The 474,752-nt window shown below is 41.5% G+C and overlaps 9 protein-coding genes across 13 annotated transcripts in view; 3 read left to right on the forward strand and 6 right to left on the reverse strand.

Moving 5' to 3' along the window:
* LOC117521067 (membrane-bound transcription factor site-2 protease-like) overlaps nucleotides 1-5,766 on the reverse strand; it is a 6,782-nt gene extending 1,016 nt beyond the window's left edge. The window contains exons 1-4 of the mRNA XM_034182386.1: nucleotides 5,677-5,766; nucleotides 5,032-5,136; nucleotides 3,393-3,591; nucleotides 1,560-1,635 (exon numbers count right to left, since the gene is read on the reverse strand). Coding sequence (XP_034038277.1) covers nucleotides 1,560-1,635; nucleotides 3,393-3,591; nucleotides 5,032-5,136; nucleotides 5,677-5,766 — 470 coding nt within the window. The remainder of the gene's footprint in view (nucleotides 1-1,559; nucleotides 1,636-3,392; nucleotides 3,592-5,031; nucleotides 5,137-5,676) is intronic.
* Nucleotides 5,767-15,042: 9,276 nt separating this feature from the next.
* LOC117506482 (membrane-bound transcription factor site-2 protease-like) lies at nucleotides 15,043-52,277 on the reverse strand. 2 transcript variants are annotated; one of them, XM_034165981.1, is made up of 11 exons: nucleotides 52,042-52,277; nucleotides 41,366-41,514; nucleotides 39,832-39,970; nucleotides 37,456-37,559; nucleotides 37,102-37,229; nucleotides 34,058-34,176; nucleotides 31,201-31,381; nucleotides 21,581-21,684; nucleotides 19,939-20,137; nucleotides 18,103-18,178; nucleotides 15,043-16,044 (listed from the first exon to the last, which is right to left on the reverse strand). In XM_034165981.1, exons 1-11 carry the CDS (start codon nucleotides 52,114-52,116, stop codon nucleotides 15,822-15,824), a joined length of 1,497 nt encoding a protein of 498 aa, XP_034021872.1. In that variant the 5' UTR covers nucleotides 52,117-52,277; the 3' UTR covers nucleotides 15,043-15,821. The 2 variants fall into 2 exon arrangements, with proteins under 2 accessions (XP_034021872.1, XP_034021880.1); XM_034165989.1 differs by having other exon boundaries at nucleotides 15,916-16,049.
* A 7,483-nt stretch (nucleotides 52,278-59,760) lies between these two features.
* smpx (small muscle protein X-linked) lies at nucleotides 59,761-95,315 on the forward strand. Its single transcript, XM_034166002.1, has 5 exons — nucleotides 59,761-59,805; nucleotides 72,732-72,791; nucleotides 86,986-87,072; nucleotides 87,837-87,989; nucleotides 94,785-95,315. Exons 1-4 carry the CDS (start codon nucleotides 59,776-59,778, stop codon nucleotides 87,984-87,986), a joined length of 327 nt encoding a protein of 108 aa, XP_034021893.1. The 5' UTR covers nucleotides 59,761-59,775; the 3' UTR covers nucleotides 87,987-87,989; nucleotides 94,785-95,315.
* On the reverse strand, nucleotides 86,972-271,936 carry cnksr2a (connector enhancer of kinase suppressor of Ras 2a). 2 transcript variants are annotated; one of them, XM_034165937.1, is made up of 24 exons: nucleotides 271,687-271,934; nucleotides 233,438-233,601; nucleotides 233,036-233,238; nucleotides 224,699-224,786; nucleotides 224,275-224,316; nucleotides 222,267-222,386; nucleotides 219,941-220,000; nucleotides 219,061-219,129; nucleotides 218,201-218,347; nucleotides 216,968-217,080; nucleotides 216,708-216,862; nucleotides 214,681-214,770; nucleotides 206,760-206,974; nucleotides 196,686-196,737; nucleotides 177,313-177,488; nucleotides 176,777-176,850; nucleotides 172,044-172,115; nucleotides 171,021-171,088; nucleotides 168,750-168,847; nucleotides 168,125-168,343; nucleotides 166,400-166,541; nucleotides 165,125-165,349; nucleotides 160,197-160,384; nucleotides 86,972-87,034 (listed from the first exon to the last, which is right to left on the reverse strand). In XM_034165937.1, exons 1-24 carry the CDS (start codon nucleotides 271,748-271,750, stop codon nucleotides 86,987-86,989), a joined length of 2,892 nt encoding a protein of 963 aa, XP_034021828.1. In that variant the 5' UTR covers nucleotides 271,751-271,934; the 3' UTR covers nucleotides 86,972-86,986. The 2 variants fall into 2 exon arrangements, with proteins under 2 accessions (XP_034021828.1, XP_034021819.1); XM_034165928.1 differs by lacking the exon at nucleotides 86,972-87,034 and adding an exon at nucleotides 152,996-153,707 and having other exon boundaries at nucleotides 271,687-271,936.
* On the forward strand, nucleotides 127,666-129,561 carry LOC117506471 (kelch-like protein 34). The gene has a single exon (XM_034165970.1). The coding sequence runs from the start codon at nucleotides 127,666-127,668 to the stop codon at nucleotides 129,448-129,450; it is 1,785 nt and encodes a 594-aa protein (XP_034021861.1). The 3' UTR covers nucleotides 129,451-129,561.
* Nucleotides 271,937-293,292: 21,356 nt separating the features above from the next.
* Nucleotides 293,293-333,154, forward strand: tlr22 (toll-like receptor 22). The gene is made up of 4 exons (XM_034166021.1): nucleotides 293,293-293,409; nucleotides 323,345-325,948; nucleotides 329,449-329,566; nucleotides 332,489-333,154. Exons 2-4 carry the CDS (start codon nucleotides 323,437-323,439, stop codon nucleotides 332,724-332,726), a joined length of 2,868 nt encoding a protein of 955 aa, XP_034021912.1. The 5' UTR covers nucleotides 293,293-293,409; nucleotides 323,345-323,436; the 3' UTR covers nucleotides 332,727-333,154.
* A 3,428-nt stretch (nucleotides 333,155-336,582) lies between these two features.
* LOC117521078 (homeodomain-interacting protein kinase 1-like) lies at nucleotides 336,583-338,241 on the reverse strand. Its single transcript, XM_034182397.1, has one exon. The coding sequence runs from the start codon at nucleotides 338,239-338,241 to the stop codon at nucleotides 336,583-336,585; it is 1,659 nt and encodes a 552-aa protein (XP_034038288.1).
* Nucleotides 338,242-339,925: 1,684 nt separating this feature from the next.
* On the reverse strand, nucleotides 339,926-341,798 carry ccl20b (chemokine (C-C motif) ligand 20b). Its single transcript, XM_034166051.1, has 4 exons — nucleotides 341,653-341,798; nucleotides 341,444-341,546; nucleotides 340,723-340,797; nucleotides 339,926-340,437 (listed from the first exon to the last, which is right to left on the reverse strand). The coding sequence occupies exons 1-4, from the start codon at nucleotides 341,732-341,734 to the stop codon at nucleotides 340,359-340,361; spliced, it is 339 nt and encodes a 112-aa protein (XP_034021942.1). The 5' UTR covers nucleotides 341,735-341,798; the 3' UTR covers nucleotides 339,926-340,358.
* A 33,559-nt stretch (nucleotides 341,799-375,357) lies between these two features.
* On the reverse strand, nucleotides 375,358-447,469 carry map3k15 (mitogen-activated protein kinase kinase kinase 15). Of its 3 annotated transcripts, none has more exons than XM_034166072.1 (29): nucleotides 446,774-447,462; nucleotides 431,700-431,839; nucleotides 431,400-431,423; nucleotides 412,091-412,284; nucleotides 410,379-410,547; nucleotides 409,404-409,510; nucleotides 408,716-408,886; nucleotides 408,394-408,506; nucleotides 407,524-407,683; nucleotides 407,261-407,411; nucleotides 407,069-407,176; nucleotides 406,842-406,891; nucleotides 404,676-404,771; nucleotides 404,367-404,454; nucleotides 401,341-401,474; nucleotides 398,611-398,738; nucleotides 396,755-396,885; nucleotides 396,576-396,681; nucleotides 387,477-387,634; nucleotides 386,763-386,946; nucleotides 385,685-385,862; nucleotides 382,358-382,532; nucleotides 382,079-382,264; nucleotides 379,164-379,269; nucleotides 378,698-378,938; nucleotides 377,750-377,856; nucleotides 377,516-377,628; nucleotides 377,165-377,241; nucleotides 375,358-376,387 (listed from the first exon to the last, which is right to left on the reverse strand). In XM_034166072.1, the coding sequence occupies exons 1-29, from the start codon at nucleotides 447,075-447,077 to the stop codon at nucleotides 376,303-376,305; spliced, it is 3,984 nt and encodes a 1,327-aa protein (XP_034021963.1). In that variant the 5' UTR covers nucleotides 447,078-447,462; the 3' UTR covers nucleotides 375,358-376,302. The 3 variants fall into 3 exon arrangements, with proteins under 3 accessions (XP_034021963.1, XP_034021954.1, XP_034021970.1); XM_034166063.1 differs by having other exon boundaries at nucleotides 377,516-377,622; nucleotides 377,744-377,856; nucleotides 446,774-447,077; XM_034166079.1 differs by lacking the exons at nucleotides 375,358-376,387; nucleotides 377,165-377,241; nucleotides 377,516-377,628; nucleotides 377,750-377,856; nucleotides 378,698-378,938 and having other exon boundaries at nucleotides 382,079-382,259; nucleotides 446,774-447,469.
* Between the last annotated feature and the right edge of the window lie 27,283 nt (nucleotides 447,470-474,752).

Raw genomic sequence — 474,752 nt, forward strand, 5'->3', positions numbered from 1 at the left:
GTGGACTGGAAGATCTTCACTCTGCACAATGAAATCTTCCAGCGCATGAACTGTGGAGGGTGCCCCCAACTGTGTCTCCACCAAGACCAAAAACTGCTCTCTCTTCAAAAATGTCCCATCTCCGATCCTCTCTGGAGATCTTACCCAGACAAGGTCAGCTGAGGATAATTATGCTGCTTCAAAAATATTAAATTAGATTTGATTCATCCTGCAGCAGCAATCTGCTGTCTGTCCAAATTGGATATGATGGACATCAGGCCAGGATTGAATGGAAACATCTCACCAAACATGAAGGAAACTACAGAATGTTTGCTGAGATCCAGCTCCAGATGGACAAACAGAAACAAGCACAGTATACGAAGGACTTGGAAAACTCTCATACTATTATTAACAATTAACAATAATAACAACTTGCTGATGAAAAAATAGATGCTAAAATGAAAGGAATGCAAAATATCAAAGTATAAAATATTAAACCAATAGGAAAAGTTATTAAAGAATAACTGAGAAATGCTTCCATCTGCTGCTTTGTGGTGTCAAATAACTTACTCTGACATATGTTTTGTAACCCAGTTAACAAATGGTTATAACGGTAAAGTTGCAACTATTATATTAATCAATGAACTATTTCAAGTCCCAGTTTTAATGTCCAAATTCTTTGATTTTAGCTTCTTAATATATATTTCTGATTTTTTTACTCCTGACTGACTGAATATTTTGGGTTTGGACCAAACAAGATACCATCTTGAAATTTGGGAAAAGCTAATTGATCCCTCTAATTTTATGGACCAAACTCGATGCAACATTATAAAATATGTCACCAGTGATTATATATTTTCTGTATCTTTTTATGTTTCAGGAGGAGGCAAAGCTGTGGGCAAGATTTTTTTTCCCCATATTTATGTTTCTTCACAGATGCTTTTTAATTTTTGGCACTTCATATACACAATTTTTTTGTCTTTGAAATCTTTTCTTTTTAATTTATGAAATAACTGTTTTTTAATGACAAAATATTTGAATATAATGCTGAAATCTATTGGCAAAATGCACAATTATGATTTACTGGCAAGTAAACAAAGACATTCAATTTAAAAATGAAGACTGAATGTCTGGAGGCCAAGAAGGAAATGTAACACACGTCTATTCTGCATAGCGAGAAAAATTCTCTTCATCATATAATTTCTCAACCACTGAACTCTTATATCAACTTACCACTTTTAAAAGTTCACAATTTAATTTTTTGCGACTTAACAGAAGAATCAAGCTGACTTAGATATTTTCAAATAACGTAAGTTTATAAAATGTTAGAATACGTACATTCACATTTCACAGAGCTCAATAACAACTTGTCTTAAAACATTAAAAACCTGAAGCTATTCACTTCACAGTACCATAAATCAGAGAATATAATATAATATATATATAATATATATTAGTCTGATCATTTCGTCAATGAAGTCTCGACTTGAACTAATAAATGTGTCAATGATTACTAATGGATAATCACACCGGCGGTATAGAGGAGCAGGAAACAGTGTGACTGAAACTTTAAAGGATACTTGCAGAAGGTCTCCAAGAAGACGGGCAGATCCTGATGGAGGAAACCGAACCGAGGAACAAAGTTTGTCAGGCTGACTGGGAAGGACAAAACACATCAGGTACAGCTGATGATACAGCGTGCAGTTAAAAATTCCACTCACTTACCTTGAATCCACCTGAGATATTGATAACAGACAAACAATTTATGCAGCGCCAAATTACAACAAAGCTGCCTTAACACGCAAACACCAATTCCAGAATTTGGAATACACTGACTTTGATCCCCCAATAAAACAAATAAATAAAAATACATTAATAAATCAGGGTACGAGCCGATATAATCCTGTACCACAGTAATTTAAAATCTGTTTCAGATGTTCTTTCTATGAGTAAAGTATCAATGCTGCTTAAAAAAAAAATAAAAATGTTAAATGGATTTGTTAAATACTTTCATACTTCTGGTCTTGTCCACCTTCAAACTGAACAATGATGAGGTTTTCCTGCCACAGATACGTTCTCTTAGACGGCGGCATTGCTCGTCCGTCCTTGGTGCTGTCTTCTTATCAGAGGCTTCATGGACAGCATGTGTTGCGTTTGACATGGACAAGGTAAACCAAATTTTGTTGTTGAACACATTTAGAAAGTGTTTCAGTCGTTTCACACAAAGGTGGAGTTGCTGCTCGACACCACTGCAACACTGAAAATGTAATCAGCAACCGACTGACTACTAGTGGATCAATCACATCTGCCCAACACCAATATACAAACGGCATCAGACTTAACACACACACAAGTATTTTGGGTATTTTGAATCAGTATACAAATATTACACACTCTTGATCCTTTAGCTGATAAACTATCTTTTATCTAAAATCTTGTAGCTTGTAATCAAAACTGCTCCTCGGATATTGTTGCTTGTGGATTCATGATGCTAAAAATCTCATGAACTGGAAAGGGTTTAGTTCCAGTAAAGGCATTTATTTGCAAAACTCCTGATCAATGTATGGAATTTACTGCAACTGCATCATAACTTCTATCTTGACAACATATCCAGTGAGTCTACCATCGTGCTGGGTACTACTGGAATGGCTTCGTATCAAACGAATGGTTACTTAGGGAGACTAAAATGAGCATCAGCTTTGACATTTTTGGCTGTGTGGCGTGTTTCTCTGTGCATGATCCTGCATATATGTGCCTCAGTGCTGGAGAAAGCCAAGGAAATGTCCACAGTTGAGCTGTCTGCAGTGAAGAGATGGTTACCTTTGAGATGTGGAGATGGACCGCTTGGTGTCACCATCACACCAGAGCTCTTGGTGAACTCTATTGTACCTACGCTAATAGTAATTGTCCACTGGGTGGAGATATTGCTCCATAACAAGTACCTTGACTACAGGCTGCTGGTGGGCATGACGACAAACCTGTTACTTGTAATATATACATATATATACACACACATTCACATGTGCTAGTAGGTGATAGTTTTAAAATTTAAAAAAGAACTGTGAATTTAAGCTGCCAAAAATAGAATAAAGGTTGAATTGATGCTGTTAAAGTCCTACAAAGTCCTTTTGACTGGCTTGTGTGGAGATATGACTGCGTGGTTAATCACAGAAGCAAAACAAAGTTGCTTTTTCCACTGATCTGGTGGATCAAAGTTGACCAGATTGAGTGAGAAGGTTGTAAAATTGGGCGAGTTACCCGATATCATTTATTGTTTTTCAGATGTGACTCTTTCATTCATTAAACTCTTCACTCCCTGGATTGTAGAGGGGACATTCTGAGGCTTTTCCATATCTGCCAGTGAAACACTAACAATAAAAGGAGTCCAGCTTATGCCACGCCCACATACATACCAGCGTACTGAAGGTGCGGCGGGTATCCCACAAACAGCATGTGGGTGTTGGGAGGATGTGTCACGCGGATAAAGCGAGTCTGGTTCTCCAGAGAAGGTGTGACACAAATGCTGGAGGCGTGGTAGTGCATGGCACAGTCACCGTCCGTTCGACACGTTCGCGTCCCCGTCACCATCTTGCGCACCGGCATGCAGGCATACTGCGCAACATCAAACACAACAAGAGTCAGTGGAGAAGTGAAAGACAAACAGCCAGACAACAGTTTGACATTATCACAATGGCGGTCTTTTCCAGCATTATTTTATTACACATTTAAACTATATATATAGTATATATTGTTCCTTCATGGTTTTGGAGATTTTATTGTCCACATGTGCAGATTAATCACAGCTGTTTTTTTTTTATGTCGCACTCGTCACTTGTTAATCAGTAGATGGACACTGTGAGGGGACAATTGACAGATGTCACTGTTGCCTTGACAACTCAGTTAAATTATTGATCTTTTCCTGACTCTCTTCCTCCCTAAATCCTACACAAACTGTTGGCTCTTAAGCGGTGGTCACAACCCGCTGTACTTACACGTGCGTGCAGTCTACTTGCAAAAACGTGGGCTAAATTTGGAGATCTGTATGTCGTAAGTACTGCCTCAGTACGAATTTAGGAGCACGCAGACACGCCGTAGAGGTTTTAGTGCATGCAGAACTTTCGTCGTGGTCAGGCTGCGGATTCACCAGCAGTAAAGATGACGCACATTGTGAGTACTGCCTCAGTACGGATTCAAAGCAGTACATTTTCATTCAATTACTACTGAATTAACCAAATCCGTATGGAAGCAGTAGGCTACTCACCACATACTATGGAATTAAATTGTAGGTATCAGATCTTGAAGATTGTGATACACATCTATAAATTAGAATTAAGCTGAAATTAAAAAGCTGGTAATCAAGTGTGTAGTGAATATATTCCTCTATCAGTGTTTCACACCTTGTGTGACTTTTCACTAACAGGCTGAACCTGCTCATGCATCGCCAACAGCCGAAAAACATCTGCCGCTCTGGTCCCGCTCATAACACACACATCAAAAGAAAGCCGACCCCACACACACACTGCTTTATTGTCAATTCTCTTTATCGTTACACTCCTAGAGACGTGCGTTGAGCGCACTCCCTCCCTCCTCTTGCTACTGCCTCCGTACATTTTCACAAAAACGTAGTGGCCGTGGCATCTGCAGAAAACGTACGGCGAAAAAAAAAAAAAAAAAAAACGCACGGTGGGTTGTGACCGGCGCTTTACAGATACACACTCCACATTTTCTATTCAATTCACCTTATTTACATTGCACCCCAAGACGTTTAAGGTCAAGATCTTAATCTTGTCAAGAGAAAGTTAAAGTTGCGCCAATTTTGGGAAAAATTGGTGCAAATTGTTGGTTGCATTAACTGGATTAATAAATAGAATAGTTTTGACCATGTTAACTACTGGAACTCCAAAGTAAAGGTCAAACAAGGTTGATTCTTTGACATGTGATTCCACATGACTTGATACCAAAACATAACAAATAGTACAAACTACAGCAGGTATTATAGATAGTAGTAACGGCCAAAAAGGATGTAGAAACAGTCAAATGACAGCATGTCACCTCTCTCTCTCGGCTGACGGACAGTGGTTTGAGGTAGGAGAAACACAAGTCTGTCAGGCTGTTGTTGCTGCAGCAGGTCCATTGTCCCGTCCAAACGTTTGAAAGCTGCACAGAGACAATGAAGAACGGACAACGTTAAATGTATTCCAACTCGATTATTAGACAAGGATGGCGCGACTCACACTGAAGGACAGAACAGATTTTACCCTTCGTCTCCAATACAGACGGACATAAACTGTCCTCAATCTGTGATGCAGGATGAACAAGAGGTTAAAAAGGTATTTTACTGATTTATAAAATCACAACAAAATAAATGAATTCAGGCTTTGAACAAAAATAAAACCTTCACACCACAAACTGAATTACATAAAAAAAAAAAAAAAAAAAAAAAAAAAATAACTTTCAGAGTGAGTCGGCTTTAAACAAGTCGGGAGAAGACTTCTTACCCATTTAAATAACGAAAAGACCAGTTAAATGGGAAAGCACAAAACAGTACAGGAGGCCGTGCATAAAGCAGACCTGTTATTAATATAACACTTATTTTTTACAGTTCACGTAGCCACTTTTTACTTTACGAAATGTCGAAGTGGTGGAGAAAGCACATTATAAATCCTCAATATAGCATCTTTAGGTTGCTTCTGTTACCCAACAACCAAACCCAAGTCCAAAAACCTGCAGAGCAATAACAATGTAAGAACGCATAAGAGGCACCCAGACAGTGACAGAGCGGCCCATCACGTTACACCACGCCGAGTCACGCAAATTAATTCTTTGTGATACCAAATGGTTCTGTGTGACACTTGATCAGTTCTGTCCAAAATGTAACCACTTTGTCTTTGACTAACACACAACACTTCTACAGTCGTGACTCTGTATTGTCTCCAAAATGTTTGAGTTAAACAGTTATGACCTTCAGTTTGACCCCTCCAGTTAAAAGGTCATATGACATCATACTAGCACACCAGTGTATCAATAGGTGTATCTTTAACCAATTGTTTGAAAGTTTTATATACATACATACATATATATATATACATACATATATATATATACATACATATATATATATACATACATATATATATATATATGTGTGTATATCACACACACACACAGTAAAACTCAAATATAATGGGTTCAGATGGACCAGCACATTTTGTCCGTTGTAATCGAAATCTGTTATATGTTTAAAACGGACAAAATCCATTATGTAACAGATTAGTTAGTCAGGAGGCGCCGAACATCTACGGGGTATCCGGAATCAGGACCTGCCTCATTCATGACCGGGTCAAAAATTCATCTGGGGAAAAAACTCGTTTTAACTCGTCTTAACTCGTTTATGCGCAGATTTTTTTTTTTAAGTAGAAAAAGTTGCATTAGTAACTGAGATTTTTTTTATTGTGAGTAGAAAATGACAGCGATACACTTTGGCAGCATTGTTGCCAGTGGAGGAAAAACAGAATATATGGTTTATACAATGATGGTTTAGGTGAGTTTTACTGCAATGTGTAATGTATAATATATAATATATAATATATATATATATATATATATATATATATATATATATATATATATATACACTCCACACCCACACTCACACACCAACATCCACACACCAATAATGCCATGCACATAAAAAAAAAAACCAGCACAGAAATATAATTGTGTGTGTTGATAATTTTGAGATTTATACGTAAGCACTAAAATTTGTGTTTGTCACTAAAAGGGCATTCTGAATAACAGCAAACAACAAAAAGAGTCTGTACATGGAGACATAACATCTTAATTACAGCCTTTAGTGAAGTCACGTGATTTTGCATGAGACTGCACACGCAGCACTTACTGTTCAACAGCTTCAGACACAAAGGACAAATTTAGCCAACAAAGCATCTTTATTTCAACTGTTGCATAAAAGACACTGAAAAAACTATTTTTATACCAACCAAAGTGGTTTTGTTTTGCTCACCCGTTTTAGAAGAATTATCAAAAGGAAGATATGCAACACTGGTGACAAAAGAAAGTATTGGCAGTTTGTGTTGTGTCTGTGCTCCTTCAGGCACACAACACTCAGTTTGTGACTTCAATAAGATGGTTTTTTTTTTTTAAAAGCATCTTTAAATTATATAAAACAAATTTATATTGAGACTGTCCATCTACCACACAAGAAGCAGATATTGCTCACAGCAGTAGCCATCTGGCCATGCTAACATTAGCCATTAGCATCACGCTATGTGATGCTAGCCACTTCTAAAAGGTGACATTTTCAGACACGTGAAGATTAATCCTCATGATGACTGTTTAAGGTGCTCACCTTGGTGACACCCTCAGCTACAGTCTGAAAATAAACTTCACACTGATAAAAGTAAAATAAGATTTTCTTTGTATATTTTGGTGGATCATAAACCAGTATTTAGGGTGCATTCTGCAAACGACTCTATCCAAGTCTGTAGAACCTTGGTATTTTTTCAGTCAATACAATACAGAACGTGAAACAATAAAATGAAACCTAAACATCAAAATTCACAAAAATGATCTTACACTGTTAGGAATAGGGTTAAGAACAGTGTTAGGAGATACTGATAGCTATAGCACAATCATACAATTTGATTTCTTTTTCACAACTTCTGGTAACTTCCTTAATTATTTTACCTTCTGCGTTTTACTTGTATACAACTTTTTTTTTTATTTTAGATAAATAAATCAAAAGGCAAGTGTTTCTTGGTTGTTAATGCTTATAACTTGGGAACTACTGGACGTAAAAAAAAAAAATTTAACACACAGAATTGCATCAACGCTGTCAATTTAGCCTATTAAAACTACAGCACTCAGGAAGAACAGTTAAAACGCAGTAACTATCCTTCATCCACATTAACTTAAGCCATAGAGCCTATTTCATCAAATCACATACCCATAAATTATGATTTATTTCTCAGTCTGTACAAGGTCAAAAATGCAAAAGTTTGGATCAGCTAAAAGACAGGTCCTAGGGGATGTTGTGGATGCAAAAAAATTATACTTGGTAGTCTTTATTTGCTTGGAGTTTCAGCTGTAGTTACCGTATTTTCCGGACTATAAGTCGCACCGGAGTATAAGTCGCACCAGCCACTTTATCCATTATAAAGAAAAACAAACCATAAATAAGTCGCACCGGAGTATAAGTGCACCAGCCACTTTATCCATTATAAAGAAAAATAAACCATAAATAAGGTCCACTGGACTATAAGTCCCATGGACATACAGGTATGTTAACATGAAAAGTTCAGATGATAATATTGTGACGGCTACCGTTTTCGGATGCATATTTCACCAGTCGCAACTTGTAATCTGCAGAGTATGATTTTCTTTTTGGTGGCATTTTTTCGGGCCTTCTCCGTTGTCTTGTTATGTTATCAGTAACGTTAAAATTTTTATTTTTCTATGGTAGTCAGAAGTCGCAGGAACAGTCACACAAGCCTCGAGTGCCCTCTCGTGAGCTGCATTTTACCTACGGATATGTTGTATTTTGCGGACCACATTGCGAGCCGAACCATGCAGCACCTACCTGCGCAGCTCATGACCGCCCAGCGCTGTCGATCAGCTCCTTCCAAGTGCAGACGCTAATCCTCCGCCGTCGCTCAGTGCTCCCATGCAGCTCTCAGCGTCAACTCTGCTCACACTGATATCCAAGGGTTGAAGCTGTCTTGTTAGCCGCCCTGAATAAACACCATGTTCGTCTGCTTCAAACGCTTTTCACAATCATCGACGCCAGCTCCTTCCAAGTGCACACGCTAATCCTCCGCCGTCGCTCACCCAATGCTCCCACGCAGCTCTCAGCGTCAACTTAAACACTCTGCTCACATTGATATCCAAGGGTTGAAGCTGTTCTGTTCGCCATGCCGGAATAACAGCAAGCACCGTATTCGTCAGCTTCACACGCTGTGGGTGAGGTGAGGAATACACATCCAAAGTTCTGTTCTCTGATTGGTTATCGCGACCAGCGTGAACTATAGGATGGCCGTCATACTACAGTGCCCATGATGCATTGCATTTCCTTTTCCGGTGGCCATTTTAAAACATAGATCGACTCTGTCACGTAAAATTGTTTTGTTACAGTAAATTAATTGAGATCCTACCGGTATATTTTTCATTTATAAGTCGCACCAGAGTATAGGTCACACCCCCGGCCAAAACATGTAAAAAAGTGCGACTTATAGTCCGGAAAATACGGTAGTTGATATGTGATGAAGTGGATACTTCTGTAGAGGAGACTTCGCTTGACATTTTGATGTATACAACCCCTGGCAAAATTATGGAATCACCGGCCTCGGAGGATGTTCATTCAGTTATCAAGAAGCAGAGTTGTAGTCTTACACACCTCTCTGCAGCTTCTCTCCCCCTGCCATCCCCTCATTACCCCATCCCCGTAGAGATGGTGCCTGCTCCCAGACCACCAACAACCAGTACAAATCTATTTAAGCATAAAAATTCAAAAGAAAAAAAATATAGCACCTTCAACTGCACCACAGACTAAAACAGTTAAATGTGGTCTATTAAACATTAGGTCTCTCTCTTCTAAGTCCCTGTTAGTAAATGAAATAATAATTGCTCAACATATTGATTTATTCTGCCTTACAGAAACCTGGTTACAGCAGGATGAATATGTTAGTTTAAATGAGTCAACACCCCACTAACTGCCTGAATGCTCGTAGCACGGGCCGAGGTGGAGGATTAGCAGCAATCTTCCATTCCAGCTTATTAATTAATCAAAAACCCAGACAGAGCTTTAATCATTTGAAAGCTTGACTCTTAGTCTTGTCCATCCAAATTGGAAGTCCCAAAAAACAGTTTTATTTGTTAATATGTGCAGCACTTAAACTGGTCTTGTGCCCCTCGCTGTGGCGAGAACTCGATGTGCACATGCTCCTTACGGGTTTGAGGTGGCGGCCACAAAGCTCTTATATAGACCCAATTCCTGTGCACCAAGGAGACGCATCACCACGCTATTGTTCACAGACTCAGAGGTGGCTCCGTCTGTTTTTTTTGTGAAATCTCAAGCTCAAGTTTTGTCTCAACTTATTTAACTCCATACGTTAAGGATCATCTCGCAGGCAGCGACACATCTGCAAATCAGCCTGCGATCTGAACACACACACACGCCCTGAACACAGTGGTTTAAATAGCAACGATGACTCTCTCTCCAAAAAGGTAAATTACACATTATGAGCGTAACAACATGCAGACACGGCGTCTGGACTCAATATTTATATATCTGGCAGGAAACCCTTCCAAATTACAACGTGTCATCATCACACACACATTCAGGCACATTATCATGCAGGACCCCACCGTTTCTCGAGGTGTCTACTGTCCGACAAAGACCACGTGCTAAAGATTTACAAAAATAATAAATCCAAAAATACTTAGTTTTTAGAAAGTAGATTCAGAGGAATTGGCCATTCTCAAAATGCAGGCTAACGCTGGATCCTGCAGGCGACAAAGAAGGCTGCATGTGCTTTTCTCTAACTGGAAAAACATAGTGGTAAAACACATTATTCCAAAGTCATTTAGTGTAAACAGCATCAAATATACAAACCAAATGTACTGCATTTTGTAGCGTATAAGTCAAATTATTTTTACTAGTTTGGGAGATCCTGCAATTTATATTCCAGTGCAACTTGTATACTGGGAAAATAAAACCCCACACATTATATTAATAATGATAAATATAATACTATTTATAAAGGACTTTCCCAGGAAGTCAAAATCAAATCAAATCAATAATTGTATTTATATAGCGCCAAAATCACAACAAACAGTTGCCCCAAGGCGCTTATATGTAAGGGCAAGGCCATACAATAATTACAGAAAAACCCCAACAGTCAAACGACTCCCTGTGAGCAAGCACTTGACGACAGTGGGAAGGAAAAACTCCCTTTTAACAGGAAGAATTCTCCAGCAGAACCAGGCTCAGGGAGGGGCAGTCTTCTGCTGGGACTGGTTGGGGCTGATTCTGAGAATCAGGAAAAAGACATGCTGTGGAGGGGAGCAGAGATCAATCACTAATGATTAAATGCAGAGTGTGCATACAGAGCAAAAAGAGAAAGAAACACTCAGTGCATCATGGGACCCCCCAGCAGTCTAAGTCTATAGCAGCATAACTAGGGATGGTTCAGGGTCACCTGATCCAGCCCTAACATAAGCTTTAGCAAAAAGGAAAGTTTTAAGCCTAATCTTAAAAGTAGAGAGGTGTCCTGTCTCCCTGATCTGAATTGGGAGCTGGTTCCACAGGAGAGGAGCCTGAAAGCTGAAGGCTCTGCCTCCCATTCTACTCTTACAAACCCTAGGAACTACAAGTAAGCCTGCAGTCTGGAGCGAAGCGCTCTATGGGGTGATATGGTACTACTGAGGTCCCTAGAATAGATGGGGACCTGATTATTCAAAACCTTATAAGTAGGAAGAAGAATTTAAATTCTATTCTAGAATTAACAGGAAGCCAATGAAGAGAGGCCAATATGGGTGAGATATGCTCTCTCCTTCTAGTCCCCGTTAGTACTCTAGCTGCAGCATTTTGAATAACTGAAGGCTTTTCAGGGAACTTTTAGGACAACCTGATAATAATGAATTACAATAGTCCAGCCTAGAGGAAATAAATGCATGAATTAGTTTTTCAGCATCACTCTAAGACAAGACCTTTCTAATTTTAGAGATATTGCACAAATGCAAAAAGCAGTCCTACATATTTGTTTAATATGCGCATTGAATGACATATCCTGATCAAAAATGACTCGAAGATTTCTCACAGTATTACTACAGGTCAGGGTAATGCATCCAGAGTAAGGATCTGGTTAGACAACCATGTTTCTAAGATTTGTGGGGCAAGTACAATAACTTCAGTTTATCTGAGTTTAAAGCTGGAAATTAGAGGTCATCCATGTCTTTATGTCTGTAAGACAATCCTGCAGTTTAGCTAATTGGTGTGTGTCCTCTGGCTTCATGGATAGATAAAGCTGGGTATCATCTGCGTAACAATGAAAATTAGCAATGCTGTCTAATAATACTGCCTAAGGGAAGCATGTATAAAGTGAATAAATTGGTCCTAGCACAGAACCTTGTGGAACTCCATAATTAACCTTAGTCTGTGAAGAAGATTCCCCATTTACATGAACAAATTGTAATCTATTAGATAAATATGATTCAAACCACCGCAGCACAGTGCCTTTAATACCTATGGCATGCTCTAATCTCTGTAATAAAATTTATGGCCAACAGTATCAAAAGCAGCACTGAGGTCTAACAGAACAAGCACAGAGATGAGTCCACTGTCTGAGGCCATAAGAAGATCATTTGTAACCTTCACTAATGCTGTTTCTGTACTATGATGAATTCTAAAACCTGACTGAAACTCTTCAAATAGACCATTCCTCTGCAGATGATCAGTTAGCTGTTTTACAACTACCCTTTCAAGAATTTCTGAGAGAAAAGGAGGTTGGAGATTGGCCTATAATTAGCTAAGATAGCTGGGTCAAGTGATGGCTTTTTAAGTAATGGTTTAATTACTGCCACCTTAAAAGCCTGTGGTACATAGCCAACTAATAGATTGATCATATTTAAGATCAAAGCATTAATTAATGGTAGGGCTTCCTTGAGCAGCCTGGTAGGAACGGGGTCTAATAGACATGTTGATGGTTTGGAGGAAGTAGCTAATGAAAATAACTCAGAACAATCGGAGAGAAAGAGTCTAACCAAATACCAGCATCACTGAAAGCAGCCAAAGATAACGATATGTCTTTGGGATGGTTATGAGTAATTTTTTCTCTAATAGTTAAAATTTTATTAGCAAAGAAAGTCATGAAGTCATTACTAGTTAAAGTTAAAGGAATACTCAGCTCAATAGAGCTCTGACTCTGTCAGCCTGGCTACAGTGCTGAAAAGAAACCTGGGGTTGTTATTTTCTTCAATTAGTAATGAGTAGTAAGATGTCCTAGCTTTACGGAGGGCTTTTTTATAGAGCAACAGACTCTTTTTCCAGGCTAAGTGAAGATCTTCTAAATTAGTGAGACGCCATTTCCTCTCCAACTTACGGGTTATCTGCTTTAAGCTGCGAGTTTGTGAGTTATACCATGGAGTCAGGCACTTCTGATTTAAAGCTCTCTTTTTCAGAGGAGCTACAGCATCCAAAGTTGTCTTCAATGAGGAAGTAAAACTATTGACGAGATACTCTATCTCAGAGTTTAGGTAGCTACTCTGCACTGTGTTGGTATATGGCATTAGAGAACATAAAGAAGGAATCATATCCTTAAACCTAGTTACAGCGCTTTCTGAAAGACTTCTAGTGTAATGAAACTTATTCCCCACTGCTGGGTAGTCCATCAGAGTAAATGTAAATGTTATTAAGAAATTATCAGACAGAAGGGAGTTTACATTTTGAGCAAAGCCAGTTGAGTCTAATAATAGATTAAATGCAGTGTTGAGGCTGTCATTCTCAGCATCTGTGTGCATGTTAAAATTGCCCACTATAATTATCTTATCTGAGCCAAGCACTAAGTCAGACAAAAGGTCTGAAAAGTCACAGAGAAACTCACAGTAGCCAGGTGGACGATAGATAACAAATAAAACTGGTTTTTGGGACTTCCAATTTGGATGGACAAGACTAAGAGTCAAGCTTTCAAATGAATTAAAGCTCTGTCTGGGTTTTTGATTAATTAATACGAGCATTCTGGCAGTTAGTGTGACTCGGGGGTGTTGACTCATTTAAACTAACATATTCATCCTGCTGTAACCAGGTTTCTGTAAGGCAGAATAAATCAATATGTTGATCAATTATTATATCATTTACTACAGGACTTAGAAGAGAGAGACCTAATGTTTAATAGACCACATTTAACTGTTTTAGTCTGTGGTGCAGTTGAAGGTGCTATATTATTTTTTCTTTTTGAATTTTTATGCTTAAATAGATTTTTACTGGTTGTTGGTGGTCTGGGAGCAGGCACCGTCTCTACGGGGATGGGGTAATGAGGGGATGGCAGGGGGAGAGAAGCTGCAGAGAGGTGTGTAAGACTACAACTCTGCTTCCTGGTCCCAACCCTGGATAGTCACGGTTTGGAGGATTTAAGAAAATTGGCCAGATTTCTAGAAATGAGAGCTGCTCCATCCAAAGTGGGATGGATGCCGTCTCTCCTAACAAGACCAAGTTTTCCCCAGAAGCTTTGCCAATTAGTCAAAGCATGAAACAAAATTAAATTAATAAAAAAATGCCAATAAAAAGTACACTACAACAATGCACAAAAAACTCAAATTAAAGAAAAGGCGTGAGTTATATGAGTGGCGACTGAGACGTTTTGAGCCTGACCCAGAAACCGTGGGGTGGTGTTCTCCATCTTTTGCATTCTGAGAAATATCCATTTGTCAAGCATGTGTGAAGTTTTGACTCACTGGGTGCAATGTTGAGAAATGTTGGTTTCTCAGAATTCAAAGATGGAGAACACCGCCCAATGTTTTCTGGGTCAGGATCAAAACTTCTCAATTACCCCTAATATGCAGGTTTTTCCTCTTCAAAAAGCATTTTTTTTTAAACAGGTGCAACTTCGGTGCAACTTATACTCTGGAAAATATAGTATAAATGCAGATTAGGAAATTGAAATCACAATTATTAAGTTTAGCTAAAACCATACTTCGGACCGAAACTCTTTCAGCGTGTAAGACAGTTACTTTAATGAATGCTAAAATAATCTCCCAAACCCTAATCAGGAGAACTGGATTTCGCTCCAATCGGGCAGTAACGTTTTCAACCTAATTTGATGACGTGAGTTGCAACAGATGCCACTGTTGCCTGTACTTTAATGTTACATTAAAAAATTTGTATTTTACACCAAGTGATACAGTGTCAAAACAGAGAATTGTGCTTTTGATACCTTCTTAAAGTAACCTCACTGCATTTCTTAAATGCAGTGAGGTTACACACTCTACAACCGTGAGAAATTACTGCTAAAATAAAAAAATAAGAAGGATGAATGCCAGTTACTAAAATTTCATTCCACATAAAAGTAGTCCTTTTATTCCACAAGTTTACAGGTCATCTTTTTACAGAGCACAACAGTGAGAGGCCAGGAATGTAGAAACGTTAATTTACACAGTCAAACAAACCGCGGCGTTCAAAAACAAAGTAATTATCACACTACAACACCCGAGAAAAACTTCAACTTTACAAATGTGTTTAATTCCAAAATGGGATCCAATCACATAACTGAAACAGACCACAGTCTTTAAGTGATGATGGATTTTAAAGTACTGCCATATTTCAACAGTTTAGAACGTTTCGGAAGAGCAAAGCATTGTGATGAATTCCTTAATAATGTGTCGTAATACGCTTTGGAAACTCTCCGGAAAACACAGAATGAGACAAACACGCCTCCGTATCAACAGTTCAAATATTTTTGAATCCAACCACTAAGAAAGCGAAACATTCTTCCTCAAATGTACAAGACACAACGCCACTTTTTTGAATGTGCATCCGTTATAAAGGAAACTGTGTTTAACACCAAGTGCATTATTTATTTCCATGTGCTTTTTTGTTTATGGCAGTAAAAGTTGGAAGAAATCAAGTGTTTATTGTATCGTTTCCCCTGGAAATCCATATACGCCTTAAAGGCAGAATGTTTTTTATTTTTTTCTCCTGCTGGATAACACAGTCGATTCCCAGTATGATCACAGCTTAACGGTTCGCTCACGTCAAACGCATTCTGACACAAGCCAGTCCACACGGGCGTCCGCTGGTGGATTTTTACCTTACGGGCAGGTAATGGCTGTGGTTACCGTGCCGTGACCATCCACAGACCCAACGCCACGTTGGCTGCCAGCAGAGCGCTGCCCGCCAGCAGCAAGAAGAATCCAATCAGCTCTCGCTTTTGCCGGTCTGTTACGACGGTAACCAGTGTTGCATCAAGCAGGGCGTTGAGCATCCACTGGCCGTCGAGAGCAAAGCACGGCACAGAGTTGACCACGGCTAACGCCCCAGAGAGAGACACCACATATCTGAGCGAGGGCGAAGCTAAGGATGGCAATTATCACAAATAATAGTGTTGTTTGGGTTCAAGGCCAAGAGGACAGGACTTCTTAATATTTCAACGTTGAACCTGCAGAAGCTTGAAAGCTAAATTTCTGTAATGTTCAATGTAATGCAGTGATTCATTCTAACATAAAATGATAAAAAAAAAAACAACACGTTAAGATTTAAAACATTTAGGACAGCTGTCACAAATGAGTAATGTGAGCAAATTTTGGCACAGAAAAGAAAAATATATTTCTTCCTAAACATACGCACAAAATAAATATTTATTTTACAATTATTAACTTGAAGCCTACATACAAGATCATCTCTTGGCTTTTACGTCAGATGGACAAATTTTGGACATTCATTGAAGAATTTCTCCAGAGACTCTTGGGGAAATTTGAGGGAATTTTTCATGATAAAACTCGCAGTATGAAGCTCTCATTTTCATTTCAGTGGTTTGGGATGATGTGGACTGGAAGATCTTCACTCTGCACAATGAAATCTTCCAGCGCATGAACTGTGGAGGGTGCCCCCAACTGTGTCTCCACCAAGACCAAAAACTGCTCTCTCTTCAAAAATGTCCCATCTCCGATCCTCTCTGGAGATCTTACCCAGACAAGGTCAGCTGAGGATAATTATGCTGCTTCAAAAATATTAAATTAGATTTGATTCATCCTGCAGCAGCAATCTGCTGTCTGTCCAAATTGGATATGATGGACATCAGGCCAGGATTGAATGGAAACATCTCACCAAACATGAAGGAAACTACAGAATGTTTGCTGAGATCCAGCTCCAGATGGACAAACAGAAACAAGCACAGTATACGAAGGACTTGGAAAACTCTCATACTATTATTAACAATTAACAATAATAACAACTTGCTGATGAAAAAATAGATGCTAAAATGAAAGGAATGCAAAATATCAAAGTATAAAATATTAAACCAATAGGGAAAAGTTATTAAAGAATAAACTGAGAAATGCTTCCATCTGCTGCTTTGTGGTGTCAAATAACTTACTCTGACATATGTTTGTAACCCAGTTAACAAATGGTTATAACGGTAAAGTTGCAACTATTATATTAATCAATGAACTATTTCAAGTCCCAGTTTTAATGTCCAAATTCTTTGATTTTAGCTTCTTAATATATATTTCTGATTTTTTTTACTCCTGACTGACTGAATATTTTGGGTTGTGGACCAAACAAGATACCATCTTGAAATTTGGGAAAAGCTAATTGATCCCTCTAATTTTATGGACCAAACTCGATGCAACATTATAAAATATGTCACCAGTGATTATATATTTTCTGTATCTTTTTATGTTTCAGGAGGAGGCAAAGCTGTGGGCAAGATTTTTTTTTCCCCATATTTATGTTTCTTCACAGATGCTTTTTTAATTTTTGGCACTTCATATACACAATTTTTTTGTCTTTGAAATCTTTTCTTTTTAATTTATGAAATAACTGTTTTTTAATGACAAAATATTTGAATATAATGCTGAAATCTATTGGCAAAATGCACAATTATGATTTACTGGCAAGTAAACAAAGACATTCAATTTAAAAATGAAGACTGAATGTCTGGAGGCCAAGAAGGAAATGTAACACACGTCTATTCTGCATAGCGAGAAAAATTCTCTTCATCATATAATTTCTCAACCACTGAACTCTTATATCAACTTACCACTTTTAAAAGTTCACAATTTAATTTTTTGCGACTTAACAGAAGAATCAAGCTGACTAACTTAGATATTTTCAAATAACGTAAGTTTATAAAATGTTAGAATACGTACATTCACATTTCACAGAGCTCAATAACAACTTGTCTTAAAACATTAAAAACCTGAAGCTATTCACTTCACAGTACCATAAATCAGAGAATATAATATAATATATATATATATATATATATTAGTCTGATCATTTCGTCAATGAAGTCTCGACTTGAACTAATAAATGTGTCAATGATTTACTAATGGATAATCACACCGGCGGTATAGAGGAGCAGGAAACAGTGTGACTGAAACTTTAAAGGATACTTGCAGAAGGTCTCCAAGAAGACGGGCAGATCCTGATGGAGGAAACCGAACCGAGGAACAAAGTTTGTCAGGCTGACTGGGAAGGACAAAACACATCAGGTACAGCTGATGATACAGCGTGCAGTTAAAAATTCCACTCACTTACCTTGAATCCACCTGAGATATTGATAACAGACAAACAATTTATGCAGCGCCAAATTACAACAAAGCTGCCTTAACAACGCAAACACCAATTCCAGAATTTGGAATACACTGACTTTGATCCCCCAATAAAACAAATAAATAAAAATACATTAATAAATCAGGGTACGAGCCGATATAATCCTGTACCACAGTAATTTAAAATCTGTTTCAGATGTTCTTTCTATGAGTAAAGTATCAATGCTGCTTAAAAAAAAATAAAAATGTTAAATGGATTTGTTAAATACTTTCATACTTCTGGTCTTGTCCACCTTCAAACTGAACAATGATGAGGTTTTCCTGCCACAGATACGTTTCTCTTAGACGGCGGCATTGCTCGTCCGTCCTTGGTGCTGTCTTCTTATCAGAGGCTTCATGGACAGCATGTGTTGCGTTTGACATGGACAAGGTAAACCAAATTTTGTTGTTGAACACATTTAGAAAGTGTTTCAGTCGTTTCACACAAAGGTGGAGTTGCTGCTCGACACCACTGCAACACTGAAAATGTAATCAGCAACCGACTGACTACTAGTGGATCAATCACATCTGCCCAACACCAATATACAAAACGGCATCAGACTTAACACACACACAAGTATTTGGGTATTTTGAATCAGTATACAAATATTACACACTCTTGAATCCTTTAGCTGATAAACTATCTTTTATCTAAAATCTTGTAGCTTGTAATCAAAACTGCTCCTCGGATATTGTTGCTTGTGGATTCATGATGCTAAAATCTCATGAACTGGAAAGGTTTTAGTTCCAGTAAAGGCATTTATTTGCAAAACTCCTGATCAATGTATGGAATTTACTGCAACTGCATCATAACTTCTATCTTTGACAACATATCCAGTGAGTCTACCATCGTGCTGGGTACTACTGGAATGGCTTCGTATCAAACGAATGGTTACTTAGGGAGACTAAAATGAGCATCAGCTTTGACATTTTTGGCTGTGTGGCGTGTTTCTCTGTGCATGATCCTGCATATATGTGCCTCAGTGCTGGAGAAAGCCAAGGAAATGTCCACAGTTGAGCTGTCTGCAGTGAAGAGATGGTTACCTTTGAGATGTGGAGATGGACCGCTTGGTGTCACCATCACACCAGAGCTCTTGGTGAAACTCTATTGTACCTACGCTAATAGTAATTGTCCACTGGGTGGAGATATTGCTCCATAACAAGTACCTTGACTACAGGCTGCTGGTGGGCATGACGACAAACCTGTTACTTGTAATATATACATATATATACACACACATTCACATGTGCTAGTAGGTGATAGTTTTAAAATTTAAAAAAGAACTGTGAATTTAAGCTGCCAAAAATAGAATAAAGGTTGAATTGATGCTGTTAAAGTCCTACAAAGTCCTTTTGACTGGCTTGTGTGGAGATATGACTGCGTGGTTAATCACAGAAGCAAAACAAAGTTGCTTTTTCCACTGATCTGGTGGATCAAAGTTGACCAGATTGAGTGAGAAGGTTGTAAAATTGGGCGAGTTACCCGATATCATTTATTGTTTTTCAGATGTGACTCTTTCATTCATTAAACTCTTCACTCCCTGGATTGTAGAGGGGACATTCTGAGGCTTTTCCATATCTGCCAGTGAAACACTAACAATAAAAGGAGTCCAGCTTATGCCACGCCCACATACATACCAGCGTACTGAAGGTGCGGCGGGTATCCCACAAACAGCATGTGGGTGTTGGGAGGATGTGTCACGCGGATAAAGCGAGTCTGGTTCTCCAGAGAAGGTGTGACACAAATGCTGGAGGCGTGGTAGTGCATGGCACAGTCACCGTCCGTTCGACACGTTCGCGTCCCCGTCACCATCTTGCGCACCGGCATGCAGGCATACTGCGCAACATCAAACACAACAAGAGTCAGTGGAGAAGTGAAAGACAAACAGCCAGACAACAGTTTGACATTATCACAATGGCGGTCTTTTCCAGCATTATTTTATTACACATTTAAACTATATATATAGTATATATTGTTCCTTCATGGTTTTGGAGATTTTATTGTCCACATGTGCAGATTAATCACAGCTGTTTTTTTTTTATGTCGCACTCGTCACTTGTTAATCAGTAGATGGACACTGTGAGGGGACAATTGACAGATGTCACTGTTGCCTTGACAACTCAGTTAAATTATTGATCTTTTCCTGACTCTCTTCCTCCCTAAATCCTACACAAACTGTTGGCTCTTAAGCGGTGGTCACAACCCGCTGTACTTACACGTGCGTGCAGTCTACTTGCAAAAACGTGGGCTAAATTTGGAGATCTGTATGTCGTAAGTACTGCCTCAGTACGAATTTAGGAGCACGCAGACACGCCGTAGAGGTTTTAGTGCATGCAGAACTTTCGTCGTGGTCAGGCTGCGGATTCACCAGCAGTAAAGATGACGCACATTGTGAGTACTGCCTCAGTACGGATTCAAAGCAGTACATTTTCATTCAATTACTACTGAATTAACCAAATCCGTATGGAAGCAGTAGGCTACTCACCACATACTATGGAATTAAATTGTAGGTATCAGATCTTGAAGATTGTGATACACATCTATAAATTAGAATTAAGCTGAAATTTAAAAAGCTGGTAATCAAGTGTGTAGTGAATATATTCCTCTATCAGTGTTTCACACCTTGTGTGACTTTTCACTAACAGGCTGAACCTGCTCATGCATCGCCAACGCCGAAAAACATCTGCCGCTCTGGTCCCGCTCATAACACACACATCAAAAGAAAAGCCGACCCCACACACACACTGCTTTATTGTCAATTCTCTTTATCGTTACACTCCTAGAGACGTGCGTTGAGCGCACTCCCTCCCTCCTCTTGCTACTGCCTCCGTACATTTTCACAAAAACGTAGTGGCCGTGGCATCTGCAGAAAACGTACGGCGAAAAAAAAAAAAAAAAAAAAACGCACGGTGGGTTGTGACCGGCGCTTTACAGATACACACTCCACATTTTCTATTCAATTCACCTTATTTACATTGCACCCCAAGACGTTTAAGGTCAAGATCTTAATCTTGTCAAGAGAAAAGTTAAAGTTGCGCCAATTTTGGGAAAAATTGGTGCAAATTGTTGGTTGCATTAACTGGATTAATAAATAGAATAGTTTTGACCATGTTAACTACTGGAACTCCAAAGTAAAGGTCAAACAAGGTTGATTCTTTGACATGTGATTCCACATGACTTGATACCAAAACATAACAAATAGTACAAACTACAGCAGGTATTATAGATAGTAGTAACGGCCAAAAAGGATGTAGAAACAGTCAAATGACAGCATGTCACCTCTCTCTCTCGGCTGACGGACAGTGGTTTGAGGTAGGAGAAACACAAGTCTGTCAGGCTGTTGTTGCTGCAGCAGTCCATTGTCCCGTCCAAACGTTTGAAAGCTGCACAGAGACAATGAAGAACGGACAACGTTAAATGTAGTCCAACTCGATTATTAGACAAGGATGGCGCGACTCACACTGAAGGACAGAACAGATTTTACCCTTCGTCTCCAATACAGACGGACATAAACTGTCCTCAATCTGTGATGCAGGATGAACAAGAGGTTAAAAAGGTATTTTACTGATTTATAAAATCACAACAAAATAAATGAATTCAGGCTTTGAACAAAAATAAAACCTTCACACCACAAACTGAATTACATAAAAAAAAAAAAAAAAAAAAAAATAATAACTTTCAGAGTGAGTCGGCTTTAAACAAGTTGGGAGAAGACTTCTTACCCATTTAAATAACGAAAAGACCAGTTAAATGGGAAAGCACAAAACAGTACAGGAGGCCGTGCATAAAGCAGACCTGTTATTAATATAACACTTATTTTTTACAGTTCACGTAGCCACTTTTTACTTTACGAAATGTCGAAGTGGTGGAGAAAGCACATTATAAATCCTCAATATAGCATCTTTAGGTTGCTTCTGTTACCCAACAACCAAACCCAAGTCCAAAAACCTGCAGAGCAATAACAATGTAAGAACGCATAAGAGGCACCCAGACAGTGACAGAGCGGCCCATCACGTTACACCACGCCGAGTCACGCAAATGAATTCTTTGTGATACCAAATGGTTCTGTGTGACACTTGATCAGTTCTGTCCAAAATGTAACCACTTTGTCTTTGACTAACACACAACACTTCTACAGTCGTGACTCTGTATTGTCTCCAAAATGTTTGAGTTAAACAGTTATGACCTTCAGTTTGACCCCTCCAGTTAAAAGGTCATATGACATCATACTAGCACACCAGTGTATCAATAGGTGTATCTTTAACCAATTGTTTGAAAGTTTTATATACATACATACATACACATATATATATACATATACATATATATATATATATATATATATATATATATACATATACATACATATATATATATATATGTGTGTATATCACACACACACACACACACACACAGTAAAACTCAAATATAATGGGTTCAGATGGACCAGCACATTTTGTCCGTTGTAATCGAAATCTGTTATATGTTTAAAACGGACAAAATCCATTATGTAACAGATTAGTTAGTCAGGAGGCGCCGAACAATCTACGGGGTATCCGGAATCAGGACCTGCCTCATTCAATGACCGGGTCAAAAATTCCTCTGGGGAAAAAAACTCGTTTTAACTCGTCTTAACTCGTTTATGCGCAGATTTTTTTTTTAAGTAGAAAAAGTTGCATTAGTAACTGAGATTTTTTTTTATTGTGAGTAGAAAATGACAGCGATACACTTTGGCAGCAATTGTTGCCAGTGGAGAAAAACAGAATATATGGTTTATACAATGATGGTTTAGGTGAGTTTTACTGCAATGTGTAATGTATAATATATAATATATATATATATATATATATATATATATATATACACTCACACACACACTCACACACCAACATCCACACACAATAATGCCATGCACATAAAAAAAAACACCAGCACAGAAATATAATTGTGTGTGTTGATAATTTTGAGATTTATACGTAAGCACTAAAATTTGTGTTTGTTCACTAAAAGGCATTCTGAATAACAGCAACAACAAAAAGAGTCTGTACATGAGACATAACATCTTTAATTACAGCCTTTAGTTGAAGTCACGTGATTTTGCATGAGACTGCACACGCAGCACTTACTGCTCAACAGCTTCAGACACAAAGGACAAATTTAGCCAACAAAGCATCTTTATTTCACTGTTGCATAAAAGACACTGAAAAACTATTTTTATACCAACCAAAGTGGTTTTGTTTTTGCTCACCCGTTTTAGAAGAATTACTCAAAAGGAAAGATATGCAACACTGGTGACAAAAGAAAGTATTTGGCAGTTTGTGTTGTGTCTGTGCTCCATTCAGGCACACAACACTCAGTTTGTGACTTCAATAAAGATGGTTTTTTTTTTTAAAGCATCTTTAAATTATATAAAACAAATTTAATATTGAGACTGTCCATCTACCACACAAGAAGCAGATATTGCTCACACAGGAGCCATCTGGCCATGCTAACATTAGCCATTAGCATCACGCTATGTGATGCTAGCCACTTCTAAAAGGTGACATTTTCAAGACACGTGAAGAATTAAATCCATCATGAATGACTGTTTAAAGGTGCTCACCTTGGTGACACCCTCAGCTACAGTCTGAAAATAAACTTCACACTGATAAAAGTAAAAATAAGATTTTCTTTGTATATTTTGGTGGATCATAAACCAGTATTTAGAGGTGCATTCTGCAAACGACTCTATCCAAGTCTGTAGAACCTTGGTATTATTTTCAGTCAATACAATACAGAACGTGAAACAATAAAATGAAACCTAAAACAATCAAAATTCACAAAAATGATCTTAACACTGTTAGGAAATAGGGTTAAAGAACAGTGTTAGGAGATACTGATAGCTATAGCACAATCATACAATTTGATTTCTTTTTTCACAACTTCTGGTAACTTCCTTAATTATTTTACCTTCTGCGTTTTACTTGTATACAACTTTTTTTTTTATTTTAGATAAATAAATCAAAAGGCAAGTGTTTCTTGGTTGGTTAATGCTTATAACTTGGGAACTACTGGACGTAAAAAAAAAAAATTTAACAACACAGAATTGCATCAACGCTGTCAATTTAGCCTATTAATAAACTACAGCACTCAGGAAGAACAGTTAAAACGCAGTAACTATCCTTCATCCACATTAACTCCTTAAGCCATAGAGCCTATTTCATCAAAATCACATACCCATAAATTATGATTTATTTCTCAGTCTGTACAAGGTCAAAAATGCAAAAGTTTGGATCAGCTAAAAGACAGGTCCTAGGGGATGTTGTGGATGCAAAAAAATTATACTTGGTAGTCTTTATTTGCTTGGAGTTTCAGCTGTAGTTACCGTATTTTCCGGACTATAAGTCGCACCGGAGTATAAGTCGCACCAGCCACTTTATCCATTATAAAGAAAAACAAACCATAAATAAGTCGCACCGGAGTATAAGTCGCACCAGCCACTTTATCCATTATAAAGAAAAATAAACCATAAATAAGGTCCACTGGACTATAAGTCCCATGGACATACAGGTATGTTAACATGAAAAGTTCAGATGATAATATTGTGACGGCTACCGTTTTCGGATGCATATTTCACCAGTCGCAACTTGTAATCTGCAGAGTATGATTTTCTTTTTGGTGGCATTTTTTCGGGCCTTCTCCGTTGTCTTGTTATGTTATCAGTAACGTTAAAATTTTTATTTTTCTATGGTAGTCAGAAGTCGCAGGAACAGTCACACAAGCCTCGAGTGCCCTCTCGTGAGCTGCATTTTACCTACGGATATGTTTGTATTTTGCGGACCACATTGCGAGCCGAACCATGCAGCACCTACCTGCGCAGCTCATGACCGCCCAGCGCTGTCGATCCAGCTCCTTCCAAGTGCAGACGCTAATCCTCCGCCGTCGCTCAGTGCTCCCATGCAGCTCTCAGCGTCAACTCTGCTCACACTGATATCCAAGGGTTGAAGCTGTCTTGTTAGCCGTCCCTGAATAAACACCATGTTCGTCTGCTTCAAACGCTTTTCACAATCATCGACGCCAGCTCCTTCCAAGTGCACACGCTAATCCTCCGCCGTCGCTCACCCAATGCTCCCACGCAGCTCTCAGCGTCAACTTAAACACTCTGCTCACATTGATATCCAAGGGTTGAAGCTGTTCTGTTCGCCATGCCGGAATAACAGCAAGCACCGTATTCGTCAGCTTCACACGCTGTGGGTGAGGTGAGGAATACACATCCAAAGTTCTGTTCTCTGATTGGTTATCGCGACCAGCGTGAACTATAGGATGGCCGTCATACTACAGTGCCCATGATGCATTGCATTTCCTTTTCCGGTGGCCATTTTAAAACATAGATCGACTCTGTCACGTAAAATTGTTTTGTTACAGTAAATTAATTGAGATCCTACCGGTATATTTTTCATTTATAAGTCGCACCGGAATATAGGTCACACCCCCGGCCAAAACATGTAAAAAAGTGCGACTTATAGTCCGGAAAATACGGTAGTTGATATGTGATTGAAGTGGATACTTCTGTAGAGGAGACTTCGCTTGACATTTTGATGTATACAACCCCTGGCAAAAATTATGGAATCACCGGCCTCGGAGGATGTTCATTCAGTTATCAAGAAGCAGAGTTGTAGTCTTACACACCTCTCTGCAGCTTCTCTCCCCCTGCCATCCCCTCATTACCCCATCCCCGTAGAGATGGTGCCTGCTCCCAGACCACCAACAACCAGTACAAATCTATTTAAGCATAAAAATTCAAAAAGAAAAAATAATATAGCACCTTCAACTGCACCACAGACTAAAACAGTTAAATGTGGTCTATTAAACATTAGGTCTCTCTCTTCTAAGTCCCTGTTAGTAAATGAAATAATAATTGCTCAACATATTGATTTATTCTGCCTTACAGAAACCTGGTTACAGCAGGATGAATATGTTAGTTTAAATGAGTCAACACCCCACTAACTGCCTGAATGCTCGTAGCACGGGCCGAGGTGGAGGATTAGCAGCAATCTTCCATTCCAGCTTATTAATTAATCAAAAACCCAGACAGAGCTTTAATTCATTTGAAAGCTTGACTCTTAGTCTTGTCCATCCAAATTGGAAGTCCCAAAAAACAGTTTTATTTGTTAATATCTATCGTCCACCTGGTCGTTACTGTGAGTTTCTCTGTGAATTTTCAGACCTTTTGTCTGACTTAGTGCTTAGCTCAGATAAGATAATTATAGTGGGCGATTTTAACATCCACACAGATGCTGAGAATGACAGCCTCAACACTGCATTTAATCTATTATTAGGCTCAATTGGCTTTGCTCAAAATGTAAATGAGTCCATCCACCACTTTAATCATATCTTAGATCTTGTTCTGACTTATGGTATGGAAATTGAAGACTTAACAGTATTCCCTGAAAACTCCCTTCTGTCTGATCATTTCTTAATAACATTTACTCTGATGGACTACCCAGCAGTGGGGAATAAGTTTCATTACACTAGAAGTCTTTCAGAAAGCGCTGTAACTAGGTTTAAGGATATGATTCCTTCTTTATGTTCTCTAATGCCATATACCAACACAGTGCAGAGTAGCTACCTAAACTCTGTAAGTGAGATAGATTATCTCGTCAATAGTTTTACATCCTCATTGAAGACAACTTTGGATGCTGTAGCTCCTCTGAAAAAGAGAGCTTTAAATCAGAAGTGCCTGACTCTGTGGTATAACTCACAAACTCGCAGCTTAAAGCAGATAACCCGTAAGTTGGAGAGGAAATGGCGTCTCACTAATTTAGAAGATCTTCACTTAGCCTGGAAAAAGAGTCTGTTGCTCTATAAAAAAGCCCTCCGTAAAGCTAGGACATCTTACTACTCATCACTAATTGAAGAAAATAAGAACAACCCCAGGTTTCTTTTCAGCACTGTAGCCAGGCTGACAAAGAGTCAGAGCTCTATTGAGCCGAGTATTCCTTTAACTGTAACTAGTAATGACTTCATGACTTTCTTTGCTAATAAAATTTTAACTATTAGAGAAAAAATTACTCATAACCATCCCAAAGACGTATCGTTATCTTTGGCTGCTTTCAGTGATGCCGGTATTTGGTTAGACTCTTTCTCTCCGATTGTTCTGAGTTATTTTCATTAGTTACTTCCTCCAAACCATCAACATGTCTATTAGACTCCTTTCCTACCAGGCTGCTCAAGGAAGCCCTACCATTAATTAATGCTTCGATCTTAAATATGATCAATCTATCTTTATTAGTTGGCTATGTACCACAGGCTTTTAAGGTGGCAGTAATTAAACCATTACTTAAAAAGCCATCACTTGACCCAGCTATCTTCGCTAATTATAGGCCAATCTCCAACCTTCCTTTTCTCTCAAAAATTCTTGAAAGGGTAGTTGTAAAACAGCTAACTGATATCATCTGCAAAGGAATGGTCTATTTGAAGAGTTTTAGTCAGGTTTTAGAATTCATCATAGTACAGAAACAGCATTAGTGAAGGTTACAAATGATCTTCTTATGGCCTCAGACAGTGGACTCATCTCTGTGCTTGTTCTGTTAGACCTCAGTGCTGCTTTTGATACTGTTGACCATAAAATTTATTACAGAGATTAGAGCATGCCATAGGTATTAAAGGCACTGCGCTGCGGTGGTTTGAATCATATTTATCTAATAGATTACAATTTGTTCATGTAAATGGGGAATCTTCTTCACAGACTAAGGTTAATTATGGAGTTCCACAAGGTTCTGTGCTAGGACCAATTTTATTCACTTTATACATGCTTCCCTTAGGCAGTATTATTAGACGGCATTGCTTAAATTTTCATTGTTACGCAGATGATACCCAGCTTTATCTATCCATGAAGCCAGAGGACACACACCAATTAGCTAAACTGCAGGATTGTCTTACAGACATAAAGACATGGATGACCTCTAATTTCCTGCTTTTAAACTCAGATAAAACTGAAGTTATTGTACTTGGCCCCACAAATCTTAGAAACATGGTGTCTAACCAGATCCTTACTCTGGATGGCATTACCCTGACCTCTAGTAATACTGTGAGAAATCTTGGAGTCATTTTTGATCAGGATATGTCATTCAATGCACATATTAAACAAATATGTAGGACTGCTTTTTTGCATTTGCGCAATATCTCTAAAATTAGAAAGGTCTTGTCTCAGAGTGATGCTGAAAAACTAATTCATGCATTTATTTCCTCTAGGCTGGACTATTGTAATTCATTATTATCAGGTTGTCCTAAAAGTTCCCTGAAAAGCCTTCAGTTAATTCAAAATGCTGCAGCTAGAGTGCTGACAGGGACTAGAAGGAGAGAGCATATCTCACCCATATTGGCCTCTCTTCATTGGCTTCCTGTTAATTCTAGAATAGAATTTAAAATTCTTCTTCTTACTTATAAGGTTTTGAATAATCAGGTCCCATCTTATCTTAGGGACCTCATAGTACCATATCATCCCAATAGAGCGCTTCGCTATCAGACTGCAGGTTTACTTGTAGTTCCTTGGGTTTGTAAGAGTAGAATGGGAGGCAGAGCCTTCACCTTTCAGGCTCCTCTCCTGTGGAACCAGCTCCTAATTCAGATCAGGGAGACAGACACCCTCTCTATTTTTAAGATTAGGCTTAAAACTTTCCTTTTTGCTAAAGCTTATAGTTAGGTCTGGATCAGGTGACCCTGAGCCATCCCTTAGTTATGCTACTATAGACTTAGACTGCTGGGGGGTTCCCATGATGCACCGAGTGTTTCTTTCTCTTTTTGCTCTGTATGCACCACTCTACATTTAATCATTAGTGATTGATCTCTGCTCCCCTCCACAGCATGTCTTTTTCCTGGTTCTCTCCCTCAGCCCCAACCAGTCCCAGCAGAAGACTGCCCCTCCCTGAGCCTGGTTCTGCTGGAGGTTTCTTCCTGTTAAAACGGAGTTTTTCCTTCCCACTGTTGCCAAGTGCTTGCTCACAGGGGGTCGTTTTGACCATTGGGGTTTTTCCGTAATTATTGTATGGCCTTGCCTTACAATATAAGGCGCCTTGGGGCAACTGTTTGTTGTGATTTGGCGCTATATAAATAAAATTGATTTGAGTTGTTTAATTTTGTAGAAAAAAAGCAGATCACAGACATGACAAGACTAAAGTAATTTCAAATGGCAACTTTCTGTCTTTAAGAAACACTATAAGAAATCAAGAAAAAAATTGTGGCAGTCAGTAACGGTTACTTTTTTAGACCAAGCAGAAAGAAAAAATATGGACTCACTCAATTCTGAGGAATAAATTATGGAATCACCCTGTAAATTTTCATTCCCAAAACTAACACCTGCATCAAATCAGATCTGCTCGTTAGTATGCATCTAAAAAGGAGTGATCACACCTTGGAGAGCTGTTGCACCAAGTGGACTGACATGAATCATGGCTCCAACACAAGAGATATCAATTGAAACAAAGGAGAGGAATATGAAACTCTTAAAAGAGGGTAAACCATCACGGAATGTTGCAAAAGATGTTGGTTGTTCAAAGTCAGCTGTGTCTAAACTCTGGACCAAATACAAACAACATGGGAAGGTTGTTAAAGGCAAACATACTGGTAGACCAAGGAAGACATCAAAGCGTCAAGACAGAAAACTTAAAGCAATATGTCTCAAAAATCGAAAATGCACAACAAAACAAATGAGGAACGAATGGGAGGAAACCAGAGTCAACGTCTGTGACCAAACTGTAAGAAACCGCCTAAAGGAAATGGGATTTACATACAGAAAAGCTAAACAAAAGCCATCATTAACACCTAAACAGAAAAAAAACAAGGTTACAATGGGCTAAGGAAAAGCAATCATGGACTGTGGATGACTGGATGAAAGTCATATTCAGTGATGAATCTTGAATCTGCATTGGGCAAGGTGATGATGCTGGAACTTTTGTTTGCTGCCGTTCCAATGAGATTTATAAAGATGACTGCCTGAAGAGAACATGTAAATTTCCACAGTCATTGATGATATGGGGCTGCATGTCAGGTAAAGGCACTGGGGAGATGGCTGTCATTACATTATCAATAAATGCACAAGTTTACGTTGATATTTTGGACACTTTTCTTATCCCATCAATTGAAAGGATGTTTGGGGATGATGAAATCATTTTTCAAGATGACAATGCATCTTGCCATAGAGCAAAAACTGTGAAAACATTCCTTGCAAAAAGACACATAGGGTCAATGTCATGGCCTGCAAATAGTCCGGATCTTAATCCAATTAAAAATCTTTGGTGGAAGTTGAAGAAAATGGTCCATGACAAGGCTCCAACTTGCAAAGCTCATCTGGCAACAGCAATCAGAGAAAGTTGGAGCCAGATTGATGAAGAGTACTGTTTGTCACTCATTAAGTCCATGCCTCAGAGACTGCAAGCTGTTATAAAAGCCAGAGGTGGTGCAACAAAATACTAGTGATGTGTTGGAGCGTTCTTTTGTTTTTCATGATTCCATAATTTTTTCCTCAGAATTGAGTGATTCCATATTTTTTCCCTCTGCTTGGTCTAAAAAAGTAACCGATACTGACTGCCACAATGTTTTTTCCTGATTTCTTATAGTGTTTCTTAAAGCCAGAAAGTTGCCATTTGAAATGACTTTAGTTTTATGTCATGTCTGTGATCTGCTTTTTTTCTACAAAATTAAACAACTGAATGAACATCCTCCGAGGCCGGTGATTCCATAATTTTTGCCAGGGGTTGTAATAAGTGTATGCTGGTGTCAGCACTGGTTAGTTATGAGTGTTCAAATGTTCCAAAACTGGGCAAGTCCCCAAATTTGGGGACTCTAGGGTGTAAGAGGATAAAATAAGTTTGTCTACCAGTTATATGAATATATTTCCGTTAGAGACACGGTGGACTGACCTCGGCCGTGGGCCCAGCTGGGCTGCAGACTTGCCACCAGGACACAGTAACCAGTCTGCGGCGTGTGAGAGAGCTGAGACAGACAGCTGGTCCACTCCTCCACTCCTGAGACTGGACAATCCTCCAGTCCTGTCACAATGTCCCCGTCTGACAGACCCCTAGGACCATCGGCCGCAGAACCCTGGTGGGTAAAAACAATTACACAAATCACATAGAAATTATTTTAAAATGTTTTCTAAAATAAATTTTGGACTGCGGTCAAATACTTGCATGCACCAAGAGGAGCAACAATCTGCAGGTTTTCATCCCAACCAAAACACTCCATCATCTAATTTCACTCTTTTTGACTCCTTCTCGTACTGTGGATAAAATCCTCAATAGTCAAATGCACCATATCAATGAAACAACATCCATCAAATTCAGCAATTCATCCAACCACGGGTAGGCAGTGATGTTCGGAGACTGTATATACACTGGACAAACCCTACATGACGTTGGCCATCAATTTCCTGAACAACAGTTTTGAAACTCAAAAAGTGCGACTCTGGGTGTTGCCATGTTAGCAATGCTTACTCCACCAAACTCCTAGCCAGCCCATAAATGAGTGAAGAGGTGAAGTGTGGGCGAGACCCTGTGTCCACTGGGCAGAAGGACGTAAGCTGGAACACACAACCCCATCTGAGAGGTACCAAACAAGCTAAAGCTAACAGGCTAACCATGGTTCAGGTGTTTTATTAAAGCATATTTTTGCAGACTGGGCGGCGGCTTTCATGATAGGTGGATTGGGTGCAGGGCATTAAAACGTATGACCTACTTATCGCCTCAGTAACCGCAGCATAACAGTGGAGCTAACATCACCAAGCTACCAATTTCTGCTAATAGTGCTGACATGTATAATAAATAACAAAAAGTTAATTCTGTAGAAACACTGGAGCACAGACTTCTAAGATGGTCCATCAGGACAATTAATCAGACAGCAAGCCATATTATTACAGCAAGCAGCAACTGCTAATGTTCTCTGCTAGCGGGGCTATGGACTCTGTGTACAGCACACACTACCTGCCATTCAACAACCACACCACTAATTATTCATAAGTGTATGGCTAAAGTATCTTAAACTTACATGTTTTTTTTAAATTCACCTTGGTACAGCTGTCATGGAGGAGGAAACTAGCCATAGAAACCAAAACTGTTTTTTGTTTGTTTTTTTTAAATCGGTCTACAAATATGCTTACTTCTGCTGTAAACAGGTCATTTTAGCATGGGCTTCTATGAAAAGTATGTCACTTTTGTAGCCAGCCTCAAGTGACCATTCAAGGAACTGCAAGACTTTTGCCTTCTCCAGGTTTGCTTCATTTCAGACGGCCCAAGGTTGGGGCAAAAAACAAACAAACAAACAAAAAAAAAAAAACACCTGTCTTCACTGCGACCTGTTGATTTTAATAGTGCACCTTAATGAACCTATGACACCCATTAAACACTATTAACTTCATAATTCCTGTTATATACTTCGTCCTGCCAGTAATGTTACATGGATGCTATACACAACACTGAGCTCCAATATTCAAACGGCCCATATTTTCCAAAAAGTAGCTTTTCTTAAAACAAATCTTTATACATAAAGGGCTACATCTGTCTGTCTGTCCGGGATAAACTCCCAAACTATAATATGTAGCCCTAAAAACTATATATATTTTGGGGAACAAACTGGTACCATTTTACTAAAAGTTGAACTGAAAATTACCCCCAAAATAGCCATTTCTGAAAGACCATACAGTGTTGTACCATGTGCTTTTCATGCTGCAACTTCTGTCTGTCTGTCTGTCTGTCTGGGATAAACTCCCTAACTATAATATGTAGCCCTAAAAACTATATATATTGTGAATCCTCATGACATAGGGAACAAACTGGTATTTTTTTTTTTAAGTTGAACTGAAAATTACCCCCCAAAATAGCTGGCTGTGGGTATGACCAGGCAGATTCAAATTTCCAGCCATAGCTGGAAATTTGAATGGCCATGACCATGGCCATATGTGTTGGCCATCTCTGTTTATTTAATCCCTTTCTTCAACTACTTTATGTTCTCAACTGTTAAGCACCTGACTGTCCTGTACAACCCAGTTTGCCTTCCTGTCTGAATACATTCATTTTATATTTGTAAAATTGCAATGTAAAAACAGTGAAACACACCACTACCTCAGTTTTGATTCACTGATATTTACATTTACTGTTACCTACCTTTTGTGCATAATTCTGTTATAAATTTGCAAAACAAAGTTTGCATGAAGGACTTCAAATGTTTGTCTTTTAACCAAGTATTTCCACTTTGTTTGGGTAGTTCACCTCTTATAGTTCTGATGGAGAATGTTTAGCCCATTAACTTAATTTATAAGACATCAGCATTACAAAAACAAATGTTGGGCAATTGTTTTGATTAAAATGATTGGCATTTGGCTTATGTCTAAAACAGGTTAACCCAGGCAGCGCCGGGTACCCCAGCTAGTTAAAAGATATGGCCAGTGAAATGTTTCAAACCTTTTCAAATGAAGCTTCAAATAGTTAAACACATTAATTTTCAATATACTGCAATGAAGGAACAAAACAACACCTTGACTTTTAATAATTGTCAAAAATTACTGACTTATTGTGTGTGTGTGTGTATATATATATATATATATATATATATATATATATATATATATATATATATATATATATATAAAAACACGCACACAGTGTTTTATTATCATTTTTTTGGAGGTGGGGGAGGACTTTACATGCATCATTTGAGAGCATCTTGTAAGAAAATTCATCATTATTACTATTATTATTAAATACAAAATGCAGATCCACTAACCTGCACAACTTCTGTGACCAGCGCGCCGGCGCCAGTGGAGTAGAACGGAAAGAGAAAGACGGGCAGCAGGAACAGGATGGCTAATGCTGCCAGACACAGGATGAAGTTGTGCCACACTCCTGGAGACAGAAATCAAAAACTCTGCTAATCACATGTGATTCTGAATCTGGCACTGTTGAAGAGTTTTGGCACTATTTCAGTCAAACATCTTAATGGCATCTCCATCAAGTACTGCAATGAAATGAATGAGTTAAAGGACTTGCTTTGTGGTAAACAGTGAACACAAATAAAGGGTGTGTGCTTTTGTAGCCACATTACAGCAAATTAACTATTAGAGTGACATCATCTGACTGTGCAGTAATAAATAATAAACACGAGAGTGAAGCCGTCTCTACTGTGAAGGAAAGAGGGTGGATCCGAATAAATAAACACAGCATGATATTGTGTCTTCACTTCTCTGATGAGAAAAACATCTCTGCTTCATCACATGATCCAACTGGATGTCTCGGTTTTATGACTACCATCATCGCCCAGAGTTATTGTCTTCCCACAAACACTGCGACTCAAAGATACTGATGCCTTTACTTGGCTTCAGGCTGAAAAGTTCAAATACCACACGGCCGTACATACTGCAGGTTTCCCCTCATGAAACAACCGCACTCCCTCACAGCAGGTTTTGCTCTTTTAAATTCACCAGCTACCTGTTTTTAGCTGTAAAGTGTCTTTTCTCCACATGTAATGTCACATGCACACCATGAGGTTGTGCATCACATTATCAAAGAGTCCCAGTATGGGGGGGGGGATATTTCGTTTGGCGTCTTTCATTTTATCAGATATCCGCATCATCTCCTATTTTGGATCTACACCCTGATTTGACAGAACTTTTATGATTGACAGGCTTCCTGATGCAAATCCAAATGAAGGGTTTAAATGCAAAAAAAAGAAAAAAAAAAGATTAAAAAAGGAATTTCAATGAAAATGCATGAGAAAATGCAAAGATTTCCACAAATAAAATGAAAAGTTGCAAAGTTGTTTTGGAGGAGGTTTCTGGAGGTTTCTTCCTGTTAAAAGGGAGTTTTTCCTTCCCACTGTTGCCAAGTGCTTGCTCACAGGGGGTCGTTTTGACCGTTGGGGTTTTTCCGTAATTATTGTATGGCTTTGCCTTACAATATAAAGCGCCTTGGGGCAACTGTTTGTTGTGATTTGGCGCTATATAAATAAAATTGATTTGATTTTGATTTGGTTCTGAGTTTTGTGTGTGTGTGTTGAATTATGTGCCAAATAAACTCATTCATTAAATCAAAATGGTATTTTCAAATTTTTTAATATTTTGTGCGCTGACAGTTACCGAAGAAGGCACGTGCACGTTGACCTCAACTAACTGGGTTTCACATTCGGACACTTCAGATGTAGATGGAGAACGGGCATGGTTGGCTTTGAACCCAAAACCTTCTGGCACGGAAGCAAGAGTGTTAACTGCAGCTAAAATTTTGCTTTTCATGTCAACGTGAAAACAACTCTACTACATGACTGAAATAGAAACATGAGAACAAGCACGAAATTACATAAATATCCCTTTAAATCAATCCTTTGGGCACTGGCTACAGAACACTTTCTTCCTGCTTCTGACACATATTTGGCCATTTGCTGATCAATAATTGCAAAATTTGTCTTGACCACCAGTGTTAACAGTTACAGATCACTTACAGTGGCCTGCTGGGGACATGATTAATTTTCACATATTCATTTTCACCTGACAGGCTCAACCTGTCATTTACTCAAAAACTAATTACATTAAGTGCAGAGCAGGATTATTGGATGGGGAAACAGCTCTTCTGCATTTAGGAATAAAAGACCTGAGACTAACCTCCACTGTCAGGTCAGAAATGAGAATTTACAGTGTGCCTGGAAAGTATTCACAGCGCTTCGCTTTTTCTGCCTTATTCCAAAATGGATGAAATACATTTTTCCCCTTAAAATTCTACTAAATTGTAGTGCAAATTTATTAACAATAAAAAGCTAAGAAATCACATGTACATAAGTATTCACACCATTTGCTCAATACCTTGTTGATGCTCCTTTGGCAGCAACTACAGCCTCAAGTCTTTGTGAATATGATGCCACAAGCTTGGTGCACCTATCTTTGGCCAGTTTTGTTCATTCCTCTTTGAAGCACCTCTCAAGCTCCATCAGGTTGGATGGGGAGCATCGGTGCACAGACATTTTCAGATCTCTCCAGAGATGTTCAATCAGATTCAAGTCTGGGCTCTGGCTGGACGACTCAAGGACATCCACAGAGTTGTCCTGAAGCCACTCCTTTGAGATCTTGGCTGTGTGCTTAGGGTCACCCCCCTGACTAAGGCCCTTCTCCGCCGATCGCTCAGTTTAGACGGCTGGTCAGCTCCAGGTAGATCTGAATTTCTTCCATTTATGGATGATGGATGCCACTGTGCTCATTGGGACAACTGAAATGTTTCTGTGCCCTTCCCCAGATTTGTGCCTCGAGACCATCCTGTCTCAGAGTTCTACAGACAATTCCTTTGACTTGATGCTTGGTTTGTGCTCTGACATGTACTGTCAACTGTGGGACCTCATATGCAGGCAGGTGTGTGTCTTTCCAAAACATGTCAAATCAAGTGAATTTTCCCCAGGTGGACTCCAATTAAGCTGTAGAAACATCTCAAGGATGATCAGTGAAAACAGGATGCACCTGAGCTCAATTTTGAACTTCATGGCAAAAGCTGTAAATACTTATGTACATGCAATTGCTTAGGTTTTTTATTGTTATTAAATTTGCAACAAAAAAAAAAACAACTTTATAAACATTGTCATTATGGGGTATTGTGTGTAGAATTTTGAAAAAAAAAAATCCTCCATTTTGGAAAAAGGCTGTAACATTTCAAAAAATGAGGATAAAGTGCAGTGCTGTGAATACTTTCTGGATAAACCGTAAATGCTTGTTTAATAATTGTGATCACATTAGCTGGAAACACAATCAGGATGATCGTCTTGAAAGTGTGCAGCGCTGCCGACGTCGGTCTTACCGGCACAGAAGATACGCAGCTGTTGAGTGGGTGATATGAGGTTGAGGTGTGTGGTGAAGAGGTCCACAAACGCTCCAGGATATACCACAAACACAAACATCCCGAAGCCATTCACACGCACTTGTTCCCTGGAGGAAGACAGAAATATACTTCAGACACTGCAGCATTCAGTTAATTAACATACTGCAATATTTAAACACCACTGTTACAAAATGCTTCAGTTAATTAGAAACTTTACTCAGCTGTTGTTTTATGACCACCAAATATTTAACGCGCTTTTTTCTTAGTCAGCTGTGCACCCTGCTTGTTGATATGGTAACAGACAGTGTCTTGTGGAGTTTGTGAGGGTGTTACCTCAGTGCTGCCACCGCGTGGCCAAGCTCGTGTATGACGCCACTGAGCAGCAGAGCGATGAAGAAATAACCCAGCTGGCTCACTGGCAGGTTCACACCAGGAACCTAAAGACCACAAAGACACAGATGGCACATCTGGACACAAACACATCAGATTTCTCAGCACAAAAAATACAATATATCAAACAATAATAAATAATTTAAATAACACACACACATTTGTACCCTGCAGAGAAAGAATGCCAGTATCATTCTTAAGCACATTTTAATCTTTCGACAGACACAGTTTTCTAAGCGACATTGACAAGGGCATTTGGAATCAGGTCCATACGTATTCGGACAGCAACCATTTCTGTAATTTTGCTTCTCTACTCCACCGCAATGGAGGTTACATGAAACCACCAAGATGTGCTTGTAGTGCAGATTGTCAGCTGTAATTCAAAGAGTTAAAAAGACAAGCAAATAAATAAATCACTATCACTGTGCAAGTTCACCACAAATCATTCTAAACACATGAATCAAAATACAAAAGTTTCACTTTGCACAGCGTCTTCTTGGTGGCTTCCCTCATCAATTTAGTTATCGCACACTCACTCTGATTTTGTGAAATCCCGATTAAAATCCAACAAATGGTTTGGAAGAGTTACACTAACATGACCCATGGACAGAGACGGACAGGATCCTATATAACCCCCTAACTTTTGATTAAGGGTGATCTATTTAATGTTATAAAGACAACAATCCCTTCAATGTAAACTACCGTATTTTCCGGACTATAAGTCGCACCGGAGTATAAGTCGCACCAGCCACTTTATCCATTATAAAGAAAAATAAACCATAAATAAGTCGCACCGGAGTATAAGTCGCACCAGCCACTTTATCCATTATAAAGAAAAACAAACCATAAATAAGTCGCACCGGAGTATAAGTCGCACCAGCCACTTTATCCATTATAAAGAAAAATAAACCATAAATAAGGTCCACTGGACTATAAGTCCCATGGACATACAGGTATGTTAACATGAAAAGTTCAGATGATAATATTGTGACGGCTACCGTTTTCGGATGCATATTTAACCAGTCTTAACTTGTAATCTGCAGAGTATGATTTTCTTTTTGGTGGCATTTTTTCGGGCCTTCTCCGTTGTCTTGTTAAGTTATCAGTAACGTTGAAATTTTTATTTTTCTATGGTAGTCAGAAGTTGCAGGAACAGTCACACAAGCCTCGAGTGCCCTCTCGTGAGCTGCATTTTACCTACCGATACGTTTGTATTTTGCGGACCACATTGCGAGCCGAACCATGCAGCGCCTACCTGCGCAGCTCATGACCACCCAGCGGTGTCAATCCAGCTCCTTCCAAGTGCAGACGCTAATCCTCCGCCGTCGCTCAGTGCTCCCATGCAGCTCTCAGCGTCAACTCTGCTCACACTGATATCCAAGGGTTGAAGCTGTTTTGTTAGCCGTCCCGGAATAAACACCATGTTCGTCTGCTTCAAACGCTTTTCACAATCATCGACGCCAGCTCCTTCCAAGTGCACACGCTAATCCTCCACCGTCGCTCACCCAGTGCTCCCACGCAGCTCTCAGCGTCAACTTAAACACTCTGCTCACACTGATATCCAAGGGTGGAAGCTGTTCTGTTCGCCATGCTGGAATAACAGCAAGCACCGTGTTCGTCAGCTTCTCACGCTGTGGGTGAGGTGAGGAATACGCGTCCAACGTTCTGTTCTCTGATTGGTTATCGCGACCAGCATAACCTATAGGACGGCCACCATACTACAGTGCCCATGATGCATTGCATTTCCTTTTCTGGTGGCCATTTTAAAACATAGATTGACTCTGTCACGTAAAATTGTTTTGTTACAGTAAATTAATTGAGATCCTACCGGTATATTTTTCATTTATAAGTCGCACCGGAGTATAGGTCGCACCCCAGGCCAAAACATGTAAAAAAGTGCGACTTATAGTCCGGAAAATACGGTACTTACATTCAGTTGAAGGAAATAAAATCTGCTGTTGCAGGATTTAGGACACGCTTTGTTCAAATGACAGTTTCAGTGTCGTCTACATGTCTGTCTGTTGTTGGCAGTGTGGTGCATTTCTGTGCTGCTTCAGGCTGAATACTTGGTTACAAATATCCTGCTAACACTTCTCATCAATCACCTTCAGTGTTCCACTGGGGGGGTTATTTGACCCCGCTACAAATAAAATTATAAACGGGATGAAAGCCAGAAGAGACCCCTCCCCTCCTCACTTTTCAATTTGTACCCACCCAAGAGCTACAAAATGCTGAGAATGACACACACATACTTAAGATACTCGATTGCTCATTTAGCTCTTATAAAGGTCCAGCTGCGTGCGTGTGCACGGCACGTACCACCACCTGCAGCGCCTGCTGACCTCCTATCCGAGGGTTGTCTGTGGTCATCTGAGCGAGCGTCTGCTGCAGAGTCTTCATCAGCAGCACCACGGACGCCAGCATGGCAACGACACCAAACACCAGACCACTGTTAAACCTGCACAGGACGGAAGTGGCACAATAACATTTTATGGGCATAAATCCATACTCGGATTAAAGCGACGTGATGATGTGCAAAAATGGGTTTGCATTGCAAATTTATTACCGATTATCTATCCATAAAATGTAAAACGTTAAGTAAACCACTGGCTGTAGTAGTTTGAATATTTTGTGAAAACAACTTAATAAAGAAATTCTTTCTTTCTTTCTTTTTTTAAATCAATGTAAAGCTATCCATACCATACACTGCCTTCAATAAAAAGATGTTCAGCAGCGTTTTATGAGAGCTGATCCCAGGATATGATGGGTATCACGATACATCAGCAATGATATGGTACATAGGACAATACATTGGGAGAGACACGGTACGACCCACAATATAGTACATTTCACGACACATAGGACAGAATACATGAATACATGCATACAGAATACATTCACAATACATTGGCCATGCTGCGCTACAGTTCACGCTATGATACAGTTCTCGATACATTGGCCACCATACTGCACGATTCATAACACATTGACCATGATCCCATACGGTTCACAATACCGTATGGTTCACAATACATAGGTGCGGCTCACTATACATAGGCCCTGACATTATACCTGATACAGTTGTACTACAATACATTTAAATATGATACAAACTGCAATATTCTACTGTTAGTTGTTCCCAAGCCCTGTCCTTAGGGATCAAACCTGCACATTTGTGCATCTCTCACTGCTCTGATTAAAGCTGATAATGTCCTTCAGGTGTGCTCAGCCAATCAAGAGCTAACAGACACGGGGATGATAGTTGTTCCCCAGAGGAGGAAATCACTGCTTTAACACCATTTACTGCAAATTTTTAAAACAGAGATGAAAATAGAACTTGCTGTGCATCACCTGGGTTGCCTCATACTCACTTCACACTAATAACTCAACAGACAAACTGATTCAAAATTTAATTGTAAATTTACATTCAAGTTTAGTAGAATGCTATTTGAACTGCAATGTGTCACTAAACACATCAAAGCGAAAAATGCCATAATATTATGTAAAGACAAAAGTGCAAATATTCTTATTGTTTGAGTGAACTGCACCGCCATCTACAGGACAGGAGGCTGCAGTCATCACAGGGATCTGAGGCAATTTTAAGGACATTTTAAAACCTTTTAATGTATCAATATGATGGGTGGGAACACAGATACACTATCTTTGGGGAAAATGAAATTGCAGAATACATACGTCAGTGGTTTCAACAAGCGGTTCATTGTCTTAACAGTCCAGAAAACTCAACCACAGGTTACGTTTTCCTTTTATCAACAGACATAATGACACAAGAATAAGGTCTCTTACAGAAATAAGGCAGCACTCAGTCTTGACTTTTACAGAGTATAATCCTCACCACAGGTAGAGGGCGCCAGGCTTGATGCGAGCGCAGTACGCAAACAGCCGGTTGAACATGGTGGTCTGCCATCGCACGTGGAACGGCGCCAACATCAGCCCCCGACTCGCCAACCATGACTCGTAGCTGATGCGGTGAGTCAGCGATGACTTCGGGAGGGAAACACAGAAGTTCAGAAAAAATTCAGACATCATCCCAATATTACAACAGGGCATGTTGCAAAACTGATCTAACAGTCGTGATGAAACTGCCATAACTCCAGTCTGAACAAGCACGGCGCAGAACGGCCGGTAGCTACTGCTGTGTTCGATATGCTCGATAAGTGGATGTAAGAATTCAAAATGACATCATTCTCAACATCTGTACTGTCGATCTGCAAAGTGGGAAAATCAGCGGCTCTCTTCAGGTCTGCTTTGTTGCTATTCCAGAAGCAACAAACACTTGTCAATTACAGCAGCAATGATTAATCAATTATTAACAGCCTACTAATCGACATCTATTTTGAAACTTGATAAATCTGTCAGAGTGATTTAAATTCTAAAACAAAAACAATTCCCCTATTTCAGCTTCTTAAATAGTGAATATTTTCTGGTTTATTTGACTACTTTCTTTACTCCTCTCTGGCAGTAAACTCTGGGCTGCAGACAAAACATCTGCCGGTGTCATCTTGGGCTCTGGAAAACAATAACTATCTTTTTTCACCATTTTCTGACAATCAATGATTTTCTTGATTAATATACATCTTCAACCACTGACTCCAATTAAGGGTCATGGGGGTGTGGTGCTGGAGCCTACCCCAGCAGTCATAGGGCATGACACAAGGTCCACCCTGGCCAGGACGCTAGTCAGGACCACATATAGACAAACAAACACACCCACACCTGCCCGCATGCACGCACACTCATGGACAAGATTCCAGTTCACCTAATCTGTGTGTCTTTAAATGTGGGAGGAAGCCAGAGTCCCGGAGGAAACCCACGCAAACATGGGGAGAACATGCAAACTCCACACAGAAAAACCACAGGTGGAAATTGATCCCATGACCTTCTTGCTGTGAGGCAACAGTGCTAACCACTAAGCCACCATGCTGCCCTTTTCTCAAATAACCGTTACTGAAAGACTCAAAGTTCTCTCAAATCAATCAATCAATCAACTTTTTTCTTATATAGCGCCAAATCACAACAAACAGTTGCCCCAAGGCGCTCCATATTGTAAGGCAAGGCCATACAATAATTATGAAAAACCCCAACGGTCAAAACGACCCCCTATGAGCAAGCACTTGGCCACAGTGGGAAGGAAAAACTCCCTTTTAACAGGAAGAAACCTCCAGCAGAACCAGGCTCAGGGAGGGGCAGTCTTCTGCTGAGACTGGTTGGGGCTGAGGGAAAAAAAAACCAGGAAAAAGACATGCCGTGAAGGGGGGCAGAGATCGATCACTAATGATTAAATGCAGAGTGATGCATACGGAGCAAAAAGAGAAAGAAACAGTGCATCATGGGAACCCCCCCACAATCTACGTCTAAAGCAGCATAACCAAGGGATGGTCCAGGGTCACCCGATCCAGCCCTAACTATAAGCCTTAGCAAAAAGGAAAGCTTTAAGCCTAATCTTAAAAGTAGAGAGGGTATCTGTCTCCCTGATCTGAATTGGGAGCTGGTTCCACAGGAGAGGAGCCTGAAAGCTGAAGGCTCTGCCTCCCATTCTACTCTTACAAACCCTAGGAACTACAAGTAAGCCCGCAGTCTGAGAGCGAAGCGCTCTAATGGGGTAATATGGTACTACGAGGTCCCTAAGATAAGATGGGACCTGATTATTCAAAACCTTATAAGTAAGAAGAAGAATTTTAAATTCTATTCTAGAATTAACAGGAAGCCAATGAAGAGAGGCCAACACGGGTGAGATATGCTCTCTCCTGCTAGTCCCCGTCAGTACTCTAGCTGCAGCATTCTGAACCAACTGAAGGCTTTTTAGGGAACTTTTAGGACAACCTGATAATAATGAATTACAATAGTCCAGCCTAGAGGAAATAAATGCATGAATTAGTTTTTCAGCATCACTCTGAGACAAGACCTTTCTGATTTTAGAGATATTGCGTAAATGCAAAAAGGCAGTCCTACATATTTGTTTAATATGCGCTTTGAATGACATATCCTGATCAAAAATGACTCCAAGATTTCTCACAGTATTACTAGAGATCAGGGAAATGCCATCCAGAGTAACGATCTGGTTAGACACCATGCTTCTAAGATTTGTGGGGCCAAGTACAATAACTTCAGTTTTATCTGAGTTTAAAAGCAGGAAATTAGAGGTCATCCATGTCTTTATGTCTGTAAGACAATCCTGCAGTTTAGCTAATTGGTGTGTATCCTCTGGCTTCATGGATAGATAAAGCTGGGTATCATCTGCGTAACAATGAAAATTTAAGCAATACCGTCTAATAATACTGCCTAAGGGAAGCATGTATAAAGTGAATAAAATTGGTCCTAGCACAGAACCTTGTGGAACTCCATAATTAACTTTAGTCTGTGAAGAAGATTCCCCATTTACATGAACAAACTGTAATCTATTAGACAAATATGATTCAAACCACCGCAGCGCAGTGTCTTTAATACCTATGACATGCTCTAATCTCTGTAATAAAATTTTATGGTCAACAGTATCAAAAGCAGCACTGAGGTCCAACAGAACAAGCACAGAGATAAGTCCACTGTCCGAAGCCATAAGAAGATCATTTGTAACCTTCACTAATGCTGTTTCTGTACTATGATGAATTCTAAAACCTGACTGAAACTCTTCAAATAGACCATTCCTCTGCAGGTGATCAGTTAGCTGTTTTACAACTACCCTCTCAAGAATCTTTGAGAGAAAAGGAAGGTTGGAGATTGGCCTATAATTAGCTAAGATAGCTGGGTCAAGTGATGGCTTTTTAAGTAATGGTTTAATTACTGCCACCTTAAAGGCCTGTGGTACATAACCAACTAACAAAGATAGATTGATCATATTTAAGATTGAAGCATTAAATAATGGTAGGACTTCCTTGAGCAGCCTGGCAGGAATGGGGTCTAATAAACATGTTGATGGTTTGGATGAAGTAACTAATGAAAATAACTCAGACAGAACAATCGGAGAGAAAGAGTCTAACCAAATACCGGCATCACTGAAAGCAGCCAAAGATAACGACACGTCTTTGGGATGGTTATGAGTAATTTTTTCTCTAATAGTTAAAATTTTGTTAGCAAAGAAAGTCATGAAGTCATTACTAGTTAAAGTTAATGGAATACTCAGCTCAATAGAGCTCTGACTCTTTGTCAGCCTGGCTACAGTGCTGAAAAGAAACCTGGGGTTGTTCTTATTTTCTTCAATTAGTGATGAGTAGAAAGATGTCCTAGCTTTACGGAGGGCTTTTTTATAGAGCAACAGACTCTTTTTCCAGGCTAAGTGAAGATCTTCTAAATTAGTGAGACGCCATTTCCTCTCCAACTTACAGGTTATCTGCTTTAAGCTACGAGTTTGTGAGTTATACCACGGAGTCAGACACTTCTGATTTAAAGCTCTCTTTTTCAGAGGAGCTACAGCATCCAAAGTTGTCTTCAAAGAGGATGTAAAACTATTGACGAGATACTCTAACTCCCTTACAGAGTTTAGGTAGCTACTCTGCTCTGTGTTGGTATATGACATTAGAGAACATAAAGAAGGAATCATATCCTTAAACCTAGTTACAGCGCTTTCTGAAAGACTTCTAGTGTAATGAAACTTATTCCCCACTGCAGGGTAGTCCATCAGGGTAAATGTAAATGTTATTAAAAAATGATCAGACAGAAGGGAGTTTTCAGGGAATACTGTTAAGTCTTCTATTTCCATACCATAATCAGAACAAGATCTAAGATATGATTAAAGTGGTGGGTGGACTCATTTACTTTTTGAGCAAAGCCGATAGAGTCTAATAATAGATTAAATGCAGTGTTGAGGCTGTCATTCTCAGCATCTGTGTGGATGTTAAAATCGCCCACTATAATTATCTTATCTGAGCTAAGCACTAAGTCAGACAAAAGGTCTGAAAATTCACAGAGAAACTCACAGTAACGACCAGGTGGACGATAGATAATAACAAATAAAACTGGTTTTTGGGACTTCCAATTTGGATGGACAAGACTAAGAGACAAGCTTTCAAATGAATTAAAGCTCTGTCTAGGTTTTTGATTAATTAATAAGCTGGAATGGAAGATTGCTGCTAATCCTCCGCCTCGGCCCGTGCTACGAGCATTCTGACAGTTAGTGTGACTCGGGGGTGTTGACTCATTTAAACTAACATATTCATCCTGCTGTAACCAGGTTTCTGTTAGGCAGAATAAATCAATACGTTGATCAATTATTATATCATTTACCAACAGGGACTTAGAAGAGAGAGACCTAATGTTTAATAGACCACATTTAACTGTTTTAGTCTGTGGTGCAATTGAAGGTGCTATATTATTTTTTCTTTTTGAATTTTTATGCTTAAATAGATTTTTGCTGGTTATTGGTGGTCTGGGAGCAGGCACCGTCTCTACGGGGATGGGGTAATGAGGGGATGGCAGGGGGAGAGAAGCTGCAGAGACGTGTATAAGACCACAGCTCTGCCTCCTGGTCCCAACGCTGGACAGTCACAGTTTGGAGGATCCAAGAAAATTGGCCAGATTTCTAGAAATGAGAGCTGCTCCATCTAAAGTGGGATGGATGCCGTCTCTCCTAACAAGACCAGGTTTTCCCCAGAAGCTTTGCCAATTATCAATGAAGCCCACCTCATTTTTTGGACACCACTCAGACAGCCAGCAATTCAAGGAGAACATGCGGCTAAACATGTCACTCCCGGTCTGATTGGGGAGGGGCCCAGAGAAAACAACAGAGTCCGACATTGTTTTTGCAAAGTTACACACCGATTTAATGTTAATTTTAGTGACCTCCGATTGGCGTAACCGAGTGTCATTACTGCCGACGTGAATTACAATCTTACCAAATTTACGCTTAGCCTTAGCCAGCAATTTCAAATGTCCTTCGATGTCGCCTGCTCTGGCCCCCGGAAGACAATTGACAATGGTTGCTGGTGTCGCTAACTTCATATTTCTCAAAACAGAGTCGCCAATAACCAGAGTTTGATCCTCGGCGAGTGTATCGTCGAGTGGGGAAAAACGGTTAGAGATGTGAACGGGTTGACGGTGTACACGGGGCTTCTGTTTAGGGCTACGCTTCCTCCTCACAGTCACCCAGTCAGCCTGCTTTCCCGACTGCCCGGGATCTGCCAGGGGGGAACTAACAGCGGCTAAGCTACCTTGGTCCGCACCGACTACAGGGGCCTGGCTAGCTGTAGAAAGAGGTCCTAACTTAGCCTAAAATTTCCTGGCAAGGAATCTAAGCCTATGAGTGAGCCAGCAGGTGTCTGAGAGCAAGTCTGAGCAAGGAGTGGACAGAAACTCCTAACTTTGTAAGGAGGTGGGGTTGACCCCACTGCTAGGTATGACGCAGTCCTCTAAGAGCTGTGATTGGTTGTCATGGGAAGGGGAGGAGAAATAAAAAACAAATGTGCTCCTCCCTCCTAGCCATGAATGGACAGTGAAATCAATCGCTCATATAACCTGAACTGCATTAAAGTGCAGGTGACACCATACGTAATGTTTATTTGAGTATTTAAGACAAAAATTACACAGTTTGAAATTACTGCTTTCTTGGTGCGCAGTTACTGAAGAAATAAATATTTGGATTTTGAACTGTGCACCACTAAAAACCAGGAACTTCTTGGCTGGTCCTGACATTGGAAAAGAAGCAGGAAGTGGCATCAGTGCCAGAACCATTATCTTAATAGTCCCATTAATTTATGGATTTTTACAGGCTACTGACAGCCCCGTTTCCACCGAGTGCTTCGGGCCGGAGCTGCACCGTGTTTTCAGCATGATAACGGTTAATTCTCGCCGGCAGAATCCTTTTGATTGGCAGGTGGAAACACTGACGAATGCACTTGCATGGTGTCATGCAGCTTCACACAAAGGCAAAACTGATTTTCACATTGTTTTTTTTTTGTTTGTTTGTTTATGGATCATGGGATAATTTCATGCATCAGGCAGAGCCTTTTGATTGGCAAGTGGAATGGTTTTTTTTGTGTTTCTCTACGTCACACAGAGGTAAAACCGATTATTTTAACATTATTTTTTGTTTGTGAATCATGGGATAATTACGCCACATCCAATTAATCCATTGATCCTTATTCATGAAGGAGATGTGGCCAACTTTCATTTTGTGGCACAAAGCAACCTGATGGAGGAAGAGGAGACTCAACTCACAGCAGACTCGAACCAGTAGCCACAGACAATTAACGGATTTCACCTGCCACCAGATTAACCCAGCAGGACAAACGGTCGCTACGTGTCACAGCGGGTCTTTTCTTCAACCTTGATAAGGAATTAAATTATGTTCAGACTTTGCTTTCAATGTGGGTATGTTTTTGTGAACTGAAGATGATCTCACTGAAAGGTAAGACTTCATTTTTACTACGTGTGTGTGAATGGTTTTAATATTTAATAATATGTCAAAGAAAGTCAAACAAACTTTTGTTTTTTATCAGTTGATTATGACCAGAGCTGGCAAAAAAAAAAAAAAAAAATTGTAATCTTCTCCCAAATGTAGAAATCGCCTGCATTATTTATCTATAATATAATCACCATTCTGTGTTCTGAACTCTGCCAATATCATCACTGTAGTCAGAATGAAGGTTTTACTCCGTTTCACACAGCGTCTTCAGAAACACAAGCACGCACACACACACAAAAACTCCACACTAGAAAAAAAATTTCCGAAAACAGCTCGACCTCCGCCGTGTTTACTGGTTTGGGCTTGAATCAGCAGGTTCCATACTGGTGATGACGCAGCAACTATATGGCCGTGGCTGAGGGCATAAATAGAGCGCAGGCTTCAGACAGCTGTAGTTTATCCTTCACCTGTGTACTTATCATCCACTTTTATTATTCAGGATTTTTTTAAAGTATCAACATTTCATCATTTTTAGTGATTACTTGTGCACATTTTTTGGTGTCACCTACACTTTAAGAGTATAAAACAGAGTTTAAAGGAGCACATAATATAATTGTAAATACATTAAAAATACATGCGTGACACAAGAATGTGAAAACACTGATTTCCATTGTGGTCCATTTAAAATCAAATGACAAAATAGATGTAGTAATAAAAGAAAATAATATTAATAATACTGATAACAATAATAAAAAGAATGATAATATTAACAGTATTAACAAGAACCTAAACAATTTATAAATACATTAAGATAGTAAATTAACATAAAATAATTACACAGATCAAGCAGGTTGTGCGTTACTGACTCACTGTCATCCTACACAGAGAACATCTCTGCTTCCTCTGTCTTTTGCGCCATCTTCTCTGCTTAGGACACTCTTATGGGGCTTTCACACCGGAGGCGTCAGCTCGATGTGTCAATGCCTCCCAACGCACCAAGTGATGTCACACACGTCACTTTGGAAGCGGCAAGGAAGGGGGGATTGCTACGTCAGACTCTGGCTGTTTCCACAACCTGAAAAAAGCTGAATGATCGCCATCTTGGATTTGCCTATCTAGAACCACAAAAAGCTTTAAAAAAAACAGAACGATTCTCCCATCACCTTGCTGGGAGAAGCTTTTTCTCCGCTACTTTTCGGAGTGACGCCGAGCCGAGGAAGGACTGACGACTTGGTGGGGTATCAATCAAACCACGACAGCGGGTCAACCCGCACGGAGGAGCCGCTATTCAGGCCTCATCCCTGGGCAGACCGAAGCAGGTAGTCGGGTGATGGAGCAGACCCACTCAGTCCAAAATTCCTCACTTTTGGATATATAAAAACACCCAGTTTAAGCTCTGTTGCTTATGGGTGATTCTTACACTACGGGCACTTATTATGTCCTTTGATCATATTGTATGAAAAACAGAAAAAAGGGGAAATTTCACACTTTTATAGTTATCTTTACAATGAAAGTGTGTTAAGAAATTTGTTCTAGTAGTCTATGAGGACTTTTTCACCTTTTTTCAGCATCATTATATGCAAATATTGCCGTTTTGTGCTTGTCCCACACCCAGACTTTTGAAAATGAATGGTAAAGAAACATTTTTTCTAATGTTTTAAAATATCTCTGAATAAAATATCAGTAAAATAATCAAAACATAATTGGGGTATTCAATGTCATACAACTATTGTGATTTTTTTTAAACAAAATGTAGTTGTCCCACACTATTGCCGTAATTTCCACCACAACACTGTAATGTCCCTTTAAACAGTTTGTATGAAAGATTGTTTGGGTAGTTTCTATGGAGATAAACAGTGACATCACAGCACATGTATATAGCGCCAAATCACAACAAACAGTTGCCCCAAGGCGCTTTATATTGTAAGGCAATGGTGTGGTGGGAATTACATTTACAAGGCCAACAGTGCCCGTAGTTAAAGAATCACCCTTATACTGTGACACGTTTCTGCCACTGATCTGTATATAATAGTGTTTTATACTAGGGGTTTTCAAAGTGGGTGAGAGTGAGCCCCCCTCAGACAACAAAGGAATTGCTGCCCCCCCCGACACACATACGGGTGATTCTTAGACTATGGGCACTTATGTCCTTTGATCATATTGTATGAAAAACAGAAAAAAGGGAAAAATTTCACACTTTTATAGTTATCTTTACAATGAAAATGTGTTAAGAAATTTCTTCTAGTAGTCTATGATGACTTTTTCACCTTTTTTCTGCATCATTATATGCAAATATTGCCGTTTTGTGCTTGTCCCACACCCAAACTTTTAATCTTCAATGATAAAAATGAATGGTAAAGAAAGGTTTTTTTTTTCTAATGTTTTAAAATATCCCTGAATAAAATATCAGTAAAATAATCAAAACATAATGTCATACAACTGTTGTGATTTTTTTAAACAAAATGTAGTTGTCCCACACTATTGCCGTAATTTCCACCACAACACTGTAATGTCCCTAAACAGTTTGTATGAAAGATTGTTTGGGTAGTTTCTATGGAGATAAACAGTGACATCAGAGCACATGTATATAGTGCCAAATCACAACAAACAGTTGCCCCAAGGCGCTTTATATTGTAAGGCAATGGTGTGGTGGAAATTACATTTACAAGGCCAATAGTGCCCGTAGTTAAAGAATCACCCATACACACAATTTCAACATCTTCATGTGTTTCTTTTTATTCTTTTGCACATCTTATACACATTTTAAAAGTATTTGTCTGTTTTTAAGGAACTGTCTGTGCATTTACACATTTTACAGCCTTTGTAAACATTTTAAACATGTTTTTAAAGAACTTCCTGTTCTTTCCCATATTTTACACCCTTTCAAACATTTTAAACGTGTTTTTAAAAAACTTTGTATTCTTCTATTTTTATCTTTTGTTGTATTTTAAACATCGTCTTTAAACATTTAAACACCTCTGTGTTTTTAAACGTCTTTGGCATAGCTAACACATTTTAACATAAATAATAAGGTATGGATATTGATAAGATTTTATCGATATCGATGCCATTATCGATTCTGCTTATCGATGAAAGTTTGAAAACTCACACTTTGTGCTTTCTGCACTGCAGTCTTCCGTGTTTTGGTCTGATGCCTCATTTCTATTGGACAACACAAAGCTACGTCACAGCTCAAAGGAGCAAAAGTTGGATTGGGTGGAACTTTTGACCGTGGCAGCCTGACGACAAGCGGCAATGCTCGCTCCCGGCAAAAGTGTCACTTTAGCTCGGTTTCTGATGTGATGTGTCTCATTGAAAAGAATGCTTTTTAGACCGATTCACGTTGCCTCTGCCGCAGCTGATGCCTCCGGTGTGAACGGCCCATTGGTATTCTTAAAAGTCCTCCTCCCTACTCTTGCCAGTTTGGCACCAACTTTTATCTTACCAAGGAAAAATGCTAAGAAATGTAGAAGAATCCAAGGAATTCTAAGATTTTTCTTAGAATAACGTCACTAGGAGCTCTTTTTAGCCTTAGGCTGCTTCGTGGATACGGGCCCAGGTTTACAATGGAATGGGATGATAAAACCAAAATTAAAGAATGGATACAATGTGTGGCTGGGGATGATCCCAAAACTTTCACTCTACCAATTAGTGATCACAAACATAAAATACTGTTGCAACTTCTCAAAATCTATGTCGGTGTTTTGGAAAGTTTTTCCAACAGCTACAGTGTAAACATGACATGGACTGTACAACTGAATGGGAAACTGTAATTAAAGAATGGACATAAAGTGTGGCTGGTGGATGACACCATAACTTTTTGGCAGCTCTCTTCATATTTAGAACAGTCCACACGTTTCGGGTTTAATAGCTACACATCGTAAATTCCGAGTTTACAATCTGCCCCTGAATGCAACATGGGCTGTTTCTTCAGTCTTGCCGCCTTGACAATTTTTGTGAAGCATTTAATTCATTTTCGAAAAGGTTTACAAACTGCATAAAGCGTTACTCGGCATCCCGCGGCCTGTGCTTAATAAAATTAAATGAATGTTACTTTTTAAAGGCTAAAACGTGTTGCTATAATAAGGCGGGTGTTTCGGCCCACAGTCGTGTTCAAAGCGCCTGTGTGTGTCTCTGCCGTGTACTTTACACACGTGAGCGTGGATTTTATTCACCCTCAGCAGCGTGTCGGTGAGATAAACAGCACACCAGGCGGCCACCACAAACACCAGCGGCCACACGGGGATCATCGTTCATCATCCGCAGCCATCCGCCCGCACGACTCCACACTGCAGCTCACCGCGACACTGACGTGTGAAAAACGAATATTCACCGTGAAGATAATTAAACCGGTATTTTTTTTTGTCCCTGAAACGATACATGAATAGAACAGTCAGCATCCGGATTGAGATTCTTCTTCTGCCAACAGCTGCGTGCTGGCACTGTAAGGTACACTACCGCCACCTACGGTGACTCAGAGTAATAATGAAAAACAGAAAAACAAAAAACAAAAATTATGAAATTAAAATTTTAAATTATGAAAAAAAAAGTTAGTAAATTAGTAAATTAATAAATCGGAGTTTTGACTTTCTGTCTTTACTGTTGTGGAAAATATCTACACACTATAAATTCTGATATATCCGTGTCACTACACTTTCATAACAGCTTGATTCCTTTTTGTATTTTTCTATAATTTTTATACCATAATTTTGATTACATATTGCATGTCTCACAGCTGTTGATGTATGTTGCAATGATCTTCTGTTTGTTTGTTTGTAGTAACTGATTGTGTGCCCTTTTTAAAAATCAGTTTCTCAGGTGAAAGTGCATCATTGTTTTATTTTGTCCTATTTCAACAAGCTGTACAAAACAATAAAAATGTAGTTTTTACTGTGCTGTGGATTGTGTTGCCTGATTTTTTTATTCATATTATTATTATTCTGCTTATGTTTTTTTAAAGGGTGACATATACAAATGTTAATCAAGCTAATATACGTCCCCCAAAATTAACTTTTGCAACCATAAGTACCTCATGTCACTGAGGTGATGGATGGGGTCCTTGAATGCAACAAATGTGGTCAGATTATTCATGTTTTCAGCATTTTGGCTCATCTGCAGTAATGATAACAAAATGTCATATTGCAGAACAGTCACAACGCTAAACAGTCACCAAATAAAGAGCAATGTCCTGACAGAAAAGCAAAAAGAAAACAACCGATGACTTATGTCATTAATGTGACTAAAGTTATGAAAAAGCCTCATATAAACAATGAAATACAATTTCATTTAAAGAAGCGATGGAAAAAGATTCTGAATATTTTTTTATTATTATTATTCTACCATTTGTAGTTGAATATAGTTTTGGTTTCATATTACGCATCACCAATGTCACTCCTGCCAACTTATATTGACAGAGGTGGTGTCATTTTAGTGTGATATTTTGTTGGGAAAGTGTAGTGACACGGACCCACAACAGGGGGCGTAAATGAACGGACAATGGAAGGAGTCAAATTATAACACTTTACTGTAGTGAATGACACAACCAAACACAGCAGATTACAGAATGTGCAAAAGTCAATCAATAAGGTGTGTGTGGGCAGGCTCGACGATAGGAGACGCCCATCTGGAAACGAACCGGAACCACACGATTTCCACTGCCACCGAACCTGAGGAATACTGGAGCCGCCAAGTCCCGAAGTCCCAAGGTGGCCACCGTCACGGTGTGTCGGATCTGGTACTGCTGGCAGAAAGCAAAGACAGTTAAGGGTGGGTGGGTGAACACCCAGTAACAATCCTGGTGGGAATTCCACCTCCACCTCTCACTCAATACGTTGCAGCGATCCCTCAGAGGAAAAAGAGTGCCGTCTTGCACAGCCTCCACAAAAAGGACCGGTACTCCTGCAAACACTCATAATAAACTGTTTACAAAATACCACAAAAAGGCTGAGGCTATTACCTCTAGTAGAAGATGATATCTCGGCAGTGTGGTGGAGGTGTCTTCCTGCTTTTATTCCAGATGTGGATTGGATGATTAGTGACAGCTGTCACGGATGATGGGTGACAGCTGTCACCACGGCTTGTTCCTGAGGCGGCAGCGCCCTCTCGTGCCTGAAGCCCACACTTCAGGCAGGGCGCCCTCTGGTGGTGGGCCAGCAGTACCTCCTCTTCTGGCGGCCCACACAACAATATTTAATATGATCTTTTTCTGCACTGATAGGACAGCACAAGTTTAATATCATTATCTGCCATTGAAGCTTACATATGTGTAGCATATGTGAAGAGTTTAAGCAGCTGCATGGGAGTGCATTTAAGAGTATGTGTATTTGTACGTGAATGTATTTTTATTTTTTAATCAAGGGCAACAATTTTGAATTCATTGAATTTTCCAGTTACTCTTGACATGATCATGTGACATTGTTTGCATTAAGTGAGCAGGCGTCTGTGCAGAAAAAAAAAAGTTTTAATATCGCATCTACTTCCTGAGATTTGGTCATTCATGTATTTTAGACAAACACCACTGATTTGACCTTGACCTTTGACCTATGACTGTGACATGACCTGTGCTGAGAGAAGACAGTTCACTCACTGAGGTTATAAACCAACTTTAGTGATCATTATTGTTTGACTTGAGGCTAATTATTCATGGCTATGACATTTTACTGTGTTGCAGGGATTGAATCATAATGAAAGTTACCTCAGTTTATCTTTTCATGTACAGGCAACTTTAAATCTGAAGGCAGAGTCCAGGTATGGAGTTTTTAAAAGTTAAAACCAAAAGGTTTTTTTTTAAACAGTGTTGTGTATCAATGATTTGTAAGACATTTTATGTCAAATGACAAAACTCCAAATGTACAAGCAGAATGCAATATGCACGTACTTTTGTGAGTACAAATGAGCCATAATCTCTGAACTATAGTTTGTTTCTAATTAATTTTGAAAATTGATTATAATAGTGTTATAGTTCTATGGCTAGAATAAAAAACACAATAAATGCATTCATTGATTGCATTTTTCATTTCTGATAATGTCTTTGGATGCAAACAGGAAGGAGTTCAGTCTGTGCTTTGTTTTAATTTGCATATTTTCAAATATTTAAACCCGCTTTACTACGTGGGCGCACAAGAGGTTATTTCAGCCTGAACAGGTTCACTGTGGTTCAGTCAGTCAAGGTGGCAACATTCAGAGAAAAGTTTATTAAACTCCTGTTAAAAGGTAAGAATGATCACTGAGTTTACAGAATTCAAAAATGTTCTTCAACAATGTGGCTTTAATGTTTATTGTATTGGGCAGACTGTCAGAATATCAAAATACTCTTTCAGTATATCTCTGACTTTTAAAAATACCCCTTTGAATTATTTAGGGAAAGACAAGATTTTCACTTTCAGCTGCCTGAAAGGTAAATACCAGATATTTCCTTGAAATTCCAACATAACATTTAATTAGTGACTTAATTGCCATGATTCCATTGACACGTCTCGTCAGTTGCTCACAGTTTAAGATATGTAAAATAGATTTTTTGATATTCAAACTTTAACATGATCAGAGGCATAATGCTCATATGATTAGCATATAAGATTAGCATATAAAAATAAAGTTGTTTAGAGTCAAAATTATTGTTACATAATAATTATTATTATGATTATATTGATTAGTAATTCTTATATTAGGTAGAATCATTTAGAGATGGATAGAATTACACAAAAAGATATGATTTTGACACTAAATATTATCATTTTGATCAATTTATACATTGCAAGATAATAAATGTGCAACAGTTATTTGAGTAATTCTCTACAGTTTGCCTTCACCAGTAATGAAATGATTATGAACATTTTCAACTTCATGACACAGAAACTGACACTTTTATTTTTTTTTTAACTATATGGATTTGAATGACGTGCGATTACACCAATCATGCTTGAACCCTCTTGCACATGCGTGAGTTTTTTCCACACGTGTCAGTGAAGTCATTTCCCTGTGGGCAGGCCTTGAGTGAGATGTGGTCCCGCCCTCTCGGCTGAATTCCTTTGTTTCACACGCTGCTCGATACGGCGCGCGTTGCTTTATCAAAATTTTTTCTGGACCTGTGAGGAATATCCGAGTGGACACTATTCAAGAAATTTAGCTGATTTTTAGTGAAAAGTTTAACGGCTGATGAGAGATTATGGGGTGGTTCTGTCGCTGTAAGGACTTCCCACGGAGCGGGACGTCCTGCAGCGCTTCCAGGCGCCGTCGTCGGCCTGTTTCGACCTGAAAACATCCTAATTTAAGGCTTAATTCACCCAGGACGTCGTGAGAGAACAGAGAAGATTCAGAAGAGGCCGGCATGAGGACTTTATGCGGACATTCCACTGTTTAAGGACATTTTTTAATGAAAGACGTGCGCGCAAATTTGCCGAGTCATTTCCGTGACGACTCAGCGAATCTGTGTGCGCCGCGACAGGAAAAACACCTCCGTGTTGAAAACCATTTGTAAAATTCAGGCGGCTTTTGATGGCTTTCAACAAGTGAGTAACTGAGAAATTGTTTAACAGCTTGGGCATGTTCCAACTTGCCCGTTAAGGTTTCCAACGGAGGTGTTTTTCCTGTCGCGACCCCCCGCGGTCGGGTCCAGCCCGACATGCGACTCTGCCCGCACGTTCTTTCATTACAAAATGTCCGTTAACAATGGAATGTCCGAATAAACTCCTCATGCCAACTTCTTCTGAAAGTTCTCTGTTCTCTGACGACTGTGGAAGTTTTCAACTTGAAACGGCGAGACGCTGCCGCCTCGAAGCGCAGATCGCCGTCAGGCACCGTGGGCCGTCCTTAAAGCGACACTACCAGACCAAAATCTCTCATCAGCCCTTAAAATTTTTACCGAAAACCAGCTGAATTTATCAAATGGTGTCCACTCAGTTGTGCCTTACAGTTTTGAAAAAAATTTGATCAAACAAAGCAGCAGTCTCTGAGCCATTCCTAAACAATGAAAAAATCGACGAGAGGGTGGGCGACTCCTCACTCAAAGACTGCCCACAGGCGAATGACGTAACCGACAGGCGTGAAAAAACTCTCGCATGCCCACGAGGGTTCAAGCATGTCTGATGTAATCACACGTGATTCAAATCCATATGGTTTTTGAAAAAAATAATAAGGTCGGATACTTTTCTAACAGACCTCGTATATTTACTTAGAGAGATATCTCGACTTATCAGTCTGACTTGAAATACTATTTATTTGTAAAATATGCACGTAAATATGCAACGTTATCATGCTAACAGGCTGTATTGCTATTAACTTGTCGCTAAATTTACTGTATACCTTTGGAAGCAATTAGCATGCATAAAATTTGCAATCAGTTATGTATCAAATTGTCATTTAAAACTAATTAACTTACACAAGTTACACCAACTAACTAATTAACTAACACTATTATTAGTGCTTTCAAGTTCATGAATGTGTGTCTATATGAAATTCATGCTAACGTCTATGATCACCATGCTAGCCAAGATATATTTATAAATATCCAGAATTATCAATCTTAATTAAAATACTGTTGATTTTTAAAACTTGCATGTAAATATGCGCCGATGCTAACAGTTTTGGCGCTGTATTGCTGTATTGCTATTTGCTTGTCGCTAAATTTACTGTATACCTTTGGAAGCAATTAGCATGCATAAAATTTGCAGTTACATATCAAATTGTCATTTAAAACTAATTAACTTACACAAGTTACACCAGCTAACTAATTAACTAACACTATTATTAGTGCTTTCAAGTTCATGAATGTGTGTCTATATGAAATTCATGCTAACGTCTATGATCACCATGCTAGCCAAGATATATTTATAAATATCCAGAATTATCAATCTTAATTAAAATACTGTTGATTTTTAAAACTTGCATGTAAATATGCGCCGATGCTAACAGTTTTGGCGCTGTATTGCTGTATTGCTATTCGCATGTCGCTAAATTTACTGTATACCTTTGGAAGCAATTAGCATGCATAAAATTTGCAATCAGTTATGTATCAAATTGTCATTTAAAACTAATTAACTTACACAAGTTACACCAACTAACTAATTAACTAACACTATTATTAGTGCTTTCAAGTTCATGAATGTGTGTCTATATGAAATTCATGCTAACGTCTATGATCACCATGCTAGCCAAGATATATTTATAAATATCCAGAATTATCAATCTTAATTAAAATACTGTTGATTTTTAAAACTTGCATGTAAATATGCGCCGATGCTAACAGTTTTGGCGCTGTATTGCTGTATTGCTATTTGCTTGTCGCTAAATTTACTGTATACCTTTGGAAGCAATTAGCATGCATAAAATTTGCAGTTACATATCAAATTGTCATTTAAAACTAATTAACTTACACAAGTTACACCAGCTAACTAATTAACTAACACTATTATTAGTGCTTTCAAGTTCATGAATGTGTGTCTATATGAAATTCATGCTAACATCTATGATCACCATGCTAGCCAAGATATATTTATAAATATCCAGAATTATCAATCATAATTAAAATACTGATGATTTTTAAAACATGCATGTAAATATGCGCCGATGCTAACAGTTTTGGCGCTGTATTGCTGTATTGCTATTCGCATGTCGCTAAATTTACTGTATACCTTTGGAAGCAATTAGCATGCATAAAATTTGCAATCAGTTATGTATCAAATTGTCATTTAAAACTAATTAACTTACACAAGTTACACCAACTAACTAATTAACTAACACTATTATTAGTGCTTTCAAGTTCATGAATGTGTGTCTATATGAAATTCATGCTAACGTCTATGATCACCATGCTAGCCAAGATATATTTATAAATATCCAGAATTATCAATCTTAATTAAAATACTGTTGATTTTTAAAACTTGCATGTAAATATGCGCCGATGCTAACAGTTTTGGCGCTGTATTGCTGTATTGCTATTTGCTTGTCGCTAAATTTACTGTATACCTTTGGAAGCAATTAGCATGCATAAAATTTGCAGTTACATATCAAATTGTCATTTAAAACTAATTAACTTACACAAGTTACACCAGCTAACTAATTAACTAACACTATTATTAGTGCTTTCAAGTTCATGAATGTGTGTCTATATGAAATTCATGCTAACATCTATGATCACCATGCTAGCCAAGATATATTTATAAATATCCAGAATTATCCATCTTAATTAAAATACTGTTGATTTTTAAAACATGCATGTAAATATGCACCGATGCTAACAGTTTTGACGCTGTATTGCTGTATTGCTATTCGCTTGTCGCTAAATTTACTGTATACCTTTGGAAGCAATTATCATGCATAAAATTTGCAATCAAGTTATCTGTGAAATTGATGTTTAAAACAAATTCAGCTCCACCACTAACGAACACTATTATTAGTGCTTTCACATTCATGAATGTTTGTCTGTGTGAAACTCATGCTAACGCCCAGCGCCATACTACTGTCACCTGACCAGAATGCATTTTAATGGTACTTCAAGTTGACTCCAGATAAACTTAATGGTGATTTTGACTAATTACAGACATCTGTAATGAGCATGCAGAAAATATTTGTGACACACTGCATCTAAAATGGACTTATAATTTGCTAAAAGCTATGCAATTTAGAATGAGTACTCATCAGACAGTAATTACACATCTCCTTGCTATCTTGAATCAGCATGTTGTTGTGTCAAGGTGTATTTAGAGATACTAAAAATAGAATTACTGGAATCATTTTTTTTTTTTTTTACATTTTGTGATAACACTTAGGACTGCACAGCCCAACGGAGAGCATTCTACTGGTTTCTCTGGACACTGGGTCCAGTTGTGCTGGGGGAGGAGTTTTGTGGTTGTCTGAGCCAGTCGGTGTGAGCGGAACCAGGTCAGAAAGCCAAAGAGGACCTGTGCAGGAACATGCAGACCAGCAACCACCCACAGCAGGAGGTAAGGGGCTATGCACACATACACCTTTAACTTTATGACATCATAGTCCTCCTCTGGACCTATGACTGCATCTGTATGCACATACGTATACGAGCATATCCATGTGCATGTACGTGTGTGTGCGTGCACACTCGTGCACTCCTGTGTTCATGAATGGCAACAGAAATAGGACAGTGCCATTTTCGTCACTGAGATTAGCGAGAGTGATTGTGGGTTTGTGGAAGCTGCAGCCCAAAAAAATGTCCTGAAACAGTCGATTAGTCAAAAGTCGTTCAAATAATCAGCTCTTTAGAAAAACAATTAAGTTGTTTCATAAGATGAATTGCGAAATTTTGTTTTGCTGCACCTTGTCAAAGGTGAGTATCTTGTTTATACTTAATTTTGAGATAAACCCTATTTGAGTATTTTAAGTTGCTTGATTGCAAGGGGCACAGAAATAATTCAAATGCCTTCAAACAAGGTCAAAGTTGATTAGGGAAGGTGATGGTCTAGTGGTTAAAGTGTTGGGCTTCAGACCAGAGGATCCTTGGTTCAAATCCCAGCCTAACCGAAAATGACAGCAGCCTGACATCGGGGTGAATGTGAGGCATGGATGTGTGAAGCACTTTGAATGTCTGACGCAGATGGAAAAGCGCTATACACGAGGTCTATTAGAAAAGTATCCGACCTTATTATTTTTTTCAAAAACCATATGGATTTGAATCATGTGTGATTGCGTCAGACAAGCTTGAACCCTCGTGCGCATGCGTGAGTTTTTCCACGCCTGTGAGCAAGCTTTGAGTGAGGAGTGGTCCAGCCCCCTCGTCGGATTTTCATTCCCAGGAAATGGCGGAATGATTTGGGCTTTTTTTCCATCAGAATTTTTTCAGAAACTGTTAGAGACTGGCAGCTGGAAACCATTAGAAAAATTTATCTGGCTTTCGGTGAAAATGTTACGGGCTTGGTAGAGAATAAGGAGTGTTACTGTCGCTTTAAGGACGGCCCCCAGCGGCTGTGGGGTGCGCCGCGCTCCGAAGCCGCCATCGACTGGCTGAACGACCATTTCATTTCTAAACGGATGGCTGTCTGGATCCATGACCATTGTGTGCCATTTCTCTGGTTATCACAAGAGCTGGACATCAATCATTTTCTGACAGATTTCACTTTTAACAAGAGATTTTGTCATGGAAAGCCGAGCGGAGGCTTCACGCGTCACGATGGATTCGCTGCTGGAGCGAGACAAAACCACCTCCGTTTTGGTCTCACAGGACGGCTTTGAGATGGCGTTCAGACAGCTGTCGGTGGTTTTTCCATCGAGTGATTATCCGAGAAATTGTGGATATGCCTGGACATGCCAGAACATGTCCCGTGAGGCTTCATCATAGCGTTGCTGTGCGCCATGCGGCACCGCCGCGACGCGCGGAATTCCTCCACACGTCTGTCTCAATGTGCCGAAAAAGTGCTGATGTCCATGTCTTTTCACAATTCCTGTACTAGTCAGACGACGTCCCGGATAAAACACAGCGTCCAGTTTGGAAATGTTCTCGCACGTCCTGTGAGGCTTCATCACGCCGTTGCTTTTCACCATGCGGCACCGCCGTGATGCGCGAAGCCTCCGCTCCTCTTTCCATGACAAAAACTCCTGTAACAGTGGAATGTGCCGTTCATTTCCAAACTGGAAAGCTTCAACAGTCACAGTAAAAATCAACCTTAACTGCACATTTTAAGCTTTATCTTTCTTACCTGTTAGGACTTTGGTGCTGATGGATCCATTTTTGTTGTAAGTCCCTTCGGCTGCTCCCTTGTTTGCACTCGGGGTCGCCACAGCAAATCCAAGGTGGATCTGCATGTTGAATTGGCACAGGTTTTACGCTGGATGCCCTTCCATTTTTGTTACTCTAGGAAAATGATTCTCAGTGATTGCATTTTAATGCATTAAAAAAAGGATTTAAAAAAACCTTTTACCAAAAATTGCTGAAGCTGCATGATTCAAGATCAATGAAAATCCTTGTCTCGCTAGAGTCTAGCGAGACAAGGATTTTCTAGCGGCTAGACAATGATTCAAGGAATCTATGTGTAGAATTATAGGAAAAGTTGTTGAGCAATAAACTGAGGTGTGCAAAATGTAATTTTTGCACACCCTTTTGGCGGTGGTGGTGGAATGATGGCATGACAATGGCATTTTTCAGTCCCCTAAGACGGTTTGTGCCATATTTCATTCAAATTAATTAAACGGTCTTTCAGAAAATCATCAGACACCACACTGCGCATCGCACATCACACAGGAATCTTGATGGTTATTGGTCCTGTGAACCTTTGTCCAAAGGAATAAAAATTAGTTTTTCCAATTGCTGCCACACTTGTCAATACCATGCTGATTATTTGTTTGGAACTGGAAGCAGCGACTGCTGCGGAACCTCGCAGGACACCGTAGACAAAGCCTCCTTGACATCACCCTGTGGTTTTCAACAGAGGCCCAGAACAGCCAAAATGACCCCCTTTTCTGGGTGTCTCCATGTTGAAAGCCCCGCCTGCACTGATTCATGATGATTTCAGTAATGCACAAATGCACACGTGCACAAATGGTGCATTTGTGCACATTTGTGCATTTGTGCATTAATGAGCGTGGCGACAAACGTCTGAACACGTCCTACCTCCCGAGTCCAAACTGCCAGCTAACAGGCTAAACCCGTTCAGATGTTTATTAATTTGTATTTTTGGGGACTGTGCGGTGGTTCTCCTAATGTTTTTCTTTGGTATGGACAGTAAAATTATGTGCTGCGTATTTCCTCAGTAATTGTGCATTAAGCGGTCCCTGTACGACCGCAGCAGGAGCTTGGTTCACATTGCCGGTAGTAAGTCTAACCTGTTTCCAGTGCACGTTGGCCTCCACCAGGGCTGCCCTTTGTCACCGGTTCTGTTCATTATCTTTATGGACAGAATTTCTACGCGCAGCCAGGGTGTAGAGGGGGTCCAGTTTGGGAACCACAGAATCTCATCTCTGCTGTTTGCGGACGATGTGGTTCTGTTGGCTTCGTCAAATCAGGACCTTCAGCGTGCACTGGGGCGGTTTGCAGCCGAGTGTGAAGCGTTCAGGATGAAAATCAGCACCTCCAAATCCGAGGCCATGGTTCTCGACCGGAAAAAGGTGCTTTGCCATCTTCAGGTCGGTGGAGTGTCTTTGCCTCAAGTGGAGGAGTTTAAGTATCTCGGGGTCTTTTTCACAAGTGAGGGATGGATGGAGCGTGAGATCGATAGACGGATCGGTGCAGCATCTGCAGTGATGCGGTCGCTGTATCGGACTGTCGTGGTGAAGAGAGAGCTGAGTAGGGGGGCAAAGCTCTCGATTTACCGATCGATATAAGTTCCGATCCTCACCTATGGTCATGAGATTTGGCTCATGACTGAAAGAACGAGATCGCGAGTACAAGCGGCCGAGATGAGTTTCCTCCGCAGGGTGGCTGGGCACTCCCTTAGAGATAGGGTGAGGAGCTTGGTCACTCAGGAGGAGCTCGGAGTCAAGCTGCTGCTCCTCCACGTCTAAAGGGGCCATTTGAGGTGGCTCGGGCATCTTTTCCGGATGCCCCCTGGACGCCTCGCTGGAGAGGTGTTCCGGGCACGTCCTATCGGGAGGAGGCCCGGGGAAGACCCAGGACATGCTGGAGGGACTGCGTTTCTCGGCTGGCTTGGGAATGCCTTGGGGTTCCCCCGGAGGAGCTGGGGGAGGTGTGTGTGCATCGGGAGGTCTGGGCGGCTTTGCTTGAGCTGCTGCCCCTGCGACCCGACTCCGGATAAAGCAGAAGAAAATGGATGGATGGATGGATGGATGGATGGATGGAAGTTTGAAAAAATCACCCCCGTATATTTGTCATGGAAAGACCAAAACTGTTATTGGTACCAGGCTGTAAACATGTTTATTTCTGCTCTAAAGTTGGACATTTTAGCATGGAGTCCTACGGGAAAGTGATCTGTTTTGGAGCCAGCCTCAAACAACCAGTCAAGGCAGTACAAGAAAAATGACTTCCCCTTTAGAGCCAAAATTCTGACTCGAATGTTGCTGGTTGCATGACAGTGACATTGCGGCTAACTGGTATATTGATTGACACCCCACTGGCCAGAAAGCATGCTGGGATTTTGAGTCTTGAGAACCACATTGAATAATTTCACAGTAGTACCATGAGTAAGGTCAGGTCAGGTCAGGTCAGGTCTGGGAATATGTGCTGGTGCCACGCATGGCCACATCCACCACACTATGGAACAACCCTGGATTCCGGATGGCAGCCACCCAGACAGACATCCCCAACTTCAATTCCGATTCTCACCGCAGTATTGAGGAGCCCAGTTGTTGGGGCTGCTACACCTGCGTACTAGATCATGAACGTAGAAGCTGATGTTTCTTCACAATGCAAGTGGTAATCCTCATCGGAGTCTCCCCAGGTATGTGTTTGTTTGACACAAAAGTCATTCAGGATAGTCCGAAGAGACAGAGCACCCGAGGTCGCTGGTTAGCATCCATATAGGTCAAGGTTAAAAAAAAAAAATAATAATAATAAATAATAAATAAATAAAAATTCTGGCAACCATGTACAATGTCCATACGTTTTCTAGCTAGTGGTTGTTTATCTTTGTGGATGACTATAAACTGTGGAGTGAGCTGTAGGCTTTCCTTAAAAGCAAATAAATCTGAGTGCAACAGATGTAGACAACAGACATTTACAAAATGATCCCCTGCAGTCGATAACATTTGAAGAAAGTATCAGTAAAACTAACTTTTATTACGTGTTGCAGCTTTACAGATGTTTTGCTGTGTGGCGTTTGATTGGTTGCACGCACATGCATAAGGGCCATTTCACACATAATGCGAAGTTTGGTCAAAGTGCGCGCAAAGTGTGCATGAAGCAGGAATCGTGTGCAAAACGTGTAAAGTTGTCCCTGCGTTGATTGCCTCGTACACCTGTTGCTACAACTATTTGATTGATGGGCTGCCCCCCAGGTTGAAACGGACCGTCAGATCAGAACACGCAGTGGACGATCTGACTGTCACGTCACCCATGAGCTCTGTTCCATATGGCGCAGTGTCAGTTCCGGTGCGCCATCCACAAGACACGCGTGTCAGACAGGACACGCACACAGGCCGGCTGGATGCGCCAGCAGATGTGGGCATGACAAGAGCGAACAGCTTCTCATTCATGTCATTTTTTGAATGTATGTCTGTGACCATGGGTCATCTACAGAGGAATAGATGAATCATATTTGTATTGCCCGCTTGATAAGAGGGATTCAATATAAAATGCTGTGTTTTTATGGTGTACATTTTTTTTTTTAAATACGTCCAACTCTTTGTTGATTTCAGGCATTTCCCCACACCATTTACAGGCCAGTGATGGTAGCTCAGTGGTAAAGTTTCAGCCTGGCAATCAGTAAAGTGCAGGTATGAATCCTGTGGGTGGTATGTTTTTTTTTTATTCCACATCAGCGGTGTGATGTGGTTCCACAGGTACCAGCTGGTTTTTGTGTTTTATTTATTCCACATAAGCGGCAGAACGTGGTTCCACAGGTACCAGCTGGTTTTAATTTTTTATTTATTCCACATAAGCGGCGCAATGTGGTGCACCTCGCACTGTGGTGCACCTCGCACTGTGTTCCTCCTCAAAAGACACTGTCGTGTGCACAAACCTTTGCACCAGGATCATGCATGTCTGCCCATCGGCGCAATGTTTCATGGTGCGCTAATTCGAAATGTTTTGCGCTGTTTCTCCGTATTCGACCAAACTTCGCATAATGTGTGAAGGGGCCTGCAGGCTTGTGGCTTCCATATTCTGATCACCATTACAGAGTCTCATACAGTTTCTCTGTATCTTGCACTGAAACTTGAATCCTGTATCGTTTCTAGACCTGATGATCTATTGTCATTTTCTTGTGACATGGTTATTGGTGAAGAACCATTCATTTCGGTGTTCAATAACAAATTGTATGCGTGTGTGTGTGTGTGTGTGTGTGTGTGTGTGTGTGTGTGTGTGTGTGTGTGTGTGTGTGTGTGTGTGTGTGTGTGTGTGTGTGTGTGGTGGGGAGGGGGCGCTATGTCTTTAAAAACAAGGCTGTGCCACAATGGGGAAAAAGAGGTTTGTTTGCAGAACAGGTGACATAGAAGCTGGAATAACAATATGAACAGAACACTGAGGTTTGATTCTCTGTTACACTATCTGTCTGTGTCCTTGGACAAGACACTTTATCTAGTCCATGGGCCAAGCAGATATTCTGTACCACTTAAGGGAACTTTGGCCAACACAAAAACTTATGGCTACCATCCCATCCCATGGCTACCCCTAGATACCATCCCAGGGTGGTATCAAGGGGTCAATGAAGAATTGTACATAGGTCAAAATTTTAAAATGCTCCAATCATATTGAAATGTATACCACACTGTTTGTCTGACCATAAAGATTTCAAAAATGTATAGTTTGGGCTATCTATGACTGAATGTTATGGAGTTATGGGGTAAAAACAGCAAAAAGTGTAACAAAGGTCAATTTCAGTTTGTACAGGGGTCAAATGTTAAAGTTGCTCCAATTTTGGTAAAATGTGATGCAGATTATAAGTTGAGCTGACAGGGTCTCTAAAAGTAATAGTCTGCACCATCTGTCATGGTTAGTTATCATGTTATGGGGTGGTATATGTCATATGTCATAGAACCCAACGGACGTCAACCTTGTCTGACCTTTGCATTGGAGACCAAACATTCAACACTGTCAAAACCGTTCCATTTATTCATCCTATTAGCTCAACCAATAATTTTCATTACTTTTTACCAAAATTGGAGCAACTTTGACTTTTGACCCCTGTATAACCTTTGTCACCACTTTTGTTTGTTTGTTTGTTTTTACCCCAAAACTCCATAACATTTACTCGTAGATAGTCCAAGCTATACCTTTTTGGAATCTTTATGATCAGACAGACAGTCTGGTATATGTTTCAGTATGATTGGAGCATCTTTAAATTTTGACAATTGTACAATTCTTCATTGACCCCTACCTAGCTACAACTACCACCCTTGGATGGCCACCATACATTTGTGTAGGTCATGGTATACTGAGGCTGGAGTGTAAGTGTCGTTTAGTCCCCTTAAGTGGTACTGATTAGGTCAAAATTGTCTACTGGCTCATGCACTAATATGGGTAAGTGCCTTGGCTGGGGAAGGAACATATAGTGGACCAGTGGGAAACTCTCATCCTATTCACACAATGGTATTGGTGCATAAGAATGTGCACCAATTTGGGCTTTAGGCCCTATATACTGTAGTACTTATTTGGCTCAACATGGGGGGAAAATACTGTAAAACAGTTTAAACCAGCAAAGTCAGTTTCAAATAGTGATTTTATTTTAACTGTTTTAAAATTGTTCTGTGTTGTTTTAGCATGTTATGCACCAGGTTATTCAAAATGCACAATTCAAGGCTGAACTGTGCATTTTGCACAACTCAGCCTTGAATTGTGCAAAATGCAAATCCAATTGGCTGTAAAAGTGATGTTTTGTTTGGGCTATTTTAATGGGTTAAGTACTTATACAACCTATGATTTGGACTTTTATATTTGTATTTAATACAGACCATATTGCAGAGATTAGTTTTAACTTTGAGAGTGATGAACAAATTTTTAAGTATTGTAAAAAGAAGGATAATGATTTTATTTCTATTTAACAAAACACCATTTTACAAGCCTGAGGAGGCGAACACCTTTGACAAAGGCATTGCATGCTGAAGTGTCCTTGAGCAAGACACCAAAAACCCAACTCATGACATTGCAGAAATATTACAAACATTTGTAGCTATCATTTCAACAACTTCAGTTCTTTATTGCTGGGATGTTTCATGTTTTTAAATGAGATTTAGCCTTCGGTGTAAATACGCCGCTTACTGCAACATTCGAGATGTTTAAACTCTTTAAAAGTGTTTGGATGATGAGGCGACCATGTGTGCGTTTAAGTGTGCGTATGGACAGAAAGCAGGTCTCCTCTGAGTATCGCTCTTCTATTTATAGTGAGAACAAATCCCAGATATGAGAGGAATCCTTCCACCACTTAGCGGACGGGGAGGGAGAGAGCGAGAGAGGACGAAAAGAAAGAGGGATGAGGAGTAAGAGAGAGCACGAGGGAACGGGTGAAAGTGTGAGAGAAGTCCAAGTGCGGTGAAAACCAGCCGTTAGAGGATACCGTAGATAGAGTGTTGGTGTCGTCAACAGGTACGTGAGTCCTGTTTTGTGTCTCTTTGTGGGATGTCTGAGCGTTATGATGGAATAAAATGAGTGTCTATGTTAATTTGAGTGTTTTGGACCTTGGAAACATACAACCGAGAACATCTTTACACACTCGAGAACCACTTAGGTTACAAAAATGAAAAAATTAGTTATCGATCATTTTTGTCTCTTACTTATGCCATAAATTATAAAAGATGTTTGTCCTTGCAGTAATTATGTAGTTAGTTATTACAACAACAAGTACAAGTTGATTTGCAATCCATTGCACACTGCAAAGCACAAAGAGTAATTTGGTTTGCAAGTTATTTAGTCCATGAGACAGTGATGAATTTTGACCTAATCGGTACCACCGAAGGTGACCAAACGACACTCAGAATCCAGCCTCAGTGTATCATGGCCTACACAAAAATGTATGATAGCCATCCCAGGGTGGTAGCTGTACACAGGTAGGGGTCAATGAAGAATTACACAGAGGTCAAACTTTAAAAATGCTCCAATCATGTTGAAAGCTATATCACATTATTTGTCTGATCATAATGATTCCAAAAAGGTATAGGTTGGACTATCTATGATGGATTGTTCTGGAGTTATGGGGTCAAAACAACAAAAATGGTGACAAAGGTCAATTTGTACAGTTTGTACAGGAGTCAAAAGTGAAAGTTCCTCCAATTTCAGCAAAAAATGATGCAAATTATTGGTTGAAATAAAAGGATCAATACATGGAATAGCTTTGACTGTGTTGAATGCTCTGTCTCCAAAGTAAAGGTCAAACAAGATCAACATCCATTAAATTCTATGACATGTGACATAACTTACCCTGTAACATGTTAACCAAGCATGACAGATGGTGCAAACTATTCCTTTTAAGAACCTATTAACCCAAACAATAATTTGCATAATTTTTTACTGAAATTGGAGCAACTTTAATTTTTGACTCCTGTACAAACTGAAATTGACCTTTGTCACCATTTTTGCTGTTTTAACCCCATAACTCCAGAACATTCCATCATAGATAGTCCAAACTATACCTTTTTGGAATTGTTATGATCAGACAAAGAATGTGATATAGTTTTCAACATGATTAGAGCATTTTTAAAGTTTGACCTCTGTGTAATTCTTCATTGACCCCTACCTGGCTATAGCTACCACCCTGGGATGGCTATCATACATTTTTGTGTAGGCCATGATACACTGAGGCTGGATTCTGAGTGTTGTTTTGTCCCCTTAAGTGGTACCGAAAACCTGCTTGGCCCGTGGGCTAATTACAATTTTAATTTGCCTGTGATAAATGTTAGGAAATTGTACAAATGTACTGCCAGTGTTTTATTTATTTATTTTTTTGTAAACCCAATTTACATCCTGGGATGTTAGACAACATAAAATGATGGCTCACGCTAAGAATCTCTAATATAGTTTGGAAAATTGTGAGCTGTGCTTTCTTTGATGTCTATCTTGAATGGGCCCCCACATGATGAAGTGCAGGAAGTTAGACCTGCTTTGGCAGAACTGAACAAACTCAAGAACCCTAACAGCAATTTGGCCATAAACTGACAGTGTGCCCATTGTCAAAATGGTTATAAATATGCACCTCATGGCAGTGATAGGGACTAATGTCATAGCAAATATGAAGGAAATTCCCCTAAAGATTTGCTTGGATGTTGAGCGGTGAGTTTTGGGTTTACATTCATAAAAGTGGCCTGGTTACGAGGCCAGGGGATTGGTACTGATATGAAGGATATTCATTGAGTGGCCATTGAGATCAAACTCCAGAAGGACAGATGAACACCCAGTAAACCAGTATTGATCAGTATGTCTGGTATTTATATTGTGTATTTATATTGCAATCTGTTTTTCTTTTTTACTTTCACTTTTGATGCTTTGTGTGCTTCTTACCCTATATGCTGCTATACAATGCTGCTGGAATCTCAGTTTCCCTGAGGGAGTCTTCCCAGGACATCAATAAAGTTCTGTCTAATCTAATCTACACACCTGTAGTTTAATCAGGACTTGTTGTGTTTTGTGGTGTGGTACCAGCAGACAGCTGCTACTCTAACAAAAATACCATTAGCTTGTGTTTTTATAAGAATATGTGTGGGCTCGTGGTTGTCCTTTGGGGTGTCCAGATTTTTGTTTTTGTATCCAGCACAGCAAAGCTGTCCTGTATGTTGTTGCACAAACACCACCCTGGAAACGGTGTAAAATAGACGGCTGGCTGTGAAGACAGCAGCAGCCAGAGAGCATGGAACTGTTTCTCTGCTCCATAAGACTTGGGTCAGTGTTTATCTGTAAAATTGTAAAAGACAAATAATGCAAAACAGGAAGAGGGCAGACCTTGTGACGATGTACACCTAAAGAACATACAGTAGTACTGTGGTCTGACAAAAATTGGTTTTCTATGGCTGATAATTGTTGATACTTTGCTTTTCTTTTTAGGTATAAAAAGTCATTCTTGACAGTCAAAGGCAGAACAAAGTTCCAAGTTTCAGGAAAATGAACAGCATCAACTGTGTAGCTTTGACACATGCCTCGCACTCAGGACTATAGACAATTACAAAAGCCGCAGAAGTGTTCTACCATTTCACAGTGGTCTCACTTGATAACACTTGTGTGAACAAGTCAGTCCTGAAATTTAGTCCCTAAATTTGTCCTAATCCCAACCCCACAATAATTCAGTCTTAAAATTTAGTCCCTAAAATATAGAAAGGGAGGTGCAAAAAGGCATGGAAAGCCAAGACACCAGCTGAAATCGATCAGTAATTAGAAAGAAGTCCTGCCCCTTGTCACTGCAAATTAATATCAGCTGGTGCAGTCCCAATTGATGGCCTATAAAAAGGTGTCTCATTATCAAGGTGTCACACAATAAAGATCTCATGATAGCTAAAAGCAAAGAGCTCTCTCAAGATCTTCACAACCTTACATACTGATGGCATTGGTTACAGAAGGATTTTTAAACTTCTGAATGTTCCAGTAAGCACTGTTGGGGCCATAATCTGAAAATGGAAAGAATATCATTTCATCATAAACTGGCCACGACCAAGATTTCTGACAGAGGACTGAAAAGAATTATCATAAGAGTTGTCCAAGAGCCAAGGACCACTTGTGGAGAGCAACTGAACAATTGTTTAAAAAAGACAATAAGTAATGCACTTCATGTGGGGCTATTTTTCAGCATATGGCACTGGCAAACTTCATGTAATTGAAGGAAGGATGAATGGAAAAATGTACAGAGATATTCTTAGTGAAAAATTACTAGAAAGATGAAGATGAAAGGAGGTATGGGTGGTGGCCAAGTGGTTAGTGCAGTTGGTTTCAGTTCAGAAGGTTCTGGGTTTCAAATCCCACCCCTGCCACATTTCTCCATGTAATGTGGAGTTGCGTCAGGAAGGGCATCCGGCGTAAAACTTGTGCCAATTCAACATGCAGATCCACCTTGGATTTGCTGTGGCGACCCCGAGTGCAAACAAGGGAGCAGTCGAAGGGACTTACTTACTTATGAAGATGAAAGGAGGGTAGACATTTCAGCAAGACAGTGGTCCCAAATACAGGCAAAGAAACTCTGAACTGGTTTCAGAGAATGAAAATAAAGCTGGTAGAATGGCCCAAATCAATGGAAAGAACTAAAGATCAGAGTTCATAGAAGAGGTCCACATAACCTTCAAGATTTGAAGCCTGTTTATGTGGAAGAAAGGTCCACATTACACGAGTAACGCATTCAACTAGTTTTTCCATACAGGAAGCATCTTGAAGCTTCATTACCAACAAAGGCTTTTGTACAAAGTATTAAATAAATTTCAGTAAGCGTGTTCAATACTTTTTCCCCTGTATCATTCCATTTTATTACACATAACTTAATTTCTGTACTTACTTGTTTTGGTTTCTTTGTATGTGTAGTTTACTTGGGTTGTTTCCAACATCTGGCAAAAATTTCATGTTGGTAGGACCTTTAGAAATATATTTACTTTGAAAAATGGTGATGTGTTCAATACTTATTTTACTCACTGTATCATAACACAGAAGAAAATCTTATGCAACAGCAAATCCTTCGACTATATTCCACAGCAGGCCACATTCTGGGATCTTCCGGCTTTCAGTGTGCAGGAGAGTCTAAACTTCTCACCCCTCCTAAATTTGTCTTCATAATCAGTGTATGATGATTATATAACTGATTTCATCCGACTTTCTTGATATGCCGGAGTTTTTTGGTGAACTCTGTGAGCCTTCACCCAGCAGGACAAATTAATTGCTCCTCATCCCATCACAGAGTCTTAGTGGATACATATTGATACATAATGCATAAATGCTGTGGTTTAACATTTTCAAGCTTCATGTTATGTTGTCTTCTAGGGAATGGTAGTGCAAAAACATTAGAATATTCCAGAGTTGATATGGCTTGTCCAGATTCAAGTCCAGCCTGACACACAGCAGGGTAATACAAACATTAATCATCCTGCCAGAAATGTCAATTTTTGAGGATGGCCTCACATGTTGACCTGCACTTTTATTTTGAAAGTCTCCCTTCTCACTCTGTGTCCCTTTCATGAATGATTCAGAGAACAGTTCCTCTACCTGCTTCTCTCTGTAAGAGTCGCTAAGCAACTGTAATGTTATCCCCGTCCATGAAAACCACAGTAGCACAGTGCCAGTGCCCCCAGCATGCACACACAGCTGAATGACTGACATTTGTGCTTCCTGCAGGTCAGTGGACTTACCGAGGTGATTATGTCCAAACCTTCGTCTAACGTGAAAGCCCTTCAGGTAAACGCAATTTCATCTGTGTGCATGACAAAGTTAGGGTTTTTGTGGAGTCTGAACATGAGATGCCCTGTATGGACCTGAAACTTTTCGTAATGTGCACAAATTGTGCAACAGTTTATTATTAGGCTGCAATAACAGCATCATGTAATGTGGTAGGATGTGTCCTTTTTCAAGAGATCCTCCAAAATTGATCATTCTTTAATTGAATGCTTATGCACATTATTATTATTATTATTATTATTATTATTATTATTATTATTATAAGACTTCATAAATCACATGCAAACAAAAGGGCTGTTTATGTGTCTGAACAAACCCAGATATGCCCCACTTAGGTAACATTCATTGGTCTTCACCTGTATCTGCCAGAATCCAAAATTTTAGAACTGAATATTTAATCATTTTTATTGGGGTTATGCCAACTAGTCGTAATAGTCGACTATGACTAGCTAGTACTTGACAAGTCAACTATTTTATTACTAGTCAGTGAGTCAGGTAATTTAATTAACATGATTTTCCTTCAAATTAAGGGCATATTATTAAGAAACTGTGTACGTGATGTGTCTATGGCTCCCATGTCTGTTTTACAGAGACAATTTAATGTATACATTTCCATTGTGAGATTGATTTGCAATACCTCCTGACTTGAAAATACTTTGGTTTTACTTTCACTTATGGCAAGTAGTACCTAAAACATTGTCTCAGTGTACATCACTGTATATCGTATTGCATTTGCATGTCTTTGGTTTTGTACCTTAAATAAAGTCAATTTGGGAGTTTCACTACTTTAACTTAAAGTTGTTTATTTGTTATCAGAATTAGTTGAGGACTAGTTGATGACTAATCGTACCGACAGGGTTGGGTAGGATTACTTTGAAATGTAATCCAAAAGTAATCAGATTACAAGTAATCCAAATCTATGTACATACATACATGTAATCCACATGTATTCTTTCAAAGTAATCCTACCCACCCTTGGGTACCAACTAGTCAACTCATTTTCATTAGTTGTCCCAACCCTAGTTTTTATGGAGTTACTGACGGAACATTTGCAGAGCCACTCTCTGAATAATTGATTCACTTATGCATATGATTAACTGAATGGTTCAAATTACAGGTCGCAATTGTGGGTCTGACCCCCACTAATTGAGATTCGGACCCCCAAAAACATAAATAAAACCCCAACAGTTTATGGCCCTCAAATAATTTATATATAATTTTTTTTTCCCAGCCCAGTGTCACGCTATTAGATTGTGATACCATTTAGCCATAATCCAAATGCGCACGTTGGGTCCACAAAACACCCTTGTGCACGACCTATTATTTAGTGATACTATCACGAAAATCTACTACATTTCATGACGGTATCACAAACTCAATTGATTAAATCACTTTTCGTGATGGCATCATGAACTGGCGTGGCCCTGCATTGTTATAACTGTAAATATTACAATATATTTCTCATATTCCTGCCTGAAGGAATATTGTGATACAATTTTTCAATCCCCTAAAAAGGACCATAAGGAAATCTTATTGAGAACTGGTTTCTATTACCTTATAAATCAAATAAGAATGAAATTTTATTACAACATATGCTATTCTGCTTTGTTAGAAATGATACATATCCACCACGAAGGGTGGTAAAAGTTTTAGGGGGCACTAAATACTGTTTTTTTTAAACTAGGTACCACAAGGGCATGAATTCAATTCAGTGTAATTTATCATGATCAGTGTGTTTACAAAAGAGATGAAATATTTGCTAAAACATTCAAAATATTTAATACTGAGGTCAAATTTGGTGATGACTGACAAACTTACTGACATCCATTTCATGCAACAAGCTACACAGTGTGTTGTGTGGGCCGCTGAAGAGGAGGTACTGCTGGCCCACAACCACCAGAGGGCACCCTGCCTGGAGTGCGGGCTCCAGGCACAAGAGGGCGCCGCCGCCTCACAGGAGCAGCCGGGGTGACAGCTGTCACTTATTACCTGTGACAGCTGTCACCAATCATCTGATCTTCAATCGTATATCAGCAGGACGACATCTCCACTTCTTTGCCGAGATATCGCTATGCTTAGGAGGTAACGAGCTCAGCCAATCAAGTTGTCTTTTCGACAGAAGAATATGTTGCTTTGTGTTTTTGACAGCAGACTTTTCGACGAGAGGTGGAGGTGGATTTCCCACCATACGTGTTGCTGGGTATAAACACACCTACATCTAACTGTTTTTGTTCCTCGCCAGCAGTACCAGATCCGACAAGCGGAGGCAGTGGCCACCTGGGAGTTCGGGACTTGGCGGCTCCAGTATTCCCGGGGTTCGGTGGCGGAGGAAATCGTGTGGTTCCGGTTCTGCTTTGGACATACGTCTCTTATCTTCGAGCCTGCCCACATGACACGTTCTGTAAATTGACTTCATTGCATACTATTGTGACCTGCCGTGTTTGTTGTGCTCATTCACAACAGTAAAGTGTTGTTATTTGACTTCCTCCATTGTCCGTTCATTTGCGCCCCCTGTTGTGGGTCCGTGTTCCTACACTCTCACAACAGGATATCTCGGCCAACGTCATGGACCCCGAGGGGCGTCAACCGGCTGTTGAATGGCCAATGGAAGAGCAGGGCGCACAGGTGTCTGCAGGAGGCATGATCGGTGAGTTGCAGCGAATCCTCACCGCTTTTACGGCTCGGTTGGATCTAATGACTGAGCAGAACGTTCTCCTTAACCGCAGGGTGGAGGCTCTCGCCGCGCAGGTGGAAGCGCGCCCTCAGGGCGCTGCTGCGGCTCCCCCTCCTGCCGATCCTGTGCGCAACAGTGACGTTCCACAGGTCGTTCAACGACCCCTCCCACCTTCCCCTGAAGCATACATAAGCCCTCCAGAGCCGTACGGGGGTTGTGTGGAGACGTGCGCGGACTTTCTTATGCAGTGTTCGCTCGTCTTCGCACAACGTCCCGTCATGTACGCGACTGATGCCAGTAAGATAGCTTATGTGATTGCTCTGCTTCGGGGTAAAGCACGCGCCTGGGCTACGGCGCTCTGGGAACAGAACTCACGGTTGTTATCAGCATACACTGGGTTTGTGGGGGAGTTCAGAACAGTGTTTGATCACCCTAACAGAGGAGAGACCGCTTCAACCGTGCTGCTGTCAATGAGACAGGGACGCGAGAGCGCAGCCGCTTATGCAGTCGACTTCCGCATCGCGGCAGCGAGGTCCGGCTGGAATAACGTTGCGCTCCGCGCCGCCTTCATAAACGGACTGTCGTTGGTTCTGAAGGAGCAGCTGGTAGCTAAGGAGGAACCGCGGGATTTAGATGGGCTTATTGATCTCGTTATACGGTTAGACAATCGGTTGGAGGAACGCCGTCGGGAGCGAGGCGAAGGACGTGACCGGATACGCGCCGCCCCTCTCCCTTCCGGGTTCGAAAAGGGGCCGCCTTCCCCACGCTCCACAGCCGCAGCGCTTTGTGGGGCAACAGCTCCCCCTGCTGCCGTTGTTAGGGAAATGCACAGGGCCAAAATGGGGAGGCTGATCCGTGGAGAGTGTTTTCTCTGCAGCTCAACTGAGCACACACAGAGAAACTGCCCCAAACGGCCAAAACGACAACACTCGCCCTTAGAGACTGGGCTAAGGGGGGGTCAAAACATTCAAGTAAGACACACACAAATTGCCACACGACTCCCAGTCACAATCCTGAGCTGGGATTTAACCCTTCAAGCCCGAGCACTGGTGGACACGGGGTCAGAAGGGAATCTGCTAGACAGCAGATGGGCAAGGGAGGTAGGGCTCCCTCTGGTGGCGCTTCCTTCGCCATTGCAGGTGCGGGCACTAGATGGCACCCTCCTCCCTTTACTCACACACAAGACACAACCAGTAACTCTGGTGGTGTCTGGAAACCATCGGGAGGAGATTGAGTTTTTTGTAACTCCTTCTACCTCCCGCATGATTTTGGGCATCCCATGGATGTTGAAGCACAATCCCCGGATTGATTGGCCGTCTGGGGTGGTGGTTCAGTGGAGCAAAACCTGCCATCGGGGGTGTTTAGGATCCTCGGTTCCTCCCGGTTCACAGGCTAAGGAGGAGGTCAAAGTCCCTCCCAATCTGACGGCAGTGCCGGTTGAGTACCACGATCTTGCTGACGTCTTCAGTAAGGATCTGGCACTCACCCTTCCCCCGCACCGACCGTACGATTGTGCCATTGATTTGGTTCCAGACGCTGAGTTCCCGTCCAGCAGGCTGTACAACCTCTCACGACCTGAGCGCGAATCAATGGAGACCTACATCCGGGACTCATTAGCTGCCGGGCTGATCCGGAACTCCACCTCCCTGATGGGGGCAGGTTTCTTTTTTGTGGGCAAGAAAGATGGCAGACTCCGTCCATGCATTGATTACAGGGGGCTGAATGAGATTACGGTTCGCAACCGATACCCGTTGCCATTGTTAGATTCCGTGTTCACCCCCCTGCATGGAGCCAAAATCTTTACTAAGCTGGATCTTAGAAATGTGTATCACCTGGTTCGGATCCGGAAGGGAGATGAATGGAAGACGCCATTTAACACCCCGTTAGGTCACTTTGAGTACCTGGTCATGCCGTTCGGCCTCACCAACGCCCCCGTGACGTTCCAAGCCTTGGTTAACGACGTCTTGCGGGACTTCGTGCACCGATTCGTCTTCGTATATCTGGACGATATTCTCATCTTTTCTCCGGATCCTGAGACCCATGTCCAGCATGTACGTCAGGTCCTGCAGCGGTTGTTAGAGAACCGACTGTTTGTGAAGGGCGAGAAGTGCGAGTTCACCGCACGTCTTTGTCCTTCCTGGGGTTTATAATCTCCTCCAACTCCGTCGCCCCTGATCCGGCCAAGGTTGCGGCGGTGAGAGATTGGCCCCAACCAACAAGCCGTAGGAAGCTGCAACAGTTCCTCGGCTTCGCTAATTTCTATAGGAGGTTCATTAAGGGCTACAGTCAGGTAGTTAGCCCCCTGACAGCCCTGACCTCTCCAAAAGTCCCCTTCACCTGGTCGGATCGGTGCGAAGCCACGTTCAAGGAGTTGAAACGACGGTTCTCTACTGCGCCAGTTTTGGTGCAGCCCGACCCTAGCCGCCAGTTCATGGTTGAAGTGGACGCCTCTGACTCAGGGATAAGAGCCATGCTGTCCCAGAGCGGAGAGACCGATAAGGTCCTTCACCCGTGTGCCTATTTTTCCCGCAGGTTGACCCCGGCTGAACGGAACTATGACGTCGGCAATCAAGAACTCCTTACGGTGAAAGAGGCTCTTGAAGAGTGGAGACATCTGTTGGAGGGAACGTCCGTGCCATTCATGGTTTTCACTGACCACCGGAACCTGGAGTATATCAGGACCGCCAAGCGGCTGAACCCCAGGCAAGCCCGCTGGTCACTGTTCTTCAGCCGTTTTGACTTCCGGATCACCTACCACCCCGGGACCAAGAACCAGAGATCGGATGCCTTGTCCCGGGTGCATGAAGACGAAGTCAAAACTGAGTTGTCGGATCCACCGGAACCTATCATCCCGGAGTCTGCTATCGTGGCCATCCTCACCTGGGACGTGGAGAAGACCGTCCGGGAGGCCCTGGCACGGAGCCCGGACCCCGGAACCGGGCCGAAGAACAAACTTTACGTCCCACCAGAGGCCAGGGCTGCAGTCTTGGACTTCTGTCACGGTTCCAAGTTCTCCTGTCATCCGGGGGTGCGAAGAACCGTGGCAGTTGTCCGGCAGCGCTTCTGGTGGGCGTCCCTGGAGGCCGACGTCCGGGATTATATCCAGGCCTGCACCACCTGTGCCAGGGGCAAGGCAGACCACCGCAGGGCACCGGGACTGCTCCAGCCGCTGCCTGTGCCTCATCGCCCCTGGTCCCACATCGGCCTGGATTTTGTCACGGGCCTCCCGCCGTCCCAGGGCAACACCACCATCCTCACGATAGTGGACCGATTCTCCAAGGTGGCCCACTTCGTGGCCCTCCCGAAGCTCCCGACTGCCCAGGAGACAGCAGACCTCCTGGTCCACCACGTCGTCCGGCTGCATGGGATTCCAACAGACATCATCTCCGATCACGGTCCCCAGTTCTCCTTTCAAGTCTGGAGGAGCTTCTGCCGGGAACTGGGGGCCACGGTGAGTCTCTCGTCTGGGTATCATCCTCAGACCAACGGGCAGGCAGAACGGGCCAATCAGGAGGTGGAACAGGCCCTGCGCTGCGTGACGGCCGCGCACCCGGCAGCCTGGAGTACCCATTTGGCCTGGATCGAGTATGCCCATAACAGCCAGGTGTCTTCTGCCACCGGCCTCTCCCCTTTTGAGGTGTGTCTGGGGTACCAGCCCCCGTTGTTTCCGGTGGTCGAGGGAGAGGTCGGTGTGCCCTCGGTCCAGGCCCACCTGCGGAAGTGCCGTCGGGTGTGGCGCGCCGCCCGTTCTGCTTTGCTGAAGGCCCGAATGAGGGCTAAAGCCCATGCAGACCGCCGGCGGACCCCGGCCCCTGCATATCGGCCAGGGCAGGAGGTGTGGTTGTCAACAAAAGACATTCCCCTCAAAGTGGACTCCCCTAAACTGCAGGACCGTTACATCGGTCCCTTCAAGATACTCAAGGTCATCAGTCCAGCCGCAGTGCGGCTTCAGCTTCCGGCCTCACTGCGGATCCATCCTGTTTTCCATGTGTCCCGGATAAAACCGCATCACACCTCACCCCTCTGTGCTCCGGGTCCGGCACCGCCTCCTGCCCGGGTCATCGATGGTGGGCCGGCTTGGTCTGTGCGCCGGCTCCTGGATGTCCGTAGGATGGGCCGGGGCTTCCAGTATTTGGTGGACTGGGAGGGGTACGGACCCGAAGAACGCTCCTGGGTGAAGAGGAGCTTCATCCTAGACCCGGCCCTCCTGGCCGATTTCTACCGCCGCCACCCGGACAAGCCTGGTCGGGCGCCAGGAGGCGCCCGTTGAGGGGGGGGGTCCTGTTGTGTGGGCCGCTGAAGAGGAGGTACTGCTGGCCCACAACCACCAGAGGGCACCCTGCCTGGAGTGCGGGCTCCAGGCACAAGAGGGCGCCGCCGCCTCACAGGAGCAGCCGGGGTCACAGCTGTCACTTATTACCTGTGACAGCTGTCACCAATCATCTGATCTTCAATCGTATATCAGCAGGACGACATCTCCACTTCTTTGCCGAGATATCGCTATGCTTAGGAGGTAACGAGCTCAGCCAATCAAGTTGTCTTTTCGACAGAAGAATATTGTTGCTTTGTGTTTTTTGACAGCAGACTTTTCGACGAGAGGTGGAGGTGGATTTCCCACCATACGTGTTGCTGGGTATAAACACACCTACATCTAACTGTTTTTGTACCTCGCCAGCAGTACCAGATCCGACAAGCGGAGGCAGTGGCCACCTGGGAGTTCGGGACTTGGCGGCTCCAGTATTCCCGGGGTTCGGTGGCGGAGGAAATCGTGTGGTTCCGGTTCTGCTTTGGACAGACGTCTCTTATCTTCGAGCCTGCCCACATGACACGTTCTGTAAATTGACTTCATTGCATACTATTGTGACCTGCCGTGTTTGTTGTGCTCATTCACAACAGTAAAGTGTTCTTATTTGACTTCCTCCATTGTCCGTTCATTTGCGCCCCCTGTTGTGGGTCCGTGTTCCTACACTCTCACAACACAGTGTACAAAATGAATGTGGTTAACTAGCTAGCTGTGTCACATAGCTAAATTTGATAAGATCCTACTCAATCAAAACAAATGGTCAAAAAACTTAATGGCGTGCTGCAGATTGTAGTCATTGTAAAACAAGAGTGGATAGTACAATGTTATGGTGATTTTCAAGTAACTTGAATTAAAATCCAGTTAGCATCCATGTTAGTTAGCTAGCTAGCTAGCTGGTGACTAGACAAAATTTGTCTGCTTCAGGATTATGTTGAATATAGATATATGAAAGTTTGAATTTAGGTAAAGAATACAACAATCCATCAATTATTACTGGTTAAGACTTGTATTAAGTGCATTATGATATTAGATAAAAGCAGAATACATATTTTTCTTCTTTACAATGAAGAACTGAGACACAGGTGTTTCCAACATTTAAATATTTATTCGTAAAGGCAGATATAGTTCTTTACATTTTTTTTTCTGAGTTCATATATACAGAGCCAAGGCTTAAATAGTGTTAGTGAGAAGAATGGATGCACTGTATTTAGAATTTTATATAAATGTTTCCCTGTCAGAGAGGTTATGTCATTTTTCATCATCGCTTTTGTTATTGTAAACATTTCTTCAGATTTTAAACATGTTTGCAGTACAAACACATGGTTCTTCAGTCTTCAACACTTGTACTGGAGAGTTTAAAAATTCAACATTCAACATTCATCATAATTTCAGTTGGTCACAGTCAGAGACAAAAGATTTAAGCAATAAACATTTTTATTTATTTATTTTTCTGCAGGTATGAGACATCATAATAATAATAATAATAATAATAATAATAATAATAATAAAACATTGGGCATGGCTTTCGGTATAAGATGCATATCCCAAGCGGTAGTGGCTACAGGTACGATTGAATCCATTAGTGGCATGTGATTAACAATGTACTACAGTACTGCTATGTACTTTATCAAATATTTCATAAAACATCTCCTACAATATAACATTGTGGTTTGATTTGTGAAAATAGTTTCATCTGTTTGAACTTTGGCAGAAAAATCCAGACTTTTGTTTGAGATTGTCACATTAGTAGACCTACGGTGCACATACAAGCTGGATAACACTATGTAACACAATTTTTGTTCCTGGCTTCTAAGTGTTATACACTCAACAAAAATATAAACGCAACACTTTTGGTTTTGCTCCCATTTTGTATGAGATGAACTCAAAGATCTAAAACTTTTTCCACATACACAATATCACCATTTCCCTCAAATATTGTTCACAAACCAGTCTAAATCTGTGATGGTGAGCACTTCTCCTTTGCTGAGATAATCCATCCCACCTCACAGGTGTGCCATACCAAGATGCTGATTACACACCATGATTAGTGCACAGGTGTGCCTTAGACTGCCCACAATAAAAGGCCACTCTGAAAGGTGCAGTTTTGTTTTATTGGGGGGGATACCAGTCAGTATCTGGTGTGACCACCATTTGCCTCATGCAGTGCAACACATCTCCTTCGCATAGAGTTGATCAGGTTGTCAATTGTGGCCTGTGGAATGTTGGTCCACTCCTCTTCAATGGTTGTGCGAAGTTGCTGGATATTGGCAGGAACTGATACACGCTGTCGTATACGCCGGTCCAGAGCATCCCAAACATGCTCAATGGGTGACATGTCCGGTGAGTATGCCGGCCATGCAAGAACTGGGACATTTTCAGCTTCCAAGAATTGTGTACAGATCCTTGCAACATGGGGCCGTGCATTATCCTGCTGCAACATGAGGTGATGTTCTTGGATGTATGGCACAACAATGGGCCTCAGGATCTCGTCACGGTATCTCTGTGCATTCAAAATGCCATCAATAAAATGCACCTGTGTTCTTCGTCCATAACAGACGCCTGCTCATACCATAACCCCACCGCCACCATGGGCCACTCGATCCACAACATTGACATCAGAAAACCGCTCACCCACACAACGCCACACACGCTGTCTGCCATCTGTCCTGAATAGTGTGAACCGGGATTCATCCGTGAAGAGAACACCTCTCCAACGTGCCAAACGCCAGCGAATGTGAGCATTTGCCCACTCAAGTCGGTTACGATGACGAACTGGAGTCAGGTCGAGACCCCAATGAGGACGACGAGCATGCAGATGAGCTTCCCTGAGACGGTTTCTGACAGTTTGTGCAGAAATTCTTTGGTTATGCAAACCGATTGTTTCAGCAGCTGTCCGAGTGGCTGGTCTCAGACGATCTTGGAGGTGAACATGCTGGATGTGGAGGTCCTGGGCTGGTGTGGTTACACGTGGTCTGCGGTTGTGAGGCTGGTTGGATGTACTGCCAAATTCTCTGAAACGCCTTTGGAGACGGCTTATGGTAGAGAAATGAACATTCAATACACGAGCAACAGCTCTGGTTGACATTCCTGCTGTCAGCATGCCAATTGCACGCTCCCTCAAATCTTGTGACATCTGTGGCATTGTGCTTTGTGATAAAACTGCACCTTTCAGAGTGGCCTTTTATTGTGGGCAGTCTAAGGCACACCTGTGCACTAATCATGGTGTCTAATCAGCATCTTGATATGGCACACCTGTGAGGTGGGATGGATTATCTCAGCAAAGGAGAAGTGCTCACTATCACAGATTTAGACTGGTTTGTGAACAATATTTGAGGGAAATGGTGATATTGTGTATGTGGAAAAAGTTTTAGATCTTTGAGTTCATCTCATACAAAATGGGAGCAAAACCAAAAGTGTTGCGTTTATATTTTTGTTGAGTGTATTTCAACTGCTTATGTCCAAAGTCTATGGAAAAATGACTACTTTCAGCACAAACTTTGATTTCTAGATAATTCTGGAAACTTCTAGATTATTCTGGACAGTTCTAGCAGTTAATGAATATTCTAGAAGACTACTCAGTAGTAGTGAAGGCAAATCGAGAATATTCTTGAAAACAGACAAATTTCAAAATATCATTGTCCTGATCACAGAAGCAAAGTTTCTGTGGAATAACAGCTATTTTCTATCTATTTAAGTCATAACAGGTTAGGAAAACACACTGTGTACCCAGGAACAAAACAAAAATAAAAATTTGTTACATAGTGTAATCGCCACATGGTATTACTGGGATAGTACTAGTAGTAGTATTGCAATACACTGTTATCATATTGTTAATTCTACTGTATTGGGGCACCGGCAAAATGTTTCAGACCTGTAGCCACTACCACTTAAGATATGAGTCTCATACCGCTAACCACACCCAGTTTCTTATTATGTATTAATTATTATTATTATTTTAATGGAACAGAGAACATTTTAAAAATTGTTCTTGTTGTGAAAGTCTATTAGAAGGCTGCAGAAACCTGCTGTTATTGTATAATTATCATAGTAAACATCAATGTGTGCATTTGTGAGTACTCTGAGTATAAAGTACTGTATTTTTGGGTTCAACAATGGGTTTCTGACAATTGTTGAGATGGATTACACAAATCAAGTTTGTGCAACGGATTTGCATAACATATAGGAATGTTAACATATACTCAGTCATGTACCATGGAGGCCCAACATTCAGCAGGTTTCAGTCCCCAGCATCTGATATCCTCCCATGTACTTGAAGGCATAATGATGTGTTTCTTTTGAATAAAACCCTGCACACGGTTGGCCTCATGACAGAATTTATACTATGTGAAAGAAAATGGTTAGCTGGATCTTTAAGTACACAGTATTGAGTGTTTGCAATGGAAGTACTGTAAAAACCTGTTCTCCAAGAAATAAAAATAAACAAATAAAATAAAAAATTAGCTGTATAATTTATGATTTATGAGAGCTCCATCTATTTGGATTACAGATTTAACACAAACTAACAAACATAATGTGATGTCTAGTTGTCAGTCCAACATAAATGAAACAGCACAGCCGATGGTCACCCGACTGAGTCTGGTCTGCTTGAGGTTTCTTCATATAATCAAAAAACTCTGAGTGTTTCATTGTGCTTGCTCACGCAGTGGGTATGGTCTAATTGGAGTATAGCACCTGGAAGCGACTTATGTTGTGATTTGGTGCTGCATAAATAAAGTACCAATAACTCCAAAGTGATTTGAATACACTAAAACCAGGTTTACATATTTATCAAAAACAGGTATTTATCATTTTTTTTTAAATCTGGTGTTCCACTTTAAAATTATCTTTCCCAAACTGATCAGAATAATATCTATCTTTCAGACATTATGAAAATGTTTGTTGATATGGGATATTTATTTTACTATCTGGCCAATGCCACAGTTAACAAGCAATGTTATATGGGTTATACTGGGTACATTTTTTAAATTGATGTCTAAGACCAACATTTATAAGGTAAATAGCACAATATTTAGGTACTCTGATTGGAAACAGGGAGAACACATGGCATTCTGCTTTAATCTGCCGTTGCTAAATTTTTATGTGACATTCAGCAACGTCGATGAAACAAATTTTTAAAAAGAAGTTATTAACATGTGACCATTACTTCAAATAAATGTTTGTGTTTGAGAATGTTAAAAGAATATAACATTTCTGACTTCAATATTGTTTTTAGCAATACATCAATTGTTTCTGGTTTTCATAAATACAACCAGTTGTTTTCAAAGTCACAAGACCCAGTGTAACTGACAAAATCCATCACATGAAGTTAATCAGTTTGTTTCATTTAAAATTGTGCGGAGGGGGGGGGGGGGGTTCAATGGAAATTTAACATATTTTCATATTAAATGTTCTAATGAAATCCAGTGGTTGCACCCAGTATGAATGTCAGTAGAGTTAACATCATGCTAAGCTTTAAAGGTCAACAATCAATGCCAAGTCAACAGTTATACAATATGAGGATTTATTAATTTAATTCAAAGTATTCAAAAGTCTGGGAATCCTTAATTGTTTCTCCCGTGTTCTGCTTTGAATGTGGTGTCATTTTTTTTTTTTTTTTTTTGTATCAATCAAATTCCATACAAATATCGACTACAAAGTTGTAAATTGTAACGTACACTTTGAGAATATAAAAGAATTACGCAAAGGGCTTGGGGGGGAGGGGGGGGATAATGCATCCAGTTGTGGGTATTGCATATGGAAGGAAATCTTTGCCATAATAATCGGACATTTTGACATTCCCTCACTACTGAATACCTGATACTGAAATTTAATCGTCCTTGCATCACGAGATCTCTTGTGATGCATCACATGTTCTTCAGTCAGTGTCGTACATTACATCAATAGATAACTATTTTGGGGGAATCAAATTTCCCTCTTTCATACATTTAAGGGGGGCATGCCCCTCAGTCCTCCACAACAATTACACATATGACATCACTTCCAATCAGATTTTCTTTGCTGCAAAATGTGTTCTGCCATACAGTTGAGCTTCTATTGTATTTTTTCGTGTTGCAAATCAGTTTTTCCACATTTAAACTAGAAAGGATCAGTGTGTTGAATATATAAAAGCTCTGAGGAGTTATAGGTTATATAAATGTCATGGCATTATTTCATCTGGACCTTTGCATTTAACATTCACAACTTTCTATCCGGACATAAAAATAGAAGCTGTAACTTTCACAAATCAACAACAGGTAGCATATTTAGTGTACAGCTGTACAATACAAGCTTATGTACAGTCTCTTACAGTACAATACAAAATGCTGTACATCAAGTAAAGTGGCAACACGTCAGCGCAGGCAGCATTGGAACCTCAACGTAGCAGGCAGCTCTCTGAACTCTGCACGAGGGAAGCCACCAAGGCACCAGCGACAGCTCTAACGTGGTTCTGTGACCCGGATCGGAGAGATTCTGCATAATAACTCTAGTCTGCTGCATCTCATTCATGGTGGAGTGGAGCTGGGAAGGACTTAGTTCAAATGAAACACAAAATTTAGGCTTATCTCCAATGTGTCTTCTGGCAAACTAGCTGAAATTTCAAATTGCACACCAACTTGAAATTGTGCAATGAGTGATGCAACAGACAAAGGTTGCACCATGCAGTTTCTCCAGTTAGTCACAGACCTTTTAAATCCATTATGGTCATCATAGGTGTCCTGGTGGCTTCCCTCACTCATGGTCTTGCACAGTTACTGTTTTTGATAACCTCCTACTCCTGACAGATTTATTCTACAGTACCATACTGTTTATCTTTATTAATTAGTACTGTGAATTAGCTATAATGAGTTTGAAATGTTCACATATCCAACTCTGAAAGTGTAAATTTATTTATTCTGTATTTTTTAAATTTCACAATATGAAAACATTGTTTCTGTTTTTATTGTTGCTGTTGTTGTTCAGTACTGTTGTCTATTTTATTAAATATTCTGATAATACAAAACTGATGCTTTATTTTAAATTCTGCACTTAAAATTCAGGGTGCCAATATGTCTGAGCAGGTCTGCGTGTACATTCACCTATTTTTATATGCACAAAAACCTCCTTTAATTGCCATAATCAAAATGAGAGGTTTTGAAGAAACACCAGAAGTACACACGCAAACACAACAGGGTTTCAGGGTTGAAGTGATCTCATTGGCTGTTCTTGCTGGTCGTTAGGCTAATTTGAACATCCCGATGGGCGCTCTACTTCCAGGGGCGGGACATCCTGTCAAGAAGAGAGAAGAGACGGTCAACACAGAAGAAGTAAGCCAACAAAAAACACAAAAGAACAAACACAGCAGAGAGTGAAAGATAAAATTTATCAAACTGTCCCATTTCCAAAGGGTCAAATGGGGATGGTTCATCAAATCCAACTCTACATAATGGCAGCGCAACTCTTATCCCACTGGCCTATACCTGCTTTGCTCTATAAAGGGTTAGGACCATGGTTAAAGTTCAAAGAAGAATACAGTACCCAAAGGTTCAACTAAAAAGAACTGGTACCAAAGACATCAAGTTGTTGCCAAAGGTCGCCTTTTAGCATCTATGCTCACAATAGTAAATTACGACAGGATGCACCAGGATCCTAAAGATCTGGACCTTTCTTCTGCTCTAAAGATTTCAGCATTGCCAGAGACCTCTGTCCAGCGACCTCAAGACTCTGTGAGCTTTTGCCAGATGTGTCTCAATTTAAAAGGCTGAGGTCCTGCAGAAATTAATGTCACTGCCGAGACAAGTCAACGTCTCAACAAGTCCCCGGGCGCCTAATGGCAAATTCTGCTCCTACTGGCAATTAGGATGGGTTAAATGCAGTAGACACATTTCATTGTGCAGGGAACATGTTCTTCTGTGCATATAACAATAAAATTCCTTTGAATCCTTGAATCCTTTGAAGTTCAGCGCTTTCGCTGCATACAGATACGCTTCTGATGGCTAAGTTCAGGAAGTCACTGAAAGCTTGGGTCTTTGTCTTGATCCAGGACAATCGCAAACCCAGTCCAATTTCCATTTTTTAAATTTCTCTTTAGGCTGAATCACCAGGAGAACCCACGGCTACAGCTCAGACTCCAGAAGAAAAGAAGACGTTGCCGGGTGCGGTGAAAGTGCCGGGGCCTGCTGTCAATCTATCAGAGCTGCAGAACGTCAAGAGTGAACTACGATGGGTCTCCAAGGATTAACATGTAGGTATCTGTACTTGTGTGGCGTCGCTCTAAAACGTGAGCTGAAATCATGTGAAGCTCAGCTTTACTTACCGGGCACAAAGAGACAAATTTTATCAACAGAAAACAATCCAATCCACACTGTCAAGCAATGTCAAATTTTGCGGAATTGGGAACTAGTGTTGGCGGAGCTTTGCACTCTATGAGTGTGTTGCTCTCGTTTGTATTAAAATCCTTCTCTCTTCCACTCCACCATGAAGGTGGGGATGTCACAGGCAAAAATTGGACAAGCCCCTGTTTTTTGGGTCATATCTACATGAACCTGTAACTCCTTCAGAGCTGTCACAGGTGTCTTGTTGGCTTCCCTCACTAGTCTCATTCTTACATTGTCACTCAGTTTCCGAGAACTGCCTACTTCAGCCATATAACAACATTGTAGTTCTTAATGACTCCTGTAAGACATATTGAGTGATGTGAAAATGTTCATGAATCATGCAATGACTTGTTTAAAGAAAGCTGGCTGTAAAAGTGATGATCTCTATGAACAATAATCCTTATTCTAGTTTGTCCAGTTACAGTAGTGTTCAGAATAATAGTAGTGCTATGTGACTAAAAAGATTAATCCAGGTTTTGAGTATATTTCTTATTGTTACATGGGAAACAAGGTACCAGTAGATTCAGTAGATTCTCACAAATCCAACAAGACCAAGCATTCATGATATGCACACTCTTAAGACTATGAAATTGGGCTATTAGTAAAAAAAAAGTAGAAAAGGGGGTGTTCACAATAATAGTAGCATCTGCTGTTGATGCTACAAACTCAAAACTATTATGTTCAAACTGCTTTTTTAGTAATCCTGTGAATCACTAAACTAGTATTTAGTTGTACGAGGTCTGTTAGAAAACTATCCAACCTTTTTATTTTTTGCAAAAACTATATGGATTTGAATCATGTGCGCTTGCATCAGCCAAGCTTGAACCTTCGTGTGCATGCGTGAGTTTTTGTCATGCCTGTCGGTTGCGTCATTCGCCTGTGAGCACGCTTTGAGTGAACAGTGGTCCACCCCGCTCGTCGGATTTTTATTATAAGGAAAATGTCTGAACGATTTGGAGCTTTGGCTAAAACGACCAGATCATTTCCAAACTGAGCGCTGTGTTGATCCGGGACGTCGTCTGACTACTACAGAAATGGCAGAAGTGGTGGACATACCACTTTTTTGGCACATTCCACTGTTACAGGAGTTTTTGCAAAAAATAAAAAGGTCAGATCGTTTTCTAACTGACCTCGTACGAGGTCTGTTAGAAAACGATCTGACCTTTTTATTTTTTTCAAAAAACATATGGATTTGAATCATGTGTGATTGCATCAGCCAAGCTTGATCCTGCGTGCGCATACGTGAGTTTTTTCACGCCTGTCAGTTGCGTCATTCGCCTGTGAGCAGGCTTTGACTGAGGTGTGTGAGTGGAGGGATGCGCCACGGAACCGTTCATTACACGGGACAAAACCACCTCAGTGTTGGTCTCACAGGACGGCTTAAAGGTGGATTTCAGACGTCTGTCGGTTGCTTTTCAGTCGTGTGATTATCCGACGGTGATTGTGCATGAGCTGGACCTGCCCCAACGTGTCCTGGAAGGCTTCATCATGGCGTTGCTTTGCGCCATGCAGCTCCTCTTTCCATGACAAAAAACTCCTGTAACAGTGGAATGTGCCGTTCATTTCTAAACTGGACACTGTCTTGATCCGGTATGTCGTCTGACTAGCACAGCAATTGTGAAAAGAGTGGACATCAGCATTTTTTCGGCACATTGAGACAGACGTGCAGAGGAATTCCGCGCGTCATGGTGGAGCTGCATGGCGCAAAGCAATGCCATGATGAAGCCTTTCCAGGACATGTTGGGGCAGGTCCAGCTCATGCACAATCACAGTCGGATAATCACACGACTGAAAAGCAACCGACAGCCGTCTGAAATCCACCTTTAAGCCGTCCTGTGAGACCAACACAGAGGTGGTTTTGTCCCGTGTAATGAACGGTTCCGTGGCACGTCCCTCCGCTTTTCTTTCCATGAAAAAAACTCCTGTAACGGTGGAATGTGCCGGAAAAAGTGCTGATGTCCACATCTTCAGCCTTTTTGTGAAAGTCAGACGAGGTCCCGGATCAACAAAGCCTTCACGTTGGAAATGATCTGGTTGTTCCAGCGGGGTGTCAGGCTGTCGATTCGGGCTAGGAGCGCGCCGCGCTCTCAGCAGTTGTGGGCAGTCTTTAAACCGTCTGGATCACTCCTTAATCTGTGTAATCCCCATAAAATCGTCCCTGAAAGCCATATTAATTTTCCGAACGGTGTCCACCTGGAGGTCTCTCAGTTTCTGGAAAAAAATTGATGCAGCAAAGATCCAAATCGTTCAGACATTTATTCGCAATAAAAAATAGACGAGAGGGGTGGACCACACCTCACTCAAAGCCTGCTCACAGGCGAATGACGCAACCGACAGGCGTGAAAAAACTCACACATGCGCACGGAGGTTCAAGCTTGGCTGATGCAATCACATGTGATTCAAATCCATATGGTTTTTGAAAAAAATAAAAAGGTCGAATACTTTTCGAACAGACCTCGTATAACCACAGTTTTTTGTGATTTCTTCACGTCTGCGAGACTTTAATTTTGTTGGTTTGATTTTGCTCATTTACTAGTGTGCTTGGGGTCATTGTCTTGTTGAAACACCCATTTCAAGGGCATGTCCTCTTCAGCATAAGGCAACATGACCTCTTCAAGTATTTTGACATATCCATACTGATCCATGATACCTGGTATGCGATATATAGGCCCAACACCATAGTAGGAGAAACATGCCCATATCATGACGCTTGCACCACCATGCTTCACTGTCTTCACTGTGAACTGTGGCTTGAATTCAGAGTTTGGGGGTCGTCTCACAAACTGTCTGCGGCCCTTGGACCCAAAAAGAACAATTTTGCTCTCATCAGTCCACAAAATATTCCTCCATTTCTCTTTAGGCCAGTTGATGTGTTCTTTGGCAAATTGTAACCTCTTCTGCACATGTCTTTTATTTAACAGAGGGACTTTGCGGGGGATTCTTGCAAATAAATTAGCTTCACACAGGTGTCTTCTAACTGTCACAGCACTTACAGGTAACTCCAGACTGTCTTTGATCATCCTGGAGCTGATCAATGGGTGAGCCTTTGCCATTCTGGTTATTCTTCTATCCATTTTGATGGTTGTTTTCCGTTTTCTTTCACGTGTCTCTGTTTTTTTTTTTTTTTTGTCCATTTTAAAGCATTGGAGATCATGAACAGCCTATAATTTTTTGCACCTGCGTATAAGTTTTCCCCTCTCCAATCAACTTTTTAATCAAACTACGCTGTTCTTCTGAACAATGTCTCGAACGTCCCATTTTCCTCAGGCTTTCAAAGAGAAAAGCATGTTCAACAGGTGCTGGCTTCATCCTTAAATAGGGGACACCTGATTCACACCTGTTTGTTCCACAAAATTGACAAACTCACTGACTGAATGCCACTACTATTATTGTGAACACCCCCTTTTCTACTTTTTTTTTACTAATAGCCCAATTTCATAGTCTTAAGAGTGTGCATATCATGAATGCTTGGTCTTGTTGGATTTGTGAGAATCTACTGAATCTACTGGTACCTTGTTTCCCATGTAACAATAAGAAATATACTCAAAACCTGGATTAATCTTTTTAGTCACATAGCACTACTATTATTCTGAACACTACTATATATATATATATATATATATATATATATATATATATATTTTTTTTTTTTTTTTTTTCACCTGTGACTTGAAACTGATTGCCTCACCAAGCACATCCCAAGCACTGTACTTATGGTCTCTGAAATTAGAATGTAAATGTAACTCATAAATGGCTAACAAGATATTTTGTTAAACCGCTTGAATTAAAGCTAAACATCTTGGGGTTTTTTTTTTTGTTGTTGTCTTGCAGGATTATTATGTTGCATGATATAGTACAGCTCACAAACATGTACAAACTGATGTTTAGGTGTTATTTCTGCAGCCGTGATACCTGAAAAACCAGAAAGGTCACATTTATAGTTCTCAAAGAAAAATGCAAATCAGAAGCAAACTAAGGCTGCACAAAGTGGAGTTTACAAAATACACTAAATTCTTTGTTAATGATGCAAATCCAGTCACTGTGTGAAGGTGAAAAGTGCAATGAGCTAATAATAAAAGTTTGGCTTCAGGAGGAAGCTGAACGTGTTCAAAATGACAAACACGGCCCAAGAAAACTAAACGCTCACATCAGACGCACCTTCAGCTGTAATGTGATTCATCAACTTTACCTCTGATGAATTTTTTTCTTTTAAAATCTTATGAAAAAATATTCTTCAAACTTCTGGATTTATTCCCCAGTAATGTCCCAGGTCATGTTGGGGATGTAAACATTCTACAGCATTCTTGGTGAACCATTTTGGCAACTTTTAACAGCTAAGTTGTGATATGTATGTAAATGTATGTCCTCACCAGGAAGCTGTTGTCCAAAGCCAACAACTGATTGTGTGACGTTAAAGACACAGTTTCTACCTTTGCTGAGTCAAGCTGAATTTAGTAAATCCTGGTATGTAATTAAAATCAAATTTATACTTTAAAGTTTTTGTGATTGGTAATCCATCATAAACATTAGATCCTTTGTTTTTTAGACTTTTCCCTGCTGTACTGTATTTGTCCAACAAAAGAACAAGGTTTTTGTTTCAATAATTAGATGCAGTGGTTGGAGGTCACCACCAGGAGGCAGTGTGGGCTGTGTTGATCAGTGTGTGTTGCTCCTGCTGGCTGTGTGTAGGAAGCAGGAGTTGAGTCAGATTCTATATATACTTGGAGGATTGTGTGTTTGTGAGAAACTGTTGGACTTTTCTCAGTGGGACACACAAAACGCTTGTGTGTCCCACTGCCCCGCCCAAACCGCGTGGTCGTGCTGTGTAGGAGATAAAACGCAAGCTCACCGAGGTGCTACTCCTCCGAGCATAAAACGTTTTGCTAATTGGGGAAAGATGTAAGACAAAACCACAGAATTAAAGTTATAAATAGCTCCTACTTTTCATGAGCATGAGATGGTTTAGGAAGATGTTACTTAGCTGCAGGCTAACACAGCTACATCAGAAGTGAAGCATGCGCTAAGCTAACCGCAAAACCACAGCGCACATCGACACCGATAGATGTGTCCGTGTAGGTCTTGTAGATTTGGGTTCATCCCTTGAATTATTGTCCTCCTTAACATATTTACTGAATTTGTGTGATCTTCTGCATTTCATCAGTTGCCACACAACTAATACAGGATTTATAGCAAACCTTCAGAAAAGCCTTGATTACCCATTCAAACCAGTCTAATTAACTTTTACGTCTGAAACATAACCTATGTCAGAATTTACCAACATACCAAGATCTCACTGTAATGCCCAAGATGTGCTTTTATTTTGATATGCAACTAAAATACAGTTTATTTTGACAGATGTTATGAAAACTAATTAGCTCAGGTAACTAGCTCAGAGAGTGCAGCGATGACGCACATCTACATTTTACAGACTCGGGCTTCAACTTTGGCAGACCTTGCCGGGAAAAAAACTTCACTTGCTACAGAATTAAAGTTATAAACAGCTGCTACTTTCTTTCCATCCATAGACCCAATGTACCTCCAAAGTTTGATCACACTCTGCATTCTTTAAGTATCATGCTAACATACATAGTTACATAGGGACCAAAGCAACATTGCTAATTAAACTGAAGTTAATGTTCACGTTATTGCGGTGTTGAACTGGGCACATCTCCAGAGCCTCAGTGCTGTGATATGTTGTTCTGCATTATACCTATTGCTAAACACTGCTAGCATTATTAGCCTAAACTACACTAGCTCCATTATTTAGTATTTTAAACTGCTTTTTAAAGAAATTGGACAACTGCAACTCTCAGCGGGCATTCCCTCATGCAAGTTTTTTTTTTTTTTTTACCCTGTTTCAACAGAAAACTATAACTTGAAATTGTGAGAAATACATATAATTAGCATTAGCCTTTCCGACTGCGATGTTGATACAGTAGCCCAATGGGACATACTTACCCATCGCTAAAAAAACAAAAACATGAACGGAAAGAAAATTGTAACTGGCGATGGCATATTGCAATCTGAAACCTCACCACTAGATGACACTAAATCATACACACTGTACCTTTAATTTTTCACTCCGATTTGCACCAAACTTAGCACACACATTTGGACCAAATTTGAACCAAATGTGGCTTTACACTGAGGTGGATTCAAGAATTGCCCCAGCAAGGTCAGCCAGAGGTCAAATTATATTAGTGAAGGTCACGGTCATTGGGGTTAAATGTCATGTTGTTGTAGCCCTTACTTTCTTCATGCAAGTTTTCAGAAAGATAAAAGTCTAAACTAACAGCAAATAAATAATCAAAATTCAAATGTTTTATGTATCATAAGAATAATAATAGTAATTACAGTTTTACACTTAAAAATCAATCAAATTGGTTTGAAATATAAATCTGCTTTGTTATCTATTTTCTACTGTAATGGCATTCATGACACAACACTTTAAAAAAAGCTCTTGCTTCTAATTTCTTCACCAAAAGGTGCCGCTGATGGCACTAAATAAAGTGCCGCTGCTCTTGACAGTTGGAGATGGAAATAGAACATATGACAGAAGGCAGAATGTGAAGAGGAGATATGTGTAAAGAAAAGTATTGTGACCTGAACCTCTGCTCTCTCTCTCTCTCTCTGGGTTTTTTTTTCTGTTTCTTCTCTTTTAGGATCCTCAGTCACACCGACAGCAGATAATCATCCTGTCCGCTGCCACTACAACAGTCATCCCAACATGTCTGACAACAGCGACAGCCGTCTGTGAAGCCAACGTCTGCAGAAAACGTTCAACATTCAACCCGTTGGCTCATCAAGCTGGAAATCTTATCTCACTAACTCTGACTCCTAACTGCTTCAAAAGCTTAAGAATTGATCAGGTTTGACTTACTTCAGCTGCACTAGAGGCTGTGCTTCAGTTGGAATTGTATTCTTTGCTGTTTTTTGTGTGTGTTTTAAAGGTTGTTTTAGCAATATTCACATATAAAGTCTGACATGACTTGTTCAGACGCACATATCTGTTGCAGTGAAAACTTGACAATCAGCATAAATCAAAGGATACAAAAGGATGACATTCAGTTTGTGATGAAGTGAACTTTTACTGCTTTTACTGCTTTTTTAAAGTCAGCTATGTTTTGGTTGTTTGTTTCCCAGAAAATATTATATTTTGCAACATCCTGCAATAAATGATGATTCTTCTAAAATTTGCAGTCTTTTATTTAGCAGTGGAACCAATATTAAAGGGGCTGTATCCACCCCCCCCCCCCCCCCATAGTCGATTTCCTGTGTTGTCTTTCTTTTCTTTTCTTCCTTTAAAGCCCAAAAGTGAAAATGGTATCTGCTTTGTTGTTATCTGCCAAATCCCAGTGCTTTCTGAAGAATTCCCTTTGGTAACAGAATGTAAACAAAACCATGTGACCCCAGCCTCGCTTTCAAATCAAAATCAAATCAATTTTATTTATACAGCGCCAAATCACAACAAACAGTTGCGCTAAGGCGCTTTATATTGTAAGGCAAAAGCCATACAATAATTACAGAAAAAACCCCAACGGTCAAAACGACCCCCTGTGAGCAAGCACTTGGCGACAGTGGGAAGGAAAAACTCCCTTTTAACAGGAAGAAACCTCCAGCAGAACCAGGCTCAGGGAGGGGCAGTCTTCTGCTGGGACTGGTTGGGGCTTTCACATCATAACAATGAGGGGTTAAAAAAGGCTAATTCTGCAAAATGTTCCATGGAATTATTTGCTACAACTGTGGGGAATGACCTGTAAGTATAATTAATGGGATCTGTCACTCAGAAAGGCTCAAAATGATTAAATTCTGTGTGGCTTGAAGTGGCTAACACTTTCCAATCAAACTATGTGGACTGTCAGTGGATGCATATAAGCAGACTGCATGCAAATTTTGAGCTGCCTGGAGGATGGAACAGCTGAGATATGTGTGGCTTCACAGGATCTAAACAGGTTTATATATATATATATATATATACATACAGTAGTGTTCAGAATAATAGTAGTGCTATGTGACTAAAAAGATTAATCCAGGTTTTGAGTACATTTCTTATTGTTACATGGGAAACAAGGTACCAGTAGATTCAGTAGATTCTCACAAATCCAACAAGACCAAGCATTCATGATATGCACACTCTTAAGGCTATAAAAGTGGGCTATTAGTAAAAAAAAAAAAGCAGGAAAGGGGGTGTTCACAATAATAGTAGTGTGGCATTCAGTCAGTGAGTTCGTCAATTTTGTGGAACAAACAGGTGTGAATCAGGTGTCCCCTATTTAAGGATGAAGCCAGCACCTGTTGAACATGCTTTTGTCTTTGAAAGCCTGAGGAAAATGGGACGTTCAAGACATTGTTCAGAAGAACAGCGTAGTTTGATTAAAAAGTTGATTGGAGAGGGGAAAACTTATACGCAGGTGCAAAAAATTATAGGCTGTTCATCTACAATGATCTCCAATGCTTTAAAATGGACAAAAAAAAAAAAACAGAGACGCATGGAAGAAAATGGAAAACAACCGTCAAAATGGATAGAAGAATAACCAGAATGGCAAAGGCTCACCCATTGATCACCTCACAGTGAAGACAGTGAAGCATGGTGGTGCAAGCATCATGATATGGGCATGTTTCTCCTACTATGGTGTTGGGCCTATATATCGCATACCAGGTATCATGGATCAGTTTGGATATGTCAAAATACTTGAAGAGGTCATGCTGCCTTATGCTGAAGAGGACATGCCCTTGAAATGGGTGTTTCAACAAGACAATGACCCCAAGCACACTAGTAAATGAGCAAAATCTTGGTTCCAAACCAACAAAATGAATGCCTCGCAGATGTGAAGAAATCATGAAAAACTGTGGTTATACAACTAAATACTAGTTTAGTGATTCACAGGATTGCTAAAAAAGCAGTTTGAACATAATAATTTTGAGTTTGTAGCATCAACAGCAGATGCTACTATTATTATGAACACCATCTTTTCTACTTTTTTTTAACTAATAGCTCAATTTCATAGCCTTAAGAGTGTGCATATCATGAATGCTTGGTCTTGTTGGATTTGTGAGAATCTACTGAATCTACTGCTACCTTATTTCCCATGTAACAATAAGAAATATACTCAAAACCTGGATTAATCTTTTTAGTCACATAGCACTACTATTATTCTGAACACTACTGTATATATATATATATATATATATATATATATATATATATTTTTTTTATTTTTTTTTTTTTTTTCCACCTGTGACTTGAAACTGATTGCCTCACCAAGCACATCCCAAAGTAAAAAGAGAGGACGTGCGACTAGTGGTGGCAACATGCTTCAAACTGATGAATTCCTGGTTAAGCCTTCGACTTTTCCCTCCTTTGTGGGTGTCTGGAGATTGACAAGAAACGTAGCATAAAGTAACAAAAGTGCTCATTAAACTGAAGCACTTCAGGCAAAATGAAATAATAGAAAATTTTTTGACAAGAGCAAATTAAGGCCTCATTGATGTGGTCGGTGGGGAATTGTGTACCAGAAAGCTTTCTTTTTACTTTTTATGTTACCGGAAGCCCATTAGGGAGAAAAATCATTTGTAACACTCACGCAGGGATGATAAGCACAGCTACATTGATATGTTTATGTATCACTAAACACAAAATTGCATATACTTCTGAGCAGTATGAAGAACATGCATCCACTGGAAGAAGCACAAACTCCTCTTGAAATTAGCTTTAGCAGCTAAGAAAAAAGGCGATTATTGAACTATGGCTACAACATGAACCTTAAAGATGATTCTACACCAAAGCAGCAGAAAGAAGCCTGCGGTGTCACTTGTCAAACTTGCATGGACTGTTAGTTTTGGACTGCTACAGTTTGCGCGTCTTCATCAAAGGCATCAAAGCGATTTCTGTCTGCGCTGCAGCCCGGAGAAGCTTCTGCTGCAATTTAAAATGTACCTTCCTGTTGTTGGTTCATTCAAGCAAACATGGATCACAATACGACACCTCAGGCAATATTTTGATGGTGATTTCAAAAAGCACTTGCACAGAGGGTGTAAGTTCATCTGGAGCATGTCCAAGCGCACTCTTCTATTTAAGCAGTGGGCACAAAGCCAACCACTGTGCGCCAAAGGGTCAGGTTTATGTTAACCATTGGTGGTTTGTAGACCAAGTTGTTATCAAGCTTTAGTGGCATCTGTCTTTCCCCTTAAACTGGAGCTTGCCAAGTACACATTTCTGTGGTGTCAAGACAGTGGATGCAAGTGAAAGAATTTCTGGCTCATCAGTGGATTGGTGCCAACCTGTCAGCAGACAGTAGACAGTGGCCACCAAAGATATCTGAGGTGAAGCCTGCAGCAAGATGAGCTTTTGCCACCTGCATCAATGTCAACTGAGTAGACACCCTGAGATGATGCCCACTCTTCACCTGTCTGCAGAAGACCGATGTATATTTTAGAGGTGTGTGGATGGACTGGATGTCTGCCTGGGTGGTTGCCATCCAGGACCCAAGGCAGTTCCATCATGTTGTGCACCACCACATGCTCCCAGACTTGACCCGGAAAGCGATCAATGTTTCTGCCGTAGCAGTGTAGGTGAGGAGTTGAAGCAGACAGGAATTAAAAATACCAACTATTGCTGCTGGATTAAAATGAACACATTCATGTACAGAAATTCCAGACTGAGTTCTAGAACGTGGGCACAAAAATAAGTGCGCTGGGAGGAAATTAGCAAGGAAGTGTGTGCTGATTTATGCCCGTATACGATCGGGCAAGTTGTTGAATTTGTTACAACAGATTTCTAAAAGTATCGGTTAATAACTTATTCTGCAGAATCTATGGTGTTATGTATTGAGAAGGTTGTTTTGTCTAAACAAGATCTGAGAAATAGAAAACTCCCTGCACCAGCAAATTGATCTGACACAGTCCACGATGGCGCAACAGTATCTCTTTTGTTGAAGGTTTCCTTGTTCATGCTTCATTTTCAGCTCCAAAATGTTCCACTGAATGGTCAAAAGTCACGCTCAAACACTGAAGGAAAAGAAGAACACCACCGCTGTGCAGCGTCTCCTCCTGCTGCTTCATCTACGTCTTAATTGTCCAAACTGCTTCCTGAGTTAATTCCACCTTTTCAAATTGCCTTCACATGTTGCCATGACAACCTGGCTGAATCAGACCAGTCATTAAAACATAACCGTTACACAACATACTGTGCATCCAGAAAGTATTCGCAGCACTTCACTTTTTCAACATTTTGTTATGCTACCTGAATCCAATGAAAGACTCGCCTTTCATTGGATTCAGGTGTGTTGGAGCAGGGAGACAATTAAGAGTGTCAGGAATGTGGCTCTCGAGGAACGAACTTGGCCACCCCTGTGCTACAGCCTTATTACAAAATGGAGGAAATACAAAATTCTGCACACAGTACCCCATAATGCCAACATGAAAGGTTGTTTTGAATTTTTTGCAAATGTATTAAAAATAAAAACTAAGAAATCACATGTACATAAGTATTCACACCCTTTGCTCAATACCTTGTTGATGCACATTTAGCAGCAATTTCAGCCTCTTGAATATCTTGAATATGATGCAATAAGCTTGGTGCACCTATCTTTGGGCAGTTTTGTCCATTCCTCTTTGCAGCACCTCTCAAGCTCCATCAGGTTGGATGGGGAGCGTTGGTCCACAGCCATTTTCAGATCTCTCCAGAGATGTACAATCGGATTCAGGTCTGGGCTCTGGCTGGGCCACTCAAGGACATTCACAGAGTTGTCCTGAAGCCACTCCTTTGATATCTTTGCTGTGTGCTTAGGGTCATTCTCCTGCTGAAAGATGAACAATCACCCCAGTCTGAGGTCAAGAACGCTCTGGAGCAGGTTTTCATCCAGGATGTCTCTGTACATTGCTGAGTTCATCTTTCCCTCAATCCTGACTAGTCTCCCAGTTCCTGCTGCTGAAAAACATCCCCACAGCATGATGCTGCCACCACCATGCTTCACTGTAGGGATAGTGCCTGGTTTCCTCCAAACATGACGCCTGGCATTCACACCAAAGAGTTCAATCGTTGTCTCATTAGACCAAAGAATTTAGGTGTCACCCTGACTCCAAAAAGGGCAAAGAGAGTGCAGATTCCTTTGTAACCACTAACTCAACCAGGTGATTTCATTGATGAACTCATCCCGTCTGCTGTTAATCAGTGAAATCACTGGTTGAGTTAGTGGTTACAAAGAAAGCTGCACTCTCTTTGCCCTTTCTGGTGTCAGGTTGACACTGATGACACAATTTTGTTTCTCATGGTCTGAGAGTCCTTCAGGTGCCTTTTGTCAAACTCCAGGTGGGCTGCCATGTGCCTTTTACTAAGGAATGGCTTCCATCTGCCCACTCTACAATACAGGCCTGATTGGTGGGTTGCTGCAGAGATTGTTGTCCTTCTGGGAGGTTCTCCTCGCTCCACAGAGGAATGCTGGAGCTCTGACAGAGTGACCATCGGGTTCTTGGTCACCTCCCTGACTAAGGCCCTTCTCCCCTGATCGCTCAGTTTAGACGGCACAGCTCTAAGAAGTGCTGGTGGATCCAAACTTCTTCCATTCATGGACAATAGAGGCCACTGTGCTCATTGGGACCTTCAAAGCAGCAGAAATGTTTCTGTACCCTTCCCAATCCTGTCTCAGAGGTCTACAGACAATTCCTCTGAGTTCATGTTCAGTTTGTGCTCTGACATGCAACTGTGGGACCTAATATGTAGACAGGTATGTGTCTTTCCAAATCATGTCCAATCAACTGAAGTTACCCCAGGTGGACTCCAGTTAAGCTGTAGAAACATCTCGAGCATGATCACTGGAACCAGGATGCACCTGAGCTCAATTCTGAGCATCATGGCAAAGGCTGTGAATATGTGCATGTAATTTCTTAGTATTTGTAATAAATGTGCAAAAATCTCAACAACAACAACAACAAAAAAAACCTTTTCACATTGTCATTATGGGGTATTGCAAGTAGAATTTTGAGGGAAAAATGAATTTCATCCATTTTGGAATAAGGCTGTAACATAACAAAATGTGGAAAAAGTGAAGCACTGTGAATACTTTCTGGATGAACTGCATTCACATTTTTTTAAATCATGTGAAAAGAACATAAAAATACACAGTTTATTTTTAAAAAGTGACATTTGGAAGTTTCAAATTTCGTCTTTAACTGGCATAGTATTGAAGACAAAAAAGTTTTACACGTATATATTTATATATGCTTAAGACAGTTTAAATGATTTTTATTTCAGTGCTTCTTTGCAATTAAAACTCACATGGTTGCAATCCTATCAAACAATATAATGCCATAAACACTGAGTGATTCTAAATTAAAGTGCATCTTAAAATGTGTTTCATTGTGATTGCTTGTCTTGACTGTACTAAATTAATGAATACATAAGCAACAGGCTCGTCGTCGTGCATGTGCTCAAGGTTCTTGAAATGGAGCAATATCTCCACCTGGGGGACATTACCTTTAATACAGGTACAATAGAATTTTGCTGACATCTACTGTCATACTATTGCACTCATGCACAGTAGCAATGCAAAGAGAGGCTTTGTTTATGGCTTATTTTAATTTTGTCTGTATGGACATGTGAACAAAATAAAGAATTTTGGTCCCATTTGGGCTAAATGTGGGAGAATGATTGAAAGCAGTTTAATTTTGTGTAATATCTGTCAAAAGTCAAGGTCACAGGCCAAGGTCAAAATTTGAACCATGTGCAAACATACAGTAGAGGATATTTAGAATGGCTATTCTAAGAAATTGGTTGAAGATACACTTATAGTTACCATTAAACAGAATCATCCCCTCATTGGCACTTGACTTGCAATCATGTGCTGGAGAGGATGTCGAGGCAAAGGTAAGTAGCTAATGCTGTAATCAGTTGCCTTATACCGTTTATTTACATTTAGTGAGATAAACATGATCATATTTATCTTCACAGTAAAACTGTCTGTGTATCCAGACACTTTGAATGATGCTTTCACCTGTTCATTGGTGACAATAAGTGGTTTATCATGAATAATTATTATTGCTCCACCCAATAACATGAACTAGCCAGTTAGCATGTCGTGGTGTTTGTGTTCAACATCAATAACACCCCGGCACAAAAGCAAACCCACAAAACATCTAAAAATAGAACCGAGGTTGACAAGGTTGGACGTACGCTGTTTTTGGAGGTCACAGAAGTGGCCCATCTATCCTGGAACATCTCTGTAAAGTCATTTTGATCCTAAACAAAGGCCGGCCGATCAGTCCGATCCAGGAATTAATGTTGCATTAAAATCGGCCTAGTTTCTCCCACACGCGCGTCTCTACTGTTGCAACATGTATCCATCATCACATCACATGTCAGCGTGCACACATACGGCGGACAGCTGGTGCTAAATTTAGCCTGCACAGGGTCACGCTGGACTATTCAGGCGAGGAAGAAACACTGCTGGTGTTTTAACAAACATAAGGAAGAATCTGACACTGTGTGGGAAAGATTAAAACACTGCACTTTAAACAGGCGTTAAGTCTCTTTTTCTCCCAGCAAGTCGCCTCGGCACTCAGATTCTGAACTGGCGTGACCTTTCCGCAAAACAAACACGGCCGCCCACACACGTGCACACACATACAAACGTGCACGTCTCTGACTGGAAGCAAGCCACGATGATCATAACTCAGTGCAAAATGAGCTGTGCAGAAAACACTGAGAGATCTTGTGCTATAAAAAATGATGTTGTTTGCATCATGATGGGCGTGTTCCTGTACTTGTGCATCAGTGTCCGTTTGACAGACAGCAGCAAATCACGTCACACAGCAGCTTGTCATTAATCAGATGACTGTAAACATGCTGGACACCTTGTAGCCTGTTGCAGATAATAAATCTCCTGCATTATGTCTCCACTTTAGGCTTTAGCTGCACTGTAAAACAAAACAAAACAAAAAAAACCTTTAAACCTTTCAGTTCCACTCAGAAAAAAAAAACCCTCATGCATTTCATTAAAACATACACAAAAATATGATAAAATTGTTGTGAAAAAATGTTTCTCTTTCATTGTCTGTAATTTTGCTAACATATGTGATGTGCAATAATATGAACAAGTTTGGGCACCCTGAGGATATATGGCATTACACTCAAAAAATAATAATAAAAAAGAATCAAGCATTACAAGTTTAAACTCACATTAAAATTTAAACTCACTATTTTAAAACAAATATCTGCAACAGGCTATAAGTCAAATAAAAATATATAAGCCAAATTAATAGAACTGTAGAAATGTATCAGTCTTGTCACTTGTTTGAACTTATTTATTTGGCACACAACTCGTCAATAACAAAACTGATATACAAGACAATTCCACAGTGGCATGTGTGACCAAAAAGGGGTGAGCAGAAACAAAGCTTATAAACGCCCACCCCATATATACATACATACATACATATATACACATTACCAAACCCCAGAGCAAGCACACAGGTGACAGTTGTAAGGAAAAACTCCCTCTGATGTATTGAGGAAGAAACCTCAAGCAGACCAGACTCTAAGGGGTGACCCTCTGCTTGGGCCATGCTACAAACACATTTAACAGCACAAACTCAAATCCAGTTATCATAAACATATCTAGTGAACACTGTGTCTTTGTCTACATATATATTTACATACATATACAGTATACATGTATACACACACCAACATATACCTACACATACATACATAATTACACACACACACACACACACACACACACACACACACACACACACACACACACACACACACACACACACACACACACACACACACACACACACACATATATATTCATATATATACATATACATAGATATACATACACATAATGTTACTGAACAAGTTCACAATTACAACTGACAACACCAAACTCATCGTACTTCATTAGATACATATCTTGAAAACATCATTTTTTAATTTTGATTTTTAAACTGATTGATATTTGGACATGGTTTGAGTTCATCCGTCAGGTTATTCCATAATCTGGGGCCACACATGGAGACACAGAAACCTTTCCTGGTCGTCCGAGCACCAGCAATTTTAAAATGATACAAGCCCCATAAATTATATTTTCCTTCTCTCTCAGTAAAATATTCTTGAATTCTAAATGGCACTTCTTTATTTTTCTCTTTGTGCATTAATTGAACAGTCTTGAACGAAATCATATCATTAAGTTTTAATATTTGAGATTTAATGAACAGTGGGTTGGTGTGATCTCGATAACCTGCATTATGAATTGTCCTTAATGCTCTTTTTTGAAGAATGAATAATGGTTGCAATGTAGTTTTGTAATTGTTGCCCCAAGCTTCAGTGCAACAAGTCAAGTGGGGTGCAAACAAAGAACAATAGAGAGTATGTAGTGCTCTGCAATCAAGAACATGCTTTACTTTATTTAATACTGCAATACTTTTTGATACCTTCATTTGAATATGCTGAATATGAGCTTTCCAATTAATTTTTTCATCAATAATGACACCTAAAAACGTATTCTCTTTGACACGTTCTATGTTTACCCCATGTATATTTAACTGAATTTGTATGTCTTTTTTTTATAATTTCCAAATAACATCAATTTAATTTTAGACAAATTTAATGATAATTTGTTAATATCAAACCATCTCTTTAACTTTATCATTTCTGTTCTTAAAACAGATAATAGTTGTTGCAGATTTTCCCCTGAGCAAAACAAGTTTGTGTCATCTGCAAAGAGCACAGTTTTAACCATATCTGAGACTTTACATAAATCATTAATGTATAAAATAAATAATTTTGGGCCCAACACAGAACCCTGTGGTAGCCCACAAATGATGTCCAGATATGAAGAACAGTATTCCCCGAGTTTAACAAACTGCTTTATGTTTTGTAAGTAGCTTTTAATCCAACTCAGAGCAACTCCTCTGATCCCATACAGTTCCAACTTTTGAAATAATATATTGTGATCAATTGTATCAAAAGCCTTTCTTAAGTCAATAAATCAACCTGCAACTATTACCCTTTGGTCCACATGTTTATTGATCTCTTCTAAGGAATCGAGCAATGCCAGTGTCGTGGACAATTTTGCTCTAAAACCATATTGACTTTCATCAAGCAAGTTGTGTCAATCTATAAATTTATCCAGTCTGCTGTTGTATAGTTTCAATAACTATATCATTACTTTTACTTTTACTTTTTCATTACACAAGCTGGGCACATGATCATTTTCAATCATTCAATCGTTAAGAAATGCAAACAGTGTGGTGCTTTATTGTAAACCTGCTCTCAAAAACAGAGTGACCATACACAAAGGAGACTCGTGAGGAAAGCCACCAAGACACCCATAAGAGCTCTAAAGGACCTACAGGCTTCTGCAGCCTGCAGTTTTGGGGCTGCTGTATGTGGCAGTGATGCCAGGCCTCACAGTCATTCATGACTCACATTATCACACACCTTGTTACACGTAACATACTATGCACATGCATTCACAGCTTTCTCTCACACATACGCACACGTACTTTGTCACACTCACTCAGTAAACTCCATAACACCTGTAAAACTCCAGGCATTCTGATTTTTGGTGCTATTATCGTGAGCACCTTCATCATTAAACATGTACGTCTTCCTTCTTTAAAAAAAAAAATTCTACTTGCACTGTCACACTGTCTCTGTAGCTGTCCATTAGACAGTTTTTGTCGTGTACTGTCACCATCACTGTCATTGGCACTTATTGTCAGTCTCATTGTTCGTCTAATAGTTTCATCCTGTGATCTCCCCTTAATTTTGCATATATATATATATATATATATATATATATATATATATATATATATATATATATATATATATATATGACAAGTGACAAAGTTTTTTATTCGGCACACAAAATATTCAAATAGAAAAAAATGAACAATTCCACAAACAAACACAGACAAAACTAGTGAGTCTGAAAGAATGTGGGCTGAAGCAAAGCTTATTAGCGCCCACCCCTGCTAGTTCAAGTCCAGCAATTCTAATCAGTCATATTTACATAAATACAAATTCACTACTACATGTCGACACACAGACATACACATCAATATATTGTTCACTTATAATTATATTTATATAGTACCAGATCACAAGAAAGCCGAATCAAGGCACTTTACGCCAGTAAGGACTAACCTTACCAACCCCCAGAGCAAGCACTAGGCAACTGTGGTGAGGAAAAATTCCCTATAAGGACGAAACCTCAAGCAGACCAGGCTCTTGGGGGTGACCATCTGCTTGGGCTGTGCCATATATACCTATATACATACTTATATACTTTACAAACATAAATATATACATATATATACATACAGATACACAGTCACTTATATACATATACACCTACCCATATCTATATATCTATGTACGCATATACATACCCACACATTCAAATATACAATAAGTCCCACTTATAAATTGAACATTCCCTATAAATCAAATTATATTTGCTTCTTTATGATACTTAGACATGATGTTCTTTTTGAGTAGTTTCTTAAATCTTACTAAGGTACTACTCCTTCTAACCTCTGTTGAACATTTGTTCCATTTCCTCACCCCAACCACAGACACACAAAAACCCTTTACATTTGTTCTTACTGGTGGTTTCATAAAAATTGCACAACCTCTTAAACTATATCTGGATTCCCTCAATCGGAACAGACTCTGGACATGTCTCGGTAAGGCTTGGTTTTTCGCTCGAAATAAAGTTTTAATTGTAATGTAATCGACCAAATCTATGAATTTTAATAAATTTAAAGACACAAATAGAGAATGAGTTGGTTCACGATAATGTTTATTGCAGATGATTCGTATGGCTCGTTTTTGCAAAAGGAATATTGGATTGGTATTTGATTTGTAAGTGTTTCCCCATGACTCAACACAATATGTCATATATGGTTCCATCAGAGAATGATATAAAGTAAGTAAACCTTCTTGCAGCAGTAGGTCTTTGGCTTTATACAAAATGGCTATAGTTTTTGACAATTCTGATTGCACGTAATTTATATGTGGTTTCCAGCTAAGTTTATTATATATATATATATATATATATATATATATATATATATATATATATATATATATATATATATATATAGTAGTGTTCAGAATAATAGGAGTGCTATGTGACTAAAAAGATTAATCCAGGTTTTAAGTATACTTCTTATTGTTAAATGGGAAACAAGGTACCAGTAGATTCAGTAGATTCTCACAAATCCAACAAGACCAAGCATTCATGATATGCACACTCTTAAGGCTATGAAATTGGGCTATTAGTAAAAAAAAAAGTAGAAAAGGGGGTGTTCACAATAATAGTAGTGTGGCATTCAGTCAGTGAGTTCGTCAGTTTTGTGGAAAAAAAAGGTAGGAATCAGGTGTCCCCTATTTAAGGATGAAGCCAGCACCTGTTGAACATGCTTTTCTCTTTGAAAGCCTGAGGAAAATGGGACATTCAAGACATTGGTCAGAAGAACAGTGTCGTTTGAAATTGGGCTATGAGTAAAAAAGTAGAAAAGGGGTGTTCACAATAATAGTAGCATCTGCTGTTGATGCTACAAACTCAAAACTATTATGTTCAAACTTCTTTTTTAGCAATCCTGTGAATTACTAAACTAGTATTTAGTTGTATAACCAACTCTTCACTCTTGCTTGCCTCTACTGGTGGTTGGCTCTCACTGCGGTATTGTATCACTTCCTGTTCCGGAGCTGTATCTGTTAGCTGTTTAATCTGCGCAGTTAGATTGATATAGTTAACTAGATAACGATTTGTTTCACAGTGTAATCTTCACGTGCCTTAACTAAAGCACTCCCTCTGCTGAATCACCTCTAAATTATTTACACATTATTCACTTTGTGTGTTTTTAGGAATCTGCTAGCTTAGAGCAGCTACTAGCTCTTAGCCGATTTAGCATGGCGGCTTCTCCTGTCTCTCCCGCACTTTTCTGCTCTGGGTGTGAAATGTTTAGTTATTCCTCGGCCTCCTTTAGCAGTAATGGTACTTGTAATAAGTGTAGCTTATTCGTAGCTTTGGAGGACAGGCTGGGCGAATTGGAGACTCGGCTCCGCACCGTGGAAAATTCTACAGTTAGCCAGGCCCCTGTACTCGGTGCGGACCAAAGTAGCTTAGCCTCCGTTAGTTCCCTTCCAGCAGATCCCGAGCAGCCGGGAAAGCAGGCCGACTGTTGTGTGTTGGGGGGTGTGGCTGGAGGTTTTGGTGTTGTTTTCTTTTCTTTGCTCCTCAGGTGGCATGGAAGCTGATTTGTCTGTGGAAAAAAGGTGCTGGCTGAAGAATCCTCACCCTCGTCAATATCATGTGAGGCACCTGGGACTGGTGCTCACGTGCAGCCCTAAAGACTTTCAGCTGTAGCAGATAATTGGATGGCGTTCTGCTTTTAAGGCATGTGTGAATCAAGCAGAACTGCCGGGAACTCGACCTTGTGATGTTCGTTTGTGAGACGCTGAGGACCGCACCTGGGTTTGACACATTAAGCCTGTGAAGCAAGGAAGGGTGAGGACACATGCTGTCAGCACACAGTAAAGGTAATTAACTGTTGGACTAATTGTAGATAGTAACTTGATGTTTTGCTACATAGTATACGTGAAATTGTGATGAGAATGGTGTGGCTTGCTTCTCACTGCTGTGGCGTGCAGGATAAGTGATCCTCCACTTATTGTGAGAAGCTGCTCATGTGCATAAAGATAAAAAGTACAGACCTTGATGTGTAGCTGATAGCATGTGTTTTGTGAAAGAAATTGCTATAACTGCTAACGTACCTCACATCTTCTGTGCTTCAACAGAGAGTCAGTTTGTCGTGTCCACCTGGGGGGTGTCTGTCTGATGGTAGTGAGTCCAGGAGCACCGGACTTCTCTCCCCATGAACACTGGAGAGCGTGCCAGCAGTCACTCCTCTTGAAGGACATTGGGTTGGGGTTTTTTTGTATAATTTATTTAGGCACAGGTGAAAAATAAATTGTTTTTTGTTGATGGGACCGCTTTCTGGTTATTTTTAGTGCTGGGTCCTGTCTGACGCAGGTTCGCTCCTCAATCTGCGTCGACACATAACAGTAGTTCCCGGCCATTCCATAATGGACCCAGCGGCAGAGGCGGTTCCTTTTGCCGAGAAAGTCCAAGAACACTTAGAGAAAATATGGGAGCAATTACAGCATCTCGCAAATCAAATTAAACAAACAGACGCCCGTGTTACGGAGCTTGCAGCGCAAGTCGTTCCGCTTCCTGCTGCGTCAGCTGTGGCATCAGCGATACCGGGGCAGATAACTCCGTCACCCAGGGATTTGGTGTTCGAACCGATTATCTGTCATCCGGAGCCTTATGCAGGAGATGTCGAGGCTTGTGCTTCGTTTTTGATGCAATGTTCTCTGGTTTTTGCTCAGCGACCGGCTTCCTTCTCTTCTGATGGGAGCCGTGTTTCATACGTGACAAATTTGCTCTGATGTGACGCCTTAGCTTGGGTCACAGCGTTGTGGAGTAACGACTCGCCATTGTTAGGGTCCTTTAAGGATTTCTCCCGGGAGTTCCGACTGGTTTTTGATCATCCGGTGAAAACGAATACCGTTGCTCAACGGTTACTGAATCTTAGGCAGGGGAGGCGGAGTGCGGCGGAGTATTCCGTGGACTTTCGGATTTTTTCTGCTCGGTCAGGTTGGAATGCCGCAGCTTTGCGGGGCGTGTTTGTGGACGGGTTAAATGAATCATTAAAGGACGAGCTGGCGGTCCGTGACGAACCAAACGATTTAGATGAGCTAATATCGTTGGTAATTCGTCTAGATGATCGGATGAGGGAGCGTGGACGCGAGAGAGGACGCCCATCAGAGCGGGGTTTTTCGTCTCGGGGCTTTCCCCGACACAGGTCTGGGCCGCCTCTTCTTCGCCCCACTGAGGCTCCCCCGACGGGACCTCTGGCTCCTCCTGTCGACGAGCCCATGCAGCTCGGTCGAGCAGAGATTTCTGTATTGTCCCGACTATTAGACGTCAAAAAGAATAATGGTGACGTGACTCCAAGTGTTCTGGGACCGGCAATATAATACACATATATAAAAAAAAATAAAATAAAAAAAAACCTAGCACGGGTAATTGGTTTTTTTTTCTTCTCTCTCTTTTTTTTTCTATTTTTGGTTGGTGATTTGTAGGTTTGTCTGGAGGGGGAGGAGTGGCTGTTCGGCGGTTGGATGTCCGCCTGGACTCTTGTCCTTATTGCTTTTTTATGTGTTTTTAGGTATTTTCTGTTTGGGCTTGTTGGGTCGTTTTCTTTTGTTGTTTTTTATTTCTCTACATTCCTAACCCCAGCCTCGCTTGCCCCAAGACCGTTTGTCTTGTGGGTGGTGGGGTGGTGCAGGTTGGTCACTGAGTATTCTCAGAAGACCTCTGCACCTGGGGGGGGGGGTGTTAGAGGCGTTTTTTTTTTTTTTTTGGTTAGGGCCCGGTTCCACTCCAGCCTCGGCGTGCCTTTGTACCGTTTGTCATTGGTGTTGCCGGGGTATGGTGCTGCGGGGACTTACCTCAGTCGGAGGGGTGGCCCGATCTGTTGCCGTTTGCCATTTCGGTGGTTCCACCCCTCCCGAGGGGCTGGGGTATGGTCGAGTTGAGGCACCGGACGTTTTTCCGGTTCTCCGCTGCGCCTTGGGGTTAGAGCCGGGCTAGTTTTTTCCTGTTCCCTTCTCCGGCTTAGTATTGTGAGCGGTTCGCTGCTATTGAGCCGCCGAAGGGCTCTGGGTGGGACCTAGGGTCTTTCGGGGTGCCGGGGAGGGTAACGGGGTTTGGAGTCGTTTTACCATCCCCCGGGGTTGTTTTTGGTAGTCCTCCGGGGGTTGATTTTTGCTTTTGTTTTGTTTCCTTCCGGGTTCCGCCTCCAGGGTTGATGGGACGGTCCTCTGGGGGGGAATTGGCTTGGGGCTAACTGGCCGAGTGTGCCTGGGTCTGGGGTTCCGGGGTTGTGGGGGGGCGCCTCCTGGGGTTGATGGTACGGTCCCCTGGGGGGCGCCGTTTTACTCTATGTACACCTGGGGACCTGTGTGGGATCTTGGTTCTGGCTGTTCTTCCTGGAACAGGCGATGAAGGCCTTCTGGGGGGGGGTTGGTCTTTGCAGGTCATTCTGGGAGGGTTGTTTGTTATTTTTCTTTCGTGTATTTCTGTTTATATTGTGTTTGTGGGACTATGTTGGGTTTTGGTGTTTGGGATGATTTCTTTTCTTCCCGGGGTTTGATGGGACGGTCCCCTGGGGAGGTTGTTGAGTGGGTTTTGTGTTTTTTTTTGTGTGTGTTGGATTGTTGGGGTTTGTTTTGGGGCTTTTGTTGACTCCAGCCGGCCTTCCAGCTGCGGTGCCTGTCCTGCTGTCTGTGGTGGACCTTGGGAGCGTGGTGCTGTCTACTTCCTGGTATGGACCCCGGAGGGAGGTGCTGTTCTCGGTCCTGGTCTGGTCGGTCGCCGGGGGGCTTCCCGTTGATGGGGGGGTACTGTTGTGTGTTGGGGGGTGTGGCTGGAGGTTTTGGTGTTGTTTTCTTTTCTTTGCTCCTCAGGTGGCATGGAAGCTGATTTGTCTGTGGAAAAAAGGTGCTGGCTGAAGAATCCTCACCCTCGTCAATATCATGTGAGGCACCTGGGACTGGTGCTCACGTGCAGCCCTAAAGACTTTCAGCTGTAGCGGATAATTGGATGGCGTTCTGCTTTTAAGGCATGTGTGAATCAAGCAGAACTGCCGGGAACTCGACCTTGTGATGTTCGTTTGTGAGACGCTGAGGACCGCACCTGGGTTTGACACATTAAGCCTGTGAAGCAAGGAAGGGTGAGGACACATGCTGTCAGCACACAGTAAAGGTAATTAACTGTTGGACTAATTGTAGATAGTAACTTGATGTTTTGCTACATAGTATACGTGAAATTGTGATGAGAATGGTGTGGCTTGCTTCTCACTGCTGTGGCGTGCAGGATAAGTGATCCTCCACTTATTGTGAGAAGCTGCTCATGTGCATAAAGATAAAAAGTACAGACCTTGATGTGTTGCTGATAGCATGTGTTTTGTGAAAGAAATTGCTATAACTGCTAACGTACCTCACATCTTCTGTGCTTCAACAGAGAGTCAGTTTGTCGTGTCCACCTGGGGGGTGTCTGTCTGATGGTAGTGAGTCCAGGAGCACCGGACTTCTCTCCCCATGAACACTGGAGAGCGTGCCAGCAGTCACTCCTCTTGAAGGACATTGGGTTGGGTTTTTTTTGTATAATTTATTTAGGCACAGGTGAAAAATAAATTGTTTTTTGTTGATGGAACCGCTTTCTGGTTAGTTTTAGTGCTGGGTCCTGTCTGACGCAGGTTCGCTCCTCAAACTGCGTCGACACATAACACCGACTGGGTGACTGTGAGGAGGAAGCGTAGCCCTAAACAGAAGCCCCGTGTACACCGCCAACCCGTTCACATTTCTAACCGTTTTTCCCCACTCGGCGACACACCCACTGAGGATCAAACTCTGGTTATTGGCGACTCTGTTTTGAGAAATGTGAAGTTAGGGACACCAGCAACCATAGTCAATTGTCTTCCGGGGGCCAGAGCAGGCGACATTGAAGGAAATTTGAAACTGCTGGCTAAGGCTAAGCTTAAATTTGGTAAGATTGTAATTCACGTCGGCAGTAATGACACCCGGTTACGCCAATCGGAGGTCACTAAAATTAACATTAAATCGGTGTGTAACTTTGCAAAAACAATGTCGGACTCTGTAGTTTTCTCTGAGCCCCTCCCCAATCGGACCGGGAGTGACATGTTTAGCCGCATGTTCTCCTTGAATTGCTGGCTGTCTGAGTGGTGTCCAAAAAATGAGGTGGGCTTCATAGATAATTGGCAAAGCTTCTGGGGAAAACCTGGTCTTGTTAGGAGAGACGGCATCCATCCCACTTTGGATGGAGCAGCTCTCATTTCTAGAAATCTGGCCAATTTTCTTAAATCCTCCAAACCGTGACTATCCAGGGTTGGGACCAGGAAGCAGAGTTGTAGTCTTACACACCTCTCTGCAGCTTCTCTCCCCCTGCCATCCCCTCATTACCCCATCCCCGTAGAGACGGTGCCTTCTCCCAGACCACCAATACCCAGTAAAAATCTATTTAAGCATAAAAATGTTGTGTGGGCCGCTGAAGAGGAGGTACTGCTGGCCCACCACCACCAGAGGGCGCCCTGCCTGGAGTGCGGGCTCCAGGCACCAGAGGGCGCCGCCGCCTCACGGGAGCAGCCAAGGTGACAGCTGTCACCCATCACCTGAGACAGCTGACAGCAATCATCAGTGGGGTATATCAGCAGGACGGCATCTCCACCTCATTGCCGAGATATCGTTTCTACCTGAGAGGTAACGTATCAAAGCTGACGGAGTGTATCCTTTTGGATTTGTGCTTAGTTTGTGGATTACTGTTCCAACGAGAGGTGGAGGTAACTTCCCTGCTGTTCGGAGTCCTGGGTGCAAACGCGCCCCCATTTAACTGTTCTTTGTTCCTCGCCAGCAGTACCAGGTCCGACACGCGGAGGCAGTGGCCACCTGGGAGTTCGGGACTTGGCGGCTCCAGTATTCCCGGGGTCCTGTGGCGGAGGAAGCCGTGTGGTTCCGGTCTTACCTTGGAGAGGCGTCTCCTATCTTCGAGCCTGCCCACACGACACTTTTGTGAATTGACTGTTGTCCATTTCCGTGATTGGTTGTATTCGTTGTGCACATTCACAACAGTAAAGCGTTGTTATTTTGACTTACTCCATTGTCCGTTCATTTGCGCCCCCTGTTGTGGGTCCGTGTTCCTACACTTTCACAACAGGACATCTCGGCCAGCGTCATGGATCCCGAGGGGCGTCAACCGGCTGTTGAACGGCCAATGGAAGAACAGGGCGCACAGGCGTCCGCAGGAGGGGTAATCGGTGAGTGGCAGCGGATCCTCACCGCTTTCACGACTCGGTTGGATTTGATGACCGAGCAGAACGTCCTCCTGAACCGCAGGGTGGAGGCTCTCGCCGCGCAAGTGGAAGCGCGCCCTCCGGGCGCCGCTGCGGCTCTCCCTCCCGTCGACCCTGTGCGTAACAGCGACGTTCCACTGGTTGTCCAACGACCCCTCCCACCTTCCCCTGAAGCATACATAAGCCCCCCAGAGCCGTACGGAGGCTGTGTGGAGACATGCGCGGACTTTCTTATGCAGTGTTCGCTCGTCTTCGCACAGCGTCCCGTCATGTACACGACCGACGCTAGCAAAGTAGCTTATGTGATAAATCTGCTTCGTGGTGAGGCACGCGCTTGGGCTACAGCACTCTGGGAGCAAAGTTCACGGCTCCTTCTGACATATGATGGGTTTGTGAGGGAGCTCAGAACAGTGTTCGATCATCCTAATAGAGGAGAGACCGCTTCAGCTGTGCTGCTGTCAATGAGACAGGGGCGCCGGAGCGCAGCTGCCTATGCAGTCGACTTCCGCATCGCGGCTGCGAGGTCCGGCTGGAATAGCGCTGCCCTCCGCGCCGCCTTCGTAAACGGACTGTCGTTGGTCCTCAAGGAGCACCTGGTGGCTAAGGACGAACTGCGGGATTTAGATGGGCTCATCGATCTTGTCATACGATTAGACAATCGGTTAGATGAGCGCCGTCGGGAACGAGACGAAGGGCGTGGCCAGGCACGCGTCGTCCCTCTCCCTTCCGGTTCCGACCGCGTTCCGCCCTCCCCACGCTCCACGGCCCCTGCGCTCCGTGCGGTTACAGCCCCCCCTGCTGACGAAGCTATGGACACGAGTAGGGCAACATTTAGGGCACCGGGTACACAAAGGAGGCTGGCCCGCGGGGCGTGTTTTGTTTGTGGCTCGATTGAGCATCAATTAAGAGACTGCCCCGAGCGGTTAAACACCAACGCCCGCCCCTAGAAACTGGGCTAGGGGTGGGCCGAGACATTCACGTGGGACACACTCACATCGCCACACGACTCCCAGTTACAATCCTTTATGAGGATTTAACCCTAAAGGCCCCAGCACTGGTGGACACGGGCTCAGAAGGGAATTTGCTAGACAGCCAATGGGCCAGGGAGATAGGGTTCCCTCTGGTGGCGCTTACCTCGCCTGTGCAGGTACGGGCGCTAGATGGCTCCCTACTCCCTCCAATCACAAGACACCACCAGTAACTCTGGTGGTGTCGGGGAATCACCGGGAGGAGATCGAGTTTTTCGTGACTCCGGCCACCTCCCGTGTGATTTTAGGTTTCCCCTGGATGTTGAAACAAAATCCCCGGATCGATTGGCCGTCCGGGGTAGTGGTTCAGTGGAGCGAAACCTGCCATCGGGTATGTTTAGGTTCCTCGGTTCCTCCCGGTTCCCAGGCCAGGGAGGAGGTCAGAGTCCCGCCCAATCTAGGGACGGTGCCGGTGCAGTACCATGACCTTGCAGAGGTGTTTAGCAAGGATCTGGCGCTCACCCTTCCCCCGCACCGCCCGTATGATTGTGCCATTGATTTGGTTCCAGGCGTTGAGTTCCCATCCAGTAGGCTGTACAACCTCTCACGACCTGAACGCGAATCAATGGAGACCTACATCCGGGACTCTTTGGCTGCCGGGTTGATCCGGAATTCCACCTCCCCGATGGGTGCGGGTTTCTTTTTTGTGGGGAAAAAGGATGGCGGATTACGTCCATGCATCGATTTCAGGGGGCTGAACGAAATCACGGTTCGTAACCGATACCCCTTACCCTTGTTGGATTCGGTGTTCACGCCCCTGCATGGAGCCAAGATATTCACCAAGCTTGATCTTAGGAATGCGTATCACCTGGTTCGGATCCGGAAGGGAGACGAGTGGAAGACGGCATTTAACACCCCGTTAGGTCATTTTGAGTACCTGGTCATGCCGTTCGGTCTTACCAACGCTCCCGCGACGTTCCAAGCATTAGTTAATGATGTCTTGCGGGACTTCCTGCACCGATTCGTCTTCGTATATCTTGACGACATACTCATCTTTTCTCCGGATCCTGAGACCCATGTCCGACATGTACGTCAGGTCCTGCAGCGGTTATTGGAGAACCGGCTGTTTGTTAAGGGCGAGAAGTGTGAGTTTCACCGCACTTCTTTGTCCTTCCTGGGGTTCATCATCTCCCCCAACTCCGTCGCTCCTGATCCGGCCAAGGTTGCGGCGGTGAGAGACTGGCCCCAACCCACAAGCCGTAGGAAGCTGCAACAGTTCCTCGGCTTTGCGAATTTCTACAGGAGGTTCATTAAGGGCTACAGTCAGGTTGTTAGCCCCCTGACAGCCCTGACCTCACCAAAAGTCCCCTTCACCTGGTCGGATCGTTGCGATGCCGCGTTCAAGGAGTTGAAACGGCGCTTCTTGTCTGCACCCGTTCTGGTGCAGCCCGATCCTAGTCGCCAGTTAGTGGTTGAAGTGGATGCCTCAGACTCAGGGATAGGAGCTGTGCTGTCCCAGAGTGGGAAGACCGATAAGGTCCTTCATCCGTGTGCCTATTTTTCCCGCAGGTTGACCCCGGCTGAACGGAACTATGACGTCGGCAACCGAGAACTCCTTGCGGTGAAAGAGGCTCTTGAAGAGTGGAGACACCTGTTGGAGGGAACTTCCATGCCATTCACGGTTTTCACTGACCACCGGAACCTGGAATATATCAGGACCGCCAAGCGGCTGAATCCCAGGCAATCCCGCTGGTCACTGTTCTTCGGCCGTTTTGACTTCCGCATCACCTACCGGCCCGGGACCAAGAACCAGAAATCGGATGCCTTGTCCCGGGTACACGAAGACGAGGTCAAAACGGAGTTGTCGGATCCACCGGAACCCATCATCCCGGAGTCCACTATCGTGGCCACCCTCACCTGGGACGTAGAGAGAACCGTCCGGGAGGCCCTGGCACGAAGCCCGGACCCCGGGACTGGACCAAAGAACAGACTTTACGTCCCACCAGAAGCAAGAGCTGCAGTCCTGGACTTCTGTCACGGCTCTAAGCTCTCCTGTCATCCAGGGGTGCGAAGAACCGTGGCAGTTGTCCGGCAGCGCTTCTGGTGGGAGTCCCTGGAGGCCGACATCCGGGACTATATCCAGGCCTGTACCACCTGCGCCAGGGGCAAGGCCGACCATCGCAAGGCTCCGGGACTGCTACAGCCGCTGCCCATGCCTCATCGCCCCTGGTCCCACATCGGCCTGGATTTTGTCACGGGCCTCCCGCCGTCCCAGGGAAACACCGTCATCCTCACGATAGTGGACCAATTCTCCAAGGCGGCCCACTTCGTGGCCCTCCCGAAGCTCCCAACGGCCCAGGAGACAGCGGACCTCCTGGTCCACCACGTCGTCCGCCTGCATGGGATACCATCAGACATCGTCTCCGATCGCGGTCCCCAGTTCTCCTCGCACGTCTGGAGGAGCTTTTGCCGGGAACTGGGGGCCACGGTCAGTCTCTCATCCGGGTATCACCCCCAGACCAACGGGCAAGCAGAGCGGGCCAATCAAGAAATGGAGCAAACACTACGTTGTGTGACAGCTGCGCACCCGGCGACCTGGAGTACTCATCTGGCCTGGATCGAGTACGCCCACAACAGTCAAGTGTCATCAGCCACCGGCCTCTCCCCCTTTGAGGTGTGTTTGGGGTATCAGCCCCCATTATTCCCGGTGGTTGAGGGAGAGGTCGGTGTGCCCTCGGTCCAGGCCCACCTGCGGAAGTGCCGTCGGGTGTGGCGTGCCGCCCGTTCTGCTTTGTTGAAGGCCCGCATGAGGGCGAAGACCCATGCAGACCGGCGGCGGACCCCGGCCCCTACGTATCGCCCCGGGCAGGAAGTGTGGTTGTCCACCAAGGACATTCCACTGCGAGTGGCCTCCCCAAAACTGCAAGACAGATACATAGGTCCGTTTAAGATTCTCAAGGTCATCAATCCCGCCGCAGCGAGGCTTCGGCTTCCAGCCTCACTGCGGATCCATCCAGTATTTCATGTGTCAAAGATCAAGCCCCATCACACCTCGCCCCTCTGTACACCCGGTCCGGCACCACCTCCTGCCCGGATCATCGATGGCGAGCCGGCTTGGACAGTGCGCCGGTTGTTGGACGTCCGACGGATGGGCCGGGGCTTTCAATATCTGGTGGACTGGGAGGGGTACGGTCCCGAAGAACGCTCCTGGGTGAAGAAGAGCTTCATCCTGGACCCGGCCCTCCTGGCCGACTTCTACCGTCGCCACCCGGACAAGCCCGGTCGGGCGCCAGGAGGCGCCCGTTGAGGGGGGGGTCCTGTTGTGTGGGCCGCTGAAGAGGAGGTACTGCTGGCCCACCACCACCAGAGGGCGCCCTGCCTGGAGTGCGGGCTCCAGGCACCAGAGGGCGCCGCCGCCTCACGGGAGCAGCCAAGGTGACAGCTGTCACCCATCACCTGAGACAGCTGACAGCAATCATCAGTGGGGTATATCAGCAGGACGGCATCTCCACCTCATTGCCGAGATATCGTTTCTACCTGAGAGGTAACGTATCAAAGCTGACGGAGTGTATCCTTTTGGATTTGTGCTTAGTTTGTGGATTACTGTTCCAACGAGAGGTGGAGGTAACTTCCCTGCTGTTCGGAGTCCTGGGTGCAAATGCGCCCCCATTTAACTGTTCTTTGTTCCTCGCCAGCAGTACCAGGTCCGACACGCGGAGGCAGTGGCCACCTGGGAGTTCGGGACTTGGCGGCTCCAGTATTCCCGGGGTCCTGTGGCAGAGGAAGCCGTGTGGTTCCGGTCTTACCTTGGAGAGGCGTCTCCTATCTTCGAGCCTGCCCACACGACACTTTTGTGAATTGACTGTTGTCCATTTCCGTGATTGGTTGTATTCGTTGTGCACATTCACAACAGTAAAGCGTTGTTATTTTGACTTACTCCATTGTCCGTTCATTTGCGCCCCCTGTTGTGGGTCCGTGTTCCTACACTTTCACAAGAAAAAATTCAAAAAGAAAAAATAATACAGCACCTTCAACTGCACCACAGACTAAAACAGTTAAATGTGGTCTATTAAACATTAGGTCTCTCTCTTCTAAGTCCCTGTTAGTAAATGATATAATAATTGATCAACATATTGATTTATTCTGCCTTACAGAAACCTGGTTACAGCAGGATGAAAATGTTACTTTAAATGAGTCAACACCCCCGAGTCACACTAACTGCCAGAACGCTCATAGCACGGGCCGAGGCGGAGGATTAGCAGCAATCTTCCATTCCAGCTTATTAATTAATCAAAAACCCAGACAGAGCTTTAATTCATTTGAAAGCTTGACTCTTAGTCTTGTCCATCCAAATTGGAAGTCCCAAAAACCAGTTTTATTTGTTATTATCTATCGTCCACCTGGTCGTTACTGCGAGTTTCTCTGTGAATTTTCAGACCTTTTGTCTGACTTAGTGCTTAGCTCAGATAAGATAATTATAGTGGGCGATTTTAACATCCACACAGATGCTGAGAATGACAGCCTCAACACTGCATTTAATGTATTATTAGACTCAATTGGCTTTGCTCAAAATGTAAATGAGTCCACCCACCACTTTAATCATATCTTAGATCTTGTTCTGACTTATGGTATGGAAATTGAAGACTTAACAGTATTCCCTGAAAACTCCCTTCTGTCTGATCATTTCTTAATAACATTTACATTTACTCTGATGGACTACCCAGCAGTGGGGAATAAGTTTCATTACACTAAAGGTCTTTCAGAACGCGCTGTAACTAGGTTTAAGGATATGATTCCTTCTTTATGTTCTCTAATGCCATATACCAACACAGTGCAGAGTAGCTACCTAAACTCTGTAAGTGAGATAGAGTATCTCGTCAATAGTTTTACATCCTCATTGAAGACAACTTTGGATGCTGTAGCTCCTCTGAAAAAGAGAGCTTTATATCAGAAGTGCCTGACTACGTGGTATAACTCACAAACTCGGAGAGTAAGTTGGAGAGGAAATGGCGTCTCACTAATTTAGAAGATCTTCACTTAGCCTGGAAAAAGAGTCTGCTGCTCTATAAAAAAGCCCTCCGTAAAGCTAGGACATCTTACTACTCATCACTAATTGAAGAAAATAAGAACAACCCCAGGTTTCTTTTCAGCACTGTAGCCAGGCTGACAAAGAGTCAGAGCTCTATTGAGCTGAGTATTCCTTTAACTTTAACTAGTAATGACTTCATGACTTTCTTTGCTAATAAAATTTTAACTATTAGAGAAAAAATTACTCATAACCATCCCAAAGACGTATCGTTATCTTTGGCTGCTTTCAGTGATGCCGGTATTTGGTTAGACTCTTTCTCTCCGATTGTTCTGTCTGAGTTATTTTCATTAGTTACTTCCTCCAAACCATCAACATGTCTATTAGACCCCATTCCTACCAGGCTGCTCAAGGAAGCCCTACCATTAATTAATGCTTCAATCTTAAATATGATCAATCTATCTTTATTAGTTGGCTATGTACCACAGGCTTTTACAGTGGCAGTAATTAAACCATTACTTAAAAAGCCATCACTTGACCCAGCTATCTTGGCTAATTATAGGCCAATCTCCAACCTTCCTTTTCTCTCAAAAATTCTTGAAAGGGTAGTTGTAAAACAGCTAACTGATCATCTGCAGAGGAATGGTCTATTTGAAGAGTTTCAGTCAGGTTTTAGAATTCATCATAGTACAGAAACAGCATTAGTGAAGGTTACAAATGATCTTCTTATGGCCTCAGACAGTGGACTCATCTCTGTGCTTGTTCTGTTAGACCTCAGTGCTGCTTTTGATACTGTTGACCATAAAATTTTATTACAGAGATTAGAGCATGCCATAGGTATTAAAGGCACTGCGCTGCAGTGGTTTGAATCATATTTATCTAATAGATTACAATTTGTTCATGTAAATGGGGAATCTTCTTCACAGACTAAGGTTAATTATGGAGTTCCCCAAGGTTCTGTGCTAGGACCAATTTTAGTCACTTTATACATGTTTCCCTTAGGCAGTATTATTAGATGGCATTACTTAAATTTTCATTGTTACACAGATGATACCCAGCTTTATCTATCCATGAAGCCAGAGGACACACACCAATTAGCTAAACTGCAGGATTGTCTTACAGACATAAAAACATGGATGACCTCTAATTTCCTGCTTTTAAACTCAGATAAAACTGAAGTTATTGTACTTGGCCCCACAAATCTTAGAAACATGGTGTCTAACCAGATCCTTACTCTGGATGGCATTACCCTGACCTCTAGTAATACTGTGAGAAATCTTGGAGTCATTTTTGATCAGGATATGTCATTCAATGCGCATATTAAACAAATATGTAGGACTGCTTTTTTGCATTTGCGCAATATCTCTAAAATCAGAAAGGTCTTGTCTCAGAGTGATGCTGAAAAACTAATTCATGAATTTATTTCCTCTAGGCTGGACTATTGTAATTCATTATTATCAGGTTGTCCTAAAAGTTCCCTGAAAAGCCTTCAGTTAATTCAAAATGCTGCAGCTAGAGTGCTAACAGGGACTAGAAGGAGAGAGCATATCTCACCCATATTGGCCTCTCTTCATTGGCTTCCTGTTAATTCTAGAATAGAATTTAAAATTGTTCTTCTTACTTATAAGGTTTTGAATAATCAGGTCCCATCTTATCTTAGGGACCTCATATTACCATATCACCCCAATAGAGCGCTTCGCTCTCAGACTGCAGGCTTACTTGTAGTTCCTAGGGTTTGTAAGAGTAGAATGGGAGGCAGAGCCTTCAGCTTTCAGGCTCCTCTCCTGTGGAACCAGCTCCCAATTCAGATCAGGGAAACAGACACCCTCTCTACTTTTAAGATTAGGCTTAAAACTTTCCTTTTTGCTAAAGCTTATAGTTAGGGCTGGATCAGGTGACCCTGAACCATCCCTTAGTTATGTTGCTATAGACTTAGACTGCTGGGGGGTTCCCATGATGCACTGAGTGTTTCTTTCTCTTTTTGCTCTGTATGCACCACTCTACATTTAATCATTAGTGATTGATCTCTGCTCCCCTCCACAGCATGTCTTTTTCCTGGTTCTCTCCCTCAGCCCCAACCAGTCCCAGCAGAAGACTGCCCCTCCCTGAGCCTGGTTCTGCTGGAGGTTTCTTCCTGTTAAAAGGGAGTTTTTCCTTCCCACTGTTGCCAAGTACTTGCTCACAGGGGGTCGTTTTGACCGTTGGGGTTTTTCTGTAATTATTGTATGGCCTTGCCTTACAATATAAAGCGCCTTGGGGCAACTGTTTGTTGTGATTTGGCGCTATATAAATAAAATTGATTTGATTTGATTTGATTCATAACCACAGTTTTTCATGATTTCTTTACATCTGCGAGACATTAATTTTGTTGGTTTGGAACCAAGATTTTGCTGGTTTACTAGTGTGCTTGGGGTCACTGTCTTGTTGAAACACCCATTTCAAGGGCATGTCTTTGCATAAGGCAACATGACCTCTTCAAGTATTCTGACATATCCAAACTGATCCATGATACCTGGTATGCGATATATAGGCCCAACACCATAGTAGGAGAAACATGCCCATATCATGATGCTTGCAACACCATGCTTCACTGTCTTCACTGTGAACTGTGGCTTGAATTCAGAGTTTGGGGGTCATTTCACAAACTGTCTGTGGCCCTTGGACCCAAAAAGAACAGTTTTACTCTCATCAGTCCACAAAAATTTCCTCCATTTCTCTTTAGGCCAGTTGATGTGTTCTTTGGCAAATTGTAACCTCTTCTGCACATGTCTTTTATTTAACAGAGGGACTTTGCGGGGGATTCTTGCAAATAAATTAGCTTCACAGAGGTGTCTTCTAACTGTCACAGCACTTGGAGCTTGTAACTCCAGACTGTCTTTGATCATCCTGGAGCTGATCAATGGGTGAGCCTTTGCCATTCTGGTTATTCTTCTATCCACTTTGATGGTTGTTTTCCATTTTCTTCCACGCATCTTGTTTTTTTTTTTTTTTTTGTCCATTTTAAAGCATTGGAGATCATTGTAGATGAACAGCCTATAATTTTTTGCACCTGCCTATAAGTTTTCCCCTCTCCAATCAACTTTTTAATCAAACTACGCTGTTCTTCTGAACAATATCTTGAACATCCCATTTTCCTCAGGCTTTCAAAGAGAAAAGCATGTTCAACAGGTGCTGGCTTCGTCCTTAAATAGGGGACACCTGATTCACACCTTTTTGTTCCACAAAATTGACAAACTCACTGACTGAATGCCACACTACTATTATTGTGAACACCCCCTTTTCTACTTTTTTTACTAATAGCCCAATTTCATAGCCTTAAGAGTGTGCATATCATGAATGCTTGGTCTTGTTGGATTTGTGAGAATCTACTGAATCTACTGGTACCTTGTTTCCCATGTAACAATAAGAAATATACTCAAAACCTGGATTAATCTTTTTAGTCACATAGCACTACTATTATTCTGAACACTAATGTATATATATATATATATATATATATTTTTATATATATATATATATATATATGAGGTCTGTTAGAAAAGTATCCGACCTTTTTATTTTTTTCAAAAACCATATGGATTTGAATCACGTGTGATTGCATCAGGGGCAGGTCCAGCTCATGCACAATCACAATCGGATAATCACACGACTGAAAAGCAACTGGAATCCATCTGAAATCCACCTTTAAGCCGTCCTGTGAGACCAACACCGAGGTGGTTTTGTCCCGTGTAATGAACGGCTCTGTGACGCGTCCCTCTGCTTTTCTTTCCATGAAAAAAACTCCTGTAATGGTGGAATGTGCCAGAAAAAGTGCTGATGTCCACATCTTCAGCCTTTTTGTGAAAGTCAGACGAGGTCCCGGATCAACAAAGCCTTCACGTTGGAAATGATCTGGTTGTTCCAGCGGGGTGTCAGCCTGTCAATGGGGGCTGGGAGCGCGCCGCGCTCTCAGCAGTTGTGGGCGGTCTTTAAACCATCTGGATCACTCCTTAATCTGTGTAATCCCCATAAAATCGTCCCTGAAAGCCATATTAATTTTCTGAACGGTGTCCACCTGGAGGTCTCTCACAGTTTCTGGAAAACAATTGATGCAGCAAAGCTCCAAATCGTTCAGACATTTATTCGCAATAAAAAATAGACGAGAGGGGTGGACCACACCTCACTCAAAGTCTGCTCACAGGCGAATGACGCAACCGACAGGCGTGAAAAAACTCACGCATGCGCACGAAGGTTCAAGCTTGGCTGATGCAATCACACGTGATTCAAATCCATATGGTTTTTGAAAAAAATAAAAAGGTTGGATACTTTTCTAACAGACCTCGTATATATATATACGAGGGCTGTCAATAAAGTAACAGTCCTTTTTATTTTTTTCAAAAACTATATGGATTTCATTCATATGTTTTTACGTCAGACATGCTTGAACCCTCGTGCGCATGCGTGAGTTTTTCCACGCCTGTCGGTGACGTCATTCGCCTGTGAGCACTCCTTGTGGGAGGAGTCGTCCAGACCCTTGTCGGAATTCCTTTGTCTGAGAAGTTGCTGAGAGACTGGCGCGTTGTTTGATCAAAATTTTTTCTAAACATGTGAGACACATCGAAGTGGACATGGTTCGAAAAATTAAGCTGGTTTTCAGTGAAAATTTTAACAGCTGATGAGAGATTTTGAGGTGATTCTGTCGCTTTAAGGACTTTTCACGGTGCGAGACGTCACTCAGCGCTCTCAGGCGGCGTCATCAGCCTGTTCAAGCTGAAAACCTCCACATTTCAGGCTCTGTTGATCCAGGACGTCGTGAGAGAACAGAGAAGTTTCAGAAGAAGTCGGTTTCAGCATTTTATCCGGATATTCCACTGTTAAAGGAGATTTTTTTAATGAAAGACGTGCGGACGGATCCGCGCGTCGGGACGCAGCCGACGCGGTGCGGCGGCACAGGAAAAACACCTCTGTGTTGATAACCATTTGTAAAATCCAGGCGGCTTTTGATGGCTTTCAGTGGAGTGAGTATATGAGAAATTGTTTAACAGGCAGGACATGTTCCAACTTGTCCTTAAGGCTTTCAACAGAGGTGTTTTTCCTGTGGCGGAGCGCCGCGGCGGCTGCGTCCCGACGCGCGGACCCGTCCGCACGTCTTTCATTAAAAAAATCTCCTTTAACAGTGGAATATCCGGATAAAATGCTGAAACCGACTTCTTCTGAAACTTCTCTGTTCTCTCACGACGTCCTGGATCAATAGAGCCTGAAATGTGGAGGTTTTCAGCTTGAACAGGCTGATGACGCCGCCTGAGAGCGCAGCGCGACGTCTCGCACCGTGAAAAGTCCTTAAAGCGACAGTATCACCTCAAAATCTCTCATCAGCCGTTAAAATTTTCACTGAAAACCAGCTTAATTTTTCGAACCGTGTCCACTTCGATGTGTCTCACAGGTTTAGAAAAAATTTTGATCAAACAACGCGCCAGTCTCTCAGCAACTTCTCAGACAAAGAAATTCCGACGAGGGGCTGGACGACTCCTCCCACAAGGAGTGCTCACAGGCGAATGACGTCACCGACAGGCGTGGAAAAACTCACGCATGCGCACGAGGGTTCAAGCATGTCTGACGTAAAAACATATGAATGAAATCCATATAGTTTTTGAAAAAAATAAAAAGGACCGTAACTTTATTGACAGCCCTCGTATATACATACATATATATATATATATATATATATATATATATATATATATATATATATATATATATATATATATATATATATATATATATATATATATATATTTAATGGAATGAGCTGGGGGGGGGGGGTATCGTGGTTATAGGCTCCTGTAGTTGTGATTAGCAACACTGGGAATTGGACAACTTTTGTCTTTTGTCCGTTGCATCACCAATCACAGCTTCATGTTAGACTGAAACATAGAACAACATTTTTTTTATTATGAGAAAACAGACAAATTTACATTTAAGTCTCCCATGTGTCTTCTGACAAACCAGCACAGAAATGTCACTTTTTTTAAAGACCAGGAGCCTTCAGCACTGACACCAAGTACACATATTCTAGCACACTGTTGCTTAATTCAACACATTTACACTGTTGTTCTTATTTATCTGTGCTGTAAATTAATTGTTTAATTTGTATCACAAGACATTAAATCTGTTCAATAATATTGAATGTCATTTTGTTGACATATTCAATATAGTGACTAAATGTAAGTAAACTGCAGTTTACTTAAGTGTAAGGTCGTGTAAATGTGCAACAGTGTGCTAGAATATGAGTTGTGCAGGGGGGTGGTGGCCAAGTGGTTAGTGCGCTTGGTGCCAGTGTGGAAGGTTCCTGGTTCAAACCTCACCCCTGCCACATTTCTACATGTAATGTGGAGTTGCGTCAGAAAGGGCAGCTGGGGTAAATCCTACGCCACATGCTTTCTTTGAGAAAATGACTAAGATTTACTAAACATTGTTTGGCGATATAACACATCATTTGGTGTGCTATTACTAAATCCAACACAAGTTTAGTTAATGTATTCAATGCTTTTTAATCAAAATTCTACAACTTAAAATCGATTCAATTATATTATGTCACTTTGTTGCCACAATTTTTAAAGTAACCATTGGTCAAATTTTTTACAGTGCAGTGAATGAAAGTTTACTCCATTGAAATCCTGCTAACGAAACAAAACAACATTCATTTATTCATTTTCTATACCACTTTACTCCAATTAAGGGTTGAATAAACAACATCCAAAATGTTTTTCAGAAACACTTCCTCAGCTAAAATATGAACATTATTTACTAAACAGGTTGATAGAATTTGTAAGTTGGTTGATTAGCCTCTCAGACTGTTTTTTTTTTTTTTTTTTTTTTTTTTAGCAGTACGTTTTCAACACCTTACTTTGAAGTGGTCCAGGTCACGCTAAGGTGAAATGCCTTGCTAAAAGGCCACGGCTCAGTACTACTTCTGACACGTGTAAACTGCAAAACCTCCGCTGCTTTGACACAAACCTCTCGCTGATCCGCTGAGCTAACTTGTGCCTGGCTGTGCCTGTGTTTCTATTCCCGTCACCATGGCGATGAGGGTCCAGATAGGCCCTGGAATCTTGGTTGTGGACTAGCGGTTTTATTTATTTACCAGTGAGTTCATCCGCGGGGATCGAGGCTGAAGCCTGCCAGCCTCCATGTATGTGTGTGTGTTTAACGTGCTTTGGGTTGGAGCGTGTGTGTGTGATGCGTTTGGGTGATACTCCCACACGGACACAGAGAGAAGGGCAGCTAACAAACACAAAGACAACATTGGAGAGACAGATGGAAGGCTTTGGGATGATTCCTGCATACAGGCCGGGGGCGGCACACAGGATTGTGCATTTTGGGTAGTGGGGGAGGGGGGTAGCTGCATAAACTTGCTTTCAGGATGCTAGCATGTCACATGGCCGCCGCTGTGAGACAAAAACACAGATTGTGAAGCCTCGAGAGCTCATTCGCCTGGTTGTCTGCTACCGCCTGACTCCTTTGTGCACTATGTGCTGCTTTTCACTGACCTTTTTGTCTTAACTGTTGCTTCATCACCTTTACCTCCATTTTTTGTGCGGATTTGTTTGCATGGAGAACTACTGCCTCCTCTACAGTTCCTGTTACAGAACTGGGCTTCTCGCCAGGTTCCAGCGCCTGCGCTCCGAGAGCAGGATGTGTGATGTCGTCTTGGAGGCCGGCGGCGTATCGTTCCCGTGTCATCGCGCCCTTTTGGCCGGCTCCAGTGATTATTTTTGGGCGCTGTTTGGAGAGACTACCGCTGAGAGATTAGCAACATCCATTAGCCTCACAGTGCTAACACCTAAGGGTTTAGAGGCCATTCTGGACTTCCTGTATTCTGGCTGGCTCAACATATCACCGCTCACACTTCCTGCTGTCTTGGAAACCGCCCGTTACTTGCAGGTGGAGACGGCTGTGTCGATATGCGAGCGCTTTATTACTGACAGGCTGAGTGCCGAGAACTGCTGCTGCTATGCTAACCTGGCGGAGCGTCACGCCCTTCCAAATGCGCTCCATGCTGCAAATCAAACCATTTCCATGGAGATGGGGAGGTTACTGAAGGAAAACAGGGACGGACTTCTCGGACTGAACTTCCAGTCACTGATGGCGGTGCTGGATGCCGAAGACATGCCCGGTGTCAAGGAGGTAGAGCTAGTAAAACTTGCTCTGGATTGGCTGGATGAGAATGGACCCCTCCCTTTGCTGAGATCCAATCTTCTCCTGAGTCACCTGCGCTTTGGATTGGTCACCGCATCTGACCTCACAAACCTGTGCCATGCCCACAGGGTGATGGCCACACCTCTGATAAGAAGTCATCTGACACGTGCCTTGGAGTATCACAATCTGGGCTCAGCTCAGCCAATCAGGCAGAGCCGACAGTCGTCAGTCAGAGCATCGACCAATCGTGTCCTGCTTGTAGGTGGAGGGACCAGTCCTGATTGGCCAGAACAGGAGATACTGACCTTTGATATCAGAAAAAGAAAGTTTTCCTCTCTGAGTGGCGGTCTCCCACGGCGATTGAGAAATCACTGCGTGTGTTCGGTGGGAGGCTTCCTGTTTGTGCTCGGGGGAGAGGAGGTGAGAGAAGGTGATGAGGATGGGAAGAAGACTGTCACCGCGACAACATCCAACCAGGTGTGGCGCTACGATCCTCGTTTTGACTGTTGGGAGCAGGTGGAGTCCATGCTGGAGGAACGGGCTCAGTTCACCTGCTGCATTGTGGGGGATTTTATTTATGTTGTGGGCGGATGTCAAACAGAACCCGACAACAACGCACACACCTCTGTGGGTACGGTTGAGTTTTACGACATGGCCACGGGAACGTGGAGGAGAGGGGCCTCGATGCCACGCCCCCTTTATGGCCATGCTTCTGCAGTGCTTGACGGAAGCATCTATGTGTCAGGCGGTCTCCCAGGCAACAGCGGCAGCATCCATGGCGATCTGCGTGAGTTCACAAAGGAAGTCCTGTTCTGGGACCTAAAAGCCAGAGTCTGGGAGAAGAAGGCCTCCATGTCCATCGCCAGGTTCGGTCACCGAATGGCCACAGCCCACGGCTGGATCTACGCCCTCTTAGGCAGGTATGAGCCATTCTGCGATATTGAACGGTACGATTCAAAGTCAGACCACTGGACCCGCCTCCTGCCGCTTCTCATTGGTTCATTCACCTACGGGATAGCCTCGACGCCATCTGGGAGCCTGCTGGTATTTGGAGGGAGGCGGTGGAGCGAAGGGCAAGAGGTGACAGTGAAGAGTGTGTTGGAATATGATACGAAGAAAGACCACTGGAGGGAGATCTGTCAACTGCCCAGACCTCTCACGGGGACCGAGTGCACGCTGCTGCTCGTGCCAGACTAAAGGGCACACAAAGTGGGAACATGAACTAAAGTAAGAAGACTCAACTCAATGAAAGGTAGCCTCAAACCCACAAGGGAACTGCACAATTTTTTAAAAAAAAGCAGTTTGTCAGTATTACAAATTTAACAACCAAACAAACCACAGGATGTTTTACCATTATAGCATCAACAATTTTGTTTTTCCAAATGTACTATTTTGGCTTTTTTTTTTTTTACAGTTTGTCAACACAAAATATGAAAGTGGCACAACATGCATGTTTGTCATTTTTCAACAAATTTATGCTACACTGGTTAACGATACAGTACCACACATTTTGCAACGAATCATCAGAACACCACCATGACTGAGAGAGTCACAGGATTTTCCCAATGAGGAGCCACATTCCATGAAGTTAATCCACATGGGTACCAGTGTGAACCTGAATAAGTTGACAGAACTAAAAAAAAAATTAAGGTAAAAAAAAAATGCTTTTTTAAAATTCAAAATAAGTTATTACACTCTAAGAAATAAAACATTTAATTTAATTGATAACATTAAGGTAACATTTTCCACATAACATTGTCAATTAAGTGCAAAACAATATTGTAGTTGAAATTAATTAAATCAAATGAAACATTATTACTTAAATCCCCAAAATTAACAATTGCAAGTATATTGAAAATAATAGTATTAATTACATTTAAAACCCATGTGTTTCATTTCTTAGAGTGTAGAAGTTGAATATTTTGTTAGTGTTGCATTTATCCATTGATTCCAAGCTAAATTAAAATGATTTTAAATTACATTTTCAGTTGTTTCAACTTATAATACTGAAGTTAAGAGAACTTAATTTTAGTAGACAACACTCGATATCCAAACAATTAATCAAGGCAGACTTGCAGATTCAACATAGCGTACCGGTACACAGTTCCTTATTGGAGTTGTGACTTGAGCATGTTCAGGTTAAGTGTCATTTTGGACACTTTCACATAAATTCCTCTAGAAAACCTCCCGCTTTCAAAATAACATGCTTCACCTGCACTGTAGACTCAAAGAACTACTACTACTTTTCTTCCCACAAATGCATATAGCTCACATTATTTTCTGCCTTTATGCTTTAATTTGTTTCCAGAAATTACACTGTGATGCTCATTTAATATGATTTAATTCAATTGAATCAGGTTCACTTAACTTCAACAAAATTAGTGTTGAGTTCTAATAAATAAGAACAAAGTTCTAATAATAAAGTTCTAATAAATTATTTTTTAATATATATAAAAAAGTTAGCTGCAGAAGGCCAAGGGGATGCCCACGTTTCACCTGGCTGGTTATCTTAGAGATGTGAGAATGGACCCAAGGCAGTTCTGTGGTGCTGTGGATGTGGCAAAGTGCAGCATCAGCACATCTCCCAGACTTGACTTGATAAAAAGTTGAGATAATCAGTTACCACATTTTTTTGAGCTGCACTGTCCAAACACCTATGGACCTGACTATAGTTGTTCTTTTGATTGTAGCATGTTTAATTTTATTTTTGGGGTAGTGTATTTTTAAAACTGACCCTTTTGTTTGTTTGTTCATTTTACTGGCACTTTACTCTTGTTGCTGATGTTATTATTTATCATTAATGAGCAAATTACACATGAAAATGTAACAGTATAATAAGCTTAAATTGCTTGCTCAACCAAAAATGACAAGAAACCAGCAGTAAACGTGAGATAATGTGTTGATAATTGATATTCCTGTGAGTGTGACCATGTGAGAAGGTATGTTGCAGGAAAAAAGGGAATGAGAGCCAAGAAAAAAAGCAGATTTTTGTTCAAAGCATGTAAAGGGCTGTTAGATTTAAGGAGAATTTTCTTAAAGTTGTCCTTCAGAAAAAAATGCTGAGCTTCAATATGATATACTGAAATAGTATCAGCAAAGAAATAGTGTTTTGTGACTTTTTTATATGTTAATTTGATGTTTCAGTCATGACATTTGCACTAATAATTTAATGAGCAAAAAAGACTGAAGGCACAAACAAATGAAAAATAATATGCATCTGGTAGCATTTATTGCCAAAGCATTGTTAAAATATGAAGCACTTTTTCACATCTGCAAAACTAAACATTCCAACGGGTAATTAACCTAACAACAAGAAAGATTAATAATGAATTTTGACAAATAAATCCAGGATTGCAGGCTCTGGTCATTAAACATGGAAAAATTTTAAATACATTCATTAAATTCCAAACCGTATATTTGTCTTTCCTGGTGACCTGATCCCAGATAAGCAGATGAAGATGAGTGAGTGAGTGAGTGAGTGAGTGAGTGAGTGAGTGAGTGAGTGAGTGAGTGAGTGAGTGAGTGAGTGAGTGAGTGAGTGAGTGAGTGAGTGAGTGAGTGAGTGAGTGAGATTTGTCTTTTTGGAAGCTTGCTCTCTCAGCACAAACTGAATTCTCTGTTTATTTTTTTCTTTGCAGTGCTCGTGTACGTGGTCATGAATTTTAAGTATTTGGCTGAATCATTAGTCATTTAAATGCATTTGAATGTATTGTTCAGTAATGTAATGTGGTTGTGCAGCGAGCCATCAGTATACGTGCAGTGTTTTGGGCTGAAGTGTATCTCAGAGTAGTCGTGCACATACAACCATCTGATCTGAATTAAATTGGAATCATGCACCAATAAAACTGGATCTCAGAGTTACTGTGTTTTACTGTTTACTTTTTGAAAAATATCATGTGAAATGAAAACTATTAAATTGTTGGGTCAAGAAACACAGTGGAGCCACTATAAAATTCACTGTTTGTTGCCTCCATCAACAAAGTTGGGCAGAGGCTATGCTTTCACCCCTCTTTTGTTTTTGAACAGCCTGGAACCCAGAATTTTTCATATATCGTTAGGAAGGTCAGTGAGCAGGAGGCCAGCTCAGTGGAACAACAGGTGGCTGACTTCCTGCAATCTAAAGGTATTCAAATGGACTGTAATAACATTGAAGCGTGCCACCCCCTGCCCAGGAGAGAGGATGGAGACAAGCGAGCAGTTATAATGAGGTTTGTCAACAGAAAACATAAAATGGCATTGTTAAAACAGGGACGGAAACTCAAAGGAACAAACGTATTCATCAATGAACATCTGACCAAAAGAAATGCAGACATCGCCAGGAAAGCTCGTTTCTTAAAAAAGCAGGGAAAAATTCAACAGACATGGACATCCAACTGCAAAACATTTATCAAATTGAATGGAACACCAGAACAAGCAAAGGTTATGGTAATCAGGAACATCGAGGATCTGGACAAATACGACCAATAAGGTATGAGGACACAAACACATCACAACACCATGACACAGACCAGAGGAACCTATTCATCTACTACATCATCTACATCTGGAGACAAGAAGGATATAACTCAAAGGATTGCTGATCATGTAAAAGTAGAACTGAGAACATTTAAATACACAGACCACAATGTACTGGACTTGGAGCACGATATAGACCCGGACAATAATTTCTTCTCAAATATCAATGACAGTTGTTGCTATTATACAGATGAACAGTTTAATCGGATCATTAAAACGGATAACAAATTATCAATAATCCATTTCAACAGCAGAAGTCTATATGCAAACTTTAACAACATTAAAGAATATTTAAGTCAATTTAAAAAAAACATTTAACATAATTGCTATATCAGAAACATGGATCAATGAAGATTAAGGAATGGATTTTGAACTGGATGGATATGAATTTAATTGTGTAAACAGAAAGAATAAGAGTGGAGGAGGAGTGGCTGTGTATGTGGATAAGAACATGGATTATAAAATAGTAGACAATATGACAACTGTGATTGATAACTTATTAGAATGCATAACTATTGTAATATGTGAAGAAAAAAGCAAAAATGTATTAGTCAGCTGTATATATAGAGCACCAGGATCTAGTATTGAAACATTCACTGACTGTATGGGAAAAACGTTCTCAAAAACTAATCAAAAAACTGTGTTCATTTGTGGTGACTTAAATATTGATCTGCTCAATCCAAATAAGCATAAAATAACAGATGAATTTATCAGTATAATGTACAGTATGAGTTTATATCCAAAAATCACCAGGCCAAGCAGAATTACATCCCATAGTGCTACCTTAATTGATAATATATTCAGCAATGATATTGAGAATAACACTGTGAGTGGATTATTAATCAATGGCCATAGTGATCATCTACCAGTTTTCATCGTTTATAATAGAAACCATCGGCAGAATCAGCCAGAGGAGAAAATAAAATACAGGCGAGTGCGGACAGAGGAAAACATGAACACACTAAAGAAGGATTTACAGGAGCAAAACTGGGAAAAGGTATACAGTGAAAGTGATGTTGATAGTGCATATGAAACTTTTTTACAAATATTTACATCATTATATGATAAAAAATTGTCCAATTAAACAAGACTACAGAAAACAAAAAATCCAAGATTGACCATGGATGACGAAAGGGTTACGAAATGCATGTAATAAGAAAAATACACTGTATAGAGAATTCATAAAACTAAAGACTAAAGAGGCAGAAAATAGATATAAGAGATACAAAAATAGATTAACTAATATTATACAGGTATGTAGGAAGGAATATTATAGTAACATATTATATAATAACAAAAACAATATTAAAGGAATATGGGATATATTAAATAGCATTATCAAAAATGGTAATAAAAAACAGAGTTACCCTCAGTATTTCATTGATAATAATGTCAAGAAGGAAAATAAGGATGAGGTAGTCAACGGTTTTAATAATTTTTTTGTAAATACTGGACCAAGCTTGGCAGAAAAAATTCCCAATTCCCAACCTGAGGATTGGGATAATAATCTCATAGAAAGAAATCCCTGTTCAATGTTCCTCACAGCAGTGGATGGAAAAGAAATTATAGACATTGTGAATAATTGTAAATATAAAACATCTACCGATTTAAATGAAATTGATATGGTGGTGGTAAAACAGGTCATTGAATGGATTGTAGAACCATTAACATACATCTGTAACTTATCATTTCAAACCGGTAAATTTCCCAATCAAATGAAAATAGCTAAGGTTGTGCCGCTGTATAAGACTGGGGATAGACACCACTTCACAAATTATAGACCTGTTTCTTTGCTTCCACAATTTTCCAAATTATTAGAAAAGTTATTCAATAATAGATTAGACAAATTCATAAATAAACATAAATTACTTACTGATAGTCAATATGGATTCAGAGCACATAGTTCAACATCACTTGCATTAATAGAATCAGTTGAGGAGATTACAAACGCCACAGACCACAAATTACATTCAGTTGGAATATTTATAGACCTTAAAAAGGCTTTTGATACAATTAATCATGACATATTAATCAATAAACTTGAACAGTATGGGATTAGGGGGTTGGTGTTGCACTGGGTGAGAAGCTACTTAAGTAACAGAAAACAGTTTGTGAAGTTGGGGGGAATATACATCATCATGCTTGGACAATGCTTGTGGCGTCCCACAGGGGTCAGTATTGGGTCCAAAACTGTTTCTAATTTATATAAATGATATTGTCAATGTTTCCAAAATATTAAAATTAGTATTATTTGCAGATGACACAAGCATTTTTTGTTCAGGGGGGGATTTGCAGGAGTTACTGAGGAGAATCAGTATAGAAATGGGAAAATTGAAAATATGGTTTGACAGAAACAAATTGTCATTAAACTTAAGTAAAACAAAATACATGTTATTTGGCTATTGTAATACAGACATACAGGTTCAGTTACAAGTCGAGGGGGTAGATATTGAAAGGGTACATGAAAATAAGTTTCTGGGGGTGATAACAGATGATAAGATAAACTGGAAGACTCATATAAAACATATACAAAGTAAACTGTCAAGAAGCATTTCAGTTCTAAACAAAGCGAAACATATTCTGGACCACAACTCACTCCGCATTCTTTACTGCTCACTGGTTTTACCATATTTACAGTACTGTGCAGAGGTATGGGGTAATACTTATAAAGGTACAACACAATCACTATCAGTAATGCAGAAAAGAGCTATAAGAATTATTCATAATACTGGCTATAGAGATCATACAAATCCACTATTTTTACAATCCAAATTCTTAAAATTCACAGACTTGGTTCATTTTCAAACAGTACAAATCGTGTATAAAGCAATAAACAATTTACTTCCAGCAAATATTAAAAATATGTTTTTTAACAGTGTGTGTATATATATATGTGTATGTATGTTGATATATATATATATATATATATATATATATATATATATATATATATATATTGATATCGGTTTAGGTGTGTAGGAATCTATGTGTATATGTGGCAAAGGGTATTACTGGTTGTGGGGAAGAAGGGGTAGGGATAAATAAGCTGATGCTTCACCCTACCCCTTTTCGGACATGTTGGGTACACAGTAGGAACTTTTTTGTTGTTGTCTTTACTGATCTATCTTGTAATTGCTGTTGTATCAAATGTTCGAAATAAACAGTTTTCATTCATTCATTCATTTTCATTCAAGGTTTTTTTTTATTTATTCATTTCTTTTCAGAGAACTCATATACTGATAGGCAACAACTGATTCAATTTTCAAAGTCATAGGTCAAACGTCAAAGTCAGGAAAAATCTTGGAAAATTGGAAAAATGCCTATCCTTTAAAATCTAATTAATTTTCAATAATCCATAACTCTGTCAAAAAAGATCAAATTTCTTTCATATTTGAGAGCGTTATGTAGGGTAGCATCGTATATCGACTGACAACTTTGTGGCCATTTAAATTTAACACTGAAAACCCTCTTTAATGTATATTTTACATTATATCTTAATCAAACATGCCGCAATCACTCTCATATTTGAAAGTGAGGTGCAGACTGACACTCACTATCACCTGACAAAGTTTGATCCAGATCTGATCTGGACTGTGGATTGTGAGGACATTTGAATTTAATATGGAAAAGCCCATTTAGTGTACATTTTGCATTATATCTCAATCAAATCACTTCAGTCATTCTCATTTTTCTGTTATGGATTTAACTACACCACCAACACTGGGTGGAGGTTCCAATTTTATGTCTGTTTGTCTGTCTTCCAGTTATCAGTTGGAAACCAAGTGCCAAAAAGCAATGACAAATGGTACAGAGCAGAGATAACCAAAGATCTGTGAAAATTATCTGAAAAAGAATTCAGACACCGAAAAAGTTGGAAAAAAAAACCTGACACCATCAAAAAACTTTGATTCAAGTGCATGAACTAAATACATACTCCTGGCTTTTCATCAGTGGCAACATTAGGCCTATTTTAGGGGGGCTGAAGCACCCCTAAAATATTTTTAAGCCCCCCTAAATAATTTGGTGTTTTTATTATTATTGTTTTGTTTTTGTTGTTGTTTGTTTTGTTTTTTACAAAAAGTGCCGACAGATTCAATATAATGTGGCTAGAATATGAGTGTAAATAAACAATCATATAACCTCTCATTATTAACTTAAATATGATCACAAATCTGTCAGTTTCCCTTCACTTCATAGAGAGCCCCGTAAGTGCGCTGTTATCCAGTCCATTCCATTTATTCATATAGAGAATGTCCACATCTCTGAAAATCCAGTCCTGTTTTCCCTGCGACCTTGCTTGCAGCCTGCAGCCAGCGCACAGAGCCAATTAGAGCAGCAAGAAGATTCCTTGCAGAATGAATATACAAAGGTTTTTCAAGAAAGTAAGTATTATTCATCACTGCTGGCAGTAACAATGATTGAGCTCCAGCTAACAGCAGAAAGTCCCATGTAATTAATGAACCAAGTGCTCCCTGTTTGACAAATCAAAACCTGGCTGGCACTACGCACGAGAGCAGAGGTCTCAAGCCGGTTCCAGAAAGGACCGAGAGGGTGCAGGTTTTCTGTGCAACCACCCACTCCAGCAGGTGATTTCACTGATTAACATCACTTTGAGCAGGTGAAATCAGTTAATCAGTGAAATCACCTGCTGGAGTAGGTGGTTGCACAGAAAACCTGCACCCTCTCGGTCCTTTCTGGAACTGGCTTGAGACCTCTGCATGAGAGCGCCCCCTGTACAGCGGGCAGCGTGAGATATGTACGACCCATGCACACGTATTACCTTAACTTTGTTGTTTTGCAGTCAAAAGTGTTTTTTGTTTTGTTTTGGTTTTTGGATTGGGGTGGGGGGTATCAAAAGTTACAGATGTAAAAGAACTCTGCTACTTAGCCAGCGAGTTGGTCTGAAATGCATTGTGAAGGTCCTGCACACCGTGAAACAGGAGCTGAGCTCATTCTCGTATGATCTAATAATAGTAATAATGCACTAATAATAATCACTCCTCCACCACTATGTGTACGAGTCGGGGCAGAGGAGCACAGAGAATGAGAGACCTCTACTGGAAAGGTGAGTCTAAAGGATCAAACAGTCATTTGGGATGCAGACAGTCTTGGAATTTTATGTAACTAGATATGAATATGAAACACATTTCAGTCAAGGTGCACCATATAAGACTTATTTAACTTGAGCTTTTTATTTAGGAGATTAATGATTTGACAGATAGCCAAGGTGTGTGTGTGTGTGTGTGTATATATATATATATATATATATATATATATATATATATATATATATATATATATATACATACGAGGGCTGTCAATAAAGTAACTGTCCTTTTTATTTTTTTCAAAAACTATATGGATTTCATTCATATGTTTTTACGTCAGACATGCTTGAACCCTCGTGCGCATGTGTGAGTTTTTCCATGCCTGTCGGTGACGTCATTCGCCTGTGAGCACTCCTTGTGGGAGGAGTCGTCCAGCCCCTCGTCGGAATTCCTTTGTCTGAGAAGTTGCTGAGAGACTGGCGCGTTGTTTGATCAAAATTTTTTCTAAACCTGTGAGACACATCGAAGTGGACACGGTTCAAAAAATTAAGCTGGTTTTCAGTGAAAATTTTAACGGCTGATGAGAGATTTTGAGGTGATACTGTCGCTTTAAGGACTTCCCACGGTGCGAGACATCACGCAGCGCTCTCAGGCGCCGTCGTCAGCCTGTTTCAAGCTGAAAACCTCCACATTTCAGGCTCTATTGATCCAGGACGTCGTGAGAGAACAGAGAAGTTTCAGAAGAAGTCGGTTTCAGCATTTTATCTGGATATTCCACTGTTAAAGGAGATTTTTTTAATGAAAGACGTGCGGACAGGTCCGCGCGTCGGGACGCAGCCGACGCGGTGCGGCGGCACAGGAAAAACACCTCCGTGTTGATAACCATTTGTAAAATCCAGGCGGCTTTTGATGGCTTTCAGTGGAGTGAGTATATGAGAAATTGTTTAACAGGCAGGACATGTTCCAACTTGTCCTTAAGGCTTCCAACAGAGGTGTTTTTCCTGTGGCGGAGCGTCGCGGCGGCTGCGTCCCGACGCGCAGACCCGTCCGCACGTCTTTCATTAAAAAAATCTCCTTTAACAGTGGAATATCCGGATAAAATGCTGAAACCGACTTCTTCTGAAACTTCTCTGTTCTCTCACGACGTCCTGGATCAATAGAACCTGAATTGTGGAGGTTTTCAGCTTGAACAGGGTGACGACGGCGGCTGAGAGCGCTGCACGACGTCTCGCACCGTGGGAAGTCCTTAAAGCGACAGAATCACCTCAAAATCTCTCATCAGCCGTTAAAATTTTCACTGAAAACCAGCTTAATTTTTCGAACCGTGTCCACTTCGATGTGTCTCACAGGTTTAGAAAAAATTTTGATCAAACAAAGCGCCAGTCTCTCAGCAACTTCTCAGACAAAGGAATTCCGACGAGGGGCTGGACGACTCCTCCCACAAGGCGTGCTCACAGGCGAATGATGTCACCGACAGGTGTGGAAAAACTCACGCATGCGCACGAGGGTTCAAGCATGTCTGACGTAAAAACATATGAATGAAATCCATATAGTTTTTGAAAAAAATAAAAAGGACCGTTACTTTATTGACAGCCCACGTATATATATACAGTAGTGTTCAGAATAACAGTAGTGCTATGTGACTAAAAAGATTAATCCAGGTTTTGAGTATATTTCTTATTGTTACATGGGAAACAAGGTACCAGTAGATTCTCACAAATCCAACAAGACCAAGCATTCATGATATGCACACTCTTAAGACTATGAAATTGGGCTATTAGTAAAAAAAAAAAAAGTAGAAAAGGGGGTGTTCACAATAATAGTAGTGTGGTATTGAGTCAGTGAGTTCGTCAGTTTTGTAGAACAAACAGGTGTGTATCAGGTGTCCCCTATTTAAGGATGAAACCAGCACCTGTTGAACATGCTTTTCTCTTTGAAAGCCTGAAGAAAATGGGAAGACATTGTTCAGAAGAACAGCGTAGTTTGATTAAAATGTTGATTGGAGAGGGGAAAACTTATACGCAGGTGCAAAAGATTATAGGCTGTTCATCTACAATGATCTCTTGTAGACCAGTGATGGTCTAGTGGTTAAGGTGTTGGGCTTGAGTCCAGAAGATCATGGGTTCAAATCCCCGCCTGACTGGAAAATCACTAAGGGCCCTTGGGCAAGGCCTTTAATCCCCTATTGCTCCCGGTGTGTTGTGAGCACCTTGTATGGCAGCACCCTGACATTGGGGTGAATGTGAGGCATTATTGTAAAGCGCTTTGAGCATCTGATACAGATGGAAAAGTGCTATATAAATGCAGTCCATTTACTGGTACCTTGTTTCCCATGTAACAATAAGAAATATACTCAAAACCTGGATTAATCTTTTTAGTCACATAGCACTACTATTATTCTGAACACTACTGTATGTATATATATATATATATATATATATATATATATACACTCAACAAAAATATAAACGCAACACTTTTGGTTTTGCTCCCATTTTGTATGAGATGAACTCAAAGATCTAAAACTTTTTCCACATACACAATATCACCATTTCCCTCAAATATTGTTCACAAACCAGTCTAAATCTGTGATAGTGAGCACTTCTCCTTTGCTGAGATAATCCATCCCACCTCACAGGTGTGCCATATCAAGATGCTGATTAGACACCATGATTAGTGCACAGGTGTGCCTTAGACTGCCCACAATAAAAGGCCACTCTGAAAGGTGCAGTTTTATCACACAGCACAATGCCACAGATGTCGCAAGATTTGAGGGAGCGTGCAATTGGCATGCTGACAGCAGGAATGTCAACCAGAGCTGTTGCTCGTGTATTGAATGTTCATTTCTCTACCGTAAGCCGTCTCCAAAGTCGTTTCAGAGAATTTGGCAGTACATCCAAGCAGCCTCACTACCGCAGACCACGTGTAACCATACCAGCCCAGGACCTCCACATCCAGCATGTTCACCTCCAAGATCGTCTGAGACCAGCCACTCGGACAGCTGCTGAAACAATCGGTTTGCATAACCAAAGAATTTCTGCACAAACTGTCAGAAACCGTCTCAGGGAAGCTCATCTGCATGCTCGTCGTCCTCATCGGGGTCTTCACCTGACTCCAGTTCGTCGTCATAACCGACTTGAGTGGGCAAATGCTCACATTCGCTGGCGTTTGGCACGTTGGAGAGGTGTTCTCTTCACGGATGATGCGAAGGAGATGTGTTGCACTGCATGAGGCAAATGGTGGTCACACCAGATACTGACTGGTATCCCCCCCCAATAAAACAAAACTGCACCTTTCAGAGTGGCCTTTTATTGTGGGCAGTCTAAGGCACACCTGTGCACTAATCATGGTGTCTAATCAGCATCTTGGTATGGCACACCTGTGAGGTGGGATGGATTATCTCAGCAAAGGAGAAGTGCTCACTATCACAGATTTCGACTGGTTTGTGAACAATATTTGAGGGAAATGGTGATATTGTGTATGTGGAAAAAGTTTTAGATCTTTGAGTTCATCTCATACAAAATGGGAGCAAAACCAAAAGTGTTGCGTTTATATTTTTGTTGAGTATATATATATATATATATATATATATATATATAATTCAGTTAATTAAGTAATTTTTTTCAAGGGCTTGAAATTTGAACCATTTTAGTCACATGTGCCCAAAATGTAATCTATGCAACTTCAAAACATTTGGGAGCAAACAATTATTGTGTTGTGAGTGAAAGTCATGGCATTAGCCTCGATGCTGATCAGTTATTAATTCAATTCATTGTGTTTCAATGTATCTTGAAGGACCAGGCAGAAGAAGATGCTGAGGGAGATAAAGATCAACAGGCAAGGCCAAGTCAGAGAGAACAAGAGGATCCAGAGAAGGATCACGAGGCAGAGGAAGATCAAGATATTACAGAGAGAGAAGGAGAGCAAACAGACCAAGAGAGGGAAACTGATGAAGCAGCTGCAGCAACTCACTGCACTACAGGGTTTGATTTAGGTGATAAAGACACAGGGCCCAGACAGGTAAAGCTGAAGAGCTACCCACGAGATAGTTTTGGTACACAGAAGCGAGCATTTCACCACAGCTGGTTTGAAAAGCACAACTGGTTAGAATGTTCAGTCAACCAGGATTCAGCTTTCTGCTTCTCATGTAGAGTGTTTGACAAAAACATCAAACATGATAGTTTGGTCCGTAGTGGTTGCAAGAACTGGAAGAAAGCTTCAGTTATCTTTGGCAAACATGAGATAGCACAAACACATAAGGACAGTGTTACTGTATGGAAAAGCTACCAGGCAACTAGCAAACAGGGAAACTTTGCACAGATGATAGCATCTGCAAATGTGAGTGAGATTGTAGAGAGAAGTGAGGGACCTCAGACAAATTGTGGCAGTCACTTCTATGTTAGGAAGAGGGTGACTCCCTTTTTGTGGCCATGGTGAAGGTAGAGATAGCACAAACGGGGGAAATTTTCTTGCATGCATGGAGCTTTTGAAGGAATTTGATCATTTTCTCCAAAAACATAACCCCCCATCAAATGCTCAGTATACCACAACAACAACCCAGAATGAGATGATTGACTGTTGTACCCGGGAAGTTACTGGGGTCATTGTGTCATTCCATCAGATGGCTGATGAGGCAAGGGAAGAAAAATCAGAGCAGTTAGCTGTTTGTGTCAGGTACGTGTAAGAGGGGGCAGTGAAGGAATGTTTGCTAGCACTAAAGCCCCGTTTACACATAGACGGTTTTGTCGGCGGGTAGTACGTAGACCGAAGTTCGCGGTAGTTCCGGCTGTTTTCGCGGTGGAAAGGGGTGGAGCATTTCACCGGCGTTTTGACTGCAGTACTAGCCGCAAATACGCGGATAAAACGCCGCTAAATCCGCCGAATAAAGCGGTGTTTTGACGCCGTAGCATCCGGCATACGTCAGGCAATGGGGGTTAATACCCAGTTCTATCCTTTACAATCGCAGGTTAAGACACGTGTCAGAACGGCGGTGTTCTGCTGCCACCGATACTGCCCTGTGTACCGCTGGTTTTATCCAGGCAAATCCTGCGTTACTCCAGGAACTTTTGCATATAGGCACCGCCCCCAGAGTAGAATAGGCTGAAGCAGCAGGAATACATGCCTCTGTCACTTCAGCCTTTTCTTCTCCTTCCTTTCCCCCTCCTCAACGTGTTGCTCCGTCTCCACCACAGGCCTCCCCTCCGCTTCTGAACCAGACCTCTTGGTAAGTCCTTGCCGCTGCCAATTTTCTTTTAGGAGGCATACTGGAGCTCCAATTACGGCGGTGTAAACTGCGGCACTACAGGAAGGGGCGGGATGAAACGGCGATTAAAAAGTATCAAACGCCGTTGTTCGCGTTGTCTCCGTCGTCACGCAAATTCTCTGGGCGCGCTCCCGGAATTATTCGACATGTTGAATAATTTTTTCGACGATTCCCGGTAAAGCCGGAACTAAGCCACGCCCCCTAGTGCTGGCGTTAACAACGGCGTTTGATCCTTAAGACGGCCAAAAACTCTTCCAGGACGCTTCCGGGAGCTCTTACCGTCTATGTGTAAACGGGGCTTTACAGAGACAAAATCATTTGATGCCCAGTCCATTGCAAATGAACTGCAGCAGCAGATTCAACACAATGGTCTTGCAGAGCTTAAGTGTGTCGCACAAACATATGATGGTGCAGCTGTCATGAGTGGGTCCACTGGAGGTGTACAAACACATTTTAGAAGGCTCCATCCTGAAGCTATCTATGTGCATTGTTATTGCTCATGAACTTAACTTGGTGTTGTGTCATACTTGCAAGGCCAGTTCAGCTTGTTGGAGGATCTGTACTTGTTCTTCAGCACCTCCCTAGTGAATCATCATAAGTTCATGGAGTCTCAGACCAGGCTTGGATTGACAGCAGTTGAGCTTGTACAACTTTCAAACACTCGCTGGGCATGTCAGTTGCAATCAATCAATGCGGTTCTTGAGACACTGTCTGCCATTTTGGAGTGCCTTTCTGCCATTATATCCCCCATAGCTGTTGGTCTCAGAGCAAAGCTCCATAAGTTCTCAGTAGTCTATGGACTACTGATGTTTCAGTCACTTCTATCTGTAACTGAAGGACTCCACAAGCTCCTTCAGAAAGAGACTTTAGACCTGGCAGAAGCTTTGATCTGCGAACAAGCAGTGTGTGACAAACTTAGGGGAAATCACACAGATGCATTTGCCATGGAGCTGTATGAGAGAACCAAAGCCCTGTTCCACACCCACGCTATCCCTGAACCAGGTGCTAAGACGAGGCATAAACAGAGGAAAATGGAGGATTTTGTGGTGGAGACACCTTCAGGTTCACGCACTGATCTGAACAACTCACACACATTGAAAAGAGAGTTACTTTTCCCATGTGTGGATCGGATGGTCGGTGAGCTTGAGGACAGATTTTGCAGTGTAGATGCAGGGCTACTAAAAGGCATCCAGGCATGTAGTCCCAAATCTGAGAACTTCTTGAGTGAATCACACTTGAATGAACTTGCAAAACATTACAGTACTGACCTGAAAACAGAAGAGGTTATGGTGGTTGATGCTTCCACCCACCAAATAACTGGCAATTGTAGTTACGTTATTTAAAAATTGGGTACTTTCTAATAAAGTGCTCTTTTTGCATACAGTTGTGCATAATACATGTGGATCTGAATGAATAAGAAGTATTTGTAAAATACGGCACTGCAACTATATGTGGATTTTTTTTTTCTTTTGATGTTGTTGTTAATGCTGTAAACATACTTACTTCCTATGTTTGCTGTTGTACTGTATTAAAATCTAATGGTGGCTTAAAACATTTACACAGTAAAGTACGAAGTCTGTCAATTAAGTATAGGTCCTTTTTATTTTTTTCAAAAACTATATGGATTTCATTCATATGTTTTTACATCAGACATGCTTGAACCCTCGTGCGCATGCGTGAGTTTTTCCACGCCTGTCGGTGACGTCATCCGCCTCTGAGCACTCCTTGTGGGAGGAGTCGTCCAGCCCCTCGTCGGAATTCCTTTGTCTGAGAAGTTGCTGAGAGACTGGCGCTTTGTTTGATCAAAAATTTTTTCTAAACCTGTGAGACACATCGAAGTGGACATGGTTCGAAAAATTAAGCTGGTTTTCAGTGAAAATTTTAACGGCTGATGAGAGATTTTGAGGTGATACTGTCACTTTAAGGACTTCCCACGGTGCGAGACGTCGCGCAGCGCTCTCAGGCGCCGTCGTCAGCCTGTTTCAAGCTGAAAACCTCCACATTTCAGGCTCTATTGATCCAGGACATCATGAGAGAACAGAGAAGTTTCAGAAGAAGTCGGTTTCAGCATTTTATCTCGATATTCCACTGTTAAAGGAGATTTTTTTAATGAAAGACGTGCGGACGGGTCTGCACGTCGGGACGCAGCCGGCGCGGTGCGGCGGCACAGGAAAAACACCTCCGTGTTGATAACCATTTGTAAAATCCAGGCGGCTTTTGATGGCTTTCAGTGGAGTGAGTATATGAGAAATTGTTTAACAGCTGGACATGTTCCAACTTGTCCTTGTTTTTCCTGTGGCAGAGCGTCGCGGCGGCTGTGAGCTGACGCTGCAATCCGTCCGCACGTCTTTCATTAAAAAAAATCTCCTTTAACAGTGGAATATCTGGATAAAATGCTGAAACTGACTTCTTCTGAAACTTCTCTGTTCTCTCACGACGTCCTGGATCAATAGAGCCTGAAATGTGGAGGTTTTCAGCTTGAAACAGGCTGACGATGGCGCCTGAGAGCGCTGCGCGACGTCTCGCACCGTGGGAAGTCCTTAAAGTGACAGTATCACCTCAAAATCTCTCATCAGCCGTTAAAATTTTCACGGAAAACCAGCTTAATTTTTTTAACCGTGTCCACTTCGATGTGCCTCACAGGTTTAGAAAAAATTTTGATCAAACAAAGCGCCAGTCTCTCAGCAACTTCTCAGACAAAGGAATTCCGACGAGGGGCTGGACGACTCCTCCCACAAGGAGTGCTCACAGGCAAATTACATCACCGACAGGCATGGAAAAACTCACACATGCGCACGAGGGTTCAAGCATGTCTGACGTAAAAACATATGAATGAAATCCATATAGTTTTTGAAAAAAATAAAAAGGACCTATACTTTATTGACAGACCTCGTATCTGTTAAATCTGTCCAAAAAAGTTTTTGTTAGCTGTTTGTGGCATTTCGTGCTCGCCCACTACGTTTGCTCACATCCTGTGTATCTCTAGGGGGCTAAGCCTCCCCTGTCCTTAAAACCTAGTGACGCCCCTGCTTTTCAACACATCTATTTTAGCTTATGAAAAGCCACTTGTAACAGAACTTTGATGTTGAAATTTTACAAGGTCAAAGTAAAAATTTGTAGAAAAATGGAAAATGGAGGATTGCGCTCTGCTCTACATTTTTTAATTGAATGGGATGGTCTGAGCAGAACAAACAAACTATTTTGTAATGTCAGACAAATAATTTAATAACTAAAAAGTTAGGGTGTGGCATATATTACATACAACATTTCTGGACTGATCTGTTTAAGGGGTAGAGGTCAGGATATTTTTGTAGTTTTCCTTTAACAGTAGAAGATGGGGCATGTTTGTGAACTATCAAGTCCTCTTTCATAATTGCCTCCAGCACACAGTGACTTTGAGGCACCAGCACGTGTCCCCAGAACAGACACAACCCACGCAACACTGCAACCTTCCATAAATGTGGGCAAAAATCTCATTTACTGGCTAAAATGCCTTTGACCAAAACGCAGTTGGACTTGAGTCCACATGCATCAGGCTTTTCCCACATAGAAAACTTTTTGATCTGTTAAAAGGCTCCCTACGCCATTCCTTTTGGTCCATGCAGAGAAGGGAGGGTTGAGGAGGAGTGGCTGAGAACGGAAGCTTGTTTACTTCCCAAAGTATGGTGAAAGAGTGACATCTAGTGGTAGAAAAACATTCATAGCACCTTTAAAGTTGGACATATAGCAAATTAGAATGTCCATGAACACATGCACAGTATGCAGTGGATAAAGATGCTTGAATATGGGGGGTGGGGGTGGTATGGGTCATTTATTGCTTCAGATGTCAAATGCATGGAATAACATTTGGGGTTAATATAGTTTCAGCACCTGTTGTACTGTGGCAGATGTCTGCACTTTACTGTTTCTATCAGCGAGGAGATGCTCTGCTCAACATGCCCCCCTCCCCTCCCATGGCCATTTTATCCCCCTCCCCATCCCCATAATACCCCAAAAATCAAAGCACAGACGCATCTTCATCCAAACTGAGCAAACTTTATTGACACGGACTCTTTCCACATGTAGAATGATCACATAAATAAATAAATACTTCTTCTACCATAAACTATAGATTCAACATCCAACAGCTGAAAGAACTGAATGACAGTCTGGTCCAAAAGTACCTGATAGAATTCGAGAACAGATCCAAGACACTTAGATTCTACTCTATAAAGAGAGTTCTACTGTATCAAGAGGTTTAAAGCAGAGAAAGAGAAAAGGACAGTTTTTATTTATGTACAGCAAAGACGTGCTACTACGACCAACCACGGGCGGCAGCATCCAAACACTACAATGCTGATCTGTGCTTATCTGTCTGTGTACAATTGCTTTAGTTATTTGTATGCAGTTTCTCTGAGTACTCAGTCATTTGGCAGCAACATAACAAATAAAGAAACACATTTTTTATTGGTGCCACACCTGGATTCTTATGCATCCTTGTGTTTTTGTGTATGGTGCTAAATTCAGGAAAAATCCACCCTGACATAGTCTTTTACTGCTTTTTATTTCGTTTGTAGGCACACTTGCTTGATTTTTTTTTTTTTAAGCCCAAAGCAACAATGATAGACTCTATAATTCTGATATCTTGAGTATCATCCAATTAGGAAAATATGCTGTGGTCATGACGTGTCAGAAATTGGGAAATTATGAGCTCCAACTTGGACAAATTTATTTGAATGCAGGGCCTGTTGGACATTTTGTTTGGAAACTTGGCAGAAATTCAGTGCATTGATTTGATTTGACATCATAAGAATGACAGGACTCATGGCGTCCTTCATCAAGACTGTTTAGACTGTACTATTTTATGAAATTGTTCACTTTTTTATCTGATATATTTGCATTGTTTAAATATTACTAAAGTTGCCAGTGTCAGTTTTCACAAACACATCTGCAGGAATCAATATTATCACAAGAGGATATGAATATAAATGCACTCATCTGAGACATTTTTCATTTTGCTCATGCACAGAAAGCAGCTGTAATATATGTGCTTTTTCAGGAACACATTAATGACCAAATCGGGTTTTCTGAGTTTACTCATAAACTCAGCATTATTCCTTCCTTATTCTACTCATATGAAAGTATTTTATACATGTGATGACACACTACAGAAATGTGCTTCAAGAAACAACTGGCCACCTCGTGATCTGTGTAAAAAACACACACAAAACGCATGTGGTGTACGCCCAGTGGTGGGCACACTTCCGATAACAGATAATTATCAAAGATAATGTTTTCATTATCGGATTATCTTTTAAGATAAATTTAAAAACCATCATCGGACTAATTATCTTCGGATGAATTACCGCCCAATAACTTTTAGACCGATAACGTACTAAACTAAGCTGAACAGTGGAAAAACATTCTTAAAACTGTTAAAGCTGTTGTTGAGACCTACCTGTTAAAAGTTTCCTAATAGACATATTATTCTATCCTCTGCAAACAGAAACCACTCTATCATTTGTAAGCAAAGGAGAACTGGTAACCAAAATAAAAAAGTCATTGCTTTTAACACCATACTAATACAACTGCAATGTCACCAAGTCATCCAGAGGCATACATGTTTAACTTATGGTTCAAATTTTAACCACTCATTTTAGACAAGTTATTTAAAATTATTGTCATGTCTGAAGTTTATAAAGTGAAAATATCAGATATATGTTTTTGTTTTAAAGTAATGTGCTAATTTTTAAGGTTTTGTGAGCACATGTTGTGCCAGGCAGCAATGCATTATGGGTAGCATAAGGTAATCTTAGACCTTCACGACAGGACAAATGCATTTCAGACACTCTGTTCAGGGTCCACAGATAACAGCATTAAACTCTAGTGCCTAAAACTCTCGTGAATATATTCTCTGGGTTTATAGACGTTAGTGTATTTGCGTTTGTTAAATTCCACGCATCTTAAATGTAGCAGACACGGATTATCTGGAATTTTGTTTGACATTTTTTCAAGGCCGCTACTGCCATCTACTGGCCAGGAGTGTTCATGGCCGTATTAAATGACTGGGTACATGGCTGCTCTCAAAGTGTTGATATTGTCCATTGTCCAGGCGCTTTTTGTGTGCATATATTTGTTAACTTTGTATTCTAAAACTATGGTGAGAAGTAATTCCGACTCCTTATCGGTCCACACGAACGAGGTTGGCGCCATGTTTTTAGTTTTTGTGGAAGTGACGACAAGAGAATAAGGCTCCTGATTGGATAGAATTTTAATCAGTACCGCCACCCAAAGGTTTGGCAGACTAATTACAACACATTTATATGGTTCGATGTGGATGGATTTTTTTTTAAACGACGTAGTGTGAATGAAGTTTTTTCCCCAAACTGAAAGGGTAAGATATTCGGTTTTACAAATACCCGACAACGTGTGTACATGGCCTTATGTCTGTGAAAGGCACTATATAAATAAATGTACTTACTTACTCATATTGAGTGCACGTTTTACAACATCATAAAAGTTTTAAAACATGCAATTGCGATGACACTTCCAGGGCTCTGTAAAAATGCCTGTTTTTACAAATAAAAATGGAATATTTTACAAAAGCACATTTATCTTTAAACCAACACACGACACATGTCACATTAACGTGTTGGTTTACATAATGGATTACTGAACCAATCACTGTTTAGCACTTTTACCCAGAATGCTTTGCGGTCTGTGTTTGTTACAAAACCTCAGAATTAGTACCTTATTCAACATTAAAAGATATATGTTATATTTTAACTTTGTACAAATGACAGAATTGACATTAATGGAGTTATTCTATCAGTATTTTCAAAAACCATAAGTTAGTATGACTTTATTTTTCAAGACCTCCGCCTGACCGGCGTGTTGAAATTGATAGAGAGCTGGCCTTATGGTTGCTCTTGATGTGGTGCTGTGGTAAGAGCACTGTTGTAAACAAGAGCTTCCAGCAGGGGCAGAATGTTGAAAGAAAAATTAAAATTATTATGATTAATAATAAAGCTTCCTGCAGGGGGCAGCATTGTCAAATATTTATTGCTTAGTCTTTAGGTCTTTTACTGCTTTTGATGTTTTGAAAAGTGATCATGTTAAAAATCAATTTCAGCTCTTTAGTAACTACAAATGTCCCATAGACAACACTGGAATTTATCAGTTATTGATTATCTGTAACTTCCGATAAATTTTTGGGTGGTTTATCGGTTTATCTTTATCAAAGATAACTTTTCAGTTATCTTATTATCTGTTATCGAAGTTAATTTTTATCTGTGCCCACCACTGTGTACACTAAATACTTTCAGGTCAAAATGCTTGAATCAAATAATAAAGCCGACTGAATCAGTTTTTGTCTTTTAGCAGAATACATAAAATAGATTACATCAATTGCCGCTGTGGTGCAATAATCAGTCTAATCAAGAGGAAGAACTGAATTATTTTGTCTTGACAAGGATCTGAATATCAGTTGAGTATTTTTGTGTGTGTGTATTTTTAGCATTTTATTTGTTATATATTTTTTTGTTTTGCTTCTTTTACATTGCAAATACATTTTTCTAGTATTTCCAATCTAATTATTTTAAAAATGCAGTGATCTGAATGAAATTTGTCAATCATCAATAAATAATTAGCTAGTGAACAATCCTGGATAAGGATATTTATCTGTTACTATTACTGCACCAATAACTGTAGGACATTACAGTGAAATATCTATTTATACACAATGCAAAATTCCAGGATGTTTTTTTTTTCTTTTGTTGGTGGTGGGGCCTTGGCTGAGTTATATGCTTCATGTGTGCCTTTTTAGTCTTTGTAGTTTTTTAATTCATATGTGTTTATCAGTAAATTAGCAGGATTTGTTGAAAGCTAATCAGTTGACTTTCACCACATTTTGTCAGAAAGATATGTATGAAATCACAAAATTTGGTAGGAGCTCAACAAAAATAGCCCGAAATGTAAAAACTAAAAACAGCACAAAAAAAAAACACAAAAAAAACAAAAAAAAAACAAAAAAACAAAAACAAAACAAAAAGAAACAAACAAACAAAACAAAACACAAAATGCATGTGGTGTGTACATAGTGACAAATCTTTTTTTATGAATAACAACTTTCTGTTGCAAAAACTGAAGAATGTTTTAAAATGGCAGATTATACCTATACTTATATATATTGATATGATACCTATATACTTATATAGCATATTATGTTATGCACAATCCTATAAGTAGCCATGTACTGTAAAATAAAATAAAAATCTGTTGTTTTAATAGAAAAAAATACCAGCTGTGGTTGACAGAATAATTCTGTAAAAACTGCAGTAACATTTTGTAAATACCCTGCCATTAAATACTGCAAATTGTACAGTATATAACTTTTGTAATTAGCAAAAAAAAAAAAAAAAATAGTAAAAGGGGAAAGGGCAGTATTGAACCTAGAACATTTTTTTTTGCAAACAGACTAACTGCTTGCAGTATCACAACTTTGAGTTGTCTGAGAATGTATTGAATTGCAGAATTCATTTAATCCTACTGATATATAGCCTACGCAGTTCTAAACAGATATGATATTTTTCAGAACTTCTCATAATAACATACTTTGTACAAATTATAAAAATATGTTAATACTTTTACAAATGGCAGAACACTTTTCCGAGTCCTGAAACAAATTTATAAATGGCAAAACACCTTTCTAAGTACCAAAACAAATTTACAAACGGCAGAACACTTTTTCAAGTCCCTAAACAAATTTACAAACGGCAGAACACTTTTTCAAGTCCCTAAACAAATTTACAAATGGCAGAACACTTTTCAAAGTCCCTAACCAAATTTACACACACCAGAAAACTTTTCCAAGTCCCAAAACAAATTTGCTAATGGCAAAACACTTTTACGTCCCAAAACAAATTTATAAATTGCAGAACACTTTTCCAAGTCCCAAAATAAATTTGCAAATGGCAGAATACTTTTACAAGTCCCAAAACAAAACTACTGTTTTTAATTATAAATGACAGATTCTGACGGAAGGGGAATGTACCAAATGGCAGACATTCCCACATTTGGCATTTGGTACATTCCCTTTCTGTCAGAATCTGTCATTTGTAAATTTGTTTCAGGACTTCTTGTAAAAGTGGTCTGCCATTTGTAAGTGTTTTTGCACTTCCCAGCCCTCGTATAATACAGCAAAATGATGTACAGTTCATTATATTTCCAGAGTAGTTTGAGTTGTGTGACAGCACAGTGGTGCAAACAGTATGTGTGTTTGTTTCCCAAGTAAAAAGTCCCAGGTTCAAGACTGCGTGAGGTCCATTCTCCTTATACAGCTAGAGCTCTGTTTGAAAAATCAGATTAATATATGGTTCCCATGCCAAACCTCTTGTGGTTGTCTCAGCAAAAACAGAGCAGCACAGCAAAATCTTACTGAATGGTAATTAATGTACAATATGCAAAAAACAGCATGATAATGTTAAATTAGCAAACAGAAGCTGTTGGATCTGCTGGTTTTAAATGTAACATATTTGTATATGACAACAGTCTTATGCTATCAAATTTACAGGTTGATCTGTGAAGATAACATATTTATACTGTCTTTTAAAGTTGCACAGTACTGTTAAGTTACTCTGGCAACTGCAGCTGCAAGTTTTTACCATTAAAAACAACAGATTTTTTTTAACAGTGTATGCGTGCACAAAACGTGTTTGTCATTCAGCATTCAGGACTTGGTGTTAGTGTTAAAATAAGGATATGAGGATTTATTTATTTATCGGTTATCTGACCTCCAGGCTGATGATTACATACATTATATATATAAATTCTTGTGCATTACACTTTGCACTTTAAACTACTAAATGCTTCATGAGCGCAACCTGACAGAAATAAGCCTCACTTTGAAAATGCTGTTGAAGTGTTTCAAGGTGGATTTTCCATTAAATGCATTTTATTTCAGGTGTGCACGCTTCAGGTCCAGCCCTGCACCGTGTCTACCAAATGAACCCAAACAGAACAGAAACTGATACTTCATTAAATAAACAAAGCTATGCTTATTGTTCTCTGTTGTCATACTCACTGTACAGTAAATATCTTAGACATCAAGTATAAGGCGTGGTAGTGTACAATGTGTGGACGCCGTCTGTGAGACGCGATGCACGCCGTATGAATGCGGCGCAGCAAACAGCATGAAAGCTCATCAATAAACTCTTCTGTAATTCGACTGGACCAACACATCGATGACAGTTGTCCGTTTTTATGGCTGTTTCAAAGTGAGCACAAAAGCTAACATGAAATGTTCAGTTTGCAAGCCAGCTGGAGTGGCGTAACCAATCAGCTCGCAGATTGGTTTAGATGTGAGGGCGTGGCCAAACGCCTGCTCCACCTGTCGTGCGAGGCTGATGCGACACTTTCCATTTCGCCGAACGCCAACCTTTAGAGCGCATGTGTGCATGTCAGACGTGCGTCTCAATATAGGAGTGTGTGTGCGCCAGCGACGGGGTCAGAGGCGGCCCGGGGTCGGATTCAGCGGTCGGCTCGTGGGAGAACAGCTCCTCATAGGCTCGCTTCCACTCCTGGAACTCTGCCGACGACAGCTGGGGATTGTCCAACAGCTTGTCAATCAGCGCTATCTCCCCCTCCCTGTCCTATGGGATGCAGAAACAAAGGAGGGGCGTGTCACTTTATTTTATTATTACTTGTAACCACGAAGCTTTAAAACGCAGACACACGAAAAGCAGACACACAATTGCTTGATACACGAAGTTGTTTGGGAGTTGTTAAATTGGACGCTACGTGAAAAAACAAGGATGTTACGAAAGTCTGCACGAATGACTCAATGGTTAGCAAACAAGTGGGAATTTTCTTTACTTTCTCTAAAAAAAAAGCTACATTTTCTTACAGTAAAAGTTGTCCGTGAAGGGATGACGTTTATAATAAAAATCACTGTTTAGTTGGACTGAGTTTGCAATATTCAGGGGTAGAATTCATGCCAATCATCTTTTCTGAACAAAAGTTTGTTTTAATAGTTTGAATAATGTTGATATTATTACTACATTAATCAGTTAACGGCATTTAAATAATTCTGATAAGAGTGACACCCCCCCCCCCAAAAAAATGGCCTTTAACTGCTCTTACTTATTAGATTAATGAAACATGAGATGAACTAAAGGTGTATTATTTGTAAATATTTGCATGAAAACTGTATAACATATTGAGTTAAACATATATAGCTTTAGAGCGAAATAAACCCCGGCACAGTGTCCATCTCAGTGAACTACCAGCTGGAATTGCTGCTGTTTTGTGGGCAAAAATTTGAAAATATATAAACAAGACAGTGCCTCCAGTGATCTGTGGTGGGCGATATACATGATGTAAAACTCACGAGCAAGAACAGCCGACTGATCAGAGAGGAACAGAGAAACACAGCATTGGAAAATGGGTTTTGAGGCATTTAACAAGCCTAAACCTTTAAAAACAATGAAAAGGGTTAATTTGTAATAATTATAAATAGGCTAAGTCTGTGACCAGGTTTAAACTTTGAAACAGCATTTTAAAGAAAAATCAGGCTGTATTTAATAGTTTTTATCTTCAATGCAATCTGCTTTTTACCCAAGACCAACACATGGCCATCGGGTATTGTGAAGGCCTTGCATCAGTCCATCCGTCTGTCTGTCCGTCTGTCTGTGCTCAGCGTAAGTCCAGTTCTATTACTGCCAGCGTCTTCAAATTCACTGGGAACATTCTTGGGACACAGATCTTGGACAGCTTCAAAGATGGCCAACCTTGACCTATTTTAAGAGGTCAAAAGGTCACATTCTGTTTCCTATTAATCCCCATTAACCTGGCACTAGTAATATATTTAATTTTTTTCAAGTGCACACCTTTTTATACTGTGTTTTATATTTTATACGGTTTTATACTGCATGTAATGTGGAGTTGCGTCAGGAAGGGCATCCGGTGTAAAACCTGTGCCAAATCAACATGCAGATCCACCTTGGATTTGCTGTGGCGACCCCGAGTGCAAACAAGGGAGCAGCCGAAGGGACTTACTATACTGCTATACTTCATACTTTTATACCTTTTACACTTTTATCTACTCAAGAGCTCTGCACAAGAACTCCAATGTCTCCATCTATTTTTATGCTCATACAGCTGAGGGTTTTTTTTTTTAGCAATGCATTATATTTAATGTTTGCAATCATTATTAATTATTTTTTTCATTCAGTAAACAGATTTTTGTTGTTGTTGTGCAGATTGTAGCAGTTATAATAGGACACTCAAAGTAATAATGTCTGAGTGATGTTTCAGTTGTTAAAAACATGAATTCTCATTACCATCATTCTTATTCTCCTTATGATTGTTATTGTATGTAAACTTATGGCTTTAAAATGTCTTCAAAAATGGACTTTTACTAATTTCATCTTTATTTAACCAGGTTAGTCCCATTGAGATTGAGACCTCTTCTTCAAGGGAGACCTGGACAATTATAAAGTTTCCATTTCACCTAACCTGCATGTCTTTAAATGTGGGAGGAAACCAGCGCGAATCCACACAAACCCGGGGAGAACATGCAAACTCCACACAGAAAGGCTACAGGTGGGAATCAAACCCATGACCTTCTTGCTGTGAGGCAACAGGGCTAACCACTAAGCCACCGTGCTGCCTTTCACCACCTCTCTGCGGCCCCGTCTGTGAACAAGCATTAAAGAGATAACAGCGAGGAAAAACGCGCTTATTTTTTAGTTTTTGGTGAGGAGGAAGGTAATATCAAAGTTTGTATGAAAGTTTGTATGAAGTATGAAAGTTTTTAAACTTTCAGCGTGGACGCTGTAACCGCTCTGTGCTTATGGAACAGAGTGAAACATGCACTGCTTAAAGAGATATTATAGTACAGACAAGACGCGTGCACTTATTTGATGATTCAGGTTGAATTAATGTGATACAGATCAATAAAAAAAATACTTTGATCAGGCATTTCTGCTCAAGGAGGTTTGTTTCTGCTGCCATCCACACCGTTACCGCTGTGCTGCCCGGCTTCCTGATGTCCCACACTACGGTGCGAGCTGACGGTCACAGAAGGGGCACGCATTAATTGCGCATCGAAAAAAATAAATGAATTAATTAATTAATTAAAGTTAATTAGTGGTGGTAAAAGGAATATGTGTTCGATAAGAAGGAACTTTATCGATGCTCAAAAGGAATCTGACACAGGAAAAAATGTAGGTAGTTTATTTCTCATAAATTAAAGGGAAATTGATTGTTAGCATGGCTGCAAAAAAAATCTGATTTGTATTCCATCATTACAGCACAACAATGGAGATGTGACATCAACACCGTGACGGCGGCATGAAATATGAAGCTCCGTTCTTGTTAATCTAATTTGCAACAACAGGTCTGAAGTGAACAGTGGCCGTTCTCGCTTCGACTGCTGCGTGTTGTCTTATCATTGGAAAAAGATTGAATATACGTGCCTTTGTTGTTTCCATAGCAACCAGCGGAGAACGATGCTTCCTATTGTTTTTATTGGATGTGTTCATGCCGAACTCCCGTAAACTTGGTGTATTGTGTTAAGAGACACCAGACAAGGAACAAACAAGCAAACAACTCCAGCACACAAGTGACGTCAGAGAACCTCAGAAGAACAGAGCTCCCTGCCCTCCCCAACCAGACAACAGGGACACAAACTCCACAGATAGGACGACAGCAAAAGAGCCAATCACAGGTGAGCAGGCCGGCCCACACAACCACAGCTCGCCACGCCACAGAGTCAGACAGACTCACACCAAATGCATGAGACAGAGACGTTTTCAGGTGACTGCATGCTTCTGCATGTGCAACACATCCCAAAGCATCAAAAAAAAAAAAAAAACAGCTTGAAACATTCGCTGTGGCTTTGGTGCCATGGAAAAGTCTTATTGTCACATTCACCAATGTTTCTCAGACATTTCAGTCGCAGTAGGAAGCTCATTTCCTTCACTGTGTAGATTTATAATGTATGTGAATACAGAGGAAATTAAAGCTACAGTGTGCATAATTTAGTGTCATTTAGTGCTGAGGTTGCAGAATGCAAAATGCCGTCGCCGGTCACGATTTAGTATCCGGTCATGTTTTCGCATCATTGGGGACTGTAATTCATGCTCCCTTGTCTTCTTGTGATAAATAAGATGTATGAAAGGCCATTTCACAAAAATGATGGTTCTAAAGTCATTAGCCTGCACTAGCAACCAGCAGACAGTGTACAGGGGAGCAACCACTCGTTCCTCTTCATTTTTCTTCAGTCTTCCAGCCATGTTGCAAAATGTGATAACAAGTAAGTAACTTTTGGGCTACTGTATCAATATGGTGGTGCAACATGGTGGACTCTATGAGGAGGTCCGTTCCCATGTAGAAATGAAGGGCTCGTTCTAAGCTTATGGAAACACACTGATTCATTGTTGCAGGTAATTATACACACGCCCTACACACTGTAACTTAAAAAAGAGCCCTACACACTGTATCTTTAACAAAAGAGACCTACAAACTGTAGGTTTAACAAAAGGGACCTACAGTTTAGGTTTAACAAAAGAGACCTGCACACTTTATATTTTAATAGGTTTCCCTATTAAAACCCCAGGTTTCTTTTCAGCACTATAGCCAGGCTGACAAAGAGTCAGAGCTCTATTGAGCCGAGTATTCCATTAACTTTAACTAGTAATGACTTCATGACTTTCTTTGCTAATAAACTTTTAACTATTAGAGGAAAATTACTCATAACCATCCCAAAGACGTATCGTTATCTTTGGCTGCTTTCAGTGATGCTGGTATTTGGTTACACTCTTTCTCTCCGATTGTTCTGTCTGAGTTATTTTCATTAGTTACTTCATCCAAACAAACAACATGTCTATTAGACCCCATTCCTACCAGGCTGCTCAAGGAAGCCCTACCATTATTTAATGCTTCGATCTTAAATATGATCAATCTATCTTTATTAGTTGGCTATGTACCACAGACTTTTAAGGTGGCAGTAATTAAACCATTACTTAAAAAGCCATCACTTGACCCAACTATCTTAGCTAATTATAGGCCAATCTCCAACCTTCCTTTTCTCTCAAAAATTCTTGAAAGGGTAGTTGTAAAACAGCTAACTGATCATCTGCAGAGGAATGGTCTATTTGAAGAGTTTCAGTCAGGTTTTAGAATTCATCATAGTACAGAAACAGCATTAGTGAAGGTTACAAATGATCTTCTTATGGCCTCAGACAGTGGACTCATCTCTGTGCTTGTTCTGTTAGACCTCAGTGCTGCTTTTGATACTGTTGACCATAAAATTTTATTACAGAGATTAGAGCATGCCATAGGTATTAAAGGCACTGCACTGCGGTGGTTTGAATCATATTTATCTAACAGATTACAATTTGTTCATGTAAATGGGGAATCTTCTTCACAGACTAAGGTTAATTATGGAGTTCCACAAGGTTCTGTGCTAGGACCAATTTTATTCACTTTATACATGTTTCCCTTAGGCGGTATTATTAGACGGCATTGCTTAAATTTTCATTGTTACGCAGATGATACCCAGCTTTATCTATCCATGAAGCCAGAGGACACACACCAATTAGCTAAACTGCAGGATTGTCTTACAGACATAAGGACATGGATGACCTCTAATTTCCTGCTTTTAAACTCAGATAAAACTGAAGTTATTGTACTTGGCCCCACAAATCTTAGAAACATGGTGTCTAACCAGATCCTTACTCTGGATGGCATTACCCTGACCTCTAGTAATACTGTGAGAAATCTTGGAGTCATTTTTGATCAGGATATGTCATTCAATGCGCATATTAAACAAATATGTAGGACTGCTTTTTTGCGCAATATCTCTAAAATTAGAAAGGTCTTGTCTCAGAGTGATGCTGAAAAACTAATTCATACATTTATTTCCTCTAGGCTGGACTATTGTAATTCATTATTATCAGGTTGTCCTAAAAGTTCCCTGAAAAGCCTTCAGTTAATTCAAAATGCTGCAGCTAGAGTACTAGCGGGGACTAGAAGGAGAGAGCATATCTCACCCATATTGGCCTCTCTTCATTGGCTTCCTGTTAATTCTAGAATAGAATTTAAAATTATTCTTCTTACTTATAAGGTTTTGAATAATCAGGTCCCTTCTTATCTTAGGGACCTCATAGTACCATATCACCCCAATAGAGCGCTTCGCTCTCAGACTGCAGACTTACTTGTAGTTCCTAGGGTTTGTAAGAGTAGAATGGGAGGCAGAGCCTTCAGCTTTCAGGCTCCTCTCCTGTGGAACCAGCTCCCAATTCAGATCAGGGAGACAGACACCCTCTCTACTTTTAAGATTAGGCTTAAAACTTTCCTTTTTGCTAAAGCTTATAGTTAGGGCTGGATCAGGTGACCCTGAACCATCCCTTAGTTATGCTGCTATAGACTTAGACTGCTGGGGGGTTCCCATGATGCACTGAGTGTTTCTTTCTCCTTTTGCTCTGTATGCACCACTCTGCATTTAATCATTAGTGATTGATCTCTGCTCCCCTCCACAGCATGTCTTTTTCCTGGTTCTCTCCCTCAGCCCCAACCAGTCCCAGCAGAAGACTGCCCCTCCCTGAGCCTGGTTCTGCTGGAGGTTTCTTCCTGTTAAAAGGGAGTTTTTCCTTCCCACTGTCGCCAAGTGCTTGCTCACAGGGGGTCGTTTTGACCGTTGGGGTTTTTACGTAATTATTGTATGGCCTTGCCTTACAATATAAAGCGCCTTGGGGCAACTGTTTGTTGTGATTTGGCGCTATATAAATAAAATTGATTGATTGATTGATTAATAAACAGATCTGCATACTGTAGCTTTAACAAAAGAGCCCTACACACTGTATCTTTGAACAAACGAGACCTACAAACTGTATCTTTAACAAAAGAGACCTACAAACTGTAGCTTTAAAAAAAGAGGCTTGAACAAATTCCCACAATGTTGTGTTTTCTAAACTGTGGCCCTTTTGTTTTTGTGTTTTCTATTAAAATAAGGAATTGTGCCTTTTAAAATGTTGCCATGCTATTTTCGGAAACACTTCTGTTTTGCACCTCAGGACCACCGCACTCCTGCATGTGCAGTCTTGTGTGTGTGTGTGTGTGTGTGTGTGTGATCCTACCTTCAGCGTGGAGGAGAGTATGCGGAGTCGATGCAGACGCTCGTTGAGCTGAGGGTCAGCGGCTCGCCGGAGAAACGACTGTCTGAAGTCTGATTGACCTTTGGCCTCTGAACCGCGCCCCAGAGGGCACACCCCACCTTGCTCACATGCACGGAACAGGTCACCCAGCGATGCACCCTCGCTGCCACCTTCATGTGGAGAAAAAGATGTCAGGGTTTTAAAATATTAATCCGAGCCCTGATATGATTTAAGGTTATGGAGGACGACGTCACCACAAGAGCACAGCAGCACTCACATTAACATTTTGGAATGTATGACACAGAATTAGCATTTAGGAAGTTGCAATTTAGGATTCAGCGTCTCGCTCAAGGACACGTCGCCAAACAGATGAATATTAATGAAGGTAAAGTATGATTATGGAAATGTGTTTCCATCAGTGGAAACTAAATATTATACAGTGCTGTATGTTTGTCCTGATTATTAACTATTTCTTCCTCATACGTCTGAGATACGAAGTCATATAGTATTAAAATTGTCATAATTATCTGACATTAACACAAGAAGGAAAAGCAATGAGATCCTAAATCCTAATTATGTTATAATAAGTAATATTATATTAATAATCAGTCATAATGTGCGCTAATAAGTCCTAATAAGTAGCGTATATTTTGGAGTATAAGTCACAGGAACACTCATACCAGTACAAAAATAAATGTGACTTATACTCCAGACAATACGCTAATATTAAATCAATAATCAGCCATAATGTCTGCTAATATGTCATAATTAAGTGATAAGTCATATTAAATCAATAACCAGCCACAATGTGAACTAAAAAGTCACAATTATGTAATAACAAATATTTAGGAGTAAATAAGTCATGAATCAATTATTACCATATTTCTAGAGTATGAGTCAATTGTTTTTACTGGTGTGAGAGGTTATTTGTAATAACAATTACAATGACTATTCATGTAAGACTTTCCCCAAGAACTGAAACAAGAAACACAAAACACTCTATTAAAGAACATATGCACCAAACATCCCAAATCAAAGAGCTGATAATAATACAGAGAATAAGGTGATAATGATACAGAGAATACAGAGAATTAAGTGCAACTTATACAATGGTGTGACTTATACTTTGGAAAGTACAGTCATAATGTATTCTAATGATGGATAATAAATGCTAATTATGCAATAATAAGTCATATTGATGAGCAAATAAACCCTAAATATGTTTTGTTATCTTCAGTGATGAGATAATACTCTTGGTCATGCAGGTATTAAGTCATAATTATTGGACAATAAGTCTAATTTATGAGATGAAAAGTCAGATTTATGTGATAAGCTATACAAGACTATATCAGAAACTTTGGAATAATATGGAAAATAAATAAATGAATGAAAGCTGTAATGATCCTTACATTTACTTTGACTTCTATTTCATTGCAGACACTCTTGAGATATTTCATGTTTTGTGCAGTCAACTACATTTTATTTGTTAAAATACATCCATTCTTGCATTTAAGGCACTCAACACATAACAAAAAAAGTTCGGACGGTGCAATTTATTGTAGATATAAGGATTTAAAAAAAACATTTTAAGACTAGAAGCACTCGGAGACTGCAAACCTTCACCAAGGCCATGAGGTCACTGACGCCATAACATCTACACGCCGTGGAATCACTCAACCTAAAAAAGTCTAACGATGATGTTTGCTCAGTAGTAAAAAAAAGTTTCATCTGCTGTGACTGGATAGCATGTATCCTTAGCGGTTGGCATCACAGTTTATTGCAACTTGCACCTTTCCCAGAAGCTAAGTCATCTGAGCACTGATATTGATATTGCATGTGCTTATAGACAAAAATAAATGAGAGACAAAATTCAATTTATTATTCAACTAAACTGCAAATATATGAATTTTTTTTTTAACATTTATGAAACACTTCTCTAAATAAATAACAGTAAATTCTGAAATAGAACTATTTTTTAAGTGTTGCATGTGCTATACAAGGCCATAGGGTCACTGACCCTAAAGAGATTCCCTCCTTGGCACAGTGATCTATTCAACAATTCAGTGTTACAACCAAAACTATGATACATACACTTTTCTTTCCTTTATATTTGACATCATTGACCATGAAAACATACCACTAGAACTTGGAATCACCTTTATGTCTTTATTAGTTCAAAAATTATTGTATAAAACCGATTTTTCGGTAATGGTGGTTTTCTTCTGGATCTAGCTCCATAACATTTGAAGCTACATCAAATCTGATGACACCTTACTGAATTCAGCTACAGTTTGGTGTTAGTTGTGCATCTCTAGCTTAATTTGTCACCTCACACTGACACATTTTCTATTTTCCCTATATTTTTGCATATTCTGGATCACCAGATCCGGAATCCGGATCCAATCATCACCAAACTTTGTTGTTTGATAGAACATTTGACTATGTTACACCCTAATTTTTTTCAAGCCTTTCTGCCTTGTTTTTGTGGAGTTACAAACTATAATGTCAAAATTCCCCCTATCCCGCAATGGTGAAGAATCCTTTAAAAAATCCCTGGATCGGGATCGTGATCCGGATCACCACTAAAATTTAATCACTTGTTCCTCTTGTCATTTCCAACCACTCCACAAAATGCCATCAAAATCTGTTCAAAACTTTTTGAGTTATCCTGCTGACAAACAGACGGACAGACAAACAAACAAACTCGACTGAAAACATAGCCTCCTTGGTGGAGGTAATAATAAGATAAGTCAGGGGACAGATACATGATCATTTCCAAGTTACTGAATATGTCCTGGACTTCATTTAAATCAATCATTATGAAATACACACAGTGTGTTATGATGTGGTACATCTCTGTGATATTATCAGTTATCCCTTCAGAAAACGGTTTTCTGAAGGGTGTAAAAAGCCATATTCATTGGTAAAACAACTTGATAACAATTTTATCATATACGAGGTCTGTCAATAAAGTATAGCTCCTTTTTATTTTTTTCAAAAACTATATGGATTTCATTCATATGTTTTTACGTCAGACATGCTTGAACCCTTGTGCGCATGCGTGAGTTTTTCCACGCCTGTCGGTGACGTCATTCGTCTGTGAGCACTCCTTGTGGGAGGAGTCGTCCAGCCCCTCGTCGGAATTCCTTTGTCTGAGAAGTTGCTGAGAGACTGGCGCTTTGTTTGATTAAAGTTTTTTCTAAACCTGTGAGGCACATCGAAGTGGACACGGTTCGAAAAATTAAGCTGGTTTTCGGTGAAATTTTTAACGGCTGATGAGAGATTTTGAGGTGATACTGTCACTTTAAGGACTTCCCACGCAGTGGGACGTCGCGCAGCGCTCCGAGGCGCCGTCGTCAGCCTGTTTCAAGCTGAAAACCTCCACATTTCAGGCTCTATTGATCCAGGACATCGTGAGAGAACAGAGAAGTTTCAGAAGAAGTCGGTTTCAGCATTTTATCCGGATATTCCACTGTTAAAGGAGATTTTTTTAATGAAAGACGTGCGGACGGGTCCGCGTGTCGGGACGCAGCCGGCGCGGTGCGGCAGCACAGGAAAAATTGTTAAGTCAAATTGTTAAGTCAATCCAGTCCCAGTCAAAGTAAGATCAGACAGGGTGTCTCCACGGGTAATACCCGTGGAGACACGAAGGTCGGACCCTAGAGACGGAGAGCTGGTTTTGTATACAAACACACTCATCGTAGGGTGAGCGTGTGCCGTGTATCTAAAAAAGCGGGATCTGACACTATAAATGATAAATGTTGATGGTTTTCTGAAGGGTGTAAAAAGCCATATTCATTCACCCGCGATAGGCGAAATCCGCGAAGTAGTCACTGTTATTTTTTACAATTATTACAGATGTTTTAAGGCTGTAAAATCCCTCACTACACACTTTATACACTTTTCTCAAACAGGCATTAACATTTTCTCACTTTTCTCTCCTTGTAAACACTCAAAGTTCAAACCTTAGTAGAAAAAAAAAAAGAATGTTTTCCTATAAATAATTATGGCTTTTAGAACTAACGAATTTAATTTTAACAATCAACCTACGAGGTTGGACACGTAAGAAATTATTAATAGTGACTCACCAGTATTTCACAGTTCCTGTGACGCGCCTCTTCGTCGTGGTGCCGCTCTGCTGTCCGGATTGGGCGATTACTCGGGTGGTATGAAAAATATTACCCGTCCGCGAAAAGGGTGTATTGCTATTTATCCTTTAGTGTTTTATCCAATCATATTGGTGTATCATTTATAGGTATATGATAAAGGTATTTCTCCAAAACTGAGTGACAATGCTGGAAGGAGACTGGTGAGAGAAGCCACAGAGACACAAACAGCTCTGAAGGACTTATGGTCTTCTGTGGTTGTGGTTGGAGAACCATTTGCCCATTGCACCACCAGTTATACAGCTTCATGATCACGTGGTACAGCGGAGGATTTTATTACAAAAGAATGTAAAATTTTCAGCTGTGATTTGCCAGAAGGCACATTTTATATGCCGTCCCAACATTTTTAGATTTGAGGTTTGTTTTATTCTGTACAATAAAGCCATAATCGGGCGTCACATACAGTATCTTCTGTGTGACATAAATCTGATTTCTTTATTCCTGCGTTTTCTATCTGGATGCCAAGGAGCTCACCGTGGCAACCAGGACACCACTGCCGTCAGTTGCCTCATTAAATTAGAGTATGACTGTGGAGCATCTGTTGCGTCACAAGACGCAGACGAACGAAACAGAACTGCAAGTGCCCAAGAACACTGTGCTGATGTTATAGTCTTAAGACGTCTGTGCTGACGGTTTCTGTGTTGGTTTCTTATTCCAAATGAGACCGAATGTTTTCCCCTCCGCTTTAACCCATTAATGAAAAAAGGATTTTATTGGTCGCTCTTTCACATGCACAATGCTCACCATTGTGTGCGTGCTGTTCGTCTTTCGTAGGGGGGGTGAGGAGTGTGTGTAGATTGCTGTCTCGTGGCAGTGTGAAACTGCGAGGTTTCCCTCCCTGGGTTGCCATAGGAATCAGCCTCTGCATCGCCATGGGCAACGGGATATTCCTCTGTGGGGGCAGCGTGTAAACGCCAACGGCCATCATAGACCCACCTCCCTGTCCAGGTTCATCAAACACAGCGTCCTCTGCAACAGAAGACAACATACTCAACTCTGCTTTTACTGAAAGAGAACATCACGTACTTCACGACACTCAGAGTTTGAAGCTCTTTAGTGGGACTGTACATTTACATAATCTAAAATGCCCTGGGTTTTTTTTAATCATCAACCTGGTCTGTGTTCAGCAATATCTCCCTCACACACGTGCACAGGAAAGCGGTATGTTCTAATCACGTCTTTGGAAGTTTTTATTTTCACCTAGAATGAAACACTGAAGTTTAAAAGTAGTGGTCAACAAAAACAACTGTGCATTTTTAATTTGCTGTAACAACAGATGTTTCCCATTTCCTCCCAAATTGTATAATTTGAAGTAACAAAAATATGCTTAATGGAAATGTGGACATTTCAGAAAAACTCTCAAATACAGTAAAAACAGTAACTTGGTGAGAATTTTTGTTTGCAGATGATAATGTGAGTTACAATACAGTCCTCAAACCATGTAGTGACATTTCAACATCGGCGTAGCAATAATTATATTTAATTTATACATGTAACTAATAAACTTATATCAAGTTGTAGAGATTTGCTTTCAGTTTGAGTTTGATGAAGATAATTTTAGAAATGTTTAATTTTTTGTATGTTTTGTATTTGAAATGGCATGAACAAATTAAAATGTCTGAAATACCAAGTGTTCCAATACTGTACATGCATAACATTCACTCAGTGGAAACACTGTCAACTTGCTGTGGTCTTTGGTGAAATTCTGAAATTAATGCTTTTTTGCAAATCTTCCAGCTACAGACATTAAACTGAAACAGACAATAAAATATTGTTCTGTAGCTGCACCGGTGCTGTTTGATCTGCCTATTTTGCTGGCAAATCAACAAATTTTCTGCTATTTGCAATTAGAGCTCTCACTGAAATGCCACTAAACAATGTCTGAGGTTTAATATAAGGATATGTTCATAAACTTAATTTGTATATTTTTGACAAAGTGTTCAATACTCTTAAAAAACTACATATTGTAAATGTGCTGTGGGCTGGATCCATTCAAGCTCAACCTAATTAGTGTGTTACCCAGTGGTCCAGTCTGCAGGTAGTGCAGACCAGCCTCAGTCAATGGCGTCTCAATCAAGTCCTGCCAGGAGCGTCGCTGAGAGGAAGAAGAGCGCCCTGGGGAGCCTGTCTCACTGCTTCCTCCTGCAGGACTAGAGCGGTACTGCAAGAAAGTCAACAAATAGTGCACATTTTGATATTCTGGATTGATTTTAACCACAAAGATGACTGATTCATCCCAAAAATTCAGTGCAACTTCAGGAATTCAGGTAACATTTTGCTTTTGACTCACAAATAGCAGGCCTGTCACTAATCATCAATATGTTCTGATCCTGTTCACAGCAGGGCTGGAAGCATGTCACATGATCCACCATGCTACGGAACCAGCCGGGGGTCTGGATGGCAACCACCCTGGCCCACGACGAGTCCATACCCACCTCCCAAATGTATCCACTGTATATTGCCAACAGGTGATATGTGTGCGTCCCTTTGACCCAGGTGTCTCCAACCCTGCTCCCAGAAAGCACCTGCCCTTCATGTTTTCTAACTCTCCCTGTTCTACTCACAGCACTCAATAAGCATTTGGGAACTTAGGACACTAATTGAATTGAAGCTTTGTTGGTGGCATTCTTTCCCATTCTTGCTTGATGGACGACTTCTGTCCCTGGCTTCTTGTCCCTGTGAGATCAAATTTTAAGGTTGTGATAGTAGTCTATAAAACTGTTCACTGACTGGCACCTCCCTACCTAGCTGACCCAATTAAACCCTACTTACCGGCCCAGGCTTTGCATTCTCAGGGTGCAGGACTACTTTGTGTCCCTAAGGTGAATAAGAAGTCTGCGGGTCACAGAGCTTTCTCTTATTGTGCCCCTATTCTGTGGAATGATCTCCCTGTGTCAATAAAACAGTCAGATTCTGTAGAGACTTTCAAGTCAAGACTTAAGATGCACTTATTTTCCCTTTCGTATGGCTAACATACTGGCATAGTATGTTACTAGGCTTTTTAATCTATTGAATTCATTTTATTAGGAAACGGAGCGTGCCGCGGCCTCAGCTTTATCTAAATTCTGGGTCTTTTAGTGAAGCATAGGGCTAGTGGCTGGCGATCACCTTAGTACTTCTTTTTTTCTTGTTGCTTAATGCTGACAACTTATACTGTATTTGTTGTCTTTCTGATGCCTGATTCTGTTTTTTTCTTCTCTCTCTGAGGTGCAGCTCCATCCAGAGATGGGTGTGGTGTCTGTTCCGAGAACCCTCCTGTCCTGTGCACCGGCAACGTTTCCTGTATAATCATTTTGTGAATTGTCTTGTAATTTGTGTCAGTAGCATAGCCCAAGCAAAGGGTCACCCCTTTGAGTCTGGTCTGCTTGAGGTTTCTTCCTCAGAGGGAGTTTATCCTTACCACTGTCGCCTGTGTGCTTGCTTTGGGGGTTGGTAAGGTGACGCCTTAATTGTGTGAAGCGCCTTGAGGCAACTTTGTTGTGATTTGGCGCTACATAATTGAAAATAAATTAAAATTGAAAGGCACCTGTGCATTGGATCATATCAAGAAAAGCACAATACAGAGTCAAAATGTCAACTTACTTATCTGATGATTGCAAACTGTTTGTTCAACACAAAGTCATTCCAGTGGTACCCGAGGATCCTCTGAAAAGACCTGTAGTGGTTGTGGGCTAGATTCAAAGTATCACAACTGCATAGTAGAGTAGGCTATACTTTACTCCTGTTCATTTGCATCACACACACCTCTACTGGATCACATCGGTACTGCACGTCACTGCTGTTGCTGCCCCCGGGCTTTCTTCCACTGTGTGTGGTGCCTCCCCCTAGAGGACCAGGGTGGTACTGTGGTTCTGCAGTTGCCGCTGTTGAGTCGCCACAAAGGAAGTCCTCCTGGGAAGAGCGTGAACGAGACGTCTCAGTGGAAGACAGTCGAGTTGTCCGGCCTTCCAAGTAGGCACTCATCTGAGATCATGGACACAGATTATCAATCAAACCCGTACAATCACAATGCATGAGCAAAAAGTATCTACTGCAAGATTTTCCCACAGAAAAGTTAATTTTGATGCATTTGCTGCAGAGCTCGTAGGTGGCAAAAGGTTGTATAACAACTGTTCTATTTGCATCTATTCCAAAAGAACAATAACCAGATAAAACACTTAAAGTAGAGCACAGCAGTTCCACAGTGAATTATAGAACCAGTATGACCAAATTGAAACCCACGATTGAATCTCTGTGGGCTAATTAAGCAAAAGCTAGAAATGTTCAAACAAAATGTGGAGGTGAACAGAGAATCATTTGTTCCGTTTACCTTTAGGTGCCATATGTGCTGAATATGACCGTAACAGAGTTACATATCAGCATGACTCACTGATGGAGGCCGTGGGTAGGTATCATATGGAGGTGGGGGGCTGTCCTGCTTGGGGCTGGACGTGGAGTCACCCTCATGGTCACTCTCGCTCCAGTAATCTGCAGGAAACCAACACAAATAGTCATCCACCTGTCCATTCAATCCATCCACCCATGAATCAATCATTTAAATCCATCCATCCTCCCAATCTGTCATTTATCCATATATAAACACTTGGATCCATTCATTGTACTGTCCAGCCATTCTTTCAATCTATCCTGCATCCATCTGTCCACCCATGCATCCATCATTTAAATACAGCCATCGTTTCAGTCTATCAATGTATCCATTCATCTCTGTGTAGTGGCTTGGTCTGTGTTGGGGTTTTTTTTACTCCTCCCACTCGCTCCCCTTAGGACACAAACTCACGATCTCCAGCATGGGAGGCGGACACTCAGACCGGAACCAGAGCTCTGGACTGAGTTGTCAGAGTATACTTGGGCAGTGGGGGGGGCTAATGACTACCATATGCACAGCGACTCCTACTGGCCTTTGTCACATATGCATCTATCATTTCAATCTATCATGCATCCATCCATCATCCCTATATCCACCCATGCTTGTATCATTTAAATCCATCCATCCTTTCAATCTATCCATGCATCCATCTATGCATCTATCTTTTCAATTTATCATTCGCCCTATTGACGTATCCCATATGCTTGACTGCAGCCAGAGTCGCTGCAGTCAAACAACATATAGAGAATCAACACGATGACAGTTGTAAATGAATATTATACTACAAAAATGTAATTTTTAAATGCTTTTTGTCACGTTAATAAGAGACTGCTGCATGATACCCTGAAAACTTGCTAAAACAATTATAACAAATAATCCGTGTCTGCTACGTTTAATCTGCGTGGAATTTAATAAACGCAATCCGAATTTCAGACATATTATATATATTAGTCTGGAACAAAGAGGACAAACAGTGTTGTAAAGAACAATAATCAAGACGCTAAAGAGCAAACTTCACGTTCCCCCAGAACGACACGATCAGGAAGCGAGCATAGCTCACAGCAGCTCCCAGTGAAAATAACAGAGAGACAACCTGTGATTCTCGCATGTTTACATAAAACAAATGCAATAACAACATCTATAAACCCAAAGAATATATCCATGAGAGTTTTAGGCACAATATAAAAATAGTTTTATGTTGCAATGTTAATGGTGTTGTCCGTGTGCAGCGGTTAAAGTACAGTGTGATCAGAGCGTCTCAATGCAGTTCTTAATGTTACTGAGATCTCGCAGCACAGCGACCTCTCCGAGGTTTTGCGGGATTTGAAACGTCAATAGGGCGAATGCATCCATCCATCCAAACGTGGAACCATTCACTCAATCTATCATCCATCCATCTACTCGTGCATCCATTCATTCATGCATACATCCATCCAGTATATCCAATACATACATCCTTTCAGTCTATCGTGAATTTATCTGTCCACACATGCATCTATTCATTCATACATCCACCCATCCATTCATCTTTTAAAATTATCCATGCATGTATCCGCCCGTCCTTTTAATTTATCCATTCATCAACCATCTACCCATCCACCCACTCATCTATGTTAAATGTGATATCGTAAATAACTAACAAGCATCACTTTCTGGTGTAAACTTTGTGCCACATGCTAACACTCTGCAGTGACAACTGTCAGTCAGTGATCACTTGAGTTGCGATGTATAAACTGAAGCATAAATTAATGTTTATCCGGAGCCCAGGCTGCAGCAGGGCCACATTTGTCCTCAGTCACAAACAGACGTCAGTACTGATGAGTGAGCCTGTATTTCTATTTCTGTGTAGCTCTATTCTGAGGTAATTTCTGTTCATGACTAAGTGAGATACACGTTTACACCACTTCATGTTCCATTGTACTGACAGAGGTCAGCTTTCACTCATTCCAGTGGAGGATGAATGACACACAGTAACAGACTAGTGTCCCCGAGCAGCTCATGGATCCTTGGAAAGTGGGCAACGTCAGATTTTTCCAAATGCTGTAATGTGAGTGGGCTGTCAAGGCAACTGGATACATTTTTTCAGTCACATGTCTGCATATGTGTGTGTGTATATTTGGGGGGGTGAGTGGTTAGAACAGAGCCATTTTGGCATTTTATTGGGCCATATAATAGCAAAGAAGCTGTGCACATGGTTACATCGGGTCATTATTGGATTTAAGTTTTCATTTGCAGACCAGGAGTGTGGCTGGATGTGTGTTTTGTCTCCCTCACCCTGCTCCTGCCGTATCCTTTCTCGCTCGGCGTAGCCCACAGCAGCCATGTTGAGACGACTGAGCCATCTAACAGACCGTGTGCAGAAGAAAAGCTCAGGTTCAGAATTAAGGCTTTCTCATGTACCCCAAATTAATAATAGAAAACAGAATAAATGTATGAGTATAAGCCAATTAAGTATCTCAGTCCCCGCAGTGCATGCCAGCCCAAGTCAAAGTTCACAACTATGTAAAGCAGACTATATACGCTGACAGTACAGTAAATATCAAAGATTTTGAGCAATGGAATGTTGTCGTTTTGAAATACTTGAAATACTAATTGCATCGAATCGGGAACAGGGATGAATCATATCACACAACAAATATACAAAAAAAGAAAAAAGTCTGGAGCATTTGCTCTTTAATAACTGAATCTCTGTTTTATTTCTCATCTTTTGTAAAAAACCTTTCAAGTGTTAGAATGACCCAAGGAGTGGGTCACCCCTCCAAGTCTGGTCTGCTTGAGGTTTCTTCCTCAAAAACACCAGAGGAAGTTTTTCCTTACCACTGTCACCTGTGCATTTGCTCAGGAAGGTTGGTAAGGTTAGACCTTACCCGTGTGAATCGCCTTAAGGTAGCATTGTTGTGATTTGGCGCAATATAAATAAAATAAAAGAAACTGAATTGAACTGAGTCTTCAGACAAATGCAAGTAATACCTGATGGAATGAAATTTCATTATCACATTTGCAATTACTTGTTTTTTGAGACACTTTCTCCAAATTCAGTTGCAAACAAGCAGTTACATTTGAAACAAACTCTTGCATATACCTACAACAAATAACTTTGTTTGCAGATGATAATGTGAGTTACAGCACAGTTTATGTCCTCATAGCATGTAGTGACATTTCAGCATCGGCACAACAATAATTTTGTAGTTTTGTCATAAAATCCAAAACATGATTGTTGAGGACTTTGGGGATAGTAAAAGGAAAAGCGTTTCCTTTTATATGACCTCCCTGGATGTTTCACACATGCTGCTTTACCTGTTCATGTCATCCACTCCATCTGCCGCAAAGTAGAAACTCTTGACCTTGGGGTGACATGCTTTGAAAGCACTAGAGAGAAATGAAGCAAAAGAGTGTTTTATTTTAAACTCAACCCACTTACATCATAGAAAACACAGATTTATATAACCAATTTCTGTATAAACTTAGAATTTTTATAATTTAGTTTTAAAAACTATGTTTGTGAGACCATTTACAGAGTATTGGAACATATTAGGATTAAAAAGGGCTGTCCAGTGACATCTAAGACACTTTTTCAATAGACGAGTATACATAATGTGTTGAACAAATTTAGAGATGAACACAAACACCAAATTATAATTACTTTTTTTTTGGTCTTTCTGTCTTCAAATTGTCAGCAAATATTACTTCAGTACTTTGAATATTTTACTATCATGATCCTTTGCAGCAACCCCGCCCCCCAAACAAATACACACAACAACCTACAAGCTGTGCTCCCACCACACATATAATGCAGGAAACATACAACCTCCCAACCACACACACACACACACACACACACACACACACACACACTGTGCTCCCGCCACACACAACCCCCCATACATATACAACCTCCCAACCACACACACACACACACACACACACACCAATCCACACACGGTGCTCCTGCCACACACAACTCCCCACACATAACTCCACCATACATATACAACCTCCCAACCACACACACACACACACACCAATCCACACACTGTGCTCCCGCCACACACAACTCCCCACACATAACTCCACCATACATATACAACCTCCCAACCACACACACACACACACACACACACCGATCCACAAACTGTGCTCCCGCCACACACAACCCCCCACACACAACTCCCCCATACATATACAACCTCCCAACCACACACACACTGTGCTCCCACCACACACAACTCCCCCATACATATACAACCTCCCAACCACACACACACACGCATACACCACCACCACACACAACAACCTACACGTTGTGCTCCCGCCACACACACACACACACACACAAAACAATCCACATGCGGTGCTCGCCCCACACACACAACTCTCAACACATATACAACCTTTCAACCACACACACACAACCTCCCACACATATACAATATAATGTACATTTTATGTACATTATATTTATTAATTTATTTATTTATTAGAGCTACTTCTCAAGGTCGGTATCCAGGCAGTTAACCTCGAGGGGAGGGTTTCCTCGGTGAAAACATCACTGAGCTCATGCAAATGCATGTAATTTGGTCACTTTTCAAAGGGGTCAGACTCGTCAATAAAGTCAATTTAATGTACAAAGGTTCATTTCAGGTCATCTTAGTGTATAAATCTCACCATTCGAATCAATGAGAGCTGTCAGCTGGCCGTTAGACGCAAGTTCGAGACAATAACAAACCGGCTGATTTCAATAAAACAGAATACAGCCCAAGCATGTTGTCACCGAGCGGAGAGACACGAAAGCATGATTTCTCGCCTTTGGATTGGCCACTTTGCCTGGTGACGTAGCACCAACCTTGAGAACAGACTTCAATTAGGGAGAACTTTAAAATAATGAGATAGCGCATGTTGAGAACCTGATATAAAGGGCAGCACAATCTTGTTTGAACCCTTATGTGATATTGCAGGATTTGAGCACATCTGGGGACAGCCGGCACATACACGGCAGAGACTAAAATGGTTTCGGCTGAAACCCCCATCCTCCAAATGGTTTGTGCTATCACTCCCACACTCCACCCGGGGATTAGTCTCTTCCCACAAACAGCATCAGTTCTAATGGGAAAATTGCGTACTGTTTTGTTTTCGGCTGCAATCACAGAAGCAGTCGCGAAAAGTGCAGTTTTTTCAGTTCCCAGTGGAGAAGGGAACACAAGGCATATGGCAGCGGTCAGTAAGTACATAGCTAAGTACATAGCTACAGGCAGAGTAGCTGTGTTCTCTTGCCTACACAACCGCCTCAACGTGTTTGAGCTCCGGGTCACAAACAAACCGCAACATGTCCACTTTCCCACCGCATCGTCATTTTTTCTTTGCATTTTCACTTTGTTTGCGTGTAATTTGCCCAAAAACTCAGAAAACGTGCCGCGTTTCTGTCCCCGGAAGTAGAGAAATTACATCATATGTGTCATATTTTACCCCTTTAGCGCCCGCCCTCAAAGGAGACTGCGCTGCCCAATAACTACTGCTACAGGGTAGCTAGCACATCGCGTGACCAGTAGTAAAGAAAGGTTACTAATACTATATAAAAAATACTAATAAAAAAGAATACTAATAAAAAATACTAATAAAAAAAGAAAGAAGATTTTTAATGATTCATCAGTTTGTGTTCTTTTAAAGATATCAACATATAGTATCTAAGTTCTTAGGTTTCCATTTGATAGCATAATTATTATACTTCTTATTTTCCTATAGTATGCTAACAGAGATAATTTAGATAGATACCAATACACTCATAGCTTCTGTTTCTATAATAAAATACCAGATTCATAGCTTAGCCTAACTATATTTCAATCAATCAATCAAATTTTATTTGTTATGCGCCTTACAACAACCTAAGTTGACCAAAGCACTGTACATATAAAAATCGCATTTAAAATATAGTTAAAAAGAGGAACACGGATTCATTTTATTCCCAAATCTAAAAAGACTAAGTATCAAAAGCACATCTAAACAAATACGTTTTGAGTTTTGTTTTAAAAAGGGGCAGATCCGAGATGGCACGCAAGTCAAGGGGCAGCGAGTTCCAAAGTTTAGGACCTGCTACTGCAAAAGCACGATCACCCCACTGTTTACTTCGAGACCTGGTCTGCTCCAACAAGCAGAGCTGTGCAGATCGTAGAAATCTGCTAGGCTGGTGAAAGGTCAGAATCTCACATAGATACGCAGGTGCGAAGCTGTGGATGGAGCAGAAAACGAACAGGAGAAGTTTGTATTGGATTCTGTATTGCACTGGCAGCCAGTGGAGAGAGCGCAGAACAGGTGTGATATGGTGATGTTTACAAGAATTTGTGAGGAGCCGGGCAGCAGCATTCTGTACCAGTTGTAATCTGTGTAAAGATGTTTGACTGAGTCCAATGTACAAAGCATTGCAGTAGTCCAAGCGTGGGCTGATGAATGTGTGGATTGCTTTCTCCAGGTCACAACAACTGAGGAAGGGTTTCACTCTTGTGAGAATGCGGAGCTGAAAGAAGCTTTTCTTAACAACAGAGTCAATTTGTTTATGGAGATTTAGGTCAGTGTCCAAGTGAACTCCCAAGTTTCTGATTACGGTGTTATGGTGAGGAAGTGAGTGACCGGTTGAGACAGCGGCAAGTGGGCTTGTGGTGCCAAATAGACAGAATTCCGTTTTGGATTCATTTAGACTCAGGAAATTCTGTGTGAGCCAGTGCTTGATGTCAACCATACAGGTGTTGATGGTCTGAAATGCATCTGGAGAATCTGGTGAGACTGGTAGATAGATTTGAAGATCATCGGCGTACATATGAAAAGAGACATTATGGCTAGAGATGATTGAACCCAGAGGCATGTAAAGAGAGAACAGAACTGGGCCCAAAATGGAGCCTTGCGGGACACCAGAAGACAGTCAGGCAGTAGAAGAGGAGTGGCCATTGATGAAAACAGAGAAGTGCCTGTCCGTTAAATAGGACTTGAACCACTGCAGCACGGGACCCTGAAAGCCCACCTGCTGGGCTAGACGGTTCAGGAGGATGGAGTGGTCCACTGTATCAAATGCTGCAGTGAGATCAAGCATTACCAACAGTACAGGTCTCTTTGAGTCCAGGGACAACAGGATGTCATTTTGGACTCTCAACAGTGCGGACTCAGTACTGTGGCGTGTACGAAAACCTGACTGAAATTTATCAAAAATCTGATTCTGGTCCAGAAAAGACAGCAACTGATTAAAAACAAGCTTCTCTAGAATTTTAGAGAGAAAAGCCAAGTGGGACACTGGTCTGAAGTTTGACAGTACTCCTGGATCAAGGTTTGGTTTTTTAAGCAGCGGTCTGACCACAGCCTATATTTAATTTTACTACTAGTCTATATACTAAATATGACAATCTTCTCCTGTGATGTCTTATATTTCTTATGTCTTATTATTTATTATATATACTTTTTTCTTGAGCCACTTGGGTGGGTAGGGAGAGTTCCCATGGGATAAAAAAGCTTTTCAACCTACCATCCTGGGTTCTCAAGACCAGGCACCTAGGTGGCTCTACTCTACTCTTTTCTACTCTCCTATTTTACTCTTCCTTTTCAGATATACCTTTATATACTGGCATAGTTCCACCTTAGAATTGGAAATAATATATAAGACATACCTTACTGAATTTTCATGTGAAAGGAGTGTGTTTGTAGTATCCAGCATTATTTTACAACTGACTATAAACGCAGACTTTAATCAGATTAGGCCACGTATCATAGCTAGCTGAGATGACAGATGCCGTTTTCATACATTTATTATTTCTGTCAAGGCAACATCATTTCCCTTCTTACTTGTCAAGCTGCGGCACTTACAACAAAGGAATATTATAGCAAGGAATCAAAGACGCGGAAGGGAAGCGGAGATGTCAAGTGGCTTGCTTGTGTGGCGGGAGGGGGGTGGTGTGGACATTTCAGGAAGGCCTTACTGCCACCTTCCCTTCCCTCAGGAGAACACACTGTGCACACAAATATATATACTAAATAATGTGACATGTACTTACTACTTTTTGCGACATTCACTGGCCCGATCGATCTTAAACTCTGGAAGACTGACGAAGCCCTCTGCCTTCTCATCCTGGACAGAATGAGAGACAATAAATAATGAATGAAAGGAGGTGAGTGTAGGCCAGACTGCAAATGTTAAACGTTGCCCTCAAGCTAAAATAAAGAAAAACCTTGAGTATATTTCACACCATAAAGCGAGGTTTGGAATAGTTCAAAATTATACTTTGTGGGAATTTGACATGAAGTCCAATCACATTTCAAAAGCTTTAATGATTCAGCACGAAACCGCTTTCAGGACGATTTAAATTCAAGACGAGTGTACAAGGAGATGACAATTTACAGTACAGCTGTGGAGAGCTCACAAAAACTGTTGTTATTCATAGTTTTTCTATATTTCACCAATTTTTCATAAATATTATAGTTACCAACTTTGGAAAAATACCACCTAAAGTGGTTGTTTTTAAGGCAATAATTCTAAATGCTTACATAACAGATTCAACAGTACAGAAGCAATGAAGGAACAGAGAATTACCTCCTCATTTATGTACCAGTACAAGCAGTTGTCCTTTAGAACAAACCAGTACTTCTTCCATTTCTGAGAAAAGTATCCTTTGGCGTCTCTCTTTCTCCACAGCCAGCCCTCACAGTCTCCTCGACCCAGAGCTTTGCAGGAAACACGCCTCCGACTGAGGGAGGCCAAACCTTGTCCTGGAATGACGATGAAGATGTGGTGTCAAAACGCAGCGCAAATATAAATCTGAAAGCTGAAGCATAATATGAGTTTGGGTTCAGAGTTCAGCTCTGATGTTCCTTGTAAAGTTCCATTCTCTGGAAATGCAAATATACTTCAAAGGAATGAAGACAAGGAACGGAGAACACAAGTGTGTGGATACTTCAAATATTTTAAACTTTCATGGCTTCAAGACTATATCCATCCATCCGTCCATCCATCTGTCCACCTATTCAGCCATCTCTCCATCATCCAACCATCCATCTGTTGTTCATCTATTCATCTATCATCCAACCATAATATAAATATTCATACATCCACTCATCATGCATTGTTCAACAAACCTTCTTCTATCCATCCATCCATCCATTCATTTGTCATTCACCTATTTGTCTATCCACACAACCATAATGTTCTGTCTGAGTTATTTTCATTAGTCACTTCCTCCAAACCATCAACATGTCTATTAGACCCCATTCCTACCAGGCTGCTCAAGGAAGCCCTACCATTAATTAATGCTTCGATCTTAAATATGATCAATCTATCTTTATTAGTTGGCTATGTACCACAGGCTTTTAAGGTGGCAGTAATTAAACCATTACTTAAAAAGCCATCACTTGACCCAGCTATCTTAGGTAATTATAGGCCAATCTCCAACCTTCCTTTTCTCTCAAAATTTCTTGAAAGGGTAGTTGTAAAACAGCTAACTGATCATCTGCAGAGGAATGGTCTATTTGAAGAGTTTCAGTCAGGTTTTAGAATTCATCATAGTACAGAAACAGCATTAGTGAAGGTTACAAATGATCTTCTTATGGCCTCAGACAGTGGACTCATCTCTGTGCTTGTTCTGTTAGACCTCAGCGCTGCTTTTGATACTGTTGACCATAACATTTTATTACAGAGATTAGAGCATGCCATAGGTATTAAAGGCACTGCGCTGCGGTGGTTTGAATCATATTTATCTAACAGATTACAATTTGTTCATGTAAATCACAGACTAAGGTTAATTATGGAGTTCCACAAGGTTCTGTGCTAGGACCAATTTTATTCACTTTATACATGCTTCCCTTAGGCAGTATTATTAGAAAGCATTGCTTAAATTTTCATTGTTACGCAGATGATACCCAGCTTTATCTATCCATGAAGCCAGAGGACACACACCAATTAGTTAAACTGCAGGAATGTCTTACAGACATAAAGACATGGATGACCTCTAATTTCCTGCTTTTAAATTCAGATAAAACTGAAGTTATTGTACTTGGCCCCACAAATCTTAGAAACATGGTGTCTAACCAGATACTTACTCTGGATGCCATTACCCTGACCTCTAGTAATACTGTGAGAAATCTTGGAGTCATTTTTGATCAGGATATGTCCTTCAATGTGCATATTAAGCAAATATGTAGGACTGCTTTTTTACATTTGCGCAATATCTCTAAAATTAGAAAGGTCTTATCTCAGAGTGATGCTGAAAAACTAATCCATGCATTTATTTCCTCTAGGCTGGACTATTGTAATTCATTATTATCAGGTTGTCCTAAAAGTTCCCTGAAAAGCCTTCAGTTAATTCAAATTGCTGCAGCTAGAGTACTGACGGGGACTAGAAGCAGAGAGCATATTTCACCCATATTGGCCTCTCTTCATTGGCTTCCTGTTAATTCTAGAATAGAATTTAAAATTCTTCTTCTTACTTATAAGGTTTTGAATAATCAGGTCCCATTTTATCTTAGGGACCTCTTACTACCATATCACCCCAATAGAAAGCTTCGCTCTCAGACTGCAGGCTTACTTGTAGTTCCTAGGGTTTTTAAGAGTAGAATGGTAGGCAGAGCCTTTGGCTTTCAGGCTCCTCTCCTGTGGAACCAGCTCCCAATTCAGATCAGGGACACAGACACCCTCTCTACTTTTAAGATTAGGCTTAAAACTTTCCTTTTTGCTAAAGCTTATAATTAGGGCTGGATCAGGTGACCCTGAACCATCCCTTAGTTATGCTGCTATAGACTTAGACTGCTGGGGGGTTCCCATGATGCACTGAGTGTTTCTTTCTCTTTTTGCTCTGTATGTACCACTCTCTCCCCTCAGCCCCAACCAGTCCCAGCAGAAGACTGCCCATCCCTGAGCCTGGTTCTGCTGGAGGTTTCTTCCTGTTAAAAGGGAGTTTTTCCTTCCCACTGTCGCCAAGTGCTTACTCATAGGGGGTCGTTTTGACCGTTGGGGTTTTTCTGTAATTATTGTATGGCTTTTGCCTTACAATATAAAGCGCCTTGGGGCGACTGTTGTTGTGATTTGGCGCTATATAAATAAAACTGATTTGATTTGATTTTGATAATCTAAATATTCATCCAGCTACTCATCATACATCTGTCCATCTAGCCATCCATTGTCCAACCACCCCTTCATACATCATCCAACCATCCATCTGTCATTCACCTATTTGTCTTTTCTCCCAACCATGATCTAAACTGTCCAACCAACCCTTCTTTGATCAATCCATCCATCTTTCCATTTGTCCACCTATTCAGCCATCCCTCCATCATCCAACCAACCATCTGTCATTCATCTATTTGTCTTTCCATCCAACCATAATATAAATATTCATCCATCCACTCATCATCCATTGTTCAACAAACCTTCTATCATCCATCCATTCATTTGTCATTCACCTATTTGTCTATCCACCCAACCATAATCTAAATATTCATCCATCCACTCATCATCCATCTGTCCATCTATCCATCCATTGTCCAACCACCCCTTCATCCATCATCCAACCATCCATCTGTCATTCACCTGTCTATTCACCCAACCATAATCTAAATATTCATCCATCCACTTATCATCCATCTGTCCATCCATCCATTCATTGTCCAACAAACCCTTCTTTGATCCATCCATCCATCTTTCTATTTGTCCACCTGTTCAGCCATCTCTCCATCATCCAACCATCCATCTGTCATTAATCTATTTGTCTATCCACCCAACCATGATCTAAATATTCATCCATCCACTCATCATCCATCTGTCCATCTATCCATTCATTGTTCAACCAACCCTTCTATGATCAATCCATCCATCCATTTGTCTACCCATTCAGCCATCTGTCCATCATCCAACCATCCATCTGTCGTTCATCTATTCATCTATCCATCCAACCATAATATAAATATTCATCCATCCACTCATCATCCATTGTTCAACAGACCTTCTATCCATCCATCCATTCAATTGTCATTCATCTATTTGTCTTTCCATCCAACCATAATATAAATATTCATCCATCCACTCATCATCCATCTGTCCATCCATCATCCAACCAACCCTTCATCCATCCATCCATCCACCCATCCATCCATTTGTCCTTCACCTATTTTTCTATCCACCCAACCACGATCTAAATATTCATCCATCCACTCATCATCCATCTGTCCATCTATCCATCCACTGTCCAACCAACCCTTCTTTGATCAATCCATCCATCTTTCCATTTGTCCACCCGTTCAGCCATCCCTCCATCATCCAACCAACCATCTGTCATTCATCTATTTGTCTTTCCATCCAACCATAATATAAATATTCATCCATCTGTTCATCTATCCATCCATTGTCCAACCAACCCTTCTTTGATCAATCCATCCATCCATTTGTCCAGCCATTCAGCCATCTGTCCATCATCCAACCATCCATCTGTCATTCATCTATCCATCCAACCATAATATAAATATTCATCCATCCACTCATCATCCATTGTTCAACAAACCTTCTTCTATCCATCCATCCATTCATTTGTCATTCACCTATTTGTCTATCCACCCAACCATAATCTAAATATTCATCCATCCACTCATTATCCATCTGTCCATCTATCCATCCATTGTCCAACCACCCCTTCATCCATCATCGAACCATCCATCTGTCATTCACCTGTCTATTCACCCAACCATAATCTAAATATTCATCCATCCACTCATCATCCATCTGTCCATCCATCCATTCACTGTCCAACAAACCCTTCTTTGATCCATCCATCCATCTTTCCATTTGTCCACCTGTTCAGCCATCTCTCCATCATCCAACCATCCATCTGTCATTAATCTATTTGTCTATCCACCCAACTATGATCTAAATATTCATCCATCCACTCATCATTCATCTGTCCATCTATCCATCCATTGTTCAACCAACCCTTCTATGATCAATCCATCCATCCATTTGTCCACCCATTCAGCCATCTGTCCATCATCCAACCATCCATCTGTCGTTCATCTATTCATCTATCCATCCAACCATAATATAAATATTCATCCATCCACTCATCATCCATTGTTCAACAAACCTTCTATCCATCCATCCATTCATTTGTCATTCATCTATTTGTCTTTCCATCCAACCATAATATAAATATTCATCCATCCACTCATCATCCATCTGTCCATCCATCATCCATTGTCCAACCAACCCTTCAGCCATCCATCCACCCATCCATCCATTTGTCCTTCACCTATTTGTCTATCCACCCAACCATGATCTAAATATTCATCCATCCACTCATCATCCATCTGTCCATCTATCCATCCATTGTCCAACCAATGTTATGTGTCGGACGCAGCTCGGAGAACCGACCAGCGTTTGAAGGACCCAGTATGAAATAAGCAGAGCACGGTTCAAAGGCTAACTGAATTTAATACATAACAGTGATAATATAATAACAAAAAGGTGCGGCCTGGCGTGGTGCGCTCCCAGCAGCGCTAACGGTCCGGAGCCAGAAGCTGTTTCGGACCCAAGGACCCCGCCGACACCCCCCAGGTGGCCGCAACAACCGAGTCTCAGGAAGTGTGCTGACGAGCGTGAGACCTCACCCCCTCCTCTTTCACAGACTGTGCATCAAACCTGGACGTTCTCAGCATCCGCTGCTGATGAGATGGCTCCCGAGACAACGATCTCACCCGTCTGGTCACAAGGTCGAGTCTCTGGCAAATACACACTGTGCACTCCAGTCTTAAATGCCAACATGTTCCAATCCATCCAGATGCACCACAGCTGTGAGTCCTGACGAGTCGCAGGTGATCAGGGTGAGGTCCTGACAGCCTCAGCAACACAGCCACTCAGTCCCAAATGCACGCCACCTGGGAGGAAAACCAAAAGACAGAAACAAACCGGCAGCCAGGCCCCCCCAGCCATATAACAGTACCCCACCCTCACGGGAAGCCTCCCGGCGACCACACACACCTGGCCCAGGAGAAACACCCCCCTCCAGGGACCATGGCTGGAAACCGTGTCTGCGTTCATCCTCCAACAGACTGGTTGAACTGGCTGCATCTTTGCCCTTGTTTCTGACAGTCTCGTAGCACAGGTGTGGCCAGGAGTTCCTACACCTGTGCGGTCAGCCTTTATCCAAACATGTGTAATTAGTCATAAAACTAAACACAAACAACCAAAACACCCCCCCCCTCCCCAGGGGACCGTCCCATCAAACCCCAGGGAAGGGGAGAAAGGAAAAACAACCCAAACCCAAGCCTACAAACAAAAATGCCAAAATACCCCCCCCCCCCCCCCCAGAGGACCGTTCCATCAAACCCCAGGGAAGGGGAGAAAAGAAAAAACAACCCAAACTTGAGCTCACAAACAAAAATGCTACAACACCCCCCCCCCCTCCTCCCCCCCCAAACGACATGTAGGGACCAACACCCCCCAGAGGGCCTCCCGCCAGCTCCAGGAGTAATAACCATGACCGAGGTCCCTCTGGGATCCAACGTCACCCACGGGGACTACCAGCGCCTCCCAGAGGACCACTCGTCAACCCCAGGAGACGCCTCCCCTCATGACCAATGGACCCAGCCCCGGCCGTCCATGGCTAGATGGGCCTACAGCCCTTTCCCCCCCAGAGGACACCACAGTCAAACCCTGAGGGCAGAAACTGGGGGGGGGAAAACAAAAAGATACCCCAAACCCCCCCCCCTCCCCTCCCGGGTTCAGAGGCTACCTGGGAAACGCCCAGCACAACCCAACTGCACCCCTCCAGCAATGCCGACACCACGGCACACCCGGCTGGAGTCAGAGGAGAAGAGAGGGCATAACAAAAAACAAAAAGAGAAAAAACAACCCAAGTACCACCCCATCACCCCCCAGGGGACCGTTCCATCTAACCCTGGGAAGTGAAACAAAAAAAAATAAAAGGAAAAACAAACAGACCAACACACAGTTGTTTGGGTCCCCTTTTTTTTTTTTTTTTGTCTTGTTTTGTTCGTTTTCAGACAGGCTGCAGGGTCACAACCCCAGACAAATAGTGGAAAACAAAAAATAAAATCCCACACAAAAACCAACTCAAACAACACCCACACAAAATGAACTAACACAAAACAAATCAGTGAGTTATACCGTCAAGCTCAACCAAATGGAACACACCTGTTCCTACTCAAGAGCTTGACGGTAACGTGATTCAGTCACCACAAGGGGGAGCCAGAGTGCTAAAAACAAAAAAACCCCTTTGGCGACAGAAAAAACAAACGAGCTGCTTTTATGTGCGCAGCTGAGTGCAACACACAACCAAAATGTGCTCAACTAAATAACGCCGGAGCTGAAACAACAGACGCAGTAGTTACCTTTGTCCGGGGAAACGGGGCTACGACTGTAACACAGGAAGCCCAGTGACCCGTGCTAACAGAGCTCCGCCGTGCGCGTGAACCCATTACAAACGCACTCTTGCAGCTCCCGTTTAAACCTCTTATCCGGTCGGAGTGTGACGCGAAGCCGTCGCCAGTCACACTCCACCACGACCCACGGATAAGGCACAACACAGGAACACGGCTGCAAGAGAGCACAAATCAGTATCCAGTAATGGGTTCTCAAACACGCACCTTCCGGGCGGAGAGCCCCGCAACTGATCCGGATAACCACTGAACGTCTGCTGCCGCCTTCCCGGCGCATTACCGTCTCTGCTACCGCTGGGTCCGTGATGTTTGGCCAGAGACTACTGTTATGTGTCGGACGCAGCTCGGAGAACCGACCAGCGTTTGAAGGACCCAGTATGAAATAAGCAGAGCACAGTACAAAGGCTAACTGAATTTAATACATAACAGTGATGTGATACAAAACAACAAAAGAGTGTGCGGTCTGGCATGGTGGTGATACGGTGCGCTCCCAGCAGCGCTAACGGTCCGGAGCCAGAAGCTGTTTCGGACCCAAGGACCCCGCCGACACCCCCCAGGTGGCCGCAACAACCGAGTCTCAGGAAGTGTGCTGACGAGCGTGAGACCTCACCCCCTCCTCTTTCACAGACTGTGCATCAAACCTGGACGTTCTCAGCATCCGCTGCTGATGAGATGGCTCCCGAGACGACGATCTCACCCGTCTGGTCACAAGGTCGAGTCTCTGGCAAATACACACTGTGCACTCCAGTCTTAAATGCCAACATGTTCCAATCCATCCAGATGCACCACAGCTGTGAGTCCTGACGAGTCGCAGGTGATCAGGGTGAGGTCCTGACAGCCTCAGCAACACAGCCACTCAGTCCCAAATGCACGCCACCTGGGAGGAAAACCAAAAGACAGAAACAAACCGGCAGCCAGGCCCCCCCAGCCATATAACAACCAACCCTTCTTTGATCAATCCATCCATCCATTTGTCCACCCATTCAGCCATCTGTCCATCATCCAACCATCCATCTGTCATTCATCTATTCATCCAACCATAATATATTCATCCATCCACTCATCATCCATTGTTCAACAAACCTTCTTCTAGCCATCCATCCATTCATTTGTAATTCACCTATTTGTCTATCCACCCAACCATAATCTAAATATTCATCCATCAACCCATCATCCATCTGTCCATCTATCCATCCATTGTCCAACCACCCCTTCATCCATCCATCCATCCATCTATCCATCCATTGCAGGGCAGCTTCATGACTTGATTCAGTTTTGTGCAGTGATGGTAAACAGATCTTTATTTTTTCTGATTCCGTTTCTATCATTCAATATGTGACTGGTCACATTACACCTCATTGCTAACACAACAGTGCACACAGCTCTGCTCTTCCTTCAGTTCATTCACTGTTCCACCCGCTTCAAGTAGTAATCCATCAATGGGCACAGTTGGCAAATGCACCCTTGAATATCTGCAGATTTGTTGCATACATATGTCAGCAGAATGAATCCACTACTCCTGTCTTCCTCTGTTTCTATTCCTTTCTTATTTTGCAGACCCTGAAAAATGCATCTTCTCTCCAATTAGAAACAATGCTCTTGTTGCCATCATTTCACTTGTGTGTGTAGTCATTTTGTTTCATGCACCATGAGTTGGTGATGAGGTGATTCATGGACGTTCAGTACCCTGTAATGACATCAATCAACTGAAAGTAAATTCAGCTCTTTAGAAGTAATGTGGACACTGTCTTCAGGATGTGTTCAAAATTCTGCTTTTTAGTTATTGTGGTGGCTGAGAAGACAGTTTGGCTTTGGGGACATGCACTATGAAAAACAACTAAACATAAATTACTGTAGTTTTAGAGCTGACAAATGTTGTATTGCCTCCCCGGGATCCAGAAGCTCTACTCTCTAATGAATAAAACATTTCAAAAAGGTACACCCAAATGTTGGATAGATTTTACAGTTTGATCTCTATGTATGAGAATTTCTTAGAACCATGCGACAGCACTGGAACACGAGAAGTGTTTTTTATGCCTTTAGTTTTTGCAGAAAAATATTGGACCATCTTTCACAGCAGGCTACTCATTACAGACGACCAGAAAACCTCAGCTTCCAAACAAGGACAAAAAAGAAAGTCTTACTGTCTGTGCGTTATCAAAAAGCCTTCAAACTCCAAAGGAAAGGGAACTCCAATATTCCATTTGCTTCTGAGGCATTGGCGAGTGTATCAAACAGGATATTTCTAAATGAACATCTTTTTTTCAAATGATAGACACAAGGAAACTGAAGTGTTTTAAGTCTAGATTAGCTCTGTGGATGATTTATACAATGTCACGATACTACATTGTGATGTAGAAGAAACGGCACAGCCTCAAACAGAAAAAAGTACAAAAGAAATGGGCTCATCTGTCAGTCTGCCAATTTTACTGGCTGCACTAGATAGAAGATAAAGGTACGAGGGCTGTCAATAAAGTATAGGTCCTTTTTATTTTTTTCAAAAACTATATGGATTTCATTCATATGTTTTTACGTCAGACATGCTTGAACCCTCGTGCGCGCCCTCGTCGGAATTCCTTTGTCTGAGAAGTTGCTGAGAGACTGGCGCTTTGTTTGATCAAAATTTTTTCTAAACCTGTGAGACACATCAAAGTGGACACGGTTCGAAAAATTAAGCATGTTTTCGGTGAAAATTTTAACTGCTGATTAGAGATTTTGAGGTGATACTGTCGCTTTAAGGACTTCCCACGGAGCGAGACGTCGTGCAGCGCTCCCAGGCGCCGTCGTCAGCCTGTTTCAAGCTGAAAACCTCCACATTTCAGGCTCTATTGATCCAGGACGTCGTGAGAGAACAGAGAAGTTTCAGAAGAAGTCGGTTTCAGCATTTTATCCGGATATTTCACTGTTAAAGGAGATTTTTTTAATGAAAGACGTGCTGACGGGTTCGCGCGTCGGGACGCAGCCGGCGCGGAGCGGCGGCACAGGAAAAACACCTCCGTGTTGATAACCATTTGTAAAATCCAGGCGGCTTTTGATGGCTTTTAGTGGAGTGAGTATATGAGAAATTGTTTAACAGCTGGACATGTTCCAACTTGTCCTTAAGGTTTCCAACAGAGGTGTTTTTCCTGTGGCGGAGTGTCGCAGCGGCTGCGAGCCGACGCTGCAATCCGTCCGCACGTCTTTCATTAAAAAAATCTCCTTTAACAGTGGAATATCCGGATAAAATGCTGAAACCGACTTCTTCTGAAACTTCTCTGTTCTCTCACGACGTCCTGGATCAATAGAGCCTGAAATGTGGAGGTTTTCAGCTTGAAACAGGCTGACGACGGCGCCTGAGAGCGCTGCACGACGTCCCACTGCGTGGGAAGTCCTTAAAGCGACAGTATCACCTCAAAATCTCTCATCAGCCGTTAAAATTTTCACCGAAAACCAGCTTAATTTTTTGAACCGTGTCCACTTTGATGTGTCTCACAGGTTTAGAAAAAATTTTGATCAAACAAAGCGCCAGTCTCTCGGCAACATCTCAGACAAAGGAATTCCGACGAGGAGCTGGACGACTCCTCCCACAAGGTGTGCTCACAGGCGAATGACGTCACCGACAGGCGTGGAAAAACTCACGCATGCGCATGAGGGTTGAAGCATGTCTGACGTAAAAACATATGAATGAAATCCATATAGTTTTTGAAAAAAATAAAAAGGACCTATACTTTATTGACAGACCTCGTACATTCTCATTTTCATGGCTACAGTACGCATCCCGACAGGAACCAGCATGTGAACGTCTCAGTTGCACAACATTATGATCTAACGCACTTTGAAGAACGAATGCCAGACTTGTACCATTTATATGAGCAAAAACAACCTTGCTGTAACCGTCACTTCACAGTATCTGAGCAGGAGGTGCTACATATGGAGATAACGGCAGAAGGCCTAAGCTTCCGTTGGTGTCATGGTATGTACACAACGTTAGGCTCCACAGAAATGGAAGGGATTACCAAAGTATCTCAAAGTTTGTGAAGGAAAAAATAATTTTTCAAACTTAAAGCAAGACCACGACACAATGATGGAATACAATGATACATCATGGGCACCCTCCTAGTAAGGACGGGGACAAGACCACCTATATCTGCTTGAGGTTTTTTCCTCAAAAATGGCAGAGGGAGTTTTACCATTGTTTATCTTACCATGGTCCCCTGCGTTCTTTCTCAAGGGGATTGATCAGGTCAGACCTTACCCATGTGAAGCACCTTGAGGCAGCATTATTGTCATTTGGCACTATACAAATACAATAAATTGAAACTGAATTTTATTGAATTATAGCAAGTCCAAGTAAAGACCAAGACATTAAGCGGTCATAAAGACCAAGACATTAAAGGGTCGAGTGTGAGTCGAGACAAAGGCTTCGAGATTTTGGAGTGGTGGAGACCAAGTCAAAGCTGAGTCTTTGGCTAAGGTGAACATGAATAGAGACAGAGACCTGAAGAAACAAGCCTGTTTTCAAGACAAAGAATTTAACTAGACTGAAGATTATCCATCCATTTATTTTCTATACCCGCTTACTCCAATTAAGGGTCACGGGGGGCTGAAGCCTATCCCAGCCAGCCCAGTCACACGTTTTTTTTTTTTTTTGGTTTTTTTTCATGCTCCTGTGACGAAATGAGTCACATTTTCGTGACGGGGCTTTTTTTAACTCACTATTACTAACCCTACTCCCACCCCCAACTCTAACCTTAACCATAACCTAATCTTACTCCTTCCCCCCACCCTAACCATAACTACCCCCGATACCCCCGCTTCACTTTTAATTTCATGCAGCCATCACGGAATGAATGAGAATGAATTCCTTCTTCCGTGTTGAAAATGAGGCTCTTTTTGTCACAATATCACGAACCAATAGATTAATGTATATTTTGTGCTGCTGAATCACGACTTGTCATGAGACCAGGTTGATCCCAGCAGTCACAGGGTGAGGGGTGGGGTACACCCTGGACAGGATGCCAGTCAATCACAGGGTCATATTTAGACAGACCAACTCAGTGACATTTGTACGTACTCCTATAAAGTTTCCAATCCACCTAACATGCATGTCTTTGTAAGTAGGAGGAAGCCCACATGAACACAGGGAAAACATACAAATTCCAATCAATCAATTTTTTTTTTTATATAGCGCCAAATCACAACAAACAGTTGCCCCAAGGTGCTTTATATTGTAAGGCAAGGCCATACAATAACTATGTAAAACCCCAACGGTCAAAACGACCCCCTGTGAGCAAGCACTTGGCTACAGTGGGAAGGAAAAACTCCCTTTTAACAGGAAGAAACCTCCAGCAGAACTAGGCTCAGGGAGGGGCAGTCTTCTGCTGGGACTGGTTGGGGCTGAGGGAGAGAACCAGGAAAAAGACATGCTGTGGAGGGGAGCAGAGATCGATCACTAATGATTAAATGCAGAGTGGTGCATACAGAGCAAAAAGAGAAAGAAACAGTGCATCATGGGAACCCCCCAGCAGTCTACGTCTATAGCAGCATAACTAAGGGATGGTTCAGGGTCACCCGATCCAGCCCTAACTATAAGCTTTAGCAAAAAGGAAAGTTTTAAGCCTAATCTTAAAAGAAGAGAGGGTGTCTGTCTCCCTGAACTGAATTGGGAGCTGGTTCCACAGGAGAGGAGCCTGAAAGCTGAAGGCTCTGCCTCCCATTCTACTCTTACAAACCCTAGGAACTACAAGTAAGGCTGCAGTCTGAGAGCGAAGCGCTCTATTGGGGTGATATGGTACTACGAGGTCCCTAAGATAAGATGGGACCTGATTATTCAAAACCTTATAAGTAAGAAGAAGAATTTTAAATTCTATTCTAGAATTAACAGGAAGCCAATGAAGAGAGGCCAATATGGGTGAGATATGCTCTCTCCTTCTAGTCCCCGTCAGTACTCTAGCTGCAGCATTTTGAATTAACTGAAGGCTTTTTAGGGAACTTTTAGGACAACCTGATAATAATGAATTACAATAGTCCAGCCTAGAGGAAATAAATGCATGAATTAGTTTTTCAGCATCACTCTGAGACAAGACCTTTCTGATTTTAGAGATATTGTGTAAATGCAAAAAAGCAGTCCTACATATTTGTTTAATATGCGCTTTGAATGACATATCCTGATCAAAAATGACTCCAAGATTTCTCACAGTATTACTAGAGGCCAGGGCAATGCCATCCACAGTAAGGATCTGGTTAGACACCATGTTTCTAAGATTTGTGGGGCCAAGTACAATAACTTCAGTTTTATCTGAGTTTAAAAGCAGGAAATTAGAGGTCATCCATGTCTTTATGTCTGTAAGACAATCCTGCAGTTTAGCTAATTGGTGTGTGTCCTCTGGCTTCATGGATAGATAAAGCTGGGTATCATCTGCGTAACAATGAAAATTTAAGCAATACCGTCTAATAATACTACCTAAGGGAAGCATGTATAAAGTGAATAAAATTGGTCCTAGCACAGAACCTTGTGGAACTCCATTATTAACCCTAGTCTGTGAAGAAGATTCCCCATGTACATGAACAAATTGTAATCTATTAGACAAATATGATTCAAACCACCGCAGCGCAGTGCCTTTAATACCTATGGCATGCTCTAATCTCTGTAATAAAATTTTATGGTCAACAGTATCAAAAGCAGCACTGAGGTCTAACAGAACAAGCACAGAGATGAGTCCACTGTCCGAGGCCATAAGAAGATCATTTGTAACCTTCACTAATGCTGTTTCTGTACTATGATGAATTCTAAAACCTGACTGAAACTCTTCAAATAGACCATTCCTCTGCAGATGATCAGTTAGCTGTTTTACAACTACCCTTTCAAGAATTTTTGAGAGAAAAGGAAGGTTGGAGATTGGCCTATAATTAGCTAAGATAGCTGGGTCAAGTGATGGCTTTTTAAGTAATGGTTTAATTACTGCCACCTTAAAAGCCTGTGGTACATAGCCAACTAACAAAGATAGATTGATCATATTTAAGATCGAAGCATTAAATAATGGTAGGGCTTCCTTGAGCAGCCTGGTAGGAATGGGGTCTAATAAACATGTTGATGGTTTGGATGAAGTAACTAATGAAAATAACTCAGACAGAACAATCGGAGAGAATGAGTCTAACCAAATACCGGCATCACTGAAAGCAGCCAAAGATAACGATACGTCTTTGGGATGGTTATGAGTAATTTTTTCTCTAATAGTTAAAATTTTGTTAGCAAAGAAAGTCATGAAGTCATTACTAGTTAAAGTTAATGGAATACTCAGCTCAATAGAGCTCTGACTCTTTGTCAGCCTGGCTACAGTGCTGAAAAGAAACCTGGGGTTGTTCTTATTTTTTTCAATTAGTGATGAGTAGAAAGATGTCCTAGCTTTACGGAGGGCTTTTTTTATAGAGCAACAGACTCTTTTTCCAGGCTAAGTGAAGATCTTCTAAATTAGTGAGACGCCATTTCCTCTCCAACTTATGGGTTATCTGCTTTAAGCTACGAGTTTGTGAGTTATACCACGGAGTGAGGCACTTCTGATTTAAAGCTCTCTTTTTCAGAGGAGCTACAGCATCCAAAGTTGTCTTCAATGAGGATGTAAAACTATTGACGAGATACTCTATCTCACTTACAGAGTTTAGGTAGCTACTCTGCACTGTGTTGGTATATGGCATTAGAGAACATAAAGAAGGAATCATATCCTTAAACCTAGTTACAGCGCTTTCTGAAAGACTTCTAGTGTAATGAAACTTAGTCCCCACTGCTGGGTAGTCCATCAGAGTAAATGTAAATGTTATTAAGAAATGATCAGACAGCAGGGGGTTTTCAGGGAATACTGTTAAGTCTTCTATTTCCATACCATAAGTCAGAACAAGATCTAAGATATGATTAAAGTGGTGGGTGGACTCATTTACTTTTTGAGCAAAGCCAATAGAGTCTAATAATAGATTAAATGCAGTGTTGAGGCTGTCATTCTCAGCATCTATGTGTGGATGTTAAAATCGCCCACTATAATTATCTTATCTGAGCTAAGCACTAAGTCAGACAAAAGGTCTGAAAATTCACAGAGAAACTCACAGTAACGACCATGTCGACGATAGATAATAACAAATAAAACTGGTTTTTGGGACTTCCAATTTGGATGGACAAGACTAAGAGTCAAGCTTTCAAATGAATTAAAGCTCTGTCTGGGTTTTTGATTAATTAATAAGCTGGAATGGAAGATTGCTGCTAATCCTCCACCTCGGCCCGTGCTACGAGCGTTCTGACAGTTAGTGTGACTCGGGGGTGTTGACTCATTTAAACTAACATATTCATCCTGCTGTAACCAGGTTTCTGTAAGGCAGAATAAATCAATATGTTGATCAATTATTATATCATTTACCAACAGGGACTTAGAAGAGAGAGACCTAATGTTTAATAGACCACATTTAACTGTTTTAGTCTGTGGTGCAGTTGAAGGTGCTATATTATTTTTTCTTTTTGAATTTTTATGCTTAAATAGATTTTTGCTGGTTATTGGTGGTCTGGGAGCAGGCACCGTCTCTACGGGGATGGGGTAGTGAGGGGATGGCAGGGGGAGAGAAGCTGCAGAGAGGTGTGTAAGACTACAACTCTGCTTCCTGGTCCCAACCCTGGATAGTCACGGTTTGGAGGATTTAAGAAAATTGGCCAGATTTCTAGAAATGAGAGCTGCTCCATCTAAAGTGGGATGGATGCCGTCTCTCCTAACAAGACCAGGTTTTCCCCAGAAGCTTTGCCAATTATCTATGAAGCCCACCTCATTTTTTGGACACCACTCAGACAGCCAGCAATTCAGGGAGAACATGCGGCTAAACGTCACTCCCGGTCCGGTTGGGGAGGGGCCCAGAGAAAACTACAGAGTCCGACATTGTTTTTGCAAAGTTACACACCGATTTAATGTTAATTTTAGTGACCTCCGATTGGCGTAACCGGGTGTCATTACTGCCGATGTGAATTACAATCTTACCAAATTTACGCTTAGCCTTAGCCAGCAGTTTCAAATTTCCTTCAATGTCGCCTGCTCTGGCCCCCGGAAGACAATTGACTATGGTTGCTGGTGTCGCTAACTTCACATTTCTCAAAACAGAGTCGCCAATAACCAGAGTTTGATCCTCGGCGGGTGTGTCGCCGAGTGGGGAAAAGCGGTTAGAGATGTGAACGGGTTGGCGGTGTACACGGGGCTTCTGTTTAGAACTACGCTTCCTCCTCACAGTCACCCAGTCGGCCTGCTTTCCCGGCTGCTCGGGATCTGCCAGGGGGGAACTAACGGCGGCTAAGCTACCTTGGTCCGCACCGACTACAGGGGCCTGGCTAGCTGTAGAATTTTCCACGGTGCGGAGCCAAGTCTCCAATTCGCCCAGCCTGGCCTCCAAAGCTACGAATAAGCTACACTTATTACAAGTACCATTACTGCTAAAGGAGGCCGAGGAATAACTAAACATTTCACACCCAGAGCAGAAAAGTGCGGGAGAGACAGGAGAAGCTGCCATGCTAAATCGGCTAAGAGCTAGTAGCTGCGCTAAGCTAGCGGATTCCTAAAAACACGCAAAGTGAATAATGTGTAAATAATTTAGAGGTGATTCAGCAGAAGGAGTGCTTTAGTTAAGGCACATAAAGATTACACTGGGAAACAAATCCTAATCTAGATAAATAGATCAATCTAACTGCGCAGATTAAACAGCTAACAGATACAGAAAAACACCGCTGTGCTCCGGAACAGGAAGTGATACAATACCGCAGTGAGAGCCAACCACCAGTAGAGGCCAGTAGAGATCTTCAATGTGGTCAAAAAGGAAAGGACCAGATCGGAAGTGATCCCAGGACCTTTTTGCTGGTAACAGTGCTAACCACTATTCCACAGCACCGCCTTGTTAGTATGGTAATGATTATAATTTTTAATTGGTGTCTATATTTATTGTAGTCAGTGTTGCCACAGTTACTTTGAAAAAGTAATCCAATTACTGATTACCCCTTGAAAAAGTAACTTAGTTACTTAGTTACTTTTTACTCAATTGGAAAAGTAACTAAGTTAGAATCCTATTTACTTTTTTAGTTACTTTCCCCAGCTGCCGACAACAACCCTCTGCCACCTCAACATGACAATGATACTTGTTTTGCCAAAACTCACTTTATAGTCACCCTTTCTTGGCTTCAATGAAAATAAATACTTGTTTTATAAAAAGTAAAATAAAGACCTCTTTCTTGAACTCATATTTAACTGTTGACAGCGCTGTAACAGTAAAACTTGCAATTTCTAAATTACAATGTTTATAAATGTAACTATTAAATTCATTCTAACATTTTTCTAACATTTAAATTCTCTCTAAACATTTTACTTAAGTAGTATTAGTAGTTGTAGTAAAAAAAAGGCTTCAAAACTGGACCTTTAATCTAGGAGTGTTGTCGGGGGGGGGGCACATCCCTGCCCCATGCCCCCATTCCATCTGGATTCGCCCCTGCTTTGGCGTTTGAGCACAAATAATGGATAACATTTATTTATGCTGAAAACATGACCAGATTTACAGGGAAGAAAGTTTTATTGCGTTTTCACATCATGTGGTCCTCAGAAAGAGAGTTTAGGTGCATTTGAGTGGAAAATAGTGTTAGTTGTTGACGCGTCGCGGAGGATCAGCTGTTTTTAGCAGCAGATATGGAGCGGCTCAGAGAAAAAAAAGCATAAAAATGTCTTTGTAAAGCTCAGTGCAGGTGTGCTGTAAGAGGTGAGGACGAGTCGTAGCTGTTGCAGAAAACCACGGATGAAAAGCTCACAGCTCGCTTAAAGTGTGCAGTTCTGTCGAACCCTGACCTCCTGCCCACAGACCAAGTTTAATGCTGCTATCAACCCACAATGCAAAAATAATAGTAACGCACAGTGACTTGGAGAAGTAACTTTAATCTGATTACTGATTTGGAAAGATTAACGCGTTAGATTACTCGTTACTAAAAAAAGTGGTCAGATTAGAGTAACGCGTTACCGGCACCACTGATTGTAGTCTGAGACTGAGACTGAGACAAGCTCGAGTACAATTCCAAGACATGACCAAAAGAGTGAAAAGGTGAAAAGACTGGACATGAGTACTACAAGTACAACATTGCTGTACCTCCTGAACCCTCCAAGACTTTTCAAAATATGGACAAAGTTTCAAACCATGACCTTCTGGAATGCATATCCATAAAAATGAGAACAGGACTTAAGTAAAAATGACAGGATTGCTAGTTTTTGTCTTACAGAATTCTAATTACCTTAGTTTGGGCAAAAGTAGTAATTATGTGGTTGTCGGGGTGTTTTTTTTTTTTTTTCTTTCAGTATTTTGTATTAAATTCAAACTTTTATTCCATGCTCTAAACCACAAAACATGTCACCAGAAAGTGCAGATGGAGCTAAAGCTTTCAGAGTTTCTCACAACGGCAGATGGAGGAAGAAGTGAAACGCCTGTGGGAAAAAAGTCAACATGTTGATGTCTTCAGTATGGTGAAAGTACAAAGATGCTGATGCTGAGCGAGAAAGAGACAGAGAGAGAGAGAATGAGAGAGACAAGTACAAAATGATCAAGATCATGGCAGAGAAACAGATTTTTTTGGTGAAGTCAACATTTGTGGTAACAAGAGAAAGATCAGTTTAAAAGGTGTCACACTCTTATTTTGATCCATTTTTAAGTGAAAGTATCAACAAACTTTAGCTAATGTATAACAAATTCATGACCAACCACAAATCTTTGCCCAAATTGGCTGTAGCTATTATACTAGCTAGCTAGCCAGCTAGCCATCTAACCATGCTTTTAAATAGCTTAAATAGTCACAGAAATAATGTTCCAACACTCTGACCTCTGGTCAAAATGTTCTCTAAAGTATGTTCAAAACGTTATGTTGAACTCATCAGAGTGTGGCGGGCACACTGTTTGAACTTTAAACTTTCTTCAAATGTCCTGTTTCCCCAGTGAAATTTACATAACTTTCAGGGGACATTATGGAATGCTGGGGAACATTCACAGCTCGCTTAGATAATTAGTCAAATCCTTGTCAAATAACTTGGCTGGAATTGTGAAACTTATCTTCTAAGTAGCTGGCTAGCACGCTAGCTAGCTTAGCCCAGTCAGGACACTGACAATCTAAGCTAACTAGTTTAGATTGTTAACATGTTGCTGCCCCAAAAATAAGCTTGATTAGTTCATTTGTGGACCAGTAATACATTTTAATAATATGTGATGTTTGTGTGATATCGGCTACTAACCATTTAATGGTTTTACTGAATACTTTAACCCAGTATATGTTGTTTGTGGATAATAACCACCAGAAACACCAGGAAATCTCTCAGCCAAAGCTTCCAGCCTTGCTAAATTACTTTGATAAAAATTTCTTTGTCCAACTACAAATGTGATGTCATCAAGAATCATCTGAACCTCTCCTCTGGTGACTGTGTGAATTTGTGAATGAGTGATGACTGCGGCGGCTCCTGCTAGCTTGGAGACAAAAATGGACACAGAACAGGTGGCTTTTCTGCCTACCTTTATTCTTCTTCTTGTTTTTTGACTGCAGCGAGGATGACTGTTGGTATGTCTGAGGGAGGTTGGGGAGAGAACAGACTGTCAGTATGAATCAGTGGCCTTTGTTTGCTGCAGAGAATCCTGGGATATAAAAGATGACAGATCTTAGGGAGCGAGGAGGAGGCTGAAGACAGGCGCACAATGAGCAACAAAAACATGGCACTGTCTCTGGTTATCTGTTTCTCACACATGCATGCTGGGTGCGGATGGAAAAAATCAGGCTCATGAAAATCTTCAGCGATTATCACGCCTATAAACATAGAAACAAGAGGAAGGTACATGCAGTGGGAGGCAGGGAGGAAGAAGGGGCGAAGAAGGAAAGAAGTACAATAGAACATCTAGGTGACAGAGCAAATGTGAGAAAACAAAACGGAGGGATTAACGGTGTATAATCTCACACAAGCAAAGTAGTGCATGTACAGAGCACGCGCTGGCAATGTGAAATTCATAATTTGATATGGGTTCACATTCCTGAAATATCCAACAGGTGGCAGCACAGCACATGTTGTCTACCTTTTTAATTCTTATGCTGTGTTCACACCGGGCGCGATCAGACGCTACAAATTCGTGGGGGTCGCGTGGCGACGGACGCGCCTCCTTCGCCCAGTGTGTCGCTCTGCTTGGGTGGACTTTCACTGCGAAAATTCGCCCCGGTGCGTCATCAAATAGGAGGAGCTTCCATTCTGCTCGGCGTCAAGTCATCATGGCGGACCTTACACACGGAGCGAGTTGTATGGGAAAAGCTCCCAATACAGAGAATATCATTATTTGCTGCAGGAGCTGCGGCTGGATGACAGCCGCTTTCAGCGGTCCTCTGTGAGACCCAGTTTGAGGACCAACTGTCCCGTTCACGCGCGCACATGTAAACAATAAAAAAAAAAAAAAAGAAACTCCACTGCTTGCTGCAGCTCGCTCTTCCCCCAAAAAACTCTGTCATAATTGTGTTTAGAAACCAGTCACCATTTGTTTTATTATACATCTGTGTAATTAATTAATAAAATATTCTCCACACAGACGATTCGCTCACGCAGAGAGCTCCGCGGCTTGCTGTGACTCTGCTCCTCGCTCTTTCCCCCAAAAAACTCTGTCATAATTGTCTTTAGAAACCAGTCACCATTTGCTTTATTATAGATCTGTGTAGTTAATAAGTAAAATAATCTCCATGGATGATTCCCTCGCGTGCGCACGTAAAAAAAAGAAAAAGAAAAAGAAACTCTGCTCCCGCTGCTGTGGGGCTGCTGCTCGCTCCAAAAACTCTGTCATGATTGTGAAATAAAGGACACAAGAGACATAAGTCCTGCTCACAGGCTGCTACCAGAGACAGGACATGTTCACATCTTCAGTCAAACTCCAGACATCTCCACATCACTACATATTCAGTCCCTGATTTGTCATCGCGGCGCGACGAGACGAAAAAGTTCAGATTTTTCAACTTGGGGAGGAGGGCAACGCGACATGATGCGACGCAATATTGCGCCACAAACGCGCAAAACGCTGAAAATCGCTTCAGTCGCGTCGCGCTGCGCAGTTTGGCGCCAAAACGCGTCCTTACATAGGGATTACATGGCAACCTGTGGCTGAAGTTGCTCGCGTTGCGCCCGGTGTGAACGCGGCATTAATTCCTTTTTAGTCTTAATTCCTGAACACTGACTATGATTACATGGACAGCAGTAATCTGATTACTGACCTCTTTCTGAATAAAACCATATTTAGATGCTTATGTGAGTTGTTTAAAGAACATTTCATTCATATTCCTGTTTACACTTCAATAATCAGACTAAAACGGGAATACTACCCGTCTTAATCAGATTATTGCTTACTCTGACCATGACCTTCGTTAGGTTGAGGTAATCAGAAAATGCTCTGTACATGGCAGTATTTTATTCAGAAAATGGTCTCAGATTAAGATCAGAATATTGCTGTCCACGTAAACACAGCTATATGTTTGCACATTGGAACCATGTTTCGAAATAGCCATTTTGCTATCGTTACCCAGCCACATACGTATTCTATCCATTCTTTAATTCCAGTGTTATTCTCCTGTTCTGCTGTGTTTTGTCCAGTAGTCACCCATGTTGCGGATATTATAATGATCACTGCAAATGCTATCTTAACGCGTGAGCTGACACTGACATGCAGAATGGACACACCAGTGCAACCAGTGTGTTAACTGATGGCAAACCCTGTATAATGGAGTTTAAATAGTCTATCACAGGTTATCAATATATTCCTCATAAAGGGTTTTTGTTTGTTTGCTTTTTAGATCTGTTATATGTAGTTATATATTTTTTATTTCATTCTAACCTAAAGTATTTTTTGAAAAAGATTAAACCATATTTTAAACATTTAATTTTTTGTGTGTGCATTATACAATCCAATGATGTCATTGGTTAACTCCTCCCATAATCAAATAAAGTGTACTTTTACTGTACTATAAATGTTACTTTTTTACTTGTCATAGCTCAAGGAGTAAATAATAAGAGTGAAGCAACAGCGCACCAGCTGCTGGCGCAAGCTCACTCTACGGTAGAGCGATGTAGAAACCGAAAATGCCAAATGTTGCGTCAACACTGAAATTGGAAATGCCAAATGTTGAACTCTTCTTGGAGTGATAATAGAGGACATCTCACACTAATAGAGGAGATTTTGCACGAATTCAGTGGAATGTTGACACTGAAACTGGAAATGCCAAATGTTGAACTCTTCCTGGAGTGATAATAGAGGAGATCTTGCGCTAACAGAGTAGAGCTTGCGCTAATAGAGGAGATCTTGTGCGAATTCAGTGGACAATGGACACTGAAACGGGAAATGCTAAATATTGAACTCTTCCTGGAATGATAATAGAGGAGATCTCATGCTAATAGGGAGATCTCGCGCAAATTCAGTGGAATGTCAACACTGAAACCACAAATACCAAATGTTGAACTCTTCCTGGAGTGATAATAGAGGAGATCTTGCGCTAACAGAGGAGATCTTGTGCAAATTCGGTGGACAGTCGACACTGAAACAGGAAATGCTAAATATTGAACTCTTCCTGGAATGATAATAGAGGAGATCTCATGCTAATAGAGGAGATCTCGCGCAAATTCAGTGGAAAGTCAACACTGAAACCACAAATACCAAATGTTGAACTCTTCCTGGAGTGATAATAGAGGAGATCTTGCGCTAACAGAGGAGATCTTGTGCAAATTCGGTAGACAGTCGACACTGAAACGGGAAATGCTAAATATTGAATTCTTCCTGGAATGATAATAGAGGAGATCTCATGCTAATAGAGGAGATTTCATGCAAATTCAGTGGAAAGTCAACACTGAAACCACAAATACCAAATGTTGAACTCTTCCTGGAGTGATAATAGAGGAGATCTTGCGCTAACAGAGGAGATCTTATGCAAATTCGGTGGACAGTCGACACTGAAACGGGAAATGCTAAATATTGAACTCTTCCTGGAATGATAATAGAGGAGATCTCATGTGAATTCAGTGGAAAGTCAACACTGAAACCAGAAATACCAAATGTTGAACTCTTCCTGGAGCGATAATAGAGGAGATCTCATGCTAATTGAGGAGATTGCGTGCAAATTCAGTTAACAGTCGACACTGAAACCGGAAACGCTAACCTGAGAGGCGGCACTCCCCTTGACAGCCCTTGAGATTGGTCAGCGACTAACTAGTGTATAAATTGCATGTAAAAATATATGGAATATGGTGAGAAGCTTCGCACATTAATGTCAGTGACATGAAACATTAATTACCTCCATAATGCCAGCTGACAAAAATCATTATTTTCCATTTCTACAAACACTGCCATGGAAAGCGTGTGATTTTGATGGTATAGCGGATGCTGGTCCATTGATGGTGGTTTAAAATTATGTAGTATGTATAACTTTGTTTTTCCAGGTGAACTGATATCCAGCACACTTAACTCTCCATCAAATCCCAGTGGGGGCATGAAGTCCTGCACAAAATCTCTTTTCACATGGAAAAAAAAGACACAATATCAAATAGAAGCACTCAAACATGGTTTATTCCAAAGAACACGAGAAAAGCTCACTTTTGATTAGGCAAAATAAGAAAAAAAATGTATTTTTCTCTCAATAATTAATAAATTATCAAAATACTTATTTTTGTCTTGATTGACTGTTGGATTAAATGTCTGATTACTTCATTAGCTGGTGGTCATTCTACGTCAGGACCTACACTCCACAAGTTAGCATACCGCTGTTCTTGGAGCAGGGCCTAACATTTGAACTATTTTTAAGTCCTTCCACTACATGTGTCTGACTGGTTTGTTTCTGCTGTGCCTCTGAAATGTCTCCATCGAAATGAGTCATTGTCTCACTGTTTAATTATCTCTTTCTGATCTGTAAACCTTTGTGTTCTGCCTGCCTCCTCATTTTCTGTTCAGTTTGTTGGTAGCAAATCACCGGCTATTCTTGTTGACCTTGTTTCATGTTCCTTGCTTGTTTGTGCCAATAAATACTCATTTTAGGATTTATGTATCAGATTCTGTACAAATCTAAATTCAATGTTACACTCTCACATGCGTAATTTCTCACATGTACATATTCTCATAGTCGCACACATACAGTCTGCCTCCCTCACTTATACATATACCTTCTTTCTGTACCAAGTTACAAAGAGTTTGTTTGACAGAACTCACTGGATTGACAAAAACACAGTACATCAGGAAAGTCCAAAGACCTCAGTGCAGATCTGAGAAAGAGGATCATAGACTGACAGAAGCCAGGAATGTATCTTGGGCTATTTCTAATCTAGACCATCACTTCAGATAGGTTATTAGAATGTGTAGCCTTTTGTCAAGGTCTGGAAGAAGATCTAAACTGCTACCTGCCACTGGAACCAAACTCTATTGGTCAAAAACCAACCCAGGAACCACCAAGGCCCAGGCCTACATGAACTGGAAACCTTTGAAACACCAGTTTCAAGGAAGTCAAGCAGGTTTTACTCAAAGAAGAAAAAAGAAGATGAAGATGAAGAAAAAGACTGCTTCAAAATTGAGGCCTTCAAGCTTGACTGAACTCGTCAGCTGACCACAGGCATAAGCATGCTTTATTGGCTACGAAGCAGACCTATTACTTGGAAATGATAAACAAAAACAAGCATAATTCAAAATTTTTTTGATACGGTGGCATTTCTTATTCATGGACAGCCATGCCTCATGCCACCATACCTGTTGGTCGTTCTCCTTTTTCAGCACAGGACTTTCTGGACTATTTCGAAAAGAAAATAGAAGATATTAGGTTGAGCACATCTCAGCATACTTTGGTCCAGTCATTGTATCCAGCTACTGAGCTGGGGACTACCACTGAGGTGCTACCTAGATTCACGGAATTTAATAGTATCTCACGAGGTGTGCTGACGAAACTCGTGATGTCTACTAAAAGCACAACTTGTTTATTTGATCCTATACCAACAAAATTGTTTAAGGATCTTTGGCCCATTCTTGGGCCAGCTGTGCTGGAAATTGTTAATCTTTCTCTAAACTCTGGATCTGTTCCAAATTGTTTTAAATCTGCAGTGGTTAAACCACTACTCAAGAAATCTAATCTTGATCCTGGTGTATTGAAAAATTATAGGCCGATATCAAATCTATCATTCTGCTCTAAAATTCTGGAAAAGGTGGTTTCACGGCAGCTTGTGGACTATCTTACTGAGAATAATCTCTTTGAGCCACTGCAGTCTGCTTTTAGAAAATATCATTCCACAGAAACAGCACTTATTAAAGTAGTTAATGATCTTCTGCGAGCAATGGACTCGGATACTACTACAGTATTGGTGTTGCTGGATCTTAGTGCTGCGTTTGTCACCGCTGATCATCATATTCTACTTGATAGGTTAGAAAACTGTTTCGGGATTACTGGAACTGCTCTTGTGTGGTTGACGTCTTATCTGTCTGGTCGTTCCCACTGTGTTTTGTGCAAAGACACTACCTCTGATTGTAGGGGCATGAAGTTAGGGGTTTCGCAGGATCCATTATGGGTCCCCTGCTTTTTTCCCTGTATATGGCACTCCTTGGGAACATTTTGCGGCGTTTTGGGGTTGCTTTTCATTGCTATGCTGATGACATTCAGTTGTATATGCCGATAGCTGCTGGAAATCCTGTCCACATAAAATCTTTACAGGACTGTCTCGCAGCAGTGAGAAGTTGGATGTCTAGCAACTTTCTACTTTTGAACTCTGATAAGACTGAAATGATGGTTCTTGGTCCAGCAAGACATCGGCATCAATTTGATCAGCTAGCGCTTAGCCTAGGTTCATGTGTTATACATCATACTGACAAAGTGAGGAACCTTGGGGTAATTTTTGATCCTACGTTGTCCTTTGACCTCCACATTAGGGACATTACAAGGACTGCTTTCTTTCATCTAACAAATATAGCAAAGATTCGTCCCATCCTGTCTATGGCTGATGCTGAGACTCTGGTTCATGCGTTTGTCTCTTCTAGATTGGACTATTGTAATGCTTTGTTTTCTGGTTTACCACAGTCCAGCATCAGGGGTCTTCAACTGGTTCAAAATGCTGCTGCCAGACTTCTGACACAAAGCAGAAGGTTTGACCATATTACGCCGGTTCTGGCATCCCTTCACTGGCTTCCGGTCTCTTTGAGATCGGATATTAAAGTATTACAATTGGCCTATAAAATTGTTCATAGACTGGCACCCCCCTATCTGGCCGGCCTGGTTGAGTCCTATGTGCCGGCTTGGGCTCTGCGTTCACAGGGTGCAGGACTATTGTGTGTCCCGAGGGTGAAGAAAAAGTCAGAGGGTTACAGAGCTTTTTATCACCGCGCCCCAGCTCTGTGGAATGATCTGCCTGCGCTGATACGACAGTCGGACTCTGTGGAGACTTTTAAAGCCAGGCTGAAGACACATTTGTTCTCCCTGTTTTATCATTAGTATTTTATATGATTGTGTGTCTTTTTTATTTGTTTTATTTATTTTACTTCTTTTACCTTTTTATGGTTAAATTTTTTATTGTGTTTTAATTTTTATTTTATTTTATTCTGCTTTTAAATGGTTGTGAAGTACCTTGAGGCGATTACTCGTGATTTGGCGCTATATAAATTAATAAATTATTATTATTATTATTTCTACAAACGCTGCCGCGAGAAGTGTGTGATATTGTTGGTATAGTGGATGCTGGTCCATTGATGGTGGTCTTCTGAAAACCCTCAATCCATCAGCTCCATGGTTGAAAGTTGGACCCAACTGGGTGTTCCAACAAGACAGTTACCCCAAACAGGCCTTCCCCAAGCCCTGATTTCAACCTGGTTGAAAATACCGGAAGCATTGGGTCTATGCCAGGAAACCAACATGTTTACCTGAACTCTACCAAACGTACCAACAACAGTGCTCAAATATACAAGCAGGATGCCCCCAGAGGTTTGATGATGGCTACCACAAGGATCGGGACATTTAACCAAATATTAAGCATGATGTTTGCATAATTTTGACCTTGTATATGCAGTTTTAATCCTGTGTTTATTTCGCAAAACACAAAATCAATTAAAAGTCATGATAGCAATTCAGTCAAGCTCAAATCAGAAACTTACAAAATATTCTAAAGTCTCCTTTTGGACCATCCTCAAAAACCAGAACTCTTGATTCTTCCTTTGAATTTCAATTTATTTTCATTTATAATGCAACAAATCACAACAAAGTTGCCTCAGGGCACTTTACACAAGTAAGATCTAACTTTACCAACCCCCACAGCAAGCACACAGGTGACAGTGGTAAGGAAAAACTCCCTCTGATGATTTGAGGAAGAAACCTCAAGCAGACCAGACTCAAAGGGGTGACCCTCTGCTTGGGCCAGAACAGGTGCATGATAAGAGAAAGCTCTGTGACCCGCAGACTTTTTATTCACACTAGCGACACAAAGTAGTCCTGCACCATGAGCAGGCAAAGCCAAGGCCAGTACGTAGGGTTTAACTAGGTCAGCTAGGTAGGGAGGTGCCAGTCCATGAACAATTTTATAGGCTAGTAGCAGAACATTAAAATCTGATCTCACAGGGACAGGAAGCCAGTGAAGAGATGACAAAATGGGTGTAATGTGGTCAAACTTTCTGCTTTGTGTCAAAAGTCTGGCAGCAGCATTTTGAACCAACTGGAGAGCCCTAATGCTGAACTGCAGTAAACCAGAAAAAAGAACAGCATTTGTCCTTTGACAAAAATAGCTTTAGTTAAGCTGCCCACAAGCAGACCAAAGCAGGTGATGTCACGTTCATGAATATCACCTCAAGAAAAGCATCAAGTGTCACACATATGTGTGATGTGAGTTCTCTGTCAGATCAGGGCAACAGAGTTATCACAGAGTTACACATGTCAGAGCCTGGAGCCCGGCCAGTCACAGCCCTACGCTCAGCAAAGCAGAAGACACGGATCCGCCCACTCCCAGTGACACACCATCTACCGGTGTGGCATTCATGCACACTGTAAATAGACACACACACACTCGTGCATAGACACGTCAGAATGCACACGTTCAAACATTTAATTTGTAAGGAGATGCTGACAGGATCTCTGAGGTCGCCGCCAGTCAAGCGCGAACAGTGACAGATATATATATATATATATATATTATATTGTTAAGTCCTGGCTCACAGTGTTGTATAGTAACGAAGTAAAAATACTTCACTACTGTACTTAAGTACGTTTTGGAAGACTTTGTAATTTACTTGAGTTTTTTTAATTTAGCTTACTTTCACTTTTACTTCACTACATTTTTTCTACAGTTTTCACCCAGAGACACCACTGATTACTAGTGACTGCAACGAAGTCAGGCCGATTTGTCATGAGGCTTTTTTGCAGTTGCGCACTTGTTTGTCAGGAAAATGATAATTTCTCTACATTGATTACAGACCTGCAGGGGGTCTGTAATCAACTTTTCTGCAACGTGGCTTTGCTTTGAACCTTGAACCAATCGAAGCAGTGATTCTCAGGTCGAAGCAGTGCTTTGATCTATGATTCGTGGATTTTATTTCGCTTTATCCTAATTTTTTTCCCGCTAAAACCCTGAAGAGCACGTCTGTGAGTAATATTTAATATTTTTATGTTAAACCGACCTGTTATGGTCTTCTGAAACAGTTGATAGATGTATTTTATAACTTAAAAACGGGACCGATGCTAACGCGTTAGCATGTCTATGGCGTTTTCAATGTTAAAGTTAGCATTAAGCTGTTCGCATCAGCATGTTTGTGTTGATTTGTGTTCGTTGTCGTAAAAGAGTCAAATTGTAATTTTTTACATTTATTTTTATTCATATATTATAGCAACAACAATAATAGTCTACATAATAGACAATAATAGTCAATAATAATAGACTAATAATGTTACAATACAATTTTAGAGAAAGAGACAAAAAGAACCTAATGAAACAAAACACAACAGAAAAGATAAAAACATGTAACAATGAAAATAAATAAATACATGTTGAAATAAATAACTGTTTCCTGTGAACACCTAGTGAGCAGCCTACTCTCGTTTAGGTTTTGAAACCTTGTTTCTGAAGTGTTTTTGTGTGATGTGCACAATTTTCAGTATTTTGACTAATACTACCAGTCATTTACAAGCCTAGATAAACCTTTATAAAAAAAAAAAAATCAGTCCGTTTTTGATTATTAACATTTACTTGTACTTTTACTTTCAATACTTGACTACATTTAGTTGTACATTACTTGTCATACTTAAGTACAATAAATACTAGATACTTTAAGACTTTTACTTGAGTAGCATTTCAATCGGTGACGAACTTCTACCAAAGTCATTTTTTAATGGGTATCTGTACTTTTAATTAAGTGTGATTTCCCGGTACTTTATACAACACTGCTGGCTCAACATTTTTCGCTGCATCTGATTGCAAATTTACTGGTTTCTACTCAAAGCCAGAATAAATGTTTTCATGAAGTTTGATGAGAAAAGGTTCATGTTATTGTGTAATCATGCCAACAAACAAACAAACAAATATGGTGGTGAAAACATAACCTCCTCATCGGCGGTAAAAATGGACCTACGTGATATATGGAAGCCGGGTCTCTCGGTGGAGAATCCCTTTGATTTGCCTGGAGGACGTAGTGGGAGGGGCTTTGGCTGTGGTGGCTCCGCCTCTTTGCGCGCTTTGCTGTGTCACTGGACCGTTTGCCTGGACGTGCAGTGTGGGAGGAATAGTCGTCAGAGATGGGTCTCTCCTCACCGCCAGACAATCCCACGTACCGCATGAGTGACGCTTCTATGGAACAGTCATTAAATGCAGTATTATTATTTGACAAAATACAGAATGTCTGCAGTATCATGAATAAATAATTTTAATTACACCAAACACATTATCGCTGTCGGTACACTTGATCATGTTGTGGTACACTATATTATGTATTGTGTCTCCATACAGTTTCACTATAAGTGTTGTCACTCACAGACACTGCACTCGCATGCACACTTACTCTCACATGCACTCTCACCAACAGACAGACACTGTCACTCTCAGACAGAGACATTCTCACTTACATATATTCTCACCTTCACTTGCCTTCTCAGTCTCACACACATCCTCATTCTCTCATACAGATATTCTCACTCCCACACACTGTCACTTTCACATAAAAGAAACTGTCACTCACATGCATTGTCATTTTCACATGTGAGCTCATGCAAAGGCACTGTATCTCACACACAGGAATTCATAAAGACATTCTCACTTTCATGTGCCTTCTCATGCTAAACCAGACATTAACATGCTCACTGTCACTCACACACAGGCATTCTCACATATCTCACTTTTGCACACACATTCTTACTCAGTTGCATACATTTTTACTGTCACATAAAGACAATCTCACTTTCACATGCCTTCTCACGCTCAACCAGACATTAAAATGCTCACTGTCACTCACACACAGGCATTCTCACATACATCCTCACTTTCTCACACACATTCTTACTCATAGTCACCTACATTTTCACTGTCACATAAAGGCATTCTCACCTTCACATACACTCAATAAAAATATAAACGCAACACTCTTGGTTTTGCTCCCATTTTGTATGAGATGAACTCAAAGATCTAAAACCTTTTCCACATACACAATATCACCATTTCCCTCAAATATTGTTCACAAACCAGTCTAAATCTGTGATAGTGAGCACTTCTCCTTTGCTGAGATAATCCATCCCACCTCACAGGATCAACCTCCAAGATCGTCTGGGACCAGCCACTCGGACAGCTGCTGAAACAATCGGTTTGCATAACCAAAGAATTTCTGCACAAACTGTCAGAAACCGTCTCAGGGAAGCTCATCTGCATGCTCGTCGTCCTCATCGGGGTCTCGACCTGACTCCAGTTCGTCGTCGTAACCGACTTGAGTGGGCAAATGCTCACATTCGCTGGTGTTTGGCACGTTGGAGAGGTGTTCTCTTCACGGATGAATCCCGGTTCACACTGTCCAGGGCAGATGGCAGACAGCGTGTGTGGCATCGTGTGGGTGAGCGGTTTTCTGATGTCAATGTTGTGGATCGAGTGGCCCATGGTGGCGGTGGGGTTATGGTATGGGCAGGCGTCTGTTATGGACGAAGAACACAGGTGCATTTTATTGATGGCATTTTGAATGCACAGAGATACCGTGACGAGATCCTGAGGCCCATTGTTGTGCCATACATCCAAGAACATCACCTCATGTTGCAGCTGGATAATGCATGGCCCCATGTTGCAAGGATCTGTACACAATTCTTGGAAGCTGAAAATGTCCCAGTTCTTGCATGGCCGGCATACTCACCGGACATGTCACCCATTGAGCATGTTTGGGATGCTCTGGACCGGCGTATACGACAGCATGTACCAGTTCCTGCCAATATCCAGCAACTTCACACAGCCATTGAAGAGGAGTGGACCAACATTCCACAGGCCACAATTGACAACCTGATCAACTCTATGTGAAAGAGATGTGTTGCACTGCATGAGGCAAATGGTGGTCACACCAGATACTGACTGGTATCCCCCCCCCAATAAAACAAAACTGCACCTTTCAGAGTGGCCTTTTATTGTGGGCAGTCTAAGGCACACCTGTGCACTAATCATGGTGTCTAATCAGCATCTTGATATGGCACACCTGTGAGGTGGGATGGATTATCTCAGCAAAGGAGAAGTGCTCACTATCACAGATTTAGACTGGTTTGTGAACAATATTTGAGGGAAATGGTGATATTGTGTATGTGGAAAAAGTTTTAGATCTTTGAGTTCATCTCATACAAAATGGGAGCAAAACCAAAAGTGTTGCGTTTATATTTTTTGTTGAGTGTACATACATTTTTACTCTCACAGACATTTTCATTCACGTGCATTCTGACTCTCACAGATTTTCAGCCTTACATACAGTGAGAAAAATAAGTATTTGATCCCCTGTCAGTTTTGCAGGTTTTCCCACCTACAAAAAATGGAGAGGTCTGTAATTTCTATCGTAGGTACACTTCAACTGTGAGAGACAGAATAAAAATAAAAAAAATCCAGAAAATCACATTGTATGATTTTTTTTTTAGAATTTATTTGCATTTTATTGCATGAAATAAGTATTTGACCCCCTACTAACCAGCAAGAATTCTGGCTCACAAAGACCTGTTAACTTCTGTTTAAGAAGCCCTCTTATTCTGCACTCTTTACCTGTATTAATTGCACCTGTTTGAACTTGTTACCTGTATAAAAGTCACCTGTTCACACACTCAATCAATCACACTCCAACCTGTCCACCAATGCCAAGACCAAAGAGCTGTCTAAGGACACCAGGGACAAGGCTGGGATGGACTACAGGACAACAGCTTGGTAGAAGACAACAACTGTTATGATTATTTATTAGAAAGTGGAAGAAACACAAGATGACTGTCAATCTCCCTCGGTCTGGGATTCCATGCAAGATCTCACTGTGTGGGGTAAGGATGATTCTGAGAAAGCTCAGAACTACACAGGAGGACCTGGTCAATGACCTGAAGAGAGCTGGGACCACAGTCACAAAGATTACATTAGTAACACATGATGCTGTCATGGTTTAAAATCCTGCAGGGCATCAGGGTCCCCCTGCTCAAACCAGCACATGTCCAGGCCCATTTGAAGTTTACCAGTGACCATCTGGATGATCCAGAGGAGGCATGGAAGAAGGTCATGTGGTCAGATGAGACCAGAATAGAGCTTTTTGGAATCAACTCCACTTACCATGTTTAGAGGATGAGAACAACCCCAAGAAAACCATCCCAACCGTGAAGCATGGGGGTGGAAACATCATACTCTGGGGGTGCTCTTCTGCAAAGGGGAGAGGACGACTGCACCGTATTGAAGGGAGGATGGATGGGGTCATGTATTGTGAGATTTTGGCAAACAACCTCCTTCCTCAGTAAGAGCATTGAAGATGGGTCATGACTGGGTCTTCCAGCATGACAATGACCCCAAACACACAGCCAGGGCAACTAAGGCGGGGCTCCGTAAGAAGCATTTCAAGGTCTTGGAGTGGCCTGGCCAGTCTCCAGACCTGAACTCAATAGAAAATCTTTGGAGGGAGCTGAAACTCCAAACCTGAAAGATCTGGAGAAGATCTGTATGGAGGAGTGGACCAAAATTCCTGCTGCAGTGTGTGTAAACCTGGTGAAAAACTACAGGAAACGTTTGACCTCTGTAATGGAAGACAAATGTTTCTGTACCAGTTGTTAAGCTCTGTTTTTCTTGGGGGTCAAATACTTATTTTATGCAATACAATGCAAATTAATTATTTAAAAATCATAGAATGTGATTTTCTGGATTTTTTTTTTTTTTTTTTTTTTTTAGATTCTGTCTCTCACAGTTGAAGTGTACCTATAATAAAAATTACAGACCTCTCCACACTTTGTAGGCGGGAAAACCTGCAAAACTGACAGGGGGTCAAATACTTATTTTCCTCACTGTAAATTCTCACAGCCATATGAAGAAATTCTTTTGCTCAAATTGTCTCTCTCACATACAGACGCCAGTATGTTACATACAGTACATAGACGTTCTCAGTCTCACATAGAGACATTCTGCCACATATAGTGTATGAATGATATGTGAGAAGAAAGAATGAATCCAGGAGTGAGAACAATGAACAATGAACTATGGTTCTCACAGTTCTTCATTAAAACATTACTCAGTTTCATCAAAATGCAGATGACAGTCTTTGAAATATGATATACCTTGCCATAGCCTAGAAACATCAGTCCTATACTATGAGGTAGTAACACTGTAATACTAGCCCTCCTGGTCTATATATACTGGAAGCCTAATTCCTGTACAGGTACCCAGTCTAGAGTGGGTAGCTCAGTGGGTAAGTAGCTGTTCAACCAATATGTGGGTAATTCTTAGACTACGGGCACTTATTATGTCCTTTGATCATATTGTATGAAAAACAGAAAAAAGGGGAAATTTCACACTTTTATAGTTATCTTTACAATGAAAGTGTTTTAAGAAATTTGTTCTAGTAGTCTATGATGACTTTTTCACCTTTTTTCAGCATCATTATATGCAAATATTGCCGTTTTGTGCTTGTCCCACACCCAGACTTTTGATCTTCAATGATAAAAATGAATGGTAAAAAAAACGTTTTTTCTAATGTTTTAAAATATCTCTGAATAAAATATCAGTAAAATAATCAAAATATAATTGGGGTATTCAATGTCATACAACTGTTGTGATTTTTTTAAACAAAATGTAGTTGTCCCACACTATTGCCGTAATTTCCACCACAACACTGTAATGTCCCTTTAAAGAGTTTGCATGAAAGATTGTTTGGGTAGTTTCTATGGAGATAAACAGTGACATCAGAGCACATGTATATAGCGCCAAATCACAACAAACAGTTGCCCCAAGGTGCTTTATATTGTAAGGCAATGGTGTGGTGGAAATTACATTAACAAGGCCAATAGTGCCCATAGTTAAAGAATCACCCATGTATATCTGTGTTTGAACCCTGCTCATGCTTCTGTGTCCATGCATGAGACACTTAATCTGCATTGTTTCAGTCAACCTAACTGTAAAAATGGGTACTGGTCTTGCCTGGGGAAGTAAATGTGAGGCATCACAGCAAAGTGCTTTGAGCATCTATTAGATAGAAATGCAGTCTTTCTTCCACTGTCTCTCCAAAATATCATATCCAGTTTGTTTCTTTTTTAAAAAGATTTCGATGTTCGATGTCTGGGGGCTATGCTACCCAAAGTTTAATAACTTTAGTCATCACATATTACAACAAAAATCTGCCCTATACTAGTAAACCACACCTTGTGAGATACAAAAAAAAAATATAGGGATGATAAACAATAATCAAGCTGATTGTAATTCAGCTCTTCAGGCAGGATGACAAGCTCATTATTGAGCAGGCTTGGGGAGTAACGGAATACATGTAACGGCGTTACGTACTTAGGATACAAAAAAAATGGAACTGTATTCCGCTACAATTACAGAAAAAAGACGTATTCAGATTACAGGTATATTTAGTAAAAATGGGGATTAGTTCGCAGGATTACAATTTTAATGCATTTTATGATATTATCTGTATATAATTTTTTTTTTCTTTGAAACGAAAATGTCCCTTCATGCACAGCGACATGACGTCTCCTAACTGGGCAAAATATTGATGAAGTTCCCGGATGTTAATGCATTTTCATTGGAGATCCGTGACTGAACATACTCAGAAAAATGCTCGCAAAATACGTGTAAAAATGTCATTTTGACCTGGATATCAAGCCAGTAAATTAAATTACATTAAGTTATGTCAGGAAATTATTAAGCTTACTCTGACACACACACATTTTCAAATATTAGTGTTGAAAGTTACACGGCTCTGCGCTGTTCTGGCTGCTGAGCTGAGGCGTCCTGCAGCAGCAGCTCTGTTCAACGCAGTGCGGCTCCTAAAACCATTACAATACATTTATATACATATTATATTTTTACACAATTATCCTTTATTGACCAAGTTTCATTCATGAAGTCAGTGGTGTGTGTACACATCTCTATGTGTGGGTGTGACTGTGAGCGGCACAGCGCGGGTCATTATAATCTCATTATTTTAAGGTGCAAATTAAAAAAAAATTCCCAGTCTTGGCGAACAATTTTAATCACTAAAGACAAGTATTTTAACTCGACATTGGTCTAGCAGTGGAAAATATCAACTAGACATAAGTGAAGAGTTAATGGTCCGTGTCATTGGGCGTTTCAGGTACGGCAGGAGACATACAGCTGTTTATTATCCAAATATCACAGACAAAGTGACGAGAAGAACCAAAACCACTTACTTATGGAAGGAAATATTGTCTCCCTTGTTCCTCCGTTTGTGGCTTTGCCAACATGCGCAGCTTTCCGGCATATTCCACCTGTTTCTTGAACTTCTATGCACGCAAATCACTAACTTGCTTGGAATTAAAATGGCGATCACGCCTCCTTACTGACAGTATTTACTTAATGGTTTTCATTATGCTGCTGTTCTTATTTTGAAAGTTCAATAAGTGGACTGATATGTTAAACATGGTGCGAATGCCATGTGAAAGACTAAAGTAAGATCATTTTATGTTTACTGAACAAGTAGCAGACTTTTTTTTGTTTTGTATATTGTTCTGCAAGCCACTTTTAATTACAAATTCATCTGCACACACCTGAGTTTTCATTATCCTTCATTTGTTTGGCTTTTTTTGTTGAAAATTTAGCAGGTGAACACTGGGTGTGTTTAAAACAATATTGTGGCGCTCTTAATTCATAATGTGAAGTAAAACAGAGCATGCCATTTAAAAGAAAGTTTTATTTTTGCTTAATAAACTGTACTATGTGATCAAGACTATTTATATTTAGGTTCTTTTGTCTGTATTAACATATTTGATATTGGAGTAATCCAGAAGTAATTGAAAGTAATCAAATTACATTACTTTAATATTATGGTACTTGGATTACGTTACTGACTACATTTTTCAACAGGTAACTAGTAACTGTATCGGAATACATTTTTAAAGTAACCCTGCCAACCCTGTTATTGCGATCACCTGTTTTAGGTGCACACAGGTAGAAGCAACACATGGAGGATTTTTACTTTCTGAAGCCGGAGTTTTACACCTCTGCAGAAAATATTGTGTTAAATTTGAGTCTGTGCGTAGCTATCACTCAATGTCATGATTCATGTGATATGATATATGGTTCTTGTTCTTTATTTTTGTTGTAATATGTGATAAATATCTTATCACTGTTTGTGTATCACGTCCTGTATCATGCCCAGATGGATCCGTATCAGCCTGATATGGATCCATCGGGGCATGATACAGGACGTGATACTTCCTCACTCAGCAGCAATCAGGGGTCAAACCTGCAAACCCCACGGCAAATTCACCTAGAAAAGAACTTGGACTTTTCATATCGTTCCTGTTGTGCAAATGGCTGAATTCCTGTTCTTGGAGGTGATAGATGAATCCGTATTCCCAGGTTACTTCCAAGTGATTTGAACCCAACTTTGCTCCACTGCTTCACCCATGAGGAAACTCAGGTTTCACTACCTCGCTCCCAGTTCCCACCCCGTCCTTCCCTGGTTGCTAGGCAGCGGCCAGCGGAAAGTGAGACACCAAAAGCTGCTGCTATCAGTGTCACCATGGAAACTGTGGGAGTGATTCAGGTGGAGGTCAGGGAGAATAGCCTTTTTATTTTTTCCCTGCCTCTCACATCTTCTGCCTCTTTCCCTTCTGCCAGATCGCGTTCATTATTCCTGTCTTTGATGTTCCCTGATTTGTGCGAGCTCACTACCTTCTTTTTCTCTTCTTATTTCCTCACACTGTGATTAGCATCACAGAGGCAGAACGAGAGAAAGTGACAGAAGCGCAGGGATCTCTGCATCGTGCAGGGAGACAGGGGCATTTAGACAAATCTTTCACATGTTCCCATGTTCTATAAACGCACGACATGCGCACACTCACCTCGGCGACTTTCTCGGTTGAGTTTGGCGGTATCTTCGTAGTCGCTCACCCAGTTACACTCCACAGGCATGGAGATGGGCCTCAACCTACCTGGAGGCATGCACACACACACACACACATACACACACACACAATTACAGATAAAAATGTCCAATCTGCACAGACTTTCACTCAGGGGTGGTTTGCAGGTTTATTGGAAGGTTTGGTGATTTTTAGGAAAGTTACAATCAGATCCACATGCAGGTGGACACTGGCAGTGACAATTTTTTTGTAATTCTCCCTATCATATATAGGAAAAATTGACCCAGAATGCATTGCATTGTCAGTATCTATTTTTTTAGACGATCAACGCACTTGCGGTAGCATAGACTGATGATTTTCACCGAGCAGCGCCTGGCTAATGTGCTTTATTTTGTAATCATTTTTAGAGTTTGTTTACTGTTACTTCCACATGCGTTTACTCGAAGTCTGTCGGCATGGATGAATGTGAACATTTAGGAATATGACAGTCCCACATCTGAAAAAATGCCTTGCTGTAAGGGGTGTTCTCTGCAGTGGAGCACTACGCTGGGAGCTGGTGAGTCTTGCAGAGAAAGCTGTAATAGTTTATCAAATCTTGAAGAAGTGTGACAAGGAAGAGTTGGAGAGAAAGTGACGGTGGGCGATGAGAGTGGACTGCCATGTTCAAACTAAATTTAAATTTATTTCATTTATTTAGCACCAAATCGCAGCAAAGCTGCCTCAAGGTGCTTCACACAAGTAAGATCTAACCTTACCAACCACTAGAGCGAGCACACAGGTGACAATGTTAAGGAAAAACTCCCTCTGAGGATATTGAGGAAGAAACCTCAAGCAGACCAGACTCAGAGGGGTGGCCCACTGCTTACGCCATTACAAGGTTTACAACCATAACAAGACTTTTACAAAGTTTTACAAAGATGAGGAAACAGAAAACAGGAAATCAAAGCAACATCAAAAACAAGGTGCAACTGTTGAGATGACCACGCAAACACTTACGCCACGGTGCCCTGGGGTGCAGGGCCGACATTCATCCATTCGCAATTTCAACAGGAAAATTGTTAAGTGGTCACAGGATTTGAACCGGCAACCACCATTTATGTTAGCAATGTGTATGATGAGCAGCACCAGACAGCAGAACGATATTCTACATGGAACATATTCTACATAGAACCAACCCTGGTTCTCAAGACCAGGCACCTAAGTGGCTCTACTCTACTCTTTTCTACTCTTCTATTTTACTCCTCCTTTTTAGATATTTAAATATACCTTAGTATACTAGCATAGTTCCACCTTAGAATTGGAATATAATATATAAGATATACCTTACTGAATTTTCATGGCTGCTGAGGTAAAATCAGCGGAATGTGGTTGTGTTTCAGGGTATGTATTTATTACTACTTTGTTTGTGCTCATCCAATAGTGTTTAGACATATTTGATGTTTTTTGTTGTTGTTGTTTGAAGATGTGTTAGTGCTAGCTTTCTGAATACATCGCGAGTTACAAAGGAGCCAGAGCCAGAAATATGAAAAATTTAGGCTTCCCTCACTCATCTCCTTTTTTGCAAGGTCAGTCAGTTTTTGAGAACTCCCTTACCTTACGGTACCATACTGTTTGGACTGCTTAACAATGGATGTAAATGAATTCCAAAAAATGGAGGAAATGTTCATGTATCCATCCCCTGACTTTTCTAAAAAAGTAAAAACTGGCTGTAAAAATAATGATTTGCATTAATATTAATACTTACATTTAGTTTGTCCAATAATGTATGGGCTCTGAGAATGGAGGGATTAAAAATGGCCATAATTCCCAAATGAATAATGGGATTTTTTTTTTGTTAAACAACTGGAGTTAAAGCTGAAAGACCTTACAAGTACATAACAATTGTTACATTGAAACTCTGTTGCAGTGGTGTACAGAGGCCATATTACAAAAATGGTACAGCTGTCCAGCTACTTATGGACCTGACTGTATGTGGAATTGAATGCCCTTTGTTCCTAATTGCATACCATAGGTGGGCGTGGTGCAATACACAGACTCCACCTCTTCTCGCAGGAGGGACTCTTGATCTAGGAAGGAGTTTGGTGACTCAGCGCGCTTAGCAGCTCTGATGCCACTGTGGTTACGTGATACCTCGTCTCCAGACTGCGTTCCTGTCTCGTCCCTATGGCAATAGAAGAGGCAGATCTACTGGCAAAGAAGTAAAAGCACCCGGTGATGTCTGCTTCATCAAGAGTTGAACTTTTTCATTTTAGAGTTACCCACTTACCTGGGTGTGTATGGCTCAGCTGGTGGAGGAGGGATGTAAAGGTCCTGAAGGGCGGAGCTCTTGGTGGGCGTGCCTGATGGTGTGGCTGAGCTACTGCTTGGACTTCTTGTTGGCTGCAGAAATCAGATGTTTGTATGGTTATGATCATGTTGAGGTTTTTTTGGCGTTTTGAGCATTTTGGAGTTAAACTCCGGTGAAATTGTGATTTTGATACTTGGATCTGACAATACCACAGTGGACCAGTAAGATACACCACCAATGGTTAATTTGGCAAATTTATGACCAATTTCAAAAGAAAAACATTCTAATCTGACTGCGTTGTATATCTATTAACCAATCAGTGGGAGCGCAAAGAAAGGTTGGGGCTACCTAATGCGTCTACTGTCACAGATGCAAGGCTACAGTGAGTAAAGGTTATAGCCATGTCTGTTAGCTTGGGTTACGTTATGTCTATTGTCATAACACACTACAGATCAGTCCTGAGTCATGGGTTCAATTCCGCAAGGAAACATCACTTTTTACACGTACATCACCAATTTTTTTTTATGGGTTTTGTCTAAGAGTACATTGCATGACATAGCAGGACATAAATATGCATGATGGCTGTAACTGTGCAGTGAGCAGCTAGCTTAGCTAGCTCATTTAAAAGGCACTATAAATTGGTTTTCTGCTACCAGATGTTGTGCATGCACCAGACCTCAGTATGTAAACAAAGCTTCCCGACTTTGACGGTGACAATCTCATGCAATAAACATGCATGTGTAGCCAGACTAAAAATGAAAACAGGGGACAGAAAAGCTCTGGGCACAGAGGGAGTGTTGCTTCATTTTGTGCATAGAACATTAAGCTACTACATTTTTACATATAAACAGTTGTTGATTGCTATACTAATGTTTAAAATGTCATTCATGACACTTTTAAAATGCCCATTAGCAGACAAAGTCAAAAACTACAACAAAGACAAAAGAAAGTTACGCTGCAGTTTCTGTTTCCACTTATATATGTGTCTCTCATTGTAATAAAAGCAGAGGTATGTTTAAAATTCTTTGCTGGCATGGAATACAGTATAGGACCTTCCACCGCAGTCCATTGAGTGATCAGAACTGCGCTAAACTGCAGCATCATGACCTAATTTCTCACTTGCAGAAATCATATTGGGACAGGGAGTGCTGTGGGGAATTCTGTGAGGGTGCAGCGGTTTGTAGAAGTCTGTAAAGGTAGAGATGATCGTACCTGCAGAGCCAGCGGTTTCCAGCGCATATTCTTTAGCAGTGCAGGAGCGGAGCTGAGCGTACTCTGGGGACGCTTCTTCAGTGTTAGGGACACAACGCCTTTGTCAGCCCTCAGAGAGCCAACCAGGTTCCGCAACTGCCAGCCCACCTGTGGATGGAACGGGATGGAGGGTCATCATGACCTACAGGATAAATATCATCTCCTGGATCAAAAAAATATAAATAAATAAAAAAAATCAAAACCTGTTAACTAAAAAAAACAGACATTTCATGCTGTTATGATTGTATCTCACTTACTGATCGAGAGCAGAATCAGAATTCACCAAGTATCTTCTAGGAATACAAGGAATATGACTCCAGATTGAACTGTACTGTCTCTGTACAAGCATGTATAAATATACACTGGGTCTTCTCCGAGGCCTCCTCCCATTTGGACATGTCTGGAAGATGGCCCTGGGGGGAATTCTCCCCAGGGGCCCGAACCACCTCAGCTGGCTCCTTTCAATGTGAAGAAACAGCAGCTCTACTCCAGCTTCCCGGGGTGGAAACCCAGATACCCAAAGGGGGACTTGACATTAGTTCTTCACTATTTATCTACTGACTTATAAGTGAAATAATGATGGAATAAATCACAGCTGGCTGCTCAGCAGCTAATTATGTTTTGTCCCGTAAAGTGTGGGCCCAAAAGGAAAACGTGCAGTAATTTAATCTAATTTGGATGTAATTACATTAATAGTATACATGACAAACTGTGCTAAAGTATACGGTTTCATCTTCAACTGATGGAACACAGAGAAAAATAACACAAGTATACAATTGCCCGTGTCCAGAAATAAATAAGTGTGCACACTATAAACTCACCACAGTCTGATGGTTGACTTGTATGACTTCATCTCCTGCATGGATCTTCTTACAGTGATCAGCCGGAGACTAGACGTGCACAGAGAAACCCAAGTCGGCTGTTAATTGATTTGAGCTTATTGATCTGTGCATTTACCAAACAGCAATGCTTTTTTTCTATAAACTAATTTAAACAACAACAAAACTATAATATAACAGAGGGAAAGGATTGCAGCTTTGCTCATTAAACCTGATACACGTTCATAGATTCAGAAGTCAGATTGCAGGCAGTCTGGATTGGTTTTGTAATCTTTTTAACCTTCAGATGGGTGAAATGAAATATATGTTGTTTTTTGTGGGAAGTTTTAAAACAATTAAAAAATTGTGAATTGAAAATGCTAAAAAAAAAAAAAAAAAAAAAAAGGTAAATTTTTTTCACATTAGTTTCAGCAAAACCAAGACTAATCTTACAATTAGCATTGTGTGTGTGTGTGTGTGTGTGTGTGTGTGTGTGTGTGTGTGTGTGTGTGTGTGTGTGTGTGTGTGTGTGTGTGTGTGTGTGTGTGTGTGTGTGTGTGTCACACACCGTTATTACATCCTATTTATATCATGTTGCACATTGACATCTCAGCCAGTCAACATCACAATTACATCAGATTCGTGACATCACATGAAAAGACAGAGCAACTTATGACATGATCCTAATGACATCACTCACTTCACATGACTACATCACATTAATTGTATGACTTTAATGACATCACATTAAATTTAGAGTATCTTGTACACTAAAAATGAGACAGCCATGATCACATAGCCTCCGTCGCAACGGCAATAAAGTTACATATCCGCTCGGTTCTGTGACATTCAGTAATTATTTGTGGAAAATGAGCCCTCTCACCCCTTCGGTAGTTCCTGTGATCACATGTAAGCCGTCATAGGTTGATTTGATGTACATTCCCTGTAAAAAGTAAAACAGAACCGGAAAAGAAAAAGAGGAAATAAGTAAAATGAATGCATTATAAGCAACTGTAACTTACACACTCTTATACTAATGCGATGGAATGTCAGTTTCACCACTTATGACCACCTGTGTCATCATCATATCACTTTATTTTTCAGGAGTTATTATTATCCAGTAATATCTTACACCTGTTTCAGAAGAAATTTGTCTTCTGTAGGGGAGAATTTTGTAAATTTGGAAGCACAACATAGCTAACCACGACAGCTAGCATAGAGAAAAATGAGCAGCCCACAATAGGTAACTATTTAATAAGTAACACAGCTACTCGCTAGCAATTACCAATTTGTGAAGGAAATTTGTTGTGTAAAAGAAAGTGTAAATCATAATGATTTGTTGTTCAAACACCCTGCTAAGCTAATATAGGTATGATATTACATTTAGGATAGATAACCGCCACCATAAGGTTGAGAAATGAGCAGCCCATAACAAGCTAATGCTGCCAGCCAAATCATATTTGCTTTCCAACACCTTTACCTTCAGTAAGGCAGAATTTGATCAAATTTGAGGACATAGTTACCTAATATAGTTGTGATATATATATATATATATATATATATATATATATATATATATATATATATATATATATATATATATATATATATATATATATATATATATATATATATATATATATATATATATATATATATATATATATATATAAACCGATGAACCACAATAAGCTACAATTACTTTAAGAAAAATGAGCAGACCACAATAGCTCTCTAGATAATACATAGCACAGTTGCTAGCCAACAATAATTACCCATTTCTGAAATAATTGTATTTTTATCTTGCAAAACTAACTGCAAATCATAATGATTTGCTTTCAAACACCTATCACTTCGCTAATTTTATAAAAGTTGGGGACATACAGCCGGTAGCAAATATGTAGGTAATACGTTTCAGATATAGTTAGCTAATATGATAGCCACCACAAAGCTTGAGAGAAATGGATTGTAATAGTACTTTAAAAATGAGTGCAAACCATACAGCAATAAATTGTTCTTCAAAAAATAAATTTTTTTAAATTTGAGAATGTGCAGTGTAGTGACATTATGATGTGTTATGATGAAGGTCATGTGAGCATGTGCTGGTGATACATGTTGCCACATCCACTACACCACAGAACTATCTTGGGTCCTGGATGACAACCACCCAGGCAGACCAGTTCACCTCCACTAGTTAAAAGTAACCATCTATCTTCATGTGGACCTCCCCCTTGGTCCTCTGTGGTTTTTGGGATCCTCAACACCGAGGTACTTGGATTCTGGATCACACCCAGAGAAACGTGCCACAGATGGCTGACAATCCCTCATAAGACAAGTGATACTCATTATCTTAGTAACCGTGACGTTCACACACAGTCATTCCAGTGGTACCCAAGGATCCTCCAAAGAGACCCAGTACCATAAACATCTAGTTGTTGGTTAAGGTCACCAGTTAGCATCCAATTCTCACACCAACAAAATAAGACAGGAAACACCAGGACCCTGAAGACTGGTGTGGTGGATGAGGTGATGAATGCCACCAGCACCCAGACCTGATCTGTCTTTGGCTGGGGAAGTACCCTACGTTGGACTAGCATCATACAAGTAGACTGCTAGACTCTCATCCAATTCACAGTTCAGAATTGAGGGTTAAGCAGTGGTACCAATGTATCTCAGAGCCAATTTAGGACATATTTAATGTAGGAAACACATTTATTATTGTTATTATTTTGTTGTTTCTTTGATGATCTATCATAACAGGCTAAGACGATACCCACTAATATTTTGGACATTGTTTAGCAATAGTCTTGCTTTGCAGGAGGTGTGATGGCAAAGAGGACCTCCGTACTCAGGTTCAATATCCTTCATGGAATTACATCTGCAAAGTCACAAACTAGCAAAAATGTTCAAACAGTCCAGTAGCCCCATTTGTATGAAATGCGCAGACGTGGACAAAATAAAACCGCCTTTGACAGCTTTGACACACCTTTGTTTTGATGACTCAACCGCTGTAGAAGCTACCAAAGAGATATTTTAACTGACACTAACGTATTGTGGAAATATAATGGTTTATCAGGGATCTGCATGCTCACACCCATAAACCTTCAATGATTCATATACAGCGTGACCAGCATATGCACAAACAAACAAAACCTGAACTACCCACACAAACAGATATACCCCCATATAACACGGCGCACAGGCCTTACCAGGCCTTCAGAGGGTTTGATGTTGGTGAGATGGACGAGTTCGAGGTGGGCTGATTGAGAAACCAGTGGGTCCGACGATACGCACACAATGTGTTCGCACACCTCCGACAGAGTTTTACACTGCAGGAACATAAGGAGACATTTGTTAAGTAAAATGACAATCTTTCCCTGTCCCCTGTTATGGTTTGTGTCACAGTTTGGACTTGTGTATAATCATACAATTGGAGAAAAGGCTTAAATTCTGCAAGAACCACCAGCCAGGTTCTCTTCTTCTCAGGAGAATATTTGAACAATTGCACAAAGAAAAAAAAAACTACATGCAATATAAAAGTTCACTACATCAGCATAATCTTCTTGTGATGTTGTAAGCCCTTGACTTGAGGCTGATTTTTACTCCATTACTTTTGGCAGAAGCAGAGCAGAGAACCATGTGGACTCAAATATCATAGAGGTTTTTGACAGACAAAATGTATGGTGATACTTTATGTTAAAGTCCTTGTAACAAGCATTAGTTAACTGGTAATAAGACCTTTATAACTCCTTATATAATGCTTATTATCATTATGTTTTAATAACAGAATGTAAGTGTTAGGAATAGCATCATAAACACATTTAAGATTATATGGCAAAGCTTTTGTTTTTAGTTGCAAAAGGCATAGTTCAATGTTAATACGTCCTTAGTTAAATGCTAATAAATGCACAGTTTCTTATGTAGCAATTGCATAAAAAAGCTCTAAAAAAAGCTCAGTAAAGGGAAAACATTCCATGCCAATATGTAGTTTAGTAACTAATGCCAGTGGATTCCCCAGGTTTTAAAAATTGAACAAGTCCAGTTGATGAAGTTTTCTCATATCTGAATGACAGACTGACAAATGACGATAAATGTTTTCTGGAATGCTGTTATAAATAATTTTAGAATCTGGGAAGGGTTTTAACTAGGGTTGCAACCAGCGGTTATTCTCATAAATGATTGATTAACCTATCAATTCATTGATTAGTTGTTCAGTCCAGAAAATGGTGAAAAGGGGCAATCAATGTTTTCCAGAGCACAAGATGATGATGAAAGCCTGAAGATGAATAACATCTGGGGAAAATTCAAAGAACATAGCAGACATGTGGCATTCGAGGTCCCATGGAATTGTACAAATATAGAGTGGATCCAGAAAGTATTCAGAGCACTTCACTTCTTCCACATTTTATGTTACAGCTTTATTTCAAAATAGAGTATATCATTTTTTTTTGTCAAAATTCTACTCACAATACCCCATAATGACAACATGAAAAAAGGTTTTTTGACATCTTTACAAATTTATTCAAAATAAAAAACTAAGAAATCACATGTGCATAAGTATTCACAGCCTTTGCCAGTCTAAAATTTTTTTTTTCACGCTGTCATTATGGGGTATTATGTGTAGGAGAAAAATTAATTTAATCTATTTTGTAATTAGTCTGTAACATAAAAAATGTGGAAAAAGTGTGAATACTTCCAGGATGCATTGTACACCAGGACCCATTTTACAAAGTCTGTTGTTGCAAAATAAGAATTTTCGTGGCGTATGTGGGTATACATAGACATGTCATCTGTTGAGGTCCAGGCCAAAGGATATGTGAGATAGTGGTGGCATGCTACATCTGAATTGTATCCCAACTATTCGCTCGCTTACAAATAATTAAAATGAGGTAAGAATATTTTCAGGAATTGAAAGATGGAGTGTTGCATTCACCAAGCATTCTACTTCAAATTAAACAGGTGAAATGTACTTACTTGCTTTCCTCAATCCACTGAAAAACTGCAATAGGAACTATTCTTCATCTTATGACACTTATACACCTCTAGAGATGTCCCAGAGAAAACAGCCTAGGCTTCTAATCGGCTTATGGCCGTAATGACCCTAATGATAGGGTCTTATCATTAATTAACTAGTGTTTATTACAGGGACCTTAACACACAAAGTGAACAACAAAAGTACAATGTAACTTCTTTAAGAGCAGCTGACTAAAGACTCACCACATGAAGGATTTTGTTCTCCGTCTCAAACACCGTACAGTCCTGAAAGACAAGCAAAATTTAATGTACTGTGAGCAGAACATCCTGTGCGGCACATACACACCATCCTAATGCTGTGCGCCGTTGAGGCCTGCACACACAATAAACTCACGGATTGCAGCAACACACCCACTCACACAACACAGACATTAATCTTTTATTTATACACACATCAGTCACAGAAAAGACAGACTGTGAGCATTGAAACAGCAAAGCATCAAGTCTGGCTGAAGGATGTGGGGAGTGTTTCGGGCTGCCGCCGCCACCGCACACCCGCATGTAACATTCTGAGGGGACATGACAAGCCACGGCAGGTCCCCTCCACCACACACTTAAAGAATAACAGCGATCAGCCTTGAGAACACAGGCAGACAATTCCACGCACCTGCTGCACGATGGTGGTGAGCTCCAGGCACAGCTGAATGACATTATTTCTGGTTACTGAATAGTCTGCCACTGCAGCAAACGGAGACCTGCGAGGAACAGATAACAAGCGTACAGAATCAAATGTTTCTGCCTCATTAGGTCATGTGCACTCACACTGTGCACGCACATGCACAAGCACAGCCACGATGAACACGCAATGCAAAGGTGTTTTTACTAAAGTGCGCTGCACAGCTTGAAAAGACAAACCAGACTGCGTGCAGCCAACGCTGCCTGGAGACGTTACACTGCACAGCAGGCAGCAAAACGTGCAGCTGCAGTTTAAAGAAATGTCTCGATTTAAAGGCTCACTAACCCTGCCTCCTTTACCTGCTGCTGCAACCACAACTGATTAACTAGTCTGGTGTTTCCCAGCTCCTGATTGGCTGAGCACCACTGATCTGATTGATTAGCAGTGGGTGGAGCAGGGCAGGTGATCTCCAGGTCACAGTTTTTTCTTTATAGGTACGTTCGCACATCTGGGTCCTTGATACATGCGCACATAGCAATGCACATAGTGACCAGCAAGTCGCTGAAAACAAACCGCTGTCACGCTCATTTCCTACTTGATGTCCATCGCGTTCGCATGGTTCTGCCATGTTTTTTTCTACTTAATATACACCAGTTTTCACAGAGAATGCCATGATCGTGTGTTGCAGTTGGCTGTACCAACCACGATAAGTTAAAAGATCGAAAAGTGCGTTTTTTCGCGCTCCCAAAGCACCACACAAGTCCAGACAGAAGGGATAAATGGCTGGCTGCTATCAGCCAAGTAAACAAGGATGGTCATGGGAATAACGCCACCGGATCGCAAGTTGGCATCGTTTATGGTCCGAACTACGACGGCATCTGATCGCCTTCAAAACCTCAGACTTTCGTTCTTGATTAATAAAAACATTTTGCCAAATTCTTTCGCTTTATCTGTTTTTTTGTGGTGTTGCCAGGTTTGTTTGTTTTTTCAACTTTTTCAGTTTCTGAATTCTTTTTCAGATATTTTTCACAGAACATTGGTTATCTCTGCTGTGCACAATTTGTCATTGCTTTTTGGCACTTGGTGTCAGATTGATAACTGGAAGACAGACAAACAGGCACAAAATTGGAACTGGTAAATTTCCACAAGAGGAAAATGAGAGTGATTGAGGCACTTTTGATTGAGATATAATGCAAAATGTACACCAAATGGGCTTTTCAATATTAAATTCATTCATCACTCACTCATCTTCAACCGCTTTTCTGGGTTCGGGTCGTGGGGCAACAGCTCCAGCAGGGGACCCCAGACTTCCCTTTCCTGTGCCACATTGACCACCTCTGACTGGGGGATCCCGAGGCGTTCACAGGCCAGTGTGGAGATATAATCTCTCTACCTAGTCCTGGGTCTTCCCCGGGGTCTCCTCCCAGATGGACGTGCCTGGAACACCTCCCTTAGGAGGCGCCCAGGAGGCATCCTTACCAGATGCCTGAACCACTTCAGCTGGCTCCTTTCAACGCGAAGGAGCAGCCACTCTACTCCGAGCTCCCCAAAGATGACCGAACTTCTCACCTTATCTCTAAGGGAGACACCAGCCACCCTCCCGAGGAAGCCCATTTCGGCCGCTTGTGTGTCTAGTTCTTTCGGTCATGACCCAACATTAATGACCATAGGTGAGAGTAGAGCGAATACAATACCACCCCTGCTGCACTGATTCTCCGGCCAATCTCATGCTCCATCGTCCCCTCACTCCTGAACAAGACCCCGAGGTACTTGAACTCCTTCACTTGGGGCAAGGCCGTATTCCCTACCCAGAGTAGGCAAATCATCGGTTTCCTGCTGAGAACCATGGCTTCAGATTTAGAGGTGCTGATCCTCATCTCACCCGCTTCACACTCGGCTGCGAACCGATCCAGTGAGTCTTGGAGGTCACCGGCCGATGAAGCCAACAGGACCACATCATCTGCAAAAAGCAGTGATGAGACCCTGAGCCCACCAAACCGGAAACCCTCCTCCCCCTGACTACGCCTCGATATCCTGTCCATGAATATCACAAACAGGATTGGTGACAAGGCGCAGCCCTGGCGGAGACCAACCTCCACCAGAAACGAGTCCGACTTACTGCCGAGCACCCGAACACAGCTCTCGCTTTGAGAGTACTGAGACTGGATGGCCCTGAGAAGGGATCCCCTCACTCCATACTCCTGCAGCACCTCCCACAGTATCTCCCAGGGTACCCGATCATAAATTCAAATGTCCACAAAACCACAATCCAGATCAGACCCGGATCAAACTTTGTCAGGTGATAGTGAGTGTCAGTCTGTACCTCACTTTTAAATGTGAGAGTGATTGGGGCACGTTTGATTAAGATATAATGTAAAGTATACATTAAATGGGGTTTTCAATGTTAAATTTAAATGGTCACAAAATCTACAATCTGGATTAGATCCGGATCAAACTTTGTTAATTGATAAAGGATACCATCCTACATAACACTCCCAAATATGAAAGAAATTCAATCTTTGTTGACAGAGTTATGTATTTTTGAAAATTTGTTCACTGTTAAAGGATAGCGAATTTTCCAATTTAACACGATTTTTCCAGACTTTGACCTTTGACCTATGACCTTGAAAACAGTAGGGGGCACAACGTGGAGAACAAGGCAGTGACTTTCTTTCCACCTGCTCCGCCACTGTTCCTGCCCCCACCCCCATTTTCTAGACCAATTTGTCCCTCAGTGAGCTCCACTTCTTTATATAATCATCAACCTCCAAATCAACGCTACACACAATTTCCCTCCAGGAACTGCAGATCATTTGAGCATCATAGTTTTTCAACTCTTTTGTAAAGTTGGTCATATTTGAGAACTTTCTGCCAAACATTCCTCTATTTGATCCATGATTGAAATGTAATCAGCATGCGCACTGCAAAAAATTTTAAATATGACGGGAGAGGAAAGAGTGAAACCACAAAAGTGACCAGTCACACTGCTTGCGGTGCATGTCAGGCTACGGAGAGAGGCTCGAAGAGGGTATGCTATGAAGCTACGGAGCTACGGAGCTGCGGAGATGGGGAAGCAAAAATCAGGCATAGAATTTCTGACAAATCAACATGTTGATCCATCTCGGATCTGCTGTGGCAACCCAGCATCTCCTCCAGCTGGCGCTATTCTTCACTCTTTGAATGTTAGGCTGTTATGTTTCAATTTCACCTCCTCCATCACGTCTGAGGTGATGTAAAAAGTCTATTCAGTTACTAATCAGAGATCTACTGTCGCTAATGGAACACTAATGGCCACATTGATGCAAAAAGACAAAGCAAAAAAACCCTATAGAAGACTATAGATGTATAAAGCCAGAATTAAAGTGTGGTGCAGATTGATATAAATGGACCTCACAGTCACGACTGCACTGGTTTGTTCAGACATCATCACTCTCCTGCTCTGTTCTAAAGACCCAGATAGAAACTGGGTCCCAGTCCCCAGCGGATGGTGTATCTCTGTGATTTGGGTCATCAGTATTGAGGCTGTGTGCTACATATACACTGCGCACTGTTTGCTAACCATCAGTTTCAGCCTGAAAACAGAGTCGGTGGAATATTACACCTGCAGCATCCGTCTTTATGATGTCTGTTTCTCCCAAGTCAATTCAGGAATACGCCAGTAAACTTCTCAAAGTCATCACAGCAAGTGACAAATCAATGATGCAGTGACAGTTTCAGCAGTAAATTACCGAACATTAGCCAAAAGAGTCTAAAATCTGGAAGCTTTTTATTGTTGTTTTGTTGCTTTTGGGGTTCTTATTCATAGTGTTGTTCTGCTTATTGTGGCTTATTGTTTTTGATTTGAAAGAGTGAGTGAGTGTTATTGCCAGGGTCCAAACCACAAAGACCCAGGACAAGGCTTTGACCCCTCTAGAACAAAGGCTAAGCTCCTTAAGGCACCAAAACCAAGCATTAATGCCGCCTTCCACTGAAACATCTATTGATACTTCCGATCGAAATGCATTCCAGTGCATCTACTCTGGAAAGCCTGGATTAGGTACATCGAGCTCCTCTCTGTGATTTTTTCATCTGTCATCTGGGGAGTGTGATTGTCATGAGTTTGTGACCAACTGACAGCAACACCAAGATCCTCAACTCACGTGCGAACCTACCAGATGCTGTTTTGCACTGGATCACTCTGTTAAGCTTAGCTCAACTTTATTCCGTAAACTTTGCTAGTACCGGGTTGGACCCCCTTCTGCCTTCAGAACTGCCTTAATTCTTCATAGCACCGATGTTGTAAAGATTCCTCAGAGATGTTGGTCCACACTGACATGATAGCATTATGCAGCCACCCATTCTCCTCTGACCTCTGACATCAACAAGGCATTTTCATCCACACAACTACTGCTCAATGAATACTTTCTGTTTTTCGGTCCATTCTCTATAAACCCTAGAGATAGTTGTGTGTGAAGATCCCAGTAGATGAGCAGTTTCTGAAATACTCAGACCAGCCTGTCTGGCACCAACAACCATGGCACATTCAAAGTCACTTAAATCCCCTGTTCTACCCCATTCTGATAGACTTCAGCAAGCCATCATCACCACGTCTAGATGCCTAAATGCATTGACATGCAGCCATGTTGATCGACTAATTAGTTATTTGTGTTCACAAGCAAGGGAAAAGGTGTACCTAAGAAAGTGGCCAGTGCATTTACATGACAAGTTTAATCAACGGTTTAAAAGGACAGTTGATATCTTTGCTTCAATCTGTTTTAGTAACTTCTTGATCCATCATTGTCCATCTTGAGCAAACTTGGTATACGTAGTTAGGATTCTCACCAGCACAGTTGAGCATAGGGGGCCCCTATGCTGTGATTTGGATCCCCTATGCTCTGATTTAACCATCATAGGGGGGCTTTTCTGACCTCATCCCAACACCTTTTTAAAGGACATGTTACACGTTATTTAACATCCCAGTTAGCAACACAAAGTAGCCCTCAAAATGCAGGAAATAGTGTTTCACACGGTTATAAATTTCAGAATTTTCAGTGGAGGGGGATGCCCCTGATGCTCCAACAATACTCTCGCTTGCAACGTTTGTCGCACTGCTATGCCCTGCTAAGTTCCTCCCATACAGTGAACAAATCCTGGTGAGAACCCTAGTTGTAGCTACAGTCATCATCGTGACCAGATTTGAAACTGGGATCCAAGTTTTGAACTCTTCAAAAATTTAATCCCGGTCCTGGACATTGTTGATAATTCGTGGTAACTTGTGGGTATTGGCCGTCTTAACGGCTTCAATCCCATTCGAATGTCTTCAACAGGGGTATTCCTAGTGACTTCAGCGTGAAGCTTGTTTGGGGTAAAAATATGAAGCGGAAGCAGTGTTTGTTGTGGTTTTTGATCATGTCTGACGAAGGGCGCAGCTCCTTTCTTTCATTTTTGGGCAGGTTGTCAGGTCTGCACTTTATAAATCAGCCAGTTAGGATGCCAGCCGGATTAAGCCGTTTCCTCCCGTTTATGCACTTTTTCGGATCGTGGACGACTACAGTAGAATGGCGCCCTGTGGAAAAAGCGCGATTAATATAAGAGTTGGTGGTTAGCAAACGCTTCAGCTCAGGTTTTTTTATGGATGATTTCACGTTATCACAGTTAACATTTCAGTTAGCAGATAAAGTGGTTATTAATGCTAATTTTGGTTAGCTTTGCCAAATGCTGTTTTTTCACCTCACAGTTTCTTTAACCAATAAAAACGTGAAGCTTCTTTTCCATCTTCATGTCCGCACATACAAACACGTGTGGGCATGTGTATGTGTATGTATAGCGCACAGACACACAATACATAGCTGACATATTGTTGCGTCCTTAATAGAGCGTGTGAAGCGCTGCCTCGGCTCGGTCTACCGTTTCTTCAGTGTCGCTGAAGAAACGGTGGGCGAAAGCATGTGCACCCGCTCATCTGCATGTGTGTCAGTGCGTGTGTGTGTGTGTGTGTGTGTGTGTGTGTGTGTGTGTGTGTGTGTGTGTGTGTGTGTGTGTGTGTGTGTGTGTGTGTGTAGGTGTATTTGTGCGTCTGGATGGCCTGAGGACAGCGGTGGGTGCTTGGCATTTTAAAAGTCAGTGTCAAAGAGCGTTGCTTCTGTATCTGATGTGCGCAAGATCATGTCAGGTCACGAATAAATGAAGTGACAGACTGGAAGGAGAAGAGAGTGAAGAAAAAAAAAGAAAAGTCTGACTCTCAAAAGATATCAGCACGCAGCATCTGCAGAAGGTGGATTTGAATCTGTGTTTTACAGAGCTGAGCCATCGTCCCGCGAACAGAAAGACACAAACATGAACATGTTTCCTACAGAACACGACCTCCTACATCACAAGCTGCACTCCAGGATCACTGAACTCGTTAGAATATTCATTTCATATTGACATTTTAGTCCAAATGCACGTTTTCACTGATTTCTGTCGAAAATAACATCAGCGTTGGTGGACAGAGAGAAATCCAGCTGTTCTTCTCTGACGTTTATCTCTTAGAAATATCAAATATAGGGTCAAGTTAATGATATTACTGAGATAGAATCATACATACAGGTGTCAGAGGTCAAAAAAGGATTTTGTGGTCATTTTCAGGAGGAAATCTGGAATTTCAGCAATTGGAAATTAATGCCAGCCCAGAAATCTGTTCCTCAGCCTCGCTACTTCATGAGATACAGTGAGGGCTCAGTAAGGTCAAAGGTCAAAACAAAAGCCATTTTCAGTAGAAGAAAAAAACTGAATTCACTCAACTAGAAACTTGAGGCTTCTGAGTAACTCAAGTTCAAATTCTGCTTTCCAGCGTCGGTGCACAGTGAAATACAGCAAAGGCTGATTTCATTCAAGTCAAAGGTCAAAGTTTGTGAATAATTTAAGCCAAAAAGCCGCTTTGTAGCCTCACTGGTTATTGACATACAGAAACTGATAACGCCTTCAGATTTGTCATGGTGACTTGGTGGCTTCCCTCACTCCTCTCCCTCGTGCACAGTCACTCAGTTTTGGAGCGCTGCCTCATCCAGACACATTTACCAGACTTCATGTGCCCGACCTCTGACCTGTCTGAAGAAAACTGTCTGGAGTGGAGCCATTTGTTTCAACCACAATCCTTATATTATATATATAAGACCTTTTTTTTAAGCTTTAACTGAACATTCACAAAGACTATTTACTATTTAATAGTATTTAATGAATACATACTATAATAAAATATTTTGAACCAAAGATACGCAACAGATAAAGATCAAACTACAACACTTAACTGATGAGTTCATTAATATGGGGCTGTTCTGTACATCTTGGCAACGATGACTAAATAATTGCTTGCTGGAAAGCCAAAAAAAAAAAACGGAAGAAGATGACGTCGGTACAACACCTCAAGTAATGAAGCTTATAGTGAAGCAATTGAGTGTCATGGTTCCTACACTAAATGACATTTAAATGAGGCACCGTTTCCTCTCGTCATACTCTACAACTCCTACATCTCTGACATCGTTTGGTTAGCCTTCATTTTTATTACCGATGATAACGGTGCGTTGGGGTTTGCCGTCCCTGACTCAGCTGGTATGAAGCAGTGATTCATGAGAGACGAGGGTCGACGAATACAAGATTCAAACATTGCACAGCATCATGTTTCAGGTCAATGCCAAGCTGCAGATTGTAAACGTTTATTACCAGTAAAGCGCAGATATACGTGAATCAGATTAACATGAATCAGAACTCGGAGCTGCTCTGCTTTGTGTCGACTGATCCGGACAAATCTCTGACACTAAGCGGCGCAGCTCCTGATTAACACTTGGACACGAGACATCTTACGATGACCAGGACCTGAGTATGTGTGGGGGTTTTGTCCTGAGGTCAAACTGGAGTTGTGTCAGGAAGGGCATCTGGTGGAAAACTTGTGCCAAATCCCAATGTGGATCTGTACTGGCTCCACTGTGGCGACCCCGAACAAATCGGGGCCAGCTGAAACGCCGACAACAACATGGAGTGAAACTCAATTATCTTCAGACAGATGTGGGTCTGTCTGTTTGGTCCTTCAGTAAATGTGAGGTGTCCTTTGGTTTGAAACACATCTTTGTGAATCAGTTATTCAAGTACTTTGCCCGACTCTTCTTGGTAGCGAGTTGAAGCAGAGCGCTGTAACGCTAGTTGTGTTTCCTTCACTAGTATAATGGAAGTTTTTATAAATTGCATCCTTGCTACCTAAGATGCTCCAGACACTGCAGAATAATTTGTATCCTCACATTTTCAGACTTATATGCTGCATGTGTACAAGAGGAAGTTTGAATTCCTGGTAGAGAACCAGGCGTTAGACATTACCTGTCCAGCCAGGCTAACAGGCTCTTGGCGGCAGTGATGAGGTCAACAACAGAAGTCAGGAGATCATTGGGGAGCCGCCGCGAGGTTCTGCTTTCTGACTGGCTGCTGCGTCTGCGGCCAGAAATGAAGTTCTGAAGGTTCTTGGCTGAAGCACCCAGCTTATGAGCCAGAGTCCTCACACTCTCTGTCTCCAGACCTGAGTTCTGCACAGACAGAATCACAGAACACCTGAACTTCCCCTTCAGTGATCCTGTTATAAGCACACCTGCCACCTTTCCTCAGTGGTTTGGTCCATCTTGATGATCAACACTCTGATTTACAGATGCAGGTGTGCAGAGTCCAGCAGGGCATTGGATTAACACAAAGTAACTCACTTTAAAAAAAAAAAAAAAAAAAGCTCACCAGAGCACAGAGCAAGTCGACCGCTTCCACAATGAGCTCCTGGTGTCCAATACGAGAAACTCCCAGTTCCTCCAGCTCGGCGTGGCTGATTCTCAGCAGCCTCTCTCCACACACGCCTCCGTGCTCAAACACACCCACATACTGCTGCAAACAGTCGTCCAGACCTGCAAAACAACAGCACCCAGAAGGTGAGTGTTTCCAAAGTAATTAAAGACAACAAGAAAAATAAGACCAGGAATCCAATGGAGTTGACTGTTTAATGTGTATATGTCGCAGACATGAATGAGTGAAACTCTTCAGCATCTCACCATGTCATTTAGGTCCTTCAGATTTTTTTTAAGGAAATGCTTCAGGGGAGCATTAGCATGGCTAAAACCTTTCAGCTTCTGGGGGGGGGAGGCTCCACCCCCCCAGACCCCCTAATTACAGCCCTCTTAACCCCCCCACTACTTTAAGCATTTTTTAATGTAGTTGTAAATTAATATTCAAAGTTTTCAGCTAGTTGACAGTAGGGCTGTACAATATGGCCAAATTATCGTATCTCAAAATTGTCATATCAATATGATATATGATATGACTATGATTTGACACAAAGTGCAGCAACAGTGAAAATTAAACATTCTTAAAGAAAACAGAAATATCACCCTCATTTTGCACTCATCATAAGGTTAGGATACTGTGCCCTCCAAACGTATTGGAACACTTGGAATTTCACAGATTTTAATGTGTTCATGGCATTTCAAATACAAGAAATACTATATATATATATATATATATATATATATATATATATATATATACGAGGTCTATTAGAAAAGAAACCGACCTTTATATTTTTTCAAAAACTATATGGATTTCAATCACGTGTGATTGCGTCAGACAAGCTTGAACCCTTGTGCGCATGCGGGAGTTTTTCCACGTCTGTCGGTTGTGTCATTCGCCTGTGAGCAGGCTTTGAGTGAGGAGTGGTCCACCCCCTCGGTGGATTTTCATTGTCAGGAAATGGCAGAATGATTTGGGCTTTTTTTCCATCAGAATTTTTTCAGAAACTGTTAGAGACTGGCAGCTGGAAACCATTAGAAAAATTTATTTGGCTTTTGGTGAAAATTTTACGGGCTTCACAGAGAATAAGGACTGTTACTACAGCTTTAAGGACGGCTTTAAGGACGCTCGGCGCGCCGTGCTCCGTGCCGCCATCGAGAGCCACAAACCACCGGATCATTTCTAAACGGATGGCTCTGTGGAGCTGGGACCGTCGTGTGCACTTTCTCCGGTTATCACAAGAGCTGGACATCAACCATTTTCTGGCAGATTTCACTTTTACAAGAGATTTTGTCATGGAAAGCCGAGAGGAGGCTTCGCGCGTCACGACCGATTTGCTGATGGAGCGAGACAAAACCACCTCCGTTTTGGTCTCACAGGACAGCTTTGAGATGGCGTTCAGACAGCTGTCGGTGGATTTTCCATCGAGTGATTATCCGAGAAATTGTGGATGTGCCTGGACATGCCAGAACATGTCCCGTGAGGCTTCATCACGGCGTTGCTGTGCGCCATGCGGCACCGCCGCGACACGCGAAGCCTCCGCTCCTCTTTCCATGACAAAAACTCCTGTAACAGTGGAATGTGCCATTCATTTCCAAACTGGACGCTGTGTTTTATCCGGGACGTCGTCTGACTAGCACAGGAATTGTGAAAAGACGTGGACATCAGCACTTTTTCGGCACATTGAGACAGACATGCAGAGGAATTCCGCGCGTCACGGCGGTGCCGCATGGCGCACAGCAATGCCATGATGAAGCCTCACGGGACATGTTCTGGCATGTCCAGGCACATCCACAATTTCTCAGATAATCACTCGATGGAAAAACCACCGACAGCTGTCTGAACGCCATCTCAAAGCCGTCCTGTGAGACCAAAACAGAGGTGGTTTTGTCTCGCTCCATCAGCAAATCAGTTGTGATGCGCGAAGCCTCCGCTCGGCTTTCCATGACAAAATCTCTTGTTAAAAGTGAAATCTGCCGGAAAATGGCTGATGTCCAGCTCTTGTGATAACCAGAGAAATGGCACACGACAGTCACGGATCCACAGAGCCATCCGTTTAGAAATGATCCGGTGGTTTGTGGCTCTCAATGGCGGCACGGAGCGCGGCGCGCCGAGCGTCTTTAAAGCCGTCCTTAAAGCTGTAGTAACACTCCTTATTCTCTGTGAAGCCCGTAAAATTTTCACTGAAAGCCAGATAAATTTTTCTAATGGTTTCCAGCTGCCAGTCTCTAACAGTTTCTGAAAAAATTCTGATGGAAAAAAAGCCCAAATCATTCTGCCATTTCCTGACAATGAAAATCCGCCGAGGGGGCTGGACCACTCCTCACTCAAAGCCTGCTCACAGGCGAATGACGCAACCGACAGGCATGGAAAAACTCCCGCATGCGCACGAGGGTTCAAGCTTGTCTGACGCAATCACACGTGATTCAAATCCATATGGTTTTGGAAAAAAATAATAAGGTTGGATACTTTTCTAATAGACCTCATATATATATATATATATATATATATATATATATATATATATATATATATATATATATATATATATATATATATATATATAATTATCTTCCTCAAACTCAAACTGAAAGCAAATCTCTAAAACTTGATAAAACCTGTAAATAATCACTTTTATTGACAGTTTTCTTCAGACAAGTCAGGGGATGGAAACATGAACATTTCCAAGTCACTGAATATGTCTTGGACTTTATTTGCATCAATTATGATGAAATACAAAAGTTTCTTTCACCAAAACATCAAATCTAGGCTTTCATCTCAAATGTACTTTCTGTCAAATTGTAGCTGAACTATCAGGTCTTCTTTTTAAGAAAATCCTCCTCAACACCACTTCATCAGAATGCTGAATTTTATATTTTTAATTAATTTATACCAAGTTGTAGAGATTTGCTTTCAGTTTGAGTTTATGGAAGATAATTTTAGACAGAAAATGGTTGTTTATTCACCAATATAACTAGGAGTCTGTGGTTCAGATGATGTATTCAAATTCAAAACTGGCTCAAACATTTTTCTTCTTCTACTAAGGTGGATTAGAACTTTTTTGTGGAACACAGCACCAGCTACTGGACAGGAGGGACCTAGCAGTCAATATGTGTCACTGATTTCAAAATTCAGCTTTTTTTTTTTTTTTTTTTTTTTTTTTTTTTTTTTTGCATGTGCCGTGACATGTCAATAATCTGTGTCCAATCAGATTTCAGGGGAGTCCAGCGCAACCCTGACCTCCGCTCTAGCTCTACTCATGCCAGGAAGTGTTCAATATTTGACATTTCCTGTTTCACTGTGGACTCAAAATTTGGCACTTCCTGTTTCAGTGTGAACTTGCCACTGAGTTCCCACGAGATTTCATGAGATCTTGTCTGTCAATCCAGGAAGTTTTTGACATTTGACATTTCCTGTTTCACTGTGGACTCAAAATTTGGCACTTCCTGTTTGGGACTCCCTGTACCATGAGCGAGTTTTGCGCCACTGCACGTTGCTTTGCTTCGTATAATCACTACTCTAGACGGTTCTTGTATAGGTCAAATGTCCACTTACGGAGGTGGCTATGTATGGTATTAATATGACACTGTGGACAAAACTTGAAGACCTGATAACCTCAGACTTCTTTCCCAAACATTTCATCAACTGCAAGACTTGACACCCTCCTAGCTTTCCATGATGGAACCAAAAACAAGCTTCATCATGTAGGCAAACCAAGATAGGAGCACATTTAACTAGTCTTAGAAGCATCATAAACACAACAGTTATTTCAGAGGAAGGCATTTCAATCACTTTCTAAAAGCACTAATTTCGTTTCATAATGGGAATGCACTTAACACCAAAGTCAAAATCTAAAAATTAAAACAGGAAATTCTGACCTCTCCACTGGAACACAAGAAGAAACAGAATGGTCATGCCACATTTTCCAGAGTATAAGTTGTGGGATTTCTGCTAGTTTGGGAGGTCCTGCAACTGTGGTGACCCTGGACAAACCGGGGAGAGCCAGACTCAAAAAACCAATCACTCTACTTCATCACTCATTTTAGTCCATCTTCCTTATTTTTGGAATTTAAGTCTTTATGTGAAGCAACAGCACAGTCCTGTCCATTGTTAAATGTGCCCCAGGTAAAACACTGTGTTAAAAATGACTTCCACATACAGAAAAAAATGCAGTTTATACACTGACAGTCATTTAAAGCTTTGAGGCCATACTATAGGACAACATGTCTATTCTGGTACACCACATTTTTGGCATAAGCTTGGCATAGTTTGTTAAGCATGTTGACTGAAAGAAAATGACCAAAAGAATCCAAAAATCAAAAGGAATCTACAACGTAGACTACAACAACGCAGTCCAGACCTGTCGCCCACTGAAAATGTGTGGCGCATTATGAAGTGCAAAGTATGACAACGGAGACCCCGGACTGTTGAACAACTGAAGTTGTACATCAAGCAAGAATGGGAAAGAATTCCACCTACAAAGCTTCAACAATTAGTGTCCTCAGTTCCCAAAAGCTTATTGAGCGTTGTTAGAAGGAAAGGTGATGTAACACAGCGGCAAACATACCACTGTCCCACCTTTTTTGAAATGTGTTGCAGGCATCCATTTCAAAATGAGCAAATATTTGCACAAAAACAATAAAGCTTATCAGTTTGAACATTAAATATCTTGTCTTTGTGGTGTATTCAGTTGAATATAGGTTGAAGAGGATTTGCAAATCATTGTATTCTGTTTTAATTTACATTTCACACAACGTCCCAACTTCATTGGAATTGGGGTTGTATAACAAAATCCACAAACCAAAATGGCACCTGCCAAAATCAAAGTCTCAACAGTCAGTATCGCACATGACCACCATTTGCATGGATGCAGGCAGCGATGCATTGGCGCATACGTTGGACTAGGCGTAGTAGGCATGTCCTGTGGCATCCTGTTCCACTTGTGCTCATGCCAATGTGGGCACCATACCAACAGCCCGGAGACGTTGTGGCATTATGATGTTCACTGAAGTGGCTTTAGTGGCCTTTTTTGGGGCTTCATGTAGGGCTTCAAAACCGCTGCTCAGTGCAGGTTACACAATGTGTTTTGCTCAAAATGCATTTTGTCCACTTTTGTAAAGTGACTGATTCGTGTGCAGTGAAGTTAATTGAAATCACAACTCATCATTTTCTCAAGTACCTGAGCACTATGTATTCCAAAATGACAAAAGGTATAATCCCAACACCCTTACAAGAAGAGGTATACAGGAGGTTCTTCCTCAAAGTTTTTAATGACTGTCAGTGTATGTTTTTTCCTCTTCAAGATGGATTTTTTTTTATAGGTGATGCACCTTATATGGTACACAAAGCCTTAGGGGTAAAATGAGGACCTCTGCTCTGTATAAGGAAGTCAGAATAGACTATTGTAATCACTCCCACAGTTGACTGTTTCCCAGCCTGACTGTCAGTCTAGCCCAGTAAACCACTGAAAACGTCATGCATGTGAAAACATTCTACACCAGCACTACAAGACAACATTATTCTGCAGCGTGATGAACATCATCATCATCATACAGATACATATCATGCATCATAATGCAAAGTTCGACAGCTTGTCAAATTGTATAGACTGTAAGATGATCATCAGGCTGGTCTTGTTTTAATATTCTACCTTCAGATTCATTCAGATTTGGTGGAGATTTCCATGATGTCCACGTGTGAATAAATGCCACAACTCCACTGGCCTTGTAACATTTTGGTCTCCCTCTGAAGGACATTGAAAAGGTGGCTGGAGAATGGACCAGTCAGGATACATAGCAACAGGTTACCTACCTGTGTCCTTAGACAATTCAATTCCATTTATTTTATTTATATAGCACCAAATCGCAACAAAGCTGCCTCAAGGCGCTTCACACAAGTAAGGTCTAACCTTACCAACCCCCAGAGCAGGCACATGGGCGACAGTGGTAAGGAAAAGCTCCCTCTGATGATTTGAGGAAGAAACCTCAAGAAGACCAGACTCAAAGGGGTGACCATCTGCTTGGGCCATGCTACCGACACAAGTGACAAAACAATTTGCAAAAGGAATATACAGGAGTTAATCGTGAAGTGTCTTGTTGTTGTAGACAAGACACTTCAAATGCATTGTCCCAGTCCACCTAGCTGTTCTCAGGGCCTGTATAGGACTTCTTCACTCTTTTGCATTATGGCGAAACAACGTCACAAAGATCCGACGGGTTTAAAATTCAGGAAGATTGCCTCAGTCAGTTTCAGAGGTAATACTTGTGGACATTTTTTACCATGGTGGATGTATCAATTGTCCCACTGCACCTTTGAGTTACAGGTATACAGCATGTCCAGTAAAGCAGCTAAAGTCCAGCACCTGGAGACCAACTCCAAATGTAGAGACGCTGCCTTGGTCAAGAGCAAGCAAAGGAGCAGACCCTAATGCGCGTGTTTTTGATGGTGGAAGGAAAACAGAGTGCCCAGAACAAACCTGCCAGACATGGGGAGAACATACAAACTACACACAGAAAGGAACGGGTCACCGGTGGAATCCAACCCAAGAAATTCTTACTGTGAGGCAAGAATCTCAACCACTGCCACTATGATGCCAAGAACAGATGTAAGTCCTGTTTTGTCCCCCAAAAAGGGGAATCTGCTGCAAATCAAGCATTAACCACAAACCATTAATGAAAATTAACGCAAACCGTGAATATCTGCCAACCATTAATAGTTTTGCTGCAAACCATAAATAAAGTTATCCGACAAAACGTGAACGCAAGTTTCGCAAAAGGTGAATATCATTCATGATATACGAGGGCTGTCAATAAAGTAACGGTCCTTTTTATTTTTTTCAAAAACTATATGGATTTCATTCATATGTTTTTACGTCAGACATGCTTGAACCCTCGTGCGCATGCGTGAGTTTTTCCACGCCTGTCGGTGACGTCATTCGCCTGTGAGCACTCCTTGTGGGAGGAGTCGTCCAGCCCCTTGTCGGAATTCCTTTGTCTGAGAAGTTGCTGAGAGACTGGCGCGTTGTTTGATCAAAATTTTTTCTAAACCTGTGAGACACATCGAAGTGGACACGGTTCGAAAAATTAAGCTGGTTTTTAGTGAAAATTTTAACGGCTGATGAGAGATTTTGAGGTGATACTGTCGCTTTAAGGACTTCCCATGGAGCGAGACGTCGCGCAGCGCTCTCAGCCGCCGTCATCAGCCTGTTCAAGCTGAAAACCTCCACATTTCAGGCTCTATTGATCCAGGACGTCGTGAGAGAACAGAGAAGTTTCAGAAGAAGTCGGTTTCAGCATTTTATCCGGATATTCCACTGTTAAAGGAGATTTTATTTAATGAAAGACGTGCGGACGGGTCGCGACGCGACGCTCCGCCACAGGAAAAACACCTCTGTTGAAAGCCTTAAGGACAAGTTGGAACATGTCCTGCTGTTAAACAATTTCTCATATACTCACTCCACTGAAAGCCATCAAAAGCCGCCTGGATTTTACAAATGGTTATCAACACGGAGGTGTTTTTCCTGTGCCGCCACACCGCATCGGCTGCGTCCCGACGCGCGGACCCGTCCGCACGTCTTTCATTAAAAAAATCTCCTTTAACAGTGGAATATCTGGATAAAATGCTGAAACCGACTTCTTCTGAAACTTCTCTGTTCTCTCACGACGTCCTGGATCAATAGAGCCTGAAATGTGGAGGTTTTCAGCTTGAACAGGCTGACGACGGCGGCTGAGAGCGCTGAGCGACATCTCGCACCGTGGGAAGTCCTTAAAGCGACAGAATCACCTCAAAATCTCTCATCAGCCGTTAAAATTTTCACTGAAAACCAGCTTAATTTTTCGAACCGTGTCCACTTCGATGTGTCTCACAGGTTTAGAAAAAATTTTGATCAAACAACGCGCCAGTCTCTCAGCAACTTCTCAGACAAAGGAATTCCGACGAGGGGCTGGACGACTCCTCCCACAAGGAGTGCTCACAGGCGAATGACGTCACCGACAGGCGTGGAAAAACTCACGCATGCCCACGAGGGTTCAAGCATGTCTGACGTAAAAACATATGAATGAAATCCATATAGTTTTTGAAAAAAATAAAAAGGACCGTTGCTTTATTGACAGACCTCGTATATTTTCTTTCTGTTTAAGTAGTTTACGGATGTCAGTTTACAGATCAATTACTTCAGGAAATCTTGATCACAAATCTTATCTCCGCCAAAATATTTTCTTTTCTTTAGGGGTTTTGGGAGCCAAGCCCTGAGCGGCCTCACACTCCTGGTGTGATGCGTCCAGTGACCCCGCTGGATGTGTCCCACTTCGGGAACAGTGGCAGGTGGGGAGTTTGACTGGGGCGGTACACGCGCAAGTCGAGGAGTGGTGCGAAGCTCAGGGGTGCAATGAAAGTGAGGGGCGCAATCATAATCCCACAGATGGTAGCTTCGCACCATTGGCTCCTCAGCCATGCACGTACGGTACACCAACTCAAAATTCACGTTTTGCGAGATCTGCGTTCACGTTTTGGGAAATATTTTCTCAGTATTCACATGTTTATCCCTGGATACTGTACAGAGGGAAGCAGATGCGAGGGATGGGATGCCAGTCAATCGAAGGCTACTTCCCCAGACAAGGTTGGTACACATTTACATCTGGGTGGACTGGGACAACGCATAAATGAAGTGAACTCAACCAGTCCAGTTGACCTAAGTCAACCTACATGGATACCAAGACCTGGATGATGAGGCCTCGCCACAGACACTGTAAATGAGGCGTCTTACCAAGGACACAGACAGCTGGCAGGAATCACAGACCAGAAACCAAACCCCAGTCTACATACTGGAACTCCTACCAGTCCCACAGAACCACCTGCAGAGGATCCACTGAAAATTCTACGTGTTAGATAAGTCGAGGGACTGAAACAAAAGAAGTAATGGATGAACAACCAGGCATCTTCCGAGGCTTTAATCTCGTTTTGATTGCGCAACGTCTGTGTTGTGAGTGCGTGTGGGACACACTCTCTTGATCTACGAGTGTGTGTGTGTGTGTGTGTGTGTGTGTGTGTGTGTGTGTGTGTGTGTGTGTGTGTGTGTGTGTGTGTGTGTGTGTGTGTGTGTGTGTGTGTGTGTGTGTGTGTTCATCTGGCCGGAGCAGGTTTGCTGAGTCAAAGGAAACCAGATCACGACACAACGGCTGAGCTGCAGCTCACGGCTCCCAAAACGACAACTGCATCTAGAACCGAAAAGAAAAAACAGCCAAAAACACTGCATGCGGTGCACTCGAAACAAACACACACACACACAGCCAAGAGGAGTCGGCATCAATTATCCCCCCACTCCGGGCTTTCTAATACCTTCATCTATCATAAGCACACTAACAAAGATGAAAACGCAGGACGGCAACAGAAACGAGAGAAAATCCACGAGGAGGGAAAGCTGAGAGGAAAAACTTCATAAGGCAGCTGCTAAATTACATTCCAGCTATTTCACACACACACACACACAAATTCCATCTCTCATCAGCGACAAGCAAACAGCATTTGTTGGCATCAACTATCCCCCCCCCACACACACACACACATCATCCTCCATATCTTAAGTCTAAATAAAGTGTTCATTTCCAAAACGCTACACACCCAGTTTAAAAAAAAGGAGGAGAAGAACTCATTTAAACTCATAAACATTTTAACTTATAAACACATCAATCCACTACTGAAAAATGTATTAAATTAAGATATTGTGGTCTCAAAATGATGCAAACTCTCTTCTGAGTTTCAAAAAGATATGACCCCTATTATATCCAACTCCACATCACTATTTACAGAGTGTGTAATCTGAGTAATAAGTAAGGTCCGCGGTACAAGGGGGGATTGGATCTAATAACTTAATCGTGTAGCGTGAGATGGACAGCTGGACTGGGGCTATGTCTGAGATCCTGTACCGAGACGTTCTGGTGAAGAAAGCATGAGCCAGAATCCAAGGTTGCCAATTTACCAGTCAACTTACACTCCCATCCTCACCTATTGTCAATAACTTTGGGTAATGACTGAAAGAAGTCATTGATACAAGCGGCGGAAATGAGATCACTCTGTTGGGTATCTGGGTTTATCAGGAACAGAGTGAGAAGCTCAAATATCCAGAAGAGATGCTTCGCTTTCACAATGGAAGGAGCCAGCTGAGATGGTTCGAGCATCTGGTGAGGATGCCCCCTAGCTGTCTCCCTTGGCAGGTCTTCTAGGCACGTCCAACTGGGAGGAGGCTAAAAGGAAAACCCAGGACATGTTTGATGGATTATATTTTCTAGCTGTCATGAGAGTGCCTCGGGATCCCGTCGGAACAGTTGGAAGGCTTGGCTGACGATAGGAAAGTGTGAGATGACCTTTTTGGACTACTGCCACCATGACCTGGATAAGCTCCAAATAACTCATGGGTGTGTACTGGGCGAAGACGATGAAGAAGAGGAGGAAAACGTTGCCATGAACAGTGGGAGAAGAAGAAAACTAGAATCAATCAATCAATCAATTTTATTTATATAGCGCCAAATCACAACAAACAGTTGCCCCAAGGCGCTTTATATTGTAAGGCAAGGCCATACAATAATTACGTAAAAACCCCAACGGTCAAAACAACCCCTGTGAGCAAGCACTTGGTGACAGTGGGAAGGAAAAACTCCCTTTTAACAGGAAGAAACCTCCAGCAGAACCAGGCTCAGGGAGGGGCAGTCTTCTGCTGGGACTGGTTGGGGCTGAGGGAGAGAACCAGGAAAAAGACATGCTGTGGAGGGGAACAGAGATCAATCACTAATGATTAAATGCAGAGTGGTGCATACAGAGCAAAAGGAGAAAGAAACACTCAGTGCATCATGGGAACCCCCCAGCAGTGGGAAAGAGTAGTAGAAGCTAGGCTTAGAAAACAGGTGAAAATCTGTGAGCAGCAATATGGTTTCATGCCGAGAAAGAGCACTACAGATGCAATGTTTGCTCTGAGAATACTGTTGGAAAAGTACAGAGGAGGACAGAAAGAGTTACATTGTGTGTTTGTGGACTTAGAAAAAGCTTATGATAGGGTGCCAAGAGAAGAGTTGTGGCATTGTATGAGGAAGTCTGGAGTGGCAGAGAAGTATGTTAGGGTAGTGCAGGACATGTACAAAAATAGTGTGACAGCGGTGAGATGCGCATTCGGAATGACAGACTCATTCAAGATGGAGGTGGGATTACACCAAGGATCAGCTCTGAGTCCTTTCTTGTTTGCAGTGGTGATGGACAGGTTGACAGATGAGATAAGACAGGAGTCCCCATGGACTATGATGTTTGCAGATGACTGTGATCTGTAGTGAGAGTAGAGAGCAAGTTGAGTCTAGTCTGGAGAAGTGGAGATATGCTTTGGAGAGAAGGGGAATGAAAGTCAGTAGAAGCAAGACTGAGTACATGTGTGTGAATGAGAGGGAGCCCAGTGGAATAGTGCAGTTACAAGGAGTAGAAGTGGTGAAAGTAGATGAGTTTAAATATTTGGGGTCAACTGTTCAAAGTAATGGAGAGTATGGTAGAGAGGTGAAGAAGAGAGTGCAGGCAGGGTGGAGTGGGTGGAGAAAGGTGGCAGGAGTGATTTGTGACCGAAGAATATCAGCAAGAGTGAAGGGGAAAGTTTACAAAACAGTAGTGAGACCAGCTATGTTGTATGGTTTAGAGACAGTGGCACTAACAAAAAGACAGGAGGGAGAGCTGGAGGTGGCAGAGCTGAAGATGTTGAGATTCTCTTTGGGAGTGACAAGAATGGACAAGATTAGGAATGAACATATCAGAGGGACAGCTCAGGTGGGACGGTTTGGAGACAAAGTCAGACAGGCGAGATTGAGATGGTTTGGACATGTGCAGAGGAGGGACCCAGGGTATATAGGGAGAAGGATGCTGAGGATGGAGCCACCAGGCAGGAGGAGAAGAGGGAGACCAAAGAGGAGGTTCATGGATGTGCTGAGAGAGGACATGCAGGTGGTTGGTGTGACAGAGGAAGATACAGAGGACAGGGTGAGATGGAAACAATTGATCTGCTGTGGCGACCCCTAACGGGAACAGCCGAAAGACAAAGAAGAAGTGTACTGGGCGTAACATGAATTAAGCCAATCTGATTATCATCGGTCATTCCCTTTCTATGCAGTCTCCAGAACTATGGGGCAATGCTGGATATAGGGCATTTTTTTAATCGGGGAGGTTGGGGTTAAAACTGGGGGATGTCCGAATTCTAATCACTGGTCTAACATCAATGGAGTCACTTAACTCGTGCAGTCTGTCTGGCAGGGACTCTGGTCGTTACCTCCTGGTTCTCCTTTCAGGTCATCTGACATTGTGAATACTGGACTATATATGGTTGAGGGTTCTTCCTATAACCAAAATGCACAACTGTCTCCAAAGTTCTTGCTCGTGGGGTGGATAAGGGTGCCAATGAATGACCCTCTAAGTTTTTCCAAGGTATAGGAAAAGGTTTCAATCCATGGAAAGTAGTTTAAGAGTGAGGTATTGACAGGCAGATTGGGGCTTTGCCTATAGACTGTATCTATAATGAACAAACCCCACGTGACCTCACCCATAGGTTTTGTTATTGAGACCCAGAAAATCATTTTTGATAAATAAGCAGTGCATAGGCGCCACCATCCATGACGTGGATGGAACAAATAAAGCCAAAATACAACACCATTTTCTTATCCAAACCCAAGCTAAGCCAACAGGCAAACCTCAGTTTGGGTGTCTATTAAAGGATTATTAGCTGACTGTGAGGTCTGTACGGAGAAATATCAGATCGACGTGTTGTCAGTACGGACCGAGCGTTAGCGAGGTCTGTGTGAAAAACACGGGGGTCTGATATCCCCGTACAGACAAAGCAAGTGAGGTTAATAATTTATTTATTATATGGCGATTATATATATAAACATGCAAACTTACAGTGTCGCCCGAATATGAAAGCTGCTGACGGCTCGTAGTCCGACCTGTTCACTTCACTTTCGTAAAGAACTTGCTAACAGATGGTCCGGTCATTATCTGGTAAGTTTTGAATCTGTGTGTTTTTTTCAGATACTGTGTAGGTATTTATGGAGTATGTTCATGTCCCACTTCTAATTGTATTTTTAGCTTCCTGGTTTGTAATGAAAATATGCATTGCGGACTGATAGCCATGGAAACCTGTCCAGATATGGGACAATATTTGACTGGTAATCAGCCAATCAGAGCATGCGTAGCGTCACAGCCATATAATAATACATCATATTTTTGGGGACTGTGCAGTGATTTTTATATTGGTTTGCTTTGGTGTGAGCATTAAAAATGATGACCCGCTTATTTCTTGAATAATCGTGGATTAATTGAACCTAACAGATCAAGCTACTGATAGCTGGTAAAAGTGCTAAATAACACCATTAGGATTTAAAAAAACAATATGATGATCATTTCACTCTGCGCAAATACTGCAGTACAGACATCTTAGATGATCCCTTCAGACATTTCACGTCACAACAAGATATATTAATAAAATATTTGTAATAAAATGCCCAAAACAACAGACACAGCCCTCCACAGCAAATAGGAGCCATAGCCAGCTACCTCTGAGCCACCAACACTATGAGAGTCGCAGCTCAACTTGGTAAGCTGTCACTCGGAGTAACTGCACCCCTAATTATACATACCTTTATGGCTATACTTAGAAGTTAGAAGAAAAAAACCACCCCATACAGTTGTCATGGAGGGAGGAAACAAGCTATATAGACCAAAACCTTGTACTAGGCTGTAATCAAGTTTATTTCTGCTCTAAATTTGGACATTTTAACATGGGCTTTGATGGAAACTTGCTTAGTTTTGGAGCCACAGAAAACAGGAACCCTTCAAAACATGGTTCCCATGCAACAGTTGATCAGTCATATTAATAATACTTCAAATGTACTGATTGCTGCTGCTGGTATTGCAATCTGAGTACTTCGTTAATCACAGTGAGGCTGATGTTTGGGAGCGCCAACAGCGGATGATTCCTAACAGACATGAAGCTGTTTAAAACATTTGGCACTGACTACAAAAGTGTTACTACTGCTGAGAGAGGCAAAAAGACAGCGAGAGAGCAAGAAAGAGATGCACCATGCTGCTAAAGTTCACTGATAATCAGCGTCGCTTATCACTGAGGGAAAGTGCGAACGTCTTGAATACTGATGAGCCAAGTTGTGACAATAGCATGCATGCACACAAACACCTACACAAAGAAACTGACCGGCACCGTTTCAGTTGATGTTTCTTTGTGTAGGTGTTTGTGTGCATGCATGCTATTGTCATCCTTTAACTATGTTTTTCTGCTAATGTAGCTGCAGTAACGCTGCAGCTAATTATTATTGTCAGCATCATTTTGTCTGACAATTATTTTTACAGCAAATCAAGCAGTCGTTTACACTGTCTTCTTTCCAAAATGTAAGATAACGGTAAAAAGTAGGAAACCCGAAGATGTTTGTGGCATCATAAGGCTGGGTCCTTTATGTTCATGATCTCTTTGTGACATCATAAACTAGGATCATTTCTGAAATCAGAATTGTTGAAAATTTCTCTCTCTGTCTTTTAATGTTAAAGACATCCATCAAAGTAAATATTTTAATGCTACCTCAAGATGTAATAAATCAGCCAGGAACCAAGGACAACCTATTCCCGCTAGAGATGGGTGATACCGTAAATTTTGGTATTGATCCGATACCAAGTAAATACAGGCCCAGTGTCGCCGATATCGATACCGATACCGATACTTTTTCATATTTAAGCTTCATAGATCCAAAGGATCCAAAAGACCTAGGATAGAATTTCACCAAACATTCTACATGACAACAAAATACTTTATTATCACAATCAACATTTTTATTTAAAAAATATCACTCAACACAACTTAAAACAAAATATCCTGAGGTAGAGGGCTGACAAGCCACAATACAACAAAATTAACACACCACAACAAAATTGGCTGGCACTGCTGAGCCACGTGTCGGCGCAACAACAAAAAGACCAGAGAGGGAGGGTGCGCTGCTCGTGTTGTGTGACACAGCGCAGCCGCTCTTACAGACAGAAAGTAGACTTCGATGAATCTGCGTGCGCAGCAGTCAGTGCGTGCAGGAGACAAAAAAAGCTTGAGTATCGATCTTTTTACACGAGGATCGTTCAATATCAATATCATTGGTATCGATATTATCGATATTAGGATCGATCCGCCCACCTCTAATTCCCGCTGTAAACAAACATATAAACACCGGTGATGTTGACAGGAGTAAACTGTCCATCACAATCCAAAATCTAAATCCAGTATGTTCACCTGACCACTAAGTCGAAGTCTAAACCACTTCATCTCAAATTTAACAAGTTGAAATCTAGTTTAGTTTACACGTTATTTGTCAAAAAGGACAAATAATGGAAACCAGTAAGACACAGTCTCATATATAATAAATAAGAAATAATCCTCGAGCCACTTCTGTTTCCAGATCCACCTCAAAATACAATCAGCTCTCACCAAACCTAAAGCCAAATTCTCCACCAAATTTGACTCAAATTCATTCACAGAATTTTGGATTTTGCTTAAAATGGCACCTCTGTGGTGGAGCTAATTACATCTAAAACTGTTCAAACTCCATTAGAATGATCTTAAAGCACTTATATTTAGTTAGTCATTGGGGTAGACCATTTTAAACCAATTTCTAATTCAAACAAATTAAAGATAAAGCTCATCAACCTTTCACAGGTTGGTGAAGTTAGCTGCCAGTTCGTAATTCAAAAAGTGAGCCTAGCTGCCAGTTTGCTGGAACCACAATCACCCAATGGCCTACTACACAAATGGCACTTGAGCCACTGTGACACAGGGGTCTGGGATGCAAATATCACGTAAAGGTGGCTCATACAGTTTTTCTATCCTAGATCCTTGGCTCAAGGTGGCTCAAGTGATATTTCCATCCTACATTCATTCATTCATTCATTCATTTATTTCATTCATTTAAAAGAAAACAAAACAAAATAGAAAAGCAGAAATAAAGCATCTCAATTACCAGAATGAAAAGGAGCAGAGAGAAGAACAAGTCTTATATTTTCTGCCGCTTTTTACAATACAATCTTTCAATATCCAGCGTCATTATTCAACATTATTTAACAGATTGTATTTCTTTAACTTGTCACATACCACTGACTTATTTCATAATTATGACCATTATTTAATAGATTACATCTCTGACAGGTTACATTTTTAAACTTAAAACATTTTAAACATTATTAACAAATTACCTTTTTGACTTCCTTACAGCCCACTGACTTATTTCATAGTTTCATACTTAGTTAATACATCTAGTTTAATACGTTTTTTAAATAATTTAAGCGACCTTAATTCTTTAATTTCTTTGTTGAGATTGTTCCATAATTTTACACCATTTACTGCAATACTCCGTTCCTTTACTTTGGTTCTGTATCTTGGTTTTCTAAAGACTTCTATTCCTTTCAATTTATAACTACTTACTCTTTTCTCAAACATATTTTGAATGTTTGTTGGTAAAGTATTTTTATTAGCTTGGTACATTGTTTGTAATATTTTCAAATCGACCAAATCACAAAATTTAAGTACCCTGTACTTAATGAACAATGGATTAGATGGATCTCTAAAACCACTGTTGCTAATCACCCTTAAAGCCCTTTTCTGCAGAATAAACAAAGGTTGTACATAAGTTGTATATGTTGATCCCCAGATTTCTACACAATAAGTTAAATATGGGAAAATCAATGAATTGTACAATGTTAATAAACCATAACTATTTAATGAATATTTTACTTTATGCAAAACAGCAATGGCTTTCGCTATTTTTCCTTTTATGTAATTTATGTGTGACTTCCATGTAAGATCTTCATCAATCATGACTCCTAAAAATTTTGTTTCTTTTACCCTTTGTATATCCATTGCATCTATTCGTAATGACACGTTATTTTTTTTTTTTGCTCTGTCATTAAACAATATGAAATTTGTCTTATTAATATTTAGTGACAGTCTGTTTATATCAAACCAATGTTTAACCTTTTCCAGTTCTGTATTTATCACTTGTGCTACTTCCTGTATATCTGATCCAGAGTAAAACAGCGTTGTATCATCAGCAAATAAAATGCTACCAAGCACATTAGATACATTCACAAAATCATTGATATACAAAATAAACAGTTTGGGTCCAAGTACCGATCCTTGTGGTACTCCATAAGTAATATTACACAATTCTGATTTGATATTATTTATCTGAACAAACTGCTTTCTGTTTTCTAAGTAGCTTTTTACCCACTGATGTACAATACCTCTTATTCCATACTGTTGTAACTTGTGAAGCAATCTTGAGTGGTCAATAACATCAAAAGCCTTTTTCAAGTCAATACAAAATACTTACAAAATAGTCCTTATTTTCTATTGTTGTTGATATTTTCTCTATTAATTCCATAATTGCCATAGCTGTCGAATGTTTTGTTCTGAATCCATACTGAGCATTATTTAAAATATGATGTTTCTCAATGAATTTATCCAACCTTGTCACAAAAACGTTTTCCATAATTTTAGAAAACTGTGGAAGCAATGATACTGGCCTGTAATTAGAGAAATTATGTTTGTCTCCATTTTTATATAATGGGACTACCTTAGCAATTTTCATTTCATCTGGAAAAATCCCTGTTGACAGAGACAGATTGCAAATATAAGTGAATGGTTCAATAACAGTTTCTATTGTACTTTTTACAGTCATCATGTCTAAATCTTCATGGTCAGTTGATCTTTTTCTTACAGTTTTTTTTTTTACAATATTTCTCATTTCATCTTTTTCCACATTGTCCAGGAAAATACTATTGACCGTATTTACAAGTGTATGTAATGCATCTTCTACTATTGGTTTATTTCCCACCAGACTTGATCCTACATTTGAAAAATAACCATTAAACCCATTTGCCACTTCTTTTATGTCATATATCTCTTTATTTTCTTTGACAAAGTAATTTGGAAAAGTTGCTTTCGCTCCATCACTTTCAATCACACGTTTTATAATTCCCCATGTTGCCCTCATATTATCTTTACTCTTATTTAATTGTTCACTATAATAATCTTTTTTTTGTTTCCTAATTATTGTCAATAGTTTATTTTTATATTTTTTGTATCTGTGTTCTGTTTCCTTTGTTTGCATTTTTAAAAAGCACCTGTATAAATAGTTTTTCTTTGCACAAACATTTTTTATTCCCTTTGTCAGCCATGGTTTATTTACTCTTTTCTTACTAATTTCTATTAATTTACAGTTTTTATTATATGATTTCATCAATATTTTCATAAATGACTTATATGCTACATTAACATCACTGACATAAACTTCTTCCCAATTTTGATTTTTAAGATCATATTTTAATGCCTCTAAGGCTTTTACTGACTTATCTATTTTAAAGTTTATAATGGTTTTTTTCTTGTACCTATTTTTATATTTAAATATTGAAAAGACTGGTAAATTGTTGTGTGGGCCGCTGAAGAGGAGGTACTGCTGGCCCACCACCACCAGAGGGCGCCCTGCCTGAAGTGCGGGCTCCAGGCACCAGAGGGCGCTGCCGCCTCACAGGGGCAGCCAGGGTGACAGCTGTCACCCATCACCTGCGACAGCTGTCATCAATCACCGGATCTGCAGGGATATATCAGCAGGACGGCATCTCCACCTCATTGCCGAGATATCGCACTACCAAGGAGGTAACGAACTCAGCCAATCATTCTGTTGATTAAAACCTTAATACCTTGTTGCTTGTGTATAGGACAGCTGAAGACTGTGTTGGACGTTATTGGATAAGTACTCACATTCCTACACTGCAGTATTGTATCTGACGAGAGGTGGAGGTGGTGTTTCCGCCCTACGTGTTGCTGGGTGCAGCCGCACCCACATCTGACTGTTTCTGTTCCTCGCCAGCAGTACTGGATCCGACGAGCGGAGGCAGTGGCCACCTGGGAGTTCGGGACTTGGCGGCTCCAGTATTCCCGGGGTTCAGTGGCGGTGGAAATCGGGTGGTTCCGGTTCGACTTGGACAGACGTCTCCTACCTTCGAGCCTGCCCACACGACACCATTGGAATTCGGCTTGTTCCCGAAATTGTAATCAGTTGTGTTTGTTGTGCAAGTTTCACAACAGTAAAGCTTTGTTATTTGACTTTCTCCATTGTCCGTTCATTTGCGCCCCCTGTTGTGGGTCCGTGTTCCTACACTTTCACAACATAAATGATCACTAACATCTATCATCAAGATCCCATTCCTAATAATTTCATCTGTTCTATTTGTAAATATATTGTCAATTACCATTGCACTTTGCGATGTAATTCTGGTTGGTTTTGTTATCAAGTGGAATAACCCCAAACTATACATTGAATTCACAAAATGACTTATTCTTTGGCAACTGGAGCTTTCTATGTTAATGTTAAAGTCTCCACATATAAAAAGCGTTTTGTTTTTAATTTGATGAAATAACTCTATTATTCTATCTGTAAATTTCACAACACAAGTGTCTGGTGCTCTGTATACACAACTGATTAAAATATTCTTAGATGTTTCATGTACAAGTTCCACTGTTACAATTTCTATGACGCCATCCACAGTTGTCATTTCTTCTACAATTGTACATATCAGATCTGCCTTTATGTACATCCGTTGCTCAAGGTGGCTCAAGTGATATTTCCATCCTGCATCCTTGGCTTAATGTGGCTCCAGTGATATTTCCATCCTATATCCTTGGCTCTACATGGTGCAAGTGATATTTCCATCCTACATCCTTGGCTCAAGGAGCCTCAAGTGATATTTCCATCCTACATCCTTGGCTCAATGTGGCTCCAGTGATATTTCCATCCTACATCCTTTGCTCTACATGGTGCAAGTGATATTTCCATCCTACATCTTTGTCTCAAGGTGGCTCAAGTAATATTTCCATCCTACATCCTTGGCTCAAGGTGGCTCAAGTGATATTTTCATTCTGCATCCTTTGTTGTGTGGGCCGCTGAAGAGGAGGTACTGCTGGCCCACCACCACCAGAGGGCGCCCTGCCTGGAGTGCGGGCTCCAGGCACCAGAGGGCGCTGCCGCATCATGGGAGTAGCCTGGGTGACAGCTGTCACCCATCACCAGACACAGCTGGTCTACTCAGCACCGAGGTATATCAGGAGGACGGCGTCTCCACCTCAGTGCCGAGATATCGCCTAAGACCAAGGTAGTATTCTCTGCAGGTACACATTGCATTATCAGCTAAAACCTTGTTTTCAGGACTGGTGACTACTAACAAACCTCATTTTGGGATAAGTACTCACCTTCCTGCTATTCTTGCCAAGAGGTGGAGGCGGCTTCTCCCCTCTCTGTTACGGGGTGCGTTCATCCACTCCTGTGTGTTGTTGCTCTCTCCTGCCAGCAGTACCGGATCCGACGAGCGGAGGCAGTGGCCACCTGGGAATTTGGGACTTGGCGGTTCCAGTATTTCCAGGGTTCGGTGGCAGAGGAGATCTGGGTGGTTCCGGTTCGACTGAGACAGACGTCTCCTACCTTCGAGCCTGCCCACACGACACCAGCGGATTCGACCCCAAATTGTGTTTGTTGTATTACTCACGCTGGTTTCTGTAGTAAATCTTGTTATTTACTCTCTCCATTGTCCGTTCATTGCGCCCCCTGTTGTGGGTCCGTGTTCCTACACTTTCACAACATCCTTGGCTCAATGTGGTTCCAGTGATATTTCCATCCTACATCCTTGGCTTAATGTGGCTCAAGTGATATTTCCATCCTACACCCTTGTCTCAACAGCCACATTAAGCCAAGGATGTAGGATGGAAATATCACTTGAGCCACCTTGAGCCAAGGATGTAGGATGGAAATATTAATTGTGCCACCTAGAGCCAAGAATGTAGGATGGAAATTTTACTTGAGCCACCTTGGGCCAAGGATGTAAAATGGAAATATCACTTGAACCACCTTGGACCAAGGATGTAGGATGGAAATATCACTGGAGCCACATTGAGCCAAGGATGCAGAATGAATGACATTTAGATTTTTAGGCCCCTGGTTCTCAGTGGTTCAAGTGATGTTTGAATCAAAGGCCACTGGATGAAGGTAGCTCAAGCAAACTGGCAGCTAAGTTCATTTTCTGAATTGTAAACTGGAACCTGGCAGCTACTGTCTCCAACCTCTCCTCTCCAGCCTCTCAACATCTTGGCTGATTCTCCTCCGGCTTCTCATGCTTGGCATTACTATTCACTCCCCACTTCCTGTAATCATCTGGTAGCTTGCAGCTATCTGTGGGGTAATGAATTAATTCAGCACCACTAAAAAAATGTCTGTCAAATTTATTCATCCAGCTTGTAGATGCTGTAGAGAAACACTTCCCATCTGACCAGCCAAACACATCTTCAACCATTACATGCTGTCAACAACCACCAAGCATCTAGACTTATGATTCAGCAGTTCAACTCTAATACTTCCTTCAATCCCCTTTGCACCAGCTTCTGTGGATAAAATAACTCAGAAACTTGTCAGCAGATTTTCACACCCTAACGTTTGGGAGCAGAGTCATCAAAGGTCATGGTTGTCAAATATATTGTCCAAACTTGACATTTGCCCAGGATATCTCCACAACCAACCACAGAGACAACAGGAAGCTTATATCAAATCAGCAAATAATTTTTTACCAAATGTTGTTGAGTAATACAAAGATGTCATGAAATTATGTAAAAATTGCGCAAAAAACACATTTTCCAAGATATCTACACAACCAGTAGGGTTACAAGGGATGATTCAGAGCCTGTAGCAATCATCCAGCCATTTGTCATTGTGTGGTAAAAACATACAGTATTTTAAACATATACACACACACACACACACACACACACACACATATATATAGAAAGAGAGAGACATAGATGGATAGATAGACACGCCCCTATCTTCAATTCCTAACCAGCTAAGCTAACAAGCTAACCTCTGTTCAGGTGTTAATTAAATCAGATATTTGGGCACTGCACGACAGTTCTCACAACGATTTGCTTTGGAGTGAACATTAAAAGTCATGAGCCATTTATTTTCTCAGTAATTATGAATTAAATGGACCCAAGGGATGAAGTAACAGACAGCTGCTAAATTCGCTAATTCCTTTAGCATACAATATTAAATAAAACAAGAGTTTCACTCAGCACAAATATTGCAGCAGAGATGTCCAACATGATCCATTCGGAAGTGTCTCCACACAAGCCATATTATTCCAGGGGTTTGAAGTAAAATACTCCAAAGCAACAGACACAGTCTCCACAACAGCTAGCAGGAGCATCAAGACTGAATTACTGACATTATGAGAGGCGGAGACACGAGGCTCAGCACCTGTCACTCAAAGTGACCACACCCCCGGAGGAGGAAACTATCTATCGAGACTAAAGCTGTTTTTTTTGTTTTGTTTTTTTTTCCTACATTTTATTTCTGCTCTAAAGTTGGACATTTTAACATGAGGTTGAATGGGAACCTGCTCAAGAGGCCAGTCAAGGAACTGCAACTGTTTCTTCTTCCAGTAGGGCTTCATCTGAGCCCATCGAAGCTTACCGCGTAGGTGAAAAGTGGCATCAAGATGACATACAGGATGAAATGACGCCACTGTAGTCTTACAAACATTTATTAAGTGCATTATTTGACTGCATTACCTCCCTTTGTTGAATTCACTGTTTGGTATCAATGCGTTTAAAGTTTGTGAAAAATCAGGCTGCCTCATTTAAATTTTTTAACAAGATTAAAAACCATTAACATGCCTAAAGCATTGACCTCAGAGATCCAACCAACTGTGGCTTTGAGTTTTACGTCAAATCCTGAAGCTTTCAACGGCTGTGCAAAACAAATCACCATCAATTTTTACTCAGTCGAGTTGATAAATCAGCTCATCACGACGCGTTGCCGTACAGCGGCACTAGCAATCATGATGCATGCGATGGCGTGTGATTCGTGCTTTGGTACTTGTGCTTGTATACGTGCACGAGGGTTCATGCGTGTGCATGGCTGACTGGTACCAAAGGTGTGATTCATCGTTGACTCACACACTTAACTCCCACAGAGGCTTTTTCACGCCAGCAGGCGAGCCGAGCGACCACAAACACCTGCCACACGCAAAGAAAATGAACAAATCTGCATCCTGCGGTCACTTTGGGGACGTTCCAGAGTCCCCAAAATGAGATGGCTGCCCAACACCACATTTTCCAAGTACGCTGAAGCTTCTGGGACACTAAAAGTGGAGGAACATCCACTGAATTTGTTAAATAATTCTTTCTTCCATTGGATGCAGAAGGTCAAAGCAAGTTACAATGATGTCTCACACACACACACACACACACACACACACACACACACACACACACACACACACACACACACACACACACACACACACACACACACGTGTCCGGGTGCTGCCATGCAAGGCACTCACCTGCACACCAGGAGTATTTTAGGATTAAGGACTTTTGTGATTTTCCTGTGTGATGGGAACTGAAACAAAGCTCACCCAGTCACAAGCCCACCAGCCTCTCGAACCTCTAACACCACATACTTGAAAATAGACACTCAAAGAGTTCATACCTTCACCAAAGCGGCATTGTGCCAAAAACAAGTTCCAGATGAAATCCCAGACATTATCTCCAACAAATTTTATCAACATGGCCTCACAACATTTTGAGGTCAATGCTGCTATGGGCCAAACATTCCTCTGGGTCTCAGTTCCAGAATATATTCCAGAGCTCTTCCAAAATCGAATCACTTGTGTCCCAGAAAATTTCCTACCTGCACACTAAATTTCATTAAAATCTGTTCAAAGCTTTTTAAGTTATCCTGCTAAGACAAACAAACAAATAAACACTGTTGAAGACACGACCCCTTTAGTGCATTTTAAATATAACATCACCATGACTACTTTTTAAGCAGTATTACTCCAAACATTTACAGCCATCCTGCACAAAAATTATTGGAATTATCTAATTGATTAAGAAGAGGAACTCATTAAATTTAGGTCTTGATTGGCATCCAAATTGGGATCCAGACATGGATTCTGGATCATCTCTGTTTTTTTCATGCTTCATGATTCAACATTTCATTCAATATCTAAGGTTTGAAACTGAACTCTACAAAACCTGGCACAGCTGTTCATGTTATCAAGATGAAGAAATAATAAATTCAATTGTATTGTTGATCTGCAGTTGATTTCTTTGATCACTTCATTTCTTGCTTTCACACAGTGAGATTTGGCATTTCTAGTCTTCCAACTTGTCTCTCCATTTCTGAAGAGGAAAAGCCCGTTAGTTTGAGATGCTGATCCGGATCCAGATGTGGATTCTGAATCACTCTTTTTTTTTTTTACTTTTACATACTGGGAATTGCTAACACTTTGATCAGTCTGTTAAAGAGGTTACAGCCAAACTCCATCAAATGTATTAAAGTTTAAAATTTTAGCAGGAAGAACAGTCAAATAAGTTTAAAAATTGATCTGAAGCCAGATGTGGTTCACAGATTGATCGCTGTTTTTATTTTCTACTGCAAAATTGTGTATTTTCGTGATTTAGTAATAAAGATACAAATAATAGTAAGTGTGCATTTAGAGACACAGAGATGAGTAACAATTATTTTAATTAATGGGAAAAAGAAGTGTTTGATTGATTAATTAATTGATTCATTTGTGAAATGACCAAAAAAGGGGGAGGGGGGTGAGGAAGAAAAAGAAAAAGGTGAAAACTGCTTCCTTTTTTTCCTCAAGACAGAATTTATTTGGACTTTGAATTTCGCATCAACCACCCACCCAAGTACTGTGTATGTAACTACAGACCTTTGTGATGTCATAAGGCAAGAATGTCAAAGGAAAAGATCAAGACTTTCAAAAACTGTACATCTCCCACATTGTTTCAGTCGAATCCAGCGATGTCGACAAGTCACCAAGATCCAGACCTTTTGGCCCCGGACGCCTGTGGCATATGTGACATGTTATTGTGTATACACACACACACACACACACTATCATCTTTCTCTGTGTCGCCATAGACACACCCATGAGACTCAGTGTTCCACATACCGCACTAAGGCATGCCCTGCGTGTGTGTGTGTGTGTGTGTGTGTGTGTGTGTGTGTGTGTGTGTGTGTGTGTGTGTGTGTGTGTGTGTGTGTGTGTGTGTGTGTGTGTGTGTGTGTGTGTGTGTGTGTGTGTGTGTGTGTGTATACACAAGCACAAATGTCCAAGGGCCCGGGTGGAGCCTTCTGTTCTGACAGGGTTTGTGCATCTGTCAGCTGTGCCACACAGACAGTCTGTGGTGACCAACTCGCCTTCCATTCACGCACCCACCCACCCGCCCGCGCACGCACACACACACACATGTAAAAAAAAAACACAATCAACCTTAAAACCACTGCCGATCCATCACAAGCGGCACCATGTGTTCAAGTCTTTGTCGTTAATTCTATTTTTCTTTGGAGTTTGCGACTCAGTCATTCCTATAACCTCATTTTTATGTAATAAACAAAGAGGAAAAATGCCAGTTAATTCTAATATTAGGTATCATGAGTCATTTGCTTAGTTAGCTGTGAATGTGGACACTGCATCTTTGGTTCAGATGCTGTTTGTTGTATCTGATATGAAACATCAAATGAAACATCAAAATATATGACCTAATTAACATGCTTATATATATATATATATATATATATATATATATATATATATATATATATATATATGACCATGACTGTTTTTATAAAAAAAAGAAAAAAAAAGTGATTCAATATCACCTCCAAATCCGGCAAATTTGCTTTCAGCACACTGTTGGCACTTTGAGAGTCAGCTGGGAATTGTAATTATATTGAGGTTAATACATCTACAGCTGGAAGCTACAAGGGTATTTTGGGATGTGATGGCACTAATAAATACCGTAAAATCTACAATCGGTCGTACGCCTGATAAAATCCTGTTGGACGTCAATAAAAAAAAAAACAAAGACTTTTGCATGTCAATAAATTTGTCAGTTTGCACCATGTTGCTTTACCTTGATAACATGCATGACATGTTTAGTCTCCATCTCGCCGCGTTGGTTTTGGGAAACTGATATCAGCACTTTTTCTTTTTGAGACGCTCCCCGGCCCTCCAGCTATTGGCCGAGCTAAGAATGTTAAATTCGGAACTCTGAGAGTAATTCGGGTCAAATTTCCCCACATTTGAAAGTTTGATCGTGCCACGCAGAACACTTACACTGTAGTAATGCTGTAACAGAATCAAATAAAACACAGTGTGCACTCCACAGAGTTGTTAGATGTTTTGGATGTGACAGGAGCTTCCCTTGATGGGACAGCAAGGCGATGAGTGTCCACAGGTTCTGGTTTGTGTTCAAAAACAGAGGTGAGTAGAAAATTTCACCAATAACTCTCTCAGTCTGTTGGCCCTTGAAACACACGCCTCAGAAGGATTTTAAAGCTACAGTGTGCATGATTTAATGCAATCTAGTGATGAGTTTGTAGATTGCATTGCACTGTCACCTTGTACCATTTTGTTTCTCATGACAGGGGTTCATGCTCACTTGCCTTCTCTTGTAATAAGCATGAAGCTGTGTAACTGTACAGTATGTACATTGTGGAGTGTTATATTAACACTGTAGTGACTTTGTATGGTTACAATTACTACTGAAATGTTATATTATTTAATTCAATTCAATTCAATTCAGTTCAATTTTACTTATATAGCGCCAAATCACAACAAACAGTTGCCCCAAGGCGCTTTATATTGTAAGGCAAGGCCATACAATAATTACGTAAAAACCCCAAAGGTCAAAACGACCCCTTGTGAGCAAGCACTTGGTGACAGTGGGAAGGAAAAACTCCCTTTTAACAGGAAGAAACCTCCAGCAGAACCAGGCTCAGGGAGGGGCAGTCTTCTGCTGGGACTGGTTGGGGCTGAGGGAGAGAACCAGGAAAAAGACATGCTGTGGAGGGGAGCAGAGATCGATCACTAATGATTAAATGCAGAGTGGTGCATACAGAGCAAAAAGAGAAAGAAACACTCAGTGCATCATGGGAACCCCCCAGCAGTCTACGTCTATAGCAGCATAACTAAGGGATGGTTCAGGGTCACCTGATCCAGCCCTAACTATAAGCTTTAGCAAAAAGGAAAGTTTTAAGCCTAATCTTAAAAGTAGAGAGGGTGTCTGTCTCCCTGATCCGAATTGGGAGCTGGTTCCACAGGAGAGGAGCCTGAAAGCTGAAGGCTCTGCCTCCCATTCTACTCTTACAAACCCTAGGAACTACAAGTAAGCCTGCAGTCTGAGAGCGAAGCGCTCTATTGGGGTGATATGGTACTATGAGGTCCCTAAGATAAGATGGGACCTGATTATTCAAAACCTTATAAGTAAGAAGAAGAATTTTAAATTCTATTATAGAATTAACAGGAAGCCAATGAAGAGAGACTAAAATGGGTGAGATATGCTCTCTCCCTCTAGTCCCCGTCAGTACTCTAGCTGCAGCATTTTGAATTAACTGAAAGCTTTTCAGGGAACTTTTAGGACAACCTGATAATAATGAATTACAATAGTCCAGCCTAGAGGAAATAAATGCATGAATTAGTTTTTCAGCATCACTCTGAGACAAGACCTTTCTAATTTTAGAGATATTGCGTAAATGCAAAAAAGCAGTCTTACATATTTGTTTAATATACGCTTTGAATGACATATCCTGATCAAAAATGACTCCAAGATTTCTCACAGTATTACTAGAGGTCAGGGTAATGCCATCCAGAGTAAGGATCTGGTTAGACACCATGTTTCTAAGATTTGTGGGGCCAAGTACAATAACTTCAGTTTTATCTGAGTTTAAAAGCAGGAAATTAGAGGTCATCCATGTCCTTATGTCTGTAAGACAATCCTGCAGTTTAGCTAATTGGTGTGTGTCCTCTGGCTTCATGGATAGATAAAGCTGGGTATCATCTGCGTAAGAATGAAAATTTAAGCAATGCCGTCTAATAATACTGCCTAAGGGAAGCATGTATAAAGTGAATAAAATTGGTCCTAGCACAGAACCTTGTGGAACTCCATAATTAACCTTAGTCTGTGAAGACGATTCCCCATTTACATGAACAAATTGTAATCTATTAGATAAATATGATTCAAACCACCGCAGCGCAGTCCCTTTAATACCTATGGCATGCTCTAATCTCTGTAATAAAATTTTATGGTCAACAGTATCAAAAGCAGCACTGAGGTCTAACAGAACAAGCACAGAGATGCGTCCACTGTCTGAGGCCATAAGAAGATCATTTGTAACCTTCACTAATGCTGTTTCTGTACTATGATGAATTCTAAAACCTGACTGAAACTCTTCAAATAGACCATTCCTCTGCAGATGATCAGTTAGCTGTTTTACAACTACCCTTTCAAGAATTTTTGAGAGAAAAGGAAGGTTGGAGATTGGCCTATAATTAGCTAAGATAGCTGGGTCAAGTGATGGCTTTTTAAGTAATGGTTTAATTACTGCCACCTTAAAAGCCTGTGGTACATAGCCAACTAACAAAGATAGATTGATCATATTTAAGATCGAAGCATTAAATAATGGTAGGGCTTCCTTGAGCAGCCTGGTAGGAATGGGGTCCAATAGACATGTTGATGGTTTGGATGAAGTAACTAATGAAAATAACTCAGACAGAACAATCTGAGAGAAAGAGTCTAACCAAATACCGGCATCACTGAAAGCAGCCAAAGATAACAATACGTCTTTGGGATGGTTATGAGTAATTTTTTCTCTAATAGTTAAAATTTTATTAGCAAAGTCATGAAGTCATTACTAGTTAAAGTTAAAGGAATACTCGGTTCAATAGAGCTCTGACTCTTTGTCAGCCTGGCTACAGTGCTGAAAAGAAACCTGGGGTTGTTCTTATTTTCTTCAATTAGTGATGAGTAGTAAGATGTCCTAGCTTTATGGAGGGCTTTTTTATAGAGCAACAGACTCTTTTTCCAGGCTAAGTGAAGATCTTCTAAATTAGTGAGACGCCATTTCCTCTCCAACTTACGGGTTATCTGCTTTAAGCTGCGTGTTTGTGAGTTATACCACGGAGTCAGGCACTTCTGATTTAAAGCTCTCTTTTTCAGAGGAGCTACAGCATCCAAAGTTGTCTTCAATGAGGATGTAAAACTATTGACGAGATACTCTATCTCACTTACAGAGTTTAGGTAGCTACTCTGCACTGTGTTGGTATATGGCATTAGAGAACATAAAGAAGGAATCATATCCTTAAACCTAGTTACAGCACTTTCTGAAAGACCTCTAGTGTAATGAAACTTATTCCCCACTGCTGGGTAGTCCATCAGAGTAAATGTAAATGTTATTAAGAAATGATCAGACAGAAGCGAGTTTTCAGGGAATACTGTTAAGTCTTCAATTTCCATACCATAAGTCAGAACAAGATCTAAGATATGATTAAAGTGGTGGGTGGACTCATTTACATTTTGAGCAAAGCCAATTGAGTCTAATAATAGATTAAATGCAGTGTTGAGGCTGTCATTCTCAGCATCTGTGTGGATGTTAAAATCGCCCACTATAATTATCTTATCTGAGCTAAGCACTAAGTCAGACAAAAGTTCTGAAAATTCACAGAGAAACTCACAGTAAAGACCAGGAGGACGATAGATAACAACAAATAAAACTGGTTTTTCGGACTTCCAATTTGGATGGACAAGACTAAGAGTCAAGCTTTCAAATGAATTAAAGCTCTGTCTGGGTTTTTGATTAATTAATAAGCTGGAATGGAAGATTGCTGCTAATCCTCCGCCTCGGCCCGTGCTACGAGCGTTCTGGCAGTTAGTGTGACTCGGGGGTGTTGACTCATTTAAACTAACATATTCATCCTGCTGTAACCAGGTTAATGTAAGGCAGAATAAATCAATATGTTGTTCAATTATTATATCATTTACTAACAGGGACTTAGAAGAGAGAGACCTAATGTTTAATAGACCACATTTAACTGTTTTAGTCTGTGGTGCAGTTGAAGGTGCTATATTATTTTTTCTTTTTGAATTTTTATGCTTAAATAGATTTTTGCTGGTTATTGGTGGTCTGGGAGCAGGCACCGTCTCTACAGGGATGGGGTAATGAGGGGCTGGCAGGGGGAGAGAAGCTGCAGAGAGGTGTGTAAGACTACAACTCTGCTTCCTGGTCCCAACCCTGGATAGTCACGGTTTGGAGGATTTAAGAAAATTGGCCAGATTTCTAGAAATGAGAGCTGCTCCATCCAAAGTGGGATGGATGCCGTCTCTCCTAACAAGACCAGGTTTTCCCCAGAAAACTGGGGAAAACCTCATATTATATTAAATATAATATAACAGCTATATAAATATAATATATAGCTATATAAATAAAGTTTACTTACTTACTTACTAAATCAAACAAATCAACACAAGTTACACTGTGATAGTGTTTATTTCAGTCACAGTGACAGAAGCCTTCAGATCCCATGTTGTCAGTGTGAACTGACAAAAACCACATGAAATCAAGTTTTGTTTATATTTTTGCAAGCTTTATTTGTAGGTGGTTTGATATGCATTTTATGTGAAGCAACGTAAAATGTTCAACTCGCTCTGTCGCGCCCAGCCACTGCAGACTGTTCCACTCATTATTGCTCCCTGCTCACTCCAAAAAAGAAAACAAAATGTTTGACATGAGGTCTGCTCACAGGAACGTGCTTGCTGGGTGACAGCCATTGTTCCGCTTAACAAGCCATGCATACATACATACACACACACACACACATATGTACGCAAAAGCCCAAACTAACCTGTAAAATCACAACAACAACAAAAGGTCACAGAAGAGAGGGTGTGGAATAAAAGTAATTAAAGCCAAATCAAATGATGTGAAAAGACTGAGCAGCAATGGCTGCATTCCGAGTCAGTCATGCCTCATGTTCAGGTGACGATCTAGCGGTTAAAGCATTGGGCTTGAGACCAGCGGATCCTCGGTTCAAATCCCAGCCTTACCGGAAAGTCACTAAGGGCCCTTGGGCAAGGTCCTTAATCCGCTAGTTGCTTCTGGTGTGTAGTGAGTACCTTGTATGGCAGCACCCTCACATCGGGGTGAATGTGAGGCATTATTTGTAAAGCGCTTTGAGCGTCTGATGCAGATGGAAAAGCGCTATATAAATGCAGTCCATTTCACCATTTACCTCATGGGAGTGGGTCCAGTCCAGTCCCTCTCAAACCATTTCTTCTCTCTGGCTAAGAAATGGTTTGAGAGAGAAGTCAAGGAGGCATTCTATGTGAAACAGTTGAAACCCAGCCTTAACCGGGGAGGGGGTCTGAGACACGCTTTTGTCCCCTGTTTACAATGGGGTACTCAGGTCAAAGCAGTTTCAGTCTTTTGTTCATGGTAATGAGTCATTCACGTCATCAGCAGAGTCGTCAAGGGAGCCATCAGGAGAGGCATCCGTCCTATCATTAGGAGGGACAGCTGCCCTGTCATTAGGACGGTGCTAACAAGAGCACAATAGGTGCTAATTAGAGCTATTGTTTAGTCACTAGCCTATAGCAGTCAGCCTCTCGGTAGGAGGGGTCTGGTTAGGTTTAAAACTCCAGCTTTTGTGGCTTCTGTTTATTCTTCTCTACAAGAGTCAAGACAGAAGTCAGACTACCAGAGCAAGAATTTTAGCTGAGGAAGCTTCTGCGATTTGAAGCGAAACATCATCGCGTCAAGCAACCCAGTCCAGTCGAAGATTCGAGCTTCTCTACTATGGAAACAACCTGGACAACTGAGAGCCTACACAGAAACAAAACATTAAGGTGATTCTCCAGTTTTTGTCTCCCATATATGCTGTTGTGCTTACATGAGCTGCAGGGAGCTATGTCATTACTACATCAACCGATATGGATAACACAGAAAAGAGGATTGCCACAAAGGACACACAGATCGCATCTGGTCACTTGCTACTGTATATACACAGATCGCATCTGGTCACTTGCTACTGTATATACACAGATCGCATCTGGTCACTTGCTACTGTATATACACAGATCGCATCTGGTCACTTGCTACTGTATATATAATGTGGACAGTCAGTCAGTGAGATTAGATTTAAATCAGATATGCAATAAACCCAATTTCAACCGTGAGATAGAGCAAAGGTGACTTTCATACAAGGTGCCTCTGGAGGATCGTTTGGTACCACTGGACTAAATATTTGGTGAATGAATGGTTGACAACATTTTTGTCATGTGGCACATTTCTCTGGGCACGCAGTGATCTCACTTCTGACTTTTGAGGGCCTCAGCAGCTGGAAAAGCCAAGAGGGAGGTAAGGATGGACTGGTATCTGCCTGGGTGGCTGCCAACCACGGCACAAGGCTGCATCAATCAATCCATGCTCCCAGATTTGACCTACATTTATTTCTGAATTGTTTATGTTTTTTTTATTTAGGTGTTCAAAATTCAAGGGTGCCAATTATTCTGACCAGGGCTGTGTGCAGAGTCCTCAATGGTGACACAACAGCAATTCAGGACCCGCAACAAGTCACAAACTGGTCAAGTATCAAGGACATGCCATTTCTCACAGCGCAGATAAAAAATCACCAGATTTTGCTGTTGGTGTTTCAAACTCCAGTGAGCCCGAGCAATAAATGCAGCTGATGAAGAAGCATCTCTGCAGAGTCGTTGCTGCAAAGGAATATTAAAAAAAGTACCACAAAACAGATGAGTGGATGCAGGCAAGCACGGTGTGTCAGCAGTATTTCTTTATGAAGTGTAAAGGAGTTTTACAGTTTTTTTACGGACACCTGGGTGCAAAAGCAGCCTGCAGGCTCCTGCATTATTCATGATGATTATAATGTTTAGTCTGATCACTGCAAGGTATCAACAAAACACCCTCACCAACAAAACTCACGCACATTCCAGTACACTAACTTTTGTTTTTTGTTTTTTAATTGGTTTTCATTTTCTTTAAACAACCCAAACAGACCAGGGATGCCAAGGACACTTTTTTCTTATATCGAATACTAACAGCAACTTAAATGTTTGACATTTCGGTCAGGCGGTGTGTTTTTCTGTGCCTAATCCAGCAAGTGCCTCAGTGCCGAGTACTCAGTGGCTGGAGAACACCAAGTGGACGACCACGTTTAACCTAACATGCACTATGAACTTAGCAGAGACAAGTGTCACCAAACTGAAAAAGAAGACTGTTGCTTATATATCACGTCACTTTTAAAGCTTTCTTACCACCTACTGATGGAAACACGCACAGGTGTGCATCCAGAGGGATGCTATCCATAATACTTGAATCTTCTCGTGATATTTTCACCAATTCAGTGGCGGAAAGACATGATTTATGGTGACATTTTAGCTTGCCCCATAGGCCTCAGTTAGATAGGTGTTTAGCTGTGACGGTGTTAGTGTTCTAACTCATTGTTGGACCAATTATCATCGCTTTTGTCCTTAGTGAAAATCTGAACCATCTGAACCAAACAGATGAACCAAATAGATGCCACGCACACCAAAGTGATGTGCCAGATCAATTGTAAGAACAGCTTTGTTTTGCCTATTTAATATCCCATAGAAACCAGAAGGAAAGAATGGATAGAATGTGTGACTAGGGATGATACGAAAACTTTTCATCAGAACTGCAAATTAGTGATGACACACTTGAAACATTGTTCAGGAAGGTTTTAAAACCTGGTTTAGAACAAGAGAACATCTGGATGGTTCACAGATGTGCATCTACCATGTTTTCCAGAGTACAAATCGGGGGTTTATTTTCTAGTTTGGGAGGTCCTGCAACTTATACTGTCACCAAGTGCTTGCTCACAGGGGGTCGTTTTGACCGTTGGGGTTTTTACGTAATTATTGTATGGCCTTGCCTTACAATATAAAGCGCCTTGGGGCAACTGTTTGTTGTGATTTGGCGCTATATAAATATAAATAAATAAAATAAACATACTCCAGTATGATGTATGTTTCTCTCTCTCTCTGATCATTTTTGACAGGTGTGACTTATACTCCAGAAAAATATGCTATATCAACTTATGAATTTGTCGTAGCCAAATAGTGAGTGTATTTGCTTTTAAAACAGACATTTTTGGATAAAGAAAGTCCTTTTTTTGACCCCGAGCAGAAAGGGAGAAGCTGAAAGAACTCACAATATTTACACTGCATCCAGAAAGTATTCACAGCGCTTCAGTATTTCCACATTTTATGTTCCTGCCTTATTCCAAAATGGTTGAAATTCTTTTCTCTTTTTTCCCCTTTTTTAGATTTTGCAACTTTATTAAAAAAACAAAACTAAGAAATCATGCATACATAAATAAGTATTCACAGCTTTTGCCATGGAGCTCAAAATTGAGCTCAGGTGCTTCCTGTTTCCACTGATCATCTTTGAGATGTTTCTACACCTGGAGTAAATTCAGCTGATCGGACATGATTTGGAAAGACACACACCTGTTTACATATAAGGTCCCACAGTTGACAGTGCATGCCAGAGCACAAACCAAGCATGAAGTCAAAGGAACTGTCTGTAGACCTCTGAGACAGGATTGCCTCAAGGCACAAATCTGAGGAAGTGTACAGAAACATTTCTGCTGCTTTGAAGGTCCCAGTGAGCACAGTGGCCTCCATCATCCATAAATGGAAGAAGTTCAGATCCACGAGGACTCTTCTTAGAGCTGGACACCCGTCTAAACTGAGTGATTGGGGAGAAGGGCCTTAGGGCCCTGTCCCACTGGGGAGAAGATTAATTGCGCATGAATTGAGTATACAAATTACGGGCGTTCTTTGTCGTCCGCAACAAAAATGGCCAAAAATGACAAATGTCCCAGTATGAATTACGGATATATTAATAATATATAGCGAATATATGATGAACAATCACGGTTATATAACGCATGTAGTGGGGAAACTGATCCAACACATTGAGATTATCACGGCAGTATTACGGGTGTATTATGAATGCATCGCGCATGTGTTGCACGTGCACGGCATCTGCATTGCGGTCATAAAAGAAGCGCACTCGCTCCTTTCGGCATCACTATTCACACCAACAATACAGCCTCTGGAGCATTTGCTGGACTTGGACAAGTTGATCACAGAGTTTGTTCATGTTGTCATGCGAGGGTTAACTGTTCATGAGTTTGGGGAGCGGGAGGGGGGAAGCCACTCAGGGTGTGAGACGGTGTTTTTTTTTTTGACAGTGTCACAGAAAACAGACTTCAGAGTGAGTTATGGCTAAACAGCAACTCTTCCTTTTGTTGGCGTTAAATAAAAGTCCTGGATTGCAGCAGCTATTACGTCTTTGTGGATTGACACAGCCGGACCGGCACTGACTGGCAGGTATGTCGCTTTCTGCCACATATAATACTTTGGGTTTACGTGACGTGTTTGTCGTGCATTCACAGGGACTAGAAGGAGAGAGCATATCTCACCCATATTGGCCTCCCTTCATTGGCTTCCTGTTAATTCTAGAATAGAATTTAATATTCTTCTTCTTACTTATAAGATTTTGAATAATCAGGTCCCATCTTATCTTAGGGACCTCATAGTACCATATCACCCCAATAGAGCGCTTCGCTCTCAGACTGCAGGCTTACTTGTAGTTCCTAGGGTTTGTAAGAGTAGAATGGGAGGCAGCTTTCAGGCTCCTCTCCTGTGGAACCAGCTCCCAATTCAGATCAGGGAGACAGACAGCCTCTCTACTTTTAAGATTAGGCTTAAAACTTTCCTTTTTGCTAAAGCTTATAGTTAGGGCTGGATCAGGTGACCCTGAACCATCCCTTAGTTATGCTGCTATAGACTTAGACTGCTGGGGGGTTCCCATGATGCACTGAGTGTTTCTTTCTCTTTTTGCTCTGTATGCACCACTCTGCATTTAATCATTAGTGATTGATCTCTGCTCCCCTCCACAGCATGTCTTTTTCCTGGTTCTCTCCCTCAGCCCCAACCAGTCCCAGCAGAAGACTGCCCCTCCCTGAGCCTGGTTCTGCTGGAGGTTTCTTCCTGTTAAAAGGGAGTTTTTCCTTCCCACTGTTGCCAAGTGCTTGCTCACAGGGGGTCGTTTTGACCGTTGGGGTTTTTACGTAATTATTGTATGGCCTTGCCTTACAATATAAAGCGCCTTGGAGCAACTGTTTGTTGTGATTTGGCACTATATAAATAAAATTGATTGATTGATTGATTATGGGGTGTTGTGAGTAGAATTTTGTGGGGAAAAATGACTTCACTCCATTTTGGAATTTGGCTGTAATAAAACACAATGTGGATAAAGTGAAGCGCTGTGAATACTTTCCGGGTGCACAGTAAGATCGGGGACTGCGTGTGGTCGGCTGTTGAATCTATGCTACAAAGAATTAAAGCCGTTCTGAAGGTAAAAGAAGGTTCCGCTCAGTACAAGAAAACTACCTATTTAAGTAGCAGCAAGTGTTTATGTGGGTTTGCAACAGAAGTGGGTTGTTTGTGGATTTCACCTGACTCTCAGACAACCCATAAATGAGTAAAGGGGTGGAGCTTAGGTAAGTCCAGCCTCACCCAGGTGTCAGTAATCAATGTTACTCAAATAACCCAATTATCATGTAATCGCTGTCTAATTCATGCGGACACTCTGATAATTGACAAAATACACAAATAACTGGACAAAAATGCACAGCCAATGTGTGACAACTGACCCCAGTCTCCCCTACGCTGACAACTGTCACAGAAAAATGACACCTGTCCCTAGTCTGAGTGGACTGAGACCCGTCTAAGTGGACTGAGACCAGTCTAAGTGGACCGAGACCAGTCTAGGTGGACCGAGACCAGTCTAAGTGGTCTGAGACCAGTCTAAGTGGACTGAGACCCGTCTGAGTGGACTGAGACCCGTCTAAGTGGACCGAGACCAGTCTAAGTGGTCTGAGACCAGTCTAAGTGGACCAAGACCAGTCTGAGTGGACTGAGACCCGTCTAAGTGGACCGAGACCAGTCTGAGTGGACTGAGACCCGTCTAAGTGGACCAAGACCAGTCTAAGTGGACTGAGACCAGTCTAAGTGGACCGAGACCCGTCTAAGTGGACTGAGACCAGTCTAAGTGGACCAAGACCAGTCTAAGTGGACTGAAACCAGTCTAAGTGGACCGAGACCCATTTAAGTGGACTGAGACCCGTCTGAGTGGACGAAGACCAGTCTAAGTGCCATAGGTATTAAAGGCACTGCGCTGCGGTGGTTTGAATCATATTTATCTAATAGATTACAATTTGTTCATGTAAATGGGGAATCTTCTTCACAGACTAAGGTTAATTATGGAGTTCCACAAGGTTCTGTGCTAGGACCAATTTTATTCAGTTTATACATGCTTCCCTTAGGCAGTATTATTAGACGGCATTGCTTAAATTTTCATTGTTACGCAGATGATACCCAGCTTTATCTATCCATGAAGCCAGAGGACACACACCAATTAGCTAAACTGCAGGATTGTCTTACAGACATAAAGACATGGATGACATCTAATTTCCTGCTTTTAAACTCAGATAAAACTGAAGTTATTGTACTTGGCCCCACAAATCTTAGAAACATGGTGTCTAACCAGATCCTTACTCTGGATGGCATTACCCTGACCTCTAGTAATACTGTGAGAAATCTTGGAGTCATTTTTGATCAGGATATGTCCTTCAATGCGCATATTAAACAAATATGTAGGACTGCTTTTTTGCATTTGCGCAATATCTCTAAAATTAGAAAGGTCTTGTCTCAGAGTGATGCAGAGTGATGACCAGTCTGAGTGGACTGAGTCCAGTCTGAATGGACCGAGACCAGTCTAAGTGGACTGAGTCCAGTCTAAGTGGACCGAGACCAGTCTGAGTGGACTGAGTCCAGTCTGAGTGGACCGAGACCAGTCTAAGTGGACCGAGACCAGTCTGAGTGGACTGAGTCCAGTCTAAGTGGACCAAGACCAATCTGGACCGAGACCAGTCTAAGTGGACCAAGACCAGTCTGAGTGGACCAAGACCAGTCTAAGTGGACAGAGACCCGTCTGAGTGGACTGAAACCTGTCCAGGTTTTTGTCTGTCCTCCTCCCTCAGCAGTGATGAACTTTGTCTCCTGTCACATTACATCATCAAACTGTGCGCATCAGGTGCCAAACATGTCGCACACGTACACACCTCCCACGCAACACCTCGTTCGATCCCTGCAGCACCGTTGTCCACAGCGGGACCGGGACCCCTACCTTTCATCCACTCCACCACCTGGCTCGTGCTCCATTTGCTCACCGGCTCCATCACCAGCGCCATCGAGGAAACTTTGCGCCGACTCTCCGTTCCGCACACGGCTCTCTTCCCCGCGCACTCCCTCCCTCCTCCCACCCAGGTGGACCCTCTAATCCACGCGCGCCGTGACCGCAGCGCAGCCCTCAGTGCGGGACAGGCCGTGCGTGTGCGGGATCCGGTACATTTCTCAGCTCGGTCCGGTCTGACGAGAGTCTGCTTCTTTTTCCTCTCACAGTGCGTCAGTCCCACAGCCCCACGCGTGACAGAGTGCGTGTAGGTGTGCGTGCTGACGCTCCGTTACCAAGAGCAGCAGAGTGGTCTCTCTCTCTCTCTCTCTCTCTCATTAACGGGCACGCGCCCCCTGTGGGTGTCAGTGCGCGCCCCACGGTGTTGCGGATGAGATGAGACGCAGCAGAGTGTTTGTGAAGAACCGGACATCCACCGGTGTGAAGGGGTGACTGTTTTTACTGACTGCAGCTTTTGCTTGTGTGTTTGTGAACAGCCTGGATTCCACAATTTTTCATTATCATGATGAAATTTTTACTGAAGATTTATATCCTGATAGGCAAGAACTGATTCAATTTGCAAGGTCATAGGTCAAAGGGCAAAGTCAGAAAAAAACTTGGAAATTTGGAAAAATCCCTATCCTTTAGCATTGAACAAATTTTCAAAAATTCATAACTCTGTCAAAAAACATCAAACTTCTTTCATATTTCAAAGCATTATGTAGGATGATATTGTTTATCGACTGACAAAGTTTGATCTGGATCTGATCCAGATTACGGATTTTCTGGACATTTGAATTCAATAATGAAAATCCCAAATCCCATTTAATGTATATTTTACAATATATCTTAATCAAACATGCCCCATATCACTCATATATTTGATATTGAGGTGCCGACTGACACTATCGCCTGACAACGTTTGATCCGGATCTGATCCAGATTGTGGATTTTGTGGAATTTGAATTTAATATTGAAAAGTCCATTTGGTTTACATTTTCCATTATATCTCAATCAAAAGTGACCCAATCACTCATTTGTTTCCAGGAGGTGCAAACTGTAGACTAAGTTTGATATACATCTGATCCATATTGAAACATTGAAAATCCCTTTTGATCTACACTCAGCAAAAATATAAACGCAACACTTTTGGTTTTGCTCCCATTTTGTATGAGATGAACTCAAAGATCTAAAACTTTTTCCACATACACAATATCACCATTTCCCTCAAATATTGTTCACAAACCAGTCTAAATCTGTGATGGTGAGCACTTCTCCTTTGCTGAGATAATCCATCCCACCTCACAGGTGTGCCATATCAAGATGCTGATTAGACACCATGATTAGTGCACAGGTGTGCCTTAGACTGCCCACAATAAAAGGCCACTCTGAAAGGTGCAGTTTTGTTTCATTGGGGGGGGATACCAGTTAGTATCTGGTGTGACCACCATTTGCCTCATGCAGTGCAACACATCTCCTTTGCATAGAGTTGATCAGGTTGTCAATTGTGGCCTGTGGAATGTTGGGCCACTCCTCTTCAATGGCTGTGTGAAGTTGCTGGATATTGGCAGGAACTGGTACACGCTGTCGTATACGCCGGTCCAGAGCATCCCAAACATGCTCAATGGGTGACATGTCCGGTGAGTATACCGGCCATGCAAGAACTGGGACATTTTCAGCTTCCAAGAATTGTGTACAGATCCTTGCAACATGGGGCCGTGCATTATCCTGCTGCAACATGAGGTGATGTTCTTGGATGTATGGCACAACAATGGGCCTCAGGATCTCGTCACGGTATCTCTGTGCATTCAAAATGCCATCAATAAAATGCACCTGTGTTCTTTGTCCATAACAGACGCCTGCCCATACCATAACCCCACCGCCACCATGGGCCACTCGATCCACAACACTGACATCAGAAAACCGCTCACCCACACAACGCCACATACGCTGTCTGCCATCTGCCCTGAACAGTGTGAACTGGGATTCATCCGTGAAGAGAACACCTCTCCAACATGCCAAACGCCAGCGAATGTGAGCATTTGCCCACTCAAGTCGGTTACGACGACGAACTGGAGTCAGGTCGAGACCCCGATGAGGACGACGAGCATGCAGATGAGCTTCCCTGAGACGGTTTCTGACAGTTTGTGCAGAAATTCTTTGGTTATGCAAACCGATTGTTTCAGCAGCTGTCTGATTGCCTGGTCTCAGACGATCTTGGAAGTTGATCCTGTGAGGTGGGATGGATTATCTCAGCAAAGGAGAAGTGCTCACTATCACAGATTTAGACTGGTTTGTGAACAATATTTGAGGGAAATGGTGATATTGTGTATGTGGAAAAAGTTTTAGATCTTTGAGTTCATCTCATACAAAATGGGAGCAAAACCAAAAGTCTTGCGTTTATATTTTTGTTGAGTGTATATTTTGTATTGTATTTTAGCTTCTGAAAAGCCACGTCTAACAGGACTTTGACCTTGAAAATTTTTTCCAAGGTAAAAATTTGTGGAATTGGAAACTAGTGTTAGTGGAGGTTTGTGCTGTACGAGTGCAATGCTCTAGTTTGTTTGTGAACAGGATTTAGCAAAACTTGTAAACCTGGTTGAGGGGTGGGGCATGGGCCAAAGAAGAGCAGCTTATCTTTTTGGTGCAGCTCTGGAAGAGTGATCAAAGTCAAAGGTCAGCAGCCGGGATCAAAACAATCAAATAATCTCGTTGCACATTTTGTATAATGACAATGAAGGGCAAAGATGAGTTGAGTTGAAATGAGGATAAGGGATCAGTGTTTAGGATGATAGTTCACCAATTTGGATCAAAGATCAGTTCCCATGATCAAAGATCTTTGTTCAACATACTCGTATCAGTAGAAATAAGATCAAATTCAGACAAAGCCAGTTAGACTGGAATGCATTCATTATTTTATATATATAAAAAAAATGTAATCTGTGAAAGGTGAGCAGTTCACTGACAAATGGCTGCATGTGAGTTTTACACCAAACCTCGAGCATCATCATTTTCACTCCAGACACATGACTGTGACAAGTGACTGTGTGTTCAGGGTCACAGCTCAGCAATCAGGATCAAATCTCAGCGATCAGCACCAAAAGATCAGGATCAAAGGACAGCAGTTGTGATCACAGGTCAGTGTTCTAGCTCAAAGCTCAGTAAACAGGATCAAAGAACAGTAATTTGGTTGAAAAGTCAAAACACAATCAAAGATCAAGGTCCAGCAATGGGGATCAAACATCAGTGATCAGGGTGAAAGGTCAGTAATCAGGCCAAAGGTGTGTGAGTGACTGTGATGTCATGGACCATTGTGATCAATGATCAGTGATCCAGATCAAAGGTCAGTAACCAGGAACAAAAATGAGAAAAGGCAGAAACATGATCAACATTTAACATTCAGGATCCAGATTTAAGATCAAAGTTGACTGATCGGGATCATGATTTAGGATTAAAGATGAGTAATCAGGATCCTTCCATGTTTTTTTTGTTCTCTTTCTTTATTTTTTATTAGACTGGTTTGAAATTATGCTACAATCTATGTACCCGATGTTTGTGAAACCTGTGCAATAGGAATGATATTATTTTTCTTCTCATCAAACCATGAAGCATCATGTTTCCTCCACTCAGTTGATACAATCTTTAATTTATCCCAGCAGAGCATTAGTCCAGGATCAAGATAAAGCAAATCTAATATGTATAAATCTGTGTAGTTATTTAATTTAACCAGGTTAGTCCCACTGAGATGGAGACCTCTTCTGCAAGGGAGACGTGGACAGTAATAAAGCTTCCAATTCAAATAACCTGCATGTCTTTAAATGTGGAAACCGGAGCAAACCCACGCAAACACGGGGAGAACAGGCAAACTCCACAAAGGAAGGCCACAGGTGGGAATCGAACCCATGACCTTCCAAGCCACTGTGCTGTGTTCTAATCTGATTTAACTGTTACAGGATTTAGAACAGAAAGCATTTTCACCTTGCAAAAATACGGGAAAAAAAATTATTTTTACATTTCTGTGATTAAAATCTGAAATTCTGGCTTCATAAGGTTCAGTTTCACGCCATCGAAGCCAAATTCCCCAAGACATTTACTCGGGCTCCCTCTGCTGGCCACAAAGACTGAATGGTGACGAACGCTTTCGTAACACGGTAGCTCCATCTAGTGGTCATAAGGAGTTATAGCACAATAAACGACGTATTTACAGTATTCATTTATTTATTACAGTAGTTAAAGTGGGAACACCGAAATGTTATGGCTCGTGAGCAGCAGTTGGAAAAGAGTCTCAGTGAAAACTGCAGTAATTACTCCAAATAAAAGTGCTGCATTGAAAACATTTATTCATTCATTTTGTGGCGCCTGCAGGGCCGGAGTCTAAAACGTAGCAGTCACCTGTGGGGGGGACCCTGGACAGGACGCCAGTCTATCACAAAATACAGTGTGCCCCCCCCCCCCCAAAAAAAATAATACAGTGCCACAAAATTTTTCAACTCTAATTCTGCAACAGCTAATCTGAATTCTGTTGTTTTTTTTGTTTTGTTTTGTTTTTAGACATCAAGATATATGTGAGGAATTTCTTCTAATGTGGTTTCAGACTGATCCAATGAGGATGCCGCTTACAATCAAGCAATTAGGGAAACTGGTGGAATTCCACTTTGAGACCAAATCGATTGTGCAAACCTAACGACAATATCAATGTTATTTTGCAGTTAGAAAAGCTCCAGACAGAAAGACAATATGGAATATTGTAAAGAAGTTTCAAACTGACCGTTTGCAATACTAACAAAGATCTGGTCGAACCAGAGGAGCGGTGCACATATTGAATACATCTTGTGAACGCTAAAACTCTTACAAACTGAGCTGAAATTAGAAATGAACACCAGAGATAAAATTCCCTGAGATATGCTTCAAGATGACGTATGACAGATATCAGAATCCAAAAGTGTATAGATTTTCTATGGCTTTATTTTTGTGGCACTTTTGGGGGGCGGTGACAGTAGCTACGAAGAATCTCAAAGAAAGACACCCCCAGGGATGCCCAAGGGTTGGGGGGGCATGATGATCCCAATCCAATTGAACTACCAGTAATGACCCAAGCAAGCGGACAGTGGACTACGTACACAGTCTGCCTTTGCGGCAGGTCTGTAAAAACCACAAAGGCCTGAAGATCCACCAGGCAAAGATGGCCTCCCTCAGGAGGAACCAAGTGGAGCCACGCTCAGGAAAGGCAGTTGGTGCAACAGTCCCCCTTGTTCTGACTGCAAAACATGGTGAGATGGAGGAGATGCCAGGGCTGGAACCACCCCACAGTACCCAGAACCTCCAAGCAACTCTCGTCCCCCCCATGAAGCAGGAAACCGGTACAGTGGAGAGCAGTGCGGCCTGTCGCAAACAACAAGGAGTGACTAAAGCTGGATGAGGACGTGGACAAGTGCCTAGAAGCGATTTTGAAGGGCAGCATCGACCAGAAACTCCAGACCATGTGCACCGTCATAATAAATACGAGAGCAGAGCGGTGTGGTATTGAACAAAACTGCTTTTGTTTCTTCTAGACTAGATTATTGTAATGTTCTATTTTCAGGGTTACCGCAGTCCAGCATCAGGGGTCTTCAGCTGGTTCAGAACCCCGCCAGACTTCTGACATGTAGCAGAAGGTCTGAACATATCACACCCATTTTGGTATCTTTGCACTGGGTCCCTATCTCTGTGAGAGCAGATTTTAAGGTTTTGTTATTGACTTATAAGGTTGTTCATGGACTGGCGCCATCTTATCTGGCTGATCTGGTGGAACCTTACGTGCCGGCCCAGGCTTTGCGGTCGCAGGATGCGGGACTTTTCTGTGTTCCCAGGGTGAAGAAGTCAGCAGGTCAAAGAGCCTTGAGCTGTGAGATCGAGCTCTTTTCCTGGCCCCACCGGTGTACCCTAGAAAATTTACAAGCAGTGTCCACTGGAAGATCCTGAAGGTGATCTGGCGGAGAGGGAAAGTCACCGACTCTTGTAGAATTGAGCAGTGTGGGATCATCTCGCTGCACAATGTAGAGAGCAAGATCTTCTTCAAGATCGTGCCCCAGCGACTGACAGAGTTCCTCTTGAAGAACACCTACCACGGACACCTCAGTCCAGAAGGGGGGAGTCCCAGGAGTACATGCGGGAGTGGTGACAGCTGATCCAGGAGGCTAGAGACAGCAAAGGAGACCCGACAGTTCTCTGGCTTGATCTAACAAAAGGCCTATGACTCTGTCCTACATAAGCTCAACGAAACCGCACTGGTAGAACATTATGTTCCACACGAGATCCACAGCCAAGTAAGATCTGCCTGGCACCGCCTCACAGCGGTTTTCATGTTAGCTGTTATTGCACATCCATGTGAAAAAAGTAGAAGTTGAATTGGCTTTTAAATAGCTCAGCAGTAACATTTTCGGTCAGTAACATGAATCGCTGGTTCACCACCCAGAATCTTTTATTCTCCACATGGCACGATAATTTAGGAATTTTCATCTAAAACACAACTCCTATATTCAAAGTTCTACTTTATCCTATCATCAAATAACAATTTAGGAAAACCAGCTGGCCTGGGATTTTAGACACAAACAGGAAAATACAACATTAAATTTAATATATATATATATGCTGTAGAAATTAAAAGCAGAATTGTTTGTTAGAACAGTATGTAGTTGTCCTTGATTGTGCGTACAGAGGATTAAAGAAAAATCCAGACCTGACAGAGGATTAAAGAACACTCTAGACCTGATAAACTCTGAAGAACTTAAATTTCATTGGTTCCTCTGTCGTTAAGTAGCAGAGAGAACAGTGTGAGGTCATATTCCAAGTTTAGGTTCATGGATGAATAATTCCTCAATTGCAACAATTCTTCCTCTTTTTTATACAAGATCCAAGTTACAATACAAACATTTTGATTATTATGCAATACAGTATTTTACCCAGTTTCACATTCCAGAAAGTGTCTGCCAGCAATGACATAATGCAAGCTGGGACACGGGGCTGAAATACAAACCATCATCCTGCAAAGGTGGGATTTGTATGAACAATAATATTTGAGGAGGGAGGTGATGAGATAAGTGTTGAGGGAAAAGATCAGTGGGGAGAGCACACACCCCTGAGGGACGCCAGTGCTGATTGTTCGTGTGTTGGATGTGATGCTCCGCAGCCTCACCTGCTGTGTCCTGTCCATCAGGAAGCATTGGGTTTGAGACCAGAGAATCCTTGGTTCAAATCCCAGCCTGACCAGAAAATCAGTAAGTGCCCTTGGGCAAGGTCCTTAATCCCCTTGTTGCTCCTGATGTGTAGGGAGCGCCTTGTATGGCAACACCCTGACATCGGGGTGAATGTGAGGCATTATTGTAAAGCACTTTGAGCATCTGATGCAGATGGAAAGGCCCTATATAAATGAAGTCAATTTACCATTTGTGTTTTGTTTGTCCAAATATTTATGGTCTCTGAGTGGAGGGGCTCTACAACCCCTGGCAAAAATTATGGAATCACCGGCCTCGGAGGATGTTCATTCAGTTGTTTAATTTTGTAGAAAAAAAGCAGATCACAGACATGACACAAAACTAAAGTCATTTCAAATGGCAACTTTCTGGCTTTAAGAAACACTATAAGAAATCAAGAAAAAAAGATTGTGGCAGTCAGTAACGGTTACTTTTTTAGACCAAGCAGAGGGAAAAAAATATGGAATCACTCAATTCTGAGGAAAAAATATGGTATCATGAAAAACAAAAGAACGCTCCAACACATCACTAGTATTTTGTTGCACCACCTCTGGCTTTTATAACAGCTTGCAGTCTCTGAGGCATGGACTTAATGAGTAACAAACAGTACTCTTCATCAATCTGGCTCCAACTTTCTCTAATTGCTGTTGCCAGATCAGCTTTGCAGGTTGAAGCCTTGTCATGGACCATTTTCTTCAACTTCCACCAAAGATTTTCAATTGGATTAAGATCCAGACTATTTGCAGGCCATGACATTGACCCTATGTGTCTTTTTGCAAGGAATGTTTTCACAGTTTTTGCTCTATGGCAAGATGCATTATCATCTTGAAAAATGATTTCATCATCCCCAAACATCCTTTCAATTGATGGGATAAGAAAAGTGCCCAAAATATCAACGTAAACTTGTGCATTTATTGATGATGTAGTGACAGCCATCTCCCCAGTGCCTTTACCTGACATGCAGCCCCATATCATCAATGACTGTGGAAATTTACATGTTCTCTTCAGGCAGTCATCTTTATAAATCTCATTGGAACGGCACCAAACAAAAGTTCCAGCATCATCACCTTGCCCAATGCAGATTCGAGATTCATCACTGAATATGACTTTCATCCAGTCATCCACAGTCCACGATTGCTTCTCCTTAGCCCATTGTAACCTTGTTTTTTTCTGTTTAGGTGTTAATGATGGCTTTCGTTTAGCTTTTCTGTATGTAAATCCCATTTCCTTTAGGCGGTTTCTTACAGTTCGGTCACAGATGTTGACTCCAGTTTCCTCCCATTCGTTCCTCATTTGTTTTGTTGTGCATTTTCGATTTTTGAGACATACTGCTTTAAGTTTTCTGTCTTGACGCTTTGATGTCTTCCTTGGTCTACCAGTATGTTTGCCTTTAACAACCTTCCCATGTTGTTTGTATTTGGTCCAGAGTTTAGACACAGCTGACTGTGTGATGATACCCAGCTTTATCTATCCATGAAGCCAGAGGATACGCACCAATTAGCTAAACTGCAGGATTGTCTTACAGACATAAAGACATGGATGACCTCTAATTTCCTGCTTTTAAACTCAGATAAAACTGAAGTTATTGTACTTGGCCCCACAAATCTTAGAAGCATGGTGTCTAACCAGATCGTTACTCTGGATGGCATTTCCCTGATCTCTAGTAATACTGTGAGAAATCTTGGAGTTATTTTTGATCAGGATATGTCATTCAAAGCGCATATTAAACAAATATGTAGGACTGCCTTTTTGCATTTACGCAATATCTCTAAAATCAGAAAGGTCTTGTCTCAGAGTGATGCTGAAAAACTAATTCATGCATTTATTTCCTCTAGGCTGGACTATTGTAATTCATTATTATCAGGTTGTCCTAAAAGTTCCCTAAAAAGCCTTCAGTTGGTTCAGAATGCTGCAGCTAGAGTACTGACGGGGACTAGCAGGAGAGAGCATATCTCACCCGTGTTGGCCTCCCTTCATTGGCTTCCTGTTAATGCTAGAATAGAATTTAAAATTCTTCTTCTTACTTATAAGGTTTTGAATAATCAGGTCCCATCTTATCTTAGGGACCTCGTAGTACCATATTACCCCATTAGAGCGCTTCGCTCTCAGACTGCGGGCTTACTTGTAGTTCCTAGGGTTTGTAAGAGTAGAATGGGAGGCAGAGCCTTCAGCTTTCAGGCTCCTCTCCTGTGGAACCAGCTCCCAATTCAGATCAGGGAGACAGATACCCTCTCTACTTTTAAGATTAGGCTTAAAACTTTCCTTTTCGCTAAGGCTTATAGTTAGGGCTGGATCGGGTGACCCTGGACCATCCCTTGGTTATGTTGCTTTAGACGTAGACTGTGTTTCATGGTTGTTGTATGGCCTTGCCTTGCAGTGTGGAGCGCCTTGGGGCAACTGTTTGTTGTGATTTGGCGCTATACAAGAAAAAAGTTGATTGATTGATTGATTGACTGTGAACAACCAACATCTTTTGCAACATTGCGTGATGATTTACCCTCTTTTAAGAGTTTGATAATCCTCTCCTTTGTTTCAGTTGACATCTCTCGTGTTGGAGCCATGATTCATGTCAGTCCACTTGGTGCAACAGCTCTCCAAGGTGTGATCACTCCTTTTTAGATGCAGACTAACGAGCAGATCTGATTTGATGCAGGTGTTAGTTTTGGGGATGAAAATTTACAGGGTGATTCCATAATTTTTCCACATCTTTGGGATCCTGGTGCTTCCTGTCTCAGTGTGTTGTTCTCAGACTTAGAAGCAAACCAGGTGAAGACATGACGTCTTCGTTCGTCGCTGTCTTCAGAGGATCCTCGGGTACCACTGGAATGAGCAAGTATCAAATAAAGGGTTACTTTAGGAGTCTCCACACTGAGTGAGCGTGCATGTAGGAGACTTGTGAAGGAAGCCATCAAGATGCCCACAACACCTATTAAGGACTTATAGGCTTTTGTGGCTCTTTGGGGAAACGGTGCATCGTGCAAGTTCTGCCTGTTGCACCACAAATTAGCCTCAGAGAGAAATGAAACAGAAAAGAGGTTTCCTAAAAACAAGATGTGAAATTTCAGGCAGATTTTGCCCAAAAGCAAAGATTTGATCTGTTTTCATCAAGGAAAATCTTTTCTGGTCCACTCCCAGCATGAAGCTGTGATCCAGTAGAATAATGCACATGACTGCATACAGTAGTGTTCAGAATAATAGTAGTGCTATGTGACTAAAAAGGTTTTGAGAATATTTCTTATTGTTACATGGGAAACAAGGTACCAGTAGATTCAGTAGATTCTCACAAATCCAACAAGACCAAGCATTCATGATATGCACACTCTTAAGGCTATGAAATTAGGCTATTAGTAAAAAAAAAAAAAAAGTAGGAAAGGGGGTGTTCACAATAATAGTAGCATCTGCTGTTGACGCTACAAACTCAAAACTATTATGTTCAAACTGCTTTTTTAGCAATCCTGTGAATCACTAAACTAGTATTTAGTTGTATAACCACAGTTTTTTGTGATTTCTTCACATCTGCAAGGCATTAATTTTGTTGATTTGGAACCAAGATTTTGCTCATTTACTAGTGTGCTTGGGGTCATTGTCTTGTTGAAACATCCATTTCAAGGGCATGTCCTCTTCAGCATAAGGCAACATGACCTCTTCAAGTATTTTGACATATCCAAACTGATCCATGATACCTGGTATGCGATATATAGGCTCAACACCATAGTAGGAGAAACATGCTCATATCATGATGCTTGCACCACCATGCTTCACTGTCTTCACTGTGAACTGTGGTTTGAATTCGGAGTTTGGGGGTCGTCTCACAAACTGTCTGCGGCCCTTGGACCCAAAAAGAACAATTTTTACTCTCATCAGTCCACAAAATATTCCTCCATTTCTCTTTAGGCCAGTTGATGTGTTCTTTGGCAAATTGTAACCTCTTCTGCACATGTCTTTTATTTAACAGAGGGACTTTGCGGGGGATTCTTGCAAATAAATTAGCTTCACACAGGCGTCTTCTAACTGTCACAGCACTTACAGGTAACTCCAGACTGTCTTTGATCATCCTGGAGCTAATCAATGGGTGAGCCTTTGCCATTCTGGTTATTCTTCTATCCATTTTGATGGTTGTTTTCTGTTTTCTTCCATGTGTCTCTGTTTTTTTGTGTGTGTGTGTGTGTGTGTGTCCATTTTAAAGCATTGGAGATCATTGTAGATGAACAGCCTATAATTTTTTGCACCTGCGTATAAGTTTTCCCCTCTCCAATCAACTTTTTAATCAAACTACGCTGTTCTTCTGAACAATGTCTTGAACGTCCCATTTTCCTCAGGCTTTCAAAGAGAAAAGCATGTTCAACAGGTGCTGGCTTCATCCTTAAATAGGGAACACCTGATTCACACCTGTTTGTTCCACAAAATTGACGAACTCACTGACTGAATGCCACACTACTATTATTGTGAACACCCCCTTTTCGACTTTTTTACTAATAGCCCAATTTCATAACCTTAAGAGTGTGCATATCATGAATGCTTGGTCTTGTTGGATTTGTGAGAATCTACTGAATCTACTGGTACCTTGTTTCCCATGTAACAGTAAGAAATATACTCAAAACCTGGATTAATCTTTTTAGTCACATAACACTACTATTATTCTGAACACTACTGTATGTGCAAAACAGCACGCTGTGAGAAATCACCTTCTGAAAACTTGTAAAAGAAAAAAACACTTGAAAAGGTTTATTGATTGATTGATTGATTGATTGATTGATTGATTGATTGATTGATTGATTGATTGATTGATTGATTGATTGATTGATTGATTGATTGATTGATTGATTTTGACAGGGCATTGGCAGACTGTACTGGATTGTCCCATTCTACTTTGTCTTAGACCAATGATTTCCAAAGTGTGGCCCCCAACCCCCTGGTTGGCCATGAAGGTCCAGCTGGTGGGACTTGAAGTCATGAAAAAAAATTAAGAAGTCTTTGATTTTCAATTTTGCAATAAAGTTTAAATAAATAAAATAATTTAAAAAATAAAATAAAAATAATTTAAAAAGTTTAAAATTTTAATTAAATGTAATGACAATGAAAACAAAGCCAAGATATTGAAATTTTCTGTTATTCTCATTTAACTGACACACACATACATGTGCATATCAGAATCAGACTAGCTTTTATTCACCAAGTAATCACAAGAATACCAAGAATCAGACTTGGTTTTGAGCTGCACTCTCTCTATACGGCATGTATAAATATACACTAAACACTGAATAATTCACAGTAAAAATGTGCAAATAAAATGTGCAATAAGAAAAAAACACGTGAAACAGACAAACAGATTAAAGTTATTATTCAAATATTTTTATTGGGTTTTGAATTGTAAACAATTATACAACTAACAAATCCCCAAACATCAACCCCAACACATACAACAATGAAGTGACAATTACAATAACAACAACAACAAAAGAACATGTTACAAAGTTACACAGCTTGTGAATCCATTATGTCCCTGTGTCTCCAGCATCAAATTGTAGGGTAAAATAATTTCGAAATGGCTGCCAGACCTTATAAAATCTCTGAGTTGATCCCCTGATCGTGTGTTTCAACTTTTCCAGTTTCAAGTGTGCCATTACATCCTGAACCCAGCGCCTGTGTGTAGGAGGCATATCTGATTTCCAATTATGCAAAATAAGACGTCTGGCCAATAAAGATGCAAAAGCAATGGCGTCTGATTGTGCCCCAGATATCGTCATTCCAGCAGGAACCACACCAAATATTGCAATTTCAGGAGCAGGGCTTATCTCTCTATTGCACAGATAAGAAAAAGTATCAAAAATTAATGACCAGAACTGTATCAACTTTGGGTAAGCCCAGAACATATGACAGAGAGTAGCCAGAGCCTGACAACATCAGGAGCAAGTCGGATCAACATCTGGATAAATCCTGGCAAGCCTACTCTTAGACAGATGAAGCCTGTGGAGCACCTTAAAAAGGAGCAGACCATGTCTGATACAAACTGAAGTTGAATGTATTCTTCTGATTGCACTTTGCCAGGAGACGTCTGACAAATCAAACCCTACTTCCTCCTCCCACCCCGCCCTAACATGACTAAGTGATGGGGAAGCGATGATCTGAATATCCTCATATAATCTGCTCACTTCTCCCCTTTGATTTAAAATTAGATCCCCCTCCAACCACTCATCCATCCATTCATTTGGTGAGAGTAACGGAAAGGAAGGAAAATGTTTCCGAACAAAGACACGCACCTGCTGATACCTGAAATAATGCAAACCAGGGATATTATACTCATTTACTAGCTGCTCAAATGACATGAACACACCATCTCTAAAAAGATCCTTCACCCATTTCAGACCATTTCTAAACCACAACTTAAATGCTGTATCCATGAGTGAGGGTGGAAAGAGTGCGTTGGCCGAAATTGGGAGAGAGGGCATAGCCTGTCTTTTTTTGAAGTGTGTCCTGAACTGGGACCATATTCTAAGCAAGCCACACACAATAGGATTATTTGTGAGGCGCTGTTTACTGAGCGGCAAAGGTGCACAAACTAAAGAAGGTAGGGACACCGGAGGAGTGGAATGTTGTTCCATTTCAACCCATACAGGTCCACCCCTCTCATAAGAAGCAGAGATCCAGTACACTAGTTTATAAATATTGGCTGCCCAGTAATATTGTAAAAAATTTGGCAATGCTAAGCCTCCAGCCTCTTTCTGTTTCTCAAGATGTGCCCTCCTAATTCGTGGGATGGTCTTATTCCAGATAAAGGTGGATATGGATTTATCTAACTCTCTGAAAAAAGATTTTGGGATAAAAACAGGTATTGTATGGAACAAGAATAAGAACCTAGGCATGATTGTCATCTTGACAGAATTAACCCTGCCAGGAAGTGATAAAGGCAACGCTGACCAACGGATAAGATCCTGTTTGGCCCTCTCCAGGACTGGCTTAAAGTTATGTTTAAATAGATCACTGTATTTACGGGTTACTGATACACCAAGATATGTAAAGGTGTCACGTGTCTCTTTTAATGGATATGCCTCACAAGACATCTGTCGAGCCTGATTGTTAATAGGGAAGAGAAAACTCTTAGTAAGATTGATTCTATAGCCTGAGATCTCTCCAAAACTAGAGACAATTTCTAATGCTTTAGGAATAATGGTGCAAGGATCGGACAAGTAAAGTACCAAGTCATCCGCATATAAAGACAGTTTGTGAGTTGGCCCCCCCAACAACACCTCCGAGCTCTTCAGCACTCCTAAGTAAAACCGCTAGTGGTTCAATGGCAAGGTCAGACAGAAGTGGGCTCAATGGACAACGCTGTCTTGTGCCCCTACCTATAGGAAAAAAGTTGGAGATTATTCTATTAGTACGTACGGAGGCCTGCTGTGTGGCATACAGGATCCTTATCCATGAACAAAAGGCTGGTCCAAAACCATACCGATCAAATGCTTTGTGAGCATCGAGGGAGAGCAAAACCTCTGCTGTAGGTGGAGTTTCCGGGGAATACAGAATATTGAAAAGTCTTCGTATGTTGCCAGAAAGCTGCCTCCCTGTAATAAAACCAGTTTGATCTGGATGTATCACTGTATGCATAACCGACTCCAACCTACTAGCCAGAACCTTGGCCAAAATTTTGTAGTCACAGCAGAGTAGACTCACAGGCCGAAATGACTCACACTTCAGAGGGTCCTTTCCTTTCTTAAGAAGAACTGAAATAGTGGCTTGGGTCATTGTAGGAGGCAGAGACCCATGATCCAATGCCTCGGTATATACATTTTTTAAAAGAGGGCTTAGTTTAAATGAGAATTTAAAAAAAAAATTTAATAGGAAAGCCATCCGGCGCCAGAGCCTTACCGCTTTTCATCTTTCTAATTGCCCGATCAATTTTGGCTGCCGAAATGTTACTATCAAGGTTTGCCCTGTCCTGTTGACCTACGGTTGGAATCTTAAGACCATCGAAAAACTGAGCTAACTTAGCGCTATCACAATTTTCAGTGGTATACAGGTCCTCACTTGAATTTTCTGAATTGTTTATTTATGCTTTTCTGATCAGTGGTTATCCCTTCTGCAGTGTTAATCTCTGCTATAAATCCAGCCTCTGCGGATTGTCTTAGGTGATGGCTTAATAGTTTGCTGGCTCGTTCACCATGTTCATAGAGTTCTTGGCGAGATTTAAGATGAAGGTACTCCAGATGAAAGGGTATCGAATTCTGTTAGCAAACCCATTCTCTCTTTACAGAGATCTGCAGATGGAGAGTCAGAATTTTTATGATCCACATCCTTTATCAAAGAGATAAAGGAGAGAGCGTGCTGATCGTCTTCTGTTCATGCTCACATTATAAGATATTATCTGACCACGCAAATACGCTTTCATTGCTTCCCACAGGTTAGAGTGGCTTGTGTCTGGTGACTGATTTGTTTCTAGAAAGAAGTCAATTTGGGCGGATAGAAAATTAACAAAATCTTCATCAGACAAAAGACGTGGGTTAAGTCTCCAGGTGCGTTGTGGAGGTTCGTTATCTGGAAAACAAAGCACCATTGTCACTAGGCTATGATCAGAGACAATGATGCTCTCATATTCAGTAGACCTCAGCGTGGGGAGGAATTTCTTATCCAGCAAAAAATAGTCTATCCTGGAATATGAATTATGCGCTGGAGAAAAAAAAGAATACTGTCTAGAAACCGGGTTTCTGTATCTCCGTGCATCAACCACCCCATAGGTTTGGATGAAAGTATTGATAGTCTCTGCTGATTTCCCTGTACAGCTCTCACCTGTACCCAAGTGTTCCCTGTACAGCTCTAGAACGATCCATAATGGGATCCAGAACACAGTTTAAATCTCCCCCGAGGACCAATTGGTGATTGTTTAATTCTGGAAGGGATGAGAAAAAATGAGTGAAAAATTTAGCATTATCCCAGTTTGGAGCATAAACTCAGGCCAGTACCACTGGTAGATTCAATAAATGTCCTTGAATGATAATAAACCGACCGTTTTTATCTTGAATCATATTTGTTTGTACAAACGGCACATCCCTGTGGATAAGAATGGCTGCACCACGGCATTTAGCATTAAATTTGAGTGAAAAATCAGAGAGAATCCCCATCTCTTAAGTCTGGAGTGATCCTTATTAAGCAGGTGCATTTCAGTTAAGAATGCTATGTCTGTTTGCAGCTTTGATAAATGAGAAAACACCTTACTACGCTTCAATGGATGGTTAAGCCCTCTGATGTTCCAGTTTGTACATTTAATGTTTACCTGCCCTGAACCACTAATACCAGGGGTTACCAGATACTAGTGTCTGAAATGACATTAACAGCCGCCTGCCTAAAAACAGCCTGATCATAGAGCCTTTTCCCAGATGACAGATCTCTGTTTAAACATTGTACAATTAAAAACAATCACAGAAAACATGAAAACAACAGAAAATACAAAAACACAGACACAGAATCAAACACATCATTCACAAAATCCCATTGCTGGCCTCTCCCCAAACAAAAGGCTGCATAACTCCCCAGTTGTACACTCTCACATAACATAACAAAGCTTACCTCATGAGACCGAGTCTCACCAAAGCTATATGAACAGCAGAATAATATGTCGCAGCTGATCTTAACTATAGTCAAATACAGTGCACACTCAATAAATTTCCAATCTAGCACCTTATTCATATCTCATAACCTTAACAGACATAATCAAAATCCCCGACCCAACCAGAGAAGTGTTATCTGGGCCTTAAAGGTGCGTTTACACATAAGCAAGACGTGTTACGAATGTCATTTTTCTGTCATTCGTGACACATTCCTGACATTCTTAATGTGACTTAACGCAACTGAATACGTTTCTTAATAGTGCGTGTTGGTGCGTGATATTCTTGATATTCGTGGAGCATGTTTTTGCCTGTCAAAAAATCTTCCACGAATGTCACACACCACCCTCATTTCGTCTCACGTCGTGGAGGTCACAACTGAGCGTGTTCATCCGTCTTGATGAGTACTGATCTTTAATAGAACGTGACAACGTTCGTAGTGGTTCCTGTGATGGTTCTTGGAGCCCAAACTGTCACGCGTTTTACGAAGTGACACGGAAACTGTCAAGTTTTGACTTGTAACGCGCCGTCACATTTCACTGCGCGCCACGACGGATCAGTTTTCTGTCACGTGCGCACAATTAAACTCGGCTCCACATGTCGTTCCTCAGTTCCTGCTGAAGCTCCTCAGGACGCTCCTGCAGGTGTTCCACCTGCTGTTGTAACCGATGAGCGGGAGAACGAGTCTGAGCAACTAGAGGAGCAAGAGGAGACTCACGTGCAGCCAGACATCTCTGCACCTCCTCCAGTCCGGCGGAGGAAGAAGCGTGCGCACAATTAAACCCTGCTGCACCGCATTCAGTTTGATTGCTGACACCAAGTCGGCTAAAAGTCTAATTTCAGTGCTCTTCAGCGCGCTCCTGCAGGTGTTCCACCTGCTGCATGTGCCTGATGTTTGGGAAAATGCACGAGACGAGAGCCGCATGAAGCCACAGATCTGGCTCTGTCCTCCTCCTCCTCCTCTCTGCGCCACTCCATGGCACAGAGCCCAACTACGCATGACGTCACAAAGTTTTTCTGAAAAACTGGAGCGATCTGAATTCGGTTGGATGAATATGGGTGTACGTGTGGAGACAATTCACCTCGTTCACAACGTGACAGAACTTAACAGCGCTATTGTGCTGTTACGCGCAATAGCGCGCGATAGTGTGTAACAAAGCGGAACACTATTCTTGACCGTGCGTAATGGTTCCTGATAATTCTCCGGGAACATGTGCCATTAATCGTAACGTGTGGTAACAGGTTGCAGCAGTTCCTGAGGACACCTGACTCCTCTGCCCCGAATCATCACATTCGTGATCAGCGGCCAAGAATGTGTACTTTGTGGCATTCGTGACTTGTCGTTATGTGTAAACACAGCATAACAGATTAAAAGTTAGATATAGAATTAAATGTAACATATTGAATACAATAACACAACATTAAATTTCAGGGGGGGTTTCCAAGCCGTCCAGTTATGTTAACAACTGAAAATGAACAGTGAAAAGATTAAAGGTCCTTGTAACACTTAAGTGTACTTTTTGTTTTTTAAACCACTCCCTACTGTGTTATCAAGGCCGCATCAGCCCAAAACAAAAGGTTTGGTAAATTTGCGCTTTTGCTGACGTCCTTTATTTACATCAACAAAGTCCTTATCGTGATGGCAGTCCGGATACCGATAATCAAACATACCTCTGTAAACGGGATGTGAGAAACCACGGAAAGCACGCCACTCCCTGTTGACACACCTTCAGGTTGTGCGCTTCAGGTTTTTCATTATGAAATCCTTGGCTTGGTTTGGGTCTTTAAAGCTTGTGCACTTGCCATCCGGCATCGTTATCCTCAGCTCCGCTGGGTACCACAGACCATAGCGGATTCCCTCACAGCTCCTTAACAGGCTCTGCACTTTGTTGAACTCTGCCTGCTGCTTGGCTACTGCCAGTGTGTAGTCTGGTTGGATGCAGATCCTATCGCCGTCCCCCGTAGTCAGTTGTTTCATCTGCCCGGCTTTCCTTAGTATTTCCTCCTTCTCCTGATAATAATGGCATCTAACGACGAATGCTCTCGGCAGGTCATTATGACCTAGTCTCTTTTAAGATTAGGCTTAAAACTTTCCTTTTTGCTAAAGCTTATAGTTAGGGCTGGATCAGGTGACCCTGAACCATCCCTTAGTTATGCTGCTATAGACTTAGACTGCTGGGGGGTTCCCATGATGCACTGAGTGTTTCTTTCTCTTTTTGCTCTGTATGCACCACTCTGCATTTAATCATTAGTGATTGATCTCTGCTCCCCTCCACAGCATGTCTTTTTCCTGGTTCTCTCCCCTCAGCCCCAACCAGTCCCAGCAGAAGACTGCCCCTCCCTGAGCCTGGTTCTGCTGGAGGTTTCTTCCTGTTAAAAGGGAGTTTTTCCTTCCCACTGTCGCCAAGTGCTTGCTCACAGGGGGTCGTTTTGACCATTGGGGTTTTTACGTAATTATTGTATGGCCTTACCTTACAATATAAAGCGCCTTGGGGCAACTGTTTGTTGTGATTTGGCGCTATATAAATAAAATTGATTGATTGATTGATAGTCTCACACGCAGCGTAAGGTGTGCCCGGTCCAGTAAAGGGGGCTTATCGAGACCAAGCGTCTCCTTCAGGCACTGTGATAAAAAGTCTGTCATGCGCTTCCCGTCTTCCCGTCTTTCCTTTATCCCAGTAATGCGCAGGTTATTATGGCGCGACCATGCCTCCAAATCCTTGTTTCGTGCTTTCTGGGTAGCAAGCTCCCTCCGCACGATGGCCATATCCCGCTCCAGAGCAACAATCAGGTCAGAGTAGCTGTTAGCAGAGCAGCTCAGTCCTCAAGTCAGCGATTGCTCGAAGGATGGCCTCAGGTCTGGGTCCCGGGTTGGGTGCAGTGTCAAGTATAGCATTAGGTACAACGTTAGCCTCGGGGCTAGCCTTGGAGCGAACCCTTGTGTTGGCCGCTTTTCGGGGGGTTTTAGACATTTTCAGCTAGCGTTGTGTCAAAGCCTGGTACAACATCATGACTACGATTATGAGTGTGAGTCAAAGTCCTTACATTAAATAGCTACTTCTATATCTATCAATAGCGTTGGCGAGGAGCTCGGTAAAAACGTGTCCTCACATGGCACCGCTCAAACCGGAAGTCTCCAAACAGATTAAAGTTGTACATGAGGTATATGAATTACTGAGTTTTTTGGCAGGTTGAATTGTTCTTCAGTGTGATGGCCTGTGGAAAGAAACTGTTCCTATGTCCGGTTGTTTTGGCGTACAGAGCTCTGTAATGTTGACCAGAGGGGAGGAGTTTAAACAGTGTGTGTCCAGGGTGTGAGGAGTCTGCAGAGATGTTACCAGCTCGCTTCCTGGTCCTGGACCGGTATAAGTCCTGGATGGAGGGCAGGCTGGCGACAATGATTTTTTTTTTTTTTTTTTTCTGCAGACCTGACAGTTTGGTGAAGTCTGAGCCTGTTATGTTTGGAGGCAGAGGGAAACCAAATGGAGATCGATATGCACAGGACAGACTGGATGATGGTTGTGTCGAAGATGATGAGCAGTTCCCGGGGCAGGTTGAACTTCCTGAGCTGTCTGAGGAAGTACATCCTCTGCTGTGCCTTTTTCCTGATGGAGTCTATGTGGGAGGTCCAATACAGATCCTGGGAGATGGTGAATCCCAGGAACCGGAAAGTGTCCACAGCAGACACGGTGTTGTTGAGAATGGGGGAGTTCCTCCTGAAGTCCACTGTCATCTCCACAGTCTTGAGTGGGTTCAGCTCCAGGTTGTTCTGACCACCTCCTGTCTGTATGCAGCCTCATCACAATCCTGGATGAGTCCAATGACGGTGGTGTCGTCCACAATCTTCAGAGGGATTACCTGAGGTGCCATTATTAGTATAGAGGGAGAAGAGCACACACACCCCTGAGGGACACCAGTTCTGATTGTCTGTGTGCTGGATGTGAAGCTCCCTAGCCTGACCTGCTGTGTCCTGTCCATCAGGAAGTTGGAGATCCACTGACAAGTGTGCGCTGCCACAGAGAGGTTGGAGAGGTTTTTTGTGGAGAATGTCGGGGCTGATGGTGCTGAACCAAATTACAGTAAATCACAAAAGGCAATTGGCCTTTTTTATGGTGTTTTTTGCCTAGATTTTATTTGTTTCTCCATAGACTAATTAATTAATTAATAATTAATCTTAAGAGAATTTTATGTTCTAAAATAAATGACAGACAGACGGAAGTGAACCTCTCTGAGTCTTCTTCTTCTTCTGTCAAGTTTATTGGCGGTTTGCAAACCGACATGCATTACCGTCACCGTTTGGGTGTAGAGTATTACCGGGTCATTGTAAATGGGAATCTTTTCAAGAATGAAAAAATAACGGTATTAACTGGTTACAATTATTTTAAATAAATGGTTCTGTTTCGGAAGATAACAAATACTGTATATAAAGTTTCTGGTTTCTGTCCTAGCAAAATACCAAATGTTTCTGGCTTTTGTTTTTGTTCCATTTTTCGTTTCGTGTGGGCTGCAGAAGATTTTCAGATTTTCTTAACTTTGGCTGTTTTTATCACCAACGTTTTGTCATTATTGACACCATTCTCATAACAACAATTGCAGCACTTCTTTCACATACTCACATGCTTCTTTTTGGGAAGTCTGATGGAAAAATACAGTGGTTTGGGTTTCACTTCTGTTTGAAGAAAGTCGATGTTGAAAGCTAATTTGTCACAAAAGATCAGCCCTCAATGACTCTCACTTCCTGAACAGATCAATAAAATGACCAGCGACAGATCAGAGTCACTCATCCGTAAAGTAAATGAGTTTGTCAGCAAGCAACATCTCATCTGTTGAAGGCGGCATAAAAAACTGTAAGTATTGTGGTTGTTTATGTGTTTGTATATACGAGGTCTGTTAGAAAAGTATCCGACCTTATTATTTTTTTTTCAAAAACCATATGGATTTGAATCACGTGTGATTACATCAGACATGCTTGAACCTTCGTGGGCATGCGAGAGTTTTTTCATGCCTGTCAGTTACGTCATTCGCCTGTGGGCAGTCTTTGAGTGAGGAGTCGCCCACCCTCTCGTCGTTTTTTCATTGTTTAGGAATGGCTCAGAGACTGCTGCTTTGTTTGATCAAAATTTTTTCAAAACTGTAAGGCACAACTGAGTGGACACCATTCGATAAATTCAGCTGGTTTTCGGTAAAAATTTTAACGGCTGATGAGAGATTTTGGTCTGGTAGTGTCGCTTTAAGGACGGCCCACGGCACCTGACGGTGATCTGCGCTTCGAGGCGGCAGCGTCTCACCGTTTCAAGTTGAAAACTTCCACATTTCAGGCTCTGTTGACTCAGTAAGTCGTCAGAGAACAGAGAACTTTCAGAAGAAGTCGGCATGAGGAGTTTATTTGGACATTCCATTGTTAACGGACATTTTGTAATGAAAGAACGTGCGAGCAGAGTCGCATGTCGGGCCGGACCCGACCACGGGGGTCGCGACAGGAAAAACACCTCCGTTGGAAACCTTAACGGGCAAGTTGGAACATGCCCAAGCTGTTAAACAATTTCTCAGTTACTCACTTGTTGAAAGCCATCAAAAGCCGCCTGAATTTTACAAATGGTTTTCAACACAGAGGGGTTTTTCCTGTTGCGGCGCACACAGCTTCACCGAGTCGTCACGGAAACGACTCGGCGAATTTGCGCGCACGTCTTTCATTAAAAAATGTCCTTAAACAGTGGAATGTCCACATAAAGTCCTCATGCCGGCCTCTTCTGAATCTTCTCTGTTCTCTCACGACGTCCTGGGTGAATTAAGCCTTAAATTAGGATGTTTTCAGGTCGAAACAGGCCGACGACGGCGCCTGGAAGCGCTGCGCAACATCCCGCTCCATTCTACTCTTACAAACCCTAGGAACCACAAGTAAGCCTGCAGTCTGAGAGCGAAGCGCTCTAATGGGGTAATATGGTACTACGAGGTCCCTAAGATAAGATGGGACCTGATTATTCAAAACCTTATAAGTAAGAAGAAGAATTTTAAATTCTATTCTAGAATTAACAGGAAGCCAATGAAGAGAGGCCAACACGGGTGAGATATGCTCTCTCCTGCTAGTCCCCGTCAGTACTCTAGCTGCAGCATTCTGAACCAACTGAAGGCTTTTTAGGGAACTTTTAGGACAACCTGATAATAATGAATTACAATAGTCCAGCCTAGAGGAAATAAATGCATGAATTAGTTTTTCAGCAGTTAGAGATGTGAACGGGTTGACGGTGTACACAGGGCTTCTGTTTAGGGCTACGCTTCCTCCTCACAGTCACCCAGTCAGCCTGCTTTCCCGACTGCACGGGATCTGCCAGGGGGGAACTAACGGCGGCTAAGCTACCTTGGTCCGCACCGACTACAGGGGCCTGGCTAGCTGTAGAATTTTCCACGGTGCGGAGCCGAGCCTCCAATTCGCCCAGCCTGGCCTCCAAAGCTACGAATAAGCTGCACTTATTACAAGTACCATTACTGCTAAAGGAGGCCGAGGAATAACTAAACATTTCACACCCAGAGCAGAAAAGTACGGGAGAGACAGGAGAAGCCGCCATGCTAAATCGGCTAAGAGCTAGTAGCTGCACTAAGCTAGCGGATTCCCAAAAACACACAAAGTGAATAATGTGCAAATAATCCAGAGGTGATTCAGCAGAAGGAGTGCCCCAATCAAGGCACCAAACAGGCCATGAAGCAGCACAGGCAACGCACGACAACAGCGAACGCACGACAATGGTGCTAAAATAAACTAAAAAAAATAAAAAAAAATAAAAAAATAAAAACGAAAGCGTTAGCTAGCTAGTTAGCTTGCCAACGCTAATGAAAGTTAGCTGATAAAAGTGCTCCGTCGCGATGTTTCAACCGTTAGAGGTCTTCCTTAGGCGTTGGAGCACAGTAAAAAAGTTAAAAAAAGTAAAAAGGTAAAAAAGTAAAAAAGTCTTGAAAAAGACTGTTAGTTCAAGTCCAAAGCAGCAGGTAGCAGTCTCTGTGTAAACAGTCCCAACAGAGAGCCAAAATTCTGATGCAATAATGAATTACAATAGTCCAGCCTAGAGGAAATAAATGCATGAATTAGTTTTTCAGCATCACTCTGAGACAAGACCTTTCTGATTTTAGAGATATTGCGTAAATGCAAAAAAGCAGTCCTACATATTTGTTTAATATGCGCTTTGAATGACATATCCTGATCAAAAATGACTCCAAGATTTCTCACAGTATTACTAGAGGCCAGGGCAATGCCATCCAGAGTAAGGATCTGGTTAGACACCATGTTTCTAAGATTTGTGGGGCCAAGTACAATAACTTCAGTTTTATCTGAGTTTAAAAGCAGGAAATTAGAGGTCATCTATGTCTTTATGTCTGTAAGACAATCCTGCAGTTTAGCTAATTGGTGTGTGTCCTCTGGCTTCATGGATAGATAAAGCTGGGTATCATCTGCATAACAATGAAAATTTAAGCAATACCGTCTAATAATACTACCTAAGGGAAGCATGTATAAAGTGAATAAAATTGGTCCTAGCACAAAACCTTGTGGAACTCCATAATTAACCCTAGTCTGTGAAGAAGATTCCCCATGTACATGAACAAATTGTAATCTATTACACAAATATGATTCAAACCATCGCAGTGCAGTGCCTTTAATACCTATGGCATGCTTTAATCTCTGTAATAAAATTTTATGGTCAACAGTATCAAAAGCAGCACTGAGGTCTAACAGAACAAGCACAGAGATGAGTCCACTGTCCGAGGCCATAAGAAGATCATTTGTAACCTTCACTAATGCTGTTTCTGTACTATGATGAATTCTAAAACCTGACTGAAACTCTTCAAATAGACCATTCCTCTGCAGATGATCAGTTAGCTGTTTTACAACTACCCTTTCAAGAATTTTTGAGAGAAAAGGAAGGTTGGAGATTGGCCTATAATTAGCTAAGATAGCTGGGTCAAGTGATGGCTTTTTAAGTAATGGTTTAATTACTGCCACCTTAAAAGCCTGTGGTACATAGCCAACTAACAAAGATAGATTGATCATATTTAAGATCGAAGCATTAAATAATGGTAGTGCTTCCTTGAGCAGCCTGGTAGGAATGGGGTCTAATAAACATGTTGATGGTTTGGATGAAGTAACTAATGAAAATAACTCAGACAGAACAATCGGAGAGAATGAGTCTAACCAAATACCGGCATCACTGAAAGCAGCCAAAGATAACGATACGTCTTTGGGATGGTTATGAGTAATTTTTTCTCTAATAGTTAAAATTTTGTTAGCAAAGAAAGTCATGAAGTCATTACTAGTTAAAGTTAAAGGAATACTCAGCTCAATAGAGCTCTGACTCTTTGTCAGCCTGGCTACAGTGCTGAAAAGAAACCTGGGGTTGTTCTTATTTTCTTCAATTAGTGATGAGTAGAAAGATGTCCTAGCTTTACGGAGGGCTTTTTTATAGAGCAACAGACTCTTTTTCCAGGCTAAGTGAAGATCTTCTAAATTAGTGAGACGCCATTTCCTCTCCAACTTACGGGTTATCTGCTTTAAGCTACGAGTTTGTGAGTTATACCACGGAGTCAGGCACTTCTGATTTAAAGCTCTCTTTTTCAGAGGAGCTACAGCATCCAAAGTTGTCTTCAATGAGGATGTAAAACTATTGACGAGATACTCTATCTCACTTACAGAGTTTAGGTAGCTACTCTGCACTGTGTTGGTATATGGCATTAGAGAACATAAAGAAGGAATCATATCCTTAAACCTAGTTACAGCGCTTTCTGAAAGACTTCTAGTGTAATGAAACTTATTCCCCACTGCTGGGTAGTCCATCAGAGTAAATGTAAATGTTATTAAGAAATGATCAGACAGCAGGGAGTTTTCAGGGAATACTGTTAAGTCTTCTATTTCCATACCATAAGTCAGAACAAGATCTAAGATATGATTAAAGTGGTGGGTGGACTCATTTACTTTTTGAGCAAAGCCAATAAAGTCTAATAATAGATTAAATGCAGTGTTGAGGCTGTCATTCTCAGCATCTGTGTGGATGTTAAAATCGCCCACTATAATTATCTTATCTGAGCTAAGCACTAAGTCAGACAAAAGGTCTGAAAATTCACAGAGAAACTCACAGTAACGACCAGGTGGACGATAAATAATAACAAATAAAACTGGTTTTTGGGACTTCCAATTTGGATGGACAAGACTAAGAGTCAAGCTTTGAAATGAATTAAAGCTCTGTCTGGGTTTTTGATTAATTAATAAGCTGGAATGGAAGATTGCTGCTAATCCTCCGCCTCGGCCCGTGCTACGAGCATTCTGACAGTTAGTGTGACTCGGGGGTGTTGACTCATTTAAACTAACATATTCATCCTGCTGTAACCAGGTTTCTGTAAGGCAGAATAAATCAATATGTTGATCAATTATTATATCATTTACCAACAGGGACTTAGAAGAGAGAGACCTAATGTTTAATAGACCACATTTAACTGTTTTAGTCTGTGGTGCAGTTGAAGGTGCTATATTATTTTTTCTTTTTGAATTTTTATGCTTAAATAGATTTTTGCTGGTTATTGGTAGTCTAGGAGCAGGCACCGTCTCTACGGGGATGGGGTAATGAGGGGATGGCAGGGGGAGAGAAGCTGCAGAGAGGTGTGTAAGACTACAACTCTGCTTCCTGGTCCCAACCCTGGATAGTCACGGTTTGGAGGATTTAAGAAAATTGGCAGATTTCTAGAAATGAGAGCTGCTCCATCCAAAGTGGGATGGATGCCGTCTCTCCTAACAAGACCAGGTTTTCCCCAGAAGCTTTGCCAATTATCTATGAAGCCCACCTCATTTTTTGGACACCACTCAGACAGCCAGCAATTCAGGGAGAACATGCGGCTAAACATGTCACTCCCGGTCCGATTGGGGAGGGGCCCAGAGAAAACTACAGAGTCCGACATTGTTTTTGCAAAGTTACACACCGATTCAATGTTAATTTTAGTGACCTCTGATTGGCGTAACCGGGTGTCATTACTGCCGACGTGAATTACAATCTTACCAAATTTACGCTTAGCCTTAGCCAGCAGTTTCAAATTTCCTTCAATGTCGCCTGCTCTGGCCCCCGGAAGACAATTGACTATGGTTGCTGGTGTCGCTAACTTCACATTTCTCAAAACAGAGTCGCCAATAACCAGAGTTTGATCCTCGGCGGGTGTGTCGCCGAGTGGGGAAAAACGGTTAGAAATGTGAACGGGTTGGCGATGTACACGGGGCTTCTGTTTAGAACTACGCTTCCTCCTCACAGTCACCCAGTCGGCCTGCTTTCCCGGCTGCTCGGGATCTGCCAGAGGGAAACTAACGGCGGCTAAGCTACCTTGGTCCGCACTGACTACAGGGGCCTGGCTAGCTGTAGAATTTTCCACGGTGCGGAGCCGAGCCTCCAATTCGCCCAGCCTGGCCTCCAAAGCTACGAATAAGCTACACTTATTACAAGTACCGTTACTGCTAAAGGAGGCCGAGGAATAACTAAACATTTCACACCCAGAGCAGAAAAGTGCGGGAGAGACAGGAGAAGCCGCCATGCTAAACCGGCTAAGAGCTAGTAGCTGCGCTAAGCTAGCGGATTCCTAAAAACACGCAAAGTGAATAATGTGTAAATAATTTAGAGGTGATTCAGCAGAAGGAGTGCTTTAGTTAAGGCACGTAAAGATTACACTGGGAAACAAATCCTAATCTAGATAACTAGATCAATCTAACTGCGCAGATTAAACAGCTAACAGATACAGAAAAACACCGCTGTGCTCCGGAACAGGAAGTGATACAATACCGCAGTGAGAGCCAACCAGCAGTAGAGGCCAGTAGAGCAATATGGGTGAGAAAAGTGTTGGTTTCTTATCTAATACACCTTGTATGTATTAAGTAATCATCCCTCGGTCTTTCATATTTTTAAGATGATCAAAAAAGTGACCTGTTCAGACAATCGTACTTTGATTTCTGATAAACTGTTTAGAAAACTGATTCCTGATCAAGTCTGATATAAATAGTTATTACAATTACTATTAACTAGAAGCACTCAGAGAGTGCAAACCTCCGCCAAGGCCATGGGGTCACTGACGCCATAACATCTGCACGCCGTGGAATCATTGAACCTAAAAAAGTCTAACAATGATGTTTGTTCAGTAGTAAAAGTTTCATCTGCTGTGACTGGATAGTATGTATCCTTAGCGCTTGGCATCACAGTTTATTGCAACTTGCACCTTTCCCAGAAGCTACTGTCATCTGTGCACTGATATTGATATTGCATGTGCTTATAGACAAAAACAAATAAGAGACGAAATTCAATTTATTATTCAAGTAAACTGCAAATATATGAATTTTTTAACATTTATGAAACACTTCTCTACACAAGGCCATAGGGTCACTGACCCTAAAGAGATTCCCTCCTTGGTACAGTGATCTATTCAACAATTCAGTGTTACAAGCAAAACTATGATACATACACTTTTCTTTCCTTTATATTTGACATCCTTGACCATGAAAACATACCACTAGAACTTGGAATCACTTTTATGTCTTTATTAGTTCAAAAGTTATTGTATAAAAACCATTTTTCAGTAATGGAGGTTTTCTTCTGGATCTAGCTCCATAACATTTGAAGCTACATCAAATCTGATGACACCTTACTGAATCAGTACAGATTCAGCTACAATTTGGTGTTAGTTGTGCATCTCTAGCTTCATTTGTCACCTCACACTGACACATTTTATATTTTCCCTATATTTTTGCATATTCCGGATCACCAGATCCGGAGTCCGGATCTGATCATCACCAAACTTTGTTGTTTGATAGAACATTTGACTATGTTACACCCTAATTTTTTTCAAGCCTTTCTGCCTTGTTTTTGTTGAGTTAGAAACTAGAATGTCAAAATTCCCCCTATCCTGCAATGGTGAAGAATCCTTTAAAACATTCCTGGATCCGGATCGTGATCCGGATCACCACTAAAATTTAATCACTTGTTCCTCTTGTCATTTCCAACCACTCCACAAAATGTCATCAAAATCCGTTCAAACCTTTTTGAGTTATCCTGCTGACAACAGACAGACAGACAGACAAACAAACAAACGCAACCGAAAACATAACCTCCTTGGTGGAGGTAATAATAACAACTTTGTGATTTTTCAGCATATAGGTTGCATATAAGTCGCAGGGGCCTCCCAAACTAGCAATAAGAGAAAAAAGTGACCAACATCATGCATCCAGAAAGTATTCACAGCGCTTCACGATTTCCACAATAGAATACGAGTAGAATAGAACTTTATTGTCATTGTGGACGCAATGAAACTTTGTTTTAGCAGCATCTCTCCAGCACATCATGAAAACAATATATCAAAAAGAGCAACATATCAATATATATAGAGAGAGACACACAACAGATGCTAGATGTATAGGGTGCAATTAAGGAGAAGGTTTTACACACTTGACCACTTGCGGGTAAAAGCTATTTAGCAGTGTGTTGGTGCGTGCACCTAGTGCCCTGTATCTCCTTCTAGAAGGGAGGTGTCAGTTGGTGTCCAGGGTGTGTGGGATCTTTGGAGATGGAGCTCGCTTTCCTCCGAAGCCTGCCAGCATAAATCTCAAACAGAGGTGTCAATGTGGTCCCTATTACACTCTCTGCTGTTTTCACCACCCGCTGTAGAGTTTTTTTGTCCTCTGCCGTGCGGCTCACAAACCACACAGTGCAGCAGTAGGACAGCAGGTTTCCGACAGTGGCCCTGTAAAATCTGACCAGCAGATTTTGGGGAAGCTGGGACTGCTTCAGCTTCCTGAGGAAGTAGAGTCTCAGATGGGCTGTCTCCACCTGATGCCTGATGTGCGCTGACCAGGTGAGATCAGCTGTGATTTGTACTACCAGGTATCTGAAACAGTCCACCCTCTTCCCATTGATGTCCAGCTCAGAGTTCTCAGTCCGTTTGGATTTCCAGAAGTCTGTTATGATTTCTTTGGTTTTCAAAGTGTTGAAGTTCAAGTTATTATTGCAACACCACTGTGTCAAGTGCTGGATCTCGCCTCTGTAAGTTGTCTCACTGTTGTTGTGGATCAGTCCTACCACGGCCGTGCCATCAACAAATTTATCAATGGTGTTTGTGGGGTAGATGGGTGAGCAGTCATGAGTGAAGAGAGAGTAGGGGAAAGGGCTGAGAACACACCCCTGCGGTGTTCCGGTGCTGAGGGTCAGAGTGGATGAGGTGTGGGGTCCCATCCTGACCCTTTGTGGCCTGTTCTGAAGGAAGTCCAGTACATGTGGTCAGAGAGCTGAAGTTGCTTCTGTTTTGGTGGAAGGTTTCTCTCTGCTGACCAAGGGTCTGTACGCTGGGATGGAGACAGAGCCAAATGATCCAAGATGTGGAAGAGGGAGTGTTTTTATCTCTCGTGGGAATGTTCACATTTTTTGAAGCGCTTTGGCATAACGGTGTTCAGATTGGCATGATTAAAGTCTCCTGCCACGATGACAACGATACCAAGTAAATACAGGCCCAGTATCGCCGATGTCGATACCTATACTGATACTTTTTCATATTTAAGCTTCATAGATCCAAAGGATCCAAAAGACCTAGGATAGAATTTCGCCAAACATTGTACATGACAACAAAATACTTTATTATCATAATCAACATTTTTGTTTAAAAAAATATCACTCAACACAACTTAAAACAAAATCTCCTGAGGTAGAGGGCTGACAAACCACAATACAAGGGTGCGCTGCTCCGTGTTGTGTGACACAGCGCAGCCCTGCCCTTACAGACAGAGAGTAGAGTTTGATGAATCTGCATGTGCAGCAGTCAGTGCGTGCGGGAGAGAAAAAAGCTTGAGTATCGATCTTTTTACATGAGGATCATTCAATATCAATACCAGCGTTAGTATCAATATTATCGATATTAGGATTGATCCGCCCACCTCTGCTCTTACCAGAGTGACTGTTGCGGTCTGCTCTGTAAACAATGCGGCCTGCCAGCTCGATAGCATCGTCCAGCATGTTTGAATCCAACCATGTCTCTGATGTAATCATCACATAGTGCTCCAGAGGACTTGATGTAATCTGCAGTCTCAGCTCGTTCATCTTGTTGTGTACTGAACGTGTGTTGGCGAGGAAAAGGCCGGGAATCACTGGTCTATGCGGGTTAACTGTTAGCCTAGCCTCTAGGCCTATTGCCTCCCTTGCGCCGCCATCTCCGCAGAGCCTCCCGGAGGGTCACTGCTCCCCCGTGGTGCCGCCAGATCATCGGTAGGATAAAGTCCCAGTTGAATGTCGTTTGGACTTTTCCTGCTGTTACTAACAGCTCAGCTGTGTACCTTAGAGCATCAGTCAGTCCATGAGGAGCGTCAGTCCAAATAAACAAAGTACAAAGAAAAGAGCGCTGGGACAAGAGTGCTCGGTTGCTGCGTCTGACCGCGCCACCATTATCCTTCCCCTAAACCCCTAAACATTTTATGTCTTATTCCAAAATGGAGGAAATTAATTTTTTCCTATCAAAATTCTACTCACAACACCCCATAATGACAATGTGACAGAAATTTACATTTTTGCAAATTTATTAAAAATTAAAAACTAAGAAATCACATGTATGTAAGTATTCACACCCTTTGCTCCTCTACTGGTGGTTGGCTCTCACTGCGGTATTGTATCACTTCCTGTTCCGGAGCACAGCGGTGTTTTTCTGTATCTGTTAGCTGTTTAATCTGCGCAGTTAGATTGATCTAGTTAACTAGATAACGATTTGTTTCATAGTGTAATCTTCACGTGCCTTAACTAAAGCACTCCCTCTGCTGAATCACCTCTAAATTATTTACACATTATTCACTTTGTGTGTTTTTAGGAATCCGCTAGCTTAGCGCAGCTACTAGCTCTTAGCCGGTTTAGCATGGCGGCTTCTCCTGTCTCTCCCGCACTTTTCTGCTCTGGGTGTGAAATGTTTAGTTATTCCTCGGCCTCCTTTAGCAGTAATGGTACTTGTAATAAGTGTAGCTTATTCGTAGCTTTGGAGGCCAGGCTGGGCCAATTGGAGACTCGGCTCTGCACCGTGGAAAATTCTACAGCTAGCCAGGACCCTGTAGTCGGTGCGGACCAAGGTAGCTTAGCCGCCGTTAGTTTCCCTCTGGCAGATCCCGAGCAGCTGGGAAAGCAGGCCGACTGGGTGACTGTGAGGAGGAAGCGTAGTCCTAAACAGAAGCCCGTGTACATCGCCAGCCCGTTCACATTTCTAACCGTTTTTCCCCACTCGACGACACACCCGCCGAGGATCAAACTCTGGTTATTGGCGACTCTGTTTTGAGAAATGTGAAGTTAGCGACACCAGCAACCATAGTCAATTGTCTTCCGGGGGCCAGAGCAGGCGACATTGAAGGAAATTTGAAACTGCTGGCTAAGGCTAAGCGTAAATTTGGTAAGATTGTAATTCACGTTGGCAGTAATGACACCCGGTTACGCCAATCGAAGGTCACTAAAATTAACATTGAATCGGTGTGTAACTTTGCAAAAACAATGTCGGACTCTGTAGTTTTCTCTGGGCCCTTCCCCAATCGGACCGGGAGTGACATGTTTAGCCGCATGTTCTCCTTGAATTGCTGGCTGTCTGAGTGGTGTCCAAAAAATGAGGTGGGCTTCATAGATAATTGGCAAAGCTTCTGGGGAAAACCTGGTCTTGTTAGGAGAGACGGCATCCATCCCACTTTGGATGGAGCAGCTCTCATTTCTAGAAATCTGGCCAATTTTCTTAAATCCTCCAAACCGTGACTATCCAGGGTTGGGACCAGGAAGCAGAGTTGTAGTCTTACACACCTCTCTGCAGCTTCTCTCCCCCTGCCATCCCCTCATTACCCCATCCCCATAGAGACGGTGCCTGCTCCCAGACCACCAATAACCAGCAAAAATCTATTTAAGCATAAAAATTCAAAAAGAAAAAATAATATAGCACCTTCAACTGCACCACAGACTAAAACAGTTAAATGTGGTCTATTAAACATTAGGTCTCTCTCTTCTAAGTCCCTGTTAGTAAATGATATAATAATTGATCAACATATTGATTTATTCTGCCTTACAGAAACCTGGTTACAGCAGGATGAATATGTTAGTTTAAATGAGTCAACACCCCCGAGTCACACTAACTGCCAGAATGCTCATAGCACGGGCCGGGGCGGAGGATTAGCAGCAATCTTCCATTCCAGCTTATTAATTAATCAAAAACCCAGACAGAGCTTTAATTCATTTCAAAGCTTGACTCTTAGTCTTGTCCATCCAAATTGGAAGTCCCAAAAACCAGTTTTATTTGTTATTATCTATCGTCCACCTGGTCGTTACTGTGAGTTTCTCTGTGAATTTTCAGACCTTTTGTCTGACTTAGTGCTTAGCTCAGATAAGATAATTATAGTGGGCGATTTTAACATCCACACAGATGCTGAGAATGACAGCCTCAACACTGCATTTAATCTATTATTAGACTCTATTGGCTTTGCTCAAAAAGTAAATGAGTCCACCCACCACTTTAATCATATCTTAGATCTTGTTCTGACTTATGGTATGGAAATTGAAGACTTAACAGTATTCCCTGAAAACTCCCTTCTGTCTGATCATTTGTTAATAACATTTACATTTACTCTGATGGACTACCCAGCAGTGGGGAATAAGTTTCATTACACTAGAAGTCTTTCAGAAAGCACTGTAACTAGGTTTAAGGATATGATTCCTTCTTTATGTTCTCTAATGCCATATACCAACACAGTGCAGAGTAGCTACCTAAACTCTGTAAGTGAGATAGAGTACCTCATCAATAGTTTTACATCCTCATTGAAGACAACTTTGGATGCTGTAGCTCCTCTGAAAAAGAGAGCTTTAAATCAGAAGTGTCTGACTCTGTGGTATAACTCACAAACTCGCAGCTTAAAGCAGATAACCCGTAAGTTGGAGAGGAAATGGCGTCTCACTAATTTAGAAGATCTTCACTTAGCCTGGAAAAAGAGTCTGTTGCTCTATAAAAAAGCCCTCCGTAAAGCTAGGACATGTTACTACTCATCACTAATTGAAGAAAATAAGAACAACCCCAGGTTTCTTTTCAGCACTGTAGCCAGGCTGACAAAGAGTCAGAGCTCTATTGAGCCGAGTATTCCTTTAACGTTAACTAGTAATGACTTCATGACTTTCTTTGCTAATAAAATTTTAACTATTAGAGAAAAAATTACTCATAACCATCCCAAAGACGTATCGTTATCTTTGGCTGCTTTCAGTGATGCTGGTATTTGGTTAGACTCTTTCTCTCCGATTGTTCTGTCTGAGTTATTTTCATTAGTTACTTCATCCAAACCATCAACATGTCTATTAGACCCCATTCCTACCAGACTGCTCAAGGAAGCCCTATCATTATTTAATGCTTCGATCTTAAATATGATCAATCTATCTTTATTAGTTGGCTATGTACTACAGGCTTTTAAGGTGGCAGTAATTAAGCCATTACTTAAAAAGCCATCACTTGACCCAGCTATCTTAGCTAATTATAGGCCAATCTCCAACCTTCCTTTTCTCTCAAAAATTCTTGAAAGGGTAGTTGTAAAACAGCTAACTGATCATCTGCAGAGGAATGGTCTATTTGAAGAGTTTCAGTCAGGTTTTAGAATTCATCATAGTACAGAAACAGCATTAGTGAAGGTTACAAATGATCTTCTTATGGCCTCAGACAGTGGACTCATCTCTGTGCTTGTTCTGTTAGACCTCAGTGCTGCTTTTGATACTGTTGACCTTAAAATTTTATTACAGAGATTAGAGCATGCCATATGTATTAAAGGCACTGCACTGCAGTGGTTTGAATCATATTTATCTAATAGATTACAATTTGTTAATGTAAATGGGGAATCTTCTTCACAGACTAAGGTTAATTATGGAGTTCCACAAGGTTCTGTGCTAGGACCAATTTTATTCACTTTATACATGCTTCCCTTAGGCAGTATTATTAGACGGCATTGATTAAATTTTCATTGTTACGCAGATGATACCCAGCTTTATCTATCCATGAAGCCACGGGACACACACCAATTAGCTAGAAATCTTGGAGTCATTTTTGATCAGGATATGTCATTCAATGCGCATATTAAACAAATATGTAGGACTGCTTTTTTGCATTTGCGCAATATCTCTAAAATTAGAAAGGTCTTGTCTCAGAGTAATGCTGAAAAACTAATTCATGCATTTATTTCCTCTAGGCTGGACTATTGTAATTCATTATTATCAGGTTGTCCTAAAAGTTCCCTAAAAAGCCTTCAGTTAATTCAAAATGCTGCAGCTAGAGTACTAACGGGGACTAGAAGGAGAGAGCATATCTCACCCATATTGGCCTCTCTTTATTGGCTTCCTGTTAATTCTAGAATAGAATTTAAAATTCTTCTTCTTACTTATAAGGTTTTGAATAATCAGGTCCCATCTTATCTTAGGGACCTCATAGTACCATATCACCGCAATAGAGCGCTTCGCTCTCAGACTGCAGGCTTACTTGTAGTTCCTAGGGTTTGTAAGAGTAGAATGGGAGGCAGAGCCTTCAGCTTTCAGGCTCCTCTCCTGTGGAACCAGCTCCCAATTCAGATCAGGGAGACAGACACCCTCTCTACTTTTAAGATTAGGCTTAAAACTTTCCTTTTTGCTAAAGCTTATAGTTAGGGCTGGATCAGGTGACCCTGAACCATCCCTTAGTTATGCTGCTATAGACTTAGACTGCTGGGGGGTTCCCATTATGCACTGAGTGTTTCTTTCTCTTTTTGCTCTGTATGCACCACTCTGCATTTAATCATTAGTGATTGATCTCTGCTCCCCTCCACAGCATGTCTTTTTCCTGGTTCTCTCCCTCAGCCCCAACCAGTCCCAGCAGAAGACTGCCCCTCCCTGAGCCTGGTTCTGCTGGAGGTTTCTTCCTGTTAAAAGGGAGTTTTTCCTTTCCACTGTCGCCAAGTGCTTGCTCACAGGGGGTCGTTTTGACCGTTGGGGTTTTACGTAATTATTGTATGGCCTTACCTTACAATATAAAGCGCCTTGGGGCAACTGTTTGTTGTGATTTGGCGCTATATAAATAAAATTGATTGATTGAATACTTTGTTGATGCACCTTTGGCAGCAATTACAGCCTCAGGTCTTCTTGAATATGATGCCACAAGCTTGGTGCACCTATCATTGGGAAGTTTTGTCCATTCCTCTTTTCAGCACCTCTCAAGCTCCACCAGGTTGGATGGGGACTGTTGGTGCACAGACATTTTCAGATCTCTCCAGAGATGTTCAATTGGATTCAGGTCTGGGCTCTGGCTGGGCCACGCAAGGACATTCACAGAGTTGTCCTGAAGCCACTCCTTTGATATCTTGACTGTGTGTTTAGGGTCACTGGCCTACTGAAAGGTGAACCATTGCCCCAGTCTGAGGTCAAGAGCGCTCTGGAGCAGGTTTTCATCCAGGATGTCTCTGTACATTGCTGCATTCATCTTTCTCTCAATCCTGACTAGTCTCCCAGTTCCTGCTGTTGAAAAACATCCCCACAGCATGATGCTGCCACCACCATGCTTCACTGTAGGGATGGTGCCTGGTTTCCTCCAAATATGATGCCTGGCATTTATACCATAGAGTTCAATCTTTAGAGTTTAGACGGGCAGCCAGCTTGAGGAAGAGTCCTGGTGGATCGAAACTTCTTCCATTTATGGATGATGGAGTCCACTGTGCTCACTGGGACCTACAAAGCAGCAGAAACGTTTCTGTACCCTTCCCTAGATTTGTGCCTCGAGAGTCGAGGCAATCCTGTCTCAGGGGTCTACAGACAGTTCCTTTGACTTCATGTTTGGTTTGTGCTCTGACATGCACTGTCAACTGTGGGACTTCATATGTAGACAGGCATGTCTTTCCAAATCATGTCCAATCAACTGAATTTACCCCAGGTGGACTCCAATTAAGCTGTAGGAACATCTTAAGGATGATCAGTGGAAACAAGATGCACCTGAGCAAAGGAAATGAATACTTATGTACATTTGATTTCTTAGTTTTTCCATTTTTTTAATAAATGTGAAAAAAATCTCATCATTATGGGGTATTGTGTGTAGAACTTTGAGGGGAAAAAAATAATTTCACCCATTTTGGACTAAGGTTGTATCAGGGGTGGATTGACCATTGAGAGTACTAATTCCCAGTGGTCGAATCAATAATGTGGCAATGGCTGCCCGTTTTTTTATCTTTTGCTGCACCTTGCCATGGTAACTCTCCAGGCCCAGGGAGAGAGACATGCACCAGCCCATAGAGCTCAGCTGCAGCCTGCAGACACAGCATAGGCCCACTGGCTTGTCTGTCAAAAGAATACCTGACTCAATTGGAAGGCTGTGTAGAAAAACTGAGAGGGGAAAAAAAGCTCTCCCAGTGATACTGCTCAAAGCAGAAAAATTCCAGAGAAGTTTGCAGAGGAGCCAGCCTGGCAGGGGCGCCTGTGGGTCGCTCTTAGCAGCAGCAGATGGTGCTGGAGTCAGACAGTGAAATGACAGTGAGGCTCCCACTGCCATGGAGGTGGTACAAGAGCAGCAGGAGATTGCTGTTGGTGGCGATGACAGCAGGTGTGTGCCAGCATGGTGTGGATAAACACTCATTCATTCATATAAATGAAAACAGCTCCCCTTTAACGGTTGCACCTACGGGTCCAAGTCAACAACATACTGTGTTGTCGTCATTCAATTTATTCAAGGCTCCAGAATATAAAAGGATATTGTTCAGTATTCACGGTTTTACAGTATCTCAGAATCCTTTGCACGCTGGGGAGGGACTCTTGATAATGGCTCAGCTTAATGCTAACTTTAACATTGAAAATGCCATAGACATGCTAAAGAGTTAGCATCTGTCCCGTTTTTAAGTTATAAAATACATTTATCAAGTGTTTCCGACCATAACAGGTCGGTTTAATGTAAAAAAGGTAAATATTACTCACAGACATATGCTCTTTAGGGTTTTAGCAGGAAAAAATTAAGATAAAGTGAAATAAAACAAAGAACCAATAAAGCAGCAGATTGAAGATCGAAGCACTGCTTCATTGGTTAAAGGTTCAAAGCAAAGCCGCGCTGCAGAAATGGGTTATTACAGACACGCTGTAGGGTCTGTAATCAATGTAGAGAAATGATAATTTTCCTGACAAACACCCCCAAAAACAACAGCCACTCTGAAGGACCGATAATGGAATCGTTAAACAAAAAAGTTATTGATTTCGATGGACGAATCATTTCTTAAGGATACCCGAAAAAAGAAAAGGTTCCTGACACACAACCCTAACAGCAAGGTGCTTTTTTTTTAAATAAAACTCACATTAAAGACTCATGATTATCTTATTTAAACACCTAAATACATATTTTGGTTGAACTCACCTCCATAACGACACAACGTTGCAAACAAGTTCTGCAAACACTACACTGACAATGAAATCTCGGCCTCCCAGCAAGAACGTGATTACGCGCGAGATTTGACACCGTAAAGGCATCAATAGTCGTGTTATTAAGGGCTTGTGTGTTTATATGCAAGTTGGCACAGCATCTGCAGACAGATTGTAGCGGTGGCCAGTCTGGATCAAAAATTCCTGGGCTGAATTTTTGTCCCAGTCCAGCCCTGGACTGTATCATAACAAATGTGGAAAAAGTGACGGGCTGTGAATACTTTCTGGATGCACTGTAAGAAATATATTTCTTCACTTGTCCCACATCAGGAACATTTCAACATTTGCTGTGCAGAGAACGTTGCAACTACAGATGCACCAAAACGTGCAGTGATAAAGCTGAGGGTGCCTTTGTTTTATCTTGCATTTGATGGACTATTACAATCAATTTGTGGTAGCATTCTTGCCTCAAAGCAAGAAGGTTCAGGGTTCAAAGCCCAGGCATCCCACACACTGTTTGTGCATTTGAAGTTGTGTCAGGAAGGACATCCAGTGGCATCATGTGGATCCCTGCAAGATCCACTGTAGTGAAAACAGGCAAAAGAAGTATGTGCAAAAAATAAAAAATAAAATAAAAGACAAAGTGAAGGGGCAAACACATTTTTATAGCACTGCTTGCTGAAAAGAAGCTGCACTCCTCATCCAGACTGTCCTCACAAGATAGTGCATATCTGTTTTTTAAGAGATAGTATGTAACACTGAAGTGCCAGCTGAATAGAATAGAATAATTCTTTATTGTCCACTGAGGTGGAAAATTGTCTTTGGCTCACCAACACAAGAAAGACAACGCTAAAATACAAACATCGTCATACATAAAAACATATACAGTAGTGTTCAGAATAATAGTAGTGCTATGTGTGTTGGGAAGGTCTCGTAGCACGGACCCACAACAGGGAGCGCAAATGAACGGACAATGAGTAAGCCAAAAGGTAACAATTTAATGTTGTGATAATACACAACGAAATGTACAGTAATTTTCACAGTCAATAAACACCAGGTGACGTGTGGGCAGGCTCGAAGATAGAAGACCCCTGACGAGAGAGAAGCCGCGTCCCACACGGCTTCCACCACCAACGGTCTGAAGAACACCGGAGCCGCCAAGTTCCGAGTCTCCAGGTGGCCTCTGTCTTCGGCTGTCGACCCTGGTACTGCTGGCAGAAAGCAGAGATATGATGTGTGAGTGTGAGTCCGCACACTCAGTAATCCACAGTCCAAACACAGTTAGGAGGGAGCTCCTCCACCTCCAATCACACACACTCGTGCAGCTCCTGATCAACCACTTATCTGAGTTGGGGTGTGAGGCGAAGCCGTCACTGTCACACCAAACGCCAATCCCTCAGACAAGGAAACACTCCAGGAAAACGGCTGCAATAGAAGTTCAGGTTATTACACACAAAGTGTCTGTCAGCAGAGAAATTACCTTTTTAATGGTAGTCGATTTCTCGGCGGGGAGGTGGAGTTGCAGTCCAGCTTAAATAGTGGTGTGGATGAGTGACAGCTGGTGTGATGAGTGACAGCTGTCACTTCCTCTGGGTCTGGCGCCCTCTCGTGCTTGGAGCCTGCACTCCAAGCAGGGCGCCCTCTGGTGGTAGTGGGCCAGCAGTACCTCCTCTTCAGCGGCCCACATAACAGGACCCCCCACCTCAACGGGCGCCTCCTGGCTTGTCCGGGTGTCTTCTGTAGAAATCGGCCAGGAGGGCCGGGTCCAGGATGAAGCTCCTCTTCACCCAGGAGCGTTCTTCAGGTCCATACCGCTCCCAGTCCACCAGATATTGGAACCCCCGGCCCTTACGACGGACGTCCAGGAGCCTGCGGACTGTCCAAGCAGGCTCCCCGTCGATGAGCCGGGCAGGAGGCAGCGTAGGTCCAGGTGCACAGAGGGGCGAGGTGTGGTGTGGCTTGATACGGGACACGTGGAATACAGGGTGGATCCGCAGTGAAACTGGGAGTTGGAGCTTCACTGCGGCCGGGTTGATGATTTTGAGGATTGTGAATGGTCCGATGTATCTGTCTTTCAACTTGGGGGAGTCCACACAGAGAGGGATGTCCTTTGTTGAAAGCCACACCTCCTGCCCGGGCTGGTATGTGGGGGCCGGGGAACGCCGGCGGTCCGCATGGGTCTTGGCCCTCGCCCGGGCCTTCAACAGGGCAGAGCGGGCGGTCCGCCACACCCGGCGGCACCTCCTGAGGTGGGCCTGGACCGAGGGCACACCGACCTCTCCCTCCACCAGTGGGAACAATGGGGGCTGGTACCCCAAACATGCCTCAAAAGGGGAGAGGCCGGTAGCAGACGAAACTTGGCTGTTATGGGCATACTCGATCCAGGCCAGATGGTGACTCCAGGCCGCCGGATGCGCGGAGGTGACACATCGAAGGGCCTGCTCCAGCTCCTGGTTGGCCCGCTCTGCCTGGCCGTTTGTCTGGGGGTGGTACCCGGACGAGAGACTCACGGTGGCCCCCAGCTCCTTACAGAAACTCTTCCACACCTGTGAAGAGAACTGGGGACCACGATCTGAAACGATGTCCGATGGTATCCCATGCAGCCGCATGACGTGGTGGACCAGGAGGTCTGCCGTCTCCTGGGCCGTCGGGAGCTTCGGGAGGGCCACGAAGTGGGCCACCTTGGAGAACCGGTCCACTATCGTGAGAATCACGGTGTTGCCCTGGGACGGCGGGAGGCCCGTGATGAAATCCAAGCCGATGTGAGACCAGGGGCGATGAGGCACTGGCAGGGGTTGGAGGAGTCCCGTCGTCCTCCGATGGTCTGCCTTGCCCCTGGCGCAGATGGTACAGGCCTGGACGTAGTCCCGGACGTCGGTTTCCAGGGACGCCCACCAGAAGCGCTGCTGGACTACTGCCATGGTCCTACGCACTCCGGGATGACAGGAGAGCTTGGACCCGTGACAGAAGTCCAATACGGCAGCTCTTGCTTCTGGTGGGACGTACAGTCTGTTCTTGGGGCCAGTCCCCGGGTCCGGGCTCCTTGTCAGGGCCTCCCGGACGGTCTTCTCCACGTCCCAGGTGAGGGTGGCCACGACAGTGGACTCGGGGATGATGGTCTCGGTGGGGTTCGACAGACTTCTACTATGTACTGGCGATCAGGATCAGGCTGCACCAGAACTGGTGCAGTCGAGAACCGGCGTTTCAACTCCTGGAATGCGGCTTCGCACCAATCCGACCAGGCGAAGGGGACCTTGGTGGAGGTCAGGGCAGTCAGGGGGCTAACTACCTGACTGTAACCTTTAATAAACCTCCTGTAGAAATTTGCAAAGCCGAGGAACTGCTGTAGTTTCCTGCGGCTTGTTGGTTGGGGCCAATCTCTCACCGCCGCAACCTTAGCCGGATCAGGGGCGACGGAGTTGGAGGAGATGATGAACCCCAGGAAGGACAAAGAAGTGCACTTCTTGCCCTTCACAAACAGCCGGTTCTCCAACAACCGCTGTAGGACCTGACGTACATGCTGGACATGGGTCTCAGGGTCCGGGGAAAAGATGAGTATATCGTCCAGATATACGAAGATGAACCGATGCAGGAAGTCCCGCAAGACGTCATTTACCAAAGCTTGGAACGTTGCGGGGGCGTTAGTGAGGCCGAACGGCATGACCAGGTACTCAAAATGACCTAACGGGGTGTTGAATGCCGTCTTCCATTCGTCTCCCTTCCGGATCCGAACCAGGTGGTACGCGTTTCTAAGATCCAATTTCGTAAAAATTTGGGCTCCATGCAGGGGCGTAAACACTGAATCCAACAGAGGTAACGGGTATCGGTTGCGAACCGTGATCTCGTTCAGCCCTCTGTAATCAATGCATGGACGGAGTCCGCCGTCCTTTTTGCCCACAAAAAAGAAACCAGCACCCATCGGGGAGGTGGAGTTCCGGATCAGCCCGGCAGCTAAAGAGTCCCAGATGTAGGTCTCCATTGATTCGCGTTCCGGACGTGAGAGGTTGTACAACCTACTGGACGGGTACTCAGTGCCCGGGACCAAATCGATGGCACAATCATACGGTCGGTGCGGGGGAAGAGTGAGCGCCAGATCTTTGCTGAAAACGTCAGCAAGATCGTGGTACTCCTTTGGCACCGCCGATAGATTGGGGGGGACTTTAACCTCCTCATTAGCCGTCGTGCCGGGAGGAACCCAGGATCCTAAACACTCCCGGTGGCAGGTTTCGCTCCACTGCGTCACAACCCCAGACGGCCAATCTATCCGGGGATTGTGCTTCACCATCCATGGAAATCCCCAAATCACTCGGGAGGTAGAAGGTGTTACATGGAACACGATCTCCTCCCTGTGATTTCCAGACACAACCAAGGTCACTGGCTGTGTCTGATGTGTAATTAATGGAAGCAGGGTGCCATCTAGTGCTCGCACCTGCAATGGTGCCGGCAGTGCCACCAGGGGGAGCCCTACTTCCTTTGCCCATCCGCTATCCAGCAGATTCCCTTCTGACCCCGTGTCTATCAGTGCTGGGGCGTGAAGGGTTAAATCCCCACAAAGGATCGTTACTGGGATTTGTGCAGATTTGCGGGGTTTCCCCGCGTGCGTGTTATGACCCACCCTTAGCCCAGTTTCGAAGGACGGGCGTTGTAGTTTGACCATTTTGGGGCAGTCCTTCTGCATATGCTCACAAGAGCCGCAGACAAAACATTCCCCGCGGGCCAGCCTCCTTTGTCTGACGTTTGTTTTTATTTTGGCCCTGCTCGTGTCCATAGCCTCCTCAGCAGGGGGAGCTGTAGCCACACGGAGCTCTCTGGCAGTGAAGCGTGGGGACGACGTCACCCTTTCGGAACCGGAAGGGAGAGGGACGGCTCGTGCCCGGTCACGCCCCCGGGCCTGCTCCCGACGATGCTCATTCAAACGGTTGTCTAAGCATATAACTAAATCGACAAGCCCGTCAAAATCCCGCGGTTCCTCCTTAGCCAGTAGGTGCTCCTTAAGGACCGGGGACAGTCCATTTACAAAGGCGGTGCGGAGCGCAACGTTATTCCAGCCGGACCTCGCTGCCACGATGCAGAAGTTGACTGCATACTCGGCTGCGCTACGGCGCCCCTGTCTCATAGACAGCAGCACGTTCGAAGCGGTCTCGCCTCTGTTGGGATGATCAAACACTTGTTTGAACTCCCGTACAAACCCAGTATAAGACATTAGGAGCTGTGAATTCTGCTCCCAAAGCGCCGTAGCCCAGGCGCGTGCCTCTCCTCGAAGCAGATTAATAACATAAGCCACCCGGCTGGCGTCTGACTCGTACATGACAGGGCGCTGTGAAAAGATGAGCGAACACTGCATGAGGAAGTCTGCGCACGTCTCAACACAGCCCCCGTACGGTTCCAGAGGGCTTATGTATGCTTCAGGGGACGGTGGGGGGGTTCGTTGAACGACCAGTGGAACATCTGATACAGGCCCAGGACCAGCCAGAGGAGTGGCTGCAGCAGCGCCCTGATCGCGCGCTTCCACCCTGGCGGTGAGAGCCTCTACCCTCCGATTAAGGAGGACATTCTGCTCGGTCACTAAATCTAACCGAGCCGTGAAGGCGGTTAAGATCTGCTGCAGCTCACTCAACACGCCTCCCGCTGACGCCTGTGCTCCTGGCTCTTCCATTGGCCGTTCAAGCACGGGTTGACGCCCCTCGGAATCCATGACGATGGCCGAGAAATCCTGTTGGGAAGGTGTCGTAGCACGGACCCACAACAGGGGGCGCAAATGAACGGACAATGAGTAAGCCAAAAGGTAACAATTTAATATTGTGATAAAACACAACGAAATGTACAGTAATTTTCACAGTCAATAAACACCAGGTGATGTGTGGGCAGGCTCGAAGATAGAAGACCCCTGACGAGAGAGAAGCCGCGTCCCACACGGCTTCCACCACCAACGGTCTGAAGAACACCGGAGCCGCCAAGTTCCGAGTCCCCAGGTGGCCTCTGTCTTCGGCTGTCAACCCTGGTACTGCTGGCAGAAAGCAGAGATATGATGTGTGAGTGTGAGTCCGCACACTCAGTAATCCACAGTCCAAACACAGTTAGGAGGGAGCTCCTCCACCTCCAATCACACACACTCGTGCAGCTCCTGGTCAACCACTTATCTGAGTTGGGGTGTGAGGCGAAGCCATCACTGTCAGTGCAGTCCGGCTTAAATAGTGGTGTGGATGAGTGACAGCTGGTGTGATGAGTGACAGCTGTCACTTCCTCTGGGTCTGGCGCCCTCTCGTGCTTGGAGCCCGCACTCCAAGCAGGGCGCCCTCTGGTGGTAGTGGGCCAGCAGTACCTCCTCTTCAGCGGCCCACATAACAATGTGACTAAAAAGATTAATCCAGGTTTTGAGTATATTTCTTATTGTTACATTGGAAACAAGGTACCAGTAGATTCAGTAGATTCTCACAAATCCAACAAGACCACGCATTCATGATATGCACACTCTTAAGGCTATGAAATTGGGCTATTCGTAAAAAAGTAGAAAAGGGGGTGTTCACAATAATAGTAGCATCTGCTGTTGACGCTACAAACTCAAAACTATTATGTTCAAAGTGCTTTTTTAGCAATCCTGTGAATCACTAAAGTAGTACATTTAGTTGTATAACCAGTTTTTCATGATTTCTTCACATGTGTGAGGCATTAATTTTGTTGGTTTGAAACCATGATTTTGCTCATTTACTAGTGTGCTTGGGGTCATTGTCTTGTTGAAACACCCAATTCAAGTTCATGTCCTCTTCAGCATAAGGCAACATGACCTCTTCAAGTATTTTGACATATCCAAACTGATCCATGATACCTGGTATGCGATATATAGGCCCAACACCATAGTAGGAGAAACATGCCCATATCATGATGCTTGTACCACCATGCTTCACTGTCTTCACTGTGAACTGTGGCTTGAATTCAGAGTTTGGGGGTTGTCTCACCTGCGGCCCTTGGACCCAAAAAGAACAATTTTACTCTCATCAGTCCACAAAATATTCCTCCATTTCTCTTTAGGCCAGTTGATGTGTTCTTTGGCAAATTGTAACCTCTTCTGCACATGTCTTTTATTTAACAGAGGGACTTTGCGGGGGATTCTTGCAAATAAATTAGCTTCACACAGGCGTCTTCTAACTGTCACAGCACTTACAGGTAACTCCAGACTGTCTTTGATCATCCTGGAGCTGATCAATGGGTGAGCCTTTGCCATTCTGGTTATTTTTCTATCCATTTTGATGGTTGTTTTCTTCCACGCATCTCTGGGTTTTTTTTTTGTTTTTTTTTTGGTCCATTTTAAAGCGTTGGAGATCATTGTAGATGAACAGCCTATAATTTTTTGCACCTGCGTATGTTTTCCCCTCTCCAATCAACTTTTTAATCAAACTACGCTGTTCTTCTGAACAATGTCTTGAACGTCCCATTTTCCTCAGGCTTTCAAAGAGAAAAGCATGTTCAACAAGTGCTGGCTTCATCCTTAAATAGGGGACACCTGATTCACACCTGTTTGTTCCACAAAATTAACGAACTCACTGACTGAATGCCACACTACTATTATTGTGAACTTCCCCTTTTCTACTTTTTTTTTTTACTAATAGCTCAATTTGAATGAATGAATGAATGAATGAAAACGAATGAATGAATGAATGAAAACTGTTTATTTTGAACATTTGATACAACAACAATTACATGATAGATCAGTAAAGACAACAACAAAAAAGTTCCTACTGTGTACCCAACATGTCCGAAAAGGGGTAGGGTGAAGCATCAGCTTATTTATCCCTACCCCTTCTTCCCCACAACCAGTAATACCCTTTGCCACATATACACATAGATTCCTACACACCTAAACCGATATCAATATATATATATATATATATATATATATATATATATATATATATATATATATATATATATCAACATACATACACATATACATACACATATATACACATATATATACACAAACATAAATATACACCTACACATACCTACTTACATACAAAATACTATATATTTACAAGCCGAAGCAAAAAACAAAAACACCCTAACCCTCATTACCCTTCCTCCTCCCTATACCTAGAAAAAAACATATTTTTGTACCGCTGTTTGAACTGGTTCATGCTTGGACATTGCTTGAGCCCCACTCCCAATCTGTTCCACATCCTCACCCCACAGACAGAAATACAGAAACCTTTTAATGTTGTTCGTGCCCACTGATGCTTTAAATTAAATTTCCCCCTCAGACTGCAATCCCCTGATCTGTTAAAAAACATATTTTTAATATTTGCTGGAAGTAAATTGTTTATTGCTTTATACACAATTTGTACTGTTTGAAAATGAACCAAGTCTGTGAATTTTAAGAATTTGGATTGTAAAAATAGTGGATTTGTATGATCTCTATAGCCAGTATTATGAATAATTCTTATAGCTCTTTTCTGCATTACTGATAGTGATTGTGTTGTACCTTTATAAGTATTACCCCATACCTCTGCACAGTACTGTAAATATGGTAAAACCAGTGAGCAGTAAAGAATGCGGAGTGAGTTGTGGTCCAGAATATGTTTCGCTTTGTTTAGAACTGAAATGCTTCTTGACAGTTTACTTTGTATATGTTTTATATGAGTCTTCCAGTTTATCTTATCATCTATTATCACCCCCAGAAACTTATTTTCATGTACCCTTTCAATATCTACCCCCTCGACTTGTAACTGAACCTGTATGTCTGTATTACAATAGCCAAATAACATGTATTTTGTTTTACTTAAGTTTAATGATAATTTGTTTCTGTCAAACCATATTTTCAATTTTCCCATTTCTATACTGATCCTCCTCAGTAACTCCTGCAAATCCCCCCCTGAACAAAAAATGCTTGTGTCATCTGCAAATAATACTAATTTTAATATTTTGGAAACATTGACAATATCATTTATATAAATTAGAAACCGTTTTGGACCCAATACTGACCCCTGTGGGACGCCACAAGCATTGTCCAAGCATGATGATGTATATTCCCCCAACTTCACAAACTGTTTTCTGTTAAGTAGCTTCTCACCCAGTGCAACACCAACCCGCTAATCCCATACTGTTCAAGTTTACTGATTAATATGTCATAATTGATTGTATCAAAAGCCTTTTTAAGGTCTATAAATATTCGAACTGAATGTAATTTGTGGTCTATGGCGTTTGTAATCTCCTCAACTGATTCTATTAATGCAAGTGATGTTGAACTGTGTGCTCTGAATCCATATTGACTATCAGTAAGTAATTTATGTTTATTTATGAATTTGTCTAATCTATTATTGAATAACTTTTCTAATAATTTGGAAAATTGTGGAAGCAAAGAAACAGGTCTATAATTTGTGAAGTGGTGTCTATCCCCAGTCTTATACAGCGGCACAACCTTAGCTATTTTCATTTGATTGGGAAATTTACCGGTTTGAAATTTCATAGCCTTAAGAGTGTGCATATCATGAATGCTTGGTCTTGTTGGATTTGTGAGAATCTACTGAATCTCCTGGTACCTTGTTTCCCATGTAACAATAAGAAATATTCTCAAAACCTGGATTAATCTTTTTAGTCACACAGCACTACTATTATTCTGAACACTACTGTAATAGACACAATAAAACAAAGCTAAGATATAGTAAAATACATAGGAATAAAAGGAGTAAAATAAAATCTAGTAAAATAAATAAAAACATTGAAGTAAAACAGTTCAGGTTATGTCAGTGGGTTGGTCACTTTGTCGAGTTCATGATAGCGACATTTGGTATTCAAGATTTTTTTAAAAGAGCCTTTGGCCAGAGGAGCTCTGTGGCGCCTCCCAGACTTCAGGAGCTCAAACTGACAGGACAGAGGACGAAAGCCGTCCGGCAGGACTCTCTGAGCTTTCCTCCTCATCCTGTCAGTGTTTATATAGCGCCAAATCACAAAAAAAATTGCCTCAAGGCGCTTCACACGAGTAAGGTCTAACCTTACTAACCCTCAGAGCAAGCACACAGGTGACAGTGGTAAGGAAAAACTCCATCTGAGGAAGAATCCTCAAGCAAACCAGACTCAAAGGGGTGACCCTCTGCTCGGGCCATGCTACTGACACAAATTACACAACAATTCACAAAACAAATATACAGGAAATGTTGCTGGTGCATAGGACAGGAGGGTTGTACAGATCCCAACTGTATCCCAAAGTAGCCGCTTCATAGTGATCTAGACCTAAGCCCATGCTGAAATTCAGCAGGGAAAAGGCTACTAAACATAGAAAGGAATACACCTCTGATCTGACACACCTCTCCAGATAAAACAGTGATTGAGGAAGGACAGATCAAACTGGTCCAACAACATGTCACTGAGCTGCCACGTGAGCCGCTCATCGCACGGCGCCACAGAAAAACACCTCCGTGTTGATAACCATTTGTAAGATTCAGGCAGTTTTCGATGGCTTTCAGTCGAGTGAGTATCTGAGAAATTGTTTAACAGCTGAGCATGTTCAAACTTGTCCTGTGAGACTTCTGACGGAGGTGTTTTGCTGTGGCACCGCGCCATGAGCGGCTGGGTGCCGACGCGCGAATCCGTCCGCACGACTTTCATTACAAAATCTCCTTTAACAGAGGAAGGTCCGGATAAACTGCTGATCCCGACCTCTTCTGAAACTTCTCTGCTCTCTCACGACATCCTGCGTCAACAGAGGCTTAAATTTGGAAGTTTTCAGCTCGAAACAGGCTGACGACGGTGGCTCGGGGCACGGCGCGCCGTCCGGCACCGTGGGCTGTTCTTAAAGCGATAGTAACACTCCTTAATCTCTCATCAGCCGTTAAAATTTTCACCGAAAACTGTCTGAATTTCTTGAATGGTGTCCACTTGGATGTGCCTTACAGTTTCTGAAAAAATTTTGATCAAGCAAAGCGCCAGTCTCTCAGGAAGTTCTCAGACAAAGGAATTCCAACGGGAGGGGTGGATCAGTGCTCACTCAAAGCCTGCCCACAGGCGAATGACGCAACGGACAGGCGTGAAAAAACTCACGCATGCTCACGAGGGTTCAAGCTTGTCTGACACAATCACACGTGATTCAAATCCATATAGTTTTTGAAAAAAATAATAAGGTCAGATACTTTTCTAATAGACCTCGTAGTAATAGCTTTATTTATTGACCTAAGAAAGGCTTTTGACAAAATCAATCACAACATATTATTTCAAAAGATGGAACTGTATGGGATCAGAGGGGTGGCTCTGAATTGGATTAAAAGCTATTTAGAAAACCGGAAGCAGTTTGTTAAACTTGGGGACTGCTGTTCTTTGTATCTGACAATCGTTTGTGGGCTTCCTCGGGGTTCTGTGTTGGAACTAAAGTTATTTATTTTGTACATTAACCATTTATGTAAAGATTAGGATGTGTTCAGAGTAGTTCTCTTTGCAGATGACACAAATGTGTTTTGTTCAGGAGGTCATTTGCAACAATTATTATCTGATTTAGGAACGAAAATGATAAAGTTGAAGAGTTGGTTTGATATTAACAAACTGTCATTAAATTGGTCTAAACTAAAATAATGTTATTTGGAAATCATAAAAAAGATGCACAAATACAGTTAAATATACAAGGGGTAAACATAGAATGTGTCAAAGAGAACAAGTGGTTAGGTGTGATTATTGATGAAAGAATCAACTGGAAAGCTCATATTCAACATATTCAAAAGAAAGTATCAAAAAGTATTGCAGTTTTAAATAAGGCTAAGCACATTCTTGATAGCAAATCACTACATACTCTGTACTGTGCATTGATTGCACCTTACCTGATTTAGTGTGCAGAAGTCTGGGGCAATAGCTATAAAACTAAAGTGCAACCATTATTCATCCTTCAAAAAAGAGCATTAAGAACAATCCACAATGCAGGGTATCGTTTGTGATCATACCAACCCATTGCTTATTAAATCAAAAATATTAAAACTCTATGATATGATAACGTTCAAGACTGCTCAATTGATGTACAAAGTGAAAAATAAGCAATTGCCATTTAGAATTCAAGTTTTTTTTACGCAAAGAGAAGGAATATATCATTTAAGGGTGGCCAGGTTGACAGATGAGATCAGACAGGAGTCCCCATGGACTATGATGTTTGCAGATGACATTGTGATCTGTAGTGAGAGTAGAGGGCAAGTTGAGTCTAATCTGGAGAGGTGGAGATATGCTTTGGAGAGAAGGGGAATGAAAGTCAGTAGAGGCAAGACTGAGTACATGTGTGTGGATGGGAGGGAGCCCAGTGGAATAGTGCAGTTACAAGGAGTAGAAGTGGTGAAAGTAGATGAGTTTAAATATTTGGGGTCAACTGTTCAAAATAATGGAGAGTGTGGTAGAGAGGTGAAGACGAGAGTGCAGGCAGGGTGGAGTGGGTGGAGAAAGGTGGCAGGAGTGATTTGTGACCGAAGAATATCAGCAAGAGTGAAGGGGAAAGTCTACAGGACAGTAGTGAGACCAGCTATGTTGTACGGTTTGTAGACGGTGGCACTAACAAAAAGACAGGAGGCAGAGCTGGAGGTGGCAGAGCTGAAGATGTTGAGATTCTCTTTGGGAGTAACAAGAATGGACAAGATTAGGAATGAACATATCAGAAGGACAGCTCAGGTGGGACAGTTTGGAGACAAAGTCAGAGAGGCAAGATTGAGATGGTTTGGACATGTGCAGAGGAGGGACCCAGGGTATATAGGGAGAAGGATGCTGAGGATGGAGCCACCAGGCAGGAGGAGAAGAGGGAGACCAAAGAGGAGGTTCATGGATGTGCTGAGGGAGGACATGCAGGTGGTTGGTGTGACAAAGGAAGATACAGAGGACAGGGTGAGATGGAAACTATTGATCTGCTGTGGCGACCCCTAACGGGAACAGCCGAAAGACAAAGAAGAAGAAGAAGTATCATTTTAAAATTGTGGGGGCTGATGAAACAGGTTGAGTTTTTGTGTTGTATGAAGAATGTGCTACTCTTGAATCCTTACTACTGAAAATGTATGGTGGTAAGTAGCACGTAATCAGAGCTGTTTGGGAAATATGTGACTTCACTTCAGATTTTGTTTGGAAATGATCATTCATGTTCAGGCACATAGCCTGGTTTAATGTGACTGTACGGAGGGGTGTAGGCGTTGATAAGCGTTACTTCTGCCTACGCCTTTTGGGCACTATGTACATTGTTTTCTTTTTCTATTCTCTCTTTTAACTGCTTTGTCTATGAGTTTTGTTTGTTTGTGTGCAAGTGATTTTTGTTAAGCATATGTGTGCCTAATAAATTCAATTATCCTTAAAACATATTAGTAGTAATTCTTTATAGTCACTGTAGATGGTATTGGTCGCTTATGATAATGTTGATGTTGTTTTGTTGAATCTGCAGGATTCTGCTGCTTTCCTTCATCCCAAGAAACTCTGTCTTGACTCAACATCAGTTCTCAAACATCTAAGAGTTTCATTTCAAGGGTTCTTGAAATGAAAGCGGCTACAACAATGCAAACGGGACAACTGATGTACTTCCATCTCAACATTCTTCTCTACTCAATGAATATCATTTTTTGCAGTTTTCCAGTCAACGGATTTTCACTCAAGTCTTGCCGAATCAGCTACTCAAAGGCACTGTGCATTAGCGCTCAACTCACAGAGGTTCCTCAAGACATTCCACCAATATTGACAGGTTTCGACTTGTCCGTAAACAAAATTCCCAAAATTCAAGCATCTGATTTTAAAAATCAACCACATCTGATCAGTTTGAACCTGAAACACAACAAAATTTCTCAGATAGCTGGAGGTGCGTTTAGCAATCTGATTGCCTTGAAGGTGTTAAACCTCAATAACAATAAACTTGTTGCACTGGGAGACAGTCTCTTTGATGGTTTGAGTAACCTCACAGAGTTACGAATCGTGAACAACGGCATCAAATCTGTGTCGCCTTCCACATTTAAGCCTTTAGGAAGGTTGCAGGTGTTGGACTTGTCGAGCAACAAACTGGTATACTTATTCACAGTTTCTTACATTTTACAACACGTGCCGAATCTACGTGAGCTGAACATTAAACAGAACACTTTATGGGCTTTTATGTCGGAGAAGTTGTCAAATAAGTCAATAGGACTAATGTCACTTGATTTGTCACAAAATCACCTCAGTAGCTTTACGATGAGTGCAGATGTTTTCCCGAACCTCACGTGGCTAAACCTCAGCGGCACGGCTAAAAAGCGTCATTTAAAATGGGAGGTGAGGAACACAACTTTTCTGAGACACGTCTCCATTCTTGATATTAGTTCGTTTCGCTTGCCATTGGATAAAATAAAAATGATATTAGAGAGTTTCAACTCCTCCCTTACCAATCTGAGGATGAATTCAATGAAAAATAATATCAAAACGCTCGTCAGCATTTCCTGCTCAATCCCAACGCTGTCCACGCTGCAGCTCCAGAACAACCAGCTCACAGCTGTCGCTTTTGATTTCTTTCCACTGTGCACTAATGTGACTGAGATCGACTTATCACAAAATCAGATTGTAAAAATCAACGAAAATGCCTTCAAACCTCTTGAAGCACTCAGGATTTTAAATCTGAGGTGTAACAGGCTTTCATCTGTTCCAAGTGCCATCAGAAATCAACCAACTCTTGTGGAACTGGACCTCAGCAGCAACAAAATCAGAGCACTCGGTTGTCAAGACTTCGCCAACTTGATAAAGCTCAGAGAGCTCAGTCTTAATCAGAATTCTCTCTCGGCTCTAACAAATTGTACGTTCAGGGAATTAATTAACTTGCAGGTACTGAAGCTGCAGCACAACAGCATCGCTTCACTGTACGGGTCTTTCCAGAAGTACTTGCCAACTCTCAAAATTCTGCATTTGAATAGTAATAAGCTCACAACAATCGCACGCGAGGAATTTATGGGTTTGCGTTCCCTCCAGAACTTGTCATTACAAGAAAACCAAATTAATTATCTTGATAAAGGGGCTTTTAATAAATTGAGAAATCTTAGTTATCTTCAGCTACAGTCTAATGGACTTGAAGCAAGTGGAATACAAAATGTTTTCAGCACTCTTAAAAATTTACAAAGGCTGGATTTGAGTAACAACCGCATTAGATATCGCAATGATGTACCTTTGTCTGAGCCACCATTTTCTCAACTGTCCCAGTTGGAGTATTTGTTTTTACCAAGTCAACACCACAGGGGGAAAGGTTCTCTGCCTCGTAATCTTCTGCAAGGTTTGACAAATCTATTATATTTTGACACCAGGGACAGCCGACTTGCATCCTTGCATGCAAACACCTTTAATTATACACCTCGGTTGAAAGTTCTGTATATAAACTCGAACGAGAAGATGGCTGTCTCTCCAGATTTGTTTGCCCCAATTTCGAACCTTAAAAGCCTCTACATATCTAGAACAACTCTTGGTTCTCTGAATATCCTTCAAAAAGCAAACCTTACCAAGCTTGAGTTCCTGCAAGCAAGAATGAATCAATTTTCAGTCATCAGTAAAGAGACAATAAAGTCTCTTCCAGCCCTTTTGTACCTGGATCTTCAAAATGACACTTTCTATTGTAACTGTGACAACGCCTGGTTCCTCCAGTGGGTGAAAGACAACAACCAAACACAAGTTTTTGATGCCTACAACTTTGTTTGCCAATACCCTCAAGACCTTGCAGGAACAAAACTGTTGGAACTTGATGTCCGCTCTTGCTCACTGGACACTGAATTCATCTGCTTCTTGTCCACCACATGTGTGATCGTGTTTTTCATGGCGGTGACCTCCACATATCACTTTCTACGATGGCACCTGGTCTACGGCTATTATTTCTTCCTGGCTTTGCTTTTTGACAGAAAGCAAAAGAACAAACAGACACCTCATCAGTATGATGCATTTGTTTCTTACAACATCTATGATGAGCCTTGGGTCTTTGGAGAACTGCTACCAAAACTCGAGGAAGAACAAGGCTGGAAGTTGTGCCTGCACCATCGAGACTTCCTGCCAGGTAACACTTATTATTTTTATTTGAAAACACTGAAATGGGGAAAAAACAAAGGAATGGTGTTGTGTGTGTGTGTGTGCATTTGTCAGTTTTGTTTGTGTTTTTTTTTTTTGTTGTTTATGGGATTGTATTTTCCATGTCTGTGTTCTTCTTCTTCTTCTTCTGGGTTTGTCAGTCTTTTGTCCTTGTGGTTTGTTCCTCTGCCTCCCCCTTGTGCCTGTCCTTGGTTTTGCGTTTGGGGTTTTATTTCTGTTTTGTTCCTCATCCTTTGACTCCCCCTGGTGACCATTCCTAGTGTTGTCTGTGTCTAAGTCCATGTGAGCTTTGTTTTTTTGTCTGTATCACAGTCTGTGTTCATAGGTAAATGGTAAATGGACTGCATTTATATAGTGCTTTTCCATCTGCATCAGATGCTCAAAGCGCTTTACAATTATGCCTTCACCCTGATGTCAGGGTGCTGCCATACAAGGTGCTCACTACACACCGGGAGCAATAGGGGATTAAAGGCCTTGCCCAAGGGCCCTTAGTGATTTTCCAGTCAGGCGGAGATTTGAACCCATGATCTTCTGGACTCAAGCCCAACACCTTAACCACTAGACCATCACCTCCCCTAGTTGTCTTTGGTTATTTTGTCACTGTCTGCAGTTTAGTTTCCTTTGTTATGGTGTCTTCTTCCTGTGGTTAGTTTGATCATGGTTTTTGTTTTTTATCAACTGCAGTTTGTCTTCCTGTTTTATTTTGGTGAACTGACTATTCTTGTTTTTTAGTTAACTTCTTCCTGTGTTGTCTTCCCCAGCTGGGGTTGATTAGTTTAATCTCACCTGTCTTCAGTTGTGTCATCACCCCAGTGTGTATTTTAGTCAGAGTTTGCCCCTGTGTTTTTTCTGGTTCCTTACTTTGGTTTGCGTTACTCTTGTCATGTTTACAAGCACTTTGTGAACTGTTTGTCACCTCTTGTTGCGGCTGTATTTAGTCTTGGTCTACTCTCTGGCTCGATTCATTTAGAAAGTTTTGTTTGGACTGTTTTCCCTCATTCCTTCACATCAATTGTTTGGCCTGTTTTCCATTTTTTGGAACATTAAATCACCTGTGGTTGCAATTTACCATCTGCCTCATTTGCTGCCTGCATTTTGGGTTCAGTTTTGACAGGAGGCTAAACAATGCCATTGGCTAGCACTAATGTCTCCACAGTTTAGGTGTTCATATCTTCACCCAGATAGATTTAGTTGGTTTTAAAATTGGCTAAGTGAAGCAAAGTTCGTTTTACTTTAGATTCCTTTTATGGTTTTGTTTACCATTTGGAATAAATGGCATTTTGATGAAGCTGTAACTTCCTTGGTAAGTTCTAGCATATGTTAGCAGACTGAGGTCATAGCATTCCGTGTACTGGGCTAAAAAATTGGTACATGTACAGTTTGTGTTCTTGCATTTAGTGCTTTTACAGCCTTTAATTTACAGTGAGGAAAATACGTATTTGAACACCCTGTGGTTTTGCAAGTTCTCCCACTTAGAAATCATGGAGGGGTCTGAAATTTTCCTCTTAGGTGCATGTCCACTGTGAGAGACATAATCTAAAAAAAAATCCGGAAATCACAATGTATGATTTTTTAATAATTTATTTGTATGTTATTGCTGCAAATAAGTATTTGAACACCTGTGAAAATCAATGTTAATATTTGGTGCAGTAGCCTTTGTTTGCAATTACAGATGTCAAATCTTTCCTGTAGTTTTTCACCAGGTTTGCACACACTGTAGCAGGGATTTTGGTCCACTCCTCCATACAGAGCTTCTCTAGATCTTTCAGGTTTGGAGTTTCAGCTCCCTCCAAAGATTTTCTATTGAGTTCAGGTCTGGAGACTGGCCAGGCCACTCCAGGACCTTGAAATGCTTCTTACAGAGCCCCTCCTTAGTTGCCCTGGCTGTGTGTTTGGGGTCATTGTCATGCTGGAAGACCCAGCCATGACCCATCTTCAATGTTCATACTGAGGGAAGGAGGTTGTTTGCCAAAATCTCACAATACATGACCCCATCCATCCTCCCCTCAATATGGTGCAGTCATCCTGTCCCCTTTGCAGAAGAGCACCCCAGAGTATGATGTTTCCACCCCCATGCTTCATGGTCGGGATGGTTTTCTTGGGGTTGTTCTCATCCTCTAAACATGGTAAGTGAAGTTAATTCCAAAAAGTTCTATTCTGGTCTCATCTAACCACATGACCTTCTCCCATGCCTCCTCTGGATCATCCAGTCACTGGTGAACTTCAAACGGGCCTGGACATGTGCTGGTTTGAGCAGGGGGGCCTTGCTGCCCTGCAGGATTTTAAACCATGACAGCATCATGTGTTACTAATGTAATCTTTGTGACTGTGGTCCCAGCTCTCTTCAGGTCATTGACCAGGTCCTCCTGTATAGTTCTGAGCTTTCTCAGAATCATCCTTACCCCACAAAGTGAGATCTTACATGGAATCCCAGACCGAGGGAGATTGGCAGTCATCTTGTGTTTCTTCCACTTTCTAATAAATAATCATAACAGTTGTTGTCTTCTGCCAAGCTGCTTGCCTGTTGTCCTGTAGTCCATCCCAGCCTTGTCCCTGGTGTCCTTAGACAGCTCTTTGGTCTTGGCTATGGTGGACAGGTTGGAGTGTGATTGATTGAGTGTGTGAACAGGTGTCTTTTATACAGGTAACAAGTTCAAACAGGTGCAATTAATACAGGTAAAGAGTGCAGAATAAGAGGGCTTCTTAAAAGAAAAATTAACAGGTCTGTGTGAGCCAGAATTCTTGCTGGTTGGTAGGTGGTCAAATACTTATTTGCAGCAGTAACATACAAATAAATTATTTAAAAAAAAGCATACATTGTGATTTCCGGATTTTTTTTTTTTTTTTTTTTTTTGATTATGTCTCTCACAGTGGACATGCACCTAAGATGAAAATTTCAGACCCCTCCATGATTTCTAAGTGGGAGAACTTGCAAAACTGCAGGGTGTTCAAATACTTATTTTCCTCACTGTAGCTAACACTCGGTCAACTTGGATAGATATGTAGCCTCAAAGAAAAACTCATGCAAGATAGTGGAGATCGAAAATTGACTTTAGGGTAAGTGGAAAACTGTATAATCAGCTGTTTCTTCACATTTATCAAGGTACCTCCATAGGGACGTACCTCCATCCTCCAAGATAATTCTAATGACACTTTCTCCTATTTAGTAGCAACAAGAAGTGGTTTATCGCAAACATTTTCAGCATGTCCCATACCAGCACGTTTCGCTGTGTAGCCTGTGACAGTGTTTGTGTTCAAAGTCAGTAGCACTTATAAAGCATTTTTGTCCTGAATGAAAATATGAACCAAAAAGCATCTAAAAATAGAGCCAAGGTTGAAAAATCCCAGAATTTCCTATATACTGTTGTGAAATTTTGCAGTTACACCTGTACTCCTATTAGGCTCTTTCTATGACACTCTTAGAAGCATGGAACAGTTTTCTAACCAACCCAGTTCTCTTTTCACCAGGGAAACCAATCATTGATAACATTACGGATGCCATCTATGGATGCAGAAAGACCATCTGTGTGATAAGTCACCATTACCTTGAGAGCGAGTGGTGTTCCAGAGAGATCCAGATGGCCAGGTATTGTCCCACATGAATTTAAGAGTCCCTGCACAGGGACCCATAGTATCTTTACGCTCATAAGTATGTATTAATTTGCATAAATATCCGTGTGACCTATTAAACACTTGCCTGTTTGTCAGTAACAGAAATGGATTGCTAAACTTGCAAAATTTGTCTGCTAATATTCACCTATACAGTCAGATTGCTGGAATAACTGCACTGAGCTAAATTCAGCAAGGCACAATGATAAATGAGTCAAAGGCAGCAAAACCGGATGATCAGGCCTACATTGGTGCCAGCCTATGGGTGAACTCGGCCTGCACTACAAGCCCAACCTGACTCATTGAGGGCAGTTTAACCCAAAGTCAAACAGTGTAGGCTTGGTTCCATTATAGGCCCATTTAGTTAGGCCTGGTCCATCTGTCAGCGCATAGGCGGTATGAGGGCAGCCCAAGTAGGTGAAGTCATCCAATCTCCTTTCCAGTTATTGTAACTGTTACTGTAGCACTAGTGCGACCCTCTCATTGTCTGCTGTGAGAACGTGGAGCATAAATTTGTTGCACTGTGTATCAATAGGGGTGCTATATGGACCAACCAATTACCTGTAGTATTTCTCAGAGCAGTGCAGTCCTTTTACCTCATGAGGTATATGGCTCAGCCCAACAATACTGTGATCAGTTTCAGTCATAGAATACCAGTGGCGCAGTTAGAACTTATCCCCAAGATATACTAAAACCATAAATCCCTCAGCATATACTAAAACCAAACTAACAAATAGTACAGTTATTGATTACAATTAAATGTTGTGGATGGTGAAAAAGTTGAGGCATATTCAAACAGTACATAACAGCAGCAACAATACAATAGTTGCAATAGTTTTTAAAGGCACAGCTTCATACGAGGGTAGGCTGAAAAGTTGTAAGGCTCCCCATGAAGGAGTAATGCATTAACTGCATTATAGTGAGCCTTAGAACTTTTCAGCCTACTCTCATATGTTTAATCCCTCAGACGACAGATTTGTGTTGAATCATCTCTTACAGACAGCACAGTACTGTGAAGGTTCACCACCAGTCTGTGTCTGTTTGTTTCATGGTGTCCTTTCAGCATGGTCATGTTTGAATGCCATCTTCCCCTCCTGTTATGTAGTACAGACACCACATTGTGCGCAGTGTGGTGGTTTCACCCATTTCTTTTGGCCATTTTTCATTATAAATGATAACACAAGTTTTTTTTTCCACTCATGGTTTGGGGTGTGTGAAGCCATTTATTGTCAAACAATGCATAATGGCAAAAGAAACTAACCAAATGACCCTGATCAAAAGTTTACATACCCTGGTGATTTTGGCCTGATAACATGCACACAAGTTGAAACAAACAGGTTTGAATGGCTACTAAAGGCAACCATCCTCACCTGTGATCTTTTTGATTGTAATCATTGTGTGTGTATAAAAGGTCAGTTTCTGGGCTCCTGACAGACCCTTGCATCTTTCATCCAGTGCTGCACTGACGATTCTGGTTTCTGAGTCATGTGGAAAGCAAAAGAATTGTCAAAGGATCTGCAGAAAAAGGTAACTGAGCTGTATAAAACAGGAAAGGGATATAACAAGATATCTAAGTAACCAAGAATGCCAATCAGCAGTGTTCAAACTCTAAGAAGTGGAAAATGAGGGATTCTGTTGAAACAAACCATGGTCAGGTAGACCAGCAAAAATTTCAGCAACAACTGCCAGGAAAATTGCTTGGGATGCAAAGAAAAATCCACAAATAACTTTAGCTGAAATACAGGAATGTCTGAAACAAAGTGGTGTGGCTGTTTCAAGATGCACAATAAGGACGCACTTGAAAAAAATGGGCTGCATGGTCGAGTCGCCAGAAGAAAGCCATTACTATGCAAATGCCACAAAACATCCCGCTTACAATATACCAAACTGCACACAGACAAGCCTCAAATTATATGGCACAAAGTCATTTGGAGTGATGAGACCAAAATTAAACTTTTTGGCCACAACCATAAACATTACATTTGGAGAGGAGTGAACAAGGCCTATGATGAAAGGTACACCATTCCTACTGTGAAACATGAAGGTGGATTGCTGATGTTCTGGGGATGTGTAAGCTACAAAGGCAGAGGAAACTTGGTCAAGATTGATAGAAGGATGAATGCAGCATGTTATCAGAAAATACTCACGCACTCATCCTCAACCACTTACTCCAAATATGGGTCGCAACTCGCAGGGAGCTGGAGCCTATCCCAACAGTCATATATCATGAAGTGGGGTACACCCTGGACAGGACGCCAGTCTGTCGCAGGGCCACTTATGTTATCAGGAAATACTGGAGATAAATTTGCACTAATCAACCTGGAAGCTGCACATGGGATGTACTTCAATGTTCCAACATGACAATGATCCAAAACACAAGGCCAAGTCGACCTGTCATTGGCTACAGCAGAATAAAGTGAAAGTTCTGGAGTGGCCATCTCAGTCTCCTGACCTCAATATCATTGAGCCACTCTGGGGAGATCTCAAACATACAGATCATGCAAGACAGCCCAGGAATTTACAGGAACTGGAGGCTTTTTGCCAAGAAGAATGGGCAGCTTTACCATCAGAGAAAATAAAGAGCCTCATCCAGAACTACCACAAAAGACTAAGTCATTGATGTTAAAGGGGGCAATACACGTATTAAGAACTGGGCTATGTAAACTTTTGATCAGGGTCAATTGGGTAGTTCCTGTTGTCATGATTTAAAAACGGTAAACATGGTTGTTTGACAATAAATGGCTTCATATTCTCTGAAAATTCTGCCAGAGCATGTAAACCTATGAGCACAACTGTATCTTTGTACAACCTTGTGTTCATAGCTAATTGGCTGTGTGATTTAAAAAGAAATCTTACCCAGTCCTGATTGTGAATCAGTGAGAAAATGTCTTCTGTCTAGTTTTCGTCTGTTTGATGAGAGAAAAGACGTGCTGATCATGGTTTTTCTGGAGGAGATTCCCACCCGTCAGCTGTCTCCTTACTACCGCATGAGGAAGCTGCTGAAGAAGCAGACCTACCTGAGCTGGCCCAGAGCTGAGCAGCACACCCAGCTGTTCTGGGAGAAACTCAACCAGGCTCTGCAGACCAGACAAGATCACAACAGCATGTACATGATGGATGTGACGAACGCACAGTGAGGAAAAGCACTTATGGACACTGACAGCCAAATCATCTCATTAGTTTGTGTTACTCATAGACTTTTCATCTTCATCCACATCTGTTTGCCTGATTGTTTGATGTTTTATTTTCATATTGCTCATATAGCCAATAGGAATATAGTGTTCGTGTAGTACCACCATGTGGTAGGTTGTTGGAACTGCACTTAAAAGACATTGAAAATGGAGCACATTTGTTTGCAATTATTGCGTCCTACTATGTGTAAATGTATGCAATCACAATACTGCATTGTATTTCATATTTTTAGTCTTACACATGCACACACACACACACACACCACCCCCACCCCCACCGTGGGTAGTATTTACTACCTTACTTTCTACTGAATTGGAGAGCAACACTGATTGTACATTAAAGGCACCAGAGGGGTGATACCTGTGTACCTGACACACCATGATATAAATGTACAGTACAAGCAAATATACATGTCTGTAATAGTGTTTCTGTGTATGACTTCATCATATGACTTCTAAGTGACATTTTGAAGTTATTCATACCAATCACAAATATTTTGCTGATGTGCTTTCAATCATCCATCCAGGCTTTTTGGTTCATGGGCGCAATTTGGTGGGGGATATGGGGGACATGTCCCCCCCACCTTTTCAACAAGGGGGGACAGAATATGGTATGTCCTCCCCCACCTTCTGACATATATGTGTGTACTTGAAACATGCTATGCCAGTTTTATGTGCAAACCATGTCAGAATAGTATCTCTGTTTCTGCAAGTTTGTATTTTTAGCAGCATTGACTTGTTTACACCTGTTACTTGTTTGTCACATTCGGAATTTTCTGGGACTGCATTTGCCCAGATTTGAAACCAAAAATAGTTGCCTCTAGGGACTAGTGTCTACACATAAGTATCAATGGACCATATGCTAATTTACTAAATTCTGAAAGTTAGAAAAGGAAATCAGAAAAGTTATCTGGGACCTCAGAAAGCCCATCTGCAATTATTGCTTGATCTCCAAAATCAGTCTATGCAAGCAAAATTATGTTCAGTATGAGTGTTGTCATTAGTGCCACTTCGAAAATTAAATTCATGATAATTTATCCTAAACTTATGATCTGTTGATTTTTCAAACTTATGCAAAAACAAATCTTGAGAAAAAAATACAGCATGCGATAATTATTATTAAGAGCCTGTTCTTTCATATTTCTGAATACATTTTACCACATTGCAGTTGTTTTTTTAAGGAAAACTCAACCTATCATTCTTTTTGAGTTCTAGACATGTGGTGATACATTATTTACACCAGGATGTTAATAAAATCAATGCTGGCTATTCTCAGAATAAAGTACTTATATCCACAGTTTCAAATTGCATAAGTCAAATGGTGTCCACTTTATGGTCTTCTCAAAACATTCAAATTACTGTTCTGGATGCTCAGAATGCATCTGAACTTATCTAGAAACTGTTGGCTTCTGGAGGCCTAAAGCGGCCCCCAGAGCCCCGGCCTATGGGCTTCAGCCCTGCGTGCCTCAAACTTTGTCCCCCCAATTTCTAGTTCTAAATTGCGCCCTTCATTGTGGAAATGGGAATTCTCATAGAATTCCATTTCCTGTGTGGAATGCAATGTCTATAATAACAAGCTATTATCTGTGACCATTTTTCACCTTTATACATGGACATTGGCAACACCTTGTGTCGTGTGTGTGTGTGTGTGTGTGTGTGTGTGTGTGTGTGTGTGTGTGTGTGTGTGTGTGTGTGTGTGTGTGTGTGTGTGTGTGTGTGTGTGTGTGTGTGTGTGTGTGTGTGTGTGTGTGTGTGTTTGCAGCATCACACACACATGCAACACATGCAATTTGGACCAAAGTTGGTGTATTGTTTGTAGTCTCAGTACGAAAGGTGTAAAAAACAAAATAACAACAACAAAGGATCAAGATTTTGGCCAAATGCTTAATATAAGTGATACTTGATGGAACTCATTATAATGTCATATTCTTCACTGAGCATTTATAAATGACATTTTATTGGTCTCATGACCACTGACCTCTGGTGAACTTGAAATAGCAGGCTCAAAGTCATACCTATTTAACTCAAAGAGTTTGGAGTCAGTATGGATTAAACATGGTGGAAGGGTTGTGTGTTTGTTCAGGATAAAGAAATTTAATTTTGGATACATTTGATGAAAGTTCAAGGCCACAAAGAAGCAGATATTATGGCGTCATTCATTACATCTGCAAAGGACGTAATAAAATCATCAGCATTTATTTATTTGTCTGTCCGTCTGTCTTTTACCAGGATTACATCAAAACTACTGCCTGGATTTTGACAAACTTTTTACCACAGATAGATATGAGGCCATGGAAGACTCCATTAAATTTTGGAGGTAATCAGGATCCAGATCCGGATTCTGAATGAAGTTTCACTTTATATAGGCTTTGAAGGATTACTGTTGGCAGGATTACGTCAAAACTACTGCACAGATTTTGGCAAAATTTTCAACATAGATACATACTGGGCCATGGAAGACTCCATTAAATTTTACAGGTGATCTGGATCCAGATCTGGATTCTGCATCAATTTTCACTTCATATACCCTGTGAAGGATTACGTCAAAACTACTTGACGGATTTTAACCAAATTTTCACCACAGATAGATATTAGGGCATGGAAGACTCCACTGCATTTGGGGGGTGATCCGGATTTTGGATCAAGATTCACTTTATATAGGCTTTGAAGGATTACGTCAAAACTACTTCAAGGATTCTCACCAAATTTTCACCATGGATACATATTAGACCATGGAAGACTCCATTGAATTTTGGAGATGATCCAGGTCCAGATCCAGATTCTGGATCAAGGTTTCCCTTTATGCAGGCTTTGAAGGATTGGATTCTCACCAAATTTGCACCACAGATAGATATTAAGGCATGGAATGCTGAAATGATTCTGATGTAGGACAAGTGAAGAAATATGTTTCTTAAAACATAAAGAAACAAACACTGCTGTGCTATTTTCTTTGTTTGATTACTAGATAGTTAAAATTAAAAAAATCTAAGTTATTTAAAGTTGAGACTCCTCCCAGCAGGGTGATGTCCATCACTCGTTCTTCTGCTTTTTGATCCTTAAGCTTGTAGATATGACTTGCAGACGGAGTGTTTTACTTTTAATTTTCGCTGTTTTCAGAACACACGTCACTTCACAAGCATGCTGACTGTGAGGCTTGTTAAACCTTTGGTGTAAATGCACCTGCTGAATCGAGGGATAATTAGCAATAAAATACGTCAGCAACCACTAATTATTACAGCATGTGTGCGGATAGACTTACAATCATCAAATTCAAATTCAAAAAACTTTATTTTCCACCATGGGGCAATTCAGACGCTTTGAGCAGCAATATTACAAACAACAAACAGCAAAATAAATAAATACCTCAATAAATAAATATCAATACAAATTATAAGTGCTTCAGAACTGAAATAGTCAATATGATCATGAATACTTTGTGTTGCTAACTGGGATGTTAAATAATGTGCGACAAGGCCTTTAAAAAAGAAATTAACAAAACAGAATGCTGGTTGAATCACAGCGTAGGGGCCCAAATCACAGCGTAGGCGCCCAAATCACAGCGTAGGGGCACTATGCTGATATTTAGGAAAAAATGTAAAGAAATCCAACAGGCTTCAACCATAGTACCTGTGTGTCCCTTTGATGTTGCGACAACAGGTCCTGTGGTGGAGGCCTGTGTCAGTGTGGCACATCCTCTTGGAGACTAGCCTTTAGTGACTGTAGACAGGGGCTGGAATATTTGCTGGGTTGTTGGGTGTGTAGTGGCTATTCCTGTTAGCCTTTTCCACTTTTTCCAAGTTTCTTACTTTGTGACAGGCTGGGCTCCTGTTTGAGGCGAGAAGGTTACATTAGATGGATGCATAACCCGTCGCATTTTTACTGACTTCCTGAAGAGGCCAGATGTTCCACAAGAACCCACCTCATCATCTTCAGGACAGAGCTTCCTTTTAATCCCTGAGCTAACCTTTTTCTGCTGGGCATTACAGAAAGATTGGTGGATGTCAGGGGGTGTCAAGGTGCTGGAGGTGGGAAGGCTTTTTTTAGTTGGAAGCTTAACCCACTGCACTTTTGCTGACTTCCTGAGGAGGCCAGATGTTCCACAAGAAACCACCTCATCATCTTCAGGACAGAGCTTCCTTTTAATCCCTGAGCTCACCTTTGTCTGCTGGGCATTATAGGAGGATTTCTCCTTATCATGGGGTGCCAAGGTGCTGCTGCAGGTGGGAAGACTTCTGTCATGTTTTGCTTGATGAGACACAGCTTTCCCATTGGCTGCCTGGTTGGTTTGTTTTCCTTGGTGATCTTCACGTGTCTGTCTTGACCTTTGACTTGTGGATTTCTTACGACACCATGCATGGGAACTATGCTGTGTGTTGTCCTCTCGGTGGTGCCTGTTGACAAACGGATGCTCCAGAAGCTGATGAGGTGTTATTCGTTGGTTTCCATCTACATGGAGCATATGTTTCAGCAAGTCAAGGAACATCCTCTGATCATTCATTTGTGATTGATCATCTGTAGCTTGCACACAAACGGAAGCCCTTATTTGCTGAAGCTCATCCAGAGACTTTATTGTCCACTTCCTGATGCGGGTTGTCTTGATTTCAGTAGCATGAAAATGCTTGTGACATTTTCTGAGTCTCCATTTATTGCTGTTGGATGTGGAGTCTCGCTTGAAAAACTGTTTTGTTTTCAGTCCGGCATCCAGCATGTCGTCTGGTGGCTGACCCGGACACTCCACAATGTATCTCATCATGTCATACTCGCTGGTGCCTGGATAAAGTAAAGAGCCAGTAAAAAGATGAGCGGCCACACAGCCCACAGACCATATGTCAATGGCTGCTGTGAAGGGTAGACCCAACAGAATTTCTGGAGCTCTGTAAGGTCTAGTTTGAATATACGCCAACAGTCTGGCATCTGACTTATCACAGGCCAGACCAAAGTCAATAAGCTTGAGCTTCAGTCCCTGCCGTCTATGATCAACCAGCACGATATTCTCCATCTTTATGTCTGAGTGGATAAGATCAATGTTGTCAAGCTGTTGCAGTGCAGTAGCCAACTGCTGAATGATAAATCTAATGTCCTGCAGAGGGAGAGGTTGGTGTTTTCTCAGTTCCATGAAGTCCTGAAGACTCATATCCAGAAGCTCAAACTCCAGACATATGTGATTTCTGTCAATGAAGAAATCATTCCACTGCACAATATTTGAAGTGTTTGGATCCAGTTTCTTCAGTTTCCTCAGGTTTGCCACTTCTATCATTGCTGCAAAGGCGTCATCTTTATTGACAAGCACTTTCACAGCAACAACCTTCTTCGTGTCCATCCTCATGCACTTGGATACTTTCCCAAAGGTTCCCTGCCCAAGGGATGACAGCACCAAATAGCTGGTGGAGCTGCTGTGGAGCCAGGCTTGTTGGGGTACTGTGACATTCTGGTGAGAATGAGGAACGTGCTCGAAATCCATTGTGCTCAAAATGATGAGAAATACAACCTAACAAATAATCTGCTCAAACTTTGAAAATATCACAGAACTCTTCACACTGGCTTCACTCTACAACTGTGTTTACTCTGGAGATACAGGAAGGTTTGCCCTTACAATGTGGCACAAAGTGGCTTTGTGATGGAGAATGATAAAGGGAGGGGGCAATGTGTCATAAAGCTGGCTTTAACCCATCAATCTAAATAATAAAGATGACGTCATAAAGGCGTTGAGGCTGTTTTGACCGTTAATCCTACAGGCTTTAGGACCTCAGGCGTCAGCCAGACGCCCCAACCCCTCCCAACGCGTTGTGACGTCATACGCTTCGCTTCGGAAGCGGCAAGGGGGCGGAGATAGCTACGTCACACTCGGCTGTTTCCGATTACTTCCTGTTCGGTGCGGGCGGAGCAACATGGCGGCTCCGTGGTGGCGGCAGTGCCGAATTTGGACAACAAACTCTTCGAATTTTACTTTACATGAAACTGTGAGATATTTCAGCAGCGGGCTGGTTTCTACCTCCGTGTCTTCTCCTCGCCGTGCCTCCGTGAGCTCCACACCGGGCAGCGCGGTGAGTTTCCGCTTCGCCGAGTTCAGACTCTGGAAGGTCACACACACCGGACGAAACTTAAACATTAAAAAAACTCAGAATTACTGCAAGATTTCACTTTACATGAAGCTGGAGCTGCTGCAAGAGATTGTCAGTGTCCCCAAATGAATGGAGCCGTAATTCACGGATGATGTTGGTTCATTCAGAGTATTTGCAGAAAGGTCAAACCAGGGTCAGTAGATTTAATGCTGATGACCTTTATCATCATCAGAAAGAGTTCCTGCTGTGTGGATATCAGTCATTCTTCACTTTCTGACTCAGCTTCGAGTTATTTATTCCATTAAGGGCCCATTTGGGCTCTTACAGTAAGTTACCAACTTCTTTACACAGTAACTCAAAAACAATAAAAGCTCTTATTTTGTAATTCACCTGGTTAAAAGAGCATGCAGTGATGATAGAATGATTCATCATCTGTTAACTTTGATGTACCACATCTGTCAAAAAACCACATTGTTTTGCTTATGTGATATATCAAGCCGGTCTACACATTGGTGAATTTTGGCAGATTCCACTTCGCGACGGGGTAGCTGCTGGAAGATGCAAACAGGAGCGCAACAGCGGCATGACGATGTCATACCAGCGTTATGACGAAAACCAGATATGACCCAAAACTTGGTATTTGTAATCTCAATAAATGCTCCTACCGTCTACTAGCTTGGTACGGCTGAGGCGCGGCAAAGCGAAACGTCCTCGCCTCAAGCAACCCAGTCCAGTCGAAGATTCAAGCTTCTCTACTATGGAAACCACCTGGACAACTGAGAGCCTACACAGAAATATACTCGTAATGTCATGTTTCAAATTCACATTTTGTTTACAAGTGTGAAGCAGCTTGGCGTACATTTAGAAATCCAACACCTATGTAATTGAAATATTATTTCATACACTGAGGGTCAAATACTTTCCCCTTCAACCGAATGTTATTTATTCATTTGTGGTTTTCAATTCATATTTTACTTGTTATTCTCCACTTTACATGTTCACATATTGCCAGGATGCATTTTGAACGAGGCTTATATGGACTTTGAATGTGACTTAGTCGTTATCAATTAAATCATACCATGATTACACACTGTTATTTTTTATTAAATTCTTGATAATATCAGTTACAAATAAATCATCCATTGGAAGAAATCTATCGATATATACAGTCTTTCTGACCAAACAATGGTAGAAATATTAAACATTAACCCATAAACTATTTTACAATACTTTGTGAAAACAAAGATTTCATGTTGTAATATACATCATAATTCTATCTTACGTCATGTCACAATATACATAATAGTTCTAGCTTACGTCATGTTGTAAGTAATATACATAGTAGTTCTAGCTTACATACATTGCTTACTTCATGTATTAAAAATACTACACTTCCCTGTTTATAAAACAGAATAAAAATAGGTAGATGTAACAAAAAGTACATAACAATCCTTCTTAATGAGTGTGGAATGTGTAACTTCAACATTAGTACATTTTCCAACAGCAGTCTGGATTTTTAGGCTTGGTGTGGATTTGTGTCCTTGGTGACATTCTGAGCGTTGCCTTTCTTCAACTGAATGTCCATCTTCCGTTCACTACAAAGACAAAAGACATGAAAATGTGTGGTTAGAGTTGTTTAAAAAGTCATTCATATGTATTTGTTCAAATGCAAAACAGTGCTCCCATTAGTTTTCAGGCCATGTTACCCATATAGATTTGTTTTAATAAAAAAATAAATAAATAAATGTCCTGGCTGAAATCAACCACGTGGTGGCGCTGTTGTGCACTTGAACAGTTCTGAAGCTGTGTCTCCGCAGGTGCAGCATAATAAATATCACATGCTCACAACAAACATTACAACCCGGAAAGATTGTACTTACTCCACACACTTCATGCATCGTTGGGTCCACTCCAATCTGGGGTCTGCGCACACAAACCTGCCTGGAACATGGAAGCTGTTGGACCAAGAAAACCGCCAATTAATTATTACCCTCTGGATATGGTTCACCTGCATGTAAACTCGTTTCAGTATGTTTAAGTATTAACCTGAGGGCAGTGATCAAATGTCACAGAAGCGTACAGCTTTCAAAGTTGGCCTGCTGTACTTAAAAATCTAGAAGTACGGTAGCTAGCAGGGTAACACAAAGGTAAGTGTTGCACACTTAAGATATAAAAGCTTATCCACACTTTGTATAAAGCTTATCAAGCACTGGATTTCTTATGAGATGCTTTTCAGAGTTAGGTTTTGGATTTATTTTGTTTCTTTTTCAAATAGAGGTATGGTAAACCACAGTTCACAATGGAAAAAGCATTAAACCATTATTAGATTGCTGCTTATACGAGCTACTTGCAAAGCCATTACAAATGATTTGCTCTGAAACATTAGTGTCCATTTAATGTCACATCAGATGATGAAATAAACATATTTCTTGAATGTTTAAATGCTTTAATCAGTAAAATCTCAGTTAAAGTTGATATTTTTCTTTGGGTATTTAGGATTAAAATAATACAAAAATAAAAACTAACTGCTGTTTTCATAAAATCTGGTAATTAGTACTTCAAGGTGTTGAATCGTGCCATACAACTGGACCAATAACTTACATAATGGCATTGATGTCACAGGAAGCACCGTTTGTCTGGATGGTGTAGTCCAGTAATCGTCTGCATCGTAACGGACGCGCTGAGTATATCAAACAACAACTTGCTGCAAAGTGCACACAAATATACGGCATGAAACAACAGTTTTTAAATTTAAAAAATAGTCATGTTATTTTGTAGAGCTGCAGGTTTCTGCAGACTGAGACTCTTACCAGACTGTGTGCTGCTGATGAAGGTGGTGAGAATGATGAAGCAGCAGACTGCTGTCAGGAGGAGTAGTTTGCTGCTTGCCATGGCTTCAGGTTTGATGGCTTCAGGTTCAGTGTGAGTGTGAGATGCAGACAGAACTGCATCCACTCCTTATGTAGTGTGCCGGCTTTGGGATTTTCCCTCCTTCCGCAGTATTTCGTAACCTCCTGTGCCAGTGATGGATGTTTGGAAGGCAGCCAGGTATGACGGACTGCTGCTCAACTTTTGCTGGAATGTACGTGGTGTGTTTGTGTGCGTGTGTGTGACTGCTTGTGGATGTGCACGTAAAGGGAAAGTTGTCGTCCTCAGCAAACATTGCAGCTCTTTATGTTTCGGTGATAAGGGTCCAGCACATAAATGTCACATCATGTGTGTGGGGGGAATTAATATCTGGTTAGTGTCAGCCAGCTGGGAAAAAAAGATGATCATGAAATTCTGAACAATTTTCTCAATAAATTTTGAGAATATGTTTGTATTTAAAATTCACATTTACACATATGCACTAGGCAGACACCTTTAAGTGACTTAAAACACTTTTAAGTGGTGTGAAATGGTAAATGGACTACCTTTATAAAGAGCTTACATGGTCAAAGCGCTTTACAGTGATGCTTCACATTCACCTATTCACACACACACACACACACACACACACACACCGATGCAAGGCGTTTAACTGCACACCGGGGCCAACTTGGGGACAACGGTGCAGATCCTCAAAAATCTTTGAAACGCCAGAGAAGTCTCGCTCCAGAGGTCGATGGAGTTCGATGTTTGCCGATGATCCACTGATTTACTATAGGACCTAGGTCAACTTTCGGCATTGGTAACACACTCCGCGAAGCAGTAGCAGCTTGGTGGAGCTGATTGTTGACTCAACACTGATGTCGTCAGGTGATGTAGCCTGTATAAACTCGATGTGACTTGCTATCGATGGGTTGTTGAGACAAGTTGTACGCATTCTGTCACATTGCCGAATGGATCCAGATTAGGAGGTGCTTCCAGCCAACTTTCCAATGTTGGCCAGTAGTGGCTGGTGGAGGAGAACAGAGCAGTGAAAACACACTAGCAGAGGTGACGTAACGGTAACGGAGCTCAACTCTTGCCAGCGTTTCAGCGTGAATGTCGAAGACTTAAAGCATTTTGAAAATTTTTCCAGGATCACAATGAACTCTCATTTAGCGCCTGCTGAGTCTAGTGGACCTCAGCAATACTTGACGTTAAATCAACTGTTCTACTCTCTCGAAAATCGTCCAAGTGTGAATGCACCATAAGGACCTTGCCCAACAATACCAACATCAACCGATCAATCAATCAATCAACATTTATTTCTATAACCCTTTACGGCAGCCTGATGATGTCCAAAGTGCTTTAGAGTAAATTCAAAGATCAAAAATAAAACAAACACACTGTGGAGTTAAAACGGCACATAAAAACAAAACATGTCACAGCACTACATAGGTTTTAAAAGCCTGTTTAAATAAATAAGTCTTGAGCTTTGATTTAAAAAGTTCTGAGTAGGAAATTGGGTGTAAATCAGGAGGTAACATGTTCTGCGGCTGCCGCAAAAGCCCGATCACCCCACAGTCACCCCACAGTTTGTATTTTGACCCTGGACCATCAAATAATATATTAGCACCTGGAGCACACCCCCCCCCCCCCCCCCACACACACACACACACAGCCCACCTAAGGTGCTGATGTGAACACCAGGAGTAAGGCCGGGTTCCACATCTTGCTCATGGACACTTTGACAGACAGGTTGGAGCAGTCGGGGATCGATCACTGATGGACAACCCACTACTCCACCTCAGCAATGTGCTCAGTGAGGTGTAACAGACAGACTTTATATTAAGGACAAATTAACTAATGCAGTAACTAAGAGCTAATTAAGAGCTAAATAAAGTTGAGTAAAATGGACTGCATTTATATGGCGCTTTTCCATTTAAATTAGAAGCTCAAAGTGCTTTACAGTGATGGCCCACATTCACCCATACTGATGTCAGGGTGCTGCCATGTAAAGTGCTGGTGGCTACACCCCAGAACACCTCAGGGTGAAGATCCTCTGGTCTCCAGCCCACCACTTATCCACTAGGCCACGTCCCCTTTTCTATAGCAATCATGTATTCACGTCTTCATGTTAGTGAATGCAGGAATAAACATTAACTCACATGTCTTTCAAACATTGTTCCTGACAGAGTTAATTTAGTCATTCACGTACCATTTTTATTTAGTCATGTTTTAGTCGACTAAAAGTCTGTTCGTTTTAGTCGACTAAAAGTCTGTTAGTTTTAGTCGACTAGAAGTCTGTTCGTTTTAGTCTGGTTTTAGTCAAAGGAGAACGGCGTGTATTTTAGTATTGTCTCTGGTATTCGTTCTCCTCCTTTGGGTTCACCAATATGAGAAGCTACTTCAGGAGACTAAGGTCAGGAGTATCACTTGCATTGCAGGGGAACGTCAGCTATGACATTTTGGACATGTGGCACATTTCTATATACGTGACCCAGAATGCAGGTGTCTCAGTACTGTGGACCCCAACGGCCGAAGATGGCCAAGGACACGCCCACCTTTCACCTGGCTGCAGCAGATAGATGGTTACTTTTGAGAAGTTGGCATGGACCAGTTTTCTGACTGGGTGGTTTCCATCAAATTCTGCGGTGTGATGAATGTGGTGACGTGCGGCACTGACGCACACTCACAAACCCGACCTTCTTTAATGCCACAAAGGCCGAGTCCACATGATCAGAAACAATGTGCTGAAGACATTATAGCCACTCCCACTTTGATTAAATTAACTGGTACATTCCAAGTTCTAATTACAACTCCTGCTCTGGCTAACAGCCATTAATTGCAGTAATGATGTCGTAACGTAGGTTACGTTTTGTACTCGCTGCTCAGTGGTGCCACTTATCAAAGCCAGGGATGCTCAGAGTGACATTGTTTCACACAGGAGGGTTGTCTTGTCTCTTTGTCTACAGACCTCAGACAAATACAGTGAAAAGATATCAGAAATTAAATAAAAGTAAGCCCCTTCAGCTGTTCCCTTGTTTGCACTCAGGGTCACCACAGCACAGCCGAGGTGGATGTGGCACAAGTTTTACACCGGATGCTCTTCCTGACACAACTCCACAACATCCACAGAAGCCTACGATTCCACCAGCGCTGTTGTAGGTGTGTTGGTGGCTTCCTTCACTGGTCTCCTTTTTGCAGTCACTCATATATTCAGAACTGCCCCACCCCACACACACCTAGATTTATGACAATGTACATTACTGTTTATTTTTCATAATGACTGACGTAAATTAAGTCTAAGACATATTCAGAGACTTGGAAATATTCATGTGTCCATCCCCTGACTTATCACAAGAAATCCACCTGTAAAAGTGAGGATTTATTTGTGTTTGCCAAGAACAGAAGATACCTATATATATATATATATATATATATATATATATATATATACACTCAACAAAAAATATAAACGCAACACTTTTGGTTTTGCTCCCATTTTGTATGAGATGAGCTCAAAGATCTAAATCTTTTTCCACATACACAATATCACCATTTCTCTCAAATATTGTTCACAAACCAGTCTAAATCTGTGATAGTGAGCACTTCTCCTTTGCTGAGATAATCCATCCCACCTCACAGGTGTGCCATATCAAGATGCTGCTGAAACAATCGGTTTACATAACCAAAGAATTTCTGCACAAACTGTCAGAAACCATCTCAGGGAAGCTCATCTGCATGCTCGTCGTCCTCATCGGGGTCTCGACCTGACTCCAGTTCGTCGTCGTAACCGACTTGGGCAAATGCTCACATTCGCTGGCGTTTGGCACGTTGAAGAGGTGTTCTCTTCACGGATGATGCGAAGGAGATGTGTTGCACTGCATGAGGCAGATGGTGGTCACACCAGATACTGACTGGTATCCCCCCCCCCAGTAAAACAAAACTGCACCTTTCAGAGTGGCCTTTTATTGTGGGCAGTCTAAGGCACACCTGTGCACTAATCATGGTGTCTAATCAGCATCTTGATATGGCACACCTGTGAGGTGGGATGGATTATCTCAGCAAAGGAGAAGTGCTCACTATCACAGATTTCGACTGGTTTGTGAACAATATTTGAGGGAAATGGTGATATTGTGTATGTGGAAAAAGTTTTAGATCTTTGAGTTCATCTCATACAAAATGGGAGCAAAACCAAAAGTGTTGCGTTTATATTTTTGTTGAGTATATATACATACATACATACATACAGTGGTGGGCACAGATAACCAAAAAATTAACTATCGAATCAGATAACTGAAAAGCTATCTTCGATAAAGCTAAAACGATAAACCACCCAAAAATGTATTGGAAGTTACAGATAACCAATAACCAATAAATTCCAGTATTGTCTCTGGTACACTTGCAACTACTAACAAGCTGATTTTGAGTTTTAACACCACAATCGCTTCTGGAAGCATCAAAAGTGACAACAGACCCAAACTAGAGGTGGGCGATACCGGGAATTTTGTTATTGATCCGATACCAAGTAAATACAGGCCTAGTATCGCGATATTGATACCGATACCGATACTTTTTCATATTTAAGCTTCACAGATTCATAGATTTGCCAAACATTGTACGTGGCAACAAAATACTTTATCACAATCAATATTTTTGTTTAAAAAATATCACTCAGCACACCTTAAAACAAAATCTCCTGAGGTAGAGGGCTGACAAACTACAATACAAGGGTGCACTGCTCTGTGTTGTGTGACAAAACGCAGCGCTGCTCTTACAGACAGAGAGTAGACTTTGATGAATCTGCGTACGCAGCAATCAGTGCGTGCCGGAGAGAAAAAAAGCTTGAGTATCGATCAATATAATACCAGTGCTGGTATCGATATTAGGAACAATCTGCCCACCTCTAACCCAAACAATGAGTCAGCACTTTGAGCATCCTGCCCCCTACTGGAAGCTCCTGTTTATTACATGACTTTTAGCCCAGAAGCAACTGAGAGAAACCACAAAGCTCAACTTTCTACTCAGAATCACCTTTATTGTCATTGGACAGCGATCAACACAACGAAATTTGCTTGTGCATCCTCAAAAACAATGACCACCCTCAAACACACTCACCCATACACATACTTCAATAAATATTGAAAAAACATCAGGAGATTGGGGGAGGGGGCAAGCTCAGAGACAAACATAACTCGTATTGCACTAATCCCACATTGTCATTATCCCATATTACATTTATCCCATGCTGCGCATGTCCCATATTGCACGTATCCCTCTAAAACATCAATTAACAGTAAAAAGTACCCAACTTAATAAAACCCCTTAAATAGCATAAAAACAGTAATAAATATACCTAAAATTGTTAAAAACAATTATTGCACATGTCCGTCCTTATTTTAATTAGAATAATGCATCACAATGCATTATACATTATGCATACATCTCAATCACAATGCTGCCATCAGGCGGAGGTCTTGGAAAATAAAGCAGTGCTGAGTTATGGTTTAGTGTATAAATAAAACGAATACTGATAGAATAACTCCATTAATGTCAATTCTGTCATTTGTGAAAAGTTAAGATATAACATATATCTTTTAATGTTTAATAATGCACTAATTCTGAAGTTTTGTAACACAGACAGATGGCATTCTGGGTAAAATGTGCCTCCGCTAACACTGATTGGTTGATTCATTCTATGTAAACCAACACATTAATGTGAGGTGTGTTGTGTGTTGGTGTTTACAGATAAATTTTGTAAAATATGCCATTTTTTATTTGTAAAAAACAAAAAAACAAAAAGGCATTTTCAAAAAAAAAAAAAGCCAAGTTGTAATTAGATAACCCTGTGATATAACCGGTGTCAAAATAAAGTAAGTAAGTAAATTTTTTTTATATAGCACCTTTCACAGACAAGAGCCACAAGGTGCTTCACAACATAAAAGCAGAGTACACCACACAAAACATCAGACAATGGCCGAGATATAAAAACATAAAACATAACATAGGATCACAGAGCAGCCTAAAAGCTAAGCAAACGCTTGAGTAAAAAAGAAAGTCTTAAGTTGGCTTTTAAAAGTATCGACAGAGTCCAGTGAGCGCAGAGAGAGCGGGAGACCATTCCAAAGCCTGGGAGCAACAGCCTGGAAGGATCGCTCTCCTCTGGTTGCAAAATGGGTGCGAGGAACCATCAACAGATTTTGGTCCACAGACCTCAAAGCCCTGGCAGAGGCATAAGGCTGGATGAGGTCACAGATATAGGGAGGCGCCTGGCCATGTAGAGCTCTAAAAGTTAAAACCAAAATTTTAAAATTGATCCTGAAGTAAATAGAACACTGCCATGATCTACTGGTGCCAGTGCGAGCTTTGGCCCTTTTTCAGCTGATTTTTCATTGGGGTGAGAATTTTTTGGATTGCACAGAGTTTCAGGTTAATCGCACGTCCTGCATTGTTTAGTATACATGCAGTAACGAGCTGCGTTTAACATCTCACAACCGCCTCCACCTTGAAAAAAAAAAACTTCTGTTCATGTTTTGCTTCTGGAAACACGAGTCCGACATTTGGTTTTTGAACGTACAATGTAGGGCTGCAACTATCGATTATTTCAGTAATCGAGTATTCTATCGATTATTCTGGCGATTAATCGAGTAATCGGATAAAAAGTACTTCTGCGTTTTTAAACATCAATAGTCCAGGGCTCTCCCTAAGCAATGGCACAATGTCAGTGTGCCAAAGTGTTGGCATTTTGATGAAATGGCGATGGGATGTGGCTATCTGTTTTGTTTTCTCCAACTTGTAAAATGTAACCATTTTTAAGTTTTTATATATATATATATATATATAAATATAGTTGGTGGACTGGGTCCCTGCGTGATTTTTTTTTATTTTTTATTTTTTATCCCTCTTTCTCTGTAATTCAGCAGATGCATTTCAGCTGGAGGTTGAATGTGCAGCCTCGCACATACACACACACACACACTATATATATATATATATATATATATATATATATATATATATATATATATATATAATGTGTGTGTGAGAGAGAGAATCTGTATCTCTAAAAATATAGATATACAGATACTGTATATACACTGCACAGTGAACACAGAGTTCCCCTATTTTGAGCAGTAGATAGATAGATGATAGATGATTGATTGATTTCTCCAGCAACTCAACACCACAATTCTATGAATTCAAAAGTAGGGAAGCACAAGAAAAAGGTAAAAAGCAGTGTAAAAATATATGAAAACGCCAAAAAGTAAAAGAACAGCTAATGATTAAGTGCAAGTGTGCTTTAAAGAGCTGTTGCACTGATATAAATAAATAAATCCATAAATATGCTGGTGCATGTGTTGTGTGCATGGTCGGTTCTCTCAGTCCTCTCGTCTCATCTCATTGTAAATATACGAGGTCTGTCAATAAAGCAACGGTCCAACAGAGAAGTTTCAGAAGAAGTCGGTTTCAGCATTTTATCCAGATATTCCACTGTTAAAGGAGATTTTTTTAATGAAAGACGTGCGGACGGGTCCGCGCGTCGGGACGCAACCAACGCGGTGCGGCGGCACAGGAAAAACACCTCCGTGTTGATAACCATTTGTAAAATCCAGGCGGCTTTTGATGGCTTTCAGTGGAGTGAGTATATGAGAAATTGTTTAACAGCAGGACATGTTCCAACTTGTCCTTAAGGCTTTCAACAGAGGTGTTTTTCCTGTGGCGGAGCGTCGCGGCGGCTGCGTCCCGACGCGCGGACCCGTCCGCACGTCTTTCATTAAAAAAATCTCCTTTAACAGTGGAATATCCGGATAAAATGCTGAAACCGACTTCTTCTGAAACTTCTCTGTTCTCTCACGACGTCCTGGATCAATAGAGCCTGAAATGTGGAGGTTTTCAGCTTGAACAGGCTGACGACGGCGGCTGAGAGCGCTGCACGACGTCTCGCACCGTGGGAAGTCCTTAAAGCGACAGAATCACCTCAAAATCTCTCATCAGCCGTTAAAATTTTCACTGAAAACCAGCTTAATTTTTCGAACCGTGTCCACTTCGATGTGTCTCACAGGTTTAGAAAAAATTTTGATCAAACAACGCGCCAGTCTCTCAGCAACTTCTCAGACAAAGGAATTCCGACGAGGGGCTGGACGACTCCTCCCACAAGGAGTGCTCACAGGCGAATGACGTCACCGACAGGCGTGGAAAAACTCACGCATGCGCACGAGGGTTCAAGCATGTCTGACGTAAAAACATATGAATGAAATCCATATAGTTTTGGAAAAAAATAAAAAGGACCGTTACTTTATTGACAGCCCTCGTATTACTCCATTTTGCACCAAACCTGCACTAAACATTTTGCACATGTATGTCGGTGACTTCCAGAATTGTCCAAGCAAACTCAAATGGCATCTCCCCATCTTACTGACCCAATGAAAACATCTTTACTTTGGTGTTTTTATTTAATTTATATCAAGTTGTAGAGTTGTTTTGTGTATGTTGTTGGTATGATGGCATTAAGGACATTTTCACATTAAAATATCACAGTATAATAGTTACACAGTACAGTGTCATGGAGAAATTTGATTCCAGCACATGCACGAAAGGGCGAATTCTATTTTTAAACTGTAGTCTCATGATCTAAATATAGCACCTGTGCTAAAAATAATAGTGCCCAGTGTGGGGAAAATCCAGGCCTGGAAATTTCTGCTTCACACGTTATTGTTCCTTGTTGATGATGAAACCTCGAGTTGGAATAATAACTGAAGGTTTAGTGCACCATTATAAATGATTAAAAGCAGTTTAGTTGGACTTCGTGCTTCTTCAGTAGGTGCACATCATGTCTTTAAATTCAAGAAAGAAAAAAATAATTACAATTCTTTATATCACCATCAATTTTTCCTTATAAGAACAACAGAACAGCAGTGTGGTTTTCCTTGAGAACAGAAAAAAGCATTTCAGATTTTGGTGACATTTTGCTTATCAACATTGTGAAGTAAAGAAGAAAACTCACATTTCTCTTCTATTGTGTGCATTTAATTCACACTTTCACTGTTTCTGTGTGTTGCGCGCACACACACAGCAACCACCCTATTAAAAGTATTCACCCCTTGTGCCTTTGCACATTTTAATTTGTTTGTCATTTTGAACACAAAAAGTAATTCAGGCTTCTGTATATTTAAAAAAATATCCTGCTTAAACTCAAACTGAAATTAAATCTCTACAACTTGATAAAAATGGAATAAAAATATCCATCACTTTTACAGCGACTTCACTTTATACAAGTCAGGGGATGGATACATGAACATTTCCAAGTCAATGAATATGTCTTGGACCTTATTTACATCAATTATTTAGAAATACTGTACAAACAGTATGGTACTCTATGGTAAATCTGTGTCTAGGCATGAGTGGCCATACAAAAAGGAGAGTAGTGAGGGAAGCCATCAAGACACACAAGAAAACTCTGAACCATGAAACCTGTGTTCGGTGATGCAACAGGCCAGATTTGTCCTATGCACAATCTCTCTAATCACATACACAGAAGCCTGTAATTTCATCAGAGTTGTTGACATGTGTAATTGACTTGGAATTGGCCTCCGGTGACATTTCCCACAGTCCCACTGAGTTCCTGTTGAAGGTTATCAGTGCCCCTGTTAGCCTTGTATCATTCCATGTGCTCCAGTATCCATGTGTCCACTGAGTCGTAGGCTTTTTATCATCAATCCAGGCTTTGGTCTGCTTTGTGCTAGACTCCTGGAGTACTGCTCTATCAAGTATTAGCTTGTGCTTTTAACAGCTGGTATTGTTTCCGACGTCTTTCTGAGAGGAGCTTCCATGTTGTTGAAAGGCAGGCAGTTGAGATTGTCATATCCTTGTGGTGACCATATCAGGTCCTAGTGCTGTCCAGGTCTTCCTTCCTTAGACTCGTTGTTGGATGTCTGCCTTTGTGAATGTTGACTGGTTCTTGTTCTGGTAGGTGGCCATGGTGTGCTCTTGGGTCCACCAGCCACTTGGCGCTGGTGTTGTGTGATGCCTCTTTCTCCCAGATGTTCTTCCAGTCTCGTAATTCAGGGTTCCAATCTTTGTCTCCATGGGGGGGCTCTCTGTGAATGCATTCTTGATCTTGTACCCAAGTGGTATTGTGGTTGTGGAGTATACAAGCTCATTGGTTTCTGTAATGCTGGTTGTGGGGATGTGAGTAGAGCTGTGTCAAGCATCAGAGTCATACTCTTCATTGTGTGGCTTTCTTGAGCCTGGCCACAGTCTTCACCCTCAGCTCATCTGTAATAGCAGGTGTTTGGGTGTCATCTAGTTCCTTCTTCTACCACGGTTGACTCATTACGTCCACACAGTTCAGTATTGTTCCTCTTCGACTGTAGCCTCTAGATTTCCAGTTTCAACAGTAGCTTCCTTCTATTGATGGCAAGCACTGAGCTACCATGGCCATCTTGGTCAGTGTTAGTCCTCTGCTTATCGAGAGTTCCCACATGTTTTACTTCTCTCATTGGGTCTATTGTCACATTAGCATCCCATCAGTTCCACATTGCCCATCCTTGTTCAATTATGTCTTATTGTAGTATCTCTTTTCACTGCTGTATGACTCTGGTTCCCCAGAATTTGACGCAGTCTTTGTGAACCTGGGCTAAAAGCGACTTACACCAATCAAAGGTCACGTGGGCTGGAGCCTATCCCAGCAGTCATAGGGTTGTGAGGCAGGGTACACCCTGGACAAATACCCGTCTGTCACAAGGCCACATGTAGACAGACAAACAAACACATTCACATTCACATGTACACCAAGAGTCAATTGAGAGTCACCAATTCACCCAACCTGCATGTGTTTGGAAGTGGGAGGAAACTGGGGCATCTGGAGGGAATCCGCACAAACAATGGAAAAACTTTGACCCCAGTACCCATGACTTTTGCAAAAAATGAACCCATTAAGGGCTGAGATCAGGCTTCATCGACATACCAAGTTTGGTAGAAATCAGCCAAAGGATGTGAGAGGAGGACAGCAAGCAGGGACACAAACGTGACATTGACCTTTGACAAATTTAAGTTCATCTGGACAATTCTGGAAGCCACTGACATGTATGTGCAAAATGTTTGGAGCAAAACAGAGTAATAAATTAAAATATTGATCTTCAAAGCCAATGATTTTTACATTTTGCCAAAACAACAGCTTTCTGGGATTTACGTTTGGTGGGAACTTTGCAAAGGACCAGGGAGGAGTAAGAGAACAAACAAACAGAAAACCACTGTTCCCAGTATGGAGAAGGGCATTAGGCTGTTGATAAAAACTTATCACAAATATCCTCTCTTAGAAAAGAAAATAAACATAAATTTTTACAGAATGAAAAAGGTGTGTTCAAAGCACAAATTTAAAAAAGTTTATGTTAATTACAATTTATAAATTATAAGTACGTAGTAGCAAAAATGAGATTGGCAATAAAAAAAGAGAAAAGTTTCTACAAAACGTTAACATTAAGAAATATAGCATTCATTTCAAGTGCAGCATGTGTCCTGGCTATTTGATTCCAGTGACATTCAAAGCTCTAACAGCAGTTTGGTAAAAAAAATGTTTTTCAGTCTCTTTGTTCTTGCTTTAATGGTCCTGTACCATCTGTCTGATGGCAGCAGCTCAAACAGAGTATGTCCAGGGTGGGATGAGTCCTTTAGGATGGTGTTGGCTCTCCTGAGACAGTAAGAGCCATGAAGGTCCTCCAGTGTGGGTAGAGGGCACCCAGTGATCTTCTCTGCCATTTTGGTAACCCTCTGGAGCTCCTTCCTGTTTGCCACCACGCAGCTGGCAAACAACGTACACAGACAGTATGTGATGATGCTCTTCATGGTAGAGCAGTAAAAAGACACAAGCAATCTCTGGTTTGTTATTTTTCCTGAGGATTCTCAAAGTGGAGTCTTGTTGTGCCTTCTTTACCAACTGTGTCATGTTCCTGTCCCAGGTCAGTTTCTCCTCTATGTGGACTCCCATGAAACGGAACCTCCTGACTATTTCCACACAGGTCCCCAATGATAGTGGACTGAATGTCTGTCTGTTTTATTTCTCCTGAAGTCTATGATTAGCTCCTTGGTTTTGGATGTGTTCAGGAGCAGGTTATTTTCTCTACACCACACTGTCGGCTGTTCTACCTCATCCCAGTAAGCGGACTCATCTCCTCCAGTGATACAGCCTACCACTCTGGTGTCATCTTCATAGTTAATGAAGGTGTTGCTGGTGTGGATAGGAGTGCAGCCAGAGATGTAGAGGGTGAAGAGCAGTGGCCCAGCACAGAGCCTTGAGGGGAACCGGTGCAGAGTTTGAGAGCTTAGTATATGTTAGGGGCCAATCCTGATTCTCTGTGAGCAATCTGACAGAAAGTCCTTAATCCAAAGACATGTGGAATGCGGTAGACCGAGGTTCAGCAGTTTCCTCATGAGATCGTGGGGGAGGATGGTGTTCAATGCTGAGCTATAATCCACAAAGAGAAGACGGGCGTAGTTACCCTGTTGCTTCAGGTGGGTGAGCGTGGTGTGGAGGGTGGCATCCTCTGTTGACCTGTTGGCCTTGTAAGTGAATTGGTATGGGTCAGAAGTGGGGGTTAGGAATGACATGATGTGACTTCTAACCAGTTTTTCAAAACACTTCACCACCACTGTGAGTGCAACAGGCCGGTAGTCATAGAGGCTGGTAGGGGATTATGGTGGAGGTCTTCAGTCATGATGGGACATCAGACTGTGTCAGGGACAGGTTGAAGATTTTGGTGAAAATCCCACCAAGCTGGATGTCACCGAAACGTAATGGGTTTTTCCTCTTTGATTAACATTTAAACCAAGTTTGTAATTGATTCATGATGTTTGGTGTAATCTCACTGATAAATTACAGGCAAGGGAAAAATGGGAAGTTTTGACAGAAAAAAAATCTTTTCCTCATTTGATGTCTGGGACTTCCACTCCAGATAAGGAAAAGAATCCGTCTGTGTAAAAGTCCAGCAGTGTGAAACAGTGACCTTTGATCTGAAGCAAATGTTTACATGACGAAGAGGAAATTAAAGCCAACTCCCCGTTTAACAGGTGGTGAAATGAAGGCGGCTCAGCAAAGCTTTACACAGAGGAATTACATCACAATGTAAACGTGAATCACTTCATGCCAAACTAAGGAGCGGCTGCTGTTCAACCGCACACCACCGACAACCTTTGATTATTTCGTCACATTGTTTAAACAGCCAGCAGTCGAGCGCGGAGCACTTTCTCATAATCATTTACTCTCCTTCAACGCCTTGGATAAGTTTCACGTTGCTCATATCAGTTATCACAGCACCATAAACACATCTCAGATTTCTAAAAATGCAAAGGAAAGTATGTTTATCTCAGTTTAATAATGAATAAAAGAGAGTCATTTTAAAACTTGAGTTGTTAGTTGTTGAGGAGGAAGGTGACATATTTCACTTTATACATGCAAAGTTACTTATATAATAAATCCATTGTCAGTGTTGTTTATTTCTTCAGGACTATCACAGACAAACCAAGTGGTAACTTATTCTAACCACATAATCTCCTGGTTAACAGAATTTACCAGCACCACAAGCAAAAGTAGACACCCACAGAAAAAAGTATCTGTCAAACAGGTATTGTTGAATATTATTTCTTTGTAATTTTACACCTGTTCAAAACTTACAGGACAATCAGACATTTCTGGAAATATTATCAAAAGACTTTGAAGTAAAAAAAGAAAAAAAAAAATCTATCAATCCATATATGTGTGTGTGTGTGTGTGTATGTATATATATATATATATATATATATATATATATATATATATATATATATATATTCCAGTGTACTAACATACTTGCAATACTTTAAACTTTAGTGTACTTTAAACATATGTGTTTATAGTATTGCACATTGTATTTATAGTATTGCATGTATGTTTAAAGTACACTGGAATAAAAAATATAAAAATGATTTGACTGTTTTCCCCATCAGAGTATCATTAGATTATTTTTTATTTTTTTATTTTTTTTGTTCAAACATTCTTAATCCAACAAAAAAAAAACAAATTAAGCTGTTTCTGGTTCAATGGCCAGGTTACAAACTTTATTAATAATAAGCAGCAGCATCAACAACAACGTGATTTCTTTGTATTGTCCAGGACATAACATGATACACATAATAATGATCACTGAAAAATGAAATCATTTTCCAATTCCAAGTGCAACATACAAAGAGATTTGTTTATAATTAATTTTATTATCAAATGCATTTCAATGAAGTGATGTAGTTTTATAACTTTAATCTACATATGTTGGGGCCCCTTAACACATACACTCAACAAAAATATAAACGCAACACTTTTGGTTTTGCTCCCATTTTGTATGAGATGAACTCAAAGATCTAAAACTTTTTCCACATACACAATATCACCATTTCTCTCAAATATTGTTCACAAACCAGTCTAAATCTGTGATAGTGAGCACTTCTCCTTTGCTGAGATAATCCATCCCACCTCACAGGTGTGCCATACCAAGATGCTGATTAGACACCATGATTAGTGCACAGGTGTGCCTTAGACTGCCCACAATAAAAGGCCACTCTGAAAGGTGCAGTTTTGTTTTATTGGGGGGGATACCAGTCAGTATCTGGTGTGACCACCATTTGCCTCATGCAGTGCAACACATCTCCTTCGCATCATCCGTGAAGAGAACACCTCTCCAACGTGCCAAACACCAGCGAATGTGAGCATTTGCCCACTCAGGTCGGTTACGACGACAAACTGGAGTCAGGTCGAGACCCCGATGAGGACAACAAGCATGCAGATGAGCTTCCCTGAGACGGTTTCTGACAGTTTGTGCAGAAATTCTTTGGTTATGCAAACCGATTGTTTCAGCAGCTGTCCGAGTGGCTGGTCTCAGATGATCTTGGAGGTGAACATGCTGGATGTGGAGGTCCTGGGCTGGTGTGGTTACACGTGGTCTGCGGTTGTGAGGCTGGTTGGATGTACTGCCAAATTCTCTGAAACGACTTTGGAGACGGCTTATGGTAGAGACATGAACATTCAATACACAAGCAACAACTCTGGTTGACATTCCTGCTGTCAGCATGCCAATTGCACGCTCCCTCAAATCTTGCGACATCTGTGGCATTGTGCTGTGTGATAAAACTGCACCTTTCAGAGTGGCCTTTTATTGTGGGCAGTCTAAGGCACACCTGTGCACTAATCATGGTGTCTAATCAGCATCTTGGTATGGCACACCTGTGAGGTGGGATGGATTATCTCAGCAAAGGGAGAAGTGCTCACTATCACAGATTTCGACTGGTTTGTGAACAATATTTGAGGGAAATGGTGATATTGTGTATGTGGAAAAAGTTTTAGATCTTTGAGTTCATCTCATACAAAATGGGAGCAAAACCAAAAGTGTCGCGTTTATATTTTTGTTGAGTATAGTATGAATGTGGTCAAATTGCACATGAACCAGGAATTGTATGCAATACGTGTAAAACCATAGCTGCCTCCAACGCCTCGTACACCTCTTGCTACACCTATTTGTGCACACCTGTGGCTGAATCAGAGTGTGCGCTGTGAGAGCCCATCAAACCCTCTCACAGCAGGTGTCAGTGAAATTCCAGGTGATAAATGGTAAATGGACTCGCACTGTGTTCCCACTGCGAGCGTGCACAAAACTGCCAAAGCAGGATTGTTCCCACTTGCCCATCGGCTCAATGATTTCTTGGTTCACTGATACGAACTATTCCGCTGTGATTCGCCCTGATTTGTATTTCTTCATACTATGTGTGAAGGGGCCCTAAATGTTGAAGGCATAGCGCAGAGTCAGACATTTTACTCATGAACATTCAGTAAGGTATATCTTATATATTGCAGTTCTAAGATGGAACTATGCCAGTATACAAAGGTATATCTAAACATCTAAAAAGGAAGAGTAAAATAGGAGAGTAGCAAAGAGTAGCATAGAGCCACTTTAGTGCCTGGTCTTGAGAACCAGGGATGGTAGGTTGGTAGGATGGTCATGTTCATGTATGAGATAGGCAGGTTTTTAAAACTTTTACTGATGTTAAACATGCTTAAAATATTTGCACAGTATTGTTGATATACTGAGAGCAAAAATACAACTTTTGTCAATTCTCATGGACATTAAAGCTTCGTGGTTTAAATGAATGTAGCGACCTGCTTAACACCAACACACATGTTGAATCAAAGGTGTCACATTCTTTATTTTTACTGCATGGGGGCGAGTCTGTGGACAACGAAACTTTCCTTTCTGATCATCTATCCACATACAATCCAGCCACTCCTGTTTTCCCTTGAAAAATACTTATGAACAATATATAAATGCTTGTGGATGAGAAATTCAAAGAGAAACTCAAACAAATCAACATTTCTGAATTTAAACTCTGGGGAGTGCATTAAATAAATCCAAGAAGGAAAAAGTTTGATGGGTCAGGTCCATGAGTAACCAAACACCACGTTCATACAAACAGACCTTCCCGGCAGTGAACAAAAATATGTCACTTGAGCTTTTTGCACCCGTTACTGCAGACCTGTTTCTGCAGAGCTCCTTTTGCAGACACATTTTTACAGCCTGTTTTTGCAGCCTGCTTCTGCAGACTTTCTGAATCTGTAATTCGACTTTCTGAATCTGTAATTCCTCCACATCAATGAAATGAGGTTCTTGTATATTTTGTCATTGGCTCTGGTTTTTCTGATGGTGGTGGTGATGACCTGCACGGGGACGACAGCTCAGGCAGCAGGTGAACTGATGATTTAGTTTTCTTGTGAAATACTTTTGAGCTTGTTAATTATGGACCCACAGCTCCACTGATTCATCTTGTCTTTGTGATGCCTTTAAAACCTCACAGATTAGCACTCTTTGTGATTTTGCAAGTTAAATTAATTTATATTGTGTTCTCTGTCTTTTCGGTTTTGAAGAGTCTTGACGTGGCAGAAGTATACCTAACTCTGAACATTTCTGGGAAATTTCTGATTATTTTTACATTCTGAGTATTTCAGGATTTACTGTCATCTTGCTGGATTTGTGCTCTCGTGTGATTACCCGTTATGGTCCTGCAATATTATAGAGAAGTGCATTTTCATCAAAATGAGACCAATTGTTATTTAATTTTAGAATCATGCTTCACTTTGTTTCACATTAGTTGAGTTTAGTTCAAATTTCATCTCAATGTTGCATTATATTTTGAGAGGAAAAAATACACCATTCTGCACATATTGATATACAAAAAAAAAAAAAAAAATCCTCTTTCAGATTTATACTGCGCAAAAGTGCAAATACCATGAATTTAGAATAAACCAGAAACCAACATCCAAAATGGAATCAGCTCGCTATGATGCGGAACATAATTTGCTAAAGTTATTCCCTGTCTCAGACAAGTTCGATGTTGGTCACAGTTTGATTCTAACCATCACCACTAGGGGGACAAGTCTGAAAACGTGGGATCTTGACTTCATGTATGAAGTTGAAACTTGGTAAAGAAAGTCAATGCTGACATCAAAGAAGTTTGATGTTTTGTCACATTTTGTTTCTTACTGTGGCCACTAGGGGGACAAGTCTCAGAAATCTTGTATGTGCAATATCTTGATCATGGCTTTGCCTGTCAAGGTGAAAGATGATGCACAGCATCCTCACGAAGACCTCACACAAGATCGACATTGGTCATGTTTTCTTTCTCACGGTTGCCACCAGGGGGCTTAATCTTGGAAAAGTACTGTTTGCGAGAACTCTGCAGGATCTTCTTGGGATCATGATCACAATTACTAAAGAGCACTGTGCTGTTAGAGTTTGGACATGGCAACGCGAGCATTGCTGTTGTTAAATCCAGCGGTGGGCACAGTTCAGCTAATTAGCTAGCATCTTATGACTGAGGCAAAGTTTTTCGTGAGTGGATTAGCTTCTTAGATGACTTTGAAAGCCAACACCAGACCAGTTAGCTTCCACTAAATTTAGTTCCACTAACTTTAAGTTAATTTTTTAAAAATAAATTTTGATGGTCAAAAACATTTGCAAACCCTAAAATCGTATATGGAGGTATACAGAGGAACACAAGGTCAATCGTGCATTTTAATTTCTTATTCATTTAATAGTTTTGTTTACTAAACTATATGTAAACCACTGTTTGATTTCATTTGTTCAGTTAATTATCTTGGTCTTCATCTGATCCTGGCATGCCAAACCTTTTTAGCATCTTAAAAAAAAAAACAACCAATAAAGCAAGCCAAACATGATAAAAGTTAGCAGTTATCAGTAGGTACAGATAAATACTTTAGCAGTTTAGTTTTATCACAGTTAACAGTTAATTTGGTAACTCTTCAGTTAGCAGATTAGCGGTTGTTGAAGCTAACGTTTATGTTAGCTGTGCCCACCACTGGTTAAACCTAACTGTGGAGTATGGAAACTGTATGCAAACATATCATATTTCCATCCACACAAAAGTTAAGGAAAAACCAAGCTGATATTTGCCTGAGGAATAATACGGGTTTGGTTGACGTATCAGATGTCATTTTTGGAATCCATGTCTGTGTTTGTTTTTAGGACATCATGGCTGCTGCACCTCTTTCTCCAAAGCCCAGGCTGTGAAGGCTTTGGTCAAAAATAGAGTGGTCGTGAGGTGTTGGCACCAGGGAATAACTGAAGGGTGCAGCATTAACGCTGTGTAAGATTATCTTTCAGGCTTTGTCTCCCGCCCACCCACTTTTTTCTTTTTTGTCTCCTTTATTCTTGTCTCACTTTTTTTTTTGGTGATATGACTCTGGGAACTCAGCTCTTTTATGTTTTGCCCAAATTTCCTTTCATGACGTCTCACTTTCACTTGTTTTCCCCTCTTCTCACTTCCAAGCATTACCTCCTGTTTTAGTCAGTTTCTCACAATCACTTATATTGATTCCATACAGACTGAGGCTGACTGGTGTCCAACTATTGTTTCTATAATTTCTTTTTTGTGCTTCTTGACTTTATTCTGTCCTCCTTTCTGCAACACTCTCAAATAAATTGAAATTTCAGTATTCACTTAATTACTGTATGTTTGTTCCATTTCTCCTCAAAGGGTAATAAAGTGGAAGCGCCACCATGTGTGTGTTGACCCGATACCTCGCAAGATGCAGAAACATCTTCGAACTTTGTGGTAATATGCACGTCACAATGTTTATTTATTCATTCATTTACAAAAGAGTTGTTAAATTGAGTTGTGTTGGGAATGTCTGACAAGTCAATACCTTTTGTATGAGGGTTCCAAGTACAGCACCAGATGGTGTTAAGTACTAATCACCCAGTAAGCAATCCAACCAGCAATACACAATAACAGCACATGCTCCACATGACTCTATACTGTAACTGTAGACGATGCTACAGTGATATGGGTTATTATCAGAAATAGAGAGAAGGTGTTCAAAATTCCAGAGATTTGAAATCTTTCCAAATGTATGCGACCTAACCACCTGACACCAGTCTCATGGAGCTGATTTTTTTTTTTTTTTTACAGTTTGATTCAATACAGTAGTCCAAATCAATAACATTTATGTTTGACACTAATTACTTCAGCAAGATTTTTAATAAATTTTGTTTTGTACTATCCAGCTGTTTATGTAATTTGATGTTTCATTTTCACCAGAAATCTAAATTTTGTGGATATCTGAAGAAAAGCTTAATTTTTTTTTTAAGAAGAATTGAGGTGTTGGTATAACACTAACTCTCAACACTTGCCACTTTATTAGGTATACCTGGCTTATCGGCCAATCACATGGCGGCAAATCAATGAATTTAGGCATTGAGACATGGTGAAGATAACTTGCCAAAGTTCAAACCGAGTGTCAGAATAGGGAAGAAAGGGGATGTAATTGAGTTTGAACGTAGCATGGTTGTTGGTTTCTGAGTATTTCAGAAACTGCTGATCTACTGAAATTTTAGCCCACCACACCCACAACCATCTCTAGGGTTTACAGATAATGGCCCGAAAAACAGAAGATATCTGGTACATGTAGACTAAAATGCCCTGTGGTTGAGGAGAATGGGCAGACTGGTTGAATGGGCAACAGCGTGATGCCATCATGTCAATATGTCCCAACATCTCAGAGGGATGTTTCCAACACCTTGTTGAATCTAATCTATGCCACCAGTCAAGTTGAGCCATTTTATTTCTAAAGCACATTTAAAGACAACATGAGTCGGCCCAAAGTACTTCACAACACAAGCAATTATTAAAAATACAAGTGACATGAGTCAAGTTGAAAATAAGATGATAAACTCAAAATAAATTTAAAAAGACAAAAACAACTAAGGATTTAAGAGATAAAGTGCATGATAACAAAATAGTTAGGTAAAAGAAATATGACATTGAAGAATAAAGACAAAAAGGGGTCCAAACGGGTACTTGCATGCAAGGTGTACCTCATAAACGCGTCGGTATGTATATGTGTGTGTGTGTATATATATATATATATATATATATATATATATATATATATATATATATATATATATATATATATACGTATACGAGTATATACGAGTATATACAAGTATATATAAAATATAAAATTTGTCTGTAAAACTGTTCCAGAACTTAAGAAAGTGAGTTAGGCCCAACCTAAAATCAATTTCAGTAAGGTGCCTTGAAATTTTGAGGTTAATTTTTACATTGTAGGGGCGAGTTGAGATTCTTTCTCTTGCTAAAGAAATCATTAACAAACTCTCATCACTCCACCAACCTTTTGATTGACTGACAACACGTTTTATCACTTGAGTCAGAATCACCTGACAAACACAAGTAGAGCATTCATCAGACTCTATGTATATCTATCCATCCATCCATCCATATCTACTTAAAACAATTTGCAATACACTGTAAAAAGAAAATCACTGAAGCAGCTTTCATCAGTCCTTCAGTTGATCACACTCAAATTAATTTGGTTCATCAAGATTAACTTAACAAGTAATCTTTAGACAGATTTAATTATTTTGAATGTTACCAAATGAAATTGTTTCTTTACTTTAAATCTTTTTTCAGTGTCTAATCTTTTCAACATGTTTTCCGACAAATGTATTAATTTTAAATAAATCAAACCTGAGATTGTGAGTTGATCTGAATTGCAAAATTCATTTGGTCAAACTTAACACATTCACCCAAATTGATGTGTTAACTTTAAACTGAATAAACATAAAGAAAGTTTGGCCTTAAATGTTTAGCATTTCTCAGCTTTTTATCTAACAGGGAGGATGATTGATTTAATTTCTATTTCGGAGTGGATAAGGATTTACAAATTTAGAGATGAAACAGTTTGCCCCGAAGCCACAAATTAAAATGAAATACGACTGTGGTAGAATTCCATGTTGTGTTATATGGATGGTTGTTAGTGGCACTGTTTATACAATCAAAAATGACAACAGTTTACCAGATTTTTATTAAAAGTTTCTTTTCCTGAAAATGGTTGGTATCATATTGAACTGCGGCATCATTCAGAAAGAACGGCATCACTGCACAGTCATGCAAAGTCACTGGTTCTGTGTTGGTATCTTGCAGCTCCAGAGAATATCGCAAGAATGGAAGAAACAACCAGCAACGCAGACGGAAAACTTAAAAGGTGATGGACAGTCATCATCTGTCATTATTAACCAACAATTTGGCATAAATCTGAAGCACAGACAATAAATGAGGTTAATTTTCCATATTAACTATTTTAGCAGAAAGTGGTGCCTTCAGATTTGTTTTGTTTTTGTTTCCAACATATTCAATCTACACTGATATAACAAAGAAAAAGCAACAAAATTATCATATTTAACAAGATGGAATCAAGTTGACTATACATGGAAAAAACTGTTAACTGGCTAAGTATTTGATTATGGATTTAATTAAAAAATGATTTCATCTTAACACTTATGTTGAATCTCTTATGTATCAAAGACACTCTTGTAAATGTAAAGACCTGTAATTACATACCGTATGGTCAGTCAAGTGAAAATTGTGAACATCGAAAATAATTCATTCTAATTCTAATAAATCTACTTTGGCATGACTCTGTTATATCATAAGATTTGCCATAATTCCTTACAAAAATTGGTCTCAAACAGCTAAAACATAATGATCCAACAAATAACTGCTCAGCTTTCCAGGATTCTTTGCCTCCAGGCATTTTGACATGATGAAAGGTTTCAGCTGTCGGGAATAATGTGTCGTATTCTTTAGGTGTGACACTTGATAGTGCTGTTGGAATCTAAAGAAATGTCATTGAATGAGTGGAAAAAAAATGCCTGTGAATGTGTGGTGCTGCAGAAAGGTATTTTGTTAAATTTACTTCAGGCAAACTGCGAGAAAATAAGTTGCGTGGTGTACATTTCTACCACACTTAATGTGGTATTTGGTGGAACTAATGGTCCATAACAAGTAAACAAAATCAGTCACTTTTAAATTACAACCCCAAATCCAATGAAGTTGGGACACTGTGTAAAATGTAAATAAAAACAGAATACAATGATTTGCAAATCCTCTTCAACCTATATTCAATTGAATACACCACAAAGACAAGATATTTAATGTTCAAACTAATAAACTTTGTTGTTTTTGTGCAAATATTTGCTCATTTTGAAATGGATGCTAGCAACTTTTTTCAAAAAAGCTGAGACAGTGGTATGTTTACTACGGTGTTACATCACCTTTCCTTCTAACAACACTCAGTAAGCGTTTGGGAACTGAGGACACTAATTGTTGAAGCTTTGTAGGTGGAATTCTTTCCCATTCTTGCTTGATGTACGACTTCGGTTGTTCAACAGTTTGAAATGAGGACTCATCAGACCACAGCACACTTTTCCACTTTGCGTCTGTCCATTTCAAATGAGCTCGAGCCCAGAGCAGGTGGCAGCGTTTCTGGATGTTGTTGATGTATGGCTTTCGCTTTGCATGGTAGAGTTTTAACTTGCACTTGTAGATGTTGCGACGAACTGTGTTAATTGACAATGGTTTTCTGAAGTGTTCCTGAGCCAACACGGTAAGATCCTTTACACAATGATGTCGGTTTTTAATGCAGTGCCGGGATGCAGTGAGGGATTGAAGGTCACGGGCATTCAGTGTTGGTTTTCAGTCTTGCCCTTTACGTGTAGAAAGTTCTCCAGATTCTCTGAATTTTCTGATTATATTATGGACTGTAGATGATGGAATCCCTAAATTCCTTGCAATTGAACATTGAGAAATGTTGTTCTTAAACTGTTGGACTATTTTTTTCACGCACTTGTTCACAAAGTGGTGATTCTCGCTCCATCTTTGCTTGTGAACGGCTGAGCCTTTTGGGGATGCTCCTTTTATATCCAATCATGACACTCGCCTATTTCCAATTAACCTGTTCATCTGTGGAATGTTCCAAATAGGTGTTCTTTAAGCATTCATCAACTTTGCCAGTGTTTTGTTGCCACTGTCCCAGCTTCTTTGAAACGTGTTGCAGGCATCCATTTCAAAATGAGCAAATATTTGCACAAAAACAATAAAGTTTATCAGTTTGAACATTAAATATCTTGTCTTTGTGGTGTATTCAATTGAATATAGGTTGAAGAGGATTTGCAAATTATTGTATTCTGTTTTTATTTACATTTCACACAATGTCCCAACTTCATTGGAATTGGGGTTGTACTTTACTTGCATGCAAACAATAGAAATTTGTAGAAACGTAGATGTTATTTTCTGAGTTTATTGTATCCCCACTTCAGCTTAACTTAGAATATTGAAATATACCATGTTTTTTTTTTATATTGCATCTTATGTAAACATTCATTGTTTTATAGTCAGTGTTTTTTTATGTTGTAGGGATTTGTCATTTTGATCTGTAGTAATTGTAGAATTTGTCATCTTTGTATCACTTGTAAAATGTTATGCAATGCAGTTAAAGTACTAATACCAATAAACTTTATCATATCTTTATTGTAAGCAGTCCTTAATATATTTGTGTACTTCTCTTTTACAGATTGTTCTAAAAACCTTTTCAAAAGAACACAGATGTGTGCATTTCCAACAATAAAATTCAGTGCTGTTTCAACAGGACTGTAGTATCAGAGCTTCCAATACTGCAGGTATGAAAGGTCAAACTTTTATATTCAAAAATAATTCTGAATAAATCAATATGCTGTACAAATACAACTCACAAATGTACAAAATATTGTGTAACATGACTGTTACATATTTAAAAATATTATTTTGTCTTATGTTCATAAGATTGTTTTTTATTTCAAAGTGTTAACTTTTGCCTAAATTAATTATTTCGAGCAGTTTCAAAATGAGCAGTTTAACAAGGACATGGGAAGAGCAGGTCAGGTAGGCAAACATGACCTTGACCCCAATGGCTGACCTTCGGCAAATTTTACCTTGCTGGGCAAATCTGGAAATCATCTCCATATGCGTGCGCCACATTTGGTGTAATATAAAACCTGCGGGTTTTTTTGTTTGTTTTTTTTACTTCACGTGGTCAATTCCTGAACCCACGTCCTTATGTGTGCCAATTTTAGTACAAATCAGTGAATTTTTAAAATCATGACCTTTGATAAATTTGACCTCTGCTGGGCAACTGCAGAACCCACCTACATAATGTCATATCTGTGCTTCGTTTTGTGGACATCAGATGGGTGGGTGAGGGTGATATGTTGACCTTTGACCCCAGAGATCTTTAGTATTTGTTTGTTTGTGACAGGTGTAAAACTGTGTCAACCTCACAGAGTCAAATTAACTCTCAGGTCAGAATGAATTAATGTGTGAAAACAAATTTAACATTTGGTGGCCACACGTGCACTTTAACGCTGGAACACTGGGTACTTTCCCTTTCCTTCCTCTTCTGGCATTTGAAAAAACCTGTTTGGTTGGTTAAAAAACAGAACCTAATTACTGCATGGTGTCAGTTTGCTGCCCATCTGGTTGGTCAGTTTTCATTCTTTATCATGACAGCAGCAGACTCTGGAGTTAACCGACACTGAACACATTTTTACTCTTAATAATAATTAAAAATAAAGGCGGCTGAAGGAGGGGGCTTCACTGGGCTGTAACAACCTCTTTTTTTTTTAGAGTTTCAGGGGACCCATCAACAGAGAATTAACATTTTTTTTTTTTTAGCTCCCATTACAATACAAATACAGGTTTGAGGTCCAGACATCTGTAATTACCTCAATGTGACTCCTTTCACACAGCGACAGATGTAAATCTGATGGTGGCAATCTCTTGGTGATAAGGAAGATGGAATCTTGGTTGATCCCCAGATGGATCTACATCCAGGGTTGATCTAGATACGCCTGGACGTGGGTTTGTTGAACGCGAGAATGTTGTGGCACGCCAACAAACACACAATCTTTGACAGATCCTTAGCCTGGTCCGATGGCTGGGAAAATCCAGTGGTGAATGAGGACCTGCTGCAGTCTTCATCCGCCCTCAGTCGTTGGGTTACAAGGCCATCACCTCCTCCAGCTGATCCACTGTTGGGGACTTTTTATTTCACCAGAGCTCTATAAGCCCTCTTGTATTCAAGGCTCCTGTTGGGCCTTCATGGTTACCGTAGCAGCCACGGGGCACACAAGGTTCACACCGTTTTTCACCCCAACGGACTATCCCATACTTAATCAGTTACCCAGGCAGATGAGGGGTTGAATTTTTACACCCTGATATGGTGCGAGGGTGGGCTGTTGTTTATTTCAGTCTCATTTCATTTTGTCCTTGAACCTCAAAATGACCTTGAGATATTTAATTATGAGGAAAAGAGTATCTTAACTTGAACCCCTCTCATGGCTGCAATGGATAAACAAATGACGTGGCTACTGAAGGATTGCATAGGCCACCCCAGTTTTCGACCTGAAGTTTTAGAATTTTCATGAGACAACTAGAAGAAGACAACCCAGATAAGGGACTATATAACAATTTTTGCATGGTAATATTTTGTCACTGTACTGACTAGCGGTTGTCTAATAACAAATGATTAATTTACAACACACAAAGCACCTAAGAAAAAACAGCTGCAGAATGCACCATTTAATGAAGACTTCAAAACCTACATGGTGAAATATACCTCCAGACCACTGGGATACTCCATTCTGCCCACCCGGGTGAAATTTACTTCCACCGCCTCTGGACAGAGAAATGTTTACAACTTTTCGTTTGACCTTTTGTTTTGACCTTGATTCAGGACACAGAAGTAGCTGTTTAAATCTCAAACAAGGCTTGACATAAACACTAAAACAAACATTAAAATCACAGCCCATGTGAAGGAAATATTTTACAATATTTCCATGTCAGTCATCTTGGTTGCCACTTTGGACTTAAATTGTCTCCAGTCATATTTACAGTGGAAGCACTGGGGGCCCTCTGGGCCTGTTTGCTGATCATTATTGTTTTTGCAGGGGACCATTATTTTTATTGGATAATTTCAAAGAAATTCAACCAGAAAGCACAACCTAGGAAAATCAAAAAGCAGAAAAGTGAAAAATTAGTTTTGTTTGCACGTTTGTTGTAGTTTCTTTTATTCTGCCTGTACGTTTCCCCAAATGTGTGTTTCTGTCTTATCAACCAGACTGAACAGAATACAAATGTTTGAATACAATGGTAAGAATAGTTGCTGGAGATGAAAGAAAATATTCTTTCCATTGCTCAACTGGAAAGAGGAAAAGCATTCATTATTTGTTTTTTATGACACCTAACTAGCTCTACATCATTTGATAATTTACTGAGGCATTTCTTCTCAGAGCAGCAGACAGTGATGGAGCACCCAAAGCAGTTCACGCCACCCTGCAGCTAGCTCGTAGACACACCGCTAAGCTTAGCTTAGTGTCTGTTTGGAAACATACGTCCGTTTTCTTCGGTCCACTGAAAAAGCTCTTCTATAGACACTAAAAGATGTCCCCAACTTTCTGATATTATGGAAGCATGGACAGATCACGTGGCTGTCATGGCAACAGCAGGTGACATATATGATGAGGTGAAAGTGTGGTTTTCACCTAGTAGGAGTTGATATTTGTTAGCGAGTTTCTCAGGCAGCCGCAAGTTGACACTTGTAAAATGACCAACCAGCATGAAGAAAATTTAGGTGGTGAGGAGTTAGTGAGACATAACAGAAAAATAAGAGTTGTTGGGCTTTAAACATGCGCTTATAGGCTGCCAGCGAATGTGAGGTGAATAATCCTTTACAATGGACACATGTGGAATACCCAAATAATCTGCAGTTATCTCATAGTCTCCACGTAAGTACACGTGACCACGGACCCGGATGTCTGACTTTGAGAATAGATACGAACAGATCATGCAGCCGTTCAATAGAGCGAAACGACAACAATCTATTTCAGTGTCACGTAATTTACTATTATTAGCTCTGTGTATCATATATGTTACCTCACAACACGTATGTAGCAGGAACTTGAAATTTTTGTTGCCACACCAGGAATTACACCCCCCACGCCCAAAAAAAGACTGTGGAGCCGCCACTGAAAATACTTTTCCTCTTTATACAAGCACATAAATAACTAAAATATAGTTAAGTAGCAAAATAGCATTTTGGATTCAAAGATCAATAGTGCAACAGATAAGTGAATATTTACTGAGGGATCCTTCAAATGGTGATGCAAGCACCTAATTTGGCACACATACTCCTTAGACTACTCTTTTAAAAATGCCGGGTACCCACGTGAACTTTCAATAGGCAGCCAAGAAGGGGTCAATTACACAGGGGGCAAAATTTAAAAATGCTCCAATCATATTGAAAGGTATTCCATATTATTTGTCTGATCATAAAGATTCCAAAAAGGTATAGTTTGGACTATCTGTGAATGAATGTTCTGGAGTTATGGGGTAAAAACAGCAAGAACAGTGACAAATGTCAATTTCAATTTGTACAGGGGTCAAAAGTTAAAGTTGCTCCAATTTTAGTAAAAAGTGATGCAAATTATTAGTTGGGTGAATACGATTTTAAAAAGGAATAGTTTGCATCATGTATCATGCTTAGTTATCACGTTACAGGGTAGCATATGTCACATGTCATAGAATCCAATGGATGCTGATATTGTTTAAACTTTACTTTGCAAACCAAGCACGCAACAGTCAAAACTATTCCTTTTATTAATCCTATTAGCTCAACAAGTAATTTGAACCACTTTTTACCAAAATTGGAGCAACTTTAACTTTTGACCCCTGTACAAACTGAAATTGATCTTTCTCAGTGTTCTTGCTGTTTTTACCCCATAACTCCAGATCATTCATTCACAGATAGTCCAAACTATACCTTTTTGGAATCTTTATGATCAGACAAATAATATGGAATACCTTTCAATATGATTGGAGCATTTTTAAATTTTGACCCGTGTGTAATACTTCAATTGACCCCTTCTTGGCCGCCTATTGAAAGTTCACGGGGGTACCCAGCATTTTTAAAAGAGTAATGTCTAAGGAGTATGTGTGCCAAATTTGGTGCTTGCATCACCATTTGAAGCTTTTTTTTTTTTTCTTTCAGTTATCTGCTGCACTACAATAAAATATCAGCAGTAACAGGAGGTCATTGAAAAGTAAATCAGGTATGTTGCCTCATAAACATGGATGAAACATAAAGAAGGGCGTCTGTCACACACAGGAAGGAACAAAAGGTTACTATTGTATTACTTGAACACACCCACAGGAAAAATGGACTATTTTGTCATCCCTGGTGATGCAATCTGAAAGTCAGTTTGCACCTGAACCACTGTCACACACTACAAATAATGCCTCCACCTAGAAGGGTTATCAGCCAGATCTCTCAAAAAAAATAAAAATTCACGAACGCATTTCAGTGAAATATAATGAGAGGGGTACACCAGTCGACAGGGGTCAGAGGGGTGTTGATTAGACTTGGAGGCACAGATCAAGAAACAGAATATGAAGGAATCTGGATTCAATGACCCAAAAACACAGCATGTGGCAAGACTTAAAATGAGTTAACATAAAAAAAACATGAGTTCAAGGGAGCTGGGAGAAGTGACATTGTCTACATTATAAAGGTATACCACCACAGGGTTTTTAAAGATTTAAGTCATTCTTTGGTACCACTATAATTTTATTCCTGAGCCTTTAAATAAGGGATCCATAATTTTATATTTCCAATATAATCCAAAATCGTGCTGTCTGGAAAAAGTACTTTATTCCCCTGAAGGGAAAAATTTCAAATGAGCAGACAACCTTGAAGTAGAATCAACAGTGGCATCCCCGGAAACACACGACAACAGTTGATCAGAGGACAGAACGGCATGTCGACACCAGCTGGCTGCTCACTCAAACAAAATAGACCAAGATGGAGATGAAGATCTTTCTCAAATATTTTGTAAAACGTAGCTTGAAACAGACACTTCTAAATCTAAAAATGCGATTTTTGTAAACAGACAGCAACTGAAGTGACTCATAAGACATCTTACAGGATGGCAGCGTGCACGCCCGGGAACGTGCTTCACGCAAGGTCAAAGGTATTCTCTAAAACTCAAGCATGCACATACGCACTTCCTCCTGTAGATGGCATAAAATAACACTCCACTCACCTTCAACCACTTACTCCAATTAAGGGTCATGGGGGGTGGCGGTCACAGGGCCACATACAGTCAAACACACTCACACCTGCACACACACCTACGGACAATTTAAAAATTTCCAATAAAGCTAGCCTGCATGTCTTTGGATGTGGGAGAAAGCCGGAGCACCTGGAGGGAACCCACGCAAACACGGAGAGAACACGCAAACACCACACGACCACAGGTGGGAATCGATCCCATGGCTTTCTTGCTGCGAGGCAACAGTGCTAACCACTAAACACCGTGCTGCCAAAAATAAAATGTTCCCTATGGAATTCCAGCCCCAGATTAATATATTCTCTTCATTAAAATGAGGTGTAATTTTTGCAACACGTTACAACGGACATTATGCTTGGATTTTGGTAGAAAATGTTCATGTAATTAAAATTAACTAGCGAGGTGAAAGTGTGTCACAGGCTGTATGACGTCAGATTGTATGCCTGCATGTTGTGGTTCAGCTGCATCCCTTTGGGTGTGTGTGTATCTCTGTCATTCCTGGCTAGATAAAATATGACTACACGCCAATAAAGCTCCCATGCTGTGCTTATCTTTTCCTGTGAGGTGTTTAATAGGTACAGTTTTGTAATACTGTAGTTTCCAGATTTACCGCATTCGTAAAGCAAACCATAAAACAGACAAACGCACATGAAACCTGAAATAAAAATCATTTAAATAGATACACAAAGAGCAGAAATGACAGATTCAGAAAATAATTGTTGCACACTTAATAAATAATGTTTGTGTAAAAACATAAATGCAGTAATGTAGTGGCATCATTTGGGCATTCCCTTTGCACTACACTGGTGTAATTATCCAGCAAATGAAACAGCAACAGTTGCATTTTTCAACAGACATGAACAGATCTGTTGATTTTGGGTAAGTATGTTAGTAAGAACAACAGATTGCTTGTTTTAGTAAGGTGCATAGTGATACTTTACATTGCAGAAACTCTGCGACATTATTTGTAATTTCCTGCCTTCATGGCTAGAAAACTGTAATAAAATCCATATAAATGTCACATTAGATACACATTTAGTACTGATTTCCACATTTAGGTTGAAACATGGCAGTTTGCAACATAACAAATATGATTATGAACCAGAGCTGTGGATAGTGTTTCCATCCCCAGGGCTCAACAGAAAATGATTTCTACAAAGTTAATCTAAAAATATCAATAATTACTTAATGCTGTATTGAGGATGTGCAACTTTTGGCAAAAAATGCTCAAGTTTTGTAGGAGTTCCTGAGGATAGTGTTTGAAGAGAATTAAGTTCAGACATATATTTTTATTGGATTGTGACTGAAACCACTGCAGGGCGTTAATAACAGTATCGCATCCCATCATAGACACATCACCAAAGCACGATGCTGAAACCACCGTGTTTTCAATTCGGAATGGTAATTTTGTGAAGATGTTCATTGTTTAAAGGGTTAAATGCAAACAAAACACATTCTTCATGTGTTTCGTTCCTCTGCCATGCAGGTCAGCAGCTGACATACTATTTATTAAACAGTACTACAAGAGACTCAAACCGTAGACTCTAACTCTGAGGGTTAGAGTAAAGCATAGGGTTAGGGTTAGAGTTAACTGTCGGGTTACACCTTAGGGGTAGAGTTAGATTTAATGGCAGGGTTAGCGTTAGCAGTAGGATTAGAGTTTAGGGGTAGGTTTAAACTAAAGGGTAGGGTTAATGGTAGGGTTAGAGTTTAGGGCTAGAGTTAGAGTTAGGGGTAGGTTTAGTGTTAGGATTAATGGTAGGGTTAGTGGTAGCAGTAGGGTTAGAGTTTAGGGGTAGGTTTAAAGTAAAGGGTAGGGTTAATGGTAGGTTTAGAGTTTAGGGCTGGAGTCAGAGTTAGGATTAATGGTAGGGTTAGTGTTAGCAGTAGGGTTAGAGCTAGGATTAATGGTAGGATTAGTGTTAGCAGCAGAGTTATTTAGTGGTAGGCTTAAAGTAAAGGGTAGGGTTAGAGTTAGGATTAGAGTTAATGGTAGGGTTAGTGTTAGCAGTAGGGTTAGAGTTTAGGGGTATGTTTAAAGTAAAGGGTAGGGTTAATGGTACGGTTAGAGTTAGGGGTAGGGTTAGAGTTAGGATTAATGGTAGGGTTAGAGTTAGCATTAGGGTTAGAGTTTAGGGGTAGGTTAGAGTTAAGGTTAGAGTTAATGGTAGGGTTAGTTTTAAAGTTAGGGTTTCGGCCCCTCCACGGGGTCAAAGGTGCACGGGCTCTGCCGCGATCAGAAAGCTCCCCGTCGGGTCGGGGCTGGGGTTTGAAGTGGCGTTTATAACGCACCTGAATCCAGTCAGACATCATGTAATAGGACAATCAGGTTAAATCAGACCACAATTTAGTATGATAGAAATAAAATGTACAGGAAATGAAAAAATCAACAAAGGTGGGAGATGTACAATGAGGAGGGAAGAGAAAAAAAAATGAAAAAAAGCAAGGAAATTTCTGCAAAAAATAGAAAAAAATGGTAGTAGGGTTAGAGTTTATGGGTAGGTTTAAAGTAAAGGGTAGGGTTAATGGCAGGGTTAGCGTTAATGGTAGGGTTAGCGTTAGCAGTAGGGTTAGAGTTAGGTTAGGTTGAGTTGAGTTTAGTTCTACGAAAACGTTTCACTCTTCATTCAGAAAAGTGTCATCAGTTCTAAGTTCTAGTAGCAAGTGGCTCAAATATTTACCTTCTGTTGGGTCACTGATGTGAAGATTTGAGCGTCATCAGTTGACTGGACTCAACCTACTTGAATACTGTGACCACCATGCCTGAGAATCTCCACAGACATCAACTGAATATTTTAGATCAAGGTGTATTTACGCTACATTCAACTGAAACCTTTGGCAATCGATCAGTTATCACCAGTTATCTGATTTCTAAACCTGAATGGCTGGACTGTTCATTTAGTTTGGTCATATTACACTGACAATAGATAATCAATTATTTCATGAATTACCATTTAAATTCATTCACGTCACTTTGTGTACATCTACTTTCAGTTATTCATTTTTTGGGGGGTGGGGGGGTCGACTATGATTCATAATTGTGAAAAAGAAAAAAATTAAGCGTTTGAAGAACTTAAATACTTGTTTTTAAACTTTAAAAAATAAAGAGACACTGCTAAATACTGAACATTTATATATTAATATAAATATGTAAAATTAATAACATCTTAGTTTGCACCTTTACAAATACCTCATTTTTATTTTGTGGAGGTGATCTGGTTGTACTCAGTCAGTTTTTACAATTATTTTATCAATGAATAATAGACAAATGTCCTGTAAGACATCTGTCTTTCAAACCGAAAGGAGGCTTAGATTTCTTTATTTAAAAAAAAATAGCTTTGGAGTTTTAACTTTTTCTGTATATGCGAGAACACAGCAACACCTTTGGGGACATGCACATATTGTGGCACAGATACACGTGAATTCATATACTATTAGAGTAGGGCAAGCAGTAAAGCCCTTTGGTCAAGTCTTTGGTCAGGTTTGACTCAAGCTCAACAGGTGAGCAAAGATCCGGTCAGTCCTATCTGGACTGACTTGAGAAGGCACTGCAGGGGGCGCTCACTGGGCAAGTTTTACAAGGAATCTTTGGACAAAAACACATTCCAATGCAATCACAGCAATCGGTGAATTTGCGTGTTTTGAGACAAAAACATTCGCCCGGTTGCTTTTGCATCAGAAAATCCACTGCGATGCTTCTTTGTGTACACCATATTTTCTGGTGTAAAGTCGCACCTGTTAAAAAAATGTGTAATACCCATATATAAATTGCACTGGAGTATAAATGGCACCTTTTTGGGGGGTATGAGCTCTTTAATTTGGGTTTTTAGAGTTTTTTGTTTAGTGTTTTGACTTCTAGTCCTACATCAGACCTGGGCAAACTGCGGCCCGGGGGCCACATGCGGCCCTTTGCATGTCACCTGCCTGGCCCTTATGAGGTCTGTGATTATTATTACATATATTAAAAATGTCAAGCTTGTGTGTTGCAAATCATTAGAGAGGTTTATTTAGGTATATTTAAATATTTACATATTACAATAATAAATATTACCTATAAAAGCTATTAAATAGGTAATTTTTTTGTAAAATTTGTAATGGGAGACAGCCGAGTTATCCATGGTGTGGCCGTCGGACATAATTCAGGCTCCCTATGTGGCCCCTTGTAAAAATTAATTGCCCACCCCTGTCCTACATGATAATAGTTCATTCATTTTGGTATATTAGTTGCAGGACCTCCCAAACCGGGGAAAAAAAACACAACATACTCATGAAAATACGCCAATTCAAATGTGATGAAATGTGACGCTAGCTAGTGTAGCTCAGCCAGTACCACAACGCACCACGCTAGCCAGACTGGACCGCTAACGCAAACATCAGCTTGTTGAGGTTGTTTGCTAGCAAATTCTTCCATTCGTTCGCTCACGTACAACACAGTTCAGCTAAATATTTTTAGCTAACGGCTGTAACATTTGATTTATGGTATGTATGTGTATTTTTATTGCGCCCACATTGACACATAACAGAAGCACCACAACCTGTGAACAGTCACGACATTAAAAGCTTCAAGCCCCAATTCTGAAATCTACATCCCAACCTGTGACTGCCTGGCCCCAAACTTGGCTGTATACTTCGCCCGAGAGACAGATGACAAAAAGGCGCGCCAAATCTCGTAACTTTCAGACTGCGACATTTCGCTTGCTGTGTCAGTCTCACGTTTTGAGTGTACAAAAGTGCAGCTGAATCAATAAACCAGGATTACAGCAAAGGCTACTGACATTACGTCCTGCTTGTATGCACAGGAAACAACAAAATAAAACACAGATCATAAGGAGAACGTTGCAGAACGTGTTACACAATGACAGGATGACTCGCACACTGTCAAGAGTTTACTCAGGCGAAGAATGCAGCCGCCTTAACACTTGATTTCCTCATTTTTGTGAAATGTGAGAGTTTTATGAAGTAAAACGCTCACATTTCACAAAAGCAAGTATTCCCGAAATAAATACGACAACAAAAAAATAAACAGTCCTCCGCATTTGCAGTCCATCTATTGCATCATGCGTCTTCTGTGCATTTGTCGGTCCTTGGTCGCTCTCGGTGCCGCTGGATCGCCCGCCAGATGCGGCAGAGCATTCCACCCCTGACAGAAAGAACAGTTAGTATTTGTCTCCTGTGATGGTATCAAAATGCAAAACTGTAGTTGATCTTTAAGATGGAAAAAACAACAGAAGAAGACCAATGTAATGTAAAAATAAATAACTATTAAAACTGCATTGAAACCATAGACTGTATATATAGAGTAAGAATAATGTACTATACTGTGTAGCACTGCCATCTGGTGGTCTGGCAGAGTTAAACCAAACATAAATTGCCTTCCGCAATGGTTCAGTTTGTAAGATAGAAACAGCATTTTAAATCATGTATGTTGTTTGTCTGTGTCATAGCACCATCTGGCAGTTCAAACTGGAATTACAACTGAACCACCAACGGCTGTTTTACTGCTTTTAATGTCCAGACTCTTCCAACACCTAGTAAGTCCCTTCACCTGCTGACTTGTTTTCACTCAGGGTCACCACAGCAGATCCAAGGTGGATCTGCATGTTGAATTGGCACACGTTTTATGCCGGATGCAACTCCACATTACATGGAGAAACATGGCAGGGGTGAAAAGAGAAACCAAGGGCATTAAGTACTTGGCCATCACCCCTGCCTGGACTGTTCCAACACCTAATACTTATTCTGCATAGCAACACCATCTGGTTGTTCAATTAAGTCTTTAATATCATAAATTCAAGCTTTTTTGAGAATTTGAAGCATTCATATTCCTATGATCAATATAGCAAAAGTGATTAAAAAAATCTGCCCTTTTTTGAGACATGAACATTTAGCAGCCTTTTAAGTTTCCTTGTTTTTTTACCGTAGGTGTAGACAGCGGAGGTCATCTTTGCTGATATCACTGAGAATGTCATTCAGTGTGTATTCCTCCAGCACAAACTAGGATCAGCGCACACACACACACACACACACACACACTGGAAGTGATTACGTTACATCGCCACTTAACAGAAATAAAAAACACCATAACCAGTGAGAGAAAGTTAAACTCCACCCAGATCCCAAAAGCCCATCTAATATTAAAAATAACTTATTTCTACTTTAATCAAATACAACCCAAAATTTAACAGCAACTATTTCAGGCTGAAAGAACCAAAGCTTCATAAAATCCTTAATTCATGTGAACAAATCGATCAGTAAGCAGATGTGCAACCTTATCTATTGTGGTCAGGTCCGCCCCCTGCTCTTTCAGCCAATCAGTAAGTTTCCTGTCTGGCTCGAGGTCCGCTGGGACATGGAAAATGGAGGGAGGTGAAATGTCTGAGGAAAAAAAAAAAAAAAAAAACACAGAAGGACAGATGAAAAGCAGCACAAACAAACAGTACATAGAATCCCTGTCAACTGTCAATCAATCAATCACTCCATCAATCAGACTGGCTACCTGGTGGTCTGCATTTGACTTTGATGAGCTCCAGGTCATGTGTTCTTTGTTGTAACGTGGCCTTCAGGACCTGCTGGTACTCCTTCTCCTTGTGGAGCAGCTCCTCCAGCAGCCTGTAGGGGGACCCACAGTTACAGCAAGATTCAAATCATAGGCAGCACAAAGGAGGACAGCAAAAAAAACAAACAAACAAACATTTCTCATGCAGGACCAGACATTATTGTTAGAGCCCTGCTAGCTTCGCAGAAGAAGTACTTCATGAATGGTTGCAGAGAACCTGTATTTTGCTGCAGCGCCGATGTCAGACAGGATTAATGTCAACAGACAGGTGCGACCCGACAAACCAGATCAGCACTTCTCAATCTCAAGAGTGTAGAGAGCCTCATTAATCAATACTTTTAGTTTGGTTCCCATTTTTCATAAACTGAAGTCAAAAGTTCTACGGTTTCTTCTATGCACACAAAAATCTTATTTCTCTCAATTTATGTTCACAAATTTGGCACCAACTCCTCCAGCACAGGCACACCACTTGGCAAAAGTTTTAAACAGACACTTTTTCTGGAGCGCAGTGGGACTCCCCACACGTCTGCCCGAGTTCTGCCTGGATGGTGCAACTCCTGGAAAAATCATCTCGTGTTATATCAAATTAACTTCTTCCTTGCTCAATGTGAAAACTGGATGCTGAGTTGCATCCTGAGCTGAGCCCCAGTTGAACCGTGGCAGCAGGGAGTCTGACCAAGCTCCCCAACATTTTGAACAAGTTCAAAACTGGTAACGGGTTGAACTTTTCTGGACTTGGCCGAGCTGAGCCAGGTGTCAGAGCTGCTTTAACAGTGACACTTTGTCATTACGTTCTTCTGTGCACACAGTGTGCACGTGCCTGGGGTGGATTCCTTCTTGGTATTGTTTGGTGAATTTCCTCTCTCGTCATTACTCAGTTCCGTCTGTACATACCGGCTGGTCTCCTGTTTGAGTCGTCCCAGCTGAATCCCCAGAGGGTGATGTGAGCGCTGATGCTCCTGCAAGTGGGCGGGGTTTAGGGGGTTCACTGTGGCGGTGACATGGTCATGTGCCGCCCAGGAGTGGTCAGTGGGAGGAACTAAGACGTTGCTGAACTCAGCCTCTTCCTCATCAACCTCGTCTTCTTTCTCTGCCCCCTCGCACTCCGACGCCGGTCCAAAGTGGGTCTGCAGCTCTGAAGGCAGCCATTTAAAGTTCAAAGGTCACATGACTGTGTGAGGCATAAAGTATACAAGACATACTCCATATAACTTTTTTTTTTGGCCTTCACTTTTATGTTTTATGAATTCTATCTCTAACACGGACAAACACATGAATTAAGGAGTAGTGAGCAATAAGAAGATAATTTTCATGCGCCCACTGATGACCTTAATGCCCCCACCCACACACACACACACACCTGGTATGAGGATGGTGATGGCAGCCTGCACGGCTCGGCGAATGATGTTATCCATCGCAAACATCCAGTGAGGTTTGATGTGGTGGTTCCTCAGAACCTTGTTCACCTGAAAGCATCAGTTGAAGACACATTTTCTGTCCTTAATGACATGCAAGAGGACCAAACACAACACAAATAAATTGTCATTTTAAAGAAGAACTATTTTCTAATCACAGGATACAGTCAATAAATCATAGCAGGTTATTTCTTTAATTTAATTTTACTTAATGAATTATGAAATTTCAGTTGAATTTCATGATTTATCATCATGCAAACTCAGGGTTTGTGAGTCGGATCATTGACATGAAAATTTCCAACTGACAGTTTAATCATAGTAACCAGATCAATCTGATTGATTTTGAGGCAGCAACTTAAGTTTTAAGTTGATTAAAATAATCGTAAAAGGCCAGCAGTGCCCAAACCTTGCTGGATCACAGCATTTTCTGGGAATGGAAAAATTTATAAATACTTAGAATTTATAGAATAATCAAGTGTTGAAATCATCACATGGGACTATTTCAATATAATATTCAACCATTTTTGTAACATTTTGTAACATACTGTACGTTTGTTGATTTGTGCCCTTTGATTTTCAAATGGATGCATCATGTTGTGGAACCCAAGCAGACAGCCGAGAAAATCAGACTGAACTCTTATTAGCATTTCTAGTTTAAAAGTCAAAGGATTCAGTCACAAGTATAAAAGTCCTGATTGGGTTTCTTCAGCAGATCCTGTTGTACAGCTGAATGAATAGACTGGAACATGGTTACTCGATATAGAATTTATATATATTATAAACAAACACAAATCAAATTACACCCCCAAACCAGACTAAGCTAGGAAAGCATGGAAAATGAAAAGAAGAAAAGAAAAATAAAGTAGAGATTCTTTTATTTTGACTTTTATTTCATTGCAGACAGTATGAACCCAAGACATTTTTTTTTTCTGATCAACTTTTTTTCATTTGTTAATATTCATCATTCCTAAATTTAAGCCCTGCAACACATTTCAAAAGAACTTGGGACACTAAAACATTTACCACTTTGTAATGTTGTCATTGAGGATAAAAGCAATGAAGTGTTTTAGGTGCTATTTTGTCCCATTCTTCCTGCAAAACTTTGTCTTAAGATGTGCAACAGTACAGATTCGTTGGATTTTTGCTTTCAAAATTCTCCACATATTTCCTATTGAGGACAGGTCAGGACTGCAGACAGACCAGTCCATACTCGTATCCTCTTCTGCCACAGACATGTCTTTGGAATGTGTGCAGAATGTGGATTTGCATTTTTGTTGAAAAATGCAAGGACAGCCCTGGAAAAAAAAAAAAAAAGCCAACTTGAAGGCAGCATACTGTGTTTCTCTTAAACCTCAATATACTTGTCTGCATTAATGCTGCCATCACAGAAGTGTAAATTTTCTTTGCCAAGGGCACTAACAACCCCATACCATGACAGACCCTGTCTTTTGGACTTGTTGATAATAAGAGTCCAAATGGTCCTTTTTGTCTTCAGTCCAGAGAACACAGCATCCATTTCTTCCAAAAAAATAAAAATAAATAAAATAAAAAAGATCTGGCCCAGTGATTCATCTGACCACAATACACCTTTCCACTGTGTGATAGTCCAGCCCAGATACCCCCAAGCCGAGAGAGTTCGATGGAACGTCTGTACAGGGTTAACATGAGGCTTCTAATTGCACAGTAAAGTTTTAAGTAGCATTTCTGAATGTAACTCTGTATTGTAGTGCTTGGCAATAGTTTCCCAAAACAATCCCTTGCCCATATGGTTATATCAGCTATTGATGGATGATGGTTCTTGATGCAGCATGGTCTGAGGGATTGGAGATCACAGGTGCTCAACTTGTGCCCTTTCTTTTGACGCACAGAAATTCTTCCAGATTCCTTGAATCATTCCCTTTCTTTCTTTGAGGAACATAGTTTTTAAAGACTTCAATAATTTTCTCACACATCTGTTGGCAAACTGGAGATCATCTGTCCATCTTTGCTCCTCAGATACCCAGCCTTTTGTGGAAACTGCTTTGTGCCAAATCATAGTTACAATCACATGTTGACATCGCCTGTAAAAAATAATATCTGTATTTAATTTTTTTAACTCATTACTAGCCCTGCCCTGTGATAGATAGACTGGCGTCCTGTCTAGGGTGTACCCCATCTCATGCCCTATGACTGCTGAGATAGGCTCCAGCCCCCCGTGACACGTGATTAGACTAAGCGGGTATAGAAAATGAATGAATGAATTACGAGCCCTAAATTGCTCCCGTCCCATCTGAAATATATATTAACAAATTAAATGAAGCTGACCACACGAAACATGAAACATCTTGTGCTCATACTGTTTGCAGTGAAATAAAAGTCAACGTGAATGGAAGGATCACTGAGTTTTTGTTATTGTTTTGAATTTGCATTATCAATCAATACCATCCCGACTTTTTCTGATTTGGGACTGTAGTACTGCAAGATGGAGTATTTAGCTCTTTGGTGGACATTCCATAATGACTTTCCTTGTGCTTAATGACTATTATGAGGACAGTGTAGCTTGTCTTCATCTGCTTGCAGCTTGTCAAGATCCAGTAATGAATGATTTTGTTGTTGATTCCAACATGTCTGGAAATATAATACATATAACTCATGTACCTGTCATGTATTTTGTTGCTGTTACACTGAAAAAAGAGGAAACCTAATCAATGTTCTTCAGTTGGCAACACTCAAATTAATTAACTATGTCCAAATTATCTTAACAAGTTGATGTAAAATTTACCTGTTTTGCATCAACCTAATTCATTTGCACGAGACCAACTGAAGCACTTTATTTAGTTGGGCCAAAAGGTCTCTGTTCAGATCTGTTGTGTGTCAGTACCGAGTCCTGGAACCCAAAGAGCACCAACTGGATTTGGTTAATGGAGGTGGAATCGAAGTCCAGATCCAGCTTGAGCTTGGAGATGGTGGCGGCCATAACACGCCTCTCTGGGGAATGGATGAAGTCTCGAAGGATGCAGATGATCTGCTTGATGTGCTCGACAGACAGCTGGAGCTCCTCGCTGCCCTAAATATGCACATTTTAACATTAAGTTTAGGATTCATCCCAAAATGAGAAGACGGGTTAGCTGCTGCGGCGCTAATGGAGCTGTGCAGGCACCTGGATGTGGTTCTCCTTCAGGTTGGAGATGACTTTCTCCTGGTCTTCATTGAGGACCTTGTACAGAATGGCCCGCCTCTCGCTGTCCTTCTTGAGCAGGAACAGGCCGCCATCCCTGTCCTCAGGGGAGGGAGTAGTGCTGCGGTCCTCGGACACCAAGCCCTCATCAGGAACACTGCGACCCGCACACACACGGGGTGATGAAGAGGAACATAAAACAAACTGCAGCGTGCACAACTGATTTACAACCACGTTACGCTGTCCTCAGTCTGTTTGCAGATACAAACCTCTCCTGGCTACGCTGTGTGTCCAGGAAAGTGCAAAGTCAGAACAGCGGGGCGAGCACGCACCTACACACGTGTGTGTCTGCGCACGTACGGACACGCATGACCCGGTGGGTGCATGCTCAAGCGACAGCTGACGCTTGTAAAAACAACCAGACCTCATTATATCCATGTCACAAAAGGCAGTGGGGCATGCTGGGAGCACAATAATGCCACCTGCCACTTGCACTCACACATTCATTCACATCTTTGGCAGAGAACAAAGCACACGGATTAGCAATGTTCCATTGCTGGTGATGTCAGAACCTTTATGGCTAACAGTGGACCCCCTCAGGTAGCTCAAAGGGACACAAGATGGACTCCCAGTCCATCTGGGAGTCCCGCCGATCGATTCCCAGTCACTCTGACCCGTCTGCATCCTTGGACAAAATGTAATGGATGCCTGGGTCTGGCGGCTGTAGTGGAATGCAGCGCTTTTGTGGCTTCAGGGGTTTTCTTGGGTTGGATTTGCAAAGTGGGTGGGTTTGAGTGGCTGTGGAACCTGCTTCATGAAATAGACGAGTGCTGCGGAATCGGTTCATTGGTGGGCATTCTTGCAGGGTGGTACATTTTCAATCATTGGGGGGGAACTGTTCCAGAGCGCTAGTAGTACAGCGGATAACTGAAACAATCCTGCAAATGGTGACACAAGCACCAAAATCAGCACAAATACTCTTTAGACATTACTCTTTTGAATTTTCAATAGGTCAACTGAAGAATTACACAGGGGTCAAAATTAAAAGATTTTGCAATCATATTGAAAACTATACCACATTATTTGTCTGGTCATAACGAAGGTGTAGTTTGGACCATCTATGACTGAATGTTATAGAGTTATGGGGTAAAAACAGCAAAAATGGTGACAAAGGTCAGTTTCAGTTTGTACAGCGGTCAAAAATTAAAGTTCCTTCAATATTGGTAAAAAGTGATGCAAATTATTGGTTGAGCTAATATGATTAATAAATGGAATAGTTTTGACTGTGTTGAATGTTTGGTCTCCAAAGTAAAGACAAACAAGGTCAACGTCCATTGGATTCTATGACATGTGACCTATGTTACCCTGTAACATGATAACTAAGCATGATACATGGTCCAAAGTTATTCCTTTTAAAACCCTGTTAACTCAACTAATAATTAGAATTAAATTTATTTTCAAATCAATTCTGCATTTTGCACAGGCCTGATGGGGGGGGTCGGCTTGATGGCTGAAAATCAATAAGTTATACAATATTGATTGCAAACACACTAAATGAACTCTAGAGTAGGGCTGTTCATGTTATATAGTGAAAAAATAAAAGTTGCGAGAGACTTCGGGCCACATGTTGTTTTTGTTCCACTTGGGGTTTTATAGGTGCAAACCAAATTTGAACTCAACCAGATAAGATTTAGAGGCCCCCCAGAGTGACACATTTTCCTCTCCCTCCGCTGGCAAGACATCACCGTAACAGGAGAAGACTCTGATGCCATTATTTTTCTTTTACAGGTACATGTGATGGCTTCCAATCGCAAAAAGTGGTGATTGATTGGTCACCCAGAGGAGAACATTACTGGAATTAATGGATTACTACATTGCTTGTTTGGGTAAAATTGTTGCTTTGTGGGGGGACCCCTAAACAATGTCCGATTACAATAAAATTTGGCACAGATGGAACAAGAACAACATGTGGCCCAAAACATTTTGTAACATTTGACATTTTGAACAGGTCTACTCCAGAGATCCATTCAACTGACGGATGAAACTGCGATGCTTGCACCGATTTTTTCCTATGCACACTGAACGCACCACGGACACAAGCCTGAAAGCACATTTTTACCGCACAAATATATTTCAAAATGGAGGCCCGCGACAATGGCGCAAGCAGTTGTAGACGATTCTGACGCACCTAAAACGTTTAAATTAGGCGTTTGGAATTATTTTGGCTTTTTTTAAAAGATGGGAAACTTGACAAGATGCAGGTCCTTTGGAAAGAATGACGTGGCTGCCGCTGCGGCCCCTAACTCAGCAAAACTGGTAAGAAAGTATCTCAAATTACTTTTGCTAATGCGGTACTCTGTCAGCAAGTGACTCACTTTAAGTCATTCATTGAGAGTGACGCTGCTTTACTGTTTAAGTTCTGACAGTGTGATCAAACAGGTTCCAAATATAAGGGAACCGATTCTTGTTCCTTAATGCTGAATCTGGGAAATTTGCTGCTCATAAGGAGTAAAACAAATCCTCTGCCTCTAGTAGAATCAGAAGAAGAAGAATACCATAATACCATACTGAATTGCAGCTTCTTATTTTCTATTTAATTTTTTGGTATAATTTCTTTACATCGTGTTGAATTGCATCGTATCGCACTGTGAGGAAATGAACCGCCATCAAATACATAAATCGCATTGAATCAGGAACCGGGGGTGAATTGTATTGCATCTGTATCGCTGTATGTATCGTATGACTGGTAGTGTATCGAGGTGTGTATTGAATCGGTGTCAGTGATGATATTCACATGCCTAATGCACGTTATTCAAACTTTTGCAGGCCTCCTGGAGTGTCTATGGTGGCAATGTGCTCTTTGCTTTTGGGGACGAGGTGATGGTGCCACTACTGATGTTTGTGTTGGTTGTACTTATTTTTATTATTCTTATCTTCTGCCTGCTGGTGTTTCATGTCATTGATCACTGCAGCTCTGTGGACAGTGTTGGGAATCAGTAAATGTTTTGTTTTTTACAGAACAATTCAGTTAAAATCTTACAAGTGAGACAAATGAGATCATTTGGACATCAGAGCTTCTCATGTCAAGTTCAAATGTCTCATTTCCAAAAATCTGTATAATGGAAATAATGTGTCAGATCTGGAATCCTGTGAAAACTGAATGTAATTTTCCTTCAACACACAGACACAACTGAGGCCTGTGAGGAATAAAAACCTCTTGTGCATCAAAGAAATTGTTTGCCACAATAAACACTTTGACTTTTCAAAGATCACCTTTGAGGAAAAGCTGAACTGATGTTAAGAACAAACCTCAGGTAACTGGAGTTTTGCGGTTTAAGCAGGTTTTCGGATCCAGAGCTTTTCTTCTTCTGGAAGAACATGTCGTGTTTGGAGTCACAGTCCGGGCTGACGGAGCCGTGCTCGCTGCTGCTGCTCCCTGCCGCCTCGCACTGCAACTGCACCGGCAGGCAAAAGCTCTGGACGCAGTCTGACCCAACATAACAACCAGAAATCTCACATGTGCAAAATGCCACATCTTCACAGAAAATATGCTTTTGGGCATCAATATTTTCTGTTTGCCACAGCTACTGTAAGTCTGAATCTGTTCAGAAAAACTGTGAAGGATAGTTATCTCAAAATTTACTATGTTATTTACCAAAAGGTGACAAGTGAGGAAAGCCACCAAGAAAACCATACAACCCTGAGGTTGTGCAAAGTACAATACCAGTACCAGTTATACAGCTACAAGGTGGAGTGGCACAGAGAAGAATTCTCTTCAAAAGAAGTTGTGAAATTTTAGCGACAGTATGCCAGAAGGCGTGTGGGAGAACCAAGCCTATGTTTGATTGGATTTCTTCTATGAAAATCCTTCTGTGCCATTCCACCATCAAGCTGTGACTGGTGGTACAACAGGCAAAAGTTGCATTGTGAATCGTTTTGTCCAATCACAGTCATAGAAGCCTTTGGAGTTGTCAAGGGTGTCTTGGTGGCTTCCCTCATTTGTCACCTTCCTACACATTTACTGAGTGTTTCAGAACTGCCTAATCAGGACAAATTTACCATACAGTACCATAGTTCAAGGCATATTCAGAAACTTGGAAATGTTCATGTATCCAACCTCTGGCTTTCCTAAACAAAACTGGCTGTAAAAGTGATCAACTGCATTAAATTTAATTTGTCCAATCACTTATGGCCTATAAAAATGGAGGGACTGTGTATAAAAAAAATAGCTCTAATTCCTACAATATTAAAGTGACTTTCTTGTTAAACCCCTTGAATTAAAGCTGAAAGTCGACACAACAAGAACATATTGATTGTTTCATTTCATCTCCATTGTGTTGGTGTACAGATGCCAGATTTAAAAGTTGTGTTGCTGATGATGTTTAACCTGATGATTTGAAGGCGATTTTGCTCTTCTTGCCCTTGGTGGTGTGTTTGACAAACATGTCTCTGAGCAGGTCTGAGGCGATGGCTCTCTTGTGAGGGTCTGGCTCAAAGCAGCGCAAAATGAAGGACTTGGCCTCCACCGACAAGGACTCGGGGATCTCTGGATGGATCTTAAACATTCCCACCTGTAACCGGCGTGTACACAACATCAAACTCTGTGACACAAAGACGGGTGGTGACTCACTTAAACGGGGACAACGAACATGAAAAAAGACGTTTTGGCACAACAGCAAACAATAAAAAAGTGTTTTGGTCACAAAAACTGGAAGAATCCTAAAAATAATGTTAACATAATTACAGAACGTGGACTTTTGCACAGCCACAGTTTTTACCTTTTAAACATCACTCCGGCTCGGTTACTCATTAAAAGTTTGGAACAAGTAGCGGCAACCTTGGTAGCCACCAGGTCTAGTTTTAGAAAATGACACAAACTAATAAACTTCATATTCTGAGAGAGACCGAGAGAGATCGAAGAAGCGTCTGCTTGGGCTACATGTATACAAAATCCTTTCTGTGGGGTTGTGTGAGTTGTGACTGTTTTCTACCGCTGTTACAAAAAAAAAAAAAATCAACATGCCGAACAAGATGTGATGACATTTTAGAAAAATAATCACCTCTGTTTGCAGTTTTTCTTCAAAATCTACCAGCTTCCTACCTTAAACATGGCCGCCTGCGGTTCCCCCAGCTCGTGAAAGGGAGGTTTCCCAGTGGCCATTTCTATGATGGTACATCCCAAAGACCAGATGTCAGCTGGGGCCCCGTAACCCCGAGGGCCCTTATCAATGATTTCAGGAGCCATGTACTGCAGAGTACCTGAACATACAGAAGTAGACAATAACCTGAGAAAATATTAAGGAAACAAATCTTCCAGGGTCCAAGGTTCCATAGTGTGTTAAACACTGTGACGAAAGGCACCAGCGTATAGTCCGAGAACTGACCAGACATAACCTGCTACTTCAACAGTCCACAAGACGCACAATGGGCCTCATGTATCATCGTTGTGTACAGCGATATTTGAGCGTATATGGGGTGTACGCCAAAATGGCTGCGCTACTTGGCATTTATCAATGTGGTCGTTGGTGTACGGTGCGCTGAAAATATACACCAAGTCGAGAGGTGGTGTAAATTATACACCAAAATGAACCAGCACTGGAATCCACATAAAAATGAAAATGATCAACATGATAAACAGTGCCATTATACAAATCAATGCATATGTTACATAAATAACACTTTCCTGTTTATACTACGTAATAATCAATACAAATCCCGCTTTTGTTGGTCTATGGAGCACGATCCGTGGCCACAGCGCTGACTGCAAAGAAAGCGCTGCTCGCCTTTTTCTCCAGACTTCGAGCCTGGAGCCAGAGCAGCGCTGAGCTTAACTTTATGTGGTGTGATCGTTTTAGACTATGAAATTCATAATTACAACTGTAGTGTTGTCATTCCCTTCGCCCGTGCTGCAATCAGGTTTTGTTTTCTCCATTCGTTTGTTAACATAAAATAAATAAAGAAATAAATTAAAAAAATTAAAGAAATCTGAAAAATAAGGCGTGTCTTATTAATTGAGCGAGCAAATATCCACGTCAAGAATTATTGACGTGAAAAGAGAATAACTCCCGCGATAAACGAGGGACCACTGTAACACTTTTTTGATTATACTACAAAACAATTAATACGACGGCTGCTTTTGACACTCTATTGGCACGCATCGTGATTGGTGAAGTTCTTTTTCTTTGCCATCTTCCTGGCTTCCATGTCGTGAAATGAGGGTGTGTCTGAAGCGGAGTCTGAATATTTATGGGCGTGTTCATTATAATTACGATTGTTTTTACCCGCTGCATTTATCAAGGTCACGTCGGGCGTACGCCGGAAGTGGGCAGGTGCGCACTGCTTGATACATGTCACAGCAACTTTGGTGTACTTCAAATTTAAACCGGAAATTTACGCCACAAGCGCACAACATTGATACATGAGGCCCAATGAATCTTGATCATTTGTGTTCATCTGGAACTATTCAACTACAACCCCTTTTAGAATTTTACTGAATGTTTTTCACTGCATTTGTGACAAAAAAGAAATAAAGAAACATCCATAGGCCAGAGCACTATGTGCATGTGTGGGGGGTTGTGTGTGTGAGGAAGTTGTGTATGTTGGGGGGGGGGGGGGGGCTGTGCATGTGTCTGAGTAGGGTAATGCATACGCTACAATCATTATAGTAAAAGTAAGTCCCTTGTTTTGCACTCGGGGTCACCACAGCAAATCCAAGGTGGATCTGCATGTTGAATTGACACAGGTTTTATGCCGGATGCCCTTCCTGACACAACTCCACATTACATGGAGAAATGTGGCAGGGGTGGGATTTGAACCCGGAACCTTCTGCACTGAAACCAAGCGCATTAACCACTTGGCCACCACCCCCGCTTCAATCATTATAGTATGAGATGTTTGTGTAAGATGATTGGTTCCTCACTTAGCGAACACTGACTGACTACTATGGCTAACATAGCATGAGCTTAATATTTTATTTGTTTTGTCTCAATATACTCAACAAAAATATAAATGCAACACTTTTGTTTTCATTCCCATTTTTAATGAGTTGAAGTAAAAGGTACCAAGGCTTCTCCTAAATGCACACAAAAGCTTATTTCTTGAATTTTCTTCACAAATTTGTTAAAATCCGTGTTAGTGAGACCAAAAAAATCCAACCAGGTGGCAAGTGTGCCATGTCAAAGTGCTGATTAAACAGCAAGATAACAGCACAGATGTGCTTTGGAATGAAAAAGTCTTGGAAAAAAATCAGGTGAAGAAGCCTGATGTGGGCTGACGTGGTCACACACGGCCGGCAGTTGTGAGGACAACTGGATGTACTGACAAATTCTCCATTGAGGTGGTTTACGGTAGCGAAATGACCATTCAGTTCAGCATGCAAACTGCACACTCCCTCAAAAGTTGTGACACCTGTGGGATTGTATCGTGTAATGTCTAAACTGCAAATTTTACAGTGGGCTTCTACTGTGAGCAGCCCAATGAACATATGTGCAATAATCACACTGTTTAATCAGCATCCTGATAAAACAAAAGCTGCCAGGTGGATGATCTTTTTTGTGTGCAAAGAAGAAATCTTACGTTTTCTTTTAATCCATGAAAAATGTGAGATAAACAAAACAAAACAAAAGGGTTGCATTTATATTTTTGCTGACGAAATTTTATCTGCTGGCAGTGCGGTCATTCTGAGCAGATTTGGCATTTGAGCTGTGGTCAACATGCAGATGTTTAAAAAAAATAAAAAGAAATGAGAGAGGGAACTCAAAATAAAATGAGTCATCTGAGGGGCAGAGGAGACCAGATCAAGACACACACACACCTGGTAATAAAAGGCAAACACTCTTCTGCCTGCGCTTGATGAGCTAATTTAATTACACACCTCACCGGCTGCTGGAGAAGGCCAGATGGCCGATAAATGCGTATACCTGCGTGTGCACACCCATTTGCATGTCTGAGTGTTTCCATAGAGGCTGAGAGGAGCTCTCGACATTTCGAGGCTCGGTGCACTCACGGTCTGAGCTTACAGCATCTCTATGTTCATGGAGTGAACACTTAGACTGACCCGCTGTCTGAGTGTACGAGAGCCCTTTGGCAGATGGGGTGAGAGTGACGTGTGCACTTTACTGGCCCTCTTTATCCACTTCATACAGAGCGACTACAGAGAAGGACTTTCACAGGAGATAATACTGCAAATCCAGGCTCAAGCCTCCCATGTGCCTTCTGGCAAACCGTGCCTGAAAATCCTCCTCTGTTCCACGACTCCACCATGAAACCGTGTTATTGGTGATACAACAAACAAAAGTTACATTGGGCCTCATGTATCAACGTTGCGTACGGCGATATTTGAGCGTATATGGGGTGTACGCCAAAAAGGCTGCGCTACTTGGCATTTATCAATGTGGTCGTTGGCGTACGTTGTGCTGAAAATATACACCAGGTCGAGAGGTGGCGTAAATTATACACCAAAATGAACCAGTGCTGGAATCCGCATAAAAATGAAAATGATCAACATGATAAACAGTGCCATTATACAAATCAATGCATATGTTACATAAATAACACTTTCCTGATTATACTACATAATAATCAATACAAATCCCACCTTTGCGGGATTGTTATGGAGCACGATCCGTGGCCACAGAGCTGACTGCAAAGACAGCGCTGCTCGCCTTTTTCTCCAGACTTCGAGCCTGGAGCCAGAGCAGCTCTGAGCTTAACTTCATGTGGTGTGATCGTTTTAGACAATGAAATTGATAATAACAACTGTAGTTTCGTCATTCCCTTAATTCGCCTGTGCTGCAACCAGGTTTTGTCGTCTCCATTCGGTTGTCACAATAAAATAAATACAGAAATACATTTAAAAAATAAAGAAATCTGACAGATTAGGCGTGTCTTATTAATTGAGTGAGCAAATATCCACGTCAAGAATTATTGACAAGTGAAAAGAGAATACAGTGGTCCCTCGCTATAACGCCGTTCACCTGTCGTGGCCTCGGAGTCTCGCAGAGTTTTTAGTCCAATTTTGCATGCCTTTTTTTTTTTTTACAGTGTTCTGTGTATCTGTTTATAAGAATCGTGTTGCCCAGAAGAGAAAAGAGCGCCAACAACTACTCCTAACTGTGTTTGTCACACGGACACAGACACCTGCTGCAGCGAGATGTGAGTGGAAAAGGTGCGGCGTCAGGACGCAGAGGCCCGATCTGTGACATACTGGTCAGTTACTATTAATAATTTCTTATGTGTCCGACCTCGTTCGTTGATCGTTAAAATTACTTCGTTAGTTCTAAATGCCATCATAATTATTTATAGGAAAACATTCTATTTTTATTTCTCAAACAAATGTTTGGGCCTGAAAACAGTTTGGTATTATTTTCCTACTAAGGTTTGAACTTTGAGAGTGTTTACACACGAGAGAAAAGTGAGAAAATGTTCATGCCTGATTGAGAAAGTGTATAAACTGTGTAATGAGGGGTTTTACAGCTTTGAAACTTCTATAATAATTGTAAAAAATAACGCTGACTACGTCGCGGTTTCGTGCATTACGGGCTATTTTTTAGAACGTAACTCCCGCGATAAACGAGGGACCACTGTAACACTTTTTTGATTATACTACAAAACAATTAATACGACGGCCGCCTTTGACACTCTATTGGCACGCGTCGTGATTGGTGGAGTTCTTTTTCATTGCCGTCTTCCCGTCTTCCATGTCGTAAAATGAGGGTGTGTCTGACGCGGAGTCTGAATATTTATGGGCGTGTTTATTATAATTACGATCATTTCCACCTGCCGCATTTATCAAGCTCACGTCAGGCGTACGCCAGAAATGGGCAGGTGCGCACTGCTTGATACATGTCACGGCGACTTTGGTGTATTTCAAGTTTACACCGTAAATTTACGCCACAAGTGCGCAACATTGATACATGAGGCCCATTATGTGCAGTTTCTCCAATCACGGCCACAGAAGCCTGTAATCCCTTCAAAACTGTCTTGGTGGCTTCCCTCACTTGTACAGTGGCACCTTGACACTTGCAACCATTTAACCCCTGCACCGCACAGCGAGTGTCCCAATGCCACTCGCTGTGTTTTCCTGGATGCTGCGCTTTGTGCCACTGGACACTGCGTATATAAAATCATTAATCATTTGCTCTCAGAAATTGGCTGATGAAACCACCTCTAATCACTCCAGAATCACAGAGAATTTTCTACAGCTGCAGCCATTTTTGTGCACCTCATGATGTGGAGAACGCATTTGGAAGCACCTCAAAGGTAATTATTTGTAATATTTATATTGTAACAACTTGGTCAAACAGTTGCACTGTCATTCCTTCTTATGACTATCTGTAAAATTATGTTTATTATAGATTTAACATCTCATCATAATCGTTCAGATGAGCTGCGCAGCGCTGACGCAGTGACTCACAGTGACACACAGTGACACACAGTGTTTTCGAATTGTTTGCACGATGTTCACGTGTAGTTCACAAAATTAATGCGTGACAGAGATTTTGAACATTTCTAAATTTTCTTTGCCCACTTTCACACACCTGTTTACAATGAGTTTACAACGAGTTTACCCTCTGGCACAGCAGACTGCATGCCAGTGCGTGGATCAAATTTGTGCAAGTGTCAAGGTACCTTTAGTTTTTGAGAACTGCCTACTATAGACTGCTTTACCGTACAAATACCACACAGTTTGTATTTTTTAACATGTTCAGTGACTTGTAAAAGTGATGATTTACTGAAAAAGTTATAAAGTGTGCCCAATAACTGTCACAAATTAATTTTATGTAAATATATTTTTTTTATTTCTTGCTTTGTTGTTCAATAACGTTACACATTTTATGAACTATTCTAATATGGAAATGCAATGATTAATCAATTAATTGATTATTTATGGACTATTAAATTACACAATAAGTATGCTGATAATCAGATAACCATTCTGAGTAAATAATTTTTTTAAATATCCAAATTCTTTGATTTCAATTTATTAAATGTAAATATTGTCTGGTTTATTTTATGAGTTTCTTTACTCCTATCTGGCAGTAAGCTGAATAAGTCGGGGTCGTGGACAAAACAAGGCATCTGAAGGCATCATCTTTGGTTCTGGAAAATAATAGTCGACATTTTTCACCATTTTCTGACATGTTATGAACCTAAATACTAATTGATTAATCAAGAAACTAACCAATCAGTATAGTGATCATGAAGATAATTATTAGCTGCTATTCTAATTACACAAATTGGTTTATTTCTAATACTTTTGGAATATATTTTAACGTCTGTGCTGAAAATATAGTCGTGTGAATAATTCTGACCAGGACTGGAAGTCTGGGCTGTGCTCATTTAATTTACACGTGCTGACAGTCAGCTGCTGCTGTCAGGACGGAGCTGACGCCGACATCAACACATACAAATAAAATTTAAAGCTCAGAAATTATCTCACCGAACTGCTGAAGTGAACAGGCTCGCTGTTTTCTCACGAGCCAGCTGCCAACTCCTTGATGTGAATGTATTTGTACTTTCCAGTCCTGCATTAATTAGCATGGCCTGAAAAACTGAACTGGTTGGTTTTGGAGCAGCGTGCACTCCAGTGACATGCAGGACTGTGAGACACGCCCGGCTGCCTTCAGGAGCATTGACATAGTTTCCAATTAGATGCTGGCGCTGATTCACAGGCAGAAGTTCACCAAAGGTAAACTGTACGGTGCATCCAGAAAGTATTCACAGCACTTCATTTTTTTCCACATTTTGTTATGTTACAGCCTTGTTCCAAAATGAATTAATATTTTTTTTCCTCAAAATTCTACACACAATAGCCCATAATGACAATGTGATTTTTCTTTTAAAATAAAAAAAAAAAACTAAGAAATCACATGTACATAAGTATTCACAGTCTTTGTCATAAAGCTCAAAACTGCGCTCAAGTGCATCCTGTTTCCAATGATCATCTTTGAGATGTTTCTGCAGCTTAATTGGAGTCCATCTGGGGTAAATTCAGTAGGGAATTGTCTGCAGACCTCCGAGACAGGACTGTCTTGAGGCACAAATCTGGGGAAAGGTACAGAAACATTCCTGCTGCTTGCAAGGTCCCATCATCTGTAAGTCCAGCAGGACTCTTCCTGGAGCTGGCCACCCAGACTAAACTGAGCAATCGTCTGAGAAGGGCCTTAGGCAGGGAGGTGACCAAGAACCCAAAGGTCACTCTGTCAGAGCTCCAGCATTCCTCTGTGGAGAGAGGAGAACCTTCCAGAAGGACAACTTAACTTCATTAAGTATAGGGTACTTAAATTTCATGATTTGGTCGATTTGAAAATATTACAATGTACCAAGCTAATAAAAATGCTTTACCAACAAACATTCAAAATATGTTTGAGAAAAGAGTAAGTAGTTATAAATTGAAAGGAATAGAAGTCTTTAGAAAACCAAGATACAGAACCAAAGTAAAGGAACAGAGTATTGCAGTAAATGGTGTAAAATTATGGAACAATCTCAACAAAGAAATTAAAGAATTAAGGTCGCTTAAATTATTAAAAAAAAGTATTAAACTAGATGTATTAAGTAAGTATGAAACTATGAAATAAGTCAGTGGGCTGTAAGGAAGTCAAAAAGGTAATTTGTTAATAATGTTTAAAATGTTTTAAGTTTAAAAATGTAACCTGTCAGAGATGTAATCTATTAAATAATGGTCATAATTATGAAATAAGTCAGTGGTATGTGACAAGTTAAAGAAATACAATCTGTTAAATAATGTCGAATAATGACGCTGGATATTGAAAGATTGTATTGTAAAAAGGGGCAGAAAATATCTTCTCTCTGCTCCTTTTCATTCTGGTAATTCAGATGCTTTATTTCTGCTTTTCTGTTTTTTTGTTTTTTTCTTTTTTTTCTTTCAAATGAATGAAATAAATATTGAAGAACAACCATCGTCCGACGGAAGCCACTCCTTAGCAAAAGGCACATGGCAGCCCACCAGGAGTTTGTCAAAAGGCACCTGAAGGACTCTCAGACTATGAGTAACAAAATTCTCTGGTGTGATGAAACAAAGATTGAACTCTTTGGCCAGCTCTAGGAAGAGTCCTGCTGGATCCAAACATCTTCCATTTATGGATGATGGAGGCCGCTGTGCTCATTGGGACCTTCAAAGCAGCAGAAACAGACAGGGGTGTGTCTTTCCAAATCATGTCCAATCAACTGAATTTATCGCAGTTGGACTCCAATTAAGCTGTAGAAACATCTCAAGGATGATCAGTGGTAACAGGATGCACCTGAGCTCTATTTTGAGCTTCATGGCAAAGGCTGTGAATTCTTATGCACGTAGGACTAATTAGTGTTTTTTTTTTTGTTTGTTTGTTTGTTTTTTATAAATTTGTAAAAATTAAAAAAAAAAACTTTTTTCATGTTGTCATTATAGGGTGTTATGAGTAAAATTTTGAGGAAAAATATTTACTCCATTTTGAAATAAGCCTGTAACATAACAAAATGTGAAAAAATTGAAGTGCTGTGAATACTTTATTCATCCATCTGGCTTATCCTTGTGTTAAGCAACAGCACATACTATGGTGTGCACATGTACTAACTACACTGAGTTCATGTCTGTTATTAAACTTGCCCTCAGCAGTGTGTTAAAAAGTGAGTTCCAAATACAGAAAAAAGGTGCTACTCATACTTAGGCATGACTTAAACTCCAGAATTACCATAACTAATGAATCGATTTTAATAAACCTTGTAGAAAAAGCTGAACAAGTTGTGGAATATGTCCCATAAAATTTTTATTTAGAGCCAAAAAAAAAGAAACAAACAAACAAAAAACATCAAGGTATAAATTTGGATTCAAATCTTTCTACTTTATTTATGTAATTGGTATATTGGTACAAGCCGGTTCCAAGGTAGCTGTTACGAAATAGTGTGATTGAAGTTGGACAACCTAGCTGGAGACCTGAGTTCATTTCCTGGTTTGAACCTCATGCTACCTTGGACAAAACACATCATATGTTTGCCCCAATCCATCCAGCTATAAATAGGAACCAGCCTTACCTGGGGTAGTAACCTGTGATGGACTGGTGACCTAGCCTGGGGTAGTTAGAGATTCTCATTCATTTCAAGATGGAATGTGCCTCAGGGCCTATATAGGACTTCTGGTACAAGACTACTGCATTTGTATACAGGCATTAAAACTATATTTTGTAGCAACATCAGAACGTACCTGTAAAAGTCTCTGTACAGGGGTTGACTCCCGCCAACCGCTTCGAGGTACCAAAATCAGAGATCTTCAAGACGCCACTGTAGGTGTTCACCAACACATTATCACCCTAAATGGACAAAAACAGAACAGATGAATATTCCTGTGATACCCTAGGACAGGTTGTGTAGATTACCATGTACCTTGATGTCTCTGTGGACAATCTGGTTTTCATGCAAGTATCTGAGCCCCTCCAGGATCTGTCTAGTGTAGAAGATTATAGTCGCCTCCTTCAACGGACCCCATTTAGATCGCAACAATGCAGACAAGCTTCCTGGAGAAAGGAGAGAAGGAGCATCCAAAACCTATCGTAAAAATGGAAAGATGACCAAGCATTTAGAGACCATCTGGTAACCAAGAGGTCACAAGACTCAATCTCGAGACAGTTTGTCCAACACCAGCCCTGAGTCATGTTTTAGTATCATTCACGTTTACCAAAATCAATCTTAATCAAAATCAAAATCTGTGTTTTACGATATATCAAGTGTTAATTAAAAGAATCCTTTTTGATCGGAATTGCTGTTATGTTTCTCTCACAGATGAGACAAAAACGATGCAACAGTTAATATTAAAAGTAGCTTTTGATGCCCTCCACCCACCTCCACCCCTTTTTTGGAATCTCAACACAAAATGTGAGCTATAGTTTTTGTGTTCAATAATAATAATATTATTATTTCTTTCTAAGTATACTGTGGCCAGTAGAATACCATATAAACACAGTTGCAAATGATCATCCAATATTAAAATGATTGTAAAACACAATTACTCGTACTTTAAGTCACACTTTCCTAAAATAGTAAAATAGTCTGAGAGATCCTACAACTTATACTCTGGTACGACTTGTATACTGAAAAATCACATGTAAATAGAACCTAATTTTCATATTCATTATCATTAAAGTTGAAATTCATCATACATTTATTTAAGAATATTTATCAGGTTTTCATAATTTTTAATTCTTTTATGATGCATTAAATGTGCCCAAAACATTTGCACAGTACTGTACGTAATGTACATGGTCACATTTTTATGGCCGTATTGATACAAGTATACCGCTGACGGTAATGACACATGAGCAAAGTTTAAAATGTACCCAACCCATGAGGAAGCAAACTGGTGACAGTAAGGAAAAACTCTCTCAGCAATGTTTTTGGAATGGTGGGGGGACATTATCAGAAGAAACCTCAAGCATACCAGACCTCAGTGCGGTGACCATCTGCTCTGGCGATATTAACAAGCACAACAAAGAACATGTAGGGACACAAATGGTGCACCAAAGCAACCACACATAGTCCAGTCCCACAGTGGAAAATGGCCAAAAGGACAAACCAGGAGGTGAAGACCAGAGTCCAGGCCTAACAGGCCACACTAGTTGACCCCACCAGCTGACAGTGTAACAGTTCCTGTGCACGTATTGCAAATGTGCTCCCATAACTACAGTACACTGTTGGGTTCAAAGCTCCATGCTCTTTGTGCACCTGGAGTTGGTTAATGAAAAGTATCTGGTATAAAACAAGCAGATCCACACAGGATCTGCGGTACTGATCCCGAGCAAAACAGAAGAGCCAAAAAAGTCACGTTTGTTTGCTGTTTTTCTGTTTCTTGTCAAACACGACTACCAACAACCACCAACAGCGTGCAGCAGCTGGCGACATCGCTGTGGTTAACTAGCAAATAGTTTGTGGTTTAGCAGCATTGGTTTTTTTTTTGTACATTTCTCCTGCTGCAACCTCACTGTGATGCAGATGACTGGGTGCAGTGCATAGCGTGCGGTTACTGAAGGCAGGTGCAAGCCAAATAAACGCAGTCCTTGCACACACAGTCAACCTTTCCTGGTGGCCATCTGAGGTCATGTACATACAGTGTATTGTGGTTAACAATGGAAACTGAGTTGCTGTTTTTCAGGAGTTTCCCATCACAAAAAGAGGAAATTTGAATTTGGTTACCTCCCTTGTGTATGGACACAGACACATGCACACACAAATGCACACACGCACACCTCCAGGGACTTGTTCCATAAAGATCTTGATGTATCCATCCTCAGAAACCGAGCCCAAGTACTGAACAATGTTCCTGTGCTTCAGGTACTTGTGAAGAGCGATCTCTTCATGAAGGGGCTGAGAGTACCTGAGAGAGAGGGGGGGGGACGAAAAATTTTATTCCGTGAGTAATCATTGTGCTCAAAAGGTCTAGCAGTGATGTTTCCCTGAATAGGCTTGAGTGAGGACATGCCTGACTATCACGGAACAAGACGTTTTTTTAAAAGGCTCAAGTACTTTTCTGTCAGTCATTTTGGTGGCCATCTTTCAAAATGGCCTCCATCTTGGATTTTCAAGTGGCCAATAGATTTGCAAAGTACCACCTTGGGAATTATCATTACAAATTTGGTGTTTGTATCAGCATTTGCATGATTTTGCTGTAAAATCGATAATCAGAATCAGAATTGCCTTTATTGTCATTGTAATTTACACTGCAATGAGATTTGAGTACAACTTCAAAAGTTGCTTTTCTGAGGTACGAGTAATTATAAGCCAAATAAAAGATAGTAAAATTTAACAAAATAAATTATTTAAATATATGTACAACTAAAAATAAAATGTGGACAAAATATAAAATGTAAAACGAGAAATTATGTACAACTGTGGAATGATACTGCACGGGAAAATATTGCACATGGGTACAGATATTGCACAAGAAACTTTGAAAAGTGCAGATTAATGTGGTTTGTTATTGTTCAGTGCAGTGATTGCTCTGGGGAAAAAGCTAAAGCTGTCCCTGAGTCTGTTTGTCCTAGTTTCGTGTGACCTATACCGCCGGCCCAAGTGCAATAGGTCAAAGAGGTGGTTGCTGGGGTAGGATGTGTCTTTGATGATGCTGGCAGCTAGAGCTGGCAATGTCCTCCAGGCTGGGCAGAGAGCAGCCAGTGATCCTGTGGCCCGTGTTGATCACCCTCTGCAGCGCTCTCCTGTCTGCTGCAGATAATCGATAAATCAGCTGATTTGCCGATAAGCGATAAATCAGCTGATCAGCTGAATGTTTCAACCTCTTTGCAGTAAACAAAAGTTTTTCATGCTAGAAATAAGGTCTACACAATGTGGGCTTAATAAAAAGCGTGACCGACGCAATGAAGCACATTTGACACATTATTACATAAACTGAGTTAATCAAACTGAGTTGAACTGAAACGGGAAATGTGGGGTGAATGTAATCACAAAGGTATTACAGCCAACATCCTTATAAACTTGTATGCTTTTGTCAGCCGATCAGTGCAGTGTGACAGCAAACTACGGGGGGCCGGTGATGAACACATTTAAGCAGGTGTGTAAGCAGCTCTCAGCTGAATGGAGTCAGAGCTCCATCTACAGGACAAACGGTGCCAGGACGTTTTACATTGCCAACACAAACATTATTTCAGTAACTGTTTTGTTTATGAGAAATTATCGGCGTTCTATCGGCAAAATTTCGATTGATAGTGAGTACTTTGAAAAGGGCTTATATTGGCCGATAATATCAGTCGGGCTCTAATGTGGTGTTGGCAGTCCAGGAGAGGCTGTCACAGAGTTGCAGTTCCAGGAACCTGGTGGAGCTGACCCTTTCCACACGTGTACATAATATGTATACGTTGCAGACATGACGAGCGATGCTCTTCAGCATTTCACACAAAGTGCAGCAACAGTGAAAATTAAACATTCTTAAACAAAACAGTAATAATACCACACTCATTTTGCACTCATCATAAGGTCAGGATACTGTGCCCTCCAAAAGTATTGGAACATTTGGTATTTCACACATATATGTTCGATGTCGCTGACATTAATGAGCGAAGCTCTTCGCTATCTGTGTATATACATATCATCAAACAATAACTTGAGGTTTCTTCCTACAATCAAAAAAACACCAATTTAAATTCATTTGTTAATTTGTATTTTGCCTTATTTGTTATTGGTAGTGAGTCTGGAGCAGATGATCACTCCTCTGAGACTGATCTACTTGAGGTTTCTTCCTACAATCAAAAAACATCAAAGAGAGTTAAATAAATACACTTTATTTAATCAAACTATGAGGCAGCCCTGGACGCAGTTCAGACTCTTTTAACCTTTTCCCCCCTTTGATCTATTTATCTTTATGAGAACCAGTACTCATGCCCATAAGTATTTGGACAGTGACACACATATATTGTTTTACTTTGTCTCTTCACCCCATCACAGTGGAGTGGAAATGAAACAATGGAAGATGTGCTTGTAGTGTCAAACTTCAACATATCAGAATATCCATTTTGGAAATACAGCCATTTTTTTACACTGTCCATCCTTTTTATGAGGCTGCATGTAATTGGACAAACTAAATGTCTACAGCCAGTTTTCAGAGACAACTCAGTGGATGGACACATGAACACTTCCAAATCAGTGACTCTTGTCTTGGACTCATTTACAATCATGAAGAAATACTAACATGTTAGGACTGTATGCTAAATCTGTCCTGAAGTTGGCAGTCCTCAAAAACAAGTTATCATGCTCGAAGGAAGCCAAGACAAACTTGACCACTCTGAAGGTGTTATCAGCTTTTGTGGCTGTGACTGCAGAAACGCACATGTGAGATTCCCGTATGACCTCTTTTCTTGTATGAAGTTACTTTTATATGTCCACCTCCACTGAGAAACTGTGACTTGTGATATAACAGACCAAAATTGTTTCAGACCAACACTGTGATCTCTTACGTACACACTCACCTGCAGTCTTTCTCTGGGATCTCTTTGATCGCAATTCGGACCTGGTTGCTGAGGTCCCTCCCAGCATACACCACTCCATATGTGCCCCGACCCAACACCACCCTGTCCCCCGTCTCATTGAGGTCGTATTCATACTGCAACACACAGAAACACAGAGAAGGTTTTTCTCACCACCTTAATGCGTTTTATTCCTAATATTAATAAATGTGTACCTTACAGGGACTGTTAAACCGAACACTCCATTTTAATACAATAATGTAACTCAAACTTTGAAAAAGTTATAGACACTCATTTCCATTAATTCCAAGATTCAAGATTCAAAGAAGTTTATTGTCATATGCACATGGGAACATGTTCCCTGCACAATGAAATGTGTTTACTGCATTTTACCCATCCTAATTGCCAGTTAGGAGCAGAGGTCGCCTTTTTGGCGCCCGGGGACCAACTCCAGATGTATATCCCTGCCCTAGGTCACGAGCAGGGTTGAGCAAACCTTGACCGGCCTCATGACACACTTAAACAACATCACACATAAGCCAGTCCGGTACATGAACACATATAAAAGCACACACAAGGAAAGAATTGGGAAGAAAAACCTCCATTGCTGCTGCGTTGAACCCGCAGCACCACTGGAGCAAAATAAAAAAACCATAGCACAGAAAACAGTCATAACAAAACAAAACAAAAACACAATAGACAACAGACAACAGCCGAGACTTGGATGTGTCCAGTGTCCAGACAGACAGCCCGGAAAGGCCGCCCTTGAGGCGCCATCAGGCCTTATCTGTCCATCCTGGGAGGGGGGGATCCCAGTCCTGAATCAGTCCACAAGGTTACCATTTTGCATTTTTCATTGTGTTGTAGTCCTTTTATTTATATTATATATATTAGAAAGCAGATTATTGTCAACAAGTAAACCAAAGAATACATCAAAAAATTTAATCCAAAATATAATGCAAATCTTTAGGCAGAAATTGATTTGTCACTTTTTTATTGAAAAACATAAACTAGATTTACATATGTTTAATTAACTATAAATGAAGTTACTAAAACTTTAACAATTAAATTTTTGAAAATTATTTTACTTAAGTTGGAAAACTCAAATGGTTTTTAAGGCAAGCTGTTTCCTCAAATGGTATGAGTTCAACTAACTCATTGAGTTTTACAGTGTAGGGTATACTGATATATTCATGATACATACTAATTAAATCACTGTTCATAGTAATTATGTAGAACGTAATCTGTGGTAGGGCAGCATGATGGTTAGCACTGTTGCCTCACAGCAAGAAGTATAAATTGTAATCTTTGATGTTATCTCCTTAGTATTTGTAGATTTTATAAATTGTTAAGATTTTTCTGCAAGAGCACATATTTCTTCCATACAGTAGTTGATCATACGATTATATGATTCAATACATGCTTCACGATACAATTATCATGATACATGATGTGCCGTTCCACCTGTACGGAGCAGCATTGTGGAAGTGTGTTCCCACAACATAAATATATTGCACATACAACCCCTGGCAAAAATTATGGAATCACCGGCCTCGGAGGATGTTCATTCAGTTGTTTAATTTTGTAGAAAAAAAGCAGATCACAGACATGACACAAAACTAAAGTCATTTCAAATGGCAACTTTCTGGCTTTCAGAAACACTATAAGAAATCAAGAAAAAAAGATTGTGGCAGTCAGTAACGGTTACTTTTTTAGACCAAGCAGAGGAAAAAAATATGGAATCACTCAATTCTGAGGAAAAAATTATGGAATCACCCTGTAAATTTTCATCCCCAAAACTAACACCTGCATCATATCAGATCTGCTCGTTAGTCTGCATCTAAAAAGGAGTGATCACACCTTGGAGAGCTGTTGCACCAATTGGACTGACATGAATCATGGCTCCAACACGAGAGATGTCAATTGAAACAAAGGAGAGGATTATCAAACTCTTAAAAGAGAGTAAATCATCACGCAATGTTGCAAAAGATGTTGGTTGTTCACAGTCAGCTGTGTCTAAATTCTGGACCAAATACAAACAACATGGGAAGGTTGTTAAAGGCAAACATACTGGTAGACCAAGGAAGACATCAAAGCATCAAGACAGAAAACTTAAAGCAATATGTCTCAAAAATCGAAAAATGTACAACAAAACAAATGAGGAACGAATGGGAGGAAACTGGAGTCAACGTCTGTGACCGAACTGTAAGAAACCGCCTAAAGGAAATGGGATTTACATACAGAAAAGCTAAATGAAAGGCATCATTAACACCTAAACAGAAAAAAACAAGGTTACAATGGACTAAGGAAAAGCAACTGTGGACTGTGGATGACTGGATGAAAGTCATATTCAGTGATGAATCTCAAATCTGCATTGGGCAAGGTGATGATGCTGGAACTTTTGTTTGGTGCCTTTCCTATGAGATTTATAAAGATGACTGCCTGAAGAGAACATGTAAATTTCCACAGTCATTGATGATATGGGGCTGCATGTCAGGTAAAGGCACTGGGGAGATGGCTGTCATTACATCATCAATAAATGCACAAGTTTATGTTGATATTTTGGACAATTGAAAGGATGTTTGGGGATGATGAAATCATTTTTCAAGATGATAATGCATCTTGCCATAGAGCAAAAACTGCAAAAACATTCCTTGCAAAAAGACACATAGGGTCAATGTCATGGCATAGGGTCAATGTCAATGAGCAGATCTGATTTGATGCAGGTGTTAATTTGGGGGATGAAAATTTACAGGGTGATTCCATAATTTTTTCCTCAGAATTGAGTGAGTCCATATTTTTTTCCCTCTGCTTGGTCTAAAAAAGTAACCGTTACTGACTGCCACAATCTTTTTTTCTTGATTTCTTATAGTGTTTCTTAAAGCCAGAAAGTTGCCATTTGAAATGACTTTAGTTTTGTGTCATGTCTGTGATCTGCTTTTTTCTACAAAATTAAACAACTGAATGAACATCCTCTGAGGCCGGTGATTCCATAATTTTCGCCAGGGGTTGTACACAGATGCACTGACCTCCAGTGTGTCTCCATCTCCCTCGCCTTCGAGTTCCGCTGCGTTCCCCGTACCGTCAGATATCAGCTCCTTCACCATGGAGCAGAACCTACACTTACACACAGACACACACACACAAACAGAGAGACAGAGATGTTCAGACACATTTGTGTCCTTCAAGTCGTGCTGCAGTACAACATACATACTGTACAGAGAGGCATGCAGATAAACACGTGACCTGCACGCACACACACACACACACACACACGCACGCACGCACACACGCGCGCGCACGTGCACACACACATCTACGGGTGTGTGTGTTCTCACCGACCGCACTGATCCTCAGTGGAGAAGTAGATCTGGAAGTCATCTGAGTTATCGTGAACATACAGGAAGCAGCAACGCTCGTCAAATTTACTGATACTGCAGACAGCACAGAACAGCTGGAAGTACATTTTGCAGTAATGACATCTGACAGCGGCATGATGCGTTCACTTCAATGAAAATTTCAATGTCACTGAATGATGGAGTGAAAATCTAGGGGCATAACAGATGACAAAATCCTCAGATCGGGTGTGATCACAGTTTTTAGTTACAGATTGGATAATTTTTCAGGATCAAAAAATAAATAATTACAATTCCAAGGGAAACAAATATCACTTTGGTTTCCATTTTCAAAAATAATAAAAAATAATAATTAAAAAAAAATTAAAGAAAGCCTTTGACAAAGTCATAAAAGTAATTAAAAAAAGAAAGAAAACCAAGTCTGTGGGTCATAGAGCTTTCTGTTATTGTTCACCTGTTCTGTGGAATGATCTCCCTGCATCAATAAAACAGTCAGATTCTGTAGAGTCTTTCAAGTCCAGACTTAAGACGCACTTATTTTCCCTTTCATATGGCTAGCATACTGGTATATATGTTACTATGCTTCTTACTCTTTTAAATTCATTTTATTAGGAAACGGAGTGGACCGCGGCCTCAACGTTATCTAAAGTCTGGGTCTTTTAGTGAAGCTTGGGGCTAGTGGCCGGCGATCATCTTAGTATTTTTTTGTTCTTCTTCTTGCTTAATGTTGACAAATTACACTGTATTTGTTGTGTTTCTGATGCCTGATGCTGTTTTTTTCTCTCTCTGTTTGAGGTGCAGCTCCATCCAGAGATGGGTGTGGTGTCTGTTCCTGAAACCCTCCTTTCCTGTGCAACGGCAACATTTCCTGTATATTCGTATATAAAGGGTCACCCCTTTGAGTCTGGTCTGCTTGAGGTTTCTTCCTCAAATCATCAGATGGAGTTTTTCGTTACCACTGTCACCTGTGTGCTTGCTCTGGGGGTTGGTAAGGTTAGACCTTACTTGTGTGAAGCACTTTGAGGCAACTTTGTTGTGATGTGGCGCTACATAAATGAAAATAAATAAATTTAAAAAAAATTTAAAAGTTCATAACCTCAATTCAAAACATTGTCTGGTTAATGGGAAATAACAACAATAACTTTATTGATGACACTTTCAGGATAAATACATGAGTCTTACTAAGTACAGGCACACCACTCGACAAAAGCTGGGAAAAGCCTTGGCTTGGTGCTGAGCTCAGTGACCTTATGACAGTACGGAGACACACTCTGTCCTCAACCCCTGATATTTTGGAGTGATTCTTTCTGTGCTTGGACTCTAAAATATGGGAAGCCTGCAGGTTGCCTCAAGCAGAGTACAAGGTGGCAGAGACAGTCTCCAATAACCTGCTCTATTCACGAGCTGCTTTTTGTACGATCAGACCTGATTTCTCTGCAACTCTGTGTTGAGATTTACACAGTAATTACTTTAAGAACAAGGTGCCATGATGATAAATCTGTAATTCATAGTGTTATGTAAATTGTGCAATTATCATATGATAATTGACAAACCCTGGAGGGCAGGTTGTGGTCGATACAGTTCATGGATCAGTTATGACCTATCTATTACTATCACTAACAAAGACCCATTAAATGATGTTATTGCTGGAGACCCAGATGTGGTTGCTTTGTCATTTTTGTTTTTCTTATGTTCTGTCCAAAACACACCCATGACTAATTTCTTCTTTGTGTCTGGTGCCCTATTTTGCACTCAGACTGTGTGCCGTCTAAATGGCAAAAAAGAAGTTGCAAAATGCAGCGAATCCACTAGCTTTGTTTTAGACTGTGCTGCTACATATATAATCATGAACTTTATTAATCCAGCATACCTACCTACTTAGGGGAGGTGATGGGCTAGTGGTTAAGGTGTTGGGCATGAAGATCATGGGTTCAAATCCCCGCCTGATTAGAAAATCACTAAGGGCCCTTGGGCAAGGCCTTTAATCCCCTATTGTTCCCGGTGTGTAGTGAGCGCCTTGTATGGCAGCACTCTGACAGAGTGAATGTGAGGCATAATTGTAAAGCACTTTGACCATCTGATGCAGATGGAAAAGCGCTATATAAATGCAGTCCATTTACCATTTTACCATTTACCATTTCCATTTACCTGATGCCTTTGATGGACAGTGCAGTGAAGTTCCACTCGTGAATCCCTTTCTGAAAGAAAAGTTTAAAATTTTCACATGACTCACATAATCGAGAACAGCCACATATTCAAAAAGTTCTCTCTTACAGTCTAGGGTTAAAATAAGGAAGGAGCATGACAAGACAATGAACTCCTAACTTGAGAGCGCCGACTCAAAGGGGTCATTTTTGGGTTGTTGGTATTCTGACCGTATCATTTGGAGAAACATGCCAGATGGAGACGTTCTTCTCTTCAGCCTCATTGTTAATGGACACGTAGGACGGCTGGTACACTTTAGTCGGCTCCAGGATCAACACCTGCATCAGAAAACAAACAAACAAAAAACCTTGTGGATATGTGGTCATCAACATTTGAGTGCACGCAAATGTGTGTGCTTGTACCGGAAAGCGCAGTCGGTTTGTGGTGCCTTGTGTGGCCTCGACAATAATGTCCATCCAAAAGTTGAGTTTCTCTCGCAGCGGAGAAAGTTCCACCTGCTGCTTCTTAAACCTCTGAATCAGCTGCAGGTTCTGCACCACTGAGCGCAAATACCTGGATGGAAACAAAGAAGATCATATGGCATCAACCGTCTGTTGTGTCAAACAGAATGTCTCACAACAGCAGCTATCAGCGGACGCATCTTTGCTAAAGTGAACATCGTTACCAGAGAGGTGGTTTGAGTTTGAAGAGCTTCTCGGCGGCCTGGGTCGCTTTGGGGATGTCGCTAGCCAACATGCTAACAGTGAAGAACTGGCCCACGTCCCAGTAGTTATTCATTTTCTCTAAGGAACCTTTGCGCCCCAGCAGACTGTTCAACCTCACACCTGTGACGTTACATGATTAGCATGGATGGAAAACATACAAACGAAACACTGCCATTTATTTGACCATTTACAGTCTTATGGATGGATCGTTATTGGTTGAGCTAATCTGACTAATAAATGGAATAGTTTTGACTGTGTTAAATGCTTTGTCACCAAGGTAGTGAGTGGTCAAGAAAGGTCAACTGGATTGTTGGACATATGTTACCCCATAACGTCACATGACAGATGATCCAAACTACCCATTTTTACAACTCTATTAACTCAACCAATAATGTGCATCACTTTTTACCAAAATTGGATAAAGTTCAACTTAAAAACATTAAAACCGAAAATAACCTTTGTCACCATTTTTGCTGTATTTGCTCCATAACTCAAAAACATTCAGTCATAGATAGTCCAAACTATACCTTTCTGGAATCTTTGTAATCAGACAAATCATGTGGTATACTTTCCAACATGACTGGAGCATTTTGAAATGTTGACCCCTGTATAATCCTGTATTGACCCCTACCAGGCCCTGTGCTGGCGACCATACATTTTGTGATGGCCATGACTGAGGCTGGACTGTAAGTGTTGTGTTATCACCTTAAGTGGTGCCAAAAGCTTGCATGACCTGTGGACTAAGCTTTGCTACTTCAAGTCGTGCCACAAAATAGCGCTAACAAAATGGTTATATTTGAAGTATGGCACAGTTTTCTGCAACATCTCACCTATTTTTCTTAATTCAATGGAGCTCTCAAATTGTTGGCCAGCAACAATAAGGAGGACAGCCAGGTTGATTCCAGAGTACAGAGTTGGCTGAAGCTCAAAACCCTTCCTGTACCTGCAGGTGGTCTCGCACACACACACACACAAACACACACACACACACACACAAACACAATGGAAAGACAAATGAGCGAGTACAAAAAATTGGGAGGAGTCTCTATTTTAACTTCTTTAGATTGATATACAGCAAGGATTTATTCCAAAAAGCTTTCAAAACAAGATGGCAATAAAACAAAAGGTGTTTAGCAGTTTATTGGCTCTCACCACTGGATGGCGTTGTCTCTGTTCTTTGTGTCTTTGCAGTCTGAGTCTAGAAAGATGTCCTTGTAGATCCGCCCACAGAGGCAGAACATATCTGGCGCTGGATGTTCACATGACTGCAACACCTGCAGCATCACGCCGAGAGCCTGCTCCCTGTCGCCTGGACTGCTCCTCCTGCACACACATTGAGGAGCTGCACCAGCGGCATAGCCATACATCTTTGTATCATATAGCTCAAGTAGTTCTCACCTGGCTGTGTTGAGCACTGAGTCCTACTGAGGCTCACCACTCAGCAAAAAGTCGGGAAAAGTTGTTTTTGTTCAGATGGCTGTGTAATCCCAGCCACCGGAGCCCGACCTGTGCTTGGTTCAGGGCAACCTGACACAAGTCAGCTTTGAGCAAATGTGGTGTCCCCAACTCCTAATATGCAGAAAGGAGCATTGCTTCCATGCTCCGTTTAAAAATTGGATGCAGATCAGTGGTGGCCAGGAGTCATCTGAGCTCCCACAAAATTCAGCACATCTTTAAAACTAACATCAGTTAAAAGGACTTTTCCCGACTTGTGCTGATCTATAACTTCTGCCTGTGACACATTCAATCCGTGCTGAGGCACTGCTTGGGAAAACTCACCGCTGAACTCAACCAGGAATAAGAGCTGCTTAAGTCCATGAAATATCCAGCTTCTGCATACCTGTTTAAAGCAAAGGCATAGTGGAACTGGATCATGGGCTGGGTTGCCAGGTCACAAGTGGGCAGCATCTCCAGAGTCTGCACCAGCTTCACCATAGCATCGTAGTCCTGGTGGTTATACAAAGTCAGATGGTCAACCAAAGCACAATCTAACTCTGGAATACCACCATTTGTTAAGTTGTTAGTATCATTACTGTCCATGAATACAGTATAAACCACTGTCCAAAGTCTGAACACAAGTATTTTTAAAAGTATGACAATCCAGCAATATGCATGGTGATATTTGTGTCAAAACTCAAAATATTGATCGTGTTTTCCAAATGAACAAAAGCTTATTGACAGGCATGTTTTAGCAAGTCAGCACATGCATCGAAGCATGTGGACAGCATGAGGACAACTTTCACAATAAAACTTTCACAATAAAACAGCATGTACCTTCAACATAAAATAACATGTGAAAATACATCAAATGTATGTAGTATGTAGTGTCCAGTGACTATGTGTACCATAAAAATAGTATGTAACCTTCAGAGGTTACAACTATGAACATTTTTAAGTATTTTGCAGTTTTGGTATTGGAATTATTTTACTGGTATATAACACTAGAGCTCTTGGTGAAATACTATTTTGCCTGCAATAATGACACATTTTCACCAGGTGGAGGTATTGCTCCATTTCAAGAACCCTGAGTACAGGCTGCTCTTGGACATGCCGATGAAACTGTTGCTTAGATATATATTAATGCCTATATTGATTCCATCACATTGCAAAAATGTACCAACAGCCATCTCCATGCCTTAATTATTCATAATTACTCACAATATCTACTTGTGTTGAATAAACTGGTCTGCATACTTTCAATTTACTTATTCTGCCTTAAAACAGTCATTTATATATATCATTATCGATCAGGGGAGCCAATAATGGTGTCTCCAAATAAGGGCCGTGCTGCCTTCATGTGTAAGTGTTGGGATACCTGTATGTCTCTGTAGGAAAATAGGAGGTTCATCACGATGTCCTGTGTGAGAACCTCAGTGTTGTCAATGCGGAGTTTGATGCGTGAAAGTTCTTTTGCCAGCTCTTCTCCCTGATATTTCTCTCTGGCCTTCCTGATGTCATTCAACAGGGTGTCCTTAAAAGAGGCACTGCGGTAAACACAGACAAAAGAGGCAAAATTAAAAGAGGAAAAAAAAAGTGTATGGAGAGATGATCAAAGACTTCAAGACAAATGAAAAGTCCATGTCTTTCTGCATGACTTTGACTGTTATAAAACACTGTGGGAGCACACATGCAGGTACGCTTCAAGCAGACAGAAACACAGATGTACTTTAAAAAAAGCCTTAGTTAGTGTGGACACTGATGACTTTGGGCCATTCTGTCCACAAAAAGTTGGCCATCCGGTCACAGTGATCTGAGGACAAAAAGCTGCAGAGCTAAAAAAAAAAAAAAAAAAAAAAAAAAGCTTGACTCACCGGGTCGGTGCTCTTCAAACTTACCGACATTCACGCAGAATTCAAACTGCGACTGCAGTGGTTTCATTTAGCAAAGAATCAACTGCAGTTAATCAGGGATCTTTACAAAGTATCTCAAAGATAGTACAACAGGTAGCTTAGTGGATAAGGAGCTGGCCTTCGAATCCCAAAGATGCTACCTGTATTCTGTATTGTCCCAGTACACCCAACTGTAAATTGGTACCAGTCTTGGCTGGGCAAGTAACCTGCATTAGAGAGGCATTCCATCAGGGGGGTCATCAGAGTAGGCAGTTCTCAAAAACTAAAGGTACCTTGACACTTGCACAAATTTGATCCCCACACTGGCACACAATCTGCTGTGCCAGAGAGTAAACTCATTGTAAACTGTGCACAGCTGTGTGCAATTGTGCAAAGAACATTTTGAAATGTTCAAAATCTCTGGCACGCATTAATTTTTGAGCTATACGTGAACATTGTGCAAGCAATTCAAAAAGACTGTGTCACTACGAGTGACTGCATCAGCGCTGCGCACCACAGCGCAGCTCATCTGAACGATTATGACAAGATGTTAAATCTATAATAAACATAATTTTACAGATACTCATAAGAAGGAATGAAAATGGAACTGTTTTATCAAGCCATCGCAATATAAATATTACAAATAATTACCTTTGAGATGATTCCAAATGCGTTCTCCGCATCATGAAGCGCACAAGAACAGCTGCAGCTGTAGAAAATTCCTCTGTGATTTCGAGGTGGTTTCATCTGCCAAATTCTGCGAGCAAATAATGAATCTGCTACAAAATAATTAGTGTTCAGCGGGACAAAGCACAGCATCCAGTGGAACATAGCAAGTCGCACTGGCATGACGAATTGTGCGGTAGTGCGGGCGTTAAATGCGTGCAAGTGTCAAGGTGCCTTAAGATGCCTCACTTCAGATGTTTTCCAGGCTCATCCAACTAGGAGGTGACCCTGGACTAGACTGAGAACATGCTGCTGGGATTATAACACCCAACTGGTCTGGGAAACCTTAAGCGGATACTCTTTCAATAAGGACACTTCGGGAAAAGAATCCAGCAAGAAAAATTAAATATAACGGCTGTTAACTCAACCAATTTTATATTTAAAATATAAAAATACATGACCGCTTTTTGATTCCACTATTCTGTGAAGACTCAAGCTTGAAAGCTAAAACGATTGAGGGTTTGTGTCTCACCAGGAGGTGACATGGATGTCCTTCAGCAGGCTGGTGAAACGGTCGGTGAGGGGCACGCAAAGCGGCCCGAGCAGGTTGTCCCAGCTGGGCTGCATGTACTCGCTTGCCCTACGCTGGGCGTCGCTCTCGCAGCACATATACTCGTGGTTAGGCGTCACTATGTACGGAATGAAGTAGTAGTTACCACTGGATGCCTACAAAGAGAAAGTGAAGAATTTACCTCAGTAAAGAAGTTTATGTTTAATCGGCCAGGCTGCTAGCAGGATTGCACAAAACATTTGCAAACACTTTATTTGAAACATATGGTGTGCAGACTTTTATAACAGGAAGAACCTGCTACATTGAAAAGTGGAGCTGGCTGGTTGCCGCGTAAAATTCTGTTCATAACTATTTTTTAGCCCAAGTGTGAAGTATTTTTTTTTTCACTGACATGCAAAATGAAAGCAGGATAGTAAATAAATAAATAAATGTCCCAACTGCCTCTGCTTGCTGGTGTGTGTCTGCCTTCTTTACTGCAAGAGCAGTGGAGGCGGGGAACAGGAAGATAGCAGAGATAAAGTCAACATTTAAAATAAATAAGTCATGTATTTTTTATCTTTTCTGTCAACCTCTTAGGAATTTGGTGCCTCTTGACTGATTCTCCAAAAACACAATCTTGTTCAGACTTAGCTCGAGATTCATATACCAACACAGGGCAGAGTAGCTACCTAAACTCTGTGAGTGAGATAGATTATCTCGTCAATAGTTTTATCCTCATTGAGGACAACTTTGGATGCTGTAGCTCTTCTGAAAAAGAGAGCCTCAAATCAGAAGTGCCTGACTCTGTGGTATAACTCACAAACTCGCGGCTTAAAGCAGATAACCTGTAAGTTGGAGAGGAAATGGCGTCTCACTAATTTAGAAGATCTTCACTTAGCCTGGAAAAAGAGTCTGTTGCTCTATAAAAAAAGCCCTCCGTAAAGCTAGGACATCTTACTACTCATCACTAATTGAAGAAAATAACAACCCCAGGTTTCTTTTCAGCACTGTAGCCAGGCTGACAAAGAGTCAGAGCTCTATTGAGCCGAGTATTCCTTTAACTTTAACTAGTAATGACTTCATGACTTTCTCTGCTAATAAAATTTTAACTATTAGAGAAAAAATTACTCATAACCACCCCAAAGACATATCGTTCTCTTTGGCTGCTTTCAGTGATGCCGGTATTTGGTTAGACTCTTTCTCTCCGATTGTTCTGTCTGAGTTATTTTCATTAGTTACTTCCTCCAAACCATCAACATGTCTATTAGACCCCATTCCTACCAGGCTGCTCAAGGAAGCCCTACCATTAATTAATGCTTCAATCTTAAATATGATCAATCTATCTTTATTAGTTGGCTATGTACCACAGGCTTTTAAGGTGGCAGTAATTAAACCATTACTTAAAAAGCCATCACTTGACCCAGCTATCTTAGCTAATTATAGGCCAACCTTCCTTTTCTCTCAAAAATTCTTGAAAGGGTAGTTGTAAAACAGCTAACTGATCATCTGCAGAGGAATGGTCTATTTGAAGAGTTTCAGTCAGGGTTTAGAATTCATCATAGTACAGAAACATCATTAGTGAAGGTTACAAATGATCTTATGGCCTCAGACAGTGGACTCATCTCTGTGCTTGTTCTGTCAGACCTCAGTGCTGCTTCTGATACTGTTGACCATAAAATTTTATTACAGAGATTAGAGCATGCCATAGGTATTAAAGGCACTGCGCTGCGGTGGTTTGAATCATATTTATCTAATAGATTACAATTTGTTCATGTAAATGGGGAATCTTCTTCACAGACTAAGGTTAATTATGGAGTTCCACAAGGTTCTGTGCTAGGACCAATTTTATTCACTTTAAAAAATGCTTCCCTTAGGCAGTATTATTAGACAGCATTGCTTAAATTTTCATTGTTACGCAGATGATACCCAGCTTTATCTATCCATGAAGCCAGAGGACACACACCAATTAGTTAAACTGCAGGAATGTCTTTCAGACATAAAGACATGGATGACCTCTAATTTCTTGCTTTTTCTCAGATAAAACTGAAGTTATTGTACTTGGCCCCACAAATCTTAGAAACATGGTGTCTAACCAGATCCTTATTCTGGATGGAATTACCCTGACCTCTAGTAATACTGTGAGAAATCTTGGAGTCATTTTTGATCAGGATATGTCATTCAATGTGCATATTAAACAAATATGTAAGACTGCTTTTTTGCATTTGCACAATATCTCTAAAATTAGAAAGGTCTTGTCTCAGAGTGATGCTGAAAAACTAATTCATGCATTTATTTCCTCTAGGCTGGACTACTGTAATTCATTATTATCAGGTTGTCCTAAAAGTTCCCTGAAAAGCCTTCAGTTAATTCAAAATGCTGCAGCTAGAGTACTGACAGGGACTAGAAGGAGAGAGCATATCTCACCCATATTGGCCTCTCTTCATTGGCTTCCTGTTAATTCTAGAATAGAATTTAAAATTCTTCTTCTTACTTATAAGGTTTTGAATAATCAGGTCCCATCTTATCTTAGGGACCTCACAGTACCATATCACCCCAATAGAGCGCTTTGCTCTCAGACTGCAGGCTTACTTGTAGTTCCTAGGGTTTGTAAGAGTAGAATGGGAGGCAGAGCCTTCAGCTTTCAGGCTCCTCTCCTGTGGAACCAGCTCCCAATTTGGATCAGGGAGACAGACACCCTCTATACTTTTAAGATTAAGCTTAAAACTTTCCTTTTTGCTAAAGCTTATAGTTAGGGCTGGATCAGGTGACCCTGAACCATCCCTTAGTTATGCTTCTATAGACTTAGACTGCTGGGGGGTTCCCATGATGCACTGAGTGTTTCTTTCTCTTTTTGCTCTGTATGCACCACTCTGCATTTAATCATTAGTGACTGATCTCTGCTCCCCTCCACAGCATGTCTTTTTCCTGATTCTCTCCCCTCAGCCCCAACCAGTCCCAGCAGAAGACTGCCCCTCCCTGAGCCTGGTTCTGCTGGAGGTTTCTTCCTGTTAAAAGGGAGTTTTTCCTTCCCACTGTCGCCAAGTGCTTGCTCACAGGGGGTCGTTTTGACCGTTGGGGTTTTTCGGTAATTATTGTATGGCTTTGCCTTACAATATAAAGCACCTTGGGGCAACTGTTTGTTGTGATTTGGCGCTATATAAATAAAATTGATTTGATTTGATTTGATTCACAACTGACATCCATCCATTTTATAAACTGACTTGTTGTTATGGACCACAGGGGGTTGAAGACCATCACATCGGTCAACTGGCATGAGCCGGGGTACACCCTGGACAGGCCACCTGTCCAATGGTGCAATACGCACAAGACAAAAGTAGTCGCAGAAATCCTAGAGCATTGATGCAATAAAAAAAAAACATTTATTGTGTAATCACTACCACCGCTTTTGACTGGACAAGTCTACAGTATCTGTGATCGATCCCGCTGTACGAAAGAAAGTACGCGTAAAAACAGTTACCCATCTTGCTGCCCACCAGCAAGAAAGTTCGGGATTCAAAGCCCACTCTGCCCCTTCGTCTTGTACATCTGGTCTTGAATCAGAAAGGGCAATGGCATAAATTTGGAGACCCTCGGCCAAAATGAGAAGAAGCAAAGTCAAATTAGTTTAAAGAAAAGATCCAAATGTTATTAAAATGCATTAAAATTCCTCTTGATAAGATCATTCTACTCATTTCCATTGGGATCGGCTCAAAATTTTGATTAATCCTGCTAACAAACAAATGCTAATAGCTTCCTTAAAAAAGAAAAGCCACTAAAGAGGTGGTGATACAAATTGCGTACAAGTTTGACAAATATTAACTGCACCTCTGATCTACATATCTGATGGACATGAGGAGAAAGTACTGGAGAAACCAAGCATGCATGAAAAGAATAACAGCCAATTTGGACAAAGGAAAGATAAATACTAGTTTTCAGAAATTTTCTATGTGGACCTTGTGAGTATAAACTCATGTACAACATGCACATAAACCAATATACTGAAGGCAGGAGTGGAATCCAGACTGATATGGTCAGGAGGTGGGAACAGACAATGAATAATGAGCGTGTCAGTAACACACTGAGACTGTCTGGTAGTTTAACAATGGGGTCACCAAAAATTATAAGGCATGCATTGTATTTGCAGCACAGCATGAATGTTAATGAGGTTACAGATAATTACAGGCTCCACACCTGAGTTTCTCTTGTTCTCTCTTGTTCTTTATCTCTGTGTAGGTTTACTGGTTTTGCTTTCACTCAGTTGTTCTTTGTAGAGAACAGTGGGATTCCAATTCCAGTTCTGTTTACTGAGATGAGGAGTGGCTCAAAAACATGAGTGGTGACCATACATACGAGGGTCCAGAAAGTATTCACAGCACTTCACTTTTCCATATTTTGTTATGTTACAGCTTTATTCCAAAATGGAGTAAATTAATTTTTTCCCCTCAAAATTCTACTCACAACCCCATAATGACAACATAATTTTTTTTTTTAATAGTTTTCAAATTTATTTAAAAAAAAAAAAAGAAATTACGTGTGCATAAGTATTCCCACCCTTTGCTCAATACTTTGTTAATGCACCTTTGGCAGCAATTACAGCCTCAAGTCTTCTTGAATATGAGTTGTCCTGAAGCCACTCCTTTGATATCTTGGCTGTGTGTTTAGGGTCATTGTCCTGCTGAAAGATGAACAGTCACCCCAGTCTGAGGTCAAGAGCGCTCTGGAGCAGGTTTTCATCCAGGATGTCTCTGCACATTGCTGCATTCATCTTTCCCTCAATCCTGACTAGTCTCCCAGTTCCTGCCGCTGAAAAACATCCCCACAGCATGATGCTGCCACCACAATGCTTCTCTGTAGGGATGGTGCCTGGTTTCCTCCAAACATGGCGCCTGGCATTGAACCTAAAGAGTTCAATCTTTGTCTCGTCAGACTAGAGAGTTTTGTTTCTCATGGTCTGAGAGTCCTTCAGGTGCCTTTTGGCAAACTCCAGGTGGGCTCTGGAGAGGCTCTGACAGAGTGACCATCGGGTTCTTGGTCACCTCCCTGACTAAGGCCCTTCTCCCCTGATCGCTCAGTTTAGACGGCACAGCTCTAAGACGTGCTGGTGGATCCAAACTTCTTCCATTCATGGACAATAGAGGCGACTGTGCTCAATGGGACCTTCAAAGCAGCAGAAATGTTTCTATACTCTTCCCCAGTTTTGTGCCTCAAGACAATCCTGTCTCGGAGGTCTACAGACAACTCCTTTGACTTCATGCTTGGTTTGTGCTCTGACATGCACTGTCAACTGTGGGACCTTATATATAGGCAGCTGTGTGTCTTTCCAAATCATGTTCAATGAACTGAATTTATCCCAGGTGGACTCCAGTTAAGCTACAGAAACATCTCAAGGATGATCAGTGGAAACAGGATGCACCTGAGCTTTTGAGCATCATGGCAAAGGCTGTGAATACTTAGGTACACGTGAGTCCTTAGTTTGTTTTTTAATAAATTTGCAAAAATCTCAAAAAATCTTTTTTCATATTGTCATTATGGGGTATTGTGTGTAGAATTTTGAGGGAAAAAAAAAGAATTTCATTAATTTTGGACTAAGGCTGTAACGGAACAAAATGTGGAAAAACTGAAGCACTGTGAATACTTGCATGATGCACTGTATGTTTGGTTCTAAAAACCTGAAAACTTTGCCTTTATTTGATGAGCAGTGGTCTTTTAATTTGGGGAAAACTGAACTTCATTAAGAACCTTAAAAACAGTCACCAATAGTGACTACAGTACACCATTTGTCTGAGCATCACATGCACAATTTATCTGGTTTTCCTGTGAGTCTGTAATTTTCAAGTCATTAAGACCCTTCAGACCATTCAGATTGGGTCTGACAAATCGGTTTAAATCAGATTCTATACAGATTGCTTTTTAGTGGAATAGTGATCAGACCTGTTTTTCGAATCCAGCTCATCCAATACATGTGTCCAAACTCAATCCGACTCAAGCCAGATCTTTCATTGTGATCCTTCACCCTTTTTGTACTTGGCCTTGAGGTTTTTGTCATGGTACTCATGCATTGCTAGTGCAGCAGCAATGTCCTTGAATATATTCTGATTCCAATACATTCCACCAAACCTGTTTTACATTTCCTGGTCCACAGATTACTTAGTGGCCATCACCAAGTACTACCAAAGACAAAGAAACCACTATACAAAGTTTGGGCAAAGCTACCTTCAGAAGTTGGCGGGAGTTTGCGCATGGTTTTTGCACACGACATGAATATTGACCCTGCAAACCTGGACGTCATGATCCCCGAGCTAACAGGATTCAAACCACATCTGCGTTCAGACCTTGGCAAATCCGACTCAAATCCAAATAATAATGCCAGTCAGATTAAGAAAAAAAAACCTTTGCGGTTTAAAATGGATTTGCCCTAAATCTGACTCGAGATGGATTGCCAATCCCAGTCTTCTTGACTGGGTCTGCATTGGATAGTCACAACAGTGCTCCGAGGACTCAGTCTTCTCAGGCCCATCTCCCTGATCATTATTAATTATTAGTATTGTTATTATTAGTCTCTGATGAAATCTCCCACCATGCTTTGTTGTAGTCTGGTACCTACTTTATTGCGCAATCCAGAGCTTCTGTATTCTGGAGGCAACTGAACCCAGGGAAAGCCTAATGCTGAAGGATGAGCAGCCTGCTCCACACACACACACACACACACATACACAGATACAGTAAAACTCAGGTACTGTGATGTACAGTATGTAAAATACCCATTTCAGAAACCTGACACCTGCATTTTTTAGCAGCCATGAGCTGAGAGAAGGTCATGGAAAGATGGGAAACGTATACTGCGCGTTCAAAACAGAATTTGTCACAAATATTGTTCCAAACATTGCACACAATTGTTTCTGCACCATAGATGTACTAAGAGCGCTGGATCTACTGCAACGATTCAGCACACACTAAAAAAAAAAAACGGTGCAACATGAAAAACATCTGGCTCCCAGTCTGCCATAGAAATATGGAAAGAACGCGTTTTAAGTCATGAAGATTTAACATTTGTAAAGCTTTCTTAAACACTATTTTTTTAATCTTTGCTTCTTTCTCAAAGGCATAGGAGCTGGGCTACCAACATATCGACTAGGGTTCAATAGACAAGACAAGACACTTCATTTGCATTGTCCCAGTCCACCCAGCTGTAAATGGATATCGGCATTGACAGGGAAAGTTGACAGGGATTGTTGTCTTTGCTTCCTTCTCAAAGGTATAGGAGTCGGACTACCAACCTGCAGACTGGAGTTAATTTCCACTTGTGTGCTTCAAGCTACCCATCTGTACAACACTTACTGATACTAATTTTTCGTCATCTCTTCCTCAAAGTTAGGAGGAGCCAAGTACACTTCATCCTAGCCTGGTCCTCTTCCAGGATCAGCAGATCTGTATTCAGATTCATAGGGTTTGAAATAATGCAAAGGGACCATTTTCAAAATTTTGCCCTAAAGTAGTTAAGTCTGAGGCCCATTGGTGTCAGTGCTTATCTCTGGATACCGTCGCATGAAGACTCCACTTGGAAGAGGATGCCAGTCCATCACAGGCGACTTCCCAAACAAGGCCAGTACCCATTTATAGCTGCATGGACTGGGGTAATGCAGATGACATATCTTGTCCAAGGACACAGATGGGTACTGTGACCGGGAATCAAACCCTCATCTACATTTTGGTCACCCAACTTCTACCTCACTGAACCACCCGCAATGTTAAATGAATGATCAAACCAATCAGTTCCTCACTTTGAAAGATCAAACAGCTATAAAGTTGCCAGTTGCTATGGAAACAAGACTGTAGGTAAAATTTCCAGTATAACCAGAGACATATCAGCAGTGATGGAAGTCGCTGTCATGCCCCCGCCCAGTTCCAGGCTTCAGCCCTTATTTTCCCTCTTTATTTGGTTCTGTTCCTTTTGCCCCAGCCTTGTTTTATTACTTGCCTTTTTCATCATGTGTTTATTCTATGTTCTATTTTTGCTTTGGCACGTTCTTCTTTGTTACTTTTATACTTCAGCCATGTTCCATTTCCATTCTAGTTTTGTTCTATCACTCTGTGTTTTCATGGTTTATCATTTGGATATTGTTTGCCTATTGTTTTTGCTGTTCTCATTTCTGTTATGTAGTACTGTGATGCCAGGTTTTGTTATCATTTAGTTTCTGTTTTTCTTATAGTTTTGTCTGTCTGTTCCACTTGGTTTTGTCACAGTGTGTTATTTCCCATGATTCTGTTTATCATGTTCTGGTATGCTTTTCAGTCCTGATCAAGTTTAGATTTGTGTTCATGTTTTCTTTGTATGATCTTTAGTTGTCATGTCTGTAATCTCTTCACCGCTCACTTGCACCTGCCTGTCATTCTCTTTGTCTGCACTTCTCTCAGGTCTCTAAGTTGTCATGTCCAGTTTCATTGTTATCACAGTCTCTTTCTGATCACTGCACTCTCATGTCCCGCACCTGCACTTTGACATCACTGTTGGCCACGCCACATTCATCTGTCATTTACTTGCCCATTTGTCACCACCTTTCTGCATCTCTTTTGCCTTAGTTGTCACCTGACCATGCCCCCTTCCAGGCTCTTCCTCCTCCACGTGCACCTCATTAAACTGCTTCAGTTCACTTCCTCCCTGCTCGTTTGTTGATTCATTCACTTACCAGCACTTTGTCTCAGTCCTGTTTTGTCAAGCCGTGTTTTTGACTCAGCTCTGTGTACCGGATCCTGCTTTTTGCCTCAGCCCTGACAACTCTGTTTGCTCGTGTACTGACCCTGCTTGTTTCTGACCACGTCCTCTGTCTTGTCCCTGCCTGGTACTTTTGCTCCACAGACTGCCTTCCTGTTACCAGAACCAGGTCCGAATTAAACCATCCTTAAATCATACATCCTGTTGTGAGCCTGCATTTCTGTCCAGCCTCTGTCTGTGCCTCGCCTCCGCTCAGTCCTGTCAGTCGCAATGTTCAGAGAGCCTCATGTCTCATTGTGTAAGTCCTATGTAAGTCCATATAAGTCATATGTAGAGCCTGAGGCCCACAGGTGCTGGTACTTATTTCTGGATTCCATTGGTTTAAAAAAATAAAACCTTAAAAAAACATCTGATATTTGGGTTCAGAGTCTGAACACAGACTGAGTCACAGTGAAAACCCATCTTGTGGAAATGTTATAAACAATGGGTGGAGCAGTTTTTGAGTTAAGCAAGTGTACACAGACATGCAGGTTATTTCTAAATACCATGTTCCTGTTCTTGGGTGGGTAACCAGGCTGCATGAAGCCTTCTGGACTAAATTATTTAACTTAATCTACAATCTGATCTCATACCTCACAAACAGGCTGTGACAAACTGTTGCTCTGTGGAAGGTATAGCTCAGTATCTGCAAAAAAGCAGACATGGAATTTGACAGAAATGCTTGAGAGACTTTTTTGAATGTCACTCGAAACCTATACCTCACCTGAAATATAAAATGCTTCAATTTCTGCTATATACCTTAACACAAAATCTGACTCTCTCACAAGTGCATATTTTCCTTTTGACCTTTTGAAAAGATGACTAATCCAAACATTTATCCCACAGAAGACAGATTAGCACTGAATGATCACTGCCTAGTGTTGTTCTTTGAGGTCCTATCAGATTTTGCTACCAGCACCAGAACACAGGACTTGACAGTGTGTGGTCACATTTTTGTAAATTTTGCAGCTTTGATACATTGTTGGGAAGTACAGTAGTGTTCAGAATAATAGTAGTGCTGTGTGACTAAAAAGATTAATCCAGGTTTTGAGTATATTTCTTATTGTTACATGGGGAACAAGGTACCAGTAGATTCAGTAGATTCTCACAAATCCAACAAGACCAAGCATTCATGATATGCACACTCTTAAGGCTATGAACTTGGGTTATTAGTAAAAAAAAAAAGTAGAAAAGGGGGTGTTCACAATAATAGTAGCATCTGCTGTTGACGCTACAAACTCAAAACTATTATGTTCAAACTGCTTTTTTAGCAATCCTGTGAATCACTAAACTAGTATTTAGTTGTATAACCACAGTTTTTCATGATTTCTTCACATCTGCGAGGCATTAATTTTGTTGGTTTGGAACCAAGATTTTGCTCATTTACTAGCGTGCTTGGGGTCATTGTCTTGTTGAAACACCCATTTCAAGGGCATGTCCTCTTCAGCATAAGGCAACATGACCCCTTCAAATATTTTGACATATCCAAACTGATCCATGATACCTGGTATGCGATATATAGGCCCAACACCACAGTAGGAGAAACATGCCCATATCATGATGCTTGCACCACCACGCTTCACTGTCTTCACTGTGAACTGTAGCTTTAATTCAGAGTTTGGGGGTCGTCTCACAAACTGTCTGCAGCCCTTGGACCCAAAAAGAACAATTTTACTCTCAGTCCACAAAATATTCCTCCATTTCTCTTTAGGCCAGTTGATTCTTGAAAGGGTAGTTGTAAAACAGCTGCAGAGGAATGGTATATTTGAAGAGTTTCAGTCAGGTTTTAGAATTCATCATAGTACAGAAACAGCATTAGTGAAGGTTACAAATGATCTTCTTATGGCCTCAGACAGTGGACTCATCTCTGTGCTTGTTCTGTAAGACCTCAGTGCTGCTTTTGATACTGTTGACCATAAAATTTTATTACAGAGATTAGAGCATGCCATAGGTATTAAAGGCACTGCGCTGCGGTGGTTTGAATCATATTTATCTAATAGATTACAATTTGTTCATGTAAATGGGGAATCTTCTTCACAGACTAAGGTTAATTATGGAGTTCCACAAGGTTCTGTGCTAGGACAAATTTTATTCACTTTATACATGTTTCCATTAGGCAGTATTATTAGACGGCACTGCTTAAATTTTCATTGTTACGCAGATCAATCAATCAATCAGTCAATTTTTTTATATAGCGCCAAATCACAACAAACAGTTGCCCCAAGGCGCTTTATATTGTAAGGCAAGGCCATACAATAATTATGTAAAACCCCAACGGTCAAAACGACCCCCTGTGAGCAAGCACTTGGCTACAGTGGGAAGGAAAAACTCCCTTTTAACAGGAAGAAACCTCCAGCAGAACCAGGCTCAGGGAGGGGCAGTCTTCTGCTGGGACTGGTTGGGGCTGAGGGAGAGAACCAGGAAAAAGACATGCTGTGGAGGGGAGCAGAGATCGATCACTAATGATTAAATGCAGAGTGGTGCATACAGAGCAAAAAGAGAAAGAAACAGTGCATCATGGGAACCCCCCAGCAGTCTACGTCTATAGCAGCATAACTAAGGGATGGTTCAGGGTCACCTGATCCAGCCCTAACTATAAGCTTTAGCAAAAAGGAAAGTTTTAAGCCTAATCTTAAAAGTAGAGAGGGTGTCTGTCTCCCTGATCTGAATTGGGAGCTGGTTCCACAGGAGAGGAGCCTGAAAGCTGAAGGCTCTGCCTCCCATTCTACTCTTACAAACCCTAGGAACTACAAGTAAGCCTGCAGTCTGAGAGCGAAGCGCTCTATTGGGGTGATATGGTACTACGAGGTCCCTAAGATAAGATGGGACCTGATTATTCAAAACCTTATAAGTAAGAAGAAGAATTTTAAATTCTATTCTAGAATTAACAGGAAGCCAATGAAGAGAGGCCAATATGGGTGAGATATGCTCTCTCCTTCTAGTCCCCGTCAGTACTCTAGCTGCAGCATTTTGAATTAACTGAAGGCTTTTTAGGGAACTTTTAGGACAACCTGATAATAATGAATTACAATAGTCCAGCCTAGAGGAAATAAATGCATGAATTAGTTTTTCAGCATCACTCTGAGACAAGACCTTTCTGATTTTAGAGATATTGCGTAAATGCAAAAAAGCAGTCCTACATATTTGTTTAATATGCGCTTTGAATGACATATCCTGATCAAGAATGACTCCAAGATTTCTCACAATATTACTAGAGGTCAGGGTAATGCCATCCAGAGTAAGGATCTGATTAGACACCATGTTTCTAAGATTTGTGGGGCCAAGTACAATAACTTCAGTTTTATCTGAGTTTAAAAGCAGAAAATTAGAGGTCATCCATGTCTTTATGTCTGTAAGACAATCCTGCAGTTTAGCTAATTGGTGTGTGTCCTCTGGCTTCATGGATAGATAAAGCTGGGTATCATCTGCATAACAATGAAAATTTAAGCAATACCGTCTAATAATACTGCCTAAGGGAAGCATGTATAAAGTGAATAAAATTGGTCCTAGCACAGAACCTTGTGGAACTCCATAATTAACTTTAGTCTGTGAAGAAGATTCCCCATTTACATGAACAAATTGTAATCTATTAGACAAATATGATTCAAACCACCGCAACGCAGTGCCTTTAATACCTATGGCATGCTCTAATCTCTGTAATAAAATTTTATGGTCAACAGTATCAAAAGCAGCACTGAGGTCTAACAGAACAAGCACAGAGATGAGTCCACTATCCGAGGCCATAAGAAGATCATTTGTAACCTTCACTAATGCTGTTTCTGTACTATGATGAATTCTAAAACCTGACTGAAACTCTTCAAATAGACCATTCCTCTGCAGATGATCAGTTAGCTGTTTTACAACTACCCTTTCAAGAATTTTTGAGAGAAAAGGAAGGTTGGAGATTGGCCTATAATTAGCTAAGATAGCTGGGTCAAGTGATGGCTTTTTAAGTAATGGTTTAATTACTGCCACCTTAAAAGCCTGTGGTACATAGCCAACTAACAAAGATAGATTGATCATATTTAAGATCGAAGCATTAAATAATGGTAGGGCTTCCTTGAGCAGCCTGGTAGGAATGGGGTCTAATAAACATGTTGATGGTTTGGATGAAGTAACTAATGAAAATAACTCAGACAGAACAATCGGAGAGAAAGAGTCTAACCAAATACCGGCATCACTGAAAGCAGCCAAAGATAACGATACGTCTTTGGGATGGTTATGAGTAATTTTTTCTCTAATAGTTAAAATTTTGTTAGCAAAGAAAGTCATGAAGTCATTACTAGTTAAAGTTAATGGAATACTCAGCTCAATAGAGCTCTGACTCTTTGTCAGCCTGGCTACAGTGCTGAAAAGAAACCTGGGGTTGTTCTTATTTTCTTCAATTAGTGATGAGTAGAAAGATGTCCTAGCTTTACGGAGGGCTTTTTTATAGAGCAACAGACTCTTTTTCCAGGCTAAGTGAAGATCTTCTAAATTAGTGAGACGCCATTTCCTCTCCATCTTACGGGTTATCTGCTTTAAGCTACGAGTTTGTGAGTTATACCACGGAGTCAGGCACTTCTGATTTAAAGCTCTCTTTTTCAGAGGAGCTACAGCATCCAAAGTTGTCTTCAATGAGGATGTAAACCTACTGACGAGATACTCTATCTCACTTACAGAGTTTAGGTAGCTACTCTGCACTGTGTTGGTATATGGCATTAGAGAACATAAAGAAGGAATCATATCCTTAAACCTAGTTACAGCGCTTTCTGAAAGACTTCTAGTGTAATGAAACTTATTCCCCACTGCTGGGTAGTCCATCAGAGTAAATGTAAATGTTATTAAGAAATGATCAGACAGAAGGGAGTTTTCAGGGAATACTGTTAAGTCTTCTATTTCCATACCATAAGTCAGAACAAGATCTAAGATATGATTAAAGTGGTGGGTGGACTCATTTACTTTTTGAGCAAAGCCAATAGAGTCTAATAATAGATTAAATGCAGTGTTGAGGCTGTCATTCTCAGCATCTGTGTGGATGTTAAAATCGCCCACTATAATTATCTTATCTGAGCTAAGCACTAAGTCAGACAAAAGGTCTGAAAATTCACAGAGAAACTCACAGTAACGACCAGGTGGACGATAGATAATAACAAATAAAACTGGTTTTTGGGACTTCCAATTTGGATGGACAAGACTAAGAGTCAAGCTTTCAAATGAATTAAAGCTCTGTCTGGGTTTTTGATTAATTAATAAGATGGAATGGAAGATTGCTGCTAATCCTCCGCCTCGGCCCGTGCTACGAGCATTCTGACAGTTAGTGTGACTCGGGGGTGTTGACTCATTTAAACTAACATATTCATCCTGCTGTAACCAGGTTTCTGTAAGGCAGAATAAATCAATATGTTGATCAATTATTATATCATTTACCAACAGGGACTTAGAAGAGAGAGACCTAATGTTTAATAGACCACATTTAACTGTTTTAGTCTGTGGTGCAGTTGAAGGTGCTATATTATTTTTTCTTTTTGAATTTTTATGCTTAAATAGATTTTTGCTGGTTATTGGTAGTCTGGGAGCAGGCACCGTCTCTACGGGGATGGGGTAATGAGGGGATGGCAGGGGGAGAGAAGCTGCAGAGAGGTGTGTAAGACTACAACTCTGCTTCCTGGTCCCAACCCTGGATAGTCACGGTTTGGAGGATTTAAGAAAATTGGCCAGATTTCTAGAAATGAGAGCTGCTCCATCCAAAGTGGGATGGATGCCGTCTCTCCTAACAAGACCAGATTTTCCCCAGAAGCTTTGCCAATTATCTATGAAGCCCACCTCATTTTTTGGACACCACTCAGACAGCCAGCAATTCAAGGAGAACATGCGGCTAAACATGTCACTCCCGGTCTGATTGGGGAGGGGCCCAGAGAAAACTACAGAGTCCGACATTGTTTTTGCAAAGTTACACACCGATTTAATGTTAATTTTAGTGACCTCCGATTGGCGTAACCGGGTGTCATTACTGCCGACGTGAATTACAATCTTACCAAATTTACGCTTAGCCTTAGCCAGCAGTTTCAAATTTCCTTCAATGTCGCCTGCTCTGGCCCCCGGAAGACAATTGACTATGGTTGCTGGTGTCGCTAACTTCACATTTCTCAAAACAGAGTCGCCAATAACCAGAGTTTGATCCTCGGCGGGTGTGTCGTCGAGTGGGGAGAAACGGTTAGAGATGTGAACGGGTTGGCGGTGTACACGGGGCTTCTGTTTAGGGCTACGCTTCCTCCTCACAGTCACCCAGTCGGCCTGCTTTCCCGGCTGCTCGGGATCTGCCAGGGGGTAACTAACGGCGGCTAAGCTACCTTGGTCCGCACCGACTACAGGGGCCTGGCTAGCTGTAGAATTTTCCACGGTGCGGAGCCGAGTCTCCAATTCGCCCAGCCTGGCCTCCAAAGCTACGAATAAGCTACACTTATTACAAGTACCGTTACTGCTAAAGGAGGCCGAGGAATAACTAAACATTTCACACCCAGAGCAGAAAAGTGCAGGAGAGACAGGAGAAGCCGCCATGCTAAATCGGCTAAGAGCTAGTAGCTACGCTAAGCTAGCGGATTCCTAAAAACACGCAAAGTGAATAATGTGTAAATAATTTAGAGGTGATTCAGCAGAAGGAGTGCTTTAGTTAAGGCACGTAAAGATTACACTGGGAAACAAATCGTAATCTAGATAACTAGATCAATCTAACTGCACAGATTAAACAGCTAACAGATACAGAAAAACACCGCTGTGCTCCGGAACAGGAAGTGATACAATACCGCAGTGAGAGCCAACCACCCAGCTTTATCTATCCATGAAGCCAGAGGACACACACCAATTAGCTAAACTGCAGGATTGTCTTACAGACATAAAGACATGGATACCTCTAATTTCCTGCTTTTAAACTCAGATAAAACTGAAGTTATTGTACTTGGCCCCACAAATCTTAGAAACATGGTGTCTAATCAGATTCTTACTCTGGATGGCATTACCCTGACCTCTAGTAATACTGTGAGAAATCTTGGAGTCATTCTTGATCAGGATATGTCATTCAATGCGCATTGTTATGTGGGCCGCTGAAGAGGAGGTACTGCTGGCCCACCACCACAAGATGGCGCCCTGCTTGAAGTGCGGGCTTCAAGCATGAGAGGGCGTCGGAGCGACCGGGAGTGACAGCTGTCACTCATCATCCGTACCAGCTGTCACACATCCACTACACAACACCATCACCATAAAGGCCGGACTGCAACTTCACCTCCCCGCCGAGAAATCAGCTACCTTGGAGGTAATATTCTCTGCTGTATTTAACGCTGACTAATAGTCTGAACTTCTTTGCAGCCGTTTTTCTGTGGGATTGCCTTATCTGTGGGATTGGCGTTTGGTGTGATCAGCGACTGCTTCGCTTCACACCCCAACCAGATAAGTGGTTAGACAGGAGCTGCACGAGTGTGTGATTGGAGGTGGAGGTGCTCCCTCCTTACTGAACACAGACTGTGGGATTACTGAGTGTGCGTACTCACACTCACCTGTGCTGTTTCTATTCTCTGCCAGCAGTACCGGGTCTGACAGCTGAAGACGGTGACCACCTGGGGACCCAGGACTTGGCGGCTCCGGTGTTCTTCAGGTCCGCTGGCGGTGAGGGCCGTGTGGGATCCGGCTCGGTTCTGGACGGGCGTCTCCTATCCTCAAGCCTGCCCACACGTCACCCAACGTGTAATTGACTGTAGTCCCAAACTGATTGTTGTCTGTATTCCGTTGTGCACAATTTACAACATTAAATTGTTACTGTTTGGCTTATCCATTGCCCGTTCTTTTACGCCCCCTGTTGTGGGTCCGTGTTCCTACACTTTCACAACACGCATATTAAACAAATATGTAGGACTGCTTTTTTGCATTTGAGCAATATCTCTAAAATTAGAAAGGTCTTGTCTCAGAGTGATGCTGAAAAACTAATTCATGCATTTATTGCCTCTAGGCTGGACTATTGTAATTCATTATTATCAGATTGTCCTAAAAGTTCCCTGAAAAGCCTTCAGTTAATTCAAAATGCTGCAGCTAGAGTACTGACAGGGACTAGAAGGAGAGAGCATATCTCACCCATATTGGCCTCTCTTCATTGGCTTCCTGTTAATTCTAGAATAGAATTTAAAATTCTTCTTCTTACTTATAAGGTTTTGAATAATCAGGTCCCATCTTATCTTAGGGACCTCACAGTACCATATCACCCCAATAGAGCACTTTGCTCTCAGACTGCAGGCTTACTTGTAGTTCCTAGGGTTTGTAAGAGTAGAATGGGAGACAGAGCCTTCAGCTTTCAGGCTCCTCTCCTGTGGAACCAGCTCCCAATTCAGATCAGGGAGACAGACACCCTCTCTACTTTTAAGATTAGGCTTAAAACTTTCCTTTTTGCTAAAGCTTATAGTTAGGGCTGGATCAGGTGACCCTGAACCATCCCTTAGTTATGCTGCTATAGACTTAGACTGCTGGGGGGTTCCCATGATGCACTGAGTGTTTATTTCTCTTTTTGCTCTGTATGCACCACTCTGCATTTAATCATTAATGATTGATCTCTGGTCCCCTCCACAGCATGTCTTTCTCCTGGTTCTCTCCCTCAGCCCCAACCAGTCCCAGCAGAAGACTGCCCCTCCCTGAGCCTGGTTCTGCTGGAGGTTTCTTCCTGTTAAAAGGGAGTTTTTCCTTCCAACTGTCGCCAAGTGCTTGCTCACAGGGGGTCGTTTTGACCGTTGGGGTTTTTCCGTAATTATTGTATGGCCTTGCCTTACAATATAAAGCGCCTTGGGGCAACTGTCTGTTGTGATTTGACGCTATATAAATAAAATTGATTTGATTTGATGTGTTCTTTGGCAAATTATAACCTCTTCTGCACGTCTTTTATTTAACAGAGGGACTTTGCGGGGGATTCTTGCAAATAAATTAGCTTCACACAGGTGTCTTCTAACTGTCACAGCACTTACAGGTAACGCCAGACTGTCTTTGATCATCCTGGAGCTGATCAATGGGTGAGCCTTTGCCATTCTGGTTATTCTTCTATCCATTTTGATGGTTGTTTTCCATTTTCTTCCACACATCTCTGTTTTTTTTTGTCCATTTTAAAGCATTGGAGATCATTGTAGATGAACAGCCTATAATTTTTTGCACCTGCGTATAAGTTTTCCCCTCTCCAATCAACTTTTTAATCAAACTACGCTGTTCTTCTGGACAATGTCTTGAACGTCCCATTTTCCTCAGGCTTTCAAAGAGAAAAGCATGTTCAACGGGTGCTGGCTTCATCCTTAAATAGGGGACACCTGCTTCACACCAGTTTGTTCAACAAAATTGACGAACTCACTGACTGAATGCCACACTACTATTATTGTGAACACCCCCTTTTCTACTTTTTTTTACTAATAGCCCAATTTCATAGCCTTAAGAGTGTGCATATCATGAATCTTTGGTCTTCTTGGGTTTGTGAGAATCTACATGTACCTTGTTTCCCATGTAACAATAAGAAATATACTCAAAACCTGGATTAATCTTTTTATTCACATAGCACTACTATTATTCTGAACACTACTGTAAATTTGATGGGAAAAAACACATCTTGCTACAATTTGTTTGCAATCGATGTGATTTTGATTTGTTGAATTGCCAGACTATGAATAGCAGGATTTAACAGGTTTAACTACTAGATGCATGAACTGAAAGTTAACTGACCAACTCCTAACTCTTTACCATGTATACAAACATGTATAATGTCATAGATTTTACACTCGTACATTCATACAGAGCACAAAATAATAGGAAGCAGAACTTTGCAAATTTAGGTTGATGACATTTCGCTGTTACTGCATGTTTAAATCCCTAAATTGGAAATTCCGCTGGACAGGACACTGATAGGCCAGAAGAGGATACAGCTACTTAAATTCTGTCAGTATTCCTGATGCACCACTTTCCCTGGGCAATCACTCCATCTTCTGTTTCACATGTACAGTCTATAATTTGTTTCCAGATTGACAGGAGTCATTTTTAGAAAGTGCCTGGTCAAAGTGCGACTGGCTGAAAAATCAAACTTCATTCCACTGTGGAAACTACAAAGTGACAACAGCAGCAAAGGAGCCAGCTGTTTCTAAGGTTCTAAGCATGCCATTTTTATTTCTTGCACAGTACATTTAGATTTTTAGCACCTGTTCAGTTACTGATAATTACAATAACAAACCTGCAAGATGTGTTCACAGCATTCAGCGAGAAGCTGGAAAGACTTTTCAGCCATCTTTCAAATAGTGACAAGTGAAATCTACAGGGGGGTCAATAAAGCACCAATGTCCCTGGGCCACTGACTTTTTAATAATACCCCAAATGTTTACCCACAGGTGAAGAACCCACTGTCCTATTTCAGATCAAGGACAGTCAAGACTTCATTCATTCCTGTGGAATGATTTGGCACCAACTTGGAGTCTGGTATCCAGCTCTTTTAGTACATGCATGATGTGCACGTGCAATCAGTCTGAGCCCCACATACACAAATAATCTTACCGTGTTTTTCTGTGCCACCATGTCCTGAAATGAGATCAAAGAAACAGCATTTAAGAAACGACTAGAAATCTGAAACACAAAGCTACTTGCGACTCTACTCTGAACTTTAGCTAGTTTAATTTACACCAACATATGAGCACAAACAGCTGATTCTCTCCTGGCAGCTCAGAGCCAGACTGACACGGTCCAACACTTACAATCATACTCTAAATATCTCGTGGCTTCCAAAGAAAGACCAAGGTAATGGTTTCTAAGAAGTATAATTTCATCAAGAGGGGATTCAGAGAAGGGTGGGGTTACCTTCAGCGACTGAGCAGTGTCCGGGTCTGTGTCGTGGTACAAGATGACGTTGTTGGCCATGTCGAAGCTCTCCCTCACACCCAGATGGTAAAACAAGGATGGCTGACGAAACACGTCACTCATATCCACAACTGCAATGTCTGGAAAGCAGGAGAATGGATGAGGATATCAACAATAGTGGCACTGAATGTGTAGTTCCTTGTTTTTGGTTGTTTGTTTTACTGTTTACATCATAAAAATGATTTTCTCCAGCACCACTATAATTAAATTCCTCAGTGTTCAAATACTGGATTCAAAAACTTGTATCGCAAATATGAGCAAAGTTCATCTTGCTTACATAAAAAAATGTATGATATTGACCCATTTGGGTTAAAATATGATGGGAAAAACACCATAAAACACTGAGAAAATGAATGCTGTTTGAGGGTCAAATGGCACTGCTATAGTACATGTTAGTGGTAGCACCATGGAGCTGAATAAACAGAGGTAACATGTCAGCAGGAATATGAATGGAACACTCAATAAACCACTCATGTAAACACCAATCAAAATACTGTCTTCTTTAGAATAGGTTCAATAGTGGGATTATTACTGTCTATGTAAACAAAACTGGAAAAGACCAAGGGGAAGCCCACGTTTCACCTGGCTGTGGAAGACAGATGATGGGGATGGACCAGTTGTCCGTCTGGGACCACAGACGGTTTCATGGCGTGCTCTCAGACCTGATCTGATTTGTGCAGGAAAGTTTGGCGATTTTTCTCATGAATCCTACCATATTTACTGAAGCCCAACCAAAATAATGGCTGGTCAATAATATCGACTGATATGAGCCTTTCACAAATATAATGGGAGTGGCAACCCAATCTCATGCCAAGTTCATGATGGCATCACAAAAAGTGATTAGTTCTTTATACCATCACAACAATATCATGAAATTATTTTGTAATGGCGCTATGGTGAAATTTGGAGAAACGTGGGGTGGGGGTATGATCAGTGGTGGGCACAGCTAACCAAAACGTTAGCGTCAATAACTGGTAATCAGCTAACTCAAAAGTTATTTTTTTTAATACTAAACCAATAAGCTGGTCTAAAAACTTATTGGAAGCTACAGATAACTGATAACTTTCAATTTTGCTTCCCATACAGTCTCAGCTACTAAGAAGCTGATTTTGAGTTTAAACACCACCAAAGGATTCTAATAGAACCAAAGGCGAACACAAACCCAAACAGCCAATGAGCTAGCGCTTCTGTCTTTGTGCACTCTGCCCCCTGCTGTAGGAAAGCATCATTTACTCTGGCAGGATACAGTGGTCCAGCGATGAGGCAGAGGTCTTGAAATGGAAAGCAGGTTTGAATTATGGTTTTGCTTTATAAATAAAATTATTCCAGATAGAATAGCTACATTAATGTGAACTCTTAAAATGTACAAAGTGATATATAACACATATCTGTTAATTTTAAAATAATGCACTAATTCTGAAGATTTGAATATTATTATGGGTAAATGTTGAGGCCGAAGAATTTTCAGGCTTGTCTGTGGAAGAAGAAAGAGTCAGGACATTGACTGTTTGTCAAATAACAGGCTTTAATACAAAGCTTTGGATGCTGTTGTGAAAGTGTAGGAACACGGACCCACAACAGGGGGCGCAAATGAACGGACAATGGAGTAAGTCAAATAACAAAGCTTTACTGTTGTGAAACTCGCACAACAAACACAACAGATTACAATTTCGGGAACAAGCCGAATTCCAATGGTGTCGTGTGGGCAGGCTCGAAGGTAGGAGACGTCTGTCCAAGTCGAACCGGAACCACTCGATTTCCACCGCCACCGAACCCCGGGAATACTGGAGCTGCCAAGTCCCGAACTCCCAGGTGACCACTGCCTCCGCTTGTCAGATCTGGTACTGCTGGCGAGGAACAAAAACAGTCAGAGGTGGGTGCGCTGCACCCAGCAACACGGACGGTGGTAACACCACCTCCTCCTCTCGTCAAGTAAACACTGAAGTGCAGGAGTGTGAGTACTTATCCAACACTGTCTCCTGCTGCTCTTCTCTCTCTCTGTATAAAGGCAAAAAGTATTCAAGGTTGATATAGTCAGCTGGATACGTTACCTCCTCGGTAGAAACGATATCTCGGCAATGAGGTGGAGATGCCGTCCTGCTGATATACCCCTCTGATGATTGCTGTCAGCTGTCTCAGGTGATGGGTGACAGCTGTCACCCTGGCTGCTCCTGTGAGGCGGCAGCGCCCTCTGGTGCCTGGAGCCCGCACTCCAGGCAGGGCGCCCTCTGGTGGTGGTGGGCCAGCAGTACCTCCTCTTCAGCGGCCCACACAACAGGACCCCCCCCCTCAACGGGCGCCTCCTGGCGCTCGACCGGGCAGCTTCCTACGGCTTGTGGGTTGGGGCCAGTCTCTCACCGCCGCAACCTTGGCCGGATCAGGAGCGACGGAGTTGGGGGAGATGATGAACCCCAGGAAGGACAAAGAGGTGCGGTGAAACTCACACTTCTCGCCCTTAACAAACAGCCGGTTCTCCAATAACCGCTGCAGGACCTGACGTACATGTCGAACATGGGTCTCAGGATCCGGAGAAAAGATGAGTATGTCGTCAAGATATACGAAGACGAATCGGTGCAGGAAGTCCCGCAAGACATCATTAACCAATGCTTGGAACGTCGCGGGAGCGTTTGTAAGGCCGAATGGCATGACCAGGTACTCAAAATGACCTAACGGGGTGTTAAATGCCGTCTTCCACTCGTCTCCCTTCCGGATCCGAACCAGGTGATACGCATTCCTAAGATCAAGCTTGGTGAATATCTTAGCTCCATGCAGGGGCGTGAACACCGAATCCAACAAGGGTAAGGGGTATCGGTTACGAACCGTGATTTCGTTCAGCCCCCTGTAATCGATGCATGGACGTAATCCGCCATCCTTTTTCCCCACAAAAAAAAAACCCGCACCCATCGGGGAGGTGGAATTCCGGATCAACCCGGCAGCCAAAGAGTCCCGGATGTAGGTCTCCATTGATTCGCGTTCAGGTCGTGAGAGGTTGTACAGCCTACTGGACGGGAACTCAACACCTGGAACCAAATCAATGGCACAATCATACTGGCGGTGCAGAGGAAGGGTGAGCACCAGATCCTTGCTAAACACCTCCGCAAGGTCATGGTACTGCACCGGAACCGTCCCTAGATTGGGCGGGGCTCTGACCTCCTCCCTGGCCTGGGAACCGGGAGGAACCGAGGAACCTAAACATACCCGATGGCAGGTCTCGCTCCACTGAACCACTACCCCGGACGGCCAATCGATCCGGGGATTGTGTTTCAACATCCAAGGGAACCCTAAAATCACACGGGAGGTGGCCGGAGTCACAAAAAACTCGATCTCCTCCCGGTGATTCCCCAACACCACCAGAGTTACTGGTGGTGTCTTGTGAGTGATTGGAGGGAGTAGGGAGCCATCTAGCGCCCGTACCTGCACAGGCGAGGTAAGTGCCACCAGAGGGAACCCTATCTCCCTGGCCCATTTGCTGTCTAGCAAATTCCCTTCTGAGCCCGTGTCCACCAGTGCTGGGGCCTTCAGGGTTAAATCCTCATACAGGATGGTAACTGGGAGTCGTGTGGCGATGTGGGTGTGTCCCACGTGAATGTCTCGGCCCACCCCTAGCCCAGTTTCTAGGGGCGGGCGTTGGTGTTTAACCGCTCGGGGCAGTCTCTTAATTGATGCTCAATCGAGCCACAAACAAAACACGCCCCGTGGGCCAGCCTCCTTTGTGTAACCGGTGCCCTAAATGTTGCCCTACTCGTGTCCATAGCTTCGTCAGCAGGGGGGGCTGTAACCGCACGGAGCGCAGGGGCCGTGGAGCGTGGGGAGGGCAGAACGCGGTCGGAACCGGAAGGGAGAGGGACGACGCGTTCCCAGCCACGCCCTTCGTCTCGTTCCCGACGGCGCTCTTCTAACCGATTGTCTAATCGTATGACAAGATCGATGAGCCCATCTAAATCCCGCGGTTCGACCTTAGCCACCAGGTGCTCCTTGAGGACCAACGACAGTCCGTTTACAAAGGCGGCGCGGAGGGCAGTGCTATTCCAGCCGGACCTCGCAGCCGCGATGCGGAAGTCGACTGCATAGGCAGCTGCGCTCCGGCGCCCCTGTCTCATTGACAGCAGCACGACTGAAGCGGTCTCTCCTCTATTAGGGTGATCGAACACTGTTCTGAACTCCCTCACAAACCCATCATATGTCTGAAGGAGCCGTGAATTTTGCTCCCAGAGCGCTGTAGCCCAAGCGCGTGCCTCGCCACGAAGCAGATTTATCACATAAGCTACTTTGCTAGCGTCGGTCGCGTACATGAAGGGACGCTGTGCGAAGACGAGCGAACACTGCATAAGGAAATCCGCGCACGTCTCCACACAGCCTCCGTACGGCTCTGGGGGGCTTATGTATGCTTCAGGGGAAGGTGGGAGGGGTCGTTGAACGACCAGTGGAACGTCACTGTTACGCACAGGGTCGACGGGAGGGAGAGCCGCAGCGGCGCCCGGAGGTTCAGGAGGACGTTCTGCTCGGTCATCAAATCCAACCGAGTCGTGAAAGCGGTGAGGATCCGCTGCAACTCACCGATCACCCCTCCTGCGGACGCCTGTGCGCCCTGTTCTTCCATTGGCCGTTCAACAGCCGGTTGACGCCCCTCGGGATCCATGACGCTGCCGAGATATCCTGTTGTGAAAGTGTAGGAACACGGACCCACAACAGGGGGCGCAAATGAACGGACAATGGAGTAAGTCAAATAACAAAGCTTTACTGTTGTGAAACTCGCACAACAAACACAACAGATTACAATTTCGGGAACAAGCCGAATTCCAATGGTGTCGTGTGGGCAGGCTCGAAGGTAGGAGACGTCTGTCCAAGTCGAACCGGAACCACTCGATTTCCACCGCCACCGAACCCCGGGAATACTGGAGCCGCCAAGTCCCGAACTCCCAGGTGACCACTGCCTCCGCTTGTCAGATCTGGTACTGCTGGCGAGGAACAAAAACAGTCAGAGGTGGGTGCGCTGCACCCAGCAACACGGACGGTGGTAACACCACCTCCTCCTCTCGTCAAGTAAACACTGAAGTGCAGGAGTGTGAGTACTTATCCAACACTGTCTCCTGCTGCTCTTCTCTCTCTCTGTATAAAGGCAAAAAGTATTCAAGGTTGATATAGTCGGCTGGATACGTTACCTCCTCGGTAGAAACGATATCTCGGCAATGAGGTGGAGATGCCGTCCTGCTGATATACCCCTCTGATGATTGCTGTCAGCTGTCTCAGGTGATGGGTGACAGCTGTCACCCTGGCTGCTCCTGTGAGGCGGCAGCGCCCTCTGGTGCCTGGAGCCCGCACTCCAGGCAGGGCGCCCTCTGGTGGTGGTGGGCCAGCAGTACCTCCTCTTCAGCGGCCCACACAACAGATGCTTTGGAATGGTTTTTATCAAATGTGTCACAAAAGGCTGTTGATCAGTAACTTTCACACCAAGTGAGTCTTTAGCATTTAAATAACAGAAGGGTTACAGTCAGTCAAACAAACAGAACTTTGAACATTTGGTCAAACATTTAATAGAAGAAGGAACATTTACTTTAATAGAAAAGCAATATTTATCATTTTAGTTTCCACAGTAACTAAGCCTCCGCTCATACTGATTGGTTGATTCATTCATTCTATAAACCACCACAAGTGAATCAATGTAACGTGTTGGTGTTTACAAATAAATGTGCTTTTGTAAAATATGTTATTTTTCTCATTTGTATAAAAAAAGAAAGAAATTTTCAACATCCCGCAAGATAGCGCCTAAGCGCACGTGTGATGACATCACAACTCTATCCTGTTTGGGAGACAAAGTTTCTTTCAATAACAAGAACTGTCAAAAAACTTTCTCGTGTGTAGTTGCTGGAGTTGTGTGGCAATAGGAATCACCTTTTGAATGCTTGAATAACGATGTCAGTCGCACAAAGAAATCAAATAATAGTGAAAACATGTTCGTTGTGGTGTTATAACAGATCAATCAGTCGCTTCGTGAGGCGTGATAACATCAAGCCTGGTTCACATGGCAAGATAATTAGGCCGATATCGGACCCGATCTTCCCCTTCCGACAATCTTAAGGATGCCCTGACAATCGTAATGACGCTAAATATAATCTTATCAGATGTTCCTGCCGTGTGTGGTGTGTTAAGAAGTAGGTGAGGAGCTAAATGTGACATGCAGCCAATCAGAAAGCGAGGTGTCTGACCTGGGAATGTTCGTGTGTGAAATCTGTTTGTGTGTTGTTTTTAACGTGTGGCTGACACCACATACTGTACAACTAAACCTGTCAGATCTATGATTTGTTTTTATCTCCACGTTTGGGGTCTCTCAGGTTTTGGAAACATACAGATAATTTTAAAATCCTGCGGTCGACAACACTGTGATATAACCGGTCGCCAGTAGATGGAAGTGTTTTATGCATTTTGACGCCGGTTATATCACACGGCCTGAATCACAATTAAAACAGACTAGGCTATAACATAAAATGTGGAAAAAGTGAACCGCTGTGAATGCTTTCCGGATGCACCGTAAGATCAACAAATAAATCAGTGACTCTCTAATATTGACCTCTGCCCCCTAAAAAAATTCTTATCCCTCAGGTTCTAATATTTACTCGAATGAGAGCAACCCATAGCTTACATAGCAGAAATTAACACAGTAATAGTGTAATAATACTAGTGTACATACATAATGTACATAGTGCGATATTGTCACCAGTGGTGGGCACAGATAACCAAAAAATTAACTTTGATAATAGATAATCAGATAACTGAAAAGTTATCTTTGATAAAGATAAACCACCCAAAAATGTATCGGAACTTACAGATAACTGATAAATTCCAGTATTGTCTCTAGTACATTTGTAACTATTAACAAGCTGAATTTGAGTTTAAACACCACGATCACTTTTAGAAGCATCAAAAGCGACAACAGACCCAAGCAATGAGCCAGTACTTCTATGTTTGAACATGCTGCCCCTGCTGGAAGCTACCAGGCTATAACACAGAAGCACCCTGAAAGCAGCCACAAAGCCAGCTCTCTACCAATAACAATGCTCTGGTCAGGCGGAGGTCTTGAAAAATAAAGGCATGCTGACTTATGGTTTGGTGTGAATACTGATACAAGAACTCCATTAATGTAAATTCTGTCATTTGTACAAAGTTAAAATATAACATATATCTTTTAATGTTAAATAATGCACTAATTCTGAGGTTTTGTAACAAACACAGACAGATCACAAAGGATTCTGGGTAAAAGTGCCTCTGCTAAACAGTGATTGGTTCAGTCATTCATTATGTAAACCAACACGTTAATGTGACGTGTGTCGTGTGTTGGTGTTTACATATAAATGTGCTTTTGTAAAATATTCCATTTTTTATTTGTAAAAACAGGCATTTTTACGGAGCCCTGGAAGTGTCATCGCAAAATGTTTTGCATGTGGAGAGAATGTGCGCATGTTTTATTAGCGCCGTGCACACGTTTTATTATATTGTAAAACATGCACTCAATATTGTCTTGACACATAAATGTTGGCTTTACACTGTGCGAGTTTTGGCCCTTTTTCAGATGATTTTTCATTTGTGCGAGAATTTTTTGGACTGAGTTTCAGATTAATCGCACGTCCTGCATCGTTTACTGTACATGGAGTGACAAGCTGCATTTAACATCTCACGACCACCTCCTGATCGCCGATCGTATGGTCCAATGAAAATCAAACCTGTTTGATATTATTCTAGTCGGCCGTCGTGAAGGTTTCCTGCTGCTGAAGAGCTACAAGCGTCCAACCGCTCGCACTGTGCATGTGCAAACACCACAGAGCTGTCTTGTAATGTTTTTTGTTTGTTGTTGTTGTTTTGTTTTGTTTTTAAACTTAATTTGTAAAAAAAAAAAAAAAGCCATTTGCAAAGCCAAAAAGTTGATTTGACAACCATCTGATATAACCGGGGTCAAAATAAATAGAACACTGCCATCTACTGGTGCCCAGATGCTTAGTACTTAGGGCGAATACTGCCATGAACACTACTGGCCAGTAGATGGCAGTAGAGGCCTTGAAATCTTGCCAAAACAAAATTCCAGATCATCCATGTCTGCTACATTTAAGATGCGTGGAATTTAACAAACGCGTGGCTCCAACACGAGAGATGTCAAGTGAAACAAAGGATAGGATTATCAAACTCTTAAAAGAGAGTAAATCATCACGCAATGTTGCAAAAGATGGTGGTTGTTCACAGTCAGCTGTGTCTAAACTCTGGACCAAATACAAACAACATGGGAAGGTTGTTAAAGGCAAACATACTGGTAGACCAAGGAAGACAAAGCGTCAAGACAGAAAACTTAAAGCAATATGTCTCAAAAATCGAAAAATGTACAACAAAACAAATGAGGAACGAATGGGAGGAAACTGGAGTCAACGTCTGTGACCGAACTGTAAGAAACCGCCTAAAGGAAATGGGATTTACATACAGAAAAGCTAAACAAAAGGCATCATTAACACCTAAACAGAAAAAACAAGGTTACAATGGGCTAAGGAAAAGCAATTGTGGACTGTGGATGACTGGATGAAAGTCATATTCAGTGATGAATCTCGAATCTGCATTGGGCAAGGTGATGATGCTGGAACTGTTGTTTGGTGCCTTTCCAATGAGATTTATAAAGATGACTGCCTGAAGAGAACATGTAAATTTCCACAGTCATTGATGATATGGGGCTGCATGTCAGGTAAAGGCACTGGGGAGATGGCTGTCATTACATCATCAATAAATGCACAAGTTTATGTTGATATTTTGGACAATTGAAAGGATGTTTGGGGATGATGAAATCATTTTTCAAGATGATAATGCATCTTGCCATAGAGCAAAAACTGCAAAAACATTCCTTACAAAAAGACACATAGGGTCAATGTCATGGCATAGGGTCAATGTCAACGAGCAGATCTGATTTGATGCAGGTGTTAATTTGGGGGATGAAAATTTACAGGGTGATTCCATAATTTTTTCCTCAGAATTGAGTGATTCCATATTTTTTTCCTCTGCTTGGTCTAAAAAAGTAACCGTTACTGACTGCCACAATCTTTTTTTCTTGATTTCTTATAGTGTTTCTTAAAGCCAGAAAGTTGCCATTTGAAATGACTTTAGTTTTGTGTCATGTCTGTGATCTGCTTTTTTTCTACAAAATTAAACAACTGAATGAACATCCTCTGAGGCCGGTGATTCCATAATTTTTGCCAGGGGTTGTATTGCCAGTGTATCAGAATGGTGTTAAAGAAAATGATTTTTTTTTGTGACCAGTTCTCCTTTGCCTGCAGAGGATAGAGTGGTTTCTTCTGAAAGCAGCTCTCTTCTGTTTGCAGAAGGTAGAACTATACATTTCTTAGGAAACTTTTAACAGGTAGGTCTCAACTGATTTAAAATTTTAAAAATGTTTGCCGCTGTTCAGCTTGGTTTACTACATTATCGGTTTAAAAGTTATCGGAAGACAATTTTTCGGAAGATAATTAGTCCGATGATGGTTTTTAAAGTTATCTAAAAAAAAAAATCCGATAATGAAAACATTATCTTCAATAATTATCTGTTATCGGATTATCGGAAGTGTGCCCACCACTGAGTGTCACTAATCATTCCTGGGGATGGATTATAAGCAGAAAACACAAGAGTCATAGTTGGAATTGGAGACTTTACACAAATAAAATAATCAACACAGTCAGCACTATGAAAGAAGCATCCTGAGTCCTGAAAGTTCTCCATCTTTTGACGAGTCCTGCGGCCCTTAAGTTGAGAGTCATGCCTGAAACGACCTCTTCAAAAGAAGTGGAGACAATTTCATACCTCAGTATAAATAGCTGGCAATTACTACCATTCAAAAGGGGCTCTGGTTTCGATGCCCTGGTCAGAGACGGACCTGCAGAATGTGTCGGCTTTTTCCAATTTAAACAGGATGAACAATCCATTTGAAGAATGGCATATTTGAGGTATTAAATACGTACAAAAATCATCACTGACAAAATAGAATTTCGTGAAGAAGTTTATTATTTTCATCAGGTATTTTGGAAAGTGAGTATTTTATACATTCTTGACTCAATACATATAAACTGTTATTTTAATGTTGATAGTTATGGCCTATAGCTCAAGAAAAGAAAAAAAAAATTGTGTTTCTCAAAATATCTAAATATTTAATACACCAACCCAAAGAAGGGTTTATAATACAGAAATATGGAACTTCTAAAAGGTATGTTCATGTATTCATACACTACGTGGTTTGGGCTGCTGTTGCATGAGTTACTGCGTCAGTCTGTGGCACTGCTGAGGTGTTACAGACGCCCAGGTTGCTTTGGTAGCAGCCTTCAGCTCATCTGTGTTGTTGGGTCTGGTGTGTCCCATCTTCCTCAATACCCCGTAGATGCTCTGTGGGGTCAGGCTAGGCGAGCTGCCACGGCCAGTCAAGTGGTGTCACAATAATATCACAATCAGCAAACCAAACTTTTTTCATGATATTTTAATTTTTTGGAGATGCAATTGTATGAGTCTGTACTGAGCAGAAGGAGAAACATGTCCTTCAAACCCTTTGTGATCGTACAACTCAGTATTTTTAGGATGTTTCCTATACGTACCCTCAAGAGTGATGAAAAACAAGAGCTACATAATAAAATATGTTTTCCATCTGGGACCCAAGGCAGTACAGTGATGTACAGCGGTGTTGTAGATGCAGTGATGTGCAACACCACAGTATGCTTCCAGGCATGACTTGACATAACATATATAAAACTGAATTGTAATTACATATATGAAGAGTTCAGATGCAAAACCCAGTATCTCCAAAACCAAAAATTTTTAGTTGAGGCCAACATGTACTTGGCTGTCAAGGGGACCATCAGTGTGCAAAATATTAAAGAATTTGAACAAAATGTTTTCATTTTATTGATGAAAGGCTGTGCATTTCCGCATACGGTTTCCTTTAAATCTTCATTTCAACTGCATTTTTCTCCATTTGAAAAAAAAGTACTTACTGGGTTTTGCATCTGAACAATTATTATCATTACTAATTAATCTGCCAGTTATTTTCATAACTGATTAGTTGTCATTCCCTTAAAATGTCAGAAATAGCAGAAAAATCTTGAGCAGTGTCCAAAAATATTCAGTTTGCTATCAGAGAGGAGTCCAAAAACTTGGACAGAATCCATAAAATACTCACATTTAAGAAGCTGAAATCAGATCATCTTTTTAAAAATGGCTCAAAACAATTAATCGATGATCAAACTAGTTTGTGATGATTTCAATAATTAATTAATTTCTGGAGACCTCTGTATGGAATTTGCACAACATATCTAATACATTTAATTGTAATGGAATTGTTTGTATGGAATTCACAAATATAGAAACTTTTCAAGCTCCAGAGACAACATATAAAATGTATGATGATTAATTGTAATGTTATATGTACAAAATTTACACAACATATATCCAATATAATGTGTTCAATATAGTATGCTAGCAGAGTTACTTTAGATAGATAACAATACACATTACATCATAGCTTCTGTTTCTATAATAAAATACCATGACCAAATCTTCTCCTGTATTAATATTTAGGTTTCAATACCTACTCCTGTATATTATATAGTACCATATTTATTGTATATGTTGTTTATTACCCTTAATATTTAAATATATATATATATATATATATATATATATATATATATATATATATATATATACCGTATTTTCCAGACTATAAGTCGCACCGGAGTATAAGTCGCACCAGCCACTTTATCCATTATAAAGAAAAATAAACCATAAATAAGTTGCACTGGACTATAAGTCCCATGGACATACAGGTATGTTAACTTAACATGAAAAGTTCAGATGATAATATTGTGACGGCTACCGTTTTCGGATGCATATTTCACCAGTCGCAACTTGTAATCTGCAGAGTATGATTTTCTTTTTGGTGCCATTTTTTCGGGCCTTCTCCGTTGTCTTGTTAAGTTATCAGTAACATTGAAATTTTTATTTTTCTATGGTAGTCAGAAGTCGCAGGAACAGTCACACAAGACTTGAGTGCTCTCTCGTGAGCTGCATTTTACCTACCGATACGTTTGTATTTTGCGGACCACATTGCGAGCCGAACCATGCAGCACCTACCTGCGCAGCTCATGACCACCCAGCGGTGTCGATCCAGCTCCTTCCAAGTGCAGACGCTAATCCTCTGCCGTCGCTCAGTGCTCCCATGCAGCTCTCAGCGTCAACTCTGCTCACACTGATATCCAAGGGTTGAAGCTGTCTTGTTAGCCGTCCCGGAATAAACACCATGTTCGTCTGCTTCAAACACTTTTCACAATCATCGACGCCAGCTCCTTCCAAGTGCACACGCTAATCCTCCACCGTCGCTCACCCAGTGCTCCCACGCAGCTCTCAGCGTCAACTTAAACACTCTGCTCACACTGATATCCAAGGGTGGAAGCTGTTCTGTTCGCCATGCCGGAATAACAGCAAGCACCGTGTTCGTCAGCTTCACACGCTGTGGGTGAGATGAGGAATACGCGTCCAATGTTCTGTTCTCTGATTGGTTATCGCGACCAGCGTGACCTATAGGATGGCCGCCATACTACAGTGCCCATGATGCATTGCATTTCCTTTTCCGGTGGCCATTTTAAAACATAGATCGACTCTGTCACGTAAAATTGTTTTGTTACAGTAAATTAATTGAGATTCTACCGGTATATTTTTCATTTATAAGTCGCACCGGAGTATAGGTCACACCCCCGGCCAAAACATGTAAAAAAGTGCGACTTATAGTCCGGAAAATACGGTATATGATGTCTTATCTCTCTTATGTCTTCTTATTTTTTATTATTATTATATATACTTTTTCTTGAGCCGCTTGGGTGGGTAGGGAGAGTTCCCATGGGATAAAAAAGCTTTTCAACCTACCAACCCTGGTTCTCAAGACAGGGATGGTAGGTTTCTACTCTTTTATTTTACTCTTCCTTTTTAGATATACCTTAGTATACTAGCATAGTTCCACCTTAGAACTGGAATATAATATAATATATATATAATATAATATATATTATAAAAGATATACCTTACTGAATTTTCATGTTTAATTGAAATGGAACTGTACTATGGAATTTGGACAATATATCAAATATGTTTAATTTTAATTCATTGTATTATAGAATTTGCATAATTGTATTATAACTGAATTGTAATATGGACAATACACACACGCACTCTCTCTCTACATATATATATATATATATATATATATATATATATATATATATAATGTGTTTAACTGTAATGGAATTGTATTATTGAATTTACACAATATAGCACAACATGTTTAATTTTAATGCATTATATTTTGGAATTTGCATAATTGTATTGTAATTGAATTGTAATATGGAATTTGCACAATATATATCAAATATAATGTGTTTAACTGTAATGGAATTGCATTATTGAATTTAGACAATATATCACAAAATGTTTAATTTTAATGCATTGTATTATGGAATTTGCATAATTGTATTGTAATATGGAATTTGCACAATATATATCAAATATAATGTGTTTAACTGTAATGGAATTGTATTACAGAATTTGCACAATATATATCAAATATAATGTGTTTAACTGTAATGGAATTGTATTACTGAATTTAGACAATATATCACAAAATGTTTCATTTTAATGCATTGTATTTTGGAATTTGCATAATTGTAACTGAATTGTAATATGGAATTTGCACAATATATATCAAATATAATGTGTTTAACTCTTATGGAATTTGCACAATATATATCAAATATAATGTGTTTAACTGTAATGGAATTGTATTGCATTATTGAATTTAGACAATATATCACAAAATGTTTAATTTTAATGCATTGTATTATGGAATTTCCATAATTGTATCGTAATATGGAATTTGCACAATATATATCAAATATAACGTGTTTAACTGTAATGGAATTGTATTACAGAATTTGCACAATATATATCAAATATAATGTGTTTAACTGTAATGGAATTGTATTACAGAATTTGCACAATATATATCAAATATAATATGTTTAACTGTAATGGAATTGCATTATTGAATTTAGACAATATATCACAAAATGTTTAATTTTAATGCATTGTATTATGGAATTTCCATAATTGTATCGTAATATGGAATTTGCACAATATATATCAAATATAACGTGTTTAACTGTAATGGAATTGTATTACAGAATTTGCACAATATATATCAAATATAATATGTTTAACTGTAATGGAATTGCATTATTGAATTTAGACAATATATCACAAAATGTTTAATTTTAATGCATTGTATTATGGAATTTCCATAATTGTATCGTAATATGGAATTTTCACAATATATATCAAATATAACGTGTTTAACTGTAATGGAATTGTATTACAGAATTTGCACAATATATATCAAATATAATGTGTTTAACTGTAATGGAATTGTATTACTGAATTTAGACAATATATCACAAAATGTTTCATTTTAATGCATTGTATTTTGGAATTTGCATAATTGTATTTTAACTGAATTGTAATATGGAATTTGCACAATATATATCAAATATAATGTGTTTAACTCTTTTATGGAATTTGCACAATATATATCAAATATAATGTGTTTAACTCTTTTATGGAATTTGAACAATATACCAAATATGTTTAATTTTAACGGCATTGTATTATGGAATTTACACAAATCAAATAGAAAACATTTAATTGTAATGGAATGTACTGACTGTGATAGAATGGCAGTCTGTCCAAACTGCACCTCCACCTCTCTCCCATGTGACCCTGAACAGGACTGGGTTAGAAAATGAACACTTCTACATTATCACAATGCAACACTGCAAGTGACCATACCGGCCTTGTCCGGCACTCGGGTCGCCCGTTTGGGGAGTTTCAGCAAGTCGTCCTTAAGTACACTGTGTGTCCACAAAGTTTTTACTTTCGTGCCAACATCCGCAAACACAAACCTGCATCGTAGAAAGTGTCCAGAACAGATGTTTCTCCGAAGTCCAGCCTGCCGAAGGTGACGGTGGTGAGCAGGGCGCTCTCGGAGTCGCAGGCCCGCTGTAGGCACTGCAGGGCTCCGGACTCCGGGCTGCTCGCCATCACCGCCTTCATGCCGTCGTTCAGGACGTAGACGACCCGCAGGGAGCGCTGCTTGGCGGGCGGACAGGGGCTGGACACTTCGCCCCTGTCCCGCTCCAACACGCTGACTCCGGCCGTGTGCTCGCCCGCCATGTCGGCGCTCTGCGCGCTCTGGCCGGACTCCATGACGACGACTGGGACGGAGAAGAAGAAGAAGAACCGCGGGCGGCCAACCAAAGCTTTTATTAGCAGCTTAGCCGTTTAGCCAAACTTCGGACTGACCCGTGTTCCCCTGGAGCTCCCGGCGTGTCAGTCGGTCCACACCTGCTGTCGGTGGCGGACAGCAGGGCTTCTGAGTTTGTCCCCCCGCATCTCCGCCTCATTAACTCGCATCAAGTCTCGATTATCTCGCACCAAGAAGTCCGCTGACTGGATCCGGCTCGATCGGATCCCCAAGACTGAGGAGGAGGGCGGAGGGAGGAAATAAAGTCTCCTCTTCTGGCCCAGTTATCCACAATATCACTCATTTACTAAACTCGGAAAGAAGACTGACAGGGTTTCGTAAGTTTCAGGAATTCAGTTTGTACTTTGTCGGGTTCTTGCACTGATGTAGGGGGAGACCGGGGCCACTTACAACATTCTTCAGTTTAATTTTAAAGGACAAGTTCACTTTTTTTTATAACCTTAGCCATATTAAAACATTGGTAACAATCAAACTTCTGGATTGTTATGCATTACACAAGAAATAACATAATTACATAAGCCTACCATACTATAAAATAAACAATGCAGTAAAAGTGGTACTTTGACTCCTATCAGATTCTTTGTGGTGCTATACATACATATATATATATATATATATATATATATATATATGAGGTCTATTAGAAAAGTATCAGACATTATTTTTTTCAAAAACCATATGGATTTGAATCACGTGTGATTACATCAGACATGCTTGAACCCTCGTGGGCATGCGAGAGTTTTTTCACGCCTGTCGGTTACGTCATTCGCCTGTGGGCAGTCTTTGAGTGAGGAGTCGTCCACCCGCTCGTCGATTTTTTTCATTGTTTAGGAATGGCTCAGAGACTGCTGCTTTGTTTGATCAAAATTTTTTCAAAACTGTAAGGCACAACTGAGTGGACACCATTCAATAAATTCAGCTGGTTTTCGGTAAAAAATTTTAACGGCTGATGAGAGATTTTGGTCTGGTAGTGTCGCTTTAAGGACGGCCCACGGCGCCTGACAGCGATCTGTGCTTCGAGGCGGCAGCGTCTCGCCGTTTCAAGTTGAAAACTTCCACATTTCAGGCTCTGTTGACGCAGTAAGTCGTCAGAGAACAGAGAACTTTCAGAAGAAGTCGGCATGAGGAGTTTATTCGGACATTCCATTGTTAACGGTCATTTTGTAATGAAAGAACGTGCGGGCAGAGTCGCATGTCGGGCCGGACCCGACCGCGGGGGGTCGCGGCAGGAAAAACACCTCCGTTGGAAATCTTAACGGGCAAGTTGGAACATGCCCAAGCTGTTAAACAATTTCTCAGTTACTCACTTGTTGAAAGCCATTAAAAGCCGCCTGAATTCTACAAATGGTTTTCAACACGGAGGTGTTTTTCCTGCCGCGGCGCACACAGATTTGCCGAGTCGTCACGGAAACGACTCAGCGAATTTGCGCGTACGTCTTACATTAAAAAAATGTCCTTAAACAGTGGAATGTCCGCATAAAGTCCTCATGCCGGCCTCTTCTGAATCTTCTCTGTTCTCTCACGATGTCCTGGGTGAATTAAGCCTTAAATTAGGATGTTTTCAGCTCGAAACAGGCCGACGACAGCGCCTGGAAGCGCTGCAGGACGTCCCGCTCCGTGGGAAGTCCTTACACCGACAGAAACACCCCATAATCTCTCATCAGCCGTTAAACTTTTCACAGAAAACCAGCTTAATTTCTCAAATAGTGTCCACTCGGATATTCCTCACAGGTCCAGAAAAAATTTTGATAAAGCAACACGCGCCGTCTCGAGCAGCGTGTGAAACAAAGGAATTCAGCCGAGAGGGCGGGACCACATCTCACTCAAGGCCTGCCCACAGGGAAATGACGTCACCGACACGTGTGAAAAAACTCACGCATGTGCACGAGGGTTCAAGCATGATTGGTGTAATCGCATGTCATTCAAATCCATATAGTTAAAAAAAAAAATAAAAGGGTTGGTTTATTATCTAAGAGACCTTGTATATATATATATATATATATATATATATATATATATATATATATATATATATATATATAGGTTCATGAATCATGGATTCAAATCCCCGCCTGACTGGAAAATCACTAAGGGCCCTTGGGCAAGGCCTTTAATCCCCTATTGCTCCCAGTGTGCAGTGAGTACCTTGTTTGGCAGCACCCTGACATCAGGGTAGGGTTACCAACCCTCCCTTGAAAAACGGAATCGTCCCTTATTTGCAAATAAAAGTGTGCGTTCCGTGTTGACCTGAAACGGGACGCAGTTTGTCCCGTATTTCTGTGAGAATCAAAAAGTCTGTAAAATGTCAATGGAATTGACTGGCGCTTTATATGGAAACTTACGGTAAATTTGATCCCGGCCTCTCTCCTGCTTTTCACCAATGAGCTGACAGACACGAGTTGACAATACAGAATCACTCTTATCTCATTGGTCGAGGGACATCCGCTCGCAAGAAGATACCGACGACAATAACAAAGCAGCATGGCTGATATCGATACAGACACCGACACTGGCACTGCAGATATGTCTACGGACAGCAATGTCTGTAACGTCGTTACTCCTCCTCCTAAAAAAAACAAACAAAAAAGAATGCAAAAATACAGGGGAGAATGAGAAAAGGAAAATGCTGGGTGGAAAAGGTGCGCGACAACAGTATTGTTTACTTTTCAGACTTTATTTTTTGCACTTTTTATTACACTAAATATGTAAACGTGCACTGTTACATTGTTTTGGATGATGCAAATTTTCTATTGTTTTTTTTTTGTTAATTTATACAATTTTAAGTTAACCAATAGCACTACAGAGATTTATTTTTAAAGAAGACAGAATGCTCATATTGAAATTGTGAGTGAAAATTTATTTTGCACTAAAAATAAATTGCTAAATAATAATTTGTTTTCAATGTGTTCATATCAGAACAAATGCATGTATGCATCTACCTAAATTCAGGGTCAAGTCAACAGTGAAATGGTTAAAAATCGTTTCACACAGATGCTGTGAAGGGTGAAGGCAATGGTCGGTCGGCTCTTGCAGCGAGGTGTCCCTTATTTATTTTTCAGAGAGTTGGCAACCCTACATCAGGGTGAATGTTAGGCATAATTGTAAAGGCTTTGAGCGTTTGATGCAGATGGAAAAGCGCTATATAAATGCAGTCCATTTACCATATATATATAGATAGATAGATAAAATGTATGTATGTATATAGCACCACAAAGAATCCGATATGAGCCAAAGTACCACTTTTACTGCATATATATATATATATATATATACACACACACACAGTAAGGAAAATAAGTATTTGAACACCCTGCGATTTTGCAAGTTCTCCCACTTAGAAATCATGGAGGGGTCTGAAATTTTCATCTTAGGTGTATGTCCACTGTGAGAGACATAATCTAAAAAAAAAAAAAATCCAAAAATCACAATGTATGATTTTTTTAATAATTTATTTGTATGTTACTGCTGCGAATAAGTATTTGACCACCTACCAACCAGCAAGATTTCTGGCTCACACAGACCTGTTAATTTTTCTTTAAGAAGCCCTCTTATTCTGCACTCTTTACCTGTATTAATTGCACCTGTTTGAACTTGTTACCTGTATAAAAGACACCTGTTCACACACTCAATCAACCACACTCCAACCTGTCCACCATAGCCAAGACCAAAGAGCTGTCTAAGGACACCAGGGACAAAACTGTAGACCTGCACAAGGCTGGGATGGACTACAGGACAACAGGCAAGTAGCTTGGTAGAAGACAACAACTGTTATGATTATTTATTAGAAAGTGGAAGAAACACAAGATGACTGTCAATCTCCCTCGGTCTGGGATTCCATGCAAGATCTCACTTTGTGGGGTAAGGATGATTCTGAGAAAGCTCAGAACTACACAGGAGGACCTGGTCAATGACTTGAAGAGAGCTGGGACCACAGTCACAAAGATTACATTAGTAACACATGACGCTGTCATGGTTTAAAATCCTGCAGGGCAGCAAGGTCCCCCTGCTCAAACCAGCACATGTCCAGGCCCGTTTGAAGTTCACCAGTGACCATCTGGATGATCCAGAGGAGGCATGGAAGAAGGTCATGTGGTCAGATGAGACCAGAATAGAGCTTTTTTTAGGGGAGGTGATGGTCTAGTGGTTAAGGTGTTGGGCTTGAGTCCAGAAGATCATGGGTTCAAATCCCCGCCTGACTGGAAAATCACTAAGGGACCTTGGGCAAGGCCTTTAATCCCCTATTGCTCCCGGTGTGTAGTGAGCGCCTTGTATGGCAGCACCCGGACATCGGGGTGAATGTGAGACATAATTGTAAAGCGCTTTGAGCGTCTGATGCAGATGGAAAAGTGCTATATAAATGCAGTCCATTTACCACTTACCATTTACCATTTTTGGAATCAACTCCACTTACCACATTTAGAGGATGAGAACAACCCCAAGAAAACCATCCCAACCGTGAAGCATAGGGGTGGAAACATCATACTCTGGGGGTGCTCTTCTGCAAAGTGGACAGGACGACTGCACCGTATTGAAGTGAGGATGGATGGGGTCATGTATTGCGAGATTTTGGCAAACAACCTCTTTCCCTCAGTAAGAGCATTGAAGATGGGTCATGGCTGGGTCTTCCAGCATGACAATGACCCCAAACACACAGCCAGGGCAACTAAGGAGGGGCTCTGTAAGAAGCATTTCAAGGTCCTGGAGTGGCCTGGCCAGTCTCCAGACCTGAACTCAATAGAAAATCTTTGGAGGGAGCTGAAACTCCAAACCTGAAAGATTTGGAGAAGATCTGCATGGGGGAATGGACCAAAATCCCTGCTGCAGTGTGTGTAAACCTGGTGAAAAACTACAGGAAACATTTGACCTCTGTAATGGCAAACAAAGGCTACTGTACCAAATATTAACATTGATTTTCACAGGTGTTCAAATACTTATTTGCAGCAGTAACATACAAATAAATTATTAAAAAAATCATACATTGTGATTTCCGGATTATTTTTTAGATTATGTCTCTCACAGTGGACATGCACCTAAGATGAAAATTTCAGACCCCTCCATGATTTCTAAGTGGGAGAACTTGCAAAATCGCAGGGTGTTCAAATTGAGTGTGTGAACAGGTGTCTTTTATAAAGGTAAAGTTCAAACAGGTGCAGTTAATACAGGTAAAGAGTGCAGAATAAGAGGGCTTCTTAAAGAAAAATTAACAGGTCTGTGAGCCAGAATTCTTGCTGGTTGGTAGGTGTTCAAATAGTAGTAGTAATACTAAATGTAATTACTACTAGTAATAGTAGTAATAGTAGCAGCAGTAACACAAATAAATTATTAAAAAATAATACATTGTGATTTCCGGCTTTTTTTTTTTTTTTTTTTAAATTGTCTCTCACATGCACCTAAGATGAAAATTTCAGACCCCTCCATGATTTCTAAGTGGGAGAACTTGCAAAATTGCAGGGTGACACATGCCAGACTCTTATTTATAGACTTTTCCTCAGCATTCATTATCATCCAACCCTTTGTGCTTGCTGATAGGCTCCTCCATCATTTTAAACTTGATCCTCACCTGATTAGTTGGATAACTGACTTTTTAACTCACAGGTCATAGTGTGTGAGAGTTAACGGTGTTCTTTCTCGTGTGCTCTCCTCTTCCACTGGCTCTCCTCAGGGTTGTTGCTTGTCACTCCTGCCCTTTATTTTGTACACTAATGAGTGCCGCAGCAGTGTCAGTAACAGACACATCTTAAAGTTTGCTGATGATACAGTTATTGTTAGTCTTCTTCAGGGAGATGAGCAGGACCATGGGCCTGCTGTTGATGACTTTGTCTCTTGGTGTGAGGAGTCTTTTCTGGAATTGAATGTGTCAAAAACTAAAGATATGATTATTGATTTTAGGAAGTCTACCTGTTTTCCATCACCAACTGTTATTTAAAGATGCTGATGTTGAGATGGTGGAGAGCTACAAATATTTGGGTGTGATCTTTGATAATAAACTTTGCTTTGAACCTCATGTTGATGTTATCTCCAAAAAGGTTCAGCAAAGATTGTTCTTTTTGAGGAAGATGAGAACCTTCCAGGTTTCTTCTGAGACGATGACCCTCTTTTATAGAAGTTTTATTGAATCGGTTTAGACTTTTTGTATTGTTGCATGGTTGGAATCTTGAACTGTTCCAATAAGAGTCGTCTTGGCAGTCTTGTCAAAACTGCTGGAAAAATCTCAGGAAGTCAGCAGGCCGGGGTAATGTCTATTTATAACAGACAGGTCCTGAGAAAGGCTAATGCTATTCTGGATTGTCCTAATCACCCACTGAAAAAAAGAGTTTGAGCTTCTGCCCTCAGGCCGTCGTTTTAAGGCTCCTATGAGGAGGACTGAAAGATTTCAGGTCTCGTTTATCCCTAGTGCAATTTTATTACTCAATGGCAATTAGCCCTTGATGTTCTTGTTTATTTTGCAGTACTATTGCTTATTTGCACATCCACATATTGCATTTTTGCAATACTTTGTTTTTGCATGGATTCTGGATTGAATATTTGACATTGTATGGGTATTGTTTTTATTGTTTTATTATGTTTGATTTTAGACGTTTAATTGTGTCTTATTTTCACTGTTAATATTGTTAACTTTGTTTTTGTGTACCTTGTCTTTTGTGTGCTCCTGCTGCAACACTAATTTCCCTTTACGGGACAATAAAGAAATTCTGATTCTGTTCAAATACTTATTTGAACAGAATTTGAACAGAGCCAAAGATTGGCTTTGAAAATAATTTGGCTTTGAAAATAATTTAAACAACTTTAATCTGTTCCAGCCTTTTAAAACATCCCCAAACCACTATACATTATGAAAAATACATTTTTTATGAACAAATAGACATGTATACTTTGTCTGTGCATAATAAAATAGATAAAATAAAATAAAGTTTTATTACGTGTTCTTACCTTAGAAACAGATGAATGCATTTAACGGGGCGGACAAGGGAGGAAGGAAGGTTTGCGCACACTGTAAACACAAACTGAACTTAAACTAGATCCTTAAAAGGATCATACAGATGTAACTTTAATTGTAAACTTGCAGGTCTTTTGGATAAAAACCTATCCAATGAGGTTTGCTTCGGGAAATGTGACAGACAAGTGTCATTAAAAAGTGCTGAAGTACAACCAGTGGACACTTTTTCTGGGTGTTTCTTTTCAGTGAAACAGCTTCTTCTCCTCTGCTGTTACATACGTCCTCCGTGGCATTTTTTCAGAATAATTCAGTTTCGTCACAGTTAAATACTTGTTGCGGGACATAGCCTTCCTTCACAACAAGTGCAGCAAAACATGACGTATTCATCCGCTGCTTTAACGTCCACAATAGAAGCTTCTCCTCCTTCTCTCTGGAGGCATTCCGAAACGCGACTCGTAGCTCAGATTTCTGCTCATATTCCAAACAAAAATTCCAAACAGCTCATATTTCAAAAAACATATGAGTCGCTCGTATGTCAAGGTTCCACTGTATACTCAAAAAATAGAATAAAATTATGTAAGGTATTTCCACCCAGCAAAATGCATTAACTTAGCCAGAAACAATTTTGCTGAGTGACTTAAGTGTAAATTTGTTGGATCAACATGATGAATTTGCGTTACTGTTACCTTTTACTATGGTTCAGACCAACTAGACTTGTAAAAGTAAATGTTGACCTAAATGTCAGTTTGTTGGGTCAACATGATGAATTTGTGTTACTGTTACTCAATTACCATGGTTGAGGCCAACTAGATTTGTGAAGATGAATGTAGACCTAAGTGTAAATTTGTTGGGTCAACATAATGATTTTGCATTACTGTTACCTTTTACCATGGTTCAGGCCAACTAGATTTGTAAAAGTAAATGTCGACCTAAATATCAATTTGTTGGGTCAACATGATGGATTTGTGTTACTGTTACTCAATTACCATGGTTCAGGCTAACTAGATTTGTAAGGCTGAATGTAATAAAAATAAAAAAAAAGTAGGTCCCTTCAGCTGCTCCCTTGTTTGCCACAGCAAATCTGAGGTGAATCTGCATGTTGAATTTGCCCTATTGACGTTTCAAATCCCACAAAACCTCGGAGAGGTCGCCACACTGCGAGATCTCAGTAACATTGAGAACTGCACTGAGACGCTGTGATCGGGCTCCACTTTAACCGCTGCACACGGACAACACCATTAACATCGCAACATAAAACTATTTTTATATTGTGCCTAAAACTCTCGTGAATATATTCTCTGGGTTTATAGACATTGTTATTGTGTTTGTTTTATGTAAACATGCGAGAATCACAGGCTGTCTCTCTCCGTTATTTTCACTGGGAGCTGCTGTGAGCTACGTTCGCTTCCTGATCATGTCGTTCTGGGGGAAAGTGAAGTTTGCACTTTAACGTCTTGATTATTGTTCTTTACAACAGTTTGTCCTCTTTGTTCCAGACTAATATATATAGTATGTCTGAAATTTGGTTTGTGTTTATTAAATTACATGCAGATTAAACGTAGCATACACGGATTATTTGTTATAATTATTTTAGCAAGTTTTCAGGGTATCATGCGTGCAGTTTCTTATTAACTTGACGAAAAGCATAAAAAATTACATTTTTGTAGTATAATATTCATTTACAATTGTCATCACTATGTTGTTGTGACTGCAGCGACTCTCTGGCACGCAATGGATTATGGGATATGTCAATAGGGCGAATTGGCAAAAGTTTTAGCCATTTTCCGATACATTAACATGTGGCTAGAAATTTAGCCTTGATTTCTGTCTTTAAATGTTGACCATTCATAACCAACATCAAATCACTTTTTTTCCCCATCAATAGGCCCAACATACCTGCCAAGTTTGAGCAAAATCAGAATAAGTGTTCTTAACGTAAAAGTTGGCATGTACATTAGATCTGTGCATAGGAAGAAGTGATTTGATGTGGGTTAGAAACAGTCAACAATTATTAGGGGCGTTGGACTGGGGGGGGGGGTGTACTATGTACCCAGGGCCCAGAGCATGGGGGGCCCAACAACAAAAACTGATGTTAAATACATTTTTGTGTTGCATGTTTGTGTGGGCCGCCAGAAGAGGAGGTACTGCTGGCCCACCACCAGAGGGCGCCCTGCCTGAAGTGCGGGCTTCAGGCACGAGAGGGCGCTGCCGCCACGGACACAGCCGGGGGTGACAGCTGTCACTCATTATCTCCTGACAGCTGTCACTCACTCATGCTTCATCACCTCACTCCATAAAACCCGGATGTCATCTCCACCTCATTGCCGAGATATCGTCGAACCGTTCAGGTAGTATTCTCAGCCTTAAAAGTAAACTGTGTGTCAGTCTGAACTCTTTTTTGCAGCCGTTTTCCTGTGGTGTTCCTTGTCTGTGAGACCGGCGTTCGGTGTGACCAGCGACAGAGTTGCTTCACACCTCTACCAGAAAAGTGGGTAGACAGGAGCTGCACGAGTGTGTGTTAGAGGTGGAGGTGGAATTCCCACCGTTGTTGCTACTGGGTGTGCACACACCCATATCTTATTGTCTCTGCTCCCTGCCAGCAGTACCAGATCCGACCTTCGAAGACGGTGGCCACGTGGGGACTCGGGACTTGGCAGCTCCAGTATTCTCCGGGTTCGGTGGCGGAGGAAATCGTGTGGTTCCGGCTCATCTCAGGACAGACGTCTTCTATCCTTGAGCCTGCCCACACGTCACCCTTGTGATTGACTGTCTGTAAATTTCACATTCCTCTGTGTTGTGCTCATTCACAACAGTAAAGTGTTCATATTTGACTCTTTCATTGTCCGTTCATTTACGCCCCCTGTTGTGGGTCCGTGTCACTACACTTTCACAACAGGATATCTCGGCCAGTGTCATGGATCCCGGGGGGCGTCACCCATCTGTTGGACAGCCAATGGAAGAGCAGGGTGCACAGGCGTCTGCAGGAGGTGTGCTCGGTGAGTTGCAGCAAATCCTCACCGCCTTTACCGCTCGGCTGGATTTGATGACCGAGCAAAACGTCATCCTTAATCGCAGGATGGAGGCTCTCACCGCACAGGTGGAAGCGCGCGATCAGAGCGCTGCTGCGGCTCCTCCTCCTGCCAACCCGGTGCCCGACATTAACGTTCCACTGGTCGTTCAACGAACCCCCCCGCCATCCCCTGAAGCATACATAAGTCCCCCAGAGCCGTACGGGGGTTGTGTGGAGACGTGCGCAGACTTTCTGATGCAGTGTTCGCTCGTCTTTGCACAAGGACCCGTGATGTACGTGTCTGACGCCAGCAAGGTGGCTTATGTTATTAACTTGCTTCGTGGTGAGGCACACGCTTGGGCTACAGCGCTTTGGGAGCAAAACTCACGGCTCCTTACCTCTTATACTGGGTTTGTGAGGGAGTTCAGAACAGTGTTTGATCACCCTAACAGAGGAGAGACCGCTTCAACAGTGCTGCTGTCAATGCGACAGGGGCGCCGGAGCGCAGCCGAATATGCGGTCGACTTCCGCATCGTGGCTGCGAGGTCCGGCTGGAATAACGTTGCGCTCCACGCCGCCTTCATAAACGGACTGTCGTCGGTCCTGAAGGAGCACCTGGTAGCTAAGGAGGAACCGCGGGATTTAGATGGACTTATCGATCTCGTTATACGGTTAGACAATCGGTTGGAGGAACGCCGTCGGGAGCGAGACGAAGGACGTGGCCGGGCACGCGCCGTCCCTCTCCCTTCCGAGTTCGAAAAGGTTCCGCCCTCCCCACGCTCCACAGCCTCAACGCTCCGTGTGGCTACAGCTCCCCCGCTGACGAAGCTATGGACACGAGCAGGGCCACATTTAGACCACCTATCAGACAGCGGAGGCTGGCCCGCGGGGAGTGTTTTGTCTGCGGTTCTAATGAACAGAGACTGCCCCAAGCGGTTAAACACCAACGCCTGCCCCTAGAAACTGGGCTAAGGGTGGGCCAAGACATTCACGTGGGACATACACATATTTCCACACGACTCCCAGTTACAATCCTAAGCGGGGATTTAACCCTTCAAGCCCCAGCACTGGTGGACACGGGGTCAGAAGGGAATCTGCTGGACAGCAGATGGGCAAGGGAGGTAGGACTCCCTCTGGTGGCGCTTCCTTCGCCATTGCAGGTGCGGGCACTAGATGGTACCCTTCTCCCTTTAATCACGCACAAGACACAACCTGTAACTCTGGTGGTGTCTGGAAATCATCAGGAGGAGATCGAGTTTTTTGTGACTCCTTCTACCTCCCGCGTGATTTTGGGTTTCCCATGGATGTTGAAGCACAATCCCCGGATTGATTGGCCGTCTGGGGTGGTGGTTCAGTGGAGCGAAACCTGCCATCGGGTGTGTTTAGGATCCTCGGTTCCTCCCGGTGTACATGCTAAGGAGGAGGTCAAAGTCCCTCCCAATCTGACGGCGGTGCCGGTTGAGTACCACGATCTTGCTGATGTCTTCAGCAAGGATCTGGCACTCGCCCTTCCCCCGCACCGTCCGTACGATTGTGCCATTGATCTGATTCCAGGCGTTGAGTTCCCGTCCAGCAGGCTGTACAACCTCTCACGACCTGAGCGCGAATCAATGGAGACCTACATCCGGGACTCATTAACTGCCGGGCTGATCCGGAACTCCACCTCCCCGATGGGTGCAGGTTTCTTTTTTGTGGGCAAGAAAGATGGCGGACTCCGTCCATGCATTGATTACAGGGGGCTGAATGAGATTACGGTTCGCAACCGATACCCGTTGCCGTTATTAGATTCCGTGTTCACCCCCCTGCATGGAGCCAAAATCTTTACTAAGCTGGATCTTAGGAATGCGTATCACCTGGTTCGGATCAGGAAGGGAGACGAATGGAAGACGGCATTTAACACCCCGTTAGGTCACTTTGAGTACCTGGTCATGCCGTTCGGCCTCACCAACGCCCCCGCGATGTTCCAAGCCTTGGTTAACGACGTCTTGCGGGACTTCCTGCACCGATTCGTCTTCGTATATCTGGACGATATTCTCATCTTTTCTCCGGATCCTGACACTCATGTCCAGCATGTACGTCAAGTCCTGCAGCGGTTGTTAGAGAACTGACTGTTTGTGAAGGGCGAGAAGTGCGAGTTTCACTGCACTTCTTTGTCCTTCCTGGGGTTTATCATCTCCTCTAACTCCGTCGCCCCTGATCCGGCCAAGGTTGCGGCGGTGAGAGATTGGCCCCAACCAACAAGCCGTAGGAAGCTGCAACAGTTCCTCGGCTTCGCTAATTTCTATAGGAGGTTCATTAAGGGCTACAGTCAGGTAGTTAGCCCCCTGACAGCCCTGACCTCTCCAAAAGTCCCCTTCACCTGGTCGGATCGGTGCGAAGCCACGTTCAAGGAGTTGAAACGACGGTTCTCTACTGCGCCAGTGTTGGTGCAGCCCGACCCTAGCTGCCAGTTTGTGTTTGAAGTGGACGCCTCTGACTCAGGGATAGGAGCCGTGCTATCCCAGAGCGGAGAGACCGATAAGGTTCTTCACCCGTGTGCCTACTTTTCTCGCAGGTTGACCCCGGCTGAACGGAACTATGACGTCGGCAGTCGAGAACTCCTTGCGGTGAAAGAGGCTCTTGAGGAGTGGAGACACCTGTTGGAGGGAGCGTCTGTGCCATTCACGGTTTTCACTGACCATCGGAACCTGGAGTATATCAGGACCGCCAAGCGGCTGAACCCCAGGCAAGCCCGCTGGTCACTGTTTTGACTTCCGGATCACCTATCGCCCCGGGACCAAGAACCAGAGATCGGATGCCTTGTCCCGGGTACACGAAGAGGAGGTCAAAACTGCGCTGTCGGATCCACCGGAGCCCATCCTTCCTGAGTCCACTATCGTGGCCACCCTCACCTGGGACATGGAGAAGATCGTCCGGGAGGCCCTGGCACGAAGCCCGGACCCGGGAACTGGACCTAAGGACAGACTATACGTCCCACCAGAGGCCAGGGCTGCGGTCCTAGACTTCTGTCACGGTTCCAAGCTCTCCTGTCATCCGGGGGTGCGAAGGACCGTGGCAGTTGTCCGGCAGCGCTTCTGGTGGGCGTCTATGGAGGCCGACGTCCGGGAGTACATCCAGGCCTGTACCACCTGCGCCAGGGGCAAGGCTGACCACAGGAAGTCCCAAGGACTGCTCCATCCGCTTCCTGTGCCTCATCGCCCCTAGTCCCACATCGGCCTGGATTTTGTCACAGGCCTCCCACCGTCCCAGGGCAACACCACCATCCTCGCGATAGTGGACCGATTCTCCAAGGCGGCCCACTTCGTGGCCCTCCCGAAGCTCCCTACGGCCCAGGAGACAGCGGACCTCCTGGTCCACCACGTCGTCCGTCTGCATGGGATCCCTACTGACGTTGTCTCGGATCGTGGTCCCCAGTTTTCCTCTGAAGTCTGGAGGAGTTTCTGCAGGGAACTGGGGGCCACCGTGAGCCTGTCGTCCGGGTACCATCCACAGACGAACGGACAGGCAGAGCGGGCCAACCAGGAGTTGGAACAGACCCTCCGCTGTGTGACATCCGCACATCCGACGGCCTGGAGCAAGCACCTGGCCTGGATCGAGTATGCACATAACAGCCAGGTGTCTTCTGCCACCGGCCTCTCCCCGTTTGAGGTGTGTTTGGGGTACCAGCCCCCATTATTTCCTGTGGTTGAGGGAGAGGTCGGTGTGCCCTCGGTCCGGGCCCACCTTCGGAGGTGCCGTCGGGTGTGGCTCACCGCCCGTTCTGCCTTGTTGAAGGCCCGGACGAGGGCCAAGACCCATGCAGACCGCCGGCGGTCCCCGGCCCCTGCATACCAGCCCGGGCAGGAGGTGTGGCTATCAACGAAGGACATCCCGCTTCAGGTGCAGTCACCGAAACTGATGGACAGGTTCATCGGACCCTTCCGAATCCTCAAGGTCCTCAGCCCTGCCGCAGTGAAGCTCCAGCTCCCGGCTTCACTGTGGGATCCACCCGGTGTTTCACATCTCCAAGATCAAACCACACCACACCTCACCCCTCTGTGCTCCCAGTCCGGCGCCGCCTCCTGCCCGGATCATTGACGGGGAGCCGGCCTGGACAGTGCACCGGCTCCTGGACGTCCGTCGAATGGGCCGGGGGTTCCAATATCTGGTGGACTGGGAGGGGTATGGACCCAAAGAACGCTCCTGGGTGAAGAGGAGCTTCATCCTGGATCCGGCCCTCCTGGCCAATTTCTACCGTCGACACCCCGATAAACCTGGTCGGGCGCCAGGAGGGGGTCCTGTTGTGTGGGCCGCCAGAAGAGGAGGTACTGCTGGCCCACCACCAGAGGGCGCCCTGCCTGAAGTGCGGGCTTCAGGCACGAGAGGGCGCTGCCGCCACGGACACAGCCGGGGCTGACAGCTGTCACTCATTATCTCCTGACAGCTGTCACTCATTCATGCTTCATCACCTCACTCCATAAAACCCGGACGTCATCTCCACCTCATTGCCGAGATATCGTCGAACCGTTCAGGTAGTATTCTCAGCCTTAAAAGTAAACTGTGTGTCAGTCTGAACTCTTTTTTGCAGCCGTTTTCCTGTGGTGTTCCTTGTCTGTGAGACCGGCGTTCGGTGTGACCAGCGACGGAGTCGCTTCACACCTCTACCAGATAAGTGGGTAGACAGGAGCTGCACGAGTGTGTGTTAGAGGTGGAGGTGGAATTCCCACCGTTGTTGCTACTGGGTGTGCACACACCCATATCTTATTGTCTCTGCTCCCTTCCAGCAGTACCAGATCCGACCTTCGAAGACGGTGGCCACCTGGGGACTCGGGACTTGGCGGCTCCAGTATTCTCCGGGTTCGGTGGCGGAGGAAATCGTGTGGTTCCGGCTCATCTCAGGACAGACGTCTTCTATCCTCGAGCCTGCCCACACGTCACCCTTGTGATTGACTGTCTGTAAATTTCACATTCCTCTGTGTTGTGCTCATTCACAACAGTAAAGTGTTCATATTTGACTCTTTCATTGTCCGTTCATTTACGCCCCCTGTTGTGGGTCCGTGTCACTACACTTTCACAACAGCATGTCCATACAATTCATGTTATAAAAGAATATAATTAGAATGAATGTATAAATGCTGCAAAACATAATTCTGCTGTAACAATAATCTTGAAAGATCTTTGAGGGCCCTTCCCACCCCTGCACAGTTGTACAATGGTTTAGCCCAGGCGCGCAGGCTGCATATGTCATAGAACATATGTCTGTAAGTAATATTTACCTTTTTTTATGTTAAACCAACCTGTTATGGTCTTCTGAAACAGTTGATTGATGTATTTTATAACTTAAAAACGGGGCCGATGCTAAAGCGTTAGCATGTCTATAGCGTTTTCAATGTTAAAGTTAGAATTAAGCTGTTGGCATTTCAGCACGTTTGTGTGCATTTGTTTTCTGTATAATAATTAATGGCTCAGTGTTTGTTGTCGTAAAAGAGTCAAATGTATTAAAAATGTATTAAAAAAAAGAGACAAAACAACCTGATAAAACAAAACACAGCAGAAAAGATAAAACCAACTAACAATGAACATAAATCAATAAATATAGAAACAAATAATTGTTTCCTGTGAACACCTAGTGACTCTTACACCTCCACTTCATCTGGGTTTTATTTAATTTTAATGGCAATTTGTTTCTGTCAAACCACATCTAAGCTTTTTTACACAGGAAAAAATTAAATGCAGTTAACTGCACATTTGTGTCTTTTTCATGAAAATATGTTTTTAAAGATCACATATTACACTTCCGTCAGGCCTTTAAAATACTTTTGTGGACTCTTGCTGTAATATGTTGTCAGTGGTTGAGATAGTTGCTGTAGGCATCTAAAAATGCTCATAATCGGGTTAAACCTGATGGAAATCTCTTTGTGGTGTGTCGGTGATGTATGTATGTGCAAAATAAAACAGAACACTACTCCAGGTATGTTTTTGACAAGAATATAACATCATAACTTTGTTACAAGCTCAAATGTTGATGTTGCGTGATAAATGTTGTGTGGGCCGCTGAAGAGGAGGTACTGCTTGCCCACCACCACCAGAGGGCGCCCTGCTTGGAGTGCGGGCTCCAAGCACGAGAGGGCGCCAGCCCCAGAAGAAGTGACAGCTGTCACTCATCCTCTGCACCAGCTGTCACTCGTTCATCATCACCATAAAAGCCGGACTGCAACTCCACCTCCCCGCCGAGAAATCGACTACCATTACCAAGGTAATTTCTCTGCTGAATTTAAACTGTGACTTACGTCTGATCTGTTTGCAGCCGTTGTCCTGTGGAGGTGGAGGTGCTCCCTCCTAACTGTGTTCGGACTGAGAATTACTGAGTGCGGACTCACACTCACTCATCATATTTCTGCTTTCTGCCAGCAGTACCAGGGTCGACAGCCGAAGACAGAGGCCACCTGGGGACTCGGGACTTGGCGGCTCCGGTGTTCTTCAGACCGTTGGTGGTGGAAGCCGTGTGGGACGCGGCTTCTCTCTCGTCGGGGGTCTTCTATCTTCGAGCCTGCCCACACGTCACCTGGTGTTACATTGACTGTGCAAATTACTGTACGTTTTGTTGTGTATTATCACAACATTAAATTGTTACCTTTTTGTCTTATTCATTGTCCGTTCATTTGCGCCCCCTGTTGTGGGTCCGTGCTACGACACCTTCCCAACAATAAAGGCCTTTTAATAATAACTCACTTAAAGAAATAATGGCAAGACTCACATGTAAGTAAGAAAAAAAAGATTAATTGAAAAATAACTGACTGATGAATTGATTACTAAATAATCGTTAGTTGCAGCCCTCGTGTTTAGGCTGAAATAAAACATGTCTTTCCTAAAAAATAAAAGTCCGGATTTCAAAAAAGAAGAGGAAAAAAAAGGACAGGGAAAGAAAACTAAATGAGGGAAAACAGCTGCTAACCAAATTATTTGAAAAGAGAGGTGAGCTTGAAAACTAGCTATATTGAGTTGGGGGGGCTCCCATCTATCCATCCATCCATTTTCTTCCGCTTCATTTGAGGTCAGGTTGCGGGGGCAGCAGCTCAAGTAAAGCCATCCAGACCTCCCGATCCACACACACCTCCCCCAGCTCCTCCGGGGGAACCCCGAGGTGTTCCCAAGCCAGCCGAGAGACGTAGTCCCTCCAGCGTGTCCTGGGTCTTCCCCGGGGCCTCCTCCCGATGGGACGTACCCAGAACACCTCTCCAGCGAGGCGCCCAGGGGGCATCCGAAAAAGATGCCTGAGCCACCTCAACTGGCTCCTTTTGATGTGGAGGAGTAGCGGCTCGACTCCGAGCTCCTCCCAAGTGACCGAGCTCCTCACCCTATCTCTAAGGGAGCGCCCAGCCACACTGTGGAGGAAACTCATCTCGACCGCTTGTATTCGCAATCTTGTTCTTTTGGTCATGAGCCAAATCTCATGACCATAGGTGAGGGTCGGAACGTAGATCGATCGGTAAATCGAGAGCTTTGCCCCCCTGCTCAGCTCTCTCTTCACCACGACGGTCCGATACAGCAACCACATCACTGCAGATGCTGCACCAATCCGTCTGTCGATCTCACGCTCCATCCGTCCCTCTCTCGTGAACAAGACCCCGAGATACTTAAACTCCTCCACTTGAGGCAAGGACACTCCACCAACCTGAAGAGGGCAAAGCACCTTTTTCCAGTCAAGAACCATGGCCTTGGATTTGGAGGTGCTGATCTTCATCCTGGACGCTTCACTCTCGGCTGCAAACTGTTCCAGTGCACGCTGAAGGTCCTGATTTGACGAAGCCAACAGAACCATATCGTCCACAAACAGCAGAGATGATATTCTGTGGTTCCCAAACTGGATCTCCTCTACACCCTGACTGCGCCTAGAAATTGTGTCCATAAAGGTAATGAACAGAACCGGTGACAAAGGGCAGCCTTGGCGGAGGCCAACATGCACTGCAAACAGGCTTGACTTACTACCGGCAATGGGAACCAAGCTCCTGCTGCAGTCGTACAGGGACCGGATACCCTTAACAAAGGACCCCGTACTCCTGGAGCACTCCCCAGAGGGCCCCTCGAGGGACATGGTCAAACACCTTCTCCAGATCCAAAAAACACATGTGGACTGATTGGGCGAACTCCCATGAACCCTCGAGCACCCGATGGAGGGTGTAGAGCTGGTCCAGTGTGCCGCGACCAGGACAAAAACCACATTGCTCCTCCTGAATCTGAGGTTCAACCATCGGTCGAATTCTCCTCTCTAGTACTCTAGAATAGACCTTACCGGGGAGGCTGAGGAGTGTGATCCCCCTGTAGTTGGAACACACCCTCCGGTCCCCCTTCTTAAACAGAAGGACCACCACCCCGGTCTGCCAATCCAGAGTCACTGTCCCCGACCGCCACACGATGTTGCAGAGACGTGTCAACCAAGACAGTCCCACAACATCCAGAGACTTAAGGTACTCCGGATGGATTTCATCCACCCCAGGAGCCTTGCCACTGAGGAGCTTTCTGACCACCTCGGTGACTTCGGCCTGGGTGATGGATGAGTCTGCCTCTGAGTCCCGTCTCTGCTTCCTCTTCGGAAGACGTGACGATGGCATTGAGGAGATCCTCGAAGTATTCCTTCCACCGCCCGACAACATCCCTAGTCAGGGGCAACAGCTCCCCACCCGCACTGCAGACAGTGTTGGTGGAGAGCTGCTTCCGCCTCTGAAGGCGTCGGACGGTTTGCCAGGATTTCTTCGAGGCCGACCGATAGTCCTCCATCATGGCCTCCCCAAACTCCTCCCAGACCCGAGTTTTTGCCTCTGCGACCGCACAGGCTGTAGCACGCTTGGCCTTCCGGTACCTGTCAGCTGCCTCTGGAGTCCCACCTGCGGACACAGACAAGTAGGACTCCTTCTTCAGCTTGATGGCATCCCTTACTTCTGGCGTCCACCACCGGGTTTGGGGATTGCTGCCACGACAGACACTAGAGACCCTATGACCACAGCTGCGAGCGGCCGCATCGACAATGGAGGTGGAGAACATGGTCCACTCGGACTCCATGTCTCCAATCTCCCCCGAGATCTGGGAGAAGCTCTCCCGGAGGTGGGAGTTGAAGACCTCGCTGACAGAGGGTTCCACCAGTCATTCCCAGCAGACCCTCACAATACGTTTGGGCCTGCCAGGTCTGACCGGCTGCCTCCCCTCCCAGCAGATCCAACTCACCACCAGGTGGTGATCAGTCGACAGCTCAGCCCCTCTCTTCACCCGAGTGTCCGAGACACATGGCCGAAGGTCAGATGATACAACTACAAAGTCGATCATCGACCTCCGGCTCAGGGTGTCCTGGTGCCACGTGCACTTATGGACACCCTTGTGCTCGAACATGGTGTTCGTGATGGACAAACTGTGGCTAGCACAGAAGTCCTACAACTGAACACCACTCAGGTTCAGATCGGGAGGCCGTGTTCCCGATCCCGAGCATTCCCGTGCATTTTAAGATGGGAATGCACCAGATTGCACCATTTTTCTAGAAAATGGTGCAAAAGTTAAGTATTGCTCATGTTTATTGCAAAGCTAATTAAGAAAGTGTTCAAACAAACAAAGCATGGTGGTGGTCATAAACTAAGTCATTTGTGCTTTTAATGACCGGGGTGCCGAAAAGGGGAGAATAAGGAGGATTCTTGGGGCCCATGCTTGTCAGGGGCCCAGAGAGGTACCTAATACAATTATAATACTGACAAAATAATATGACAGTTATAAACCTGCAATCACACATATATTTTATTTATAATGTATTGTTAACACTAAGTGTATTTGTCTTGGAAACATTTCTTCGAAAGTGGTATTATGTAAAATGGTTCAGTGCACCTGCTCCATTGGACAGATGCAGAGCCTAATAACTTTTCAGAGACAGCGAGTGGAGGCAGAGACGGCAGGATGCCTCAGAACTGAGAAGTGAAAGGTCGACAGTATATCACCCAGTTCTTTCATAGGCAAGGTGGGTCTGTTAGTGGTTCATGTGATGGAAAGTTCTGGAACATTAGTTTGTTTATTCCTCACTTTGTCCACAGTTTATACGCTAGCTCACTTTTCTCCCCATACTAGCTCATATTTCTGAAGAAAACTCTTTCACTGTTGTTTTAGGTAAATAATCAGTGCAGGCAAATGTTTAGCAAGCTGCTCTGCTCAAAAACTGACGAATGTTCTGAACGGACAGGTCAAAAGCAGCAGCAGGCGTTTGTTCGCTCGAACAAGGTGGGCAGCGGTGTGTTATTTCAGAGTGATTTAAGTGGTTTAAAAAAACCATCAGCTAAGACTGAAATACAATGTTTGGTCAGTAGTAGTCGGAACAGAGAACATTTCGAGTGCTCCTGCATTTTACATACAGTCCCAAGTTTTTCTGATTTGTGGTTGTTTCTGTCGCATTTCTGAAATTACGGAACTGCTATAAAGAAAAGTGTTAACATTTTATTGTTTTTTTCAAACTTTGTAGAACAAACACCAAACTCTTATAAAGAAGGAAAATAACACAAACGTGCAGGAAAAACTGAACAATGCAGACTAATTTGACTCACGATTTTTAAAATAATAAGAGGTAACTTACTTTTAAATAAATGAAATGCAGAGCTGCAGCCTAATAACTTTGAAAACTAAAAAAAATCTACAGCTTTTATTTTTATTCTGAGTTCATTTAATCCTTTTTTTCTCTTCCTCAGTCACGTTTTGTGCTTGAACATAAAACAACTACATTAAGTCATCTAAAATAAATATCTTTGGAAAATAACAGCCTGTTAAGTTCTCAGCTGCTTTATGTGATTTCTGCTTACTGCAAAGTTTCTCCACATCAGGTTTTTTTTAAACACGTGTTTTATTCCGTTCATTCTTATAGTGTTATTTTTAAAGGAATTGTGACCATTTATTTCATCTCATGAATTCAGTATATCTGTCACCGACATGCGCACACGGTGTGAACAGGACGTAGCTTCGTAACAGTCCAGGGTGTGCTCCGTGCACGCACTCTCACTCTGCACTGACTGAAGCTGCTCATACCCCTCCCCCTCCCCTCTCCCTCTTCACAGCGAGCCAACTCTCTCACACACACACACACACACACACACACGGCTCCAGCGATCAGACCCAGTCCTAATTTTAGACGGATTTAAACAAAGCCGCCCGCTATTTTTGGCCTTCTTTTTCGAAAACTGACCGTCCAAATGACGTCAGGACGGCTCGCTGCCTAACACCTTGGTTCCCGTGAAGTTTTAATCCCGTGATAAATAGCAAAGTTGACTCCCATCCTGTGGGAATACCAAGGGAATTCCGTCACCTGTGGGATTCCCGAAAAAATGTCAGCCTCTAATCACTACACTCTATTGCCCTTCGTCATTCCTGTTGGCTACGCCGTTTTGTTTTTCTCCTTGCCCACTTGTCACTTCACTCTCTTGCCTTGTTTCTCATCTTTGTTCGTCTTCTCCTTGCCCACTTGTCACTTCACTCTCTTGCCTTGTTTCTCATCTTTGTTTGTCCACGCCCTCTTCCTGCCAGCTCACCACACCTGTTTCCCATCACTGCCTAGTTATTCACCATGTATTTAAGCCCTGTGAGTTCTGTTTGCAGTTGCTAGTTTGTTGATTTTTAGATCTCCGTTCCAGCTCTCCTGCGTTTGTTCTGTGTTCGTTGCTTTTGAACTTAATTGCGTCACGGTGCCCGGCCGTGCTTGTTTTCCTGCATCTAGTTTATGTCTCTGCCCACTTACTACTGTTTGCCGTGCTCTCGACCTAAGCATGGTTATTTTTGAAATTTCACATTGAAAACCATTGAAATATGATTCACAGTATTTCACTTTTTCCACATTTCATGTTACAGACTTATCCGAGAATGGAGTAAAATTATTTTTTTCCCACAAAATTCTACTCACAGCACTCCATCAGGTTGGATGGGGAGCGTCGGTGCACAGACATTTTCAGATCCCTCCAGAGATGTTAAATCGGATTCAGGTCTGGGCTCTGTCTGGGCCACTCAAGGACATTCAGAGTTGTCCTGAAGCCACTCCTTTGATATCTTGGCTGTGTGCTTAGGGTCATTCTCCTGCTGAAAGATGAACAGTCGCCCCAGTCTGAGGTCAAGAGCACTCTGGAGCAGGTTTTCATCCAGGATGTCTCTGTACATTGTGGCATTCATCTTTCCCTCAATCCTGACTAGTCTCCCAGTTCCTGCTGCTGAAAAACATCCCCACAGCATGATGCTGCCACCACCATGCTTCGCTGTTGGGATGGTGCCTGGTTTCCTCCAAACTTGACACCTGGCATGAAGAGTCCGGGTGGATCTGAACTTCTTCCATTTGCAGATGGTGGAGGCCACTGTGTTCACTGGGACCTTCAAAGCAGCAGAAATGTTTCTGTTCCCTTCCCAGATTTGTGCATCGAGACAATCCTGTCTCGGAGGGCTACAGACAATTCCTTTGACTTCATGCTTGGTTTGTGCTCTGACATGTACTGTCAAATGTGGGACCTTATATGTAGTCAGGTGTGTGTCTTTCCAAATCATGTCCAATCAACTGAATTTACCCCAGGTGGACTCCAAATAAGGTGTAGAAACATCTCAAGGATGATCAGTGGAAACAGGATGCATATGAGCTTAATTTTGAGCTTCATGGCAAAGGCTGTAAATACTTATGTACATGTGATTTTGTGCTTTTTTTATTTTTAATAAATTTGCAAAAATTAAAAAAAATGATGTTGTCATTATGGAGTACTGTGTGTAGAAGTCCATTTTGGAATATGGTTGTAACATAACAAAATGTGGAAAAGTGAAGCACTGTGAATACTTTCCAGATGCACCGGACATAAAATCTGTTTTGCACATGCACAGAATTACTCACCACAATGTGATTCCGCTTTTACTTAAAAATCACACACAAAATAAAAAAAATATTTGGTTCAAAAAAGGAGAAGGGAAAGAAAGGTTTGCAGGAACGATTGCTCTTGAAGATGATTCAGGAATTTTTGTTCCCCTTTTGCACACATTGTGACAGTTAATTTGTGAAACACGTGCACGGCCCTGCCATGGTGTCAGCAAAAAATAAATGAATAAATAAATAACAGCACAAAAATACTCAGAGACACAGATTGTAAGAAGAGCATAATTTAAAAATACGTATGTAACCTTTCAGAAAAAAAGTGTACACGTGGTACCGTACATAATATCTTTATTACACAGAAATATAAAAGTATATATTCATATATTTGTCACTATCCTGGAGAGAAAGGACCAAGTCAAGAAAAACTTGCAGCCTCAGCTGTAGCTGTTTCCTCTTTATCAGAGAAAAAGAGAGAGAGAGAGAGATTTCGAGTCAATGACAGGAAGGCCACAGTGATGGCTTGCCATAGATTCTGTGCGCATGTAACAAAGGGAGGCAAGCAGCCACACACTCATTCATATACACACACATACAGTACTTTTTCCTGACTACATTCCTCAACTGATGTCACAAAATGACCCTTCAACTAACGCAAACCTACTGCGATGTTTAAATTTTGTCATGTGAGGCCACCAACAGACGTTTCCAGAGTTGCATCAAAAAAATGCAAATGGGAAAAAAAAACACACAGACAGCTGTCCCATAAAGCAACATTCTTGAACAGGTTGCTATCGCAGATAGCAGTGCAGTGGCACACATACTGAGCTTTACATTTTAATTTGCAGCCATATGTCGCAGAGAGCTTCTGATCGATCTGTACTTGTATTTGTTCCCTGTGCTTGTACAGTGAAAATATAGGAGAGTGGGTGGCCACATTGTGTAGGCAACAATTCAAAAACAATAAATGCTCTTGTCTTGTGCATCTTCAGCTTAAAGCGGCATATAATGACAACAAACTGATTAAAGTCTGGTGAACTCTGATGCAGCAGATAAATCAAAAAAGCTACTTTGTTTAGCCTTCGTAATATCCCATAGACATATCCTCCAGATGTGGCCCTCACTTCCACTTGAGCTAACAATTTCAGCTAGCAACTGTAGGGAGAAACATGATGCCTGCTACATTGTTAAAATCAAGTGAAGTACACATTAGAACGCGAAAATAAAGCCAGAATTACACAATGGGGCGAATGGGGATGATACAAAAACCTTTCATTGGTACTGCAAATTATTCATTGCAAACTCTAAACTCTATGGTATGAACACTGCTCCATAGTCCATATGAAAAGGAAGACATTACGTGGTGTGCTGCCGCCTGGTGAACACTGGCACCTACTGGAAAATTCAGGAATGTGCATCCATATCAAATTAGGAATTTCATATTTAAAGGCTACAGTTAGTGCAGGGTCTGTGTGTACAGTAGCACATGTTGGTTTAAGTAAGATGTTAACTAATTTAAAAAATAAAAACCATCCCATGTGCTTTTTCTAACCTTGACTTCTCTGTGGGCGGAATGTGTGACTGAATATGATTGCAAATTATAAGATTTATAAAAGCAAGGAGCATCTCAAATGCCCCCCAAAATAAATATTTTTTTTTCTAAATATTGTGGGTTACTGTAAAATTAATTTCATGCTCAAATTTACATTTGTTGCTAATTATGTTGTATGCATAAGAGGCTAACATGTACATATTAAAAAGATGGATAACGTTTCAAAAACGCTGTTTTTCACTATTTAAAATCAAACGAAAATGCAAAGAGGACAAGCCGTCCCGTATATTTCACATTTGGAACCAGATTCTGTGCAGCAGATAGAAAGCACGGAGCAGAAAGTCAAACAATTAAGGAAGCATCTATGCTAGCTTGATAGCTGCATAACACAGTAATTCAGCTCTACAATGCTCAACTTTTCATGGTTAAAAATTATTTGAAAATGTTATGGCAATTTACAGCTCAGTGTGAAACAGGAAGGGATTTAATTAACAGTTAAACTATCCACTTAATGACTGAACTAGCTAGCAGTTATAGCTTTCTCAGCTAATCTTGTGCTCATATTTCCAATTGTTGCTAATTATCTTGTGTGCGCAGTAACACAAAGTGCATGTTTGTGTGTGTTAAAACAGATGGACACCTCGCTGCTGTTTGTCACCATTTAAAAAGCAAGTTAACATGAACAGAGGGCAGACCATCCTGTTTATTTCATGTTTGTAATCAGATTTTGTGCAGTAAATAGAACCATGTGTGGATCAGAGAGATACAAATGAAGTCACAAATATGTGACATTGTGCAGAGTCATCTTCTAGGTTTCGTGAGGTAATTCAACAACAGACGATGTTGCTGTCTACCCGTTCGTTAGCCATATGGTCTTGATCACTGATGAAAATTTCAAGAAACAATGCAGTTAGCTCTGTCATCATAACTGTTTTCAAGTAAACTGAGGTGACATTATGAAACCAAGCACTTCATTTTCCTAACTGTTGTGCAATTTTTACACCAGTAGTGATGAGAAAGGAAAATTTCTATAATGAAAAATGTGAAATTTAGCACTTTCTACTTGTGTAATAACGGTCAGAAAGGGGCTGATTCAGCCAACCTCCACTATAATCGTCATATGACATTTAGTAGAAATGCAGGGCTGCCTGTCAAAACAAATTTCATTAACATTTGATGAGGGTGCTCTCAGATACATGTCCCCCAAAACACCTCATTTTTAGCTCACGGCTTCACATTAATTTGAAGTGTCATAGTATTGCGCTAGCTAACGGAATCATGTCGCGTATGAACTAGCTTGAGATATTGAGGCCCCAGTCCAGCGGCACTTCAAACAAAAAGCGGCGTTTTGCAGCTCCCCCTATAGGTGATGCTTGAAACTGTCCACTGAAATTTTGCAATTTTTCAAAACTCCTTTCATTGCGTATTGATACCTACCAGAATTAAGCTAGGGAGACACTGACGCATTGAGACATTTCAATTTCAAAAGCTAATTTTTTTAAGAACCCTTCAAAAGGCGGAGAGGGGGTGCGGGACCCAACTGTTTTTAGGGAACTACAGTTTGGTATTTCATGGTCCCAACAGGCAATGTGGATTTGGCACAGGTTTGGTCTCAGTAGTGCCTGTGTTAATGGTAATTAACATTAACATTCTTTAAACATGAAGTGTCGAAAGACCGGTACTTGGGGAAAAAAGAAGAAAAAAAAATCACAAACAGATTTTGGATGTCCGCGAACTCTATGAATTTAATTAAGCCCAAGTAGAAAAGTGTACTGTAGAGAAAATAGTTTCATCATAAGCAATGAAGTGTTTTGTGTACATCTTAATTTATATTTTATGATAGCCCTCATAGGGTGTGCCTAATTCTGTCACTATAGGGGCTTAAAAATTGTGAATTTAGATTTTTTTCTGTCCATCCACTGAAGTTCTTAAAAATAAAACAATAATTTAAGAAGGTCTGGTTTAGGGACCTAGAATTTAGATAATTTTTCTATCCATAGAGCTTTCACTGTATGACAAATATACTTAACAAAAATATAAACGCAACACTTTTGATTTTGCTCCCATTTTGTATGAGATGAACTCAAAGATCTAAAACTTTTTCCACATACACAATATCACCATTTCCATCAAATATTGTTCACAAACCAGTCGAAATCTGTGATAGTGAGCAATTCTCCTTTGCTGAGATAATCCATCCCACCTCACAGGTGTGCCATACCAAGATGCTGATTAGACACCATGATTAGTGCACAGGTGTGCCTTAGACTGCCCACAATAAAAGGCCACTCTGAAAGGTGCAGTTTTGTTTTATTGGGGGGGGGATACCAGTCAGTATCTGGTGTGACCACCATTTGCCTCATGCAGTGCAACACATCTCCTTCACATCATCCGTGAAGAGAACACCTCTCCAACGTGCCAAACGCCAGCAAATGTGAGCATTTGCCCACTCAAGTCGGTTACGACGACGAACTAGAGTCAGGTCGAGACCCCGATGAGGATGACGAGCATGCAGATGAGCTTCCCTGAGACGGTTTCTGACAGTTTGTGCAGAAATTCTTTGGTTATGCAAACCGATTGTTTCAGCAGCTGTCCGAGTGGCTGGTCTCAGACGATCTTGGAGATGAACATGCTGGATGTGGAGGTCCTGGGCTGGTGTGGTTACACGTGGTCTGCGGTTGTGAGGCTGGTTGGATGTACTGCCAAATTCTCTGAAACGCCTTTGGAGACGGCTTATGGTAGAGAAATGAACATTCAATACACGAGCAACAGCTCTGGTTGACATTCCTGCTGTCAGCATGCCAATTGCATGCTCCCTCAAATCTTGCGACATCTGTGGCATTGTGCTGTGTGATAAAACTGCACCTTTCAGAGTGGCCTTTTATTGTGGGCAGTCTAAGGCACACCTGTGCACTAATCATGGTGTCTAATCAGCATCTTGATATGGCACACCTGTGAGGTGGGATGGATTATCTCAGCAAAGGAGAAGTGCTCACTATCACAGATTTAGACTGGTTTGTGAACAATATTTGAGGGAAATGGTGATATTGTGTATGTGGAAAAAGTTTTAGATCTTTGAGTTCATCTCATACAACATGGGAGCAAAACCAAAAGTGTTGCGTTTATATTTTTGTTGAGTATATGACTCACCGCCTGAATCTATAAAAAACTAACAAAAATATAAAACCTGCTTCTAAACTACAAGATAAAGCCACACCATTTCTTGGGATGAATGAATGCAAGTGCAAATAGTTGATGGTTCACAGCCACCTGCGTGCAGTGT

This window comes from Thalassophryne amazonica, chromosome 1, assembly GCF_902500255.1.
Source record: "Thalassophryne amazonica chromosome 1, fThaAma1.1, whole genome shotgun sequence".
NCBI lineage: Eukaryota > Metazoa > Chordata > Actinopteri > Batrachoidiformes > Batrachoididae > Thalassophryne > Thalassophryne amazonica.

Bases quoted from the DNA above. Each gene is read 5' to 3' on its own strand.
- LOC117506482 (XM_034165981.1), bottom strand. From the start codon at position 52,116: ATGATCCCCGTGTGGCCGCTGGTGTTTGTGGTGGCCGCCTGGTGTGCT. The intron at 37,230-37,455 runs GTAACACCCTCA...GTCTTCCTCCAG, and splicing joins CACGCGGTGGCAGCACTGAG to GGAACAAGTGCGTGTGAATG. The intron at 16,045-18,102 runs GTATCCTTTAAA...GCCCTCGCTCAG, and splicing joins TTCTTGGAGACCTTCTGCAA to ATATGTGGTGTCTCTCTCTG.
- smpx (XM_034166002.1), top strand. From the start codon at position 59,776: ATGCAGACCAGCAACCACCCACAGCAGGAG. The intron at 59,806-72,731 runs GTAAGGGGCTAT...TGCTTCCTGCAG, and splicing joins GCAACCACCCACAGCAGGAG to GTCAGTGGACTTACCGAGGT. The intron at 87,073-87,836 runs GTAAGCCAACAA...ATTTCTCTTTAG, and splicing joins AGACGGTCAACACAGAAGAA to GCTGAATCACCAGGAGAACC.
- LOC117506471 (XM_034165970.1), top strand. From the start codon at position 127,666: ATGGAGAACTACTGCCTCCTCTACAGTTCCTGTTACAGAACTGGGCTT.
- cnksr2a (XM_034165928.1), bottom strand. From the start codon at position 271,750: ATGGCGCTGGTGATGGAGCCGGTGAGCAAATGGAGCACGAGCCAGGTG. The intron at 233,239-233,437 runs GTGAGCTTTTTT...CTGTCTGTGCAG, and splicing joins TCGACTTGCTCTGTGCTCTG to AACTCAGGTCTGGAGACAGA. The intron at 168,848-171,020 runs GTGAGGGAGACA...GGTTTCCTGCAG, and splicing joins AAGGATACGGCAGGAGCAGG to ATTACTGGAGCGAGAGTGAC.
- tlr22 (XM_034166021.1), top strand. From the start codon at position 323,437: ATGAAAGCGGCTACAACAATGCAAACGGGACAACTGATGTACTTCCAT. The intron at 325,949-329,448 runs GTAACACTTATT...TCTTTTCACCAG, and splicing joins CCATCGAGACTTCCTGCCAG to GGAAACCAATCATTGATAAC. The intron at 329,567-332,488 runs GTATTGTCCCAC...TCTTCTGTCTAG, and splicing joins AGAGAGATCCAGATGGCCAG to TTTTCGTCTGTTTGATGAGA.
- LOC117521078 (XM_034182397.1), bottom strand. From the start codon at position 338,241: ATGGATTTCGAGCACGTTCCTCATTCTCACCAGAATGTCACAGTACCC.
- ccl20b (XM_034166051.1), bottom strand. From the start codon at position 341,734: ATGGCAAGCAGCAAACTACTCCTCCTGACAGCAGTCTGCTGCTTCATC. The intron at 341,547-341,652 runs GTAAGAGTCTCA...TGCACTTTGCAG, and splicing joins CATCAGCAGCACACAGTCTG to CAAGTTGTTGTTTGATATAC. The intron at 340,438-340,722 runs GTAAGTACAATC...TTGTCTTTGTAG, and splicing joins CGATGCATGAAGTGTGTGGA to TGAACGGAAGATGGACATTC.
- map3k15 (XM_034166072.1), bottom strand. From the start codon at position 447,077: ATGGAGTCCGGCCAGAGCGCGCAGAGCGCCGACATGGCGGGCGAGCAC. The intron at 431,840-446,773 runs GTTTGTGTTTGC...CCTGCTTTCCAG, and splicing joins GGACACTTTCTACGATGCAG to ACATTGCAGTTGTGGATATG. The intron at 396,682-396,754 runs GTACATGGTAAT...TTGTCCATTTAG, and splicing joins TTGTCCACAGAGACATCAAG to GGTGATAATGTGTTGGTGAA.